General features: G+C 41.3%; 5 protein-coding genes across 12 annotated transcripts; all 5 read right to left on the reverse strand.

Annotated features, from left to right (window-relative positions):
* Positions 1–839: 839 nt before the first annotated feature.
* On the reverse strand, positions 840–422,579 carry grik4 (glutamate receptor, ionotropic, kainate 4). Of its 3 annotated transcripts, XM_049576054.1 has the most exons (23): positions 420,072–420,154; positions 417,865–418,023; positions 313,339–313,521; positions 221,930–222,063; positions 166,691–166,855; positions 161,324–161,421; positions 130,116–130,281; positions 118,791–118,969; positions 113,543–113,596; positions 79,264–79,425; positions 73,745–73,897; positions 71,292–71,396; positions 45,564–45,671; positions 27,955–28,158; positions 23,711–23,824; positions 14,237–14,346; positions 11,558–11,796; positions 11,256–11,367; positions 10,965–11,130; positions 9,995–10,220; positions 5,448–5,576; positions 5,163–5,281; positions 840–3,541 (listed from the first exon to the last, which is right to left on the reverse strand). In XM_049576054.1, the coding sequence occupies exons 4-23, from the start codon at positions 222,009–222,011 to the stop codon at positions 3,152–3,154; spliced, it is 3,081 nt and encodes a 1,026-aa protein (XP_049432011.1). In that variant the 5' UTR covers positions 222,012–222,063; positions 313,339–313,521; positions 417,865–418,023; positions 420,072–420,154; the 3' UTR covers positions 840–3,151. The 3 variants fall into 3 exon arrangements, with proteins under 3 accessions (XP_049432011.1, XP_049432010.1, XP_049432012.1); XM_049576053.1 differs by lacking the exons at positions 417,865–418,023; positions 420,072–420,154 and adding an exon at positions 422,228–422,579; XM_049576055.1 differs by lacking the exons at positions 11,256–11,367; positions 417,865–418,023; positions 420,072–420,154 and adding an exon at positions 422,228–422,579 and having other exon boundaries at positions 11,623–11,796.
* Positions 422,580–449,752: 27,173 nt separating this feature from the next.
* arhgef12a (Rho guanine nucleotide exchange factor (GEF) 12a) lies at positions 449,753–495,524 on the reverse strand. Of its 4 annotated transcripts, none has more exons than XM_049576048.1 (42): positions 494,608–495,524; positions 494,090–494,219; positions 477,462–477,482; positions 476,584–476,675; positions 472,490–472,555; positions 467,727–467,825; positions 466,388–466,437; positions 466,096–466,153; positions 465,830–466,002; positions 465,502–465,579; positions 465,002–465,121; positions 464,457–464,561; positions 464,022–464,156; positions 463,707–463,808; positions 463,478–463,588; positions 463,252–463,350; positions 462,209–462,251; positions 461,798–461,903; positions 461,523–461,660; positions 461,358–461,390; positions 460,625–460,739; positions 460,429–460,534; positions 460,112–460,315; positions 459,880–460,018; positions 459,755–459,787; positions 458,704–458,855; positions 458,295–458,441; positions 457,931–458,016; positions 457,052–457,177; positions 456,650–456,764; positions 453,829–453,929; positions 453,535–453,612; positions 453,279–453,354; positions 453,016–453,183; positions 452,683–452,770; positions 452,516–452,593; positions 452,333–452,427; positions 452,032–452,235; positions 451,696–451,932; positions 451,316–451,545; positions 451,139–451,214; positions 449,753–451,026 (listed from the first exon to the last, which is right to left on the reverse strand). In XM_049576048.1, the coding sequence occupies exons 2-42, from the start codon at positions 494,119–494,121 to the stop codon at positions 451,016–451,018; spliced, it is 4,326 nt and encodes a 1,441-aa protein (XP_049432005.1). In that variant the 5' UTR covers positions 494,122–494,219; positions 494,608–495,524; the 3' UTR covers positions 449,753–451,015. The 4 variants fall into 4 exon arrangements, with proteins under 4 accessions (XP_049432005.1, XP_049432006.1, XP_049432007.1 ...); XM_049576049.1 differs by having other exon boundaries at positions 494,325–495,524; XM_049576050.1 differs by having other exon boundaries at positions 451,316–451,542; positions 494,090–495,524.
* Positions 495,525–498,385: 2,861 nt separating this feature from the next.
* tlcd5a (TLC domain containing 5a) lies at positions 498,386–504,304 on the reverse strand. Of its 3 annotated transcripts, none has more exons than XM_049577445.1 (3): positions 503,940–504,304; positions 501,648–501,851; positions 498,386–501,235 (listed from the first exon to the last, which is right to left on the reverse strand). In XM_049577445.1, the coding sequence occupies exons 2-3, from the start codon at positions 501,841–501,843 to the stop codon at positions 500,703–500,705; spliced, it is 729 nt and encodes a 242-aa protein (XP_049433402.1). In that variant the 5' UTR covers positions 501,844–501,851; positions 503,940–504,304; the 3' UTR covers positions 498,386–500,702. The 3 variants fall into 3 exon arrangements, with proteins under 3 accessions (XP_049433402.1, XP_049433404.1, XP_049433403.1); XM_049577447.1 differs by lacking the exon at positions 503,940–504,304 and adding an exon at positions 502,032–503,145; XM_049577446.1 differs by lacking the exon at positions 503,940–504,304 and adding an exon at positions 502,011–503,145.
* A 2,530-nt stretch (positions 504,305–506,834) lies between these two features.
* oafa (OAF homolog a (Drosophila)) lies at positions 506,835–522,890 on the reverse strand. The gene is made up of 4 exons (XM_049577065.1): positions 522,128–522,890; positions 510,479–510,613; positions 510,161–510,341; positions 506,835–508,782 (listed from the first exon to the last, which is right to left on the reverse strand). Exons 1-4 carry the CDS (start codon positions 522,356–522,358, stop codon positions 508,508–508,510), a joined length of 822 nt encoding a protein of 273 aa, XP_049433022.1. The 5' UTR covers positions 522,359–522,890; the 3' UTR covers positions 506,835–508,507.
* Positions 522,891–544,513: 21,623 nt separating this feature from the next.
* On the reverse strand, positions 544,514–563,010 carry pde9ac (phosphodiesterase 9ac). Its single transcript, XM_049576393.1, has 20 exons — positions 562,951–563,010; positions 562,351–562,484; positions 560,519–560,589; positions 559,598–559,675; positions 558,598–558,641; positions 558,376–558,430; positions 558,044–558,114; positions 557,810–557,897; positions 556,585–556,666; positions 556,420–556,494; positions 556,238–556,324; positions 555,929–556,033; positions 555,725–555,807; positions 555,290–555,446; positions 554,510–554,623; positions 554,156–554,260; positions 553,865–553,993; positions 553,684–553,779; positions 546,107–546,189; positions 544,514–545,254 (listed from the first exon to the last, which is right to left on the reverse strand). Exons 2-19 carry the CDS (start codon positions 562,417–562,419, stop codon positions 546,139–546,141), a joined length of 1,560 nt encoding a protein of 519 aa, XP_049432350.1. The 5' UTR covers positions 562,420–562,484; positions 562,951–563,010; the 3' UTR covers positions 544,514–545,254; positions 546,107–546,138.
* Positions 563,011–566,938: the final 3,928 nt, after the last annotated feature.

Here is a 566,938-nt window from a genome sequence, read left to right on the forward strand (position 1 = left end):
CCTCATTGTTTCACTTGTGGAAGGATGATTGATATAATACAAGCTACACTTTCTGTAATTGATGAACTCAATCTTTCAGTCCTGTTCCTGATCAGTTTGTATTAAAGGGACAGTTCACCCCCACAAAAATACACATTTTTCCTCTTACCTGTGCTGTTTATCAATTTACATTGTTTTTTGTGGGAGTTGCCAAGTGTTGGGATATCGCCTGCAGAGATGTCTGCCTTGCACATTTGAAAAACTCAACAGCAATGTCTCTTTCCAGAAATCATGACCCAGTTACTCAAGATAATACACAGATCTTGTTGTGAGCAGAACTATTTTCTTTCTACCAAACTTCAACCCCCATTCACCAATCAGTTTGCAGAAGGAAGCGTGCATCTACTGCTAGCTCATTTAGCACCACTGAGCTAACAAACGTCACAGCTCAGCTGAAAAAGCCGCCATTAATGTTTACTGTCATGAGCACAAGCCTCTCATCTCTTTTCAGAAATCATGACTCGGTTACTTAAGATAATCCACAGACATTGGTGTGAGCAGTTTCACGTTTCATTTTCTTTCTTCCAAGCGACACCCACCAAACGTGCCACCGTGCAGAAGGAAGTGTGCATCTACTCATGGATGAGAGTCTTGTGCTCATGGCAGTAAACATTAATGACGTCCGCAGCATGAGCTATGATGTTTGCTAGCTCAGTGGTGCTAAGTGAGCTAGCAGTAGATGCACGCTTCCTTCTGCAAACTGATTGGTGGTTGGTGGGTGTAGTTTGGTAGAAAGAAAATAGTTCTTACATGAAACTGCTCACAACAAGGTCTGTGGATTATCTTGAGTAACGGGGTCATGATTTCTGGAAAGAGACATTGGCGCTTTGAGCCCTACAAGCCAAGTGCCATCTTGTTCCATTATATTAAAGAGAAGGCTGACATCTCCAGCACTCAGTAACTCACACCAAAACAGTCTCAGCTGATACATAGCACTACAGGGTAAGAGGGAAAATATGGATTTTTGATTTTGTGGTGAACTGTCCCTTAAGACCTTGGGCTGTATTCACAAACATTTTAAGAAAAACAATCTCAGAGAGCTCCTCACTTAACCTAGACATTTTTAGTAAGGATTCCCAGCTTTGGAGTGATTTAGGATAGTTCTCAGAACAACTCTGAGCAAAGAAGGGACAAAAACATTTGTGAGGTGATGCATTCTTTTAACAGGTGTGATTGGTTGTCACAAGACACGCCCTTTTGGGAGCCTACAAGATGTGGACACCCAGTGGAAATGAAATGAACTGCACCACAATATGAGACTGTAAAAGTGTTGTCATTGCTGGTGTGATCTCTCTGCTGATGGAAGATTTAGACAGACCCAAGTCATCACTACTGCAACGGTGCATTTTCCCACTTTTTAAAATATCTTAATATTGAACTAAATATTTATTTCTGGCATTATAGTGTTAAGTGGGAAGTGTGTGCGTATCTCTAATGAGATCGACCACAAACATTACCCCTGCACTAATCTGTAGCATTTCATTAACTCGTTGTTATCCAGTCTTCGGAGAATATTTCTCCGATCTCTTTGTCTTTCCACCATTTTCTCCTCTGCGTAAGAAATTCTTAAAATCTCTTAAAAGTCCTCCTCCCTGCTCCTCACAGTTTTTCACCTTAGGGACTCTTTTAAGGTCGAAGATGCTCTGTGAATAACTTTAATCTTTACATGGACCTAATCTGAATTCTAAGGGGAAATTCTAAGAAAACATCACGACTCTAAGAATTTTCTTAGAATTTCGTCACTTAGAGGAACTCTTAGCACTAGGAGGCTTTGTGAATACAGCCCCTGGTGAAGATATATTTTAAGACTAAGTTTGGGTTTTTGCAGAAATAAAAGTAGAAAATGTCAGAGAGCATCTCGGCTAATGTGAAATAAAAAACTCCTCTAAGCAGTGTGTAAAACATCACATTCAGTCAAAAAGTTTGAACTGCCTTGACATTTGAAAAGAATTCAAATCAACTGCGGATAAAAAAAAAAATGCACTTTTGCTTTACCAGGGACATCTGTTGGGTTGGAGCTGGGTTTCATTCACGCTCTGGCACGTCCTTGTGAAAGCTCAGTCACTCTTGAACATACCTCTCATCTCTTACAAAGAGTGTATACGGCACAGGAGACTGTATGTATGTTTTTAAGAGAGATATCGTGAAAAGGAGGTGATGAGACAACAAATGTGTCAAAGATGTGGGACAGATGGAGAAGAAAGTAATGTCAAGACACATAGGAGGGAGGAAATGAATGGGTGTCTTTGTGTGTGTGTAGCCATCATGGTTTTAAGCAGGTATTCAAAACAGGAAATCATTCTTCCAGCCACTCAACACCACTCTAGCACTTAATCACTCGATGAGCATCTGCCAACACCTCTGGACATGCATCGCTGTCTTTCAGAGATACCAACAGTTAAAACATTTTTTTAATAGAATATCACTACTATAAAAGAAGTCCATGTGTCTGTACGTCTCTGTTTGTTTGTTTGTTTGTTTGTTTTCTAGGTTCAGTTGAGTTTGTTGTCTTCTCAAGGCTGTGGTGCTTTCTTCAGCCACAAGATAATACTCATGGTTTTTGGCACTTTCAAAATAAAAGGATTTGAAGGGTGACCTTGCATTAGTCTGTTCATCTTTGCAGCTCTTCAGAGGCAATATACGTTCATACAGTAAATTGTCAGATAAAAAAAGGAACTTGTTTGAAGTTTTTTTTTTTAAGAACAATAGAATAACAATATTCAGTACTGATAATCCAACAGAGGACAGAAATAATTTAAAAAGGGGAAAAAAAAGGAAACAGCACAATGATAAATGACTGAAAATACTGCATAGTACAAATGCCCCGTAGCTGTTTTTGTCCGTCCTGTCTGACACAGTACAGAGGGCCAACAGGGACAGACCACAATGAGACAGACTCATCAGTTTCTCCTATCACCAAGGAAAAAAAATCACCCAAGGAGACTCCAAAACTGACTACTGGCTGTTGCCTCTTGGGCAAAACAAGGTTCACAGCACTGTTCTGCCCTTTAAGATCAAGCTCCAAATGGCTGAATCAAAATACCATGTGATCTTTGATCCCTGGAAAGAGAGGTGGCTGCTGGGAAATCAGTCCTGTTAGAATCACTGGGCGTTATTCAGGTTCACTGCTATTTGTGGTCTTATCCCACTCTATGCTCTCCTCACTGTGAGTAGGAGAGGGGAGGGTCCCAGTGGCTCCCGCGGGACGCATCCTCAGTCCCTGGAAGCGCCGGCACTCGGGGCAAATGCGGATGTGGCTGCACCCCCTCGCAACTAGGGCAGCCTCCTGTGCCAGTCTGTGGGAGAGGGGTTCAGGCAGTCCGGTGCCCCCGCACAGCTTGCCGTTGCTGAGGCTGACGGCGGCAGCTCGTGCCCGACGCTCCTCCAGGGGCAAAGGTCGTGGCCGCAGCATCAAAGCCGCCCGCCGGCGCCTCACCTGCAGGCTGTCGCGACATAGCACGATCCCATGGAGCTCCCGCAGCATCTCCTCACACACTGACTGCTGAAAGCACACAAACAGGGAGAAAAAGATAGGGGAGAGGGGGATAAGAGGGGGAGAGAATGGGAGAGAGGCCAGACATCTCACTGACTGACTGACTTGATCAGGACAAACTGATGTGACTGAACATCACGGACACATAACACACATATTTCATCTTTATAATCAGTGTACAGTGGGAACAACAGAGAGACAGCTGGTGTAGCTTCAACAACTATCAGTATAAATAACACATATAGTCCATTTTGAATTTTTAACTTACTGTTCAGACACATACAGACATGTAACATACATTTTATCTCCAGGGCTGCTGACGGACTGCTCCACTGGGTATCTACAGTATGTAAACTCAAATAATAAATAAGACAGACATGATACTACAGCTCAAGTGTAAAAAAACAGGAGAGGCTAATTATCGATCCACGCATGCTGCACATGTAACAACAAGGATGCATACACACATAGACACACACACACACACACACACACACACACACACAGGTTTACAAGTTAGAGTGAAGAATCAATCTATGCTGCTCAAGAAGAAGAAATCACGAGTTTTTTTTGACTTTCACATTCTGAATGTTTATTGAATTATAATCACAGTGTGGAGTCAATTTGAAAAGACAATTATCAAGTATTGTTTAAAGGAATCACATCAGAAATAATTATAACACTGCATGCACATCTTTCTCTGATGTACAAGTCACCAACTTATTTTTATAATGTTAGCGGCATCCCCGCCTCAAGAATAGCGCAGCAGAGCTCCATCCTGAAAACTGAAATTGGCCTGATGAAAACGTCTCTCCAAACAGCAGGAGGTCTGTGACAAGACTGGACACACTTCTCATATTGCTTTCAAGTCCCCACCCCAGATGAAGCTACACTGAAATTGATATGATTCTATATATATAGTTTTGATCCATCTTTTTTTGATTCATCACAGTTTTTAGGATTATAATAATCACACACTATCTGTGTGACATCTCACAGCGAAAAATACTTATCGTAGCTTTTTATAATGTAGAAAGCTTTCATTTAAAAAAAAAAAATGATATTCTGTTCAACACTCCACAACTAATCCATGACTGTCCATCATCCCCCCTGTGATGGAATGAATGACTTCTGACCTCAGACGACTGGATTCTGAGCAGAGATGCGCACAAAATACCGAGCATCTTTTAAGTTAAAAGATGACTGGATTAAGGCTAAGAGAAAACAACCACAATTATTTTAATGAATAAATGCTCATTGGCAGCACCCTGTTAGCATATATTCACCACCAATAAGATCAGACTACATTCAATTTTCTATATTATATTACAATATTCTATTAAATATATATATGTATGTATCTTCTACTGCTTTAAATAGAAAATCATATATGCAGGTACTCTGAGTGAGGTATAAGTGAGGTATATCTTTGGTTTTGTGCTGATTATGTCACATAGGCTGGACGCAGGAATGCTGGGTGTCAAGTGGAACCCAGAGGAAGACGAAGATGCCTGCTACACTTCTGTCAAAGCTGTGCACTGTGGGAAAGCCTAGCAGCTCCGCGAGGGGCAGGGTGCCAGGGAGGGGAGAGGGAGACAAAGCAGATGCAGGTTAGATAGCCCTCTCTCACCTCATTTCCTGGCGCCTGTCTTAACATCCAGACAAACTCCAGCACTGCCATGAAGATAGCCACCAGCAGGCCACACACCAGCACCACGAAGATGCCGCCGATGTTCTCCATGCCCAGACCTGGAGACGACAGGATGTGGTGGGAGGGAGCGAGAGATGACGGGAAGAGGGATTTGTAGAGGAAGACAAAGGTGGCAAAGAAAGTGAAATGCTGTTCCAAACACACGGTCTGACAAGCTGAAGTGGAGCTGAAGAACAAGCAGATGAGGATTAACCGGAGACCAACCTTTGGCACGGTGGTCCTCCTCCTTTGGACACTTGCCACCATCCCACCACTTCCTCTTGAGGATCTCCAAACGATTGTCCTCCTGCATTTTCAGGATGGCCAGGTCAAACTCATCACGGTACACTGAACCTGCAGGGAAGAGAGGGGCAAAGCTCAAAGCTGAACACTGCCAAAAGTCTTCTAACAAGGTATCCTAACTTAAAACTGAACCTTCAGACAAAAGACAAACTCACTATGTTACAATATTTCACCCTTTAATTCAGTTACTCACCCGGTGTTATGCTGATTTTGTAAATAAATCATTGTTTTTTTCGCATGCCTCCTTTGAATGAAGAATCCAAAAACCGGGAAAATTCTTCATGAACTGAAGTCATAAGCAGCCGCATTTAACAACAATAGGAGTGCATTTAAACATCTGTTTACAAACTCTCACAAAGCTCATACAGTATAATCCAAGTCTCATTTATTCAGTCGTATGCTCAGTGCTTCCTAAACAGACAGCACGTCCAAACTGACAGAAAAGTGAAAGTTATTTATGCTCTCTTCAAAGCCAGACAAAGTCAGATTGTGTGTCATTGTGTGACTATGAATGGGACTCTGAACATGTGAATCTGAACTAAACCTTTAAAGGTCCAGTGTGTATGATTAAGGGAAATATATGGACAGAAATAGTATATAATATTCATAACTATGTTTTTATTAGAGTATAATCACTTGAAACTAAGAACTGTTGTGTTTTGTTACCTTAGAATGAGACGGAGCAGGTCCTCTTCCACAGAGTTTTTGTGTTTACGTGTTGGCCACTATAGTTCTGCGACACGCGTGGCACATGGGAGAAGTTTCAGTTGGTTGCAATCTGCAACCTAACCACTAGAAGGCACTGAATCCTACACACTAGCAGTGTTAGGAGTAGTGTTATTTTGTTACTGTTACGCCACTACTTTTGGTGGTGACTAGACATAATTACTTTTTTAAATGGGTAACAGTTACAATTACTGAAATTTAAATGGGCTCGTTATTTGTTACTTTTGTCTTGAACAAAGCTGACAAAGGCAGCCTAGTCCCCAGAGTTTTTCCCTCTTATGATCTAACGTCACCTGTAGTGATGTGAGCTCATGTGAGCAGCCTTCACTCCCTCTGTCTTGTGTGTGTGTGTTTATGTTTGAGAGAGACAGAGAGAAAAACAGAGGGAAGGGAAGGGAAGGGAAGGTCGAAGGTGGACTATTGCACACAATGTCTCTGTAAGTTATTAATAACTTAACATTATTCAGAATGGTGCAGGATCCACCAGTTGATGAGCGCATCACTAGTCACCCGACCTTGCAGCAGCAACTGAAGGAACTGAACTGGCGTGAATAAGTCAATCAATTAAATGGCATTAGACTGTAACTGCACACAGTTCGCACACTTTGACTTTGCTTTCCTGGAAATGTGGACATTATTTTTCCATCTTCATGATCAAGGACAAATTAGGCCTACGGTGGTGATTTACAGTCTATGTGAAGGATGTGAATAACTGTTAAGGTTACAAAGGATAAACTTCACTTTGTTTATGTTTTTGTACAAAACATTTATCATTTTTATTTGATTTGGCCTATCGGAATAAGAAATTACTGTCAAATGTCTGAGTTATTTCATTTCACTCTGCCAGGAGTATTAAAAACTGACTTGTGTTGCTTGATTTAAAGGCCCGTTGAGGCTACAATAAATAGCCCTATCAAAATATATCGTGTTTTATTCTTCCTCTCTTTACTTTTCATCATTGTGATAATGGGTACAGTCATATATAAAATCTGACAGTCATTTTGTGCCACACTGTTCCACAGCAACACTAAATTGATATAGCTATGTGTGCCTTTTTAGAAGTAACACAGAATTTACCTTCCCTCGTAACTAATGACCTCTATATGCAGTAATTCTGTCCATCCATCTTCATCCGCTTATCCAGGGCCAGGTCGCGGGGACAAAGCACCCCAGACATCTCTCTCCCTCGGACATCCATTCCCTCCAGACGTCCGAGCTCCTCACCCTATCTCTAAGGCTGAACCCAGCCACCCCAAAGAGGAAACTCATTTCTGTTGCTTGTATCTGCAACCTCATTCTTTCCGTCACTACCCAGAGCTCAAGACCATAGGTGAGGGTCGGCATGTAGGTGGACCAGTAAATCGAAAGCCTCGTCTTCTGTCTCAGCTCCCTCTTCACCACGACGGCCTGGCGCAGTGCTCGCATCGCTACAGGAGCCGCACCAAACTGCCAATCCATCTCATGCTCCATTCTATCCTCACTCGTGAACAATACTCTGAAATACTTGAACTCTCCGCTTGAGGCAGTAACTCTCTCCCAACCTGGAGGGGGTAACTACCGGTTTCCAGCAGAGAACCATGGTCTCAGATTTGGAGGTGCTGACTCTCATCCCACCTGCTTCACACTCGGCTGCAAACCGTCCCAGTGCATAGAGATCACGGTGTGATGAAGCCAACAGAACCACATCATCTGCAAAAAGCTGAGATGCAATTCTGAGGTCCCCAAACCAGACCCCTTCCTTTCCCCGGCTGCTACTCGAGATCCCGTCCATGAATATCACAAACAGGATCGGTGACTAGGACAACACTGGCAAAGGCTAACATCCACCAAGAACGTGTCTGACTTTACCCCAAGTATGTAGACACAGCTTTCACTTTGGTCATACAGGGACCGGATGGCTTTTAGCAGTGAGCCTGGTACCCATAGTCCTGCAGCACCCCCCGATAGACAGGGTTGTAAGCCTTCTCCAAGTCCACAAAACACATGAAGACTGGATGGACAAACTCCCATGAAAAGAGCTGGTCCACTGTTCCACAGCCAGGGCAAAATCCACATTGCTCCTCCTGAATCTGAGGTTCGACAATCGGTCAGGGTTTCATCTTGCTACTTAAAAGGTGAATTATGGCTTTGTGTATAATTAATTGAGCATAGTGTTAGTTCAGGCAGGACACTATGTCAAGCTCAGCTCACATCCCAGCTACACCAGCTGATCTCAAACAGTTCAATCAACTGATGGAGCAGCTGATTGATGGAAGGGAGTCAGCTGATAGATCACATGATTCCTTTCTATGCAATCAATTGGCGAATCTCATTCAGGTCACCCTATTTAAAATGCTGTGACCTGCCTACTGTTGCTGCTTCCTCTGCAAGCCTCTTTGCAACCCACCTCCACCCCAGCTCCTCCTTTTCATGCTGTGTCTGACTTATCAATGTCATTTCTGTTTGTCATTGATGCTGCTCTGTTCTGTTCCTGGGGGGAGGGTCTTTGTTGCTACCTTAGGCTTTCCATGTAGGCGCATGGAAGGGCAGGGAGGTTTGCTCTCTTTGCCTCAGGCTTTCTTCATTTGCACATGGAAGGGCAGAGAGGTGTGCTCTCTCCGCCTTATGCTTTCCATGTAGACGCGTGGAAGAGGCCCAAGGAGAGGCAGAGAGGCCCCAAAACGGATCCATACCACCAAACTGCTGGTTTTCTTTGACTACATTATGACTGAATTAGTATTAGCATTAGAATTAGTATTAGTAACAGGAGGTGTCTGGCTCGCTTTGAAGAGAGCCTAATTAAGTGTCACTCTCAATTCACTTCCCCGTCTTGCTACTGTTAAAGGCGGACCCCAAGAATTCTATCTGTTTTTAGATTCTTCGTTCATGGGAGGCATGTGAGAAACACAAGTTTTCTTCATGAATTCAAGGCAACACAGTTACTGATAAACGAGTGATCATTTTCGGGGGTGAAGTATCCCTTTAAATTGAATGACATTTTTATGACTCTTTCTTCTGGTTTGCCATAGTGAAGGGGAATTACTGTATGTCACTCCATTAGAGGACTTTATTTCAACAAAATATAAGATTTCAAATATAAGATTTAAGGGCTTAGTAGGATTTTGCAGTGTTCTACAGGTCACATCACAGTGTGTGATATGGAACGTCAGCCACTAAAGAGAGGGTTTATATATCCTCTAAAGATCAAAGAAATTGAAATTAATCTTGTTTACTTTAAGGTGTGTTTTTCCCCCGTGTGGAGATCGACTCAAGCTGAGATCAAAGTGTGAGTAAACCAAAGTGTTTATACTCTCAGTGCAGCCAACGAGTCGTACAGCAACAGTTCCACATTCAACAGGAACAATATTTCAAATTCCCTTTCTCTTGTCCTCACTTCTCCCATCACAGCATGAAAACAGCCGCTCTATTAAAGTCTAGCAGTCTTTTAGTTTCTTACTTTTTGCATCATTTTCCTCCATGAAAGCAGCTAATGGTTTGGCATTGCTGAGGCTTTACTTTTCAATTTAACTGTCCAATGTGACGTTTATGGTGTATCCTCCAACTAATGCCTCTGCTCTTCATTCCCCCTTCTTAGCTTCAATTATACAGTGTATCTGGGCAAAACCGTCAGTTTTTGTCCTCTGCTGCCTTCATTTTACACCCAGCTTCCTCTCCCTTCCACTTTTCAAGTTATTCCTTTCTTTTCCCTTACTTTTAATTCGTTTCCCCCCCTCTAATTCTCCACCCCATCATTCTCCACTCACCCAGTGGCATGCCGATGCCATAGCCCTTGGTGTCCAGCAGTCCTCCAATCTGAGTCAGGTTGCAGTTCCTCTGGCGATAGTACTCGTTCATGGTGCTCTCTAGCAAGTAGGCGTAATTGGAGTTGAGGACACGGGCGATGCCCTCCTCCGTGCTCTTCACGAACACGCTGGGCTGTTTTGAGTGCATGAAGTTCCACATACGCTGGTAGGTCTGGTAGCGAGAGTTCTGCAGAGCGGCGAGACACAATCAGGAGAAACAGACACATTCGGATGTGAGAGACAGTAAACAAAAGTCACATCAGTCGCAGATACTTATTTCTCAGTTTTGCAGAGGTGGAGATTGGTTTTCATTTGTTATTCTTTTTCATTTTCTTGACTGATGGATTTATTCAAATTCTCCAAAAGGGTTTGCTGCAGTTATATGCGAATGTTATTTTTTCTTGAGCAGATCTTTTTCCACACGAGTAGCTTCAAAGTTTAGAACAGAACCTTTACTTAACATCTCCACCTGTCCTCTACTTTCTCTTGGCCTGTCTTCTTTCAGTTATTCAAGGTCCAGTGGATGTGAAAGCACAGAGAAAGACGAGGCTAATGTGTCTCTTTCCTTCCCTCCACATCATCCTTCACTGTCTGTCTCTCTGTAACACTCACTTTCTGTGTTCCTCACTCTATTTCTATCTCTCTGAGGTCAACTCTTGAGAAGATGAAAGAGGATAGGGTGTGCATCCCTTAGGGATGTAGACAGAACCCCATCTCCCTGAGGAGAAGGGTACTGGATTGTTGAGGCAAGGGGGAGATAAGACACAGATATAACCTGTGGTTGGAGGAGAAAAACAGGAAGGACAGCAGGATGATGAGGAGGATAACATCACTGATTGCCAACAGATCGCTGCAGGCTCTCGGTTGAGTCTGTGTGTATACATGTATGGCTGTAAACCTATCATATACAATGATATGTGAAACCTCTGACCTGGAAGAAGGTCATTGTGGATCCTCCGTGCATGGTGCCGTACTCTATCGCCGTCTGATCTGCCAGGTCGTCTACTGACTCTATCGGCACCTCCATCCTCTGGACTGTAAGGAAGGCAGCCAGGTTGGCGGTGTAGGATGAAATGATGATTAATGTGAAGGCCCACCTGTAGAGGAAAGGCAGGGGACAAGAACATATGTATTCACCTATAAAAGTATGTAAATGGGCAGGCTGGTGTATGAAGATAGATTGTCTGGGTGAAAGTGTGGGAGGATTAAAATAACTGCGCACCTGAGAGGAGAAGACACTGCAGCATTTTCAGTGGGTGGATGCATGAATGGGTGGGTGTGAATGGATAAAGGTGACAGTGGTCGGGTTGGGATGAAAGGAAGTGAAGTTTTAGCTGCAGAGGCAGACATACACAGACAATGTCTCATGTATGCACATGCACAAACGCCATCACTACCTCATCTTGAACCCTGATTTCCTGGAAACCTGGAATGAAGCCTCAAAATCACATCACTGATGAAATGCATTCCATGATGGAGCAATTTGCACAAAATAAAACATAATAGAGTTAAATGGGTGTATACCTGAGTGGAAAGCCGAAAACATGCAAATGCACTGATGTTTGTATGCCTCTGTAGCCGATACTAACCACACTCCGCTGACACAACGTGTGGACAGAGCTCTGGGAGCAATAGTGGATCCTTGCTGCATAAAGCCTCCAACAGGGAACCAGAAACTGTTGCCAAGTGAATACTGGTTGATCAGCAGGTTACAGCGACCCTTTAGACAGGGGTGGGGGTTGTACCACTCATAAGGTGTCAATCTGGGGAGAACAAGACAATGAGGTTAGACAACAGAGAGAGTCAGAGAGGAGGAACACAGGCGATGAGAGTGGGAATGAAAGTTGGATTAGGTATTCTGACGGGAGCAAAACTCAGGAGATAGGGAGCGAGCGAAATGGAGAAAGAAAGGGAGAGATAGATGCGGAACAAAACAACTCTAACAGTCAACCGAGCTCAAAGTCACCTTGGCTCTCTGGAGGAAACCAACCTGCTTTTCATTCCCCATGTGCTGCCTATTTAAACAGTGGGGATGAAGGCAATGTAATTGGGATGTTCAAATGGTGCTGCGTGAAGCTCAAGTTATGTGACAACTCTGTTGTGTGCAGCAGTCTCGGCCTCAAAACCATGGAATAATTTCCATTTAATCTGCCAAAATTAACAAAAAAAGTTACACAGACAAAAGCTCATACAGGAAAATAAGTTAAAAGGACAACTTAATTGAGTCTTACACAGTTTTAACACAATCCCCATATGTACATAACAAGAGTTCTTGGTTACTGCTATCATTCTTCCTGTTTGTACGATCTATTCCGAAAGCAAGTGGGTATCTTTCAAAGCTTAAGTAGAACATTTTGTCTTTACATTTCTCTTTCTCTGATGGAGTAATGGCAACAAAAATAACTGTCTTCATTTCATTTCATGCTTTCCACCATGAGGAATTTCACACTACAGAAACAGTAACTTTGGTGTTGTTACGGCCCAGCTTAAAGGCTGCAACAGAGATGGGAGACAAGATGACTTAACAAAACAGAAAAAGCATATTTATTTACAAAAGCAACAATAAAGAACAGCACAAATGTGAAAGTCAGTAATGAGTCATGTATACGTGTATGGGTGTGTGGAAGTGTCTGTAGTAACCCAACAGAACAGCAGCTGTGCCAGCAAGGGAACAGAGAGCCTGTGGGAAGGTGGTGAACTTTTATGTCATTAACCAAACTGGGCAATAGTGCGGCTCATGAGGTTAATGACGACTCTCTGCCTTGAGTCAGATCCTGTACGACAAAGACCAGCCAGCAAAACAAGCACGTGGACACCTTGTGGAGCAGAGGGATCATCACAGTACATGATTTGTGTAATTCAGACTGCTGAATATCAGCTTCTTCAGCTGAACTTTGGAATATATCTTTGCGGCAATTACAATTAAGCCCCGTTTTAACCGAGCAGTTCGGTACAGTACACCTTTTCTTCATTTCCACTGTGAAAAGTTGTGGATGGTACCAATGGAACCACATCTTACCGTCCCCATTTTTGCTCCCCCCCTCTGTTGGGGTACCTAGCACACAGATCTGGTACTAAAAGGTGGAGCTGTGAACGCTGCAGTCTGTTGATTGGTCAATAGCGGACAGTCACTCTACTCAGGGCTGAGCTGTGGCTGGTTTTGAGGCTCATGTAACCACTGCTCTTACCGTGGAGAGTTTTATTGTAGACTGTAACTATAAAATAAAGGGATGTTTTGCTGCCTCTTGCAGCAGCTGGAGTTGGAGAAAAAATACCTTAATTCACTGGGCCAACTGTCAGCTACTTTTAAGGTGGAATGTTTACTTGTAACGCAGCCTGTTTTATTTTGTTCTGAAAATGTTGGTGTGCAGCCTCGATCTGTGGACGATAAACGAGGTGAAGACTGACAGAGGAGGAAATACAGTGAGTGCTGGATTGAGCACAGAGTATAAACAACCCCACTCACATTTAAGGGCACTGCTTGCGGTCGAAACGCCAGGGTCTAGGTACCGTGTTTGAAGGGTTACTTTTGGTTCCAAAGGTACCATACTGAAAGTGTTTGGTGAAACTGGGGCTTTTGAGCCACTGATAACTTTGTAAATGTACATTTCAGCATGCAGGTATTGTTTTAGGACAGTATGACTGTACACGAAACATTGTTCTTAACAAATCTCAGCAAAAACATAATTAAAGCATATTATTCACACTGTTATTATCAAATCACATCACTCTATTTAATTACAGTTTACCACCCACAGAACGCTCTTCACACAGGTAATACATCTACCTGTCTGGGGACTGATAATTTTAATTCCAGGAGGTGTTTCATTAGACATAAATTTGCATTTTTGATAAAGCTTCTTCATAAAATAAAGTGTAATTAAATAGCATTCCTGTTGTACATAAGCACTAGTAATATGCAGCAGCAGCAGTGCCAGTTCCCTCCCTGACCAGCAGGTGCCAGTATGACGCTGGAGACCCACTACTGGGAGGAGAACATCTCTTTCACTGTGATGTGGGAGATCGACCAGACAGATAGAGGAGAGACTGAAGAAAGGCAGGAGAACAGACACCTGTTTCCTCCACTGTATAACCCCCAAACAAACCCTGTGTGTTTTCACTCTGTGCTCTCTACCCCCTCTGTTTGTGTCTCGCTGTTTTCTGTCTCATCTGTACAGTGTCTTTCACTGATGAGCTCTTTACCTGGCCACCAGAAAGAGGACGCAGCTGACAGCCAAGTAGGCCAGAAGCATGAAGAGCCAGACACCAGGGGAGAAGGGATCCAGGAAGGAGAAGTAGCCTGGCCTACGTCCCTGAAACACACACAAACACACACACAGCGCAGGGGTTAAAATCATTAAAGCCTGCACAGACCGCGTAACCCTTTGATCCCATGTTCAATCCACACAAATCAACGCAACATGGGCTTCTGCTGAACGAGGAGGTGAGAGGTTAAATACGTACTTGTAAAGGTGAAGATGAACTAATTAGCACGTGTAGAAAACATCTCTAACAGTCTCTTACATCACCCCTGCAAAGTGAGTGCCAAGATTAATTAAAACGAAATGTTGCTGTATTTCAGTGTTGATTCTTTCGCCCCAGGCCGGATGTGGTCTGTTTTAAACAACATTTACCGCCGCCTGTGTAATTTGGAGAAGATGAAAAAGGTGACTGGTACAGTAAATAAAGGCATTTTGATGTGATAAGCCGAGATTTTCCTGTCCTAAACTGATAACAATATAATTATATGAATCTCATTTGCATGTAAACATTCAGATCAACATTGTATGCGAGCACAAACTCAGTCTGCCATGAATTGTCAACAGAGTGGCACAGGGCTGTATATTGATACAACATCACAGATAAGAGGTTTTATTTCCAGGATTCTGGCACTGGAAAACTTAAAAAAAAAAATAACCGAATTAACCAGCTTTTTCCTAACTGCTTCCTGTTAATTGGTATAAGCCTTTATATAAAAATGTATTGGATACAGGTCCAACCATAAAGAACAGGTCAAAGCTATGAGCCGACAAAGACAAGAGTCACCGTTTGCACTTGCCACATGGTTGCATGCAGGGAGAGAGAAAGGTCGAATAACCAACTAAACCATTACAGCTACATTAAATCAAAATTCATTTAAGTGACCTATAGTTGACTTCCTGTTTGACTGGGAGTGCACAGTGTCCCTGCTTGGAGGGAAAAAAAGGGAAAGAGATTAATAGCTTTGGCTTGGACAGCAAAGCTAGCAGTGCCAAAGCAGCTGAGGGCTGTTATGTATCGGTTTGGATTGGTAACCAGTGGTAGAGGAGATAAGTGGCTAAAATAGGGTTGGCAGCGAGCAGTGCAATGGGAATATAGGGGCTAATTCCTAATGTGTTATTTCCAGCACCACCAGCTATTGTCCTCTAAATGAAACCAATTACTGGTGATTGTGTGTGCTTATTTACGTGTGCGTGCGTGCTCATATTTCTCATGTCCATGTTCCGCATATAGCCCAGCTGACCCATCAGCAAGGGAATATTAGCCATTTACACGCAGATGCACGTCCGCCATCTGTTAATGACTATGAAATGGAAGTGGTTGTCAGGGCCGGCAACGCAGTTAAATAGTGGAGGTGATCAAACAGCCAACTGTCCAAGTGTTGTTATGAGAGTAGATATTCCTTATCTTTCATTTCTGTCTACAGGCAGCGTTGCGGAGCCCACCTGAACAAACCCAAATCGCTTTTATGCAAAAATAGTCAATTAGGTGCTCCTGAGGGATATCATGCATGCCAAAACACTGCGGTAATACATTTCTAAGGCCCTCCAAAATTAAATTTGCAGCAAGAGGGTGAAATTATTTTGGTGGGTATTTGTTATGATAAACGAACCCCCATTTAGACTTGCACAGAGATGAAAATTCATTAATGCATCTGTAATCACTTGCATATTAGCCTGACTGAGTAAAATAGGAGTGGTGCAGAAAGCAGGAGAGTGTAATTCAAATGATTCAAATCAGCCTGCCACTTTTAATGTCTGTCTGTCTGTCTATCTATAGAGTGTAACGCTTATGATGATGATGATGATGATGATAGCCGTCTCAAAATAGAACAGTGAAGTGGTGAAACACACAATGGCCATCTCAGGGGTAGGGTACTGTTGTAAAATGAGTCTCACTGCCAAGCCGTCTCTTGCTGGCACTGGTATTACTGGGGTAACAGCAGTATGTGCTGACATGAGTCCTCCTGTTTGCTGGTCCAGTTTGGTGCATGCTGAACCAGCGTTTTCTTAAATGCTTGCCCCGCGTGTCCACATCTTAAGATCCCACCAAGGTGCTATTATTAAGATGAAGAGAGCTGCAGAGACGCAGGACACCCATGCAAACAGATGGTGGAGAAGTGGAGGTTCAGGAGAGCAGATCAGAAATAGAGACAGAGAGAAATGTAGGAAGAGACAGAAATCACAAGGAAAAAAGGGAAAACAGTAGGAGTTGCGTGCTGCTGAGAAATCTTGACTTTTGTGGTGTAATATTTGTGCTGTAACACTCGGAGACAAAGTTATGTTTTCAGGAGCTGGAGGGGAAATTATCCATGGTGAGGCTGTGAAAGACTCACTAATGAGCACACAGACATTCAGATAGGCTAAATGGAACTGCATAAAAATGTATTAAAAATCTGTGCTTCCAAAATGTGTCAGGATATTTTCCTCTGGAAACATTTCTTTACTCCATTTCACAAACATTTGAGGTCTCGTAAACTGAGTCCTAGAAAGAACAGGCTTAATTAAAAGAATACTTCACCTCGCAAACGATCATTTGTATATGAGTTACTCATCCTGCGCTGTGTTGAATTCAAGAAGCACCCTATTTCTTCTGCAAACAATCCAAACCCTGAGAAATTCTTGATTAACTGAAGTCATATGGGGCCACATTTAACAACAGCAAAACTATATCAAAACATCCATTTGCATACTCTCACGCAACTCCTGCAGTATAATTCAAGCCTCATTTATCCAGTCATATGCTCAGCACTTCCCAGACACATGCATTTTTGCTGAAATTGTTAATTGAAAACAATGAAACTACAATGTGTGCCATAATGTTATGTTTTGGAAACAGCACTAATCAATGGATCAATCTGCTATGCATAATCTGAAAAGGCTCTCCTGCAGCGATGAACCAATAGATGATTAACACTCACTTAACAACTCTACAGGGCGTTTTTATGTCTTTTGAGCTCATGGTTTGATTTCACTGCAGCAACTTCACTGTTTTCGTGTTCATTTCAGCCTCATTTCCACTCTTCCTCCTCCTACTGGACGCTACCTACCGAGCCCCAAACAGCAGACAAAGTTAGTGTCTGGCTGGTGAACATAACAGGGCATTAAGCAGCTATAGAGTCAGATATTTCCCTCAGGGGTTGGTGGAGACCATAACAGAGCTAAAAGGGAGTGAATATTGGACTTACATTTGTCAGGTTGCTGGAAACACAAATTAAATTGGTGCTAACATTCGACTTGTCTGCTGGATGAGTACATTTTCTAAGCAACACACTGAGTATAGTAGCTTTATAAAGGTGGTGTTGCGCCTTTGTTGTGTTTACAGCCTGTTGTGTGGCCAAAAAATATATAGAAGCAGGTTTAAAGGAAAAGTGTGTATGATTTAGGGGCATTTAGAGGCATCTAGCTAGCAGTGCAACCTGCCTTCAGCGTTTTTTGTTCAGGAGGTTTTTACAGGGAGTTGAGTTATCCACAGAGGTCTCCTCCTCCTCACCAAAACAAATGGACCGGGTGATTACAACCAGTAAAACACAGAGTGAAACAATTTCATCATTTAACAAATCAGTGATTCTCTAACGTTGTTTGGCACGTCTGAGACAGGCTGCTAGCCTAGCACCTGCTAATGTGTGCTTGCCTTTTTCCTCCTATAACGTAAGATTGAGATGTTCAGGAGGTTTCTAATGGGAGCTAAATTATCCGCTGAGATCTCTTAGCTACTGCCGGTGACGAAAACACAACAATTATTATTTTTGGCTGATTATTATCCACTAAAGAAAACATACTTATTGTATAATAATCTATTACTGCCCATATATCTCCCTATATCCTACACACTGGAGCTTTAAAGTGGCTTTCCCACATCTTCCTTGTTGACTGACTCCTGTTGCCTGTGGTGTTAAGAAATGATGTCCTTCGCAGATGCTTACCTGATGCATTTTTACAACCAAGGGCTTCAGTGTCGCTGATGTTAGCACGGTTATGAATAACTTATGTATATAAATATTGAGTGTATTTAGTAATTCATAAGTTATCAGTGATGAACTGACTTGAGAGAGTGATTCCAGGAAACCACTGGTACCTCCCAGTCTGTCCAAATGGCACTAGGTTTATTGTTTAAACAGTGAGCTCATATAGGTGGTCTGCTCTGTCTTCATTTTGTACGGTGAGCCTGTGTGTGCAAGACAAACTGTCAGCAGCTGTGTGTTTGTGTGTGCGCACGCTTGTGTTTCAAAGCTTGTCAGCAGCTGCCTGTGCTGTCAGTCATCAGCAGCAGGGCAGATACAGTACGTGCTTGGGCAGCCCAGCGCACAGGGAGCACCAGTGCCGAACACAGAGGCAGCAGGTAGCTGACGCCTGGCTGGGGAAAACACAGCAACCGTGGCTAATCTGGCAGATACTATTTAACGGGATATACACACTCGGATGAGACAGAGGACTCCAAAACTATGACACGATGAACAAACAAACTACAAGCACCGACGTTAATAACTGCCCTAGCGCATGAGTTAGATTAAAAGTAAACCCGCTGTAATAAAGGGATTTCAGAATAGAACAAGCACCAAATGTGAATATAAATTATAGCCACAGGTTACCCTGGCTCCTCACACATAAACATTTGCTGCTGTGTTTGAATTATTTTTATTAGAGGCAGGGGAATCATTTTATAAAGGTTTATCGTCACGTTAAGATGATAAGAGGGCGTAAGGCAAATCAAAGGTACGGGAGAGAATGCAGACATGGTGCAAGGGCGAAACATCCTTTACGACCTGCTTTTTATGAGTACATCTCAACAAATAGAATTGCTGCCTATTATAGTATGTGTATACCCCTTCTTCCCTCTAAACATGCAGGTGAAGGGCTCATTCATTTTTACCTTGCACTGCCCTTGCTCTCTCTCAACTTCCAACTGTCCCTCTTTCATCGCCCCCCGCCTCTCCCCGTCTCTAGGGATTGCCTGCATGCCAGGAGGGTGGCTGAAGGAGCTGGTGAGGTTATCCAGTCAAGGATTTCACCTAGTCATCCTGCCTCTTGGTATTCATACCACACTGTTGCCCCCTGAGGCTGCCTGCCTGAAAACTGACTCACTGAAGGAGACGTCCCATTGTCATTTCAACTCTCTCTCTCATTTCTCCGTCATCTCGCCACCCCCTTTTGCTTCTCTTTCTGCCCATTTCTTGCTAATTCTCTTTTATGTTGTCTTTCTTCCTCTCCCTCCCTGTGTCCCCCCACCTTCTGCCTTTGTTCTAGGCCCTTTGATAGTGTGTGTGCATTTCTAATTGTGTCTGAGCTGAGGATGTCAGCTACTACGGTTGTTGAGATAGCCGCGGGGACAATCTGAAGAAAGCAGCTGATTTGGCAGAGGTCAAAGGGTCATATTCGTAACAACTTCCCGCTGTCTCTTGGGCTCACCAGGTTGTCTGTCTTTATGTCTGTGTGCTTTGAACATGCCTGTGACTTTGTGACTGTGCATTACAGTGTGAAACTACGTGTGTGTGTGTGTGTGTGTGTGTGTGTGTGTGTGTGTGTGTGTGTGTGGGCGCAAGGCTACATGTGTCTATGACTGTGTAATTTTGTCCGGGGTCGTGTGTGGCCAGAGAATCAATAAAGCTCCGTATGCTGTGCTCTCCCCTCAGGGCAGCAGCTGAATCTGACACGGCTTCCACACACCCCTAATTACCTCCTATGTCTAATTAAGTGCCACTCTCTCTTTCTCTTATACACACACAGTTGCACTTACTTTGCCGCCATGGATGGATTACTGAACAGGCCTACCGTGCACATGCTCAGGGACCCAAAGTGTTAAGAGCACTGCTGGACTTCAAATGCAAAATGTCACTCAAATTAATACCTACAGACCGGAAAGAGACTGAAAATGATGACAAAGAGACACTTAAAGACCAAAAAGAGATGCAAAGGAACTGCGCAGAGACACAAAATGACCAAAACAGACACAAAATTACCTATAAGAGATGCAAAATAACTACAAAGACACGCAAAACAACCATACAAGACATAGAATTACCAAAAAGAGATGCAAAATGATGGCAAACAGACACAGAACGACCAAAGAAAGACACAAAATCACCTAAAAAGACACACAATGACCAAAAACGACACAAAGTCACCTAAAAGAGAAGCAAAATGACTACAAAGACACACAAAACAACCAAAAAAGACACAGAATTACCAAAAAGAGATGCAAAATGATGGCAAACAGACACAGAACGACCAAAAAAAGACACAGAATCACCTAAAAAGATGCACAATGACCAAAAACGACACAAAGTCACCTAACAGAGAAGCAAAATGACTACGAAGAGACACAAAACGACCAAAAAAAGACACAGAATTACCAAAGAGAGGTGGGAAATCACCAAAAAAGGGATGCAAAATGACTACAAAGAGACATGATACGACCAAAAAAGAAACAGAATTACAAAAAGAGACATAAAATCACCAAAAAGAGATGTACAATGATTACAAAGAGACACAAAATGACCAAAAACAGGCACACAATTACCTAAAAGAACGTAACATGACTACAAGAGACACACAACGACCAAAAAAGACATAGAATTACCAAAGAGGGGTGGAAAAATCACCAAAAAGAGACGCAAAATGACCAAAAACAGGCACACAATTACCTAAAAGAGACACAAAATGATTACAAATAGATGCAAAACCCCCACAAGGAGACACAGAATTACCACAGACTAATAAAAAAGGGACAAAACCACCACAAAGTCTGTGTGTCTTTCTCCAATGTAAGAGAGAAGAGAGGTTGCTGGGTCGTTTGCAAATCCGTGCCCTGGGCCCATTGTCTTATAATCCACCATGTTTGCTGCACAGTCCCCATAATGAAGGAAATGTTTAGATGATGGAACTGGCACGGATATAAAGTACCTTGGAGAGTTGGGGACTCGGGTTACAGCATGTGGCTTTTCTCGTACAGATGATGAATGTAGAGGGAGGGATGGGTTTTATGAGAAGAGGTTGACAGTAGCTCTAGGTTATGTCTGGGTTCATAACTCGGATGTCCAATTCCCATATTTTACTGGCTACTGAGGTGAAGGTGCGCTCTTTGATTTGTGAGTAAAAGCAAATCAAATGTATTTGATGTAGCCTCAAACTACACGTACATCTCAAAGAACACACACCACACTGTATAAGATACAGCACTACATGACTGTATACAGTGGATGACTACAAACCTTCAACCAGCCAAAAAAAAGTCAGACAAGACAGCTGGAGAGCCGAGACAGGTAGAGATCATCTTCTGCAGACAAGCTGCAAGCTGTCTGAGATTTGTTCCTGTATTTTTCATTTCAGTGTGGTGCCCTGGAAATCATACAACAGAGTGTATATACAAGACAACAAGTGATGCCTCCAGGGAATCAGATTCCCTGTCTTTTTGTATAACATAAAACACTGACACAAAATCATGTGACAGGTAATTAAGTCTTGTCATTTGATGCTGTTCTGAATGAGCCACGGAAAAATCAGACAATGACAGTCGACGGTGTTTGGAGTGGAGGAACCAGTGGAGATTCAGTCCAGGTTTGTTGCTGCTTTCTGATGCTTCACACAGAAAATGAATTTGGTCTGAATTGTGCCTAAAGGCAACGATGTTCAGGAAACTGTTTATAACTTTGTTGTAACACATGAGCAATTTCACCAAAACAGGATTACACTTTTTACAATATTATTGTTATTGAGGGAAATATATTGTCCGCATTGACTGGCTCTGAATGTGAATATGTGTCACAGTCTTAATAAATGGAAATTAATGACAAGACAAAAAAAGATGCACAACAAAAGGGAGAAACGTGTGTGTTTGTGTTTGAGAGAGAGACAGAAAGACGTACAATGCACACATACTGACAAAGAGGAGAGATGGAGATTAAATGGCCAATAGTCTGAGGGTAATTAATACTCAACAGGCGCCTTTATTTTATTGCATTCGCCGTTCCTATTGATCAGACTGAAATTTTCATTTAAAGTTTGAAATAAGCAGCAAACCCCCTTGTAGAAATCACTGTGCCTCAGATCAATAGTCAGTGGATTAGAACTAAACAAGTGCAGTCACAGAAATTCAAATATCGAATTTTAGAGCCATGCTGAGGGACCGCAATGAGTCAGATCTGAGAAAATGCCAAGGGGCAATGAGAGCGAAAAGAGCATGAGGAAATGATGGCGGGGCAGAGGGAGGCAAAGACAAGGGACACCTGTCTCCACTTTCGCTCTTATCTTGAAACTTTCTCTTTTCTCTCTGTCTCTTCAAAACCTCTGCAGAGCAGTGGCTCTATCTTATTAAAAACCGCTTCCTTCTTGTTGACCTCTTATCATGAATTTGCCGTCAACTGGGTCGAATCTGTGCTAATTCAACCCTGTAACTGTGCATGCTGGCCCTGGGGACATCAGCTCCATATCACCTCCTCATGCTGCCACCCGCCTGCCTGCCTCCCACTTCAGAGGTGATGCGCCACCCCATAGCCCATTTAACACTGCACCTGCTGCAAGCATTGATTGATTCTCCCCAACTGTTGGCGCTCAATTGAGTCCCTCACTGGTACACCTATTAGCACTGTGTGTGTACACTATGGGAAGGTGAGAAGGAGGGAGGTTTACAAGAAGGGAGGAAAGGAGCAGGAGGGAATGTGAGTAAACACCCCTCTGGGAAACCACGGACGTGCCATAAGTGCGAACTGTGACCGTTGCCATGCTTGGCCCCGCTGTGTCACCTTGGGTTTTGGGTGAGGGCTGATGATTAATGGGCCACTGACTCTGCAAACACTGGCTCGTTTCCACCTGCACTGCTGTTGTTTCACTGTTTCTTGCTTGGGCTTGCTCTCTGCGGAGCGCGGAGGGCGTTGCTTGTGCGAAATAAGATGGCCAAACCCAAGCAGAGGGCAAGCAGAAAACAACTGTGAAACTGGTACATTCATCAGGAAGTTCACACAGTAAAACATACCATCTGGCGCTGGCGGGATGGGGGGGCCACGGCAACAGAAGGAGGAAATGGGCAAACACAGGAGAAGTGAAAAGAACTGGACACTATTAAAAAGTTGAGACTGCAGGGACAGAAGGGAAAGGATGTAGATAAATAAGAAGCAAGAAAGCGAGACTAAGGGTTGGAGGAAGAGGAAGGGTATGGCCTCGAAAACACAGATGCGGGGGGAATTGAGTAGCTGAGAGGTAAAAGAGGTGATAAGGTTCAAAGGAGAAGAGTTTGTGGAAGGATTTGGACAGACTAAGAGAGATAGACTCTACAATCCAAAAGGGAGAGTGGTTCTTTTCCAGCCATTAGACAAGGCTGACAGCCTGCTGTGGCACGTCCACAAGCTGTTCGAGAGCCATTTCGATCGGTTAGAGTGTGTGTGTGTGTGTTGGGGGAATGGGGTGGTGGGAGGTAACTTACCAGGTGGACACGGTACATGATGCTGATGCCGAGGGTCATGAAGGGCTTGGAGAAGTCGATGACCTTTTCACGCTCTGCTGTGATAGTGAGGCCCGCGACTGCCAGGTCAGCTTTCTGAAACACAGAGGGCGGGTAGAATCTCATCATGTAAAACACACAGCCAGAGGCGTCCTAGCTGTGAGGACGTGACACAAGTTTATGACATAACCAATAATTTAAACGCTTGAAAGGATGACATAAGAAGTTGGCTACTAGATGCTAAATCCCTAATAATGCCCTTTTGTGTCCCATAGCCTCTTTGTCTGCCAATAGCACTATCTGTGGTGAGGATAATCCAACATTGGCACTGTGTGTGTCTGTGTGTGCATGTGTGTGTGTGTGTGTGTGTGTGTGTGTGTAGGGCACAAGAGAGCTGAGGGTAACCATTGTGGCCGGCTAAGGGAACACTGTCAAGACAAATCACTTGACAAAGCAGCAGCTGGTAAAACACACTTGGAAACACACAGACACACACACACACACACACACACGTAGAAATGGTCAATGTACGCTGAATACTGGATGGCTCCCTGCTAATAATACAGGCCAGCAAAGTGCAACTGCAAGGGATTTTTCATCTCCCTGAGGAGCAAAGAGTGAAAGCAGCAACGCATTGCTCTTTGTCTGCTGCAGGAGAACTAAGAGGATTGGGGAGACGGAGAGGAATGGGAGGATGAGAGTGAGGAGAGGGGAGCTCTGCTGCAGCACTGCAGACGCCACTCAAAAATCCACAACACACTGTTTGTATCTCCAGGAACGAGAGATAGGGAGAGGGGGCATGTGGCATGCATGAAAAGAGTGTTTTTGCTACAACATCCATTTGACGTGATGTGAAATGGATGTTTTTTTTTTATCCGTAATTATTCTAACCTTTAGAGCAGGTTTTAAAACGCTACCAGGAGACATTTAGAGCTGCACCTTAAAAGCCCTAATTTTGCTCCGTGTGTTGCAAGATTAGCTGCACACCACAGAGACATAAAAATTTGCTTCAATTTGTGCATTACACGTCCAAATTTCCACCTCTTTAACCTCGCCCCAGCCTACACTCCACACTGAAGCCTAATGCCTTCTGCTGCCCTACCCTCAGCCCGCAGGCTTCGACCCTCCATCATCAGCTGTCCCCAGCCTCGTCCTTTTTTTTTTCTTTTTTCTCTCTGTCGTTTGAAAGTCTGATCGCCTGCTCCCAAGTGCTGGAAGCAAACCACACACAGGAAACGACCATCCAAGCAATTTCAACAAAGAAAGTCCCTGATCCTTTGAAAAATGAACACACGGTGGTAACAGCCACTGAAATATTTATGTGACGATAGAATATTAATATTGATTACTGGATTCCTCTGCCTGTCTGCTGTTATGCCTGCTAGTATAACAGAAGAAAAACACATGCTGTAATATTGCCTGTTCAATATTGCATCATACCTGTTTCCACTTGCATTCAATCATATCATGCTAAGTCTGTAGGAAAAAAAAAAAGATGAATAAAAACTTGTGAATGTGAGCGATGAATTAAACATTACCTTCTGGGACGTAGCATTTGATTTTAAGAATTAAGTCTTTGGAGATGCCTCTGTTCTTTAAATGCAGCATGGTGGATTAATGAACCAGGACATACTGTACTTAGACTTTGGTCTGGATTCCTCCTGACATGTCTCATTGTTAGCACAGGCTGTCTGACACCCGTCAAACTAATCACCCTCACACAGTGAAATATTGTTCAGGCTGAATGGTACTGGCAGGGACACAGGTACCTGTTGTCCAGAATAACCTCAGGCTGTCCTCCTTTGCTGCTACCAAGTGTATATTTCATATCCTTTCAACTTATCCGTTAAACTTGCAACCACAGCCGTTCCTTTGTTTTCTTTCACAATCTTTTTTACTCTGCCATCTTTTCCTATTCCTTTTTAAGCCTTTAACTAAACAAGCTCAAGCCTTTCTGTCCACTAAGGGAACATCCCTCCAGATGTCCCCCAGCCCATGACAAATCCCTCTCAAGCACGTCTTGACTTTGTGTCCGCCCCCCACGTCCTTGTCACTTCAGATATCCTTTTTCCAACAAAATTAGCACTTATACCTTAGTTATTTAAACTCAGTACAACCTGTTAAAAATTGGCAAAAGACTTCTTTACCACTGCAAGTAGACCAGAGCCATGCACATGGCTCTGCAGCAGACTTTCTGTTTTTGTTTCCCCTGGTGTGTCACATTCATCATGCCAGACGTGCCAGAAAACAGGGTTAGTAAACAGTAGCAGGCAGCATGGACACCAGTGGCGCTTATGTCTTTCCTTGTATCAATTACTTATTCAGCCTCTCTCTGAAGAAACTCGGTGCAGACTCATTTGAAACAATGTTCGATGTACGGACGAATTTGTGGCAGTGCATCATTGCATCATGCAAGAAAAGGGGCAAAAATTACAAGTAGGTATAGCTGCGGCAGGAACATGACTCATTCACTAGCTACAAGACTCACGCTCCATATCTACATAATCAGCCCCTTCGCTTCTTGGTACAGAAGAAGGAGGGAATGCCAGTTGTGGCCTTCTTGGTACAGAAGTGGAAGCTCTGGAGAAAGTGTTTAGCATTGTTGCCTCACAGCAAGAGGGTTCCTGGTCCGAACCCAGGATGGGGGGTTGTACAGAAGGTTCGAGCCCTTCTGCGCAAAGTTTGCATGTTCTCCATGTGTCAGCGTGGGATTTCTCCAGGTACTCCAGCTTCCTCCCACAGTCCAAAGACATGCAGGTTAATTGGTGACTAAATTGTCCGTAGGTGTGAGTGTGAGTGTGAATGGTTGTCTGTCTCTATGTGTCAGCCCTGTGAGAATCTGGTGACCTGTCCAGGGTGTACCCTGCCCCTCTCACCCATTGTCAGCTGGGATCGGGTCCAGCCCCCCCTGCAACCCCAACAGGATAAGCGGTTACAGAAAATGAATGAATGAATGAATGAATGAATGAATGAATGAATAGCTATGAAGTGTTAAGTTCAAGGCAATTAAGATTGGGGTTAAGTGTAAGGGTTACATCTTGTTACTTATAAAAGAATGATCCGAGTGAATTATGGCTTCATGTCTAATGATTAAAGTGGATTATTGCTATGGTTGGCCTCATATGTATTCACTGTAATGTCACGTTGTAGCAGTGTTGGTTGGTTTGTCTTGTACTGGCGATGGGCGTGGTTTGTAGGGACATGTCGTGTAGGCTTCGAACAGAACGTGACTGCAACTACACATGTCTTGAATTTATGGCGGCATGTCATTGCATCACTCCAGATAAGGGGTGAAAATTTGCACATCCACCCAGGTGTCATATTTCCATCACTGCAGATTGGAGCCTATCAGAGCCAGAATCGATAAATATTTGTGATTACTGCAGTGTCATTTGTCCCAGGAAGGAATGCCGATTGTAGCCTTTCTCACTAAGGACAAAAGCCACATGTTAGTGGGTGTTTGTGGGGTTTTTGCACAGTGGAAAAGAGGCTACAGACACAGGTTGACTTCAACCACGGCTATTCTGAAGGTCAGCTTTCCACAGGCAACTTACAGGGTACGAGGGCGGCGGTGGGCTGGTACAATAACAAGAGCAGGCACTCACATGCTTTACATACTTAATGGCTTTGCCCTCCATTAGCCCACAGAATTAAGACAGATCACCTCTTAAGATCGGCTCAATCCCTCTCTACTTCATTTCTGTTTTCCTCTTCCTCACGCCAGCCTTCCTCCTTACTATTTTTTTTAACGCCTGTTTCACTTCTGTTCCTCCCCCTCTACTTCCCTCAGCTCCCTTATATATATATAACCTTATCTGCCTGTTAACAGCTACATACAGCATAGCTGGAGGAGTGTAACACCTCACTCAGAGATTTAACAGCAACAACACAGACTGATTCAGGAGGAAAGTCTGTTAAGGTCAGTCCAGACGGCTTAAGGAAAGGAGCTGACAGGGAACAAGCCACCAACAAGCTGTGACTGTTTTGGAAAATACAATGCTTAAGCTGAAAAGGCCAACTGCTGAATGAAAAGTGTGTGTATGACATGAAGGAAAGCTGCTAGCTGTGAAATATATGAGAGCTGAGCGATACACTTTTGTGTTAGTGAGTGCCTTGAGGAGACACTTTGGAGACTGGTGTGCTTCCATGTATATGTGATGTGATAAAAATGCTAATTTATGGTTGCAGGTTTAGAGGCCACACTCAGTGTGTACATATTTATATACCCTTGAGATGAGCTCTCCGACCATGCCGGTCCATGTTCCATTGGCCCCAGGAACCCCGTACAGTCCGTCGCCCACCAGCCTGATGCGGTACTTGAACTTGAGGATATCTGCCAGCTCCTTTAGCATGTCCACGCAGAAGCCTTCGTAGCGGTCGTTTCCCTCCAGGTCTTGGTGGTTCTGCCGCAGCATCACATATGGATTCTCCTAAAAAACACAAGTGGATTGCATCTTAGTGTGATTTCATACCTGTAGTTCAGTTCATTTGCCTGGACCAAAGGGGAAAAATACGATACATTCTTACATTTATTTCTGGACCGGTTCCTGCTCACACTGACTTCTAACAAATAACCCAGATACGTAAACATGAAGTTATTCAAACTGATAGGTAACTAGCTGCTTGCAGTTTTGGTGATTGCCATCCTGCATCATCTTGTTCTTTGGTGTCACAAAGAGCTCACGAAGAAATAACTGATTATTATTCATGATTACTTATTTATTTTTAAATTATTATTATCTCTGCCAGGCATAAACCTAGAGGGTATGTTTGGTGGTGTGTGTGTGTGTATATGAGTGTGAGTGAATGTTGGTTTGCAGCTAATCTCGCAAACTACTGGACCAATCAGCCTCATAGTTTGTTTGCATGTGTATAATAATATGCTCATTGACCTCTCGTGGGTACGGTGATTCACACTGTTGAAAAAGCTGTTTTATTGACTGTTCTATACTGTCACTGTCACTGCTGACTCCTCACTCCACTGGTAGAGGACGCAAGTTTTCTGGAAAAAGGTCTCAGCTGAAAACAACAAGCGTTATGGTCTGTTACAGGCCACATTTTGGCCTTCGTCATGGCTGCAATCTATTTAAAAGTTTGGTCTCATATTGAACCAGAGCATCGGCAGGAAAATTCCCTACCTGATATGTTATGAAAGTTAGGTACGTTACAACATAAATTAGCAATATATTCAACCAGCTGTGTGTCATAGCATTGTGTGCAGATGAACGTTGTTTGACTTCCCCTAGAGATCCCTGTCTGACCGGCTACAGAGGTCCAGATGCTGGCAGCAGCACGAGGGCGAAGCCAAACACCGTTCATCTGCACACACTGCGATGCCACACAGCTGGTTCAATATTAGCAAAGTTTCCCTTTATATTCATTGTCTTCTGTGGCGATCAGCAGTGATGTGGTGGTTCACTTTTACACTGTGATCTGTAGCCTATAGTTCGGCTTTAGCTTCTAACTATCTTTGTCTTTTTAACCTGTTGTTGCTGCTGAGTCAGTTTGACATCCTGGATATATCCTTCAAACACAGACTGTAGACCCCTCTGTCTGCTTCTCTCTGGAATCTGGTAATAGTGCAGTTAGTCACAGTGTGGGCTCCATGCTTACTCCAACAGCTTGTCGGACCATCACAAAGGGGCGGGGCTTAGCGAAAGGTTGTGTTAATTGTTATTTCCTACTTTGTTGTCCTGTAGTCCACAGACAAAGTTAACAGTCTTCAAAGTCAAGTTATGATCGACATGCATCAAAGACTCCTGGCTATGTTTTTGTAAAAATACATTCATCCTCATAATTAAATTGTATCTATATTTCACATATAGTACCTGTTAGCAGGAAAACTCAATTTGCTCTGTGCAATGCAGAATGGCTCCATCAAATATATTATATATTTCTATTATATATTAATATTTCTCAACTTCTGGGAGGCTTTTAAAACGTGCTGCTGTGTGTCTGCTTAAAGAATTGTTAAGAGTAACTGCAATTTGAGAGATCTGCACTTCACTGAGTGCCCTCTCTAGTTAGTATTATTAGACTACAAATCAACCAGAGGTTATGAGTAATGACTCAGGCTGAGACAGGACAAAAAGGAGGCATCTTGTTCAGTAACAATTTGGGGGTCATGAGGCTACTGTGGAATCACTGTCACACACTTGTTAATGGACTTAATGAAATAAGACTTCATTACTGATATAGAGAAAAGGAGTCAGACACAAGCACAGCAGTTTTGACAGCTTTTTAATCAGGGAAAATATCTGCGCTGACTTTCACAAGTGTTACCATGGTTACCAAATGACTAGCATAAATAGGTTATATACAGGGCCTTATACAGATCAATGCTAAGATCGCGGACAGATTTCATGATCAGCAGATGGATTTATTATTTGTTTTACTTTTGAAGTCAAACTAAGATCACATATCTGCTTTCATTAAATCCTGTGGTTGGTTTGTTTGCTTTCACAGCATGAACAAACTTCCTCCTCCTCCTCTTTGCAGCGGACAAAGACACATCTTTTCAGGTGGTCTTGTTTCAGTTGTTTGGTTTGCACAAGGGTTAAACTGACAGCTTTCACACCAGCTCAAATGAATCTACTAACCGTACAAAGGGAGTTTGTTTTAACTGAACCCAACAGGTCAGGTGTCAAAGCACCCTTAGGCCCTGATCACACAGAAAGCATTTTATCACCTGGAGGTGCTTTTCTGTAATTTGTTTTTAATGAGAATGAAGCTTTATGCTTGTGTTTTTTGCAGTGCAACGTGCCTCGTGTTTCTGCGCTCTAGGCACCTGATGTTTTTGCTGGAGGACTCTAAACTCCACGAAATGAAAAAACTTCAACTCAGAGTGGAAAAACGCCCAACGTCATCTCTTATTTCATCATCTTTTTTGGCATTGTCCAGTCGGATGATTTGAGAGGTGGTCTCCTGTGGTGGTCATGACAAGAAGTTTACAGTTGGTAAACAATGGAGGAGAAAGTGGTGGTAGCAGTTGCTGGATACCCAGAGCTATACAGCCAGACAATAGACAGCAGGTTGTCAAACTGGCCCCGAGTCATCCGAAAATACGCCTGGAAATGGCCATATAGGCGAAGCTCCTGGACCAACTGGTGGTACTCCCCGTGATCCACCCTCTTTTTTAAGGTCTCATGTACCCACAAAGATCTCTGTTTCCCTGTACCCAAAAACTGTTTACTGACAGCCTCTCACTCTCAACCAGAGCTACAGCAAGTACCCTCTACCCGAACCTTTTAGGAACTAGATACTACTGTCAAATTACCTATATTAATTAATAAACAGTAGATTGATTACTCAGGAAGGTTAGAATAAGGAGGTGAGTCTGTGGTTGCCTGGCAACAATAACAAGGCGCAGCAAGTGGTTGTTTTCACTAGTGGCATTCGCGCCTCGTGTTTTGCAACCTGCAAAACACTTCCTGTGTGATCAGGGCCTTAGACGATACATCCCCCACCAACTCGCTAAAAATGGTTGTGTGACAAAGCAATACGGAGACATGAACACAATTCATAATGGACAACATGCTTTAATTTACTTGTAACCGAGAGTCCTGTTCAGCTTGTGAAAAAAAGCCTTCTGAGTCTGTGGAGGAAACTTTTAAAGTCTGAAAAATAACTCTGGCCTATAAAGGTCGGGATAATTTAGACTCTGTTGCTTCGATTTTTGTGATCCTTTTCAAAAAGGCTCCACAACCCTCTGCAAACCTACTGCTAAATTGCTGGTGTGCCTCTTAAATGTTTAATATGATTGCTTTACGGAACCTAACCACACATTTCACAGCCCTCAAGAATGGCGGAGGGCTCCCATGTCCTTTGGAGGTCATAGTTCACGTCAGATTTACTGCCTTCCATGAAAACTGAGATTTGTGGACTTGAAGCGGAGCCAGCCACTAATATCAGGGACAGACAGATGCATGCTAATCTGTTACATCCAGAAAGAAGCAGATAAGAAACAAAAGCAGTTTTCTTCTCACACTACACACGCCCAAACACACACCTATTTACAACCCGTCTTTTAGAGAACCAACTCTCTGTTCGGCTGTCTGTTTATTTATGTCTTGTTTTGTCATTTAGTTGATGCTGTTGGATGATTTAAGGAGCCCTGCAGTGATGTATTTTGGAGCCACCCTTATTGTGCTATTTTTCAAATAATGCAACTGTCAAACTGGTGTGCTCAGGCTCCACTACATCATAAAAAAGACAGCATTATGTACCACTTTGCTGCTGCTCTATCCCTGCACTCAGTTTGTGAATCCACGTAAACTAACTTAGTTTGGCAACATGACACGAGATAACAGTGATTAACAAGTTGCAGCGCTTCCTCCTGCTGATACGCTCCATTTTCAAAAATAAACAAAAAGAAAACAAAGTTTTAAAGAAATCAAAGTTTTCTTTATTGTTGCAGATAGGCGTTTTATTGAGTTTATGTTTTTATGTGCGTATGCAAAAAAAAAAAGAAAAAGAAAAAAAAAGAAAAAGTACCAGCTCGCAAATCTTTCTTTAACCATGAGGCTGTTCAAGAGATTGTCGACTACTTTCATCGACATAAATGCCTACTGCGGTGTGTGTGTAACTCATCTCAGAGTCATGTGCCTAAGCCACTCAAAGCCACTGTGACAGCTTTGGAGAAGGGAAAGCAAAAGCAGTAGTGTTCTGGTGTATTTTGAGAAGTGAAATAGAAGTGAAATTGTTTTGTCATCGCCACAGCAGGAAATACTTTTTTTGTGCGGTAGCTGTTTGATTGGCGATTGATTTGCCTCACACTGAAAGCCACAAAAATAGTAGTTCCACTGGAATCTGGAACATTTGAGAACTTGGTGCACCTCAGGTGGCCCAACTGTTACTGCGGCTTGACGTCATAGCATTCGCTTGGTTCTACCTGTAGCTGTGTAAAGAAGTGGGGGGGGGGAAGGGAGGTTCAGATCACTTTGACACCAGACTGGGCGCCTTTGCCTCTTTGTCACTGCATCACTGGACAGTAGAACCCACAGAATAAAATAAGTACTGATCATCTGTGTTTGTCTGCACAACTCTGCACCTGGAATCTGTATGTGGATTCAGTTCCTCTAACCATGACCTTAAGTGTGTTACAGATAGAGGTAGATGACAAACATGAATTGATCATGAATTGAAAGCTTGTTCCTGAGTGCCACAGACCTCCAATGTTGTCCCAAAATGTGCCAAATTGTTGCACTGGATGAAATAGTCCCTCAAAACTATGCACATGGGCATTGTACTTTACTTTGAATTCATTGCATATACAGCACTCTGCTGCTGTAAATACTCACCTAATCCCAAACCTGGCTCCCAGAAATTACATTTATATAATACTAATTTGTTCTCCTAATTACACTGTGCTGGGAATTGGTGCCTGGATCATGTTCACAAGCAGCATTATTCAATGAAGAAAGAGCTACATTTTTGTACCCCACACAAGTCGTCGGAGGGATGGTGAGTGTACAAAGCGCCAGACTGTGACACTGGGGTTCATGTCCTGACTCCTGTATGTGGTTAGGTTTTAGAAAACAACAGTGCTCTGGTTAAGGTCTGGAAAAGATTGTGGTTTTGGTTAAATGGTAATATAGTCGAGTCTTGTGCTTTAAAGGAAATGTTTTGTATTTTTCAAGCTGGACTATATTTTGCCATGTTTTTTGTCTAAGTGACAAATGGAACAATGATTTTTAAAACTGGTCCAGTGTTGAGAGAGAGTGCTGCAACAAAACAGGCTGCAATGTAATCCCTACCAACCCAGTCTCACTCTGAAGTTGTCGAAATCTGGTGCTTGGGCAGTGACCTCTGGCGTCAGACACAGATGAAAAAAGCCGTCCTTTCATGTCTGCATGATACAAGGCCGGTCATCATTATACTTTAACAGCACCCAGCAGCATCAGGGGGAAACATGGTGGGTAAGGAACGAAAGTTAAGGCTGAATAGGGTGGGTTGGAGGGGTGGTGGATTGGTCCAGCAACCACTGACTTACACCCAGGAGGGCAGTGTTCGCAGCCGATGAGATTGTAAAGCCAAACCCAGTTCTTTTTCCTCATCCCAGCCACGTGTGTGTGTTGGCAAAACGTAACCATGTGCGTTAGTTGTTGAAGGGAAAAAAAAAACAAAAAAACCCCGTCAATTATAGGTGTTTATTTTGAAAGAGGACAATGCATGTAAAAAGCTGAAGTTGACATGGCGTCCCAGAACGTCAACAACCAATGCACCCTTGGTTCCTTGCACGCTGTATCTGGACGTGGAAAGTCCATGACCAAACGTTGATATGTGACAAGGTCGGAGTGAGAATGTGTTGTCCCTGTGGGCAAATTGGGCACCGTCAATTTAAAGTACTTGTTTTTGCCACTGTGGCTGAGATTGTCATTAGAGATGTCTGACAGCCTTGTATAAAAAAAGCTACAGAGAAATAAAACATTTTTCCTTGCCTTTCATTGATCTGTTTGTTTTTGTGTCCAAGTCTCACTCAGTGGGGAAGTATTGTTCTGAAATATTGTGAGAGGTGACTTGTTGCAGGGAAAACAATGGCAGAAACGAGTGCTGGGGAAAGTTTGTTGTGTTGAAGAACAGAAAGTGAGCTTAGACTTAAGCCCCTTTTACACTGCCAGATTTCCCGCGAATGTTGGCTGTTTAGCCGGCAAGCTGCGAGCGTTTAGACACACAGAGCCGGATTGGCGAGTTGATCCGAGGTGCCCAATTTTCCGCCTCGTAGGGTAGACATATTGGCGGAGCCCTTTCAGTTTAAAAAGACCTTCTGCAATGGGAGGGACTGTTGAAGACTCGTGGGAGGAGCTGTTGATGACGCCGCACATGCAACCCACTGGCGGTGGATAAACAGGAAATAGCTGATAGCTGGAATTAGTGAGCTCCTCACGCCCTCCTTGCCCTCGCAAATGAAGAGGCCATTAATCGTCAGATGACGGGGACGGTGAAGAACGGGCCGACTTACGAGAGAATCGCCCAAGGACTGACCAGCCGCGGCTTCTCTCGAGTACGTCACTGTTTACATCACATGCTGAGCTACACGTTTTGTTACCTGCTCACGCCCCCCATTGCCCTGAAAGAGGCACATTCTGTATAAACAAAAGTAGGCAGGCAGCATTTTGCCGCACTCCCTGATTTTGTTTTTATATTGCCAATGCTGAAAAAAGACTGATTGGGCTTTCCTGCAAATTTGCACAATTCCTATTTAAAAAGGGCTTTGGTTACACACACTAAGGAAAGACTGGATCAGCGAAAGGTACAAAAACACATTTAATTTCTCTGTAGGATCCTTTCCCTGATGTTGTCAGACACTTAAAATAACAATCGGAGCCTGTCAGTGGCAAAAATAATCACTTTCAATGGACCCAAATTGAAAGTGCACACTTACACATGGGGGTTACATTGCAGCCTGCCTGGCTGCTGTCTCTCTCAATACTGGACCAATATGAAAACTCATTGTCTCAATTGATCACTTGGACACACAAACATTGGAAATTAGTGTCCGCGTGCAAAAAATATAGAACTTTCCCTTTAAGCCATTATATACTTTTCCAACGTTTAAAAAGACTCTCCCTAACATTAACCACGTGTGAGCTTCTTAACGATGCATTAAAACGTGTTATTATGTTATAGTTGCTTTGATATCTTGTTGCAAAGGTGAATACTCTTCTGAAGTTTGTAAATAAATTAGGTTGTCTGTGAACATGCTCTATGCAGCCTAATGTTTTGTGTCATGAGGAAAACGATTTGTCCTTTTAAAAAATAACACTATACATTCCTGAACTGTATCCATTCAGAACGACGGCTTAGAGTTGAGGGCCACCGACAGGCCAGAGAAGTCAGAAACAAAAATGAAAGGGGAAGTAAAGCTTTTTAGTCTTTTCATGGGATTTATTGACAATAACAAACTATAGCATATAATCAGCTTTAAGCCTTTTGTCCTTTGAGAAGTAGAGGAGAAAACAAAACACTTCCTTGGCTTAGAGTCAGTCATGTTTTCAGCCAGTTAGTGACTCTAAAGTAAATCTGTCCATCTGTTTATCAACTCCTTAAAACACGCAACCTAACATGACGTCTACGCAGGCTAAATGTATGCTCATGTGTCTGCACACATCAGGCGCAATAAAAATGCTAATTTTATCATTCACAGACTGCTGAAGCTTTTATGACACTGACTTACAGTGAAGCAAGACCGAGTTAGACGGTTCCTTCCAATTTCCGCAACAATATTACAGAGGTTTGCTTTCATAGACGCTTTGTACATAACACGAGCCACACTGGGGGAAGAAATGGCAAAACACACAAACATGCTGCAGTCATTTAACAGCTCTTCACGCCAACAGAACATGGGGCCATTAAAGTGCCTGGATGAAGGCGTGTTTGATTTTTTTTTTTTTTCTGGCATTTGTTTTATTTTGATAGTGAGGGAGAAAGACAGAACAGGCAGCAGAGACATGCAACAAAGCTAAGGACTCAGCCAACCCAGCGAGCAACCGCAGCGCCCTCCTACAGCACTTAATTAAGTGAAAAACATAATTCACTTTCCAGCTTTCTGTTGATTTATGTGCGCAAAGAATGGTAAAAGCATGCTATATTTAGAGCAAATGGCCACCTTCATTAGGAAGCTTGACTCCTGGAGTAAGGCTACTGTATCTTGTCTGCCCTCCATCCCTCTGCGTTGACCTGGTTAAGTACAGACTAATAAAATCAGACCTGGCGAACATCCATCAATCACACCAGTAAAAACCCAACAGCAATCAATACCGCAGGGACTGTCTGGTTATCAAACCAAAATGTGTTTTTCCTGTTTACTCCTCTGCTATTTTTATTGTCACTTTTCCTTGGTTTCAATCTGTCTCTTTTTCTCTGAGCTCCAGTTGCTCCAGAAAAATGTCCGGTCACAACCGTCTATTAACCAGATCTGTGCTGGGTTGCAGAAATGAACACACACAACTGCTATTAAAAGTTGATGTATCTACTGCAGTTCATACTCATCCAGAAAACTTCCGCCAAACACTGACATAAAAAAAAAATATCACTGAAAGCATCACTTCCAGTAGAAGTCTTCTGTGAATGTGAGAACAAAATCATATAAAAATAACCATATAAAGGTATGAAAAGTCTATACAGGGGTATGAAAGTGCTGTCTTCCATGAAGGCAAAATCAGACGGAAATTCCATCTACCTTCTTTTGCACACCACAGCAAAACAGCAATAAAGCCATGAGTTTGAAGCTTTAAAGAAATGCAGACTTTTAAAGCAGCCTCTTATTCCCAGGCCATGAGGAGTCTGGCTGTGGACTGATAACTTTGGAGGAAGAAGCACACTCTTACATACGCACAAGCAAGCACACACACACACACACACACACACACACACACACACACACACACACACACACAGGCGCAGAGCGGCAGGTGCACCAGTGGGTGTTGTTCACATTCAACTTCACACACCACAGCGGAGTTTCCCCTTTTAAAACCTCAGGGTGTTCAAGATGTCTTCACACAAACCACGCTCGCTTTCCTCAACTGTTTTCTTATCCTTAAAAACTTGCTCTCCAGAGCTCAGCAAACTAGCAGCGGAGATATAATTCTCTCACAGGGTTTGGTAGTCCTGTTTGAAGAAGAGCTACAGAAGCTCTGACAATACACGGAAAAATACTACGCCATTAGAAAAAGGGCCGGGTCATGTACATTTTTCATAAAGCAATCTCAGCCAACAGTTTCGTGCTTGACGGTAAATAAATGACAGAGAAAAGAGAAAGAACAAGTGCACACAAAACTTCAAGAAATGGGGACAGATCTTCTGTCTGTGTGTGCGGATTCAGGTGCACATGCCTCAGTGCCACTGAGCCCGTGTGCCAGCAAATTTGCCTTTGTGTCTGCTTTTATCAGTTGGCTCTATGTGCACTGTTGAATCCTTACCAATGTGAGTGGATATGAAAGTACTCAGTGACACGAGGAGAGTCTGCAGGAAAACTGAGAGAATGACCGAGAGAACCGGGCTCGACAAAGGCAGAAAGTGGCTCTTGCGCAAGGAACCTAAAGCAGGTGTCAGGCATTTACAAGGAAAATGGGTCTAGACTTGGGATTTTAAATATTGAGACGGTATGATTCCCTAACAATGGCAGAAAGCTGGTGCCAAAGAGAGATGTCCCTACAGGTAAAAGCTCCCTTTCATTTCTTACAGAGAGGAGGAATAACAAGGAGTCCTGAATTCTGTAAGCGCTGAGCATGAGTAGTGTTTAAGAACGTAATTTAATGAGGGATGTTTTAACACCCAATGCTGTTTAATGATTTGCTTGTGATGTAATAACTGCTTGTATTTACATGACGCCGGTAAAAAAAAAAAAGACACAGGCTGTGTGTGTGTGTGTGTTGTCAGATGAGTGTTTTCTTACTCTCTACCCTCTGTGCTGTTGAGGCTTAATGAAAAATAGATGAATAAAGTTAAAACTATTTCTCAAACTTTTATGTTGATTTCAAAATGTTGCACCTGTGTGACTTGGGCTGTGTGTGGGAGGGTGGGTGCTGAGGGTGCTGCAGCACCCCCTAATGACAAGGAATTGAAAACACAGTTTGGCTAAAGACCAAGGGTGCAAACCAAGTCAATATTTTTCATCCAAAACTGTTTTATGATTAAAAATAAATACAACCTCATTATGTCAATCCCTTTTGCACACTGACTCCAAAACTTTCATCATGAAAGTTTTCGGAACAGGTTTAACGTTCTGTGTTTTTTTTCCACATCTGCCAAAAGCATTTAAGAGTTGTTTGACCAAGAGGCAATCAAAAAAATGTGGTGTAACCGGCGGGACACAAACATGTGCAAAAAGAGAGATTAACAGGGCGCACAGTATCACTTCATAAGTCAGATGGCCTACTTCAACAGGTCAGAAAGCGATACTGAGGTGGATTATGATGACAAGAAGGAGGATTTGATAGAGGATAAGGACAGGGAGGGAGACAGTCCAGCCCCTTCAGGTAGCTACAAAGCCATATGCAAGACACACGGAGAGAGTGGCCACAGCCACGGAGGTAACTCCAGTCCAGACTCCAGAAAGTCAAGTGAGCAAACACGTCTGTACCTTGTGTCTTGTATTGCGAATTTCGCAATGAATAGAATAATCAACCACATTGGACTTGATCTGATTTTTGTCAGATGATGTATTATATAACACATATGGAATATAGGGACAAAGGCCTTTAGTTGGCTATTTTACCATAACTAATAGGCTATCTGAACATTTGTTTTAAATTTTGAACAGCATATGATAAGGTGCCTGTCAAAAAATCTGAAGGAAAAAAGTTTAAAATGTGCAAATTTAATGAACAGAGTGTGTATTTGCACCTGAGAACATTCACACTGCAGCTTTTCAGCTGTATTCACCCATCCTTATGATGCGTAATTATGAATCTCACTGTGTGCTGCGATTGGCTAGTATTTTGATGCATTGAGGCCAGAGGCAGTTAGGGCCATGGACGTGGTCATGGTTAAGGCTCACACTAGCCACTCGTGGATACTCTCTGAGATTAAAGTGGTAAATTAACGAGGACATCTCAAAAATGTGCTGCCAGAAAGTCAAGTGATGTAGTAAGAGTGATACAGTCCATCATGTGAGCAAGAGGTGGTGGAGAGGAGAGGAGAGGTTTGAGTCCCCTGTGAGTCAACTTTGGCTTGTTACTTGAAGATGTAGTTGACGCATTATTCAGTTTTTAGGATGTATAAACTGCTGAATGTACACTGTGTACAAAACCCATTAGTGTTAATGTCACATTTCGATATGATACCACACCACACCATACCATACCATATTATTCAATACGATACGATATGATATGATACAATGCGATGCAATATGATACAATATACTTTATTGTCCCCATGGACTCAGGAGCTGCTTATGACACCCGATCATTAATTACCACATTGGCTATTCCATCCTGTGTACATATATCCTTGTTGGCTACGGACACCTGGGTGCTACTATCATCTGCCTTTAATTAATTCCTCTAATCTGATGTGACAACATCATCACATCAGGTCAAAGTGCAAGGGTCGGGGTCAGCCAAAATTTGGAGAGAGATTTGCGGTAGCGGGCATAAATCAATGGCTTAGAAAGGCTGAACCAGAGAGAAAGATCAGAAAACTGCCGGGACAGTTTTGGAGCTGCTTCATAGTCCCATAAAATTCCTTTGACGTGTGGGACATAGCCATTGGGATGGAGTTTTATTGCAGGCGATGATGGAGTGGACGACGAGCGGACGTATGACTTGCTGAGGGGATGGCAGTGGCTTTAGTGAAGAGACAACTGAATGCCTGACACCATTCAAAATGAAATATTGTAAATTTTGGCACATGAAGTGCAGAGACAAATTGTGTCTAAGGTGAGGGAGTGCACGTTCTTTCAAAAAACAACCATCAATGTGAGTATGTGAGCAGTTTTTCTGTTGCTCGTGTGGGCTCATTCACATACACACACGTGCTCACATGTATAGTGTGCAACACCCCTCAATGAAAATATATTCAGGCACGCATGGTGCATGGAGGGAGAGAGGGGGGTTGGTGGCTCTATGTGTGTTTTTCTCTGAAAGAACCAAGAGAATTTTATCTGGGGGAAGCAAACAATTGGCTTTTCTATTACATCAGTGTGGCTACTGAGGCTAAAAGGACATTATTTCACTAAGACCTAAACAGTGCCTGTAACAAAATCAATCACTGATCACAAACACATGGTTTGTGGCCTTGCAGTAAAGTGATAATCAATTCTGTGACTGCCTTTTTTCCCCCCTAGCGCTGTTGAAGTGGGAAGATGACGACCATGTGTAGGTGTAATGAAACTGCCCTGTAAAAGCCTGGTGAACATATCAAGAGTGCACACAAATACACGCGCCGGACATACACACAAATGCTTGGTAGAAGGCATCCATAAATACTGTAAGCAGTGCAATCACACGCAAAAACACACACAGTCTCCCAGGCCAGTGCTACAGGTATGGAATTCTTATGGAGGCTTTCAGCTGTGGCTCGTCTGCCGCCCACAAGCGAGATAACGGCGACACGGCAATCACACCATGATGAATGAGCTGTGATAGGCACTGAAAATTGCTCCTTGGTGGCTTCCGAAGTTTGGTCCAGGGACTCTATATCTCCAAAGTGAAATCAAAGCTTTGTGCTCGGCCAATTCTTTCTTTCACACCCTCTTTCTGTTGTGAAAATATTGTCTCATTTGTACACCCCCTCATCCCAAACACGCACACACACACACACACACACACACACACACACACACACACACACACACGCAGACACACAAACATCTCCATCCTCCCCTTGCGCCCTTTCCCTCATGTGTGAAATGAACCGTTCCATCTGAATCCCAATCAGTCTCGATGAGGCCAGTGACTTGTTCAGTGGCGAAATATGGCAATATGTCCTTCTCCCATTCCCACGGCTCCGCAGCTGATAAGCCAGCCACTCAGAATAACACATTGGGCCAATTGCCTCTGCTTACAAGCTACTTTGTGTGTTATCGTCTGATTCATTATCAAGGAGGAGGAGCTGGGCCAGTGACAGGTATGTGTGTGCGCGCGCCTGTCTTATACGTTTGTGTCGAGGGATGAAGAAAGGCATGAAGCACGTGCGGCTGACTGAAAAGCTGAGTAGCTTTACGCAGTTCCAACATGAATCCATTTATCATCTTTGATGTGACATCAAAGCTGCTGTAAAACAGAAAAGTTGAGCTTATGAACAGCATTATATTCCTGACATAAATAAATAGAGAGCTCGCGTACTGATCACAGTGACAATCTGATGTCTGATGAGAAGCAGTTGTTCTCGAAACGTCAACTAAGAGAACGTTTGTGCATACTCCTACTTGCAGCACTGTTTCCTTCTCACAAGTTTTGGACATCACTGACACTTCTGCTCTGCTGTTTAAAACAGGAAGCTGATTAATTTATGAGCAATTTATCACTATTAAGAAGTGTTATAAGTTAAGAATATATTAACGTTGCAAAGCTGCAGCATTGTTTCTGCATCGCTTAGATATGAATTCGATATGTGCTTCAGGGGCTGGAGCAACAGTGACGCGGCACAATGTGAGTGGCTTTGCATATGACACAGGGGCTTATTGGAAGCTAGAAGTCATTACAACTGACGTCAGGTTCACCATTCCTCCTCTGCAATATCATCTACTGCAGGGAGCAGCTTATGACTCACTGCTAACCATGTTGATATGCTAATAAGGAAAACAAGAGGTTCTAGTCACTATCTGGAGGCATTTATAGGCTGTAAGGGTCAATATGCTTCAAACAAAGTCAGATTGTCAGATTGTCAAGCAGGGTCTGAATCCTCCTCTCTGCACGCTGACGCTGGTGGGCTGCATATGATGATTTCTCTGAAACTACAATTACCTGCCTTGCGGATGATGCCTCTGCCAATCAGTCAAGTCGTAGTTTCCATTCACGTCTGTCCAGACTCGTGTGATTTTTATAGCGAAGACTTTTTAAGAAATTCAATAAAAGGTATGAAGTGCATTTTTTGGCGAAATGTGGATGCTTCACGCACATCTTCAAATACCATACAATCAGCACATTTTCAAGGTGGACACTCAAAGTTGAGCGTCAAAAATTCAGTATCTGACCAAATGTCTCCCCTTCTGTTCCTGACTTACTGTGTTAAACAATGGCCTGGAAGTGTTTTTTCATTCCACAACACAATGATATCACAGTGAGGATGACCCTTGACCTTTTGGATATAAAATTTTATCACCTTAACATTTTATCCAATGAGTTATTTGTGTCAAGGTTTGTAATTAGGTTATGAATTCTTAAATTATGGCCAATAAAAGTTAATGAGGTCACAGTGACCTTTGACTGCAAAAATCTAAACAGTTTATCCTCGAGTTCAAATGAACGTTTGTCCCAGATTTGACGAACTTCCCTGAGGGTGCGCCTACGATATTACATTCACGAGAATGGGACAGATGGACGGACAATGCTTCAAACCACAGCTGTCGCCAGGGTGAGGTATAACCAGGAGTTCTATACATTATACCCATGAGGCATTTATAGGCTATAATGGTATACGTGGTAAATGAAGGGCTTGTCAGATTGTTAATGGGCATCTGAATCCTCCTCCCTGCCAACATATCTTTATACAATGCTTCATATGGTATCTATACAATTAGTGCTGTGTGACAACTTGGATTAATTCTTATAAAAAATCCTTTTGATTCTTTCAATGGAATATGAAGGAATATAAATAACTAATTAAGTAATCGAGGACTTTACACATATTCTGACTTTATGACAGCTTCAGAGTTAGAGTATCACCTTTTTTTCTTTCCTCTCCTGTTTACCATGTCAGTAAATCTCAATGTATTACTGTCTTCTTTGGTGCTAATGGTTATATTTATATGCGTAATTAAAGCAGCTAACTATTATTAGCTCAAGTGGGTAGCCAACAACCAGGTTTTATACATCCAAGAACTTCTATAAAAATGAGCTGCTTGGCAACCAGACCAGGTGTCTAAGTGAGACAGGTGTTTATTTGTCAAAATGTGTAGCCACAGCGGGCTAGTAAAAGGGACTGGGAGTTTAACTGGGGCTCGGCTTTTAATTGAAGTTTTACGGTAAGTACTTAACATAAAGTTACATAGGTTAGATTTAGGTGATTAAAGTTATGTAGGTGAAGTTAATGAAAAGAAACAAGGTGATGACGTATCTTAAAACAACTCAAATATAGTCCACAATCCAGTGAGTTCGCCATTTTTTGTGCTGTCCAAATGTACACTCGGAATTATTGTTCCCTATATAGTAGACTTAAGTATCCCACAATGCTCCATGAAATGTGGTGTACAACCAATGATCACTAACCAAGCACGGACGGACTATAGGGGATGGATATCGAGATGGACGAGAGCAGAGAAAGCAACTCGATTACAATCTGCTGCACATGTTTAACTTATAACAACATGTGTAATTTTTACCAGTTTCTTTGCCATTTAATAAACTGTCAATTCAATGTGTATTCGCCAGTTCAGAAAGAGATAAAAATAAATCACCAACTGATCTTCTCAAGTGCTTAACAGTTACTGTACAGAGTAGGGCTAATAACGCTAGCTAAAGTTAGCAAGCTGAGTCGCAACTAGCTCTGAGTGGCATAATACATGATGTTTTAATTTAAATTCACAAGTTATTACATGCCTGACTGGTAAAACAAACTTCAACACAACAAAGGTTAAGCAAAAAATTACTTACATTATTAGGACAGATTGCAACTGTGCTGCTCTCTCTCCTCTTTTGTCTGCTAGTGTAATGTTAAATGTGAGCAGAGCAGCGCATCTCAACACAACACAAATGACCACATAGTACTTTGTAATGCTATTTATCAACTTGGGGAAAATACACTCAGTATAATTTCATGTTTTTATCATGAATATGCATGTCAGTATGTGTTATGGGTGCCTCACCAGCTGACAGTGATGTAGCATGTTTTAATTATGCGCCTGCACTGACATGATTAAGTGTTTGTTCATGTTGCAGATGAGCTCACTGTACAGTCCTCTACACAGATCTCCCTACATAGTGAGTAGGAAGTAGCGAATGAGTGAATGATTCTGGACACAGCCTCGGTCTTTATACTACTTCCTTATTTACTCCTGTCAGGACACTGGTCACATGATCGCAGCCTTTCAGATTAAGTGCGTTCGCCTATACACCTTTCTGACATCAGTGGGCTGCATAGGATGATTTTTCTAAAAAAAGTGAAAGCCCCAAAACACACCCATTTTATGCAGCAACTAGCTGTGTGTCTGCAGGCGAGAATGTCTGATAGAAAGTATGCAATATTTGAACCTCTATCTTAAGCTCTCTTTGAGTCTTTGATTCTTGCAAAAGTCATAAAAGCCTTTGTCCAAAAGTGTTCCCTGTAATCCCCATACTGTATTTACAAGTCAATGTGCTGAGACCACAAAAAAACATGCACAAGGAGCAGAAGTCTTGGAGAGTAAATGGGGAGGCAGCCAGGAGGAGGCTGTGACAGACAGTTGGCTTTTTGTGGCCATTTGGAGCAGCTTGAAGACGTGGTCAGACAACATGTTGTGCAAACTAGTTGTGACTGAAGCATCTTGAACCTTTGCAGCCGCTTTCGTTAATACCAGAATGAGCTGTTTGAGGCGCCCTGCTTGTTTAGTGTAATCTAATTTGTCCTCCAATAAAGCCAGTAAATTGTGGAGTTATTATGTTTGGCCACTTGTTAAATAACAGGCAGAGCAGGAGCAGCAAGTTTGAGTGACAATATTATTTCCTTTTTTATCTTATTTAAATAATTGACTTGTGTTTATTTAATTGTGTTTAAATGTCAGCTGGTTATTTAAAGCCTTCATTAAGCAAACGCATGGATTTATTATTTCATAAGCTTTTAAGGATTCACAGATTACTGATCATTACCATGGCAGGCGATTAAATTGCTTTAAAACTGCATACCTCGTAACAGGTAGCAGAGTGAGGGTAGTGAGAACTAGCACTCACAGGATCTATATTTACAACAGAGGCTGAGAATGGCTGACACGGTGAATTATTAGCTCCTGCTGATGCACTGTGATGTAGCCTCATCTGAAGTACTCAGGGCAAAACAATCGCGCAGCAGAGGTTCCTCTGATCCCAAGAGGACCGAGTTTGGATCTGAAAATACAAAATGGGTTTTTGATATGGTAATTGTCTGTCAACCACAGAATGTCAGCCACATGTAGATCAGCCGGGGAGCTGAGCTAATAAAATGACACGGACTGCTGTTGGTGTGAGCGTATCAGTGTGTGTACAGTGGTACTTACTAATATTGTTGTGATGGTAAGAGTCGTGTTGAAGAGGGTGTCCGTCACATTGATTGATGGAAGCTTTCTCTCCATGGACAGTCCATCTTCAGAGTGCCATAGGCCAATCTGCAAAGAGAGAACACACACACACACACACACACACACACACACACACCCACACACACCCACACACACAAATCAGTCACTAAGTCCATCAGCTGGAAAAGGCCAATAGAAACAATCTGTACTTAATTGCCTCCCTCTACTCTAAAGGACAACAAGTATGACCTTCACAAAAGACCATGTAAGACAAAGAGGAAGCACTGGACAGATCACCATGTTGGGAGACAAGGTTATAGCGAGAGTTTGTGAGGCTGCAGGGGGAAACAAAGACAACATGTGTGTGGCTCCTTGAGGAGTGAACACGGGGCATGTGTTCAATCAGAGGCAACAGAATGCATTCATTAAACCAATTACCGGCAAATCCTGTGGCGCAGAGCCACATTCTCATTTTCATTACAGCCCGAGTGGGGATTCACACCTCCACCTCACATGGTGTCTTTCCTCTCATCCCCTTTCAATCTGTCTCTGCCATCTCCTGTTTCATTCATTTATTTACTCGACCTAAGTTTGTCAATCCCCAACACCATGATGACCGTCTCTGCAGACACGGGCATTTTGTAAATCCACTTTGCCTCTTGCTACTTTCAGGTAGACGTTTCTCTTATTCACCTCCTTTTTACCATAATGGCATTGACAGGGAAAAGAAAACCTTGGTGATTTGTGTGCTCCGACCTTGAGGGATTTACATGGCTGCTTTTCTACAACCCTGGAGCTTATTAAAATCTCTGCAAGCACTGGATAAAGTGAGAAATGCAAAGTTGTCCAGTAAAAGGGAGTGTTTTTCCACCCAATCGCCAGTAAATGTTGCCACTGTACATTTATGCAAACTATGGGTATGTAACATTTGTGCATTATTATGTAACATATATGTTGAAACATTACGTTTCGACAACACTGTGATTAATGTGGTTATGTTCACACACAAAAAACACTTGGAACTGGTTACGAAAAAATTATGTTTCCACTTAAAATATATGGTTTTGGTGCCACAGTTGCTGCTGGAAATGCAGTAGTGTCAGAGCATAGCGTTAGCTCAGGCAGGACACTATGTCAAGCTCAGCTCACATCTCAGCTACATCAGCTGATCTCAAACAGTCCAATCAACTGATGGAGCAGCTGACTGATGAAAGGGAGTCAGCTGATAGATCACATGATTCCTTGCTATACAACCAATTGGCGAATCTCATTCAGGGCACCCTATTTAAACTGCTCTGGCCTGCCTACTGTTGCTGCTTCCTCTGTAAGCCACTATACAAGCTGCCTCCACCCCAGCTCCTCCTTTTCATGTTGTGTCTGACTTATCAATGTCATTTCTGTTTGTCATTGATGCTGCTCTGTTCTGTTCCCGGGGGGTCTTTGCTGCTGCTCTCTCTGCCTTAGACCTTCCATGTAGGCGCATGGAAGGGCAGGGAGGTTTTCTCTCTCTGCCTCAGGTTTTCCTTGTTTGCACACAGAAGGGCAGACAGGGGTGCTCTTTTTACCTTCGGCTTTTCACACTGGCATGTGGGAGAGGCTTTCTGCGTAGGCCTGAGTACAGGCAGAGAGGCCCCAGAACAGAGCCATACTGCCCAATATAAAACTGCAAATGGAAATAAAGTTTTCTTTGACTAAGTATTCTAAGTGGTCTGCAGATTGGCAGCTATCCCGCCTACATCGCATGCCATCCACCATACCTTTCACCTCCTGAATGACAAAGTCAGCTTATATACATGTAATCTGAGGTAGGTCACTTTTGAAACGCTGATATAATACATAATAAAAGTATAAATGTAACCTATCAAAGGATGTTTTTTTTTTGTAGTTTGACAATAGAGCTCTGACTTTTCCAGTGACTATCAATACAAGAAGAAGAAGAAGAAGAAGAAGAAGAAGAAGATATACTTTATTAATCCCAGAGGGAAAGTTCAATTCTTCTTTGACTCTGTTGTCATATACACACATGCACAAACAAGACCTATACATGGATTAAATGGAGAGATGTCAGAGTGGGGGGGGCTGCACATGGACAGGTGCTCCAAGCAGCTGGGGGTTCAGTGCCTTGGCAGTGCCCAGGAGGCACCTCTCCACATTTGGTCCAGACAGGGACTATGGACTGTGTGACTGCTGCTCCATTTACCTGTGCTGCCTGAGATCTAAATTATTCACATTCAAAATCACATTACCTCTTTACTGGTGATTATACGGTAAGAGTTAAGTGACTCTAGTGGCACAGTATGGGTCGTGCTATCGGCAAAACAATTTCACTTTCCTTATCATGGTGGCTTAATAAACGATCTTTTCATTTATGCAGAAACGCACAATTTCAGTATCAGTTACAAACAGAGCAGGTGCTTTATGTGTTGGCACAAAAGATAACCTCGAAATAAATCCAGATAATATGCAAAATATGTCTCATTATTAGTTTGTGTAATTTATTTCCAGTTTAGACTTAATATACGAGGAGTATGTTAAGAACTTGAGGTCATCCTGTCCACTGTGTTCCTGCTCAGATTAGACTGTGTCTTATTGATATGGAAACTAGGTAGAAAAAAATGTAGCAATTTCAGCCTTTGATTAAATATTCCAACCTGTAACAACCTGTGAGGCTCACTGAGAAATAAAATGATGACAATTCAAAACACTGTGTTTTTGGTCATTTACATTCCAACTCTGTAATCTACCTCATTATGTAAACATTGCCACCCCTCTCTTGAAGACTGCGGAGAAATAATATCCCTTATCATAATAATCAACCTCCCTCCATTATGAATATTATATAGGAGGAGTAAATGAGAAAATACAGCATCTAATTTAGCCTTGATACATTGTTGCTGTGATTCAATCCATGTCACTGGAATAAGGTCTCTGATTATGTGCTAGAAAACCTTCGGGAGTATCCGTGTTGGTTGGAGACTGGAGAGGATGAACTGTTACAGGATCAGTGTTTGATAGGGAAAAAGGAAAATACAGTAAACAAAGCTCTCCAAGCTTGGTCATAGTTTGTTTCAAGGCTAAATTGCTAAAATTCTCAAGAGATTACAACCCATTCATGTTGATCAGTGCCTGCTTTTGGAGGCCGTTTAACTCCTCTCCTCATGCTGATGATGAATTCTGATGTGAGATATGTTTAAAAAAAAAAAAAAAGCAAGAAAGAGCTCCCGGAATCAAAGATTTCCTTTGAGAGTACATGATCAAAAAGATCTTGCCTTCCATTTCCTCTGGTGTACTTGTTGAGAGAAACAGCACCTTGCTCACACAAATAGACAACCAAACCTCCTGAACAACACACTCCACACTCTGCTGATGATGGCCTCAAGAAACAGAGAGGAAGAAAATGTGAGCATACTGTGGCACGACCAAAAGTGGACCCGGGAAATACGGTGTTCAGCAATCAGCGTACACAATCAGCTGTCAAAGTGTGTGGAGGTGGTGGGAGGCGGGAATCTGTGGCTTGGCTGGGCTCAGCAGGTGTCACCAGAGGTCTGAGCATGGGGGTGACCGAGAGGGTAATAGGATGAGGTGGCTCTGTGACTCCTGCCTGGGAACAGGAGGTGGAGGGAGAGAGGAAGATGAGGGAGCTGTGAGCAGGAAGGGAGAAGAAGCATATGCTGGCGGGGGAGGAACTGGTCCTTTGGTGGCCCTGTCGTCAACTCTCTTTGAGCTACGAGGGGGACAAAATAGAGCCGTACTGTCTGTGAGTCACTCTGACTAACAGGAAGGAAGATGTATACATCAGCTAATGTAAGCAGGAAAGCACACTCGGGAGCAAACACACCGTGACATTTATCAAATAGACTGAAAACCTTTAACGCCGTAATTATTCCTTGTACGACTTTATGCAATAAATTACACTTTTTATTATTGATTTGTGCAATAAAAATGGGAGGCTCCTCATTATATAGCACAAATAGGATGAAAAGATGACAATGAAGTGTCTAGAAGTTGGAGAGAGACCAATACACAACTAATTAAACTGATGAAATATTAATCAGAGCGCAACACAGATGCCATTAATCTGACGGCCAGGAAAGAACATCAGTAATTTTACATGTCATTTTCCCTTGAAGCGCATTTTGTAATAATTTTGTAGGTTGTGCAAACTCTATAGTGAAGGGAACCTTAACCATCGCATTAATCCTGGTGCAGCAACAGCATTGAACCACTGCATAAAACCTCATTATACACGCAGCACAACCCGAGAATCTATTAGACTCATAAGCTTTTATCATAGAGAGAGGAAGCTGCATACTGCTGTATACCAGATTGTGTTTGTGCGCAACAATATAAATAGCTGTAACTTGGTGTTTCTCATTTGCAGTGTCATTAATTTGATATTTACACTGCAATTACAACAAATAAGTACTGTGCAGCACAGCCTCTGAATCTAGGAAATTCAAAGTTCAGTCTGTTGACGAGTACGGTGCACTATTTATTTAAGTGAGAATCAGGGAGGCAGGAGGAAGAATAAGGTATAATAAGAGAGGGGGGAATAGGAGAGGAGCAGAAGGAGAAGGAAGGAGAAAGATGCAGGGGAACGTCAATCACTTACTGAGTAGGTGCGGTGAGGCTGGTGAACGGAAAGAAAATCAATGAGAAAGTATGAGGAGCAGCCAGCTAGGGAGCCAGAACATAAGGCGGAGAGAACAAGAGAAAGAGACGGCAACTGAGAGACAGAGAAGACAGACAGACAGAGAGAGACAGAAAGAGAGAGAGAGAGAGAGAGAGAGAGAGAGAGAGAGAGTGCAAAATAAAGAGAAAGAGCGAGGGAGCGAGGAAAAAGAGAGAGACAGACGGGGAAAAGTGACAACAAGTGGAACAACGCACCCTGTGAGGGATTACCCAGGGTTCATTCTGCAACCTGGAATTACAGCACGAGGAAAAGATTAGGGAGGCTGCTCACTGAAGCGTCAGGATTGGCTGATTTTCCTGTCAGAAAAATGCCGTATCCAATAGGGTGTGGCGAGACTGTGCTGTGACAAATGCATCCATCATGTATGAGAGAAGCAATAGCTACCATTATCAAGCATAATGTCATACAGCCCACTTACACCGAGGCTAAAGCATTCAGGTGTCACGGCAGTGCAAATGAGTCTGAGTCGAAAATGTGTGTGTGTGTGTGTTTCTGGCTGTATGCTTGCATGTCTGTTTGCGGCTGCATGTATTGCAGGAGCGAAATATCCCCACAGGCCTCTGAGGATGGACTTTTATTGCTCGTATTGCAACGTTATGCTATCTCAGCTTGGCGAAAAGATGCTGAAGTAGATGTAGTTTCTACCCATCAGTGGACATTACCACCGGTTGAATCAGCAGCTAGTGCCCGGTTAAAACTGAACAGAGGACTATTATATATTTAGAGCGCGCCCACTCCGCCTCACAGTGATCACATTGTTCAAATGATGAGCTACAGCATTGTATTAGTGTGTGTTTGTGTGTAACTGTTATGCATATTTTCTCTATGGAATAGTGAGTGGGTAAAATGGGCTCCCTTTTCGCAGAAGCTCTTTCTGGCATGATTCATCATCAGCACGAATGAGTCTAATCAGGGTGGCGCCGTGGGCAAACTTCAGGGGCTAGACAGACACAGGTGGTGGTGTAGGAGGTTGGCACTGCCATACAGTAAAGAAAGGATCGGGGAAAGCACACAGTCGTGACACTGGTGCTGATTGAAGAAAAAAGAGCCACAGACTTGTGGTATTCTTGCAATATTCTTGCTATTATTTTCTGCTGGTCAAGAAGTCTCTCGTCCCCGGCTGTGGAGAAAAGCAAGCGTGGAAAGAGTTGACCTGGTTACACTTTCAAAAACTGTTCTTTCATAAAAGTCTAAACTGTGATTTGTGTTGTTTCTTCTGAACACACACAAACGCATGGTGTTGTTTTAGATTTATTCCAAAGCTAGTCAGCAGCACACTCATTATTTGGCATTATGGTGAATAATGGCGCCGCTTGTTCAATCCCCGTAATGAGACTCAAACTCGGGGTTGAAGAGAGGGTCTTGTGGCTGTCGTTGTAGATCTTCAAAGCAACGCTGCATGTTCTCCAAGTGCTGAATCCCCCGTAGAGCTAACAGCACACAATGGATGCCCTCGCAGCCACAGTCCCTGCTCAGTCCGTGCACCCAGAAACTATTGACTGTCCAAATGTCTTCATCTCTAGCGACCATGTTAGTAGAGAAGCACTGTAAACACTGGGGACAGAGCGAGACCCTTCGGGGTGTGCTCCATTCCCAACTTGCTCATTACCTCCAACCAATCCTAATCCTTTTTTGGGGGGAGTTTTTCCCTTATCTGCATCGAGAGTGTAAGGATAGAGGATGCAGAATGCTGTACAGATTGTAAAACCCCTTGAGGCAAATTTGTGATTTGTGACTTCTCTGTTGCAGCTCTACACTCAAGTGTAGTATGAAGATAAGTGATATGAATTACTAAAACACAGGGGGTCATGACTGTCAGACATGATGAAGTGACAACATTTACAGCAGACACCACTATACTATCTCTGCAGAATTCTAAGAGGCTGAGTTAATAAAGATCAGATGTTTACTTGTTTAGTTTAGTCCAGTGGCTAGAAGAAAATGTTGGCATTGTACATTTCTGCAAACTTAAATTAGTAGCCCGGGCTATTATTTGCTTAAATCACTGAACTCAGCAGGTGTCTTTATGGGACAGGCCTTTAATTCCTTTCACACAAAACTGTTGCTCAGCAAATCAAATTCTTTATTTGAACCAGTATGAATATTACTTGGAATAACATATCAATTATGTGTTGTGACACTTGTTTTACAGCACCCGTCATACTGACACAGCATCACTTTATCCTGTTAAAAAATATTCATAACTTTGATTATTTTTTATAAAAAACACTTTTGATTGATGGACCCTTACTGACTAAAGGAATATAAATAACTTCCCAGGTAATCAAGGAATGGACACTGACTTTATGACAGCTTCAGGGGAAGGGAGTCGCCACTTGATTTTTCGTCTTGCCGGTAAATCTGAATGAATTACGATCTTTTCTGGTGCTCATGGTTTCAGATAAATGAAATCAACTGAGCTAACAATGGGTGTGGTTACATGATGGCTTCTCATTTGGAATGAAATAAATCTGAATGAAATCATTTGGAATTAAAGTCTTTCCAGGTAGTTTACATGGGAAATATTCATTCCGAATGAGGGTTTACACGGGAGGTGAGTTTAATCGCCTTTATTCAGGTCTGCGCAAGGTTTGAGGCAGGGAAGGTTTCTGATTGGATAGGGGGCGGGGCGGATGTTACGTGTTTCCGTTTACCGGAAGAAAACACTGTAGTCCTCGCTCCGGATAACAAGATGCTTGACAACGCCGTTCTTAGTGCCTTTTTCGGGCGTGTTTTGCTTATATTCTTGAAGCAGCAGTACGACAACAACCTTGTTCTGCTAATGCTTCATCTGTTGAGCAGGAGAAGGGAGGTAGAAGGTTGAGGAAGGGACATAGCAGAATGTGCTGTGGCGAATGGAAACCGGTTAGTGCATCGCGCGTGCACTATATGTCATCACGCCAGAAGGGCAAGGAAACGAGCATGCGCAGAAAGACCAAAATGAACTTAAAGAGGAATGAGTGTATATAAGCGTGAGAAATTCTTTCATTCGGAATTAGAAACGGAATATTTCAGCCCCTTACATCGGAATGACTTTTCAATCGCATTGGCCATTTTCAATCTGAATTAGATGTTTATAAGATCACTTTTAATAGGAATGAACTTTCATTCTGAATGAAAAGGGAATAAAACTGTCCATGTAAACGCACTCTGATGTGTAGCATCTCCATACTGACAAAAGTTTAAACATTTGTATTTGTAATCTCAATATAATCAGCTAACTCATGTTAGCTCAAGTGGGTAGTCAACAATCCGGTTTTATACATCCAAAGAACTATTATACAAAGAACTTCTTGGCAGACCAGGCCTCAAATTGAGACAGGACTTTATACTACACTAGTCGTTAAATTGAAGTTGTACGGTACTTTACATTTGTACATTTTGTATACATATCATATCAATGTGTCTAAAGTGGTGTAATATATAAGCTGACTTTTGCCATCTCGAGTTCTGGATGGTGAGTGGTGTGAAACCTAGGTGAGATGGATGCCAAGTTGCAGACCACTGCAGACTATTGTTTGACACCAACAAACAACAAAACCAGTTGTGATTTTAGCAAGTCATGTTGTGTTTCCACAGTGTTTTTAGTTTTTCCTGTCAAGTAGCCTGAAAAGCAGCTGCTTTTTTTCCTGCCAGAATGGTCTCGTCCAGGCAAGATATTTTAAGCCAAACCATGATCTTTTCCTAACCACAACCAAATAATTTTTGCGCCTAACCCTAACCACACCTTGTGCAAATTTAATGTATCTGTGGTTTGCAGAAATGTACAATGCCAACATTTTTCTTGCGATTGGGTTGCCAATAGAATTGTTTATGCTTATTTACTGAAGTTTGTTTGTTTGAAGTTTGTTTGTTTGAAGTTCCTACTCCTCAGCATACATTTGAGACAAGTTAACGAAAAAAAAAAAACTTGTGCAGTGGATCAAATGTAAGTGTTTTGTTGACCCTTGTTAGGTTATAAAATAATAATAAAATGATGATCACACAACATGATGTCAAAAGAGAATCCTTCAAAGAATCCAAAAAGCGTGCCAGGAGAACAGACTGCGATTATGAACCTTTCCGTACCCAGCAAAGAGAACAAATAAAACAGTACCTATAAGGTTACAATGCATCTACGGTTGCTGTCTGTAGCTACATTATATATCGAGAGCCTTGGTAGGATTTCAAGGGTGCACTGTGCACACTGATAAAAACAGAGACACAGAGGCAAACTTGCAGGCACACAGGCACAGAGGCACTCAGGCACATACACATAAATTTGCATGTACATGCATATTACACACATACACACACTCGAACACTCGCGCGTGCACACCCAGCCAAGCAACCCATACACAGTCTCACCCAGCCTTGAAATCCGTTAAGACTGGGGGATCTTGCAAAACAGCTCATCCATTCTGCTTTTGATCTATTCCCCATCTCCAGCCTGCAAAGTGCAAACTGAGAAAAACAAAAGAGGAAAGGGGACTGCTGTACGTCTCTGAGAGACCAAACAAAGGAGAGAACTAGAGACACACAGAAGATGCCGGTGTGTGTAGACTAGTGATGTGAGTCTGTGCTTCGACAAATTCAATATGAATTTCAATATGTCGTCGCAGATTCAGCACAGGGAAGGTATCTTTGAGCAGATTGAGGATTCAGTAGGATTGCGTTAATTCCCTATCTGATCTCATGCAAAGGTATTGGTTACAAATATGCCTTGCTTTGACTGGCGTCACAAAATGTGTGTGACACCCTCACGCTGACCCCAGTAAATATAACACTGATGTGCTTTATATATACTCAGGAGGAGGCAGTTGCATCAGACCTTGTCTTTGACCAGCTTTAGATTTCCTCCAAAGTTTTGAGCGAATCTCGGACAAGACTGAAAAAAAAGCGAGCTGCAGAGAGGTCTTGAGGGATAATATGTCAAAAGACGACTAATGTGACTTGTAAGCAAGGCTGCCAAACTTTCCCCCAGTCCCACACATTTATATCAACAGCCGTATCGTGCAGCTGACACAGTCTCCACCACTGTTACATCCCTGCCGGAAACGACTGTGTGTGTGAATCTGAGAGGAAAAAAAAAAACAAAAACGCCAAGTCAGATAGTATTAGCTTACGCAGTATATGCGTGCACATGTTGGTTTTACACAAGGTTTTATATGCAGAATCAAACCCGTTCATCTTAGGCCTCAGACATTCTAATTATACTTCAAAAGCAATACATTAAATTACATTTATCACTTGCGATTAGTATTCATCCGAATTTGAGAAAATGAAATGAAAATCTCATAAAAGCGACTTGAGTCTTTTGCTAGCAGACAAGTTGTTTCTTCTCAAAATTCACAGCTTCTCTGACCTCCAGGACTGTCTGCAGCACTAAGGACATTTAACTCATAACAGAGACAGCTTTGTGTGCAATAAACTGGAGGAGATAAAGCCGCTCATAAACTGATCCACTGCTTTGCAACTGAACATTACTGACATTAGCGAGAGGGCATGTGGCTGTAACTAAACTTTTTATAACTGTTTCCTGCACCAGAACACTTTTTCTAAACAATTTACATGGTGATATGATTTAAAAAAAACAACAACAACAAAAAAAACACATTAGTGTACGCTGAACACAGAGCATCACTAACAGCAGAGATTAAAGCAACTTAAAAGAAGGAGCTACCCTGGGGAGGGATGAACATGAAAACTGAAGCGAGAACGCAAAAGGTTGCTTGAGGAGGTGATAGAAAAGACGATACTGAATTCACACTTTTAATTCGAGCTTCCAGGCGGATGACTCCAAAAGTCTTAAGTTCTCTGCTGGAAAAGGCACAGAGCACCTTTCAATCCCCTCACAGTGAAATGAGCAGCAATGTGAGAAAAAAAAAAGATGGCACATAAACAAGGTGAAAAAGAAACCGTGTTTAATGGATGATCCTCAGAAGCTAATGTAGTCTGACACGCTGCAGTTCCAGTGGCTGGAAACATGAACTACACACGCAAATAAACTTGAAAACTCAGACGCACACATCATCTATGGCAGTATAACACTGACAACAATATCACACTGGAACGCTCAGTCCTGATGAGCTTTTGAATATTGTTAGCGGGATATGGATAACAATAGATAAAACACTGAATAAAATGAAAACACTATATTAAGACCCAGGGAAGAGAAGTCTTTTTCCAGCAGGCTCTATAGTCCCTTGATCTGATCCTCAGAGATGCTGTGCAACTTTTCGGGGACAATTTTATTTAACAGTGAAATAATACAGCTGCATTGCACACTGGCAAATAAACACTGGATTTATACCGCTACTATTTCTTCTCCCCTGCTGGCAAATAGCAGTTTTCCTTTCTACTCATTGTCCCCAAACAGTCAAGACTGTATGCGTCCTTTGTTGAGTGCTATCAGGGGCATTCTCCTCACGCATTTTTAAACTTCACTGGCGTTTTATGAATTTTGTCTTGAGCCGTAATTAAATCCTGACCCTGATTAAGACACATATAAAATGATTCACAGCGAAACTCAATTTATGTGTAACACCTAAACACCTTGTTTTTAGGAGGCCATCTGGAGCACCTTTACATCTGATTAAAGCGGTCACCTCTTTGCGATGTAAAACTTGCTCTAATTATTGTTTGCAATTACACAGCTGTAACACAGTCACCGACCTACCCTCCCTCTGATGAAGACTCTTTCTTTCTGCTTTCTCACTCACACAAACACACACACATAAGCTGTGGTGACATTGACAATATTTCTTTTGATTAAAATCATTCTGATTAGAGATTCCAACTAAACTGTTTACACAGACGCTGAATAAAAACATGTGCGTATACATGCCCTAAAGCGTTTAATCAGAATGTAATTTTTTTGGACCTCAGCGGGTAAGTGGTTCTGCCGGCTGTGAAAGGTCTAATCTGCCAGAAACAGAGCAGAAGAAGAAAATGAGAAAATTCAATTATATTATTTATTATTATTTTAGCCATATTTAAATTGACCGCCTTGTTGTAAGAATGGGCTGTGATTGGTGTGTGACTGATTAGAAGCAATGATCCAATTGGCTGGGGCGTATGAATTCCATGTCCTGCATGAACTAATGCAAAGCTTCATTATAGACAAAGAAGAAGTGGTTCTGCCTGTTAACACGATTTAGTCGTGAACATAAGTTTAACCTGGGTTATTTTTGGCAACTACAAATTACAGATGTCCCCGTAACACCTCACATGCAGACTTTCAGTTAATGTTACAAATTACAGGTGTTCCCCAGATGACTCATAGTAGCAATAGATGATTGTTTCAAAATCAATATAGTAGCCTATGTGTATTAATCAGAACTCATGACAGGATGTAGCACTAGCAGAGTGTTTGACTCATGAACCATTCTCCATCAATTGGGAGGTGCGTAGAAACAGCTCTTGCGGCATGTCTTGTGCGGCGCAGGCATCCTATTCGCCATTAAATGTTACCTTGTGGAGCAAACATACACAGAGAGTACATATTTATTCCCACCACAGAGAAGTGGTTGGATTAAGCTTTGAAGTGGTTATTAGGCACTAATATTTTTTTTTATTGTACAGATTATCAAAGGTTCGTACAGCCTCATTCAATTGAGGCATTTCTATTCTGATTCAACTATTATTCCGATACTTAGTGGAGTATTAGGGTCCATGTTTGTATTATGTTCAAACTGCACAGCTGGAGGAGATCACAGGGGCCGCCTCACCCTCTAAAGTCACTCTAACCTTAGTGACAGTAGCTCAGGCGCCAGTTCTTGCGTGTTAGACCGTGTACGTCGATCAGACCTGGTTAAGATGTACTCATCTCTGCTAGAGCCTCAGGCAGAAAAAAAGATCCAAGCCACGTCGTGGTGTGCTGAGCTACACCAGGCGCCTATGATAATGTCCTTCAAGGTAAGAAAAAAGGGTGGAGGCAGTCTTGAATCTGTCAACCCGCTGTGCACCATCCCACACCTCTCACCCCCTTGCATTTTTCCATCTCCCCTCCCCTCTACCCCCACTGTACCTATCCCTTCCCCTCCCTCCTTCCCTCACATTGCTGCAGCGGAGAGAAATTGAATTGAGTGCATCTGCATCCGCAGCAGAGGGGGCAGCGAGAGTAATAGTGTTCTCAGAGACGGGGTGGGAGCAAAGAAAAAGGGAGGGGAAGGAAAAAGCAGATTGCCATAATAAACACAGGAGCAGCACTGACAGGAAATAAATAAATCCAATCCAAAAGAGAAAGAAATTGAACGAGCACATTCACCCTTTAACTGGAAGAAGTCTTGTGTAAATAACACAGCTCAAATCATTTCTTGCAAATTGGAGTGGTGCCCATGCAGTATGTGCGCGCGCGTGTGTGCGTCCAAAAGGGTCTGCGTGTGTGTCTAAGATATTCCAGGCACTCAGTGTTCCCACAGATATGGAGGAAGCAGATGGGTATAAAAAGGGTCTCCTGTTACGACGCCACCTCCGTTCCTCGGCTCCACCTTTGAAGACCTTGACACAAGGATGCCTGGGTTCTAAAGTTTATTAAAAAGAGCAATCTAGCTGTAAATGCTCAAATGATAATTCAGGGAATTGGAAAGGGTGTACTAGGGCATGTAACAGTTTATAGATGGTCTCTTCACAAAGATTCGCTGTAGGGAAAAAGTACACAAATGAGAACATGGGACTGAAACATGTGGGAGGAAGCCACCATTAAAAAAATCAATATCCAAGGTGAAGGAAAGAGTACCGCAACCAAGGATCCTGCTTATTTACATCAGATGAACAAATGGTTTGAGCGGTGGCTCCCGCTGCTGAATAGATGTAAAAAGGAAATGAGGCACAATAATCAAAATGAATTTGATTGTGGTGTCGAACATGGCTCGAGCATTCTCCACCTGAGCTAGAAACCTAATCAGTTCTTTGTATTTAGGCAATTCATTCTTAATGCTGCTGCAAATGTAATCTACCCTGATAAAAAGGAATGAGTTGGGGCACTTGCTTTCTATTTCAGTAAATCTGCCAGGGGTTGTTTGGGCAGCTTGCACATTCGCCTAGGGAGGGATTTCTATTACTTCAGTGGAAGTAATGGAAAAACAGAATTCAGTGAGAAAAAAACAAAACACGTTCTCAAGTTATGTTGATGGGATTACAGTTTTCAGATGAGGGAAGCAGAATTTGAAGAAGGCATAAAACAAAATGGGAAAAATGTGCAGCTTCAGGGACAAGCAGGCAGCAACCTGCAGGGCTGAGAAATGAAGTCAAGACAGAAGTGCCAAGAACTGCAGTTCCAAAAACAGCCACGAGGCTGGCTCCAGAAGCCATCCAATCCCCATAGACCCCCATGTTAAAATACGCAACATTACAGCAGAAATAAACATGTCTACAGTCTGGTACAAGGAATGGTTTTGGTCTCTATAGCTGGGCTGTTCATGAAAACTGTGCGGGGGGGAATTTTTAAGTAACTAACCAGTTTAACTTTGTTTAAGGTTTAAAGTCACACATAATTAGAGGGGTGGCTGCTTTGAGTGACAGGTTGTCCTCCAGACATTGATCTATATCGTCATCTTTAGGATATGCTTTTACTTTGAAAGTCTGCATCACTGTCAAACAGCGACAGGCAGGTGTCAAGCAGACAAAAGAAAGATGATGAGGATAACGTTATTTACTCGGGAATGAATCAGCAGTGTGGAAGTATTTTCGATTTCTGAGAAAAAAGGGGCCAACAGACAAAGCACATGCTGTATGTAAGCAATGCATAATGTTGCCTGCCTGGCTGGCATCACATCCTGCTAAGTAAGAAAGAAGTATAAATAACACATTTATTAAGCTATCAATGGAGAAAAGTACGCTAACCGCTAGGCTAATTTATGCAATATAAACATGCTTGAGTTGATAATGTGTGACTAGCAAAAAATAAAAGACATGTCTATGACACTGACAGTAATTATTGAGCTTAATTTTATAGCTTTGTTAAATGTTTGCCTTCAGGGTTTTAGGCCAGACAGATCTGACAGGCTGCTTCTTCTCTAATTGATTATGTTAAATGATCAGATGATATTGTCTTATATCGATCGCAGCTCCCTGAATCAAATTGTATCGTGGCAGACTTTGTAATACCAGCAAACATTTTAGCGCTGTCCAAAGAATCAATCATGATGAAACCAGTGATTTACACCCCTGCTTCACAAACCACTGGGTAATGTCATGGTAGCTGTGTCCATTATTTTTGTACAGCATGTGGGGACAACTGGTACAACAATGACAAGACCTATAGTCACTAAAAGAAGGCACCAGATTCCTTGGTGCATCTCTGATCTTTGTTTTACAGCTGTGTCGGTTCAACACAGTTTGAACTCTCCTATCAACCCCGCAAGCTTCATAAAAACACATTATGTGTGTGTTAGAATGTCAGAGCCAAATCTATTCTTAAGCATCGAATTTTGCAAAGCACCTGTGGACTCGATAATGAGAACAATTTGCTTTGTGGCATGCTGGAGTTGGCCTTTGGCCTTTTCCACTTCTGGACAGTGTGTCCTCCTGCAACCTACTCATAACCTGCTCCCTGCTCTGTAGCCTCTTCCAGGCGCTCCAGCTGAACCTTAGACAAACTGTTTGCTTTTTCTCTGTTGTTTCTCTTTCTTCTGTCTCTCCGGTGGTTTACATGCCAAAGCTGTGATGAAGTGCCTCCATTATAAAACTTAATTAGTGGGTCTCTTCTCAGGAGTTGGTTGAGAGTGTTTGCAGCCCCATGCATTGCACAGAGATACACACGTCTGCATGTAGTATGTGCAGTCACACACACATACACATAAACATAGAAATCACTGATGCAGCTTACATAGCACCATCTCTTCTGCTCTCTCACACACTGTAACACAACAGAGCCTAGTGCTGTAACAAGCAACAGCTTGCCTAGCCCAAACTGCAATAATTACTCATTTTACACCTTCATCCAATTAACAGGCATGCTGCAGTCAGTGAGCTCTGTGCAGAAAATAAGGGCCAGTCCACAGAGGCCAGGGGGCTGCAGAGAGGCTGGACCGCTCTGTCAGTATGGTGTGTGCTGCAGTTGGCTGACAGGCTGCAGTGTGATTGTTTTGGAAAAGACTTGTGCTTCTGCTAAACATGCCTAGATGGCGGTGGGCTCGTTGTGTGTGACTGTGTGCTGAGCCAAGAAGCAGGCAGCGGGGGCTGGCACCATCCCCATCAGTGCTTACACATAAGCACTGACAAACACACACACACAAGTATAAACATAAAAAGCATGCGTGCAGACGAACACACACACGCCAACGACAGCACATACACACTGTGAACTGATGTCAGATAAATCAGTCAGCGGTCCTACAGCTGCCACAGCACAGTATCGCCTAAAGTGACTTTAATACTTCTGATCCCCCGAACAGAAAATACTGTAATCCATTCCAGCAACGAGAGTGTGAGTTAGGAAACCGCTCTGCCTTTTGATGTTCCTGAAGAGAACACAGTGTGAGCGTTCAGAGGAACAGGTTGAGTTATATTATCCATCTGCAGATATCCAGAATTATACTGTTTTACAGTGTACCCCTGGTGTTCACACCATCTGGAGAATATACACTGGGAAACACGTTCACATTCGCACGCACAAGCCAAGATAGTTCTTCGTATTAGTCGCCTTTATCGAGCTCATTACACTGGCTTGTGAATAGCCGTAGCAAAAGGATATGGAGGATTACAGCCTATTCCTTTAATATGATTAGTCATTGCAACAAGAAATGGGAGTGAAGGTCACTGCCGTTGCCTAAAGTATTCCATGTGTTGACAGCTAAAATAGTGCATTGATGGTAAGAAAAAAGCCCCAGCTGTTATTTGACATGCAGAAATATATTTCACTTTCTTTCTAGTTTCATAGGGTCGTCTTTGCCTCTTTTCCTTCTGTCCCATTTTTCTCCTGCACACCCTTTCTGTCTCATTTACTTTCCGCCTGTCATCCTCTTCCCTCATTTCTCTTTCCCCCTCTCTCTCTCCCCGTTCACCTGCCTCTCTTGCCTCCTCTGTGGATTGTTGTTGGTTGCCGGTGCCAGTGGTGCTTCGGCCAGAGCAGGGACAACACCATGCCAACTTCTTACACCATCATCATTGGCCTACCTGGCTGCCAGCACAGGAGCAGCTGGGATATTTACTCCCCCTGCCAAACCTGAACAAATATAGATTATTGCGTAATGCAGCCACATTATATTCTGGAAATACGGTAGGCTAACTGAACTGTCAACTGAAACAGTTGTTTTCAAGCTTAAAGCCATCACTGGAATTTAACTTTTATATTATGCTTGTAAAGTTATGATGCTCTAGAAGGGTCAATTTCAGATAATATTATAGTATATCTTCCACTGCGATGAACTGTGCATCAGACCACACTTGATCAAAAGGCACTTTTCAATAATTTAATGATGAATAATTCAAACAAAAGAAACAAAAATACCATTATCTAGTTTGCTGATTTAAAGTTCTGAATGCAGACCATTAATAATAAATCTGAGTAGCCACAATTGTAATATTCAGGCTGCTCTCATGCTCTGTTCATACATATACCTCTAAAAAGTAATACACCAGAATGGTATATATCCTATCAAATCATGAGCAAGTAATTCATGTATAACTCATGTAACCAGGAAGGCTGTGATCATGCGACCAATGCACTGACGGGAGTACAGAAGGAAGTAGTATAAAGAGCATAAGTCTGCATAAGCAGGCAGGGTAGTGTGCTGGGTAAGTCAAACATATATGTATGACATTTTGTCATATGGATCACTGTACATTATGTTGATCTGTTCTGTACACTCGATATCCCTGGTCTGTCCATCCTGGAATAGGGATCTCTCCTCAACCATTTTTTTCCGTTAAAGGTGTTTTTTTTGGGTTTTTTTTTCCTTATCTGCTGTGAGGATCCAAGGACAGAAGGATGTTGTATGCTGTAAAGCCCTTTGAGGCAAATTATGATTTGTAATATTGGGCTTTATAAATAAAATTGAATTAAATTTAATTGAAACAAACATAGGACTTTTCCTCAGGAGACCAGTGTTTGTGTCTGATGTGAACCCAAATGCATTGCAGTGTTTCTTTTCCTAACCCTAACCTACCTAGTTTTACCTTCCCAAACCTAACCAATGTAACTTAACTTGCCTTAAACTAACCTACGTAACTTCACATTAGGTACGTAACGTGACAACATCCGACCATGTTTCTTTTACTAATCTCAGCCTAAGTAACTTTATGTGCCCAAACCTAGTTGACGTAGCTTTAGGTTGAGGATGTAAGTTTATAAGTAGGTACGGTAATGACACCATTTGTCGGGCGCTTCTTTGTTAGATACCATATGACCCATTGTCTGTACATTTTCGTAACATATCATACAAAGTGTTGTATCAGGATGTGCTGTAATATTACAGTCAACTTTTTGGGATTGAGCAGGTTTACACCATCTATGTCAAAAGTAAATACACTTGTCCTGCAGTTGTCTAAAACATGTGATGTGGGTAGTTCTGTTTTTTTTTTTTTTTCCAATATAATCCTTACTAGCAGCAACAGAGCCTAACCCCCCCCCCCCAAAAAATGTTGTGAAAAAACCAACCAAACAAACAAAATGAAAACCATCACAAATTTATTTTTCCAATTCCTTTGAGTTCAAGTCCAACCAATGATTCCTATGGTGCTCAGAGCCGATGCAAAACTCAAAGAAGATGCAAAGTCAAATTGCACCCAATGACTGGTGTTCATTTTTCATCAGGGTATAAAGAACAGCAGAAAACAACCTGTGATGGTGACTAAATAGAAGGACAGGCAGACATATAGACAGAAACCCCTTTCACACATGCTGTCTATCTGGTCATGTGCGATACTTAAGGAAATCTGTCCTGCCAATTTCCCACAACAAGCTAATAACATTCATCCCTGACATAATGTTTTAGGGAAAATGCTGGTATAGCTGTGTTGTGAAAGAAAGTAATAACATTGTGGGACAAGCACGTAAAGGGTTACATCCATCTAACAAAAGACGCTTTCACATAGCCAGCAAACCAATCACAAGACTCTGCTAATGATGCATTTGAATCCGTGACTTGTTTCCTGATTAGCATTTACCCCAAGTTCTGTGTTTGGAAGCGCATTGGCACCAGACAAAAACAGCTCCCTGTCCGCCATGCTCCTAAAAATAATAAGATAATAATAATAATAATAATAATAATAATAATAATAACAGAATCATTTCTGAATGTAGTGCATGTATGAATTGTAAATAGTGAATGAATAGTAAAGCACTAGCAGTGCTTGAGAGCTTACCCCACTAGTTTACTGGGAACTGTGTGGAAAAGATGCTAGAAAGGCAGATAGATAGATAAAGATAGATAAAACAGAGAAAGGTGGCAGAGACGGAACAGCAGGAAACGGTTCTAATGTGTGAAAATGCCTGCCAGAGAAATTCAATTTGTGACAGTGATTGGCTGTAGAGTGTTGAACCCCCTGAGGAGCTGATGGTCCCACATGAGAGGCAATCTATAGCTCAACCACAGGGTTCGCAATGAGGGGGCAGTGGGTGCTACAGAATAAGGAAAGAGGTAGAGGAAAGGAGGTTGGAGGTTGTGTAACACATGCCTCGTGGCATCTCCAGAAAGTGTTGGACGGAAGTTGATGGAAGGCGTTCTGTTCTCTTGTTTTAATGTGCATTTACTGGCGAGACACTGTGTGGGCGTTGCAGACTATGACGCTACTACTTCATTTTAACCAAACAAAAGACGTTTAGTGTCAACTTGTCATGTGTAGATTTGTAAATATTTTCAACTCTGTGTGTAAGAGTGTGTGTGTATGTGTGTGGGCAGTGAGCCATTTTCCTTATCTCTGCCAAGGCCCTGGCACCTCTCGTGTCTGCCTGGCTGAAGCAGCCCCAACCCAACAGCATGTGGGAGGTGTTAGTCAACAAAACAAACAACACCCCCATCCTGTCCCCTGTCTAACACCTTGCCTCTCCCCATTAACATAACTGGCAGGGCTGCTTTATAATACTTCTGGTTGAAATCATCACATTAGGCCTGATAGCATTATCCTTCTGCTTGACTGGCCCAGTGCCAGTATAAAGAGGGGACATGAGGAGACGCAGACAAGGTTAATAAAGGCAGATGGGCTGTTGTCTGACTCTTTTACGGGTTGCCTAGGTAAGATTTTTCTCACACTCAGGCAGGAGCTCAATCCCTTCTTTCATGGAGATCATCTCAACTGAGAGGGTCAAACACTTTAAAACAGATATCTGAGACTTATTCCTCTCTGTGCTGCCAAACTGCTTGTGTCTTGTCTCTGTCTCATAATAGTATAACAGCTACTTAAAATGCTGTAGATAAGAGAGCACAAATAAAGCTATCTGCTGCAGCAGAGTGATGACTGTTTGTTGGATTATTGATAAGTTAATAGCCATCATACATAATGCAGCATTGACAGGAAAACACAACAGTCATGGCAGCAGGGAAAACACAGCTGTCAGGGTGAGAGACAGGTATTTCCAGGGGAAATACAATGCATAGTTTCCTACGGCGCCATGGAAAAGCATAAACTTGAGGGATTAGAATTATCGCTTTACATCAAGCTTCAGCCCTTAACATGAAATGAGAAATACTGAGTCCTGGAATTTATAGAAAACAGAGGTTTAAGAGCAAGCTGTTCAAAGCTAGTACATAGTATCAACTACTGTGTGTTAAAGGATAATGGCATTCAGAATAGTCTGTGCCATTTACTCGCTATAGGACATGTAACATGTAAAACGGAAGCAAATAATCAGGCGTAATCCCTTCATTGTATGGACTGAATGGGAGTGAGGAAGAGGCAGAGAGGAAAAGCTATTCTATGCATTTTAACTGGAAAAAGCAGAGGAGCAGATGTCACTCTATGACAGTGTGTCTGTGTGTTTATAGACGAGCATATACTGGCCACAAAAGCCCACACGCAGAGAGCCTGCTTAATGTAACTCCCTTCACTTTGGCAGCCACGACGGCTCTGCTGAGACACCGCGTGCAGATATAATAAAATGCATGAGAACAATACGTGACAAAGCCCACCAGTGTCTTTACTGTTGGTTTTCTGACATACTTTAAATGTGCAACAATGTAAATAGAAAACAGTCACACTGGTGCTATTTGGTCCACTATAAACAAACCCTGGTCCGCTTCCTCGGATAGTTCGGTTCGTTTGGAGTGGTGTGAACGCTCAGTCGAACTCCAAAACGGGCAAACCCTGGTCCGCTTGAAAACGGGGGGTCTTGGTTCACTTGGAAGTGAACATTTACAGGTAACTCGTTATAAAATGAAGCATGTATGAAGTGGGTCATGGCATACGTAAATGAATGCTTACGTCTGCACTGACACACACTGTCCTCATGCCCACAGCATCTCATCTCTCTGGTTCTAGATGTCTCTTGTCTCAGGCTCAAAGCAACACTGAGGCTTAATTTGGGCTTGGTTGCTGAAGACTTTCAACAGTTACCCATTTTCGGTAACACTTTCTATGAAGGTCTTTTTTTAATGCATTATAAGCACATTCATAAGACATTATAATGCAGTTATAATCATGGATGGCAGCTTACAACAAGGTCTGTAAAGTATAAGTGATGGGCATACTATGTTATAAGCTTAACATTTTTAATGGATTATACCTACAAAGATCATAAAATGATTAGTCTTTATTTTCCAAAACACGCAGCTTCATATTTTAATTAAACTGACAGTAGCATCACACCAAACCCATTGACCAATGGTAGAGAGACTGGGGTTGTACTGGGCAATCTGCCAGGACCACTGTGCAACAGAGAGTGAAGCAGGGTGTTGCTAAAAATGAGCACATGAGCCAAGCCAAGTTACACCAGGTAAAAAAGGTAAAATAAAAAACATAACAGAGTCTCTTTAGAGACCAAAATCAGTGCAATCCCAGTTTAAGGCTTTTTCCACCGCCGAGGAAAGGTTGCAAAACTATCTTTTCACATTTTTGAACAACATCAGAATCAGAATCAGAAATACTTTATGGATCCCCAAAGGGAAACTGTGATTTGTTGCAGTTGCTCCAAAGTAAAAAATAGAGAATTATAAGCAGTAAGAATATATGTAAGAGTATGAAATAGAGGTATGTAAATATGAAGCAATAGAATAAAATAAAATAAAATAAAACAAAATGTATTAAAATAAAATAAAACAGATTAAAATAAAATTAAATGTAATAAAATAAAACAGATTAAAATAAAATTAAAAATTAAACAAAATTAAACATAATAAAATAAAATAAAATAAAACAGATTAAAATAAAATAAAAATGAAATAAAATGAAATGTGCATCAAAACAAAAACAATAGTAATTAAATAATAAAAATAATCAACAGTAGTACTTATGATGTTAAAATATTAATATCTTCATATTACCTCATAATATCATTACCTTACCATATTATTAACATATTCATATTAATATCATCATATTATCTAGTGTCCTTCAACAGATGACCAGTAACATGAAATTTATGTTTTCTGCCCAGCAAGTGTTCAAATTTGGAAAATAAAGATGGCTTTGATAATCACTGTAATTATTTTTTTTGTCTTATACTTATACTGCTCAAAGTCCTCATAATTGTGTTACAGTATCAAACAACTGCTAACAACCTTATACAGTGCTGCCACTTTATTTAAATCTCCCAAAGTCACACCACAGTGTATTATTGATGTTTATGAGACATTATTTCTTTATAGGAACTATCTGTTATGATGCATTAGAGCAGTTCTCTCTGTGTCTTTATACTGGCTGAAGTGATGGTAGTTATAATGTGATATGTGATGCATGTCTCAGATTCCCCCACCCCCCAAACATTGTTGTCACTTGATTTTTTGGTATAAAACATTTTGAATGCTGAACTTATAGTACATTCTGTCCACAACTTATTATACTTTGTAAACTTTTCTGCCCCATTTTCTTAAAAAAAAAAAAAAGATGTTGTGAGGCTGTAACTGTTACGTATATATAGATTTTTGTAATGTCACACACAATATCAGGTACTGTTGCGCAGTGTGACTGGATACTTCGTTGGCATGGAAACAACTTGCTATTCTTTAAACAGGGTTGGCAGAAGAAATTGGAAATACATCTTTACTTATATGACACATGCATACACATTCCCTCCATCTTTAGGTTATTTTGTGCATTTTTCCCCATCGCTTGGTTCACCAATACAGTCCTATTTATCCCTCAATTCCACAGTACACAGTTATCACACCCACTGCGATATCTGTCAGAACACATCAGTGTACAAAATGGGAATTTAAGCGCTTTCTGTGACTCATATAGGAGATGTTATCTTCATAAATATTCTGAAACCTTGGGGTACCTGACTATTACCATGAAAGCAAACATGTCCACAGCCAGATTCTTCATCTTGATCAACGCCTCCATCACTCCGCTATTCACAGCTTCTGCTACCATTGTGCTGATATTTACCTTTGACCCCATTTTTCCCCCTCACAAACAACCTATATTTTTTACCTGGGAGATCAAACACAGATTTTTACTGCTGTTGACGGCTCAGCCCCACTGGAGCACTTGGAGATGCTGTTGATGGATGGGAGAGTATTGGGCAATCACTTTGCCTGCACAGATTCTCCCCAGCCAGTCATTGATTTGAGGCAATGTTCTTACCTCCACCTGCCTCACTAAACTCCTGGTCACTGCTTCCCAAAGTGGGGTCCAACGAATGTTCTCCATTAGTTCTCCATTTCAGAATTTACACATTGTTGTTTTGTCTGGGATGGTTTTTGTAATGATGGGTTTTACAAATAACGCTCTCGCAAAGGATCAGTCAGGAAGACAATTCTTTTCATGCTCAGGCTGTAAGTTTTCTTCCTCATCCTGCCATTCACTCCTTGCACGTATGCTCACTCACTATCTCTAGATGTCATTGTTTGGGGCTGTCAATTGAGCCATGAGCCAATTCACAATCAACCAATAGCACACAACACACCATCTCTGTCAGCCTATCATCGTACTGCTCCTCAATCAAATATGGTTCTTTATCTACTGTAGTTCCTTCTTGCTGCCGTCGTGCGTGCCCTCCACCTCCCCATCACCACCTAGTCTTTACAGATTCATCAGCCTCATACGCCTCATCAGTCAGCAGCCTCAGAGTCATCAGCCACCACCACCTCTGCCACTGTCAGGACTCCATGGAGGATTTATCTTGTTGCTGCTCAGATGTCCCTCGATCACAAAATATCTCCCTCTGGTGTCCAAGTGCCAAAGACTTCTGTTAAATCTTAACCAGCACAAATCATCTGTTAATCTGTACACTCATATTCTGCATTAAATATTATCTTTACTCCATTCCTCTATCTTTCCTGATTGAACTATTATTACCAAACAAAAAAAAAAGATTTTCACACTGGTGTCTTCAGGGGATACTTTACTGTTCAACCAGTTTGGTATCAAAACAATGTGGGTAGGATGTGTAAATCAACTGTGGCAAACTTCCCTCCATCTCACCAGTGCCCAGATCTCCCTGCTCATCTCTCAGCTCAAATGTGCGTCATCAGAGATATTTTCACTCAAACTATAGATTGTACTTTTTCACATGCCCACCACCGCAGATAGAAGTAGAACAGAAGCAGATCTAGAGAGAGAGCTGCCCCTCTCAGATCAGACTATAAAACGGCACAGTGCTGGTCAAATATGAACAAAGATTCTGTTACTGTTTCTCACCTACAATGTTTTCAGAAATACATTTTAGCCTATGGTTTGACTGTTCAAGGAAGTTTGTCACCAGCCTGCAGCCATATTGTATCCTGTGGCAAAAAGGGCCAGACATCACCTACCAACGGGAGCGTTTATTGGTCCAGTGCAGCACGATACATTCTGGTAGCTGTAGGTTTTCTACCTCTTGAACGAAAGCAAATGCCTCAGCCTTTTTCTGTTTTCTCTAGTCATATAGCGCCAATTCAAATAAGGTACTTGCATTAAATTTGTGGATTCTTGACATGAAACACTGGAAACTTCTGCTGTAACATAGCCAAACCCCTGAGCAACTGATAAAGTACATAGCACAAGAGCACCAGTAGCTCTGCCATCCATCCATTAACAGTCACTACTCAAAGCTGCTCAAAGCCTCTAGTCACTTACATTTCATTACCGACTGCTTTCAGTCCTTGTAATTCTGGTAAATGTGTTCAATTTGGAAGAAATTAAGCATTTGAAACTGTGTTCCTTGGTGTGAAACTGAGACAGAGAGATGTCAGAGGACACCAGTTTCGGAGACTGTGCCGGGTGGTTCGGGGCACAGACTGAAAGGCCCTGTGGTGCGTGAAGAGTGCTTTCACTTTATGAAAGAGCACAATAAGGCCACTTGTGTAGGAAGCTTGAAATCCCAGCACCTACTGAGGCAATACTGGAGTGACTGGTATTGATCGCACCACCCACAAAATGCCTGCTGATATATTGGAGTAGTTTTGTGAGACAAGACTAAAATATTAATACTCAGCCAACACTTACTGGCTTCTGTTTTACCCTAAATTAATTCTCCATAAAAATACACGTCTTTGCACCTTCAAACAGGCCTCTCTAATATTAAATTTTGTCCTCTGGCACCTTGACACTTCTGCTAGCAGGATAATGGGGACTGTTTGCACCAAAAGATGTCAGTTGAGCGAGTGTTATCACAGCTCCCTGCTGTATGATCCAGCTGGAGTTACCTCACTGCCATAAAGACAACTGTAAAATTTGCCACAAGTAGTGCCCTACTGAGATCAGGGCTGTGCTGAAGAGCTCTGTGTTCAGCAGTAACAGGTATATTATGGCCAGCGTCTATCTAAAGAGAAAATGGAAGAATCGGTGTGAGCCACTTCTGAAATACCACGCTATTTATATGTAAATTCAGTTGAACCAGTGCACTTTATGCTATAGCAAGCTGTGCTGATGCTGCCCGAATCCACAGCATGTGATTATTTTGAAGACAGATAATACCAACATCAGATTTGTAAGACTGGGAGTTACTTTACCTGCCTTAGGCCATCCTTGCTGTTCTGCATGATCCGCAGGGCGTAGTTAGACCTCTGACCTTTGCTGTTGAATTCAATGTGGCCTGTTAGACCTTCCAGTTCTACCTATCCAACACAGAGACAGCAACACGTTAAAAGACGCATAGAGAAATACTGCCTGCCTCCCTCTGAGCAGCACCTATTATGGATACAACTGTAGGCTACATTAGCACCACTGGCTCAGTATCAGCTTTTTGAAATATGTAAAATTTAGAATAATAATATGAAGACAAGGCTGTAATATCTTCAATTTACCGCAAAAAAAGATGAGCCATTAGTCTATTTGAGGGGGAAAGACAAACAGTCTGATATCGAACACATGCCACATTTGAGTATTTCGATAGCCCAATCACTTACAGCCATTTCTCTCTAATAGGATAACACATTTTATTCACTGACAGCTCATCTTTATCTCCCCTCCTCTATTGTCTCTCAGTATAATGTAGAGGTGAGATAAACTGACCTAGTGGATCCGGGAGCATATCTTTAAAGACGATGAGAGCACAGACTACACATTATTATCGGCTGTCAGCGAAAATATCTGGGCTCTAAAATAACCAATTAATATGCAACATAAGTGAAGCAATAACGAAGATCTCAATGAGCCTGGCTATCTGACATAGTCTAATTAAGGTTATTCTTGCCCTTCTTGTTGGTGCAAGGGAGAGAGTCCAAAAACAGAATAAGAAATGCACAAAAACATGAAAGATCTTCCATTTGAATAGTAATAAAAATAGTTAAACATTTTGGGAAATATGATTTATTCTTAAAGTCAGATATAAAGATTCTTTCTGTGATTTATGGGCAGCAAGTATGAAGCAACTGTTTAGCTTAGCTTAGCATAAAGACGGGAAATTAGGAAGAAGAAGAAGAAGAAGAAGATATACTTTATCAATCCCTGAGGGGAAATTCCATCCACTCTGTTGTCATGTACACACAAAGGCCTGAAATACACACACGTGCACAAACAGGACCTTTACATGCATCAAATTAAGAGATGTCAAAACGAGAGGGCTGCCTTGGACAGGTACCCCGAGCAGTATGGGGTTCAGTGCCTTGTTCAAGGGCATCTTGGCAGTGCCCAGGAGACAAACTGCCCGCTCTCCAGCTCCCAGTCCACGCTCCATGCTTGTCCGTATGGGGACTTCAGCCAGGTCCCTGTGGACTGAGCTACTGCCGCCCCCCAACGGGGAGAAACAGCTAGCCTGGCTCTATCTCAAGGTAACAAACTCCACCTAACACGACTTCCACAGCTCACTTATTAACACATTATATCATGTTCCTTGTGGTTTTACTGGGAGTTATGTGCCAGGCTGTGTTTTGGCAAGGCGCAGTGAGTTCTTCAAGTCTCTGCTGGTGACTGGCAATCTCACAGTCACAAGATCACGAGGTCACTGTGCCTGGCCAAGAAACAGCTTTTTGTACAGATTAAACAAATGAAAATAATATGTTAATTTCATGTTTTTGTATAATTGCTTGGTTTGAAAATCTAAACTGGTCCACTAAGAATAGGCGTGGAAGTCTTGTCCAAATGGCTAGTCAGATTTCAGGGAGAAGCCAGGCCAAGCTTTGGACACTTATAACTCTAAAGGCTAATTGGACTGCCAGGCCCTGGATTAGTTTAAGCTATTGCCCTCCTGACGTTGTTTCAGGGCACCCATTTGGAGAAACAATTCCTTAATCCCAAGTGTTATGGATATACTTAATAGCAAATAGCATTCTGGCTGTATGCTCGCTCTTCCTCTGCACACTTGCACTTTGCACTTTTGTACAAGTGCATCTTACTTCAGCTCTGTTGATTCTTTGTGATGATGTGTGGTTGATGATCTTCTTTGTATTCTGCTTTATGTTTTTACATGAGCCCTTGCTACAACACAAATTTCCCCTTGAACCTTAATTTGTGAGCTTTAGAGGCATTCGGCTAACCTTTCCTAGCACTTCCAGCCTTTATGCTAAGCTAACTAGGTGCTGGCACTAGCTTTGGCATACAGATAGGCTGTATATTATGTTTTCGCCTGTTTTTGTTGATCCAGTGTCTCACTTATTCTGCTCCTGCTGTACTTTCCACATGTTAATGGGATATTTTAGAGCTTGGATATTTTCACCAGCAGCAGAAAATACTGTGAACAAGATATAACACAATAATTAGTGAGCATTAAGAGTCCTTGTAGGTGGATTTTATTAGCTTTAGACTGAGCCGGGCTAGTTGTTTTCCCCCTCCTCCAGTCTTTATGCTAAGCTAAGATAAACAACTCTTGGCTGCAACTTGATATTTACCACACAGACAAGAGGGTGGAATCGACATTCTCATCTAACTCAAGAACATTTCCCACAATGTCAAACTACTCCTTTCAGGCGAGCAGTGATCAGTCCTTTCGTCTTATTCTCATGATGTCCAGCAGAGGCAATCTTACCATCCTCAGGTAATTCATGAGGCTGGTGCCATGCTCCCAGATCTTGGAGGACTTGCAGGAGAGCTGCGTGGCGCCAACATTCTGGCTACGGTTCAACTCCTGGACCGCCGCCACCACCGCGTATACTGCATCAAAGAGCAGAGCCGAGGAGAGCTGCAGAGAGAGGGAAGAAGGTGAAAACATTATGAATTCACACCCCAACACACACATACACACACACACACGCACACACACACACACACAGCTGCAAAAGCACACAAACAGCAAGTGTAACATGTCAGTGGTTAGCGGTCAGTGAGGGGTTAACCCATCCCTGGAGTGGCAGTGAGATTATTCCATTAGATCATTAGAAAGACTCTGATCTGCTGACAGCGTTGAAAACCATCTCTCCCTCTCTCTCCGTCTCTCAGAGAGACGCTGTCCTTCCTACTCTTATCCCCAATGAAGCTGGCACACCCTGACCATTCCAATTACTGCCTGCTTCTCTCAGCGAAGGCCAAAAAACAGTGGGAGAGGCAGCTTTCCCTCTCATCACCCCTGTACCAACAGCCTCCTCATCACTACCTCTGCATCCTGCTATGTACATTTGATTAAAATGCACGATGCCCCGCATTAGAGTTTAGGGCAGAGTCTGAGATTCAGTACAGTACATCTGTGTAATTGCAGTAGAGTTAAAATGGCCCTGATGTTTGGTGGATATTGATACAGGGAGGAATTGTGATGCACAGTAAATTTTGGAGACCAAAGAGAACTACAATAGGCCATTAAACTGCAAACCTGTGATGTATTACAACCTTGAATTGGCGAACATAATTGGTGGATTGCACATTAAGAGCAATATGGTGTACACAAACAGCCTGTGAAGACATTACGACCACGAGGCGAAGCATTTTAGGTTTGACATATGGGAATAATGTCTTGGTGGTTGTTAAGTCAGCATTAAAAAGCAAATGTGCAAAGTGTTACAGTGTTTCTGATGATATTACACTTGTATCTAATGATTTCTGTCATGTGAGACTAATAATGCTGTGACATTTACTCATCTTCGGTTCATTTTGGCAGTCTGTCTTTGCTCGCATCTATCACTCTGTGTGGCGTACAGAGCAGGTGGATCAGAGAGTCAATATTACAAAGCTTGTACAAAAGGTAAATTTTGTTCTTGTCATAGGTCTGTCTGCATGAACACAGATACGAGATTTTTGAAAACTGATATTTTTCTCTATATTTTGATCTCTCGTCCACACAAACAGTTCTAATGTCTTCTAAGGTGCATGTTTTTCAAAACTCTCTTTACTATGAATGCATGTAGATGTGTGAAACAGAGCATTTGGAAAGCAATGACATCATCTCCTCAATTCAAGCATGTCCATTTTTGCTTTCTGTGATGAATATGAGCCTGAAGCAACAACAACAACTGCGGACTACATGTTTGCTTGGTCTTATAACCAGCCAACTCTACACCTAAACCTAGTGCTGCTGCGCCACTTCATGGATGAAAGGAGGCATCTGCTGCACCCAGTGTCATTTAGTCCACCTCAGCGTCTGTAGTTCAAAGTCCACCAGAAACGACAGTTTTGGATCACCAGGCTTGAGACTTTTACGACGAAACGAGATTTGGAGTTAGCAAGGTAACTCCAGCAATAACTCTCGGTTTTCAGTACTATGAAGCTGCTTCTCTTTTTACCGGGATAAATCACCATGGTAACTCATGCTGAACAGCTAACCTGCTCCGGAGCTGGTTAACTTCAGGGTATTGGATCGCAGCCTGTCAACACCCTGACCTCTGACCAGTCAGATCACTGAAGAAAAAAGTATCCATTTACAAAAGTCCAAAGTCTCATGTAAAAAAAGAGTAACCTATATATTGTTAGAGGTCAGTAGAACCTCTTTAACATGAACATGCTCGTGGCTGCATAGGAAAACCCAGAGTTGACTGAACTAGTTGATAACCAGCTTTTTAGTACAGGTTATCCCAACGACCAATGTTAGGGTTAGTCAAACCAGATAACGAAAAGATATCCTGGGTAGGTTGATCTGGCTTCGTAGTACAGGCCTCAGGTCAAACAAGCAAATGATGGAATGATTTGAGAATGGGATTGTTGTCAATGAGGAGTGGAGGGAAAACTTTCCCATGTTCCCAGAATCACTTGTAACTTTGAGTGAGGCCCTTTGACTGTATATCAAACAGAAATCAACAGTGCTGAGATTTCCAGTATGCTTTTTGAGAAAGGTAATGCTAGTAACTAACTACCTTTGTGATGAGAGGATGTAGCAGACAGCTAATGCCAGTGAGTGTCTGATGGGTTTTTTTTGCATTCTAGTGTGTACAGAGAAATTTTGACTTAAGGTCGCACGGACAGATTTTTTTTCTTTTAAAAAGAGGAGGCAAATATCAGTTTCTAAAAATATCTGTGAACTTGTAGACAGGGCCTTAGAATAAAGACAGGATCACACATCTGCTTGTATCGGCCACATTGTTGAAATCAGTGTTTTTTACACAGCATTCTCTCAGCAGCTGATACGTAGAATTACAGTGACATGTACTGAATAGAACCAGATAAGAAAGCACATCACAAAGTTTTACATGCTTCAAGAGATCTAAAAAACCTGGAAATATTCAGAGGAATTGTGGTCTTCACTCGGCATAGCAGCTCTTCTTTCAGAGGTGTGCTCTGTTTGTGTGCCAACATGAGCTGCTTTCATTATTTCAGGCCTGTTTAACAAAAATGAATACTGTATCTTCCCTCCTTTGGTTTTGTTTGATGTTCTCTAACACGAACAGTCATGTCTTGTGTTCCAACTGATATTTCAGTCTCATAAAGATTCCCAAAATTGCATGATTATTAAAGGCAATATAATTTTTCCTAAAATAATTTGTCTCCTATGAACCCACACTCCTAAAATGCACTGCATTTTCTGATAAGGACTTTTATGATCAGTTGGCAGGGTGCAGGTCTTTGTCTTGGAATGCGCTGAATGTCAAGGCTCTACACATGTAAAGAGGTCACTTGTATGCATTTGTTGTATGTGTGAACCCCACAGCTACATTTCCTCCAGACCTAATTACTGTTAATGAAAAGACAGCATATTATCTATGTGCATGTTTAAATGAGTTAATCACTTTCTTGCTCTGCCTTCATCAGCCTTTATTCTCTCTAGTTATTAGCTAATTAGTCACAAGTCCTAATTGCCGCAGGCTCAAAAGTATCCGAGTGACCTGCTGTGTGCAAAACACAAGATTTTTTTTCATGCTGTGTTTTTACTATTCTTAACCTGTTTCACCACCCGGCTTGTTGGAGGTAGAAGAGGGTGATGGGCGCGCGTTAGTTTGTTTTTTCTACCTTCTCTAAACTTCAAACAGAGACCAAGGGATTCATTCATTAACTTCCTTTACTGAATTTCTGTTTCCTAATGAAGCCCTTAAGAAAATTTGCAAACACTGTTTTTTTTTTTTTTTTGTTCTGTGTTTTGCACCCAGACGTCTTGTTCTTGCAGGTTCTTGCTGTATTTTTAAGCAGTAATTTCTATTTATTCATCACATGCTTTGAAAACAATAAGACAAGAACATTTTTTATTTTAATCACTTTGAAAAAGTTGGGCTGAAATACACAGAAAATGTTACCTTCTGACTGTTTCATTCACTAATCACTTTCCTCTACTGCTGTTGATATTATTTTAGTATAAAACATAAAGATAAACACAATTATACTACAAGCTTGGTTGGTTTCAAAACTAATAAATGAACTAAAAGACTTTAACATTAATGGTATTGATGATTGCTTGGCCAGCTGCTCCCGCAACCCAGCCCGGGATAAACAGATGAAAATGGATGGATGATATTAATGGTTTAATACTGATTTCTATATACAGTAATTGTATGTGTGAAAGGTTCAGTATGTAGGATTTAGGGTGATATACTGGCAGAAATAGTGTATAATAAGTATCTTTCCTTTAGTGTATAATCACCTGGAAACACATTCACAGACTTATACTGTGCAATTAGTCTCGCATCTATTATTATACAATTATACTCTGTCATATATTTTTACATATATATACATATATATGCTTATATCACTTGCTTCTGACTCTTGAGCGGCTGTAACGTGTGAATTATCCCAGTTAGCAGCCCTCCTGTGACAAGCTGTTTAAAAAAACACATATTTTTTAAAATGTCAAACAGCTTTATTCAGTGTTTTACTGGTTTAAATCACAGGGTCTGTTTGTTTTGAGAGGAAGAGACCTCTGTGGATAATTTGGCTCCCAGTAAAAACCTCCTGAAGGTCTGGATCTTAAGTTATCAGGGATTAAAGGTGAGTGCACATTAACGGGTGCTGGGCTAGCAGCCCATCTCTGACAAGCTGAACATCATCAGAGAAACACTGAAACTGCTTTATTCAGGGTTTTAATCACCTGGTTTTGGAGAGGAAGAGATGTCTGTGGCTAATTTGGCTTCTGGTAAAAACCTCCTGAACAAAGAACACTGATAGAATTCTAACCAGGAGTTCATGCTTGGTCTGTTTTAAGAGACAGTAAATTCCACTATATGTAAGAGATAATACTCTAAGATTGTTTTTACTGGACTCCAAGAGCAGGAATTCAATCTAATAGCTGCTGAAGTTCTTCTTGTTACTCTCAGTTGCCGTTTTTATGAGTGACACTTGTGGACAAATGGGCGAAGGAGCCTTGAGAGGCATTACTGGGGAGTGAGATAATACTCATAAAATTTGGTCTCATAAACGAGCGCCTATTTATGAATAGGTGACACTCATCATGTTTATGCAGGTCATTTACGACATTTTATTTGCTGAATCTGACATCCAAAACTCAGATAAGCCAATCTCATAAAATAAGCATGAGTGTTATGCTGACAATACAAAATGTTCAAGCACCAGGGCCAAATTTTCTGTCTAGAGTGGTTGGCTCAAATGTAGAAAAGCAGTTAAGCCAGTATGAGACAAATTATTTTCATTTAAAGTTTCTTAAAAAACAAACCTGCAATAGTCTTCAGTCATTGGCGTGTAAACAGTAGCTGTGTGATTTGAGGCTATTTTGAAGTCATTCAAATATGCAGAGCGAGGTACGTTAAATGTTGAGCTGCAGATAATGTTTAGATGAGAACAGTGGACGATTTAAGGGGGGATGCAGTGAAGGTAAGCCGCTCTTTTGCTTTGCATTTCCTCTGAAGCAAATTTAACAAGGAGGATGCCATTATAAATGTAATAAGGAAGGTGGCAAACGGTGCTAATGAGCTGTCTGGAAAACAACAACTGCCTACAGCTACACCTGCAATTACAACAGTTAACTGGATAAATGTCATCCCTGTATATTTCCGAGGCATTTTTGTGACTAAGTGACTTCTGTGTTTTAGTGGGTGAGTTTGAGATACAGCCGAGTAATGCCTCGGAAGACCCTGTTTGGATTTGGGTGAGGAAATAGATAAAAAGGGTTCATCCATAATTCCTACAAGGGTTACTTTAGTCCTCTGTGTGTGTGTGACATCATGTGTATGGACTTACTGGGGTGCCAGCGAAGGGTGCATGGTCACAGTTCTCTTGCCAGGAGCGGTTGAGGCTTAGCACAAAATCCTGGAAGAAGGGATGAGTGTTGTTGAAGACTGAAAAACCGACTATGTTGACTCGTTGGTCGACCACGTCGTCCAGTCGGAGTAAAGAGAATTCCTGCGGGGCAGAATGAGACAGAGGCAGGCAGAGATTAGTGAATGCAGCTGATTTAGATAGGAGCTGTCATATTCCACCATGATCTGCTGTAATCCACTTTAAATAACACCAAATTATACATCGAATCACTGTCAAGGTAAGAGGGTGTGTGTTAATCAAATATGTTTACATCCGATTTAATCCGCTTCACTTAGTTTTCATCAACTCCCATTATTCCGGCTGATTGACATAAGAAAGCTGCAGCAATTTGTTTATTCCTGCCATTTAGCTATGCATCGCTGCACAGAATCATGCATTTCGCACTGGCCATATGCTGCTCCTGACACGCAGGTCATTGTAGGAATACTGGATTGCAATGCTAAGGGGCTGAAATAAGAGAGAGGCGGACAGACAGAGCCTGAGACAGGACACTGAGACTGATAGATAATTGTGATAGTGAGACAGAAATGCATGGCATATTGAAATGCTCCAGGTTAGGAGGAGAAAAAAAAATACAGGTATTTGTTATTGCTCTAGGGACAAGCTGTTTTTTCTCTGCCTGGGGAACAGCAGACAGGGGACAGCCGGGGATAGAGATGAGGAAGAGTAGGAAGAGGAGGAGGGGCGGTGTGAGTGAGTGGGGATGGACGTTTCCTGAAGGTTAATAGAGGTGTCAGAACCTAGTACCCCCTCAGGTGGCAGCCTTCCCCTGGTAGCCTGTTTTTCCATCCAGCTTATGACAGCCGGACCAAGCCCGGTCTACCTGTCTGTCACCAAGGCCAGAGACGATGAAGATAACAGGGGTTGGAGGGGATGGTGAGGAAGAAAATAAAGAGGCGTGGTGTGGGAGGAAAGAGGTGTCAGGTGACAGTGGGGTGTTGTAAGACCAGTCGGCAGAGAGCATGGGGAGAACAAATGGGACAATGCATACATGCGAGTATGTCAGTTCCAATGGTAAACAGGTTGGAAAGACAAGTAGAAGAGAAGATAGAGGTGTATATCACCAAGATTGGTCGGAAAGCAATTATTTTTCAATTGAAAACAATGATCAAAGATGCCAACTGCTCGCTTCAGACCTCCTGCCATGCAGAAACCCGCCGTGTGTGGTACCAGCCTCAAGGATTAGGCCAAAATCTTATTTTTAAAAACAACCCAAAACACATTTTTCGCTCAGCCAAAGGGAAACCTTAACTGTCTCCTGCAGATATCAAAGCTTACAAAGTCTAAGGCATGGCTATGCTTCAACAGAAAAATGAAAAGGAGAAAAATGGCCTTTTTCATCAGTAAGAGGAAAATGGATGAGAGGGGATTAGGCAAATCAGATAATGGACGCTCAGACAAAAAGAGTGAATAGGTCAGTGAATTAAATAACTGATAAGCAGGTAGGTGGAAAAAGCTCTCAGACCAAGAGGAGCATGAGTCACTCCACTGTGAAGACACCAGTGGGTGACTGCGCTGATACAGACTCGGTGCAGAGCAGGAGGAAGCAGTGGATATTGACTTTGAGTGGGAGGCCTATTATCCCCAGACAGTGCCAACCTCTCAGAAATCTGGAAATCCCAAATGTTTAGCTTTGCTAGCGTACAGCGGGGCAGCTGTGCTGCATGTTAAAAACCAAAACACTGGTGAATTCTGCTAATATATTCCAGGAAGGTGTGGAGATCATCAAGATGAGCCACAAGGATATAACGAGAGAGGTGAGAGGGAGAGACAGGGGGAGTTAGTGGGTTGCAAAGATTCGTGTGAGATGCTGTATGTGAAGGATGCCTGGCCTGAGCAGCAGGACATCTTCAACAGGAATTACTTGTGTGGTCTATCTTCAATTGGTGTGCAGTTACAAACAACACAAACTAGCGACTATCTTGTGATGCGTTCGCAAGATGGCGCAATGCCCCCTTTCCTTCTTCCCCCTTACCTCAGTCGCCTTTGCTCTGACCACACCTATCTTCAAACTCTGCCTTCACTTTGATCTCAGCTACACACCTGTGATTGCAGTTTTGTGTTTGCATCTTGCATGGCTGTGGCGCTACTGCAGTGACAAAATCTAATAACATACAGACAGACGTACACACAAATAACTGGCAAAATACTCTGCGGTTGTTCCTGCTACAATTAGTGTCTCCAGGACCACATTTTGCCAAGATGACACGCACACAAACACACTCACAAAGTAAAACAATACCAGCCCTGTTGTCCTGGCTGGTAGAAAAATATGTTCGTGCTTTTGGACTTTGCATCTTCCAGACAAAAACCATCTTCTCCAATGAGAAACTCTCTTGATTCTCCTCCCGGTCCATTTAGAAACTATCTGCTGCCTTTTAAGTGGATGAGAGGAGCTGAACATCTGATTAGTCACCATTACCAGCCCAACTCCACCTGCTGATGTTTTCCTCCTAATAAAGGTGCAGTCACAATGGATTGCCCTGCCGATTCATCTTTAGTAGGAAGCAGTGCCTCCAGTCTTGAATTGGCCCCACCTCCTTCACTTTGTGCTGATTAAACTTTGAAATGTAAATCACAATGTTCAGCCAGTTTAAGAGAGATGGTAACTCTGACCTCTCATTCAACATGCTAGCCAGTGGTGTATAGTAGTTAGGATGGGCCCCAGTTTAGCTATCATGATGGGCCCTAGTGCCAGATTTTGCATTGAAACAGCTACTGTATATTTTATAGTATCATCACATGATCAAATACAGACTTGACGTTGGACAACATCAATGTACATATTACCAATCATCACTGCAAATCTGTATATGACAGAAATACCAAATAAAATGAGAAATGATTCGTGAGCCCATTCTATCCTCACTCACTCCCTTGGTCTCTTGAGGCAGTAACTCTCTCCCAACCTAGAAGGGGGAATCCACCAGTTTCTGGCAGAGACCCATGGCCTCAGAAGAGGAGAGAGCTGAGCTGGAAGGTGGAGCTTTCGATTTACTGGTCTATCTACATCTCAACCCTGACCTTTGGTCATAAGTTCTGGGTAGTGGCCGAAAGAATGAGAGTGTGGATACAAGCGGTAGAAATGAGTTTTCTATGTGGGGTGGTTGGGCTCAGCCTTAGAGATTGGGTAAGGAGCTTGGACATCTGAAGGAAGCTCGGAGTAGAGCCACTGCTCCTTTGCGTCGAAAGGGGTCAGTTGAGGTGGTTTGGGCATCTGATCAGGATGCCTCCTGGTCGCCTCCCATTAGAGGTGTTCCGGGCACGTTCCACTGGTAGGAGGCCCCGGGGCAGACCCAGAACACACTGGAGGGATTACATATCTCATCTGGCCTGGGAACACCTTGGGGTCCCCCAGAAGGAGCTGGAAAGCATTGTTGGGGAGAGGGATGTCTGGGGTGCTTTGCTTGACCTGCTGCCCCGCAACTCGGCCCCGGATAAGCGGATGAAAATGGATGGATGGATTATTCATTAAATGGATTTTTTAAATACTTAATTCATAGTTTATATCGTTTTTGTAAAATAAACATAGAATTTTGTCATAAATTGTTACTGTTTCACAAAAAAGAAAAAAAAGAAACATTGACAGAGATGGGTTTGCTGAGGGCATATATAGCAGATGATATCATTTGTAATCTAACGTGAGTTCGTCTTTGAACACAGGCATATTTCTGAGATGGCAAGTTGAATCACTTGGGGCCCATTCTCTGCTCTAGAGAGAGTGGGCCCTCCAACCCTATGGGCCCCAGTGCAACCGCACTGCCTGCACTGTCTATATTTACCCCTGATGCTAGCCATGCTTACAACCGTACCCATGCACGCTGTTTGTCTACGTATCATCTGCCTACGCTAGTAATTTCACCTGTCGAAATGTGGTCTAACTTGTTTGTTATTCATCCTGCACAAATAGTACTTTCTGATTGGACTGCACTGCACCAGGATTGCATATGTGCCTGAGCCTGTGGCTTGGATTCCTCTTGCACCCAGTTCCACAAAAACACAGCCCAAAGATTGATTTTAAACCACAAAACAAACAAAAAGACAGCTGACAGAAATGTTTGAGACTATAAAGAGAGTGCAAAGAGAATAGTTTTAATTCATCACTTCTGATGTGAGGCAGAAACATAGCTGTAAAACACATCTGAACAGCATATGTATATCCTGATTAAAAGATGAGACATTGTAATCTGAGGGGCTTCTAGCTGCTCTTGAACTTCATGAGACAATTCTGTTAATGACTAGAATAATAGTCTGATGGTCTTGTTAGAGGAGAGGCCGTCTGTTCTTGGTAATTATTCTACTGAATTTTAAAAACACAATTCTGTGAAACTGATAGCCTGGCTCCCTCGATTTTAAGCTTCTGAGTAAAGACAAAATAAATAAGTAAAAGTCTGAAAAAAAAGAGTGCAGAGAGAGGAATTAAATGTTGCTCAGCAAAGCTTGAGGAACACTTCATACACATCTTAATTTTAAGAACATATGTGATCATATAAGAAGAATATTCTAGTTTGACAGTTTCCTTTATATTAATTTATTCTTCTTCATAAACTCAAAGGTTAAGGCCATCATAATTTTGATACTCGTGCATGACATAAAACACATTGGCTTTTTTCTCATCTTGTATCTTTAGTTATCCCTTGTGGGGCCTCATAAGCCTTTTGGGACTGGCCATATAATTACTGGCTAAGTGTACTTTAATAGATCATTAGAGGCAGAGCTCTGCAAACGAGCCTATCATTAAGCATGCCCCTCAAGGGTGCCTGTATGTACGCATGTGCACGTGCACGCCAGCACACGCACAGACTCTAACTGCAGAGTGCGTGTGCACACCCACACGCAGGAAAATGAAATCCCTATAATTGAGCAACACACGCACATACTCACTTAAGACCAAGGTCACCAAAATATCCTTAGGCTATGTCTGAAGAAAACTAATGTGCTGCATTCGTACGCTCTCAGGGCACAGACAGTGACACACACGCACATTCAAATTCAAACACACACATACGGTCGGACACAAACACAGACTAAATCCCTCCACATGAGCAATTATGCGCTCTTGCATACTAAATAGGTGGTGTGAAATGGACGGTTCTCAGTGGAGGACAGTTGGTTTCTCGCAGTGGGGGAATGAAGAGGCAGAGTTGGAGGGCAGGAGAGAGCAGCGGAGTAACCAACTGTCCAACCAACTGGGGTGAAAAGGGTGGAGGAGCAGAATGATGATGAGGAGGATGGAGAGACAGAGGGCGAGAGAGCTAAAAGTTGAATCAATGGAGAGAGAAGAAGGTGAGAGATTAGTTGGCACAACTGAGAGCTTAAAAAGCAGTGGGGGAGAAGGAAAGAGCGACAGAGCGAAGATGAGACGGGGCAGGAGGGTGGGAGAGCGCGAGGGAGTGACAGCCTGGCCGAGGGCCCCCGACACCGGCTGTCACCTGGAGATCAATCAGCAGCCGGGATGTGGGCCAACCAACCAAAAACTGTTGCTTCACCTCCACAATTCTTGCCCTTCTCCCCCCGAAAACCTCATAATCTGGAAGTCTCTGTCTCATCTATTCTTTATATCTGTCTCCTTTGTTATTCTCTCAATGTCTCTTTTATCATTTTATATAGATTTTTATATCCTCTCAGTGATTTCTCTTACGCCTCACATAACAGACCATTCACGCATGCACACATATACCCTCACTGGCAGAAATGCCCGAATGTGTGACCACTTGGTGTTTGTTATGATGTAGTCAGCTTGAGCAGTGAATAATGAGGTCCCAGGAGGACTGATGCTGCAGATAGTGGGAGACCCTGTCATGAACCATACCCCACTACCCCCTACACATTCCTTACCCATCCACACACATGCACAGACATATTTCTTTGCAGTAGTGTAAGCCTCTTCAAATCCACCATCCTAAACAGGATATCCAAAATGAAGCAAAAACCTCTTTAGATCAACAAGCCTCTTTCAGCTCTCCTCTTTGTGCACTGATCTCATCTCCCTAAATAGGATAGAAATGCTGAGATTATAGCGATTCTCTAGGCTCCAAGGACATCCACTGAATGGGGCTGCATCTCTGCTGCAAGCATGGTACGACATCCCGTAACTGAAACACTGATACCTCAACCAGAGATGTGCAGTCGATAGACGAGCCTTTCAAATGCAAGTTAGAGGGTATATGGAGTTTTGTAATATGCATGCATGCTGTGCAGGGAATGCTGCCTCACACTGTCACTTTTTTCATATTGTGAATATGAAAACTTTCAGTATTTCAATGAGTTTGAGTCATCTGAACAGTTTGTCTGTGTGAAGAACTTTGGTACTGTGGCATTAAAATTAATGGAGTTCGCTGAAGTTGAGAACTACCAGTCAATGGTGGTGCAGATGAACACTGTAATAATGTCAAATGAGTCAGAACAATGAATTGAAGTTGCAATGACTCATGGGAATAGTTTTTCATACAAATTAAAGGGGGATTAAGGACAGTTACACAAGTAATTGTTTTGTGTTTTTGTGCTGGACAAAAGTCTGTTGTTTTTGGATTTTCACTTCTAGCTCTGTGTTTGGTTTCTACCAACTCCTGGGCGATGTATCTCCTGCAAGTAGCTACAGAGTACTTGCAAGGTTGTATGCTGCATGCTCTGCAGCAGAGATCAGACAAGAGGCAGCCACACTGGTCCTCGCACGACAGGCACAGACAAGTGAATCCAACCTCCTCCACAAGATCATTCTGGAGACACCACAGTGTCCAGGTGCCCCTTAGCAACACTTAGCGACTGCTGCGTACAACACCATCTGATACCTCCAAGGCTGCCTGGATTAAGGCAAGATGGAGGGACCAGTTGAAGCCAGCAGAACCATCAAGGCTCCACCACTATGTTGAAGACCCAACAGATATTCCTGGCCAGCACCTGCCCCGAAAGCAATGGACAACCCTCAACCGCCTGAGGACAGGCGTACGATGCTTCAGGGCAGCAATGCAAAAATGGGGTCTCAGGGACAGGGCCCACTGCAAATGTCGGGATCCACTACAAACTGTGGAACACATTATAACTAGCTGCCACAAACACTGGTCTCTGAATGGCAATCATGGTCTAATTGAACTGGACCATGAAACACTAGACTGGCTTGCCTTAACAGAGCTGAAGATCTAAGGACATACACCAGAAGAAGAAGGGATTTCTCTAACTTTTAAGGCCATTACACACTGGGGGCCTTTCTTTCCTGCAAATAATTTGCACCTCAATATATGTTTTTAAACTGTAGTTTTAGTCATGAGTGCTTTTTCACAGAAGGTGCTTTAGCTGTCGTGCTTTTGTCACAATAAGTGCAGGCTCTTGTTCAGCAGCTAGCAGCTGTTAATGTTAGCACACAGTGCACCCACAGCAGTGAGCAGTAACTGCCAGCTGACCAAGGAGCAGATTTAGGCTGAAAGACTGAAAGGTACGTTAGTGACAACTATTTTGCTTACGTTTATATGATTGTGGCATTTAACAGAGTTGTTTATTCATGTATTTATTAGACTGAAATAGCTAAGAGAGCTTGTTGAATGTAGCAAAGTTGCCGCTCGCACACAAGCGGTAAACAAAATGACACTGATGCTATTCACTCTCATGTTAGAAATGTAGATTATATCAGTGGTTCCAAACTGGTTCAGCTATGGGGTCCAGATTTCTCCTTAGTCATTAGCTCGAGGGCCACACAGTTTACCACATTTAGCATCATACTTGCGTTTGACCGTGTTGTCGAGCTAGTTTGCTGTCTCTGTCAAGTAGCTGTCCGTTAGTCACTCACTCTACAGCAGGAAACTGCACTTCAACATAAAACCCCTGTGCCTTAAATTCACTGTACTTAAAAAGAAAGTGTGTTTTTAACAAATTTAACACATTTGGGAGTCACTTGTGGTCCATTCATAATGGACCCGCCACCCACTTTTGGATTGCAACCCACCATCTGGGAACCACTGGTTTATATGCAGTATGGGAGGGGTTATGTTAAGTGTGATTTCAGGCCTGCATGAAAAATTCTGGACACAGAATCAGTGGAAAACAATTTAACGTCTTAACTCCACACTTCAGTACTACACAGTTCCCTGTCTTCTCCAGTGTTGCCAACAGGTATTTACTAGAATGTATAATGTGTTCAGAAAGAAATCACTGACTTTGTTTTCCCTAGACTGTAAGCTGCTACATGTCTCACTATGTTCACCATCTAGTTGCTGCCTTTACCATTGTGCTGTGCGGTGCCAGGCAGATAGCATAAAGTGGCTCTACCAGAGGATTTGCTGCCACTGGAGAAGAGGCTGATGATAGCTTTGAGACTAAAGCAAACAATTAAGTTGAGGGCAATAAAAGGAAAAAATGAGCTGACAGATGCTAAAAAGCTTTGTAGGTTTGAGGGCAACGGCTGAGACGGTTGATAATTCTTTGTGGGTCTGTCACCAAGAATGACCTCTTTCACATTACACAGTCATTATGTAGTCATCTGATTAGGGCAGCTTTAAAGAGACATAGTCATGTGGCATTTCCTTTGGTTGCTGTATCCTAAAATGGTAAAGACATTATCTTCTGTTCTGTAAAATGTGCCCCAGATAAAGACAGAGCTGTCAGTGGTGATAATCATAATTGACAATTTGAAAAAAAAATAAAATAAAAAACTCCTTATCTAGCATGGCAGCCCCGTGAAAGAAGAGACAGGCTCCGGTAGCCTATGATTGAGTAACATTTCTGTAAATTGCATATTGATTTTCCTAATGATAAAGTGCTAATTAATGACGTCCCTCCTGTTATAGTGGGGGAAGGGTATAACCGGGTAAAACCTCTAGGCCTCAGCCTGGGCTTCACTCTGTAATGAAATCCATTTCTAGTGGCACACTGATTATTCTCTAATAGCTGGAATGTTCATGCAGTGTTTTTGGCAATAAGTCATTTCATGCTTGTATCAATTGCCACGTAAATTCAGGCTGAGCTCTAAAGCCTCCTGCAGCCTCTTAATTACGATGTTCTCAGAGAGCGTGGGTTGGGAGGAGAGGAGAGGGGGAGGAGAGAGGGAGCATAACCAAATGTCATGCCTACAGACTTGTTATGAACCTGGGATGTAATGGGAAAAATTGGATAAATGATTTACTGAGTTTTGCGTTCATGAAATGCAACACAATAGTCTCCTGCAGCTGGACATGAGAGCTGTGATTGCAGCTCCTCCACCGGCTGCTCTCTGGATACGTCAGTGCACCGCACATGCATGGACTGTATCCAAGTGATCCCTCATGCGCACGTCACTAACCTGTCACTTATATCAGTCCAAGTGGCCGGCCAGATGCGTTCACTCCAAGATGACCATGAATATATCTTAGCACAGCATGCTGGAGTTGATACATTAGCTTTGTTTGAAAGCATTTAATAGCCGCATACATCAAAACAATCTGGCAGCATTCCTGCGGAGTGGTGGAAACAAATGACCAATTTATTCCATTATTCATAGAATTACGTCTGACCTGCAACAGTAACAGCCTATTTGTGAGGCAGAGACCTTATGCCCAGAATAATTCTGAGGCTGGTGGAGGCCAAAAACACCATGAATATTGCAGACACTAGCATATGTTTGGAATCTGAAACAGTCTATCTTTTCCAGTAAACTATTCATTCAAATCCCAGTAGAATTTTATGGAGGAACATAACAGCTGAAAGTGCAAAAAGCAAATGAAATCTAGGAAAAAAAAATAACCTACCAAGTCAAAAAATGTCTTATTTATGAATGCTTCTTTTAATTGAAAAGCTTCACATCCAAAGTGCAGATTGTTTTGTTGGGACACTGACAACGGTTCCTGGACCTCAAAGGCTGCAGAGTCGGCGGTGGGGCGGAGGAGTGGGTGGCTGAAATAACTGAGACAGAAAAAAACCCCACAGAGGGAGAGGCAGCAGATAATGGAGATGAGACTCCATCTAAACTCTGCTCATCTTGGTGAAGCCCTGAGTGTTTCACATCGATCACCTGAGTATTTCTCATCAAGACTGAGCGACCCCTCAGCTTTGAGACCAGATGTTCACTGTATGATAGAGAGGCCAAGGCAGGAAAATAACACACTATATACAGGAAATGCCTGGGATGTCTCAAACTGATATCACTGTATAAAATGACCTATAGAAACTTTACAGCCACTAACCAGAGATCTCAGGCATTCAGAAGATGAATGGTTTTCATAGGCAGACTGAAAATTAGGGGGTTTCTCAGAAGTTTCAAGAACATAAGTGCTCGCCATCCACTAATATTACAGCAGGGATTTTTCTATGGTGTTCCTTAAGGTCCTTTTTATGAATTCTAAAGTAGCAAAAAATGCTTAAATTCAGGACTGAAACTGTGTAACAAATGGTATCTGCCACTTTATTAGGTAAAAATGTTCAACTACTCATTAACACAAATGGCTAATCAGCCAATCAGGTGGCAGCAACTCAGTGCATTTAGGCATGTAGACATGGTCAAGACGACCTGCTGAAGTTCAAACTGAGCATCAGAATGGGGAAGAAAGGTGATTTAAGTGACTTTGAACTTGGCATGGTTGTTGGTGCCAGACAGGCTGGTCTGAGTATTTCAGAAACTGCTGATCTACTGGGATTTTCACACATAACCATATCTAGGGTTTACAGATGGTCTGAAATAGAGAAAATATCCAGTGAGAAAATGCCTTGTTGATGCCAGGGGTCAGAGGAGAATGGCCAGACTGGTTCAAGATGATAGACAGGCAACAGTAACTCAAATAACCACTCATTACAACCAAGGTCTGCAGAAGACCATCTCTGAACCAACAACACGTCCAACCTTGAAGCAGATGGGCTTCAGCAGCAGAAGACCACACCAGGTGCCACTCCTGTCTGCTAACAACAGGAAACTGAGGCTACAGTTCACACAGGCTCACCAAAACTGGACAATAGAAGATTGGAAAAACGTTGCCTGGTCTGATGAGTCTGGATTTCTGCTGCCACATTCAGATGGTAGGGTCAGAATTTGGTGTAAACAACATGAAAGCATGGATCCATCCTGCCTTGTATCAACGGTTCAGGCTGGTGGTGGTGGTGGTGGTGTAATGGTGTGGGGGTATTTTCTTGGCACACTTTGGGCCCCTTAGTACCAACTGAGCATGGTTTAAACACCACAGCCTACCTGAGTATTGTTGCTGACCGTGTCCATCCCTTTATGACCACAGTGTACCCATCTTCTGATGGCTACTTCCAGCAGGATAATGCACCATGTCACAAAGCTCAAATCATCTCAAACTGGTTTCTTGAACATGACAATGAGTTCACTGTACTCCAATGGCCTCCACAGTCACCAGGTCTCAATCCAATAGAGCACCTTTGGGATGTGGTGGAACAGGAGATTCTCATCATGGATGTGCAGCTGACAAATCTGCAGCAACTGTGTGATGCTATCATGTCAGTATGGACCAAAATCTCTGAGGGTCAGCACTTATGTATGGCTTCTAACAGTCATGTTGACATTTGGTTCAAGTAGTATGCTATAATTTAATACCTCACATTTACTTTTATTTTTGAGGTGGTCTGAGAGACATGCAGTTGGAAAGCAGCTCACAGGACTCCAAGCTCCCTGATCAAAACAAACTCCAACCACATTTAATCTTGACTAGCAAAGGGGATTGAGCTTTGCTGGCTCAGCTCTGGTGAATTGATGGTGACAGCAGCTCACTGTGGTCTTTTGTCCCAGAAAGATGGAGATCCTGCTGCCTCATCCAGCTTTTGCTCTGAATAAACATTTTGTTTCTGTTTTCTACTCGGTCATATTTAATGGAGAATATCTTCCTGCTCCTGTCCTCAGTGGCCAGCGATGGGAATGCCTTAAAGTGCCGTTTAGAAATGCTTTTGATTTACTTGGTTTATTGTGTCAGGGGGCCTTCCTCTTTATCTTCATTTGCCCTATTTTGTTTTGGAAGGAATGCAAGTGTGAGTGTTGTCCTATAAATTCTTTGTTCTGCTCTCGGCCCAGTCACAGATGTAGCCAATTCTGCAACCAATTTAATTGGATCAGCAGGGTGTTCTGCATCGGGATGAGAAGGAAAGCTGTTAAGCATACAGTATGCACAGGCATTATAAACGGCTCAAAAAGTGAAATGAAAGCCATCTGGTGTAGAAAATCATACTCATACTGTGACAGCAATACAGATAAAGTAAGATTCTTAAATCATCTGCAGAACACTGCCTCAGGAAGAAGAACTTCACATTAGAAGTGTCGCCTATAGGTGCATCTTCATTAACATAATGCAAAGTTAATTGAGGTCTTCATGTCAGAATATTCCTAATGATCTAATTAAAGTATAATGACCTAATAACAGACCTCACCTGCCTGTGTGGCAGAACATCAGAGAGAAACTACATAACAACTTGTTGCCCTCACTAATCCTGATTGGACACGATGAGCTCTGCTATCAGCTCAGCTCGTTCGTGTATTGAACCTCCTGTCAGGATTTCATTGTTTGGTCGAGTGATAATCAGAATACAATAACAGTTACGCGCTTCATCAAAATGAAACCTCCATCAGGCCGATTAAAACAGGAAAAAGAGGGACATGATATCTGCTCCAAATGACTTCCTAGCAGGTGCTAAATGTGTGGTAATACAAAAGCACAGAGATTTATAAGCACATGAAGACACACACTTGAATTAAGCACACTTTGATGGTTACTTAAAGAGGCGTTACATCAGGGTAAGTGGGGTCAGCAACCAAATGCCACCACAAATGGCTTCCTGATGTTGATTTACAATATTAAAAAGTAAAGAAAAATGCTCATATTTCATTGAAATATGTGGTTTTACAAAAAAAGTCAATTAGAAATTAGCAGGCTCATTAGTGTTAAGAGTACATTGCACATAATGGAGCATCTGCTTCCTTGCAAACCACAAAGATGCTGGGATTTTAGTAATTTAGCAATACTGAGATAGTCCCACTTAAAGCTGCAGTTGTTCATTTGTGCAAAAATGACTTCGTGTAATATTTGCTGAAACTGTTCTGATAGAAATACATGAGAAAGATGAACTGTAAAAAATAAAAGTCCCTCGTCCCCTTCTACTGCCTCTACTGGCATCTGCTAGAATCAGACTGCAGCACGGTCAGCAACAACCAGTCAGAGCCGAGGAGTCCCCAAAAGCCTTTGCACACTATGTCCGAAATTTTTGTCTGTCATCAAAATTTTCAAAACAGGTTCGCTTTTCTTCGTTTTCCGCATCCGTCAGAAGCCTTTAGAGTAAGAAAGAAAATGTGTTGATAGGACACAGCCATGACAAGATAGAGGAATGGGGCGCACAAAATAATTTCATAACCCAGATAGATAATTTTCAACAGGTCAGATAGTGATATTCAGGTGGATGATGATGATGATGATAAAGAGGAGGATGTGGACCACACGCAGAACGTGGAGACAGAGAGGGAGGACAGCTCCGCCCCTTCATGCAGCTGTGGTGCCAAATGCAAGACACAGGCCAGATAGGTAACTCCAGTGGAGAGAGGCAAAGAAGGAAATTTGTCTTTTTATTTTGTCTCGTATTGCGAATTTCACAACAAATAGAACAATAAAACGCATCAGAGTCAGGTCTCTGTGTAAGTATGTTTTTAAATGACGGATTAAAAAAACGCTTTAGCAATAAATGGACAAGGTGCACAAAAGTCGCTCTGTGAACTGTGGTCAAACTGCCAAACTAAGCCGCAGTGATCAAATATGAATCAAGATTCAGTTACTGCATTGCTTATTTCTTATCTTAAATGTTTCCAGAAGCATATTTTAGTGTACTGTTTAGCTGTAAAATGAGAAAGCTGGACTGGCTGGTGGGTAGTGCTTGATAGTCCCATTTAATTGTATCCAACATGGCATCCAGGTCAAATTTTGTTTCTCGATACATTTGAGGTGAGAAACAGGCAATGCAGTAACAGTATCTTGATTCACATTTTATCAGCGCTGCCTAGTTTGACAGTTCGACCGCAGCTCAGGAGCAGCGATGACATGATTGACAGCTGTGTTACAGACTCCTCAGTTCTGACTGTTTCTGTTCACGTGCAGTAAGGCCATTAGTGATGCTACACGGCAATAGAGTAGGCAGAGGAGTATGATTTTTACAGATTATCTGCCTCATTTAGTGCTGTGTCAATGTAGCGACAGTTTCAGCAAATATGACAAAAGCGCTCTTACTAAAGCGTGCATGTAAGGTTTTTGATAAATTTCACATGAAATGATGTGAAAAGCAAAAGTGATTGTTGACTTGCAGTGACTGCGTTGGCAAATTTCCAATTTATTGTTTTTATTATTATTGTATTATTGGCAGGTTGAAGATCTAGGAGAAGAAAAAAAAAAGGGCAGCAACGGGAAGAGGAAGAAGAAAGAAGTGTAAATAAGGCTGGTAAGCAGTGAGCAGGTGAGGAAAGGAAAGAGGAGAAATGGAAGGGGTGAAGTAAAGGAATGACAGCAGCCAGGTGGAAACTGTGGGATGATGTTGGGAAGAAAGTTATAGAGCATAGAAAGGAAGTCAGGTATGAAGGCAGTAAGCAATTTCAACTTTCCAGAGAAGACCCTACAGTAAGCTGTGACTCAAGCTCTGGGATTTGGAAGATAATAGGCTGTAATACAATTGTCAACACTGAGTCATCCAGACATGGGGCTCAGAGGCAGAGCTCGTGGTAATAGGGCTGACACAGAGTAATCAATACGCCAGAGCTCCTCACACATACAAAGGTCTGAGTCTGAGAGGTGGAACACTACACTAAATTGTTTACCTTCATTTACACAAACATCCAGCCGCCGTCTGGCTAATCTGTAAAGATAAAAAGAGACTGGGGAACTTCAAGTCTTATAATTTTATGGTAAACAAGCCTTCTCGGAGTGTGTTTTAATATCGTTGGAAAGTTATGTTTGGGGTGATAAGGCATGGAGGCCTGACTCACATAATAAACATCCAGGTCGTTGGTAGTCTCTCACACAGACTCCACCATCTCTTCTATCTGTAAGCAGTCAAAACTGCTCGACATTAAAATGTACTTTCCTTCTTTGTGGGCTGTCTTTGGTTTCCATTAATGTCGGTGCTCATTAAAAATCAGAATGCTCTCTAACACAGCTCCCTTTATGAATCCCAATCAATTTATAATGTTTTTAACATGAACAGACCTCACGTCCCAACCTGTTAACCCTCAAAATGAGACATAAATGATTTATGAATGCCCTACGTGAACACCGATATGCATGCCAATGCATTTGTCGTTCCTCTCTTTTTGTGTGAGAAAATGGCAAAGTCAGAGCGTGAGACTTAAAAAAGACATTTCACTTATTGTGAGGTGGGTGACCAAAATATTCTGTGTGTGCCTTTATTAAAGAATTCAGATAACCACTTATTAAACATTCACACTAATTTGCTTTGAGAGGAAACTAAGAACAGATTTGTTTTTGTATGACCTGCAATATCAGACAGCATGTTCCATCAGGTGAAGTCTGTGTTACTGGTCCCCTACAAAAACAGCAATTATGCATCACAGTGTCAAGACCTTACATGAGCTTTTTTTGCTCAATGCTTGTGACTCCACAATTAGAGAGATGATGTTTTAATAAAGCAGGTTGTCTTCAATATAAGGCAATAAATAAATGATTAAGACATGACTGGGACTCAGATTATTAATCGTCTGTGCAATCTGATACGGAGCATAATGAACTGATTGAAAATTGCCAATGGAGCGTTTTTCTCAGCCTTCCTATCACAGAAGTATGCATTCTCCCATCAGAATAGTTTTCAAGCTCTTTTCACACATGGAAACTGCAGCAATACTGACTAATCACATAAAAGACAGATAAACAGATATAACTTCTGGTACTGTATGGTGCCAATATGGAAAACTGTGTGAAAACTGCAATTTAAGCTGCATGTGTTGGATGTAAGCGGAGAAAGTCTGACTCATGCATGGATAGTAAGTTCCCAGAAGGGATCTAATAAATGTAACTGCTGTTATGACATGTTGGTTCACCAGTAAGTGATGACTCAGCCCAGTCGCCAGAAGCAAATGGTGACAATGTACTTTTCTGCAAAGCACCAATATGTTACATTTGTATTGTTTCATATGTATCATACAAGCTGAAAACTTTGAGGCTGAAAAATGAAGCCAATGCAGAAGCGCCAAAAACTGTAGCTCCTCATACTCAGAGGTTCACACTGGTGGGTCAGGGTCCAAAAGTGGGTCACAGACCCATTCTGAATGAACTGAAAGTGACTTGCAAGTCTGTAAAGTTAGTAAAAAAACACACTCCAGTTTGTACAGTGAATTTCCAGCACAGAGCTTTTACTTTGAAGTGTAGTTTTCTGCTGTAGTGAGTGACTAATTGACAATTACTTGACAGAGACAGCAAACTAGCTCAAGGACATGGCCAAATGCAAGTATTACACTGAATGTATTAAACTGTGTGGACCTTGAACTAATGACTTAAGATAAATCTGGACCCCGTGGCTGAACCAGTTGGGAACCACTGCTCTAATGATCACTTGAGGCTGGCTCCAGAAGCCAGTCACTCTGCATAGACACACGTTAGAATGCTCAACTTCACAGCAGAAACATGTTTACAGTCTGGTACAGTGTTGGTCTCTACAGCTAATTTCAATATTTATAACAACTGCACGGAGGGTGAATTTTGATTAAGGTTGAAAGTTACACATAATTAAGAGCATGGTCGTTTTGCTGCCTGCTGATAGTGTCCTCAGGTTCTTAAGTTATATCCACCCCTCACTCCAATTCAGCCCAGCCATATACAGTCCCTTCTGGCTACAAAAAACAAGATGGCAACAGTCATAATGCCAAACATGAGGCTTCAAAACATCAGTTCACAAACCAATGGGTGATGTCACAGTAGCTATGTCCATTATTTTATACAGTCTATGGTACTGCATCAACGTTTCTAAAGTGACACTGTCTAATTACATGTACACCAGCTGCAGCGTTGCCAGGTGTACGATAATTATTGTATTTGCACGATAATTTGGCCCTCTGTACGATGTACGATCAATAATCCCAAAAAAGGCCAAATGTACGATAATTTGACCATTTCATGAATGTGTGGTTGTAATCAGTATGCCAGAGTTTTTGTGTGAGCCCTGAAGGCATCTGTTCCCATATGACATGTTTCCAGCCAATTGCACTTTGCTTAGCGTGAGATACGGGTGACGTTTGTCTCTGAACAATGAGCACGATTGGCTGAATGGTCAGCTGTACCCGCCCCACGAGGTGCTAGGACCCGTCAGGAAGTCGAGCGAGAATGAGATTCAAAACAGAAGAAGAAGAAGAGGAAAAACAGAAGCAAGGAAAATGGAAAAAAAAGTAAACCAAAAAGTAAACACTAGAGTGACTATATTTGCCTATAGCACATCAGTAGTTATATTTTGGTTATGATGGATGTACGATAATTTCCCTCAAAATACGATAATTTTGAGTCTCTGGTACGATAATCCTACTTTTCCCACCTGGCAACGCTGACCAGCTGACTTTGTCATCTATAGCGGGATTTATACCTATTTGTCAGCTCTATGCAGAGCCTACGCTGTAGCCTACGCACATGGCTTCAGCTGTTGTGAGCATTTATACTTGTGCAATGGTGTGTCTGCTGCAGTTACACCTCCAAAACACTAGTCAGTGGTGGGGTATCTGTGAAGTACTGTAAAGTTTAGTTGATTCAAAACACACATGGCTTAAGAGTGACAATTCAAACACAAGTACAGAAACTGGCTTCACTATAACTCGCAGCATTCACAGACAAAGCACTTGTCTTTTGCTGGACACATTTTTCCCACAAACACAACATGCTAATGTTTTTAGCACAGGCCTATGGCATTTTACATTGTATACATTAGCCTAGCGGCTAGCGGACTTTTCCTCTTCTCATATGAAGCCAGGGAAAACAGCATAATTTAACAAAGGTAACGTCACAAAATTCTGCATCATTACAGCTCGCAAGGTTCACCAACAAAACAACTGTCTTATACTAAACACATTTTCCAAACAAATATAACATGCTAACACTATAAGCATAAGTCTATGGCATTTTATATTGTATAAATTAGCTTAGCGACAAACAGATTTCCTCTGCTCATATGAATCCAGGATAAATCATACACAAGACTTAAAATGCTATCTTGTGGAGGCTTTATTGTCTTCACAATTTATTGTTTCTTATCTGTGAAATTAAAGTAAATAAAAGCTTTGTTTCCACTGAGGGAAATGGTTTCCGCTTACAAAAATAGACAGGACGTCTGTGTCACCGTGACATGTAGTAACATCTCTGGGGAAATGCACGTCAGGCTAAGTATAAATCCCGCATTAAGGTGGAGGGGATGGTGGATGGCGTGACACCTAAGCAAGATGGCTGCCAAGCTACAGACCACTGTTTGAGACCAACTTACAACAAAACCGGTTGTTTGTCAGTGAGATATTGGCAGCATTTCCAGCTGTGACTGTTGCATCAAGACAGGGAATTTTAAGCCAAAATATTATCTTTCTCAAACTATAACCAAGTGGTTTTGGAATGTGAAGAAATGTAAAGTTTCAACATATTCAAAACATAATAATGTACAAATGTTACATATCCATGGTTTGCAGAAAGGTACAATGCCAACATTTATTTTGGATGACTTTAAGGAAATGGACCTTGTGGATGAGCTATTTTTAATGTTCAAATCCAGAGGTGCTTTATAAATTGATTTCAAACTTTTTAGTGGAAGCACAGGGTGAGCAGCGGAGTCTTGCCCCTGAGACAAAAATGAATGTTTCAGCCAGCAAAGGATACACACCTTATCCACTTATTAATCCCTTATCAAAACCTTCAAACTGCAGACTGGACTGGCGTTGACCTCTTGTGTCAAGTATAAATCCCAATTTGTGATAATAGTATAGCCAGACTTTCCTTCAACCTGCTGAAGATCAACTTGATCTTGAAAATACTTTGAAATGGCTAAAATGAGAACGAAAATTTAGTGTAGAGTGGGAATGCATCAATTTACAGCCTCAAAAGAACGTGTCCTTCTGCCTGGGGACAAGCTGTGTTTATGGCAACAAGTATTTACACTGCTCTCTACAGCACCAATGCAATAAATGTAACTCTCAGGGAAGTAAGTTGGCATCTTTGCATTACAAATGAGCAGAGAGCCGACATTATTTGGTGAAACACACTTGTTGTGACATAATAATGACATAGTTTATATTCTGGCTGGATGCAGCTCTCTGTTGTCACCGTCCACGTAGCCTATTACCTTTTCTATTACTCAGTTGATTGATTCTCAAACTCTGTGTCTAAACAGGGAAATATGAACTTTACATAAGCCGTGGAGGGGAATTAATTAAATCCCAATCATTTTCACAGTCACAGTGGCTGCCCTCTAAAGCAGTTTGACTGACAAGACTTTTTTTTTTTTTTTTGGATTTATAAATCTTCTGTACCACAGTGCACATCGGAGATGGAGGGCGAGGTTGATTTTAAGTGTTTTTTTTTTGTTTTTTTTTAAGGGATGTTCCCTCCATTCATTCACATTCACAGATATGGGACAAGAAACTTTACCAGAACAATAAACTTGTGAAATTGAATTCTGTATCACCTAGACAATATTGTTATCAAGGCCAGACACACCCAGAGAGAAATACAGAGAGAGAGAGACACTGAGGGGGAAAGACGGAGAGGAAGAGTAGGGATGCAGGTTTTGGCATCAAGGAAAGAGGTAGCAGTAAAGAAGGGGAGGAATTATAAGGACAAGGGCAGACAGCAGCTACTATCTGTCCTTTACGAGAACAGAGTAACAGAGGGTGAAGCAACCCCCTCAGAATTAGCCAAAGAAAAAAAACGATTTGGAATAAGAGACAGAGAAAATTTGAGAATTATGTTTGTGCAGGTCGGGGAGGCAGCAGGCATACATTTCATCTGTTCTTCAGTGGCACATTCAATTATAAAGCATTTTATTATTTGATAGTGTTGGGAGGAATAATTAGAAACATGGAGCATGTCGAGCCCCGAACCCCAACTGGCCAAGAACAAATGGTGGAGAGCATGGCAGGGTCTGGGAAAGAATAGGGATTAACCAGTGAATAACAGCATCAGCTATGCTTCAGAAGTAAAACCTAACTCCCCTCATCACTCTTTTTTATACAAACCTGCCAATCAGATCCAACTAATATGAAACGAGGAAAAGAAAGATGAGTTTAAGGCCGGCCAGCTGGAGCCCTTCTGTGTAAAGCTTGCATGTTCTCCCCGTGTCAGTGTGGGTTCTCTTCCCAAAATCCAAAGACATGCAAGTTGGGTTAACTGGTGACTCTCAGGAGGTGGTCTGAGTATGGTTCGCTTCAAATCAGCGGTGCGGTTCACTTAAGCTATGCCTTGTGAACACAAAGCGCTCAAGGTTCGCTTTGCTCTTTGCCATTGTGTTTAGCCCTCTAGATCACATGCTGTTGCACTGGGACATTTGAAAAAACAGACGAAACCACATCGGCCTGTAACGCTTGCAACGACGCAGGACAAGGAGTAGTTTGGTCCATGGAAGATACTGCATGTCCCCAGATACATCAAACAGCAACAGTCTCCAGCAAATGCTAAGGTTTTCCTCCAAATTTAAGTTCATTAGAGAGCAAGGGGCCTCATAACCACACTGCAGTGCCACATCAAAGTACAAACAAAACTATGTCAATATAAACCATATATAGTGTGAACAGAAAGAGAACCGAGTCCTTTTTTAAATGAACTGACAGTGTGAACACAAAATGTCCCTTTTCCCTTGGTCCACTTTTTGGTCCACTTATTGAGGACTGAGTTTGGTTTCCTTTAAAAGAACTATATGTGAAAACACCCTAAATTGCCCATAGGTGTGAATGTGAGTGGTTGTGAATGGTTGTCTGTCTCTATAGCCCTTTTAGATAGGAACTGAGCAAATTTGCAGGAAAGCCCAATCAGTCTTATTTCAGTATTGGCATATTAAAAACAAAATCGGGGAGTGCGGCAAAATGCCGCCTGCCTACTTTTGTTTATGCAGAATGCGCCTTTTTCGGAGCAATGGGGGGGCGTGAGCAAGTAACAAAATGTGTAGCTCAGTGTGTGACGTAAACAGTGACGTGGGGGGGAAGCCGCGGCTGGTCGGTCCTTCGACGATTCTCTCATAAGTTGACCGTCCTTCACCGTCCCCGTCATCTGACGGTTAATGGCCTCTTCGTTTGCGAGGGCAAGGAGGGCGCGCAATTCCTTGTCTCCCCAGTTGCTCATCTTTACAGTGTCGGTCAGATTTGTGTTTCCCTCTTGCTACTAGCTGCTCGCTAATTCCTGCTATCAGCTGTTTCCTGTTTATCCACCGCCAGTGGGTCGCACATGCGGCGTCATCAACAGCTCCTCCCACAAGTCTCCAACAGCCCCTCCCATGGCGGAAGGCCGCCTCGTTCTGTTTAAACCAAAAAGGTTCTGCCAATATGACTACCGTACGAGGCGGAAAATTGGGCACCTCGGATCAACTCGCCAATCCGGCTCTGTGTGTATAAACACTCGCAGCTGGCCACAAAACGGCCCAACATTCATGAAAAATCAGTGTAAAGGGGGCTTATGTGTCAGCCCTATGATAGTCTGGTGATCGGATCGGATAATGAATGAATGAAATGAATGAGTTTAAGGCCTTGTCTACATGTGTGCAGATATTTTTGTAAACAATTATTTTCCTCTAAATACTGGCCTCTTGTCCACATGCAAACGGAGTTGTAGGTCACTAAACAGAGATGTTTTAAAATGCCTTCTAACGTGCAGAACAGGTTACTGCTTATGTGTGTGGACATGTAAAAATAAGCGTTTAGGGAACAATGACATCATCTCATTAATATGTGCATTCCCATTGTTGCTTTGTGTAACAAGTAGGGATGCATGATAATATTGGCACATCATCAATATATACATTGATTTTAAAATGAACTTTCACAATTGGCCAACATGCTTTTTCTCAATTTACACAATGAATGAATATTACATACATTGAAAAGTATTGTATTCCATGACTCCATCTGTTGGTGGGCCGTCATGATAAGAGCATACATGTACAATATGATGCTAATTCCATTCCAGAGGAGACTTGATGATCACTAAAATTAGGTGGAGAAAAAAGTGTATATATCGATATCAGTCATCGATCAAATGAATTTTTACACATCAGTTTATCTGATATCAGTGAAATATCCAATATTGTGCACCCCTAGTAATGAGGATACACTATAAACAACAACAGTGGTGGACTACCAGTCTGCTAACATTTTGTTAGCACTGCTTGGTCTAAAGACTTTCACTTAAATTTGTATTGCTGCATCACTTCACTGACAAATGAAGGCATCTGCTGCACCCATTGTTTTTGTTCCAACTCAGCGTCCATGGTTTATAGTCCACTAAAAATGACAGTTTTAGATCAGGCATGGTCGAACCAGCAGATGGTGGGACACTTTCCAGATTGTTGTTGAAGAGGAGTGGAAGGAAAACTTGAGCATGTCCAGAGCAATGAGAGCTCCTTTTTTCTTGTAACTAACAGGAATAAACAGTGACGTGGTCTCCAGTGGGGTTTTAAAAAAGGTAACCCTAGCCTGTACACGTCACTACCTTTGTGACGAGGAGAGGCTTCTGGAGGCAGCTCACATCAACAAGTGTTCAGGGTTGCTTTTGCATTCTTGTGTTGATGGAGATATTTTTGTAAAACCAAGGTCGTGTGGACAGAATTATCTTTTTTAAATGGAGGGGAAAAATATCTGTTTTCAAAACTTTCTGTATATGTGTAGACAAGGTGCGAATGAATATCTATTGTTAGTGTGTGTTTGCATGAAGGTTTGTACTGTGTTGAAATGTGAATAGAGTGTGCAGCCTGTTTCTGTTTCACCGTCTCTGGTTTATGACACCAGAAGACAAAAAACACACAGCTTATATCCGGGAAGCAGACAGACAGGCAGGTAGATAAGCAGGCCAAGATGTTACAACTGTATGTGTGAGTGGGAGGGACGTTAGGGATGTTGCATGGGTGAGCATGTACATGAGTTTATTTATTTGAGTTTTATCATTCAATATGTGTGTGTGTGCGTGCGTGTCTGTGTGTGTGTGTGACAGTCAGGAAGTGCTGGCAGCTCTTCAGGCACGGATGCATGACAATGACTGCAGTGACAAGAGGGATCACGGGTGTGTGGAGAGGAAATGGAACATGAAGAACAAAACAAACAGACGGAGGGGTGTGTGTGTGTGTGTGTGTGTGTGTGTGGGGGGGGGGGGGGGGGTTGAACTGATGGCCCCCACTTTGCAGAGAGGGATAATATGTCAGCCGGCACCGTGTGTCAAACCGTGTTTTGAGACTGTTTTTGTGTGGATGGGAGTGTGTGTGAAAGCGAGAGAAAGAGAGAGCCTGCACGCTTTCATCAAGACTCAAAATGACATCATAAAGTGAAAGTGTGCCATGCGAGGTGCTGCTAGGCCTGATCCCGTGCTCACCTAACCTTCAAATGACATTAGGCGTCCCGTCAACATATGATGAGTCACTGCCAACCTGATGTGATTTATTCAATCCTGCCGAGTAGCTTGGATCGCGGGACACAAATCACTTAGATGGAAGCCATGGAGCGGGGACTGAGTGCAGACGTGTGTGTGCGCCTACGTGAGTGTGTGTGTGTGTGTGTGTGTGTGTGTGTGTGTGTGTGTGCTCTGTTTGTTTTGATTGTTTGTGTGTATGCATCCATCAGATGGGTGTATGTGTGTCCCTCTCATGTGAGTGTAACATTAAGTTAAGGCTGAGGGAGCTGCTTGATGTCGGCTACTTTACAGAGAGAAGCTGTAAAAGCCCCGTGGAGCTGTTCGGTTTCCGTGCTCTTCCGTCAAGCATGTTTTTGTTTTAATCTCTCTGTTCACTGTGACCCAAGGGCCAAGATTTCTATTAGATCTTGCAATTAAAGCCCAGGATATTAACGGCTGGTATTAAATGGACTTAATGGGGAGAGAGGAAAATAAACTGGCGCTGAGAGCTTTCTCACATGGAATAAAAGAAACAATGTTTGATACAATCTGAGTGATGCCTGTGTGCTCCTCTTCCTCCCCATCATCTGCCTGTTTAATTCTGATCAGCACCACCAGCTAAAGGGAATACTTGTGTCTAGATTAAGCATTACATTACCCAGGACCAGTGCCTCGGAAATCACAGAGCAGAATTAATGTAGCGAGAAACACATAGCAGGTTTCAGAGACCGTTACGAGACGCAACTATCTGAATCATATGTCTTTAATGAAAGGACAGGCAAACAACAACAACAAACATCTCTGTTCACTGCAGGCAGCACCCACTGAAGATCATTATCTCTAATGACGGTCAATGAATTGCCATTCTTACATATCCATCTTCTCCACAGAGACCTTACTAATAATAGTAATGAACTGACTGTTGCCATATTTAAGAAACAAACACAAACAAACAATATAAATTAACAGGAGCATGCAAACAACCCGCATAGCTATGAAATACTTTAATTGTATAATACACAGTTTGAAACATGAATGCAATAATTCCGGTTATGGTGGGAGAAAAGGAGCATCTCTGCCTCCTCTTCCTCGCCTAACATCTCACTCCAGATTAATAACATCAACACATAACAGAATAAACAAAACACAAACAAAATGAAGACTGAAAGCAGTCAAATCTATAAGTGGGCTTGACAAAAACCCTGACTCGAGATGGGTAGCTGCATGCGGACGTTGATGAGCGTCTTGAGATGATTCAGGGGAAACAGATTAGGCAGGGGAGCAGTCTGGCAGATCGTTAGTCAGGGATGTCAGGACCAGAGATAAATGAAGTGTCAGCAGAGGAGGGAGACAGAAGAAAGGAATGGTTGGAGGAAATACGGGGAGACAAGGGAAGGAAGCAGGCAGAAAGGGTGAGGGAGGAAAGGACAGGAAGGATGAAACATATAGCGTAGGATAATTAAATATTTATAATCCCTGAAAAAGCATTGCAACAAATTGCCATGGTGTTGTACATGACTGGCAATAATATTAGCTAATGGTTAGTTTCATATGTGAATCACGGGCACATTATCGAATGTTAACACATGCATAATTATTCTTACATGCCCCTCTTAAGTAACTTCATTTATCATCATGTAAGAGCCACTTAAGTACATATTTATATTTGGTAAAAATGTATACGTTGACACAACATATCATATAGGTTCTGCTATTATTTAAGTTTGCACAACTGTTTCTGTTTATTTTAAATAGTATATGGTAGTGGACTATACTAAGGTTATATTTCTATTTATGTGTTAGAATACATGCACAAGTTATTTACGCCAGATATGGTGCTATAAGGCAGTGCGTATGCGTAAAAGACAATGTGACGTTTGTGTTTGGTTTGGATCGTAGTAAGTTTTTGACTATGTTATGCAGTGTTGAGGTATAATAGTGGTAATGCGTGAGAATATAAAGAAATAGGACACTGAGCCAGTAGTGGACTGTACAAGATGTGATTATGGAAGTACTTGACCTGCCATTTTGTTGTCTTTTTGTATTCTCAATAAACCTTGTTCAACTTTTTCCCTGCCTCGTGTGAGTACTGTGGGTCTCCAGAAAACAGACTCCTCACAATCTAAGTGGCCAAAGAACTGTGGTATGTTGAAACGGCCACTATAACAATGCATGATTTTTTATTACTAGTCACAGCTTTCATTCTGCAGAGATTATTCAAAATGGTACACTGTATGTGATTCTCATGTATTATGAATATGACAGTGTGTGTGATCGTCTAAACTGTATCTGAAGCCTTTGTTGTGAACAAAACCTTTGTACTCTGTACAAATGTTGTGTCATCATTTGTAAAGCGAACATTTCCTGACATGATTCTCTCGTTTAAAGTGTTTATAATCTTTTGTGAAAGTGCTTTAATTATTTAGACCATTCTAAAATCTTATTTTTTTCTGTATTGGTTAGGAGAGCGGAGTAAGTAAATGTTTCCAGTCAGAACTCTTGAAATGTTGGTGTGATGTAGTGAACCAGCATCTGTTTCCACCAGTTTTGAGCAGAACCACTGTAATCAAAGATGTGTCATCAACTGAGGGTGTTGCACAATGCAAAACAGATGTTGACAGGAGAAGCAAAACGGCAAATTACATTGATTATCTGCAAGCTTTTATTCTGTTATTAGATGTATGTTTTTGTCCAAGAAATAGCACTCGACTTCTCGTTTGTTGCCTTCTCCATCCTCTCTTTCCAATCTGTAAAATATATCATGGATGTCGTCACAATTCGCACTTTGGGTTAAGAAAAAGTTTTTTGGTTCCAGCTGAGAAGCAACTTTTCAGGTTCTGAACCAAGTTATTTTCGGTCAAAATGATTCAACAGTTCAACATTAGATGCAGGAATCAGAAGAGAACCTGTGCCATGTTGGTGGAAAAGGGTTATGAGTGAGAGGGATGACATGAGACACAGATCTTATCTCAGATTAAAGATAGTTTCATGTATCTGAGCCGATTGTGCCAGCACTTCATTTTATCTATGCTGTACATATTGTAATTCAAAACAAAAATCCATTGCCGAATACAGCACTTTAATTGTTTCAATCTGGACGAATGAAATACCAACACAATGACAATAATGTGCTCGGTGGACCACCCTAACACAGGGAAGATACACCTGGTGGCACAACCAGGTACTTAAGTGCCTTGCAGCTCAGCTTGAGACCAAGAGGGTAACCATCAACACCATGCCTCTCAAAACCTCAAGATAAGTTCCAGCAGTCTGCATTGTTCGTCTGGGAGGTAGAAAAACAAGTAGCAAGCTTCTTACCTCCTGATTCAAGCCTGCTACATGGAGCCAGGGGCTGGGAAATGCACACTGACTTGGGACAGCGTCTCATAGTTCCAACCAGGATAGCAGCAACCAACTTACAACCAGACCTGGTCCTCTGGTCGAGGTCCTGACAGAGTGCTTTCCTCAAAGAACTAACAGTCCCTTGGGAGGATGCCATGAAGGATGCGATTGAAGGCAAGAGATTGAGCTACAATGACCTTTGCAACTAAAGGCTGGAAAGCTGGGGTGCAACCATTCGAGGTTGGCTGCAGAGGCTTCGTTGCTAGATCCACCACTAGGCTCCTCAAGGAGTTGGATTAATCGGCAGGCCCAAAGGAAAGTGGTCAAACATCTGGCCAATACAGCTGAGAGGTGCAGTCTTTAGCTATCGCTGAAGAGAAAGGATCCCGTCTGGGCCCTAGGTGACCATGGAGGAGCCAACCTTCTGACACACACCCAGGCCTGATCAGCCTGTGGTGGGCCTACCTCAACAGACGGTGTCTTGTGATAAAGGCCGAAAGATGATGTTGAGGTGCACAAATGATGATGTGTGTGGGGGTGGCTCTGCTGGGTGGTCACGGCCAAAACACTTATGCTCTAGCAGGAAGCGAGCTGAAACACTGAGTCCTAACAGATGAATCTTTACAAACATATTTCAATGTCACACTCAAAGAAAATGTTACCTTGAGTACATCCCACAAATAGGCACAGAGAGACACAGCCTGCATTTCGACAACAACAACAACAACAACAACAACCACAAACAACAAAAGTGAATAATCAGAATGACTGTATTAGTCAGCTCATGTGTTATCACAATATTTACGGCTTGATGCTCCAAGCTGAATCACGTGAGCTGTTGGCATATAGTTTCTACCAACACTAGCATGTACAGTGCATGAGGCCATTTTTGGCAGCAAGGTGACTGTATACAATGATGAACCTCAGTAATTTATATGTTGTTTCTTCTGTCAAAACATCTGATATCTTGAATCTATTTATCTGAAACCAGGCCCTCTCCAAAATACTCACATACAAGGTTGTGAGGTCCGACTTGCCACCATATTATGCCTGCTTGTGGAGGCTGAACCCAAATCAGCACTGACCACTGAATCTACTTTCCCCTAAATTAACCAAAAAAAACCCCTGCAAACCCTCTGGTTAACTTGTTTCATCATGTAATTATAACCACATTCACAGTGAAAACTCTTGACACCAATTTAGTTGGATTCGATGCTCCTTTGATCAGAACACACAGTGAATGTTCCCACCCAAGACACATAGTTATGGATGGTCAGTGACTCTAATCTGAACCTCTAACTGTAGCTTTATTTACCTGTATGAGTTTAATTAGGTGTCATGAAAAGGTCAAACCTCCTACCCACAGAGACACACTTAAACTGGTACAGGTAACAGGTTTTTAATGATAACGCGCACAAAGAGATCTGCAAGTGAATTATCTTCGTGTTGATAACAATTCTATATTTAGTTAATAACAGGCTTCAGCAGGAAAACTTCCACAAACACTAGTTTAAATTATAGACAGCAGAATTCAGATTTATGCAAGGTAACAAAAAAAACATCATGAGCCATGAACTCTGTGGTAACTAACAAATAAATCTCTAAAAAATGTTGTCAGCGACAGCAGCGTGAAGAGTAAAGACTCGCACCTCTGAGCTTTATGTGCTTTTTACAATGTCTATATATATAGTATTATAACATAGACATTATGAATACTGCCTACCGTCTTTTAATAGTACAAAGATAAATAACTTGAGTATGTTTCAGGGGGGGAACCTAGCAATTATTATCCTGAAAAGCTGCACGTCCCCATGCAGAAACTCTGTGGAGCTTAATAAAGTTAAACTGATGTCAAAGCACGAACTATCATTCAACAGCAAACACTCAGTGCTGGCTCCAAAGACACCACACTGAGAAAACACATCAGGCAATTACATCAAAGTACTGCTGCCTTTCATTAATATAAGCTTGTCATATTGTAAGAGTGAGATAACTGTGAGGTGTAGCATTGTTGCTAATTCTGCATTCTTCTGAACATCACAGAAATATTTAAATCCATATGTTTTTGAAGATGTGTAGAAGTCTATTTGCCACACAGTATTTTTCTGACATAGTTTAAGTATTAACATCCATTTAAATGACTGTTAAAGTAAATATATCAGGTCACAGGTCACTGAATGTAAAAGCTTTTTCAAGGGAAAAGGTGAGGGAGTAAGTATTAAGCATAACCTTTAAACAGACTTCAGAAATATTATTTGCTCCCTGAGATAGTGGAAATATCTTCACTGGAAGACGCCTTACCATTAAGAATGCACACAGATGTGCACACATAGAAAGATCTGTGACCTTACAGTTTTCTTTAAAGGGCCAGTGTGTAAAATGGGTTGAAAACAGTGACATCAGTGGTCAAATTCTAGATTGCAGGGCTCACTCGCTCACCCCTCCCGTTGGGTAAATGACGGTGGCCTCATACGGACAAAAAGCCTTGCGGATGAGTTTTTCAGGAATAGGTCTATCTAGCGACGAGGTGAATATTTATTTAGAAATCTAAATCATGTTACGATATTGTAATGAATCCCTCACGAGCAGGAGACCAGAGTAGCGTTCGGGAAAAAGGCCAGTTTATTTGAGCACTCCAAAAACTCCGGTAACACTCCAGGGGGTAAAAGACTCCGTCCCAAACTTTGACTCTTCTAGCGTAACGGACACACACTTCATAACTTTACACACATACTCGTTTATCATACCGAGTGGGCACCCCCTCCCCCCTCTGCTCCACCAATCTCCAGCCCGCATACTGACTGACAGGGTAGCCGGTAAACAGAACTCAGCTGTTTATTTAGCCTAGCGATATCTCCGGACTATAGTAGCTGCAATGGACGACTTTGAACGCGATTTTGAAGAGTTTCTTGTAGCGACACAGACCCAGAGCCATACCTGTTTGAGCCCCGGAGCATACAGATGCGGAACTCCATGTGTTTGATGCTGAGCGGGCGAGAAGAGAGGCTGAATGCACAGAATGGGATTCGGTGCTACTGCTACCATCGCTGAGGAGATATATCATCAGGAGGAAAAGCGCTGCAGAGAGTGCATCACAAGGAATGAAGTTGCTTCTTCTTTTCCTCGCAGATGACGGTTCGGGTTCATTCTCTCCTGCTGGGTGGTAAGTGTGGTCCATTCACAAACTTTAGAACTAAAAAAACTTTTCACTACTCTCTATCAACGAACTACTAACACTTTCTGCTGTTTCCTCCTCCTCCTTCCTTCCTTCCGCTGTCTTCGTTGGTTTATTTATACACGCGAAACGCGTTCTCTGGCTGGCTGGATTGTCCGCTCGGTCTGCCGTACATACATGGCAGCGCAAGATGGCGACCTCTCTAAAGCAAGGCCCTTGCTATATATATATATATATATATATAAGCATAGTTATAAGGCTACGAAAACCAAACGAATTTTTATTTTATAGTGATTATACACTTATATAAACATATTAATGGGTAGAATATTCAGATTCAGATTGACAATAAACCATGCCAAATATTACACACTGGCCCTTTAACATCTATCTTGCTTCCAGTATGTCTGTGGTTCACGAAAGGTGCTGGAATTTCTTAAAAGCTGATTACTTCAGTCAGTTTATGTTACAAACATGAATGAAATCCAACAAGTCCTCATATTAAAAAAGGTCATTTGTCAATGTATTTACAAAGAGCCTGCAATATTAGCTGAAGTCCATATCATGTCCAAGCTAGTCTCTGTTTGACTAGCATCTCTTTCAGCATTTCAGTCTTCAGTCGTAGAGAAAATAATTAATGGTGTACCTGATATTTAACTTAATCAGCTAGCTACATCTAATAAAATGTGGCATAGCAAATAGTTACTTGTGGTTATCATAGTGGTTTGGTGACTTGGTAAAGGTGAGTGTGTATTATGGATGTGACAAGCAAAAACTCAATATTCTGACCCTGATTCAAAATGAAAACAACCAATCAGAGCTGAGGAGTCTTTAACGCAGCTGTCAGTCATGGCGATCACAGCTCAACTAATTTTAATATACTGAGCTGTGAAATTAGAAAGCTGGTCGAGCTGGTGGGCAGTGCTAGGGCCTTTGACTATTTCCAAACATTCTCACTTTACAGCTAAACAGTACACTACAATATGTTTCTGAAAATATCCAAGGCAAGAAATAGGCAATGCAGTAACAGAATCTTGATTTTTATTTGATCAGTGCTGCTAGTGTGACAGTTTGGCCACAGTTCACAAGCAGTGACTGACATGATTGACAGCTGTTTTAGAGACTCCTCAGCTCTGATTGGTTGTTTTCAGTGCTCTGTCATCAGTTTAAGTGAATGTCATTAGACGTGGTAGGATGAGGAGGAGGGACATTCCTTTTTTTGCTGTCTCATGTGTTTCCATCAGAATATAAGGACAGTTTCAGCAAATATGACACAAAGTTATTTTCATAAGTTACCAGCTGTGGCTTGAAAGACACAATACGATACAATGCGATGCGATGTGATACGATACGATAGGCTATGCTACAATAGGATAAGCTACGCTACGCTATGATGCAATACGATACAATACAATAAAAGTGCTAAAAAAAAAAGGATAACAATATTACAAAATACAAATAAGATGCAATAAAAGGAAAGTAATAACATAAAATCTGTACACACTATATATACCTGTCACTTATACAGTTACTGTGTGATTGATAGTTGCACGGGATTGAAACACAATGGTGTGTTTCAATTATCCCGTGCAACTAAGTGTTAAGAAATGTAGCTCATAATTATTGCACATAAAGTGGTAGAATATTGCACGGTAGGAAATTACACAGGCTTGTATCACAGTATAAATAGAAACATATGGAAATATGTATGTTAGAAGGAAGCTTACTCATTTGCTGAAGGAAACTCACTTTGACTGGAGTTTGACCCTCAATTAAACTCCAGTCAGTCAAATCCAACTCCTTCTACGCCCATTCACCACCCTGACTCACATACCTTAACTTTCCACATCGCTATGACAACAGTACATTACGTCCTGCCTTAGCACTGAATGTTCTAAGTTGTTTAAAGGTCTTTGAACAAATGGCCGACGCTGTCATTTTTCTGGACAGGACAGTCTTGTGAAGTGGCAGAGTGTTCTTTAATGAGAGGATGAAAAAGTGACCCCGAGCATTCAAAGTATTATTGCCATTTTTTCAACATTACCATCACAGTGAGTCTGCTAAATGGGCGTACAATGAACTAAACTCAGAGAGAAAATAATGAAACTTGTTCCCATCCTCTTTTATGTCTGAGTGTATTTATCCACATGTGTGTGCGCATGATGCACAAGCAGAGCCATTTAAAAACACAATAAATAGGATGAATCACTTATTACGACAACTAAGGAGACAACAGCACTTCTATTTTTCCACTCACAGCTTCTGCATTATGTCCTAGGCTGCCAGGGGCACACTGCTGGCCATTTTAATGATGTTAGTTGAAGCTATTAAGGACGTCGTCACTGAGCAATGGCTGGATTTTAAGAAAATGGTAGTGACGGTAGCGGGGGGGAGGGATGTAGGGTGATCATCTAGTATCTGCGATGAATCTGTGTGCTATGCCATGCCCTCCAGCAGACACCAGAGCAGAGTGATGAGGGAGCGTATTTAGTTGTAGATACAAAGGCAAAGCAAAGACAAGCAGGTTAAAGAAAGAAAGGGAGAAGAGAAGAGATACAATAAGAGCAGTGACTATGTCAAGGGCTGTGGGGGAAAACATGAAGATGGCAGCAGCCCACTCTTAATGAGTCATAAATCAGCTTGATATGAATCATCTCTACAGCGCTATTAGAGCAAAGTGTTTCGAACCTCATTAATTTCCATTAGGGAGCAGCTATCTGGTAAGTTTACTACTGCATCAAATTTTCTCCAAGCCGCTATCTTTATGATCTTAGAATAACTCTCACAGATCCCTTAGCCTCTATATGCCTAAACAACATTACCCTCAAATTTGGGGTCAATCCCTTTAATTTCCAGCAGGGACGTGCGCAGACATTTTGAAGGGCGGTGACTCATTTCAAACTACTCTGTCCCCAAACCACATCCTAATGTTGGCACAACAGATCAGACAAAATAATATATGAAATATAGAGCCAATGTAGCATTTATCTAAACGAATGAAAGCTTTACAAAACTTCAACAAAACTTGCAGAGGTAACTTTTGTGTATACCCGCTGGAGATAAAGTATTTAAGAAGCGGCTGTTAGATATTTCACTCGTAATGAAAGCTCCTGCTTTGAAAGCAACTTTGCAAAGAAACATTTCCTTTAGCTGCCTCTCTCAGCTTTTTCCTCTATCTGCCTCTGTCACCTCTGTGAGGGCACTGTCACTGTAAGCAGTACACAACATCCAGTGCAAAGCATCACTTACAAAGCTACATTAAGTTTAACTCACCACAGTTAAGCAACTGTGCACCGCACACTATGTAATGGAAGGTGATTAAATCTGTATAAAAGAGTTTATGAGCGTTATAGAACTGGAAATTTCTCTAAATGTCATTCCACAATGTAAGGGTTCAAGGCCAACGGTTGCAAGAAACTGCTAATTAACTGAGCAATTGGAGCCAATTAAGAACAAAACACCACACAGTATAGGCTTAGTTTGCAGGCAAACATGCAAACGAACCATAACTGTGGAGTTAATCCCCTGCAAAACAACACAGGTTATTTATTTGTGATAATTAAAACATTTATGTATTGTTCATTTAAACAGAAATAAAAAAAATGTATGTACAGGTCATTTAAGCAGCAAGAAATGCAGAGAGGAAGAAATACGCAGAGGAAGGATTTGTGGAGCTCCTCCATTGACAGAAATGAATGTTGACTCTGAGGACGATGACTTCATCGCTCAGTCAATGGGAGCTTGGCAGGCTTTCCACAATCATAATTATAAGAAAAACTGCAGCAGCAACAACAACAACAACAATAGTACTTGTAGCAATTATAATAATCATTATTACGTATTTGTTTGGTAGGAGTGCACTTCTACCAGCTAGGGCAAACGAGCAGCGACTGGAGCCACTGGAGCCTCTACACTCACTATGTCTCTAATTTGCAGTCGCATGCAGTGATGGAGAAAACCAGCCATGCTATAATGAAGCCATGCTATAACTCCTCTGTCTTAGCACCTGTCTGCTTAACTCTATCCAGTCAATCATTCACTCAAGTGCGGAGCACCAATTAAAGTGCACTATTTTAATACACTACAGGAGCACAGCATTAGACTACTGATGTGCTCTTGGAGGTGTGAAATCTATATTGCCTGTAAATACCCGTAACATCTCCTGTTTTCTTACCAGAGAGGTGAAGATGTAAGTGTAGTAGACTGACAGCATCCCCAGCTCTGATGCCTGCAGAACAAAAGACAAGAAGGACAGGAGGGGAGAGATAAAGAAAAAAGCGTAAGCGAAAGGAGGCACAAAAGGCACACAACAGAAATTCGAGGATTGTAGTTTGAACAAAACGATGTTAAGATGGAGGTCAGAGAAACGGAGGGAGGTGGGGAGTACAAAACACAGAGCACAGAGAGAGAGTCGGGAATAAAGGGGCATGGAGAGAAGTTGAGAGGTCAGTGATTCAGTGTAACTCAAACTCCACTCTGCCGCAGACAGATCAAATCCACATCTTGATAAGACCAGACACATTCTTATCTGACGATGGCTCTCAATGGAGCAATTAATTTCTGAGGTGCATTAGTATGCTGCTCGACACTCTGTCTTACAATTTGATTAAATCAAAGTCACAGTGAGGAGCAGTTGTGAAGGACAGGGTGAACTTCTCATACTTTCATTTCATTAAAGTTATTAGCAAAAAAGAAAATCATCGAGCTATAGGCTTCTATTTAATCACACTGCGATGCACGTCATGATTAAAATCAATAAATATCAGAGTAGATACACACACACATATATATATATATATATATACAGTATATATATATAAATCTCAAACCAATCAGTGCCAAAGATCGTCCTCTTTTGTCCAAGAACATGTTAATACAAATCAGCATTTAAACCTGAGTGATATCCTTCCTGAGCATAAATTAACCCTTATGCTCCTTCTGAGACGCTACTCAGAGAGTGTCTTTTCTGCACCTGGCTGCGCTGAAATTTACATATTACCATAATAAACAGCTTCCACACTAACATTGCTGTAAGGTTGTGTAGCATCAGAAAGCGTTTAATAACTGATATTTAGCTGTCATTTCTGCAAAAAGCGTAACCTCTTAAGTGTGGGTGTTTGTGTGCCATTAGGAGTGTACGCCACTCAGCTGTTGAATATTCCGCCTAAGTGTTCTGCAGAAGCATAAATAATAAAAGAGGAAGGAGTAGAAAGGCATCACTTACAGTACATAGCAAAAACATCCAACTACAATTTTCACTATTAAACTCTGAGTGACCTCTCATGATGTCTTTATGAAGCTTCCTTCTGTGAGTATATTTAGCATGCTATAACTCTGAAACTACTTGTATGATGACTATGTAAGGTAATTATTATGCTTCAGGGAAGGAGTTTATTAGTATCCGCCCTGGGGTTACACACAGTAAGTAAAGTTAGCTAATGGCACAAGGTTGTTGATATTTTTAATGCAGTAAGTAATATTTCAAACACACTTTTCTTGGGTGACTTTTGCCTTTAGAGGGATAGTTATGATTTTTGGAAGTGGGGTTGGGTGAGGTACTTATCCACAGACAGTATATTACATACAGTAGAAGTCAGTTGGCACGCCCCTAGTTTAGAGAAGCAGGTGGGAGTCTGACACAGAAGCTAAGCAATGTACTGCTATGTATGGAGGTCAGCCACAGAATGTATTTTCGGCACCTAAAAAATTGTATATCACGTTAAGGTAATGCTATATTGAGAGTATTTTCATCAGACACCTGTTACCTTTCCATCAGACAGCTCATTCCAGCTGGGGAGCAGTTCCCCATCTTTGCTCTCATCAAAGCCACCAGACTCCACTGACAAAAAACGATAATTTTGTCTCACTGAACACAGGAGCTATTGGTCTACTGCTGCTTGGGTCAGTTAGTCAGTTTGTGTGACTTTGCTGAATCAGAACTAACCCTTTTAAACACCAAAGTCACACAAACAAACAAACAAATACAAACAAAATGACTGAGGTAGAGGTAGACCAGCAGCTCCTGTGTTCAGCAATGTTAAATCACTGCTTTTCTCAATGGAGTCTGGCTTTTAGGAGAGTGACATCACGGCTTAATTTTCCTGTTACATTAAGGTAAAGCATTGAAAATACTCTAAATATAGACCCTTTTACTGCTGGTAAACAGTATGATGTTTATTGGTGGGCGGGGCTTAGCTGGAGGCAATCAATTCTGCACAGACATTGGCTAACACTAACTAGTTCTGTTGGCTTGTTTTAGACAATGGAGGAGGAAGATGCAATTCAGAAATTCTCATTTTGAGTGTCAGTGCACACTCTGGCATAGAGCGCAGAGTGGAGTGAATGTGTGATTAACTTAACCAGTTGTTAATTCATATAGAAATATAACGCTCCACTTCTTTGACCAACAGGGCTCTCATTTTAGTGTAGACCATTAGACTGAATTTGGGAACACGCCATGTCAGGTCACTCACTCTCCGGGACCGTGAGTGTTATTTGAAAGAGTAAACACTGACCAACGGGACCAGACTGGCCGACCCATATGCTGTCACTCAGAGGATGAAGGATTTGACATGACTGCCGAAAGGTCGAATGGCCGACTTTGTGGTTGAATACTACTGTTTGGCTATCAAAGCTAACATTAGCTAATGCGCTAAAAAGCTAGCGTTACAGAGTAATCCAATATTCCTCTTAATACCTCCCAAATTTCTGATGAGGTGTACCTGATAACCTTTAATAGACATAACATAATTTATCCCGACAACACTAAATACTTTCCCCAACCTGATATGAAGTGTGCGCTGTACATACGAGCACTGCATCATTGAATCACATTTAACCACAGCTGTCTTCGTTTTTGTTGACAGGCAGTGGTAGCTGGTATGCGATCAAATTTAAGTTTTGAGTCATGACCTTCTATTCTGGATCCCAATGACATGACAAGACGACATTTCAAGACTCCTATGTAGCCTACACCCCTCTGGTGGCGAGTTGTGTTTTGCCTCCAGCTAACGAACTGACGTTAATGTGACGTCTGCCATAACACGGTCTATAGCGTACACTTAAACTGATATTGTTTTAGGTGGCTAAAATACGTTTTGTTATTAAGCCCATCTGCAACACTCAATTGCTTGGCTTCGATGTCAGACTCCAGCCTGCTTCTCCAAAGTGGGGGTGTGCCGACTGACATCAACTGTATTTAATACACTGTCTATTCAAAAGTATCCCATAGAATCCAACTTCTAAAATCTGAACTGTGCCTTTAATACCTCACCAAACAGACACTGACATTATGACCCAAATCGCCTTTGGTTGCTGCCCACATCCCTTTCAGAAGATTCAATGCAACCAAAACACGCAGCTGATGGAAAATATCCTTCTGGTTTCCTTTCACTGCATTCAAAATGAGCTTCCCTGCCTTTTTTCTCCCACTTTTTGATCTTCTTGTTGTTCTACCGCAGCTTTTGGTCAGAGTGCATGCGGTTTGCACGCCCCCATATACTGGGCTCACTATCTATCCCACTCTGGTTCTGTATAGCTGTGCACAACAGTGGAGGCCTGACTGAACGAGATTACATTCACAATGCCAACACTGCTGACCTAAACCCCTCTGAATGCTAAAACCTCAGAGAGTGAGACCTTTGTCTGACGAGGGTTTGATGTAAGATGTAAACAGACAAATAAGGGGGAATGTCTTGCATGACAAAAGACGATTCTGTCCCCTCAGACAAGCTGGGCATTCTTATCACCATCTCAGAATGGCATATATATATGGCCTGGGCACAGCTTTGATATGTTTGGCAACAAGGCACTCCTCATGAGAGGCGGGACTGCCAACTTTCCCCCACCCTGCTGTAGGATTGCCTCCTCACAGACAGACAGAGACAGACAGTGTGAAACATAAAGGAGACAAAAGAGTGAGCGATAGAGGGATGGGTGTACAAGACCACACGAGGAGGGAGGTGTGAGGAAACAAAGTGAAATAGTCTTCTCTGGGGCAAAGAACAGAGAGTGTAAGAGAGAGCAACTCCATATCGAGACGGAGGAGACAGACGGAGAGAGAAAGGGAACAGAGTAGGAGAAAAAGAAAGACATCCCACTGTGGGCTCCCGCTGCTCTGTGGCCCAGGGTTACCAGGGTTGCCATGGTGACTGGATGACCATTGATGGCAGCTTGATTGAGGTGAGAGACTGAGACTGAAGACTACTGTGAGATAGAGAGTGAGACTAAAACGGCAAGAACGAGGGGTGAAGCAGGAGAAACATCTCTCCTTCTCCCATCCCCCTTCTGTCTCCAGTTATCACCTCCACTCTAGGCATCCATCCATCGTCTTCTAGAAATAATGAGGTGCGTATTAATTACTAAGAGGCCATATGCTGCTGCCAAACACCCTCACTTCCTCCGCTCCCACGATCGCCTTTACCGATGACATCAAGGCTCTTTACAATCGTAAGTCTCCAGTCAGGAGAAGCTTCAGCAATATGTTGGAGGTTTTAATAATGTTCTGAGACGTTAATTATTCGTATGTGCCATTAGAGAAAACACATACAGGTCATACTGTTAAGGCTAGTGACAGAAATAGAAGTTGATGGAAAGTTTCTCCACTCACTTGATGAACTTTATGGCTTAATTTATAATTATATTTCTGCGTAAGAGGTGTCTTTGGAGGAGGAACCGACAGATGGATGATAGATTAGAAGGACATGAAAGAATCCGTCCACTTGATCTACCTCACTGACTTACAACACAGCTTGTTTTAATCCGCAACATGAACTGTATTAGAAAGTAGACAAAAGGGCTTCTTCGTTTTATGAGTCTGTCCTTACTCACACTAATCCACTTAACTGTGCAGAATTCTCACTTATGGCAGATGAATCATTGGAGTACAACTTGATTTAATGCTCTCATGCATATAATTTGATGTAACAGGTTTGTTTGACAAGATTGCCTCAATTCATTTGCCTTTTATTTTGGAGTAGGTTTTTGACTCTAGACTCTGTAACCCCTCTGTCTTTTAAAAGCTGTGCCCACTGCCAAATGTGCATAAATTCATGTAATCTGTCTTCTGATTCGAGACGGCAAATGGATTATAGCGGTGAAAAGGATATTTCCCTTTTAAAATGTTCCTCACACTGTTTGTGTGGGGAATACAACCTCTACTTTTACAGGTCAAAACTGGAGATGAACCAGCTAAAGAAATTTCCAGTTAAAGAAATCCTTCTCCGTATATACAATTATTTTTAGCCTTGAACACTTCTTGCCACTGGCATTTTTCAGTTACTTTTCCTTCTTGAGATCTATGAGAGTTAAAAGTGTGGATCCTGGGAATTTCCTATCGCTATAGAGCTCCAGACTACAGACATGGAATAAAGACAAGTTATTGGTGCATGAATAACCACAGCTATCATGTGAACCATACTAACCCGTTCCAAAATGATATGTGACATGGTGGCATTGGCATCGACTATAATAGTGGCAGTCTTGTCATCTCGGATCTCTTTCAGGAGCGGGGTCGGGTCGTTGCTGTCATCAAGCATGCGCACTGACAGAGTCTCCTTAGAGATGAGGAACTGCCTGAGGAGCTGCTCCAGGTTCAATAAGCCTGCCGGTAAGACACACACACAGACACACACAAAGAAAACACATAAGAGGGTTATTTGTAATGAAGGGAAGACACTCCCAAGGAGGTGCAGTAATAGTCTTTTTAAAAAGTTGATAAAATACATCGCCAAAAAGTTAAAGAAAGTCAAATGAGAATTAAGAGAATGATGGTTCATACTGTAAATGCAATATAAACTTAAAGGAGCAGTGTGTGAGAGGGACTGAGCGGCATCTAGCTGTAAAGATGGCAGATTGCAACCTGCTGAAACTCCCTCCAGTTAGATTTCCATCACTATTCATTGTTCAGGAAGTTTTTCTGGGAGCCCAATTATCCACAGAGGTTTCGTCCATCTTTAAAACAAACACACCTGGTGATTTAAACTGGTAAAAAAAAACACTGAATAAAGCAGGTTCGGGTTACAAATCGAAGTGTTTCTTGGATATTGTTCAGCTTGTCGGAGACAGGTCGCTAGCCCAGCACCTGCTAATGTGTGCTCACCTTTATGTTCTGATAACTTATCACCTTCAAACAAATGCTCAAGACCTGATTTTTGGACAATCAGACGTGAACATTTCGAATCAACGCTGTCATTATTTCTGGTTAACCTGCTGTTAACCTTATGTCCTTGCCCTCTGCATGGGTATGTATGCAATATCTGTTTTACTAACAGCATGGCTAACTTTCTGTTGCATGGCTTGTGTGTTAGTGCCTTTGACCACACATGATGACTATTGTGTTTTATCTATGTTTACTTTCTATTGCTGCTCTGCATGTATGAATGTAATGCTTAGCTGTGCGTTGGTGCCTCGTGTTGCTTGCATGTCTGTTTGTGCTAACATGCTGTTTGTTGTTGTTGCGTTACTGTATTGAACTGGTGCTCTGCCGTTGCTTGTTGCTTTGCCTCTGTTCTACCTTGACAATTTCTAATTGCTGAGGTTAATGCTGTCTTTATGTCTTTATGTTGTCTTTGTCCTGTGAAATTTATCCTTTTATTGGTTTCAAAACATCTTGCCAAAGGACTGCAGTTGAAAATTAGCCAGCTGGCTAACACTGGCACATTTACAGAAATGTTGATTAATGTGCGTTGTCCTTATAAATAAAATAAAGTAATAGTAATAAAGATGTTCAGAAGGTTTTTACTGGGTGCCAAATTATATGTAGAGGTCCCTTCTCCTCCCAAATAAACGGGTAAAAGCACTGAATAAAATACTTTGACTTGGAAAAATCAGTGGTTTCCGATAGGGCTGCCACAATTAGTCGACTAATCGATGACTAATCGACTATGAAAATAATCGGTGACTATTTTAGTGATCGACTAATCGGTTTGAGTCATTTTTTATAGAAAAGTACTATAAAATACTCTTATTGCAGCTTCTTACGTTCAGATATTGGCAGCTTTACACACTCTCTCATGACAGTGAACTAAAACCCTTTGGCGTGAGTACGAAACAAGACATTAGATGAAATAATTTTGGGGTTTGGGAGAGACAGACCAACATTTTTCAACATTTTAACACATTTTTTGGTAAAATGATTAGTCGACTAATCGAAGAAATAATTGACAGATTAGTCGACAATGAAAAATAATCGTTATTTGCAGCCCTAGTTTCCGATGCTGTTTGGCTCATCACGGAGGGGCTGATGGGAAAACGTGAGTGCCCCTAAAGCCAGTGTTTTGTTTGTCCATTTTGGGCTTCTATAGAAACACAGTGGTGCAACATGGCAGACTCCATGGACGAGGACCCACTCCCCATGTAGCTATAAACAGCCTTGTAAGGTGACAACATTTTCAGGTGATTAGACACTTAAGAAAATGCACTCAGTATATTATGTGACATTTCTGCCCATTTATCCCCTTAAATCCTACACACTGAACCTTTAATAATTGCACACTCTCCCCAAGTACTAACAAGTGTACCTCTTGTTTGCTTTTCTGCCACATTTTACAACAATGAATCCATACAGACATGTCCACGCAGAACAAGTGGACTGATTATCTTTAATTACAATTACTGCAAAGCCATCAAACACAAAGGGACATTTCAGCAACTTCTCTTGTACTCCATCCCATGGTAATAGACCGTTTGACTCTACTGAGGTAAGTGGGATTTGCCCTAATTAAAGCATGGCCGACTTAATCAAAACGCTCCCGGCAGCATTTTACCAGTCACTCTGCATCCATATATAAGCCGACCCTGAGAGGTTATTGGACTAATTTTCCATATAGGAGTTTAAACTAATTCGTGAGGTGTTATATCGGGGAAAGACAACCTGAGTGAGACTCATGAGTAGTAAACCATGGCACTTAGGTGTGATAGTTACATTGGCCTCACCTTGGCAATTTGGCAGATCTCATCACCCTCATATAACATTTCTTGATATTGGCAAGGAGAGTCATAAGAGAAGGACGTAACTTTGGGGAGAAGGACTTGCATTAGCTGAGCATCCACCTGCTTTTTCCATTATAAAGTCATAATGAAATGGCACTCTAGACTTTGGCGTCCACAGCTTTTTTTATGTGATTCCTGCAATGGCGGCAGCAGAGTAGTTCATCTGTCACATGGAGACCAATTCTGGTGCAGCAATTTAAAGTTATCAAGCTGACTCCTTTAGCTTCTTCACAGCACATTAAAACAAGCTACAGTACTGCCCCAGTCACCGGCATCATGTCTAATAGCTTCTGTAATTATGTCTCAGTGTCTGCCTGTCTGTCAGCCTGTCTGTACGGCAGTATATCACCGTATGTGTTTGTCTTCCTGTACCTGGCTACCTGTGTCTGTGCACTCATGAGACATCACTCCTGGCTGCTGCTCGCTCGCCTGGCTGTGTCTCCAACCTGTCAGATCGGCTTCCTCTGTAGTATAACGCAGAATAACTTTGATGAGCTTGAAATAGCTTCTGCTAAAGCGCCCTCCTCGCCTGCCTCCTGCATCCACCCTCTGAAGCTTCTTGCCGCTTCTTGCTCATGACATTAGACACTGTACTAGATGCAGCTGGCTAAACAGCACACACACACATTCACACGCAAATAGAGTGACACACAGAATAAAAGCCCATATTCTCTTTAGTGTTTTGGCTGCACAGGATTCAAAGACAAGTCAGAATCTTTTTTCACTTGGGTGTTTTACAGCAGCCATGTTGCTCTCTTGCTGTTCGCTCTGGTGAACCAGTTTCAATCAAACGAAACCATGCAGCTGAATGAAAAATGTTCTCTCCTTTGGTTAGACTTGTATAGGTTCCTGTGCAGAGAAAGAAAGTTCTGTGGGACTGTGTGTGTGTGCATGTTGTCCTGTAAAGTACGTTTCTCTTCTTTTCCACTGAATTAGAGGCGATCTGTGTGTATCTGTGTGTGTGTGTGTCCTTGTACCTCTGTCTTTATGAGGACCATGTTTATTGCCTTGAAAATGAGGTCATTTTTGAAAAGTGAGGATATTTCAGCTAGTCCTTACTGTTTCATTGGGCTGTTTGAAGGTTCAAACTGGTTGTATAACTAAGATTAAAGTTAAATTAAGGTTAACGTCATAATAAGTTAAACCCACTTTTTGATACAATTCATGGTGGCCATTTGCCAACACTACTGATTCTCAATGTATGTACATTTTGCATTCACCTCCTTATATAGTAATACCAGGGTTCCCACGCATTTTAACCAATTCATCTCCATAACCTTTCCACAATATTTTAACCCATTTTACCCAGGTTTGGGTAGGCCTATAGCGATACATTATTACAAACACATTTGTGCCACACCAGGCATTTGTGAATGAGAAAAATTCTAGCAGCTTGCAACTTTACTCACTTGTTAAACACATAGATTCTGAAAATAATGGGCGTAGCTATCATGACATCACGCACGGGTTTGTGGACTCCCGTGTTGAAGCCTCGACTTTGGAATTTAAGTCATTGCTATCTTGTGTTTTTTTGGAACTAGAAGTGACAACATTTGGGAGAAAGGCTGGCTCTGTGAAGGAGGGAGCGTAGATCTGACTGAGAAGCAGGGGACACCATCGGCAGACAGCCTGACACTCAAAGTGGCCCGCCTTTAATTATGTGTAACTTTAACCTTAATAAAAATTCAACAGTCAAGTAATATAAAAAAAAATCTGGCGACCTGTCCAGGGTGTATCCTGCTTCTCGCTCAGTGTCAGCTGGGATAGGCTCCAGCCCGCCATGACACTGTATCGAGATAAGTGGTTATGGAAAATGAATAAATGAATGAGTTACATAAAAATTCAACCCCTCTACAGTTGTCATTAATGTTGAAGTTAGTCGTGGAAAGCAAATCCATTTTTGTACCAGGCTGTGAATCTGTTTATATCTGCTGTAAGGTTGGGCATTTCAACATGAGGGACAGAGGAGAATAACTTGCCTCAGGTGGCCATTAAGAAGCAGCAAAGAGGAAGAACAGCAACCAAAAATGGCTGCAATTTGGGGGGACAATGAGGTCTTGGAGTTCCTTAGAGGCCGTACACATGCCGCATTTTTTGCGCCCTCAAATTCATTGTTTTCAATGTAGACACATGCCGGTACACTCAAACACCAGAGCGACGCTACCGTGGCATTCCCGAGTGCCTATTTTTCGGGACACAATGGCTGCGCCTTGAGATAAACTGAGTTCAACTTTTGGAATTCAGCAGCATGCACCGCATGTCGTGTGACAAGGAACAACCAATCACAGCTGACAGATATCTTTCCCTTCTTCCGTAAGTATTAAGTCTGTGATAAATACAAAAAAGTTGATCATTTTAGTGCAGTGCTGCAAGAGCTTTTCATCTGTGCCACTAGGTGATAGGTCTGCACACTTATAAACAGCACCTGGAAGAAGATCAGCTCTGCGCTCAGGATTTCAGGTAAATAAGCTATGATACAATGCTTGTTAAGGTTGCTTAGCAACCTCAGATGCAACCTGCTGCTGGGCTCTTGGAAGCTGTAGTAGTGCCCAGTACCTGACCTTGTGTTTTCCGGGCGGTTAAAGACTAGGCATATGTACGGCCACTTACCCTTCAAGCAGAGAGGGAGATCAGCTGCCATATAACACAAATGATAAACTTTTGTTATTGCCATGTTGTGCCATTGTTTCCTGTCACGCCTGTCAGACCTGTCACACCTGTCACACCTCTTTTGCAGTACACCAGCATCACACACTAGGGCAGCTTTGTGTTGCCTTTGTTTGGTTCTGTATAAAAGAGCAAAGTTGATGTAATGAAGGAACCTCATAGTGGCCCTATTGCGCAATCTCTGTATAAAAGGGCTATTAAGTGGTTTAACATTTCACCTTGCTGCAGTGATGTACAGGTGGACTCCAGGACCCTGTAACATCACTGCTGGGCAGGGGTCGCGTTAACCGGATATTATTGGTCATTGACCGTTTATTTGCAACAATGACCAGAAAATCTGAAGGCCGTCGGTCATTTTGACCGGTTGCAATTACGATCCCTGCCCACGTGGTGGAGTGCACACTGAAGAGCTATGGACAGGAGGCTTTGGAGCGCGTCTGTGACCACCATGGCTCACACACCGGTGCAGCTGAACCACTGGTGCAGAAGGAGCGCATGCTGCGGGATTTCCTCCCGGTGAAACGAGTGCTTGCAGGATCAGGAAACCCCTCATTCAGAGAGTCTCGCCAACTTCTGGTAACTTCTCTGGGAGAAATGTTCCCCGACTTTAAAACTGTGGCTGAAGTGGTGCTGGTAATTCCAGTTTCCAGTGTGGCAGCAGAGCGCAGATGCACACTTTATAATTTGCTTGTTAGATTTATTAAAAATGAACGAATGAAAACTAAATGTCTTTGAATATCTTTATTATCATTTAAAAACAAAAATTAAAATGACCAGTAAAAATAGATTATGACCGGATTTTTATGACCCTGTCGGTCAAAATGACCAGCGACGAAAAAGTCTAGCGCAACGTCTGCTGCTGGGTGTGGTCACGGGTGCAAGAGAGCACATGTCTGACCATTTCTGATCACCCATCAGGCCAGGTGTTAAGGTTTAAGATAAGATTGGAAGTAGTGGTTGAGCATGCGTTTTAAAGTTAAAATTTGAATCTAAGGAATGCATTATCAAAGACGATCCTCACACGTATTCAGGTATAAACTTCTGTGTTAGTTACCACCTCATTGGCATGGACGACACATGGCTCAGACTCTCTCTCAGGCGCACAGATAAAGGTGAGAGTTGACATTCAAGTCAGGCAACCACTAATTTACCTTTCACACACTGTCACCACAGGGTGCCTGCATGCACGCACACACGCATGCACACACACAGCATTTACCTGTGAAGGTAGTACAGCAGCTGAATACGAATACTCTGACAGGTGTAGGTGAATTATGTATAATGAAACCTTCGGTCACAGACTAAGCTTTTAACACAGACCCAAAAGGCCTGATGACAGCCGTACATTATGATGATGACTCATCATTTAGCCTTGAGCAGAGTGTAAGACCTATTTTTATGACTTTGCCACCATAGGGGGCACCACTTTAAAATGTTGTAGGCAATATCATGTGTCAAAACATTTAAAGTATGTCTGAGCATATTCCCCTGCCCATTAACCCAAATAACCATAAAAGTATAACCATCAATAATCCACCTGTCACACAGTGGCGGTGCTGATGTAATGTGCCTCTGCTGATCATTCCTGTTGCTCCTGCAAACAGCATTAATATTCATTCTTCATACATCACACTGGAAACCACAAATGACTTATGCTGCATAAAGCTTCATTTGTAGGTTTCACATCTTGAGTGTGATATTACCGTGTGACAAGTGGAAGTGCTCAATTGCCAAAACAACCACGGTAGACGCTTTGAGTAAATGGCAAAAGGCAAAGATTGCAGAGTTCAGGTGAACCTGATACATTGGAGAAAAGCCTCATACAGAGTGTGTCACAAGGGATAGCTCTGTTTGAAAGGTCTCTGGCTTTTTATTTTGTCTTAAAAGTAAAGGTAACAGTGAAATAAATTATGGGGGAAGATAGCAAGAGATGAAAGCTTCATGCAGGAGTTTAACCCAGAATGTCACAAAGTGTTGTTTTTTTTACCTGATTTTATACACATTTTGAGTTTAAATGTCAAAATTTTGAAAAAAAAAAGCCTTCAAAACATTGCAACTGTTTTTGCATCGATAAAAGCAAAATGCAAAGTGCAATGAAAGCAGCCTTCGTGAATAAATCATGATGCGCTATATGTGAGGCATGAGAGTTAAACATGCACTGAGGAGACTAAAATTAGCAGACAAAAACATCAGATCTGTGTGCGCCGATGGGGGAACTGTGACTGTGCCTAAATCCATTTTGTATCTTTTCTAATTGAGAAAAAAAAGTAAGGCTTTGCACTTTACTCTATAGCAAGTCAAAATACTGCATGTTGGCACCTAAGCCCACAAACTCTACCCACTCTCCACAGATCCAAAAATGTCATTCAGTCAGGAACACTTTAGTCAAAGAAAACTTTATTCCATTTGCAGTATTATTTTTGGCGGTATGGCTCTGTTCTGAGGCCTCTGCCTTTTCTAGACATAAGTAGAAAGCCTCCTCCACACACCTATGTGGAGAGCCTTAAGGCAAAGAGAGCACACCTCTCTGCCCTTCCACATGCAAACAAGGAAAGCCCGAGGCAGAGAGAGCAAACCTCCCTGCCCTTCCATGCGCCTACATGGAAAGCCTGAGGCAGGGAGAGCAGCAGCAAAGCAACCATGGGAACAGAACAGAGCAGCATCAATGACAAACAGAAATGATACTGATAAATCAGACACAGCATTAAAAGGAGGAGCTGGGGTGGAGGTGGGTTGCAAAGCGGCTTGCAGAGGAAGCAGCAACAGTAGGCAGGCCAGAGCAGTTTAAATAGGGCACCCTGAATGAGATTTGCCAATTGGTTACAAAGAAAAGAATCATGTGATCTCTAAGCTGACTCCCTTCCAGCAATTAACTGCTACATCAGTTGATTGGCTGTTTGAGATCAGCTGATGTAGCCGGGATGTGAGCTGAGCTTGACATTGTGTCCTGCCTGAACTAACGCCATGCTCAGTTTTTAGTGAGTCGACTTAAGTCAAAAATAAAAAAGCAGGAGTCTAAGGCCAGCTGCCTTCCATCTATTCAATGACAAGCTTTAAAAACCACAGAGTGCTGCTACTTCTAGCACCATCGCCACCACCATCACTTTGACTACTGACATCAACACCTTCAACAGGATCATTAGTGGCCACAGCATAATTACATTACATAATTATTAGTCATTAAGACCATCCCCTGCAATTACTATGTTCCCGTCATTCTTACACCTCTGTATACATTCCTCTTTACAAGTCATTGAGATGTCTCTTCCACCTGACTAACACTGATTACAGGCTAGTGATGCTAATACTAAATAGAAATATGCAGAGACAGTAGGTCAGCCCTAAAAAACAGTGAGTAATAGAGAATTGTAATTCATTAGATGACACAGGCATGCAATCATCACCAGAAAAAAAAGAGCAATTAGCATAATGCACACTGTAAATAAATAAAAAAAAAAAACATCATGGTGGAAAACTGATACAATAAGTGCTGCTTTCTACTGTAGCTGCAGTGGGACATTGCAGTAGGCTAACATGGCAAACCTTGCTCTCCACCTTCCACCTATTAAGGTGGAAAAATGCTCTGCAAGCATTTGAGACCTACTGTTTCATTGAACTTTGAAATCCTGTACTTGCACTGCAGCTCCAGTTAAATTTCAGAGCTTATGGGATGTTTCTCTTTCAGCGTACTGACAGCTGCACCAATCACCTCCCTAATGAAAGTGCACTGCTGTAGCACAGAGCGGGAACAGCATGCATGTGAATGTGTGCACAGTGTACGTGTGTGCTGCAGGCGAATGTGTGCGTGCATTTTTACACGTGTCTCTTTTAATTTACCAGAGGCCACAGCCACACAACATGTTGGGCCACCCAAAAGTGTAACCACATTGACACTATTCTGGGCCAGTGCTACAGCGCTGCATGCACAGACTTCCGTCCATAGTGGAGGTTAGCTAGATTAATGTCTGTCCTGGTGTGCACTGCGCCTTTGGGCACAGCTCCACCTCCACTCCTGCCTCCTCAGCCATGGCTGGAAAATATTCATGAATTGGCCACGCTCTATTAGGCTGTCACGGGCTTGGGTGATTAATGAGGCCGGCACATGTGGACGAGCCACCGACAGCAGGCTGCCAACCAACCAACTTACTGTGCGAGCTGACGGGGAGGGGGTGGGGCTGGGTGAGCCGGAGCCAAAGTTGAATGGGTTTCGACTGATGCTACTGCTGAACACGGACCTCTACACACACATGCACGGATGCATACACACACATAAATCCAGGCACACTGCCATTTGCTGCATTTTTTATTGAATGAATGAGGGTCACATGAGAGGGTGCAATCAATACGGCCACGTCATTTCCTGGAATGTCTCCCTCTTTTTGCCAATGTATAATTCCAGTGTGGTTACCACCTCCCCTTTCCTCACCCCAATCACTACATTTCACCTCTGCCACATCTGCCAAATAGCATCCTCTCCTTTGCTCTCCTCTCCTCTCTCATTTCGGACTCCCCTTGGTTCTTTTCTATCTGCCTCTCATCTCCCCTCATTTCATTTCTTTTCATTTCATTTAATTTCCTTTCCAGTCCTCTCTTAGCCCACTCACACAGAGTAAGAACCTTCCCACCAACCTGCACACCCACACACATCCAGAGGGAAGAAGAAAAGTAATGCTAAAATGAGTTTCCTTTCCCCAAACTCGCCAATATTAAAGTCAGAGGGTGCCTAAAAGGTTCACTTGTTATCACTATTCTCGCCAGAGCTGTATTAATCAACTCTCGGTGGAATAAATGTCACAGAAACAGGATCTGAGCCCTGAATTGGAAGAATGACTGACAGGTACAGGAACACCTAGAAGGAAAAACAACTAATGACATATTTTTGACCCTTGCAGTTATAATGGATTATGTAGCATGGTTGGGTTAAACTGCAACAAGACATACAGTATTTTTCTTTTAGTCAGTTTAATTAATTCTCTTCCAGCGTCTGCATAACTGGATGGCATCTTTAGCAAGTTGGATAAAAGATGAAAAGAAATTGTTCCAAATAAGCTAGCCTCACATTTGCATTAATTTACTATAACTGACTGCGTAAAAAGCTCTAAAACCCCACAAGGTTTGGTTTAATACACAGAACTTTAAGGGACAAGTCTCGTCTTAAAGGTTATGAATCAAAGGAGACTACGGAGTAAAGACCAAGAGACAGTTGAAGAGGAAGTTGAAAGGCAGAGGAACTGAGAATTGAGATAGGCGGGGTGGGCGGTTCACAGTGGCTCACTGCCATCTTTAGGCTGTCTGACACATGGGTGATGTCTCAAGCCTATTTCCTTTCTTCAAAGCCTTGCGCTGATTAGGAAAAAGGTTAGCGGGTGCCACTCAGGGTCACGGTGCCTTTGTCTAGGGAGTTGTAATTACTGCTTTCTGGACTGCAAGAGGGTGGGAACAGGCCATGATTTAATCTTCCTCTCTATTTACGAAAATAACTTCCCTCGCTGAGATTTTCAAGCTTTTTTTAAGGTCAATCAGTTTAGTATCTTTAGAATCTAATGAGTGCCTTTGACAAGGAGGCGGTCAGATCAGTGGTGGATACAGCTGCAAACTCCATCCTCATTCTTTTTTTTGTCAGTCTTTACGGTGCGTTTTGATCATCAGCCGGCTGTGTTTTAAGAATATACACAGAGTCTTCACAGAGACATCACACTGACATTGAAGGTTGAAGACAGATTATACATGACACAGTACAATGTGCAATATCATTATTCTAATTTGAGGATGACGATGGTGGTGAAAAAGAAAAACAGGATTCCGCAGTAGACGTGATTTATTTTGGGATGCAGATGTCGTGCACGTTGCTGTGAGGGAGTTTTAGCTGTGGAGTGCAGCAGCTGCTTCAGAAGGGAGCGTGTCACAGGGTGAGATGTTGATAAGCAATGCATCTGTTGTCACACAGTCAGCATGCGTGCGGGGGGTTTATGTGTGCAAACATGTGTTAAAGGGTAGCAGACATTAAACAAAAATGTTTGCACTTTGTTGGCAGATTCTCCCCAGGTGTGTGTATGATTGTGTTGTGAGGGTGTGAATGCTGTACTCACAGTCAGCCTGTGCACAGATGAGGCAGGCGGTGGTGCTGTTAAAGAAGGTGAGAAGGCCGGCCACAGCCAGGCTGATGTCGGTGTTAGTTGGCCTCAGGTCCAGAGTGGTAAACCGGGGGAACTGAACCTTCAGAATGTCCTCTGGAGCAACCTTGACATAGGGTACCTGCAGAGAGAGACGCTGATGTCAGACTACCTGTTGCATTTTAATCATTTGCAATTGATTGACAGTTCGCATTCATGCTCACGTTTACGAATGCAGCAGACGTCTGCAGACAGGACGACCGTAAAAGAGATCACAACAAGAGAAAATGTGAGTGTGAAGTGCAAAATAAAAATAGCACAATGCAAGCAGACAGCCAGAAGAAAGAGTAACTCAGTAGAAATCGATTTAATCTGTGATAAATTGCAAGCACGGATAACCCAGGGGTCTGCTGCAATGTGCATATTCAAAACACACATATTTTCAGTGACTGAGGCATTGAAGCTCATGTAAAGTACAAGTATGGATCTAAAAACTTATTTTTGTTCCACCCACACGAACAAGCCCTTGCTGCAGAAATCTTCAGTATAACACCCCCTCACCCACTGTTACAAAACATTTGTTTACCCGGCTCACTGTGAAGCAGCTCAACTGCGTGTTGCAGGTGTCACTTTTGAAACACGCAAAGTATCACAGCATTTCTGACCAAATTACAGGGTATATTTTGGGGATGCTGTTTGATTATTGCGCAAGAAAAAAAAACAAGGAGTCATAATCAGTGATGTTTATATGATGGAAACACATCTATCACTGTCAGGTGTGCACTCTGAACACTGTTTCATATGTCACAATTGGGTGAATTGGCTTTGTACTCCGGAGCCTGGTTGTTCAGGAGTAATCTGATTGAATTTGGGATTGGATCAAATCTTGAAAATGGGTTGCTTTGAAGAAAAAGATTCTGAAAACAGATGAAGTCTTGTAATCCAGTCTTGGTTTTGATCTGGATCAAACCTTCAGTGTGTGTTCAAAACATTTTGGTAGGATTGGGGTCCTCAAGAAGAAGGCTGGATTCAGGGTGGATTTCAGGAACAAAATGTGATAAAACTTTCAAATCGGTCAAATAAATACACAATTATTTACATTTTACACCTGATTTCTTTAACTGTTACAATGATAAAGTAGCTAAAGTGGACATTGGGCTACCTATTCAACCTATTCAGATGGTGCAGATGTACTTACTTGACTGAGGACTCGAACTTGACCAGTCAAGATTATAGCCCACTGTTGGGCTATGAATAAGTACTGTATGTATCCAGATGATTGCTTTCCTGATGCATTGTCCCAAAATTTGGGAACTGTGTGTGACAGATGCTAAATCTTTCTACACCAGTAATCCAAAATGGGTGTGGACATCTTTACACACCCTTGCAGCTTTAAGTTAGCATCTTACAGGAACACTACACCTCTTAAAATACTATTTCTATATTAATAACTCACCCCGTGTTATATTGAGTTTGTGAAGAAAAATTAGTTTTTCTCAGATGCCTTCATGATGTACGAAGAATCCAAAAACGGAGAAAACTGTTGATGAATTGAAGTCATAGGGGTCCACATTTAATAACAACAAAACTATATGAAAACATCGTTTAACAAACTCTCACACAACTTATGCAGTATAATCCGAGTCTTATTTATCCAGTTGTGTGCTCAGTAATTCCCAAACAGGCAGGCTCTTCTGACGCGGAATTAAAGTAAAAGTAAGACCTAATCTACGCTCTTTTCAATGACAGACTCCACTGACAAACACAGTTTTTGCTTAGAGTTAAAGGGAAAATAAGTTAAGAAAAATATAAAAGATATGATTGATTATTGATTGATTATCTGTTTCAGTGATGTGATTCTTAAGATTCTGAAAAGGAATTTTTCATCTTGACTACGAGACAGTTAAGTGTTTTAAAGAATTAATTTTCTTTCAGAATGTACATTGATCTTTTGATATATATTTGCTGTTGTTAAACGTGATCATCTAGGACTTAGATTCATTAAGAGTTTTCTCTGGTTTTGGATTCTTCATTCACCAAAGGTATGAGAGAAAAATAAAGTTTTCCTCACAAATTCAACATAACAAGGTAATCCTTTAACCTCATAGTCACTGTTAACATTTAATGAATGTATTGAACTAGTCAAAACAATAGAAACTGTATCTCAACAGGTGACTCTGTACATCTAAAATCCATATCCCCATATGCTCAATAATAAACAATATACTTAAAATTAGACCTCATATATATCGACTGACACGCTGGGGAAAACAACACATTAAAAAGCAGAAACATATGTAAAAATGTGCATGTATTGCCAGTAGTCAGAGCAAAGATCAAACACAAGAAGTAAGTAAAAGAAAGCCAGCCAAGCCTTCATACACAATCGTCTTCAGTGAGATTGATTGCTGTGTTATCACAACGTAGATTTGCTGTTGCTATATAAATATCTGCATTCCTTAGCCACCCCTAATGAATTTATCATACCACCCCCACTGCACTAACAGGTATGTCTAGCGCAGGCTCGTCTCGACTGTCGGAGTGGAGGTTAAGTACACTGCAGCTAACCTTGCAGCCTTCAACGTTCCCTGAGCACAGCAACAAATCTGGACCGGAGCCACCCACAAATCTGCTGAACTTCAGAAAAAATCATAAATTGCATTCCATCCCAATTCAAACATGTCTGCCATCTATTTCCCTCCAATGAAATCCATCTCTGCTTCAGTTCTCCATGTGATGATGTGAACCGATACATGCTGCCAGGGCTTACAGTGAGGCCTGGGAGGAGGAGAAGCGGGGAGAGACAGAGAGCGAATGAGTGTGGCAGGTGTCGGGTCGGTCAGCTGCCAAGGCATTGCAGTAGAGCGCAGTGGGGCTTGAAGGGGATGCGGGAGGACATGCTGGGTCCGAGAGGAGGGACAGGGAAGGGAGCCTCTTCATCATGGCAGATTGCCTGTCTGTGTGGTTCCCAGCGCCCATACATTGCTTTCTCCCTCGTCCCCATATCCCCTCGATTGGTTTTCCATCCCTGCCCATCAGGGTGTAATGGAGTCCCTGGGTGTCTGGATGGATGGAGGTGCGTCCACTACTGACAGCCCCTGCTGGAACGCCATTCGGTCTTCTCAAGGAGTCCTAAAACCTGGGTAATAGCCGTACACCACACTGGGGAAATGTGCCCCTGTTCAGGTGTGTCCTTCATCTTCCCCGTTGCATTTGTACAATTTCTCACTATCTTTTTCTCATTTCTGTCTCTTTCTCTCCTGCTCCTCTGCGCATCCCAGATTGTTTACTCTTTTTTCCCACTTGTCCCCTTTTCCCACATGCTCTTTCCTTCCTTTTCAGCACTGCAGACTGGTGCTACCCGACCCCTTTCACTTAGAAACCTGACACGCTTCGATAGGCTGTATCTGAGGCAGCAGGGGGCTTAGAAAGCAGCTTACACAAATTCACGCATATTCCCACACACACACAGATACATTCTCACTTTGTCCTTTTCCATCCCACTGGCCGGTTGGACCCTATTGCTACCAACGCCCGCATCTCTGGGGACTCAGTTGGCTATGAGTCTTGAATCATCATCAAGTTCCACAGCATGCAGCCTTGACTCACACAAATATTTAATTAGACATCCTGATATATTTCCCAAAAAACATATGGAAACTGGAAACATTTCATTAAGATGCAAGAATTCACTTAACCTGCATGATCGCTGTATTTTAAATATAGCTTTTAGCATTTAGCACTCACAAGGGAGCTGTTGGCTAAATGTAGCTTATAGTGAGGCTTTATCTATACATCATGCCTTAACACACTCCGCCCCCGGTTACAGCAATATGATTAATTGGTTGTTAAACTGTGGCAGTCACTATCCTCCTCATGTGGTGGAGTGACAAAGTGTTGTGAATCAAGACTTGAGTTAAAACAGGGGTACTCCAAGCAGAGAAAATCAATCTCCACATTACTAACAGCAAGTTGTCTGCCACATCAAAGTCGCTTGCCAGACTTCTTATCTGCAACCAACAGCAAGTATCAGTCACTCTGCTGGTCGATTAATCCCGAAAATAAAAACAGAAAAATCTTTCCTACATGTGTCTTTGCAGGGCACCGCTTCAAAGACTCTGAACCGAACAGCTGCATCACTTTCAGTGGAGTTCTGCAGCAACACTCACACGTTCGCCATGCCAGCAGTCCTGGGTACTAATCTACAGTGAGTCAGCTGAATGCCAAGCTGGCACATTTTAATCACAAATAATGACTTTCTGATTTACTGTTATGGACAATGCCATTCTTTGTTTGGGTGTGTGATGATTGTTAAAGCTGTGCCAATCAGTATCTTGCAATAACAATGGATCAAATGACTACGTGTAAAGTGAAAAGGGTCTCTCGTAGTCACAAACAGAATATCATGAGCCCTGTAGTTCCTCTCATTGTTGCTCAGCCAATATGTCAGTGGTGTGTTCACTGCTTGTTTCAGCAGCCCAATCAATGCTGCTTACAGGTTCTGTCTGTCTGTAATTTCTGCATGCTCACAGTGCATTACTGGCATCATCATTCCACCATCTGCAGTGACTGATTGAGCCATTCATCTTCAACATAATTGAGACAAGATGTCACAAAAATCCTTTTGTCTTACAGGGGTTATTCTTCTATTTCAAAATAGATATTCAATCCATTCTGTGGCTTACAAATATTCCTACATGTATTATTAATTTATTTCAATAGTATTAGTGGAGACAGCAGTAAAATTCAGGCAAGTTTTGCCGGTGTTCATCTATTAACAATTATTAGTAGCAATGTAAACAACTTGTAGATAGTAGTAAACAAGCTGCAATTCAAAATTAGATGGAAGTGTCTTTTAAAAGCATCTGCTCAGGGCAGTCGTACTATTGGTGTGGGAGTGAAACTAATTACATCTGAAAATTGTGAGGGGAGGAAAATCTCAGGCAAACAATAAAGCCCAAGGTAACCGCTCCGCTTTTAATAATCTGCTAGCTTCACTGTAAATAGAACTAAATACCATGGCGACTGCTGCGGAGGAAGACAGGCGTGTGCCAGGGGAATGAATGGTGGGTGAGGACAGGGAGGCTGAGTGCAAGTGAAAGACAGAAAAAAGGGAGGGATTGGGGAGAGGGCTCGAGAGAAACTGACAGTCTGACTGACAGAAAAAGAGAGCAATGAAGTGAGCGACATAGAGGCCGAGACGGGGGAAAGCGTGTGCAGGGAAGGAAACGTAAACACACATAATAGACAGGAACAGAGAGTGAGGTATGGCGGAGGGCTTGCAATCAGCGCTCATTAAACGGTCTCATTGAATTTAGCGGTTTAAAATTTGATTCTGTTGTCAAAGGCAATCTGTCTCATGTTCTCCGCTTTATTGGTTCATTTCTCAGGACATACAGGGGAGTTTCAGGGGATTCAATAACAACATCAGCATTTAGCTTTGTTATTGTTTGGTCTCCGTGGACAACAAATGCATTTCAAGTTAAAGCAGAGTATTGTGGCTCTCATTTATTATTTAGAAGATGCAGTACTTGTTTGCTATAAGAACAGGAAGTCATAAAAGTTGTTTATGCTGTAGTCATTATGTAATAACTAGAGTTGAGTATTGGGCTTTTTGGATGCCAAGTGAAATATATCTCCAACACCAACTATCAAAAACTGTGTTCAGACTGAAAACAGCCCTCCATCAAAAAACATGTTTTATATAGATATATAGCAGAGCCATAGCAATAACAGAGAGATAGAGTACAGGCACTTAAGAAGAGATCAATAGAAGCAGGGGTCTACCAAAACAGACAGGACCCCAGGTGCAGGCTGTGCAAAGATACTCCTGAGACAGTTTAGCACATAAGAGCAGGGTGTAAGATGCAGGCAGGAAGAGTGTACACAGAACGCCATAACCAAGTGGATGGCATAGTGTACAGGAACATCTGCACTAAGTATGGACTGGAAGTCCCAAGGTCACAATGGAAGACACCTCCTAAGGTGGTTAAGAATGACCAAGCTAAGGTCCTGTGGGACTTCTTGACTGATTCTGACTGCCAAACTGGTGATGGCTAACCAACCGGACATCGTGCTGATCAACAAACAACAGAAGAAGGCAGTGGTGATAGATGTAGCATTTCTGAGCAGCAGCAACATCAGGAAGAAGGATGAACACAAGAAGCTCGAAAAATAGCAAGGGCTGAAAGAGGAGCCAGAAATGATGTGGAGAGTAAAGGCAACAGTGGAGCAGCACTGGAGACTGTGACCCCCAAACTGGGAGAGTGGCTCCAGCAGATTCCAGGTACAACATCTGAGGTCTCGGTCCAGAAGAGTGCAGTCCTAGGAACAGCTAAGATACTGCACAGAACCTTCAAACTCCGAGACTGTCAGTGTGTAATGGTGCCTGATGGCGTTAGAGGGAAACATGGATGGACAACAGCGTCAGTTAAAGGGGGCTGTCACCGACTGTCACCAGGGAGGCTGGTGTTCACTTCCCGTCTGAATGATGTAAAGCACCCTGTTATTTTTTCTAAACCTAGCCGCGTGCTTTTGTGGCCTTAACCTAACTACGTGCATGTATTGGCTAAATGTAACCATGTGGTGGTTGTTGAAGGAAAAAACATCAATTTGCACTGTTGTACCGACTTAGCGTGTTTATTTTGAAAGAGACTTTGTGCAAACTGTACATTTCCTGTGAAAATGGAAGTGTATTTTGAAAAGACACAATGCATGTAACAAGCTGAAGTCGACACCGTGTTCCAGAACAACATCAACAGTTAGAAGTAGACCTGGAAAGTCCATAACCAAGCAGCGATATGTGCTGAGGTCAGAGTGAGAATGTGTTGCAATGAACTTAACAAATTGCAATTCTTGATACTACCAGATCTAATATGAAGGTGTACTGCAATTCTGCATGAGGTTTGTGCAAATGGTGCTGCTGTACCTCAGCAGAAGCCATTGCTTGACTCGGTATGTTAATCAATAATCTATGTCATTATTTTCAAATGTATTAAAAAGCAGAAAAGTGTAAGTAAGATGAGTGTAATGTAGGCTGCATCACTGTTGACTCTTATAATTTATGTAAAGTGTAAGTAAATGTCACAAACTGGTTCAGTGAATGTGAGTACACACAAAAGATTTACTTACAACAACCATCATTTATTTAATTAGATCAGCAAAGTTAGTAATGACAGTAATGACAGAGATGCATGAATGTGTGTCAGTCCTGCTGTGGAGGTGCTGAGGGTGCAAAACCAAAAGGCAATGATGCTGTCTGCTGTGGTTAAGGGAAAAAGCGAGTGAATACATGGGGCAGCTTTTTTTCCATCATGCCAGTGACCCTCCCATGTCAGCCAACTAGCTGCCTGATGAGTCTGGCTAGGACAGCTTCCAAGACAGTGGGAGGGGCGTCACATAAGTCATAAAAATGTCATAGTATAGTATGTCATGAAAAACGTTAATAAAAAGGTCATTAAATATGTCCTTAAAAAGTTATTTTAAAAAGTCATAGTGTGTGAAATTTTTCTGTGTAGCCCTGATGTTAGATAGGTGATTATGGCCCTGAGCTACAAAAAGAAATATAATCTTGGAAGTCCAATTGGAGTAGTAGATCCTTGAGTTTAAAAGCTTATCAGACAAAACACTGCAGGGCTGGAAAGTTATTAAAGACAAGTTATAATTTCATCCTTTGTCATTACAATTATCAGGTAAACAGAAATCCGGCATTTGCATTGTAAAATAATCTATCAGGGATGTGTCCTTGCATCATGTTCTGGCCAGCGTCACCAAAGCCCTTTGATACACCACTGAGTCAATGCAGAGTCCAGTTCACATGAATGAGGAGCCTCCGAGGGCTTAGAGATTTTGTCATCACGATTTCCTACTGACAAGGTCCAGTGTGTAGGATTTAGTGGCATCTAATGGTGAAATTGCAGTAACTTCTCCCATGTACCGACCATATAGGAGAACTACGGTGGCTGACATGAAAACACAATGGCCCTTTCTAGAGCCAATGATTTGTCTCTTTTGGGCTACTGTAGAACAGCATGGCAGACTCAATGAAGGAGGACCTGCTGCGTATGTAGATATAAACGGCTCATTCTAAGGTAATGAAAATACAACAGTTCCTGGTTTCAGATGATTGTAAACTAATAAAAACATGGTTATGAATACTATATATCATTTCTGCCAATAGACGCCCCCAAAGCCTACACACTGGACCTTGAGATAATAATCACTGTCTTAGGCACATGTACAATTGCTGCGTGTTGAAGATATATTATGCATGATTTTCTTGGCAGGTATTAAAATATATATTGTTTTGGTATTGAACTTCAGGAAGCGTACTGACACCAGTCTTGAAAAAACAATACCCACCCCGAGTTACGACGAAAAATTAAGGGGTGTACCTGCAGCCCAAACCACAAAAGATACAAGCCTGTCCCTTGTTTTTTCAGTGTATGTATGACACAGAAGGAGTCGGCTCACTCTGTGTGCTCTTGTCCGTGTGTGTGTGTGTGTTTCCTGCAGTGTGACAGAAAGGCTGGCAGGTCTGCAGACAGAGGTTTGACAGGCATTTAATGAGGAAGCTCTCACAAGACACAGGCTTTGCACAAGTAAGACACACACACACACACACACACACACACACATTGATACACTCTTGCACACACAATGAACAGTGGGGAAAAGGAGGTACCTTTGTCTGGCAGCAAAAATTCCTCAACCCAATTATAACGTGCTTACAATATACTTGCCTTAATTACACTGAGATTGCACTCTGATCTGCTCAGATTAGCTATTAAAACAAGGAATAAAACAAACTGGCTCATTTTCAAATTGCCAAGCCAGTGATGCGCTGTTGGCCGCTTGTTGGAAACAGCCAGAGTTTTTTTATTGCTTTGTATAAGCTTACCAATACCCTCTGATAACCCCTCTTCAATGGAAAATTCAAGGTTACATTCAAGAAGGGGAGTTTCAAATCTGACCGGGCATTAGTGAGGAGACTGTTGCTCTGAGCTGGAGTGAAGGTGAAAGCTAATTTCCCTTCCGTCCAGTACAACAAGCTGTGGGTTGCCTCGGTTGTTGAGCTGACAAGCGCCCAAGTCATTCTGCTACCTGTCTGCTGTGAACCTAACAGGAGCCTGCCGGGAGGGGGTCCGAGCGAGGGGAGGTGAAGGGGAGGTGGATGTGCAGCAGTGCCATATGGAGAGCAGAGACATAATGAGCAACTACATCTGTTGGCTTGGACTCAGAGGGGCAGCAATACAAAACTCTTTTTAATAAAGTATCACCGCACTTTTATGGGTCTTGGAACGTGCTGGGCATGGCTGAAGGAAAGCTAGCATTAGCGCTGCTGATCAGTGATGCTTGAAGCGACTCATTTACATTATCGCATGTTGACCTGGCTATCAATTAGCATACAACACAGGCTTGGCAGAAAGACTGAACTGTCCTTGAAAACACTATGCACCGCAGCCAAGTGGACAGCGGCCATTCTGTCTCAGTGAGCTGAATACAAGCTTTGCAGAGGCCAGACGGAGAACAGTTCATTTACCGTCAGATATAGCTAATCAGTCTGAAGATCATCAGTTGTAGACAACCAACCAATAGCAGAACACAGAGCATGAAACCTGGCTGGATGTAGCCCTACTGCCAGCCAGAGAATAATGTTGGCTACTGAGCATTAGAGAACAGATGCTGTTGGAGACATTGTCCATCAGTCAGCAACTGTGATGCCAAGGCTGGAACGCTGGAGTGGAGTTGGCAAGGGTGGCGTTACAGGGTGGCAGGAGATGGAGGAGGGCAGGTGGTAGTCTATTATGTCTACCTGATCCCCTTTCGAACCAAAAGGTTTATGGGAGATTTGGGAGACCAGCTGTTGGTATTCAGAAAAGGCAGGAGAAAACCTTGTGGGAGAGAAAGGGGAGAGATGAGACACCCGAGATATGAGAGTGTCACACCGCCCAACCAACAATCTCCATTCCGGCCCGCCAGCTCATCCCAGTCTCAGCCCATGAAGCCAGATCTCTATTTGTGGTAGTAATGATCCTGCATCACGTCCCTGCGGTCAGAGCCGAAGCAGACCAGTGATAAAGATGAAGTGGGCTGCGGATCCCATGGTGCCTTTTAGGAGAGTGGAACATTGACCACGAGATCTCTATCTCATTGATCAGCCAGTTCAGAGAGAAAAAAGTTGCTTTCCTCCAGAGAGGCCTGTTCCCCACTCCACTGCCCTATTTCAGAGCAAATGTCTTTGTGAGAAAAGAAAGAATTGCTTTTTTAACTCCCCTGTTTTCCTACCAGCTGTGCTGGTATTATTGCAAGCAGTGAGGATAACTGAGAGAAAGAAACCACTAATTTGATGTGGGGAGCTGACTCAAGCCTCATACCTGATTTAACGAGGCAACATTTAACAGTAAATACGCTCTTAAATGCCTAATGCAGTTCTAGCTGTGTTTATCAAGCATTGAAAAACATATTTGTATTGTTGCTTCTGTAATTTTCTACAGGGAGGTTTGAAGGGAAAACTTTTTTTTAATTTAATCTAACATCCGGCTTAGTCTAGTCCTGGGAACCTAGCCAAATATTTGACTTACACCACCCAAACGAAGCACAGCTCAACTTTACACAACAACACTGATAAGCAGTTGGCAGACAAATCTTGGAGAACCTGGCCTTTGAGTAGAACACAAACATGTTGATGGGGAAACAAAAGACTCAGATGTTCTTAATGAGTTTCAGTTCACAAACTGAAAACGGCAGAGCATTAATTCAGCGAGCAGCTGGCAGAAAAAGATGAGCGACATCAGCTGGTTTAAGCATTGTCTCCTTCCACAAAAACCCCTGTTGCTTGACACAGCTGACTACGACATAACAAAGGCAACATTACAACATGGAGCAGAGTTCCTTTTCATACTCTTCATGACAACAATCAGCTAAATTGAAATCCATTTTGCTTGCTGCTCACCTGGGAGTCACTCTTTTTTCCCTTGCTTTCATCTCAGTGATCAAATCAAGAGACTGCTTCCTGATGACAAGATAGTGGATTTGGATATGCACATGGCGGTTCTGCTGGTACGGCCTTGACAAGACAGATCAATGGTGTTGTGAGAAAAGGGTCAGTAGAGGTGCAGACGACAGCTGTGCTCCTCTAATTATGATCAGGCAGAGACAGAAGAAGCACCTGCGTTTTGTTTGCAAGCAGACTCAGACTGAACAGAGGAATCCTATACGGAGTGACACTCAGCTTGACATCAACATTCTTTTACTCAACTGTACAAACAGATTTGTGCACTTGTATGCCAAGGTGTGCAAACCTTATATTTATATATGAAATTAATTATGGTATCATATATCAGTCATCACCTGAATTAAATTAAACTCATTATTAATCATTGGTTTATGTAGCTTGAGCAGCTACGAGTATTAAGACAAGCACCTGAAGGTAAAAAGCGTCTATGTGCTACATTTGATTAATGTACAGAATACTGTGCATACTTTCATATTATTCATCAAACGATCACATATATCTTTAAATAAATGTTGCCGTTTCATGTATGACAGGAAATACTTCTGAGATTCAGAGATAAATGTCTTCACATGTGTGTTCTTAAAATTTTAAAACAACAACTGCAGTGATTGATAAATTGGCTTATCACCAATCAGAGCTGTCACTGTTTGATCAAACATTAATTAATTCATTTTCAAACTTTACTGACCTGTTGAAATTCTAAATTTACAATCTATAAATGCAGCAGACCATTTATAAGCCAGCAGACCGTCTGCAGTAGTTTGCCTTGTGATCCAGCAGAGGGTGCTCTAAAATTTCACTATTAGCTTGATCCATTGGATGCCCTCTTGACCTCTCAGCAAACTAAGCTTGAGCAAAGATGCTAATGGTGCTAATGTCTGTGTGCAAAGCTGTCCTGAGTGGACGATCACGAAGCCAAAGCATCTGAGAGTATGGAAGTATTATGGGTTCTACATTAGACATGGAAAAGTGAGGTCGCTTTCACACCTGCCCTGTTTGGTTTGGTTCGGTTCAGTCGAACTCAACTTCATTTGCCCCCTAAGTGTGATCCGTTTGGGCAGCTGTGAACACACAAATTGCAATCGGGTGCGCACCGAAACAACCAGACCGAGACCTTTATGAAGAGGTGGTCTCAGCCCAGTTAGAACCAAACTGTTCGTTTGTGGAGAACGTGTTCCGACCTGGATCTGAACCAACTGCAGTCACATGACACATTGTTTGGGTTAAACATGAGCATGTTACAGTCCTGGAGGATTATTAATGTGCACCTCCTCCTGTACTGCCTTAATATGCACATTCAGCACATCCAATGCATCAAAACATTGTTTTCTAGTTGGAGCCGCGCCTCGTTTTCAAACTGCATGGTTTGACTAAAATGAACAATGACAGCAATATAGTCCACGATGAGCAGCACTAAAATCAACCTGTGTAGTTGTCCCTCCATTGTGACATTAGAAAGTGTCACATTTATCCTGCAAGTGTACTCTTCTTCAACGTTTAGTTTACTTCCTGGATTTTTCCCACATGGAAATTCTGACCAATCAGGTGCAGCTTTCTCACACAAGGCATTTTATCTAGTCTGTTTGTAAATGCTGCCGTGAGAACACAAACTAACTCTAGGCAATTATGCAACTTTCTAACAAAATGGGTCCGTGGTTCGGACCAATGCAGGTGAACAGGTCTGAAAGCATCCTAAGTAACAAAGACAAGGCTGTTCGTCAACTTTGTACGAAGCAACTAACTGTCTTACTCTACAACGACAACAGATCTGCACCTGGTAACATTAGCTTGCCAACCAATTTATGTGGCGGAGACACCACAGAGCAGCAAAGCAATGACAGTGTACAACCTCATCTGACTGCCTACTGCTCGGCACACTCAGCTTCAGCAGGTTGCCAGAAGTCTGTAAAAACTGCCAAGATGGCAAGATTTATATGCAAGAATATGCAGCCCACTGGTATTGTTTGAGGAGAGGTGTTTCAGGATCTCGTGATGGAACTGGAGCACTGATATAAAATTCCAAGTCACACCACAATCTCAAAACACACACAAAGCAACTGCATGACACCACACGGGACCTTCTGTCGGTGGCATTTGCATGCATTCGAACAAATTGCATGTCATTTCAAGTTTGTTTGATCTTGCTTTTGGGGAAAAGTGACAGCCCTGGTCACAGACATATTGTTATATTTGCATAAATCTGCTGATTAGTTAGAAAGTAGGGGCAGGTAGTCTAGTGGTAGGAAGTAATTGCAGTACATAAATGTACAAGATATTACATAATGTACATGTACATAAATTACATAATCTGTCCACCTGAGGACAGTGACAAGTTAGTGGGAAGAAAAAATGAACTTCAGGCACTCATACGTAGAGCAGGAACAAATGCTTAGTTAAAAAAAGTTAAAAAGTTAAAAACCTTTTTTCAAAAAATATGGCTGCTTACATCAAAACACTGGCCAGTTTCGACCATAAGGTCTTTATCAGGGTGCAAGAGGGTGGACAGGAGTCCAGCAAACATTTATAAACATGGTAGGGGGTGTCACCCAATCCTGACTGATACATAATAGTAGGCGGATGACAGCAATTGATCACAGTGAGAGGCCATTTGAAGGTGACACACCTCCATAAGTGTTCAGAGGAGAAAAATACCATCCTGCGCTAAAATTAGAAATTACTAAAGAAAGATCAAAATTACATACATCATATAAAAAAGAAAATACAATCCATTACTTAAAATATGAAGTTGCATTCATGCAGAAACATAAAATATACAAAAAAATAAATAAAAATAAAATAAGGTCTGTGTGTCTGACCATCTTTGTCTTACTGTATGATGTTCAGGAGTTACTGATCTGTTTAAAAAAAAAAAACATAAAATGATGATGATAATGATAACAACTTCTCCAAAGTGACAATATTTTTAAATGTAAGTGTTCAAAAAAATAAATTTAAGTTATCTTTATCAAAGATGATTGCTTTCTTTTTCTGTGAAAAATTGCATAACAGCTGACATGTCATTGGATCAAATATCGTAACTTGAGTCTGCCTCAAAAATCCACTATTAGTTGGGTTGCAAAAATAACTATTGAAACATTATTCATGGAAAACCAGATTTACCCAAAAGAATGCAGAAAACATTGTATTTCATAGCAAAATATAATAGGTAAGCAAAATATGACAAATACATAAACCATTTCAAACATGAACATAATGGTGAGGCCATCTTGATCCTCTTGGCTAGTACTTCAAATACATGCTTAACACCTGTTAACAAGATCAGCATTGAAAAATAAATGGTAGATTTTAAATACAAATCTAAGACCCCTCTCTTAAATGGCAATAGTAATGACCAATGCAAAGTGCTTGGCTCATGTGAAACCTATGGACACTAAATCTAAAAGCATCTGCTGTTTGAGTTCATGTTTGAACAAAATATTTACAGTATAAAATAAGTAGGAAGATGTCTGTCACTGTGACCCTGAATACATCACAGTGCACTTCATACATTTAATTCTCAGTAGCACTGATATCATAAAATCATCCACTGTATTATACTGAGAATTTTTAAATGACACAAAAGGGAACAGCCACTGACTATACTGACCTGCCATTAAGTAGCACTAGAAGTTCATAAACTCTAGCTTGATGCACACAGTAAAGCTCTCCTGTTTCCAAAAAGGGGAATAAATGCAGGAGGGATGATGCAACTCCACTTCTGAGACTTCTTCACTTGAGCACCTGCCATTAAACCTTTTTCTAACTTTCACTCTTGAGTCTAAGATCTAATTCGTAAGACTTTCCAGCACAAAGACACAGGCAGACGGACACAAATACATAAAACTAAGTAGCACTGAATCACAGAGAACGTCTTTGGACCTTTAAAAAAAACACTGGAGGACAAATTTGATGGTTCCTTTCTTTGGATCCTAATGAATTCTAATGATGACATTGGATGTCGAGTGCAAAAAAAAAGTGAAATAAATGGATGAAACTTCAGTGTTGGGATGTGAGATGCATTCAGCTGTGGGCTAACGTCATACATTGTATTAAAGTAGAACTGAAAAGCGAATTTGCATTACATTTCATCTTTACGTGTCTTCTCTGAATGGGGGATAAAAAGAATACTAAGCTGTGAGTGTCTAAGAAATGCAGAAATCCTATTGAGATTCAACAGGCACCTTACTGCTCCTGAACTGCCACAAATAAGCCAGCTGCAGCTTAAGTTTTCCAATTCAAGCTCCATATATCACAGAGATGTGGCTCCTCCTCCAGCTGGGTGAGTTTTAAAAAAAAATGCAGATCAGCTCTGCTTAATCAGATCTGATTACTGGTTGTGATCAATGATGTGTCACTTGCTGACAAAACAACGTTGCTCCTGGCTGGACAGCGTTTCATTTTACATATAGTGGCTTTAAAGCCCAATTACAGTGGAGAGCTGAACCATAAGCTGACCCCCTGAGCAGAACAAGACCGACACAGCAGAACTAATACCACTACGCACTCAGACATCGAGATTTGGCGTGAGACTGATGGAGGGTGATTAGGGAGAGGCAGGGAGAGAGGGAGCAGGTTCCTGAACAGTATTTTCTATTAGTTTTCTTAACAATGGTGGATCTTGACCTGGTAGTCATCTATTGCAGGTGTCTGAGAAGAAGTTGGAGAAGGAAAATGTCAGGGGAAGAGACAGGTTGAGGAGGTGAAATGAGAAAATAAGGTCCGAGAGGAGACGGGAGAAAAAGAAAGAAAGAGGTAAGAACAAGGACAAAGAGAGTGACGAGAGCTGGGGCTTGTTTAAGGGCAGTAATAGCAGATATTAGAGGAGGGACAAAGGCAGAGAGGTGAAAATTGGTTAAAACTGTCGTAGGGTGAAAGGGACGGAGACAAATATACAGGAAAGAGGAGAATAGTGTATATCAAAGCAGCAAAGGACAGAAGTGTTTATAATATCGACAGAAGAATGGAGGTCGTTCATTGACTTTGTGTCAAGATCATCTTCAGTTGGTTTATGACACAAAAGTGGGCTGGGTAGCATTTTAAGCAAAAAAAAGAACAATCTGGCAACAGTGCGATTGTGCCGGTGCTCGGTAGATCTTGTTGAAGTGTATCAAAATCAACCAAATCTAATCAACACCACAATCTGGCAATGTAGTCAGGTGAAAAAGTTATTTGCAGGAAAAGTGGCAGGATCTGACGCTATGAGCTAAATAGCAAAGAATTGTACTGTAGTTACACATATTCAATATCTCAAAATTTCAAATGCCGACAAAAACGAGCCAACCAACAAAATAATGACATTTGTTCGCGCGATCAATAGATTTTCTTTGGCATCATTCTCTTCATATAGTCACTAATCAAAGGGAACAATATAGAGACAATGAACACAAAAAGAACATCTGGGAAAGTGCAGAAGTTCAACTGGCTTATGACAGTGAGAAGCTGACAAAAGGGCATACTTTGTTTTCATGGTAACATACACGGAAACATTTCCATGTGCATTAGCTGCCATTAGCCATGAGCAACATGTGTGTCAACAATTACATGTAGTTGTTGTGAAAGGTAGGAATAACAGTAGCGTTACATCAGTTATTATTTCTATAATTACCAGCAGTGGAAGCATAAGAGCTCACTGTCTTTCTTTGAGAAATCTACCGAGCTCTGCAGCCCCAGTGTTACAAGCTGATCATTATAAACTGACCAATGAGCATTTATTTGTGATGGTCTGACAAGCTGTCGCAGTAAGCATGGAGCCCTCACTGTAACTAACTGCACTCCCTGAAGAAATATTATCGTATTTTTGGAGAAATCAAACAGTGATTGCAGAGAGAAGCAGACAGAGGGGTCTACAGTCTGTGTTTGAAGGATATATCCAGGATGTCAAACTGACTCAGCAGCAACAACAGGTTAAAAAGACAAAGATAGTTAGAAGCTAAAGCCGAACTATAGGCTACAGATCACAGTGTAAAAGTGAACCACCACATCACTGCTGATCGACACACAAGACAATGAATATAAAGGGAAACTTTGCTGATATTGAACCAGCTGTGTGGCATCGCAGTGTGTGCAGATGAACCGCGTTTGGCTTCGCCCCCGTGCTGGTGCCAGCTCCCGGACCTCTGCTGCAGGACGGGCAGGGATACGTGCGCAATGTGATGACACACAGCTGGTTGAATATCAGCAAAGTCTCCCTGCTTCCCTTCACTGGTTCCTGTACAGCAGGGTCGGTCTTTGTTTCACTGTTATAATCATTACAAAGCAAAAGCAGCATGTGTATACATTCAGTAGGCTATACAGTGGTGGAAAAACGGACACCCCATGCATTTGTGAAATATTGCATTAAGAATCACTCTTAGGTCTTCAAGTGCAATTTCTTTTAGTACAGTCACAGCCAAAATACTAAATAAATCCTAAAAAAGCCATTAAAAACTTAAAATTGATTGGTTCCATAAAAATACATAAGAAATTTTGAGTATTGGTTCATTTTGGTACCAGTGATGAAGGTCGTTCTTTTTATTAAAAGACACAATTTTTGTTGCCAAGCTTCGTGTCTACATAAAGCCAGCACATTTGAAAGTTCTTCAGACACAAAAATGGCTAAAACAAGGAACCTAACGCAGGAAACATGCCTGAAGATGAAGATTCTCAGCCAGGAAGGGTACAGCTGCCGCCAGATAGCCAGGAAGTGCAGATGCAGTCCTTCAGCAGTTGGATACACTCTGCAGAAATACAGACGAACCAACAGCTTGGAAGACAAACCAAGATCTGGGTGTCCAAGGGTTTCTTCAGCAAGAAATGACCGCATCCTGATCCGCATGTGCAGGCAAAACCGCCGAATGACATCAGAGGAGCTTCAGCAGCAGTGGTCAAACCAAACTGGTGTCCAGTGTCCCACCCGCACTGTACGTGGCCGACTTTTAGATCATGGTTTAAGGTCCTACAAGGCTATCAAGAAGCCCCTGATCAATGAGAGACAGAGGTTAGCCCGGCATCATTGGGCCCAGGTACACAAGAACTGGACAGCCAGGAATTGAAAGAAGATTTTGTGGTCAGATGAGTCCAGTTTCCAGTTTTATCTTCCTCCTACTAATGTGAGGGTACGCAGAAGGCCAGGCGAAGCATTATCTCCAGCATGTACAGTACCAACTGTCAAGCATTGTGGAGGCAGTATCATGGTTTGGGGATGCATGAGTGCTGCTGGTGTTGGTCATCTCACTGTCTGTGATGGTACATTGAACTCTACCAAGTATTGTACCATTCTTGAAACCCACATGCTCCCTTCTGCGCGTGCACTGTTCTGTCGAGATAAAAACTGGATGTTTCAACAAGATAATGCCCCTTGCCACACATCCAAGGCCAGTAGAACTTGGCTGCAGGAGCACAGTATCCAGGTCTTAGAGTGGCCAGCTCAATCCCCGGACATGAGCCCCATTGAAAATCTGTGGTGGATTATCAAAAGGTCTGTTTCAAAGCATAAACCAAAGAATTTAGAAGAATTAAAAGCAGTAATTCAAGAAGAATGGGACAAGATTACCCCTCAACAGTGTGAAAGGCTCGTGGGGAACATGCCAGCCAGGATTAGAGCTCTACTACGTGCCAATGGCAGGACTACTAAATATTAATTTGATGATGTGATGGTTTATTTATTTTTTGTTCAGTTCTGAACACATTCTCTGTTATTTGTTGACTCTGATACCGACAATGTTGAGAACTGACATATTGAAACTGTCAAGAATTTAGATTTGTTAGTTTTTCTTGTAAACAATAAACAAAAAAATATAATTTGTATTTGTTTGTATCTGTCTAATGCAGTCACACCTTTTGAAACACAAAAAAGATTTTTCCACAAATATTTCATGATAATATTTGAGATTGTGTAAAATTTTAAGGGTGTCTGAAAACTGTATCTTCAGTAGCTAGCTAGCTAACCCTACACTTTTCAGGGTTTGATTTTGGTTTTGGAACAGGGAAGAAATGTATATCTTTTTCCAACCTCTCCAGGTAACGAGTATCATTAATACAAGACGTGCCCCAGGCACAACATTTAGCTCCAAATCCACAAAACCAGCCTGAAAATGAAGGAAATCTGAAACGACTGCATTAGACTTAGTGAAGGGTCAATATGGGTCTATTACAGTAAAAACAACAATGACACTGCTGACTGTGTGACGATACGAACATTTAATTTTTGGTGGAATATGCAGGACACAAATATTCATCTGCCTTGGTATGAGAGGTCTGGAGGCGAAAAAGTCATCAACAAATATTCTGTATTTTTGTGTCTTTGTTTTCATTTTATCTCTAGGGGTGAAAAAACCTTTAGTTTTCATTGTTTATCCAAAATAATTCTGACATTTGCAGAAGCAGCACAACACACTTTGACAGCAACAACAGACAAAACACTTGAATCATGGTCCACTCTCTAGCCCTGAGCTTTCAACCACATTCCAGTTTTGTTCAACTGTCAATCATCCATACATCATCACCTGTCATTACGTGACATAAGATACAAGCAAGCTGTCTCTATGACAACTGAGCAAACTAAATCTGCTGATGGAGAGATGGAGGACTCTGACTTGAGTTTTTTTTTTAATCAAGGTCAAGAATGAACTTTGCTTAAGCACTTTAGTCAGAAAAGATGCCGCCCTGCTAATCCACGCAGCAATCTGTTTGATTCACACATGTAAACACAGCGCCAGGCGGTGTTAAAGGATAATTCTGCTTATTTTAAACACAGTTCCTTTATCTCTAATTGGTTGGAGATTGCAGAGCCCGAGGCAAAATAAAGCTACTCTAAAGCTCTAAAGCTGATAAAACTTTAAACACAATCACTGCTATGATTAAAGAAAATGAAAACTATATTATGCAACGATGTGTAACAGTGCATGAAATTTGTAGCTAATGACATTATCAGCTTATCTAAAATCAAAGGATTTATTTATAATTTAATTATTTTCATCACAATGTATTGATGCAGTGTTTTGTTTTACTGTGGCAGTTTGTATCACCATGAAAACCACATACTCATGCATCACCAGTTACCCATACAGGTTTTATATAAAAAAAAGTGCAACCAGGGTATTTGTTTTATTACTCTACTTAACCAGGGTGGGTTTATTTTGTTTTTTTAAATGCAAATGGTTATCACAATAAGAACAAAGCATGGCCATCAAGGTAAAAACAAATCCCTTTCATCTGTGTATTCTCCATTTACTAGGTATTACAGAGCAGGTGCAATATTTGGATGATACCAGTTCCCACATGTGTGAGAGAAAAGCTAAGCAGAAGTTGGCTGTGCAGGCTCAGGAGATGTAGTGTGCTGGCTTCACTGCAACCAACCATGGCGCAGCATCTGGCAGCGAGACGGTCTAAAGTGAGCATAGCGACCATGTAAATGGTCTCTGGCCAGAGAGGATTTGCTGGTTTGGCTAGCTGGCTTTTCAAGTCACAAAAAGCAATTCCACACCATGTGTAGCACTGAGCTGCCGGACAACTGACCCATTTAAATCAGTCTGGACGGCTCTACACACACCGAAAGCAAACAAAGCGGGCAGAATTTCTGGACATGTGAATGGACGAGTTAATGAACACACACTCAGATCTATGGCAAATGTTCAGTGACTGAGCTTATGAATGCCTCACAATAAATGACAAAAATAAAGCAGTGGACCTGCAAAATCATTCTCTCTGGGAGCATGAAGAAAGCTTTTCACATTTGTTCAGTATCCATTCACGAGCAATCAACTGTGCCTCAGCTTTGTCTGATGGTCTTATTCAACAGTTGCTCCCGTCTCGCCATGTGGAGGAATCCTACAGGGTTCATTTGCCTACTAATAAAGTAATCTTGAGCACTACGTTTGACTCCAGACTATCTTGGAATTAAATTCCCACTCAGAAAGGAAGAGACTCATTTTCACTGGGACTGAATGAGTTTTTCAGCATTACCTCAAACACCAGCTCTCACAATGCAGCAAAACACTGTATGAGAGTGGACAGCAGAGAAGGAGGCGGAAAATGAGATGGGGAGAGCGTCTTTGGCAGTGCGAGGGAGGGAGAAAAACACAGACCTTGAAAGAAAAAATAATGTAGTATTGGAACATCTGCACATAAATGACACTCCAGTAAGATGAGTAAGAGGGTGTCGAGAGTGGCTGCCGTGCCTCGAGCTTTCAAGGTGTGAGCAGACCAACCGGCAGATGTCTTCACAGACATTCTCACCCTCTCACTGCTTCAGTCCCCACGTGTTTCATGAAGACCACCATTGTTCCTGTCCCCAAAATGAGCAAAGACACCATCACTCTAGCCCTTGATACTGCCACTCCCACTTGCACTGGAGGAACACATGTGAGCCATTCAACACCATTGTGCCCCCTAAGCTTGTCATCAACCTTAGAGATCTAGGACTCAACACTGTTCGTTGTGACTGCATCCTGAGCTCCCTGATGGAGAGAACCCAGTCTGTCCTCCACCTGACTCTCAATACCTGAGCCCCCAGGGCTGCTTGCTCAGCTCTCTTCTATACACTTGACTGCAGGGCCACAAACAGCATCATTAAGTTTGCTGACGACACAACCATCATTGGCCTGATAGCCTACGGCAAAGATATGATCTACATTAAGGAGGTCAGAGCCCTGAGATATTGATGTCAGGTCAACAACCCTTCATCTCTATGTCAGCAAATCTAAGGAGCTGATGGTGGACTACAGGGAGCAACAAGGAGAATGCCAGGCCCCCATCTCCATCAACGGGACCTTGGTGTAGAGAGTCGGCAGCATCAGGTTCTTTGGGATTCTCATCAACGAGGACCTGATCTGGTCTCACACCACAGACACCAACCCCAAGACAGAGAGACAGCAGCTCTTCGTCCTCGACAAGGTGACAAGGTTCAGCATGGACTCCAGGAAACACTGCAACCTCTACAGTCGCACCATCTAGAGAATTCTAACTGGCCTGGTATGGCACTGCCCTCAACTGCAAGGCTCTACAGAGGGTGGTGAAAACTGCTCACCAGAATGGAGCTACAGGAGCAGTGCAGGAAGAACACCAACAGGATGATCAGAGACCCCAGTCATTCAAGTCAGAAACTGTTCTGCCTGCTGATCAGCAGACGCTACCGCAGCATCTGATCCCACAACACCCGGCTTAAGGACTGCTTGCTTCTGCAGGCTGTAAAACTGTTAAACTCTTGAGCTCATCACTTGATACATAACCACTGTACTGTTACTTTACCTTTTATATACTTTTACTCACTATTTTCACCACTGTTTACACCTCTGTAAACTTATGCTCATGATTTTGTACACATTTTCTATATTCCTGTTTATATTAGTTTATTCATTTGGAATATTGTTTAATGTATATGACATTATTTTATATTTTTTTGTGTTATATCTTATTAGTTATTTAACTTGCACTATTTTATGTTTAGAGTCTCATTTTGTTTTCACTTGCATGTTCTTCTTTTGCTTTATTTTTTACACATAAACATAATTAGCATCATTGGTGGGAGCCTGAAACTGTCAACAGCTCCTTCTCTGCAATTGTTGTTCATATGATAAATAAAGACCTTGAACTTGAACTTGGACTTAAGTTGCAAGCAATTATCAGTTATTTAATGCATTTTCTTATTGGCTGTGTAAAAGTGACTCAGAAGTGTCGGTGGGTGTCTCTGTGTATGGCGTCTGTGTGTGTATGAAAGCACAAATCTCTCATTATTGCCTGTCTCCAGGGCTTCAGCTATACCACTGACCCCCAGTCTCAATCTAGTGTGTTCTTTGTTTTCCCAGCAGACCTCAGGTTCACCTCTAAATCCAGCCTGAACACCACCCAACTAAAATGCAGTAGTGTAATATTTCTGTACTGCTGCAACCAGATGGCTTTGTAAGCCCAAGGCAACCCCTGGACATCAGACTGGACATTAATATTCATGACCACTTCTGACACATGTTTGAATCATTGAGGAATGTGTTTCCCCTCTTTAGCAGACACAGGGATAGTGCACATCCTTTATGGCGTAGGAGAGGAAGTTAGGAGTAGAAACAGGCAGTAAAAGCATTTAAAGTCAGCTGAAGGTGGCTAAGAGCAGTGGGATAAACACTGAATTCAGATTGAATATTTGGCACATGAAAATTTAATCACTGACATTTACTCAATTTAGTTTAAAAGCTTTTGATGGCTAATGGCAAAATGACCTCAGTTCAAGACTTTGTGTGAAAATAACAACATGGGGATTGTAAATGGAGCCTTGTGAAAGTCTGAATGAGGGACAAAAAGACCTTGGTTGATTCACTGTGTCTAAGTCACCACTTAACAATAAGACTGAATTTTCTTCTCCTTGAGATTCACAGGAAACAAAGCAACAACAAAAAAACTGCACTGCAGTGCACAATCCAGCTATTCTGGTTAGCTACAGCCGCCAGCAGACGAGCACCTGTAAAGCAGCAGGAGCCCCTCATCCAAAGCTCCAGTTAATGTTTCTCATTAGCTGATATTAATCTACCCTCCCTCCAAATCCTGACCCCGAGGTTTGCCTGCCAGGGCGCATAAGATGGAAACAAACTACCAACATGATGCACAGAGTCAACCCCTTTTCCGCAGTAGCTGTTTTTCTATTAGTCACTATTAGCGTGGAACCCAGATGGGCTCAGTCCCACTCTTCTGTCACCCCGGTGGAAGTAGCCTCTGCAGCAGCGGTGGAACCTGGGGAGTGATTGATAGGGGCTGGTAGATGATGTGCTGATCACCCAGTGGGGTCTGTCAGCTGCAATATTGCTGCTAGTGTCCCAGGAAACCAGCCACCGGAGTGCCAACATCTGTGGCCTTACGCTCACAGTGAGGGATTAGGTGGTCAGAGTATTGTGTGCATGAAAACACACAGACACACACGTATCCTTCTCCAGCTCCTACAGTTCAGGGTGACCTGTTTTCACCAATCATAAACAAGATACCGTACAAACACACACACAACTAAGATCACCTGTTGGTATTAGTTAACAATGTGATAAATACAACATAATATCACAACTCATAAATTACTGCTACATAGACATGTTTTGTTTTGCTCATAAAGTTTTTCTGGGGCACGGTAACGTTGGGTGGGGGGTGGGGGGTAGGAGGTGGGATGCCAGAGTCTAAAGGTAACATTAGGCACGAACAGCTGCTTGCATTCACCAGCCAATCTACTCATCTCCCGCTGAGCAGTCCTCAGGGGTGTGCTGCAGACCATTCAGCTGCAGAGAATAGAGTAAAGGTTGACATTATTTTACAAAGGATTGCTGCTTTCTGTGCTACTGGATGAGCCTGACTTAATGTAATGCAACATTTGTGCTGCTCATCCCATCCAGCATAACTTTGCCATCTTGGTATAATATGACCTCGGCTTCAGCTCAACTCTCGCTCAGCAGGGGAGCGTTTTTTGCTCGCATTTTCTTTCCCACTACAATGGAGTTTTAATGTGTGCAGAACTGAAAAGATCTGTGTTATACTCTAGCCCTGCTCATGCAGGACTATTATAACCTGGGGTCCTCTGTGATTGGCAGGGTTGCCCTGCTCAGTGGCTGATCAAAACCAGCCCCAAAGCCACTCCAATACTAGGACCCAAAATGTATCCCTGCGAAATCAGATACACTGCTTTTTAAGTCCAGCAGCACTGTTATCATTGCCAAATGTATTGGACTAGCTACAAGGTAACAACATAAATGTTTTGTGTGCCACCATTAAATGCAGTTTCCCCTAAAGAGTCCTTTCACCTAAGTCCTATAATGGCCTTGTGTAATTAGATACAGTATATTATCATAAATAATGTATAGCGCTGTGAATGTTCAGACCAATTCACTAATGCACCGACTAACCTGTTGCTTTGTCTTTTCACTTTCGAGTTGGAATCGATATGTATTGTATTTGTGTGTGTGTGTGTGTGTGTGCATGGGGCTTTGTGTTTGTCCTGTGTACAGTAGGCAATCTGAGGGGGGATAGGCGGGAACGCAATCCCCATTTCTAGCAAAATGACTACAACAGGTCCCCCTTGTTAACCTGCCATAAAAAAATAAACAAATTGCCCATTTCCCATATCCATGAGTGTGTGAGTGCCAATCTGGGGTCAGTTTGGTAGGGTTCAAGTATAAATAACTTATTTTATTTCATTTATTATTTATTTAATTTCAAATACGCATTTTTAAAAAAAATAGGACTAACAAACCAGCTGACAAAACACTCAGACTGTGGCAACACAAAAGTAGCCAAATTAGTAATAATAGCAGAGGTTGTCTTTGTTCATAATCTTAATAATCTGAAAATTTGATACGTCAATAATCACCCATCCATCCATTTTCTAACCGCTTATCCTCTTGAGGGTCGCGGGGGGGCTGGAACCTATCCCAGCTGACATTAGGGCGAGAGGCAGAGTACACCCTGGACAGGTCACCAGACTATCGCAGGGCTGACACATAGAGACAAACAACCATTCACACCTACGGACAATTTAGAGTCACCAATTAGTCTATCCCCAGTCTGTATGTCTTTGGACTGTGGGAGGAAGCCGGAGTACCCGGAGAGAACCCACGCTGACACGGGGAGAACATGCAAACTCTGCACAGAAGGGCTCCCTCCTGGGATTGAACCAGGAACCCTCTTGCTGCCCCATTCATAATCAGTAAAGTAAAAATTATCCTTCATATTTTGCCAAATGTTAACATTTTTTATACGTAAAGGTCCAGTGTGTAGGATTTAAAGGCATCTATTGGCAGAAATGATTTATAATATTTATAACTATGTTTTCATTATTTCATAATCACCTGAAAAAAAGAATTATTGTGTTTTCATCACCTTAGAATGAGCTGTTTTTATCTTCACAGAGAGGAGAGTCTGCCATGTTGTTCTACAGTAGCCCAGAATGGACGTATATAACACTTGATCTTGACTGGGCCATTCACATTTTTGCGCCAGCCACCACAGTTCTCCTACTGTACATGCTTGACACATGGGAGAAGTTTCAGCTGGCTGTGCATCTGCAACCACACTCATCTCTCACTTAATCTTCCATGCTAGACCTTTAAAGTACTTCATAATGCAATAAATGGATAGATTATATGATTATTATCTGTGTCTTCTTAAACACGCAGACATGTTTTTCTCCCCGGTCACACAGATATCACGGTTTTCACAGACAATTGTGTTTTATCTTAACTGTGTTTACATACCATATTACAGAATCTCTATATTTCAATAATACCCAAGTTATTTCTGGTAATGTGTCGTGATAGTGCTGTATGGTGAGTTACAACAACCCACCAATTATATAAAGCCTTGCTGTTGACAAGGACCATTACCCAGTCATCCCCTTCAGAGTGATCATGACAAGTGCAATGCGACCTTCTCTGCTAGACAAAGAACAAGCACACATACTCACACACACACAAACACAGAAGAGCAGCTGACTTCACTGATTTGCACACCTCAAGCCTGAGACGGGGGACCTAATCAGTAAAATCAGCTGGTGTGGTGTTTGGTTGGAATAAAAAATCTGCACACTCTTGGCTCTAAATAGCATCCAAGTGAGGACTACTGAGTTAAGACTGTCTGTTTTTAATCCTGATCATCAGGAACCCAACTGCTACGACTGCTGGTTTTCCCACCGTGCATCCTTGGTATTCAATAGTCCTTGATTTGATGATGAGAATGAAAACCAGCAGGGTCCTGATGACCACAGCTGAGAACTATTGGGCTTGATTATTCCATTAATTGCCTGCCAACCTAAGAATAGTTATCAATGCATTTTATAAAGCACAGACTGAGATAAGAGGATCACATATTCCCGGGGAAACAGGTTTTTGCCTGGGTGTATTAATCAGCTGTCCATTGTTATGGCAGTCATGTGCCCAAAAATGCATTTGTGTGTAGTCCCTCATCTCGTCCTATAAACTGACTGAATATTCTTAATGACTCATCCTGCACTGTGAGTGGACACATTACATCCAGTAACATGTGATTATAAATGTTGGAGGCAACAGCACCAACTCTGTTTATATAAAAGCTGCAGATCTACTAAACTAACCTTAGAAGCATTAATGTATGTTGGAGTGCATTTGGCTGACAGAATTTACATTGCCAACATCACTTTAGTATGATCTCTCCACTCCCAAAGCCTCACACATTCAGAATGTTCTCCTCCTCTTCTTTTTTACTAGTGGTAAAAGGAGAAGCAAGCGATCCTCGTTGGCTACCTTTTGAACTCTAAACTCAAGTTTTTCTTGATGTTACTGCGAGGTGAGAAACATGTCACAGTACATCAAACTATGCGTTTCAAACTGAACCATGTCAGAGGAGAAACACTTCAAACCATTTTACAATCTCATACACTTTTCACAGAACCTGCAAAGATGACCTACATATGGACTGAATTATATGCTCAGTACTGTCAAGCAGCTGCCTTCTGTCCTGCTCCTCTGAAATACATCACTTCACAATGTACGAAAGAGCAATGATGTTACAAAGCTGAGAATGGTCACAAGTGCAACAGACTTGAAGGTCAGTGCAGATATGGTTTTCTTATAAACACAATTTTGCGAACAGTTTTTTTTTTCAGATCAACTTGTGCTTCCTCAAGAACTGTACTTAAGCACAAATTTAAGGTATTCTTACTTTACATTAGTATTCCATTTTATAGTACTTTTCCAGTACTTGTAGTTGGTCAAACAGAATTTGGCCAGCTAGAATATACATGACTAATCCAGTAATGTGTTATATATGAGTATGTTGCACTCACAGGAGCCAATTTTTGCATTATGGATAAGAAGATGTATTTTTTGATACATTAAGGTCATTTTGCTAATCATACTTACATAACTGTATTTTCAATAAAGGTTATTGTCTTAGTTGCAAAACTTACTGCATACTGTGCATAATTTTGACCTTCATTTTTTTAATGTATTCCCATCAATCCATAGCTAGATTCTGATAGAAGGGAATTATAGAAAAATGACCCGAAGGTTACACAGCTGCTATTGTTAAAATCTTAATAATACTTAATAATACTATCAAAATAGTCTGAATGCAGTGCTTAATAAAACATGGATTAGAGTAGAAGAATAAGTACAGGAACTGAGTTGCATAGCTGTCCTTGACAATGGAGTGCAGCTTTCAGCACAGAACTAATTGTGCCAACTGCCGTATCCCTGAAAAAAAACCGCAGTCTATATTTTGAACTAAAACCAAGTAGTGCAGTTGCGAGATGGTTGCCATGAGTGATACAGATGTAGTATTTTAAATACAGAGCAGAAGAAGACAGAAGCCCAACTGGCAAATCAGATGGTTGGTGCAAATGTTTCTACGAAGCTGTCAAGTTATGTGTGGTCACACTGGATTGTAGAACCAGATGCTGAAAACTGAGATCAAACACTTTTCTCACCTGCATTTTTTTCAGAAGCATATTTTTGCTTCCCTACAAATCAAATCAAATCAAGTTTACTTATATAGCACATTTAAAAACAACCGCAGTTGACCAAAATGCTGTACAAAATAAAAGAATGACACATAAATATATAGTCATATAAAATGTACACATATATAAAACAGAATAACACCAGTAAGAACAATTACATACGTAAAAAGATTATAAAATACTAAAATATCAAAACCACTACAAACAACCAAAAGCCATTGAAAACATGGACATTTTAAGATTTGTCTTAAAAGTGTCAACAGAGGGGAAGCATTGGATTGAGAGTAGAAGGCTATTCCAGATTCCTTTGGAGCAGCTTCCATAAAGGCATTATCTCCCTTACCCATTAGCTTCAATTGCAAGACAGTTAAAAGACATTGCAGACACCCAGGTACAGAGAGTTGTAATGGTCAAACTTTGAAGAGATTAATGCAGTGGGTACAGTGTTCATGTCACTGTGAGAGATGATGGACTTGAGTTTTGCTATGTTCTGTAGTTGAAAATAACAGCCTTTCACCACAGGGTTGATTTGTTTGTAAAAAAAAAACAAAAAAACAATAACTTCTGTTTTGTTATCATTCATTTAACTGAAGACAGTTTTTGCCATCCAGGATTTCATATCCTGAAGGCAGTTAAGGATGAATGTGATGGAGCTGGAATCCCCTTGGTTTAATAGAAGGTAGCCTAAATTTGTGTGTCGTCGGCATAACAGTGAAATGAGACATTTTGCTGGTGGAAAATGGAGCCTAATGGAAGCACGAACAGTGCAAATAAAATGGGCCCTAAGATAGAACCTTGAGGTACACCGCAAGTGATGCAAGCAGAAGTGGAGGGCCACCAATCTTGGCAGATAAATCGGAGGCAAACCACTTGAGGGCAGTGCTCTGGATGCCAACTAGTTCTTTAAGATGGTTTCATAAAATACAGTGTCAAAGGCCGCACTGAGGTCTAACAGGATTAACATGGCACATTTACCACTAACTTAAGAAAGCAGTAGGTCATTTGACACTTTAAGAAGGGCAGATTCTGTACTGTGACCAGCCCCACCTGACTGAAATGTCTCCATGATGAGATCATTTGTTGCCAGCTGGCTGTCATATTGTTTCCTGTGTCAAAACAGACAGGCTGACATTATGTCGCCCACCAGCAAGAGTGTTTATCTGTGCAGTGCAGTGCATTCTGGTAGTTGTAGGCTCTCTATCTCTTGAGCAAAAGTGAATGTAGCAGCCCCTTTTTTCTGCTGTCTCTGGTGATATAGCTCCAATTTCAAATGTATTTGTGTCTCTTTAATAAAAGGACCATCTTTCCAGCAAGATGTACTCTGGTCATCCAAATGGCTGACCTTCCCATTCACACTTCGGCAATAAAAAAGGTAAGTAAAGATAAAATCTGAGCCAGTGTTGGGAGACTGAATCTTCAGGGCCAGTATGAACTCCTCAGAGTATTTTATCAAGATACAGTATGTATCACTTAACAACTCAGAAATGCAGTTTTTCACTTTATGGGGTCTTTAATATTCATACAGTGGTATTATCACAGTCAGTGTTTCAAAGCAGTCAGCCCTGCAAGTCAGTGCCACCAGAGACTCTTCCCAGCAGGGAGTCCTGATCTGTCTACCACTACAACAGACTGATGTCTCATTACAAAGACGGGCTGTACTGTACCAGAGGACATTATAGAGACTGGGATGGTAATGGGATGTCTTCTAATCGTCATGCTGAACAAATTCATGCAGTTAAGAAGGCGGCTTCTCTGCAGACCCAATCCAATTATGGCTGGGAGCATACCAGAACACACTAGTGAAAACTGAATGATTGATGAACTGAAAGAAAGTTGACATGTAGTTTTTTAAAATCTGCAGCACTTAGTACACAGATAATATCGATGCTATCAGTAATGATTTCTTCACTTTCATAATCTATATATAATCAATTCTTTTTTTTTTTTTTACAAATCGTGTAGAACAAAGTGTATCAAATTAAGGAAAAATACCAAAGCATGGCAGTCAAACCATCACAGATCGACCTTTTTCTGAGTTATAATTGATTTTGATGTAGTGTATGGTTTTGTATAATCCAAAGGCACTCTGTTTTTTGACATCAGACAGTAAAACACACCGTGTCAGAGTTCAGACAAGCCAATTAGCATCCAACTGAGATCTGTTTGCATGCAGTCAGGCTCTGAAGCCAAAGCCAGTCAGTCATATTTGGATTGTGGGAAAACATGTTTTTCTTCACTGTTGAGATGAGAAAATATGTCTGTTGACTGGTTTTCTCCAAATAACATCTATATACGATCATCCGTTAAATGATCTACAAGATGGGGCAAAGAGGACAGCAGAAGATGGCTGTTGTCAACTCACATGATCTCATCAGAACAGCAAAACTTGTACTTTTTTTATTTGTATTTGTTTCTATAAAAAAACTCAAAACACTGGCTGGCAAGTCTCAGCGGACCAAACTGCTCCAAGCTAATGAGGGGGAATGGAGGAAATAAAATGTCCAGCGGTACTTTGATTGGAGTGGGACTGGAATGGAGAGTTATGACTCTGTTGAGGTATTTCATCATTTTCACTAACAAGTTGGATTTCATTCCCCCTCAATCTCCTACAAAAAAAAACCACACAGCCGCTAATGAGCATCATTGTTCCAAACTCTGTATTTCTGGTTGTACTGTGAACGTACTGCCTAACATGGCCCCGCGGCTGCAGGCCAGCTGGGTGCATAAACTCACCTCCTTCTCTCCACAGATATTGCTGATGATGGAGTTGGAGGCTGGACTGGCAGAGGGACCGAGGACTGCCACCACCCCTTTCGACATGATCTGGCACACTGAGAGAAAACAGAGAGAGCGGGTGGAGGGGAAAATGAGGAAAGAGAAGGAAACGGAGACAGCGAGGGAGAAAAAGTCAGTCAGTGCTTTCAAGGAAAGTAACATAAAGGCTTTCTTAAAGAATCTGAGTCATTTAAAAAAGGCCCACTTCAGCCAGATGCGCACATGCTGACTATCTCAACCTCTAAAGAGATAGCAGCCTGAGCCAGCGCTTCTTCCGTCTCGAGGGAACCTGAACCTACATGTGTTAATGAAACCAGCGCAAGGCCAAATGCATTTGTCCATGTTTAATATGCCTGACGTGATACACATACTGAGAAATCCTATAGACCCTGCCCATGAGAGTTTAATAGCCTGCGAGAAAAAAAACTGATATTCATATAACTGACTTTCGCATAAGGAGACGGAAAGATATAGAAATGGGAAGAGACACAGACAGATAAACAGAGTGACAGACAGTGAGGGAGGCAGAGAGACAGAAATAGTGACAGGCAGCAATATCTGGAGGCTTAAAACATAAAATCTGGTATTTGAACATTTACACATGAATGCTACAATATCCCCAAAAGTGACACACACATCTCATCTTGTTTTCCACATTCTACATTTACAAGGACTGATTTAAAGGCTTTACCTTTAGGGACGAAAACATATCTTTCAGCGAATGTGAATTTTACTTTTCTCTGATGTACACGGGCCATATGCCTTAATCTCCCCATACTGGAAAACAGAATGCCATTTCTTGTGAGTTTATAATCCCCGGTTTCTAATTAAACCGCCACAGTCAATGATGTGAGGCAGACACGAGTGCAGACACTATGTACTGTTCATGTGTGAGCATGTGTGCACAGAGTGAGTGTGTGCGATGATAATTTGGTGTCAGTTATTGGGGCAAAAGCAGAGCATTAACCAGCTGAGTGTGTGAAAGAGGAGGGGGGAGGACCGTTTTTTGAGCCTGTGCTGTGAATCCAGAGGCAGTGAATCGAATGATTAATAAGTAATCCCTTAGTCACCCATGGGGCCTGTAAGACATGAACGCACTGACACATTACACAAACACCCACATACACATACATGGACACATTTACAGTACATGCACACACACACACGTTCGCACCTGTCTGCATGGCTTCACCAAATTATAAAGCTGAATGATTTGACTGCCAGCCAACGCGCTGCTGGCCCCGTGACACTTTGATTTGCTCCATCTCTGCAGCCACTTGCATTGTGTGTATACGTGTGAGAGACTGAGAATGTGCATGAAAAGTCTGTGTCAAAACCTCCTCGCCGCAGTTTATTCGTCACTCCCTCCACATATTGATGTCAGTGTCAAGGTGTCTATTAGCGCTGTGAGTTGCCAGAATGGTACTGTGCCTCTCACAGCGGTCAAACTATGGTCAGGGGGTCAGTAGGTCAGATGAAGTCCATTCTCTATGCTTGATATTGATTTTCACTGATCAATACAAGCAATTGGAACCTTTAAATGATAAGAGGGCTGTAATGAGATTGACTTGGGAAATGCTTGACACATGTGTTGGTTACAAGAGGATGAACAGATGAAAAGACAAAAAAAAAAAGATACAGCAAAACCAGAAACACTAAAAGACAGCCACAGAACATGGATGTGCACACACAAACTGAGATACAACAGCTATACATATCCAGCTGCAGGTCGTGGTGCTTCCAAGTTCCTTTCACATCTTATGTCATAAGATTTCATGGTTAAAACATTCTGAGTGACTCCAGGTGCACACACGGCAGCACTAAAGCAAACATCCCTGTGTTATGTGGCTTTATATGCAATATGTAACAGTTAAAGAAGTCTTGTCACGTTGAGTTTCCTGCCTGTAAAAGCAGCCAGGGAGTCATCCATTTAGAAGCTGTACACTGCACAAGCAGGAGTCGGTGCTTGAGAGGTGGGGGTGGGAATTTTCTGGGCAGGTAGCAGCCCTTGTGATATTTCCATCTAACTGCGGCCACTGATCCGTCCCTAATCCAATTCCTGCCTCTAATTACACACACACATTCACATATAAAACATTTGCACAACATACACACAGTCCAGCGTGCACACGCCAACACAAGCTGCTTTACACACACGCGGAGGAAGAAACATGCACATGCACACACACATTTAAAAACACACAGGAGAAACCACATTTAGGAGGGGTTTGTAGTAAACCAGGCAGAGAAAGTAATACAGTTTCTTGTTGTTGTGGTAAGTGAAGCGGTGTTTCCATGGATTAAGCACCACCACTGAAGCTCTTGGGTTTGTGTAAGTGGGAATGTGTTGTATTGAAAATCAATCCGCACACTTCTTGTCATAGCTGTTTATATTGGTTGTTTTCTGCAGACACACACTGTGCTGTATTGATTTTGGATAGCTTTCATTAAAAATTAAAAAAATCTAACCAATAAACATTGATGTGTGCGACAACAAGTCACCACACTGTACACCGATGCTCTGGGTAGCTGTGAGGAGGAAGCACTGATACAGCTGATGACAAATCGGTACTCTAGCTTATGCTTATTGAGTCACCCTCCGTGATGCATTTGTCACATCTGTGAGAGAATCTCTTAAAGGAATACTTCACCCCCAAATGACCATTTGTATATCAGTTACTCATGCTGATATATGTTGAATTATGAAGAAAACTTTACAGTTATCTTTCAGTTCTTTCTCGCATGCCTCCGGTAAATGAAGCATCCCAAAACAGAGAAAATTCTTGATGAACTGAAGTCATAGGGAGCCACATTTAACAAGAGCAGAGCTATTTTAAAAAATCTGTTCGCAAACTCTCACACAACTTGTGCAATATAATCCAAGTCTCATTTATTCAGTCATATGCTCAGTACTTCCCAAACATACAGCGTTTTCCAACAGGCAACTGACTAAAAGTAAAACTTAGAGTGCTTTCACACCTGCCCTGTTTGGTTCGGTTCAATCGAGTTCAAGTTCGTTTGCCCACTAAGTGTGGTTCGTTTGGGCAGCTGTGACCACAGCAACAACCAGACCGAGACCTTCTTGAAGAGGTGGTCTCAGTCTGGTTACAAATGAACTCTGGTGTGGTTTGTTTGTGGTGAGAACGTGTTCAGACCTCGATCTGAACCAACTGCAGTCACATGACACATTGTTTGGGTTAAACATGAGCATGTTACAGTCCTGGAGGATTATTAATGTGCACCTCCTCCTGTACTGCCTTAATATGCACATTCAGCACATCCAATGCATCAAAACATTGTTTTCCAGTTGGAGCCGCGCCTCGTTTTCAAACTGTATGGTTTGACTAAAATGAACAATGACAGCAATATAGTCCACGATGACCAGCGCTAAAATCAACCTGCGTAGTTGTCCCTCCATTGTGACGTTAGTAAGTGTCACATTTATCTTGCAAGTGTACTCTTCTTCAACGTTTGTTTATTTCCTGGATTTTTTTCTCACTGACCAATCAAGAGCTGCTTTCTCACGCAAGACATTTTATTTGGTCCGCTTGTAAATGCTGCCGTGAGAACAGGAACCAACTCTAGGCAATTATGAAACTTTGTAGCAAAATTAGTCCTTGATTCGGACCAAGGCAAGTGAACTCTAGGTCTGAAAGCATCCTTAGGCCATATCCACATGAAGACGGAACCGATTTCGTTCTTTAAAAGTTTTCCAAAACACGGAATCGTCTCAAGATATGTGTACGTGAACATAAAGCCACTGAATACACTGTAGTACATATGCAAGGCCTGTAAGTGGCGCTGCAATGCTGCCACAAAGTACACCAAAAACAGAGAATAAGAAATGGAGCATGCGCATAAAACTCATGCAATGTAAACAAACACGAAGAAGAAGATGGTGGAAAATACTAATGCCAGAGGAGCCCACTTTGTATGGACTGACGACAAGGTAGAGCTGCTACTTAGGGTCACACTTGATTACAAAACTACAAAACTGCAGGAGAATGTTGACTAGCACATGTGGGTTAAGGGAGAGGTGGGGTTATGGCATCATCGTTTCAGAAAAGAGGTGTACTGTGTTGTAAATACAGAAACGCAAAGGTGGCGTCTTCAGATTTTTTTCACTCTGGGACCCGGTTTCAAAAGTTGGCATATTTGGGCTCCTAAAATGTTGGTTCCATGTTTACAAAAGGTCTATATGATAAAAAACCTTTGAGGGTACACGTAATCTCGTCTCTGTGTGGACATGGCCTTAGTTTACACTCTCTTCAAAGCCAGACTCCACTGACAAAAACAGCAATTTTACCTCACTGAACATGGGAGCTGATGGTCTACCGCTGCCTTATTCAGTAAGTCCATGTGTGTTATTGTGTGACTTTGGTGTTTTAAAGGATTACTTTGGATTCACTTAAGTGACACAACAATAGAAACAAACTACCAAACAAGACAATGGTAGACCAGCTGCTCCTGTGTTTAGTAAGATATAATTACTGTTTTTGTCCATGGAGTCTGGCTTGGAAGAGAGCATACATTTAAGTTTCACATTTAGTTCAGTTCCCTGTTGGAAGGGGCTGTCTGTTTGGGAAGTACTGAGCATATGACCGACTTGGATTATGCTGCATGAGTTGTGTGAGAGTCTGTCAACAGATGTTTTGATATAGTTTTCTGTTGCTAAAAGCGGAACTCTATGACTTGGACTCATCAAGAGTATTTTTCAGATTCTGGATTTTCAGCATAGCACAGGGTGATTCATTGATATAAAAATGCTCATTTGAGGGGTGAAGGCTTTCTTTAATGGCTCATTTAAAAAAGTCTATAAGCCTTTCTGTTGGAGGTCATTACTATTTTGACATAGATTAAATTATTACACTTGTTTCGATCTGCCCTGCCAAAGCAGAGTGAAAGTTAGCCAATATATAGGAGAACAAAATACAATCCAGTAAACAAATATAAGCACGGCATTTGACGCTGTGCAGCTATCAAAATATGACAGCTCATTTTGCGTTCCTGCGCCACGCCAGTCTGTCATCTATTTTCAATAATTTGTTTGCCTCTGTTTGACCAAAATATTGTTAAACCAGGCAGACTTATCTCTGTGTACTTTGGGGAAGAGTGTGAGGGATGGAGTGAAAAGAAGACAGTAGGGTGAATTGAAATGACAGGCTTGCTGATTCCAAAAAGAGAGACGCTTTTTCCATCTTTTCCTCCTCTGACTCACTCGACACGTACACATTTATCGACCAACAGACCCACATGAACAAATGCACACATCAACACTGTCTTTTCCACACCAATTTACTGGCACTTCTTTCCTGTGTTACTTACTTGTCTCCCCCATCTCATATTCACTGTCTCGTAGCAGTTCAAAGATGTCCACCTCCAGCTTGCCAGTGGTGGAACGGTTACTGCTCCTGTTGATGCTGTCTTTGGCCAGCGTGATGGCCAAACGCTCTCCTCTGCTGCACTCCATAGGGTCATCAAGGATGGCAGCTGCGAGGGAGGGAAGGGAAAAGAGCAATGGGTTGTGAGGGTAAGAGAAAAAACAAGTACAAAATAATCATTCACACTGGTAACTGCTGTTTTGTCCACATTAATGAGAGCCAGGGCGGCCCATGTGGCCAATGATCATTCAATCCAAGACACTGTGAAGACAGGTCATGCATTTAAAGCCTCTTGTTTCCCTCTTTTGGATCTCCAATAAAAGTTCAATCCACTGAAAGCTGCTCCCAAGGTGTATGGATTTATTAGCACTAATACTTAGGTGACATTTTGTGCCGACTCCTCTCCATTAATCTAGAGTGCCTACTATGGCAGGTATTGTTGGTAACAAATCCATACACTTTGGGAGCAGCTTTTAGTGCGTGAGAAATTTCTTTTATTCTAAAAGGGTGAGTGCTGTTTAATGTAAATATCTGTTCTGTATGGTAAAAGCTTGAGAGCTTGAAAGCTTCAAATTGTTAAGAACATCTCAACAATATAAATTCATAACATACTGTTATTTTCAAGACCGCAGCAGAAAAATACATCCATAATAAACTGTGTACTGCAGCAGAAGCATTCAAAACATCTGTCTGCTGTTTAGCTTTCAGGGGGGCCCTGTAGAGACTTAAGACTCCAGTCACTGCAGCAGCTTTACAGATGCTACACTGTGTAAGTCTACTATAAAATTAAATCAGTTTGCCACAGAAGCCTTGGAGAAGGATGAGACAGCACGTTATTCTCAAACATGACTCATACACATTCTGTATGCAGTAATGTATTTGTTGTATTGTAGTATAATTATCAGAAAAACGGATGTCTGTCTTGTGTAGGCTTAGCAAAGCCAATTATAAAGGGACTGGATGTAGATAATGCACTCTTCTCATTCTTATGCAGGAAAAATAATGTAATTCCACCACAGTAAGACTGTAGAGATTGAAAAGGATTTGAATCATTCCATACTACATAATAACTAAGTGGTATATTCATATGCTTTCCCCGCAGAGACTGTGGCAATAATAAAAGATACTCCGAAAAAGGAGGAGAGGGTTTTTGTTTTGTTTTTTATCCCAAATGTATTCTGTGACTTTAAACAGCACAGATGTCAAATTGTCATCCTGAGCTACATAATCTACCCACTGTGTTCTCATTAAGGTTGAAATGGTCACAGGTTTCATGATAATCTGTGGCAAATTACAGACAGTTAGTATTACCGTTTCAAATCTGAATTATCATTAAAACTGTCTGATTACCACTCTGTGAAAAACTCACATTAAACACTGTCCAGCATCGATCAAAGTTTGCAACAGTCTCCCAGACGCTGGCACAGAATGCAATGTGGGTTTGTTTTGTTAGCTCTTTGTTTACAGAGTTGGCGTGCACAGTGATGCTACCGGTCCCTCGTCCTCGGCTACAGTGATACAGACACACGAGCAAGCATTGCAAAGACTGGCTTTATAATGTTAAGGCACATTTGATTTAATAACAGTAATAAGCGCTTTTCAAACTAGAGTCACAAAGTGCTTTACACGTCAATTATTAAAACAGACAAGACATGAAAACAACAACAACAACCAAAAACTGATAAAAACACTTTGATATATAAAAACTGAAGAAATAAAAGACAGATTAAATGACCTTAAAAACTCAAGTAAAACCAGGAAAGGCTCTACAATAAAGTATGTTTTAAGAAGGGACTTAAAAGAGACCCGATGTGCTCGGGCAGTCTGTTCCAGAGCCTTGAGGCCCTGACAGCAAACACTCTGTCCCCTTTAGTTTTCAGCCGTGCCTCTGGGACAGACAAAAGACCTCTGCCCAAGGACCTCAAAGTACGTCCTGGCGTGTACGGCACTACAAGGTCAGAGACATAGCTGGGAGAGAGACCATGAAGAGCCTTAAATAAATCAGTAAAATCTTAAAATCTATTCCAAAACATACTGGGAGCCAGTGTAAAGAGATTAAAACTGGAGTGATGTGATCATGTCTCTTGATTCTGGTTAAAAGCCCAGCAGCTGAATTCTGTACAGTCTGGAGTAGATTTATAGGTTTTTGATTCAGGCAAGAAAAGAGGCTGTTGGAGTGATCCAGGTGTGAAGAGAAGAAGGCCTGTAAAATTGTCTCTGTGTCTTTAAAAGTTCAAATGGATGACGATAAAAACACGATTGCACGAGCTTTGTGACGTGCTGCTCAAAACTTAAATGACTGTCGTGTCGTGTCAGTCGTGAAGATTCTCAGTCATCCAGGTCATGGTAATGGTAAGTGCTAATATCGTAGGCAACTGGACTTGCTTGGGTTTCTTGAAGACATTTCCCCTCTCATCCAAGAAGCTTTAAACCCTGTGTGGGTGGGGACCCTTGCAGAGTCGTAGGGGTCACATGTGAGCTCTTAGTTTCAGAGTCGTTAAGGTCACAAGAGGGTGTGGCTTACGACACTACTTATCACCCACCTACAATGCAGTCGTGGGATTCCTCTCCAGATGACTTCCATAAATTTTGGTGAGGAAAATAGGAATATTGCCTTTTTTTCCAAAATAGTGTATTCAAATATTTCTGCATACTGGGGTCCCTGTACTGTCTGACTGTAAAACTAAGAGTTAAAAGCCATTTAAGCTTTATACCATTTTAGTTCTGCACACACTTTGTCCAGTATTTGACTTAAGTAGCCCTCAAGATTAAATGAATAAATTAAGAAAAAAATGATATGCTCACTCATGATTAGATTTTATGATTTAATTTAATGCCTTGCAGTAATTTCTTCAATCAACGTTTGATTTTACTTTTCTGGAATCATTCAGTGGAGGACATTTTTTCATCCCAAGACTCATGTGACTGCCTCTGCTTTTCAAAATAAGAAAATACGGTCTTAATAATGACCTAAATAAAAGATAAAATAAGGAAGGCCAAAACTAAAATCAAGATAATAAATGGGATCAATAAGATAGCAATAAAACAGACAGACAGCTAAGATAAAATCAGGATGTTTCTAATAAGAAGTTTGTTTTTAGGAGAGATTTAAATGAAGCCAGTGCCTCAGACAGCCTTGTATCCACAGGCAGGTTGTTCCAGAGCCTCAGGGCCCTTTGGTCTTCAGCCTGGACTCTGGAACAAGAAATGTAATCTGGAGCCAGGCCACGAAGAGCCTTAAAAGTAATCAATAAGATTTTAAAGTCAAACCTAAAGCAAACACGGAGCCTATAAAGAGGCTTAAACTGATGTGATGTGGTCGTGCTTCTTGCGGCTGAGTTCTCACAATCTGAAGTCGCTGGAAGGTTTTTGATTAGGACAGGAATAAAGGCTGTTGCAATAATAAAGATGTGAAGAGATAAAAGCATATACAACAGTTTCTGTATCTCTAATAGTTCAAATGGATCTTATCTTAGCGAGGTTTCTGAGGTGGCAAGAATATGATTGGACAAGCTTAGTGACGTGTTGTCACAGAATAGACACAAAATACATGTGGAAAGTATCAATAATTGGAACTAGTCCATACCCACTGAGTGCACAGTTGCTCACGTACAGTTTCAAATGGTGTGTGTTTGGGATACAGGTCATAGGAAATTGCAGATTAAATAGTCAACTGAACCCATTAAGAAGAGCAGTGTATTCAGACAGAGTTTTTGTGAATTTGATAGTACGATTGCTTTATTGAAAGTACAGTAGTACCATTGCCAATAGTGGGATAGTTAGTGGGCTAAAACTGTACATTAGTAGTTGAGATAGCACGCTGAAAGGCAGACAGTTGAAGTCATTGCCTTATAGAAGCTCAGTTTTAGTAAGTTTTCCAACTTTTGCCAAGAGGGAACATTTAAAATTGGTCCCTAGATTATGTTCACCAAGCAATATATAACCGGAAGTAATGGGTTCTTGAGGCAAATTTGTTCCTTATGAGGAGAGGCATCTCTGTGCAAAGTTTCATGTCTCTACTACATACGGGTCATGAGATATGCTCATTCAAAGTTTGCAATTTCAGTCGGTTGCTATAGCACCCCCTTTGGCCAATTGATGTAGCCTAATATTGCTTCATTCGCATCCTCCCATGACCCTGGAAATCCAGAGTTCTCGTGAGAGCACAATTTGAATTTGCTCAGCGAGTCACTCTGGCAATCAGTAATGATGCTCATTACACATGCCCTTGGAGCCGAGCTGCACCAATCACATCGGTGTTTCTGACGTAGGCAGGCCAGATGTGAGCTAAACAGATGACGACAGCGCTGTGACGACGAAATCCGGAATCAGTCAGTAAACACTGCAAGATGGCTACAGATGAACACCAGTTGTTTGAAACGGCTTTGGCCACTACAATGGATGAGTTAGACTTGGCTTTTTCTCTATAAGAGGAACAGAAGACAGCGCTCCAATCTTTCCTTTGCAAGAAGGACATTTTTGCTGTTTTGCCGACCAGATACGGCAAGAGTCTAATCAACCAGCTAGCTCCACTGGTAGCGCTCTGGATACATCACCCCATGTATTGTTCTGATTGGTTGTAGTGTTATCCAATTGTGTGCAGTGATATTTTCAAATGCATGCTTACTGATAGCCAGACCCTAATTCTTTCTAGATTTGGGTCTGGATTTCCAGGCTATCCTCCTATGACCCTCTACCACTGTGCCAAATTTCACATGTATTGACCAAGTCAGCGAGGACAAAAACATGGAACAGACACACCCACACCCACACCCACAGACAGACAGAGTTTTCATCATTATATAGTAAGATATATTTTCAGGAAGAATAACATTTTGCCCTGATGGGTGTAGATGAGGGGCCCCCTGCCCTCCTAACGGCTGGCCTGCGTATTGGCGCACTCTAACAATACTGTAATAATACTGATAGCCGAGATAATGCTGGACATTGTATTCATGATATGGAATTTACATATTTCATCTCTAGTTTTCACACAGGGAAGAAATGCAATGACATATATGCTTTGATCTGGAGGCTACTGAATAAATGGCCCATCTTATATATCTTATTTTAGGTCTGACCATGAATTCACTTTTTCCAAGAAGATTTGATGCTCTACCCCCACACATCAATAACACTCATCTCGGCTACAAGATGTCAGTAGTATTTCAAAGAGCCTGACCATTATTAAAATCCGATCATTTCAAATTTTCACATCAACCACTTAATTATGTTTCAGACCAACTGCATGGACAACCAACATTTACACAAACTATAATACACCTCAAAAGGATTAAGCTCAAGGGTAGATAGGAAAGCACAATAAAATGAGCAGCAGGCTTTGTAATTAATGCAATTATACTGGGTTAGCACAAAGGTTCTCAAGTTAAATAGATTACATTTAGAGCTAAAGCAGAGGCAGCAGATAAAAGTAACCTACCCGGAAAAGTGTGAAATTAATAAGGCACAAAAAAGACAATTAAGTACAACGTGGCTGAAAGGTAAATGTACTGCAGACTATCCATTAAGGAGAAGAACTGCAGATTGAGTGTTGTAACTTCAAGCCTAATCATATCAGACTGAGATGTTCAGAGCTGGAACCTGTTTGAAGTGACCTTTTCCCTGCTGATCACACAGTTGTTTAAACAACAACTAGCATGAGCTTTTAAAGATGAGACGTATGCACTCATCTGATACCATCACAGGGAGTCACAGTGAGCCAATATCTACAACCAATTAAAATGCTTTGCTATGAGGCAGAGAGTAGCGGTGACAGTTCATCTGGGGTTGTTCCAATCTCTGTCTGATGGAAAAGCCGTGAACAAAGGACGTATTAATTCCTTTATGCATTTAATGGACTCTCTCTCGATCACGTACAGGCACGTAAGGCTTTACAAGTTTTAGATTTTTTAAAACTTAAATATAAAGCCCAGCTTCATAAATATTCATCGTTCAGCTCCCTGGACTTCTCTCTGTCCGAGGATCAACACTTCAAATCCCGAGGAAAACCCCGAGATGGAGATTAATGTCTACACAGCAGCAAGTTTAAAATTTATGGTTTCACCATGATCTCTTGTCAAGATCATGACTAAAAATATCAGACTCCTCTGATGTGATTTCACCATTGCCGTGTCTTACACCGAAACACAGCAGTGTTACATCCTTGGACTTAAGCTGCTAAAGTATAATCAATATCTTTATATTAATAATGGATCAAATGACTACATGTACTGCATACGAACTGAATCACTCATAGTGACAAACCCAGGGGTTGTTAGAAAGCAAACCAGAGAATGAATGGGAGACTTAAATTTGTCAGGTGCGCTCCAAATACATGCTAACTAATCTGCCATATCAACTTAAAAAGCGATAATATCAGTGTTGTATTTACAGCTTGTTTCCACTGAGACAATTTTGTCTGAGCAGATTCAAACAACTAGTGTTTGGTTGGATCAAATTAAAAAAGCTACACAAAGGTAAAACACTTCATATTAAATGATGAAGGCATTACAACGAGATGGGAGTCAAACAGAGGTGTTCAGGAGCTGTTCACAGTCAGCCAGGTTGTTGCACAGTACTAATATTTGCTAGTATTAGCCACATGAAAACATCTGATATGACTGCTGAAATGGCTGCTTAGTCAGGTGAGTTTGCATTACACTTGATTATTATAAGGCTTTGTTAAATTCATTCATTCAAAATTCATTTTAATTGGTTAATTATGGCATCCTGCGGTCTGTTATTTCTAAAGAGCAGACCGTTGCTATCAAAAACAGATTGTTATTGAAAGCTTGGGATTAGAGCTTAAATTCCCTGCCCGAGCCCACCCGTGGGCCGGGTCGGGCTGTAATTTCCCGCCTCTATCCTTGGGCTCGGACGGGTCAGGCTCCTCATACTAGACCTAGGCTATGGAACCAACTACTTATCACACCTGGAGAGGGGTGGCCGCGGCCCCCCTATGACGGCGCCACTGGCCGCGGGAACTGCCCATTGGTCCGATGACATCCCATTGTTCCGACCATATTAAACCCATTGTTCCGAAGTCCCGTTGTTCCGAAATCATCATGATGCCCTGTGGTTAAGGTCTGGTTAGGTTTAGGCACAAAAACCACTTGGTTAGGGTCAGGAAAAGATCATGGTGTGGGTTAAAATGAAAAAGAAAGTAACAAACACATAAGCCGTGAGCCTGCTCCGCCTCAAGCCTTTCCCAGCTGACCCAGAGCTGGTCGCGACGCACCATCAAGGTAGAAATACGCCCGCCGGGAGCCGTTCAGCACTGTGGACCAATGGGCTGTCTGACCAATGACATGGACCCCTGGCCGCACACGAGTTATTGACGGTGACAAGGTGTGTGTCGGCTTCGTCGGATGTAAAAAAAATGTTGGGTTTAAACCGGGCTTCATAATTACAGTTAAAGGGACGGCTGGACAGAACACAGGCTCGGGTGGGGTCGGGCTGGATTTTTTTTTTTGGGGGGGGGGGGGGGGGGAAACAAAGCTCTACTTGGGATGCAGTCCTGATCATAGACAGTTAGCAAAAGCAATACAATTATTCTTAAATTAGCAATTTGTGAATGAAGAAGCTGCATAATAAGCGGGACAATGAAGTTATTTTGAAATTATTGTGACCCGTACACTGTTCATTATCACTTACTTATGGCGCATTACATTTGTGCTTGGAGGTCGGAATTTCCAAGTTCCCAGTTCTAGTTCCCTAGAACACCCCTGAAGTCCGATTTTCTGACTCAGAAAGTTGGTGGAACCTCACCAATCCCTGACTTCAAAATCCAAGATGGCTGCTTGGTGCATCAGCAGTAGTGAAATCTGCAGTACTATACTATCTATAAGCACTTGTCTTACTTCTGTCTTATTAAAACTGTCATCCACACAGTACTGTCCAACTTCAGTCTGTGAACATGTTGCTACTGTGTTTGTACAGCGTAATGTGTTAATATCAATTGGTATTGCTGACAACACTTCAGCCTTCCGACTTGTTTGTACTGGAACGTGGTCAGCTGGGGTGTGTTGTCATTCCCTGCTTCGACCTCTGACTTCTGAGATCAATGGAATGCAGTGTTAATGGGCAGAGAAATTAGGCTCATTCGAGATGAACTGTGCCTCGCTTGGAAAGTGGACAAGAGTAGGCAGCTGCAGCTGCAGCTGGAGGCGGTGACAAATGGCTACGGTAAAGTCAGACGGTTTCCCAGCAGTTTCCAGCAGCCTTCAGTCTGCACAGGAAGTCATGGAAGCACTCACATCCTGTCAGATATGATGTTGATTCATTTAAATATTATCAGACTCGTATATCAGTTTGTTCTCAGTCTCCAGTTGTTTTAATAATGATAGATTGATTTATTAAAATGCTTTACAGGCGAGCTGTAGTTCATGTTCATGGTTCAACCTCCATTTGAGATGAACTCTCATGTAAATCAGCATCATATGAGTTTGCTGCTGCAGAGCAGACCTGTGCCCTCAACTACATACAGATATCTGTACAGATGTTATTTTAAGAATCCTCACATCCCACTGACCACAAGTCTCTTTGTTGCTATAATTCAATAATTACAACAATCTCATGCTAATATACAGTAGACTCTGTTTAGTTTATGATGAATGTATTCAGTCTCTAACGACTAAACTTCACCATCAGTCACACAACATGTTTTCTGTTAACAGAATAAACCTTCAAATCAGACAAATAAAATCTAAATCTCTGAAATTCAACAACAATTAAGAGTTTATAAGAAACATCATCTTGTTGATTCAACATCTAAACCAATCAGCTGTTCAGTCAGGTGAGAGCCAGGCATTTCCCATCATGCTCAGGGTCTTGCAGTCAACGGAGAGCAATTGCAGCACCTGGCTCTAAAAACTGCGCCCGCCTTGCTCTCGTGAGATTATCGCTGTCCACTTTTGAATGATGTCAGAGCAAGTCCGGATGACGTCATACCCAAAACTAACTGGCATTGTGCGGCGACCACCTGTGATCGAATCTGCGCAGGCATGGCTTGTCTTGAACGAGCCTAATATTTGATTAAAAGTTATGTGCCTACTGACATAGGTTGCTCAATGTTTCAATCTGTTGCTCTGACGACATTTCAATGTATTTCTATGCTGTAATTTTCTGCCTCACCCTTCTTTCTTTCTTAAAACGTCTTTTATAATTTTTGCAGTGACATTTCCTCTTTCTTCTTTTATTCACTATGTTTTATCCTCTGTTTCCCCCATTAATTTCATTTGATGAAGAAAAATAATGCATTATATCATCTACTTTCCCAAGGTTGCATCAACAATAATAATATCAATAAAACGCCACCATTACAACGTAAATGCCTTTATACACAGTGCAAATCTATCCACACAAGTGGGTGTACGCCTGCTGAATGAATGTTCTTCTGACATGTTTTTGGTCTCACAGGAGTTGACATTTGGGAGTGGTCAATACATGAAAGCCAGCAAACAAGCCAGGATGTTTTCACACAGGGAAATCATGAGCTGGCCCTTGATCCATCGAAACCAATCAATGAGTAGCCCGGAGGTATGCTGAGGAGTGGTGGGCTGTGGACTGTGGAAGACAGGCTCAGTGAAAAGTAGGTATGAAATGAGAATTCCTCAGAGGCAACGATGTGTAGTGCAGGAAAATGATCTCATGAGGCCTTTTAGCGTCCCTCACAGATGTGATCCTTATGTAAACATCTCTGGCTGATTTTCATCACCATTTAACATTAAAGACAAACAGCATTGAACCATTATGCACAGACCACACACACTCTGCTAACCTTGTCATACACACAATAGTCCTGCCGAAATGATTAAAGGCATTTATTGCATGGAACAATTGGAGCAAGCATTTTTCCACCTTTGTTGCACCTCTTCTCGTAGATGCACACACATAGACTCGCTGCCATTAAAGATTCTCTGAGTCCTGGATTTAGAGCTAGAAATTATCCACCCTGAACACGTGATTTACACGAAAGCGGCGACACATTTACAAACTTTAAAACCTCACTTACTGCAGTTTCCTGTCTGTCTCTTCGCTTATCCCCTCTGAGCAGACAAATCACAGGAGACAGGGAGGTCTGAGAGGTGTGTGTTTTGGGAGAGAACTGATGAACTGCTGCTGAATGTGAGTCAGAAACAAGGTATTTGGACTTCAACCTGTGTCAGGGGGTCCTGCTTTGGGAAAATTAGTAATGCACCCCTATTGTAGTGCACAAGAGCAAGGTCCAAACCATGCCTGCATTGCCTTGCTGTGCGAGCAATGCTTTTTTGTGACACAGAAGCTTGAAGTGTCTGTGGAAAGTGGCAGCCAAGGGTAAAAAACTCATTATCCTTTCAAAGGATCTGCTGGCTTCTCTATTAACTCAATGGCTGCATCTCTCTTTCCATCAGACCAAGTGCTAAATGCAGATCAAATGAACTAGCGCCTCACCTACTGTACGAGGTAATTAATGGTAATGTGCTCTCCAACTCGTGGGCTTTGATTGGGGGGAAAGTCATTATCTGATAGGAATGGTGGGGGAAATAGTTCAGAGGGACTTGGCCTTTGATCAAATAAATGCTTTTAAAGAATATGGGTAATGTAAAGTGATTTAACATGGCTTTCATTTCAATCGGAAGTCAGCAGTTTGTGTTCACAATCATATACTTCCCTGGGCCACCACTGCCCATATGTGTGTTCTCAGTGGTTATTATCACCGTGAGTGACTGCTCCTCTTGCCTCAGGTAAATCAAAAGCTGGAATCAATTCACAATGAGGAATGAACGCACTGATGCAAAACATACCACTTTTCATAGAGCAAAATGTGATGAAGTATTTGACATAAAGGAATGCTTATTTATCCAGCATATCAGGAGACTGATGGAGGTGAACTTCTGCTTTTTATGGCCCAATTTAGACAGATATCATGAAGGTAATAAGGTGTGTTAAGAACAACTGCAAATAAAAATGTAGAATCAATGTAAAGACGCATACAGACGCAAATACACTTCCGTGTTTGTGAAATGTTTTAATTTAAGTGAAAAATTAATGTGAGGCTGTGTCGCAAAGCCTGTCAGCATTGAGATTCTCCTGACACCACGGAGGATTAGAAATGGAGGACAAACTTATTGCCACCATCTGTGGGCACTTGGATCTCGACTGCACAGCATCAGTATTGTAAAGAGCCAGAACAAAAAAGGAGAGGGCTCAGAGATAAGTGTGCGAACCCAAAGGACTCCATGGTTATTTGTTTTTCTTTTTATATAATGAGTATTTGTGACTTGTGTAAGCATTGTAACCAACACAGGAGCACCTCAAGGCATAGTTTTATCTCCTTTTTTCATCTCACTTTATACCGCCGACTTCAGACATAGTCAGCCATCCTGCCTGGTGCAAAAATTTTCTGATGACACCGCCTTTGTGGGTCTGCTTAACCAGAGCAATGATGTGGCCTATAGAAACGAAGTCCAATCCTTTTCCAGCTGGTGTGACTCTAACTTCTTAAAGTTAAACGCAGGGAAGACTAAGGAGTTAGTGATTGATTTTAGAAAGAAAAGAGAGGAGGTCCTTCCAGTGACAATTAATGGTCAGGAGATCGAAATTGTCGGGTCTTATAAGTACCTTGGTATCCATTTGGACAGTAAACTCAACTGGAAAGACAACATTGATGTCCTAATCAAGAAAGCTCAGTCTAGACATTTCTTTTTGCGAAAACTTAGATCCTTTGACCTCAGCACAAAACTCTTAAATGTCTTTTATCATGGTATCTTGGCTAGTGTTCTCTTTTATGTTGTGCTTTGCTGGGGGGCCAGCATATCTGTGGATGACAAAAATAGGATCAACAAGTTGGTCAAGAGAGCTGGCTCAGTTATCAGTCTGAACACGGACTCACTTGAGGTCACTGTGGAGAAGAGAATGAGGTCAAAAGTCAAAATGGTTCTGCTCTTTGAAGGCCACTCACTCCACAGTGTTTTTAAAGGACTCACTAGTTCTTTCAGTGAGCGACTGGTTATGCCTCGGTGCTCAACTGAACGACTGAGAAGGTCTTTTGTTCCTGCAGCAGTCAGATATTTTAATGAACACTGTTAACTGTCCCGCTGTGGGTTTTTATGTTTTTATGTATGCATTTGTTTATTTATATATCATCATGCTATTATGTTATTGATTATGTCTTGATTGGCCTTTATCATGTCTCAGTGGCTCTTAATCATGCTTTGATGGTCTCCTGTATTATCTGACGTGTGTCATGTTTGTGCTGTTTGTTGGCTGTATGGTTTGACCTGGTGGCAAACCAGTTTCCCTATTGGGATTAATAAAGCTTTCTAATCTAATCTAATCTAATCTAATCTAATCTATTTGGTTGAGCTGGCTCTTGGCAAAATGCTGTAATTTAGGCTGGGCTTTTATTGTGAGTTGGAAATAATGGAGGAAGTGAAGAGGTAATGCGCTGCAATGACAATGTGAGAAATAAAGAGGGGTGCCATCTTAGTGCAAGCTGGTTAAGAACACAGAGGATCCGTAATCTGAACCAGCAGCTCAATAAAACAGCTTTATTTACCTCCAGCTACAAACCAAGTTAGCACTAATGGTAGCGTTACCTTAGCTGCCTTCCTCAGTTGGTCAGCACAGCAGTAGCTCAGTCCATACAGACTTGGCTTGGGAGCCGGAGGGTCATCGGTTCAAATACCTGTGCGGACCAAGTATGGAGGGTGGACTGGTAGCCGCAGAGGTGCCAGTTTGCCACCTGGACACTGCCGAGGTGCCCTTGAGCAAGGCACTGAACCCCCAACAGTTCGGTAGGCCTGTTCAAGGCAGCCTCATCTCTCTGACATCTCTCCATTGCTTGTCTAGGTATTGTGTGTGTGTGTGTGTGTGTGTGTGTGTGTGTCTTCTTCGTCTTCTTCTTCGTTCTCTTCTTCTTCGTCCTCTTCTTCTTCGTCCTCTTCGTCTTCTTCTTCTTCGTCCTCTTCTTCTTCTTCACCCTCTTGTTCTTCTTCTTCTTCTTCTTCTTCGTCCTCTTCTTCTTCTTTGCCCTCTTCTTCTTCGTCCTCTTCGTCTTCTTCTTCTTAGTCCTCTTCTTCTTCTTCTTCTTCGTCCTCTTCTTCTTCGCCCTCTTTGTCTTCGTCTTCTTTTTCTTCTTCTTCTTCTTCTTCTTCGCCCTCTTCTTCCTCGTCCTCTTCACCCTCTTCTTCTTCGTCCTCTTCTTCTTCTTCTTCCTCTTCTTCTTCGTCCTCTTCGTCTTCTTCTTCTTCGCCTTCTTTGTCTTTTTTTCCTTCCTCTTCTTCTTCTTCTACCATTGTCAAAGCCGTTAAGGCCTAATATTAGCAAGTTTCTATTCAGACTTGTTTCAGGCAAAATTACTCATGATTATCAACTTTAAGTACAGACTAAGGATTTTTGCCATGTCTATGACTGAGTAAGTTTTATTAAAAACAAAGCTTCTTTGTTCTTCTGCTTCATACCATATTCTTGAGTTTTACCTATTCAACATTGTAATCATGATAAATCAACCTTTTCTTCAAATGATGTCAATTACCCTTCCCTCAAGGAAATACTATGTGGCCCTCTAAATCATTGTTTAAGATTAATACAACTCTGTTACCAAAGGCCAATAAAAATTTAAGCCCAAGAAGTGTCTTGTCACAGATTTTTTTTCAGATCTCTTGAAGCCATTCTGCCATCACACCTGGTTTGTTTCTTTTTTGTTGATGATACCTTTGTAATAAATCTATTTTATATCATGTAAAATATGCACAAATGGGAACAAGCATGAGATGGGGAGATACTTTCATAGCTTCGTCTGCGGTCCCATGAAAAACCAAAATAGAGTGTTTACTGATTTAATTTTGAGTGACACTATAGTTAATGTGTTGTTGTGACGGGAGTGCAGGGAACACCAGACAAGGGGCAGACAAATATATTTGGTCCTGGAAATAGTGATGCGAAGGCTGGTCACCTCAAGTGCTCTCTTTTTTTTCGCAAGCTGCATACTGGGCCCTTGGATTATTCATTGCAAGTGCTCCTTTCCTCACATCCTGGCATCGACTTCTACTTTAGCAACTTCATTAGAGGTCTGCTTGTTTTGTTGTAGCTGGCTGATTAGTCCACCCTATCATGTGTTCAGGAGGGATCAGATTTGTTTTTCCTGAAAACATGCCAACACACAGAAACAGAGCTGTGTACTAATGCAGGTTTGTATAGGGCTTAATGAAAGCATCAGCGAAGAAGCCACTACGGGCCAGTCTGTGCACTTGGATGCCTTTTAAAAACACAAAATAACAAAGACGCTCATTAGCTAATCAAACTCTCATGTGGGGCATTGACTCATAACTTTAGTTCCCCCCATTATCATTATCAACAGCAGCTTTTCTCTCTTTTTGCTTTAACATCACAGATTTAATTCACTGGTTCATGTATCAGATCTTACAGGTACTACTTGGAAAACCTGTGTCCAACCTAAACTGACACTAAGCAAAGGCTGCAATTCTAATAAAGATCTCAATTTACACGAGATGTACAGGGCACTAAATGTGAAGGTCACGGACCTCACAATTGGAAAATGCAAAGGGCTGTCCTCTCTTAGCACAGCCGTTCATCTGCCTTTTAGTTTAATAGGTTTGTACATTTTGCCCTCTTCTCACTGAGAGAGGCTAAAGCCACTGAGGAGGGTGAGCAAGATGAAAGTTTTTTTTCTTTAAGAGGTGATGTGGGTAATGTCAAGGCCATTTTAGTAAATTGTACTTCACATTGTCCATCTTATTTCTAACTAAAAGGTCAGTCCTCACCTTTATCAAAGAGGGTAATCTTAGTGCACATAGACACAACACACATGCTGTGTGTGGTAGAAGAAAATATTATATATAAAGAGATGTATGATTTGTGCACAGACCGTGGTCAAGGTTTGGCATATTGAAAGGGTTCAGAGTCTTTCACTGTCGGTGTTGAAGCAAGTGAGGAGGCTCCAAGTGTCTGAAGGTTAAGCGAAGATGAGGACCTGGTAGATATTTCTGAGTCCAACAATCTGGAGGATTACACAACGATGTTATGTCTCCTCCATAGCTGAGTTGCCAGTAGAAAATGTTGTCATTATACATTTCTGCAAAGCACTGACACTTTACATCTGTACGTTTCATACGTATCATATCAATGTTTCTCAGGTGATGTAGTTCTGATTACATGTATATGAGTGGACTTTGTCAACTGGAGGTGGAGGGGATGATGGATGGCATGACACCTAAGTCATGGTTTATTTTTTTAACGAGACATCGATGGCATTTCCAGCTGAGATTGTGCAACCAAACCAGGTATTTTACACCAAATTATGCTGACCATAACCAAGTGGTTTCTGGTGCTTTAACACAAAATCCACTTGGTTACAGTGTTTATTTCTTTGATGAAAACTATGACAATTTTTTTTTTTTATCAACAACCTTTTTTCTATGACGAAAACGACAATGACGAGCTAAAAATAGATCTTCACAATAAAAACTAAGACGAAATCTATCCTTCATCTTCGTTGACGAGACGTGACGAAAATGTTCGTTGTCGGGCATCGAAGGCCAAGAACAGCCGTGCTTGTCATGATCTTCGAATGCCACATGAGGCTGGTAAGCTCCGGTAAATAGTCTGCAACAGGATGTTTCCTTCGCCAGCAAAAACCCCCACACCAGAGCAGCATCAGCCATTGGTGTGAGTTGTGAGCCATAATGCAGCAGTAAATAATCAGCTGTGTGTGTCTGACTGTGGATGGTGGAGCTGCTGAATGGATTTATGGAGTTTGTTAGTTGCCGCGGTGGCTGTTAGCAGCTCCGCCTGTTAGCCGTTGAATGGCAGCGGAGCAAGCAGCCACCGGCCACCAGATTCACAGCTGATCATAGACTAAAGGTAATGACTAAAATGTTTCGATGACTAAAACATTTTGAGTTTCATTAACTTAAATTAGACTAAAATTATGAAGGATAAAAATGACTAAATTGTGAAAAAAACTAGCTGTCAAATTTAACACTGTGTGGTTACCAAGAACCTCCCTAAATTTCTTGAAACAGAGAGTTTCAATATGTCTGCTACGTGATAAAATGCAAATGTTTCATAGACGTGGTTTGCAGAAATGTACAATGCCAACAATTATTCTTGCTACTGGCTTGTCATCCCTGGTAGCGTGATCATACGTGATTATGTATAACATGAGATAGATAGAACATGGTTGTAAGAAAATGTACTGTTACTATAATGGTATACCTCTGTCCATGCACATGTGCTATGCCAACAGTTTCTCTGACATCAGATTTGTGTTGTTATAATCTTATATCTGAGTAAGGACAACTGAGGCTCATTGAGTTTATCTATTATTCATTCAATTGCAGATTGACCCAAAGTACCACTTTTACACATTATGTTGTGAGAAATTACAGATTTTAAAATCTACTCATCTTGATGCAAACTGCTTGTCTCTTTGATTTCAAAGACATCATTAGATGGGCTTAATTCCTGCTACGATTTTCTTTTCTTATCAATAACGGTTGTACACTCACAACTCAACATTCTATAAACAACTTTCTCACAACTTACTTCTTTGATAGTTGCTTTGACGTTAATTAGGAGAGACAGCAGACAGCTATCTCTGCCTATCCAGTCTCAGATACAGTATTTGTCTGTTTATTTGTGAGTGTGTGAATGTGTGTTCATGTTCCTGTGTGCGCCTAAACACCCATGCACTTGTGTATGTCAACAGATAAAAATGCCGTGCCTCATGCTTGTCTAATAGCTGTTTTATTCACTTGGAGCAGCATGACTGTGAACTATACCACAGCCAATCTGTCTGCTTGTCTGACTGCATGGCAAATGGAATTGCTAGTTCCACACTTTAATCAATCTCATCCGCAAGCCCTGTGGTGTGCACTACCGAAGGAAGCGGAGGTGCTATCTTACATAATTAGAAAACCTCGCTCACGGAAGACCTGGCGACAAGAAACTGATTTCCTGGTGTCACATAATGTAATTATAGCCCACACACACCTATCATAATGTGTGCGAGTGGACTGATGTGTTAAGTCTCATTAATCTGGGGCTGAATGCTAACGGCGACTCTGCTGGCCTGTAAAACTTCTCACAGTCATTTCAGTTACTACATATTTAGTCTGCAGTTTACACATCTTCTGTTGTCAGCGGTGGTCAACGAGGGAAAAAGAACCATAAACATATAACTCAATGGGACGCAGTCAATAATTATTATAATTGCTGTTGAAATCACCAGTTTCGTGAATAAAAGGAAGCCTTTAATAGAGTCCCTCTGGGCCTGTGAACGTAAAAGCCATCGACGGAGAGGCACACGAGGGAGCGTTGCCTTTGTTTTCCAACTTCCTTGTACAAAGAACCTGCAAGGGCTGGATGACAAAGAGTGAAAGGCAACACGGAGATAAAAAGATGATCATTAGAAAGCTGTAATCTTACAGTTCTTGGTGATGGTTTCTGACAGCATCTCTCCACAGACCACCCTTTGCCATATTAGCTGAGACAAGGGGGACAGCAGATAATAAAGCTTCTGATGTTGCTCTCGCAGTAGCCAGGTCATGTAATTATCACATCATCACACCATGACACCAATATGAGCAACAATGTGATAATGGCTTACAAAACATCACGGTGGATGGGTTTTTAAATACAAACGCACCCATGTGCCCCCATGAAACTGACCAGTGAAAAAGGAAAAAGGAAATGCAAAATAAAGTAAGGTTCAAATACTCCATCATGGAACACCGCTATAACGTCAACAGGGTCAGTGCTCTGTCTCCTGTTTTTATCATTTCTCACAAAACAAGCTCAGAGAAAATGAAAGAGGGAGGGAGGGAGCGTGTCCCAGAATACACTGCGCTGTGGTTGTGGATGAGAGAGACAGGGTGATGACAGCTGTCTCAGATAATAATCGCTGGTTTTATGTATAATATGCCAGTGTTGCCGTATCACGTATTCTCTTGTGTGCACTTTACATGCTGTCTTGCATGTCTACTCATTGCGTCTTTGCATATCAAGGGCATCTAAGTAGTATATATTTGTGATCTGAGTTATGACTAGAGGCTCATTTCACTCAGGGGAATTATAAGCAGAGGGTCTCATCCAGCATGTCTGTGAGACATGACTCTTGCTATGATGGGTGCATGTTTTTTTTACTGTTTGTGTGTATGTGTGTGTGTGTGTGTGTGTGTGTGTGTGCATTGTCTACATTTGTGTCTTGGGAGTAGTTGTTTATACAGTACAAACCCACTCTCTATTTAATTTTTGCTCCACTTCAGCTTATTACCTGGCACCACTGCATAGCCACGCAGCTTTAAAACAACAGCTAGCCAAGTGCAAACACACAACTAGCTGATGCAGTACCACAGAGGCTTAGGAGCTGCAGAATGTGCTGAGGTTTGAGGGGGAAACACTGAGGAATGGCAGCTGTAACTTTTAACAGCCCATTTTACTGTCACACTATTCAACCCGAAATCCAATTAAACCCAAGATTACGCAACATAATAAGCCGAAACACTATTTAATAAATAAATGAGGCCCCCTCATCTCTTGTTTTCTTGATTGCAATGAAAACAGCTGCAAAACTGGTTTGAAGAGCAACGATACTTCATTTAACAAGCAGAGAGATGCAAAGATACAATGTGTGACAGACGTGGACGCTAACAGATGACAGAAAAAAATGAAATGTTTGGCAAACATGTATTTGGCACAAACACATAGGGAGTGCAGATGGTGAAAAGGCTGCAGATGTTGACATGAAATACTAAAGATCCAATGAATGCACACCACAAGATTTCCTGCCTCCACTGGAAATACATTAGTACCAGCAGAGTGTTACCAGTAGCTGCACAATGACATCAGATAAATTGAAAGCACAGAAGTTGTTTACAGAAGGCTTGCACCTATGGGACCCTGCCAATGTCAGCGTGATTACAGGACGTCCACAAAGCATAAAATGGAGTCAGTGGAGAACCTGTCACAGGAGCACTCAGATTGATGAAAACGGACATGGCTAGGTGGGTTAGGGAGTGGCAGATGCCAAATGAGAAAAATCACAGTGGATAAACATAAAAACCGGCGTTGTGACTGGCTGCCTTAGCATTAACATTTGGGCCACAAGTTCATCCTCCCGTGTGTGTATATAGTGCAGTCTCATCTTTTATTTCATCCACTGACAGACTGATGCTGCTATTTGTTCAATTCCACTCCCACTGGGTTGGAAAACTCTAAAAGCAATTCATCAGTGCAAAGTAGCCCGCCCACTCCGCTTTCTCTTGAATCAGCTGAGCCAACGCTCCAAATCCTGATGTCTTCATGCCAACTAATGGCCATCCATTCTCAGGAGCTGTTGGCAAACATTTCAAATTTAGGAAGAATGGGTTATTTCTGACAGCGTGGTGATAGAGAGTGAGCAATGGTTGTCATGGAAAGACAGCAGGGAGTATGATTCATTGTACCCAGGCCACACTGGCGTGGGCTTGTCTCCAAAAACACAGGCACACTGGCCGTCTATTCTTTGCACCAAAAACCTCAGGTTCTTGAGATGGAGCTTGCTTTGCAGAGAGGGGCACCTGCTGCCTCACAGCAGCAGCAGCATATGAGGGTTTTTTAAGATTGACAGAATAGAGGGAATTTGTAACTTTAGCACATCTCTTTGTGTTAATTGAAAATGAAGGCCAGTACTCTCCATCTTTCATGTTATTCAGCACAAATGACATTTAAGCTTCATTCATTTGACAGACTGAGAGTTTCTGCTGGGCCCACACAGCACTTAACATGTTTACTGAATGCTGTGGGACAGTGCACTTTTTAAAATTCATGGTAGCGGCTTGCCAGGCGAGGGGCTGAGTTGGTGTGAGCGTGGTGATGTAAGTACCGCAGACACGATGAAATACAAGGCTGATTTAAGTAATAAATACGTAAGTGTGACAGCTTATCAGATGCCAAAACACTGCACTTCACAATAATTCTACAAATGCAACCTTGTCTACTAGAGATTAGGCCTGTATGTTACTGAACTGCTTTCTCATTTACGTTGCTGTAGCAACGTAATTGCTGACTACATTTAGAGACAATGTTCCTTTCAGGTAATGAAACACTACATTGAGGTTCTGCACATGCTTCGCCAGGTGGTAGGTGGGGGTTATGGGCAGTGTACCAAGTGCAGAACCTTGACACCAGAACTCTGGTTTCACATCCAGACTTGTGTCTTAGGTAAGAAGGCAATAGCAGTATGGGTAAGGGTAAGGAAAGATCATGGTTTTGGTTAGATGCTAACAAAAATGGTTAGAAAAATTACACTGTAGTCACTATGAGTGGATACTGTGTTGCCAGATTGTCTATTTTGGTGGCAAACAACTGAAGCATCTTGTGAGTGAACATTTTGCTGATACATTAATTAGCAAACATTATGTTTCTCTTGACATGAATTTGCTGTTTCAAAATAGTTGTATATAAACGCAATTTCAAGGAGACAGGGCTGAAAAATATTACAGCTCTGGAAAGGGTGCAGAGGGGTAATCATTTTTATTATCTTTTGCAGCAGCTGTCAAATAAATAGAAGAATCACACAGTTCCTGTTACAAAGTTGGCTGATCTAGCAATTATGTGCACTTAAACATTTGATTGGCTAACAGCATTTGCTGATAGATGACACTATATTGTATTAAGACAAAACCAAGTCTGTCTTTTGCCTGACAGACGACTCTGCCTGTTTTTGCCACAGTCCTCTGCATCTGCACCCTACCCGCTGTGCCAACGCAGTGGTCTCATTGAAATGAATGAGGGGGATATGTTTTTTTCATGCTGTGCTGATGTCAGTCTTAATTACAATTCTCTATGCACTGTTGTTCACCTTACAAGTGCACTAATATCACTAAAAACATGTTCATTCCCATGCTTTAGGGCAATTATTGTCTGTCTTAATGACTGCAGGTGTCACATTCACAGCAGAGCTTTAATTAACAACATGATGGCCAGTCTCTAGCCGGGGACGACTAGAGTGGACTGTAAACATTAACAGTAACAGCTGCCTGATGGCCAAGGGTCAGCTCAAAGTCACATTGTGATCGTAAATTTAAGAGCTTGCCAGTGCTGGAAACACTGACAAAACAAACATACAGAAGTTTGTTGGGCTGCATGGTCTATTGTTTCAGCATTGACACTGTGATGTGTGTGCCCCATCGCAGGATGTGCAATTCAAGTATGGCACATTAACTCAAACAGGTCATGCTACAACTTTTCTGCTGCTTGATACAAAAGGAAAACATGGTGTCGCATCAGCAAGTTAGAAATTAATGTGACCAGGACTACAGAATTGATCATTTGCAGGAAACAAGATCTGAAGACAGAGCGGGTTTCACTCGAAGACCAACATGTTAAAAATGTTGAAAATTTTAAACACCTTGGTACGGTTCAGGACTCCCATGCGAGCTTCTCTGGAAATACTGAGCATATTTTAAAGAGATGCTCACAGTGATTTTATCCTCTCAGGAAACTCAGTGGCCTTGGTGTTAGACAGCAGATTTTACAATCAGTGTACCAAACTATTGTTGAGTGTTTTAACTTTTCAACTCCGTGCCTGGTGCGGTCATCTTACCTGTACATACAAGAAAAAACTCCCTAGGATTGTAACTATGGCAGGTAAAATAACTGGCAAGCCACAAAACCCCCTTGACCCCATGCTTTACAGAGAAGATGAGGAAGAAAGCAAGGAGTATCTTAGCAGATAGCTCCCATCTTTTCTTTCGCTAGTTTGAGCCCTTGAGCTCCAGGTGGCGCTATAGAGTCCCTCTGGCACCTGAAGTCCTTCATCCCGGGTGCCATCAGTATCCCTAACAATGTGACTGATTGAATCACAGACAAAGATCTATTCTATTCAATTTTAAAACTCGCACAGTTCTTACTTCCCATGACTAATGTTACTAGACAAGCCTTCCGTTTTCAGGTAGGTCATCTGTGTATGTGAGTGTGGTGGTGTTTGTTATGTGAAGTAAAACTCTCCTGCATTTGTGTGTGTAGAAAAGCACCATAACAGAGCAAGCAAGTGCTGCAGACACAGTGGAGCGCATGCTTTTCTGAAGCAACAGTCGTCAGAACAAAGTCTCACAATTAGCTCAAGTTCTGGTGTAACGACTGTAAAAAGGGCTGTGTTTTGATTTTGCTGCACAGACAAATTAAAGCATCCACTTATGCTTCTTTATCACAGTCTCCCGATCATTCCTCACCGCAGTCTTGCTGGTCTATAAAAGCTAGTTACCACCTACCACCCAGGCTAAAGCTAATTGTGTTAGCCTTAAGAAACCAGAGGTCTCCCAGTTATGGTTCAGAGCCAAGAGCCTGGAGGGTAACGTAGAGAAGAGAAGTCTGTCTGATGAACAGCCAAAGCACAGCCTACTAGTAGTCAACCACAATCTGAAAACGAGAGAGGAACAAGAGGATGGCAACTTTAGGGAGCCCCCTTATTTTAAGGACGAGCAACATGCATTATTAATATGACATGTTAGAGCATTAACTTTAGCCTGGAGTATTATATGAATACAATGGTGTCATGGTGAGTCGACCAGTGTATGAAACTGCCTAATTTCCCCCTCATCCCGCTCAGAAAAGTCCTCAGGGTAAAAAGTCATTTTTCAGCTCTTATTATTGTTTTCTATGGAGATGCACCACACAACAAAAATCACAACAATAGTTCCAGAGAGATTAATTATTTTCAAACAGAGCCATTCAAGTCATCTGGTGAAAATTCCAGTATATTTTCATATTGCATTATAAAGCGCAGAAAAAAAATATCGTAATGTCAGTTTTTTACGAAATGGCGCAGCCCAAGTAGTTAGCCTCCGCTGCCTCTAGCCTGCCCACAACACCTGGCTCACCTCAATAGAGCCAGTTGACAGCTCTGTCACTGTCACCGGCCTGAGCGTGACGCCTCAATTTTATTCAGGAATCAGGATTTAAGGAAAATGGAAGTGGTAGCAGTGAAAAAAAGCTATGAGGAAAAAGGAAAAAGAACATTCATTCCTTCATGGAAGGATGAATCCCCTTGGGTCAAACATGACGACAGAAATAGAAATATGGATTGCGTGGTGTGTTGCCAGCTCCTGTCAAAGCAGAGCACCACGGAGCAGATCATTCTTTAAAGGCTGCAAAGTCTCTCGAGGGTCACGACAGGAGTCGCTTACACAAATGGACGGCACAGACAAAGGCCAGCTCCACCTCTTTATGAAGCCTCATATTGTTTTGATGTGTGAATTGAAATAATAAATGTGACATTAAATGAAAATGAAGACACTATTTTGTTGTCTTTTCATTATATGCTATTAAAACTTTGATGAAACCAATAAAAAAATGTCTAGGGGTGAGCAGTTTTATGAGCCACAGACCAATTAGGGCCACAGGAAAAAAAATGTTAACAATGAACCCTGACATTTCTGGTTAGACCTGACAAACTTCAAGAAGCAAAAGTGTAAAAGATATGTAATTGTGCGTAGGGGCGCTAATGATAATGGTTTCTTTTTCTTCAGTGCATCAGTAAACTTTGCAACTTCACCGTTCCAGCTTGTGATTATACAGCCGGATAGCTACGTGTCCGTGTGGTCCTCTGATGGGGGCAGAGAGAAACTTTAACTCCATCACCTGGAGGAAAATGGCAGCACCTGGTGCACAGCCTGTGGTTCAGCTTCCCATCAATTCTCAGGACAACTTCAATGGCGTATGACACAGCTTCCTTCCCCGTCGCTCACACACACACACACGCTCATACATCCACACAGACATTTCCTTTCTGTTCCTTCAAACCACCCCCACCCCCTCAGTCACAGAAGGAATTAAAGTCAAAGTAATAGGCCCTTCCGACTGAAATGAAAGCGATGGGTGGAGGTAGGCTGGCAATGAATGCCAAAAGTTAATTTTACCTCAGTCTTTCAGTCTAAATGAGTGAAAACGAATGATAGTTTGGACTGAGGGAGTCAGAGTGACGGACACAGGATGAGGAAAGAGATTTAAAGGGATAGTTACAGACTGAAAGAAATGGTAAAAGAGAGAGAAAGTGACAGGAAGAGATGGTGACAGAGGGAAAATCCTGGGCGACCCATTGGAACGAGAAAAAGACTGACAGATTGTGACAGAGTAAGACGGTGATATGGCTGACACGATGTTGAGAGTGTGATGTCTGTGGCATAAGGATAAACTCGACGATGATGCTGATGCTGATGATGATGATGATGATGATGAGAAGGAGGAGGATGGTTGTTATGATGAAAACAGCAATGGTGTGGCAGTTGTAGTTCGACTTCTGGGCCCAAGGGATGGGAGGCAGGCGGACGGGCGGGCTGGCAGGCGAGCAGACAGAGAGTCCTGGAGGAATTCCAGCTCTCAGTGGGTGTCATTACCTGTCACTCAGCATATCTCCCCCAACAGGCCTGGCCTACAGATAGAGCCACTGGCATGTAATTGTCTGGAAGGTCAGGGGGGACCAGCGGATGTTTTGATGAGAGGAAAGGGGAGAAAGGTTAAGAGGGAGGAAAGAAAGACCAGAGCGATGGCGGTGGCAGTTTTTTTTTTAAGACATTGGCTTGTGAGAGTGAAATGAGGTAAATGCTTGTCACCTCCTGGTTAACTACTGATGGAGACTATATATTTTATTTTTATTAACCCTAAATTTTAACATGTAATCTCACTGAGACATGAAGATTCATTCTCAAAAGAGACCTGGCCGAGACAGAACAGCATACGACACAAAGTTACAGACCAGCAGGACATTCATACGAAGACAAAATAAAATGATAAGTGAAAAAGAAGAAACTTCCACAGACACTCTATCCAGGTTTCTTAAAAGAATTCTAAAATACCCTAAGGGAATCAGGCTGGACAGCTTCAGTTCCTGCTGTAGAGTGTTCCAGGTTGACAGGGCAGAGTACGTGAAGGCCTTTTTACCAAATTCTGTGGGGACTGAAGGGTTGGAGAGAGTGATGTAGCTCTGAGAGACTAGACTGTGACAGCAATGCTTACATGACATGTAAATGGATAAGTAAGGTAGCTCTCACATCTGCCCTGTTTAGTTCAGATCAATCCAACTCAAGTTTGTTTGTCCTCTAAGTTTGCTCTGTTTGGACCGGTGTATACACAGGAATCGCACTCAAGTGTGCACCAAAACATCCAGACCAAGACCTTCTTGAAGAGGCGGTCTTGGTCCAGTTACACACAAATTCTGGTGCAGTTTGTTTGTGGAGAACGTGTTCCGACCTGGATCTGAACCAACTGCAGTCACATGACACATTGTTTGGGTTAAACATGAGCATGTTACAGTCCTGGAGGATTATTAATGTGCACCTCCTCTTGTACTGCCTTAATATGCACATTCAGCACATCCAATGCATCAAAACATTGTTTTCTAGTTGGAGCCGCGCCTTGTTTTCAAACTGTATGGTTTGACTAAAATGAACAATGACAGCAATATAGTCCACGATGACCAGCGCTAAAATCAACCTGCGTAGTTGTCCCTCCATTGTGACATTAGAAAGTGTCGCATTTATCTTGCAAGTGTACTCTTCTTCAACGTTTTGTTTATTTCCTGGATGTTTCCTGCATGGAAATTCTGACCAATCAAAAGCAGCTTTCTCACACAAGGCATTTTATCTGGTCAGCTTATAAATGCTGCCGTGAGAACACGGACCGACTCTAGGCAATTATGAAACTTTGAAACAAAATTAGTCCCTGATTCGGACCAGAGCAAGTGAAGTCAAGGTCTGAAAGCACCCTAAGTAGGCGGAAATCCAAGGATGGCTTTATAGATGAAATCACACTGTGCAAAGTTCTGCACATGGATAAAGACGACGAGTTAACTAAAGAATAGAGAACACTGACTTGTGAAAGCTTTACAATCTCAGGGCCACATGATAGACGGCATCCCACAGATGGAAAGAGTAACCTGAAGCATTAGTGTACAAAACATCTCCACAGAGACAGCCTAATGGCATCCTATAGCACATGTACTGAAATAACATTCGATACCTGATGTAACCTCAGAGACACAAACAAACTGCTGACCAAAACCGGCCATGTGCGGACTGAGAAGAGCCTCTGGCATCTTGACATGGTAGTTTAACCTGCAGTAAACTGACCTTTATTATTCAAGAAGATGCCTTACAGTGGATGACAGGAGCACTTATTTCGTAACCGTCTGATGGACAGATCTCGGACAAGCCTCATTCATGCAAAGGTCAACGCAGATGCCAGTTCTGTGCGATGTCAATGCATGCGGACAGTAAATGACTGATAGTGAAACAGGTGCCATAAAAGATTAAATTCACGGACCACTATGTCAAACTGTTGCTCGGACGATTCATGTGGGCAAATAGCTGTATAAATTGAACAATGTGATTGTAGACTATTCATTGAAGAGCAATCATTTGTTAGTCATTACATTAGAGTCTTTGCTTTGCCCATTGTCTGTCCATCTGTTTTGTATCTGATGACAATTTAGAAACTATGGATGGATGTATCTTCCTGTACTACCGGGGTGCCATATCATATTGTTGAAAATAATAGCGGTATCATTTTCAATATGATTTTAAAAAATAATATAGTGATGAAGACAATATTCTGACTTGTTGACAAAATGATAGCACTATTCACAACATCAACAAGTAAGGCTAAGAGCAAAATTGCCATGGGCTTTAATCCAATTTATCATGTTTCCACAGGTTTTTGTTTTTCTAAAAATATGCCCCCCAATGACTGATTAAAGAACAGCAAAACTAAACACTTACTGAAGAAACTACTGCAGGGTATTACATAATAAAATCAAATCCTGATCTGACCCCTTTGTCAGATGGACCGCACCACTTCACAATACCTGCAGGGGGTGGGAGCATCAGATGGCATGTTGAGATGTGTTTTATAATAAAAATTTACTTATCATGTAAATACATGGAAATTGTATTGCCAGTGAAATAAGTCAGTAAGTAAATTGTACATGATCCAATTTAAAGGTCAACCGTAGACCTTTTTATGGTCCACTTCCTGGGCCTTGGGCTTGGGTCATCTGTACCCTTTGACCCCCTCTGACGGCAGGCCTGGGTCTGGGCATGCCAAATGTTTAATGAACCTGGGTTGTCAAACTGTTTTAGCAACTTGCTGCTCAGAGAAAACTCAGCGGTTCGTGGTGGCAGCACGGCATCTCTCTTTCTCCCCCTCTCCTCTTGTCATGTGCCGCAGGAATTGGTATCGGCAGGTCATTTTGTCAGCCTGACATTATGTAAGCCCGCGTTAAGCTTGACAAAAAAGTTAATGTGTGAATGTGCGTAGTCTTCATAACATAACACCCTGTCAAAACAAATGCAGGTCTGTGTGTGTGTGTGTGTGTGTGTGTGTGTGTGTGTGTGTGTGTGTTGTCAGCGCTGAGTGACGCAAGTAACAGCGGGATAAGTAGTGGGGAGATGGCAGTGTGAACATTATTTGGCAGCTGTTTAGATGTGTAATTTGTGGATGATTTTTTTGTTGTACTGTTTAATACAGAATTTGAATCTCACTGAGAAGAACTGAGAGCTCATTTATTCAGTTTTTACAGAATAATTAAAGGCAAACTGTACATTTATGCTAAAATATGAAATTATAACACTTAATTTGTTGTATATGTATGCTCTTGAAATTACTAATAAAATGTTTTTCAGTATTTTGTCACCATCAGTCATATCATTATTGAAAAAATACCCTGAAATACTGTGATATTATTTCAGGGCCATATTGCCCACACCTACTGAGCACTGAAATAATTTTTCAATTTTGTTTGAAATTTGAAATAATTACAAATTTTGATACAACATTGTCTGATTTAATTCATTCACTAATTGATCCGATTGATCCTGAAATGCCTCAATTTACAAACTCCACTTAGCGGGACTGTAAACGTGCCATACACATGCTGCTATAGTTATATGAGAGCAATATAATGGGGCCATGTAGTTGAGCTGCGCTGCTAGTTGAACATGTCTTCATGCTCGACTAGTTTAACAGAGATCAGAAGACTTTTTGACAGACAGCTGTGCCCCCGGTCACAGACAGATCCACCAAAAGCAACGTCTGCCTTTGCTGACACCTGGACATTGAAGAGAAAGTGGGCAACAATGATGTTTTGGTATAAAAAGTTAGCAAAGCTTCAGACTGACTTTGTATATTACATAACATGCCAAAGTTGGCCAGTGAGAGGGGAAAGATGTTCTATACAGGAGACAGATTCAAAGTATACAGCCACACTCAACCTCTGGGGAATCAAAAGTTTCAAAGGGAGAGAAGATGGCAATACCGGACTGTTCTCCTGTTATCCGTTATTACCATATAGCTGGTTCCTGTATCTGTGGCGGCCTTTGATGTGACAGGCTTGGGAAATGGACAGACATTCAGTCACTCCAATGGGTTGAGAGCACCCGAGGGGGTCAAAGCTCATCCTGTCGCTTTAGGGCAACGCTACAGTATAATCCACCACATGAAAAGGACATTAGCAACCTTGCTCTCAATCACTCATCTCTCTCTCCCACTTGGTCTACCTCATTCTGCTCCTCTGTATTTCTCTCTCTCTCCTTTACACACTGGCATGTAGTCATATGTTCACACTCTGAGTGATGGCCACTGCGCATGAGATATAGACTTTTTATCACCAGGGCAGGCGGGGACACTGCTAAAGTCACACAGTCTGGGAGTATCTATCATCCACAGAGACAAAACCAAAACTCCGTAGGACCTTCAACAGTATCAGCACTCATATGTACTGGATATCCCTTGATACCAGCTCGCAATCATATTTCTCTTCCCTTCTCCCTCTTTCTTGCTCTTCTTTGCCTTTTATACTTCAAGGAGACAAAAAAAAAGAAACAATATGCTTCACAGCCATTAGTCACTCCTAATTTGGCTCAACCAACATGCATTAAGTGATAAAGTGAAAGTTCTTGGATTAAAATAGGACAGATACACTCATATTTTCAGACCGTCTACTGAAAGATGTGTAAGAGGCCTGGGCAAGGGTGTGCGGTAGGTGTCATTTCATTTCAACATCGGTGGGGAAGTTTTGAGCTCCTGCATTTCGGTGAATATTTATGCACCAATTTATGGTTCAAATGTCTTTATGTAAAGGAAAATGCAAACTTCAGGCAGCAGGTGACCATTCAATATGTAGAAGTATAATGGATTATAATGCAGTGAGGCTCTCTCTCATACTGTATTACTTTCAAATATATACTTTTATATAATATATACACCTTTCGTATTTAATATTATCCCGCTGAGTAAACTTTTGTTTGGAGAAGTAACCTCTTTAAAATGTGCATTATCACTGATACTTTTGTTCATTTTAATTAACTAATAAACCCATGCTCTTTAATAGCTCATATGTGGGAACAGCATTGGTACAGTATTTGTTCATTTATAAATCTTTGATGTAGATGTTATATGTCTTATATTTCATCCCTTTTAACTCTGACCTCACATAATCTTGGTACTTGTTCACAGAACAGGTTGTTTCTTCACAGTCCCTTAATCAGAACTGACACTTTGTCACTGTTATGGCTGTTTAAATGCCTTATTTCTGATCTTGTTTTAATTCAATGTAAATGCTTTTAACTACATATCCACACCTTAGTATGTAGTAGTATTTCTACTTTTAGTGATCATTTATTGCTGTGTTATTTGTTGATTTGCATGATTTAATTTCTGTTGATTGATTAATATGCCTGATGGTTCTTTGTTTGCCTATTGATTGTTTTAATGTCTTAATTCATGCTTGACATTATTGAAAATGAGGGTCTCCCTCAATTGATTTCCTAAAGGTTTGAATAAACGTGTTTCACCTAGGTTAGGTTGGATTAGATAAGGATTCTTTATTGTCCCCTCAGGGAAATTTGTTGTGCAGCAAGAGTTTACATAAAAAACACAATACAAAGGGGGGCACATCAACAGCAACAGCAATAAATACAAATCATAAGATAAAAAACAACATACTAGTTCAAGGGAATGGAAACTTCACATCAAGTACAAAAATGCAAGAATGCCTAAGTGCAGGTGTTCAAAATGTGCCATGATAGTGCAGGACTACAGTCAAGGTGCTCACTGCTGTTGAGCGGATTTAAAGCATTTGGAATGAAAGACGTATGAAATCTTTTAAACCTCTAAACAGGTGTCGTCAAATGGCGACCTGAGGGCAGCAGCTCAAACTCCCCTAGATTTCTCCTCATGTTCAAAACTTTCTGGAAAACCAAAAAGTATCCCAGTTTCCCTTAGCTTTTTAGTGGGAAGCACATGCAGCCACATACAGCTACCAGAAGAAGCTGAAGTCCAACAAGGAAAACAAGAATCAAAGGAAAAAAACAACAAAGGATTAACTATAGATTTATATTCAACATTAAGAGGTCAGATTGGATTCACTGTGGTATGAGGGACGTGTGAAGCTATGTTTACCTCTATATTTATGGTGTGAGAGTTTCAAACTGGGCTTCAGGGAAACTGGGCTTTCCTCAAGAGACATAAAGCACTTTTGAAAAGACTACAAAGATAAGAAGCAGGAAGGGGAACACCAAGATGTATAGTGAAAAGGCCTAGAGAGATGTCCAGAGGGAGGAAGAGCAAGACAAGTCATTTGTGAGTGTTGGGGTGTTGAGCAGGGGCAGGATGTATCTGAGGGCATCCAAAGTTCCCATAGCCCAGCCTAATAAAGCTCCAGGGAGAACAACCATGCACTTGGTGTGTGTCGTTGTCGTCGTCATCATCCTCTCACAGACACTGCTGTACCTCTGGGGATCTCATGCCCTCTGCTTCGACAGCCACAGTACCCAATCTGCAATGTTTCTCTCTCTCCCTTGCTGTTTCCACTATCTGGTGCTTCAACTGAGGGCCACTTGTGTCTCATTATACCAGCGCCTAAACGGCGCTTGGGACCCTGATGGCTAGTTGGGGCCTGACGCCACCACGGCACCAGAGATGCAGCTCCATAAATGAGGCCTGAATGTTGAGTACGTGTACGATGCTATCACGCAGGCATGGACTACAGAGGCTTCCCTCGTGAGGGGGACAGGAGTGTTAACAATGTAACTGGTAGGCCTCGGGGGATCTGCAAGGGTAAACACTATGTGCTTAAGGGTGATGCTTGAAAAAAAGCCTCTGTTAGTGAGTGTGTGTGTATCTATGTGCACGTCAGTGTATGTGAGTAAGAAACAAAAAGGGCAATGTGCTTTTGTCGTCAGGCGTTGTAATAGGACCAGTGGATGGAGGATCCGCATGGGAGTCCCTGCTTGAGTGTGTATGCAGCTGATAAGGTGAGGAATCCGAGGAAGGGACAGGACAGAACACAGGTGAGCAGGAGTGGACGCTAATCCACGGCGTTTCCCTACAGGACTGCACTCTGTGTAATCTGAGGTAAGGAGATAGCAGAAATACAAGAGGGACAATCATCCACTGACCCTGAACAGTCAGGGAGCTGGTGATGGAGACTGGAGAGGCAAAAGAGGAAAGGAGAAAAGCCACGCAAACACACACGCTAACACGCACTGACACCTGGAGACCTGTCAATTGATTCAGTGCGGAGCGAGTTAATAACACAGTTGGCTGCACAGTGAAAATAGCCTACCTGTCTACACAGTTAATAGACTGCCACACTGCCCTAGAGTCCCAGACCTATGTCTATGTGTGTGTGTGTGTGTTTAATTGTGCCTGTGGTTATCTTATCAACACTGTTCATGACGTCCTGCCATGAAATTTCTACATTTCTTCACCACATGTATCTTAATCCATATGATCGTCTGCTGTTTACTGGTCTGAGCTCCTTCTTCTCTTGCACTTTTTTCCTCATTGGGTGGATAATGAATGAATTATGTTATTACTCAAAGTAGTATGCAATGGCCCATTTAAAACCTGCAGATTTAGCAAAAAGTAAATGTAATGCTTTCACACCTCTGTCCTATTTTCAGTGTCCATATGGTTTTACTGCATAATGTATGGCCTAAAAGAAAAGCAGACGCAAAGAGCCAAAACATCTGAATTAATGTTATTCTTCATCAGAGCTGTTTCTTTCTTGAAGTGTTTTTTCATGTAAATATATTCATCATGTCAACTTGATGAACTTTGATGTAAAGCCATGGCAACAATGATCTCAGAGTTTGTTTTTTTTTTTAAGGTATACTATGCTGGATTTTCTTAAAAGGCCACATATAGACTCAGACAGATGTAACTCCTCTCAGTCATCACTTATAACCCACTCTAAGTGTGTGGCGATGTATTTATCTGCAGAGACTCTGCCCTCTGTCTGTATTTTTGTCTCATTTTGCTGTGTTTGGGGCGTTTATGAGCTGCAACCTTTGGGCAGTGGTGTCCGGCCACCAATAACAGCATGCAGGTGAGGTTTGACTTCATAAAAAGGTACTGACCAGGCAGTACCAGCGTGCATCCAAGACAAGACTGCAAAAATTGCAGAAACAGCGCCAAAAACCCCTACAAGTTTAACAAAGTTTCACTAATGAACACTGAAGGAGAGGATGGAGATGAAGAGTGACGTAGAGTTGGCCAGTTTTCCATTGGACAAGTCGGTGCCGGCAGTTAGCTTTGTTAGCTTGCTTAAGTTTTGGCTTTTCCATTAATACAAATGTAACCTTCCTACAATAGTAGCTTGTTGTGTGCGTACGGCTTAGGGAGGAGGGGACAACTTTGAATATAAATAAAAAAATAAAAAAATAGGCTGATGAAAGCGCATTTGTGCGTCAGCTGAAAAAATCCAAAATAAAAGGACTGAAACTGAGAACAAAGTCACACAGCTTGAACACTGTACTGTACTGTAATCTATCCATATATTTTTAGTCCAACGTGTCTCTTTCCTTTGTTTTTAATCCATTGCACTTGTCTCTCAGGCAATAAGAAAATATTATCAACACCTAAACTTTTGCGTCATGTATCCTCACTTTCTAGTTCTGCTTAAAAGAAACATTGTCTTTGTCTGGCTGCTTTCAAACCATCTATGCCCTCAATCATGTTTTCTTTGTTCTTGCTTTATTTTCAAGTCGAAGCTGTTTTGCGTAAAACCAACCCCCACTCCTTTTTATCAGTTCCCTTTTCATTATCTATATCGCCATCTTTGCTTTCCTCCAACCTTCACTCTTATTTCAGCCTCAGTAAGTTCTGAATGAGAGTTCTTTCATCATTATTCAGTTATTTTATTTTGATAATCTGTTTGAAATTCTACTTTTTGAATGTTAATGTTCGACATTAACACTAAACAGACCTGAATGTTGTCACTAGGCAACATTCACAGAGGCATGATTAACTGAGGACCATTGAATATCACATGGTAGCAAAAGATGGTTAGTTTGAGATTAAAAAATGTTGCCTTACAGCAGCCAGGGTTTGCTTCTGAAATCTCACTACCATCATCCCTCAAGGCTGAATTCTGTCTGTCTATCTGATTGCTCAGTCTCACCAGCACAAGATGAAATACTGAAATAAACCACAATGTGAAATATACTGCTTGTTTTCTGCGACCACATCAGAACTAGAGAGTTCTGCAGTTGCCTGTGTCGTCACAAACAGAAGTCTACATGTACTTGGAGCTGCGGACAAGCCAAGTAAATGTCTCTCCCAGGGTTAGTTATCCATTAACCAAGCAGCCATCCCTTGCCTCCTGGAGAAAGGCCTGGTAAACTAACCATTAACACATTGCAATGAATTTCAAATATAGCAGAAGGCACTGCCGCAGATGTACACACAGATACTAAAATGGGTGAAGGCATGTGTGCACACATTTGTGTCTGCACATAGTCACAGGTAGGTGCACAAGCCCGCGTACACACATGAGGCATCTGTGTCGCCAGAGGTGGTGCTCAAGGCAAGGGTGGCAGCTGCCGATGGCTGTGCCAACCGATTGTAATGGCAGAGGGCCTGGCAACAGCTGGGGAGGGGGGCTCTGAGGACTCGCCAAACTCCTCAGTGTGAGCCATGATCAAAGACGTGGCATAATGGAGTGGGAATGGCAGAATGGGGTGTCGAGGGAGGAGTGTGTATGTCTGCCATGGGAGATGGGTCTCCATATGTGCACATGTGTGTGTGCGGATAATTTGCTCATGCAGGTATAAAATGGATGGATGAGATAAGAAAAGCATTTGACACCAGGGTACAGGAAATCAGTGTGCAAATTCACCAACTGGTTATACGGCAGGTCGATAGATTAGGACCGATACTCTGCAAGGTGAATATGTTCACTGAAACGTGTTTGGTAAATGTTAAATCCAACAATAGTGTTTAAAAAAAATGATCAGTAAATGGTTCCTGCAGCACCACTGTATGTATGCAAACCAAATGTGCCAGCTACCAACCAGAGGTGCTAACACAACAAATGCTACCAAATGAAAAAAAAAAAAAAAAAAAAACACCAAACAGAGTAGCAGGCTGACTTCAATGGTTAATTATGTTTCCCTTTCAACATTAATGCATTAAACATGATGCCACAGGAGACTGTTTTGCTATTTTGTGTCATGTAGTTGGGATAACACCCATTTCTGAAGCCCTAAGCTAGCCTGAAGCCACTGTAAAGCATTTTAAAAATGGCCTTGGCACTTCAATAATTGAACGCATCCTGTATTTCTTAAATATGAAGCATTGGCTCACTGAGCTGCCGATTCAAATAGTTGTTTTGAATGTTGGTTGTACTTGGGGTTTTTGAACAACCTCAAGACTACATGTTGTTATGCTTGTCTTTTTGAAGCATTAAAAAAAAAAAAAACCAAAAAAAAAAAACCAACTTGGACCGTCAATGTTGCATTTGTTCTGTCGTCTTGCCATTTGATGTCGAATTGAAAATGGTGTAAAGGACTAATACTTTCCAAAGGATTACATTAGAAAGTTTTGGACATTGGAAAGAGAGAAGGTATTGGCCTGAAATGTTTTACACTACGACATCTCGCTGGCCCGGGGATGAAAGCACTTGCCCACATTCACAAGACCCAGAGAGGGATTTATGTCCCTGTTGTCGCACTGGCGATTCCTACTAAATGGTCAGGCTGCTGGTATAGAAGGGGCTCAAACCCTGGGGGATAGAGTGAACCTCTGTGAAGCTCATGCTGCAGGTGAAAAGCTGCAGCTGGTGACTCCACATGAACTGGAGGAGACACTTGACTGTCTTTACCCTCTGCAGGTCGACAGTGACAAGCACCGCAGCACAAGAGAAATTGGCAAATCTAGATTGGGAATAAAAGAGGGACAAAATCTGTATATAAAAAAAAAATTAAATTTACACTTCACAGAGAAAGAATACAAATTCCCTGCTGCATCATGTCACAGCCCACAGGAACTAAAGTGAGGCAGAGAAAACAGGAGAGGAAAAAAACATCTATGACAGGTCAATGAAACTGCCGGGCTATAGCACCGGGCTATATCTCATCAGTGCTCTAATCTCAACCATTATTGGTGTTTTTCTGCAGTAATCGACCAAGTCCCATACAAACCGTCTGTGATGTTCCAAGCTGACGCCCATTAGCTCCAGCATAGCTGCCATCAATTCGAGCCACATAGCCACACATGTTCTCTGCCTGTAAAAAAGACTTGCTCCTCTCTAGTGCCGCAAGGACAACATGTACATGTGCTGCAAGTGTGTGCGTGCATGTGTGTGTGTGTGTGTGTGTGTGTGTGTGTGAGTGAGTGAGTGAGTGAAGCTTCTTATCTAGAATTGGACAGGGACAGTTCCCTGTAATGGCAGCCATTTGTGATCCTACTCCCTGTTAACAGTGCTGGAAGAAGGACAAAGGAAAAAGATATGGTTTTGTCTGTGTGTAGTTGTGTGAGTGCCTGTGTACGTGCCTGCATTTATGTATGAACCTGTCAGCAGCCACTAAACCTTCAAAACCTGCCACCTGCACAGCATGATGAGCGGCTGTGATAGATTTAAAGAAGTCCATGACTTTTTTGTTTTGACTTGTGACCGTTTTGACCAATTCTAAAACTTCCACTTCATCGTCATAATCACACACAATCATCTTGCCAGCCTTTCACAACCATCCCTGAACATTACTACCTGCAGTATAAAGTACTATTATTACTTTCAGTTTTTAGATGCCATTATATAGATGCAAAGGTACAGTGCTTGGTAATGTACTGTGGGTGACTGGAACATTACTCTGACATTTCAAGGTAACTCTACTGTAATAAAAACATTTTAAAATGGTGCACAGCTATTTTCACCATTAAAAAACACTAAATGCAAGTCAAAGCCATTAAAGTTGTTATCTTCTGTTTGTTGCTAAATACATAAAAGGACTAACTTTTGATGGCAGTGACATTGCGTGAAAATTAATTTGTGCTTTTGTTGCTTTCTTGAAACCCAGGCAACAAACAATTACACAGAGATCAGGTTCTGCTTTTTAATAAGCAATGCTGTAGTCAACAGTTAAAGAACATACTGTAACAGCCAGTGTTGCGCAGTAACAGCTTACCAGTAATGCATTACAGTAATAGTATTACTTTTTCCAGTATCAAGTAGTGTAACTAATTACTAATATGATTTCAGTAATAATATGACGATTATTCCAAAACCAAACAACTTGTTACAGTGTTTCTTTTGTTACCTCATCACCACTCACTTGAAATACAACATCACATCAGCGAACTGATTTTAGTAATCGTTGCACTGCGCAGGCACGTCACAAAGCAGCAAGCTAGCTGGAAATATTCCCATTACTTTGATGTTGTCAGGAGGAAAGATGACACGAATACGATTGCTGCAAGTAACTGTACTAAAGCTCTTTCCACTGCAGAAAATATGTCTCTAAACCTCCGGTCTGAAACACCTTGGCTGCAACGATCAACAACACAGCAACATGAAGCTCCAGGAAATACACCCCACCAAAGCTGAGCCCTACTCGAGGTCAGCTTTAGCCCTACACTGGCTAAACTGGATTTTAATTGTGGACAGCTGCAGGCCACAAAGAAGTGATGAAGCTTGTGGCTGGATATGTAGTGGATGAAATGTTGCTCCATGAGTAACTATGTCTTTCGGGCAGAGCCATGGGAAAATACCGGTCACAAGAAACAGAAAACCCCCAGGTAAATAGCAGCTATCCAGCCTTAGCTACACTTAACAGTGGTTACCCTGACATTCAGACAGAGGCAAACATCTGAATTTTGTGGAGATATGCAATTGGATCTTCTCAATTGTGGGATCAATAAAGGTGTATCTGATCTTATCTTAATTACCACTTTTATGGAGTGTAATGGCAAAGTAATATAATGTGTAGTGTAACGAATTTCTATTGGTAGGGAGTAACGAGTAGTGAGTAATGTATTACATTTTAAGGGTGAAAAGCCCAACACTGGTAACAGCCACCACTGCTCTTACAGATAGCCCCTCCCCTATTTCCCCCTCTCCTACTTCTGGCCCCCTTGCTCAGATCACACTCATCTTTGAACACGCCCTCATATTGATCTCCACTACACACCTGTTAAGTTGTGACACTACTGCACTGACAAAATCTGTCCACACACAGACAGACAGACAGACAGACAGACAGACCTATAAACAACTGGCAAAACACTCAAAATGTCTTCTTTAGTAGTTCATGCTACGATTCGTGTCACCTCGACCACATTTTACTATGATGACACACAAACACACAGACTCACAAGGTAAAAACAATCGCAGCCGTCACGCTGTTGTTGTGGCCAGTAATGAGCGGACATCAGAAAAGTTTATACACAGCACAGTTTAAAATATCCAGATAATGACAGAGAGAAAGAGAGGGAGAGAAAATGTCTGTGCCTGTTGATGTTTGAGTACTGTATATGCATGAGCCACTGTATGATGTTGTGATGCTCTGCCCTAATCAAAACCCAGTCAACAAAAGGTGTTTTTCCTCCCTAACTGCCAGAAGATAATAGCCCTCCACAGGAGGAAAAGCTGAGCATTTTCAGCATTTATAGCAATATTTTTCATGAATCAAGGGATAAGCACAAAATTGGCACAAGTTCATGGAGCTTGCATTGTTGGCTGTGGCAACACACATTTAGGTATTTTGAGACCAAAGGTGTTAGCACAGCAGTGGTGCACACATGCTGCAGGTGTGAAATGGTTTTACAGGGGGAATAAATTACAATAAGTGTTTGGTTGGCATCAATCATGACTAATCAAATCATCTCCTCTAATTCCCTTTAAAAGCAGAGTTCTCTCCATAATGCAGTCACTGTAATGGATGAGGAGAATCAAGATCCGCTGCACAAAAACAGCAACTGCTAAGAGGAAATTGATGTCCTTGTCTGGGAGATGCAGCGTCGTAAGGTGCGAATGTGGGAAGAATAACAATAAACAGCGGAAGACCCTCCCTGCTTCTTTCAGGCAGGGCAAAGTATTAAGTGCTAGTTATTACACACCCAGCATGCAGTCGAAACAGAACTGTAGCTCACTGATGTAGGTAGGTACCTAATCATGCAAGCTTAAAAAAATAATCATAAGGATCTTCAACTGGATTCTGAATTTTACAGGTAGTCAAAATAAAAAGACGGCCTAGCTTGCAGGCAATCCAGGAATGCGTTGTTCATGTTGTTTCATGAATCTGTCTATCAATTTGTTCCATAGACTTCTGTTTTTGTTTCAATCAGGGCTTTTAAAAGTACCAATGTATTAGGGTCCAGGGGGACCCCAATCAAAAGCACCCAATTCTGCTTACACAGTTTTAAGAGATGGAACAATTTTTTTTTAGCTCATGTTTTCCATGGGCCCTAATTCAAAGTATCACACTGTAAGGGGAGGTAGGGGTACTCATCAGTCAGTTTAGGTCAGTGATTTTGAGACAGACAGACACAGATGCAGCAGACAGATTTCCTAATGTGCTCTGTCGAGAAGCCTAAATACTGCTATTTACTAAGCTAATATGATGTTCATAGTAAGAAATACATTATATTATTTCATTTAAAAATGTTTTATTACTATTACATTCATTTGAGCAATACAAGGAAATCTCTACCTGCTGTTGTCCAAGACTTTGCTGGACAATGTAACCATAAAAGGTGTTGTCTTTGCTCCTGAAATACAGACAGGATGTAGAAGATGTTTGCTTCTCCTGCCACATGCCAATATGCCCTGAGCATAGCGTGAGCCATATCGTGTGCCATAACCACCTGTAGCTGGTGGTGTTTGTAGATCTTAGTTATGACCATTCATTTTACACTATGTACAAATTGAAAAATCTAAAATTTATTTCTGATTTATTTTATTCCTTGTCTTACCTTACCAATGTAAGTCATGGGGACAAAATCTGCAGTCCTCATTCTGTGCCAAAATACATCCTAAATCTGATCAGAACTTTGAAATCTGAGGCCTTGAATGTAAGAGCTAGACAAATCAAGTGTCATGATATCATAATCTGGGGAAACATAATTACATTCTGTGGATTTTGTCCCCCTTCTCGTCCTTTGAAGGTACATAGGGAGGTGTGTTTTCATGGCCAACATGAATGGCAAGCAAAAGCTGTTTCAGTGTACAAAAGGGCATATAAACATTGTTTTACATCAATCTTGCAAAAACGTGCACATATCCTCTAAGATTTAAACAACATGAATAAGTGGGTATCATCTGCAAAGAAACGGATACGACTTGAAAATTATGCAAGGACCTTCATAAGAGGTTGGCTGGCTGCATTTGACAAAAAAGATTGCTATAGCAAAGTTTTCCCATAATTCAGACGGTAAGAGATGCTGGTACACTGTTGGCTTTATAGTTTTATAGACTGGCATCAAGGTTTTGTCCCAGATAGCTCTAGTGGAGGAGAGGGCCATGTGAGATTTAGTTCACAATGAACAGGTTAAATCTTTGTTTGGACATAACACTATGTAAAAAAGGGCAAGCCACACATTCTGCACATCAATGTCTAACTGGAATAGAATAGAATAATGTTTATTGGGACATGTTTAAAAGAAACAAACAAGCTTTGGTTAGAAAAAGAATAAAAAATAAAAATATAGGGCATAATAAAGAAATAAAAAAATGAAAGCCATGAATAATCAAGTTGTGTAAAGTAAAGGTAAGCCATTCAGCAAGTCACAAAGACAAACTAAAGAAAACAAAAACAAAACAAAACAACAACAACAAAAAACCCCCAATCAAACAAAGAAATACAACTGGGAAACATATTTGCATATTTCACGTCCGAAAAGGACCAGGAAGGAAGTGTGAACTTATCTAGTCCTACCCCCTTTTTTTTCTATATTTTATCTTTAAGCTTTATGTTGAACCTAAATTTTTAAGCTTTCTGCTTTATTTAACATATACAACTCAAACAAATCAAGCAAGAAATCCATAAAAACAACACTGCAATCAGAATGAGACATACTTCAACAACAGGACAACCTACATGTCCTGTTCCATCATATATCCCTTCAGTATGTTGTTTTGAACATTCTCACAGGTAATGAGACCACCTCTGTGGAGAAGGAAGGGGGGTTGTCTATATGCAAGAATGATTGTTCCTTGTTCGAAATCATTCACTTGAATAAAGATTAAACTCTACAACAAGCTTTAGTCGGTATTGCTATTTGATAGCTGCTAATAAATATATAGAGGCAAGTAAAAATTGACTTTGTGCAAATATATTTCTGACACACTTGCCTGACTGGGCAAGTGAAAAAAAATATTGATCCATGAACTTTCACAAAAGCAGGATTTAGTGCTATTGTACGTGATTGGATTTGATAGATATGACAAGATATGACATATCACTGATCCAATACTAATCGCAGCTTCAAAATACCTCACATTGGTTATCTTAACTGTACATCTAAAAGCAATGCAGTTTAAGTGTGCGATGGGAGTTAATGCTCTTGTGTACATTCCTTAACCAATTACTCCAAACATTCAGTGTAAAGAATTAATCCACAGCCAAACATCATGTATAATGGAGAACCCATAGGCTATAGACTAATGGTTGTGGCTTCTCCATACCAGCATTACCTCAGTTCAAAACTCAGAAGACTGCTGTATAACTCCATGGCTATGACCTTCATTCTACACCATCGCAGGTCTGTAAAGCACACTGTAATACTATTCATGCGCTTATTATATATAAACTTAGCTCATACCTTCCATCTCAGTATGTGGCAAGCTCCATTACACATCCACAAACATCACCCCGCAGCTTGTAATTAGTTTATTAATAATTTAAGTACTGATGTTTTCATGTTTGTGTTGTGTAGCTGAGGATAGGGAACCATTTTTATGATCGCATATAGAGCATGTGCACATGTGCATAGGCAAATGAGCAAACATTCATTTGAATTTGTCTTTATCAATCCCACTGAGGATACATTCATTCAGGGGAGTGTGTTCTGTGTGTGCCTGGGTGTGTGATCGAAACTAAGTACACACACTACATGCCTATGCACAGTGACTTTATCAGATTCACTGAATAATTTATGTGGTAAGCTCAGGAGCAAAGCAGTGTGCATAATTGCATAACATCACTCCTATCTGCCATTCCTGCCATTAACTAAACGATTGGTCCCAGCACCTGCCCTGGTAATTAAAACCTTAGAGATTAATCATAAACTCCCCCCCCTTTCAGTCGCCGCCTGAGGTTGAGATTTGTCTCTGCATGTACATGGGCTCCATTTGACCCAAAAAATCCTGAGCAAACATTTTCAAATTGGGCGACTGACTTCTGAGGAAACACATCCTGTAACAAAGGACATTGTCGCCTCCAGGCACACACACTGTTATGTGCTCCCTTTTCTTTCTGATATGTCCTCATTACATTTGCTGGCATCTGAGTGAAACAGAGAGAACTGGGCAGTTGGCTCTTATGACAGGTGGTCAACTAAAAAGGGGTTTAGCTCAGATGTGCCCTGTAGCTTCAGGTCTGTGAGTACACATGTCTGAGTGTCATTAACCTAATGGCTCGCACAGCACATGGCTGAGTAATTAAAAGCCAGGAGATTAATCATGAAGTCTCCTCAAATGGCTCCTCGGCTGGACATCAGCCTCTGCTTCAGCCTCCATAAGAAACGTATGGAAGTTTTACTTCAGAGGAACTAAGACTGCAATTCAAAGCAACGCAGGATACCTCCCTCTCAGTTATTTACTCTCCTTCCCTCCCAACATGCCATCTTCCCTGCTCTTCCAGTAACAGCGAGTTAAATGAGTTCATAGATGCCAACTGAAGTCAAGAGTGTATGAGGGCAAATAAACCTGACTGGAGGCAAGGACACAATGACTCAGCCATGGCGGGTCTAGCAGCCAGCCTTAATAAGTCACTGTGAGTGTGCATGGGGTTGAACGGAGAGAATTGACAGTGTGGTGCAGCTGACTTGTGGGTATTAGCACAGCAGGGCTAATTACGCTATTAGACTCTACCTGTGGGCTTAAATTTCACCCATCCACCCTACATGCCCCGAGTGACTGGACACACATACAGTACATGTGTGTGCACACATTCATGAACAAACATTTTCATGGCCACCAGGCCAGCATCCCTACAAAGTGTGTTCATACTGGAAGATTCTGTAGTATATGTTTTATGTCCAGTGTCTACATGACTGCATCAGTGAAGTTAAGTATATGCACGAAAGTAATGTGCCCTTCATTTAGCTAAGCAACTCATCCTCATACAATGGTTCATATGATATCTCACAAAAATGCACATACAGTGGTGTAGGTATGATATCTCATGAATTAGAGCCCTATGAATGAACGTAATTAACGTAAAGTTATGCAGGTTAGGTTTAGGAGAAGAAACATGGTGACAATGTACCTTAAAATATCTCAAAGTTCACTTGGTTTCACACAGTTTCAAGCTCTCGTCTCCTTGGGGTAAGTCCTATATCGTTTGACACAGCCACCACCCTGGCCTCCTTTCCTACACAAACTTTCAGTCTTTTTACTACTTCCTTCTTTCCTCCTGTCGGCACATTGTTCACGTGATCGCAGCCTTTCTGATTACATGGATTATACACAAATATCTGAATCATGATCGTATGGGTTATATACGAATTCTGTTGCTTTACTTTTTATAAGTATATGTACAAAAAGGGCATGAGAACAACCTGAGCAAGGAAAAATTAAAGAAGTGAGAAGGAGATGAGCATCTGGCATGTCTGACTTTCATGGCAAAGCAATGAGTGTTTTTTTTTTTGTAACTATAATCACTACGTCACTGGTATTTTACTACTGCTTTACTTTTTGTTGGAATTAATCAATGTGAAAAACTGCATTAAAGGAGATATATAAGAAATATAAAGCAAATAGTCATAAAATCATCCTAATATGTCACAGAGACTAAGGAATAATGTTCATATAACATACTGATCTCACTGACAACAATAGTACGGCCAGAATATTCGCATTTAAAAAAATATTTTACGGTCCGCAAATCATGTTTATGTTTTGAATTTGTGTTTTGGCCTGTTGCGCCACCCACCACCATCTACCAGTCACGCAGTCAGTAGAGTCTCAGCATCAGTTAAGGTTACGACTGAGCTACAGCAGCACGGCAAGCAGCGTTAGCAGTGTCCCGGTATAGCATTAGCAGCCAGCTCCTCAGCTGTAACCCGGCAGCAGCGTTAGCAGCAGAGAAGCCGGACTTGCTCGAATGGTCCGCTGGAAAACCAAAGATCAAGGATGCGGCGACACGGCCCTGCCACGGCAGCTGTCCGTGAGCAAACAAATCAGTCTCCAGCGTGCCGCTGTCCAGCAACCTTGAATCTGTAGGGGAGGGAGGGCGGACACGACTCGCGGCAGTATTTTGAATTTGAGTGCAGTAAGCATGGCCACATTCTTACATACAGCGCCTTTAAATGTAAAGACTGTATAAAAGAAGTATACATAGCTATTAGGGTTGTGAACGTTTCAGCGGTGATGCGTAATGACCGCGACCGTGGTTCAGCATTTTGGCCATCATTATCTTGTTTTTTGGAATCAAAAGTGACCACATTTGGATGAGAGGGTGAAGCTATGGAGGAGTGAGGGATGGATCTGACTGAGAACCACAGGACACCACTGTGGTAGCAACTTGTCAATCTCAAGATAGCAATGTCCTAAAGCATACTCTGCTTTATGTTCTATTTTACTCTACTGGACCATAATTTACAAAAAAAAGTAAAAGACATCGAAGAAGACGTGACACTAGCAACTGAGACCTTAATCTCATTAGGAGTATGTTTACTGAGCTAAAAAAAATCAAGTACTGTCATTTTTGCATAGACTTCTATACAATCATAATTCTTTTTGCAACCAGTGGAGTCATCACTTGGCTGCACCTCTGCATTGGCTTCACGTTTCAGACCCGGAGGTTGCCGCCTGATTAAATGCTAAAAATGTCTTTGATGTAATGTGAACACAAAATTACAAATCACAGAACCACAAAGTCTAATTTGATATTTGCGTGTTTGATGCATGGCTACAGGTATTTGTGGGTAGCACACACAAATGCATATTTATGAGGACTTCCCCTGTGGCTACATCTTAAAGACAGAGAGCGAGTGAATGAAGTTCTACTGTATTTACTTAACAAGGACTCTCTCCAGTGAGAATCACTACATCATACTCAGTGCGTCTTGCCTTCCTTACATCCATCTCACAACAAACTGCATCCCACCCTGACAACAGCTCTAGTGATGCCAGTCTTGGGAGGCTGGGTAAAGATGGTGCAGGCTCAGCCCTGCTGCTGAGAAAGTGGAGCCAATTGAATTTAGCCCATCGAGAATCCTCTATCATGTTCTCCCACTGAGTGTGGAAAAGGGAGCAAAGAGGCTAAGAAAGATTTGCCTGACTTTTTCTTATGGAGCCAGTGTGGTTGCTGCTCCCTCGGTACTCAGGGGTCCTCTCTAAGTGTTGTTTCAGGGTAATGTAAGGAAATATGAAAATGTTGTGTTAAACAACCTCAGGCAGGATCTCTTGTGGTGTGCATGTTTGTGAGTACAGCAGCTTGTTTCATACAGTGTGTACGACCCAGACTTTAGTTAATAATACAGTTTTGAAGTTTTATCTTAAGTAAGAATGTCATTATAGGTTGTCTTAATTAGGTTTTGAACCTAACTGGAGATATTTACATAAATTTAGATTGTCAGCTGATGATATGACTTACGCGTCCTACCTGAAGAAATTCAAACTTTATTAAGTATATAATTGATTAACATGCTATTATTTGTCAGATCTTGCAACATCTGAAATGCTGACAAAAATACAGCTGTTTTGTGATAGTGTTGTGATAGTACAGAGTTAGAATTAAAAACTCATCTACAAATAAAATACCCATACTATCTGAATATGGCAAAGTAAAGCTGAGCTATGTGCTGATTCCAAACAATATACTGTTACAATAAATTACACTTCATTTTAGTGTTAAAAGTTTCCTCATTTGACAATTAGTATGAACGAAATCAACTTAACCTTATGTACAAACAAAAATTCTATATGTGTATCAATGAATGTCAATGAAATGATGACATTGAAAACACAACTATACCATTAATTTTACATCTCAAAACTTCACAAAAAACTAATAAAACATCTCAGACTATCTCACTTTATATTTGCTTTCCAAGATGATGCAGAAGCCATCATACCAGCTTCTATATTTTTGACAGATGTGTGGCCTTTTTCTCTGTCGTGTACAGTATTTTTCTGAGGAATAATAACTTTGAACATCTTACTCAAAATTGGGCAATTTTAGTTCGCCTGCTGACATTTTCATGTATACTGAAAGGTATTTGAAATTTGACAAAAGTTTGGATGCCAGGGTTGTACAGGAAATCTTTACAATATGCAGACAAAAACCACAAGGCCACATTGATTATTGGAACATTTCCACACCTCTTCAGTCAAATTAGGAAAGCTGCTATTATTAAACTCTGTAACCTCTGAGTCTGCATTTAATTAGGTTTTGCTTCGTATACAAAAATACCCTTGGTTTTAATTTGTCTGACCGTTGTTGCTGACGAGTTATGTAATATTATATTAACTGACTGCAGATGAAAATTAGCTTTAAGCTAACTCTGATATAAAACATCAGATGCTATCATGAATGTTTAAGTATAAAGAATTGATTTCAAGGTCCTCCTTACAAAGCCCTCAATGGGCTATGACAAAGCCACATTGCTAACTACCATGTTGACTATTTCCCTTCAGGAGCACTGCGATCATATGCTGCTGGTTTATAGGAGGTTCCTGGCAACAGCTGAAAGAAAATCATGGATGCAGCCTTCATTATGTTACGAAACACACTACCTATACATATCAGGGAAGCCAGATCCCCTTCTGTTCATGAGATATGATTCTGAGTAATGGCCAGTTAAAAGTGTTTTATGCAGAATTTTATGCTGTCACATAAGAATTCTTGACCTCGACTTTTGACCTTCATCTACCAAATTCTAATCAGTTCATTCTTCAGTCCAAGTGGATGTTTGTGTCAAATTTGAAGAAATTCCCTTGAGTTGTACTTGAGCTATTATGTTCACAAGAATGACACAGACAAAGTCACAGTGATCTTGCCCTGTGACAAAGACCACCAAAATTTTATCAGTTCATTGTTAAATTCAAGTAGATGTTTGTGCCAAATTTGAAGAAATTCCCTCAAGCTGAGATGTCACGTTGATGAGAATGCAACGGATGAGGTCACAGTGACCCTAATCTTGGACCTTTGACCACCAAATTCTAATCAGTTGACTCACAGAGGATATTTGTGCCAGATTGAAAAAAATTCCCTCAAGGTGTTCTTTAGATACCACGTTCCCAGGAATGAGATGGATGCAAGGTCACAGTGACGTTGGCCTTTGACTTACTGTATGACCACCGAAATCTAATCAGTTCATTGGTGAGTAAAAGTGACAGTTGTGTCAAATTTGAAGAAATTCCCTTGAGGTGTTCTTGAGATATCACGTTCACAAGAGTGAGACAGACGAGGTCACAGTGACCGTGACCTGTGACCCTTGGCCACCAAAATCTACTCCAGCCATGGCTATTGCCAATGCAGATACAGAAAAAAGTATTACTTCACTTGAGCCTTTAAGATGCTATGACTTCCCCAATACAGGCCTGAAACTCTTTTTTGTGTTTACACTACTCAGTGCTGCAATTCTTTTAAAATGTTGTGTTTTACCTGATCTAATGACATTTCATGTATGTAAGGTGCTATATTTGCATATTCATGATTCCTTACAAATAAAATAAATAAATAAAAATGTCATAAAAACAAGAGCATATATACAGTATATGCTCGCATTGCTATGGCCATGGTTTAAACAATAGCATATAGCAGTGAAGGTAAAATTATTACATCATTGTGTCAGAGGAGAATTAACCACCAGCGGTCTGTACCATTCTGAAAGGTCAGCTTTTTTTAAAACCAACACGGCTCAGTTCAAAACAGTCATCACAAGAAACTGAGTGGTCAGTGTTTTTTTTTTTTTTTTTGCTGTGGTGTGCTAAAAGTTGATGGAGCATACACATGAGATATGGGACCATCTGTTGTGAAACAAGATCTACTCCACCATATCTGCAGTCACAAGTTTGGGGAGTGACCGCAATAACGACATTACAGATACAAAAAGTCAAACTAAAAAAGTGAAACTATAACACTATTGCTTCTTGGCACTGAGAGAGCAAGTTGATGAATTTCAGACATCAGTTCAGGACGCCCCTGGGCATCTCAGGGGCTAAAAAAAATGAATGAATAAATGCACAAAGAAAACCAGCAAACACAGACAGCCTCGCTCTTGAGATGTCCATGAGGACCCAATAATAAGAAATGTGATTTTTCATGAAATGTCAGTGACAGTAAAATATCTGTTTTTTAATACATTCCCCTGCCGTCCTTCGCTTAAATAATTCCAAGTTAATGGTTGTATACTGACAATGCATACATGTCTTGAAATTATATGCAGTGATAATCAATGAGACAAATGACATATTGATAGATGTAAAAGTGGAATAACATGCACATGGTTAAGACAATCAGTGATTGATCCATATATGAAGTTTAAGGTATATCTATCTTTAATGTTCATGTGGTGTTTGTCAGACCGACCTGTGTGAAATCATTAATATCATTCTGATGACTTCTACAAACGTTGCTGTGGAGCAACCCCGCCAGCAGCTTTTCTACCTGATACAGTTTTGCAACGACGTGAAAAACATTTAAAGCCCATTTAATTTGTCTATTTAAGGGCATTGAAACCCAATACAAACAAGACCATGGAGGATTTTGGCTCCACAAATCCATTATGAACAATAAAAAATGCTGGTGTTGGAGATACTGTGCGCAGCTTGAAACAGATTTCCATAACAATTGATATTAAGCCTTACTTTCTGCTTAAAGAGAGACTACATATGCTCTAAAAAAAAATAAATCCAAAGCCTTTCTTTTGCAGTATCAGAGACAGCACATTTAAGGTGAGCGAAAGGATATCTGCTGAGGGAATTTCACGGCACTTGAGTGAGCCGACACCCAGTGGGTGCCAATAGCTAAATTTAGTGTTGGTCTCATAGGAGGAGGCCTTTCCTATGGTGAAGCCCAATGCTAGGAAACACTGTGTGGGCTTCAGAGAGATAAGAGAACCTGATGTGAATGCCTGTCTGGATTTTTTAATAAACACTAGACACATCTTGTACCTGTCTGTCAGCAGCAACACTGATTAATACAGTGTATTGAGATTCATTTATGTCTCATTTTCACTGCATGATTTCGCTTGACTAGACTCTACTTGACTCACTTGTGGTGCCAGGTGCTTTTTACAATTTTGTTTTCCACTGAAGACAATGCCCCGTCAAAATAGATGGAATTCTTAGCTGATCGTCATAGCAACGCCACATGTAACTGCAATGAGATCCTCTTCAACGCGACACAGTGTGCTTTACTCCATTTAGCTCTCACTGGCAACCAAACAGAAGAATGTCTGTACTTTGTCTAATGATTGTGGCGTGGTTCTGCTGGCTGCCATTTATTAAAATCTGGATCAAGTACAAAAAATTGTCACTTCTGATGGTAGCTAAGCAACCTAACGACAGATTTGTGCAGGAATTCCAGTGTCACACTAACACTGTTGGGCAAGCTACCTGGAAAATGTAGTGAGTTAAGCTACCACTTACTCTAAATCAAAATGAAGTTTCACTACATTGAAGCTATCCCAATAGAAATGTAGCCAGCTAAGCTACAAGAATATGGCAGAAGTACCTTGCTACTTGCAAAGCTGCTTTTGTTTTCGTTTACTTTATGTCAAATAAGCTTTTTGTCAGTGATTAGAAAAATTGCCAGCTAAACAAATGGCAAAAAAAAGTTGTGTTGAACTGTTTACTATAAAATAGCAGACTTAAATGAAACCTTTTGTTTGTTTGTTTTTGGAAGGGTCACGGTTACTGTACTTTCAAAGCAGAAGCTTCCAAAGAGGCAAAGTCTCTCGCAGACGCCCAAAACGCTCGACTGTCAAAAATATTTGTGGCACCTTTGGTTGCTCTAGTCGCTCATCACATGAATTATTGTGCTTGTAAATTTAAAGGAGCCGAAATGCGGAATACTGGCTTGAAAGCAGCGTAGTTGCTGCTTGCTGTTGTCCAGTCAAAAAGCCCATAGTTGGCCTACAGAAAGTTATGTTTGGTCAATGAAAACAGAAAACAGAAATAGCAAGGAAGACTTGCATGCTATGCCGCAACATTAGCCTGCAATTCTCTCCTCTATTACTAACATAACACACTTTAAAACTCACCAGACCACCCAGCTACCTCCGCGACGCAGTCCCAAGCCTCATTCTTTTTATTTTGGTCTCTGTAACTGAACAGCGACACATTAAAAAGGACTGGGTGGGCGCGAATGCAAGTAATAAACTTCTCGATATTCATTGTTGGAACAAATGTGCTGTAGGAACCAAAGTTACATGGCATGTTCTCTGGGACCCACTTCATCGAAGCACATCAGCATTCCGACTGGTTGCTGCCGAACCGCGCCTGAGCTCATTACCATAAAGTTAAACCAGTTTTAACTCCCCTCCGGACCGCTCCGGTCAGGGGCGAAAATCCCATTTCATAGTTGGTGGGGACAATAAACAGTAAAATTTTAGAGAATAATCCTAGGGGGGGATAAGGAAAAAAAGTTGTAGCGTGTCTTTTATACAGCCTCTTTTACCACAATTTGACGCTTTAATCTTCTCTCTATCTCTCCAACAGGCAGAGTGAATATCTATACTTATGAGAAATGGCTTAACAACTAAACATTTCCTGCAATTAAACTGGTAAACTGGTTTATAAACCAGGGGGACATTAGAATATGAACATGTCCTCTCTTCCTACTTATTTCTGTCTCTTTTCTTGGCCCTTGTTGTGTCTATTTCTCACGTGTCCAATGCAAATCCACTAAATATATACAGTCCATGGACAAAACATTAGAGTGATGCGTCAAGAAGTGCAATGTAGCCAATCAGAGGCAGAGTAGGGCGTATCTTGCCAAGAATAGCCAATAGCTAATAGCAAAGCAACAAGCAGAACAAACTGAAGGATTAGTATGTGATGTCATGTGAAAGTGCTTCCCTTCTCTACATGTCTCCGTGTGGCACTGGTCTTAGTCACATTACTTAACCCTTAACATTACTATCCTTACTTTTATCCAGACCTATGCAGAAAAAAAAGTCTGCTACACTTCTAACTTTTTTGCACCCACACTACCCAGTCAATTAATTAACTGAAGCTATTTGACTCAGAAAGTAGTGATGTTACCACTATGCTACGGAGACATGCTGTTAAATCCGTAATGTTGCTACTTGTAGTGATGCTACTGCCCAACACTGCACACTAGTGACAGTTGTCTCTGACCTATCAGTGATCTGCAGCCTTTTAACTGCACCTTCTAGAATCGGCTCAGCTCACTTGGAACCTTGACGAAGGTGGCACCAAAACAGTGCCAGATACCACGTACTATCCACGACCTTTGCTAATGGAGAACGAAAAAAGAACAGTTCCAAGTGAGTCTAGCTGAGTCAAGTCAAGCTGTGTTGCTCCTTGCAGTGGAAATGAGGCATTACTTGGAATCCCTTAATATTAATTACTTGATAATGCGAAGGAAACGATGAACCTTTTTAAATCCTTAGTGATCACTTCACACCATTTTGTTCTGCTCCTACTACTTTTCTTATTAAGAACATTTCAACAGGGGTTACAAGATGGAAAAGCAGTCCATTCCATGTGAAACCTCCTACTGCCTTTGATTTACGGATATCAGATAATTGGCTTTTTTATTCTGATATTGAACTGGACAAAGGCAGTATGTGTGGGTGTGTGTGTGTGTAGTGAGGGCTCTGCAGTGTGAGGCAAAGTTGGCAGTGTTGATGGATGTAACTCTAATGAAGGACCATGTGGCTCTCATGAATGTCTTCCTAGAGGTTCTCTCCTTGTATTGACACAAACAGACATAAGGTCACAGTAGTGGTGTGTGTGTGTGGAAGATAATTTCTCCAAGTTAGCATAAGCAGAGGCTTATTGGCTGGATGAATTTTGACGGCAGACACTCTGTCACTTAACTAATGGGGGAATACCACCCACAGCAACAAGCTGCACCATATGGTAGTGAGCAGAGACTTTCATGTAATATTATGCAGTATCTCTTCTTGTTTAACTGTTTTACTCATGTAGTCCCATGTCTGAATCAATAAGAGGTCTTCTCAACAGAATGTTCTTTCATGATAGCACTTCGTGAATTGATTTTACCTTATACACTGTCTTTAATATTTTATCTCTTTGATCTAGTATATTAAATTATGCTATTCATGATTAGTTAAAGCTTCACTTGTCTGTGTTTCTTTCTTATTAGAAGCCATACTGAAGCAAATTCAATTATTTATACTCTCTCAGGTCAATATCGCTATAATTAATCTTTCATTACTCTGCAACAGCCTCCAACAACACTGCAAGTTATATAGGGTTCCACTGCTGCAACACAACAGTAAAAAGGTGAAATGAATGAAAGGCATGTTTTATGTTGCTATCCGACCAATCAGAGGGTCTATCAGAGGGCATGTAGACCTACTATACATGCCAACTAATTTGCAAACGAAAGTCCATTTTATCCCTGGATTTGCCAACAACACAGCAGAGACAACGACAAGTTCCTCAGTTCACCTACACTGGGCTTGCTGCTGGCTGCTGGCTGGTCCTGGCGGGGAATGTGGCGGGGGTGGGAGGTTGTTTTTGGCCCTGATACATTCAGAGAAGGCCAGACAGTGACATTATGCCAGCCAGGCAGGACTCGAGGGACAGCCATGTTAAATACCATCTCCTGGAGCGCAAATGGCAGGGAGTTTGTGGTGGCGTTTGGGGGTATGTGTTTGTTTGCGTGCCTTAGTGCACTTTGAAATTTGTGCGTTGCTGTGTGTGTGTGTGTGTGTTTGTGCTTGTGCATTTCTATGCCTCGTACTGCCTTGTGCATAAATATATACACATACACACACCTAGATAGAGCACACACAAACACATACTGACAGTGCACTGGCAAAGAGACTGGTGCTGTGCACAGATGACATTAGAAGAAAAGGAAAAACAGGCCAACTGCCTAATTACCCATCAACGATGCAACATGACTGAGATAAACATAAACCACCATCGCTGCGGAGGTGCTTTTGTACAATCAGGGGGAGGGTGGAAGAGAATGCAGGGAGAAAGCAGAGACATGGGGCTGCTCATCATTTATCTAACAATATTCACAAACAGGGAATGATTTGTTCTTGGTCTTGTTGATACAGTAAACTTTGAAGCAGCGTTGCTTTCAAAATACAGAAAATGGTTTGGGGCAACGTATGCAAAACCACCAAAAAGGTTTTGCAAACCTTCCCTGTGCTGTGGCAGAGCTGTGATACATGGAGCAAGCAGGAGAAAAAAAAAACTAGTGAGTGATACAAAACATGTTCACAAAATAAGAAATGTTGCTACTGTTCAAAGATGTCAGTTGTACTGACTCCATTTTGGCAAGGCTCAAAATACTGGAAGGATAAAAAGACTTACTCCTCTCACACAATAACAGATGTAAAGGGAGGAGGGAAAGATCAGAAAGAGGCTGCATTAAAGTTCCAATATGCATTTATGAGCCTGTACGACCGAGAAAACTAGATAATGTTTTCATCATTACTGAAACTCATTGCTCCAGAAACGAGTGCACTGCACTGCAGCTTTATCGTGTTGAGGACTGAATTCACAGCACCAGAAAGGACTATTTTCCACACAGGCAAACTTTTGTTTTCAGTACTTTGATTCTTTATTTTTCTAAAAGTGTACTTCTGTTCAGTCTCAAGAACACATTCTTAATGCTCCGTTTGAGTTTACTTGATGTTTTAATAGCCTTATAATAACCGCATGGGGGTCTGTATACTGATTTTGTGTTAACTTCCACCCCTCTCCCCTGACAACAAATCACGCTCTCAGCTGTTCCTGAAAGTTGACAACCATGCTATAAATTTAAAGCGAGCCACTGAGAGAAAACGATGGGAGCACAGCCTGTGAGCTGGAGAATCAATCTCATTCTCAGTCTTTAGCTTTACCTCTACTTCCCATTTGTTCCTATATATACAGTATGGATACTGTATATACACACACACAGTTTCCCTAGGACAGGGGATCTATACATAAATAAAGAGACAGTCAGTCAAACTTTTGGTAGATGGGGAGCTAGTGACAGGGTGTCAGAGACCTGCTGACTGTAGGAGAATATTAACAAGAGGGGACCACTCCTGTTGGTTACCAACAGGCTCTGGCAGGTTATGAGACTTTTGAACCATGCCCTCTCAGATGCAATGTCTAGTCAGTCTCAACCGTGGTCCACCGATCTGCCACAGTTTCCAGAAGCAGAGTAACACGGTGGTGTCTACCAGACTTTGTGCTACTGTCTCAAGCTGCATGCATAACAATGACATTGATTTAGGCAGAAATGGTACTAATCACATATATATTTATACTTATCTATTTACTATTGTATTACTAGTACTTATTTACTATTATATACATTTAATACAACTTTTAGTTCTAGAATATAAAATCAATTGCTTTTTCAGTCCACTAGATGGTGCTGATGAGTTCAGCAGAGGTCTTAGTCAGCAGCATTTAGCACAAAGTTCATCAACGCAAAGATGGAGGCATTGGATCAGATTTTTTAACATGAAAAGAAAGATGGACTTGGATATAACACACGTGATTTGCAAGCTGTGTTTTATGAGAATACTCTGGGAATACTACGGACATGAGGGCTCACCTCACATGCCACCATCCAGAGATAGCGTTAGCCACTGACAGCCAAGCTAAGGCTAAACCCACTCCACCGAAAAATCAACCAACACTGGACACACTTACTGTAGCTTGACAAAACTACCATTCATCCGATGTTTTTTCACCAACACGGCCGTACCCAAGCTCTACAGGGAAGTGACTTCTGGACTTCAAGGTCGGTGGATTCAGATGTGACAATAACGGGACATTATCTCACAGAGAACCGGCGACTGCTGTCTCATATCGTGAGTCTGTTGGTGACCCCACCCCTAATATATGCTATAATGTGTCAGTGAATGTTTACTGAGTTTAGCAGTGGGAAACACAGCCTTTACATGTACATTAACATCAGGGATAAAGCAACTGTTAAGGCTAAGTTTAAGGTTTAACAAAGGTCAGGTTAGCAATGTGGTTAGACTTTGTGCTGTGGATGTCCATGTTGTATTGTGGTGTAGCCTAATACGCTTAAACTCTTCTCTACACAGCTACTCCACGAATTTCTGTCTGCAACACTGCACAGAAAAAATGTGATTTTTTTATGCAAAAGCTGGGTCTAGTGTATTTCAGAGTCAATTAGGACCATGGTATATCCACACATTAAGTTTTTAGCCAGCTGATACCTCACGCCATGTGTGACTGGGAATAAATGTGTATCTTACTTTTGATTGATTTTCTTTAGCCAATTTTCAAATTAGAAACTGTGAAGTTGGACTGGCATCTAACATTTCAACAGCAATTTGACTTAAGATCAAACTCAGTAATTAAAATTTGAAATGCATTCCTTCACAGATTTTTCAGTTAACATGGGAAAGAAAATCCTGTCTTGCATGTAGCGCATGACTGTCATGCAAGTGCTGTAATGTCTCTAAATCAATAAAAAAAGAAGACCTTCAGGGTCAACATGTTTTCCACTGCTACTTGACTGAACAATATTGAAATGGAGTTGTAAAAATTTACCTATTCTGAAGGAGAGCGGGCCACCAGAGGTGCTTCTCACCCACATGGCTAAGAAGAGCAGAAGCGCCCAGGCTGTGAGCATCTTCTATGACTCCTCATGGGTCCTGCCCCGGGGGTGCCCCTGTCACAGCCACCTGAAAAAACATTCAAAGCAGAGAACACCACTTAGATATCAACCAACATGAAGAGGGCCACACAAAAGCCAAATCCGTGTGTCAGACAGTAAAACCCGCAGACATACAGTACAGTACTTCCTCTCCATCTCTCTCTATCTGTCCGTCTGTCTCTTCTGTTGCATACTGGGAATCTGTTAGTGAGAGTGTGAAACGGCTGCTAAGTGAATCTAAGGCCCACGGGAGTTTCAACGGCTTTTCTCCTCTTATTGCTGGTTTTGTGTATTACTGGGGAAGAGTGAATTTGCTGCTTGGGTTTTTGCTGTGTGTGTAATAGATGACAAGATGAGCACCCAGGCAGCTACATGAACACTCCATAATACTCAATTTGGACCCAGAAATTTGTCCAGATGGTGTTCTGTAAGTGAATAAAAGCTGGACTTTATTCTTAAATCCTTGCATTAAACTTACGTGTCTAGAGCCATCTTCTTCATCTGTTGGTCACTTATCCTGCTAAAGGGCACCTCAGTGATGGTAATTTAAAATTGGAAAAGGATCAAACTTTCCACTCCCAAGCTGCTTCTCTAACCTTCAAAGCCTCCATTGTCCTGGTGTGTATATCCAGGTAGAAAAATAAAACCCTTTCATGCATGGCACACATGCACTTCTCACAGGCTTTTAAGTTGTAATGTCTTTCTTATTGCCGGGGTGCAAGCTGGATATGACAACCTGTCATATGTGTCTGTCTTGAATGAATGCTGTTGTTGGCTCTGTTTGCTGCATTCATACTCTGAAGCCCGCTGTCCTCTGTGCCCTCTCTTTTTTCCCCTCGTACTTTGCTTCTTTTTGAGTTATTCCGTCTCAGTGTCTGCTCTCCTGTCGCAGGTTATTCACTGATGTTGATGCCTCATTATTTGGCTCTGTTTTTTTCATACCACTCCATTTCACCTGTTTCATTGTTTCCATCACAGTAAATCAATGTGACAGCCAGCCCTCTCACTGGCACAGGCAGAAGATTACAGAAAGTACTTTTTTTTCATAGTTAAAGTGGTTGACCAATGGGGGGGAAACAGACTGCACACATACTTGATTGTGGTCCAAATCTGCTTGCCCAAGGCAGCAGGGCAACTGTTGTGGTCAAGCTTTGTTTTCACATTTAACACTTGTGTCAGATCAAGTGCTGCTTTGCTCTTCTGAACAAAGCACAGAGGTTTAGTGTAAAAAGTGTCGAGAGGGCGTTCAAAGATTAAATTTTGCAAAAATGCTATGAAGTACAACAACTACAGTCACTTCACATTTTGTACTCTTCACTAGTTTCACCATATTTAAACTACTGTGTGGAGGTCTGGGGCAACAATTACAGGAGTTCCTTACAATCTTTAGTTATTTTCCAAAAAAAAGCAGACAGGATAATTAACATCTAGCTATAGGGATCATACACAGTTACTGTTTTTACAGTCAAAGATATTAAATTTGTGGATCAAGTAGAATATCAAACAGCACAAATCATGTTCAAAGCAAATAATAATCAGCTACCAGGAAATATTCAGAGCATGTGCAGTCACAGAGAGGGAAAATATAACTTAAGGGGATTATTGTATTTCAAGAATGTAAAAGTGAGAACTACCAGAAAAAGTTTTTGTGTGTCTGTATGTGGTGTAAAACTATGGAACAGTTTAAATGATGAATTAAAGCAATGTCTAAGCATGGAGCAGTTCAAGAAGAATTACAAAAATATGATTTTCATGAGGTACAGGGGGGAGGGTGTATAACCTACACTTTGATTTGATTTTTATATTTTTCTTTCTCTTCTCTTGCAAACAATGCAATGCATGTATGTGTATAGCTATGTGTGTGTGTGTGTGTGTGTGTGTGTGTGTGTGTGTGCATGTGTATGTACATGTATATATGTAGGTATGTATGTATGCATACTATGTGTGCATGTATGTATATGTGTATGTGTAGCTGCATGTACGCATGTGTATGTAAAATGTGTGTGTGTTTTATCATGGCAACTCACTGCCTGTAATACTGGGTGTATGGTTGGTAACAAAAAAGTTAACCATCTGATGTACGCGGATGATTTGGTTGTTTTTTCCCCGAGCAGTGTTGGTCTGCAGCAGCTGCTGAATGTCTGCTCTGTGTATGGTGCTGAACACGACATTAAATATAATGCCAGCAAGAGTCATGTTATGATCTGTCGCACTAGAGAGGACCAAAAAATGGCCTTTCCTGCATTTAAACTGTCAAATAATAATATTGCTCCCTGTAAAAAGGTCAAATACCTCGGCCATTTCCTTACAGAAGATATGACAGATGATGATGATATTCATAGGCAGTGCTGCAAACTATATGTACAGGCAAATAATGCTCGCAGGTTTTATTCATGTTCAGATGACGTTAAAATATCTCTGTTCAAAGCGTACTGTACTCCTCTGTACACCGCACACCTGTGGGTTAAGTACAAGAAAGCAAGCATGAAAAGACTACAGGTTGCGTATAACGATGCATTACGGATTTTATTAGAAAGACCTCGCTGGCTGAGTGCAAGCGAATTGTTTGTAAATGCACATGTCAACACCTTTAACTCGGTACTCAGAAACCTTATGTATAGATTTATGTGTTGGCTCGATGTCTCAGAAAATCATATAATTAATAGCTTGACTCACATCAACTGTAGCTCCATCAGGTACCAATCTCTGTTCTGGAAACACTGGTATAGCTGTCTGTTTTTAACTTTATAGAAATCTCTATTTTTGATACCAAATGTGTAAATCTCTATTTTTATATCTTTAGCTGTATTCTTTTTTATTCCATGTTGTATGTTTGCTTTTGTGTCCATGTATGTCTCACTATGGACCCTGAGTCTGAAATATATATATATATGTATGTATGTATGTATGTATGTATGTATGTATGTGTTGATGATAAATGGAGAAGGGATAGGATTTAATAAACGTTGCTTCATCTCACTCCTTTTCGAATGTGTATGGTAAATGATCAATTTTCAATTTTGTAATACAACTTGCTTTGTGTAACATTCTACATACGAACTTTTGTTCTGTTTTTTTTTTGTTTTGTTTTGTTTTGTCTCATTTTGCATACCTTTCTGAAATAAACTAAACTCATCATCGTCATCATCATGCAACAGGTAGTTACATGACTTGGTGTCACATGTTCCATGTCATTACATGGTGTTACCTGTGATTCTTCTTATGTAATTTCAATTCAGGCATTCTATGGCAAATTGCAGCACAGTGGTGCAGTGGTTGGCACTATCACCTCACAGCAAGAGGGTTTCTGGTTTGAATCCCAGGGTGGGGGAGCCCTTCTGTGCAGATTTTGCATGTTTTCTCTGTGTCAGTGTGGGTTTTCTCAGGGTACTCTGGCTTCCCCCCATAGTCCAAAGACATGCAGGTTAATTAGTGTCTCTAAATTGTCCGTAGGTGTGAATGTGACTGTGAATGGTTGTCTGTCTCTGTGTGTCAGCCCTGTGATAGTCTGGTGACCTGTCCAGGGTGTACCCAGCCTCTAGCCCAAAGATAGGCTCCAGCCCCCCTGCAACCCCTAACAGGATAAGCAGTCATAAAAATGAATGAATGAATATGCCACATTTCAGAATAAGGTGTTTAAACAGTGAAAGGGAAAAACAAACACAAACAAAAACGCTGTAGTTGCAGAGATGATAAATCAGCGAGTTGGTTGTAGTTCTCCTTCAAGAGACCCACAGCAGTGAGGATAATGAGGTACACTGAGGCCGTTGGAGGGGGTACATTATGTTCGTAGTCATGGGAATAGAATGAGTGCAGAGAAGCTGGCCCTGTATTTATTAAAGTTTTCAGAGTACCTAATCAGTCCTAATTGACCTACAATTCAACCCATGATGGATACAGTGTATGGTCCTACTTTGGGGCTTAGCAGTAAAAGCATCTTTTCTACTCCCCTAACCTATGAAATTACTCTTATCTCCTCCAGGATTTAGAAGACCTGCAGAGTTATTAGGAGTTCCCAGCAGGTGAATAATGATAGAACAAACATGCACACATTTTCCAGGTGTGGAAATATGATGGACATTTAATTTAAAAGAACAAGCTTCTTCAAACAAAATTTGAGGGAGCTTAGTTTGACTGATTATGTCCGTGTTCGGGGTAATTGTTCCGTCTATAAACCTGGACCCACACCGCAGAATTCTTTCACTTCGTAGTTAATTGAAAACATGGAAATAGAGTTAAACATGTTGATTTGGTCGCAGCTGTGATTGCATTCATATCATCTCAGAGCTCCTACACCAAGTATATTCAATAGTTTTCCCACCACCAAAATGATAAAAATACATACACAGCCAATATATATCGGTATGCATACTTTGTCCTTGACATTGTCACTAAACCCAAGGATAGCATGAGGTACAATGTTGTTGAGTAAAATGGCGGGGCACATGGACACAGCAGCTTTGCTCTCCCTGAAGTGCCTGTCTGTAAATTCCTCTATGTACCCACTGGAGACACCTAATTTTGTTGAACAGCTGTGCGATGACAATAAAGACATTGACTGACTGATTGACTGATTAGTAAAGATGTGTGCCACCGTTAGAGCAGACCAACAGCAGTGTCAATGACACATCTACATTCTTACTGTGGCTAAGAAACATTTACATTTACACAGTGACCCAAAAACTTTAACAGCCTTACTGATAAAACAATGTAAAGGTTTATCACCAGATAAATTGGTTTAAAGCTGCTATAATCGTATTTTTGATACATTTATTATAATGTCCTGCAACTTTACTGTTTTAGTGCACTCTTACTGGTCATATAGTGTCGTTTTCAGAATTGGCAGAAAGCTGTTTTCAGTGAAAAAGCTCTAAGCCCACTTTATACTACTAAGCTCAGCTCCAGCAGACATATTAGCCCTTTTTAGATAGGAATTGTGCAAATTTGCAGGAAAGCCCAATCAGTCTTTTTCAGCATTGGCAGTATGAAAACAAAATCGGGGAGTGCGGCAAAATGCCACCTGCCTACTTTTGTTAATATAGAATGTGCCATTTTCGAGGCAATGGGGGGCGTGAGCCAGTAACAAAACTTGTGGCTCAGCGTGTGACGTAAACAGTGACGTACTCTGAGGGAAGCCGCGGCTGGTCAGTCCTTAGGCGATTCTCTCAAAAGTTGACCCGTCCTTCACCGTCCTCATAATCTGCTGGTTAACGGCCTCTTCATTTACGAGGACAAGGAGGGTGTGCAATTCTTTGTCTCCCCAGTTGCTCATCTTTACAGTGTCTGCCAGGTTTGCGTTTCCCTCTTGCTACTAGCTGCTCGCTCATTCCTGCGATCAGCTGTTTCCTGTTTATCCACCGCCAGTGGCTCGCACGTGCAGCGTCATTAACAGCTCCTCCTGCAAGTCTTCAACAGCCCCTCCCATTGCGGAAGGCCACCTCGTTCTGTTTAAACCAAAAAAAGCTCCGCCAATATGACTACCCCTACAAGGCAGAAAATTGGGCACCTCGGATCAACTCGCCAATCCGGCTCTGTGTGTCTAAATGCTCGCAGCTGGCTGGCAAAACGGTCCAACATTCTAGAAAATGTGGCAGTGTAAAAGTTACAGTTAGCAACAAGCTGGTGAACACAGTGGTGTATTTAGCAGCTGAAGAGCCAGATTTGGCTCTCTGGAGTTGGTAGAGACCAAAAACAGAGCTAAAAGAGAGTGAATATTGGAGTTGAATTTGCCAGATGCCCATAAACATGACCCTAAATCAATCAATGCATGTTGATTGTCCGAAGTGGCCAAAACAACATCAGTTATTCCAAGTTTAAGATAATTAAGTTGACATCTGTGTGCAATCACAGTACACTGTCATAGATTTAACACCTTTTCTGTATTTTGTTTCATTTTATTGCATCAAATTGTGTGTGGTTCAGTCTAGCAGTCTTTTGAAAGTGTTGATTGCACACCAGAAACACTAAGAAAACAAAAACACAGCACGCCATCATAAATTTCACAACATGATTGTAAGTATAAAACACTGAAGCTTTCATTTATGATATTTTTAGTCCTATTCTGACTCATAATTCCTTGAAATTATTCTTAGGCGCTTGATAAATACGAGTCCCGTTCTCCTTTCATCAAGGTTAGACTTTGTTATTTAATCTTTAGTAGGCAGCTGAGGAGTGGGTGGTTCTGGTAAGCAGAGGCAGAGGGCAGTGTCGTCTATTTTGTCAGTTTTCATTTTGCCGAGAATAGAGTTTTTCAAAGAAGATGAGAGAGGTCAGCGACTACAGGTCAGTGCTACCAGAGTGACAGTATCATACTGGGAGGCAACTGTATAAACGACTTTACCTTGGACAGGACAAAGAGTCTCTTTAGACTCATCCTTCCAAATATAGTGAGTTTGATTTGTTAGATGCACTGAGGACAAAGCATCCAAATGTCAGGCAGTACACCTGTGAAGATGGCAGACAGCAAGATTAGCACAGCCAGACTCAATAGACTAGAGCTTCTATTTTCGTACAGGCACAAAGCCAGCAGAGGTGCAAATGTAGCCACAATGTCATTTTCATCAGGAGACAGTGGACTGTGTTGGGGTTGTATCTGTTGCACATGTTAGCACATTCGTCTCTTGGGGTAATGGCTGGTTTCTGGATTTGGGGAAGTGTTTATCTGGAGTGTCTCAGCTGGCAAACCTGGGCTTCACTATGGGTCAAACATCAGAGAGTAGGGTCTGAAGACCCAGAGGAGGTCTTGTACAAACTGGTGGCAGCTTGCCACAGTGCTGAGGATGTTTATGACAACACAGTGGACAGGAAAGTTCAGCCTCCTGTGGGCAGTGGGAAAGTTTTTATGTTTTGTGTGAGGAACTGTTGGTTTGTTTCATTTAATTTCTATATGGCCTCTCAGGCTTTAGTGTGCATCTTTGCTGACTTGTATATCAATGAGCTACACTGTTTTTGATCACTCCTTATCTCTGTCTTTCTACATGAGATGAATCTCAGATAGGGATGGGAACTGACTGATCAATTTTCTGCATGGAAAAAGTAGGCGCACAGCTTTTCAGTGTCAATGCAACTCTTTTATTACCTCTGAGTTGGAAGACAAAGTGGGGTTTGTGTTATTATGACAGAGGATTACTCCTTTTCGACAGTCACGGGCTGGCTTGGTTTGGTTTGGTTTGGTTTGGTTTAGGCTATCAGCCTAGCGTGGCAGGGATTTGCATTTCCATTTTAATAGGGCTACCCACTTGAAGGTGTGTCTTAAACTGATGACGGCTTGTCTCAAGTGATGACGTTTAAAAGCAGTCCCCTGTTTTTTTTGCTGCATGTGTTTTTCCATCACACAGCAGGGCAGGTAAAAGAAGTTCACCTGTTGGAGGTGAGCTGTTTGCAGAGGTGCAGTAAGAGCCTGTTGTCTGCAGCTCTTCATCTAACGTTTCACTGTGGCTGATTCTGCTTTTACCCTGCCGTTATTACATTTCTTGAAGAAAAGCCGCTAATTAAGCTCCGGTAATTCAGTGATAGCCACATTTCATTTCCCATAGTCTCACAAAAAACTGTTTTGCTAATTAAAAACTTATTGTGAAACAGCAAAATAAGAAAATGTTGAGTCTTTGAGCAGCAACTTCACATGACTTCTGTAAAGTAAAAACAGGACACAGGAGACAAACTAAACCCCAAACCACAGAGATTCAGTTAGAAGCTACGAAAGTACTGAGAGCTGAACACACAGAGACTTTTAAAAATGTCTTTCTCTCTGGTCTCCTGCAGGCAGAGGTGAGTAGAGTCTTGCGACAGTGGGGCATTGGAGGTTGGCTGCAGTTTGCGAGACATCACTGAGGGCAGTAAGCGCAGATAAACTGATAATGGAAACGCAAAATTGCTGCGGCATGGCTATACACAGCGTGGCCAAATGTTACAGGTATCTTCCCCTCTGTAACGGATGTGCTGTCCAGTTGGTAAGCAGTAGCAATCCTGCATAGACTGTCAAATACATGGCATTCCTTGAATTTATGCCCATGTTGTGTAGACCGATGTTTCAGCATACTGCTGGTGTTACCACCCTGACTTAAAATGATCATTTTACACACATTACAAACAGCACTGTTGTTATCTTTTGTCATGATATGAAGCCGTGCTTTTGACCATTACTTCCTCACCCATATGATTTCGTCTTGTAGACTTCCAGCAGCATGTACACATTAGTTTGACATCATTATTATTCAAGGTGCAACTGTCAGAAAAACATGCCAGCACTGATAAAAGAAATCAATAAACCCGGAGGCTTACGACTCCAATGGATCAGACAGTTCTGGTGCAACTGGTTCTCCATTCACACCCATCTCAGCAGCAGATCCGAAAAACAGATGGCAACACAAGGTCAGCAGAAAACCTGTTTTGATGTGTGCAGCTATGCTATGAACAACATGGTCGTGCATCTCTCTGTGTCTCTTAAATCACTTGTCTGTCAGGGGAAACTATGATTGATGTCAGTCAAATCAGTCAAAGGTGGAATCCATGTAATACATTGGACCCAATCCTCCATCAGAGAATAGATTCACAGATGTCGTATCATCCTTTTGCCTCACATAATGTCTGCCGTGTAGTGTAGCTAGGTATGAAGAGTTTCTTTGGAGAGCATATTCTGCTGATATAACATCATCAACCCTTTTGATACACAACTACCAATTTCAATCTGAAGTTCGAGATGGGGGAGTGAAGAAGTGCACTCTGCCCTTTCTAAGCAACTCCTAGGAAAGTTTAAGTAAGTGTGAAACCATATAAGCCAGTGGCAACAGTACAAGTCTATGATTATCATTCTGTGCAGCTCTGTGTGTGTTTGTCTGTAACCCTCCTTACAGTCTGAAAAGATTCACTCGAGCTGAAACTGCATGTGTTTTACCGAACCTTTTTTTTTAACTAAAAGGAATAACATATGGCAGATTCCTTTTCAGTAACATAACAGATGAATATTTGACCACTTTTTTCTGGCATTGGAAATTATTTCAGGATTACACTGGCAAAAAGGAAATCCCAAACCCTGGCAACGTGAATATCATGTGAAATAGGAGTTAACATCAGGCTTACTTCAATCTCATCTACCGACCATTTATTTTGTTGGTAACGTTTGGCGGCTCACTGCCTTTGATGGGCAATAAGACGGATCCTGTGGGTTCTCAGACTACCTTACTGAGTTATTGCTTAGGAGAGCCCTGGGGAACAGTTGCATTCGACTGTCAACACATCAAGATCATTTCACAGACCTTTCCCAGGAAAACTATGCAAATAACAGCTGTCAAAAGTCTTCCCCCGAGGTTTTCAGAAAAGGAGAAAAACAGCATTAAATGAGAAGCCTGTTCCGAAATTAATTGAGTACTGAAAATTCCTTGCAGCTTGTATCGTTATGCACACGGGGGATTACTGTGCTTTATTGTTCAATTAGCCCGACTCTAGAGCAGCATGTTTTAAACAATGTAAAATGCTCTCATAGAACTAACAACTGATAGCCCAGAGTACATTTTGTAGTATAGCGGCAATTTCTTGAGACTAGCGTGATTAGCAACACACAGAACTGCACCATGTTTAATGGACTCACTTGTAGCCAAGAGCTTCACCACCTCTACAAAGACCCTATTTCTTTAATTTAAATTGAAAGTGGGGAAAAAAACCAAAGATATTTTGGTATCCTTAAAAACAACTATGGCAAATCGATGTCAGCAGTAGCTCAGAAACCGCAGCAGCTTCCATCTCCATCCAGCTTTAGATTGGTAGTCAATGTGATCTGTAACACTAATGGCTCTTCAGTGAAATCAGCTCTTTCATGTTAGAGTTCAACACAAATCCCAATACACTCAATACACAAGTAAAATTAAGATTGAGCTGAACGATTGCCCTCGAGTTTTCAGAACTCCTGAATCAATTATATCAATTTGAGTTCAGCTTCTGATCTGAGAAACACAAACACCAATTGATCTGTGTCTCTACTACTGTACTAGCAGACCTGCCCACTGCACAATGTCCCTTTGAACATAGCAATGATTATATTTGGGAGACAAATGACTACAAATGTGTGATTCCAAGACAGAAAAACACAAGTAAACAAGTGGTGGAAAAAGTAAGAGGTGAGGGCACTCAGGAAAAAGAGATAAATTGTGAAGTACCTTGATATCCTCAGGCAATAACAGTACTTCTATAAATTTCTAATCTGTGCTGCTATAGAGCTTACACGCACCAAGCACTGCATGTGCATTGCAAACCAATAGACTGCCAACTCAAGGAGTGTGTTTGATTTATTTTTTTATTTAATTTTCTCACCGTTTAACTGACGGTTTAACTGAGCATTATCCTGTATTCTGTGGGCAAGAAATGAATTGGAGTTTCCAGATCTCCTTTTCTCTCTCACTCTTTCAACTTTCTATCCCAAACGGCCTTTTTAAACTCACTCCCTTCACACCTCCAGTCCAAACATCCCTGCTACCCATTTCCTTGTCCATTTTATTTATTTCCTTGAAGGCAGGTCTGGTTCTGTCTGGCACCACATTTTTTGAAAATAAATGTTAAATGCTAGATTTGAAATGGCTACTGCCTCAGCAGCTATAGGTATTTTTAGTCCTCATGACAGTAACACATTGGACGGAAACCTCATGACAATATAACACCGTGATGATTCTTCCCGAGCGCCACAATCGACATCAACTTTAAAGTCCCGCTGCAGAGACTGGATTGTGGAGGAATGAAGAGAACAATAGCACAGATTACTTTTACAGTGAGTTGGCATGAATAGGTAGACAGACAGGCAATCATACTGTATAGAGTTGTACCCATTGCATTTTCAGTATAAGCCTCCCCTGAATACTGAACAGGCTGAGAACCGTGAAATAAAATGCCGGCTATTGTAACTCTTCTTTTGTTTCTTTGCTCACAGAAAAGCCAGCGCAGGCTGAGATGGTGAGATGAAATCAGAGAAAAGGGGACTGCAGTGTAATCATAGATGTTCTGAACATGGTTTTAAAAACAGTGAGAAGGTCTTGGATATAATGTACAGTATTACACAGACTGAAAACTTCTTTCTAAAGACAGAGAACAAGTCGCTTCCCTTAAAGATTAAATTTGACTTTGAGCAAATATAGTGGAGGGGGGGTAAAAACTGAGGAAAAACTGAGGAAATTAAGACATTAAAACCCTACGGTAAATCTGACACTGTGTTGTTCATATCTGCTGTGGAACAAAGACAATATTTACTGGAAAATGTGATAATAATGTTGCTCCATGTTCATTTGATGGGTAAGTAGGCAACTGTCTGTTCTTCCCCCTAGTGGCCACAACTCAATTAATACAGCTTTAAAGAACTCACAATATGCATAACATGTAATTAGTTGCAGCCAGAGACAAAATGCATCTTTAAAATGGATGTTTTAGTGCAGCTTGTGTCGTAAATAAAGAACTGGAACAATATGCAAAAGCCTTTGATAAGTAGGTGATGGTTATAATTATGTCCGAATAATGTGAGGATTGGTTGAAATTGCATTCATTCTTTCAGCTGAAAGACCAAGAAATATTGGAAAGACTGATAAAGGAGGTTTTTGGTTTAGAATAAGACAAGATATTAACACTATATTCAAGAATGGCACAGCAATCTTTCCGTGTAACAAATTATTAATATGCCTTTCTCCACTCTGGCTGGTCTGTGCTCGCTCAATAATACACAGCAATGTGCGCACGCACGCACGCACACACACACACACACACACACACACACACATAAACACACACACACCATTTTTGGTTAAATCCCATTTTTATAAAAGCCACAGGGTGACACTGACAGTCTTGCAGCACTAGGCTGTTGTTAAGTATCAGTGTCATAGTTGACAAATAGGCCTTTGTATTTATACAGCGTGTGGAGGAAAACAGATACTCTGAAGCAATACGACCATTTTTCCTCAATCTCATTCTCAAATCTCAACCCGCTGCACCCTGTGCTGTGAGAAGGTGTGCGCATCTGCGTGTGTGCAACTAAGTGAGACGTGCACAGTATATATTTGCATCTCTATATTAGATGAAAATTACCAGTAAGAAAGGTGTGTATTGTGGAGATCTGACTTCTGACACACCTGCACACACAAACACACACTCCTCAAGATTCAAACCGTGCAGGCACATTATTGTGCAGTGATGATCCTGGCAGGAGCTCTTGTCCAGCCTTATTCTGACTATACTCTCTGTTCATTGCAGTATGGAGTTTCCTCATATCTTAAAAACAGACTTCAGACGCCTCAAAATAGGATAGTTAGGGTTATGCCTAATCTCACCATGGGGACTCACCTTAACATATGTCATACTGAGAGCCTTGGGTGGTTGAAAGTACAGTACAAAGTCAGATAGAGTTGATCATTGCACATAAGACAATGCATGGTGCTGCAGACTATCACAGGGCTGACACAACCACTGCAGCACGTGCTCCTTTTCTATACAGGATATTCACAGCCATTCTACTGGGAGTACTTTTACTGATCTTGTTCCTCCCAGGTTTAACAGTAATCTGGGGAGGGAAACTTTTCTGTACATGGCGGTGAATCTGCAGAATAGATTGCCAGGTAATCTTAAAATCATTAGCAGCCTGGGAGCTTTCAAGCTTGCACAGTAGGATATTTTGTCTGATAATAGGCTGTCTTTCTGTTTTATTTTTCAGGTTCTGTGTTTATGGACAGTAAATTATAGTGAGTAACATGATGAAATGACAGTGTAGGCATAGGTCATGATTGTATTATTGTTTTTATGATTGCTACTGCGTGTCAGTCGTGCCATGTCAGATGTGCCGTCTTGTACCCCTCACTTACACATGCCCCATCCACAAAGGGACAAAATGAAAATAAGACTTAGAATAAGAGCTTTATTGTGTTATCCTGACTTTTTCTTTTATGTAAGCACCCATGGTCTTGGCTGATTTGATGTTTCTCTTTTTAACAAAGTGAAATTGTCTGATAGATTTAATCCATCAATCAATTAATGAATCAATCAATCAATCCATTAGGTTTTTTACCCCCCAAACATTTGTCAATGTCCCCACAGTGTTGGTGCTTTTCGAAACATTTTCCCCAAATACCCTCTGATTCCGAATTTGTTTTCCTGTCCAGAAAAGTCTGAAGTCCCCGTTTATCATTATCAAAAGGTGGAACTGGACTCTAAATATTTTAGGGATCGTTTTCTCTGGGCTTTCTGCAGTCATCTCTGTGGTTAGATTAAATAGGTTTGAAATGTGGTTCACCTGATATTCCCAGATCCAATTCCAATCATGCAAACCCTCGACTAACCTTCTGTTTCTATTTTAAAGTTTGAAAAATAGCCTTGGTAAAGCAACAAGCCTGTTAATTCCAGGTTATTTTGGGTATTACTGTGCACTTGAAACTGAAACAGGAACTTGTTCCTATTTAAATCTGCACACATTTTGATGCTAAGCTTCCAATTTATTTTTACCAGTGACCAGTGATTTCCTCTATTCTTATTAAATTGTTGCTCGAAGGGACCTTCCTCATTCTGGTCCTCTAGTTGATACTCTGTTTGAACCAGTGTTTTGTTGTAAATTTCCAAAACATTACTTTTTGCAAACCCTTCATACAAAATAATATGAATTTGTAAAATGGACTTTCTACAACCTATTAGCACAAAAAACATTCAAAAATATAGAGTAGTCCTCTCAGCCACTGGACTGTACCGAAGAAAACAAACTGTGGATCCACAAAAGCAGTCTCCCATTCATTGTCTATGGAGCAGCTCCAGACTTTATTCTTGATGACATCACAAGTTTGAGACTTACTTCTCTGGTTTCTGGCTTTGAGAGAGAGTAGCTCATGATTAAAAACTATTGATTAACCTTTTCAAGGCCATGGAAATAATATCCTGGAATTTTTAATTTAGGCGGTGTTCCCCTTTGAGCCAAACAGTAGTAGTAGTAGTGACTCCAGTCCACTTAGTGGTGGTAACACACCTCTTAGCTGGTTTGCCAACCACCAACTATCTAACTATAAAGCAAGGAATATCTGTCTGTTTGTGTATGTGTGTATGTGTGTACGTGTGTGTGTGTGCCATTCATCACATAACTTGAAAACCGCTCATCCCACATACTTCACACTTGGCAGGTGTATTGCTGAGAACCCAGGGACATGTGCTGTTGAATTTGGTGTGATTTGGACACGCGTCACATTAAATATTAATAAACTTTGGATAAACAAGTGAACAGCGCTCTGCGGCTCTGAGCAGCAGTGGGGGTGGGGCTTCGGGGCTCTGGAGAGTTGAGCATTTTTTCATCTATATGAGAAAGGACTCTCCATCACTTGCTACGGTACATTTAACGAGAGAGGGAAAAAAAGAGACCTGAGAATTTTTATGTGTCAAACTCAAACATTTCAAGCATCAAGGATGTAACTTTCGGAGTGAATGCTTTTGTTCCTGGACCCAAGGACATACAGGGCTCTGCAGAGTCAAGAAGAAGCATGTTGTCTGTTTATTGACTGTAGTTCAGATGCTGAATATAGGCTACAAATATTAGAACCAAACCCTTCTTCATGTTTCTGGAGTCTACAGGCCTAAGCCTGCAGGATAAGGGCCACTCGGCCATTGCAACTCAAAGTGTGTAAATTTGCCATACTAAGCTGTAACACTAACAGCAAAATAACTCTGCTAATTACATCAGTGCTCAGCTTTATAAGCACTGTGGTTAAAGCAAGCAACTACTATGCCTATTTTAAATTTATACATCTATTTAGCGTATTTCATTTGTGATTCTATCTGTGAGTAGCCATGACTTGAGTGTATTTTTCTGGAGCAAACTTAGTGGTATGAGAGCCCCAGGCAAATTATGCCGTGCTTTATGTTCTACTCTTTCTCTATCTGGGAATGTTGGGATGCTATTTGCAGTTTTTTTTTCCGATGGAAAATGATTAACTATTAATAGTAGAACTATAAATACCACACAGTAAAGGTAAGTTACTGCATTCACATTTTGACTTTAAGTGCAGAGTGAAAGACAGACATTATCAGCACAATGTACTTGTATTTACCTAACATCTGTTCAAGGTGGGAGGGCCTACTCAGAGCTGGATCATCATCAGCTGGATGGTGCCAAGAACGGTGGTGAGATGGTAGTGGTGATTGTAGTCGTGTCCTCGATCTGTGTGCACCCTTCCCATACTTTTATTTTGCCAGCATATTGATTCGTGTTATTCTCACTGTAACAGTGAGGGACATATCACATCTCGTATTGATCTCGTAGGGACAGTGCATTTCATTTTTCAATATAGGTTGTTCACTTATTTAGCCTAATCAATAGTCTCACCACCAGACAATCAGAGATCTCCGCCTTCTGATTGTCTGGGGACACTCCTTTCTAAAGTGTGTTTAATACACCGGCGAAAACGGCCGGCAACAAAGCAATGCCTCTTACATTTTTGAAAAGGACACGCCCTAACGGAAATGTGTGCTCCTCCTTTTCTCGTCTGCAAGGAAACAAACACACAGAGAGCTTGAAAATGGATGCAGAGAGATTTAACTCCGTTTAATCAAACGTGTGCTCAGTCCACAAGATTGTGGAAATGAAGGACTTACAACGACTTTGTTTAAAACTTTTAACGCAGTCGGACGATGTTACGAGCACAAGAGTTCAGCGAGCCACTGAAGGACCGCCCTGCGGATTTACTATTGGTTCTGCAACATAGGGAGTTTTTTTAAACTCTGAAATTGTATCCGCCCATCTAAACACAAAATCAGGGAGCAAAACATCAGTCTTTAGTTAAGCAAAGCGTCTAAAGACTGACTTGTGAGTCTACCTGATCAAAAGTGTTTTAGTTGGTTTCGGTATTCCACCTCTGATAAAGAGCAGCGCGTTGCGGATGAAACTTTATCCAGAGAGAGTCCCAAATAGGGCTCTGAGTCTGTCAGAAGGTCCAAAGGGAATACTAGTTTATTATTACTAGTTTATATATATTAGTTTTGAGTCTATTTTTGTAATACAACAACTTTCAGCTCAAAATATCATAACACTATTCTCAGCTTCTCAGAGAATGCAGATATGTGCGATATATTTTGAATGTGCAGAAAGTTTTAAACAAAGGCAGAAACCTTGCTGAAACAATGATAAAACAATGAAGCTTGGTGTGAATAGGTGCCACATGCACATTTAAAGCTGTTACTTTCGCAAACAAAAGACACAAAGGACAGAAAAGTAAACTATGTCAACATATGTGTTGACTCAGCAGAGATGAAAAAAGCTGATCTGCAGGGTAAAAATACTCAAAGCCATGCAGAATGCCTGAGAGCCTCATTTCATTACATACTGTCATAACCTTTGTATTTTTCATTGCCATATGTCACCTGAATTTTGTGTTTGTTTTCACATACATAAAGACATTTCCACCATAAATTAGTGCATAAAAACAAAGGAAATAAAGTTTTTGACACTCCAACTTAATATGTGTCTCCACCAATATTGAAGCACAACCCACACCCTCTGTCAACTGGCAGCTGCTGCAAGTTTTCTGAAAACTGACTTGCCTGAAAAGAACGAAAGTCTTACATAGTTACACTATGAAGAAGATGAAGAAGAAGCAGAAGATGAAGAAGAAGTGAAGTAGCACCACAGTTAGCAGGACAACAGACACCATGTATTTTTATGTCTCATTTCGCCTGTTATATTTTGTCTTGTCACCCCAAAAAACACTTGGACTTTCTAAGAAACGAACACAACATGGGCTGCTATACCGCTCCCACTTCTACTGATATTTGATCTCCTTCATGTTGCCTGTCAGGCACTAGTGGCTCCATTAGTCCCTTCAAAAACAAATATAATATTTTATTAATCACATTGTCATATTCTTTATTACTAATGCAGTACAAGTTGGATTTAGCACCGTGATGCCATCAGCAAAGGGTGTTAATTTGGGCTACTTTTTAATTTGCCAGAACGTGTTATATTGAAAAATGCCTGTTCAGCCAGTTTGAATAAAATCAAACCAGTTCAAAGTAATAAAGTGGACCGGCAAAATTGGAAACCAACCCAACTCTGAACAGCAGTGTACATGTGGCCATGTTTTATTACAGTCGAGCCTCTGGATCAGCACAGGAGTAAACTAATATGAAGGCAGAGCCGCTCTGGCTTCAGAAAGGTGTAGAAAGCTATAAATACAGCAGCTTTACTCTGACCCTCACTCCGCACATACTGATGGGGGGTAATGGCTCACTGACTGACTAGCTGGCACAGAGGCTGACCTTATATATTAATCACGTTGACTGCTTGGCAACAGCACCAATTCACTCTGCATCCCATGACACCAGTGTGGTATTAATCCTTATTCTCCTATTTAACCTAATCAACTCCACATCCAGTATGAACTCTTGCCAGACAACTACAATAACACGTCTCAGCCTGGTTAGACAATCCAGACCATGAGGTTGTCTGCGCTGTGTCAACAGGGCAAGATGATGGGGATCGGCGATTGACAGTCCAGGATGGTCTGACAGCTGTTTGACTTGCCTGTCAGAGCAATAGTTTACACAATCCAAATATCAAAACTGTCAATCACACATCAAACGTTGTGTAATTCAATTGCAAATGGACCATTAAAACTGACAGATTGAACCAAAGGCAAGTCAGATGCATAATGAGACTCACATATTTGCATATATTCATGTACTGTTGCATTGGGAGTCTCACAACTGGTACAAAAGCAACTTGTAGATGGAAATAAGTGATGTGTGACCAATGTTCAAGGAGGTTTGAGAGACTGTCAGAAGCTGCAGAAAATGAATATGCATGTGGTATGTATACTCCTCGGGTGAATATTTGCAGTGAGTTCAAAGAGAACGTCTGTCTGTCTGTTTGAAATGTCTAGACATGAGAGGAAACAATGAACTCAACAATGGAGGGAGTAAGAAGGTATTTGTATATGGAAAATATGAGCTCCAGCTCCTTTGTTCAGTACTCTGAAATGACCCGAGAGTTTGGAATGAGCTGGTCTGTCACAACCAGCACGGCACTCACCAACCATCTCCCAGCAGTAAACACACATTTTATTAACACCAAATCTCCACGGTCTCCCTGTCAGGGGCAATACAAGGTTGATGGGAACTGCTCTGAAGCAGCTCATGAAACTGAATCAGGATATCTTGGAGTGGTGAGTCTAAAAGAGCCTGGCTTACTGTACACTAATCCAAGGGGCTTCATCAAATCTGCTGACTGGTGGGGAGCCCAGGGCATTTGCAAACTTTGTAGTGGTTAATTTAGAAATATTTGGGAGAAAATACCAGTTTGTGTACATAAGCCTTGAAATATGCTTTGTGGGATTTTCTGTATTAAAGTTTGCTTAACTGCATCAGATATGTTTTCCACCTTTGAATGCCCAACTCTCCCAGGAGTATAAACTTTTGTCTGACATTAAAGGCTACAGGGTGAGTAACCAAACACAAATATTTCCTGGGTAGAGTACCAAGACAGTAGACTTTGGGGGTCTAGAGAAAGAGAAGCAAACAGTCAAGAACTCAGATATAATATACTGGAAGGAAAAAATATAATGACTAGTGTTAGCTCGCATGATTTTAAAAGAAATATGGTTTGCCCTTCTGTTTCTTTACTGGGCTTATACAAGTTGTATAGCAATGTGTGTACAAGCGTCCCCAGTGTCTTCATCTGAAGCACAGGCACCTATTGTTCTGCCTGTCACTGTACTTGCTATCTTTGTTACAGTAGCTGAATCAGCCCTGCTAGCCTGCAGCTCCGGGTCGCAAACCTCCTGCAGTCACATCAGCGCTGTCAACTTACAGAGAGAGAGAAGGAGAGAAAGAGAAGGATGCTAATAGTGTGCAGCAAGGTGACTGATTGACCAATCTGAAAACATTATTAATTCATTTTCCACACCAGCTACTCAAGATGATGAAAGAAGTGGAATCTTGAGTAGGGCTGCCTCCTAATAGTCGACCAAATGTTAGTCGACCAGAGAGGTCATTAGTCGTAGCAGTCCACAAACATGAAACTCTATTAGGAGCTGCACCTTGTCAAAAGAAATCAAAACCTATATGACTGGACCATGTGGGGATTTAATTTGAAAAGACAGACATAGGAAGAGGCCACGCTCAGCAGTCAGACAGGAGTCACATTACAAACCAATCACAGCCGACAGGTATCTTTCCCTTCTTCTGTAAATATTCAGTCTGATAAATACGGGAGAGTTGATCATGTTAGTGCAGGGCTACCTAGAGCTTTACATCTGTCCCACAGACGATAGGCCTACACACTTATAAACAGCACTTGGAAGAAGATCAGCTCTGTATTCAGGATATCAGGTAAACAGGCTATACCATGCTTGTTAAGGTTGCTTAGTAACCACAGATGCAACATGCCAGCTGGCACAGAAAAGGCACAAGAGTAGCACCCAGCACCTAACCTCGCATTTTCAGCGCGGTTGAAGACACTTCATGTGTACTGCCCCTAAGTTACATCATTTTGAGAAGGTGAGGCACAAACCCAAGGTGAACATTTGTCAATCATTCATCGACTACAAACATGACATATCATCTGAAATATGCAAGTAGCTACATGCCCATTAGCCACTTAGCACAATAACTACTGCTTTGCTGTAGGGCTGTTTTGGCAAAGCGCAAATAGATGGGCAAAGGAAAGTCAAGCAAGGAGCTGTTTATGTCTGGAGCCAATGTTCTTGTAATGTTTCAAATATTTAACAACTTGACTGAATCAGTAAACAAGTCATGAATACAAATATGTCATGAGCGGGGTCTTGTCATTGGTTCTCTTGCAAGTGAAAGCGTCATTCGTCAGATGTACTCCTGCCTTTACATGCTTGACCCTGCAATGTTACTACCTTCATTCACAACACAGCCACACTGGCATTCTACCTTAAGTGTTTCTGGGTCTTGAGGTGGGAAATTGGTAGAACAGATTTCCCTGAATATAGACCCCTACTCCTATTCACACATAACCCCATGCATGAAATGTTCCTGAACATTTCAGGAATAGACTGCACATGTGAAAGAGGCTTTACTCAGCATGCATGTGGCAGAAAGCAGGGAAAATCAACTGACTGGATGTAAGTCTAATGGAGGGTTTACACATATACAAACACACTCCTATTTACTCATTGAAGTCTCAAATTACATGTCTCAAATAAAAGTCTCAAATCGAGTCTTAAGTTCAACAAATTCCCATTTTATACCTATGGAAGGCAACACAGCAGGAGCCCCAGAGCTTTTTATTCTACTGAAGTCAAGATCTAATGTGTAGTTGACATACAAACACTAAGATGAACGATAATTATCACGTCCAAACCTCCCATAGACAGCGTTGTAATGCACTATACTGTCATTTGTACATGATGCACAACTGTGCGTTAAACAAAAGCTGACATCAAATATGCAAACAGCAGGTGTGGAGCTCAGCATGTGAGGCATTTCAGAAAGTAAAGGAGAAAAGAAATGTGCATCAGTAACAAGAGCCTGGAAATGGAAAGCGAGACTTAAAGCAGTATGAAGACAGTGATACTGGAAGATTGGGAGCAAAGTTGCAATGAAAAATTGATAAACTGAAAATATGACCAAAACTGACGCAACAGCCTTCAAAGACAGTGGGGCAGAAAAGGGCCTAGTCAAGGATGATCTCAGGTGAGGCCGGCCCATCAATATTTAACAACCTTTTGATAGCAGGTATAAAAAAATAAGATTCACTGGGCTGTTTTTGCAGTTAGGAGGTGGTTTAACAATAAATTGCTTCACATTATGATGACAGGAGAATAAAGAGGCATCATCCCTAAAGGACAGTAATTTGAAGTTCTAATTAAATGATGATCTCAGATTTTTGTGTTAATTGCAGGTTGAAAAGTCCCAGCTTTTCTTATGCTGCTCACATAAATAAAGTGTCAGAGTGAGCACTGCCCTCGGGCTACTTAACACTGCCAGTGTTCTCTTAGTAGACAAATTACTGCAACCATGGTCTGCCAACATTGTCTTCAGACTCACATTCATTATCACACTGCAGGGCCTGGTTATCAGTCATGCAGTTATGAGCATATAATGTCATGCCAGAATGTGCAACATATGATCACATTTATTCCAGGTCTATTCAACATTAAATTTCTACATTCTTTGTACAGGCTGGAAGATATGAGACGAGACAATGGCAAGGACATCTGGAGCAGGCTATCAAGAGCATCCTCCCATTTTCCTTTGCTCCCTTATTGCCAGTCAGACCACAAGCAGATGGGAGTGACTTAGGCAGGTAACAAATTACTAATCAATAACTATCTCAATGAGGGGAAATGTACAGATGTAACCTTGCTCTGCCCAGCATCCACATACTCTCCCACTATTATTCCATCAGAGAAAATTCAGACTCTTCTGTAAATAATAAATATTGCAGCAAAGACTGTATACAATAATGGACGTAGCTGACATGACATCACCCGCTGGTTTGTGGACTGTGGTTTGCAAGCCTCCAGTTCGGTGTTTTGGAATTCGTCATCTTGTTTTTTTGGAGCCAGAGTTGACCATATTTGGATGGGAGGTTGGAGAGGGGGTGGATCTGACTAACAGACTGTGGTGATGCCTCACAGACAGCCTTTCACTTAGGTGTCCACGCCCTTAAATCTGTGTAACTTTACGCATAAATAACACTTAAACAGTTGTCATCAATATACATTAGCTATAGAGACCAAAACTGTTTTTGTACCAGGCTGTAAACATGTTTATTTCTGCTGTAAAGATCAGCATTTCACCATGGATGTCTGGGGAATTGACTCACTTCTAGTGCTAGCCTCAAGTGGCCATTTGAGGAACTGCAATTTTTGGCACTTGGGCACTGGCTTCAATGTTTTAGCCCCAGAAGCTGCTGCATGTAGTGCAGACACAGGATTTACTGTTGGCAGGATGAGAAAAAGACCAAAATGTATCAACAGGCTCTTTGGATTCACTTAGATTTAGACTATTCATCCCTAAGTGTGAACTATGCTTGATTTGTTGTATTGCATGCCAGCCTTAAGGTAAGCTTTAAAGGTGAACAAGAAAGTACTGAATATTGTATTTTATATCAGATGATGTTTACATATGTTATTTTTATGACCATTAATTGTACCAGACTTCCCAGATGCATTCCTTAGAAAGAATGTATGAAACGTTGCACCTAAAAAGTTGTGCAGTCCAAAGTTCCCCACAAAACAGCTTTTACGACCAGAGTCATATTATGTTGCCAGTGTGTCTTTCTATGAGGATGCAAAATGTGTGCAAGGTGCCTGTGTGTGTGTGTGTGTCTGTGTGTGTGTGTGTGTGTGTGTGTGCCAGGTAGGGGTGATCCTGAATAATCGATGATTCGGTGATTCGATTTGGAGAAGTCTGATTCGACTGCCAGTCTCGCTGTCTAATTGTCGCAAAATGTGGTTATGAAACAATACTGTACCATTCTGACTATATGGGGGTGCTCACTGCTGCTGAACATCTTGATTTGACATAGAATGTATTTGTTTTCTAGTAATTCATGATATATAGCCTATTTTGATACAAACATCAGCCTAATTTCTGTTAATAAAAAATTGAAAATGACGCGTGCGTTTAATGAGTAGGCATAATCATTACTACGCATGAATAAATCACCCAGTTGCTCGATCCAAATAAACTGAGATCGCCTCACAGCAAGAGGGTTCCTGGTTCGATCCCGGGTGTGTGAGCCCCTCTGTGCGGAGTTTGCATGTTGCATGTTGCATGTTCCCTGTGTCAGCGTGGGTTCTCTCCGGGCACGCCGGCTTCCTCCCACAGTCCAAAGACATGCAGATTGGGGATTAGGTTAATTGAAAACTCTAAATTGTCATTGTAGGTGTGAATGTGAGTGTGAATGGTTGTCTCTATGTGTCAGCCCTGCGATAATCTGGTGACTTGTCCAGGGTATACCCTGCCTCTCGCCCTAATGTCAGCTGGGATAGGCTCCAGCCCCCCCCCGCGACCCTCAAGAGGATGAAGCGGTTAGAAGATGGATGGATGGAGTGAGTGCGCTGCAGGACCATCAGAGCAGCATCGAGGCCTACGGTGATTTAAAATTAAAGTCCCACTGACTGTCACACACCTGAGTGTGTGAAATTTGTTTTCTGCATTTGACCCATCCCCTGAGGGAGCAGCGAGCAGCAGCAGTGCCGTGCTCGGGAATCATGTGGTGATGATTTACGGTGGCGGAGCGCATAAACAAACACTTTGAAGGAGGTATGCACTCTCAAATCAAACTTTTTTGAAGGATTATTCATTTACCTGAAGTGTCTTGAAACAAATTTCACCGCTGATTGTTTTCTTGATAGAGTCTGATTTTTTATTTGGCTACTTTTTGTCCGACGATTGAGAGCGATGACGCATGGTCCGTGTGGATGAACTTGTATGAATCTGAGTTGATTAATGAAGTAACTTGACATCAGAAAGAAGGACAACTGTTTTACTTTTACTTTTATTATTATTATCTCATTATGCCAACTGAAGAATTAAATTTGTTGATATGGGTGTTTTAGCTCTTTTCTGTGGAGCAGAAACTGCCACAAATGAGCTCATTAGTCAATGAAGGGGAAAACAACATGATTTGATGATTAGTCAGCTAAAGGATATATCTGTCAAATCAGATTCGACTATGTAAATTCTTCGTTGGGGACACCCCTAGTGCCAGGATAAGGAGACCACTGGATTACCAGTAGTTAGTTACTGCAGGGGATTGGCTTGTACATAAAGAGCCAAGATGGCGTCAGACAGACAGCAATGGAACGGCGCATCTTCCTCATCTCCTAACTGGCCACAACAGCACCTGCACAAAGATCAGCTGTAGCTTTAGCCATACTGATGGTTTTGTTCTGTTAGGGGTGAGCTGCCTATTTTCGTTCACCTTGAATTCTCCTGTGCACCCGAGTTAGGGAGGTTAGTTTTGGTTTCTTTTATTTCTTCAGGTTAGATTGGTTGTTTTTAAAGTCAGATTTGTTTTGGTTTGTTTTGTTGGCCTTGGCCCACCCTGAAGTCTATCCAGGCTTTCAATATGTTCGTCTGAATATGTAATAAATTTCATATTCAGTGATCCGTCTCTGCGGCTGTCTGGGACTTGGGGAAAATGGGGCTGGTTCATGTTGTGTCTCAGCCAGTCCTTGACAGGGCATAACACTGCTTGTAACAAATTGTGTTATCACAATGACAAATGACACTTCTATCTTCATCAAATTTCCCACCAGCTTCATTCATTTTACGTAAACATTAATAATTAATTTAACAGCATACACAATTAATTATTAATATTTATATATTGTGTAAAGCTAGGGCATCTTCAAGGCTTAATAATCTTCCAACACCAATTCTGTTCATTAAATTAGAGCACAAGTACATTTGCTCTGTTGTTTAGTTGTCCAGCTTTTGTAAGTTTCATTTTGCTTACATAAAGCCATTATTTCCCATTGAAGGAAGTCAGAAGCCTTTTAAGGGATGATTCATATTTTGAATCGAAGGTTTCTCACTAAGGGATGTGCATTTTAAACTTTTCTTTTTGTTTTTTTTTTTCAAAAAAAGATTTCTGCAGCTTGTTCCTCCATAACACGCAATAAAAAGAACCTGTTCTGAGATGTGTTTATGTAACACTCATGAAATGCTCGGGAAAGCTGCTGACAATGAAATTGGGTAGCTTATAGTGTTTACCTTATGTAAAACAAACACTTCAGACAGTGATGTAAAGTAAAAATACATCGGCATATATAGTTAGGGTTTACATATGGCATATAACATTATTATTAAAATCAATTTTTAAATGACAATATACAATTAACTTAATCTAACTGTTGCCATCACACCTACAATTATATCTGGTTGGTGCAGTGTTTTGAATTTCCTGGAGGTGCCCTGTGGAATTACACAGGCGGGGTAACCTCACAAGTGTCCCATAGAAAGGCAGAAATCTGTGTTATTTCATGAAGTGTAAGAGGAGAAATGAAAGGAAGAGGAAGAAGGGCCGGGCTGAATCAAAGACGAATGGATGTGGAACAAATGTTCATCTTATCTCCTCTCGAGTGTCAATGTACTGCACTGCAATACCACACAGTCTCTCCCTAGTACATGTATGAGTGTGCATGCGTGTACATACACAGGTCAGATTTGGTGTGTTTTTGACCCTACCCAATGTGTATGTATTGCGTGTTGGTGTGTATGGTGCCCTTCACACTCTGTACTAAATGACTTAGACCCACAGAATGCTCCAGGGGGATATACACTCTCAATCATACCATACAACACTGCAACACCAAGGGCAACAGAAAGGGAGGCAGCGAGAGAAGCAGAAACACAAGTCATAAGCAGACAGGCAGTGAGGCCTGAAAATCAGTTCCTTGGCAGACTCGGGTAGCTACGGCTCCCAGTTGGCAAAACGCATTGGAGGGACACAAACTTGATTCCAAAATCAATGTCCCTCCAAATCGTAACGGCTTGTCACTCTAGTTAAACAGCTGTAAGGGTCAAACTGCAAGGTATGTTTGCTGCGGAGGTGTTATATATCTGTGCTTAGTTTAAGTACACATATGTAAGGTGCAAAAACTATCCATCCATTACTTTCCTTTATCCAGGGCCAGGTCGTGGGGGCAGCTGGCTAAGCTAGGCATTCCATACGTACATCCCCCCAGCAACGTTTTCCAGCTCCTCCTGAGGGATCCTGAAGAGTTCTCAGGCCAGATGCGATATCATCCCTCCAGCATGTTGTGGGTCTGCCCTGGGGCGTACTACCAGTTGGACATGCCCGGAACACCTGCAATGGGAGGCGCCCAGGAGGCATCCTGGTCAGATGCCCGAACCTCAACTGGCCCCTTTCGACACAAAGAAGCAGGAGCTCTACTCCAAACTCCCTCTGTATGTCTAAGCTCCTCATCCTATCTCTAAAGCTGAGCCCAGCCACCCTACAGAGGAAACTCATTTCGGCAGCTTGTATCTGCAATGTCATTCCTTCAGTCACTACCCGAAGCTCATGACCACAGGTGAGGGTCAGAGTATAAATTGGCTGGTAAATCAAGAGCTTTGCCTCCTGGCTCAGCTCTGTCTTCACCACAACAAACTGACACAACACTCATATCACTGTTGATCAAACACCAATCCACCTGTCCACTTCATACTCCATTTTACCCTCACTCGTTTACAAGAACCCAGGATTCTTGAACTCCTTCGCTTAGGGCAGTAACTAAGCGAACTCAGTAACAGTCTTTCATTGTTAAGAGGGAACATGCAGAGCGCTATGTGAGTAAAATAATGAGCAGTTTATACAGGCTATTTTTCTTTGTAATCATCCAATAGTTGTGCCAGCATTTAGTTGATGGTCTTATTCAGGACAAACAAATGGTGCACAGGTAGGTGGTGCAATATTGCTCAAGGAGAATTGAACCACACACAAGGCTGCTGAGGAAAACATCATCCTTTGTAGGAAGTGAACCTGCAGAACCAGATGTGGCAAGGTCTCAGCTATCTTTCAACAAACCATGTTCCAGTGCAAATACACTGGTGACCTTAGCCCCTAGCTTTCCAAGGAAATGACATGGCATATCCACAGGCATCATACAGAAAGTGAACTTTGCTGAACACTGCATGTGAGTTTCTTTACTTTATCTGTTGCTGCAAAGCTGTGCGCCACACTCACAGCTGCCCAGTGCCAACACAGATTTTGTTTATAGCCCTTGAGCAGCTTCATCTGAGCTGCTGATGAAGTTAAATGCCTTGCTCAAGGACTCATCCTGTGGTGGAAATAAGAGAGGAACACTGGTGCTTATTAACAGTCCTAACGTAAAAAAAAGAAGCTTAATTAATAGTTATCTTCTTTCCCAATAGGAAATGTCACAATTGTGCTTCATAGATCTACAGAGCAACCTATTACAACAGATCCTAAGAAAATTAAAAATTCGATAAACTGGATTCCTACTGACAAAATTTTGTTCCCCTCTTGTGAGTCGCTCTTCTGATTCCAGTACCCAATGCATTGTGGGACAACAGTGTCCAACAACATTGAGAAATTGGTTTACAGAAATTATTTCTTAGTTTTGTTACATTTCCACTGTGAAAGCTAGGGCTGTAAACTTCTGGTCAATTGGTTGGTGGATAGCTCGTCTCACCAAATTCTTATTGGTCAGACGATCACTGGAGTTACTTTAAAAGGCTGTGTGTTCACTTTCATCTTTACTAACCCCTTTCTTTCCCCAGCTGAAAGCAGCAGTTGTTGTACAGTACAAGTATTTATCCTTTGTGACGGTTGGTCATTGTGGTATTTGTCCCACCTTTTCTCCACTGTGACTGAATGACTGGTGACAGTGACGAGTGCAGCGTTTTACCCAAAGTTAAACATTTTTCAACTCTCATTTTTAATCAGAAAATGGATAAATAATCCCAGAAGACATTCAGTGTCTGATTTATCAATATGGATTAATTTCATTAAGTCTCCAAAAAGACACTACAGTTCAATGCTGGATTACAAAGCTTCTGAAAGGAATACAATCACACCTGAGCCCTTGTTTTAAATGGCAGAATGGCGAATGTTAGCTACTGGGCTAATAATTTAGGTGTGTCTCAAATCACATACTTTCGTTAGTATACTTCTATGTAGCATACTGTGCGCACTATGTACTCATTGGCGTAGTGCGCAAATTTCGACAGGGTAGTGTTGTCTCAAACCAAACACAGCTGTTGTGCACTCACTGGAAATGACGACTGCACATTAGCTGGTTAGAAAACTAGCATTAGCATTTCAGTTATCGTTCGTGATACCAAATCATTAAAGACTGTTAAATTAATGCAATAAACATACCGCTGGCTTATACTCGACAACAGTATAGTGGTGCTTAGTGCAAAAAACATGTGAATTTGTACAATGCAGCGAAGTTCACGGTCACACAGTCCTCGGGCCGCCATTTCCAGTTTGAAAGTGGCCCTTCCCTTTCAGCTACGTAGCCAAGATGGCGACCATTGAGTGCGAGAAGTATCCATAGTTCCACACTCATTTTTGACTGTTTTGAACGCACCATCCAGGTACTCATAGTGCATTGCATTTTTCCATACTTCTCAGTGTGAATGCACTTATGCACTCAAAATATTAAGTGTGAGTACAGAAGTATGCGATTTGAGACACAGCATAAGTCTCTCTTGCATGCAGCGTTGCAGGGATATTTTGCATTAGCTCTGTTTTGTTGAATATTACACTGTCAACCCCAAAGTTAACTTCTATGTTGGTGTCCAGTACATCAGATTTTTCCCATCAGTCCTGTTCAGTGCTCAGTAGTGAGACAGACTAGCACAAGCAGCTCAGGTGGAAAAGTGTTACAGTGCGCATTTGGATAGTATTACATTGGAGATCACATTCATTTTTCACTCCAGACATTCCACTTGCCTGAACACAGAGTTTACCTGCCCTGGGCAAGTATTAATGAAAACGCTTTGGAGGACACACAACGCTACCAGGTAGATTGCATTCAGTGCACTGTGGTGATTTAGTAAATCTAGAGATAACGTGCAGATTTTTTTTCCCCCCATCGACCAATAAATTGGTTAAAGAGTAGATTGAATTTCAGTCAGCCAAGACTCTTTGGTTGAATACAGCCCTAGTGAAAAACACGACATACACAAACTGCAGCTGTTATTAAACTGCAGGTCCATTAACTAAGTTGCATCTGGAGGCAGATACAAAACTGACCATCATCACCATGGATACAATCACAGTATAGATATACAGGACAGACATATATATATATATGTTTCTATTGCATGTGTGCTATTTGGTGTGTACTGCATATCTGTGCTTTGGTTCAGTGGTGTCTGGGTTTGTGTTTTGTGTACCTAAATAGCTGCAGTGTGCTTTCATCCCCATGTCAATCTCGCTCCCTCTCTGTCTGTCTGTCAGTCTGTCTCTCCCCAAGTCTGTCCTGAAAGACCCTGAGGCTCTCTGTGCTTTTCCCCTAATGAGGTACAAGCCAGAACTCCTTCTAATGCCACAATTATAGGCATATCTATGGGCTCCTGGGTTGTTTTCTTTGCTGTGTAAAGCCACAACCATAAAGGACACACTGCTCCTACCCCGGCATTTTCCCCATCACATACACATCAACATTACAGCCATTAATATGAGAAGGCTGACAGGACACCTTGCTCACAATCAACCACCGGCTGGCTAGACCACTGCTCCTTTTTAGTACATATTCAGTATGTGGGGCTTATGCTTGTTGCTGACTGGTTTTAAATGTTCTTGCGCACTACAAAATGACTGAACATTCATAATATTCTCATAAACAAAAGACAGTAGCTCCCATCAAACTTGTGGCCACTGTCTATTCTCTGCAGTGTAGAGCACTATAAAACAAGATAACCATTATCATCAGCCACATAATCCTCTGCAACATTTCCTCCAGTTCAATATTGGTATTTAATGTTTGTAATAGGGCAACCAATCATGACGTGGTGAGCGGAGATGAATGAAATCCATTTGCTAACTCTTGCATGAAAGAAATGAAGGATGGTGGTCGTTGCGGCAGCCAGCTTGCTTATGGGATCAAGAATGTTTTGAATGTAGGTTTTGTTGTCCATTAATTAATTCAGTAGGCTTAAACTATGATGCCGATGTGGGTCAAGTATTCTATGTAATTAACTAAAGGCTGTTCGTCTTGGCACTTGGACCCACAACTAATTACCGTGTAGCTGCAGCTGAAACTATAATGACATGAGTCAGTGGCAGAATGCCTGATTCGTCCTATAAGATACCATCCTAATGCCTAGGGAGAATTCATGTTTCAGAGGTACGATGTATATAACATGCTGAGGGAGAGGGAAAGGTGGACGTTTTGAATGATTTTTAATAAAAATGCCATACTCATCTACTTAAAAGGCCTTGGATGGTGCTCTAATTAGCTCAATTAATCAATTCAGAGTTGATCTGAGCAGCCGATGAAATGCAGCCTAACTAGCGTGTCTGTCGACATAGTAGAACAACACCCGCAAGCAATATGAGCTGCTGCTCTGCTGAATGTGCCTGAACAGCTATTATCTGACATATTCCAGATGTACACATGTTGTCTGACTATGTACCGTAGGTTGCATGTTTCTTGCAATATCAGTCAATTTAATGCCTGACATCATATTGAACCCGCTCAGTGCACCACCCATCACTGGGCTTAATGGAAGATGGAAACCAGCCCAAGCAGTGAGCCCGATGTATCCGCACACAGTTCTTGGAGGTATCTACGGTGTGTAGGCATCATATCAAGCAGCCATGCTCGTCATCCATCATGGAAGCCTGGCTGGAAACAATCACAGATTTAACCTGCCTCTGTGGCAGTGCACAGTCGGAAAGAGAAATGGCTTGTACCTGCAGGGTGGTGGATAATGGAGGTGAGCGTCAGAGACAGTAAACAGTGCTCCAGCAGCAGCTCAGTATCAGTACCAAACCCAACCAACTCTGAAATTATTCAGGAAGCCTGTACAGATCAATAAAAGCTATGCGGAGGCCAACTTTTAGATTCAGATACTGAAGCAGCTCAAGTGCTTTTGAGGGCTGCTTTAGAGTCAGATAGAAATCACTGCTTTCTATTTTTACAATACAACAGGCACAAGGCACAAGGTCGTGAGCAGCACAAGGACAAGTTCCTATAAGCATATTTATTTGTATTTATTTATACACATGACACTACTGTATGCTTGTGTGAAGTGGACAACAATTGGACAGTATGGCTATTGATCATTTTCTCAGCCTGGCACAATATCACTCCAATGACTCTTAAGCAGCTGTGCCAATCACATAACAACAATTTTTTGTTGTTTTTTTTTTACTAGTAGGCAACTAATGTTGTCTAGGACGTGGAGAGATACAGACATACCGGTAAGAATACTTGGCATGTGTTTGAATGAAGGGTGAGGGGGCAGAGATTGGTGTCAGTAAGTGTGATGAAACATATGTAATATAGTCATGAAAATGCCAGTCAAATTGAACTGAAGAATGCATTTCCCAAAGGCTCAGGTAACCATGAGATTTTGAGAAAATAATTTGAGTAATTGCTTACATCAAGAAGACGATATGAATGTTTCAACTTTATATTAATATGAAAATCCTCCTTTTCTATCTGCTTTCCAAAGTCGGATGAGATGTTGTTCAGTCATGACTGAATAATAAAAAAAGCTTGTGTTTGATAGAAATAGCTGCTCAGATAAAATATAGTTCTATACAGCCGTAAACAAATGGCCTGAAGGTACAAAACTCATTTACAAAAAGCACATAGTATGGTGCATAAGACTCAACAATATACAGTATAAAAACAAGAATCATGTTAGCACTTCAATGCATTAAAACCTTTACAGCAGTCAAACGTCCAGGGTCCACAGTCAGGTATTAAACACGTTTCTATTTAATCAAAATGCCACAGGAGAGCAATTTTAGCTTTACAGAGGCACCGCTGATTTAGGTCAGTCTCTTGGAAAGCTTCAGTGCTGCAGACTAACAGTGGAGGATTTCTGATTTTGTACCAACATTTGAAACTCTTTACATCCTAAAGTAATAGCGTCTGTTTTCCAATTTGTAGACAAGCAAAGCAAACACAGAAACCAAGGTTGTGATCGCCATTAAGACAGCTGCACACTCTTAGAAATACAAGTGCCAGCTAGAACCCTATAGGGTTCTTCAGATTGTCCTTTCATCTGTGAAGGGTTCAACCCAGAAACCAACATAAAGGTTTGAAAAAAGAACCCACCCAGTGGACTATACTTAGAACATTTTTATATTCCAAGGACTTTATCTAGGACCCACCAAGGGGCTCTAATAATAGAGCTTGACCACATTACCCATAGATATTTCTCCTACTCATTAAGGACTTTGATTAACAGTTAGCGTGAGCCAAAGGAACCACGTCCAGCAGCCTTGGGTTTCATGACACTCCTAAAAGACCGAGGCTGATGTGATCTGACGCAAACCACAGCACTCATGGCACACAAATACGTTTTTATGGGGTGGAGATTGCATGAGATTACTACTTTGACAGCCTTTACAATTTCAATGGTGCGGTAGGGTAACCACAACCCGGTTTCAAATCAGAAGGAAATACAAAATGCCAAGTAGGGGATACCTGTAAAATCGGGGAAAAGAAATAAAGCAAGAATTTCAGCAGACCATGTGGTATAACATTTTCAAACTAGAATTACCGCCCTGTGGTTGTATGCCACCAGTCAAGTTTCTCTTACAGTTTACATCCTTGTCTGTGAAAACATGGCTGCTTTACACCCATTGTCCCCCCAACAGCACAGAAGATTTAAACGATCAAGTTGAAGGTGGACACCCAAGATTAGTGTCATCAATTAAGTATCTGACCAAATGTCTCCCCCTCTGTTTCTGAGGTATGAGGTAGGTATAGCCCTTTTTAAATAGAAATTGTGCAAATTTGCAGGAAAGCCCAATCAGTCTTCGTTCAGCATTGGCAGAATAACAAAACGTGTAGCTCAGCGTGTGATGTAAACAGCCTTACTCAGAGGGAAGCCGCGGCTCGTCAGTCCTACGGCGATTCTCTCATAAGTTGGCCCGTCCTTCACCATTCCCGTCACTTGACGGTTAATGGCCTCTTCGTTTGCAAGGGCAAGGAGGGTGTGCAATTCGTTGTCCCCCCAGTTGCTCATCTTTACTTTGTCTGTCAGGTTTGTGTTTCCCTCTTTCTACTAGTACGAGCTGCTCATTCCTGCTATCAGCTGTTTCCTGTTTATCCACCGCCAGTGGGTCGCACCTGCGGCATCATCAACAGCTACTCCCACAAGTCTTCAACAGCCTCTCCTGTGGCAGAAGAGTGCCTCGTTCTTTTTAAACCAGAAAGGTTCTGCCAATATGTTTACCCCTACGAGGCGGAAAATTGGGCAACTCGGATCAACTCGCCAATCCAGCTCTGTGTGTCTAAACACTCGCAGCTTGCCAGCTATTGAAAGATGACTGGAAGTGTTTTATGCAGAACATTATGATGTCATCGTGAAGTTGTCAAGTCAACAAGTCCTATTTGACATTTGTGTGAAGTTTTGTCATAATTAGCGAATGAATTCATAAGAAGCAAGTAGCTTTGGGTAGAACCTCAGGAAAAACCCAGAGCAGTATAGTGTAAGAGCAAGTTCTAAGACTAAAATAACAAAACAGGCTGTTTAGCTTGTAAAGTGACCCATATGACCAACCAAAAACACATCACTTCAGACAAATCACAGCATTTTCTGATCCGCCACCTCTACAGTTAAGGTATTGTTATGTAAAAGCATCTAAAAATGTTATGCTAAGATAAGAGAGTCATAATTAAAATCAAGCTTTTGTGGTTAAAAGAAACCAATCTTTACCTGACTGTTGATACCAGACAAGACGCAGATTTGTCAGTTGTTGCAGGCTTTGAGAGTTTTTGTCACAGCAAAACATTTAACTACAGCTATCATAATTTGCACGACTGCAGGTGACTGTGTGTCAAGAAAATCAAGCATAGGATGGTTAAGTATTTAAAAGAACATCCATTGATGTTACACTTGTTTTGCCACTTGCTCCATTCCTTGTTGTACGACATGTGCAAATGTTCAGACAATACTGCAAGTGCAACAGAAGCCAGGTACAATCCACATTAAAAATGGAGTCCTCCCACACAAATTCCAAATTTAAGTGTTGACTCTGAGATAAATTTGCTGCAGAAGGAAAGGAGATGGGTAAGATCTGAAATAGAGTGACAATGTGATAATGAGAAAGTAAAAAGTTTGATTGGCTAGAAAGAGGAAGAAAACCATTCAGCAAGTTGGAAAAAACAGACAATCAACAAGCTTTTAAAATTAACTGTAATTTGAAAGGTATTTTGCTTCTTGTCTTCTTGCTGCCTACTAAGCACACCAATTAAGCAGTATATTAAAAAAAGTACAGAGATTAAGCATAGCAGCATGGGTTTCTGTTTTTCCGTGATCTCCAATGTAAACTAGATATAACTCCCAGTCCTTGAGTGAAAAGACGGTGTGCAGAATCACTTTCTTTTTGAAGAAGCACAACCAAACTTCTGGGTTTTAGGAAGGCTTCAGCTTCCAACTTGAAAAGATGAATGAGAATGAAGTTTTTGGTAGGAACAATCTTGTGTCTAGTAGTTCAACTTTTGAAATATAAAAATGTACATATTCAGATTCTGGATTGTTCACTCACAGAGGAGTGGGTTTGTTTTTGAACTGTTTTTGTGGGGAAAACCATATCAGACACTAGTATTATTCAAAGAAGAGTTAGCTAGCTAGCTATCTTAGATAGTTTTATTGTGATAGCTGACTTGAGCAGTGTGTAGCAGTCATCAGGTTTAGTGGCATCTAGCAGCAAGGATTTCAGATTTCAAACAGCTGAAACTTTTCCCTTGTGCCAAGCATGAACTCCCAGAAAGGACTTTGTCAGTGTTCATTGTTTGGGAGGTTTTTTAGCAGCAGCCGAATTATCAACCGAGGTCTATTCCTCTCCGCAGCAAACAGACAAGATGATTAAGCCGGTAAAAACACCGGCAAAAGCAGTTCTATGTTACAAATTGGGGTTTCTCCGATGCTACTCGGCTTGTCACAGACGGAGAGCAAGCCCAGCACCTGCTAATTTGTGCTATGATAATGTAATCTGTGCTCCCTTTTTATCTCTGATAACTAAGATCCATACATTCAGGAGGTTTTTACCAAGAGCTGAATTATTTGCAGATGTCTTGTCCTCTCCACAACAAACAGGCCTGGTCATTTAAACCAATGAAAATACTGAATACTAAAGCGGTTTCACTTTATAAATCTGTGTTTTCCAGTGTTGTTTGGCTCATTGTGAAGGGACTGCTAACAACAGTGGCCCTGTCTGGAGCCAGTGTTTGGTTTGTCTGTTCTGGGCTACCGTAGAAACATGGGTGTGCAACATGGCGGACCCCATGAAAGAGGCCCCGCTCTCTATGTAGATACAAATGGCACATTGTCAGGTAACAAACACCCTTTTTATTTTCAGGTAATTATACACCTAAGAAAACACACTTTTTACATTATATTCCATTTCTGCCAATTTATTCCCCTAAATCCCGCTTGGCAAAAATCCCATGTCTTGGCTTCCAAAGTCAAGCAACCCCATGCACTAATATAAATGAGGTACCATGTCTTGGCAAAATGCCAGTCAACTGCAGATTGTACACGCCCACTGTCCTGAGAATTATCAGGAGGCAACATACTGTAAGTGAAAACACCAAAGTATGTGTACATTTGTTGTATTGCAGCTTTAAATGTGACATGAAATGATGAAAACGTTATGAAGACGGCTAAAAAAAAAAAAGCAGCTCCCATTGACATTAGCTCAACAAAGGAACAGTGCCCTCTTTCTCTACCTCCATGGAAATCTGAAATGAGTTTTCTGATGAACAGTCTACTGTCTGCTGTCAAGCCTGCATGGTTATTACTCTGAAAACTGACCTCATCAGTCTGTGTATTCAAACATTTAGAAAAACACAGAAATATGCAAATACACACCTACACATTTATGCGCTCACACAAAGATATGCACAACTTCAGTTTTACCCTTTTTATCACCCAATTTAACCACAAGGAAGATTAAGTTTTTGATTAATGAAGTATGCCTCTGTAAGGGGTATGTAACTTACAGCAGCAATAGATTCTGGCGGCTATGTACATAATCTTTGTGTAGCTACAGTGTACTGCTCCTCTGCAAAGCCTCTGGTAATGTTACAATAATTTTCACAGTGATTCATTTCATGAGGATATGTGATCTACGGTTGCTATAGTTTATTGTCACTAAAACAGGATTACTCTGCTTAATTACAGCTCTGTGTATGCTGTAGTCAATGAAGCTGGGCAATGGCAGTGTTGGTATAGTTCCAAAGAAGGGAAGAGAATTTCAAGGCCGCTCTGTTTCACACATTTTAAGAGATATATAGTCCTATTTGAGGGACAAAACACATTAAAAGCCTGTTGCCACAAAGGAGGGCGTGCTGAAGGACTGCAGATAACAATAATCAGGACCCACTGTCATTTCATCTTTTATGACTATTCAATGGCATATGCTTTGACCTTGGACAATAACCGCAGTTTTTTATGAGATTACCATTGTCTGGAAAAAATAAATAAATCTGGAATAGGCATGTTTCATATTATATATGAAGGCACATGAATGTAACCTTGATCCAGCATTGTGAATAGCTTTTTGCCATTAAATGGAACCGGTATGGATGTCAACCTCAACCTCTCCAGCAATGATATTTCCATCCTTATCCATGGCCAATCACAGAGCAAAAAGGGTTGCTTTATATGCAAACACAGGCTAACAGTATGAGGTCCAATGATATGCAAAGTGCAGTAAATCAGAGTCCTCCATGGCTGAGTACTCAAGCTGCCTCCTTGCTGCTTTTCAGGTTTCAGTTCAAAGAAGACCCAAATACAGGACTCCAGGCAGGTTGAACGAAACAAAAAGCAAGCTTTAATGCAAAAAGCTGGTTCAAGAAAAACTGACAGGTAACAAAGCCAAGGGAGCAGACTGAAACAAAATCCAAGAACAAGAAAAAAATACAAAAACAAAACTAAGTAAAAAGCTGGATGACATGAGGAACACAAGGGACACAAAACACCGGCGACGTGACAACTGACAAAGGGGGAGCACACTGACTAAATACACAAGGGACTAATCAACTAAAGAATCACAGGTGTGAAAGAAAGCAAATGGGAAAAAGATAAAGGCAGGAAGTAAAACGAGACAAGACACAAGAGAAGGGTGACTTTCAAAACTAGAATAACTCTCTAGTGGTTGTAAGTCTCTACAAACCAGTCAAGCTTCAGTTTTAGTTTATATCCATGTCTGTCCAATATGTAGCCATGAAAGCTGACAATGCTTCAAATATGGATGTTGCTGCAAAGAAGCTTCATATTCTAAAACATGGATGCTTCGGACACATCTTCAACACGTCTACACAGAAGACCCATAGAATCAGCGCAGTTTCAAGGTGGGCACCCAAGTTTAGCATTACCAATTCAGTATCTGACCAAATGTCTCCCCTTCTGTCTGAGTTATGACACTGAATAAAGGCCAAAAAAGTCTTTTGACAGAAAATTATGATGTCACAGTAAAGACCTTTTGAATATAAAATGTCATCACTTCATCATTTTTAGACATTTGTGTGATTTTTTTTTTCATGATTAGCAAATGAATGCCTGAGTTCTGGCCAAAAACATAATTTGTAAGCTTGACTTTTGACCACCAAATTCTGAGCAGTTCATTCTTGAGTCTAAGTGGCCATTTGTGCCAAATTTGAGAGAACTCCCCAAGGCCCTCTTGAGATATTGGGTTCACGAGAATGAGATGGGTGCAAGGGCACAGTGCCTTTGACCGCCAAAATCTAATCAGTACATCTTTACGTCTAAATTAACTTCTGTGCCAAATTTGAAGAAATTCCCTGATTTCCCTTGAACAAATTCTAGAGATTTCGCGCTCACAAGAATGGGTCAGACAAGCTCACAGTGACCTTGACCTTTGAGATATTGGGTTCACAAGAATGAGACGAGTGCAAGGTCACAGTACCTTTGACCTTTGAGAGCCAAAATCTACAAGTGCAAGTGGACTAGGCGGTTTTGAGATATCCTGTTCACAAAAACGGAGGAGGTGGATGAACAACCCAAAAACATAATTCCTTCGGCCGAGGCTATCACTGCCATAAAGGCATAATAAAACAGGAAACAAACTACAAACATAAACTCTGGTACCATGACTGACAACTTCAAATTAGAAACCACCGCCAGTGCCATGAATTGCAAAAAATCAAATGGTTAATGAGCAAATCTGATTGAGTGCAAATTTGAAATAAATTTGGCTGAATTAAGGTTAAAACAAGAAAACAAACAACTTAAAAACCTAACTATACACTTGTAGACACAAGAGTTGGGTTGAATAGAATTGTTTTAACTTGAATTCAGCAGAGTAAATTTAAAATACAGGTAAATGTCCCTATTAAACGGAAGCAGTGTTGCATGCACTGTTTTTTACCTCTGTCTATGACAATAATTCATGTTCATGTCTGTAAGCCTGTTCATCCAAGGAGCAACAAAGGTCATGTCTGCTTCATTTACACCATAGTTGCTACAGGGTAGGTAACTGCAGGGCAGATGCATCTCGATGAATCAGCACTGAGGGCATTAGGTTGTAAGCGCGGGGAAACACTTTGGGGCTGAGCCAGGGTTCAGGGAAGTTGAAAAGTTGAGAAGGGGAAAGAGGGGAGGGGAAAAGGGAAAAGGGGAGGGATGAGCAAGAGGTGGTTGAGGGATGAGAACAGTGTTGAGTGTGTGGGTAAATGAGACTTGTGAAGAGATCAGATGGATCTGGAGGAGTCCTGGGCCGTGTGTGCGGGTGGTAAAACAAAACAAGAAGGAAGAAGATAGCAGGGCATGGATCAAGGAAAGACAGAGGGAGAGGAGAGGTGAAGATAAAGGCGGGGGAGGTGTTGAGGGAAATGGAGGAGGGTGGAAAAGAGGAGGAGGAGGAGGAAGAGAGGATGAAGGGCAAAGTGGGGGAGATTTCTCCAGAGTCTTACACTGCCTGGAGATATGAGGTGAAGACTGCCTAGCCTTGGTGATCACAGGAAGATTTTGCCATATTACACACACACTCTCCCAGATACACACTCGCACAGACACGAAAAGGGCTGTGCAGATCCTGTCAAGAGACAAAAGCTGTGATAGGCACCTCCTAGGCTCTCTTCCAGCTCTTCCTCTGCTGCACCTTCATCACCATCCACATCTAAGTGAGCTTGACTACACAGTCTAGCTCAGACGGATGACCCACTATAATTGAGCCTCTGAAGGCGCTTTCAAAAAGTGAGCAGTGACAGCAGCTCCTGTCGTGTGTCCTGTATGTGTATGGCTATTTGCTGCTGCTGCCGCCAGAGTGGAGAGACCGCAAATCACCCTCGGGGCCAAAATTTTGCATCGACACTGTGTTCTCAGTTTAGCAAAGGCTTAACACTGATGATATAAATGACCACAACTGAAGTTTAGTTAATTCTACCCCACTGCCCTGATTAAGACTTGATTCTGGGTGATTTGAGAGCCTTGACACAACAAGCAGAGAGTGGGCCATCAGGCCCCCGTTAGCTTGGCCAAGCATGTATTTTTTGCAGCATGTCTGGCACTGCTGGCACTCGTCAGCTCTTATCAGCAGCCATTCAGCCGATTGAACATGTTGAATTTGTGGTGGATGATATCAGGGAGAGAGCACTGCTTGACTGCTCAGATTAGAGCACGGTTTTAAGTGAGTTACACTCTGGGCTACAACTTGAGTATGCAGAATTAGCTTTAACACTTCCTGTATGCAGTGTACCTGTGGAGGTATAGACAACTATCACCGGATTACTTTTATACTGAAGAAAACTTAAAAGTGTGATAATTCTCGGCCAAGTTCTGGAGTTATAAGAAGCATATATTTATATATTTTTCTCTTCTTCTATGATTCCTAAATGGATAAACTGGCGTGTATTTGCATGCTGAACATTGGAACTGTGAAAAGTAAGCTACACCGAATCTAAAAATATATATATCATGTCTGAGTGTTCCTCATTTCTTGCATCTTTTATATTCCTGATATAACAGTTACGTGATCACGTAGAAACTCCACAGAGTATAGATACTTGTTTTTTTCAATGCCACCTTTCTCCTATCTTGCCACTTTCTTTAACATGGCCCACATTAAATCTGACTCGTTAGCATCTAATCCTAGCCAACAAATCCTTAGTAAATCAACCCCTCAACGTGGCCATGGCAACCACAGGAGCCTCACATGGGGGGAGCAAATTTTTCTTGTGTCTGAGTGCCCTGAATTTTAAGACCTCTTCATGAGCAATAATGGGTGTGAAGCAACATCAGTTTTTAAGTTGGATTATCTGGCATGAGTCAATTAACTGTGCTTGCGATGTGATCTAGATAAACCTGCTCTCCAGTAATCTATTATACGCAAGATACTGATGTAATCTTGTGTTTTATTGTGCTGGTAGCTGTGACAGCTGTGTGGCTCACTGCTCTGACACACTAACATCACCGGGGAGCAAATGTAGCACAACAGACAAGCTGAGTTTGGTGTGAGCTGAGCAATTCATCTACGCAGGCTTGATGTTTATCTATTAGAATATAAATTGGAAGATTAATATCCATATGTGCAATTGGCATGATGGAGACAGTTACTTGAGCTTGATATTTATGTGACTACATGTGTGTATGCAATTGAGTAGCATGCTTTAAAAGGGTATGCTGGTAAAACATGAAACTCTTGTGTGATATTCTGATGTGAATCGCCAAAAAAACAACAACACAGCACATCCATCTTGTATTTCAGAGTGAGGGGAAAAGATACAAAGATGCAAACAAATGTGTGCTGTTTTGCCCGAAGCGATTGTTTATAGATGCAAGAGAAACATCTGCGTGCACCACACTCTTACAGTACTCATGCACTTGAGGCAAACAGGATCATTAACATGGAAAGTACAATCACTCTCTACAACCTAATCTCGGCCCTTTGTCAAAAAATGATGATGAGGCACTTAGCTGCAGTACTTCTCCCCCTCTGCATTTATCTTTTCTAGAGTAACAACATAGTCATGCAAACCGTGCTATGCTTTTCATTAATATGTTAGGTCATATCCTCTTCAACCCTCGAGAGCGGCAGTAAATCAAGGCCAGTCTAACTTCACAATGCTCAGAGAGGAAGCTAATTCAACTCCTTTCTTAAATATACGGCTCCACTGAATTTTCTAAACACGAATATCAAATCCAAGAATTCCACACTGCTTCGTCAACAACAACACAGCCGATCTGTTGAGCAATATTCTCCTCTGAAATCTGCAAACATCACCTTTTCAAGATGGCTCCCTTGAGAAAGCACCACTCCAAGGTAAAGAGAGTTTGACAAACAATAGGAGAGAGTGGTGCATCTACCCAGGGGAACGTCTTTGACTTAACTTAAGCTGACAAGCAAGCACAAAGAGAGTATACATATTCTGAGAACAGATAGTAATCTGAGCGTTGCCATCCTTTGAACGGATTTTTAAAGAGGTTTAAAGCATCCTTTTAAAATAGAATAAATGTGATCTTGACATAGGCCGAGTTATTCTGATCAAGATGTCTACATCAAACATGGCTGTAAAATGCTTCATGTAAATACGACTTAAGCCGAGCTGTGACGGCAGGAGTTTGGGGCCGATTTATCCTTGACTCACCCCTCCTGTCAAACAGAGGAGAAATCCAGTCTGGTACCTTTTTGGTACTAATGATTGGTCCAGATTATCTGGTAATGTGAGAGGTTTGCAGACCTCGTCTTAAACCTCCTGAACTGCTCGAAGACTCATTGGGACCGCCCGATAATTTCGAACGTGTTTGATATTTCTAATTTAAGTCTATATGATAACAGTTATGATTACGGTGGTACAAAGAGGCTGACAGTGTTGCCAAGCAGCTGTAAACAGTCTTATCCTTGAGGCTAACGTCAGCTAGCCCACGATTTTTAATAGATATTAAAACTAACAAAATCTCACTGCCAGCTCTTACTGCAGAGTAGATGTTCTGCGTTGACAGCATCTCTCAAACCATTTTCTCATCCACACTCGTCTAGCCTTCTGCTTTTGTTTTTTCACTGCAAAGCGTTGTTGATATCATAGCAATGTACTGCACCACGTCAGGCTGTATTGTATATACATCTGCTTCCCCATCTGATCACGTGAGGTGGTGCATTCATGCTCCCTCTGGCATTAATGTCTTTGTAATATCCAGAGTGTGTGGGCTGCCAGAATTTTTTCAAATCTTACAGTGTGTGCATGTTTAAGATTTGAGATTTTTGAAGTTCTCTTTATTTGATGTAACATCATTTTGAAATCGGTTAGGATTCTTAAATTCCTGTACTCTGAGCCTGGCCTTGCACAACACTTATCCTCTTATTCTTTCAGTCACCACCCAAAGCTCATGATCATAGGTGTGGGTTGAAATAAGGATTGGCTGATAGACTGAGAGCCTTGCACACATGCTTAGCTCCCTCTTCACAATGTCAGTCCAGTACAACGCCCACATTACTGAATGTTCTCGGCCTCCTCAGGGACTGTCCCTTGTCGCCAATTGTTTGTGTGAATTCCATGGACACAACAATCAAACAACAAACTGCAAAGACAGAAAAAATTGCGGACTGCCCTCTTTGGATTGGGAACAAGTTGAAAAGCCTCATATCAAAGGTTTAACATTTCTGAGTTTGTCACTGAAGCTGAATTTTATGGCTAAACGCATTTAATTATTAATGTGTGTTATTAGATGTTTTAATCATGATAGATACTTAAGTCTATGTTTTTCACTAAATGGGCCAATGAGGCAAACACGGAATCAGCTTGAACTTGCACTCATCAAACACGCAGACTCCTATATCTCGATTAAGGGGCATTGATAACGCAAGGCAGGATTAAGGAATTTAATCCTGAAAGGCAGGATGAAGGACTTTAATCCTGCCTAGATTTATCAGAGCTTTACCTGTTTAAGAGGAGTTAAGAATTCTGAAATAATGACATAACTTCCAGGCAAATGCAGGTGTACAATTTTTCCTTTTAAGGTACATAATCAGTCCTTAGTGACTGTTGTCAATTTATTTACAAAGTAGCATGTTTATGATGTAATAAGTGAAGCTAGTTTCTGTAAGTGATTACTTTGGATTAAGCAGAGGCATGTAAGTTTCAAACATCAATCAAATCCAGACATATCTGCTATCAACATTACATCTATAAACTCATATTTATTTCTGTTTTGTGCAGAAAAAGTAGGGCGGGAAAGGGCGTTCATTATCTCAAACCTACAGAGAAAGCTGTTGCTGTTAATACTGCAGAATGTGGACAAAGTAATAGAGAAATGAATCATAGCACCATTGCCTACACAACAAATAATTAGAAATGTGTTTTCTTGAATTCATTATAAAGTTAGTCCTGCTTTTGAGTTTTTGAACTAGGATGAATATGAAAAGCCACACGCACTGAGCCTGCAGGACAGCTGGCAATCTCATTACTGACATTACCATCTTTTAGAAGCTGTGGTGTACCCTTTTAAGCTAGTGTGAAGCCAGTGGTATCATATGAAATTAAACAACATAAAGAACCCATGTCAAGCTAGCTTGTTTGGAAGGGAGTTATATAAAGCTTTAAATTTTGGCTTTATTAGGGCAAGGGAAAAACTGTCATGACCAGATTTCACAGGGGTCCCTTGAACTCTCACCTAAATGAAAATGGGTTCTCTGGGTACCCACGAGTCCGCCCTACAGACACGCCCGCTGTATGCTCATCCCATGCAGTTTTTGGCATAAACATGCAATTTTTGCATGCAGTAGAGATGTGTTATTTTCGCCTATTCTAAAAATGGTGTATTTTAATGTTTCTGCACACTGGGGTCCCTAAACAGTCTTTGAGGTGCATAAAATTATGCATAGTGTTAGCTCAGGACACAATGTCAAGCTCAGCTCACATCTCAGCTTCATCAGCTGATCTCAAACAGCCCAATCAACTGATGGAGCAGCTGAGAGGTCACATGATTCCTTTCTATGCAACCAATAGGTGAATCTCATTCAGGGTGCCCTATTTAAACTGCTCTGGCTTGCCTACTGTTGCTGCTTCCTCTGCAAGCCGCTACACAACCTGCCTCCACCCCAGCTCCTCCTTTTCATGTTGTGTCTGACTTATCAGTATCATTTCTATTTGTAATTGACGCTGCTCTGTTCTGTTCCCAGAGGGTCTTTGCTGCTGTTCTCCCTGCCGTAAAATTTCCATGTAGGCACATGGAAGGGCAGAGGTGTTTGCTCTCTCTGCCTCAGGCTTTCTTTGTTTGTGTGTGGAAGGGCAGACAGGTGTGCTCTCTGCCTTGAGGCTTTCCACGTAAGCATGTGAAAGGGCAGAGAGGTGTTCTCTCTCCGCTTTAGGCTTTTCACGTAGGCCCGTGGAAGAGGCTTTCTGCATAGGCCCGAGGAAAGGCAGAGAGGCCCCAGAACAGAGCCCTGCCACCAAATATAATACTGCAAATTGGAATAAAGTTTTCTTTGACTATATTTTTCCTGACTGAACTGGATATCACTGGAAAGCTGAAACTCTTGTGGATTCAATTAGGCTAATTTTATTCATGTGTGATGACGTCAGTCTCCATATTAGCCATTTAACTGTAGTGACGCCATTTCTTTAATGGACATCACTTATGTGACCTCTAGGATAATCACAGCCTCATGAAATTTTACAACCATGAACTAGAGATCTCAGACATTCAGATGATGTGTGGATTTCATTGACAAAAAGGGGGGTTCTCAGCTGTTTCCAGAAGAAGTGCTTGCTATCCAATTGGTGAAAATGCATTTCTTACAGGAATCTCTAAATGTCAAAGGTTTTCGCTACCAAATCACAGCATTGATTTGGTAGATTGATTATATGGTGTTCCTTAAGTTCTCGATGTCTTCAGGTGATATTTGGAAAGGGAGTTTTGACCATTTTTATTAATTCTAGAGTGGTAAACATGCTTAAATTCAACACCAAATCTGTGTAAAAATTGGTATCCCCCCCCCCCCCCCCCCCAAAAATGCTGCAATGATTTATAAAACATATTTAAGTATGGGCATTATAAACTCTAATTTTTAAAAGTCTGAGTAGGTGCCTGACCACACATAATCTTTATTACATATTTATGACAGCAGAAACTCGACATCCTGCTGTTCAACACAACTAATAATCTGAGACTGTGATCGAAACACCAAGCTGTATCTCTGAATGTAGTAAATATTTCTCAAGCCTTTACTCAACCACCTCTGTGAATATAAATCCCAATTTAACCGTGAGGGTGTGAAAACATCTTATCAGCAGGAAAGGCTTGTGTGTCAAGTGTCCAAAATTGTTGGAGAAAAAATAAAATTAAAAAAACCCTGCAGGTGACAATTTCCTCAGTGTGAAATTAAAGGCTGTCAAAGGTACAACTATAAAGTGGAACTCAAACTGTTCAATAAGGTTATGAAAAATGGATAAACACAGAGGAAATATGGGATTATAAGTGGTTTCAATACTGATGTCTTAACCCTGCAGCTGCAAAGCCAAAGCTACTTTGCATATTATTATTGACTTCAGCCCAAGATGGTATCATTTTTCCATATGTGCATTCATGAGCATGCAGACGCAGATGGGAATGCTCACACAGGCAAAAACACGCATGCTCATACATGTACACGCACACACACCAAGACTTATTATGAAATTTCACAGCTCGCCTGTGTGGAAATTTTTTCTGATTAAATTTCATTTACTGCAACTGGAGTTTCATCACCCAATAACAGGCAGGAGAGCTGAAGCGCTGATACATGCTTGGTTCCACCAGGCACCAGGAGAATATCAAAGCATGCCACCTATCCTCTTTTCTTTCCCTCCCTCCGTCTCTTACTTCTTGCCTCTCTTCTCCCCCGTCCCCGTCCCCTTCACGCACCTCGGACCTCACCTCAGATCCTTCCCTCTCCTCTTTGCTCCTCTTGTTCACATCCCTCACCTAGCTGTGTCATGTAAGACACACTGCCTGGCCCAGCAGAATGACAACAGCCCAGAGAGGAGACTACAACATCCTTGACACTCTACAATGACAGAACATCACTGGCCAACAGCCTCCTATGGGCTATAGGGCACTTTTGTAAGAGACATAAAACAGTCTAACAGATGGTGCCTCAGTGTTTCCAAACAGAACTGCACACCAACAGGTATGATTTTCACCCAAATATTTCTGCAGACATTTTCTTTAGCAACACGTAAACAGTGTTAATATTTCTCCAGGATTTTAATCAGAAAGTAGGGCTGTAACTAACAACATTAATCTGGCAATTATGGTCGCAATTAATCAATGAGTCATTTGGTCTATAAATGTCAGAAAAGAGTGAAAAATGGCAATCACTATTTCCTGAACCCCAGAGTGGCATCAATAAATACCTTGTTTTGTCAGACCACTGTTCAAAACCTACAGATATCCAGTTTACTATTTCATGAGACACAGAAAAGAAGAACTGCTCACAATTTATAATCTGGAGCCAAGGAATGCCAGGCTGAAAAATAAAAAATCATTTAACAAAAGAGTTGGATTGATTGATTTTCTGTGGACTGACTAATTGTCAATCATCAAGCAAAAATGCCCAACATTCATTTCTGCTTCAGAAATGTGCCGACTTGCAGTTTTTCTCTTAGTTTGATCATTGCAAATTAAATATATTGGGGTTTTTGACTGTTGGTCAGAAATGGGATATTGCAATTTGCATCGTTCACTGTCTTTTGACGTTTCATAGACTGAATGATTAATCGATAAATGAAAAAAAAAATTCAAAAGCTCATGGTCACTAGTTTTCAGCTGTGTTTTGATTAGTTGCCAAGCTTTGAGAGGGCAGGTCTTATTGGATATGAGCTTGTCAGACAGCAAGAAGAAAGAAAGAGGAGAAGGAGTCGACAGGAAGGCAATAAAGTTGGCATGTTGCAAATAGCAGTGTGACTGTTTTTGTTGGGAACGGGATGGTAAAAGTACGATCACCCTCATGCTGGTGTTTTGTTTAGTATTTGACTGCATCTATCTGTTAAAGGGGATCTATTATGCTTTTTCATCATTGTCTGACTTGTATCCCCAGTGGCGGATGTAGCTTAGGTGGCAGCCCACGCAATATCTGGAAAGGTTTTTTACTTTGGCTACAAGAAAACTTCAAATCATGCTGGATAATATCCTTATATGGTTATGGTCATCAACTTCAGGCACGCTACTGCAAGTGTTTACATAACGCTTATTGCTTACATCAGGGAAACATGTAATCTTGGTTGCTAACGCTGTTAATTTCTCCCCAGTTTCAAATCTGGTGGAACATCTCCGGTTATGTTAAGCTTTTATTGGTGATTCTTCACAGTTAAAGTGCCACTATTTCACATTACAGTCATTTCCCAGCTACAATGACGGTGCAGTTGCTGAGGAGACCAGTCGTAGCAGACTGGGCTTTGTCACGAGAGGAGCTTAAAGAGACAGGTGCTGAAACGGAGTGTCTCAGACAGAGGTTGAATCCAGGTGTTTCAGCAGACAGTTTGAGGAAAATAACACTTTTTGAACATTAAACTTTGTAAACATGTTCTAGCAGAATCCCAAAATACAAGTATGAACCTCCTAATGAGCATTAAAGGTCTCCTTTAACCTGACTCTACACTCAATGCCGACTTGTGATTGTGGAAAGCAGTTTGAGCTTACCCGGGTTTCAGGTAAGGCTGGCATTCTTTCATACCGTTGGCAACCAAAGACACTTACGCCGGAATTCCACTGGATGCGTGTCCGTTGCGGAACGGCTGCCCTGGTTATCCGTTACGTGCTCCGCCATCCGTCAACACCCACCGGCTGCGTTTGCTGTGCGGAGCTGTGCAGCTCTGCCGGACAGCGGGAGTCACAAGATCTCGCAACTTTGCCCTCAGCAGGCCGTGTTGATTCCTGTCGGAACTGACGGGAGCAGTATACACGCGTTGGTCTGTGCCAAGGACGAGCGCCGAAGAATAACGCCTGTTCTCCATCGTCTTTGCTAGAATCAATGGCTTCTACAAGTGCTAGAGCTTAGATCGGGCCCAAAAAATCCAGCCCGACCCCACCCAAACCCATGCATATTCTGTCTCAGCCCGGCCCATCCCCCAGATGAAAGCGGAGTAATTATAAACTCGCAAAAACCAGTGTACAAATGGTGCCTCCGAAGTATCCAGACCAAAGGAGGAAACACTTCAAACCTGGCAAAACACTTAAAAGACAGACACCCTGACTTGTATAAAGAATTCAATGTGAGTTTCAATTTCTGTTTTTTGATTTTTATCGTGGTATTGAATGAGTATTGAGAATCGTGGAAATTCACTGGTATTGGTATCGACTACTAAAGATAGGGTATCGTGACAAGCCTAGTCGCTGGTACAGCCATAAAGCTTAATGGTAATTAAAACCCCTCGACCGGACAACACATAATTTTACCAGTACTACCTATGCTGCAAAACGATAATGAACATCATCATGATTTGCAGCCTAGTTTCAGCTCCATCTCAAATTACTATCTCTATAGTCTACAAATATAAAGGACTGCCAGCGGTAAGGTGTCCTTTTCCTGAAAAGGTGGATATTTAATTCTACATTATAATTACCACGGCTACAATGAACTGAATGGTTTCACCTATGACTCACAATATGAGTAAGAGCCGGCCTTGCAATTCGTTTTTCCGGTTCACTGCTGAAAACAGTTATAGGACACAATTGTATTTAAAAATATCCGTGTCATCGACCGCTCCGAGTGGGCATGAATACGAGGAAATTCACTGACTGGTCTGAGCACTACTGCCCACCTACAAACAGTATGGAGCTGCTCATTTCGACAGCCCACAGAAGACAGAAGTTTTCAAGCTGTTAGGATAACACTGACCAGTCTGGAAGCTGATCTTGACCACAGCTTGTAAACACGAGGCAGCCCAACATACAGAAGCTGATAAACACATACACTACAGTAAAAACAACAATAGTCCCATGCTGAGCTGTCAGAAAGACAGATTGATGGTTCAATATTGCTTTTTCACAATCTTGTCTACGCCTTAAGACATGTGTTTTCATGCCGTTTCCCAGACCTTGTTTTTTTCCCCCTTTTCTTTTCAAGGAATGTTACTGTTTACTGGGCATGCAGGCTATTTGGAAGCAATAAGCAGCTTTATAAGTGGTTTCACACAATCATAACTGAGAAATTTTCGAGTGCTTTAGTTTAGGGTTAAGTGCCTTGTGCAAGGGGGCCTCAACAGCAGTTAATAATAGAGGGGAATGTTTGTGTACATCCTCCACCACTGCTACCATAAAAGAAGCAGTTAAACCCCTGTATTTAATCAGTGGCTCCTGGTCTTTATCATGTGTAATTTTCTGATGTGCTTATACATGTGGAATTTATCAAATAGAAAAATATATATTTATGTCAACTAAGGGCCTGCAGTCTTTTTACAGTATTACCTAAACTGTATGTTTAAACTGTGCACTTATGTGTGCGTCTTTATAAAGTATTTAAGGTTACAATGTATGTATAAAGTTTTGACCATTTAACCTCTCTAACTCCTCTCTAAAGGCCCCCCCACCCCCATTAAATGGTATCTCCCAGGCGCACTACGTCATCAAACCATGTGATGTTTGGTATTGCCGGCTTCAGGAAGCTCTCGACTTTTAAAAATAACATCATTTTTCTTTTATTTATTATGGATTTCGCACCAGTGCAGCCTAAACACACAGAGTCCAAAATCGCGATGAGCGGTGTCATGTCATGCCGTTTTTCGACAGGAAAAGTTAAAGGATTACTTGCGATCTTATGTGGAGCTGTTAGCAGACACGTAGCTGTTTTATAAAAGGTAAGAGTCTCACTCCTACCACTATTTTTGGCTGAGATATGCTGTCTAGAAAGTGGGATCATAACGTTCACGTTTCATGTGGCTTTATTCTGGTGATATTTGATGGTGTTTCTGTGTCAAAAACAACATCAGCTATCATAATCACACCTGATTTCAATAAGGTACAATGTCTGAAGCTGGTTGAGTGTTGTTTGATCACTGACAGTACTGTTTTGAAGCCGAGTGACTGACTTGTCATTTGGAGCTCCGCCTGGATCTTTTCATGGAAAAACCACTGTAGAATGGTGCAATCTTCTTCAAATTTGAAACAAATGTTCATTGATAGTGTGTCTACAGCCCCACACAGCCCCACACTGTCTGTGGCTTCATCTGAGCAGGTAAATGACACTGTGTGCCTTCAGCCCCACAGTGTCATTTACCTGCTCAGATGAAGCCACAGACAGTTACTCATCCTGAAAAATATTTTTTATTTAATTTTAGGCAAAATCTTCAATTTGTGGCCCATTACTCTGTCTCTGTATCACCTAGAGTGTTTCTGACATGTTCACAACAAACTTCAGAGAGTTTTCTTTCTGGCAAGACCTCATGCATGCATGTAGTCAGAGTGGTTCAGAAGCTACAGTCATTTTAATTTGGGTATGTCATTTTAGACGGTTTTGCTACAAAATCGGGGTGAAGTACAAGAGTAATGGCATTTAAAAGTGATCAGCATCAGAAGCTCACAGCCTATGTGTTAACACTTTAACGTTGCTGTTTACCATACCTTCAAATACAAGCCTGGCCTCGTCTTGTCCAAAGAGCCAAAAAATAAAAGGACGCATGAGAATCAGGGATGGCTATGGTTGCATTGCAGCATTAGCAATTGATTTATCTTGCACTCCTCCACTTGTACTAGTGCCTGTAATGCCAAGGCATTTTAAAAACCCATTGATTTGCATTTTTCAAGACATTGAAAGGGCACATGTATTGCTGTCAGATCCTCCACCATACAAAAAGCACTCACATACAGCACAGAGGCGCTGATAGAGTGATAAAAGTCTTAAAGCAATAAAATAATTCGAGGTTACACTATTTTCTGGAAAGCAAAACTAGTTGCTAGGCAACTGCTCATGCCAACTCATTGGCTTATATTGGGTGAATACAATGTGAAGGTAAAGCATTTACATGAGGAAAAAAATAGAAGAAAAAAAAAACTGAAAACAGAAATCGAGAAATAGTTTCCTTTAAACCTATGTCCATAAAACTTTTTTCAATAACACTCTGTATGCGAGCTAATCAGGAGTTCAAAATAAAATCTCCAAAAGACATGTTTATTTATATCAAGAACCCCACAGTCAGCTCGACCTAGTTAAAGCAATTTGTTGAAAATATTTTCAATTTAAAAGCAACTAACAGCGTGACAGAAATTGTAATTCATATTAAATCCACTTTTGTTCTATTAGTAACGCTCTCCGTGCTACTTCACCTTTGATACTGAGACAGAAATTTAATACAATATCGACTGTAACGATTGGTCATTTTCCATTTAATACATTTAAATGTCAATGTATCCTGTTCTGAATGTGATCCTTGAGGTGAATCAGGTTTGACTGATGAGTCATGTTCCCTTTTTTTAAAAGGCAAACAGGCATTCTCTCTCTGGGTCAATTTGCTTTTCATCCTGTGACCCACCAATCGTATTTGACCAATGGACATTCTGAAGACCCCTATAGCGTAGTTAAGTGACAGGACTCAAACCCACACACGCACTGCTAAAAAACACAGATACATCGAACACATACACAGGCCTGAGACAAGACAGGGACTGATTAGAGACTGGACGGACACAGCGAGAAAAGATGAGGAGGAAAATGATTAATCATTGGATTTGACATGTTTTGCCACCACCTGTCAGCCTAATGTTTGTCAGGGATGACAAGGCAGGGAGGGTCATGAAGAAGGCATGCTGCCTCATTACATGTGACACACGTAGGTGGGCAGGAGCATGCACGCACACACACACACACATAAGTCAAAACACCACATTACTGTAACTGCCATTGCTATGTCAGGGATTAATACGTTAGCTTCCAGCACCCTACACACACACAAACACACAGAATGATAACTTATTGCATGTACACATGTGACTAAATGAATCCCACTGGGACAAAAGAATGAGTCTTCTGGAGCCATTGTCCTCAATCAATACCCCACAAACCTTGACCCCAAAAACCCCGCTGTCAAAGTATGACATTTAGCATGCAGCAATTATGAAGGCACTGACAAAGAGCCTTAGCGAACAAAGAACTCTGCATGCGTGTTCATGATACCACGAACAAATGAAGCAATCACCATTTATTGACACACAGGCGCAAGGGATGGTCCCACAGTTCATGCAGATGACTCAATAAGAGGCAGTGAGGTTCAGTGAGGACGATACAAATCAAGTCTTGTTGGTTTTCATCTGTTTTGGTTAATCTGTGTGGTGATCAAATGCCAATCAGCAGAGTTGGTGTCATGCTAAAAGGTGCAAGATGTGCCAGGTTGTGACATGATAATATGTGGTCCCAGAAGGATTAATCATCTGTTTCATTAACAACACTATGGAGCCAACACTGCGCTCCTCACTGTCACTTTTTTCCCAGCCTTCCAATCAGAGTGATAGAGGAACAGGACAAATACCACAAAGACCACATTCTACATTTACAAGTGCTGAACAACAACAACGAAGGCCACAAAATCTCCGAACCCAAAACAGGCCAGGTTGTCCGTCCTCTTTCTCTGCGTGCTCCAGCCTTCCCCTCATCCAGAGCAAGGGCCAGAGCGACTCCTCTACCTTGTGCCAGTTTTACTCTCACAGGTATTCTGTATCATAGCAACCATACAAAACCAAAGCGTCACAGATGGAAAAAACGCTATGCCTCCGAGACACGCTCAAGTGTTCCCAGCTGTGCGTTTTCAGCAGGGAAAAAATGATTTGGTGCACATGGCCATTAATTGTCTACAGATTAACTTGAGTATTGGACATACTGAATTTTTGAGCTGTTGATGAGGCTGGATGAAAAGTCTGGGGATTTCATTTGTATTGTCATCCCAATGGGACCACAAATGTCTTCACAATGTCTTCATAAATTCCAGTTGGTCCAGAATTCAGCCTCCTGTATCATTACCAGAACACTCTTCACAGATCATATCACTCCTGTTCTCCAGCAGCTTCATTGGCTTCCTGTTAAATATGCTATCGATTTCAAGATTCTGCTTCTCGCCTTTAAGGCCATTCATAATCAAGCTCCTTCTAACCTGTCTGAACTCCTTCATTTCTACACACCCTCCCGAACTCTAAGATCCTCTTCTGCAATCCAGCTCATATCACCATCTGCACGCTTGACCTACATGGGTTCTAGAGCCTTCCGCCATTCTGCCTCCCACCTCAATTGTTGGATTTTATGATCTATGGATACATTGCTGCTTGTTTTTAACTGTGTCTTGTGAGGAGTCCTTGAGTGCTTTGAAAGGGGCCTATAAATAAAACACAGCATTTAATGTCTGAACAAATTTTCATGACAATCCATCCAATATTTATTAAAATACTTCCATGTGGACCACAGACATTGCTACTTCCTGAGCCACAAAACTAGCATAGCAAAAAGTGCTAGGGAGCCATTTTGTTCTGTTGTGTCATGCACCTTCCAGGGGGGAAACCAAAGGGCAGATTTCTTCCATGAACACAATAATGTACCGTATAGTAGCCACTTATTTTGAGGAATCCAAGTTTGTAGTTTGGCAAACCAACCATAAGAACAGCAATTTGCAAATTAAACATGCCTTTGTTACAAAAGCCTTTACACTGTGTCTTGCTGCTTTTTGTGCACAGTATTTGGCTGCAGGCTGGAGCTGACCTTTCCAACTGCTAAACGCTTTTGCCAGTGAAGACGGGCTTTTATTGTGGGGACTCTGAAACTGGAGGAGAGGGGGAGAGATATAGAAAGCAATCAATAGAAGCCAAGGGAGCAAGTGTGTTCTGGGTTTCTTTGTGTTTGCACGCATTAATGTACATGTGTGCTGCTGCCTCGGAAAGTGTGTAAGCTGTACTATGGCCCCTTGCCCTGCCTTTGATCTGTCCCTTCCAAAGAGATATCAGACAAACAGGCCCTAGCCTTCTAGCTAATGCAGGGCCCGGCTAAGCCAAGCAGAGCTGTGTGGGTGCCACCTACACACTGCAGCTTTCTGTGTCTACTTCTTTCAGCCTCGCTTCCACACCTCCTCACAGCTTCCAACACTAAGTGCTTACCCTCATCTCAGAATATGTCACTATTTCTGCCTGGCTTGAACATTAGGTCTTTTTTTGGTCAGGAAATGGATTTCATGTTGATGCTTATTACTTGAGTCCTGGATCAGTGTTTCAGGACATTAAAGACCCGTTGATCTCAAATATCCATTGTTCAGTAGCCATTTTAACCAACCCCTAAGTTACACAGTTGTGGACTCAGGGGTTGGCTGAAATGACCGCTAGTCTGTGGATATTTTTTTTTGGTGTGACCTTGCTGATGAAGTAGAAGTCTCTCCAAGGCATGTCCCACGAGACCAAAGGCAGATGCTGGGGTGGGTTCTTTTTCTGATGCTGCGGGCAGGCACGAGCGGTCACTTTGTAGTGAGCGATCACACTGTGGGCTGGGTAACCTTCGGATTTTATTCAGCAGTTTACTGCACTGAGATTCCTGCACCACGTGATAAATCATATCTAACAATATCACCACACTGAATCAATGTTGATGGGAATCTTTTATGAAGCTTGCTGGTCAAGACTCACAAATCTTTTAATGAAATGAGACAGCATTTGGCACTGACTCCAGATTGCAGGTTGGTGGATGAGTTTGGTGCAAGTAGATTGTTGCAGCAGGGGTGCAGCAGTCCTCCAGCTGAGGGTAACTGTTTAACCGTCCTTGCTGAAACTGAAAACTATGACAATATTTGGAGTTATCTTTGCTTGACATTTTGCAGGAATGGACAAATTAGGGTAGCTAATATGAGGCATATTTTCTTAATTGCAAATATGCAAATCAGATAATGAATCATTTTACTGGGTATACTTAAGCAGTAGTTATCAGTCATGTTGTTGCTGCAACATGACTGATAACTATTCCCCATTAGTGCTCTTAATTAACCACTTGTACAGCCTTCCGTACGTCCAACTAATTTGTTTATAATAAGACCAAAAAGGGGACTGGGTAGGGTGAAAGCCAGGGAACATACTAAATCAGGACTGTGCTAGGAAAGGAGACAGAAGGTTGAGGCTTGCTGTGCTCTACATTTTAATTGAGAACAAGTTAAGCTGCTGATTTAATCTCTCTGTCCCCTGTCTGCAATAAGAGGTGGCCATGTGTAAAAATTCAGTATCTGTACTATTACCGTAACGCTGTGTCTTTGTAGATAGTGTTTACCAAGGTGGGATTTGTGCCTCTGTGTGCCTCAGTGTGTACGTCGGAGTGTCGGCTTGCACGCATATATATCTGTTTTCTCTCCTATTCCCAAACTCTCCAGGGGCAAACTTGCTTTGTCTACCAGCGTCTTTTCCCCCAGAGGTGCTGTGCTGTACAGTAGCATTGTAGCGTAGGAGGTGTCAGGGGAATGCACAGCAGCTGCAGCCCCATTATTAGATATCACTCAGCAGAAAAAATGAGGAGCAACTTGACATAACAGTTCCCTACAAGACACTTTCTTTTGTCTGAAGAACAAAGACATTTTTTGTGTGTTACAGTATTGGTGGGTAGATGGTATTATACTCTCTCGGGGTCTTTGGATATTATGTCACATAGAAGAGGCCATGTACGGGAGCAGAATGCGAGTTCGCATAGGAAATAATGATGCATCCACAGAAATACAAATTGGTGTCAGTGTGTGTGGGCCGGGGCCCCATGTGATATATTGTATTGTCATTAACAATACCAACTTTTGGCAATTAAAATCCAATTCATCATTATGAGTAGGCGAGCTCATTCATAACAAAAATCCCTGGCATCGTGTTCCACAGTGTGTATTACATTTATCAGTTATTTTGACATAATCAGAGGCTGTGCCAAGAAAGGGACAGAGAGCTCGGGTAATGAGATCTCAGCGTCAAGGCCAACTGGCCGCTCCAACAGCCCAGACTGTCACATAGCTCCTAAAACAACTATTAAAGGTTCAAAAGTGAAAGCATGTGTGTGCGAGAAAAATGAGAAACAGCTGTAAATGTTCCTGAAAATACATCTATGCAATTGTCTGCGTTACAATAGGAAACGATCAATTTAAGCAATGGTTTGTACAGAGGGGGAAAACCAGACCCAATCTTGGCTCAGTTACAGATTGAGTCAATATGAAAATCAGTGAGCTACTGGGAAAAGGCTGCTTTTCCATCCAAGAAAAAAAAAATGCAGCTGTGGCATTTTCTGAATATATCAGGCCTCCTCTTCACAAGGGTGCAGCACATTCATAACGTGCTTCAGCCAAGGATGAGACTAGTGATGGCAAAGCCTTCACCAGTATTTAATAACAGCGATAATAACCTTGTAAATAGGCATGAATATAAAACATGTGCTCTTCTCAAAGACACTGAAAAAGGCAATTCACCTCATTTCAACACCAAGCACAAAAACTGAAGACAAAGTTGGCTGAAATCAAACTCAATACATTTCAATCCCTAAAGCACATCTTTTCCAAGATGTTAAATTTTGGAAGGAAAGAATGAAGGCACTTCACCTTTATTTTTATTCTTCTTTTATGGTGGTTTACCCCCTTTAGGCCAAGCTTCTTACTGAATGCTGGAGTATTTTCCCCTAAACCTCCACATATCAAAACAAAGACCTCACTCCTAGGTGTGAGAGCATCTGCAAAAATCATGTGTGTGCAGTAAAGTCTACGCTCATTATAGAAGACGGGCATCTTGAATATCCCATGGGGTAGCGCAGCACAAAGAGGTGAGAGAATCATGCTCCTAGTGATCTTGCCATCTGTTACACTGGGATTGATTTCTCCAGCATCTGGCTGAATGCTTGTCTACATTTCAATGACCTGAATCAATCCCTGCATCGCTGTCTCTCTGTCACTCTGTCTCTCTCTCACCCACACAAAAGCAGACACGCATGCGTACATATGCTCACAAACAGTCTCAAAGGTCTGTCCTTATGCGGAGACTGTACTGACTACACACTAAGGAGTTATCTCCAGGTCTGAAAAGTGAAGCCAATGCAGAAGTACCTTTGACTTGTATTCTTTCTAGTGCCGCAGGGGGCGACTCCACTGGTTGCTGAGAGAACACTGACAGTATAGAAATCTTTGAGAAAATGATGTTGCTTCTCACTTGATTTATTACCTCAGTAAACATTTTCTAATGAGGTTATGGTCTAAATGTCTACTTCCAGGTCTTTTACAATGCAGCATGATGTTCATTATGTGAATCATGGTCCCATTTAGAGTAAAATAGATGAGAAAGCTGGGTATGCTTTAGGGTGTGGCCACCTTGTGATGGACAAGTCAATGCTAAAGTGGTGTCCCAGTCAGATCCACACCTCGCTCCTCCACAGCTTCACCCTCGTGTCCAAAAATAATCACTTACAGCTCCTAAAAGCCCAAGCAAAATTTACAAACTTGAGGCTTCAACACTGTAGTCTACAAACCAATGGCTGACATCACATTGGCTACTCCCACTTCTTTTATACAATCCATGCTACACACAGAGACACGTCAGTCATTAAGAAAGGTCTGGCTATATCGGTCATTACATTCTTATTATATTCAATTAAAAATGAAATGGTAAATGAAATGCAATGGTTATCAGCCATTTGCAGGCACTTCATTTATTTATTTGTGCATAATTGTTGCCCAGAACCTGTGGCACATTTACACAAAAAGTCCAAAAAACTGCAGTTCTTCGAATGGCCATTTGAGGCCAAAAGTGCATCAATTCCCATTGACCCCCATGTTAAAATTACCAACTTAGCAGCAGACATTAACATGTTTACAGCCTGATACAAATAATGTTTTGGGTTCTAAGGCAAATTTCAACATTCATGACAGCTGTAAGGGGGGTGGGTTTTGATGTAACTAATTAGTTTACATTTTATTGAAGCTTGAAGTTACACACATTTAAGGGTGGGGCTGCTTGGGTGACAGGCTGTCTGCAAGGCGTCATTAAAGTCTATGAGTCAGGTCCACCCCTCGTTTATCCACACCTACGAACCCTTGTCCAAATATTGTCACTTCTGGCTCCAAAAAAACCCCAAAATGGCGACAACCAAAATGCCAAACTCGAGGCTACAAACCAATGGGTGCTATTACAATAGCTGCTCCCATTATTTTATACAGTCTGTATTCACTTTCAAAACCTAACTCATAATAATTGTTGGCTCTGGGCTGGGAAACTGAGTGTGTCTGCCTGTCCAACACTATGAAATATCTCAACAAAGAATGCATGAGTTGCCATAAAATGTGGTAATGACAAATATGTATGGCTCCCTGACAAAAAATTCTAATAATGTATTATCATACACTGGTTTTTCATTGAGTGCCACCAAGAAGTTTTCCAACACGTCACCACAGGGACATACAGTACCTCAAAAATGAATAACCAAGTGAAGGACCAAAAACCAGACATGTTTAAAAAGAACAAGATGTCTACCTCCAAAATGCCAAACTTGAGGCTTCAAAACAACAGTCCACAAACCAGTGGGTGATGTCATGGCAGCGACGTCCATTATTTTTTAACAGTCTATGAATTGTGGACATACCTGTGGGTTTACCTCTACCTCTAAAACCTACCTCAATATCTCACCATGTACAAAAGTCTCTTTTCTGTCATAACTTTTATTTCTGTCTTGTCATTTTTCCAAAACACTTTCCATTCAAAATATGTTTGACGTTTACTGAACAACCAGGCAATCTCTTCGCTCCACAGAGGGGAGGAGAGAACCCGTGAAGACCTATAAATCCTCTCAGCTTATCAAACTGAAGCCAATTTCAGTGAGATGTTGTCAACATTTATTCGTTTCCTAGTTCCCATCCTTTCACCTTGAATTATTAATGACAGTTCAGAAAACAGCAACGGTCACTGTGACTTGTGTGTTGTTGTTGTTAATTTTGCTTTTTTGAAGAAAGCATGTCCAAACTTTATGATATCTATACTGTATATACACACATGATGACCCTGAGGACTTTATGTGCCCAGTATAGTTATCCCAAACTATCTGATTACAAGTCAAAGTATAAACACTATTTATACTGCATATACTTTAATTAGATATGGATCTATTTTACAAATCCTGACCTGTGCAGTGTAATCAAAACAATATGAGTCATCCACAGGCACACTCTATTTATACACCAGGAAACGGGTGTATGTTGCTGTAAATATTGTAGGGATTATTTAATTGCAATCAGCTTCTTGTAACAAGAAATAATTTAGGGATTATAGGGCTTCTTGCACTGATGCATACAATTTGCATTAAAATTGGCCCTTTTTTTTCATCAGACTGCCACTTACAGAGATGCTTGACAGTTGACAGTCCAAATGTCTCACTTCAGGGCAACATGAGTAATACTTAGAGTCAATCACCAGGAGGGAATGACGGGTAAGAACACAACCTTTGGATTAAAAAATAAATAAGTAAAATATAAATAATGAGTCTTGTTTTAACATATAATCAGAGGATCCAGATATAACAAATACTGAGAGATGAAGCACATTTTACTCTGTGAAATCATCCTGTTGTGACAACCAAACACTTAGCTTTGCCCCTTTCTGCATTGATACATCAATGTTCTGCATTTTTCCGAGCTTTGGCCACATGGGAGAACGCTTGAATGCTGATCTGAGGGAGCAGGAATGTGTTGTGTGGGATACCGAGTTGCACACTGTTCAGGGGTGTCCAACTGAAGTCCTACTTCAAACACCATGTTACCACATTATGTGGGAGTGTTTGCACATGTACTCCTCTGCATGTACAGCTATTTATTTGTTTGCCACATTTTCAAGCCCATCTCATCTTAAGAAATGCAGCAGTAAAAGCACAACAATGACTGCTTTCAAAGTTCGGATTTGGTAGAAGAAAGAGAAGATAGCTCAAAGTGGTAAACTATCCTTGACCTGGCATTATCTGGAAGAAGAGCCTATCATACCTAAGCCTCTGAAAAGAGAATGATAGGGATGGTGTGGCCTCAAGAAGGGTGGACAGGCTGTTTTACAAAAGACGAGGAAAAATCGAACAGAGCAGCCCTCCTACACTCGTATTCACCCAAAATTTGAGTAATTTAAATAGAAAAAGCTGTATAGTCAAGAGATTTGTCCAGCTAACATTAACTGTGGCAGTAAGTTATAGCCACTACAGTGTGGAGTCAGTTTTGTGTGCACTATTTACTTGTTTAGGTGTTAGGTGACTGATGTGTGGTGTTTTCCTATTTGAATAAACAGTATCCCTCACTAGAGCCATGTGCGGGATTGTTCTCCTAATCCTGCTCCGGTCCACTCCCGCTGCATTTCTGATCATTACTGCCCGCTCCTGCAGAGTGTGGTATCTATTCCCACCAATCCTGGTAGGGTGTGTGTCAGCCCCTGCCCGAACCCACCAACACTCTGACCATAAGTACACGCTGGAACAACAGATTTATTATCAAGAGATTGAGAATTCTCTCATCTCCCAGGCAAAAACGTGTTGATTTACTGTAATATTAGAAGAAATATATGCCTACCTCTTGGTAATAAGTAGCGAATATTACGCTCTAAGGCATAATTACATTCAGAATTATAGTTATTCTGGTGTCTCTGGCAATCAGTGTGTAATATTCTTGAGACATTTCTCCAAATGTCTGACTTGGTTGCTTTTCCTTTGTGTTGTGAAATCCTATTATTATCTCCTTTTCCACTTCACTTGTTGACATCTCCACCCTTGTAATTAATTAATATCTGGGACTCGCATGTTTTTCTGATCGCCCACTCCCACCCACGCCAAAGATAAAACTGCCCGTTGCTGCGAGATTTCTGTTGGGTCCCATAGGACCTGAGGGATCCCAATCCGAATGCAGTCCTTTATCGCTCACCTGCTAATCAACCTACTGTAATACTCAAAGTAGCAAAAAAGTAGCGAGCTAGTTAGGTATCATGATGCATTTCACTATGAACTCCTTGGATACTACATAAAGGGAAAAGGTGTCTGCAGTAAGTACAACCACAGTACTTACACTGTTATATGGGGGGATACACTGCTGGCAAAGGCAGTGTAGGCAAATGTCAGGGACACCAGGGTGCTGACTTTGCACAAGATGGAGAAAGGGAGTGAGCATAAACAGTAAAATGATACATGTAAATAGTGGAGGCAAGCACAACGTGTATTTTGTCAGTAGATTATGTTTATTTGACGAGGGCAAATAAAGACACATGCTGTGTGAGGCATGCACACTGCGCATCAAATACTGTAGACAGCAGATATATACAGTGTGTGTGTGTGTGTGTGTGTGTATATACAGTGATTTAAGTCTTTTGAAATGAAACGATACCAGAATCTAATAGCAGTGCGCATTTCCAGATATTGCCTGAGGTGCCACCCAAGCTACATCTGCTACTGCAGATACAAGTCAGCAGGAGAATAACATAACTATTTCTTTAATTGCACAATATGTAACATGTACAGATTACATTCTTGAATTGGAACAAAGTCCAGAGACATTAGCCAGTCTATGAAAATTTATATTATCCTTTTATGGACTACTCCCGCCTTGGCCTTTTGGTGTTACAATGGAGGAACAGGATTGTGAAAAAGTAGAGAATGACTCCAGTGTCAATAGAGAGCCATGGCATTTTGCCTGAGTCAACACTGCCCAAGCGTGGCATTTAGATTCTCACCCATTCTGGTCTTCTCATCATCAGCACCATTACAACCTTGCATGAGGCAAAACTACACCTCTAGCACAGTTTCAATCTACATTTTGGAGGTTGATCTATTTTTAATTACTTGTGCTCAGTACCTGCTCAAAACCAGAGACATTAATATGGGATTCACCCATGGGCACGCTTGAGACAGCAAGGATTAAGGCACATTCAATATTGATGTTTGAATTGGAGCCGAGACAAGTAGTCAGTGCTGCTGCAAAGGTTGGTGCTCCTTTGCACTTTGACTGTAACATATTAGCGAAATAAGATGAAGGGTTCAGGGCATGATATCACCATAATCCCACTTAAATATCAAGAGCCGGCTTCTAAGCTGTGTTTAAGTACAGGGTGCTGTCTTTCAACTCAAGGTGTTGCGTACTCACACATGCCATATGACATGGAGCAGATGTATTGCGAATGAAAGTGAATTTTTTGTCAGCGGCTTTTCCTGTCCAGAGTCACTTCAACATATTTAAGAGCAGGGTAATCAGTGAGCTGTTGCCAAACGGTGATAATGAATGCCACTCTTCATTTCCATGCAGCTGTTTTTTTTTTTAGATGCAGGCTATTGGCAGATTATCCGACAGCTCTAATTAGGCAATGAAACCCTCTAATACTGAGGTTAGAGCCAAGGTATGGAACTCCTGTTGCTAAAACACCTAGCACAGCTGCTACAATGTGTACAAACTCTTTTTTTATTTGACAATAAGTCACACTGTGTCAAAAGTGCACCACTGATTGTCCCGTGATCTTAAATACCTGCAGTAACTTTGTCAGTATATAATGACATTGTACGGTAATGTGGTACGTACACAGCATACATGCTGTCTCCACATCCAGCAGAGCTAAGAATTTATGTTTAAGGCGAACAGCCTTAAAGGGGTGGGTATAATTCATATAATTTTATTACGATCTTGAATGGTTCCGTCATTTATAGTGGACATTATTTAAGAGAGACTTCAGATGAAAAAAATCTTTATTTAATTTTTAAAGGCCACAGAGATGCAGTGCAATTTCTCATTTTGTCGTGTGTTTCCAGTCTTCTGTACCACTTTACATAAGCGCGTTACATCTCATATTTCTTTGTTTTGTAAGGTGTTCAGTGCTGCATAAATGACACCGACATACAAACAAGTTTAAATGTAACAAAAATAGCTTTAGCTTAGTTTTAATTAAGAAATAATGCTCCTTTACACTGGGTAGTATTTGCAGCACAACAAAACTTACAAAACAAGTTTACCATGTCAATCTTAATTAACTGGGCTTGTTTAAGTGTCAGTACGTTCCTATTGTTAGCCAGGTTGTTAGCAACTTGTAGTCTGAGACTGTATTATATCTAAGTGTTTGAGTTAAAGTGTGCTGCATTTGTGTTTTGCTGCTAAAGAAAAGATACATAAAAAGCCACTACATAGACGTGTGTGGAGTAGAGGTCTCAGTGGACTATCTGCTACTCCGGCCTAATACACCGTCCATGGCACACACCCGACCCAGGTGTGTCCCATGCCGCTGATTGTGCTGCCTTCAGCCCCTGCAGACAGGAACTCATAGCAGCAAACAGACCAAGCTAAGCAGAGGGGCCATCGCAACAATAGCAATCACACTTGAACCAAACTATCTGTGCATTACACCCTCTGGCCAGTTCATAAACAGCATTCACTGTGACTATGATATAAACTGCTGTACTTGTTTAAAAGCTGCAAGAGGATATAGTAAAAGGAAACTAACATCAATACTTCACAAAGTAAACAGAGAACCTATAAAAAATATATATATATACAAACAAGTTTTTCAGGAAATTGGATATTGAAATGAAATAAAAGAAGGCCTCTATGGTGAAATTACTATACAAACACAGTCGATGTCAGTAAAACTCAAGCCACTGCCGCTTTCAGACCAATACTGGTAAAAAGTGCTTAGCTGGTAAAATAGTACACATTCAGTGTTGGACTCTGGCAGGCACACAAACCAAACTCATTAAGACCGTGCTCCCATCTTATGATGTGCACCATCTATCCCTTTGTTTCACTGAGCCTGAGAAAGGGGCTCTTTGCTACATTGCCACGAGGAAACTTCATTCTTTGACGTATCCATTAAAATGCAGCGGTGAACCACAGCTAATAAAAGGAGACAGAGGACAACAGCATGACCACCTAACGGCATCATAAAGTTAGCGAGGGGAGCATAAATAATGGAACACTCATTTTCTCGAAATGCCTTGGTCTAGCTGCTAGTGCTTTCTCTGTAGCACAGGGTTCTGCCGGGCAGCATGGAAATCAGTTTGGAATATTGGTACAGACTCAGATGGAAAATGTATGAATGCCATGCCACTGACTATATAAATTAGGTGCACTGGAGCCGTAAAGTAGTTCTGTCAAAAAGAAAGATAAAGTATAGAACCAACAGGTAAAGAAATGTGGGAATGGACTACAGTAATGGCATAAAGCAGGCTGGTTTCACCCCAAGAGACATTCAGACTGATGATATAAACTCTGTAAAGTCATGGCTAGACTTCAGCAGTTGGTCTTTCTAGCAAATAACTTACTGAGGCCAGCAGACAGGCTACTGTAGCATCCTGCAGAAAAAAAGTATGGATTTGTATTTTGTCTTAAAGGTCCAATGTGCAGGATTTAGGGGGATATATTGGTAAAAATACACAGAACAGTAGCACAGTAGCACAGAACAGATGAACCAAACACTGGCTCTAGATAGGGCCATTTGCTTTTTCACATGGACCGTCTTAGTTAGCAGCCCCATTGCAGTGAGCCAATCAGCATAGGAAAAACACAGATTTTTAAAGTGAAACTGCTCTCTTCAGAGTTTTTAGTAGTTTAAATCACTGGCTCCATTGTTTCAGAGAAGAAAAGACCACTGTGGATTATTCGGCTCCCAGTAAAAACCTCCTGAACGTCTGACTGTTAAGTTATTAGAGATAAAAGGCGAGCACACCAGTAGGTGCTGAGCTAGCTGCCCAGCTGTGACAAGCCGAACAGTGGCGGAGAAACACTGATTTGTAACATGAAACTGCTTTACTCAGTGTGTTTACAGGTTTATTTACCTGGTCTATTTGTTTTAGAGGGGAAGCGACCTCTGTAGATAATTCACCTCCTACTAAAAACCTCCTGAACAAAAAACACTGAAGGACTCCTACCTAGGAGTTCATGCTGCACACATGTGAGAGGTTTCAGCTGGTTGCAATCTGCAGTCCTTACTGCTAGATGCCACTAAATTCTATGAATGCTACACACTTCTCCTTTAAGCACAGCTTTTAAACTTTAAATTAAAGATAAACAGACTACAGCCATGGTATCAACTCTGTGAGGCATTACCTCAACAATAAGGCCTGATGGTGGTGCTAAATGAGACGTGTGGGAGTCATTAGAGAATTGCTAGTTAAAGATGAATGTGTGTATCAAATTTCAGGGCAATCTACACTGTAGTTGTTGAGATATTTTAGTCAAAAGACAAGAGATCACCAAAGTCATTTGGATTAATCATCTGAGAACCAATGTCTGTACAGAAACTTGTGCCAATCCATTGAGTAGATGTTGAGATATTTCACAGGATAAGTGAAGGTTCTGACCTGCTGGTGGCATAAATGATGCATCACAGGATTGAAAAAGTAAGTAATTTCATGGCAATCAAACCAATTGTTGTTGAGATATTACAGTCTGAGTCACAGTTGTGGACTGACCAAGATTACTCAGCCTAGAGCCACACTGCTAGCCTGGCTACAAACCAAGCAGCAACCTCTGGGACTGAAAAATGAAGCCAATGCAGAAGTGCACTTCCTTGAATGGCCACTTGAGGCTGGCCCCAGTCAATCCCTGTAGAAACCTATGTTATAATGACCAACCTTACAGCACAAATAAACATGTTAACAGCCTGGAAGCTAATTTAAACATACATGACAACTGTACATGGGGTGAATTTTTATACAACTCACCTGTTTACATTTCATTAAAGCTTAAAGTTAAACATACTTAGGGGCGGGGCCACTTGAGTGACAGGCTGTCTGTGAGGTCTATGAGTCAGATCCAGCTTTACCCTCTCGTCCAAATATGGTCACCATTGGCTCCAAAAAACCACAATGGTGAAGGCCGATTTGCCAAACTTTAAAACAGGAGTCTGTCAACCAATCACAGTAGCTACATCCAAAAACTAAACACTAGATCAATGTAATCAAAGTATGAGCATAATGTCAAAGTAAGATAATTCAAAGCAAGTGTGCACCGTCCGTCAGTGGGTCTGCTGCAGTGCAGTGGCTGTGAGGTTACCAAAGTGCTAACTGAGGCATGACAGTGCTTCGTCAAACAGCACTCCTCCATCATTTCCCTCAACTATTCAACAGAACAGCAGAGTAAACAGACACACTGCAGGGACCAGCAAATCCTCTCACTACAGCCTCAGCCCCGGCACGTACCCACAATGCCCATCTGCAACCCCAGCCATTGATTCAACCTTAGGCAAGTCCCAGGAAACCTCTTTGCAACCGAGCCACATCCTTAGTCAATCAGTCCAACTACAGCCTTAAAACCTCCCACAGAACAGCCACTCAAGTCATAATAGTAATATCCTGTCTTGAACAGCCCCCCAGGATTCGATCATTGCTTCTATTTCCTGCTCCCCAGCCCCGTCCCACAAATTCCTCCGATCTCTGATTTATTTCTGTCTCTGTTGCGACTGCTGGCAAAACACACGATCCTACATGCACAGGTGTAAAAAGGTACCGCCATCAAGTAACTGTTATGATTAATCCACTTGTCACTTTAGGTAGCAATGGAAGTACTTGTCTGTGAGTGTGTGTTAACATCTATTTCTATCCGGGTGTAGGAACTGAGACAGTTCCCCCCACAGTGGACTGCCACTGTTGCGCTGATGGGAGAACGAGTCATCTCGAGGGAGCGGCAGAGACTCGCGGATAGTGCTGCATTGGTGAGACTTACAGCCAGGATAAATCTGGCCAGTGTGAAAAAAGAGGCAGGGGTGCAATTACATAGAGACGCAGGCACAAAGAGATGGCAGTTTGTTTGCAACAGCATGGACACTGTTGCTCAGGGAGAGTGAGAATGGGATCCATTTGCCACGAAGAAAAGACACCGCTCTCCTTTTTTGTCTCTTTGTCTCTCCATATGTCCCTTGGCTGCGCTGCCCCACATGCTCCCACACTCTATTGTTATTGCCTCATTTCTTTCACCTCTTTCCTCCTGTTAATGGCAGCCCCTCGGTTCAGTCTTTCATACAGTGCTTCATATGTGGAGGTCAGCGGCAGCCTGACATGAACTCAGAGGAGAGATAACCTGGCAGAGACGGATGACAATGCTGATTCACACACAGAGGAAGAGGAAGTCAATCAATTTTTAAATTGGGTCTTGATTGAACATGCCAATTTCAGCGACTATGAAGCTAATGGTCATGGACAGTGTTCATATTAACTCTGTGGATGCCATCATTTAGATGCTTTGATTTATCCCACAGTCCAACATTCATCATGCAGGCAATCTAAACTGTAGTAGGGATGTTTGAATACTTGTACAGTCTGTGTTTTGATAAAAACATATTGAAGGACATATTAAGTGGTATCAGTGACATGCCTAAAGTCCTCTTTGTTGTGCTAGCATTTTGCTTACAGGATTACTTGTAGCGATACGGTAACATGCCAGTTCTGCTAGACACAGCATTAGAGGAATTGGCTGCTCACAATCACAGTTAACTTTCTAAAAGACCAAACAAAAGTTAACTTGAAGTTATTATCAAAACTGTTTATCGTAGCCGTCCATTACATTTTGCGCAATTGCCTCCTATCTCAATGTTCATTGTCCTTCTTGTAGTTTTAGGACGCAGTTGTTGCTTTTTATTATGCTCACTTATCTTTAGCTACAAATAATAAGATTGTGATAACTGGATTGAATAGGGCATTTTTTTTTAAATGGTGTGTGTGAGAGCTTGTGTTGCTCTCCTGTGGAGGGGATCCAAAATTAAACATGTGTCTAGCGGTGTCACAATTTTCTCAGATCTCTGCAATCATATTTGATGGGTGACATGTTATCATAACTAATAGAAATGATGGCCAAGGATATAAAAATCTGAGAGTAGGAGGGGCAAACACACCTGAGGGCCATGGCCTTCTTTTCTTTTAATCCATGACTAAAGTGACTATTTTGAGGCAGAAAATAAGTTCACTCTAATATTTAAGACCTCTCTAAAATTAGAAAAAGTTAATTTGCAGTTGACATCTGCTGCCAGCACAAAAACTCACTTTGTTAGTGTTTATTGTGTGCATTTCAATATATTTTTTTTATGCATGTTAATTTAATAATGTAGACAACCAACCACACAAAAACATGACCCAAACCAAGCAGTGCTGGTTGTTATGGAGACAAATATTATGTAGATAAATGTGCATTTATTTCATTATGAAAACAAAATGTGGTTTAGGCAAAGCTCTTTTCACATGTTATATAAGTGTGAGACTAGAAAAATAATTAAGTGTGATTCTAAATAAATGGAGATATCCAGTAAAGGATTAGAAATCCTCTCAGAGCTCTGAATTAATGCCAGGTCTTTGTGCCAATGCACTCTGTGGTGGTCAGAGTGCCAGTTCCCTAATGTTGAGATACTCAACGCTAAAGAAGCAGTGTGACAAATGTAATGGTCTTAATCCATTCTGTTCAATACTGTACACACAGTACACTACAGACACTGCTAAAAGCACTACACAAAATGTTGTCACTCAAGGTGAATTTAAATTATACAATTAATTTACTGATGAATAGTTTCACTGTGGATGACCTTGGTAGCTAGCTAGTGTTCAGCTGTAATTTGTAGAAAGCTATCAACTGTTGAGAGCTCAAGGTGCTGTTGATTATTAGCTAGAACTGTATTATGCTCAGAGTGACAGTGAAACCTCTAAACCTTGCTTAACATGCTGAAGAAACTTTTTGGGAGCACATATTCTCTATAAATAGTGGTGGGATTTGGAAACAGAGAGCTGAGTGTATGTGTTTGCGTAGGAGAGACGAGGAAAAACAAAGACCCAAAGTGTCAGAGAGAGAGAAAGAGAGATGCAACAAGAGTCAGGGAGAGAGCGAAGAGGGGATATGAAGGCTAATGTATCAGAGAGAGATCTCATGCCTTTGTTCACCTGAGAAACTTTGGAGCTCAAGGACACTGTGTCTGTGTTGTTTGTCACGAAACATACAGAACGGAATGAAAAAGTGCTTTCAAGAGATGACTTGTCTCACTTCTGAAAACATTCGAATCTGACTGTCACCATACAGCATCGTAGACTGACTCATTCGATTTTAGAATTGAAGTGAAAGGGCCTCTGTCATCTATTATGTACAAAATGTGCTGTTGATGGAAGAAAAAAATGGGAAATTGACTGATACTTATTATTTGTCTCTCTCAGAACAGCATTTTTTTAAACTTAGAATTGGAAGACAAGTTTTTTTCTCTATTGCTACAACTATTACGTTACTACGCCATGTAAGCAACAGCTCTTTGCTGCTTTCTATACTTGCAATTTCCCATTTCCCCTTATTCTAATATCAGTTCATGAGCTTCCGATGGACAGACTGGCTGACCAACCGACAGATCATCCATTATTGCCATTTGCAGAGTCAAAAGACAATGTCCGCACAGTAAGCCTAAACTGAGAGGAGGTAAGGTAAGGTAAACTTTAATGTCCCAGACGGGCAATTTGAGATACAGACAGTATTCATGAGTACAACAAAAGAGACAATACAATATACACCACACGGTGTCCACTATCACACACATCCATCCATTTTCGTAACTGCTTATCTTCTTGAGGGTCGCGGGGGGGCTAGAGCCTATCCCAGCTGACATTGGGCGAGAGGCTGGGTACACCCTGGACAGGTCACCAGACTATCACAGGGCTGACACATAGAGACAGGCAACCATTCACACTCACATTCACACCTACGGGCAATTTAGAGTTACCAATTAACCTGCATGTTTTTGGACTGTGGGAGGAAGCTGGAGTACTCAGAGAAAACCTACGCTGACACAAGGAGAACATGCAAACTCCACACAGAAGGGCTCCCTTCTGGGATTGAACCAGCATCCTTCTTGCTGTGAGGCGACAGTGCTAACCACTACACTACCGTGCTACCACTATCACACATAATCATGGACAATTAGTGGTCACTGCTGGTTTAGATAAGCAATAGCAGACGGTACAAAGGACGATGCTACATTTAAAGAAGCAAAACCTCCAACCTGATGGAAGCATCTGAAACTCAACATGGAGGTGATGTTGAGAGTCTCAGACAATAGACCGAGCTTTAGAGGTGACCCTCACTTCATACAGATGCTGTAGGTTATTAAAAGTAACACCAGTGATCAGATCTTCAACTCATTTTTGTCTTCAAAGCTCAGATTACCAAACCAACAGACAATGTCTGAAAGAACGGACTCAATAAAAGCAGAATAGAGCAATTTCATGATTCTCCAATCAACATGAAAATTCCTCAGCTTCCTTAAAAAGAAAAGGCATTGGTTGGCCTTCTTAAAGAAGCACTACTTCAGGGCATGAGTGAAAAACTGTCAAAGTGAGTTAGTACTAAATGCAATTGTGGTAATCTATTGCAACATCCATATATAGCACCAGTATGTTTCCTGCCAAACAACACAAACACAATGTCCTTGCCAGGGCCATGGCATGAGTCTAATCTGCTGAAACAAGCACATTTTAATTAGTGTATGGGCTATTTTAAGCAAAGCTCAGCTCAGACTGGTATATTGCAAGATCTTTGACTTTGAATCTTGGTGTCTCCATGTAAATATGATGCTATATAGGTCACTGAATTTCTTTTTTTTTAAGTCACAGCTCTCAAAGCTGTGATCAAATATTAGATATAGTCGAAACCTGGAAAGATAAGGCACTTTTCAAGGATTACTTCACCACTGATCTCATCTGGATATGAAGAAAGGAGATTGTGGCTGATGCATTAGCACATTTCCTTGATAAAGATGTTGACGCTAATAAGCGCCCCGAGCAGAATGTTTCAAAACATATACTATATGTAGTATCAATAGAGAGTGAGCACACTCAAGAGAAGGTAAAGTATCAAATCCCAGAGTTAAGCCTTGGCCTCAGTGCACTGCCTCCCGTCTCCCCAAAGATCCACTCCACAGCTGGATCAGCATGCTAAGTGAGATTGTGTAGAGTCAGAATAGAAAACCACTAGAACGCAGGCGGCTTAAGCATCCACTCCATTCTGAATAACCAGCCATGGGGTTTAACCTCATACTCAACCACTAATGGGTCACGCAGTGGGCAATCAATGTATGACCCTCATATATTAATTAAAATGAACAGCTGCTATAGTCAACTGTGCCTAACATGTCTGACCACATCAACCTGAGGTGCAGTGAACATATATAACCAAGTGGCATGAATTATAGATGAAAAATCAGCATGTAGTGGTTTTATTTAAATGATTTATATATGTATATATACTTATACATGCACACTTTATTGATTCACATTAAACATATAGAATCTTTAAGGAAAACAGGGTGAAAGGTAAATGTATAATGCTTTTCTAGTCTTCTGACCACTCAAGGCAGTTTTACCCATTCACATACAGGTGGCCAAGGCTACCAAACAAGGTGCCACCTGCTACTCAGTAACCATACACCTGCACTCACACACCAATGGAACAGCCATCTTGCCCAAGGATACTTTGATACGTGGGCTGGAGGAACCTGGGTCCGAACCACCGATCTTCCAATTAGTGGGTGACCGTCTTTACCTCTAAGCCACAGCCGCTCACGACATCTGTCTAAGTCATACAGTTGCATGTTCTCAATTGAAAGCTGGCCGGTACAACCAGACAAGGTCATGGACAGATATTTTGAGTGACTGCTTTTATTTATGCATTTATGCCACCTGTCTACATTAAGTGTTCGGCCAATTGCAAATACCTTTTTTTGTGGAAAATGCTCTGTTAAGTGTTTACAACTGAATACATTTCTTCAAAGAACAATGAAACTATCCAATACTGTATAGTGCTTGCCTTACTTTAAAGCATCTCAATAATTGCTGGTGAAGCCAAAGAATTCAACAGGAGTAGGCTTTAACAAGTTTTGTATGTAAGGATATGTACTAGAACACAAAACACATTTGTATTTTCATGTGTGGTGTTTAAGTGGAGTCATTGTGTTCCCTTGTTTATGAGCTAATTGGCTCCTACCTGCCCTTGTTTTGTGGGGACAGGTATGAGTGAGTGCCCGCGTGCGTAACAGTGAAGAGAGGTTGCTGTACCCCTAAGGTGGGATGTGTTAGTACTGTCTTGCCGTGTAGCTAAAAATTAAACAAAGAGGAGCAACTTTAGCAATTACCTGTGCACGTCCCTGCAGCCAGAGTCTTTCAGCCTAAACAGGGACTGAGTTTATGTCAGCCATGTTTTCCATGCACACATTGTGCTTATACACTGTATAGTTCTAAACTGTTTGTGAGGTACGCAGCAGGATGGCAATTTATTACCTTGAAGTCATTCTGCTTAATAAACTCCAGAGTTTCAGGGTCATTTTGCTCATGAGTAACAGATGTGTATGGTCTGTTGATGCTCTACCAGTGGTGGGTACAGCAGTTGTTAAATGGAGCTTAGCAAAAGTTCAATCAGGAAGACGTCTTCATTCAGTCTCCTCTGCACTTTCATTCATTACTCTCCCTCAGCCACACCTCTTGGCTCTTATCTAGTCATATACTTTCCTCTATCATCCTGTCACTTTAAAATCTAACAGACAACTCCTTACAGCTTCACTTCACACCACTGAGTAAGCCTTAAAGTTTAGCCAGATTGATCTCTGCAAGGCCGACAGGCATCGCAAACACGTACCGCAATCTGCCTCACCTGTGGGCAGATAAACAGTTCACTAGTTGCTGGAGATTAAGATCGCTTATAATGCTTGACTGGTGCAGAGGCTGAATGTAATTTAAGTTTTATGTCACAGTTAAAATAAAAGCCTGCATTTTACAGCTATTTACAATAAATCTACAGTGTCACAGATCACACACTCTCTGAACCTATGTGCTATCGATCTGAAAGTGATAAGCCTCTGTGGGAAACAGCCAATATATCGAGGGCTCTAGCAGAGCCAGTGGATATAAGGGCCCAGACTCCCTCTTTCATGTGCCGGCCGTTTCTGCAAATCTCTACAAACAGATATCTGCACATAATGCAAACAAATTAAAAGAGCTAATAAAAAGCTAACTCTTTGTCAGACAGTGGTCGAGGTGTTCTGTGATTGTATTTTGGCCAATGCCTTTTGCCTCCTCTGTTCTCCACATGGACAGTTTACCTGCTACTCAAACATGGTTGGTCAATACTACTTGGACTACAAACGGACACCAGTACCAAAATCTTGTCCCATCATCCACAGATTCTGCATCATTAATGGACTACTGAACAGGCCCAGAGCTGAAAAGTGTCAAGGGCCCCCTTTACCTACAGAATGTCACTCAAATGAAGAAGAAGATATATTTTATTAAAACCTGAGGGTAAATCCATAGTTTGTCACTGTGCCATCATAAACACACAGGCCTGAAGTACACACAAATGCACAAACAGGATCTATACATGCATTAAATTGAGAGATGTCAGAGTGAGGGGGCTGCTGTGGACAGGCGCCCTGAGTAGTTGGGGGTTAAGTGCCCAGGAGGCAAACTGGCACCTTTCCAGCGACCAGTTCATGTGCCATGCTTGGTCCATATGGGGACTTGAACCGGCAACCCTCCAGTTCTCAAGCCAAGACCCTATGGGCTGAGCTACTGCCACCTCCCAATGTGTGCTGACCAGTAAGAGACTTACAATGACCACAACAAGATGCAAGAAAAAAAAAAAAAAAATCACAAAGAGATGCAAAGACACAAAATAACTATAAAAACAGGAAAAACAACCAGATCAAAAGACAGATCACATTTAAGAACTTTACCCCAATACTTCCTGTCATTTTGTCGAGCTCCACACAAGGGATTCACAACGTGAAATACGAAATGACAGGGAGGCAGGGGCTCCGCCTCTGCTCAACACACTCGGCCTAGCTGCACCCTGCAGCTACCATTCCTCTCAATCACTAATCACAATCCCCTATCATAAATCCAATTAGTACGCTGTTGTGCTCTGCTTACAGCTCTTGAAGGTGATGTCAGCATCCAACCACCACCCACTCCACTGATGTCAGACTCCATCTAAAGTCAGAGTCATGATTAGTCTTGGGGATAGTGCTGCTGACAATTACTCGACCTGTCCTCATAATCAATCTAATTGATGTCCGCACTAAAAAGCTCAAATAGTACATTCTAATATCATCATTTAACATCTATTAACTTGTCTCTACTGATTGTAAAACAGAGTTAGTAGGGAGCAGGGGTTTAAAAAATGTATGTATGGAGTGAAATATGAAAATGAGATCCAAAATCTCATCACAAGTCTGCGTGCACTGGCAGAATTCAGATAAGTACTCCAGAGCAGCACACAAGTACTACTAATACTACTGTTGCAATCTGCTGGCTTCACGGCTTGTCCACTGTGAGCTATTAAACCGCTGCTGCATTCACCTCCAGGAGCTTCCCCCTCACATCACTGCTGACCCGAGAAGCGATCAACCAAGTCCTGATTAATGGGTCTCTGAGCCTCCTTGGAGGCAATCACACTTAGAAGGTTGGGCCAAACAGTAACAAATGGGACATTCAGCAATCATCCTTTATTACATCAATAACCTCAGATATCAATTAATCAGCATTAAATTTTTAGAGGAGAGACACGCCTTAATTTGTGGTGTGTGGCACATCTTTATTTTACACCTTAAATTCCTTGCTGGCAATAAAAAAAGTAGTTCAATCCATTTTAGACAACTGGGCTCAGAGAGGTCTATACAGATATTGCCCCAGGAGTCGGGGGTGATATCAGGTTACCATGGTGATCAGCATGTGCAGAGGCAAGCTGTGACTGATGACATTAAGAAATTGAGCTTCTAGGAAAGCAGCGCAATACCTAAATTGATTTTGTCACTTAAAGCTGGGGTGGTACGGTACAGATTTTTCCTTTTTGTTTCTAAACTCTCCGAGCAAGTGTTATGGGTCATTTGGGTTGAGAGGGAGTGACTCGTCTCTGTCTAAATGGTGTGGTGGTGGTGGTGGTGGAGGCGCTGGTGCATCTCAGGGACAGAGGCAAAGACTTCCCTCATCAATCTAATGCCTCTCCTCCTGAGGTAATCATTTCCACAGAGCAACATGGCATCTCATTAGGCTGATTCGCTCTCAGTGTCAGTCAGCCTCAGACACCTTCACAACAAAAACTGTGGTGTGAAAGAACACACACACTTAGATTATTAGACAACCTGATGGCACAGGCTCTTACTCCCACAGTACATTGGCATTATTGCTCGAGTGTTATTTTCTATTTTCTGAGCAGATTTTCATGGTTGTTTGAAACGCCGAGTGCAACCCTCTTCATCAGTATGCTGGAATTCAAAGTTGGAGATTTATTTCTGAGACACTGGGGTCGTAACTAATCAGCTCATTATTTTCCAATTAAACAATTAATTAAAACAGTAATGCATAAAAGATAACTTTTCTGACAACTAGTTAATTAATCAGCTAATCATTTCAGCTGTAAATAAGACAAATACAACAGTAATGTTCTGTGTTGTATTACCTGAGACTGGTCTCAATCTTGTCTCGGACTCAACTACATTTTGACTTGCTCTTGTCTCGGTCATATTAATGAATGCTCATTTACATCTATTAGTAATGTTGATAGGCTAAATTCAACTTAAAAGACTGTGTTACCTTTATTACATGGCTCAAATATGTTAACATTATAACTCTTTTTTGGCCAAAAATGGCTCTTTTGATAGTAAAGGTTGCCAACCACTACTCAAGGCATTTCTCATGGTACACTTATATATGCACACATAGATACAGTATGGTGATTACAGAGGTAAATGAAGAGGAATTCTCATTTGTTATCTGTGACTGTTTATATGGGAATATGGATCTGGTCTTGACTCAGGCTCGATACATTCTGGACTTGGTCTTGGTTTAGATGGTCTTGACTACGACGTAGGGTCTCTCAAATTACTGTGACATGGGAGATTTTCCTTCCTATCATATTTTGTTGGACATTGGGATGTTTCGAAGATTAAAAAAAAAAAAAAAAAAAAAAGAAAAAAGAAATAGGATATATAAGGAGAGGCAGGGTACATCCTGGACAGGTTGCCAGACTATCACAGGGCTGACACATAGGACAAACAACCATTCACACTCACATTCACATCTACGGGCAACTTAGAGTCAACAGTTGAAAACCCACACTGATACAGGGAGAACATGTAAACTCCACACAGCTCCCCCATAATGAATTTGAACCCCCCCACCCTGGCTTCAAACCAGGAACTCTCTTGCTGTGAGGCGACAATGCTAACCACTGCACCATAGTGCCAACCCAAAAAAGACTCAGACATTTTCTATCTCTTTTTAACACAGTCAGCAATATCCTCTAGCTTAGATTCTTTCCACACTGTGTGTGAATGCATCATTTGGTTTTAAAAAGCCCAAAACCCTCCTGAGAGAAAAACACAACCACAGGGTAGAGTCTATACAGTAGATCTTAGAGTGATTTTTATACCATCTGAGAAACAGCTTCAATCCCCTACACATATACATACACACATGCAAACCCACACACACAGACACACCACCACCACCACCACCACCACCACCAACCCAGGACGCTCTGTTCACAAACAGGTAGTGAAAATGGGAGATTTGCGAGAGGCCATGCCACGGAGACAAAGTGAGTGCAGGCTTCAAACAAAAAGGCCTTTTATGGATGTCCTGTTACATGCTTTGCTTCTTTGCCTGAGGCCCCCATCCATCCATCTACACCACTCTGCTTTCAGGTGAACAAACTCTCACCAAACTCCTACCAATAGCATCTGCTTAAAGCCACATCTACCTATCAACTCACACAGAGGAGGGACCTTTAAACCAGGAGATCATGAAAAAACACATCTCTGATTGTTCTGGAACACACAGAGAGACTGTTTAACGATCCACCCTCCAGTATCAGATGAGGTTCAACACACCTTTATTCTTTTTCCACACTTCTCCCACATCTCACCTCTCTCTTGCTCTCCCCAACTGAGCTGGAGGAGATAAATGAAATGAGCGCTGGCATGTTCCCTGGACATTTTAATTAGCTAGTCTTTAATTCAGCCTGACCCCCTTTCAACTTTGATCAGCCGGCGGGAGCTCTGATAAGGACCTGTCACTCACATGCAAACACCAGGGTTATTTAACAGCAAATTGTCTCTTTGCCATTTGCAGATGCTCTCTACCTGTGCTGTCATGGGAGAGCTGTTCACGGCTCAGTGGAAACTAAAAGCCCAACGAGGACAGAAATATGGCGCGAGAGCTGTGCTCATTCATCCCAACTCCCCATTCACTATACAGCATGGACTGTGACAGGGTTGAATACAAATGCGCTCCTTGTTTATTAAGAGTTGAGAGGGTTCTGGAGGCTAAATTAATGTGTAACAGTATTAGCTTACAGTTCCAAAGGCAAGCATTGTGTTGCATTTGGTCTTGAAATGACAAGAGCCTTGGGCTTTATGGGAGCCAGCTGAAAGCAACAATAAAAGTACAGAAATAAAACTTTCTATGGGTACATGTTCATGACACCCTGTTGAATAAGAATAATACTTAAGCAAATCTGTTGAGTTGCATGTCATAACCTAAAAACTGCACTCCATAAACTACACTGCTGACTATAACTGTTGATTGTGGTTGAGTAAACATGTGTTGTACTTGTCTCAATGGACATTTTTAAGGAGCATGGAACATTGCTGACATTTTGACATTGTTTCCTCCTTGCCAATGTTTTTGTAGTTTCACTTTTACAATAATACTCCATCCCCAAAATGTCAATTACTCACCCTGCGTTACCTTGAATTTGTTTTTCTTGCATGCCTCCACAGTGAACGAAGAATCCAAAAATGAAAAAAGAAAATCTGATAAACTGACGTTAAGTAATCCAAATCTTATTTATTCATCCCACACACAGGCATTTTCACTACAACTTTGATTTAAAACACTCAGCAGTCTCACACACTGACTCACTGCTCATGTATCACAGTGTCTAAAATATTAAGGTTTTAGCAAATATGCATGTATTTGTGAAGTACTGAGCATCCGACTGAACAAATGAGAAATGGATTATACTGGACGAGCTGTGTGAAAGTTTCGAAACATATGTTTGATATAGTTTTGCTGTTGTTAAATGCGATCACCCTTTGCTTCAATTCATCAAGACTTTTTTCCGTTTTTGGATTCTTCCTCCCTCACCTTGGATGCATACCAGAAAAACAGTTTTCTTCAACAATGACAGGTAACACAGGGTGAGTAATTGATATTCTAATGATAATTTTGGGGGGATTTTAATGTCCAGTGAGCCATTATTTGTTTTCATTTTACAGAAGACATGACAAAAATGTGTGTCTTCTGTTTCTGTGCTGTACTGCCAACGTGCCAAACCTTGCCTCCAAAGCTGAGGCACATTACCTAACAAATCCTGGAAATCGTGCAGTTACACCCCTGGTGCTGAAATAGGTGACTAGAGATGATCGTATCAGACACCTCAAATCACAGCAGGCTCTTCAGCAGCATAAAATAGCAGATGGTCGATAATTCCAGTGTCATACCACACCAGACTAAGGGAGTACCTGTTCCCTAAAATACCAGAGGAATCAGCTGTATAGCTCTAGATCAGCTCTAGTTTTAACAGTATGCATCTCAGGCGTACTCAGACTGTGACAGAACCAAAGTCGCAAGACAAATCCTCTCGCTGCTCTGTGTGCACTAAGCTGTGCCCGGCTACTCTGTGTGTGTGTGTGCTCCATTCCCCTTATGACAAGGAGCACAGCTGACTGAAATTCCTTACTCACAGTCGTCTCAAACAGATTGTTTCAAATTGCGCTTCTCAAAAATTTGTTATTAAGGCAAATTAAAGTATCTTGCAGTCATTTCCAAATCCAACACTTCTCTTGTAATGTGTTGTGATTCTGACAAGTACAGATGGTATTTTCTACCAAGGCAGCAATTTTGTGGCTGGAGATTGAATAAGTTAAACCCAGTGTTAAATAGGCATTATAACCTCACACATACAAAGCGTACTCAGTGTACCCTTTGGACATTTTAGAATAGATCTGGACCTAGGAAGTGTATCCAATTTTTGGATTCATTAATACCTCTAACCAGCCATAACCAGTCAATTATCAGCAGAATGAAATGGAACGCAGTGGTTTTATCAACTAGACAGAGTACTGTCAGCCCCGCTGTCTTCATGCCACCAGGCAGTCATAATCCAACTCTGACCTCTTCTGCCCCATTATCATTAGATCCGCCAAGCAAAGTGGCGCCATCCATCAGCCGGCTTACCCACTGACAGCAGCCAGTTTCCGTGCGACTGTGACTGGTGGGCCTTCCAATTTGTAAATGGGATTGGAGCACGTCTACAAAGGCTGAAACAATACCACCCCTCGCCGCACACCGCTGGAGCCAGCTGTCGCGTCTAGCCTCTCTACCCGCCGCTGCCCTTCATTCTCGCGCTGATCGTATCTGGAGATGCTGCGGTGACTTTGCCCACTGCACTCACTCATCAAACTCCTTCTCTGCCTCTCATGCTGTCTCTAATATCTGAGGTATCATGTCTCACTCCCTGCCTCAGTTCGTCCTGCTAAATCCTCTGACAGTCTCCTCTCCTCCAGCGCTCTGAACCCCTCTCTCTACTCCTTATTATCTCTTATTCTCTTCTGCTGTTCTTCATACCTACGGTCTTTAATTTTCCTCTCACTTGGTCCTCTCTTTCTTCTCTATCTTTAATTTTACTACTCCTCGAAACTACTCCATCTCTCCCTGTCCTTCTCTCTGTCTCTGATCTCAGGCAGAATACCTGTAGAGGATATTGACTGCCATTCAACAGGCAATATGGTATTTCACAGTAAAGCAAGACATGGCCATTGACTCAACTTACAGAAATACGACCAGAATAAAATCAACAAAACCAGTGAATTATGAGAGTGGATTTGTGCTACAGACTTTAACCGTGAATCTTTTATATACTCCCAAGACTAGATAGTGCACATTCATAAATAACCGTGACGCAAGTGGGGGAGAAGACGTTATGGTTATGTTTCAAGGATTTGGATTTTCCAATTATGCATCGCTGTGCACCGATAAAGCCCAGCAGCAGTTAATAATGCTGACAAAAATCATTGCTCCATGTTCGCAGGCTGCACAACAGGATACACGCTGTAACAGCCAAAGGTGAAGTGTTGAAGAAATGCTGCTTGGTCTTTTTTCACACAAAAGTAATGCATGTGTGAATGAAATCCATACAAGCCTCTATCATCATGGGGTCTGACAAGAGTAACATGCTGTGTTTGCTAAAGTTTTTCACCTTCCCCTTCCAGCTGTAACATAGAAACAACTCAACCTCAGACCACACTAAAACCAACACTAACTCTCTCTCTTAAATCAAAATAGTTTTGCAGCGTCCAATCTAATGGTTTTATTCTGAATATTTACTGAGGCAGCATACATCATCCAGTGACAAGGCCGTCTATTGGAATACTCAGAGCTCTATACGTCTAACTGCCACTGCTACTTCTGGCTGCTATTTACCGGCCATATGCTGCCACTGATTGTGAGCTGAAAAGCGCCACAAGCAACCCCAGCCTTCACCCATATGCTATGCAATTCTCTTTAAGTTTGCTATCATTGCAGTAAATATATCACCCGATAAACCAGGTAATTACACCTAGAGTAATGACTTAAGTTTCTTTTATCTCAGACATGTTAGGGTTGAATTTCAGGTGGTTTCTTTGGCGTGCCCTTTTTTCCGTCAGATGTTCCAGGCGGCGAAACTCTTTGACGCAAGTTACTCCATAACTTTTGCGTAATAGTTCAATGGTGTTCATTATGTCAACATTTTCAAACAGCATGTGGTCTGTCTACAGTCACGTTTCTGAGTCAAAGCTGACTTATACAAGTATTCCAGTGCTGGAAATATGGTCTTTTCATAGAACTGGGCTGTCTATGCCATAGAAATACGCAAATACCTTTGAAATTGGTGCTACATGACCAGAGGAAACAGAGAAAAAGGGTTGTAGCATTCACTTTTTTTTAAAAGGTACAAAACTGACAAGTGCCAAAATGCAATGCACCACACCTAGAGATGCACCAATCCATCTTTTTCAGTTTAAATACCGATCCCGATGCTGTGGCTTTGAGTATCAGCCGATACCCGATACCAATCCGATACCATGGTTGACCTAAAAAGCTATATACCTTTACATGTAGAACAGAAATTTTGAACAAAAATAAACAATTGTGCAACAGCAGTAGTGTGAAATACCTCCCCACAGCAGATTCTCTCCTTCGCTCCATGACGTATGACGCAGCTTGCGTTGCAATAGATTTAAAGGGAAAGGATTGCTTCAGGTATAGGTACCCGATCCATTTATTTTGATGATATTGGGGCCGATATTCGATCCAGATATCGGATCGGTGCATTCCCTAACCACACCGGACCAATAAATGCTCCAGCTGGTGGGTGACATAATGCAATTTCCCACGATACACAATATGGCGGCCAGCTCTTGACAAACAATCTTGAATAACAGTCTGAAGAGTTAAAATATGTTTCAGAAAACATATAAGGTAATGCAGTTATATTATCTTGATTCATATTGGATCATCACTGCTTAGTTTTACTGTTTGGTCTCAGTATATTAAGCCTACAATACAGGAAACAGTACGCACACACGCACTTCCTGTTCACAAGTTCTCATACAACAGCCAAACAGCGCACTAAAATATGTTTCCGTAGACATTTTAGGCAAGAAATAGTTTTACAGTTTGATCTGAGTTTGGTGTGAGTTTGCGAAAGATGGCAGCTCTCTATACTCTTTGTGTTTTTGGTGGAGGGCACACAAAAATGAGGAAGCACAATCTCTAGTTCAAGCAACAGCCCTAAAGCCAGTGAAAATTTGAAGCTGAGAGATGAGCAGGAAGATCTAGGTGCTGGTAAGATGCAGGGAAGTTTACTATAGTTCATTCACACATACTACCCACATTGTTAAGTTGGTTAAAAATTGGCAAAGTATCCCTTTAAGCAGACGCTGCCTCTGTACAGTATGCTCTACAACTTCAAAATGCAAATACAGAGAGCTGTGCTACTATTTCAGAGATTTTCTTAAATAAATCATTTGTCATTCTGCTAATCTGTCAGTCAGTGACTCAGTAGCAGTTTATACTGTCTAATTCATTCTGAGCTCCCGTCATAAGCTGTACTTCACCTTGTAAAAGTCTGCTTCTTAACTCTTTCTAAACCCTCAGATCCCCTCTACGCTTTCTCCCCCATGTATATTCGATGTGCTACACAGCCAAGGCTTACTGTGTGTGAATCATGTATTATCCCTTGTCCTCTGCTCCAGCTCGTACATCTCTCCTTTCCTCTAATTTCATTTTCCAGTGGGGCTGTCAGGCATGTGGAAGGACCTGTCTACCGCATGGTGCGGGGAGCAGTGAACAATTTATATCCTGCCAGTTGGGCCACAATCACACGGCATCTTCACAATTGGCCACATAAATATTGAGACAACTATTTAAACAGCTCTGATCAAACAGGAGTCAATCAAACAGAAACAATGAACACAAAGAGGCAAAATGTGTCCGCATGAGAGAGATGCAGACAGCGTTTTACAGACAGAGTTTTAAATAACATAAACAGGGAGCTAGAGTTGGGCGCTTTGTTACAACATAAGCTCATAATGTCTGATAAAAGGGACTAAGCATGGTAATAGCCTTGTCTGTAATATAATACTTAAGAGGGGAACACAAGCGCTCCAAAACATGTGATTCATCTATAATTCCTGTTTTCACTCCATGACCCTTTTAGTTTATTCTCTCTTTTACCTAATTCATCTTTTACATTGTCTCCTGCCTTTATGACCCTTTTGCTGCCGCACATCAACCTTTTTGCACTTTTTAAAACTCTCTCAGCCACTCTTTTCTGAGCAGGACCTTCAAGCAGGAGAGTGAAGAGAACACACCTTTATATTGTACAGAGGCACGAAGGTGTGATGCAGATGATAACCTCCCAGAAACACCATTTAACAGTCCTTCCAGGATCTCAAGGGCTGCTTTGGGGATTGTTGCAGCCTGAAATACCTGATTTAAAAGCAGCTTTTCAAAAAAAACAAAAAAAAACAAAAACAAAACAAAAAAAACCCTGCAATGCCTGTTTCTGTTTCAGTCTGGGTTCCTTTTGTAAATCAAAATCATAGGGGCAAGTGAATATTGCTAAAATAGTTGCAATGCTTTCTCAGATTCCTAGCCTATTATTATGAGCATTCAGTGCAATTCCGACAGAATCAAAATCTATTTGCGATGGCAAGGGGGTTGGGCAGCAACACCCAATCACCGACAATCAGCTGTTGCAGTGCTGAAGGACCGTCTCCTCCTGCTCTCTCGGTTAGCATGAGCTAATACAGCAGCAGCAGCTAACATTCAACGCTGAGCTGTTGAACACTGCCAACAATCTCACAATGACACGGAAGCTGCTCAACTCTGTTGTTGAATCTGTTAATATGGGCAACGTTAGGCCCTATCACTGAGTGTGTGACTCTGTCCCAGGCGCGGATCTCACACTCCCACATCAGTAGTCTCATGATAAACAGACAGAGAGAGTACGAGAGAGGGGCAAGGAGGGACTGTGCGAATCAATACGCCGGCGCAGCTCTGCAATGAAATGAGATTTTACCTATTTTAAATCAGTCAATTTGTAGTAAAGTTGTGGTGATTGGACAAAATTGCAAGGTCAAGCAGAATTCACTGAGATTGGCTGACATTGTGGTAATTCTTGTGATTGCAACATCCTGGAGGGGCTGATTTTAGCTCCATCCTCACCCTCTCTACCCTGAGCTCTGTGGATGAACTACGAGGTACAGTAATTCTATCACTGTGAAATGTTCTTCACAAAAGCAGAAAAGGGCTAATTAGGCAGTTACACACGGAGCATGTGCTTTAATCATACTCTAAATGCTCACAGCCTGGTGCTCTAAGGTTAAACATACGAAAGGCACACACACATGCATGCTCACACACAGATCACTTGATTTTTTTTCCATTTTTCTTCCTCAAGTCGTCTCTTTCGAAAAGCCTTAGCTAATTAATCATTCACTCACATCTGCATAAAATACCTCGTTTTATTTTTTATTTTTTAAATGTCTACTCATAACTATCAGTGAAAGACATCATTGTGAGAAACCCCATCAGCATTCCATTAGCAACTTTTCAAAAATAATAAGCATCTGGTCCTGTTTTTAGCAACACAGTTACAGCTTACACTGCATCTTTCACAGCACAGACACAACAATTGCAACCCATATTGACACTGGTTTAACAAGTTTGTAACTATGGTTACTGCAAAAAATAAAAACAAAGACAAAAACTGTTGCAGTTACAGATTACATCCTTGTCTGTAAAAACATAGATGCTTCACATACATCTCCATCCTGGCAGCACAAAAGATCTATACAGCCAGCACAGATTAAAGGTGGACACCCAAGATTAGCATCACAAATTGAGTTTCTGACGAAATGCCTCACCCTCTGTTCCTGAGTTATGATGTTAAGTAATGGCCATAAAAGTGTTTCTGCAGAACATTATGATGTCACAGTGAAATTTACCTTGACCTTTTGGATATAAAATGTCATCATGTCATCATTTTATCCTGTGAGACATTTGTGTGAAATTTTGTGCTACTAAACCTATACATTTTTGAATTATGGCCAAAAAAAATGTTTTGTGAGCTCACAGTAACCTTCAGCTTTGACCTTTGACCTTGAATTCTGAATCAGTTCATTCTTTATTCCAAGTGGACATTTCTGCCAAAGTTGATGGAATTCCCTCAAGGATTTCTTGAGATATTGCATTCAATAGAATAAGATGAACATAAGGTCACAGTGACCTTGACCTTTCACCACCAAATTGTAATCAGTTCATCCTTGAGTTCAAATGTACATTTGTGCCAAATCTGAAGAAATGCCATCAAGGTTTCACCTTTGACCAGCAAATTCTAATCACTTCATTTTTAACTCAAATTGGACATTTGTGCCAAATTTAAAGAAATTCCCTCCACGTGCTCTTGAGATTTCACATTCACAAGAATGTGATGGACTAATGGACAGAGGGACAACTGGATGGACAATCTGAAAACATAATGCCTCTGATCAAGCCTAAGGCCGGTGTGGAGGCATAATAAAATCGAAAAAAATCAACACTTGATTCTTGAAATTTCTTGAAACAAGATATGTATTGAACGTGAATATTTCATCCCACTTCCTCTTTTTAGTCCACAGAAAATACCATTTAGATTTCATACAAAGAATCTTAATATTCTGTTAAATAAAATGTTAAAGGCGCTGTATGTAAGAATGTGGCCAAAACGGTTACTGCACTCAAATTCAAAATACTGCCGTGCGAGCGGTGTCCGCCCCCCCTCCCCTACAGATTCAAGGTTGATGGACAGCGGCACACTGGAGACTGATTTGTTTGCTCACGGACAGCTGCCGTGGCAGGGCTGCATCGCCGCATCCTTGATCTTCGGTTTTCCAGCGGACCGTTCGAGCAAGTCCGGCTTCTCTGCTGCTAACGCTGCTGCCGGGATACAGCGGAGGAGCCGGCTGCTAATGCTATGTACCTAATGCTGCTTGCCGTGCTGCTGTCACTCAGTCGTAACTGTAACTGATGCTGAGACTCTACTGACTGCGTGACTGGTAGACGGCGGTGGGTGGCGCAACAGGCCAAAACACAAATTCAAAACATAAACATGATTTGCAGACCGCAAAAATGTGAATAAATGTGTAAATGTGAATATTCTGGCTGTACTATTGTTGTCAGTGAGATCAGTATGTTATATGGACATTATTCCTTAGTCTCTGTGACATATTAGGATGATTTTACGACTATATGCTTTAGATTTCTTACATATAGCGCCTTTAAGATGGAGAGTTTTTCTAGTGGGTGTCTGGAATGCTGATGACCTTCTGACCTAAATTACATTTGTCATTTATGTAATTATGATTTACTGATTATATTTAAAAGAGGAAAATCAGCCATGTTATTTTTGATTATAAACAATAGTTTAAAGTTCCTAGTTCAAAGTGTCCAGATATTTCCCACATTGACTCACATGTGTCTTTTTGACCAGTAATTAGCTGAGCAGCAACAGCACATTCATAAAAGAGGCCAGATGGTGTTCTGGCTGGATTTGGGGCTGTGGTCAGCTTAGGCATCCCAAAACAAGTTCTTCTTTGGCCTCCAGTATACAGTAGCTGTCTGCCAGAGTCCTTGTACCTGTCTGCCTCAGTAATCTGCCAGGGAGCAGACAAACATCAGTGGGCCTTATCTCGACTTCTCAGGAGCAGCCGGGAAAGGAGGCAGGAAAAAGGCAGGTGGCCCAGCGGCAACACAGACAGGAGCCGACTAAAGGCAGACTCGTGAATTCAGTCAACAAACAGCTCATTAAACACATGCATACGCACACGTCTAAAACTACACACACACACACACACACACACAGACACGAAGCACATTAAACTTAGTCTGGAAAGAGGGGACTGAGTTCATCAGATATGCACTGAGCTTCTGCTAAGCAGGTGAAGAAGAATTTGCTACGGGCAGTGGCGAGAGCATCAATGATGCAGTAAACAAAGTGCAGCAGAGATAATTTTACGAGTGCGACATACCAGAACCAGTTCAACATTTCCAGTAAGGCTGAGCAGAAGGATTTACCCAATGGCAAAATCGAATGCTGTGGTTGACACACACTGAGGGGCTATAATACACCATCTGCTCCAAAGTGATATTCAATACTTGCATCTCATGCAAGATTGCACATGTGGGCAATGAAATTGAAACCATCTCCTCAAACCACTTTCCTTGAGCCAAAGTCAGTAAAAAGTCAAATTCTGTCAGTAGTAGATTTCACAGGGCACCACTGCCTCGGAGAAATTCAATGTCTTTACAGCATACTGTGTGTTCTGGCATTTGTATTCACAGCATACTGGAGCTGCCTGTGGGGGGATGTGGTGGCTTTAAAAATATGAAAAGCGTGTTATCCTGCATATGAATATGAATTGGGTTATTCTGTCACTGGCACACTTAGGAGTTTGTAATGTGACATAGGCTAAATAAGTGGCATTAATTTCTGAGGAGTGCGCACATACTTGTGTGTGTGGGTGTGTGCGGTAAAGATATCTTTTGTGACAGTAATTGAAAAATTTCTGGCGGAGACATGTTTTCGCCATCATTCTTTGTACACACTGAACATACAGTATCTATCTGGCGTGGCGCCCGCACTGACACGTGCAATCTGCCAGCTTTCACATCGATTTAAAGTGGATTTAAAGGAGAATTTCGCCCCAACTTGGAAAAGAGAAGAATTAACGGTGAAAATCTGAACTCTGAGAAACTAGGACATGTACGCTACATTGCACTCCTAACACCCTGTTTGATTCTATAAAAACATGACGAGTTGATTGTTGACGGTTTGGACAAATCCAGATCCTCTCAGCATTCACCTATAAGCCTCCTGTGATGCTGTCTGAATCTGAACAAAGCACAGCAGGTAGCAGTTGCAGGGAAGCCTCCAGACAGCAACATATCCTGTCCTTTAAATAGACAGCACTTGCAAAAAAAACACACTCAGTGATTTGCTATAGGGTCCAGTCTGGCACCTTTATCCAAAAATACACCACTTCCACAGCTTTTGTGAGCCGGTTTTGTCAGCAACCAAGCAAAAACTCGTACAGTAAGGGAGGTCACAGAGAAAGCAGAGCGGTGGCCCTGAGAGGAAGAGAGGACGGAGAGCCATTACATGCTGACATTTTCTGTCTGTTTTTATGCCATCAAAATGTAGGATAGAAGGTTACACTGGTGTTAACAGAACATTGTAATCTGAAACTTTATTTTCTCGCTGACAGAAGTCTGGGTCAGATTGTTTGAACTACATACAACCACAAGCCTACAACACAGCCAGTCCTGAAAGAGAAACTGCAATAGCTGTTTTAAAATCTCTATCGATTGTTTGAGCTTGGAGATTAGCCCGAGAGAAGCCAGGTGAGGAGCTAAGGTTTTGCTCAAAGGCTGCTGCAAACTCATACTATTGATTAAAACATAAAATACTTCAGAGTTTTCAAACTACATTAAGGTTCACTCAATACACAGACATAAGATGTACTGATAAGGAAAATGTCATCTTTATACTAAAACATTAATGTACCACATACTGTATCATCAGTTGTTACTAGAGAGCAGGGGCGATTGCTCTGAGACAACAAGGGAGGCTGAACTTCCCCTAAAATTTCATAGAAGAAATGGTCAAATATGCACTTTTGAATTTACATTAAAGTAAGAATCTACACTGCATTAAACGTGTGCTAGGATGCATTTAACATCATGACTATAATGTTCAAACGTCAGCTGTTTATCACCAGTTTTCAAACGCGACCTCCCTGTCATACATTCTCGTGTCAGCACGGTGGACGCGGAGCCTCCAAGCATTCCTATGAGACAGCGCTGAGCAGGTTTTTTTCATGCAGCAAAGCGACACGGTCATTGGTAAATGCGACAAAATTGTCACTTCCAGGGAGGCTCAGCTTCCCTGGGACCTAATGGAGCGGTAGGCGGGAGAGGATGCTTGGTGTATGCGTGATGATTGGAGGAACTGTCTAAAAGGCTGAACCCCTTTGTGATTGACAGCGCTTTGGAAATACACACCGGCAAAGTCGCATTTCGAACTCAGTCCCATGCGGATATTTGCAAGTGGAGTCTTCTGATGGAGTTCCTTATTTCCATAATAGATATAGCTCATTTTCGCTGTTAAACCCATCTGAAAGTCTTTGAGGTGTGTTTTGCTGTGGTTCTATGGCATGAGTGTAGTTGAAAAACTCTGATTAAATGTTCCTCTTATAAGTTACTGCCTTGCTACAATATGACAAATTTTATGATGTAAACTTAAAGTGTGCATCCCCTCTTTGAAAGACCAGCAGCAGCTACTGCTAGAGATGCACCAACTTATCAGCTGTGCTTTGGTGCGTTCGACTATCATCAGCCTATTGGCATTAAAAATGACATTCACAGATGGCAGTGGCCGATGATTTTCTGTTGTGTCACGTCAATTTTGCGCAGACTAACAAGCAGGGTTGAGACTAATGGCGTCCTGTCATTCCAAGGACAATAGAAAAATTGTCTGGATCTAACAGAGATCCTCCCTGGGATGCCATCAGGATGAAAAGATGTTGTAAACTCACTATCATCAGGGGACGCCCCCTATAGTTTTTCCTTCTAACACTACATTGTGAACAACATCGTAACGGAGGTTGCATTGAGTTACATGATGATGTTTTCAAACTCTATTCAGTCAAAATGAGTATTGGGCAAAGATAAATTATAATATCATGATATGTTCAATGTCATCTTGTAAAAAGTATTTTTTTGCGAGAAACTTGAATAAATAAAGTCATTTGAAGGAGAAATTTGTTGATGTTTAAAGAGGTAATTATAAGATATCATGTATCGTAAAAAGGCTTTGGAGGCAGTCATTTTTTGAAAGATGTTTTTTAAAAGATGAAACAAGGTTATATTAAAGGTTGTTTCATAAATTTGTATGATTGAGGGTATAAAGGGCTTCATGACTTTAAAAGAGTGCAGGTTTTTTTTATAGAATAGATTTCTTTGGGTTTTTTTCTGCCACAAAAGGGCGAATAAATAACAAAGACAAAAAATGCAAGCCCATTGGTTTTGCCAAATTGTTATTTTAGACATCAGTATAGACATATGCAATTACTGCATCCCTAGTTCGGACAAATCCATGCATTAAATCCATGTCATTTATTAGTCGCCTTCTCTTTAAAACAAAAGTCTGACCTAAATTTTTCAAGGCATATAACGGTTAAAACAATGGTAGAGAGCTGCTGCATTCCCCAGTTTGCTCAGAGTTGAAGCATTAGCTGAGTTTGTTGACGAAAAAAGTTTTTATTGTGACTACAAATACATCTGGCCCCATTGTTGTGAAGAACCTTGAGTATTATGTAAGCTCTTCCCTTTAAACTGTGGTGATAAAGAGGAGCCAAAGAAGAGAATTTCGCACAGCAGCGATGCAAAAGTGGAATGATTGACACTCACAATAGGTGTCACGAAAAAAAGAAAGAAAGAAAGAATCCCAAGATACACGCTTCTTTAAAAGAGGTATTTTTTGCTAAAATTAGCTGTCTTCAAAATGTTGAGAAAAATGAGAGGAGGTAACTGAAGGTAAAAGTTCACTTGCTAGGCTGGTAGAGATCACTAGGACCAGCAGAAGAAGAAAAAGAGAAAATGCATTTTTTATGGATTCCTTTTACATGGATGGACAAAAACCTCTCGGCTGAAGAAAATCTCAATAAAAAAATAATCCCCTTTCACGCAAACAGTGCTGAATTATAGTACAGTAAGCAGCTTTTGCTGTCACAAGTAAGTGCTGTAAAAACATTTTGTGATGGTGAAAAAAAAACTTTTTATGCATTGTGGGCGCTCACAGAAAAGAATGGAGAGTGTGTCACTGTCAGGTTGTTGTGAGCTGTGTGTTTGCTTTATTCAATTTCATTTTTTCTCCAACTAGACGTCCAAATTTGCCTTGAAGACAGGATCTTTTTAGCCTTTTAATTACAGTGTCCACAATCATTTCTATAGCAGCGAGTACATCTCGAGCAGCTTAAAGGAAAACATGACCCTGGAAGCTGTTATAATGTTATAGTTAAGTATACCATCAAGTGATGCTCAGTGTTTCCTGGGGGGGTATTTTGTGGTGTCAAAATCATTCACCTTCTCGTTACGTCCTAGTTTTTCTTTCTTCATCTGCTTCTAATTCAGTTAGCATTCTCCTGCATTTTCCACATTTACGTTCAACAACTCCCGGAGAACTTGCCTGGACTCGTCACATTGACCAATGCTTTTATTTATATTATACATGGAGCGAGCAATGCAGAATACTAATCACAATACTAAAAGCTAAAGTGTGTTTTCCCCAGCTCGGTTGCTTCTCTGAAAAACCTCACAAGAGCTACAGCGGACCTTTCTAGAATCACTGGCAAAATTGGAGATGTGTGCAGCTACTCAGAGGTCCCTCCTGATACTTTAGACTGCTGACATTTTTCTACTCAAATTAACCTCTTGAACCCAGATTTTCCTCTTTGGTAGGGTCAACATTACAAAACACTTTTTCAATAATCTGCGGTCAAAAATAGATTCTCTCTGTGCTTGTAGCGCTGCTTGGTTACAGTGATGCTCCTGAACTGTGTATGATCTTTATCTCTGAGTGAAATATTTAAAGCTGATATTCCATATCACCTCAAATAAGAAAATGTGGATACCTGTGCTTTATATTTACCAGTTCTGTTTAAATTCAACATGGTATATTCTATATCTCTGGAGACTTTTCAATCTTCACTTTGTTAGAAATCTAATTTTAATTTCAACAAAATTTCATTAAGGCTCTGTTGACACATGCATTTAAATATTTAGCATGATATTAGCTTTTCTAAATTTGGCTACTGATCTATAAAATACACTCTGTAACGCAGAATATATCACCAACAGCCATTTTTCATAGTATTTTTTAAGGTGGATTCATGTTCAGGCTCTCCTGATAGAACATATAGAAAGTCTGTCTCTGCATTACTCCCTTTAGCCCCTCTTACATCAATAGATGGAGGTTTATGGACATGACGGACCAAAACTCATTGTGATTCATTATGGCCGCTCTCTCGCCTTCGCTCTCCTTCACTCTCTCCATGCAGTCATTGAACAGGACGGGCGAGTGGCGGCTGATTACCAAACATCTTCTCCTACCTTTGATCTCCTGAGGTGTGGGGCTCTAATCCATCTTCTGATCTGGTTGGTTGTGGTAGCCACTTAGCTTCTCCTCGTCTCACATACACATATATAGTGTGTGTGCCCCCGGCTCTCGCACAAGTGTGTATATGTACACACACACAGTTTGGGCTTTGAAAGCCACGCTGCTGCGTATACACACTGTAAGAGAAAAAGACAGAAAGGGATTTCTGAGTCAGAAAACACAAAAGAGGATGAATATGATGTTTTGAGGCACAGAGCGTAGACATTTTATTGAGGACTGCAATTAGTTTCACAATGTACAGGGTTTTTTATTTATCCTGAGACGTACAGACATTTTATTGTTGTAGATCTCCCTATGGGAGCGGACTGAAAATCAAGATACATAAAGGCACGATTTGTCCTGCTTACTCAGGGTAAACTATACATTGTCAAAGGCAACTTTAGAACAATGGTATTGCATTAAAAATCAAATTCACGGTCAGGTATAAGCTTCAGCACTCCTATTACTAATGCTGAGGACAGCCATTTAAACACCATACAGCACGTTTGGAATCTGCTCTGTAAACGGCAGTTTCAAAGTTCACAGTCCTGTTTTGCTGATGGTCTTGTTTTACTGTTTGTCCCTTACTCAGCTAGATACCCTTCCTCTTAATATAGCGCATTCAACATTTTTCATACTGTCACTACACATACTTTAAACAGCTCCTGAAACTCATCAGCATTCACAACAAGGCCCAGCACACAATATTGCAAGACAATTTCCACGGTGAATGAGAAAGTAAATGTCACTTACAAGATGAGCATTAATCTCATGTCATTGCATTTTAATGGCACCCTTAGTCAAAGGAGAATTAAACTTTTCCCCAGAGATCAACCTAATCACTTAGCACTGTGGTGAAATCGCCATCCCACGTCACAGCAGGTGCACAACCTGCCAACTGTCAGCACATACGAACTGCACACATGCTGTATGTTGAACACATGTACACATACACATGCACCAGTGACCTTGATGAAGGGATAGCTTGAATTTTTTTTGAAGAACGAGGTACTCATCCAAAAGCAGCTTCTCCTAACTACTGTCATGCAATCTAAATTATCAACTCTACAACTTGATGTTCAAAGATTAGGTAGAGGTTGGACTTTTAAGCTTCTGTGTGTATGATTTCTAACTTCCTGACTTCCAGTGAAGGTATCAAAAATGATTATTTGATGAGTGTGGCATGCTGCTAAACCCCTTGTCCCACTAATCCCACCTGCGGACACCACTGGTGTTGGTATGCTCCATCAGAAATGCATGCCCGATGGTCAAAGAACCACTAGCCCCTTTTACACTGCCAGATTTTCGGCGAATGTTGGGCCGTTTAGCCGGCAAGGTGCGTTCGTTTAGACACACAGAGCCAGATTGGCGAGTTGATCCGAGGTGCCCAATTTTCCGCCTCGTAGGAGTAAACATATTGGCGGAAGCTTTTTGGTTTAAAAAGAACGAGGCGCCCTTCCGCCACGGGAGGGGCTGTTGAAGACTTGTGGGAAGAGCTGTTGATGACGGCAAGAATGAGCAGCTAGTAGCGAGAGGGAAACGCAAACCTGAAAGACACTGTAAAGATGAGCAACTGGTGAGACAAGGAATTGCGCGCCCTCCTTGTCCTCGCAAACGAAGAGACCATTAACCATCAAGTGACGGGAACGGTGAAGGACGGGACAACTTATGAGAGAATCGCCGAAGGACTGACCAGCCGTGGCTTCCCTCAGAGTACGTCACTGTTTACGTCACACGCTGAACTACATGTTTTGTTACTTGCCCACGCCCCCCATTGCCCTGAAGAAGGCGCATTCTGTATAAACAAAAGATTTTGTTTTTATCCTACCAATGCTGAATGAAGACTGACTGGGCTTTCCTGCAAATCTGCAAAATTCCTATTTAAAAAGGGGTACTGAAACCTCCTCCTCTCACACCTTTTCAGCGTTAGAATTGTCCGGGGGAGGGACTCTTTTCAACGGCATAAACTGAATAAAGGACTGTCCTTGAGGTAAGACTAACAGTAAAGTGTGCGTCGTTATCCCTGTGTTCCCTCCACCTCCACCGTCCTACCCTATTCAGACCGACACTGTGACGTGGGTCAAAACTGTGTCTGTGGTCTGAATGACTCAAAAAACTTTAGCCGACTTTCCCTCACGACTCTACTCTTGTCCAGGGTTGTACGTGGGTTGTAGGCTGCCCAGCTTTTGTGAACTGGCATTTCTATCAGGGATGGAGATTAAATGATACTGATGTAAAAAACACCATTTGAATGAGTCTTCAAAAAGGGAGTGAGAAAGAAGGAAGAAAGAAGAGAGAAAGATGAAGAGGGACTAATAGAAAGCATGTGTGGGCAAGTGAAGGTGAAAAGGGGAAAGTGCTGACTTTTATTGGTAATAATTTGATGTAATTCTTTGGTTTAGCAGAGCAGTGTGGTGCACTAGATTGTACACTCAAGTCCCTGCTAATGGTGACAACCAGAGATTACCTGTGACAGCTGTTGCATACAAATGAGTCCAAACACGTCTCCGATATGAAAGGGGTATAAGAATGAAAGGACTGCACCATATTTCACAGGGATTCATTTTCATTTTGTACAAACAACATGTGCTATCAGAACAATTTGATAGATGTTATAATCACATCGTGGCTTTCAACCATCTAAGAAACTGATTACATAAAGTATGTACTTTAGGAACGCTAAATAATAGATAAATATTCCCGGCATCCTTGCAGCAGATGAATCACAGTTTCATCGCTATTTACATCTCATATTGAGCCATCTTGGCAAACCACATGCTATTATATTGTCAATAAACAATGGTTTAGTTCTGGTGGTTTGTCTTTACAGTTTTTATCTCATTATATTTGCTTGACTTCTCCGTCGACACACTGTAAAACAGATTTATACTGCTTCATGATTGTACCAGGAAAACAGAGACACTGCTAGCACTGCTACTTTATCAACTTAAATTTGTCTTGAACGTCCTCCAATGGCTCAAGTACATTTACAGAGATGAATCAATTGTTGCATTCAAAGCACTTTTTTATTCAGTCTGGGAATCCACCCGTCCGTAATTACTGGCAATGAGAATGTATGTATCCAGCTCGGGACCATTTACAGTAGGCAGAGAATAAAAGGTTAGATCAAATGAATATGTGGAGCTCTTGGAGGAGGTGTGGGATAAATAATAACGGGGAAACTTTTGATGTGCTGACATACGTTACGTTTCAGCAGAGAGGATATTGTTGCTGAAGCCTGCCTTGCTCGCCGACACATCTCCCCTCCGTCTTTTTTTTCCATTCCTCTTTCTTCCTTACAACTCCAGGCTGCTGTATACAAGCCAAAGGTACAAATTCTATTTCCTGTCAAACACTGCCCAGAGGACTCAAATCCCTACTGTACTGCCTGGCCTTACCATTAAAGAAGCACTGCGACTCTTACATCTTTTAAGCAGCGACATTTCATGGCAAGCCTGAAATACAGACTCAACCATCTTATAAATAGTGCGGTTGCTCTTAAATGTCATCATGTGGAGCTATTCCAACTCATATAGACTCTGATTTTAAGACAGAGAATGCAACAAAGACAATCATAGTCCGAGTAGTGTATACATGGAGGTAGAGATGCCCGCAATGCTGCTTAGTTTCTGGGCCGTCTATCTGTTTTAGGACAAAATGGTATGTTCAATTAAGTGTATTCAAGATGGTTTGCAAAATCTAATGACTGAATCCTACGTGCTGAACATGCTTGCAAATAGCTTCAAGACAACATGTGAATGTAATTACGCATCGAAAGAGAAATAAGCAATCATGTTTTGGTTGAAAATATGTGCTATTGGTATGCCTGTGATGCAGTGAGGAAAAAAACAGCATTGACTAGCTGCAAGGCACATTTTAAAATATACACAACTACCACACTGCAAAAGCTACATTATGAAAAGACCTTATGAAATTATTCTCATGTATTTTGGACCATCTGCACCGAGAAATTATTACCCTTAGGCTTCAATTTTTCTGCAAACTCACATTCTCAACAGGAATTTGGTTTGTAGTAATTGTAAAAATAAAGGTCAGACGAGGCTTTATGCTGAGAGAATAGGAAGCATTAACCCTTTACCGGTCATTGTAAACACAGAACTTATGACAAGGGCATACATAGTGTTAACTTAGCAAGTTGTGCAAACAACTTACTGAAATATCATTAACACAACAGTGTGTGTTTAAAGGTGAAGTCCAGCTAATGGTCATTAATCAGTAGCTCTGCTGCTGTTAGGTTTTTGCGGTTCTTGTTTGTTAGCATGACAACTTAAAAATGTTTAAGCCAATTTGAATGATGGCGACAGGTCTGGTCAGTGGACCAGGATCCACTTTCAAATGATCTGGCACAAGTGTCCTGTGTTTGTATATGTATACAGTATATGTATACAGTATATCTCGTTTGTTGCGGACCTGAATCCTGATGCATATTAGCATTTCAGAAACATTCTATTGCATAATATATATCAGGCCTATAAATTATCGGCCAGTAATGGGACATTTTAACTATTATGCATTATTCCGATAATTAAAGTTATAGCCCATAAATAGCGCCGATAAACAGGAAGCCAGACTACTTTCATTGACTACACAGCTGACACAGTGTGTGGCGGTGCATGCACCTTTGAACTTGGTTTATGAGTCGCCAATAAACACAGAGGAGAAGAACAACTGCAGCACACTGTCTAGAGGGCAAAACATGTTGCAGTGTGGACGTCTTTCACAGTTCCATTGGAAGACAACAGGATTGCGCCAAGGGTCTGATCTCCGACCGCCCGACACCTCACCAACAGGTTAGACAAAGTCCTGAAGAACCGTCTCCTGAGTGTTAGCACGAGCCAATTAGCAGCAGCGGTTTACATCCAACACCAAGCTTTTAAAAGGCTCAACTTCTGCTGCTGATGCTTCTGATGCTACAATTAGTGGTAATTTGTATCGTTACCTGGAAACCCAGTCTGGAGCATATCTCTCTCTCTCTCTCTCTCTCTCTCCCTGCGCGTGTGTGTAAGACACAGCCATGTGTTTGTCTGAACTGAGTGTTAATGTGTGCGGTGAATCAACAGCGCATCACAATTCTATTTGGTAGTTGGAGGCTAGTCTATCGTAGGATGGTGAGATGGTGTTGATAAAAATGCAGTGAAACAATATAAATATTTCATACACCAGATGTAACATGGACCTGCCGATGTTCACATGAGTCAGCTGTCAGTGTTTGTCTCTGTTAGTAGAGACTGCAGTGTAGTTTATGTACTGTACTGATACACCAGAGAATAACACAGTAACACTGGGCTTCATAATTTCCCCCTCTCTTACCGTTAACTATAAATTTAATACTGATTAAAAGTCATTTTACTTTTGCATCCCTGTATTCATTATGTTCATCTGTAGTGTAGGGTTTCATGGGGGCAGGGGCTTTGAGGATAGGCCGTTTGACAATACCCCAGAAAATCTTCCTCATTTTCACAGCCTCATGTCGGCAGGTATGGAAGGGTCTGAACTGTTACTTGTTTTTGTTGTGTTAACAATCAGTTTGACTTGGTTGGGTCAGGGCTATGGAATATTAAATCAGCCACATTTCCTCACTACATCTTAGCCTCAGGTGTACATAACCTACAGGTTATACACTTGTTTTTAAAAAACAAACATGTAAAATTATCACTTATCGTATCAGTTATCGGCCATGAGAAGTAGGTAATTATCGGTTAGCGGTATCGGTTGAAAAAATCCATATCGGAGCATCCCTAATTTTCTTACTATTAATAGTATAACATATTGGAGGACTGGGCTGCCTCAGCGGAGATATGCACACTCTCAAAGCTTTGCTCTCAGTTTTGCTGGAAGAAAAAGTACAACTCAAATGTAGCCAGTATGCGTTGTTGTATAGCTGCAAAACAAGTGTTAAAGCTGATCTGACATAATGTCCTCCAGGATACTGATACCACCTCAGGCTGCTCTCCATCTTTCCAGGAAACTGGTAAGAAAAAAAATAATATTATATACAGTATATTAGTAATATGCCTCCACTGAAAACATTTTCTAATCATCAGTTAAAATTGAGACCTTATTCTCCTGTGTGCTGGTTTTCAGTCATTGAGCCACTGAGGCTGTGTGTGTACAGTGTGTGCTTGTGCTGTATGTATATTTGTGCTTGTATACATGTGCGTATATGCGCATGCAAATTAAAAGTGCACTCATAAATTTAGCTGCCGTGACTAAAATCCATCAGCCTTTGGATTGGATGGATTTTTCATTTGACTTTTCTATTGGATTGCCTCTGTAAAAGAGAGTGAGGGGGAACAAACAGTCTCCTAAAGCAACATGATAAAACGCTGTCCTGAAGCAGATTTATGTTGATTTACCTTTAAACATGTGTTGTTCTGTTGTGAGCACTGCAACAGTACATGACATATGCAGATTGATATTTCACCATGAAATCAATGGGTTATGGAAAGGGCAGGAGAGTGGTATGGATTTTTCTGTTTTTGCTTTGGCATGACCATCAATCCCTATAGGTAACCTGGGAAAAGGGACAAACGGGGGCGAATGAGTGAGACGGCTGCTGAGAGCTTCTGCAGCAGAGGTGACGGGTTGGGAAGGTTTTGATTTATTTGCCCTTTATAGTGCAGTATTGCAACCCACCAATCCAAGGCATATTCAGTAGGAAATATATTTGCCATTACTGCAACTACAAGGGAAAAATCCACCTGGAAGATTTTACTACTCATCCAGTAGAAGCTTCAAGTGTCCTCTGAGGGGATCTAAATATATTACATTTGGCAGGCACACATTACCACAGATTCCAAACGTAGAGTTATGATGTTCACAGTTTGAGCCTTGAAGCTACAGATCATCACTACCGTGTGTCTACCATGTCAGCCACAGAACTGTCCAATATTGCACTTACAGTAAATACTGATTTAGGATGAAGGTCAGATGAGCGACTGTAATAAAAGAACATATACCTGTCTGGTCTTGACTACATCACACTTGACACGTTATCTAGTTTCAGCTCGGTTGTGAGTAAAGTGATAATCATTGGGTTTTGATGGCTGGGGAAAAAAAACATCACTTTTAGCTTGAGGAAAACTGTGATGGAGATTGTTTACTATTGTTTTGACATTTGATAGTGTAAACAAGACAATCATCAAAGTAACAGAAAAGGAAATCTCATCAGTCAAAGCCCTAATTGTTTTGAGGTTGGTTTTTCATTCTTGCATTTGGTGAAGTGAATAGAACAATCTCATGACACTAAGGAACAGCAACGAAGGTTATGATAGTGTAACCCTAGTTCTATTAGCACAGGCTACGCCTTCTGCTAGAGTCTATGGGCAAAACAATCAGGAGCATGCATTTGCCTACTGATATCTGCATAAATGTAGCCACCCAATCAATACGTACCTACCAAACTATGTGTGGAGCCCACAGTACATAGCAGAGCTGTGTGACAGCCTGAGCATCCTACACATGCTTCACCGAGTGGCGAAGGAGGAACAGGGCCCCTAGTTAAAGGGCTCCGCCTGTACTATTAGAACAAGGATTACAATATTGTAACCTTCATGCTATCAGACACAGGCTCCGCCCACTACTCGACTTGAGTAGAGTGGGTGGAGCCAAATTAATGAATGCCCTGTCACGGCTAACATCAACCCAGCCACACTGAAATCAGCATGAAAGATGTTAAAAGGGTGTGTGCAGGTCTACAATAGAGATTTTACCCCTTTTCAAAGGTCAAATTTGCAGTAAACTTGCGATAATTGGACAAAACTGCAAGGTAGCACAGAATTCATGGGGATCGGCTGACTTTGTGTTAATTGTTACAATTGCAGCATTGCAAAATCCTGGAGGAACTGTAAAGTGTCACAAGTGTCCACAAGAGGGCACTGCTCTGGAACACATCGCAGATTGAATTCAACTAACTGAAAACATTTCTGATCATGCATAAATCTCACCACTGTTTGGCTTATTGTCCACACAAACGTTAACTTCACCACCTCTGATGAAGTGCACCTCATAGCTGCACACCCAAGCTTTTCACAGGGAAGCATCATGGAGTAGGCAGACAGTTACAAAAAAAGCAAAGTTCTGTATAAGCGACGGGGGACGCAAAGACAGTGACACAGAGCTAGCAGTCAGAGGAACGAAGTCCCAATGCAATCCAAAGATTTTACAAAATAACTGGGATCTAGAGTAGCCTATAGACTGTAAGGAAATGCTAAAAGATGCACACATGACTTGAAGCAACCTATTTTATGATGACTTTATTCTCAAAATATTGCGACTCTCTGTCTTGAAATATTCTGACTAAATTATTTTTTTAACCATCGCAGTTGACAGATTAGAAATCTGCCGCTAATTTGCAGCAGTGTTAGAGCAGCTTTTGCTGTGTTTTCTGTCCCAGCAGCAGCAGCCAGCTGTCACAGTGCTCCTTCTTCTTTTTGTTTAATGGCAGATTTCAGGCATTGCTTTTGAGATTTCATACGTAACAGTGTAAAGACCTGTTAATTAATACTTCCAGCCCATATAACATGACTCCACCCACAGCCCCACCTACATTAATAAAAAAACTGCTGAGATAGTGGAGTCTCCTCACCCTGGACGATAAACTGAGCATTTACAAACACTGCTAATAAAGACTCTCTGAGTGCCATTCGTAAATTCAAAGCACTTCCTGTTGCTTCCCACCTTCTGTTGCTGCTCCACAACAGTTTAATTCAACCCATTCTTCTCCCTGTTGTCTCCCCATGTTAACTGCCTCTAGTTGGAACAACTCATACTCATCATCACACACAATGTCTCCAGAATTATTGGCCTCCCCATCCCCAACCTATCAGACCTCAAAAGCAGAGCCATCACACACAGAGCACACATCATAGCCCACGACCCCATGGCACCCCCTCAACCCATTTTTCACACTGCGTCCATCTGGTCATAGATACAGAACCCTGGCCTGGAAGGGGGCACTCAATGGTTTGAGTTTTGTCGCCTCTGCCACAGCATCACTCTCCAAAACACACAAGTAATGGTCATTTGTGTAGGTGCTATGTGTATATCTCTGTACAGACTGTCATCAAACACATTTCCTTGTAAAGAGACAATCCATCTATCAGACTGCCCCCTACCTTACCAGAGACATTCTTGTGTCATTCACGTTCCAGTGGTTCTTTAAAATGAAAAGTCCCCTGCTGCTTTCATGTTTTTATTGCCGGGGACAAATGCACGTGTTCTAACTATTAACAGGGATGTGTCTCTGGTGTCCCCCCGTAACCTATGCCAATAATTGAATTTGAAGAAGAGAACTTAGAGAATGATGCATTTCTTGTTTTCTAATGTTAATATGTGAGGGTGTCTTGGTCTGTCAGTCAGCTTGTGTTAAGACCTGCCATCCCTCTGCTGCTGTTCTTAATACTGAACCCTTTGCCTCCAGTTATGAAGGAATACAGCTTCCTATCAGTCTGTGACGTGACCCCAATTGGAGAGCCATATTCAATGCAACACACAGGAGAGATGAGAGGAAGCAGTGAGCTGCCCAGGCAGGCTGCAGGGGACCGATAAAGCTTTTAGAATTCACGAGCTGTCATCACACCATCCCTGATACTAAACCACCTCGCCCCTCCCCCATCAACCCCAGGTGGCAAAAGGGACATTGGGTGAGGAGTTGTGTACAATGCCGCCACAAATATGCATGCACGAGGAAACAAATCCTCACCATTTTCTCCACCAACCCACACAGAAGTTGGTGGATATTAAATATGATTTTTCATACAGGCAAACAGATTTAATCAAAACAAAGCCCTAATCCCTTTTGTTTATTACTCAAGCTGCAGGAAGATTTTTTGTTGACATTTTCACTGACAAATTTCAGTATTTTTGTTGAAAACCAACACTGGAAAAAAAACAGCATTGAGCTAAAAATGGTCACAACCACATTTTCAGGGGACAGAAAAAGTGCACAGAGATTGCAACAAAGAAAGATCGTGAACAGGTACGGGAAGAAAAAGCTATAAAAAAGGCAGACGGCAACACAGTACAAATGGAAAGTGGGTGACGGACAGCAGGTAAAACTAAAAATGGAAGCAGTTTCAGATGGTTGAGAGGAAATGTTTTCATGATCAACTATGCCACGTTAGGAACTTCATTTCAGCAAGATACACCTGTCCTTTTGTGACAAGTGTGACCTTACTAGTCATGTGATGGTGTACTTTGATGGTCAGATTTTTAATGGGCTATACGCAGAATTAATTACGCATTTCCCAATAGATACATTAAAACCATTTTGGGAACAATCCAGTCTTGACAATAAAAGAATCATGCATGTGGATTACCACTACGGAGGTTTCTAACGACTTATTTTCCGGATGTTTAAATGGGAGTTTAAACTTAGACTAGTCCACTACTAAAATATTGTGTATATGAGCCATTTGACGAAATCAAATTGCCGCTGCAACTGCATAGCAAACAGCCTATACTGTATGGTAAAAAAACAAAAAACATCGTCATCAGAATGTGTAGTCATATGTCGTCTTAGTGTGTACATTGATAAAATAATAAGAAAAATATAAAAACTAAGCTAAACTGGCTAATATTTCTGGTGCCAACTAGCAAGGGTTGCAACGTTTAATCAACTAGTTGACTAATCACGCACATCCTTAGTTGACACACACACTGGGCTTAGAAAGCTCAAAGAAGCCTTGAAGCACAAAGTAAAACAGCAACCTAATTAGCTGATTCACTAACATGTTTCACAGCTGCACGACCTTGTAAAAGCTAAATATTTTGGTTACAAGCTACACATCAGCAGGCTTCTTAACCGTCTCTGATCATACGTCAGGACCTTGCAATAAAATGACAGTAACCAATCTGAATGTAGCAGCTGCCCGTGATGGACTGTGAATGAAAAAAAAAAGGTGACAGAAAGATAAAATGCATGGGCAGACAAGCAATGCATGAGTGTGGGGGAGAGAAACACGGCGAGATTGAAGGTAGAGATGTGAGACTGAAAGAGACAGAGAAAGAAGAGGATGAACTGGAAGAGAGAATAGAGAAGTAGCAGCAGGAGGGGGAGGGCATATTAGGAGCTGGAGAAGTTGAGTAAGTGGCGGACTGCCACGTTGGGCATTGCAGGACAGAACAGACTCATTTAGGCGTCTGCAGTCGACGCTGCTGAATGGCAATAGTGCTTCCTCTGCTGCTGGTTTCAGGGACGTGCCTGGAGTGTAGAGTAGCCTTCTTCCTGTGGCCTGGGGCCTTAAATCAGTTCTGCACTAGACACACCAACGGGCAGCTGCACACACACTCTCTCCCACTGTCTCTCTCTCTCTCTCATGGCCAACAGAGATGCCCCATTTGCTCACTGTGACCCCAGGGTGAGACTTAAGAAGACGATATTGACCTTGAACTTGACAACATTCAAGAGAGGAATAAAATGTGTAAACAGATTGGGTAACAGCACGGCGTGGAGAGGTTACCAGCAACTTGGTAGCCCTAGAGAGACATCTAGATATGACAGCGCTGAAGATAAGTTAGGAGGTTTCTCACAAAGGTCTAACTGATGCAACACTATAGAGATTCAAGGAACTGATGAGGTAGACCTGAGGTGTACTGTCCCGCCAGAAGGGATGGATTTCAGAGTGATTTATTCGATCCAGGCAACACGTGAGCACTACTGAGCATTAGCGAAGGCAGGCATCCACACTGCTGGTGTGTCCTTGCCTCAATCCCCTAGGTGGTCAGAATTATGAAAGCAACATGACTTTGAATCCTGTTGGGTTTTAACCTTACCTGAGGATGCCATGTGTTCGTGTCTCCTCCAGTTGTTCATGCTCATTTATAATGTATGATCTGGAGTACAATATTCCTCCCTGAGGGTACACAGGTATATGCATAATTTACTACAGATTACATGAAAGCAGGCGTCACACAGCACTACCTCTGGAGTAATGCGGTTTGTAAGGAATCCTGCTGGTGACAATCTGAGACTGGATACTTTAATATTTCAACAAGATTCAAATTCCTCCCTTATATCCATCACTGAGACGAGAACATAGACAGCCGAGCTATGACCACCACTGAAAACCAATCTTATTTTGGCAAACTAGAAAGAGACCTTTATTCTGTTCAGACAAATAAAGGCCCCGTCTTCAGAAATGGGATGACAATCTCTCTCCTGTCAATATGTCACATCAGCTTAGGGTTTAGCTTGACAGAGTTTTTACTCTCCTTTGCATCCAAAATGTCTCTGACCTGGGTGAATGTACTGTATTTCTGGAATCTCCCCTGGGACAATACGTCTGCAGAAGGAAACACAAGCCATCGACATCATAAAAAATCTTCTCTGACAGTGGTTTTACTTATGACGTATGTTATTCACTACCACAGCACAGCATCCATCATATGCAACGTATTCTTAACAACGACAAGGCAAAGGTAAAAAAAATTGAAGCCCTGTTTTGTTTTATAGCCCTCTATTGACTAGTAAGAATTTTCTATTTCATATCTCCCAAAGTTGATGTTGTGAAGTGTTTTATTTGCCCTTTTGTGATCTAGACCAAGACTCAATCCTAATACACCCCTTACCCTGTCACTCAGGTCTTACCTCTTTGTTTTGCGTGTTCATGTATAGGGGTACGGTGTCCTGATGTTTGTTGGGATAAAGGGGCAGGATGAAATGTACAGGCTACGTGGCCCTCTAAATGGAGACTTTTAAGAGGCACGTTTCAGACCAACTGTTAGAAGTAATCATTGGCAAGATGTCTGTTTAAGAAACAAAACGAACCCAAAAATGTTCTTTGTTCATTTCTGTGTTTTAGATTTTAAACTAGTCCATACCCACTGAGTGCACAGTTGCTCACGTACAGTTTCACATGGTGTGTGTTTGGGATGCAGGTCATAGGAAATTGAACCCATTAAGAAGAGCAATGTGTTCAGACAGAGTTTTTGTGAATTTGATAGTACGATTGCTTTATTGAAAGTACAGTAGTACCATTGCCAATAGTGGGATAGTTAGTGGGCTAAAACTGTACATTAAGGTAGCACGTTGAAAGGCAGATAGTTAAAGTGTTTATATGTTGTATTGAATTAAAATTGGGTGCACTGGTAGAATGACTGACTGACTGACTGCTTCACACACTGACAGTTTCCATGATTATGTACAGCATACCATACCATGAAATTAGAAAAAAGACAACAACATTGGGCCACAGCGGGAGCCACAGCGATCAGTCGCATTTTAGCCATTTTTAAGCATTTTTCTGTTGTTATAGCGCCACCCAGTTGCCAATTAGAGTTAAATTTCTCCAGTCACCTTGAGGCGTCCTGTTCTACATATCTACCAAGTTTAGTAAAAATCGATATGGAGGTTAGGCCTAGATAAGAAATTAGCTCTCTGGTGCCCCCATTTTGTTTGATGGGGTCAATAATGGAGGGGTCCCCTCAGATTATGTGTGGTCATATGCCTACAAAGTTGCGAGGTGATCGGTGAAACCCTTGAGATGTTATACATCTTTATGTGATGAGCCACGCCCTCCGCAATATTCATTGCCTTATAGAAGCTCAGTTTTAGTAAGTTTTCCAACTTTTGCCAAGAGGGAACTTTAGATATTGGTCCCTACATTATGTTCACAGAGTTTCATGCAGATCGGTCAAACTTCCTAGGAAGAGATCGATTTTAAGTGTTTTTCAAAAAATTCAAAATGGCAAAAAATCTATATAACCGGAAGTTATGGGTTCTGAGACAAATTTGTTCCTCATGAGGAGAGGCATCTCTGTGCAAAGTTTCATGTCTCTACAACATACGGGGCATGAGATATGCCCATTCAAAGTTTGCAATTTCAATCGGTTGCTATAGCGCCCCCCTTTGACCAATTGATGTAATATTGCTTCATTCACATCCTCCCATGACCCTCTACCACTGTGCCAAATTTCACATGGATTGACCAAGTCAGTGAGGAGCAAAACATGGAAGAGACACACAGACACACCCACAGACAGTTTTCGTCATTATATAGTAAGATTACATTAACAATTGAATTAGCATAACAAAAAAAAAAAATCACTAGTGGTAGACTATGCTGATGTCTCTGTAGCTAACTAGCTAGCAAGCTAACATTACATTGCTTTTGCCGACAGTCCCACATTGACATATTGCCCATATTGCACATCCCCACCCCCCCTTTGATGGCCTATGACACGTGAAATTTAACTAAGGTTCAGCAGTGAAGTTGCTGCACATGTTACCACTCCTCTAACGTTAGTGTAGTCCAAGTGGCATCCTCCCAGACTAATAAAATGAAGCCAATGCAGAGGTGCTCCAAAACAGAGTAAATCACCATTGACTCCCATATCAAAATGCCGAATGTTACAGCAGAAATAAAAAACAACAGTTTTCATCTCTGTAGCTAATTTCAACATTAAAGACAACTGTACCAATAACCCACCCATTTACATTCTATTAAGGCTTATGCATACAGAAGGGCAGGTGAACTTGAGGGAGAAGTTGTCTACGAGGCATCACGACACTCTGTGAGTCAGATCCACCCTTCTTTTAGTCATGGCTCTACCCTCTCACTCAAATATGGTCCCTTCTGGCACCAAGAAATCAAGCTGGCGAAGGTCGAAATGCTGAACTCGAGGCTACAAAATGGCAGTCCACAAACCAGTGGGTGACGTCATGGTAGCTACGTCCATTATTCATACAGTCTATGGTGTAGACTGGCAGGGTAGGAGCATGGGTTGCTAACATTAGCCTACAGAGCTACGCTAATCACCTGGTAATGAAGCAGTGGTGGTTTTTATTTGATGACTCGTTTGATTGATTGATAGTGTAAAACTTGTGAATGAATCGTGAGCGTCCATGCTTTTCTATAACCATCACATAAATGGCAGATGTCATTGTGATAATGTGATAATGCAATTATTGCTATAGTTGCGTCCGTTTTACTCAAGCACTATCGATGCTGAGTAATGACATATTAGAGTCTTGAAGGGTTAAACCATTTTATTAGAGAACATTTCAATCACTACCCCTTGTAAGTCTGTTGCGAGGGGCAAAATGGCACTCAAAAAGGAGGGGCAGGGGTATATGTAAGGAACAGGATTGGGCCTGCATCTATGAGTGGTCCCAGCCAAATAACAATTTTGTTCTTCATTCTGGAAATGGGAAAATATTATCATAATTATATTTTATTTAGAATATTGAGAGACTATTTATTCATATTCAAACATGCACGGATGATAAAAGATTTCAATTGTGACTGGAGTTAATTTCAATTGCTATGGCGAATATATTTCATTATCATCCTCCTCTCTTCCTCCCAGCCTCTCCTCTCATAAGCAGTGATTCATTAGCGCCATTGCGTGCCATAAGCTAATTTACACACCCCTGTGACTTTTATGAGCTGCACATGCTCAGTGCTTCATAAAGTATCCATCACCTCTATTGATCCAAGTCTGTCTCATATTAGAGTCTCCAGGTGCTCCCAGTTTGGTTTTCCAGTCTGTTTCCTTTCCCAACCTGTTTGCCAACCAAAGCCAGCCACAGTCTGACAAACAAAGACCACAACACACAGTAATGGTTTTTTGATTAGATGCTCGAACATGAAGACGAGCTGACATTGGGGAAGGGCCTTGAGAGACGTGGCAGCGATGAATTCTGAGTTAAATTTATGAATACATATCAAAAGGCACTTTCATTTGCTTTGGCTTAAGGTTATAAATCAAATCAACACAATCATGAATGCACCTACATGACATGTGGCAGGTCAAGGACTTACATCAGACGCAATGATAATGTCATACTGAAAACTTCACACCTAAAGTTACAGTGATTGATTGTACATCTGTGAGTACATGTAACAGTAAAAGATTTGTTTTCAAAATTCCAAGATCATGAGTTGCATTATATATACAACTCAGTTATTGCCTATTTCAAGTGTCTAAAATATTTTCACACCTATATACTGACATAAACATTTGAGTTTCGAACAAAAGCTATAAATGGGCAGGCATTAAAAAGTTAAATCAAATATTTCCTCCATTTTCTTCAAACATTGCAGAGGAATCTATGATCACTGTGAAGAAAGACAATATCATCGAGGCTTTAGGGCGTAATACTATTTCATCTATTCATTTCATTTCATTAAATTTTCATGAACCTTATCTTTTTTGGTAAAATTGTCTTTTTACCACCACAAACTATCATCTTAATCATGATTTCAACCTGCAGGCTCAAACTTTATGGCCTAATCTCAGCTAAAACCAGTGGCGTTGATGAAGTGTGTTAATGAAAATGTGTTTTTAAGTGCAATAATGCATCTGTTGTTTTGTTCCACTAATGATCCTATATCCATGCCTTCGATCCATTATGATCATGAGCTCACATGAGACGGGGAATCTCTTTGATTCATTCTTGGGGCTGTTAACAGTTCTGATCTCAATGTGACTTTGGTTTTATGGAAAGTAGAGGAAAGGGGCTTATTTCTCGCTGCATGATGTTCCTAACCAGTGCGCACATACAAACTTATTGATCCGCAATGTGCAGGTTGTGTACTTTATTCTATAATAAGGCTTGGCTCTCTGTAAGATGCTGCACATGAAGTACATGTGATAGGAGGTCAACCTATGTTTCTAATGATCAAGGCTTTCTGTTAATGTAAACATCAAACATTGTTTTTCAAAAAGAAGGGTCCTACAGTACAACAAAACATTCACTATAAGTAATGTGGTCTCAGACTGTGCTTAAAATTCCATGTCAGTGGGGGTAGGATATTTCCAGTTGCTCTCACTGCGATTTCCCTTTTTATTTTCAGTTCTTTCTGGACTACACAGTGACTCCATATTGATTGCCTCTCAGCACACATTCAGGTGAATACATGTATGTACCACAGTATCAAGAAACGTTCAATTTTGTCCATACACACATTCGTTGCAGCAGTTTGGTTCTTAATTCACCTGACATTAAACTGCATTTGTTCTCTACAGAATACACATCTGCTTTGTAAACCACTTGTCTTGCTATACTTTGAGAACGGGAGAAATTCACATTTTATATTTCTGGTTTCATAATGGTGCTCCATACTTTTGCAGTAATTCAACAGAAAATACTGCTCCAGTGTCCCTTTACGTAGACGGGGGCTTTATTTTGATACAGCCCATCAAATCTTGCACAAAGCAGAAAGCAGACGGTCACACTGAGCCACACAGCAGCCTGCTACACAACACGAGAGCCACAGACTTTGAACAACAACGCACATTAGCTTCCCTGCTAAATTCTCCTTCTTATCAAACTCACAAACATGAACACACATCTTTTCCTGCACCTTAGGTTGTCTAACGAACCACCAAAGAAACGTCACAAGGGAAAAGTTCTCAGCTAACTTTACAAGCAGCACAATGGCAGCCTGCCAGCTGCTGTCCATCAAACAAGCCATCGACACGCCCCTCCAGCCGGCAGAGACAAAAAGGAGCATTTCTCATATTTCCCCAAAGACCTTTTGTTCCCTTTTGAAAATGAAAAACTACCAACAATACATTCAAAAACACAATACTGTAATTTAAGACTACAAAGAGGGGATGACTACATGTCATTTCACATGAACTTTATTTACTTGGCGGTTGTTAAATTCCACTGGTAAGGACAACTGGGTCATTTAGTACTATTATGGTATGGTATAATTAATGTCTGTGTCCCCTGGTTGGCACATCAATCGAAGCTTCGTAGACAGGATTAAGGATGGTGAGATGTTCTGCAAGCTGATTTAGGGGCATAAGTCACAACAACAATCAACATACATAGGTATGTATCAGTTAACATTTTTTCATATTGATAAAAGACTTTTATCAATATGAAAAAATGTTAACTGCTTCTATCAACCGTCAACTGAAAAATGATGTTTTAGGAACACTTAATAATGATTGGCTGGGGCAAAACTAACTAAACACTAGTGACACAACAAGAAATCAGCTGACACAAACAAAATACACACAAGCGCCTCCCAAAATGATGAAGGCCTGACTGTCACACACCATTTAACTTAACGCATACCGCATCCATTAAAAAAAGCTTTAATAGACAATGCTATTTAAAGCTTAATTTACTAATGCATTGGCCAAATTTACCTAATAATGCCCTTTCATCCTTATCAATCATGATCACGTTTAAAACGGGGCATCCCAGTCCTCGCTTAGAACGGAGAACATGAGATTGTCAATACTGAAATATAACAGTTTTGGTTGACTTGGCCTGTAATAATTGGCTACTCCCACCAATTTCTAGTGCCATGAAATTGTACCTATATAAAGGTTATATAAAAGATTGTGATTTACCTCCAAGCAGGTGTTAATTTGGCACATCTAGCCTTGTGGTAAGATACAGCAGTTCGTGCCTTCAGGAAAGGGCGCATTTTCAGAGAGCGACAAAACATGCTTGAAAAGAGTGGCAAATGGCTTATCAGGTGTTTCTGACCACCAAGACATTCACCAGTATGTGCCTTGAAACAACTTTACCACTTCTCATGATATACTTATAGGCAAATGTATTTCCTTATATAGAGAAATGGGGGCGTGACAGTAAGCTGAATGCAGATAACCAGCAAGCACCTGTCAATTTAGAATGACTCTTGATTCACTAACATAAGCGGAGGTGAGTACAAAATAGGCAGGTGCGCCTGCGTTTACACACTTATTTTGTATGCAAAGCAAAGTCCTGCATTAGGTCAAGGACTCACCTGGTGGGTGACGTGCAAAAAGGTGATTCTTGGGTGGTATTTTGTCTTAATTTTATTTCCAGGTTCTGTTCTAGGTGGAAAAAAAGAACATGCCGGTCTGATCGCTGGTGTTGGATGATAAATATATTAAAATGGGAATAATAATAATTTAATTTGATGTATTAATCCACTGAGTGCTGACTTGTGTGCGAGCTCTGTCTTCTGTGCCACCTGGAATATAAGCAGTTGTATTTCCTGAATTACCTTTGTTTTAAAATATATCATCCTAGTTTCACTTGCATAAAAATGTTCCAAAGGATCACTTTAAACAACCTGTCTAACTGAATTATTTGAACAGCGCATAGTGACAATAGGATCTGTGATTTGTGATGGAATTAATAGATTGTATGTGCAGAATGAGGGGTGGATGCGGTCTTGCATGTTGCAGTCCCAGTTCAGGAGCAGATCTGCAGGACTCTGGCGCAAAGCAAGAACATTTCTACACAAATAATTGTAGTGAATGAGGCCAAATGTCATGTGGACAAAAACCTGGACTCAAAGGCAGCATCTTGTTGCTTTTCCTTTCTTCCTACCCTCCTGGACCCTTTCCTACTTTCCCACACTCGCTGCCTCCCTGCCCAGGCTTCCTGTTTATCTTCTCCTGTATCACTTTCGATCACACCTACCCCTTCATGACTCCTATCCTCCCTCAGCTTCTCCACTGATTTGATCATCTCAATTACATATTGTCTGGCAGTAACTGATTTACCTCCTGCAAAATGACATCTGAATTCACAAGAGAAGCCTGTGATGTGCAGCTCAGAGTTGGTATAATGCCTGTCTGTGCCTTGGACACAAACAAACTAAAATTAATGAGTAAAGACACATTAGATTTTCTGAGTTCATTTCCCTTTTTGTCAACTTGTAACTAATACCCTTTTTATTGATGCTCCAGAAATACAAATGAGGTTTATGGGCCAGGAAATTTGTATGGGCAAACTGTGGATCAGGAAATTAGTGTTGCAGTAACGGATACAACACAACACAAAGTTAATGAATGTTTCGTCTTACACTACAGACACTTCTTGACATCTCTTAAAAGCACACACCCCTGATTCAATCGGGAATCTAGGAGCCTTGTTTAATATCCACAGTCAAACAGACTACTGACAAAGCCTGAAGGACAAAGATCAATAACATGTTGTCAGGCATGAATGATGAATTTGATCAACAGGTGATAATGAATGTGCACTGAATTTCAAAGCTGCTGGAAAAACAGAGGAGCATGGTTTTAATGATGAAGTTAAAAGAAAATACAGAAAGTATCAAGGTTAGGTATACTCAAAAAATGGATTGACAACAAGGCTCAATGCCTTACCAAATACGCAAAGGAAAATCTACACATAATTTATTACATTTACCCTACTCTTTAGTCCAGGTGCTGCCCTAAAAATATAGATTGGAGGATAGAAGCATTTTCTGGCTTTTTGCACAATGTTTTTGAGATCAGAGCTGCCACAATCAAAAACACAGCCTCTGATTAACAGATCCAACACAAGGCATCATCAAGCAGTTCAAGGCGGAATTACAAAGCCTCTGATAGGGATATCGCGCCAGAGCTAACGTTGGAACAGCACAAGGGTTAGTTTCTGGACACCCTGAAGCCTACAATATGGAAGGCTCCAAAATATACACTGGTGTAGTTGTGTAGGTTGTAGCATGGTAAAGCAGAAATGGTCCATTTGGTTGGACGACATTAAGCAGCAGTAACGTCAAATAAATCAATGTGCATTACAAATATATATATAGAGAGACATCATAAATTGGCAAGAGGACATCAAAAGGGCTGTAAGTAGTGTAAACAAATACTGACCTTCACATTTTTTTGCTGAAATAAATTTGTAAAAATGAAGAAAAATAACTGTCAACACAGCAGCATGTGCCAGCTTTATTTTTTTCAGCGTCATCTCTCAAAAACAGAATTCTAGAGAGGAAAACAAACACAACAATATAAAAAGCCATGCTAAAGGCACTTTTCAGATGCCACACTGGTGGCTGGCAAGCACAGCTATTTCTGTGTAATCTGACATGAGAGGAATATGCCTTTCATTTGCTTTCCAAGTTAGCGTGTGGTTGTCTCCATCTATAACCTTCTCCCTGAGATAGCCAGTCATCTCTGGCTCCAGGGTAGGGCTGATCTGAGGCCTCAAACAGATCAACCACACTCTGGGTCACCCAGTTATTTCGCTGTCATGGGTTTTGAGCTGCTTTGCAAATCCAGTCAGCAGAATAAATGTTGGCATTGTACATTTCAACAAATCAGGGACATGTAATACTGTACGTTAGCATGTAGCCTTGTGGATATGTTGAAACTTAATGTTCTGCAATGCTATGGTTATGTTTTGTTTTTTTAATTATTTTTTTTCTGGCTTTTGCTTGTATTTGACAGGACAGATTATTGGTGTGAAAGGAGGAAAAGAGAGGGAGGATGACAGGCAACAAAGGGCCATGGGTTGGAATCGAGCCTGCGGCCGCTGCAGCAAGACCACTACCTTTGTACATGGGATGATCGCTCTACCTGTTGATTAACTAGGCAGCCCAACATATGGTTATGTCTAGGCACAAAAACACTTCTTTATGGTTAGAAATGAACATGTGTTGGGTTAAAGTACCTGGTTTTGGTAGCACAATGCCCACTGGAAACGCAGCTATGTCTCTGAGGTAGTCTCACCCAGACGCCACACCACCCACTATCCCCTCCATCTACCAATGACAATGTCAGCTCATGTGAAGCTCAGCGTAAGTTCAGTCAGGGAGACTTTCTTTATGCTGTACTCGTTCACAATTCTCTCTTTATCCCCCTTCCACTGGCGTCTTCCAATCAGCTGACTGTGGGAGTTCCCTCTCCTAGTTCGCCAATTAACTTTGCCACAATCTCCTTCAGCCATTCATTGTGCTCTCCTCTCTGCTCCTGTCAGCTGTCATTTTAGGCGGAATCGTCGCGCCCTCCTCCACCCCATTCACCCTCAAACCCTTATCCAGAGCCTAGGACGAGCTCATCAAAGGCCTACTCCTCTTCACATCCAGATCCTCAGCTCCTTTGTCATCTCATTTGATCATCACCATTACCACCATCAGTGTCTCAACTCCATTGGGGGTTCCCTGTTATACTACATCTTTACCACCCTCCAGGAATATATATGACATCATGATGGGGTCTAATCGCACACATGTACATAGATATTCTTTTCTCTCAGAACGAGTCTCTCCTGATTGAAATACATTTAGTCAGAACTACGTCAATTTAGAGATGTTGATATGGTACGTATGTATATTTGCAGAAACGGGGCTGGCTTTGCAATGCAATGCTATGGATTACAAAATATCAAGTTCAATCAAAAGAAAGACTCCCCCCTCCTGTGAATCTGTCAACCACCATCCCTCTAATTGCTGACATCAATAATTCATGACGAGGTTTATCCACAGAGTTACCATGAAATTTAAATATAGCTCGGGGTTAGGTACTACATAGCCTGCTGTCCACTTTATTATACATGTGCCCATGAGTTTTTTTTTTCTTTGCTAACACAATTTCTAAGAAACTAGCTATTCGACACGTCTGCATGCCAGCGGCGCCTCAATGGCAGCTGTGACAGGCTGTGACGTCTACTGTGCGCCCTCAATACAGCGGGACAACTGAAAACACCTGCTATTACTCTAACACATGGCATGGGACACATGCCCAGCACAGAGCCTGAGGGCATCACTTGCCACATCTTCAAACAGGCATGATTTCCCTGTACGCTTTGTAAACAGCATAAAATCAGATCCACAAAACATGAATCAAGTCCTTCCTCTGCTGACTGAAAACAGCAGTGTTTGCTTCTCAACAGCTCTACTTTAGTGATTAAAGGGGATGACACCCAGAGAGAGACAGCCATCACACTTCCAGCCTGTTCTCCCAGCAACACCCCCCCCCCCCCTCCCACACCCCCCTCTCATCTCCTCTGCTCTTCTTTCCTTTCCTCTGTTACAGCCATTGTGACTAGTCAGTGACTTGAATTTAATCAGCCCTCATCCAAACAGAGAGGTGGCCCCAAGCAACGGCGGCTGAGTGGGGAATCTGTGAACGAGGAGCATGGTCTGATTTCTAATTATGAAAGCAAGGCAAGGCAGACAGTGCTAACATTGTTGTAATGGTCAACCTCACCCAGGGTGTGTGTGTGTGTGTGTGTGTGTGTGTGTGTGTGTGTGTGTGTGTGTGTGAAGAGAGAGAGACTGCCTTGTGGGGTGAGGCCAAGGCCAGTTCATCTTAAATTCAAAGTGCTGATGAAGGAAGAAATCAAACCATGAGGCTGGAACCGTTATCATCTCTCCCATTTAACAGACTATTATCGCACACTGAAGCACAACATACTGCCCAGCATACACAAGCAAATCAAGGCAACAGTCTCCATCATATTCATTACTTTGTACTTGCACACCAGAGTGCTCCCGTCTCATTTCTGCTCTTCCGACTCTCATGAAATGATCACAATAGCCGATGCCACATTTCTTGGATACCACTTTTCATATACAGTACATTTCCCTTCACTCGGTCAGTGTTAAGTATGTTGTATATATGTCTTTTTTTTGAGGATTAAAAGCACAGGAATTCATGTGAAAGCTTTCAGAATCAATCACAACCTACAACTATCAAGGCAGCGTTCATTAGAAAGCATTTTTTCTTTTCAAATTATCTGTAGACTTCAACCATCCACCCACACAGGCAAACGTCAGCGTACACACACAGAGAGAAAGGGAACAACCTGCACGCTTAAACCAGAAAATTAACATAAACATTTGAATAAACATGATAAAAGAAAATCTTCCCTGAGCAAATCCACCACAGTAATTGCATTGAAGGAGATAATGGCACTCCGCCTTTTCCATCCTGTTTGAAATTTAAAAACAGTCTGTAGAATCTATGAAATTTTTTCAACCTCGGATGTGGAGGCGTTCTGCTGACTGCCCCACAAATGAAATTCATTGGAATCTCCACCTCTCCAAGTCTCTCACAGCCACTCCATCACGTTATATGTGATAAATGGTCCCGCTCTCCAGAACAAATAATTCTTTTTCCTGAAATGTTCTATGTTTCATTTTCCTGCATTTGCATAAGCTCAAGTAGATGGATGCCATTATTGAAATAGGTCCATCACGGCTGTCAGCTATCAAAATAGAGGCTGAGATTGCATGGTAACTTTTATCTTTCTTTAACATACATTCACAGAGTTTGCTGTGATCAAGCCCAACTCCCATAAGCTCCATGCTCCCTATCTACCCACCCACTGTTGTTCTTTGCCAGCCCACAAAGGCAGGATAATGCGTTTGACTAATAGCTTTGTCTGCATTGGACCACAATTTATTTTAAAGAGATGAGCCACTGTGTGCTGAATCAATCTTAAATGGGATAAGCTGTTGTATTTACAATCTTCGGCAGCTTTAATTCTCTGAGAAAAATATTATGGAAGATATTTCACATCATTTGTTCTTGATGGGTGCATTAAAACAGCCTCGTCAAGTCAATACTTGATAATCTGGAATCATGAGAAAATCTGACACGAGAAATACTGCTGACATATAGAAGTGTACTCATTCATCTCAGTGTGTGTGGGTGTGCATGTTGGAACGTGTACATCATTATCTCCGCAAAGCACAAGCCTGGAGGGGATCATGCGATTGGTCATGTGTCTGCATGTGTATATTTTTCCGTCTGCAGCTTATCTCACAAATTACTGGACCAATCAGTGTAATATTTTGCATGCGCATGTATAATGAAGAATCTCTTGTGGTTGTGTTATTAAAAATCTGGAAATTGTTACCTTTTATCTCATGTCACTCTATTTTCATTACTATCAATTTGTTTCATTTGTCATGCCATTTTATGGGTCATGCGATGGCCTCTGATTGGTTCCTGCGACTATATAGGTGGGGCAATACCTGTGTTGTATGTTTTGACATACATGTTGGCTCTTTTAATGATTTAGTCACTACAATAAAGGGTTTTTCATCTCTCCCTCCTCGTTTTTCAATATTTTTTTGGAGTGCCTGGATTGCCTTCCTGTCAATCCTGTTGTTTCCCATCTCCACGAGGACCAGACACAAGATTCTAATCTATGTTTGTATATACAGAGCAACCTGTCTCTTTGTCTAAGCCTTACCGTCTGTTGCAGGCCACATTTTGGCCTTTGTCCTGATTGAAAACTGACATCCGTAGAAAAAGTCTGGTCTAATTTATAACCAGAACATCTGCAGATTAATTCCATACCTGATGTGTTATGATCCAATAAAATTAGACATGATTGTTTTGGTTGTCTTCAGCCCTCTGTGAGCTGCCTGTGACCTGGCTTTGTTTGGTCTGCTGCTCAGCGTCATACCACACCTGGAGTGTTTCAGAAGAGGAGCATTTTGCCTGATTTTATAGACTTATACAGTTTGTTCATTTGATCATTTTTCCTTGACATTTGTGCCACTACCATAAGTACAAAAGCGGACTGTGTAGTTAAAAGGTTTCTTTCTTTGTCTGTTTTAATTGTGTACCATATCTATATTTCACATACAGTGCATGTTAGCAGGAAAACTTGACCTGGTTTGTTCAACATGCTGCAATTCCATCAAAAATAGAGAAAACATGTGTTTCCCAGATTCTGGTACATATCTTGAATGTACTGCTGCAAACTGGCTTGAAATTGTCTAGAGAGGCTGTCATTAGACCAGGCAGTCCCCTGGCAGAGATCTGCACTCTACTGAGCAGGGACTAGACTTTTGGGGGCCTCTAAACAGGTTCAGGAGCCACGCTCATTGTGACATGTTGCCACTTGTATATTGTAAAAATTAGTTTAAGCACACACAATGTACAAATAAGCATGTTAAGACTAAAGTTGGACCTATAACCAGCAACACCATCTTTAAATGCACTACAGTAAAAACAGTATTTGTCTAATCCCCCCTAATCCTGTGAATGGTCCTTCTCTGGGAAAGACAAAATAAGCACTGTTTAAATTAAAGGGATAGTGCACCCAAAAATGAAAATTCAGCCATTATCTACTCACCCATATGCCAAGGGAGGCTCTGCTGAAGTTTTAGAGTCCTCACATCATCAGATATTTTGTGGTTTCAATTATGTGTTCTTAGACGTTTTAATCTGGGGCACTGTCAGCCTGCATTAGGTAGAGTTGTGCTGCTACCCACTCTCCCCTTGGAACAGTGTTGTGAGGACTCTGTCCAGAGGCAGGTCAGATATTGCATTCAAAGCGGTCATCACAACCTTCTGTTTCACACACACATACACACACACTTGGCTCTCGCCTACACTCTGCTCACTTTCATCGTGTCATTCATACTCTCTCTGTACTTAAAGTGCCCATTAATATCTATAATATTGGACACCGTCCAATCCGCTGCCACTGGAACAGGATTGAACTGTAGACTGCAGCAGCACTGCGCTTGTTCAAAGAGCGTGTAGTAATATTTTCCATTTCTAGAGCGGAGCTGGCTGCCACCTTGAGATTAAAAGTTATGGCATCATAAACATGGTCAGTGCAATATTTTGGCTACGATCTCAGTGTTATTCAATCCAACTAATGATTTCTTGATTATAATCTCATGCTACGCCATAACGCTGACGGATTGCTATGGTGGCATAGAGTTGTGTCAGGAAATGAAGTACGCTGTATTTCATGTGTACAAAATGTAAGAAATCGTGCCCCCTTTTTTGACTTACTTTGTAATTGGTCACAATAAATAGACTGCTTTGGGAAGAGGTCACGTTTTACTCATATAACCGCAAATACAAAAAGATGCTGAGTCTATCCATCTTCACACTTTAAACACTCTCTACAGTGTTAATGAAGAGATGACCAGCACTGATAACATACAGCATCTGTACCTGTTCCTCACCAAATGGAGGCTAATGACAAAGTGGAGTGACAAGTTGATAAAGGGAAAGTAAATTAAATAGCCTCCAGGTTGTGTGCCAGCAGTGATGAACACTCTGCAGGACGCTAACATTGACTGAGAGGCAGACAGTCGCAGACACACACTGCAGAATATATAGTACCAACGCATACATAAAAGTGCCCACATGCATGAGCCTACACAGACAAACGCCCGCACACATACTCCATCTCTATGTGCCTCTGAACCAAATATATCACAGCAACCGCCTCAACACAAAGCGCACCTGACTAAATACAACAACAACAAAAAAAAGCATCCAATAGCAGACTGCAGCTTAAGCAAACACCACATGCCTCCAGGATTTCTTCTTGACATATTTCAGGTCCTGTTTTGTTTACCCAGAGAGCCACTTGCACTTTGCAGAGCCATTACCTGACGTCACAGTGGAGAAAACAACAGAGGGCGAACAACAGCTGTCCAGCCTGTCAGACAGTAAATCTATGATTATAAAACAGCTTATTATTCAGGTGAAATTCTGACACCAGTAATTCTCTTACATGCTGAAAAAGCTGCTACTGCTGGAACATTAACCGGGAAAAAGCACTGAAAAGGGACACAGATTTGAAAAGGAACGACAATACATGATAAACAACAAACAACTGCGAATGTGAATGGCAGTATAATTATAATCATTTGTGATGGTGCTTACTGAGAGCAGAATGATTTTCTAATATACCTGGAACCATTGCCTCTCATGTCGTGCTGTGCCTTGACACCTCTCCACTCCAGAGCCCTCCATTCAAGTTTCACATGTCCTTGCCAATTCTGCATGTTTTTCTATGACTTGATTTGAAAGAAGGGCCATTATGCAGACTGCGACAGAGAAGAGGAACATGTCTGAAGGATGGAAGTACAGTTGAGATCACAAAAGTCACCATCACAAAATATAAAAACTGACCTTGGAGCCAAAGTGAGTGTTAATGCAGATGCTTTGTACTGAGCTGAATAGATACCTACTTGTAAGCTCCTGTCAGAGTGCTAGTGACTCACTCTGCATCATACATTTAGGACCGATTTACGCTGCTGCCTCTCCAGTCTCAAGAAGGCTGGAGAAAATTATATGTCCACGAGCGTTTACCTGCACATAACATTTAGAAGTGTCTTTTTTCATAATCAATGTTTAATGCTTAAACAAAATTATATAAAAAATGTTTTCAGTGTAAGCACTACTTGGAGTTTGTGTTTTATGATGTGAGGAGACAGCTTAATTTATAGATTTGTGTTAGTCACTGAGAAAATGACTGTGATTAGGTTGTTGTGCAGTTTTTTCCTACAGCTTAAACCTGGGGAATAAAAATGTGTCTTATTTGAATGAATGAAACGCCATATTAAAAAGTGTTTTTTAGTATTTCTAATACAGGCTTTTAAAGAATTTTGTTACAAATATCACTTTTCATTCCCCACCAACATTCAAAATAATGATAAATAATAAAGAGAAAATATATGAATTATAAATATACATGTAAGTATAATCATAAACAACATCAGGGTCACTCCCCACCCCCATGTCAGCTTCATGGCTATGGTCTTGTGTATATTTATATCTGTAGATGGTACTTCATTGTTTGTTTTCCCTTTGTTTACCTTTGTTGTCCTTGTTTATTTCTGTGATTTAGAGCAACAAATAAAAATCAGGTCATATTCCTTACATGACCATTCAAGCTGATTGTGATTCTGAAATAGTGGCGGTTATAAGTTGTACACTGTTGTCAGTAGAAAGCTGTTTCGCTCAATGTTGCTTTCAGTAAGTATGACAGATATATATTTGTCTTATGTTGGTTCATGTTGTCAGCGGAGGAGGAGTAGGAGTCTTTGAGGAGTCTACATAAATATGGAAAGTGCTACAGTGTTAATTAACCTGTCAAGTTTTACAAAATACTCATGAGAAGAATTACAAACTACTCAAAAAGAAATGATTTTAAATACATTTATTAAAATGCTGCCCATCTCCTAATAATCCTATATTTATATAGAGACACAGTCATACCTACAAAGACTGTACGCTGTTTCCACAATAACAAATCTTGGATTACCAGTGACATAAAGGCAATCCTCAATGAGAAGAAGGCAGCTTTTAGAGATGGTGACAAAGCACGGCTCAAACAAGTGCAACATGAGTTGAAGAAGAGACTAAAGATGGCAAAGGTGGATTACAAAAAGAAACTGGAGAGGAATCTACAACACAGCAACATCCGTGATATGTGGAGAGGAGTCAACACCATCTCTGGTTACAACAGCAAGAAAAGACAGCCAGTGGTGGGTGATGCAGAAAGAGCTGATGAACTCAATCAGTTCTTCAATAGATTCAATACAGCAGCCACTCCCACTTCCAATGCTGCTTCTCCTCCTCCTCCTCCTCCTCCTTCACCTCCACCTCCACAACTTGTGTACAACTCCAATGTGGCAGCCACCTCCCCTCTTACACCTGTGCCTCCACCCTTGTCTGTCACAGAGATGGGGGTGAGGTTGGAGCTGGGAAGACTTTGCTCTGGGAAGGCTGCTGGCCCAGATGGTGTGTGTCCAAGGCTCCTCAAAGACTGTGCTGCCCAACTGTGTCAACCACTCCACAAGATCTTCAACCTCAGTCTACAGTTGGGGCGGGTGCCGGCACTGTGGAAGACTTCCTGTGTTGTGCCGGAACCAAAAATTAAATGTCCAGCTGAACTTAATGACTTCAGACCAGTAGCCCTCACTTCGCACATCCTGAAGACCTTGGAGTGGTTGATTCTACGCCTACTGAGACTTGAGGTCAAAGACAAACTCGACCCCCTGCAGTTTGCATACAAACAACACATTGGAGTGAACGATGCTGTCCTCTACACGCTTCACCGTGCCCTAGCTCATCTGGAGGAACCTGCCGCTTATGTGAGAATCATGTTCTTTGATTTTTCAAGCGCATTCAACACCATCCAACCCAACATACTCAAAGACAAGCTCACAGAGATGGCAGTGGATCCTTCCTTTATCTCCTGGATCACAGATTACCTGACAGGAAGGCCACAGTATGTCAGGTTGGGGAACTGTGTTTCTGGGAAATTAATGAGGACTTCAAATACAACTCTGAGTCCTGCCACATCCAGAAATACTCTGACGACACTGCTATTGTGGCGTGTATCAGGAATGGGCAGGAGTCTGAATATAGGGACCTGATAAAAGCCTTCAGTGACTGGAGTCACAAGAACTGTCTCCTCCTGAACACCTCAAAGACCAAGGAAATGATCATAGATTTCTGCAGGTCCAAGCCCCCTCTTCAGCCAGTGAATACCTGTGGGGTGGACATCGAGGTGGTGCCAAGCTGTAAATATCTAGGTGTACACCCTAAACACAAACGCTCTCTACAAAAAGGGGCAGAGCCGCCTCTTTTTCCTGAGGAAGCTCAGATGTCTCAGCATCTGTAGTAAGATGCTGCAGATGTTTTATCAGACTGTGGTGGCAAGTGTGTTGTTTTATGCTGCAGTCTGCTAGGGAGGAAGCATCAGACACAAAGATGCAAAGCGGCTGGACAAACTAGTCAAAAGAGCTGGCTCTGTGATTGGAGTCAGGTTGGACACACTGGGGAAGGTGGTGGAGAGATGCACACTGAAGATGATCGAGGCCATCATGAACAACCCAGATCATCCACTCCACAACACCTTGATGGACCAAAAAAACTGTGGTGGACGGCTCCTCTCTCGTTGATGCAGGACAGAGAGATACTGAAGATCCTATATACCAACAGCCATCAGGCTTTATAATTCTTTGACATATAATAGATGAGCTGACAGATAATTGGATTTCCCCTTGGGGGTGAATAAAGTTATTCTTACTCTTAATAATCCTATATTTATTTCAGCACGCTTTGCACGACTCTACTACTTCTTATTCGGGGTGGGGGAAAAAATTGATACAGCATAGTTTCACAATATTTTTGTGTGACAATATCATATCGTCACACAGTGCCATGTATCAATATTTTTGAATATATAAATCTTCAATATTACAAATAATCGTAAGTGCTAATAGCATAGGCAACTGGACTTGCTTACTTATGCTATTAGCGCTTACGATTACCATGACCTGGATGACACATTAGAAATCTTAATATTGTATCGTGACGTAAGTATCGTAATAATATTGTATCGTGGATCCTCTGGTGATTCCCACCCCTACTGCTTACAATTCATTGTGTTGTTGTTTCGTAGATAGATAGGTAGGAAGATAGATAGGTAGATAGGTAGGTTGATAGGTAGGACAATAGGTAGGAAGACAGATAGGTAGATAGGTAGGATGATAGGTAGGTAGGTAGATAGGTAGGAAGATAAATAGGTAGCAAGATAGATAGGTAGATAGGTAGAAAGGTAGGACGATAGGTAGATAGATAGGTAGGACAATAGGTAGATAGATAGGTAGGATGATAGATAGGTAGATAGGTAGGTAGATAGGTAGGACAATAGGTAGGTAGATAGATAGATAGATAGATAGATAGATAGATAGATAGATAGATAGATAGATAGATAGGTAGGACGATAGATAGGACGATAGGTAGGGTGATAGATAGGTTGGACAATAGATAGGACGATAGGTAGGGTGATAGATAGGTAGGACGACAGATCAACAGATAGAACGATAGAATGATTGATAGAACGACAGATAGATAGATAGATAGATAGATAGATAGATAGATAGATAGATAGATAGATAGATAGATAGTTAGATGTAGTTTTCAATAAGTATGACAGATATATATTTGTCTTGTGCTGGTTCATGTTGTCAGCGGAGGAGGAGTAGGAGTCTTTGAGGATTCTTGACATGTTTATATAAATATGGAGAGTGCTTCAGTGTTAGTTTTGAATAGAATGATTTACGCAAAGGTCTAAATTGTAAAAATAGGAACAACACAGTCAACATAAACCCATTTTATAAAGTTCACATGGAATCGATTTAATTCTTGAGTTTCACTGTGTCCACGGTGGTGTTTATAGTGTTTTTTTTAACTGACACATCCTTAAGAAATCCATCTGTCTAGTGGAGTGTTGTACACCACAAAACCAGCACAGTAACCAGTGCTGGCGATGCTCTCCAAAGTCTGCTAAAAGTTGATGCGCTTATCGATTTGCACCTGTCCAGGTTGACATTGCCAAATAACTCTTCAAGACAGAGTGAGCACACTGGAAGTAATGCAATTCACTCCAAGTTTGTATTTTAACACATTGAAATTGACAGGAGGCACTCAACAGCATTGTATCACAGTGGTCAGCTCAAATAACTGCTGTTCTTTCCCTCAGCACCATCTGGAATATGACTATTACCTGCTTGCCTAAATAACTGTGGGGCAGTTGAGGACTTGAGTGGGTCTCCAGAAGCCTAATCTAAATCTTTATCCGACTGGATTTAGTGTAAGCCCCAAATCTACAGTATTTGGAGATTCACGATATTTATGGTGTGGAAAATGCTTGCGCCCCCCTGAGAAAGGAAGTATTTAAATGGACGGGCTTATGCCACTACTGCTAGAACTGGTCAAAGTCAATAAACACTTTCATCTACTACACAGCCACTTCACCTCAAAGCAGCAGGTAACACTGAGAGAAAGACAAAAGCAGACAGAAACAGTAAACTATGGGGAGCAAAGACAAAAAAACATAATAGGAAAAGCCATAAACACCCCTGTGTGGTCTAACAAATAGTACCTTCTTAATAGTGGTGTGTTTACCATGTCGTGTTTATTTTTCATTTCCAGGACCCGAACACAAATGGAGTGTGAAGGACCAAATTGAGACATGTCCCACCGTTACACCTCCTATCCATGTTTGTATAGCATTATAGTCTTACAACAGAATATGGAGTCCATGCATAGTAAACTCTAAATAAATCAAAGCGGTCATACTTATACTTGAAAAGAATAATCCCCAATGATAGAGAGATTCTGAAAGTTAATCTCAACCGTGACTTTTTTTATTTGTTTTTATACTCCAAAGAAACTTTATGACAGCCACAGTACAATAACTGTTCACAGCAAAATAAGTGTTATGATGATCTGAAGTGTATCCTTGCGTTTAAAGAACTCAGAACAGTGGCTGCCCAGGGAACAATGGCTGGTAATGAGTAAAGCTGTATGGTGCAGTTATGTGTAAGATTGGAAGGAAATACAATAAGGCCACGAGTGTAATATTAACAAATGGATAATATACAGACAGTTTTATTCCTTTGCAACATTGCTTTGTTTAAAAGACATTGTGTGATGTTAGGCTGCTGTTGCTCTGTGTATTTCTCAACTAAAACAAAACTTTTCAGAGACTAATGATCCTTTAATGGACTTTTCCAATGTTCTGCAGATCGCGTGGATGCCACTGCTGTCAAAAACAAACAAAAAGAAAACACTTAAGTTTCCATCTGAGTACTTAATGTTTATATTATAGTGTTTGACATCAACAACGAGCACAAGAAGAGACCACTGGCTATTTTCACTCCATACAGGCTTTTTTCTGCGTAGAGAATTACGAGGTGGCAGCCTCTGTCAAAGTTCATCACGCCTCCAGCTCATGACAAAACTCTGACAGGTGTTATAATAGAAAACACTATTTTATAAAGAGCAGAGCACTTGTTGGAGTTCTGTCATTTGTAACTGCAATTACGGCATTGCATTGATGTGGTGGAGCTATCATAATCAGCACAGTGCACCAAGAAAGGCACTGCCAAAGAGAAAGGAAACAGCCATCAGTTTTTGACCGCAGTAGATCAGGGGCCAGTCTAGTGTGCCAGTGTTTCCACTTGGCCATCACTTCAAAAAAAAATAAAAGTCACCAAAGGACCACCAAACACCTTTTCCCTGCTATTCAATGAGTTTCATATCACCAGTCAGATATAATAAATGCTACTGCAAACAACAGTCAGACTCAGAGTTTGTGAACGCCGCTTCATGCACTTTATTTGTGAGTCTGAATGTTATCATGCACCGAGGCTATAACACCTACACCAGTGAAATGTAAGGAAATAAAGTTCTTTAAGCATCCTGTAAATTTCATTTACTGTTATCCAAAATGGCTCTCTAAGGCATACCCTAAGTAAACAGAAAGCTGTCCCTGCTCCATTTTTAGTATATATACATACATGGTCTCATTGAGGGGTAACGCCAACAGTCAGAATCTGACTCTGACTTATCGGAGTGAAAACATACTGAATTTTATTTTTATTTATTTTTTTTTAATCTTAGCCTGAATATTTTCTTGAAAAAAGTGGGTGTTAGATGACTAGAATTGTGTGGTATTAGCTGGAAAACATAATGGGGCCCTATCATAAAGCCTCACCTGGTCCAAATTCAAAGTAGATGACCATACCACAAAATAAATGTTTTACACATATTTTTTAGGTTTTGTTCAGTCATTTTTCAGAAAAGAGGGTAACAAAATGTTCTGAATGTGTAAATATGAGTGAAAATGTAATTAACACTGACAGAAATGTATCTTACTATATAATGACTTACTATATAAAACTCTGTGTGTCTGTTCCACGTTTTTCTCCTCACTGACTTGGTCAATCCATGTGAAATTTGGTACAGTGGTAGAGGGTCATGGGAGGATGTGAATGAAGTAATATTACATCAATTGGCCAAAGGGGGGCGCTATAGCAACTGAGTGAAATTGCAAACTTTGAATGGGCATATCTCATGCCCCGTATGTCGTAGAGACATGAAACTTTGCACAGAGATGCCTCTCCTCATGAGGAACAAATTTGCCTCAAGAAACCATAACTTCCGGTTATATAGATTTTCCACCATTTTGAATTTTTTCAAAAACACTTCAAATCGATCTCTTCCTAGGAAGTTTGACCGATCTGCATGAAACTCAGTGAACATAATCTAGGGTCCAATATCTAAAGTTCCCTCTTGGCAAAAGTTGGAAAACTTACTAAAACTGAGCTTCTATAAGGCAATGAATATTGCGGAGGGCGTGGCTCATCACATAAAGATGTATAACATCTCAAGGGTTTCACCGATCACAACGCAACTTTGTAGGCATATGACCACACATAATCTGAGGGGACCCCTCCATTATTGACCCCATCAAACAAAATGGAGGCACTAGAGAGCTAATTTCTTATCTAGGCCAAACCGCCATATCAATTTTTACTAAACTTGGCAGATATGTAGAACAGGAGGCCTCAAGGTGACTGGAGAAATTTAACTCTAATTGGAGAAAAATGCTTAAAAATGGGTAAAATGCGACCGATCACTGTGGCTCCCCCCAATTTTCAAATTTGTGGTATGACTAAGTCATGGCATGGTATGCTGTACATAATCACGGAAACTGTCGGTGTGTCATTCTGTCACTCAGTCATTCTGTCTGTCCCACGTTTTTCAAACTCTGTCTGAATACATTGCTCTTCTTAATGGGTTCAGTTGACTAATTAATCTGCAATTTCCTATGACCTGTATCCCAAACACACAACATGTGAAACTGTACGTGGGCAACTGTGCACTCAATGTTTATGGACTAGTATTATATATTTACAAGCTTACCGCACATAAAAACACCTCTAGAAAACATAAATTGATAAGAAAGACTATTGGTTACCCTCAGGATGACACAGGAGCCATCTGTTTATCATTTTTGTACATTTATAGCAGTCTATGATGCCTGCATGGAGTTCAGATCTCTTTAAGAGTGTCATTGACTTCAAGACCCATAAGCCATCAGGCCAAATGGGCCAATCACTGGCTCTTTGAGTGGCTTTAAACCCCAGAAATGTAAGCAACACGTTCCTTTAACAGACCTTCATTGCCTATCGAGGCCAAAGCACGGTAGCGCCTATTGGCTCAACTGAGGTGTCAGTTGAGCCAGGAAGTCTCCTCCATTTTGAGATCTGCTGGTCGGTTTGTTTACATGCAGAACAGGAGAAATTATAGATAATATGTGGAGAAGTATGAATGTATAAAACAATGCAGCAGCAGTTTGTAGCTATGGATGTAATTATATGTTTGGACTAAATATTTTGCTGCATTTAGAGTTTCTGCGTGGATAATATCAATCTGTGGATACAAATTATGCTTCATATGTGAGTAATAACTGTTTGTTTGTTTGCATTTTTGTCTGACAGAAGCCTTTATTTGAAAATAATCAAAATCAATTATACAAAGTATAGGCTGTCTTCTAAAAGCATCTTGTATAAGTGTGTATGACGGGATAACAGAAATAAAATAACTGTTTTTTTAATTTTTAAACGCTTCAGAAACAGAAGATATACATTTGTGTAAATAATGTTTTGTTTAAGAAGATGTTCAGTGTATCAGTATTTGTGATCATGTTCTCAGTCTCAAACATAGTTTAACTAGGTCATGTGATTTGCTACCTCAGTAATGTTACAAATATTACTGGGAAAATTGTAGATAAACATCCATAATATCCAAGAATTCACATTACAGACATCAATGACAATCCATGTGACAATTTGGCCACAATTTATTATTGACTGTATTTTTTCCCAATCATTTAAGTATTACAACTCCTTAAAAAAATGTTGCTTATGCCAGTTGAATGTATCATGCACATGATCAGGATGGTACCACCTCTGCCTCATTCTGAGGCAGGAAAAACCCTGCTATGGTGAAAGTAACTTCTTTTTTTAGTTGCACTACACTTTAATTAAGAACACAAACACTGAACCAGACTGAATTTTCCCCACACCCTCAGGTGGCAAGACAATTGATAACTGAAGTTCAGCGATGAGTCTCAGACAAGTTTATTTGCACCATTCACTCTGGTCCAGCCTCTTCTTTCTCCTCCTCTCTACGACTTTGTCTCATGTGTTTAGACCTTATATTGTGCCTATTCTCATTCATAAACAGGCCTTTTAACCCAATCACTGTGTTGCTCATCATTACACCCACCACAAACCCAAATCCACCTTTCACCATAGAGCTGAGAACTCATGGCTGGGGCCAGCTATGACGCCCACCTGCAGAACGCGATGCCAAGATCTACTCAAGCCTCGGTCGACAGTCTGAGTCAGCACCAGAACCTAGCACAATAAATAAAGTGCATGCCCAGTTCATGTGTTCTCTCTTCCAGCTGAATTTCAGGCACACAGAAATGCTGTCATATAAATATACTCAGGAGTGAAACCAGTGTTAGTACAGCGATGCAACTCAAACAAAGGTTTCATTGCTAAGCATGTACACACTTGTGCCAGTTGCTCGGTGGTGTTGGTCCGTATTGTGACTATCTTTTGTCCTTGCAACATTTACACAATGCCTGTCTGCAGACATGTTGAAGGGTTCTTACAAAGCTCTGCTTTCACCCCCTGCACTGTCTTTATGCATCTGTGATTGCATACACCTACACTGAAAAATGAGTTGTAGAAAAATTCCATTACTTTTACCTCCTATAAATTGGTGCATAGCAGTTGCTTCACGCTGAGGCAATAGGCAGGGCAAACAATTTTGACAAATATTGTTGTGGGATGTGTATTTTTCTTCCATGCTGTAAAGGAAAAGAGTTGCTATGTGCCAAACAATAGTTGCTTTGTGTTCATAAACTGGAAATTCACAATCAAAAGTAATAAACTGGTGCGGTGTTATCACAGGTGTCATTAACATTGGGGATGCTGAGGACATGTCCACACATTTCCGCCAGATTTTGGGGCACAAAAAATCCCCGCAATGCAGGACACAAAATGTTTGACCCCAGAATTTCTTGAGGGAGAACCCCTGGGTCCCTGCTTAATATGCATTGTTCAAACATAACCTACTCCCTTGGTAGTAACCTAGGCTTGGCCCGTTAATGCATCGTTATGCTATTTTTTTCCCCCAGCCCTGCTGTAATTATCTCCTCTGACCTGATACCGACCTGATACCAATCACCCCGTTACACTACTTAATCGTTAAGGATGGTTTGACAAATGTTTTTTATTGGAGCCCTTATATCCCCACCACTTTCAACACAAAGTGGCACCCTTGGGTATTATGGGATGTTGTAAACAGGTCACAGGGGAACAGTTATATTATGCATTTCCAATGCTTCACCTGATTTACTGCTGTATTTAAAGTAGTAGGCACTTCCCTGGGGCACTGGTTACCAATGGTTACAGGTGGCCATGTTAAAGGAGAAAAAACATTCAGATTGAAGCCGCTATAGGCTTATAAATGATGTAGCCATTACTGCCTATAAGCACTTGTGTGCTACTCTATCACCCCATGGGATCTAAACCTGTGCAGTGTGGTCACAGGTTCCTACAGTAACAACAATATTTCTTGGTAATTCCCATTACATGGTCAATCTTTCCCTATGTACACCATGTAGGAATTGTTGCTTACCATTTGTTAACACAACATCCAACAACTTCCCCTTCTCTCTATGCTGCTTGTCATACACTGTACCATTGTAGAAACATTTGTTGTAATGGGAAAGGTGATGCTTTCGCAACCTAGCTAAGCTAACAACCTGCACCTACCTGTACAACAGAAAACTGGCCAACCCTGCTTCGCTCTGTTAAAGTGAACGCCAACCCCAGATTCACCCTCATTTTGGAACAAGCTTTGTCCACTGTGTCTGTGATTTTTGTAGCTTCCTTTTGGATGTGTGCTGCTACCTGGCTGCTACCTTTTTATAAAGTCCCGACCTCACATAAACGCTGTTATTAACTGGGGGCTACACACACACAGACATCCTAAACACAGTCAAATAAGAAGGAAAAACACAGGCAGAGGGCAGAGTCTCTGCAGATAAATACACCACCACACACATCTAGGGGGTCATAAGCGATGATTTAGGAGGTTACTTTTGTATGAGTATAGTATACTTTTATGTCACAGTTTGAATGCTTGGCTTGGCAATGGTCAGAATCTAATCACAAGTCAGTTCTTGGTGATTGAATTTGAGGGCAATATTTTTTATTTTGAATTAAATTAGTGTCATTCAGCGTTAAAAAACTCAAAGGCAATATACAGTATGTGTCTAGGGACTGATAAATTCTGGAATGAGGTGTTGCACTTTGCAGAGCACACTAACATGAGCATGTAATTCAGTCCTGCCAGAGTAAGCAGTTCAGTAGGAATGAGCAGCATGTCAAGGAGGGTCAGGGGTTTAGGAGTTAGGAGATGAATAGTGTGACAAGTCAAATGAACATTACTCTGTGTAGTGCAAACATGACAAGTGAGCTGCACTTTGCGGGTCACCGTACTGAAACATGTTATGAGTTTCGAAGTCAACCAAACACAGAAATATTGAACATTTTGATGGGATGTTATGTTCACTCAAATTCTCTAGCTTCAAGAGGACACAGCTGGTTTACAGTAAACAGGATCCTCTAGTGGCAAGGACAGCCCAGAATATGCTTCCAATAATACAAGTAGATTGGTGGGGAGACACAAAAGAGCTGCGGGTAATGCTGCAGATCAGTCCCTCCAAGTAATTAAAGAGAAGAATAATGTGAGAGTACCGAACTGAATGAAAAATAATGAGCTCTAACTATACTCCATATTTTTTATGGGTAATCCAGAATTCTGAATAACTGAGATATTGTTTTAAACACATGCTGTGCAGAGAAAAACGGGAATGAGCATCAATAACAGTGTTCTACCTTTACATGTTCTTGCTTTGAAGCGAAGAGACTACATGTGTCATAGTTCAGTGAAAAAATTAAGTGTCCATCAAATGGGTTCCATCAGTGAATATTACATGTGTGTGGCTGCTGCAGAGTCAATGTTCTGTACCTGCATGTTTCTGTCCCTCCCCTGGGTCCCATCTCAATGATCCAGTAACCAGCCATCTGTCATTGTCATTGTAATTAATCTGGTGCTATTTAGTGGATAATGAGATGCTGTCGTGGGTTTTGTGCAGCTTCACTTCCCAGAGACTTGTTTCCTGTCTCCGTCAGAGCAAGGAGAGGGAGGAGGTGGTGGAGAAAGGACGCAATAGAGCCATACTGCAGCATGGTGGCTGCCGCCGGTGTCGGCGTGCAGATGGTTAGGATATTTCCTCGCCAACATTCACCTGCTCGGAGAACACCGCTCATCACTCGAAAATCACGTGCTTATGACACGAGTGCTCAGAGCAATCAACAACAAAGACACTTGTGAGTCACATACCTACTTGTCTTCTATCCACATAGGACATGTCAGACTCGATAGGCGCGGAGATGGTTTCGAATTATGTGGGGAGGCATAAAATGTAACCTAAGTATGATTGTGGGCACTGTTCCATATTTATCATATTATTTATGGGAAAAGTGCCAATTCCACTAAAGCTAATCTGACAGAGCACCAGCCGGCTCTCAGAAAAATCTTTTGTAATCACACGTGAAAATTAAACGTGGGACTACGAGGGCAGCTCCTGCTCAGGATAGAAATTGCCCTGCCACATGTAATATCTCATGCTAAAGCGTGGCTCTCAACATTCACATCATTTGCTTCCTTCCCTCTAAAAAGAATTCATAGTAGAATTGTATTGCCGGGGAGATGAATACATTTTCACTCTGACAGAGGTGGTGTCAGGGCCTGTGAAATTTCACACGTAAACACCATGAATATAGGTGATCTCCTTCAATCTTTCTCTATGAGTTTTATGCATTACCTACCTCTGGTTTTATTAGTATATATATAGTCTATGTCATATATATCTCACAGTTTTTATAACACTTTACAACAGATCTATGAATTCATCACACCTGCCGAATATATATAAAACAGAGCACTGAAGGCAGACAGGAGTAATTTGATGGACACAAAAATGGCTCTATTACCGCACACAGAACTCCCTTCTTTTTTAAATATAACATAAAATCGATCGATGCTGTCAAAGAAATAGAGCTGTGTAATGGCAGCGGCAGAGCCGTGAAAACAGAATGATGAAATGAACGCATGAAGTTTGACAGTCAAGGGAATGGAGTTATTAAACACAATTTACTTTATTGGATATGAACGGCAGCATCACTTTCCTTCTCAATCATGTTAGCTGCTGACAGCCACCCACAACCGCTGTGATCCAATCAACTCCAAGGAAATGAGGTGAGGACATGACTAAGCAGAATCTGAGCAGAATCTTCGAGGGGATGAATAAATGATCTTTGTGAGCCCCACTGGTCTCTTCATTTTCCACTTATTTACTGCCAAGGGCTGCCATTATCAGCATTTGTTACCAAACTCATTTCAGTGATAAATCTTACCCACTCTCCCTCTCTCTGTTTACCAACAGCGAGGTGAGTGAGCTAACCCTCCGTCAAATCAACAACCATTTCACACACGCAGCGAATGTGACATGCATGCACTCGATAAAGCATCAGATAAGGTATAATTTAACAAAGGAACCAGCTGATCCAGGGTGGTAAGTAGAGGACTCGACAGCGTGTCGACTCGGGCTATAGCTGCACTCTCGTTGGCTAGATTGATGGTTGACACTGGAAGGTAGTCTGTGGGTGCTGGAGTCAAGCATCATTACTGTGGCCAAGCACCCCAGGTATGTGGTTAATGGCAGTAAAGAGAGCAGTGTGCATGTGTGCCAGTTGCTCAATGAGGCTCTGCAATGTGTTGGGAGAAAAAAAAAAAAAAAAAAGAAAGAAAACAAGTGGTGATCACTCCACTGAGCTACAATGTAAAGTGATCATCCAAAGTCATCCAAAGCATGCAAATATGCCCATTCAAACCTTTGAGCTGAATTCAATTATATCATTAGGGACTCAAGATTCTCATTAGTTCTACATTATGGTGTTCAGAGATTCTAGAAAGGGACCACATTTTATTGGCCTTTAAAAACTCAATTTTAAATGTGGCTTCATGAGAGTTTTGGGTGATGATTAGCAGTCAGAAAAGATTCTGAGATCCAGGCAGACTGAAAATGTGCTCTACAGTTCCAATGTGGGTTCTCATTAAAATGTGTGTAAGAAATAAAGCCTGCAGGAGGCTCACTAGTGTGAAAAAGCACTCTTGATATGATGGAGTACAAACTATCCATAATGACTCCAAACAGGGCCGTTTCCTTAAAAATCACAATGCTGCTGGGCAACCCGGCCCGGGTGAAATGGTGCCTGTGGTCCACAGTAGATAAGCATTGATACAGGGTGGCATGGACAGTGATATGACAGTTCTTGCTGTTTGTTGAATAGACTCTGTGCGTCGCTTCTGCCTTGCATAGGCAGCTTGCTAATGTCTGGGCACATTAATCAGAGTGTCATCACAGCAGAAGAGTTATGAATGAGCTACAATGCTGTTGGAGATGGGGACCGCTGGGACATGTACAGCCCTGCTGCTACCATCTTGTAAGCGGTGGGGGAAAGATGCTGCTGCAAATATTGTGTGCACAATTTTCTTGGTGATGTATTGGACAACAGGTAATCTTGATCAAATATATCATTCATCTAGATGTCTGCCCAGTGACAGACAGACAATTATCTAAAAAAAAAAAAATATTGTATTCTCAGTGTCTGTCAGCACTTCATAAAATCCACTGTGAAAAGTCAGAACAAATCTCAAGCTTTAACCATGAGTATGTCTAACATATCACACTTCCTGACACTCTGAGCTTGTAAATCCGACCATTACTCAACCCTTCATCCACAAATTCCCACAATGTGCTGGTGCAATAACTCATAAGACTCCTATTTACACAGTCACATCACCACAACAGGTTTCTGAGATTCTATGGAGATAATATTTTTGCTGTATTCTTTGATGCAGGACTGCAGGTGTTGCACATAAACAAGTCCCAATGTGATCTGTGTGATTGGAATTTCTGCAATAAAGGAGAGTGATTAATAGAGATTAAACACAATACAGTACATAAATGGATGAATGGAGCTGAGCAAATGTTCCACTAGAGGACCTAATGACGGACAATATGCCTGAGAGTAAATTTGAAATTCTGATTACATTGTTGATTAAATGTTAAGTACTGGCTTGAGATGAAAGGTGAAATGGACTGTGTGGATGGGGTATCATCCAGAGATTTGATTGTACCATAAAAAGTAGGCGCATTAAGAAAATCACACTGATTGGATCTGAAAGAGGACACCCACTCCTCCTTCATCTGCATGCTTGGCTCCAAGCTGTACTCTTTTGTAAACATTGTTTGTCCAAACTAATATCTTAATACACCCTTCCGAAAATATGGCACTGCTACCCTTGTGATCCACTCTAATTGTCAGAGGCGGTTTTGTATGATGGCAGGAATTTTTTTTTTTTTGGGATAAATTTGTGTTTACACCCCAGAGCTCAAAATTCATCCAAGAGTCATCCAAAATACAAAATACTAAAAGATTTCACAGGAAAACTAGAAAAGCAGTCAGAGCGTGCAGACCTCCGCAAGTAAGTGATATTCCCTCCCCCTCTGCATCAGATTTTGCAGCCTGCATCACAATTAGGTTATTTGCATCACTATCATTATTAGGTTATATATGCCTTCACCATGGAGACACTGTGGTGTATTTATTTCGTTTTTATTTTGTACCAACACAGAATATAATGTTTTTTTTGTATTTTTCACTTTCTTTTTTTCCAACACAGAACATCAATTTCAATTTTAGAATTACAACAATATTTAGCAAGTAGAACAAGACGTGCTCTCCGGCCACCAGATGGCGCTATTTTCACCATCTTTAGAAACTGGAATTGCTGCTGAGGCTGTCAGAGGATAGACTTTTTTATTATTTTATCCACTTTGCTTCAACCGATCACCACCAAAATTATCATCTGTTCCTTGTCCCATTATCCACCTTTCCTGAAAATGTCATCAAAATCCGTTCATAACTTTTTGAGTTATTTTGCAGACAATCAGACAAACAGAGCAACACCGGTGATAACATAACCTCCTTGGCGGAGGTAACAATATTTGTAAAGGACTGAAATGTATGAAATAAATATGATTTATAAAATATTTTGATCTGCTTTCATTCTTTTATTTACTTCTAAACTTAAAATGATTGAAAAATTTATTAAAAGTCATCAAAATTTAAAACTAATATACTGATGACATTAGTGTATAAAAATGTACTGCTCTAATCATCTTTGTTTAAAAAAATATATATTTAAAGAAAATGTTGACCCTTTAAAGATGTGTCTAAAAAAATGTCTAAAATTTTTGTCAACTAAATCAAATTCTACAGAAACATAATTGAATTGACCATAAAAAGAGTAACCTACAGTATCTCATATAAGTGAGTACACCCCTCCCATTTTTGCAAATATTTTATTATATCTTTTCATGAGACAACACTATAGAAGTGACACTTACTAACTTAAAGTAGTCAGTGTACAGCTTGTATAGTAGTATAGATTTATATAGTATAGATAGCCATCAACATCTAAACAGCTGGCAACATAAGTGAGTACACCCCACAGTGAACATGTCCAAATTGTGCCTAAAGTGTCAATATTTTGTGTGCCAACCATTATTATCTAGCACTGCCTTAACCCTTTTGGGCATGGAATTCACCAGAGCTCACAGGTTGCTTCAGGAATCCTCTCCCACTCCTCCATAATGACATCATGGAGCAGATGGATGTGAAGACACCTTGCACTCCTCCACCTTCAGCTTGAGGATGGTCCACAGGTGCACAGGTGAGTTTAGGGCTGGATACATACTTGGCCAGTCCATCACCTTCACCTTCCTCAGCAAGGCAGTTGTCATCTACTAGGTGTGTTTGGGTCATTATCATGTTGGAAAACTGCATTGCAGCTCAGTTTCTGAAGGGGGGCGATCATGCTCTGCTTGGAATTCATTCGTTCATTCATTCATTCATTCCCTAAATGAACCGAGCTCTCCAGAGCCGGCAGCACTCATGCAGCCCCAAACCATGATGCTGCCACCACTATACTTGACTGTAAGCAAGGGTCCGTTGTCTTGGTGCTCTTCACCGAGGTGCCACACATGTTGTCTTGGTGCTCTTTCAGCATGTGCCACACATGCTGAAAGAGCACCAAGACAACTGTCCCTTGCCTATAGTCAAGTATAGTGGTGGCAGCATCGTGGTTTGGGGCTGCATGAGTGCTGCCAGCTCTGGGGAGCTCGGTTCATTCAGGGAAACATGAATGGGAAACATTCAGAACAGAGCATGATCGCCCCTCTTCAGAAACTGAGCTGCAAGTTTTCATTATCAAGTTTTCCAACATAATAATGACCCAAAACACACCTAGTAGATGACAACTGCCTTGCTGAGGAAGCTGAAGGTGAAGGTGATGGACTGGCCAAGTATGTATCCAGCCCTAAACTCACCTGTGCACCTGTGGGCCATCCTCAAGCTGAAGGTGGAGGAGCGCAAGGTGTCTTCACATCCATCTGCTCCATGATGTCATTATGGAGGAGTGGGAGAGGATTCCTGAAGAAGCCTGTGAGCTCTGGTGAATTCCATGCCCAAAAGGGTTAAGGCAGTGCTAGATAATAATGGCTGGCACACAAAATATTGACACTTTAGGCACAATTTGGACATGTTCACTGTGGGGTGTACTCACTTATGTTGCCAGCTGTTTAGATGTTGATGGCTGTGTTTTGAGTAATTTTCAGAGGAAGGTAAATCTATACTACTATACAAGCTGTACACTGACTACTTTAAGTTATATCAAAGTGTCATTTCTATAGTGGTGTCCCATTAAAGATATAATAAAATATTTGCAAAAATGGGAGGGGTGTACTCACTTATGTGAGATACTGTATATTACAAGGATTACCGTTTCACTTCCTGGTTTCCAAATAGACGGGAATGCTGCTCAAGTACTGGTAAACTTTCTACTTTTTGATAAATTCATTAAATAATATTGCTATCTGGAATGTCTCAACCATAACATGTCAACTCTGTAGCCCTTCTAAATCCAAACTAAATAAGAATAATTCTTTAAAAGTCAGTATTTTGATTGGCATTAAGAGAAGCAGCTTTGAAAAGTAAAATAGCTACTCACTACAACTGCAGTGAAATTAATAAATGTATTACTTTTTGTCAATTTCCATTAGACCTCAACTCCGTCAGATCTTACCTCTGACATCCATTATGTATGCTATTCAAGAAAAAATTAAAGGACTGGGAGGTTAGAGCATTACAAGGTTTAATAGTCAAGACGATGATCTATTTCCCCAGCCTAATTAAAGAGTAAAAATCAAAGACCAAAAAAAGAAAGGTTTTGTCCCAGTCTTCAAGAATGAGTGCTAAATGATGATTTTAGGACTTAAACTTGGCATATAGAAAGAGATAATGCAACAACTACAACAGTAACAGGATTAGAAAGACAGCATTTTCACTGGGTCTATAAAGTGATGCAGTTTGTTTTTCCCACATAAACAGTACTCATACATACAGCACTTGCAGACAACACTTACTAGCATTTATTCTGGAACTTTAAAAGGTCAATCATCTCAATTAACATGCCATAAAAGATGTGTAACATCCTCAGTTTATCTGAGCAAACGTTTGACCTTTCAGCTCGAACACAATTGCAGAAGTCTAGTAAAAAACTGCCCATACAGCAGGTGAAAACACGGACCTTACCACTGTGGTTTGAATGTGACAACAGTGTTTTATCTAATGAGACCCGAAAGACAAAGGACAGGGTTGCAAAGGGAGAGCAGCCAATACCGCAACCTGTAATCCATTCTTCCCTCATCCACTGTAGTTATCCTTGTTTTCATGGGATGAGATGCATGAAGTGATACGTTGCTGCAGCCATTAATAAGGACAGGAGACCTGAATTACATTTAATCGATCGATACATAGTGTCACTGCTGTTAGACACTACTTAACATTGCAGTTACATGCTAACAGCAATTAGCTCATTAATGCAGACCAACATAAGGAAAGAGATAGTGTACTGATGCCCATTTAACACACACACACACACACACACACACACACACACACACACAAACTTCCCTGCTCTGTGATCATCATCTTGTATCCTGAAGCCCCTTCAGCTTCTTGCTACATCGGTCTGGTTGAATAGTCGCACCTCAATTGGATCAACGTGACTGTGTGAATGTCAACAAGCTCCACAGCAACAATTAGCACAAAACTCTAATTGTGTGTGCCTGTTCCTGTGTGTGTTCATGTCTGTGTTGAAGACAAATGACTCAATGAACGAATAAGCTGTGTGTGAAACGTGTGCTAGAGCAAAACAACCGGCGTATTTAAAAGATCAGTAAGAGAAATGAGCGTGGTGTTCTGTAATCTGCATTTTTTTCCCCACACAGACGGCACTTATTAGCGTAATATTCTTGAATTTCTAAAAAGGTCAAGCATCTCAATTAACATGCCACGAAAAAATCTATACCATGCTCAATTGTTGTTCATCCAGAGCAAATCTGCTTGACATTTCAGCTTGAACGCGAGAACGTTCAACTGATTACGCTATATTTTCTGGGGTCAACACTGTCTGAGTATCTGAAACCCACATTTACTGATTTACTGGCCCAGATTTCACTCATCTACACATGAAAAGTATGTTCGTTCCCACCAGAATTTCTCCTGTTGAACACTATTACAATACTGATTACTAATAAGCAGCTGGCGTAGTGCCATTGTGGCAGATGAGAATAGATAAAGTCGTACGAATGTGTTAATGTGTGTGTGAAACCTGTGCTACTTCTAGATGAAAGAGAAAATTCACCTCTCCCCTTCATCTCCACAGGAAGGCTACCTTAATGATGTCTGATTACACTGCTTTGAGCTTTGTGTGCTTTAAACTTCAAATAAGTCTAGACCATTGTAATGTCAAATAAAATAATGGATGTTTGAGGAGTATGGCTTTTTTTCATCATCGTAATGTCAACTTGCGTGACAAACATCACGGAAGACTGTGATATTACATATACACTGTGATATAACAACGTACTGACTAACATTCTTTCAGTGGCTGCAATTTTGTCAGATACATGCCATGCTGTTGACTCTCTGGTCAATCAGACAGAGCTGTCGCCATTAGACAGGGTCCAACAATTAGGACCGCCTCGTGGCCTGGGGCTAGTAAAATGTCCCCTCAGGCCAGTAAATATATTCAGTCAGTTGTCCGATCAGGCCAGCATTTGAAAAAAAGTGAGCAAGCAAGCAACATTACTACATCTGCTCTCATATATGTGACTACACTTTGCCTATACAGGCAGGCTTGTTTGCTTGATAGATGAAATGGCAGTCAATCCTCAAACAGCATACGAACTGAAATGCAAAAGATCATTCCTTACATCTTGGACAAAACATATAAGAGTGGCATTGGATGTGCTCATAGCAGACAGGTGTATATACATACTGTGCAAGTCTGAGTAAAGAACTGAGTATGCTTTAATACCTGTTTTCTTTATTGCAAGTAATATCATTATATAATCTAATAAAAATAATTTTTCTCAAAAATCAAGCAAAACAAATTATCAGTCAAAATCATTGCTCTTGCTTTGCCTATCTCTATAAATGGCCAATCAAAGTTCAAAAAGCCTCACACAATGCTTTTGTACAACTTCAAGGTTTAATTTGAGAGCATTTAAAAAAAAATCCTCTTATCCTCTCATTCTTGTAACAAAAAAAGCTTCTGATTGTCTATGACAACAGGCATAAGAATATGAGCAAACCCACATATTGGAGGAGTTGTATGTCAAGTGTGGTCGTCATGCTGTTTCTGTTGAATGGTAAACTACTGACTATGTTCATGGTTCGGTACAACAGACATCCCGTCACAACAGCATTGTATTAACATTGGACATTGTTCATTAATATATACAGTACATAAAATATGTATGAATGAGACCATTGCAAATAAAGTATGTCTAACGGCATGTCAAATAGAGGTTATAACAATAATCTTACATGTAAATGTTGTATTAGCAAAACATATTTTGCATCCAAAGCATCAAAATATCTGTTGAGTACAACTGTTGTTAAACAACACATTTTCCAATTGTTGATTATTATAGTTTCTGTTTTGTTTTATAGAGATGGAAGTACTCCCCAAAGTAAAATAATCATTAATTGGAGGTGAGAATGGAGTAAAATTAGTTACACGTAAAACAATAAATAAAAGAAAAGAAAAAAACAGTGCTGTTTGTTCAGGTTATTTTTTATGAAAGTCTCTGTTTTTATTAGCAAAATTTCTGCCAGTGGAGATGCTTGCAATGTGCTCTCCATCAAAAGAGTAAATTGATGCCATGTTTACATTTGGGTCATGGAGAACGCTGTCAGACAGAACCCAAGAGCATGAATTCATCAAAACATACAACAATTCCTGTGTTACTCAGTTGGTTTAAGCATTACAAAATTATCTGCTTGTCCTGGCCCCATATCCACAGTAGAAAGACTATAAAACTAGAGCCATGTAAAATTTATTGTATCAAGGCCTAACCAGCCATCTGTAGATGACATACTATAGTACTGCCTTCTACATATATTTATAATATGCAGTATAGCCAAAATGAGTTAAGGCCAAAGCACTAAAACTGATGACCATGAAGAGACTTTTACTCGTAGAAGAGACTCCAGAGCACAATTTGCAATGCTCGACATTCATTAATTAGACTTCGAAAAGGCATTGCAGTGCTCAGGAGCCCTATTCCTGATATAACAGGCTGAAAACTGTAAACCTAGAGGGATTCTACAAAGCAATTCTTAAAAACAGAGCTTTTGAAAACACATTTGATGCCATTCGGTATAGAACGTACATACATTAGACAGGCATAAAAGAAATAAGTGGGGTCACCAAGAACTAATATTAAAAGTCTGCAAATGGATGGTGAATTTTATTACATCTGCGCATGTAAATCCCAGGTGTTTCATTCACATCAAACTGCTTCTGACACCTCTCTCTACGTAACATGCAAACAAGAATTACTGGCTTGAATCCCTATTGGAAGATAAGGCCAGCCTCTGTGTTAAATGGGATTTAGACGGAAATGTCAGCTGGACTCATTTGGGTGATAGAAGCACAGTGGAGTGGCCATTAAACAGTAAAACAGCTCTCTTTATTTGGAGGCTGATAGATGAGGCAGTCATCTTTATTCACAGCCTTCCTTGTCAAATGGAACAAATCTTTGTGTGGCCCCTTCCTTCTTCCTCACCCTGTTTTTCTCTCTTTCTCACAAACACACATGCGGCATCGTTATGGAACAGAAGAAACCTCTCCAGACCTTTGTAATTAATAACAATGGTGTAATTAAAGGCCGTCTTCTCTTCTGGGTTTTTTTTTTTTTTTTTTTTTTTTGCAATGTAACAATTATTCTGCCCTAATGAGTTTGATCCATTGCCTGCACCCTGTGCTGTTCTTGAAACCCCACTGTGACACCCAGGCAACTTTTGATAATGAGGTTAGAGGGAGAGGATGGGGTGAGGCATCAAATAGGGTCAGGGTGACAGTTTGGCCGGAAAGATCAATCTCTCTGCATGGTGGCGACGCAGGTGCAGCGTGGTGCCATTCAGAGGCAGGAAGGTAAGACAAGCCCGGGGGGTAGTTAGGTTGAAATGACACCAGAGTGAGTGAGGAATGAGGGACTTAAGTAATTAAGTTGAGACCACAGCGGTGGAGAGAGTTGGAGGGTCATGTCAAAGACAGCAGAAACAGAAAACATCACACAGGATGAGTCAGACAGGAGGGGATACATGGGGTGTGGAGGAATTAAACAAGACATAAAGGACACAACACAAAAAGGATTACAGGCTCTCACAAAAGTTAAAGGAGGCACAGACTTGGTTTGTTTTTATATTATGGTGCCCGTCAAAGCAGTAAAGACAGATGGCATAGTAACCAGTGGCCTACAGAAAATAGGCCAATCACGTTACCTGCTTACTGGTGCACACTGTTTCAAACCAAGCTCGAGTCACATTTAGGGATCATTACACGTATCAACGCATGATTAGATAAGGATAACATCTCTGAGGCCCAATGACCCTTTCAGTCCCCAACTCTTCTTGCATGCTGGATTCAAAAGCAACCAGATAGAGTCAGTGGGTATGTCTGATTTGGAGTGGTGTGTCTGGTCATGGCAGTCTGGTGACAGGCGATAGATCTGATCATCTGACAGGTCTGAAAACTCATACGCACTCCACATGACGCACATCTTTGAAAGCATTCATCTTGATAAGGTTCACATCATTCAATAAGAGAGACTTGTGTGCCTGTGTGACTTGCTAATGTGTTCTGGGTCAGCAATACCAGTGCAGAGAGACACTCAACAAACTGGTGAAAAAGGGATACCTCTGTTATTTGAAAGAGCGACAGAGGGATGAAATCTAAACTGATCTTGAACAACTTTGTCATGTATTTGTGCACACGTGGCCCTCATTATTCCCACTTGGATAATGCTGTTTTTTGTCCCACTTAACTGTTCCTACCTATTCCTTTTACAATTTATTTGCTTGATTTTAGCTGTAGGAGGTTTGACATGTTGTATGGAGTCCCACAAGGGTCTAATCTCAGACCTCTTTTGTTTAATCTTAAATGGGTGTACTTTCATTTGAATATATCAACAGGAAACAAAAGATCAGTTATCATTACTATGCAGATGATACACTATTTCACATTTTACTATCTCCTGATTACATGAGCACTTTAGAGTCATTGTTCAACTGATTGAACAACATCAGTCTCTGGCTCAAAGGCAGCAGGTCTGGACCACTTTGGAGTCTCAGCCCCTCAGGATGTTTACTACTTAATATATTCAGTAATTTGAAATTTGCTATTATCAGGATTCTGTTTTTTCCTTCAGCAATTAATCTCTGAAGTTGATTATTTCGTTCCTTTCTATTCTTTTTTTTTCTAAAAACAGATTATGGTGTGTAGCTTGCCAGTTTCTGTTTACTATGGAAGTAATGAGCACTCACAGTAATGTATTACTGAAACCTTAAGAGAATCAATATGAGCTCCAGGCACACAAAAATGTATTACACACCTTAATAGTTTTTCAAGATGTTCTTACAAGCTACTTATTGCATGTTAAAACCCCGTGTTGATGAAGTAGTGTTGTGTTTTCCAGTCTAAGACAGCACTTTACAATTGACCAAGGGTGCAATGTGCGGGTGTGTGTGTGTGTGTGTGTGTGTGTTAACATGTGTGGTGTGTCCATTAATGACAAGAGTTTTTCCTTCTCAGTTATTCATTCCCTGCGGCACTCAATTAAATGTGACACTGACAGAGACTTGAACCCAATCAACGTCCTCTCTGTGCTTTTTTTAATAAGTGTGTCTAATTACAACACACCCACATAATGAATACCACAGTAATTATCATGGCCAAGAATTTATGTGAGAGAAGATAATAAAAAGATCACAGTTGTGACTAATGATCTCGCTTTACTTCTTTCACTGACCGTAACTCTGATCCTTTTTCATTTAACATAAACCACACCTAACTCCCTCTGTGCAATACAGTGAGATACGACATCTATATATATATATATATATATATATATATATATATATATATATATTTTAAACTTTCAGATTTAGTTTTAGCCTTCAATGGAAATGGGCTCTGTCGGCAATATTTCTTGATGGCTATTCATAGTTATTGGCTGAGCAATTGAAGAAAATGATTCAATCACAATTCAAATCACATTTAATACAATGGCTGAACAAGCACAAGAACTATCAGGATGAATTTCTATGTGAGATTTGCAGACAACTTGAGGAAGGCATAGCGAATTATTGCTCTGTTGACATCGTAAACTGCCACAGAGCAATTTACATGTCGTAATAACATGCGTTCAGAGAGGAATCTGCTGAGGAAGATACAGGGCTGATCAAAGGCCATCAATGTAACCAGCTAAGCCGACTTGATTGAAGTTACGTTTGGAATTGCTGTCTACTGTGGAAACTCGCAAAAAACGAGAGACGAGTGAGGCGCAGAGTCAAATTAGCAGGTGGGGACCAAGACACTGACTGGAGCTTAGACAGAGAGCCCTAACCAAACACCTATGTTCTCCTACAGCTCGGCATGCTGCTTCTAATTAAAGGAGCTGTCACGTCCCATTGAGCAGATTGCTACCCTCCAGTCGGCCTCCCAAGGACCAAGAAACAGTGCGTATGAGAAGATTCACCTTAATCCTGCAACACATACACTTATCTCCTGTGCAGAGTGCTGGGAAAGCAAAGAGAAGGAGGGAGGTCGGGAGAAAGAGTTAGGGGAAGAGAGAAACCGAGAGAGAGGTGTGTGGGAAGACGATGTGAGAAAGCAAGGCAGGGAAAGAATGCAGATTCTCAGAGAGGAAAGGAAGAGATGGAGTGAGAGTACGAAAATAGAGGGAAGTGGAGGTGCAGAGGTGAGGAGAGATGGCAGAGGAAGACGAGAGAGACGTTCTGCTCTCTGTGTTTTTGAATATGAGCAAAGCCCCTGGATTAATCAGGCTGAGTCATGGTGCCACAGGGGGCATCTGTTCTGTTTAGCCCTGTTCAGACTGTTGCACTCGCCAGCAGGCTAAAAGATCCACTCACATTCACCCGAAAGACCTAATTGCAATCTGCAAAATGTTCTCAACAGAATGTGTTTGTGTGTGAGAGAACATGTAGGACATTATTAACACACTGCTGCACAAGCACACATACATATGATACTGCCTGCAAATTTGAAAACTGACAAGACTTTTTGAAGAGAATACTTTCCAACACTATGTTACTATATTGGTTTATCAAGTACATCAACGTGCAGTTACTACATCAGACTTGGATTTGAGTTCCTTCATTTGCCCCTAATTTATCATCTTACATTAATTCATTAGTAGCATTTTCTACCTAAGAGCAAAACACCTCTTACACTCTGGCTTTAATGCAAAATACAAGGTCGTAAAATAACTCACGAATGTACATACACAAGTGGGTGTTTCTGTTGTTAGTAATGGTGAAAACTCTCCATGGGTTTGACCAAGGTGTGCATCAATCACAGGTGAAAATTACTTTAATGATTTTAAGTTTATGGGCTTGTTTAATTTGTGTGGCCATAAATGTAAAAATCCAGCTTCGACATGCAGTTAAGGCTGTGTTTACGAAGCAAGCAGTCTAATTAGGCGTCCCTCTCTCCTGCTTTTTTGTAGTTTCATCCACAATCATTCAGTAAACGACCTTCCTCTGGCTGCAGAATGCCCCTTTGACAGTAAAGTACACTAAAAACTGTCTCATAACACCAGGATTTATTCAGAAAAAAACCTTGAACTGTGTTCTCACCTTGGGATGGTCATCCAAGCTGGGACTGGCCTGCAATATTGTAGTACTCAAAATCAGTCTTGGCTTTAAGACCACTTTTTAAAGGTCTTCGTCTCGTGTTTGTTTGCTCATAGAAAAAAGAAAATTCCTTTATATAAAACTCACCTCTGCAGTGACTTTTCATTATTTTATTAAGACATTCTCATGGTTCATGTAGAGATACACACACACTCTTTGGGTTTTTTTTATGGTTATGTAGATCTTTCACATCAACTTGAGGACTTCCTATGATTTACATGTTCAAATTTCTATTTTTAAATGTGTCATGGGGTGTGGGACTCAGACTGGTCTGGTCTTGGTCTTGACTTGGTCTCACCCTGCCTGGAGTTGGGTACTGAACTTGGTACTTTTAAGGGTACTGACAGTTACATCTGTACTACCAAGTACCAATTTACGTTAAATCCATTAGCGCTAAATATCAGTAGCTGAGAGAGCATGTGGGTAAGACCAAGATTAGATAAGAGGTGGAAGTGTTGTAAAGTACCTGGAAACCAGCCACAGAGCTCTGAGGTTCGCAAAGGAGCTCCACTGAGCAACCTAATTCAAGTTCAGACAGGGAGGTGGAAGCACCCCAAAGCTGGGAAGCCAACCATGGAGCTCAGCAACTGCTCCGCTGGCCATTCTGTCGGCCGCTCCATTGGCCGCTTCATTGGCTTCCCAGCAAGCCAAAACTATCGCTGAAGCAGTACCAAATTACTAGTCCCAAATTCAGTACTACTATAGTTTTAATGTGATGGTAACCCAAGCGTAGCCCTGCCTCAGTCTTGGTCTTGACTTGGGCTCAACCCCTCAAAGTCTTGGGCTTGTCTCAACCTCAATACACTCTAGTCTTGGTCGTGACTTGAGTTTTAGTGGTCTTGACTACAACACTGCTGGCAAAGCCAAAATGTAATACAGTTAGATTGGTAGTGGATGCAGTATATACCTAGTGAACAAAGTACTGCAGTTTTGCATTTACAAGAGAGAGCTGTCTGTAGTTTTGGTATTTCGTCAGAGAGGTCACGTGAGGTAGCCAGTATAGCCATTGTGAAAAACTCATGAACATACTTAGAATTGCTGTCATGTTTCGCCACAGTTGAGGATATTTTGAGTATTTATGTAGAGGGTTGATTGAACTGATATCAGCCAGCCAATCAGGAGCATGTATTTTTTAAGACTGTGATACAGGCTATATGTGTCCATGTGCACTAATTTCATATATACATGTATAAGGCTCCGAGTAAGGTCTTGGCAGCCTGACATTGTACTTTCGAGAATAATCTGCAGAAATAACAGAAAATTAAATCAATTTCCACTCCTTGTTCACCTGATGACTTTTACTCTAACATGTTTAAACAATAAAATTAAAGAAAATGATTTTTCAATTTTTTTTAGTCTTCTTTTGATGGCACAATCCCTTCTAATATCTCACCTTAGTTTAAGATAATTAGTATTTGCTGCAGAGTGATATGCATGTAATACTTGGCCTCAGTTAAACACATCTTTGAAGTGAGAAAGAGAGTTAATTGTGCTTCTCCACAAACAGACTGAGACCAAATATCAGCTTTCACAAGGCTGTGAGAAAAAAAGAACCTTCAACCTTTTTTCACAGTTTCGAAATTATCAAGAAGCTGTAAAAAGACAAAATCCAATCTATCAATGACAGTTGGTATGAGGTACTGCAGCATTACCTTGCATGACATCTAACCTAAATTTCAGTCAAACCATACAACAGACAGTGAAGCAAGAAGGGGATGGAAAACGAAAAATTCACTGCAGAGTGAGAAACACAAGAAGCCTGACTGATCTTTAAAGATCCACTTCGACAAATCTAAATCTGGACAAAATTTTCCCTGGACTGTTACACCTCAATTAAAGCTTTCTGGCAAAGCAAAGTGACACTTAAACAATAAAATTAAACTCCAAAAAAGGAACAGCTACCTTCAGACAATTAAGGTGGATGAGATGCTTAATTATCTCTGGAAGTTAGCTCCTCAAACAAACAGTCATCGTCATAAAATTAGTGAGCTACCAGCGCTTCTAAAACCAAATTGTAAAGGCTGTCCAATGCCTCACTAAAGGGGGTGGGTGCCCCACATGAAAAATCTGCACCCTTGCCACAAAGGCCGCAGGTTTGATTCCAACCCGTTGCCCTTTGCTACATATCATATCCTCTCTTTTGCCTTTTCCTATCCCTGTACTTCCCTTCCCCTTTCCTATCAAAAAAGGCATATAGCCAAAAAAAACTGAATAAAGATAATTAAAAATATACAATAAAATCAAAACAAAATGTACATAAAATCACTGGGATCCTAAAGGACAAAAAAAGTTAAATAACTAGTAACAATTAAACTTGGTATCATCAGTTTTGGATACTTTCCGCAGACAAACCACAATAAAGTAAAAAGAAAAATGAAGACAGGAGCAAAACCAGTAACATCAAGATTTATTCCAGTATTCTCCCATATTTTATGTCTACACTACCACACTGCCTACACTTTGCAGCAAGAAACATCTTATAACTCCCAGTTAGAAAAGCCCACCATCGTCTCAAGATGAGATCTTTATGCCCTTCCCACAGCGCCCATGATCCTGGCCGTGGTTACGTAAGGCTCAGTGTGAAGAAGAAGAAAAAGAGAGCTACTTCAATTAACGTTAATGAGCAAAAATAAATCATGTTAGCAGGGCTCAATGGTGATGATTCACTGACTGGAGCCATTAACACAGACTGAGCGAGAAAGCTCATCATCAACCTAGAACCCTGTTCATGTTGACACATCCTCACTATAATGTCTTAGCACAGAAGAAACCATCACCTCAGAGAGCATCATGTCACGGTGTGCTGATCATAACTAATTTCATTTGGTGTGATTTTGAGCTGTATGTTTTATCTGTGCTTTCATGGATGTAAAGAGTCTGTGTAATAATGAGTCTCAACAGCATCAACCACCCCAGGCTCCAAAGCCACAGTCTGCTTCAGACACAGACAGCTGGCAGATGTTTAAATACACTGTTGCCCAACTTCAGCATAAAGACTTCAATTTCAGTGTGTGCCAAACATGAAAAAATGAGCTAATTGCCTTTCTTGCACAAAAAATCTATCTCCATGGTTAGAGCAAGACACCCTATGATCAAACATCAATATCTTCACAGCAGGAGTGTGCAGCCGCTAAACTCCTGCCTGCGGCAGAAAAGACCCATGCAACATTTCGCATCAGAAAAATATTCTACTAGAAAATTTTCACTGATGTCAATATGAGAATTACCCTTTTGATGCACCCCCTGGGTATAGATCGTCCAGCTTACACACATACATAAAAGTATGCATAGACAAGCACGGAGGTGGGAGGAAGTGGTAAATCTCCATCCTACCACCCCTCCCACCCCTCCTCTCTTGAGTTTCCTTATCAATCGTGCCCAGCTCTCCCAGGGCTCTGTAATTTCCAAATAAATAAATCATTAGTGGCTCCAGCATGAGGATTAATCAGTGGCTACCGCTGCCGCTTCTGCCTCTCCGTGGGAGTGTACCGTCACTCCCACCACATTCACATCAAGCCCCATCAGCAGCAACTAGCTGGGCTACGTCGATTGGCAGCGCTGACTGTGGGGGATTAGAAGTGGCAGCCTGGAACCTCCACATAATGCTCATTTCAGCTCTCTCTTTTTCTCTATTAGACTTCTTCTTTCACTTTAAGAGCCTTCCTCAGATTAATTCAGGCTTTATTAAGGAGCAAGTGTAGCATAACCGTATATTTACAGTATGTGTGTGTGTGGTTGATCTATAATGAAAATCTGGGATATGAGGATGATCTAACTTTGAGGGAAACATGTTGATAGCGGTTTTTAAGAGCTCTTTTTAATTGGGTCATTGAGTAAAGGGGGGTTGGTGGGGTAAAGACAGATTGATACAGCGAAAAAGGGCAAAGAGATGGAAGGAGGAAAGACAGGTTGAAGAAAGCTGGGTAGAACTAAGTGCTCTGCTGGATCGAAGTGAAGAGAACAAGTCCAACTAATCGTTCACGGAGCACTCAGGCCACTGAAACGGCTAATGGATTTTTTGTTTGTCCTCAAAATCAAATGGTTCTTTGATGTGCCATGGATTTATTGCATCTGCACCTACACTGTATAAAATAATGGATGTAGCTACCATGATGTCACCCATTGGTTTGTGGATGCAAGTGCTGAATCTTTGAGTTCTGCATTTCAGCCCCTGCCATCTTGGTTTTAGGGGGCCAGAGGGGAACATATTTGGACAAAAGGATGGAGCTGTGGAGGAGCGAGGGGTGGATCTGACTGAGAACTTAATGTGAGATCTCGTAGACATCCTGTCACTCAAAGTGGCCACACCCTTAATCATGGGTAACTTTAAGCCTTAATAAAACAGGTGAGTTATATAAAAACGAACCCCCGTACAGTTATCATGAAGGGTGAAATTAGCTGTCATTTTTTTGTACCAGGCTATAATAGGGCTGGGTGATATGGACAAAAATTCATATCTCGGTATTTACAGGCTGACTGGGGATACACAATATATACCTCAGTATTTTCTACAAAATGGGCTACATGTTCAGCTGCAAGTCAAAGCCACATTTGAGATGTCACAAGCCTGTGATCAAAATAAAATGTAAAGACAGGGATTTTATTTCCATTTGAAAATATGCAGCTGCACAACAGTTACACCTCCAAAACACTAGTGGGAAGCAGGGTTTCTGTGAAGTGCTGTAAAGTTTAGTTGATTCAAAACACAACTAAAACACACACTAAACACACATTAAACATAGCTTACTAGCGACAATTTCAAACTCAAGTACACAAATCTGCTTCACTACAACTCGCAGCATTCACAAACAAAGCACTTGTCTTTTGCTGGACACATTTCCCCACAAATACAACATGCTAATGTTCTTAGCACAAGCCAATAGCATTTTACATTGTATATATCAGCCTAGTGGCTAGCGGACTTTCCTCTTCTCATGTGAAGCCAGGGACAACAGCAGCATTTAATAAAGGTAACATTACAAAATTCGGTTCCATTCCAACTCACAAGGTTCAAAACAACTGTCTTATACTAAACATGTTTTCCAAACAAATACAACATGCTAACATTATTAGCACAAGCCTATGGCATTTTACATTGTATAAATTAGCCTAGCAAATAGCAGAGATTTCCTCTTCTCATATGAATCCAGGATAAATCACACACATGACTTAAAATGCTATTTTGTGGATGCTTTATTGTCTTCACAATTTAATGTTTCTTATCTGTGAAATTAAAATAGATAAAAGCTTTGTTTTCACTGGCAGGAGGTCTGTGTCGCCACAACGTGTAGTTACATTTCTGGGGAGGTGCATGTCAGGCTGCGGCTCTAAAAAGTTCTGCTGGAGAACTTGTGAGTGAATGTGTGGGTCAGAGCTGTGCAGAGTCTAACAGAGGAGAGATGCACACTGGTATGCATCATGTAATGCAATTTAACCCTATATCGATATAAAATAAATTTATATTTTGCTTGAAAATATATCGATATATTGAACATAGTCGTTATATATTGCCCACCCCTAGACTATAAACATATTTACTTATGCTGTAGAGTTGAGTATTTTAACATGGCTGTTTCTGGGCATTTACTCCATTTTGGAGCCAGCCTCAAGTGGCCATTCAAGGACCTGCAGTTTTTCACACTTCTGCGTGGCTTCATTTGTCAACACCACAGGCTGCTGTGTGATCTGCACAAAGTGAGTAATATCAAAATAAATGAAATAAAATTATGTCTGTAGCACTTCAAAACCAGCTTTCCATGATACCTCACTTTCACAATGCAGCATAAAACAAAGAGAATGAAGAGGTAGTGAAATATTTATTTTCTTGGGTGGTGTAAACAGCTTCCATGACACCACAGATGCATATTAGTCTGTCTGAGGAGAGGGGTATGGCCAGCACCACAGGAGCCAGGAGGTTTCTATCCAGAGGAACAAGACTGCAGAGCAGGAATTGTCCAGTGTCTATTCAGTCAGCCAAGACTTTAATCATCATCCATCATTTTTTTATTCTCAAGAACACTGCATGCCACCAAGAAATTGCTGTGTCAACCTCGCCATTATCATCCCCTCACATATGAGTAATTCTGGGTGAAGTAACAACTTTAAAAACAACATGTATGGAAATGTGCCATTTCTAGAAAATACTTCACAATAATGCCTTTAGTGCAGCACTCATCGAGATGTCAACCAAGTCACCTTAAAAGCACTGACAAATAGGTCATGAGAGACGAAAGCACAAAATGCCATTATACAAAACAATTAAACTTCACATCCTTATATCCACTGCTATGAAAACCTGTATGTTTTAGTATTTCATCAATCTCACAATAACAAACTGGCAATTTGTTTCTCTCTTTAACAGTCTACACACACACTTTCAATACTTTTGTGTTCATTTTAATTGATATAAAGCTCTGTACACGTTTGGTTTAAAGCTAACAGTATTATTTTAAAAAGAGTGACATGACACATCTGTACACATCATGTTGGAGACATTGCTGTAGTCAAATAAAAGGGCAGTGAAATAGAATCCTATTAGCAGAATACTGGTGATTACCATCTGTGGCTAAGATTTCTCAGCCAACTGACAACTACACAGCATAAATTTTAAATCACTAAAATCAATGAATACATTGATTGATGGGTTGGACTGGCATAAAGTGAAGACGTGCAAACCAACCGTGTAAAATAGAACCGCTGTAAATGCCGCCACCTCTGTTATTGCTATGTAAATCCACATCAAACCAGCTGTGCAGAGGTGCAGCAGCACAGACGAACACGAGAACACGACTACGCCACTGTCCTATTTTCCAGTGCTGACTTCAGGAACCAGTTCAAGAAAAGCAGTGTTGTTTTTTATACTTTCTCCCTCGCTTGGCATATCCCAACTCGTGTACTTTGATTTCTTCTCTTGTCAAGAGACAGCAAGTCATCATCTGTGGTCTTGTAGCTATTACAATGGAACAGGAGAAATTTATTTTTGAGGTATAAAAATATCCAGGCCTCTGTGACCTACAGTCCTGGTATTCTAAAGCTGATATTAAAAAAGACATTTCCTGGTGAACAGTAGTTGGAGAGATTGTCTCTTCTGGTAAGTTATCACATAAAATAAGACACAAACAACTCCCGAATCCAGGGCAGAGCTCCAAATTTACTTAAAATGCTAAATATATTGCTTTATATGCTGTGCAGTCGTGCTCCAGTGTGTACTAGGGATGTCAAATTATACAAGCTGCACTGTGGTGATGGTGTGCTTTGGACTCCTGTTTTTGACTGTTTGGCCTAAGAATTCAGTCCGTCTACATAAAGCACAGAAAGGTTTTCTTGTGTTTTTGGATATTGTTGAGAGCGCTACATTGCTGATTGTTACTGCAAGGTTATGCTAATAAATAGATTCAGCATTCTGTATAATACGACTGGGACCATCAGACCCCAGGCTGTAAAACACAAGAACTTTACTACCTGGCATCTCCTTCTGTTTCCAGTCTCCACAAAATATAGATTCTAGCTATCAATGAGACTCATTCCCAACACTTGAAGTGTAGCCCAAGATTCCATTAACAAGTCTGTCTATGGTAAAGAACCAGCACAGGAGACAGATACATATACGATCTGACAGGTCCAGGCCAGCCCGCCTCTCAACAGGAATAAATGACTGGCAGATGTGCATGTAAATCTGCTCAGAAGGCCACATAGTCAGCAACACAGCTCCTCATTCATAAAATGCATTTGCAGCTTTTAAGCTGGGCTCTGTTTAACCTTGCCAAACCCAATGAGGTGAACTTTGCCTGGCCTTGTACTTATCTGGTTGTATAAGAAGAAAAAAACAGATTTTGACATTAGTAGTTGTAGGCACAAACACACAGTACATCTGTCGTCTTTGAAGTGAAAGAAGGTAAAAACTGAGATTTGATGATAATTAATGCCAATGAGTACATTTTCTTTTATTCTCTGGCTTCAGGGTTTGCATTAGTGCAGTATGTTAACTAAAAAGGGGCTGATACAAAAATCTGACACATTACAGGGACAAAGTGCTGCTGCAAAGTGCCACTGAGAGGATGAAAGACAAACATTTTTCAGTTCTAGTGTGCTATTACTGCAAACGTGACACCTCCTATTGCCTAACAGGAGAGGGAATTAATTATGGCTGTTGTACATTTTTTCCAACCCATTCTCATTCCCAGGGCTTCAAATACAGCAGCCTGGTCAGTGGCCCTTGACTTCTGTTACCGGTGCATAAGGCACCCTACAGTGAGATGCTCCCTAACATGAGCCCCGTTTACACCAAACACTTTCGGTATGGTACCTTTGGAACCAAAAGTAACCCTTCAGACATGGTACCTAGACCCTAGTGTTCCAACGCAAACAGTACCCTTAAATGTGGGCGTGGTTGTTGTCACTCACTGCTCCGTCCAACACTCACTGTATTTCCTCATTACCAGTGACTCAGATGGAAGTCTGCACCGTGTTTATTGTCCACAGAACGAGGCTGCACGCTGACATTTTTAGAGCAAAATAAACCAGGCTGCAGTGAGAATCTCTCTCCATGGGATATTTAAAAATAGCGGGTTTGTGTATTTAGTCCTTCTCAGGCAAGCTCGGGGGTTTAGTGTTGCTGTAGACAAGTGAGGATTGGAATATATGCAGTTCACATAACCCGGCCAAAATTAATATATATAAACACTTGAAGATCCACTCATCACTAAAAGTGTATGCCATATAAAAACTAAAGTGATGGCCAAAGTTGTCACAGTGAAATTTAAGGTGTGTCGATTGATTCAGGTCTTCACCTCATGCATTGAGTAACATTATAAGTTAACATTCCACCTTAAAGTCGCCGGCAGTCGGCCCAGTGAATTAAATTATTTTTTCTCCGACTAGAGGCAGCAAAACATCCTTTCATTTTATAATTACAGTAATAAAACTCTCCACAGTATGAACAGTGGTTACATGAGCTTCAAAACCAGCCACAACTCAGCCCTGAGCAGAGTGACCGTCCTCTATTAACCAATCAACAGACTGCAGTGTTCACAGCTCCACCTTTTAGTACCAGATCTGTGTGCTAGGTACCCCAACAGAGGGGGGACCAAAAATGGGAACGGTACGGAACAGTTCCATTGGTACCATCCACAACTATCCACCGTGGAAATGGAAAAAAAGCATACCGTACTGAACTGAACCGTACCGTACTGCTCGGTGGAAACGGGGCTATAGTTACTGGCCAACATCACATGACATGGTCATGACATGATATAGTCATCACGTGACATACTTGTTAAGTTATTGTATAAACATAATTATCATTTATTGTTTTTCTAAAACCTAACCAAATAGGGCTATTTTTTCTGCCTAAATCTGCAGTAGTATCAGAAATCAGAAATACTTTATTGATTCCCGAGGGGAAATTATGATATTTTAGCTTGTTATTTCAATAACACTGGACAGTCTTTGCTGCGGCAGTGCAGTCCACACTGAAGTTTATGTAGTCAGCAAGACACTTTGTAATCCTGTCAATGTCCTCTTCATAAGGCTCACAGAGTGCCTCCCAGTGTTGGTGGCAAAATTCACATTTCCTGTGAAGTTTATTTTGAAAGAGACTGTAGCCTGAAACTGACACGGACACGGATACTTCCAACACTGACACTACGGGGGTACTGAGAGCGTCATCATTTGAAGTAAAGGGTCACTGAAGCTGCCAATTTTGACAAGATGAGAATGTAAATGCAATGATTTTTCCACAGGAAGTGCTAAGTGATTCTTAAAGGATGACTGAAGTTGAGGTTAGAGGTTTGCATCTACAATTGGGAATTGTGCACTGGAATGTATTTAAAACAGAGGGCCGAATTCACAAAAAATGAACTGCGGCCGCTGACAGCACCTTGAATTGCACTTCACTTGCACCCGCAGTTTGCTTCGTCTTAACGTCCTATTCACAAAGGATACTGCACTAATGATATACCAGCGCAAACACGCCCATAAAGTTTGGCAGCTGAGTGCAGTTTGCCCCTGATTTGCCCCTGATTGCAATCAGCCACATGGCAAAGTATAAATGCTGGCTTTGCGCCAAGAACACCGTGGCAGAACAATGGCAGACTTTGTTTGGCAAAGTACTGAATACTGTATACCCTCATGTAGTGATGTCTGCTGGTGAGTCAGTCTAACAGTGTCGGATCACTGCTGCCACGATCACTGGAAAGTCTGGGCGAGAGGCTTCCACAGAGGAGCGCCCAGTTTGCAACAGCTTTCTAAACACGTTATTTACTTCACTCAAACTGCGTGTGGCTATTAGCGCTGGTGTTAGTGAATTAGACGTTGTTTATCAATGAGGCTCATTTACATAGAAAGGGGCAATTTTTGCGCCAAATATATGCATATTGCCTTATTTAAATATGTGCAAATAACACCGGAGCACCGAGACGCAATCTGCTTGGCAGCGTAGTTAGTGGAGCATTTCACCCTCTGCGCGTGCTTTGTGAATTAGACGGTATTTGTTTGCTCCATTTTTACTGGTTTAGCAGCCGCAAAAGCCGCACAATCCTTTTGTGAATTCGGCCCTGAGTGTTCTGAAAATAAGAACTTTCAAAGTGATTACCCACCCATTTTTTGTGCAGCGGTAAAGATATCATAAAGGCATAATGTTGAGCCTTTAAACATTAAAGATCATTAATTTACTTAAGTGTAAACTGAGCATTCTTGGTGCAGTGAAAACTTGCTATTTTGATCATGTATGCTTGCTTAGCTAAATGCAGTTGTTCTATCAAAGCTTATATTATCAAAGCCGAAAAAAGGCAGACAGATTTCAAATTTACTCTGAGCCCCTTGAGCCATAAGCTGCGCTTTGGTTGTCTGTTTGCCAAACGTGATCCAGCAACACTTAAGGATTAGAATTCTTCTAGTGTAGAAAAGCTTGAAGTTGGCGTAAAGTCTTGTTGACGAGAAAAGACACTGACAAGGACATGACACACACATCAGACTATATTTGATCACTGAATAAAGGATTTGCCATTTTTGTATTTACATGTATATGTATGTGCTCTGTGTGTGTTTGTGTGAGAAAGGCTCAGAGATCGGTGGGAAAGGGGAAAAGCCGCCACAGACACACACGTACACAAGACTGACACGCTTTGCTGCTACGTATCTATTTCTTCAGCCGTTTTTGTATACACCAGTGGGCATGTTAATTGTCTAAGTCCTTAAATAAATCATTACGTGTACTGTATATCAGAAGCTATCAGGCTTCCATTTTCTTTTCCTCTAGCCAAGTTCTGTGTTCCGCTCCCGTCAGAGGTCTCTTTCCTTCCCTTGCCCTCTCTTTCTGTTTCTCTCATTATCTGTAATCCTCTTTCTCTCTCTCTGCCTCCCTCTTATTTTGTTCCTCTTTGTGCCCATGCAGACGTCAGAATGTCAAACGATAGGGGAGGAGAAGAGACAAAAACGATAGCCTCCATTTCAAGGGAAGAACAACAGTGAGAGAACATCTAATTACTCTTATGAGCTTACGCCAGGCACGCTGTGTGAATCCTAAACACACTTTCCAAGCACCATTGACATTCTGCTCCGAGACAGAAGCCAAAAAACAGGGGGGAAAAGATAGGGGAAAGGGAAGGAAGTGGTGAATGAAGAGCAACTCAGTCGGGGAGAAAGGGCATGGGGGGGGGGGGGGGGGGGGTTGGGGGGGAAGGCGGAGAGAGGGAGGAGGGAGTGACGGAGGGAGGGGACTAACTGCAGGGAGCGCAGAAGGGGTGATAGATGGGGAACAAAAACAGGCACTAGCTTGGAGTGAAGAGGGGAGCAATTTCAATTATCATCAGCTAGCACATCACACCAAGTGTGTGCCAAAGTCACTCTGTTTGACTTGAATGGCAGAGCAACTCCATCTCTCTTTGATCCTTTGATAGAGCACGTATCACAATCACTCAGAGACGTCACTCAAGTGGAGGACAGTGGCACTGTGGCGGATTTTTCACTGCACTTATGCTGTCTTCATTGTCATCTATGTCCTTTTAAGTCGCCGATAGTGTACAAATAAGTGGGTTACACAAACATGCAACCATCCCACCTCACCTTCACCCACCGACACACACACACACACACACACTGCATGCATTGTGTAAGGCATTCCTCTATATGGCTACATCGTCTATTCAATCAATACTCCCACATAGCCAGGCACATGCCCTGGACTGCCAAGCTAACAAGAGGGCTTTGTGTGTCTGATACACATACTGGTTCACGTTTGCTTGTAATACTATATGGAAAAATATTGGTTTAAGCATCTGGGTCACAAAGCTACAAGCAAGTTAAGTGTTCTTAGAGCGTTATAGGATGGTGAAAAACATCAACATCCCTTATTTCCTCATCAAACCGGGTGAAACACCTCAACTGCAAGAAATATTAGCATCCATCAGGCATACAGTATTGTTTGTTGTATAGTTTATCTCCATTTGCCACACTTTAAGTGACTCTTGACATCACATCTGGTCCACACAAGTCTCTGACCTTCAGTCAATGATAATATTGAATAAGCTCTTACAAAAAGGATGTACTTAGTGACATATTTTCAAATAAACGCCGACTGAGGTTATTCACACAGCAGCCATTTACAAACCTTGGAAGGAAACAGTGTCTGTAATAACAGTGTAATTTATTCACATGTAATTAGTTAGAAATGAGCAAATTAGAACAATAATGTAGCTAACAATCTGTGGAAAAGGCCTGGGCAATATGAAGAAAAACAAATATCACAATATATGTGACCAAATACTTCCTTATCAATATCGCAACTGTTCTGGCCCCTGTTTAGTTACTCGTCCTTTACTGACCCCTAGTGGACACTTTATGTAGTGCTTTTTCTTATGTTTTTTTTTTTGTTTTGTTTTGTTTTTTTTATCCTCCGTGTTGTTTTCAGTTGAACAAAGAGCAAGCTACTGTGTTGATGCATAAACAGTTTTCTCCTTTTGACTAAGCCTTGGGGTTTATATGTCTGTAAGTAAAGATCTGAAATACTGCTAGAGTGTTTTCATGAGGATTGTTCTAAAAAGAAGAATGTTATCTAGTTGTCAGATGAATGTAGGCTACGCATGCTGGTCATTTGCTGCACTTTTCAGCTTATTTCTATGCAGGTCTATGATAAGCTAAAAAGCTGTACAATTTATGCTACTTACCTGAGTTACTTACTCTTGCTGGATATTTATGTTAGATTAAAATACTTACCTGCCATGTTACCTGTGAAAAGAAGGAGTTAAAAAATAGTCATTTAAGAAGTAGTTTATTTCATTTCATTACATTCAGTTGATGAGCATTTCATACATGGAACTATTTACATTGTCGTTATTATTTCATGTCTGCATATATGTATTTTGTGTACTGTACATTGATACATGCTTTGTATTGTATTTTTCAGTTTTACAAAAATGACCACCAGTAAAGCCACATCTTTCTCAAGAACACGGCTTATTGGAGTTTTTGTTCGTTATCTGTCTAGCCTTGCTCAGAACGCAATTGTGAGGACAGAATAGCAACAATACTGTCAGGTTCAAAATTGGTGTGCTCACAAAATATTTACACAATGAGACCTGTCCTTAAAACATGGATGTAGCTACGTGCCCATTAGCCACTTAGCACAATCATTACTGCTTTGCCGACAGCGCATTTACAGGCGGCTCGCTCAGTGTGTGACGTACACTTGTAGATAAAATATAGGCCCATATTAATAAAAATATATAATTTAATAATTAAATTAATATCGTAAACATGCGGGCGACTACTTGACAAATGGCCCTAAATGACAACTACTGGTCGACTTTTTAGTCGGGGGCAGCCCTACCACCTACATTAAGAATTCCAGTATGTTTTCTTTTCCATGGCCTAGGAAAGTTTAATCAACATTTGTATTCATAAGCGACTCTCTCTCTCAAAGCTAAAAACCACAGAAGGAAGTCTCAAACTTGGGATGTCGTAGAGGAAAAGTCTAGAGCTGCTCCATACACAATGAATGGGAGGTTGATTTTGTGGACTCACCGAATGCTTTTCTTTTTTATACCCAAATGAGCTTTATTCTTTTGTAGTGTTCTCAGGTCTGAAACAGAAAACCGTCACGTATACTCAGAACATTCCCCTGGATGCTCTCAGTATCATCCATCCAACTTTCCCAATTCATTGTCCATGGAGCAGCTCCAGATTTAGCACTCTAACTTTTGGATTCAGGCAGGAGTTGTTTATTGTTACTAATATTTATGAGCTGTCTTAGACAATGGGAATGACATGATTGAATTTTGAAAATGGGCGTAGCTCCCCTTCAGTTTTATCAGGTAATTAAATGGCTAGTGACAATGCTATTTGCTGGCTACCCAGGCTGTAGGCTGTAGTGATATGGGTTCAAGCTCAAAACATCCAAACTTCTGTCATCACTTTGTTTATGCTACATTTTCCTCTTTGGGAACTTTAAAATGGAGCATGTTTCAGAGCAAAGACGCTTGTGGCATATGCTATTCTAGCGTCATAGGTCATAGAAGACACTAGAAAGACAATCAAAGAAGCTACTGGAGAAAATGCAATTGGGCTGTTGTTCTTTAAGCTCCTTTAAGTATAAATCCCCTCCCTAGAGTAGGAAAATCTTTTTAAAAATCACATAAGCTTGCCAGCTGTAGTGTTCGTCATCAGAATACAGTAGATTAGATCAAACGTGCTTTCAATATTTAATGGTACTAATCACACTAACAATTAGCAAAAAAGAAAAAAAGAAGAAAAACAACAGGACAAAAAAAGGGAGAAAAGTAAATAAACACAGTACGAGCTGGAAGTCAGTCAACACAGTAAACATGCCCCATAGTGACATGTCATTAAGGCATTCACTGTCAGGACCTCACTTTTACCTTTTTAATTAGTGATTCCTTTGACAATTGGGAAAATGCTCTTCACTGGCATGTCTACCCTGTAGCTCTTGAACTTGGACAACCTAACGTTGCATACCCACACATTAGCTGGTATGATTCACTCCTCATAGTAGTCATTAACTCTGTGTGTGTGTGTGTGTGTGTGTGTGTGAATTTCTGGCTCGCTGGACACGTTATTGTGGGCTGGTGCAAAAGAGATCCTGTCATGCTCAGCTAATTCACTAAAACTGAAACCAGTCAGTACCAATCAGGATAATGTGTGGGAACTGAATTTATTTTTAGTATAAGCCAAAATATCAAATCTATCAATACTTCTGTGAAAAACTGTATATAAAGCAAACTTACATTTCTAACCTAACCTTTCCAAGGACACACAGTGTTATTTTTCAGTAAAACAGATGGAGCAGCAAGTATTTTTTTGAGAAAAAAAGTATTTTGGTGGTGCTTGCATAAGCTGACCTTTGAACCATGCAGTGATTCCTGTTGCGCTCAATCGTCAAGGCAGGCTGCCTATGCAGGAACTGCAGATTGGGCTGACAAATATATACAGATGGCTTCACATTATCTAATCTGGAGCCCATTCAAAAAAGTTGGACACCCCTGATTTACAATATGCGTTTGAAGGATATATCCAGGATGTCAAACTCTGGACTGTCGGCAGAATGGTGGAAGCCATACGCCGTTCATCTGCCCACACAACAAGGACACACAGCTGGTTGAATATGGGCAGTTTCCCTGCTTCCCTTTACTGGTTACTGTAAAGCAGGGTAGGTCTTTACTATGTGTTACAGTCATTAAAAAGGGTAGCATGTGTGTACATTCGGTAGGCTTTACCTTAACCCTACACTTTTCAGGGTTTAAATTTGGTTCTTGAACAGGAAGAAACATATATGTCCTTCCAACCTCTCCAGGTAACAAGTGTCATTATTACATGTGGCCCAAGCACAACGTTCAGCTCGAAATTCACAAAACCAGCCTGAAAATAAAGGAAATCTGAAATAATAGCATGAGAGTCACATGCACAGCCATGCAGTAGTCACACCCTTGTCAGAGGTGAATGATGCTACGCTATGACTGGCAAGTCTGCATTTGAGGGGCAGGACTTAGCAACTGTCAAGTATCAACAATCTATTAATTATGACTCACTTTGCTTTCTTAGTTTTTATACTACAAATTAAAAAAAGACTCATGAATGTTTCAAGTTACTGTTAAGAACACACACATCACCAACAGACACTGACGCTGCAGCAAACACAGGTGCGTCCATTATCTTGTCTGTGTGTTTGTGTCTACATTGGTCTTCACAGGAAGTGTGTCAGGCATCAATACAGCAAAGGAAATGTCAATGTGTCTGAGAGACAGAAATACCAAGGGACTGCATCTCTGAAATGGCAATCACAATAACCTACACCATGTGCAGGCTATTGTGATTTTTCTACATTAAGCTTCTCACAGCCAACGCACTGCACTCCTTTAGCTGGAAGTGTTTGGACATAAATAAGGCTGTACCCAACTCAGGAAAATGTCAGTCAAATCAGATTTTCGACCATTAGTTCCTTTTTTTCTCATATAGAATTTGAGAGTTTGAATGGAGTTTAGCATGACATTCTGCATCACAGTGACATTTAGCCAACATAATATGGTTAACAAGCTAACTGCACTGATGACAGATCGGAAATGTGCAACATTTCTTGCTGACATTAGATCAAACAAAAGCTGGAAACTATCATACCAAGTTGTTGCGAGCTGTTCATACACAACTTCTAAGCAAAAGGCAGAAGATGATGTTATTCGGACCCAGATTGGGCAAAGCCTCTCCTCCTCCGGGTCCGAGGCTGTCTGTACCAAAAGGCAGCATGAGGAGTGCCTACTCTATGGCTAAATCTGAGGACTTAAATGTTCCCAGAAGAACACCGCACATTGACTGACCAAAAAAAAACATGTGCTCGACTTGAAGCAATCGACTGAGGAGTCTCCAACTGTTGACTTAAATCTGCAGCCTTTAACATAAAACAAAATTTTCTGCTTCAAAGATCCCACCTAAACACAAATCCCTCGTACAAAACTAAACATGAAACTGAGAGTTTATGTCCTTTCAAGCCAGCAGAGAGGTGGTGTACATCTGTTGACTCCTGTTGTTAATGACAGAGCGATGCGAGTGAAAACATGGCTCTATCCCAGCGGAGCCGTGAGCATTCATGTGGACCACCACCCTATAACAGGTGTGAGATGGGGCTAAATGGAGAAAAATGATGTCCAGTCAGGCGGGCAGGACCCTGTCCCCAAGCAGTTGTTCAGCAGTTTGATCTACAGCACGGGTCACCTTGTCCACCCACTTACAACAAAGCTACTGCACATCCAAACCCAATTCACAAAACATCAGGGGAAGGGAAGATTAATCATTGGGTCAATATGATCGGGCGGCCTTCTCTCACCTCTGTGCAGTGTCCTTACAACACTTAACCTTCGATCGAGAAAAAAATGGTCTGAAATGCCCTATGGAGAAACTGAGGCATGAGCCAAATGCTGTGTTCATTCACCCATGGGTACTGCAACTGCATTATTCACAATTATCTTTGTATGCAGAGACTCTAGCTAATTAAAGGCATTCCGTTGTGTTTGGCTGGGAGCCTCCAGAAGTGTAAAAGAGTAAAGAGCAGCTTTAAGAAACACCATTGGGAAGAAAGCTCTGAAACATAAACACTAAGACTTAAAGCCTGAGCTTCTGGAACCAGCACATTCATCAGCAGATAAATGTGGCTAAGCAAGCTGCATCTGAAGGGCTGTTTGGGGTATTACAGTACAGTAGCATGAAAGAGGTTGCATCACAACATCCTTGTCAAAACTTAACCATATACTGTATATGACGGACTGATAAATCAGCCTGGCTGAGATGTTGGTCAGTATTATCTCATTGCAGATGTATTGCATTGGCATGTATGTGTAGTCAGCGATTCTGGAGCAAGATTTTTGATTTTTGATATTACCCCTGCCATTCAGCACTCATTCAAAAGCAAGGTAATATCTCCAATGTTATGAATGTTTCATGACTATCATGGAGTTGCTCTATTTCTCATAGGCAGGGACGTGGAAGAGAGAGTGTGTAGCCTTCATAGTGCTGTGTAGGCCGGTCCAAGCAAGGCCCCAGGAAGCCTGCCAGGGTTTGAAGACAATTTTTGTCCCGACGTACACTGGGATAGAGATGTCTATCAGTCAGGAGACACATTCTCTTGAACGTCACAACCCTGGTAAAATGACTCACTCCACTATCAAGATTTAATCCATTGTGTGCGATAAGATTTGGAAAGCCTAAAAGAGCCGCATGATTAAATAGCAATGAACAGGGGCCCACTGCCAATGCAGTATCCTGGTCTCTTCATACATCCATGGGACCAAGCCACTTTGTTTTCCATTTTGAAAGCCAGGGCTGATGAACACTAGATTGGACAGCTGGCGGGCCGTGACAAAAAGTGACAAAAATTGTATTGGATTAGAATGACTCACTGCACCTTTGAGAGAGCACTGGCAAGTTTGTTTTTTTTAACTGTAAAATGAATACATGCAAAAACTTTACTACCAGCAGATATGTCAGTATCTTAAAGGCGCTGTATGTAAGAATGTGGCCAAAACAGTTACTGCACTCAAATTCAAAATACTGCCGCGAGTCGTGTTCGCCCCCCCTCCCCTACAGATTTGAAGTTGCTGGACAGCGGCACGCTGGAGACTGATTTGTTTTTCCAGAGGACCGTTGGAGCAAGTCCGGCTTCTCTGCTGCTAACGCTGCTGCCGGGATACAGCTGAGGAGGAGCCAGCTGCTAATGCTATGTACTGGGACACTGCTAATGCTGCTTGCTGTGCTGCTGTAGCTCAGTTGTAACTGTAACTGATGCTGAGACTCTACTGACTGTGTGACTGGTAGACGGAGGTGGGTGGCGCAACAGGCCAAAACGCAAATTCAAAACATAAACATGATTTGCAGACTGCAAAAATGTTTTTTAAATGCGAATATTTTGGCTGTACTATTGTTGTCTGTGAGATCAGTATGTTATATGAACATTATTCCTTAAGGCCTGAACATACTCGGGCGTAACCTACGCGCAACGGACTCCGCGGAGGTCAGCGCGGATTCAAAGCGGATGTCCGCAAGCCCTGTACGCACAAAGCTCAGATTTAACGACCACGCGGACTCCGCGCCGCGCACCAGTGACTGCTCGGCATGTATTTTTCACATCGCAGGGATTTTTCACGGACATTTTTACAGGAAACTTCAACGCGGAAGTGCGCTCGTCTATGGAAGCCCGAATGACTGCGGACATTCCTCGCGGAGTCCGTTCCGCATACATTCCACCCGAGTATGTTCGGGCCTTTAGTCTCTGTGACATATTAGGAGGATTTTATGACTATTTGCTTTAGATTTCTTACATATAGCTCCTTTAAGTTTCCAATTCTCAAACATCAGTATTTTAACATAGGCCTCAAAAATCCAGTATCAGCTGGGCTACAGAACATAATATTAGGGCTATACCTAAGTCAGAATTTTGTTGGTCAAATTGGATTTGTCTGTTTAATACAAATATTAAACTATTTGTTCCTTTTTTTTCCCATAAAGATTATTAAGCAACACTTTACTGAACTGCAAGATTTTTGAACAGGGCTCAGCGAGACATTCAGAGTGACAGAAACTTTCAGTTAGCCCAACAAGCTAATGCATGCTAACTACATTAACCATGGATCAGAAATATGCAACAACAGTTTTTTGCCAACACTAGATATCAAACAAAAAGAAAGGCAAATAACATAACAGCTCGAACAGTCTGTTAAGTTCCGAAAATTACGTCTTTACTCTACTGCAGCCTTCAAAAAAGGACAAGACAATACTTACAATATTACAACATCTAGAATCTAAGACGATGTCTAGTTTCAGATCACAATACTGATCAATATACTGCCAAGTATATCTATGTTGGTGTTTGTTGAGTCATAATATACTGTAAAAAGAAGGTAAATCTAAAATACATGCAAACATGTTTTAGTTTTAAAAACATTTTGTTAGTGAACGACAGCATGGCTATAAAACCACTTTACTGTCATGAATAGATCAGCATATATAACCTCAACACTCCTCTAACATCACTTTAAATGAAAGCGTAAGAGAGAGCAAGAGGATTAACCACTGTAGTTCAAAATTCCAAGCAGATGTTATGCTTAGTTAGGATGTATTATTTCAGACATCATTAGAGATATCTGAAGGATTAGGCTTGAATCACGATTATAATTTCTTAGAGGTTGTTTGTACGTGTAAACCAGTCCTGCTCTCAAGAATTCAAACCAACCCTTTGACAGTCTGGAGTTTGACCATTTTTGAGCCGACTGGCATAAAGTACAACCTCAGTTATAAATTCAAACAAATACAATTGGTCATGTCGATGTGTGGGAGGCTGGTGAGGGATCACTTCCTGGAACACTGGTGCCAACAGACCAGGGCACTTGGCTTACCACAACAGGGGTAGTGGCACCAAATGGTAAACTTATGTTTATCAGGCAACATTTGGCTGAAAAGCTCTCAATAAAAAGGATGGATTGAATTGTTTTAGGTGCTGGCAGTTCATCACAGGGGGTTGGTAGATCAAAGCTGGCTCTCCACTGCTCAGAGTCGTCCACTGGCCAGGAGATGCTAAGGAATTTTTATCTTGCTGCTGGGTATTACCAGGATATCTGGAATAGAAATCTGACTGTGAGAGGGGTGCTGTTTTCAACGCTATGTTATTGAGCAGAACCACTGGGGGTCTTTGAAAGTAGCACCGATCCCATGGAGGTGTGTCAACATTCAGCTATCATAACATGAGGGGGGCACACTCCTACAAGAAGCATCTGTTAGACGAGGAAACACACAGCACATGATTGTAAAGGCCCTATCACATATTTTAAATGTGAAGTAGAACTTTATTTTTCAAAAATGTATTAATGTGTCCTCTCTTTGCACATGTATTCATCTTTCTCTGGACCAAAATTGGGCCCTTTGTTAGAGCTGAAAAGGTTTTACTGATAAAGAACTATGTATGACAACTGCTATTTTTATAAATCCTTTGATCCGTCTTGCACTGGCACCACAATTAACCCCATGGTCATATCACTGCTCATGATGAGAGCAGACGGCAGCCAGGAGCTTCTCTTGCTTTTCCTTCAATCACAGTAAACTGCACCATCTCTGCAGTATAATCACCGCAACATTGTGCATAGGGACTTGACATGCCTCAAATGAGATGCCAGCATAAGAAGGCAGAGAAAGATGCTGAGTGTACTCTTGGTGCAATACCTGTACCAGATGAAGTGCTACTCTAATAAAAGGCAATACTTCATACAGACAACCCTATCATCATCCTTTTTAATTATTTTGTCAAGATGTTCAACATATTTATTATATGCACTAAATAGAGCCGTAACAGTTCATGTATTTGTACTGAAGTTTCACTGTACTGCGTCAATCCGGTCCACGCAGCTGCACACAGGATACGTGTTATGTAGACTGATGCATGTAATGTGAAACCCAAGCCAACAAGCACAAGTTCTACACAGAAACTTTTAGCTATATGCAGTTATTAACATGCAGAAGTTAGCCCAACAAGCTGACTGGCGTGAGTCACACAATGGCATGTGTAAATTAAACACCAGAGCTGAAGACCTGTATCAGGTTCCCACGTGAACTACAACAGCAACAGAGAGAGAGTTGTGTATAAGATGAGGACAGAGTGTTGGTGTTGCTCCACCGTTGTAGGGTCTGTAAGCAAAATTGCATCCAACATGCTAATGCACATTGGATGGCATCACCAAGATGTGCCCACCATCAGGATTATAAATGTTCAAGTGCTTTCAATATTTGAATATAGCCAAGATGGAACAAATTTTAATACTCCTAGTTTTATTTTCTATTATGCTTTTTATGTTGTATTTTCAGTTTCACAGTACAAGAAATGCTTTTCAGTTTTATAGCCTGTTTTGACCTGTTGCCTTTTGGGAAAGTGTTTGTTCAGTGTTCGCACAGTGTAATGCACAAGTGTTTGAAATGATTCTTATTTTTATAAAGAAAATTGTTTACCAAAGTTGCCAGTGGGTAAAATGTTTTGTCTGTCTACCTTTGACACTTGCGCTGCTTTGTGTTCAAAGTACCTTCAAAGAAACCTATCCTTATCAAGTTGTTTTTCCCACTGTACCTAACGCGCACCAAACAGGGGTCTGAACTGTGCTTTTAATGTATTACTATAGCCCTAATGCTGAACATTTATGCTGTAAAGGTGGGCAGAAAAGGTTAAACGTCTGTGTGTTTATGTAAGTGTGTGACCACGTACATGTTTGTGTGAATTTATAGGTTTGTGCGTGCATATGTGAGGGCAGTCCTAAATGTCTATGGGTGAAGGGTCTGTGTCTCTGGAGGGCAATTGTCCAATGCACTTGACCCATAATGCACTGTGGCTTCATTAAGTGTGCTTTCTATTTTAGCACAACTTGGCCAGACGCCCTCTTAACAACACAGTACCTTTCCCAGAAGGCCCACAGGCAATCACACTCAAAAGTGATTCATTATGGCATCACTAATAAACCTCTGTACTGTGATGAAAAGCCAGGGCTGAAAAATAGAGGCTTCACCCCTTTAGAGGCATTAGCAGCGAATTGTTCACAGTCTTCAAGCAACAGATTACAATATATCTGATGTCTAGCGCTGCAAAAAACATTTGATAGATTACACTCAAAGCTAATTTAATTGGATCTTAGCTTTAATCTCAGATCTAAAAGAACACATGTTTTAAATGTAAAAGTGGATCATCCACATATGACACTGGGAGAGTCAGATAAAATTTGATACAGTCATTGGTAAAATCAGTTAAGTGATAATCTCCCCGTAGAGTAATTCACATCAGTTAATTTTGCTAAGGAAAGCAATGACACTTGTTACTATACATAACAGTCAACACTTAAAACAGGTTGGAACATGTTTCAAGGAGACATGAAAACCTCGGGACATATTACATCAACTGTTGACTAAAGTAGCAACAAAGCATACCCTCAAAGTGCACTGATAAAAAAACAAAAAGGACCTTGATATTTTTGTTAGTTAGCTAGATAGCTAAGACAAGTATTTTTGTTATGTTTTATGCAAGTCGAAACACTGAATGCTGCCAAGTGTTGGAGCTTTAAGAGCAGCGTTCTGACATAACACAACATTAGTGTGTTATTATTGTATTATTAAAACAATAAACAGTTTATGCATCTTACTTTGACTTAAGACTATAATAAAACATTCATGTCTGACATGCTCTTGGTTAAATTTACTTATGGCCACATTATAAGTAGCCATTTTTTCCGACCTTAAAATGTGATCTGTAATTATGACTTGATAATATGACCTGTTTTGACTTTCCCATGCTGGTGTGTATTGATTGCTTTACATTAGTCTAATGCTATTTTGATTGCGTTGCTTTAAATCTATTAAACCAGAAAATTAAAGGTCCAGTGTGAGGGATTTAGTGGCATCTAGTGGTGAGGTTGTAGAAATGAAATTTCCCCTGCGTGTTAAGCATATAGGAGAACTGAGGTGGCCAATAGTGAAAACGCAAAAACGTAAAAATGTAGAAACGTAAAAATGCAAATGGCCCTGTCTAGAGCCAGTGTTTAGTTTGTCCATTCTGGGCTACTGTAGAACAACACGGTGGACTCGGTGGAAGAGGATCCACTTGGTATGTAGGTATAAACAGAAACACAACAAGTCTTCTCTTCTTTCAGGTGATTAAAAACTAATGAAAACTAGGGCTGCCCTCTAAAAGTCAGAGATTTGAATCCTCAGTCAGAGATCCCTCAGTCAGTCCTCAGACTGAGATTCCCTCAAGTCAAGCAGCCTTTTCTTTTGTTTGTTTTTTGCCAGTCAGTGTGCAATGAACTTTTGGGTATGTTTTGATCCCCAGATTTTGCTGCATAGTAAATGCTCCTCATTGTCACGGTGCTCTCCGGTACAGAAAGCTGCAGACCCAGACCCAGGGTAAGTCTAAGTGAGACAGCGGCAGCTGCCCAGAGGAGAAGAGGCTAACCTTGCCCCATAAGGCTCTGAAAACACGTTATCTTCTGCCTCTTACTTAGAAGTGGTGAATTTACAGCTTACAGCAACTAAATACAATGCAGCCTCTGGCTTCTGTTTGATAGGCTGTCTAGTGTTGGAAAAAAAAGGTGGCTCACATTTCCGATCCATTGATAGTGCAGTGAGCTTGTTTACTAAATTATGTGATGGCCAAACGTTTATGAATATCACATACCACTTCTGCCAATAGATGCTCCTAAATCCTACACACTGGACCTTTAATCTGGCCGCTTGTTTCTTTTGCCAAGTCTTGTGTTTAGATGTTTCAACATGCCATATGGTCTTGGATTATTTGATGTAGTCTCATAAAACATCACTGTGTCTGACCAACTGCTTCACTGTCTTCCTCCTTCCTCTCCTGGCTGTCTGCGTGGCTGATAAGTTTATTGACTTGTCAATAATTACACAAGCATCGTCTAATAAAGCACATTCGCCGCTGCTTGATAAACACATCGGTCAATAGTGATGAAACACACTTCAATATTAGTAACACAGTCAACATTGACTGAAAAATAAATTAGTCAGAGTATGAATGAATTATGCACAGCATGCACATAAAGAGAATTTTTTTAAAAAACAACTGCATTCAATTTAGGGGAGCTGGCTTCAGGGTCCTGGTAATGTGAATACTGGTTCATTGCATGGCCTTTTCCTGCTATGACAAGTCAAAATGTCTGCCATGAAAAAGGTCCAAGAAATGTACTTATCCAACCTTTACTTCTAGTGATATCTGATAACAATTCCAATGGCCCAACTGGCTGATACCAAGTACCAATCTGGTATCAGTGGTCTCTTTTTCCCAAATTGAAAATCATACCTCACTGCATATAACTTGGAATCTTTTTTTATTGAATGTAACATGAGGGCAGGGGTTGCTGTAGCACTAAATATGAGTCATTGGTCCATAATGAGTGAATGAATGTGACTGATAACAGAAAAACATTTTATAATGGCACTGACAATTGACATCACTGACACTTATTGCAGTAGGTAACATAATGGCTGATAACAATTCAACTTAATATAATTAGTATGGGCACCAATATTGATCCAATGTATCATATCAGTAAATTACGTGCAGTTTATTCTTCCCACCAAATCAATAAAGTATAAAATGCAACAATAGCGAGAGACGACTTAATTCACATCTTCCTTTTCATAACATCCATATTAGTTTGTTGTCTATGTTAAATGTTCTCACAGCATACTTTAACCCTTGAATTCAATGCCTGTTAGCATTTAATTGCCAAGCCTCAGATATAGAAACTTCACATCTGCACACAAGTACTCCACACACAAACTCTCAGTAGCTTGGGTCATGTCTACCATTGACCAAGTCCATGTTTCTTGCAAGTAAGGTTAATTGGGGAAAAGCACTTGTGCAAAGTGCAATCTTATTTTATCAGTAAAAAAGAAAATGCAAAAACTTTTTCAGCCGCAAGATCCACTTGTTACTGATGAGTGTTAAAGTGTTAGCACTTGGCGTCCGTCTCATTAGCTATACTGTGACAACTGCAGTGGATTTACATTTGTGTAGGTAACGTTAGCTTCGATTTGCCAGTATCTACACATCTATTTTGTGTACATTCAGTGGGCATTATGAGGTGCAGCTTGACAAATCTGCATCAAACAAACATATCATGAAGGCCTCTGTTGTTTGTTTACTTTATCTTTCATCTCTGACATTGAAGCAGAGCTGTCTCTGTGAATGGGCTTGTCTATCTATAAATAATTTTTCTATTAGAAAAATTGCCAACATGTTGTGGGTGTGGGGTTGGGTTACAGCCTGGGGGTAGGTGATGGATGTGAGAAAGAAACAGAGTAACTGTAAGTGCAATGCATGTGCCAACGACTGGCATTAAATCAACTGGCACACATAAATTAGGATACACAAATGCCAGAACAACAAGCTGAAGCTTTGGTGATTTACATGCATTGACATTAAAGTGGTACAGCTTTTGCCTTTGATGTAACCATAGTAATTTGCAACAATAAAACAGCAGGACTGCAACCAGAGTAAGGCCACATGATGCACAAAGAAAAGACAGCAGAGCCAAAACAGGTGATAGAAAAGGAGAACGAATCGACTGTTACACTGTCAGGCAGGCTAACACTGATGTGGCCTTTAATATATCCAGTCCACTGCCTTTATAGAGGCAATCACCTGGTATAGCAACCACAACAGCAGTGGCTGCAAGCATCCCCACAAGCAAAGCACATCAGGGTTCACTAATCTCTGTCTGCAGCCCCCTCCTCGTCCTCTTCTTCCTCTGCTCCTCTGATCAATACCAGACTCCACAGCACACACCAGGTTCGAAGAGGCTGCTAGTCCACTGATCCCAATCTCCGCCCTTCAGCAGATAAGGCCGGTACAGGAAGGACAGTACAATAATTGCCTGCAACAAACTCGTCAGCTTTCAACGCTTTTTTCTCCCAGCCCAACTCATTAGGCTAATTAAGATGGTAAAAGGGAGAAGAGAAGATCTGAGGAAGCCTGCTAAGTCTACTGAAACTAGACCTATCAGCTACTCTGAGCCCACAAAAGACCAGTTAGAATTCCACTGGCCACCATTTGTTTACGTGTATCTCTGTCCCACAGACAGCCTTCAGCCTGCAATCTGCCACTCTCTCCTGCATCTGCCTTTTTCTCTTAGCTACGCAGGCCTCTGCTCTGTTACTCAGCCTCTTCCAGGCCCTGCTGAATCACCACAGGTGTTTCAGATGGAAAACCTAATGCCAGTGCTCAGTGGAGGAGCGGGGCTTTCTCTCATGAAAGGATGAAAATATAAACTGTAGCAGCAACTTGAATCACTGGAGGATAAGAAGCAGGTGTTTTCTGTGGGTTACAAAGATAGCACTGTAACAGATGCAGCCTTGTAACTTATACACAGCCTTGTAATACCCAGGTGTCAGACCTGGGTATTACTAAAAGCAAATGTGAATGAAGCAGGACCAAGCTGTGATCGGTGGAAGAAGAACAACTTGTCCACCGGAAAGAGCAGAGTCGAATCTCTATTATTATGCTAAAACACAATGTATCCCACACACGGTTTTTGTTTTCAAATGACTCACTGAGGAGGGAAAACTGAGAGAGAGGGGGGAGGTAGTGAGAGGGGAGGGGGTGGGATAATGAAATGGTCAATCTAATTTTAGATCTAATTTTATTTCTAGAGTAACTGAGACAGAGTGCTTTCAGACTGGCAGTTTAGAACAAGGGATGTACCTAAAAATACCATACAATAGTCAGTTGTGTTACCTATGTAAATATAACAAGTCCTGCAATAATACGACCACATAGGTAGTTTGTAATCCACAGGAGCGTTGCCTAAATTACCACCTTACTGTTGGCAGGAGATCAACACATCCTCAAACCTGAACAACAGAATAGGTTGTACATGATTGTTGACAGTCACAGTTGACTGTCAACACGAATGACTGACGCTGTATAACAGTCACAATTGCACCAAAACTACTTTGTTAGGTTTAGAAAAAAAAAAGGTTGTAGTTTGGATACTACACATACGTCACATGCCATACTATGTTACATGGTTAAAATAACCCAGCGTTGACTCTTGGTTTGACACAAGACACAAACAGCGGTCTCCTGCGTGAAAGTCAAGTGTTTCTTTTCTGTTGTTAGACATAATTTAGTCAGCACTATTTAGTTGTACATATTCTTCAGTACAATGTCATGATGTCAGTTTGAGAGGTTATCAACAGTCGGGTAAAAGTAATTTGAAAATATGCAGGGGAGTCTCATCGCGGTTGCAGCTGTGCCAGCTGTACAAGGTCCAAAAGTCTAAGTGTATCTCTGTAAATCAGTTGTCACAAAAGGATAAACAACCAGCTCTGTCTGAAAGTACACTTAGCTGTAATGTCTTCAGGTTTGGTATTGGAATTAAAGCAAAGATTAGGTTAATAAACAACTTTTTAGGTTTCAGTTTTGCGAGATTTTCCAAAAAATGTGAGCCGACAAGACCATGCATCAGACACACAACACTCTGTGACGCAGGATGTAAAGCACTGCCCCGTGCCCCCTCAGGGAAATACCAAGTTTTTAGGGAGTTGCCACTAGAAGTCATCAACTAACGATCAACGTAAATATGGGTCGCAATATGCTGCTTATGCAAAAAATCTATGGGGTTGTTGACAGTCTCGAATCTCATCTTCATCTTCCAATAAACCTATTGTGACTGCTAACAATCTTCGGATTGCAAATGATTCAAATCACTTACCCTCTCATTTTGACACTGCCTTCAACCCTGAGAAAAGTGTAGACCTACTTAAGAACATTACACCCACTAACGTAGACAGGACTGTCATCACTGTTGATGAGGTCGTGTGTTTTCAATGTACCACCTCAAGGAAAGCCCTTGTCCCTGACTTAAGCAGTGGTCTGGATTTTGACCATACTTTGACATGGAAATTGGCCCCTGTCTGCCAACCTATCTTTCAACTGTCCGTAGATACTCACACCACTCCATTAGCCTGGACAACATCTCACATTATACCATGATCTGAGTGAATACTCTATTCTGCTTGGCTGAGGGGTGCTGATAATGGACACACACTAAGTAGTTCTGGTGAAAGTGACTGTTCACCTTTTTAATTAATGTGCTGGCTACAAAATAGTATTGGTCTGTATCTAATTTGAGTAAGGGACACAGTCCAAGCATCTGTTGACAATTCATTCACAACACTGAGAGAAGTCCCTCGCATGCTGCAGGGACTTCACTGCCCCTCTAAACTTAGGCAATCATATCACATCCCACTCGCTGTTCAACTCGCTACCTCAGGCTGTGGCCGACAGTAACATTACACACGATGTATCATTTATTTGTCAAAATCTTGATATTGATTAGCTAGTCTGTTTGTCAACTGTATGAAATGTTATTAACTTTGAATCTCACTAGCATTATGTTAGCTTTCTGGCTAACAGCTGGGCAAAAGGGTTCTATGAGCTGAGCGGACTAGAAATATCTCCCGTTGCTAAGCTGTATCTAATGTTCGTCGTGCTCACTGAGATGTGAACGTTTCCTTCGTGTAAGAACCTTAGAGGGTGGTAATGATTGTTCCATGTATTAGGTAAACCCTTAGGAGCTACCAATGAAGTCATTGTTTGTTAAAAGCTTTAGATTTTGATAGCAAAAAGCATACAATTATATGAATATTCTTACTTTTGATTTCTTTTTTAAGTGACCATGGTATCAGCGCTATATTGCCCTTTGAAATGTCTATTATTACTTTTTGACAGCTGAAGGCATGGAGGCGCTAATGGTTTACGCCTCCACAATGGCTGCACGCAAATAGCATTTCTGCCGAACCCTTGCATGTTCTAAATGCAGAATATCAACTTCTGCTCTCCAACAGGCAATTCAGAGTCCCTCCATTAAAACACAACAGAGTGAAAAATTATATTCTTTATCTCTATTATACTTCAGTCTATCCTGATGCGGAACCAAAATCAGTGTGCTGCTAATTAAGATCTGAATCTGAGGATATTATGTGATGTGTTCAATAGTCATGACTGTTTGGTATGCTTTTAATGGGTATGTGTTGTTTGTGTAATTGTATCCTTAATTTGTGTGTGAACTTCTTGAGTGGAGCTATCTGAGGACACAAAATGGATTTGTATTGTATTGTATTGTAAATATAAGTATCGGCATCAGCAGATAAACAACTCAGTCCAGGATCTGACCATGAAAAACTGACTGGGACATCCCTCCAACACAGGTATGCAAATTTCCTGACCAGCCTCTTGGTGTGATAACATTACTGGCACCTCTGCATTGTTGGCAAGGCAAACTGAAGAGATAAAATGCTCCACTGATGTATAAGCAAAGCATAATTTAACTAGATGACCTTTGTGAGTTGTTGAACTCCCTTGAGTCATTCTCATTTGGCTCCGCCAAGCTGTATATTACTTTCCATTTTTCCTGCATACGTCAGAAATGGGCACTGATCTCCTTTCCTGGCAACAGTGGTAAGACATGCAAACTCAGGCATGGACTCAAACAAATGAACATAAAAAGGTATAAAATACTGTATCTTTGTGTGTCATGCTCATTATACAGTCATCCTTACCTAGGGCTGGTAGCCCTGTCACTGGGTCAACTACGAACACTTGACTCATAATAGAAATGGGGGGTATAAGGAGGTCAACAAGGTGTGAAGCCCAGTGAGCAGTAAGTAGAGTTGTGAAAGTTCTTCGGTGAAATTAGTGCTTTGGGAAGAGATTAGGCCTGGCACTGTATCCGTCAACTGTTTTCATTCCATTTTGTTCAATTTAGGAATTAAAAAAAAACAAAAAAAAAACACCTTTTACTCAGTCACTGTTCCTACAACTCCTGCCAACTGTGTACTCAGATAACGATGTTGTGTCTTGGTATGATAATTTGCCTTAAATTTTTATAAGATTCTCTTTCTCTTCTCTAGACTTCCTTTCAAGTCCCGTACATGGCTTAGACTAACCTTAAAAAAAAAAAATCAGTCATCAGTCAGTGGCTTTCAAATTTCAACAGGCATTTGGCACAGAAAAATATGGGAAGCCTTTGTCAAACGGTTGTTTTTCGCTAATTAATCACAGTGTGCATCCTAAAAGGGAAACATGATGAGGTGACATTAAGGAAGCAATTTGCAACTTACATGTTACAAACTGAACTGTTAATATTAATGACCTCAGTTTAAATATTGTCTTTGGGAGCTGTGACCTGATTTTAAGGGCCGTCTGGGCCCCTACATGTGAGATTAAACTGCTTTAAAATATTACACACACCTGAAATGTGCTGCACAATTTAGTGTTGAGTGATGCTTTCATTAAAAGGCTAATCAGCAGTGTGAGGCAGGCATCAATGATGTGAAGGACATCATAATGAGACTTTTTTTTTCTTTGCCAAATTACTATTGACTTCGGTAATTTGGCTCTGTCCACGAGTGCAAGCCTACTATCAATGCACACTGCCCCACTTACAAGTTATTATGTCTACCTAGAAAAGGGGATGGGTCCTCTGGGTTTCCAATGAGATAAGAGCACTACTATGTTGTGTCATCAGGATATGTACAATACCAGAGAACCAAACCACTGGAGTGGACAAGAGTCGGGAGGAATCACCTGATAATATCAGACAAGACACCTTTCACTGTGAAGCAGGAAGCATGACGTTATTGTCATTAACGTTGATTTAGACTTTGGATCAAACTGCTACAACTATACATCAATGCATGAACATAAGCTATTGGCATTGTCTGTTGTATTGGTAAAGGGAACAGGCACTGAGAGTGCAATGTGCCATGAACATGTCTCTCTTTGTGGCACTCAACTGGCCTGACTGCTGGCCAAGCCTGGCATTTCATGCTGGCCAGGACAAGTCATCCTTTGTCAGCCGTTTGCTTTTACTAAAAGAGGGCACTAGAGCTGCACAAATCTGATCAAAGTAGAGATCATGATTTTTAAGGTCCAGTTTCCAGAAGTTAGGGGCATCTATTGGCAGAAATGGTATATTCATTAATGCATTCATTTTCTCTAGCCTCTTAACCTGTTAGGGGTCATATGTTAGGAGCCTATCCCAGCTGACACTGGGTGAGAGGCAGGGTACACCCTGGACAGGTCGCCAGACTATCACAGGGCTGACACATAGAGACAGACAACCATTCACACTCACATTCACACCTACGGACAATTTAGAGTCACCAATTAACCTGCATGTCTTTGGATTGTAGGAGGAAGCCGGAGTACCCAGAGAAAACCAACATGGGGAGAACATGCAAAGTCTACACAGGGGGGCTCTACTGCCTCAGGGTTTGAACCCCCAACCCCAGGAACCCTCGTGCTGTGAGGGAACAATGCTAACCACTGCAGCACTGTTCCAAAATGGTATATAACACTCTTAACTATGTTTTTTATCAGTTTATAATCCCCTGAAAAAACGTACAGTGTTTTTGTTATTTTAGAATGAGCGGTTTGTACCCACATTTGGAGTTAGTCCTCTTCAACAGAGTCCTCTATGTTGTTCTACAGTAGCCCAGAATGGACAAACCAAACACTGGCTCCAGACATGGCCATAAGCCTCTGCACATTGGCCACTGTAGTTCTCCTACATGCTTGGCACATGGGAGAAGTTTCAGTTCTGCAACCTCACTGCTAGATCCCACTGTCCCACCTGTGATTCTTAGAGACACATTTTTTTTTTTTTTTTTTAAGAAAAAATGTTTATTGCAGACATGTAGATCGTACAAGCAGTATGATCATTAGCTACTGCAAAAGAACAAGCTGTTTTTTGTTCTTTTAAACAGACAGCATGTATGCAACTGCATGAAATGGGAAAAAGCCTGTCGTCTAATCTTTAGAACATTATCGAAAAGTTAACAAAATAGTTTTTCTGTCTCTGTTTTAAAAAATGATTTTAAAAAACAGTACCTAAAACACAGCTCACCAGTAGCTTGATGTAGCTTATGCCCCAAGACACTGAGGCTAAGCCTAGTTATAAAGAGACTGCTTTCATGTGTTTGATCCATTGTTAGCAAAACATTTTTTCCACCCCCAAACTCCAGTAGTTATTAAAAGTCTCATTCAAACCTGTGTGATCCTCAACGACCCTTTAAGAGAGTAAACTCAGACTGTGCATGATGAAGTCATCACTGATGAAAACAAACTGTAAGGCTCATGTATGGTTCAATAGTTCATCTTCAAAATTATGTTTTCTTCATTTGTGCTTCAACTGCTGCTTGACACTTAATGGCAGTGCATGACAATGAGGCAGGTAGCATAAGAAAAAGAAAAGTGGCCAGAAGGCATTGAGCAGCATTTATTTGGCAAAGAATAAATCATTTGTTTTGCAGTGGTGACCAGAGTCATATTTTTGGCTTATGTAGATTAAGTCATACCCTAGTCTTTTTATAATGTCAACATTTTTCATTGTTTTTCTGGTCTTTTTGTGACATTTCAGGAGGTGGTACTATTTGTTGGTACAACTTTTGTCTGCAAAGTAATGCAGGTGCTTTAAACTGTCATCACCATCATCTTTGAATCTGGTGTCACACAGCAGACTGCAAAACTTTTTTAACAGTGTAAGCACGATTGGGGGGGGGGGGGTAAAGTCATTTGTCCTTCACCATTGCTTAGTCTCTGTGACTTTGATACATTTTTGTTGTTTCATAAAAGCTTTTTCTTTCACTGCAGAAATTAGGTGCACTTGTTTTAACGCAACAAATCACCCCACAAATACAAGCTCAGCATCACTGTCACATAAAAACTGGGTCGTATAGAAGCCAAAATTGAGATTGCGATCGTATTCCAATTAATCATAAGAGTTGTAGAAGGTGAGCAGAAAGCACAAAACAAATCGTGTACATGGCAGGGCGAGCTGGCAGCTTTGGATATCTGTAGCTGCTTCTTTTATGTGGGCAATCACCTCCACCTGTATTCTACCACTGCATTCTTTCTTTTCATTGTAGTTTCAGCTTTCCATAGTTAGTCCTTTAATGGAGTCTACGGTCTATTCAAATCTTAAAGCTCCAACACACACAATCATTACCAGAGATCAAACAGCCTATAGCTTCACATGACATCAGTATATATTGCGCTCTCTAGCAGTGCTTACATGTAGGTTATGTCTAAATCAAAGTTTAATTCACCATAATAATGGAGTCATCAACTGTGTAGATCACATAACGATGTAAGTCATATTTTACACAGTTATGTTGTCTTCATCTAATTTTGAAAATGACTTGAATTGAATAAGAGCCAAATTAGCTAATGAGCTGGAAGTACACAGTACAGAAACCCTTCCTTCCAACATTACGCTATTCTTAATGTTACAGCAACAACTTGGACTTAATGTAGACTATAGAGAAAAATGATCCATGCATTCATGAATATCATGCTTGAAAAGGTCAGAAAAGATGGCTCTGTAATGATGAAAGATCTCTCGCAGCAGAGGACAGTGAATGTGCATGTGGGTGTGGGTTGGGGGTGTGGACTGGGTACGCATAGTGTGGGCTAAATGAGAAGCTTCAGGCAACAAGACTCCAATTTTCCAGTCTCCTCCTTTTGCAGGTCACATACTGTGATCAGCATGAGCATACAGGTAATTATAAGCAATCAGTTCTGCACCTTTTCATCTCTCCCCTCATCTCTGCTTATGAAAGACATGCATGAAATAGAGAGCTGTACCAATCTAGACAGGTAGCACAGAAAGGGCAATACAAAAAAATATTTTCAATGGATGTGCATTCATAGATGTACGTAGGTGTGAGTCCTTTCAGTCATACAACTATGCAGAATTTGCAAGTGTGTCTCTCTGAATGTGTTGACTCACTAAGACATACAGTGGATATGTATGTATAACATACCTTCCCTCTTGTCCTTGTGCAGTAAGACAGGGTCAACTGTCAAGCGGAAATGTGGGGTTAATGGGGATTAATATGTGGACCTTTTACCCGCCTCCACTCCCTTTGTTTCCTCAGGTTATGAACTGACAGACCACAGAGTATAGATGATGCTCACTGCTGCCGGAGGAACTGCCTCTTGTCTTTGTGTTTATAAATCACAAGCAATCTCAGGAGCATGCAACGTCCAGTTCTGGAGTACATACATCAGTCAGATATACAACGACAGACCTAGCTGCTACTACATTAAACATAAATACATTTACAATTTATGCATAGTTTTATGTCACTATATGCTATACAAACTATGCATCAACTAGGAAATGTATGCAAATTAATTAAATCTAGTGTAATCTTAAGTAGCAATATAACCTTCCCTCTGGAATATTTATGGAATTGTAGATGCAAAGAAGCTTACATTCATAAATAATTGTCAGTCTGCCATTGGGCACCATTACGCCAAATGCGACTGACCGTTGTTTGATTTTCTGGTTCTTCAGCCTAGTGACGCAGTGATATCAACCATATAGTACTCTTTCTCCTTAAAGAAGTATTTCACTGCTAGGAAGATTGTTCTTTCATAAAACTGGGCTGTCTGTGCAGTAGAAAGACGAGAATTATTTTAAAATTGGTGCTTCGTGACCATAGAAAGCAGAGAAAAGGGCTGTGGCATTTGCTCAAGAGGTAAAAACCCTACAACTACCAGAATGCACTGCGCCACACAATGGACACATGACACAATATGGAAGCCAGCTGGTAGCAAATGGTCTCCAATTACAGTTAAACAGTGAGTTAAATATGTTTCTGAAAACATTTTAGGCAAGAAATTGGAAAGGCAGCTACAGAATCTTGTGTCATATTTGATTAGCACTGCCTAGTTTTACCATTTGATCTTAGCCTCTGTTTTAACAATAGAAGAAAACAGAATGGCTCCACTTCCTGTTCACAAATTCTCCTAAGAAAGCCAAACAGTGTACTAAAATATGTTTCTGAAAACATTTTAGGCTAGAAATAGGTAATACAGTGGCAGAATGTTGGTTTAAGTTTGATCAGCACCACCTAGTTTTACAGTTCCATCTGAGTTCGAGAGTTTGTTTCGAGAGTTTGTCCATAGTGGCGGGCATACAAAAATGCCATGACAGCAACAGTCCTCGAGCCAGCAAAAATCCACCGAATGAGTTGGGAGATGGGCAGGGCGATCTGGGAGCTGGTAAGATGGAGGGAAGTTTACCACAGTTCATTTACACATACTACACGCATTGTTATGCTACAAAGCTGGTTGGAAATCAGCAAAGTATCCCTTTAATCCCCCCAACCCTTACATTTGTCTTGCACAAGCAAAACACACAAATACACACAGACTTTGTAGCACAAGAGAGAGTTTCTCCTTACAAATATGACCAAAACTGTTTAATCAGATTCACAGTTGCATGAGAATGGTTGACTAGTTTGTTCTCTTCTCCTCACACTGAGTACAAAGTCAGAGACTACTATCTTTTTATTTGCTGTCACAAGCGGCACAGAACATTTGTGAAAGTCTGTGGTTAGCTGGCTGACAACTGTTTGCAGTGCCTGCAGTCTGTTCATGTGCAACTGTTAACAGAAGACATGAGGTGACCTGAGCCGATGCATCAGTCCAACTCAGAGCTCTAAGAAAATAAACACTTTGCTGTTAAGTAATGCAACTGCAACATTATCATTTGTTAATCATTTGCAAAATGTATGCATTCAAATACGTTTGTGGAATTATGTAAGAGTGCAAATCTTCTTGAATTTATTCATCATTTTACTTTAAGACAACAGTCCCCTGGTTCTGCCTTTCCAGCCAATAAATTCTTGCATGGCTTGACATGCAAAAATGGCTGTGCTATTTTGGGCCCTGTCTGATCTCACTCCATTTAATACTATTTTTCTGGAGATCCGATAGCCTAGAACCCATCAGAGAGGGGCATACAGTGACTTCTCCTCACACCTTTTACACAGGAGCACTGCCCCTGTTCATATCTGTGCTATTCATATATTGAGAATGAAGTGAGAACAGAGTTTTGAGGTCAACCAAGCTCATCATATCTAAAATGCTATTAACACACATTTTGTCATCTGCTGTGCTCATCAGAATGGAATGAGTTCACAGATTACACACAATCCTAGGGCGTTCGATTCGAGTTCTCTGACAGAGTGAGCCTCTCTTCTCCGTTCCAAATCTCTCCAGTAACTCAGTAACCCCTGAGGAGGCTACCATCTGAATACTGATGTAGTCATTCTCCCAGTCAGAACACAGTGAAGAGCCATAATCCCAAGGCCCCTGCACAAGGACGTCCTCCTTGAACCATAATCACCCTTACATCTCTTATCAGCCCCGGCCTGGAGAACATGATTAAAAAGTGGCCAGGACATACTGCCTCTGCCCCTGGGATATGACTAGTCCCTGCTGTCGCATGTCAATCAATCTGAAAGGTGCAGATGTGCACTGACTCGCAACCCCCACTAGCCAATTAGTTTGACTGGTAAGCCACATAGCATATGCCGTACATTAACGGGTCTCAGCAGAAAAAGTGGGGTCTCATAGAGCTACAAGTGTTGATGAGTCACTGAGTGTTTCTCACGAGAGATAAGTCAGACTACAGACACCGAAAAAGTGAAAATGTGATAGATACTATTTGGTTCCAATGCCTAATCATAATGAAGAAGCAAAAATAGACAGAGGGGAGCATGGCAAGGAATGAGCATCCAGAGGAGCAAATAGAAAATGGAAAAAGTAAAATATGATCTTTAAGAAAATGACTAAAATGGAAAGGGCAAGAATGGCTGGAGAAAAGGGTACTGCAAAAAAAGAGGGGGTAAAGAAAAGGAAGCAGTTAATGACCAAAGACCACCATGTTTAGCTCCAGCGCCATGGGACCTGACCAAATGGTGTCTTTTGTCACCGTAAGACAAATCACAGCAGTTGTTAAAACCTACATGAAGAATGAGTACAATTTTTCTTCTTTGGATTACACTCTGGGGGCTGAAGAATTTATTGTGCAACACAAGTCTCCCTCAGTCAGCATGAAGCATCATACTCTATTGTAAACTACTTCCAAGAATAGGAGAAGGTTCTTGTCTTAGGCGTCAAGGTCACACTAAACAACCACAATCCATAGAAATATAAACTCTGCTATTCAGAGATGGTCTTGTTATGGCCAAGTGAAGACGGGCAGAGTTCTAATTTTCATCTTCAAGAACTGGAGAGGGAATAACAAGTGGTCTGGCAATGCTAGGAAAGGCACATTATTGGGCAGAGAGCTCGTGTCTTGCCTGCAGAACTATAAAATGCCCATTTGGATATGATTCAAAAGAGAATATTGATGTTTGATAAATTTCACATTCACAAATCAAAGTGAAGTGCAAGGCTGCCTGCCGAGCTGGCGAGGGGGACTTGGGAAGGCACGGAGGGCTGGTTCACAAGATGGGGAGCTTTAGGAGTGATGTACCAGGATCAATTCTAACAATGTTCATTTTCCGCAGACACCAATGGGAGAAGTATTCAGTAAGAGAAAGATTAATATGATAGTCTCCAGGACTGAGACCCAGAATGGGATGCCTGAGATTTCGCTGAATAAATATTCAGAATTTCAACATTTACTGGCCATATGCATCTCACATCATATCTGTATAGTAACTTTGTTATCGGTTCATGGAAGCTACTTTATTACACTTAGGCTTAAATAGGATCCTTATGACTATAATAGGTATTGCCCAATTTCCCTTATCCCATTAGATGCCGAGATTTTGTCTACAATAGGTTAGAAAAAGCAATTACTTCTCTGGTGGATGAAGATCGAGTGGGTTTTATTCGTAACAGTAGCTCTACAGATAACATTAGATGCTTTATTGATATAGTGTGGGCAGTTTTAAATTCCAGTTCATTAACTGCTGGAAACTGAAAAAACATTTGACAGGGTAGAGTGAAGGACCACAGAGTTCTTTGGATTTGGGGAGACATCTACTAAATGGGTATGTCTACTGCATAATGGTTATACATCCTCTTATGATAAACTGGGGAGGGGGCACACCATGGATTGCCATTTAGTTCTTAGCTGTTCTGTTTGGTGTCATATAATGGTTCTGTCCATTAACTTATGTTTTATGCAGACGACATTCTTCTGTTTGTTTTGGACCATGTAACAATACTGTCCTCAGTTCTAAACACACTAAGATGTTTTTCTGGAAAAAAGATTAACTGGGCTAAATCTTAGCCTTTGCCCTTGACAAAATCCCGTCCAATCACATTCATTCAAGCTGGCAAGTTTCGGTAGCCTGACATCACTAAACCATTTAAAATGGCGAATTAGTTTGGAACCTCTCAGTTCATTTTCAGTTTACAAGGTTGTTGTGAACAGTCATAAACCAAAATGCCTTTGGACACTTTTGGGTAGACCCACAGCCAAGTAGAGCAATGAAACGTGACACTATGCAACGGACATGTATGAACATACTACAGTGTATAGAGAGGAGTTGTGATGGTGTTTGGGGTTTTGCCATCTGCATTTGAAAATAGTTCTTCAACAGAAACTTCCACATCAAGTGCAGCCATATTGGTTGTCCTAAAAATGTCTCAGTAGTACTCCTCTTTACTAAGCTAGGTTTATGCTACCTGTTGTGTTCCAGATGTGAGGTTGTGCAAGCCAAAAATGACAACATCACGTATTTTGGGTTGAGTACAAAGGCTCTGCAAGCCACACATTAAATAAATGGTTCTGATTGCCCAAACCAGGGCCCCTTGGGCAGAAAATCTGCTTGAAAACAAGGGGATCCAGAGGCATTTGCCTCTCTGGTTCCCAGGCTAAGGTTTCAGTGGACTTGGCAGTGATTACAATATTGTGGTGTCCTTTTCCCTCAAAACTGGCAATTTGACCTGTAAATTAAGAAAATTGATATTGATGTAAACCTTCACTTTATCTATTTCTGTGGGAGGATGTTAACATTAAGACTGTGTTCTGTTAATTTCTGAGGAGTTTAATGTCCTTCACTAGGAAACCTCAAGAATTTTATCTTGAACTTCTTGGTGAAAGACATTAAACATCTAAATTATAATAGTAATACTGGGGTCAATAAAAAAGGGCCTGCAGTTCTTAAATGTGTTTGAGAAAGAGATTTTGGTGTGTCATTTTATTAACAGGAATGGGATGAAATCTGCAGCAACTCCAGGATAATGTCAGATTTACTGAGATTTACAAAAATTTACAGTTACTACTCAGATTAGATTATATAGACCCGGTTTAAAAGATTCTACAGCCTGCTGGAAATGAAGGTGCTGAAGGTACACCTGTACATGCATTCTCGACATACCCCAAAAATGTGTTTGGTTGCAGTTCTTCTTCGAATTCGAACTGCTGCTAACTGCTTTTTACATCTCGTGGTGGTGGGTTGCACACAGAATTTGATGTTCATATCTTTTACACAGACCCATGTGGTGGAATAACGGCACAACATCCCTGCCCTGAAGAGGCAGTGTAAAAGGGGGCTACAGATCAGTGACCAATTAAAGGGAAAACCAAAATAAAGTGTCCTAGAACAGCTTCACTGCACCTTGGCATAGATTCTGGGACTCTACTGATATGCCCTCATTTTATGTTTTTAAGATGCTAGTGGAGACTGCTGTCTTACATACTGGTCCAAAATCTTCCACAGATGATCCACTGGGTTGAGATCCAGTAACTGTAAGAGGCACAGCATGTGGTTTTTAATACTTCTGAGAAATGAAGGCTGAAAGATTGGTAAAACTGAAAACACGTTTACTCTAATTACTTATTCATTCCCAAAATCACTTTTTAAACTGCCTTTCCATGAAAACAAATCTTGAAGTTTCGCACAACAGTCCAGTGCGGCTCCAAGACTGTTCCACACCTCTGCCGTGTTGTCAGTTTGTTTTGAGTCTGTTTATCCAGGGCTTTTGCACGACTTGTTGTTTGTGGCTTTTAAATCAGGAATGAAAATATCTGTATGCTGTGACTTGCTGCAGGTTTTTTAAAAATTGTCTGATTTCACAGTGGCTGACCATACACAGCCCATACTGCTGCTGCTGCTCCTGAGTTGGTTTATTTTTATCTTGAAGCCATTGGAGTCTCATAATAAAAAAAGTTCTGCTGTCTATCTCCCACTGAATAAATTCATGGCTCTACATGTTAAAGAAAATCCTACCCTGCCATAATGCTGCTGGGAGGAAGATAATGGTTTAAAAAACTATAAACTCATTTAAATAAATAAGTCTTTCCTGCAGAGAAAAAAGAATCATGTAGTAAAAGTTGTTATTTGTTTTTGGGATATCATGTCAGTATATTTCTATGACACAGTAAAAAATGTAGAAGAAGCATCGAATGCCTCTGCATCACCTCGGCTATCAGGTTTATGATGTTTGTGTCTACCAAAGACCTTTTAAAAAGTGTGTCTTGCCGCAACTTTACATGCTACAACTGAAGCGAATAATGCATGGCCTTTGTAAGACAAACAACTATGAAAAGATAAACAAACATTTTATGCAGAAGTGAAGCCACAACATTCAGAAACGTAACACCTGAACTATACATGGTTGAAAGACACTATTTCCACCTTAAATGCTAAGTTTATTTACTATTTATTCATTTGAAAAAATGAATGAAATGAGTAATTCTGCATGGTCAGGCGGTGCACTTAGGTCTGAAAGGCAATGGTGAGAGACACTGTAACTCAAAAATAGCCACAGTCTGACAACATGACATGGCCTAATTGCACTGTGTTCCTGTGCTGATGGACTCGTACATTAACTTACATTTTATGGATCATCACCAGAATGACACAAAGTGGTAGGTAAGGACCGGCTGCTATGGCAACAAGTATCATGCAGCCAGGATAGTGCTGGATAAAAGCTTTGAAAAGTTTTTTCCCCCCTCCCTATGCACACAAAATTACACTTTCTTTAGACACAACAGTGTGGTCAACGTGCAAATTCTCGGGAGACAGAGTGATTCAGAGCTCCATCGTGCAAATGATACTGCATTGTATTCATCTCCAAAACAAATCCTTCGCAGTTCAAGCCATCTGTAAAATTAGAGGTTAATCATGGATGATTACCTCAGCAAAAAGTGAGCAAGATTTGTCCAGCTCACTTGCATATCTTTTATTAGTTTACAACTTTAATGTGTTATTGATTTGCAGTGGTGAAAATCTCACCTCCCCTGTAGCATAATAATGAGGGCAAGGCGACGGCAAGGAGACCATTTATCTGTGTCAACATAGTGCAAAGGGAAATTACACATCTCTCCCTTCCTTATGTTTGAGTCTGAGACTGGGGCCATTTCAGAGTCCATTACACAGGCCGTCTTTGAAATCCACCCTGATGTACAGTGACCTAAAGGGCTTTGTGAAATTGCGTGAATGAATGGCTGCCAACTGCCTGACTCAAGGCACCAGCTTTAGTTTACCTTCTAAGAAAACAATCAATATGCCCTCTCATTTTTACCTTTGCATGCCACTAAGTGGTACCTGAGGAGGAGACTGAGGAGAGAGTGCATAAAAACAAACTTTTCTTTTAACCCAAACTGAAGTTCATGTCCTTCATTAAAATTTTACATATTTACTATATATATTTTATGCACATCAATAACATGCCATATACTGCACTGTATATCGCTACTTAAAGGTGGAGTCAGCAATTCTGGAGAAAGATTCTTGGCAATGTGCTGTGAAGTTCAGCATGCTAGCATGTGCCAGATTTACCATCCCTCTTGCCCTTACTGTCCTTCTCTTTTTACATCCATGGAACTTTCCCTGTCCTGTGCACAAGCACGATGCCCCCTGTTGGTGCCAGGCTAGAATAGTGTTGTGTGACTTGGTCCGAGCCACACCAGATTTTTGTTTCAGTGGACACACCAAATAGATAGTTGGCAGACTTTGAGGAGATATTAGCTGAATTTGACGAAAAGCGTATTGGATTAGAATCACTGACTACACCTTTTATAGTGTTAGATTTAAATATATATGTTAAGTATATAGAAGATTTTACAAAGACTGTTTTAAGATATAAAAAACAATAGAATTTGAAATCAAATTTAAATCAATTTAAAACACATATTGTGTACAAAAGTGACAATGTAGTGGGGCTGAATGACTTGGGGAAAATTTCTAATTATGATTTTCTGATTTGCAATACAATTCAACTTCTAATAATATTTTTTTTTTTATATATATATACTGACTCCAGGCCTGTATTGGTGGTCAATATTCTAGTAAAGTTGCTAAAACAATTTATAGAAGAATTGATCAGTTTAGCAATTTGCATTTAGTGAGATATTCCATTAACTGTACACTTATCTAATTTTCAATAACGGAATCCAAACATAGGGTTATATTTATTGATAATAGCATAGCTGTCCATGAATGATAATCATGAAAATCTCTGGGTCAGTCATGTATTACTCTACGTAAATGTTTTTGTTCTACAAACTGACAGGACAATCGCCGCCGATGAAGAGCTTATGAAGTGACAAACTTCAAACAATTAATTTAAAACAATTTGCTTAAAAATGGAAGACTTAAAATAGTGGTTAGTAAGGTCTAAGTAACATTTCCAAAAACACGACTGTCTGTGACAAATGTAAATACTTCTTCTGTTTGATTTCTGGTGGACTGAATGCCTTGCAGCATGTTGATGCCTGTCACAGGTATGGAGTATAAGATCAAATAAAACTTTATTTATTCCTAAAGGGAAACTGCTGTGCAGCAGTCTACACTGTGCATAGCTGCTACCCCGCGGTCCTTTCTGCCAAACTCCCAGCTTATGAGACTACTATTGCAGTGAAAGGAACGGCTAGCACCTGAAGGTCCGTCTCCGAAGCTGCTGTCTGCTCTACTCCCAGGTAAGTAGTCTCACAGGTGTTTGTGAGGTGGACTAACGTTACAGAAGCTTGGAAAATAGCTATATGAAACACTGAATTTGATGAATTTACGTATTATCATGGATCTCATTACTTTTATTGCCCAGACACAAGTCCACAGCTCCACATCCAGGGGTATGTGGATGCTACATGTGAAAGGAGGGAGGGAATGGTGGTGGGAAAAAAAATAATCAGTCATACTCTGACAGAAATGGAAGCATTTTACAACTTTGGTGAATTTAATTCGACAGAAAAATCCTAAACAAAGTTTTTGAATGGCATGACAGCTGTGAAGTAAAAATTAGTGTCAAAGGATTCTGGCAACAGTTGACGGGGGCAGCAGCGAAACTGCGTCACTATGCTTTCAGACAGCCTTTACAATGGGAAACTGATGCTGTTATGTTTTGCTCTCCTCAAAGCCACCAGACTCCATTGGCAGAAACAATAGTTTTACTCCAACGAACATAATAATTCTCTGGTCCTCCGCTGCCCGACCATCAGGCAGTTAGTTTGTGGTATTGTTTGATTTTTAGAACCGACCTAACTGTGCCGGTTCTCTTGTCTGCCTGTCTAAACTGGGAGCGTAAGATCAATAGCGCTCGATTCTCAATGAAGGCTCAGTAACGAAGGACGCTCAGCAGCATCCCTGCTGCTTGCCCTGCACCTGCCCCAGGCCCAGCCGGTGCCTGCGCAGTGCTACAGCACAAAAGGAGACAGAAGGAGAGACTCAGCAGAGGAGTCATGGGTAATCCTGCATAGCATGTATGGGAATGAAATATAATATATTTAATAATTAAATACATTTCTTGTTTTATCCTGATGCTGAGAATACATCGCTAAATTTGTCACTAGTCGCTTTTTATAAACAAAGTTTTTAAATCTAGAGAGAAAGTTGCCAAGTTGGAAACCCTGTTTAGGAGTAAATAAAGTTTGATTTTATCTTAACTTCCTGACCTGTAAGGGGCAGCAATGTGCTGCGATGTATCCAGTCCACTAGAAATCAAACAGAAGAAGAAGTGCTTACAGTTGTTGCAGACAGACAGACAGCGCGTCCAATCAGCAACAAGGTCTCATTATCGAATAGTACTCCCCAAGTCTCCCCAAATGTTGTTTTGTTTTCTGAAATATTGTAGTGTTTTGGGAAATGTTGTTGTTTTTTGACCCTCATGGCCACCGTAGTTCAGTATCTGCCAGCAGTCTGTTATTTATACCCAACAACTAGGCCTACCAAACTAGGTGTTAACTACCCATCATAAACTAACACAATGAGACAATCAACTAGACAGCATATCTAACAAGAGACTTTTCTTTTAAAACAATAAAATGACAAAGCGGTGTTTGTCTCTCAACAAAATTATCTTTGGCCAAAAGCAACTAGTGCTGACAACAACATGCTGAGAGCAACCGGACAGCCAGGACAACTGACTGATTTTGTTGAACTTTTTTTAACTCTTGCCAACTAGGGAAAAAAAATAATAAAAATAAAAGCCAAACATGCAGCGCTAAAAGCAGAATACTTGCTTCGCACCTCATCACTCTGCCGGCATTCGAGGTAGTGTGTAAATTCATGTTGTTCACCTTGCAAGGAATTTAAAAATATACGCTGGCCTCATGAAAAAACGCTTTTCTTTTGACAGGTCAAGGTGGTGCTGTCACTGCAGCTTCACTTGTTGCTATCTTCTACAGTACGTGTTGCTGTTGTTCTTCCGTGCTGGTAGGAGTTCTGTTTTTTGGTATTTAAGGGCAGATTAGAGCACTTGAAGGCGTGCACGCTGCCACTTTAGGTCCAGGAGAATTGCATCCCCTGTGCCTAAAGCACCAACAGCACTGGAGACTAAAGAGTACCATCACGTTTTCAGAATTTTGTCATTGACGTGGTACAGAAGTATGGGTTTTTGTGACAACCCTAGCTTGCTGTGTGCCTATAAGTATCGTTACATCAACACTGACTGAAAGTCTCTGGCACTTCTTTGCTGGGCATGTAGAAAAGAGCGCATCTATCTCTGGTGTGTCCATCTAGGTTTTCTCTTTTCTCTTGACCGCAGGTAGGTCAGAATCCCAGCAGGTGCTTTATCTATGGCAGCCTGCCTTGCACATATTCTACTTCTCGTTTATCACTGTCTAAACAGTTGACAAGTAGTGCAGTGGATATGGATCATCTTAGACAGTCAGATAAACCACTCCCAAAGGCTCACTGTGCACACATAGGCAGGCATACTGTCATAAGAAAAATGAGAAAAGAAATGAGCCCAAGAGGAATCGCATACATATTGTAAGTCAGTGATTCTCCACGACCAGGCTGTGACCTGACACTGGCTTGTGCTGTGCTTGCAACTGGGCCACAAAGATGTAACATGACAACAGCAGATGACTTGTGCAAAAACGACAACCCTGCGCAGGCTCTTAAGCTCTTATCTCCAAGGATCTATGTTTTTACAATGGGGGCCCCGCAAGTAACTCTCTTCTCTTCTGTTACATTTTGAAAACTGCTAAAGTGTGTCTGAAAGAGGATTTGTCTTGTGTGTACTGTTAGGTTGTCAAATGTACCCTGAAGTACACCAGCTTCCAGGTAAATGACACGTCTTTGCCTTGCATCGTCGCTGGTTTCTGCGTGCATGCTTCAGAGGCTAAAGGATGGATGTGCGGTAGCTGGTTAACCTTCACAACTTTGGGGAGTTGGGCTCCCATGTCCAATCCATCAATTGATCAAGAAAGCAATGAGACCATGAATCTTACTTCACTTTTCTTGTCAGCACATTGCAAATGGCCCTTGCAGACGTAATATCATGTTTGCTCAGCCTGGCACTTATTCAAAACAGAGGCAGAAAACTCTACTTGCCTTTCCACCTCTATAACTTTATTTCTCTGTGTGTTTGAGTATTTCCATCGGATGGATGCAGACAAACAGACCAGTAGACAGACTGGCTCCATCATGATGACTATTCACTTTGCAAAAATGTTAGTTCAGAAAATGCAGTATACTTGTCACTCTGTGAAAAGTCCAGATAATTGTATGGACTCACAAGGAATGAGGAATAAGAAATCTCAAATTCTAGGATATTACAGGAGCTAGGCTTACTTTCACTCACAAACTGTTTCTGCTGTTTTTTCAGTGTTATCTATCATGGTCCTTCCTGTTTTGTTACAAAATCTCTCAACACAGCAGTTCACCACATGTTGTGAGACACGTAATTAAAAGTTTCATAGCTCTTTCCTGCTTCTTCAGTTTTTAAGACCATCGAAAACAGAGGAACACTGCAGTACATGGTTACCGAATGTAACCCCGTATGCACTGGCTTTGATCCCTGCAAAGGTACCTACAAATTGGGGCTTTCCTGCGGTGTTGTAGCAGCAAGATATTTCTCTGTTTTATTTTTGCAAAACACAACTATGAGTTTTATTGCAACGCTCGTTTCAGTTTTGCCTGAACATGAATCTGTTTAACTGAATGTGAACCAGACTTTCTGGAATTTGTTTGACTGTAGCTAAATTAATGCTGACCTATGGGAGCTTGGATGACAAAGTAATACCCTCTCCTTCATCTCAGTCAAAGTGTTGTGTGCACAAAAAGCCTGGGGCAGTGAGAAGTAATGTCTCCAACAACACGCTCCGCAGCAGAATGTGAATCTGAAGGTCTGGAGCCTAGTTTTTAAAAAGTAACATAGTTGGAAAGGTTGCTGTGCAGACACAATGTCAATGACACTGCTTGCGGCAATGATCTTGTTCCATACGTGGGCAAACTATGCATAATGATTATAGAGTAATGTAGCCTTGACAGTTAAAGTTTGGCCGCAGCTAGGTAGATTTAAAAATAACTAGACATCTTGCTCAACTGCGTAATTGTACATTCAGGTCAACTTTAGATGCGATCAGTCTTTTAACTGACATAGATCAATGACATCATCAATTAGCCGCGTCTAACATAACCTTTCTCTTCAAGTTGGCTCACTCACAGGCAAATCAGAGTAAGTATTTAAGTGTAATTCAAAGGTAATTGGAGGCAAAAAAGAACTTTTTTTTTTTTTTTTTTTACTTTGAAATAAAGTTTGTTGCAGGCCAAAGCTAGTCTGGTTCCAGACCTCTGAATTGCTGCCCACATTTCAGATTTTTCAGGGGTTCAAGCAGTTCTGGTGTTCTTATTGATGTCTTGTTTCCCTAGCTTCCCTACAAAGCCAATCAGAACTTTGTAGGTGGCGTTATCAATGGCATCCTCTCTGGCAAGAAGTACCTGTAGCTAAAAGTACAAGTGACTTTTTTCCCACTTCAGTAAGCATCTGTGGATCTACGCCAGCCAACACTCCACTGCAGCCCTCCACAGATATGCCCTAAACACTCAACCTTGAAGATTGTCAGGTAATGTATAGTGAGAGTGGAAATCAGGAAGGTGAAGAGGTACACCTGAGTGCCATTAGCATGCCGTGTTTATCGTGTGAAGGACATTGTTAGTGTAACCTTGAGCAAACGACTCCACCGGCTATATTAGCACAATGAATATGTTAAACATGACCTATGAAGGCAAGGAAGAAAACAAAAAGCCTCCTCAGCGCAAAGACAAAACAGCCTCACTTTAAAAAAAAAAGAAGCCGTATTTAATGTACACTACGTGTGAGCATTCAGTCATGAGTGTGGCCATGCTGCAGTGACGGCTGGCTAAATGAAGTAGGACAGATGCAGAGCACGACAGCGCTGTTCCTTCCCACTCACAGGAGAAGAGACTTCGTTAAGGACTAGTGATTGTCACTCTGTCCCTCACTGTGAGACAGAGAGCAGCTGATGATAATTAACCTTCAGCACCATCAGCCAAGACCTCAGAAAGACAATGTCACACAGACCCCGAGAGCCGGGCCGTGTATTCACTCATGTAACACACCTGTAAATTAAAGGAAACTCAGGACTGTATTCTTACTACATAAAAAGCACAAGATGGTACTATGTCTTCTAATTTTGGGTTACAGACTGAATCACAATGTTTGTTCACAAAAACTTCCCGCTAGAAAACCGCCACGTCACATGCATCAAATGGAACAGCACTTAGCAAGCGCTGCCACAATTGGTTAGCTCTTAGCCACATAAAAAAATGGCCCACCTACAAAAATCAATATTAGTATAAATACACGCTATATTTAGAATATTTTCACTACTTACCAGATGGGGAACTGAGGCCATTATCTAAAACCCAGCAGACTCCTTTGACAAACACAGTAATTCTACTTTGCAAAAATTTGGGAGTTGCTGGTCCACCGCTGCCTCGATCAATTAGTGTGTAAGGTAAAGTGGTAAGAACATTCCAAATATAGCATACACTTAAGTCTTTTCAGGAGGATGAAATATTTTTTGCTGCGGTCCCATCTACAGCAGAACATTGCTTTACTTCAGTGCCAGTAGATTTGGGTTTTCAAGGACAACAAGCAAAGCAGCACAGTACGCAATGAAATGAGCACAGCAGAAATGTCAGATGGGTGGGACCACCGTGTTAAACTATGTATCTTTAAACGTTGAAGTTACAGCTGAAAATGATACCAGAAAGAAACAGAAGGAACAAGTCTGCCCATTTCACATATCTCCACAAGTGAAATCAATTTCCAGTTTTCTACCCAGAAGCAGTTGTTACAAGCCCGACATCATGGTGATTCAATCTATAGTGCACAAGGTAGTTGCCTAATCTTGTTTAATAAGTGCTTATGCAGAGTGGCACAGTGGCGGAGTGGTTAGCAACGTGGAGGTTGCATGTATTCTCCAGGTTCCTCCCACAGTCCAAAGACATGCAGGTTAATTGGTGACTTTAAATTAACACCAATGGTGTGAATGTGAGCATGAATGGTTGTCTGTCTCTATGCGTCAGCCCTGTAATTGTCTGGCAACCTGTCCGGGGTGTACCCCGCCTCTCCCCCCCACCACCACCACCACCACTAACAATGTACCAGAATAAGCAGCTATGGATAATGACTGAATGAATGTGCTTATGCTTAATAAAGCTTCTACTCGTAAAGTGTCCAAGTGACTTTGCCAAACCGACATAATTAGTTCAGTGCACCTGACTGCAATAACTTAATTATTTTGTACAAATGAGACACATTAATGGACGTTAATCCGAAAGAAGGAAACACACAGGCTGCATTTTTAACCAAAGCAGACATTTTAAGGTGCCAGCTAAACACCTACATATTGACTCTGACTGACCAGAATGTGAAGCTGGAGGATCCCATCAAATGACGTATATCGCAAATTAAATTGCTAGTTACAAATCTCTCATCACGTCACATGCAAGTCATCTTTCTGAACTTTCATCTATCCAATCACAGTAATTTCTCACAGAGCTGCGGTTCTGGTGTGTGTATGATGATTAATAGCCGGCTCCCATTTCTGCAAATGAGGTATTCACCCTTACTTTTTAAGTGCCACTAGTAGCTTAATTATCATTATTTGTTTTGCTAGTAATCATGTAGTATTTAACAAATAGTAGTGGTAGAAGGCAAGCGAATTACCATAATCATAAATATTTATCACTATACAATTCCGTGTACCATCTTAAATTAGGGATTTTCAGAGCCAATCTGCAGTTTCAGTAGTGGGGCTAATCAAGGCAATATTTGAATGATTGCTATATATATTTAGTGCAATATGTATAATTAAGTATAGAGCATAAAAAGCCTGATGTACCTCCAGCCATTTGTTTATTGTAGCCTCGATGTCAGCAAATAGCAACCTGTGGGCCAAATCTGGCCCCTGACCAAGCTGTAAATTTATGCATACTACGCATACTATAAATCTGAGTGAGATCATGTGTGGGCTAATTCAAAGAAGATTAAAAATATTAATGCTCAAACAAAGGGACTGAAAACACAAAGATTTGTGTCTCTGCTGCAAACAATAAACCAGCATTGGCCCCCAGTGTGCTGAAAAACTGGCCCTTGGTTGAACCTAATTGCCAACCACTGCTCCAGGTACGCCAGCTGTCAACAACGCCCCACTGTGCTCTGTTAACAGTGGAACTGTTTCGTTAGGCGCAGCACTGCAAACAAGTGAACTCTGGAGCGCGCAAACAAATAAACAGCAGCCTGTGAGTGAAGTGAGCAGCGCCATTCCACCCATCTCCGAAACAGAGCTATGAAACGGAGCCATCAAATCCACAAACAGGCACAGGAGGACACAAAATTAAATTTGCACCAAATGGCAGTTGGAAATCTACCAGAGTTTGCACCTCCGCCGAGTGCAGCACGAAAACACAGCCATAAAGCCTTGCTAGTGCCACTAAAAATAGAAATGTGGTGTTTTGTGTGAAAATCCAGAAGAGGAATAGACTGAACATCTGTGACAGAGATTTTACCTTTAGGCCACTCTGCTGTTATCTGAGCCCCCTCCTTGCTTCAGAACAGATCTGCTGCTGGTCTGGGACTTGGTCGAGCCCTTTCTGTGCTGTCCTGATGCTAAGTGGTCTGCGTCAAGCTGCTCTGATCTGCTGCTCCCTCCACTCCTCCACAGCACTCTATCAAAAGCAAACTAAACATTTTCCAGCGTCTGTTTTGGGTGGGTGATTTGTTAAAAGTAATATCATCAGACTGCATTTCAACATAATTGAAGGGACTTGGTCTGGAGCAAGTCGAGTCAATAAATGTATACAACTCAAATCCTAAATTTGCCTCAAAGGGCTTTCATTACAAAGCAATATAGTGTTATTGGTTTCCGTCTGAGCAATAACTTAATGTTATATTTACTGCTTTTTAGCTGAATGATATCACAACAGTGCAATCACATAATGTGATCATTTTACAAATATCTTAGTGAAATTAATGATCCCAAGCAAATTGTCAATAACAACATTTCTTATTGAAGATTTTAGTTTAATTTATCTTTTAATGTAATGCATAATAGTTAAACATAGTTTAATACTTTAAAGGTTCAGTGTGTAGGATTTAGGGGGATATATTGGCATCAATAGAACATTATATAATTTCTTTTGTGTTTAATCACATGAAAATAAGTTGACTGGTTTTTGCAGTCAACAAATCCTCTAGAAAGCCACAACTATTTTAGCTTCTTCTTGACATGTTCTTTCAGGCAAATTTTCTCTGCTACAATCAGGACATCGTAACGCTTTGCCTGCTTGTAAAACAACCTGGCATTCAAAATCTTTTATTCCCTCAACTATTCGTCTTTTAAATTCTCTGTAATTTTTTGTTTTTGTAGTTTTTACTGTTTTTTTTTTATCTGTTGTAAGATCATCTGTCTACTGACTTTTATTAGGCTATTTATAGATTCCTTTATTCCAACTCCTTGACATATTATTATTTCTGCTTTTTATTTTATTACTCATTTATTTATGTGTCTACATGTTACTGTATGTTATGTTATAGTATGTGTGCAAGGCAAGCTTTTCAAATAAATTGTCCCTGGTCGGATTAATAAAGTTGTCCGAGCCTGAATCTGAATCTGAATTAGAATGAGCTGTTTATATCTACATAGGGAGTGGGTCCTTATATAGGACACCACCATATTGCACTGCCATGTTTCTTGCTACCGAAGCCCAGAATAGACAAACCATCTCTAGATAGGGCCATTCGCATGTTTGCATCAGCCAACATAGTTAGCAGCCCCTCCGTGACAAGACAAACAGCACTGGAAAAACACTGATTTAAAGGTGAAACTGCTTTATTAAGTGTCTTTACCTGTGTTAATCACCTACTATGTTTATTTTGGAGAGGAAGAGACCTCTGTGGTTAATTCGGCTCCTGCTAAAAACCTCCTGAACGTCTGGATCTCAAGTTATTAAAGAAAAGGTGAGCACACATTTACAAGGTGCTGGGCTAGCATCTATCTGCGATGAGCCAAACAGCATCAAAGAAACAATGATTTGTAATGTGAAACTGCTTTATTCAGTGTTTTTACCAGCGTAAATCACCTGCTGTGTTTATTTTGGAGAGGAGGAGACCTATGCGGATAATTCAGCTCCCGCTAAAAACCTCCAAACAGTTACGCTTGGCACAGGAGAGAAGTTTAGCTGGTTGCAATCTCACAATCCTCACTGCTGGATGCCACTAAACGCTACACACTGCTCCTTTAAACATCAATTTAATCAAGAATATAATTATTCAAGAAAATTGGCCGCGACTTCAGCAAAGGCAGCCAGGTGACTTTCATCAACACTACTACCACTAATGATAATGACAATAATATCCAAATACGTAATTAAAAGTATTCGCTCTAGTTACTCTAACCTCTACATTAATTGAGTCGCAATGTGCTAGGTAACGTTAGTGGCTCATGTCAACACTTGCTGGTAATTAAGACAGTGGCTTTTAAATTTAGCTCAAGCTATATTTCGTGATGCAGCTGTACTATAGAAACGTCTTGTCTCTATCACGTTTGTTACCTAAATAAACTGTTGGGAACCAGCAGAACCTTCAGCCTGCAGGTGACGACGTAAAATACAGCAGATACACGAGACACAAAATGTCTCCTAAAGCAGAGCGGAACTTTGCTACTGGCTTAAATATTCTTCAACACAAGTCGGGAACTAAATTAAAGATAACATACCTCGACCTCTGACCACCTTTGACTCGTTTCAGTGACGTTAGTTGTTTATTTCCTAAACTTGCATCACTGCGCGTGCACACCCGGTACACACTGACATGGTGTGTTCAATGAGCCTTGGAAAAAAACGGAAATGTGGAAGTTGACCATTAATAAAACATTAGCCAACCTCTTAAATCCAGAGCATGACCTCATTGTTAATCACCTGACCTGCATCGGTTCACTTAGATCTTTAGTGATTGTACATTTTCTATTATTTCCAGCCTCAGTAATGCAATAACCTGATGTCCTAAGTGAAGTGAACACACAAATAGACAAAATGGACTCTCTCCTGAAAAAAGGCAAAATACAGGAAATAGTAGCTTGTAAAATGATCTTAACTCAAGGTCAGTGTATTATCTGGACCTGTCTTTTTCTGTGGACTGAGTTTGGTCCATTGTGATGGAACTGCAATTTCAGTTTCCATCTCATAAAAGTAGCTTTAATAACTTTTTTATTCTAACCATCTGGCTGTACAAACCTGTGTAAATGGCTGTCCAGTAACACCAAATTAGTCTTAATGTGGCCACCCCTAAAGACTAATCCCCACATGCTGGTGCTGCTGGCTTTCAAACCCTACACTCTATTTCAGAACAGCTAGAACTGGGATTGCCAGACAATAAATTGTTGACATGCGCCCAATCCATAATTGCACATTAACGCCAATCCAACATTATCACCATTCCCAATTAATGAGCTGTCGAGACTTTAAGTGTTCCTTTGGGGCGTCAGCTGTAAAGTTTGGCATCAAATACAGTGTGCACCTGAATTGCCGGGCTGCAGCTAAACTTATGAACATGAAATTGATACAGTGGCGCAAATATCTGACTTATAACAAGACAGCAAGCAAAGCAGTTTGTGTTTATGGATGCAGCATTTATTCATTTTGGGATCAACACAAAGTACTTGAGCTTGCAGAAATGCTAGCAGCAGCTGGCATCAGTGTTGCACTAACAGGTGGGTACCAGGCAGTTGCCAATAAAGTCTTCAGCAACTGTTTTAGTGAAAAAATGGAGACTAAGCAAAGTGCAGATAACTTTCTTTTCCTACACACAACAGAAAATATAATCAAATAGTAGGAGCAACCTTTAACCAGGGGTGCAGATGAGCCAAACCCACATAGAGACATCACACATTTACATTTGGACGACAAAATAACATGCATTAGTAGATATTAACATGGATAATCAACCCGTTCAGTCATATGCAGATGCATTTGTTGAAAACACATCTGCTGTTTTTATTTGTGGTTATGACCATTTACTGCCTGCGGGTCAAATGCTTCCCACATTTTAATTTACCGCTGCATCACTTCACAGCACATTAATTCTTTGAGAGGATAAACAAAAAGGGGGTTTGTTTGATTTGGCATCCACAGCAAAAACCTGTGGATGCCACAAGTGGAGCCAAAAACAGACACTAAAATGAACCACAAGGTGGTGCCAACAATTAGCTCATGCGTTTCCCCAACCATCCCCTCTCACTAAATCTCATTACAACATCACGTTCAGGTTATTTGTTTCGTTTTAGTAAAAATAAATAAATAAAAAAAAATGAGTAAAAGTCTAAACTGTCCACATCCAAGTCTGGACGGAGTGTTAAATCAACACTTAACCACACCAGCGATCGATCATCCCCTTAATGAATTTACGCTTGATCTGTATCACTCCACTTAAATTGAACACTTTATCACTGTAAGTCGTCCTATCATCCGTCACGACTGAAACGTCCTCGGCCTCTGCCTCCCACCAATTAATGATTTCACTCCCTGTCGTTAATCTCTGCTGCACGAGGACCCCTTTCTTCCATTCAGCCCCAACATGCAACAATTAGGCTACAGCAGGAGTTCACCAACGCAACATATAGAAATAAGAAAATGTGCAGGGAGAAATCCGGCAGAGCGAGTGTTTGGAGTCACAGTCAGACAGGTAAAGACACCAAATCACAGCCAGCACATGATGGATAATCAATGTCTCAACTTCTGCTGCACAATGAAGCCTAATATTACAAATGAGCTTTCACTGACGCAGTGTATTACCTTCATCACATTTTTACGCATTCAGTACATTTCCCACATGATGCTTTTTAATGCATTTTTATACTTTACAAACTTGGCTTACCTGGTTATCTGTGTGCTCCCTGTTGTCCAGCCCTGAAATAAATTCTCAGTTAGTTTGGCTCAGGTTTTGATGTGTGTGTGTGTGTGTGTGTGTGTGTGTGTGTGTGTGTGTGTGTGTGTGTGTCCGCTGCCCGCAGAAATACGCCGTTTTGCAAGAAAAGCGTAATTGCGATGTAACTCAATTCCCCCCTCTCTGTGTAGTTCTCTGGATGTTGCTCCGCGCCTCCCTCCACACACCGAGACTCGCTGGGCAGATAAAACGATAACACCAACAGCAGTCCAGTTATATTTGATCTTTAGATGACCAAATCATTTCCTGTTATGTGGGGCATTAGCGCGCCCGGAGAATAGAAAAACATCCACATTCCCAAATAGTTGGAAAAATAGCTACCCCCTGCTCACTTTATCCTCCGAAGACAGGCAGTCCTTTTCACACCGGTGGAGACTTTTATTTTTCCTCCTTAATCCCTCACTTGCCTTGAAATCTGATCGGCCTGCTGAACTGGAAGGTGTTTTATTCTAACGATGCCGGTGATGCTGCGTATCCTGCATCCCCACTTAGCAGTGAGGGAAGAGCGCAAAGAAAAAGCCTGGCAGTGCTTTCGCTTTTTGTGTTGTGCTCCTTAAAACAAACGGACCTGTGAAACACGCTCTGTACCACACAAAAAAAAAACAAACACCTCCTTTACATCTTGTGCTGTAGGTGTGTTAGTCCCCTCCAGCCGGCTGTATCCACTGCGGTCCGGTGGAAAGATGCGGAGCAGATTGAGGTGCAGGCGAAGTCTCGCTCCCTTTTTCTTGCGTACACACACTCACAGTCAGAGGGGATTTTTTTTTGGTGCCTTCCTCTCACACCGAGGCTGACCAGACGTGAAAAGGAAGACGCTCTGGACTCTTGATGCATTTATAGGAGCGTCGAAAACTCCGGAGCTTGTCAGAGCTGCGTTTCTTCAACATTTGGAAGCAGTCAGCGACGATAAAGCTCCTCTGACATTAAAGAAAAAGCACACATTAACGTTTAAATCTTTTTAAACATGGCTGTATACTAATAAAAATAAAAATAAATCATGACTTTCACTGAAAATAAATGTGCACAGAGGAGTTATGTCTTTGCACACATCACTTTGATGCAACTTGCTATAAATAAATATATTCCCTACCTGCTTACTGCGCCTCAGGGCAGGTGGAAATGTAAACACATTTTTTAAATATCTGTTTTCCCCTACTGGGAATGCAACAGCAACATTTAGAGGGCACACACCGAGCAGCAACAAGGTGTTCTCCCTCCTGAGCAGGTGAGAAGCACAATACAACCCTCTATCGAGCAGCTCCTACTGACCTTATCGCCAATCAACAAACAGCCTACAGCCCTGGCTTGCACTTTTACATCTGTCAAGATCTGTGGGGATTCAATGGGTCAACAAGAAGGTCATACTGATGCTGCCTCTTGCCCTTTGACTGGTTGTTAGTTAAACCTGTTTTTCCCAAGCGATTCCTACACTCACCCAGGGGCGGCGCCAAGGAGGTGCCAGGGGGGCCATGGCTGCCCCCTACCACCCAAGGTGAAAATAATTGGAGGACGATATTACTGTCTTTGAGAGGCTATGGCATGCTCATTTTTTAAGCTATCGCAAAGCAGCGTTGGACAAGTTACTCTCAAAATGTAATGCATTACATATTACTTGTTACCCTCATTTAAAAGTAATTAGTTACATTACAATATTACTCTCTGTGTAGAGTAGTGAGTTACATAATGCATTTCTTTTGCGTTACTTTCACCAAAGTGACCTCAGACGAAACAATAGGCATTATAAATGAATGAGGGTCATGGGTTTGGTTGAAGGTGGCTGTGCTGTTTGGGCTGAGAAAGCCATGCATAAGTAAGGTAAAGGAGGTTGTTGGGTTGTTGTGAGGAGCAGTGAGACTTGGCATTAGGGGAGCGTCTCTGGGACGCTAGAGATCACTGTCTAGCCTCCTGGAGGTGTCGTGGGACCAACTAGATGAAACACTGGTGAAAGGAGGTTCCCACCTGATGACCCCAAAGACATGTTAGTTATCACTGCTCACTGGTCTGTATAGTTAAGCCTTGCCATAACAGCTTATCATAGGGCTTAGGAGGTTATTCACTGAGTGCTGATAGAGCACAAACTTCTTGTGTTTATTTGAATGAAATGTTACTGCAAAAAAGCAATATATTACTGTAACGTGTAATGCGTTACCCTCAACACTGTGCAAAGTCAGTGGTATTATGTGAAACTGGATAAACTCAGGCATCCATTGGTACCAACCATCAATAACACTCCAAAATTAGGCAAAATTTTAGCAGGAAACAACTGGCATGGCCATTTTCTAAGGGGTTCCTTGAACTTTCACTTCAAGTTATTTGAATGAAAATGGGTTTAATGCAGGGGTGTCAAACTCATTTTAGTTTGTGGGCCACATACAGCCAAGTTTGATCCTAAATGGGCCGGACCAATAAAACCATTGCGCAATAACCTATGAGTATCATCAGCTCCACTTTATTCCCTTTTTGTGTGCAAGGAATTACAAGTACAGTCTGTATAGGTTCATCCTTTTACAAAACAGATAAACAGCCTGAGATGTCTAAAGAAAAATAAGTGCAATTTCAACAGTATGTCTCAATGTTTTTTTCACATTCAGTCCGTCTTATTCTCACTGTACATACAAATTGTTTTGAACTGAAGCTACTGATTCACAATATGTTGCACAATGTTCAATATCTTTAAACATGGTCACAGTAAGTGTTCTTCGTTATGTCAGAGAGCTGTATTCTGGTCAGGGTGGAAACGCCTCTGACGCAGAATTTTACATGAAGTAGGCAACCCATTGTTTAACTTGCTCCTGAAACCTGGAACCTCTTAGTCTAGTCATCTAGTCATTGGACCCTTTGGTGGGCCATCTCTGGCCCACGGGCCATATGTTTGACACCCCTGGTTTAATGCCCACGACTCTCCCCTAAACTTGTGAAGGCTTCATCCAAGTTAATGTTTTGTTCCTTACAATACATGTACTTCAAATTAAAGCTATTTGTCTATTTACAGAAAAGGACAACCAGCCTATTTGGAGAACAATAAATCACTTGGCACAGATACATTACACATTAAAACAGGATTGTTGTGGAACTCAAAGTGTTAACTGTACTCGTTTTAGTCTATACACAATGGATAATTAATAATATTAACTCTCCATAGTGAAATAGATTTCAACTAGCCTATACTACACCAGCGCAAGCATTCATTCATTCATTCATCTTCTAACCGCTTCATCCTCTTGAGGGTCACGGGGGGGCTGGAGCCTATCCCAGCTGACATCGGGCGAGAGGCAGGGTACACCCTGGACAGGTCGCCAGACTATCACAGGGCTGACACATAGAGACAAACAACCATTCACGCTCACATTCACACCTATGGACAATTTAGAGTTACCAATTAACCTAGTCCCCAATCTGCATGTCTTTGGACTGTGGGAGGAAGCCGGAGTGCCCGGAGAGAACCCACGCTGACACGGGGAGAACATGCAAACTCCGCACAGAAGGGCTCCCACGCCCGGGATCGAATCGCTGGCTGTGAGGCGAGAGTGCTAACCACCACACCACCGTGCCGCCCCCAGCGCAAGCAAATTCCTGATATTCAGGTTTGGTTTTTGGTTTTGGTGAGAGAACCCAAGATTCTGAGCAGCCCCATCTGGCCACTGCTGTGAAAAATTGGTAGGGGTGCCAGTGCATTTATCAAGACTCTGGAGTAGCCACTATTTCATTGTGCAGTGGGAGAAAAGGTGAGCTGCAGCTACAATAGAGAAAGATGTCCATTCTGTAACACACAGATGGTTCACATCTGGACTCAAATCTCTGATTAAACACCATATGTTGTCTAAAAGGTGGAGGTTGATGTAACTAGACATGAACATTATGTCTTGACTTTTTCACCCCAGCCCACCATGCTACTTTCAGTGCACCCACGAATCATATCATACATGTCTTTGGAGTGGAGAGGCTCCAGAGAGATACTGAAGAGCAGCCCATCCACACGCAACCATGCTCCTCAAAAGACAAGTGCTCGGAGAATCGAAGAATGGTGTCACGCACAAGCAGGATGGGAGGAAAATAAGTTGAGGGATGTTTTTCCCATGATAGCAGACTGGGGATGTTTTCTTGTTGCATCGCTCTTGGATCACAACTACACAAGGGCTTTATTCCTTAGAAATCACCTGCAGCAGCATATATCCACAGGCGTATTTAGATAGAGCCTCAGGAATAACAGCGAATAAACGAATAACACTCTAATATGCACAAACACGGCAGCAGCTTTTCCATATCCTGTAGTGCATTATCACTAATGCAATTTGCATACCATACAGTCAGCTATGTGTTGAGTAATTTATGACCTATTATTGATAAAAATGAAATCAGCATGCTTCAAGTGGGACTCAATGAAGTGGTACCCATAATCAACATTCCATTATATGTGGCCAGAACGGAAACGTATTGGGATATTTGCGTCTAGTAATGCAGGCCGAGAGGGTTATTAATTTTTCATAAGCCCCCTGGGACAAACACAAAGCTACACCGAATATGTGTTTGACTATTTGCTGTGCTCCAAACTTATTGGCTCAATCACTGTTATTATCTTGCAGATCAGGAGTTTGTCCCTGCTGACACAAAACACAAACAAAACAGGGTGACCTGACAAAAACACCATGTCAGTCAATAACAAGGAGGAAGAGTCACTTTAAATGCCTCAAGAGATGTCAAGATGCAGCAGAAACCTTTAACTTCTTTATTTTCTTCCCTGTCAAAAACTGGCACCTTAATTACCCACAATGCAACTCAAGTTTGGTCAGAGATTTGGGTGTGTTATGCTGGTCGTGACGAATGTAACCTCGACCCTTGAGCCACAGGCAGAGATGAGAACCAACCTACAGAGGTCTGGTAAGATCATTTCTTTCTAACCATACACCCCCAGAATATTTTTTCAGACTTGCAGTCCATCCCTAATGGATGCTGACTCATGTTCTATCTCACACAAGCTCCGCCCTCTACTGGACTCTTTGGGTAAGACTCCTCTCATCACGAGCACGCATTTGCACACAGGAAAGCGTCAATGTAGCCGACCAATCAGGATGTGCCTTCCCGGATACTGCTTCATTACCTCCCTTGAGACTTTATGTATAGTTCCTTTTGGATCCACGAGAGGCGCCATACAACTTCTTCACCTAAAGGCTACTCTTGGGACCTGTAAAATAGAAGGTGATGATTTAAGTTTCTAACAAATATCATTTAAAGTGAAAATAGACTAATGATAATAAAGATAATAATAGACACTTTTTGCTTTAGCTTATCATTGTGACGTAAAAGTTGGTTGCACGATGTTGTGGCTGTACAACTGTAAAATAATGACACCACTGATGTTTATATTGATTTCCAATAGCCCAGCATTCACTATAAATTTTTCTCTGCCACCAGGTATGATCTCCTGGGAAAATGAAGGCTCAATTTCTGGCACAAAGGAAGTGAGTAATCAACATAAATTGTGTAAAATAATGGATGTAGCTATTGTGACCACCCATTGGTTTGTGGACTCTTGTTTTGGGGTCTCAAGTTCGGCATTTTGAGACTGGAGGGTGAAACTGTGGAGGAGCAAAGGAAGAATATGACTTACTAGCCCCTTTTACACTGCCAGATTTTCCACGAATGTTGGGCCGATTTGTTGGCCAGCTGCAAGTGAGTAGACACACAGAGGTGGAAAGGTGAGTTGATCCGAGGCGCCCATTTTTCTGCCTCATTGGATAGTCATATTAGTGGAACCCTTTAAGTTTAAACAGACTGAGGCAGCCCTCCGCAACAGGAGGGGCTGTTGAAGACTTGTGGGAGGAGCTGTTGATGACGCTGCACGTGCGAGCCACTGGCGGTGGATAAACAGGAAACAGATGATAGCAGGAATTAGTGAGCAGCTAGTAGCAAGAGGGAAACGCAAACCTGACAGGCACTGTAAAGATGAGCAACTGAGGAGACAAGGAATTGCCCGCCCTCCTTGTCCTCGCAAACGCAGAGGCCATGAACCGTCAGATGACGGGGACGGTGAAGGACGGGCCAGTTTACGAGAGAATTGCCGCCTGACTACCGCCGCCTGACTAGCTGCGGCTTCCCTCCACGTCACTGTTTACGTCACACGCTGAGCTACACGTTTTGTTACTTGCTCACGCCCCCCATTGCCCTGAAAAAGGCGCATTCTGTATAAAAGTAGGTAGGCGGCAATTTTCCGCCCTCCCCGATTTTGTTTTTATACTGCCAATGCTGAAAAAAGACTGATTGGCTTTCCTGCAAATTTGCACAATTCCTATCTAAAAAGGGCTATAGACTGAGGTGACTGTCACTGTCACTGTCACTGCTGTGGCCCTGTCCTTAAATATGCATAACTGTAAGCTTTAATAAAATGTAAGGCAGTGAGTTAAATAAAAATTTCACCCCACTTAACGTTGTCACGAACATAGAAATTAGCTATAGATTAAAAAAAAAAAATCATTTTCCTGTTTGTTTGCTTTTAAGTCAGGCATGTTAACATGGGGTCTATGGGGACTGACTTGCTTCTGGAGCCAGCCTCAAGTGGCCGCTCAAAGAACTGCAGTTTTTGGCACTTCTGTTTCAGCTTCATTTTTCAGCCCTGGAAGTTGCTGCCTGGTAATGTGTTGCACAACCGCAACAGCAAGGGGTTAGTGCTTTTGTTCTCCCCAGTAGCTATCCACACTTACCATAGAGTATCAATGTTAGTTCTTTGCAGTTACCATACCCAGTAGCTGAAATGGAAAAATGAAGTTACTGTGGAAAACGAGATGCAAAGTGTCCTGTGTTGCTGGTAGCTGGGCTTTGAGAGCAAGCCGGTTGTTCAGCAATAATACCACTTGAAAACGTTGTGTAATGTGTGAAAATTACTGTGTTGGGAATTGTTATACTATGTTTGACAGAACAAATGGCTACATGATGTCTCCCATGATAAAATAACAAGGAGTAATACATTTAACTGACAACAAAAATGTGCATAAAAACACAGAGCATGAATCAATATAATGATTTTTGTGCATTATAGAAACGTAATGATATTGAGATCAAATTATCGAACTGATCAAAATAACTCTTTAACTGACATTGGATTTTATATGCTCTCTGTCATTAATGCATCACTGACCATAAATCCACCCCTCCTGAGAAAAACTCCACTCAGATCATTTCCATGCTGTCAGAACTGGTTTTATGATTTTATTGATTACTTTTAATGTATGGCTTTATCTGGTCCCACTACATTTCAGCCCTTTGAACCTCATATAATATGAGCCTGTCAGCTTTGGGATGAATTTTCCTCAGGCTACACTGAAAACGAAGAAAACAGAAACTTATATTATTACTTAGAGAAGCATAGAACTGACAGGCCAGGAAATAAAAATAATATTATGAACAGTTTCTTGTTATAACAAAATATTTTTCATGTTTTTTACAAGATATTTTCATTTTATAACAAAAAATCTCATTGATAAGACACTTTTCGTGTTATAATGATAGGATTGATTGGAGAATGATTGGAGAATGGCTACACTGAGGAGTATGTCTCATCTACAGGACTTGATAAAGCTCTGCTTCATGCTTGGTTTGAGAAATGAAGAGATTTTGCTGTTATGGAGCACAGTGGATGATATTGTAATATGTATGCGCACTGTATGCCTACACTAAGAAGGATTTTAAAGATTTTCTGTCAAAATCAGCGGGGAGCAGGGAGAGGCACACATAGAAACAGCTTTAACTGAGAATTGTTAGTTCAGCTGAAGTTCAGAAAGTACTCTGCAAGTGATACATTTTCATGTGAGTGCTCTGATTAATGAATGCATCTGATTAGGAGGCAATTTGAGAGGGGGCTGAGCAAATGCATCCAAAAATATCTATAATGTTTTTCTGGCCTGGTAGTTCTACGCTTAAGTATTTGACCTTTTGCTAAGCCCCGCCCCTTTGTGATGGTCCGACAAGCTGTCAGAGTAAGCATGGAGCCCACACTGTAACTAACTGCACTCCCTGAAGAAATATTATCATATTTTTGGAAAAATGAAACAGTGATTCCAGAGAGAAGCAGACAGAGGGGTCTACAGTCTGTGTTTGAAGAATATATCCAGGATGTCAAACTGACTCAGCAGCAACAACAGGTTAAAAGACAAAGACAGTTAGAAGCTAAAGCCGAACTATAGGCTACAGATCACAGTGTAAAAGTGAACCACCACATCACTGCTGATCGCCACACAAGACAATGAATATAAAGGGAAACTTTGCTAATATTGAACCAGCTGTGTGGCATCACAGTGTGTGCAGATGAACGGCTGCCAACACCTGGACCTCCGCCGCCGGACTGACAGGGATCTCTGGGGGAGGTCAAACAACGTTCATGCGATGACACAGAGCTGGTTGAACATCAGCAAAGTTTCCCTGCTTCCCTTCACTGGTTCCTGTACAGCAGGGTCGGCCTTTGTTTCACTGTTACAATCATTACAAAGCAAAAGCAGCATGTGTATACATTCAGTAGGCTGTATCTTCAGTAGCTAGCTAGCTAACCCTACACTTTTCAGGGTTTGATTTTGGTTTTGGAACAGGGAAGAAACGTTTATCTTTTTCCAACCTCTCCAGGTAACGAGTATCATTAATACACGACGTGCCCCAGGCACAACATTTAGCTCCAAATCCACAAAACCAGCCTGAAAATGAAGGAAATCTGAAACGACTGCATTAGAGTCAATGAAGCACAGCTGTGTTGTTGTTGGACCCTGGTCTGAGCCGGCCCGATGTTACGTTATAATTGGGCAGTCTGGTGTCCAGGGGCTGTATTTAACAAAGGGTCAGTTGCCTTTTACTTTAAAACTTTTTGTATTGTTCTGTCATGCTATTTTTTAATTATTAAAAACTATCTATGAATTTTTTTTATCAATGGAATTAGATTTTACTTGCAAAAAAGTATAATGCTGAAGTCTGAATAGAGTTTAATTGTTGATTAAGTAAACAATCCAAACACTTTGAATTTAATAGATAAACTAAAAGTATAAATATTGAAAAAAGCAGTTAATTCATTGACTCTGACTCTGACTCACAATAATCTATGCACCCTATGAGCATATTTACACCATCAACAGATATGAGAGAAAACAATTCCTACATTACTGACACACTTTAACAGTGAAGACATAAATGCACTGTCGGTGTTTAAAAGGCTAAGTGCAGTGCAGTGGAGAAAGTGCTGCCCAAATAGCCACTGAACAGGACTGATATGCTGTGCAGAGTTGCAGTTTAACAGTTCCTAGAATATGAACGGCCATATCTGATGTCCCATTTCAGGCACTGTCATAGAGGCGCGCATCCCCTGATGTGAAATAGGTTGTTAATGGGGCATGGAAAAAAAACTCTTAACTGTGGCTGAAAATCTGACTTGTGGAACTGGCGGCATTGACAGCTGCATAGCATTTGCTGAGGCACAGTTACAGCACAGTATATGCTCTACTGAGTGCCATGTAGCATTGGGTTGGAGTTGAACTGTGAACAAGTCGCTGGAGCAAGATGGAAAAATCAGCCACACAAAAATAGACGTGTACATAAATATGTTGCACTCAAGCCATGTCATCTGAGAGTCTGCCTCTGTCTCTCAGCCATCTGTTGTTGTGCGGGTGAAGTCTGTACGCCTTGATTTATGTTTGCATGACCACGTCTGGCTTGAAACACACCATATTTGCGCGAGAGCCATTACGTAATTAGGCAGCACACTGACACTGCAATAGGCATTATTGACAAAGTCTTAAATCCCCAATGAGCTGCAGCCATGTGTGGGTGGGATGGATGTGAATGAGGCTGCTGATGCTGAAATGGCAGGACAAGGGTACAGTCACCTCACTATGATGCGAACAAGAGTGCGTGGTGCAACTCACAATGGATGACACATTTATGCTGAAGTCAGAGAGTGGGTGCATCCCTACTGGCTTATTGATTGAAGGAAGCTGGCAAGGTGCACTAACGGGGAATCAAATTCACTGACAAATCAGAACATGGAGAGTCAGCAATTTCCCTCATTAGCATTCAAAGCATTATTCTATTGACAGCTGTTTTGGCATGGGCTCTCTTATTCACTTGTCAACCTGAGAGGTTCCTTTTCTGTGAGACAGCTGGTGTGAACTCCGCACTGAACTTTGCGAACCGAAATCAGAGATCGCTCATCACCGTGAGTAAATCTCCAATTATTCTGTCAGCCTCATAGTGAGAGTTAAAGGCCCCTAATTAGCTTTTTTAACAGTAAGTGATGAGGTCATACATTGACACACAATAACAGTTACAGTTATACATGAAAGGTTTTCTGTCTTTCTCAACGCCTCCGGGCTCCTCGCACTTATCTGAAAACAGTGACACACAATTCTGGGCACTGTTCAGGATTTAGAAATATTTCAAACCAAACCAATGACAGTTTGCTCATGGTGCCAGGCCAGGGTCAAGCAAACATGATCAAACCACACCTACACAGTCCTGATGAAGCACGAGCTGAGGTTTTGATTGGCAATCGGTAATAAAACATAATAAGGGGGGAACTATTTTCAGTCTATAATCTACCTCGAAGGGGGTTTATGGGGAATCACCCACAGGAAATAAAAAAGGAAACTGGAGCATTTTGAAACAATAATAACAATAAATTCTGATGATTGTGTGTCGTTTTGTTCACTTTACACATCGTACATATCCCACATAATCATGAGCCAGTGATTTAAACCCTTTTGCTCCTTGGGGAGCATAGGTCATTCATGAACTTTCTCCAGCTGGTTCGGTGTCGGGCGATCTTCTCTGCTTCCTTTCAGGATGTTCTTGATTCCTTGAGTTCTGCCTCGACAGACCTTCTCCAGGTGTTCTTTGGTCTTCCAGGCTTTCTTTTCCCCTGTTGGTTCCAGGATAAGGACTGTCTGGTTGTGTTGAAAGGGGGTTTCCTCAAGATGTGGCCAATCCAGCCCCATTTCCTGCATTTGACTTGTGCTTTAAGTGGTTCTTGTTGTCTGGTTTGCCAGAGCTCTTCATTTGTTACACAAACTACTGGTTTATGGTAGTACAGTATCACCCACATATTTGGGAAGGCTTTAATCATGTGACCAGTGCACTGACGGGAGTAAATAAGGAAGCGGTCCCTTAAAGACGCAGGTTGGAGTGGTGGATGGGTCACGAAACACTTTTCCCAGGAGACTGCTGTTTGGAACAGTGTGAGCTTATTTTAAAGGTACATTGTCACCATGTTTCTTTTCCTAAACCCAAGCTCTGTACTTAACATTCAATATGTGTAACTCTGCGCCAGCTATGTTACGTAATTGGTGGGGTGCTAATTCCTAGAATATCCTATACAAACCATTGAGGACAGGTTGACTTTTTCATGACATACTATACTATGACTTTTTATGTCCTCCTGAGACCCCAACTTTTGATTGGTATGCATTTTTAATTTCTCCTAGCTATTTGGGATCAGTAGAACCCGATAAATAATAAAAACTAAACACTGTAAATGAGAATCAAATCTCAATGTCCTTGGGGCGACGGTGGCTTAGTGGTAGAGCAGGCGCCCCATATACAAGGCTGTTGCCGCAGCGGCCCGGGTTTGAGTCCAGCCTATGGCCCTTTGCTGCATGTCATCCTCTCTCTCTCTCTCTCTCTCTCTCTCTCTCTCTCCCCCTCACACTTGGCTGTCCTATCCATTAAAGGCAAAATGCCCAAAAACATATCTTTAAAAAAAAAAGTCTCAATGTCCTCAAACAAGACAATAATTAAGTCCCAGTGTCCTCAACCATGTACTTCCTGTGATTTCCTTATATGAGGACACAGGGTCTCAAAGAGGATATGACATTTTTATGATCTACTAACACTTTTCATACTTTTAAAAGTGATGAAATAGAAAGACAGTACAGTGTCTGACACACAACAGTCGAGGAAAGGCTTCTGGTGGGGTATGGCAACACCACACGCAGAGCTGAAGTACGCCATATTAAAAATCCAGTAGTAATAATAATGGCAATTTCTTGAGTTTATTAATGATAATTATTACAATTTGGGGATTTGAGCATAATTAATTATTGGGAGGCATGTATCCCCCTAACATATATATTATGGATATGGATATTTCAGGTTGTATATACATACATCACGTTTGAAGTCATGTTTTCAGAGGCTTTAATGCAAGGTTGACGTCTTATGCTGCTATCTTGTTTGAAGATGTTTCCTTTGGTGCTTTATAAAGTTCCCAAGTAGCTTTTTGATGCAAATAAACGTCAATTCTGAGGTGCAGTGTTCACAAATAGGTTCATGACGCACATTGAGCATCCACTTCAAGGGGATTACATTGCAGCTGCGGAAGGGTTGTGGGGGTCGGTGTGTGAAACGGCGCATTAGTGAAGCATATTTGTCCTATTTATTATATTATAATCTTGGTGTCTGATCAAACGATAATGTATAATGAAGCCACGCAGCAGTGTACAGCACAGATTGCAGATCAGCTTTCAATCACACTTCACCTTGTCAGGGGGGATGAAAGACAGCGCGTGCATCTGATGTCACACACATATGGACGCACACATAATTGTATGTACATATATGTAAAGCCCTCGGTACGCATTGATGCATGTCTGGCGTGCATGGAGAGTGAACCCTTCACCTTGACAGCAGCTTGTGTTAGAGATTAATTTACAACTTTCAGCCACGAGTGGTTCGGCACCTCTGTTTCCCCTGTGAGCTGTTGCAGTTTCAGACACCGCAAGGCCGGCTGGTAAATATTCATTAGCTATGAATCAGACCACTGCTGCACCGGTGTAGCGCTGCTGTGTCCATGTGTCAGGTTGTGTGGCATGGCGCCTGTGTGTGCACACCAAACACGCTTCCACCACGTCACCTTCCATTCCCAAAGGTCCCTCAGTATTGTGCATGGTGTGACCAAGTGCTGCTGTTCATTTTGCATCAGCTAACAGGATGGATCCCCGTCCTCCCTCAGACCGACAGCGGGCTAATGGCTCTGGCTTTCTTCCAGTGGCCAGAGAGAGATGGGAAGACACAACATGATGGATGAGAGAAAGAGAGAGAGAGTGGGTAATAAGGAATAAAGCAGTGAAGAAGAGCAGAGTGACATGAATCTGGAGCAGCAAGAACTCCTTCTCCATGTTGGTGTCACTGCAAAGCCAATGCAGACAATAACTGTGTGTGACAGTTTTGAAAGGAATCATACAATTAGATGCTGCCTGGATCTGAAATGCGTGTGCTACAGTGGATATGCCTCTTTGTAGAAAAGCCGCTGTTGAGCATGATGAGTGCCTGATGGGGAAACCCAGGGTTACGTGCTTTGTTTGGACAATTTCGTCACTCGTATCAAACCATTACCCAGGCACACAGAAGAGCTATATTGCACTCAGCTAAGGAGAATGGGCAGTTAAGTGTTTCTCTTACTCATTCCAAGACAGGAGAAATGAGCAATGAGGACAGGTGGGAGCGTTTAAGTGACAGTAATAGTTTGAGGAAGGACTCAAATCACTGTGTGCGAGGCATCTGGCTGGCAAGTAGGAGGCTATACTTGAATTGCTACATAAACACAAAAACTCTCAGAATTGTTGCCGTGAATAAGCAAGATCAAATACAGAGCTCTGGTTAAAAAAAATAAAGTGCAGCTATTGAAGCATGCACGTTCCTGTCCACCTCCTATCACTAAGACGTCTCACGCATTGCCTTAGCTGCCCTTTCAGGAGCAAATCATCTGTCACAGAATGACTCAAGAACGTGCATCTTTGACCCCAAATGAAGAAAGTCAACTTGAATTTGGGGAGATTTACCTGCAGGCTAACAGACACACACACACGCACACACATGCACACACAACATCCTCTCTTATCTTCATTTCCCTCCACTCAGGAGTAATCTGGTCCAGGTGTCAATCACCAGTCCTGACTTTATTCAGGGTTAAATAGCACAGATCACAATTTCCCATCCCTCTAGAACTGACTTAACATTGGCAGAGTGTATTTTTTTTTTTTTTTTTATAATCGGGCAACTACATCATAGCCACTGGCACATTGGGACTGTCAGTGCATGACCTCTATAAACAGGGGGAAATGAAAGACCATTTCAGATCAGCTATTACCTAAATAAGCTGTCTCTCGAGAACAGGTGCTCCTGCCTGAAAAGAAGAAAATGAAGCGAAGGGTATTATTTCAATAGGTCAAAATGCCTTAACACTTGACAGAAGCCCATATGCTGTAAAAGCTGTTTTGAGAGGCGGGAGCCCCTTTTATTCAATCTGTCAAGGTGAAGATGTTAATTCAGGAGTGTAGAAGCCTCTCTGTGGGCCACCACTTAATAGGTACCCTTCCCTTACTTCCGCTCCTCTGCCATATAGTGCCCTTGCGAACCAGTTTAGCGGGATTAGCGAGGCCCTTGACTGGAGTCATTCTCCGCATAACCCCTGGGTGAACTTCTGCTCCACTAGGTCTTGAGAGACGGCTCACCTTCAGGCCTTACCAGGGATTATTAGCGTCCACTGAATCCGTGCCCTCTTCATAAGCCAGGAGGATGCTGTCAGATGAGTTAGAGCGGACGGCAGGAGACGCTCTTGGATGTTCCAAATGACTGGTTTAGTGCCTCCAGCCTGTGAAGGGAATAGCAACAGACGGCCAAACAGAAGAGTCATTTTCGATTCCAGTCAGGCTTTGTTGTTATTCCCTTTCTGTCTTTGCTCACTCTTATCTTTTTCTTCTTCTTCTTCAAGTGGATTCATTCCTTCCTCATGTTGACATTAGCATTGGAGCATTATTGATCAGCACTCTGCAGGAGCATGTCAGGTAGATTAAATCACCTGACCCTAGCTTGGTCTCTCAGCATCCATTCAGGACTTTCAGACAGGCGTTCCTTATCTAATATTGAGATGCAGCTGGAGCAGTGGAAGCTGAGTGAGGTGATGCCAGTCCTCCCTCCCAACACCTCACTGGACACCAGGCACACTGCTGCAACGGCTCAACTGCACCAGGCCCTCATATCCTGGCATGAAATGAAATCAATCTTGTATAACTTCTAAATATCTCTTCAATTTTGTAACACTAAGAGTGAGCAGTGTTCACAATTTTTGAAAGCTCAAATGCAATCAGAGCAGAAGAGAATAAGAGAAATGCAGGATTAGATTGTGGTCAGATGAAGCTCGGTGGACGCCTCAGATATTAGATTGTGGTCCTTTGAAGAGCTTCACGTGACATGCACGTGAAATGCATTTTGCTCTCTTACATCTCAAGATTGAAGCTTCCCTTCTTTTAAATTCACTGTTTACAAATACTGTCAATGTAAAACAAACCTGTTCAGCTTCAAAGCTCATGTATAATTCATGCTCATGCTTAAAACATAAACCGAGCCAGCGGTGGGGCATCAGTGACTCATAAGAGGACAGCATGTTGTAATTATGGATGTGGGCTTTAAAGAACACTGCAAAAGACTGTCTGTACTGTACATGCTCACCAAGAAGGATCACGCAATTAAGAAAGCTATGTACGCACTATGTAAGAAGTGACGGCTCATGATTCCTGGATGACTCACACTCAGTGACTCAGGACTATGATTGTATGAGGAGGAATTTTTTTTTAAAAAAAAGAGAGAGGATGCCACGCACTGCATTCAACACCATCAGATTTATACAATAACAATATTGTCTTCAGCTTCATCAGGTGTGTTTTTCAATCCAGTGTTCTTGGTGGTTATACAGGGAACCATTGGCAACTCTTTATAGTATATGTTTTTCTGTCTCTCAAGAAGCTAAAACATCCGTGCAATTATTTTATTATTTTTTTTCAGATTCACATTATAATGGAGTAGCTTGACATTTTTCCATTTCATTTTCTGTCTGAGTGTTTGTTATGTCCCCCAAGGTGGTCTAGGGGTGAAGGAAGCAACATAAGGCGAGATGAGGAAAATGAGGAGTCAGGTAGTGCGGTTTAACCCTTTTAGTGTTTGTTATGGAGGCATAAAAACATCAGGGAGAGCACTGGCCAAAATAACAAACAAAATAGCCCTAAATATATAGAAAAAAAAGGAAAAAGTACAATCCTGTGGCTAACTCCCTAATCAAACATGAAAAAACAGGAGAAAAGGAGCCTCCTGTCAGTGAACGTAAGGGTTGTGAATGAGGACAGATGAAGCTCAACAGGTGACAGAGGCCTCACAAAGATAAATTCAACAACAACATGGCTTGTTTTACAGGTCACTATAGTTTGACAAAGGTATGTCTAACAGCAAAATTGGCTCAACAAGTAACGGTACTTCAACAATCTGACAAAAAGTCACAGAGAGCTCTGGATTATCTATACAAAGTGAACACACAAACACACCAGCAAAGCATATCAGGGCAGCAAACAGAGAACCAAAAAAGCAGCTCCCCAGCCTTTATATACCCCAGATGGTCTGATTGGCTACTGGTCCCCAGCCAATGGCACAAGAGAGGAGGAGCTAGGGGTAAGGCTTGAAGAGCAACACAGCATAGGTTAATCACCCATTCATTGAACAGGGTTCATTGGAATTCATTCCACTCTTCAGGCCCAGTAGCTCACCTGGTAGCACAGGCGCTTCATGCACAATGGGCTATGTCCTTGGCACAAAAGGCCACGGATTTGACTCCAACCTACGGCCCTAGCTGCATGTCCTCCCCTCCCTCTCCCCCTTTCATTCTCAGACTATCCTGTCCATTAGAGGTAAAAAGCTAGAACAAACTGATACGACTCTTGTGTCTGCACCGTAAATATGTATCTGGAGCCAGCAGATAGTTAGCTCAGCACAAAGATAAGAAACAAAAACAGACAAAATATAACGTGTAATAGGACAGCTTTAAACATTACCTTTGGATAGAGCCAGGCTAGCTGTGACTCTCCCTATGGCCCCCCGATACAATCACTATTCACCCCCAATAATTGAAGGTCTTAAATTGTCTTTAAGATACTGTGCTTTTGCGCTTTTCAACTCAGTGCGAAGGTAGTCGTATCTTGTGAGACCAGACATCCTAAAGCTCAGTTCAGACCAAAGATTCGTGACGAGACGAGTTGAAACAGGCAACTACTTGCAATGCGCTGTTCTCCAACACTCTAAAACCCTGCTGGTTTACACCAATGCAGCTAGATGAGATGGTGTATCATCTCTATGCAACAACACTCTGTACTTCTCTTCTGTTTTCCAGCTTTTCAGGCTTATTTTGTGTCTGAATATAATTTGTAGCTTCTTAAAATATGAATGAGGATAGTGATAGTGAGATACTGACTACAGTTGCATTCGTAGTGATGAAATGGTGAAAAACAGAAACAAAGGGAGCATCAGATGGACTGTATTCATAATCAATACGCCACAATAATATAAGTAAGCAGCGCCAATTAGTTAGTCGATGATAATGTGTGTGGTTCTAATCTCATCATGAATCTTTGGTCTGAGATGGGTTTACGGCATCCACTGGCCAACATGTCAGCATAGCTTGATGGCAAAGGGGCTGGAAGAAGCTCCAGTGGCTAAAGCTGGCTAAAGGAACAACTTCCATGGCCATTTTCAGCAGGGTCCTTTGAACTCTTACGTAATGATATCTGAATAAAAATGGGTTCTATGGGTAAATATGAGTCTCTTCTAAACTGAAGAAAGCTTGCTCACAGTAAATGTTTCGTTCCTTACACTCATGTTCTTCAAATTAAAGCTGCATTTTTTTTCTTTTTAAGGGAAAGGACAACCAGCCTATCTGAAGAACAATGAATCACCGAACATCTATAGATACATAACACACTAAAACAGGATTGCTGTGGAATTGAAAATGTCGAATGTACTGGTATTAGTTTATGCACATCAGATAATTAGTGATTTTAACTGTAAAATGAGAAACCAAAGTATAACTTAACTCTCCATATGAGTATAGTTTTCAACTAGCCTATATACTCCAACAGCATAAGCAAATTCCTCAAAATCAGTTATGGTTGTTTATGGTTTTGGTGTGCCATCCCAAGATTGTCAGTGGCCCATCTGGCCACCCCTATCAAATATTTCTGGGGGCGCATCACTGCCGCCTGCTCACAGTCTTTATGCTAATCGAACCACCACTACTACTCACTCCAGCTATAGTGCCGTGCGAAAGTGTTCACATCCCTTGGCATTTTTCCTTTTTTGTTGCTTTTCTGGAATTAAAATGGATTTTTGGGGGGGATTTGCTTCACTTGATTTACACAACATGCCTACCATTTTGAAGAAGCACATGTAGTCACTGGGACTTTTGCCCATGCTCCGAGGCAAAACTGCTCCACCTCCTTCATGTTGGATGGGTTCTGCTGGTGTATAGCAATCTTTAAGTCCTACCACAGATTCCCAGCTGGATTGAGGTCTGATCTTTGACGAGGCTATTCCAAGAGATTTAAATGTTCCCACGTAAACCACTCGTATGTTGTCCTGCTGGAGGGTGAACCTCCATCCCACTCTCAAACCTCTGGAAAATTGAAACAGGATTTCCTCAAGGATTTTCATGCATTTAGCACCATCCATCATTCCCTATATTCTGACAAGTCCCTGCTAATGAAACAAATCCCCACAGTGTGGTGCTGCCACCACCATATTTCACTGTGGAGATGGTGTTTTCGCCTCCTGGAATTATGAGTGCCGAGAACATAACGTTTTCCTTGATGGCCAAAAGGTTAAAATTTAGTCCCAATTTACCAGAGTATTTTCTTGTATTTGTTTGAAGAGTCTCCCACGTGCTTGTTTGGATAACTCCAAAATTTATGTTTTCTTCTTTGGTCTCTTTGTTGCCTTCTGATTAATGCTCTCCTTGCGTGGTTTGTGAGTTCTGGTGGGCGGCCCTCTCTTGGCAGGTTTGTTGTGGTGCCAGATTTGTTTTTCTGTTTTGTAAAAATGGATTTAATGGTGCTCCCAGGATTGTTTGAAATTTCACACATTTGGGGGTTTTTTTGTAACTCACCCCTGACCTGTACTTCCCAAAAACTTTGTCCCTGACCTGTTCAGAGGCCTCCTTGGTTGCTTGGTGGCGTTGCAGACTGTTGGCCGTTTTAGGACAGATGTATATATACTAAGGTCATGTGACACTTAGATTGCACACAGGTGGATTCTATTTAACTAATTATGTGACACCTGAAGATAATTGGCAGCATCAGACCTCATGTAGAGGCCTTATAGTAAGGGAAGTGAACACATGAGCACACACATTTTTCAGTTTTTTATTTCTTAAAATTTTTAAAGCTTCTTTTTTCCATTTCACTTTCATATAAATCCAAATAAAATCCCCTTGAATTGCAGTTTGTCAACGAGGGATGAATGCTTTCGCAAGACACTGTACATATTTACCAAACAAACATGAGCGTGGCACTTATTTAAGCCTCCGCAGGAAAGCAAATGATCGTCAAACTATTCCTTTAATGGTTAAAATAAAGATGTATTCTACTGTGTTGTGTTCTTGTTGAATCACTCTTGTCCTTATGTGTGTGTAAATCATGGCAGCCATGTATTAAGGATGATAAATAACCAATCAATTTCGTCTCTCAAACAAATCCAGCATCAGGACGAGCAAGGCTGTCTCCATTCATCGCTGTCACAAAGTGTAACAGAGGACCCAACACATGCCCAGAAGACAAAACAAAGCAGCTGACTCCAGCCATATGTCTATCAACCCACACTTTGTTGTCTGATTTTCTGATTTAGTTTACCTTTCTCCCTCTACTTTTATGTCACAACACCAGACACTCTCTGCCCAACCAGCCTGGCAGGACAGCAGCAGCAGCTGTGCACCTTGCCAGTGGTGGTCACCAAAATCAGCAGGAGCACGCCTGCCAAAAAGTGCCATCGATTTCTGCTGCGGCTCTGAGCTACGTTAAGCTGGGTCCCAGGTCACAGCTCAACAGCTCAACGCCTCTCTTTGGTTTCTCTTTCACAGCAGACTGAACCGGGGAGCCCAATGCCAGCTGGCCTGCCCCGAGCTTTTTACCCAGATACTCCATCAAAGTGCAGTGTGGTAATTAGACAGGGTTAACGCCAAGGCCCGCCACAGGTGCCTATTTATTAGGTTGATTATCAAGTGTCCCGCGGCAACAGCCACTGAATAGGCTCAGGTATCTCTTTTGTTGCTTTTGCACACATGACTCTGTGCTCTTTCTGCCGCACATATTTTAGCATATTCCCCCCATTCAAAGGAGTCAGTTCATTCATCTCTCAGCATCGGCTTAACACATCCTCTCCGCGTCTCGCCAGGCTCATTGTTGTGCTTGGGACAGTGATTACTCCAGAGAGGCCATGGATTAATCAGACTGTGGAGCGCACATTGATCTTCAGTCCAATCCATCAGATATTGGCTTCTGCTCGATGAAGGGGGAGCAGTGCAGCATGAAAATCAATCCCATAAGGTCAGGGGTTCCAGTTTGAGAAACAGATTATAATTGAGGTGACTGTGTTACATACAATCATGAAATATCCTTGACTGACGACAGCATGTATGTGACAGTTCCACCTGATTACAAACAGGCTTTTGACAAAGTGATTTACAAGAGAAGAACAACATATAGTTTGATTCACTTCTTAAATGTAAGAATTAACAACATGAAATTAATATTTAAAGCAGAGGGAGAGAAAAACAAACCAATTTTTCTACCCTGACAAGCAGTTAGGAACACTTTTCCTTCCTCCCCTCCTTCTCCCCCCAAAAAGGGAACAGCCACAGCCATAAATCACCATCTGAATAGTTTATTTATTTAAGTTTTTAGGAGCAGTACACTTTATTTTCTACTTTACTTATTTCCTCCACAGCTTGAAACATAAAAGTCTTTGATATGCTGAACAAGACAGTGATTTATTGCATTGGGAACCAACCCTACTGTGACTCTACTAGACAAGGTACTCCGAAATAATGAGGATGAAATAATTATTTTGTTGACTGAGTTTGACCTCACGGAATCTCACCGATCCTACCGGTGACTGACCATATACTGGTAAGAACAGCAGCTGGGCCTGTGCACTCTGCTGCGTATGAATATTGATGAAGAGTGCACTCCACAAAACCCGTAAAATGAGGCACGCAGAATGGAGAATGAGGCCCATTCTGTGCATGATTTGCTGAGTGACAACATCAAGTTTTAACACAGGTAGTGACACTGAATACCTATCTGTGTGACAACACCAGGCGTAGCAACCAGTCATGCAGCAACAATGGAGTTTGTTTCAATTCTATATAGCTCTGCTGCAGACAGGCTGGTGTGTAAATATATAAGACCTGAGACATCCGAGTGGTAACAGATGCACTTGTAAGTGCATTAGCATATTGATGAGAAACTCTTTTGGGACAGAGACATGCACACATATATGTTGTTCAGAGTTTGATGGTAGCAAAGCTGTTTGGGGAGATGTGGATTTAAAAAAAAAATAAAATAAAAGGCCACATCCTCTTGAAATCCTACTTGTTTGTTTCCTGTCACAGGTGAGTTATTTAGTCAAGCATCCTTATCTTGGAATTAAGCCCCCATGGCAACAACCATAATGATGCACTCCACCATAATCACCCGCAACAGTTCTTTGTGGCACGCAGCATCAGGTAAACACATCAGATCCTCAACTTGATTTTCAGCCTTGGATGTGTGACCAAAATTTATGCAAATTGATGTCTGAAAACATTTTTTTCTGCTCTGTTTTTATACCACATTTAAAGGATGACACAACATTTTGGGTGAAAAACAACAATGCAGGTCTTTGATTTGGTTAAAGCTTTGGTTAAGGGATAAAGCTTCATTTTCCTGGCCCACAGCACTGTTGCATAGCAGAGAGGAAGGAGGAGGAGGGGGAGGAGGAGAAAGGCTCGTCTCATCAGAGCTTGACTCGAACTGCCCTCCTGAAAGGCTCTGATGTGACTGACACCTCTCTCGTCTTTGTCTTCGCCACTCCAATTAGCTCGGTGACAGGTGCATGTGGAGAAACGAGACAATCAATTACCATCCCCACTCTTTTCCCTCTGTCCCCTCATCATCTTCCCCGTGTCTTTATCACACTCTGTCCCCCTCCTCTTCCTTTCTATTACTCTTAATTTATCGTCTTTTCTTCCTCTTTTCTCACCACCTTCCCATTCATACCTTGTCAGGCTTCAAAGCACATCCTCTCCCTCTCCCTCTCCGTACTCCTCTCTCTGTGTTTCACTGCAGCATGCCTACAGTCGGGGTGACGGGGAGAGAGAGAAGGAGAGGGAACATGTCACTCAGACTGTGAGGCGCCCTCCTGCTTTCCACTCAGACACACGAAGCAAAATCACTGCCAGGCATAACACTGATGTGACTCCACTACTATAGGTAGCAGTAAGCCCCGGCAAAGTCACAATAAATGCTGCACAGTCCTCTGTGGGATCCTCTTGACCACAGCTTTGTCGCATTACGGAGGCAAACTGGATCCATTTCTTAGTCCATTTATTTGTCAGACGCTGGAGTCAAATGTATCTGGAAACTCAATAGGTACCCTGGGTTATTTAAAACACTGATGTCACTGCAGGTTTCAGGGTGGGTCTTCTTGACTGGATGTTTAATGGTGGAAGTTTGCCACCTGCTGGTAATGATCATCACCTTCTCCGGTGTCCTTTGTCAAACCTCTCTGATGAATCCTTTAAAAATACTCACTCTCCTGACATTTAAAACATCCACAAAAAGCATTTCATTCTCTTAAGGTCAGAAGGAAATTCCCGACATCTGACCGAAAGGATCAAATTATAATGCCTTAAAATGTCCGTGTTGTTCAGATTTCCAACCCTGTTTCAAATTTTGAAATGTCTTCAGGTGGAAACATGCTTAACATCTTGTGGGTCATTCAGGTTTTGTTACTCACATATGAGGGGTTATCTTTCACATGTCCAAGGTTAAAGCCCTGGATCCATTAACACTGACCACTGCCAGCTGCAATGCAACATGCAGTAACACATTACTGTCTGTCTAAATGCTCCTGCACATTACTGAATAGCTACTGTGGTTCTCTGACTCACACTTTAATGGAGTTGGAGTTCTGTGATTCAACAAAAACATGCAGCTACATAACTCCAACTCTCTTTACTATATGCTCAAATTGCATTTTCAGCCAATGCCAATTTTAGGATTTTAATTTAAATTAAAGGTACAGCATGTAGGATTTAGGGGCATCTATTGTCAAAAACTGTATACAATACTCATTACTATGTTTTCATTAGTTTATATTCTCATAATCAGTCAGCACCTCCAAGTCTGAGGCCATCACTGTCTGCCAGAAACCACTGGATTGCCCCCCTAGGGGTTGGGAGAGACATTCTGCCCCAAGTGAGGGAGTTCATGTATCTCGGGGTCCTGTTAACGAGTGAAGGTAGAATGGAGCATAAGATGGATTGGCGGTTCGGTGCGGCATCTGCAGCGATGCAGGTGCTGCACTGGACTGTTGTGGTGAAGAGGGAGTTGAGCCAAAAAGCTTTCGATTTACTGGTCCATCTATGTCCCAACCCTCACCTATAGTCTTATACTCTGGGTAGTGACCAAAAGAATGAAGTCACAAATACAAGCAGCTGAAATGAGTTTCCTCAGTGGGGTGGCTGGGCTCAGCCTTAGAGATAGGGTGAGGAGCTTGGACATCTGGAGGGAGCTCGGAGTAGAGCCGCTGCTCCTTTGCGTCGAAAGGGGTCAGTTGAGGTGGTTCAGGCATCTGATCAGGATGCCTCCTGGGCACCTCCCGTTGGAAGTGTTCCGGGCATGTCCCACTGGTAGGAGGCCCCGGGGTAGACCCAGAACACTTGGAGGATAAGCGGATGAAAATGGATGGGTGGATGGATGTGTTTTTGTTATCTTAGAATGAGCGTTTATGTCTTCATATGAAGTGGATCCTCTTCAGTTGAGCTACCATGTTGTTCTACAGTAGCCCAGAACAGACAATTCGCATTTTCACATTTTTGTATCTTCATGTCGGCCCCTGTAGTTGTCCCACACACTTGGCACACAGGAGGTGTTTCAGTTCTGCAACCTCACAAAGAGATGCCACGAAATCCTGCACACTGGACCTTTAAGTCAAGCTGTCAAAGAGACAAAGTTGTTTTCAGACAGACAAACAAACAAACAAACAGATGGGGCAAAAAACTATCCCTCGGCATCAGGTACTGATCTGATGAAACATAGGGATGAGGCAATATGGTCTCACTGCCAGGGTATCAAAATACAACATTAGGGTGGTGTCCTGGCATCATCGGGCACCCCATAGTGTTTGTATGAGACACACCAGGCTTTCAACCAACCACAATGTAAACCCATCCACGCCATTATTAGAGGGGCATAGCAATGGATGTAAAGGTTGCTTAGGGTGGGTTGGTTCATCAAGCACACAACTTTGACCCTGGAAACTGGTGTTTGTTTCCTGTGTGAAACTAAAAGTCGTGACTAACATCAACCACTCTCTTTTGCTGAACCTAACCTAGCAGTTTTGTTGCCTAACTCATGGACCCTTCTTAGTAACATTAGTCGACTTATGTAACTTACCACCAACCCCTTCTGTGTCAATACACAATGCAAAAGGTTGCCCCTGGCATCATTGTTACAACTGGCGAAAAAAAGGATGAATAAAAATAAATAACAGCAATACCTGGCACCTCTGGCCAAGCATCAACATATGGCAAGCAGGGATGAAATCACGGTGTGAAAGGTAACCTAGGGGGGAGAGAAAATAGACGTGCTCCCTGTGAAGATGCATGGAGGTGACATTTCTGTAACAAGGACGAGATTGCAGCAGCGCTGACATTTGACAAATGTATATTATCTTAAACAAGTAAGGACGAGAGGTCAGCATGCAGCACAGATATATTATGACAAGTGGAGATAATTCACTGATTAAACACTGATCCTCCTCAACAGGAACTATAATTCAACCAGGAGCAAAAACAGGGTGCATACTGCACAGTCAGGATCTGATGTCTTGGTTATTTAAAGTTTATAGATTAATAGCATAACTGAACATTTGTCACTTTGATAGAATGGAGAGGTTCTTACAACAGGCTGAGTGAAAAATTCAAGGATAAGCTACTTTTCTTTAAGACACTTGGCTGATTCATCATGACTAATGCTCAGGTGTCCTTGATCTCTCTCATCATGCTTTAAGTGAAAAAGTGGTCTTCAATCACGTCTTCGTGACTAGGATCGTCACTGCAAGTGCTGTACAAATAAAAATGTTTTACTGGCCAATGGTCATCAGTGTAGCCGCCTGACAATGAGGTCATTTTTTATCTTTTTGTGAGATTCACAGAAAAAATGTGTGTACGTAAAAGCTTAGAGGAATAATTAACCCTCCAAAAGACCATTTGAATATCAGTCATCACCCTGTGTGACACTGATGCAGTGGAGAAAATGTTATTTTTCTTGCATGTGCCCAGTGAATGAGGAATCCAAAGACAGAGAAACTCTTGGTGAACTCAAGTCAGAGGTGACCACGATCAACAACACCTAAACTTTATCAAAACATCTGTTTACAAACTCTCACACAACTCGTGCAATATAATCCAAGTCTCATTTGTCTAGTCGTATGCTCAGTGCAGCCTCTCATGACCAGGGAACAAAAAGGGAAACTTAGGCTCTCTTTAAAGCCAGACTCCATTGGCAAAAACAGTAATTTTACCTCACTAAACACAGGAGCTGCTGGTCTTATCATTGCCTCGCTCGGTAGTTTGTTTGGGTTATTGCATGGCTTTGATGAATCTGAACAAACCCTTTAAAACAGTGGTTCCCAAATGGCGGGTTGCAGTCCGAAAGTGGGTCGTGGGTCCATTCTGAAAGGACTGCAAGTTAGGGGTGGGCCATATCATCTCGTTCACGATAATACCATTAAATATCATGAAAAATTCATATTGTGATATTCGCGATATTTGGACTTGTTGACATATTGATGTCACACTGTTACCCACGGCAACAACAAACATGACTGAAAGCGAAATTATCACCAACTCCGTGGTGGTTTCAAAACGAAGAGCAGCTTCAGTAGTGTGGAATAAACTGTGACTTTGTTAGGCCTGGACATCCTGAATGTTTTATGAACAGCCCCGGACTTGTCAGACTCTTTCGCCCAGAGGGAACTCATTCAGCAGCTCCTCTGGCAGCAGCACAGCGTCTCTCCCTCTCCTCTCTTGCTGTGCGCACACGGGAGTCGGTTTCGTCATGTGATTTTCTCCTAAACCTTCGGTACTGTAAACCTATGTGACGCTCACGGCTCGACAAAAAACTCCATATATGTGAGTGTGGGATAGTTGTGGTATCATAACAGCCTGTCACAGGTTACAGCCTGATGATTAGAGGAGAAATGGCAGAGCATCAAGGTCCAGGTGGAAAAAAACAACTCAGTCATTCAGACTGCTTTTGCTAAAAGAGAAGGAAATTGCCTTTTCATTTATAAATACAGATCCTAGGGTACTTTTTTTTTTTTGCATTCGGGAGCTGTTTACAGTTGTATTTTGTGGTGGATTTTATTTTGTTGAACTATTAATATTTTATACAGCATCTGAATCTCACTGAGGTACTGTTGTTGTTTACAAATTGAAGAAATCAGAGATAATTTTAGTTCAGTTTTTACTGAATATTTGAATGCAAACTGTCAGGCTGACATGTACAACTATATCTCTCATTTTGTTGCAATATTGTTTTCTTAATTAATAATAAAACATATCCTTTTTTTTTAACAAATTTGTCACATCGTCCAGAATATCATTATTGCAAAAATACCCTGAGATACTGTGTTATTATTTTAGGGCCATATCACCCACCCTTATTGAAAGTGACTTGTGTTAACCTGTCAAATTTGTCATTTTGAAGTGTGGAGAATTTCTGGCACAGAACTTTTATCTTGGAATGCAGTTTCCTGCTGTAGAGTGAGTGAGAGAACTAACAGCTACTTGACAAAGACAATAAACTAGCTAAACGACATGGCCAAATGCAAATATGACGCTGAATATACTAAAGTGTGTGGACCTTGAACTAATAACTAAGGAAGAATCTGTTGGGGACCACTGCTTAAAAACACCAAAGACACACAATTACACAAACTAAATGATCAAGGCAGCAGTAGATCAGCAGCTCTTTTGTTCAGGGAGGTAAATGACTGTTTTTGTCAATGACATCTGGCTTTGAAGAGAGCATAGATAAGTTTCACTTTCCATTCAGTTCCCCATCAGAAAGGGCTGTCTGGGCACATGTCTGAATAAATGACTCTTGAGTTACAGAGTACGAGTTGTGTGAGAATTTGTAAATGGATGTTTATAGCTTTGCTTCTATTAAACACTTAACCCTTTGACTTCAATTCATCAAGAATTTTCTGTTTTTGGACTCTTGTTGATGGAGGCATGCAAGCAAAACAAATTTTTCTTTACAAATTCAACATTAACAGGGTGAGTACATGATACACAAATGGTCCTTTGGGAGGTGAAGTATTCCTTTAAAGAAAGAAAAAAAGCAGGCAAGGTTTTTCCTTTTTGAATGTGTCATGGCACCATTTATTTATTAAAGTTATGCATAACCTTCCAACTTGATCATTGTACATATGTTGAACTTCATGACATTATTAGAATATCAGGCAGTCAGATCAGCATCGCCAACAGTAGCAGAAAGAAGCAGCGTTTCTGTCAGGAGCTGATACAGAAAGAGCGTGAGCGCTCCTTGGAGAAGAGGAGGGGGAACGGGGCGAGATACCCAAAGGCAGATGAGGAAGCATGACATATAGAGTGTGAGTGGGGATAAATAAGCATGAAAGCCACTGGGCTGTGAGGAAAAGGAGAAGGATGACACCCATAAGTGTTTACAGGGAAAAGAAGGGAGAGGGTCACACGCAAAGGAGATGAGGAGGCAGACGAGAGGCAAAGCACCCCTCACAGTGAGGAAGAGGAGGAGGAGGAGGAGGAAGAAGCAGCAAGGAAATGCAACAGGACCAGATCAGAGCCTTCAGACTCTTCATTCTAGTTAACACCACACCTAGAATTTATCTGAAATTCTAGACTTTAACACAATTCAAGAGTTTGTAACACAATGGGATCTATCCATCACCAGTGCAACTCTGGCCTCTATCAGTCTGATTATATTCCTGCCATTTCATCAGGGTACACTAGGCTAGCGTGCATGTATGCTCACACACTCACACTAACCCTGTATGACTGAAGCAGGAAAAGCAGCCAAAACGGTAACACCATGGCCAAAAGCATGCAAGCAATGTGGGAAACACTTTAAAAAAAAAAAAAAAAGAAAAAAAGAAAAAAAAAAGAAAAGAAAGAAAATAAATACATCTTGGGATAAAAAAAATCTTAATACATTATCTTAAAATTTTCCTTTTCTTGTTTTGTGTTTCATATATATATATTCTAAACACACATCTTTGTACATTTTGGTATAAGTTCTCTTTCTTGCAGGGAGGTCCGGGGGGAAAATGGGTGTTAGATGGTGGAAGGGGGGTGAGGTTTCGAGGGGCAATCCCACTTCCCTGATTGCCTTGTGCTGATGGAGGGGGGCGCGGCATCGCAAAGATGACTCCACCCTTCAAACGCTTCCGCTCACACTCAAGTCTCTCGTTCTCTGTGGCAACCGTGGGCAACGGTGATGGAAAGAAGGGGGCTCAGCAGTGAGAGGACAAGCTTATAGGATGTCCAGAAAGTCCAGGACACACGAAGTAGGAACAGACTACGAGTCGGTACTTCCTCTTTGGAACCAGAGCCAAAGGCTGCCGTACGGACTTCCACTATCTCTTATCTAGAGAGGAAAAAACGAGGCGTCAGATCAGAGAAAAAATGACACATAAGGAACTATATCATCAGCAAAAACCTGGTAATTCATATGTTGACGCTGAGCCTGAATGAGATACCTTTGCTTCCATCCGTGTCCGCTGCTGGCCTCTCCGGCCTTTGGCGTATTAGATTATTGTACTTGGCCTCAACCTCCTGCAAGAGCAACAATCAATTCACATGGTGGACCACAAAGATTGACTATCATACTATTTTTACAACAACGTATGCTGATGAGCTCATCGACTGTTACATACCTTCAGATAGTTGAGGTTGGCCTGAAGGTTTCTAAGGTGAGACAAGACCTGTCTGCTAAAAGAGGAGAGGCTGCCGGCCTGTGACGTCGAAGAAAACCTCAAGTTGATGCCAGAGTCGGCGGCGCAGCCTTGTGAGGTCCTCAGCTGCTTCCCTGTGGTTGATGCCAATATGTCATCATCTGTGCTGCTCTCCCCCGGGCCACCGTAACCCTCCAGGACTAAATACCCTGCTGAGAGAATCAAAGGAAGCCATTTAGTACTACTGTAGTGAAAAAAACGTCAGCATCAGTGAGCGACAAAGAGCAAGAAGACAGCTGCAACTTACAATGACCACTGTAAGAAACGTTTATCTGTGAGTACAATGCATTTAAATGGCTCACCATAATCTTCAGGAGAATCAAAGAAGCCTGTGTCCCCAGAGCCCAGGTCCTGAGTCGGGTCCTCTGTCTGAGAGTTGTTCTTCTCTGAGCCATTATGGACCATCACCCGTGCGCGACTGTCTACAGGGGTCCGCAGAGAGGTGGTCCTTAGGAGACGTGCCCCCGTGGAGCGTTTGGTTTGCTCCACAGCCTCCTGGGACATCAGCTGGGTCACCAACACCTGCTTTAATGCTGCCACTGAGCAACAGATAAGACGTACAGGTTTATGATTTTTACATACACACATACATTATCTATGTATATTTGAATAATTGAGTCGTCTGTTGCGGTGCTTACATGTTTTCAGTGCTTCGTCTGCTCTAGAGGGAAACATGTTGAAAGAGTCTCCTTCTTTGCCATCTTCAGCCACTTGGTAAGGAGGCTCTGGGTCCACGAAACCTTCCTCCTCCTCCTCTTCCTCTGCCTTTACGCCCTCAAAGGGATTGTTACCAGGTAGAGAACTCTGCGTCACACTTCTCGGGGCTGGACTGCTCTCTTTATCTTGAGGGGGAGTAATTGCACAAGGATTATCTAAACAGTTGAGATTACGGTAGAATATTTATAGTAAAACGGGGGGGAAACATGTTTCTCCAGCTACCTGTGGACTGGGTGCTGCCGGTGGATGTGCGGTCTGGGTCTCGACTCAGCCTGGAAACGCCCGTCGTGATGATCTCCACACCGTCTCTCTCCCCACTGGCACACAAGCAACGTCTGATGTTAGTAACAAGCTCAAACCCTGAGAACCATCTCATCAAATTAGGCAGGTGATCAAACAACATACTCAGTCTGAGGTAAAGGTATGACGCTGTGAGGTTTCACTTTCATGGCGTCAGCCCTCTGGGTGATTAGACGCTGCCACCTTGTGAAAGGAAAATAAACGGTTATCAGCACATCTAATGACGGCAGCAATAAAATTCAATTAATCAATCAAAAGGTACGTGGACTTACGTTCTCTGATCTGAGACTGTGGGTGCCATCAGCTCGTAGATCTGGGCTCCGTTGTCAGACATGGATAGGACGAAAAAGGACTTGTTGTCTGGCGGGAAAGAGCATGGACAGAAGGTTTGGGGTGAGATTATCACTACACTGCCCTACATGCATGAAGCCACAGACTTCCTGATAAAAATCTGAGTGCAATATCCCAGTCTTTTGTGCTGCGTTTAGTTGCCATTGCAATGACAAGAATAGTGAAGGGGTTCTTTGTTGCTTCTTAAAACGATTTGCTCTCATCCCTCATTATAGTAAAATGCAAAACAGATAACAGATTGCGTGTTAACGGACCTGTGGCCACAGAGCGCACCAGCACAGTATTGAGTTTGATGATGGGGCTGAAGATCTGTTTGGTGTCTGCAGTGCCTGCCAGGTTTTTACTGTGACACTTCAGGATTAGACGCTCATCTTGTTTCTGCAGCAGAACCAGGATGTCCTCCAGGAGGAGTGTGTACAACTCTGAGAGGAGACAAAGAGGATTCTTGTGTTTAGTTCTTGGCAGCGACATCAAAGTTTAATTCCAGTCAAACTCATATAATATGCTGACTACACACCAATAGTCTTGTCCTTGTTCACTTTCCATGACAGTGGTCCCTCATGCACCATCGTTCTCTTGGTTAGATCCAAGTTCTGAGGGAAGGTAGGATGGGAAAATAAATTTAAAGCTTATAAGTACTCGCTACAGGTCCATTGAGCCATTTCCACACAGGACCACCTTTCTACAGAGCAGATATTTCAAACAGCGTATGTGGGTGTACAACAAGTGAGTGTGCTTTAACTGAAGCTAAAAGGGCCGTGTAGATAACTCACCTTTAGCTCCAGGATCATGGCGTTGTCTGTCTGCTTTAGAGAGGAGAGGTCCAATCTTCTCTGATAGTCCTCCAACCTCTAGAGGAAGGACAGAGAGAAATAGAGAAAGAGGGATAAAGTGAGCACTCTTTAAAAAAGGAAGCCACTGCCTGGGGAGCAAAGACGATAGTGAAAAAATAAATTGCGGTTGAGCGGGGGGGAAAAAGGAAGGACTTAGGATGAGACTGAAGGGGAAGAAGAGAAAAGTCTAGGGGATGGCATGAAATGGAAAGGAGATTTTAAAAAACATCCTACCTGCTTGTCCTCGGATTCCTTCACAGCCTGGTTGACGTGATTGAGGATCTTTCTACAGCAGTCTGCTGCCTGCTTCACTTTGTCCTTCTCTGCTGCGTTGTCTGAAAGATATTGTGACATCAAATAAGAAGTAAGGCCTCCTTAGTTCTGCAGGGGGCTGTCCGGCAAATTGATATTTCCTCTGCCCATTAACACACCATCATTCTCAAAAATTATGATAAAGCAGGGGGGCATTATGATCCCGTAATAGCTGGTTATACTTTATCGTTACTGCATTCTCTCTGTGTGAGACCCAAACCCCAGCCAAGACTAAAATGATGGACCAAATAATGGGTAAGACATTTCCCAAAATGTGCACTGCCGCTCCAGGACCATTAAAATGCTAATCTCTCCATTTGTCTCTGTAATTCACTAATGGCTGGCATGTTGCCACACAGAACCTTGCTTAAGACTTCATTTGGTTCATTTTTACCCACTTTCTTCTATCTCAAGAGTTTCCATTTTAGCTACTGTATTATATTACATTCCCAATATACAATTCAAACAAGGTATTATTCCTGTATTACCCGCTTCCATGGTTACTCGCAACACGGGTAAATTAGTTTCCATACTGAATTAATTGCCTCGGAGGATCTAATTGATTTCAGGATCACCAAAGAGAAAGGCTGGATACCATAATTTAACTCTACTCATGGAGGTCACGTGCAGAGGTGCTGCAGCAGTGCAGGGAAAAAAAAATTTGGAGCAAGAATTAATTTCTAGTCAGTTCAGGAGAGTCTAAAATGGTGTGCAGTAGTGGGAAGACTAAGTATAATAGTGGTTTGAAGCTGTCATTTTTAAAAATAGATCACAATTCCTCTCCCTGTGACAGAGTCGGTGATTGACTAAGTATTCGTGACTGAGTGGAACAGACTCTGAAGTGCTCCACTCAGTCTCTGCAGGAGAGGGATCAGTTTTTGTTCCTCCATAAACTGTAAGTGGTTTGTATGAATGTGAAAATCAGTTTTGTGGCTCCTCCTGCAGGCGTGTTGACATCAAACATTAGACTTCATGTTTGTCCACAGCCAGAACAGGTGGATGGCAGATGTTTCATTGTATGTTTTAATCACATTAAGTGTCATGCCCACCATATTCTGTTTTAAAGCTGCAGATATTCGTCCAAGGCCAGAAAATTAATACATCTGTTACGTAACCAGTATCGATAATGCTCCGATACTGTCTAAAATGTTCAATCAGGTATGGGCAGTGTTTTTAGAGGGTTAATAAAACAAATTAATCCAACTATGAATGTCTTCTGTGGTTATTCATCCATTTATCTGTGTTGAGAGCAGTCATGTTTTCATGAGCCATCATCTGAAGCCCACTGAGCATCAGTCTTACACTGGGTCGAGTACCCACCCATGAATCACTGCAAAAAAAGGTGATTCATAGGTGGTGTTTTGTTTTAATCTTATTTGCAGGTTGTGGATGAAAAAAAAAAGACATGCAGGTTGGATCGCAGATGTAAAATAAAATGTGCATTTTATGTTTGAATTTTTTAATCCTCTCTCTTTACTTTGTGTTGGCTATGTTTTCTGCACCAGCTGGAATATGACAGCTGCTTTCATCAGGTGTGTTACAAACAGGCACGTTAATTGTGCAGCTCAACGTTATAAAAATACACAAAATATATTCATTTAAATTGTATATATGGAATTACCTTCATTCTAAAATATATTATTTTAGTTTCACATACATAAAACAGCCCATAATGATCACTATAAACGTGCTAACTAAACAAATTATTCGCACATGGTTATAATAGGATTTGCTGTTTTGGGTTGGGCCATGGATTTTTTTGTCAACAGGTCAGGTCTATTCACGTAACTAATTGATCATAGCAGGGCGGGGCGGGTGCAGTTTGCCCCTCGCATTTCCGATTTGAAGCAGATCTTGAAAATCAGACGCATGCAGGACTCTGCTGACACAACATGTATCCCATGATGCACTAGGTTGAGTCTCTCGACGAATCAGAGGCTGTGTTGCTGTGACATTAATATCTTCCTAGTATCAGTAGATTTGTGCAGTTTCTGCAACAACTGAAAAGAGTAAAATATCCTGAGTGTAATAAATAAAGTGTAGATTGTCCCTTGTGCACTTGTATAGTTTTGTAGAGCATTATGCATATCTTACAGACTTTATTTTTGGGGGGGGTTTGCCTTTAGAACAGAGCGAGACAGAATGAGACAGAGAGCGGGGAGGTCACATGCAGCAGATGGTTGCAAGCCGGACTCGATCCTGCGACCGCTGCAGCAAGGCATCACCTCTGCCGGCACTATCCACTACGCTACTGACGCCCCAACTTTATTTGGCTTCTTGACGTAGAAATGGGTTACTGCTATAAAGCTGTTAAATTTTGTTATTAATTGCATTGGCATGGGATCGGTACTCGGTATTGAAACAGTATTGAAAAGGAAAAAATGGCAACGAAACATCTCTGAAAAATGAATCAGCAACAATCTTGATAATTGATGAAGTGATTTTTTAAAATAAAAATCCCTCGCTCTAAACTTAAATGTGAATACTGGCTAGTTTCTCAGTCTTCTGGGGGACATTTGAAGACACTGGACTTTGGGACCTTGTGGGGAATTTCATATTATGGAACAAATAAATCAAGACAATACTTGTTAGACTAAACCAAAATGAAACTGATCATTAGTTGCAGCTATTCTATAATCATTCATGCAGGACCGTGTACTAAAATAATCATGTGCACCAACATTAACAAATAACTGCAAACTGCTGTGAAGAACCTGTGACTGGTAAGGCAACACTACAGCACCTGTGTACTTGGCGATGTTGTCTAGTAGCAGGGGGTACTTGGTGAGACGCAGCATCTCTACGGGAATGATGTCCTTAAGCTGCAGTCGGCGACACAGTCTGTTGCTCTCTGCCTCCTGCAAAGCAATAACAAGGAAAAAACGATACAAGATGGGTGAACTTAAGCTGTCGGCAAACAGCCAAATACATCTGTGAACAAGTATGAATGTTGACTGAGCAGGACTAAATGTAAACTCAGTTTATGCTCAGGGAGGTGACATTTTAGCTGAATTTCTTGAATTAAACAGATGTATGTATTGCTTGTTTAAACCCTCTGCATGACACACTCTGAGCATTCAATCAGTAAATTGGCTAAATAAATACTTTAGAGATTAAAACAGTTTTTGAGGCATAATGACAGTACCTGGATGAATGAAGTAAACCGCGAGTCTTTCTTCTGCTTGCTCTTGATGATCTCTAGAGCAAAAGGCTGGTTGCTGCAAAACGTCCCCACTGCCTGCTTGATCTTCTCCTCCTCTCCACCGCTGAACTGTTACCACCCGACCCAAGACAGGACAGAGCAGAGATGGACAGAGACGGTTATCAGTCACTCGGTCGATCTGGGTCAGGGGCAGTTGCCATGGAAATGTCTAGTATTTAACCACCACAATGAGCACCAACTCCCAGAAGGGGGCCAGGCTTAAGTCCTCATAGCAGGGACGGCTTAAGTTTAAATGTAGACTAGATCAATGCTCGGACCCTCAGGGGACCGTTTACCCTACTTATCCCCCATAGAGACATTTCAGACAAGGCTGCCAGCTAATAAGCAGCTAACTCGCATTTAATGTATCACACATGATATCAAGATGCGGAGATGTCAGCCAAATCTAGGGCATTGTCTGACATAACCATTTGCTGAGAAACAGGCTTCCATTTCACGCGCTTGCTTCCATTCTGATTACATTTCTTGGCAGAGTTGTTCTTTTGTGTCACGTAACATTTTGTCTTCCAGCACTTGGGGGGAGGATTTAGGACTTAACGTTAACCCCTTCTCTGTCCTAACCTGCACACAACCGTTTTCATGTATATATGACATTTCAAAATTAACCATTGAGGCCAAGGAAAGCAATCTCATGCCAACACCCACATTTTTTTTCTTGCTGTAAAGCAATTTCGGGTAACAGTTCAATTTCTTTGTGCACAATACGTTTTTTTCCCACCACATCAGTCATCTTGAAATTTATTCAATATAAGAAAATGTTTGAAAGAGGAAATACAATTTCAGCCTGAGAATTGTACTCACCCAAGAGAGCAAGTCGTCTCCTATCTGATCAATTACTGAAGACTCATTTCTCTTCCGAACGGCTGCCATTTGCTCCAGTATTGAAACTGAAATTCAAAGGAGAGGCACCAATGGGCAGTGAGAGTGTGTGTCTGTGTGTCTGTGTGTGTGTGTGTGTGTGTGTGTGTGTGTGTGTGAAAGATAAAAATGAATAATACAACATGAAAATACGAGGGTGCTGTGTGTATTGCTGTTGTAGTTCATTTTACTTAAAACTTTATTTTGATTCTCAAAACTACTTTGAGGTTTTTTTTTTTCCACTGTGTCTTAATGGTTTGATTTCTGATGGATTTCAAGATGTGTGTATGTTCATGTGTTTGTGTACCATGCAGCTGTAGAATCTCCTCCAGGTTAGTGAAGATGTTCTTAATGTCAGCAGGAGGCAGGATGGCCTCTTTGGAGAGCTTCTGATAGAAAATGTGGTCCAAAACTTTCAGCATCCGTACATGTGCACGCTCTGTGTAGAACAGCTCTGCAGACACAATGTAAGATGTTAATTCAAAATGGCAGATCATTTGCACAGCTCAACATGATGTACATTCGACAGCAACTTGGGTTGGATCCCAGCAGATGCTCTGCTACTGCATCTCACTCTTCTCCCCTCTACTCGCTATATCCTAAAACACAGCAGTATTTTTTAAAGACACTGAGTGGGAACCTTTTTATATCCAGTGAAAATACAGCTGGCTTTAATAAAGTGGCATATTAAGTGAAGGGGTTAGCCATGTCCTCACCGTTAATAACTTCCTGTCTCTTGATTTCCTGAGGCCTGAGACCCGCTAGGACCTCTCGCCCCACCAGCTGCTGCCAGTTTGGAGGGTCATGCTCGGAGTCTGTTCCCTGGTCGTCCTCACTCTGGACATCAGCTGCACCCAGTCCCTCGAGCCTAGGGCAAGATAAAAAGTTAGCATTTCATGTAGGTACTTAAATTCCACCACTGCTTATCACAACTTCTTAGGGTGCTTTCACACCTGAGCTTTTTGGTCCAGTTTAACCGAACCCCAGAGCATTTCGCTGGATAGTCCAATTCATTTGGGGTGACACGAAGGCTGTCAATCAAACGCTTGCAGCAGACCAAACAACCAAACGGTTAGTCTCAGTCAGCTTCCAAGCTACAGGGTTTTATGGTAGCAAATGATGATGTGATTTTAGCACGACTTCAAAAGTTAAACTACAAATAAATCCATCTGCTGATTCTGAAATCTGACCATGATCTTATAATTGATCTGCATTTGCATATACCCTATTTATGCACACAAACACACATATGCAGCGTGGGTATTTCCACAGATTAATATGCCAAAAGCTGTTAAAACTGCTGTGCTTGTATCTGACTCCGTGTAGGCTACTTTGTTAGTTCATTAAGTCCATTAAAAAGTGTGTGTCAGCAATCCCACAGTAATAAGACCAGAATAATATGTGGTCAATTTGCAGCCTAATAATACGTATAGGTATTAATAATACGTATCAGTTATTTCTTTGTGGGCTCTTTGTAACACCAAAGAACATTAATATCCACATCATAAGCTTCAAAGTGCGGTATAAACTTCAGTCAGTCAACAGAATTTGATTTCCCCATGTGGGTCCTGATGACAAAGGATGGCAATCACCAAAACTGTCCAATCAACGAGTTTCCTTTCAGTCTGTACAAATTCATTTTTATTTGTCTTGGTTTGTTTGTAAATGAGTTCCCCTTGCTCCGCCTCAAAATAACTGAAGTCCAGGTGTGAAATCACACCTAGTTTTTAGATGATTTTAAATCTAAAATTGATCACGTTTCCTCACCTTCTTATGGCCTTTGGTGTTCCCTCGTGGACTCTACAAAAACAATAACAGTAAAATCAATGTGAAAATTAATATTCTCTGCACAAGGAAGCAAAATGTTACTGCAAATGTGACTATAAATGCACCTGTCGCTTTCTCTGTCATCCTCTTGCAGCTGGTCGAGGCTGTAAAGGTCAAAGTGCGAAGCAGGGTATGACAACCCATCAAGAGTGTCGGACTGAAGGCCATCACTCAGCCTGGAAGGGCCTGAGGTTGGAGTCCCACCTGAGAGACAAGTTATAAGTTATTATAACGACAATCGCCTCCACCGGTTTTCCCTCCTACTAATGTGATTAGTTTCGTCGGTCAGTAGCTCACCCATATCAGTGTCTCGGCTTGTGTCCGAGCTATAGGTGGCGCTGTTTGGGGATGAGGTGTTGAGAGACATGGAGTGTGTGAGTTCAGAGCCCTCGCTTGATTGGCTGCCTCTTAGACGACCAGCTTCCATGTGATCACTCGCTCCCAGTGTGGGCTGAGACAACTGTTTCTGCGGCCTGGGGCGACCATCCAAGGCTTTACCCACTGAATACAGAGAAATGTGGTGTCAAAACTTGATGAACCTTTGATGTTCCCTTGTGGACTCAACAAAACCCAAGTAGGGTAATAATTTGTCTTATTCAAAAGTTCTAACTCACCTGATGCTGCTTCGATGCGGCTGGGCCGACGCTGAGGTCCAAGAATACTGGGAAATCTGGGTTTCTTCACCTTCTCTTCTCCTTCCTTTTCTGTCTTGATGCTTTTCTGTATGTAATCAAATAAACAAGAGAGGTGTCAGGTAGATGATAAAGGGAGAGAGAGAAGGGCAAAGGCGGAAAAAGAAATCTTACGTACCTTAATCTTGGGAAGGAAGTTGATCCTGACCCGTTTGGACTCCAGACTGCGAGGTTCCTTGACCCTCACACCAAGGTGCTTCATGTATGTATAGATGACATACTGCATTGTAGTGCTGAGCAAAAACAAAAGTGACAACTCCCGAGTTAAGTCGCGCTACTCTGAATTCAAACCGACAAAACAATTTCGAAGGGAAGTGTCCATATTGTGACTTGCACCATATGTCATACCAGTCCTTCTCGTACAATTTCTACACAAACCATCTGGGGTGTGCTGCGACCATATGGCATTTCAAACAAGACTGTTTCAATCAGTCACACTTTTGAATTATTTAATATAAACACACTGCATAAATTACGTGTTTTCTTTAAGAGACTGCCCAAGTGCTTAATTTGTAAACTGTGGGGGATGCAGAATGGGGTTTAGATGACACCAATATGTTATGTGTTCTTGGCTGGAACATCAAAGGCAATAAATTTAAGGTTAAAAAAAATGACTACCACTGTTGGATAATACTCATTTAGCACAGGATGTTTTTAAATAATTAGTTTAAAGGAGTCAAAAAGTCTAATAAAGTAATAGTTTCTTTTAGATTACTGTGAGACACATGACAAACACAGATGGTTCAAGGGGCCATGAGAGGCCCTGAAGTCCTAAACGATTTGCGTCATATGCTTTAAGAAATACTCTTCATACCAATCAACCACATGCTCCACAATATAAGTCTGCTTACCATTTCTCTTCCTCTGTGGTCTGAGTTGTTAACCTATAATCAATACAAAGGAAACAAACCGTCTGAGTGGCTGATGATGGTTAGAAACATGAGATATGTGTGCATGCGAGCAACATATGTCTGTATGCATGGCATGTGTGTCATGTAACTGTGTGTGCTACTTACAGGATATCCTCTATCTTGGTGATGATGTTCTCAGCATAAGAGCGCTCTCGCTCCAGAGTGACACGGTCTCTGACTCTCTCTTGGTCCAGTCTGGCCAGCTCTACTTCAGCCACCGTTAGGCCCATACTGCGCTTTTGCCTACATGAGTCATACACTGTGGTTAGGTAGATATTGCCTTTTTTCATTAGCTTGTTATGACAACCAAATTCTCAAGTTCTGCTCTTAATCAGAGCCTACCACACCGAGGAAATAAAATTCAGAGCTGACAAGTGTACCTGAAATCCTCCAGGTTCTTCTGGATGTCAGGGAGCAGAGAGTCCTGCAGTGTTTGTACATGTTGCCTGTTTATTTCCTCTGGGATCAGCTCTGTCCGCCGCCGGTCTGCAAACACACGCACACACACTCACATATACTGTACACCAAGTCTCTAACAGGATTATGTTGAGTGCGCGCTAAATATGTGCTGTTAAGGTTTAGCAATACTTTCCAAACCATCAGAGCATTTGATTTCTTAACACCTTAGTCGGGAGTGTGCATGGCTTACAGGGGCTGTATAATGAGGATGGCCAAGTGGATGAAGTGAGCCAACAGCAGGACAAAAGGTGACCGTAACAAAAAAATTGCCTCCTCAAAATGACACTGGGCAGACGACCAAATGTAGCAAAAGCACAGTGTAAAACACTTACCGAGATCAGTAGAGATGGATTCAGGAACAGCAACTTTTAAATTCTGGAAAAAAGACAAAACATAAGTAGTTTATACCTCATTAAAAAATTGGAACAAAAAAAAATTGTGACTGAACTCCTGTCCAGCACGTCCAAAAAACCCCTTTCAGATGATATTAAATATCAGTGCTGATCATAAATCAACGCGCTCATAATCACGTCATTACCTCTGCATGATGTAATGCTTGCATGGGACTAGTATTACCTGGGGGCCTCTAGTAATTTGTCATCTCTGTGGCGGTGGCCTGTGATCTTAATCCCCCATGAATCTGCCGTAATTTGTCGAGTAAAAATTCCAGCGTGATTTATCTGCCATATTTTGCCAAACACAGAGCTTGTGTGATAACATTAGTCCTGTACGAACCGGCCTTGGGGTCATATTTGGGTTCTTGTTTTCTCCATGCCTCTTTCCCAGCTGGGAATTATGGTGGCTGCGTTGGCAATTATAAATGAATGCTTTGATAACATTTTGGGTGCAGGAGGCTCATCTCACTACACAGCATGGAGAGCCATTCTCAGAGAGACCAAAGCCAAATCCATCGGAAGAGAAAGAATCTCAAATGATGATGAGATGGATGACATGCGGACAGTGTGTGGCAGAGTTGGGGTTGTTTATTTAACCACATTTAAAAGAAAGAAAGGAGGTTAACACTGCACATCAGCGCTAGTGGTGCTGGGTGGTGTTTCTACCTTGTGTAGAGTGGAGTTACAAGTGACTGTGTGCATCATATCCAGGGAGTTAAAAACATGTTTTGTCTAAAAATTTCATCATGGTTTTCCAGATTAAAGTTTGTGCTTTGGATTTAAAAACAACAATAACAGATGTTTGGCGCTGTCCTTTGTGTAAATAGTGTGATTTTGACAATGCGGTGACATGCAACATTTCACCCGCTTTGTCAAAATCTAATCAGTGACGGACTGTGTGCACAGATGGATGAACATTGGATGAGTGTGCCCTGTAGCGCTGCCCATATTTCACAGTGGGGAGCAAAAACTGTACTTACCGCTCCACGGTCAATGAAGAAGGTGTGGAGATCCATGAACACCCGTCTGGTCTCTTTGGAGTTGGTCTGCTTATAGAAGTCAGCATAGAGGTAGCACAGCTGAGGACATAAGAGTATGATTAATTACAATAAAAAAACAGTGAGCAGTAGTGTCTGCTATGCTGCATTTTAACAGGAAATGAATACATAAAACATTTTAACGAGGGATGAAGGAAGAGGGTCTTACCACAGGAGCAGGGTCGAACTGAGAGATGACATGGTGAAGGAAGGCTGCGAGGTGGGCAGGACGAGACTTGAGCTGCTCAATACTGTTAAAGCTGTTACACTGGCCATTTGTCTGCAACAAAATCGGTACAATAGTTAGCACCAGTTTGAGCTTGAAAAATTTTGAAAAGGACAGCTGTGTTTAGGGTTATGATTGACAAAGATGTTAAGATTGCCCTGTGGTAAAATACCTGCTCCTGGTCTGAATCAAAATAGTCGTCCTCAGCTCCAATGATTTGTGAGACGAGGCGGGAGGAAGAGGGACTGCTGACTGTGGTAGGGGACAGAGAGTCCTGAGGAAAAGACAGGAGTGCATTGTAAAATTAGTGTTTTTTAAAAAGCATCTGGCCATTTGTAACCCAACTGATCTGGGGTATACTTCCACTGACAGAAATTCATCCACATGCAATATAATCTATGACAAACAAACCCAGTTAAACCAGGAAAGGAAGGGAATAAGTACATTTCTTAGGCAGAACTGGCCAAGGTGCAAAGAGTATAGTTACCAGGTCAGTGGCATCCTCCCCCTCTGGAGAGTGGCAGGAGTTGAAGCTGTTCCTGGGTGTGCTCTTTGGGCTGGGACAGGATGACTCTCTTGAGTAAAGATTCTCTGGAGATCCAGGTCCAAACCCACGCGATATCTGGAAGTGGGATGGAACACAACATTACACAATCTATTGCCAAACTGTTGCCGGATAATTTATTCTGTCAGTTATCATAAATGGCCGACAGTGATTTGAATGCAGAATCAATACATACACTTCCTGTGCTTGCACTGATGTTGTCTAGATCTAAACTTGCCAAGGCTGAGCGCTGCTAATTAAGACTATAATTTCAATTCAGCACAAGGCCATTAAGTGTAACTAGTCTTTGAATCAACTTTCAAAATGAAGTTCAGAGGGAAACTTAAATTATGTTGGCTGGCGTTGCTGACAACTTACAGGAGTGCTGCTCCAGGACAGGTCTGTACTGTTGTCTCCCTTAGAGGGAGTGTGCTCTGTCTCAAACATGCTACCATCATCTGCATCACCACCTGGAACAGCCTCCTGCGGATTCATGTAAACACAAGATTTGTTATTAATTATGAACAACCTTATTACATAACAACAAGATCCACAACGTCCAGAATAAAACATGTTTTAAGACAGACAAGCTAAGAGGAGGCTACACTGGTAAAAATTACTAAATGTGTCATAAAACATGACTTTTTAAAATTGAAACTCATATGCTGACAAACAATGTTCAGTGAATGATGTGTATAAAATAAGCTGTCACACAGACACAATAGAACGGCTTCCCACAGAGAAAGCCAAAAGCCTAATCCTCTGATAAGATTAGGATTAATGTTTGTCTGGAGCGATCCCTAAACGCGCTACACAAAATTATACAGCTTGGATGTTGCTGGTAGATCAGTGTCCCGACACACCCAATTGTGTATGCACGTACGTGGAGGTACTTAGTTAGTTAGGGAGGTTATCTGCTTTACCTGTGTTGCCCCAGTGGCCTTGAAGAGCTGACCCTGCAGCTGAGGAATGTGTTTCTTAGCTTCCTGGATGTCTTTCAGTAGTTTGGGGGAGGGGTTCCTGCTGTACTCCTCCTTCATGGCCTTTATAGCAGAAGGGAATCAAAACAAGCAGTCAGGACCAGTAGTATGCCATTGTTTGTGTGCTATCAGGCAAGTAAAACATGTAAAATGTTGACTCTGGTGCGAACAATGGGATGTCTCAATTTCCTGCATGAAAAACAGCAGTCTTATCAAGTGTACACATACAACCTGCCTCCTACCCACAGTGATGTTCTGTTTAAAAATGGATGAGAGCTGATCCTTTCATTTTCAGCACAGATAATACCACAACACTCCATGCGAGGGTTTAAATATTCACAACTGTGCAATAACGGGTGCAAATCACCTCCCTACTGCAAACACCTACCAAGCAAACAGGATTTCAATAGAGAGAAGTGAGTGGCAGTGATTGTTATGCTAACCTGCAGCTCCTGCTGCTCTTTTGAGAGCATCTTTTGCAACATGTCAACCCTCTGGCTGCAGACACTGCTATTCTCATCCTGTGGGGAAAACGAAAAGGAAAGTTGAAAAGCATATGGAGAAACTGTGCGTGCATTAGACTACAGATGAGAAGCATTCAAGCAAACAGCATACAGAAAATTTGTGAGAAAAGATGAAATATGGAGAGGCCGAGAAGAGAAAGAAATAAATAACCCAGGTGAAAACCTCAAAGAGGATGAGGATGGAGGATGAAGAAGGAAGGCAGGTTTGTGGAAAAAGTGCAACAGAAGTAACGAATGGCTTTAGTACCCATGGTGATTGTGTGGAGGAGAGTCGGTCCAGGGGACTGTAGGGGCGTTCTGCTGCTGGGGAGTTAGGTGATGAAATGCTAACACCCAACATTTCAGACTCTGCTTCAGACAAAGGGATCTGGGCGAGCCCTGGAGGCCGCCCCAACACTGTGAGGGCCACATAGGAGCCCGCTAGAATGAAACAAACAAAGTAAAGTGTCAGTTCTTCATAAAGGTTTATTTCTAAAATGTGGCATTTGCTAGAACACAGACAAAGGAACTTACATTTGATAAGCTTCACCACCTCAATGTGATTAGAATGTGTAACAAGGGTCCCGTTAACCTGAAAGACAGCAGTGGTACTATGATGAGTATTTGAAACAGATACTGAGTCCAAAACCTCCCATTCTGGCTCCAGCTTTGCAGTCTGACACATCTCTCCACTCCCAGATGCAGCTTCATGGAGCAGAGCTGCTGACTGACCAGAAGGTGGCAGCCTACAGCCTCTGTACTGGCCTTGGACAAGAAAACAGTGATGTTAGCAGTTTAAAGACATGGAGGCAGATGAACACAATACCTTGATGATCCTGTCTCCTGTCTGAACACCTGCCCGCATAGCAGCCCCATCTGGCAAACACAGAGGAAAAAGAGTGTTAAAGCAACACAAGAGGCGAGGAAAGAAACAGAACCAATGGAAGAATGAAATGGATGGAGGGGGGGAAAAACACATCAGACATGCTGCTTCATGGTGCTATTGTTGATATCTCTGCACAACAAATACACCATATCGCCTTGACAGAGCAGATGTTGCAAAGTGACAATTTGAGTGCTATTTTGAAAGACCATAACAGTAGTTATATTACGAGAAGGACCTGTTTCACAGCTCCACCCAAAACAAAGGGATTTAGGCATGAGACAGGTTATTATGAGATCCACGTCTGACTCTGTAGTCAGCAACATACAGCTGAAGTATTCTGTAAACCAAATACAGTTTTACTAATACACTACTTATGACGTGCATTTTGGGTTTTCGGTTTTCTATTAGTATGGAAATTTTAACTGGTGTCACTAAGAAAAGGGCATAAACTGGCCTGACCAGTTGGGCTGAATGTTTAAGGACAGGTGTGACTGGAAACTTGTAAATGATTCATCTGTATGTGATCAGATATTTGATTTTAATCTGCTTCAGAGCAACAAAAGATAAAGCTTTGCAGGGGTGACAAGCAAAAGCTTAGTTAGATTTCATCTTGCTCATTTTAAACCTAACCACAAGTATAAAGGAGGAAAGCCGCAGCAAGAAACTCCAGATACATTTTGTTTGCTTTTCAGTTCACAGCAAAATACAAAAAGAAGTTGTATAAATTATTCAGATGAAATTAAGCAGATTGCTCTTTGTGTTGAGTCGGTGATAAAAGCACAAATGGGGAGCCATACAGGGATAGTTAAACACTGCCAAGCTCTGATGACAGTGCAACAAAAGTCCTCGATCAGTTCCTTCCTCTTCTGTCTCTCTCCACTACTGTACAGACCATGTAATGTTTTTCATGACCTGATAACAGCCCACATCATCCTCTACAGACAAGTGAAGACTGCCGGGGACCACATAAGTATCCTGTCAAAGTCCCCTCTTTAAAAGACAACATGATAAAGCAGAAGCTGCAGCTGCTGCGAAACTACTGAGGAGGAAACATACAGTCAGTGGCTTCACTTCTCTAAGTGAGTGCCGGAGTGGTGGTGGTGGTTGCTGAGTCCCAATTACCCCTCACATCTGTGAGTTCAGAGCAAACTACCATGACAGTTTGATGTCAGAGCATGAAAAAGGAAGCCCATATCTCTATTACAAATGCTTAGACCAGAAGTAGTCTTTGTAACAACATCTTTTTCTTCTTCCTTTTAAGTTCGAGTCCACACCTTACCTTCTTTGACAAGCTGCACAAACACTGGGTTGTCACCACTGACAGTGAGCCCAAAGCCATTTTCATCTTTCTGGATGATTACACATCGCTGGACCAGACCTGCAAGTGAGACAGAGAGACATAACAACAGTGTCTTCAAAAGGACCAGGAAGTCACTACAGGAAATGTACTTTTAACTCACTGGAGCCAGGGCACCAAATACAATCTTTCTAAAAGAAAATATAAAAGATATATAGACTCCTCATTTAAAGTCTGTTAAAACAATACTTTCACGCCCATATGTACTTTAAAATAATTACTGATCTCTATATTTGTTCCTCCTGTTCGTACTGACTGAAGAGATTTTGTGCCCCTTCACTTAAGGCCCTGACACACTAAGCTGACGGTTCGACGTGGGTCAATGGCGGGCCGTCGGTGAGTGTCTGTCGCCCTAGTTTTTGCGGTGTGTCCCGCACTGTTGGCACCAGTCGGCCCTTACTGACTTTTTTCTGGCCGATTCAGCAAGTTGAATTGTCAAGATATTACCTGTCAGTCAGTGAAATCACTTTGATTGGCAGACTCTGAGCACAAGATGAACGGCTAAAGTTAAGAGGGCATGAGATTGAAACAAACTTGTTATATAAGGTCAGATAACTTTTTATTAGCCATTGATCTCTTTAGTAGAGATGCTTTGTAATAGTTTGTGTTATTGTTTGTTGGGCACCGTAGATGTGGTTTGTTCTTTCAACATCAGGCTGTGTTGTTAATGTGCTACTTAGCTAACCAGTATCTCGAATTCGTCCAGTCGCTCTTCTAGTTTCCCTTTTTGAATAACAAATACAGACTACCAGTGACTGCTGGTATGCGGAGTTATCCTCTCTCACACAGGCACAGAACATGCGTGTGAGTTGGCCATTGGTGTAGTCTTTGTGGTGTGTTCAAGTGCAACTTTTGGCCGAGACACAGGCGACACAAGGCGACCCAACAGAGGGCCTTTGTCGCCATTAGTTCCTTTATGTCGAATTGGTGTGTCTGGGCCTTTACACTAAAACTGGTTTGAGACATGGACATGAGAAACAATCACAACATCAAATAATGTTTTCAATGTAAAGTGCATATGGGCATGTGAGTATTGTTTTAAGACATGCTTGAAAATAACCTTTATCATATCAGGACTGTTGTCAGGATAGCATGACAACAACATCTCATAATCTAAGCATGTGCAGTAAAGACACGTTGTTCTAAGGCTGGCCAGCAAACACTTAAATGACTGTAGTTTGGACATATAAAAAAAGTTTCACATTGTCTCCTAACTCATTCGGTGATGAGACACCACCAATAGAAATAAATCCTCTTAAAAATGTAAACACCAATGATGATGGTCCTTCTGTGTGAGATGATGTCAGGCATCCCAGACATTTCTGGTTGACGACTCACAGGCCAGAAGGAGGAACGTTACTTTTCAGGTTTTTTATGAGATGTAGCATAGCATTAAGAGATAAGAGCTTATCTGATGTCTGGCTGACACTGACTAGACTTACAGGACAGTACAGACAAACACATAATGTAAATGCTCAAATAAAAATAAAAATAATGTTGTCTCATGTTATCATGAACAAGAAGTTGAGTATATTTTCCAACGCAAGCAAACTATCGTAAAAAATAGTATATTTTCTGAATAACCCAAACTGAGTGAGGTGACCTTTGAGCTGATTTCTTGTGCAGAATCAACCAGAGAGGTGAGTCGATCGATAACAGCAGTGGTGGGGTGGGGGTTGGAGTGTGGAAGGAACAGGAGCTAATACATGGAGAGAGGTTAGGGGAGGCAAAAGCCCCAGGCTAGGGGGAGGGGCAAGGAGACGGGGTTAGGTAGAGCTGAGGGAGCAGGGGGAAGGGAAAGGGGGAGAGGGCAGGGGTGTCAATGAAAGAGATGAAGCCAAATGTGTTAAAGAGCTGGTGTGAATTTGCCTCTAGATGTTGATCTTTAGCCTGTGTTTTATGCTAAACAGTATTTTAGAGATCTTTGGGCTGGTATTTAGAAACCAAAGGGGAGTGGGAGTGCTGACATAATCACTGATCAGGTTAATCCATCTAAGATAATGTATTATTCAGAGGTCTGACTGATCCGTAATCGGCTCCCTTTGCTGAAACACAAGGAAATGTACTCTAGAGAATAAACTGACCTTTAACACTCACAGAGAACCTTAGGCCCGACAATCACAAAAAGAAGGGAACCAAAATCATTAGAATACCGCACACAAAGGCCAGACTACTTTTCTTAAATCTAAAAGTTTGCTTAAAATAAGTGCTTCAAGTGCTCTTCAATGATAAAGGCTTTGTATCTGTTAATATCTTCAATTCTAAATTGGTGCAAGACCAGACGCAATGACGATAACTGGTTCAAATAGTGACCCAATGCATTTATGCTATGTTTAATATGATAGGAGAGGATTGTCTTGATAAAGTGTGTTCAGGCAGAGACTAGACATCGGCAGAAATGGGTACTTAAAGAAGTATTTCACTGCTGGAGAGATTTTTTTTTTTTTTTTTTTTTAAATGGGCTGTCTGTGCAGAAGTAAGACACAAATATTTTTAAAACTGGTCCTACATAAAAAGAGAAAACAGAGAAAAGGGGCTATGGCATTCCCTTTTGCTCAGGAGGTAGAAAACCTTCAACTACCACAATGCATTGTGCCACACGTGACCAATTAATGCTCTTGCTGGTGGATGACACAATGCCAGTTTGTCCGTTTTGACACAGGACACATTATGACGACCGACTGGTAACAAACAATCTCGAATTACAGTTAAATGTTGTTGCTGTGATAATTCATCGCATGTGAGCTCAGGCACCCGATAGAAGTCATTTTGCTGGAAATCTTAATTAAACGATGTCTGCCCTGACTGAAGACAGTTATTTAAGAAAAGGTGTCCCTGAAGATGTAAGAAGCAAGAGAGAGAACAGGGTTATTAGGACACTCTCAGGCTCCATAATGACCCTGCCAATGTGGATTCTAAAAAAAGCACTTTGTTCAGTGGGTGCTTGGCTTTACTCTAAAAGAAAGTAAATCCCCGCAAGCATGTAAGTATCATTTTCTGTGTCGGCTTAATTTCTAATCTCATTTAGATGATCATTTAACTGGAAATTTATATCAATATTAGGACCTCGCTTAAGTGTGGGATTATGGTTTAAAGTAAACTACGCGACTGCATCCTGGTAATCCAAAATATGTGTTTTAAGTAGTGTTGACCACAGCTGCTTAGGTCTTCTGCAATGGATTCCATTAGTAACCGTTTCTCAGCAAAGGATAAAGTTACTAAAACATCCATCAAACCTCCATCCATTTAAGGATTAAGATGGAAGCGATGTATTTAGATGTATAGACGAATTCGGCGAGCGATTTGTGTATGCCGCCATCTTGCGGCAGCGCCATTGCTGCGGTGATATGTGTCAGTCATCAATTCATTATGCTGTCATTGTGAACTGACTCTCTACAATGACAACATCATGAATAGCTGGATTGATATTAGACAGTGGCCTCCGGTAACTGATGAAGGTATCTTAAATGAGTACCGATATTATTATAGAAATTAATCATTTGTTTGAGAGATAAGCAGGAAAGATTAGAGTAATAGGGAGATAACAGACTGTATCATTAAACACTGTGTAATATAACGTTAGCATACGTTACGTGTGCTGACGATAGCAAGCTAGCAGAGTGACATTTAATCATTATGGACAGGCTACGTGACTAAAAACAACAACAACACGTGGTTGTGTTTTGTTTTAGGTATTCAAGAATATTTTATTGATCGCCTGGCCTCCGATGACCAGAAAAAAATTACCTGAGCTCCGGATGGGTCGGGCAGATTTTACACCGCCTTTTAGATGACGCCAGTTGTAGTCATTACCATCAAGCATAAAGACCAAACATTTGGTGAGTGGAAACACCAAAGGTCGACTGTGCATAATAATGGTAATGTATGCTTTGTGCTGTCTTTAACGATGATGCCAAACCCTGCAACAGTGCTACACTGAATGCTACACACTGCTTAGAATTTAAACTTTGTAACTGCACTGAACAATATAATAATTTAAACCATAATCCCTTTCATCACTGACATTTCAAAGTGGAGGTGAAATAATGAATTAACCACCATTTTCAAGCAAAACTGCCAAATATTCCCGAGTTACAGCTTCTCAGTTGTTAGAATTTGCTGTTTTCATTTGTTGTATTAGTAGTGAACCTATAAACCTACTATTTTCCAGTTTATGAAATGACTAAATCAAAAATAAATGCATTTTAAGACACCAACTTGGGCTTTACAAAATTGTGATGGGCCTTATAAACTATTTTCTGCTATTTTATGGACCAAATCATTGGCAGATGAAGATAATAGTTAGTTACAGCCACATGTCAGAACACATCTAGCTGCCAGGGAAGTGCAAACACGCAGAAAACGGTCTGCTAAATTATTCTAATTTAAAATGTTTACTGATATTTCCTTTTAGCATGTTGTAACAAGGCAGCTAAATCATATGATGATATATCCCAGTTAAGACGATATCTTGGCACTTATTCTGCACCCAACTAATAATGGCATGCAATCCAAACCTTCAACCATGCAGTGAAATATTATAATGATTAAAAATAAATGAAATAAATATATCTCCCCTGCTATCGCTCTTTCTACAACAAACATCTAGTAGCAATTTCACACCACAATCTGAAGCATGTATAGTTGCAGCTGTCACACCAGCCATTCCAGCAGGAGCATCTTACCACAGGACTCAGGCTTCCCCTCTGCTAGCACACTGCTGCTGCCACTCTTCTGCACCACCAGAGCTTCTGCTCACAGCCCCCACCACGCAGACCACAGCGCAGACAGCACAGCAGCAAACAAACACATGTACACAACGTACACACGCACACAAACAGAACAAGAACCAACACAAGGAAAAGGAAACACAAAACAGGAAAGAGAAAATCATGAAGGAGAAACAATCATGGGAGATGAAAAAATAATAAGGTAGTTTAATAAAATATAATGGTTTGGATAGGCAGGAGTGCAGCCACTAAAAATGAACTAGCTTGGATTTTGTTGAAAGTACTCCTTATCTCTTATCTCGTACCTTACCTCCACCCCTGTAGGTGTCACTCTAACGGTTAATTGTGACTTCAATAACACAGGGCAACTTTTCCAAACTTTGTATTCTGCATTAAAATCACAAGCCTAAGTAGTATAAGTGCAGATTAGATTTTAAAATGCACCACAATATTCATAAATTAAAAGCATGTGAGGCTTTGTGTTCCAAAAATAGTCTGGAAATACTTCAGTGGCCTTACTTAACTGGAACTGAGCCTTCACATTAGGGTTCCTGTATGCTAATAATGCAATATATTTTAGTACGATGACGACACGGCTAGTGATGCTGCCGTTACACTCAATGCATTTTCAGGTCTGTCAACACCAGAAGGTGGTTTTACAAGTTGTTGCAAAAGAGCTGCTGATAAAAAATAAACAAAACAAAGCTGCAGCCAATATCACAGGAGGAACCGGTTTTGGTCCAAGCCTTATTTTAATGTCCAGTATATTTTTGGATATTTTTAGGATATAATTACTGCACATGAATCATTTGGAAACATTTGAGTCTAAGCAGCCAGTGTTAGAATACATTTCCAGAGTATCAGACCACTCCTGCCCATCCCGAATAAACCCAAACCACTTTGAAATTATAACAGAAAAGGTGCAATCAGGAGAAAATCTGGGAAGAGATTGTTAAAGAGTTCATGCAGCTTGCAGATAACTAAAAAGGGATGAACAGAAACACAGACTAAAACCATGCAAGCATGCAAAACTTCAAGACAGACTTAAACATGAGTCATGATTAGAAGAAATATCCTATGGAAGACCTAAAGATGTAGGCCTTGATCAAATATATTAGGGATGCACCGATTGCAAAATTCCAGGCTGATACCGATACATTTTCACCTATGGTCAATACTGTTGTTCTGTTGTTGTTTATTTTGCTTTTGTTGTTATTTACTCCTACTTTTGTGCAAGTGAAAAAAATAGTTGTGATAAAAAAATTACTGAGCTGTTTTACAGTAATTCAGTCCTTCATTACACTAACTTTTAATGAGAATAAATTCAATCAAACGCATTTATAAAACAACCTTTCATATCCCCTTCTATTAGATAAAACAGCAAACAAATGCTGCTACCTGTTTTACATTGCTGTGAAAACGTCAACAAAATTCTCCCTTAAACAACTGTTTTCACTCAATTTTCTTGCCCAAAAACAAATTCTTCTATTCATAGTACAATTGAAGGTCTGCGGCAGGCCTTGCAGTAAATAGGAGGACTGCAAGGTGAGTTTACCATCCTTCTACGGCCAGTGTCAGGTAAAACTGAAACTAGGAAGATGCTGCTGGGTCCAGAGTGAATGTCTCTCAAATATCCAACTTAAAATCAACTTCACCACAATGCAGCAGCTGCTGCCAGCTTGACCACAGTGTTTTGGACTGGACTGGAGTTGGAACCAGGGTTTAGAGCATGCACCTTCAACACGCATGCTATGCGTAGAATCTGCACGGCCACAAAAAATGGGCTGTATGCAGACATCTACAAGAGGTTTATGTGGACCCTTGCGAACATAGGTGGTAGGGTTGGCTACTGTTCATAATTGAACCGATACGGTATCGGTATCTGTAATTCAGTACCGGTACCAAACGGTACCTTATTTCGGTACTTTTTAAAGTCTAAACTTCTCAGTTTCAACATTTTATTGAGAACATTTACGAACAGTGCTGCACGTTAACTTTTGTCTGCACATTTTTTTTCTCGCCATTGTTGCTGAGTCTGAGGTGCGAGTCATGCACTCTCGCTCCGCCTCCACCTCAGGTACCAAAATTTGGCACCAATTCATTTTAAGTCAATCGGTACTCGGTAGTACCGATGTGAATCGGTACCAAGTACAGAAAGTACCGAGTTTCGGTACCCAACCCTAATAGGTGGATGATGATATGTACCACGTGGACCGAAGCAGTAGTAATTAGTAGTAAGCAGCATGGAGGTCAGTGAAAATGCTGTGGTGGTTACTTCTTTTTATATATCTGTTACTCTCTTTCAAACTTGGTATAGACTAATTTGGAACGATGTTTGAGAACTGCTTGGGCAGAGATGAACAGTATTTTGTGGTGGCTCGTCTTGTTGGAAAATGGGCTAAAAGTAGCGCCTTCACCCAGGTTGTATTTTCATTAATGGAGACTGGAGCCAGAGCTGATCAATACCCTTTTCCAGTTGTGACCTTTCCCACTGCATACAAAAGCCATATGTTAGCAAGGGTTAGAAGGAAAGTGGCTAATGTTACTCAATGCAACCTTGGTAAACTGTTAGTTCTAGTCGCCAGCTGCTAATAGCTAACATTAACTAGCTCTCCTTGGGCCAATTTCAACACAGATTTATCACAATGGAGTATTATGAGAGGAAAAAATAGGGTGCATCCCCTGATGCTTTAATAGTGAGTTTACTGCTTCCTTTCATCCTAAAGGCATCCCAGGGAAGATCTCCGTTTGTCCCAAACACGTTTTCTATCGTCTCTGGGACGGTGTCCTTTGTCTCGCGCCCTGCCTTTTAGCCTGCACAAAATTGATGTGACATAACAACAACAAAAAAGGCCTCTGCCATTGGAGAATGTCATCGTATTTGCCGATAGGCTGATGAAAGTCAGCAAGGCAGATATCGGCTTATATATCCTGATGTTCTGCTGATGAATCGGTGCATCCCTAGAACAAAGAATCATTTGCTTCTCTGTGGTTACATTGCAGTGGGTTTTATCACGGCATCATTCCAAAAATGGACCAAAGCATCACAGAAATACATGGAAAAAGGTTTTAGTGTGGTGCTTCACACAAACAGGCAGCAAAGTGCATGCCTTGTGTAACCACTGAGAGAGCACATCTTGTCTATGTTTTGTTGCATCATACAGAGATAAGCCACCATGTGGTGCAACGGATTTTCTATTTTGTTTTGAATACAGAAGCTTCAGTCATATCTCAAATCATAATGCCCTGATTGCTGACAAATACCACAGGGAGTGTCACCATATCAAACTAGTCTCTTTCTGAACCCTAACAATCTCACCATGCAATAAACTTGACGTTGGAGTGCATAACAGGTTTAGTGGCTTTTTGTGCCCTTCAAGTATGCATCGAGACCACCCAACCACTTTGAACATACAAAACCCACAGTGCACTGATTTATGTAAAACTACCAGAACCATGTGGACATGAAACACGCAGCTGCAAGTTTTAAGGTCCTAGAATAAAATCTTTCTTTGCTTATCCGCTTAAAACCTGCAACATGTAACGTAACATAAGCTTCAGCCAAACAGTTGGTATAGTGCAGCGTAATGCAGACTTAGCCAATAAAGACATCATACTGTCCATTAGTTGAGTTAACACAAAAAAACTGTTCAGACCGTTTACAATAAGTTGTTAGGCTCCAGTGGTAGGACTCAAACAATTATCTCAGATCAGACCACACAAGTAAAATGAATGTACAGTTTCAGAGAGAGCACAAATCATAGAGCAAGATACACACACCACCTTTCACCATCCCAGCATGCCTTGTGCATCAAGCAAACCGTCATCGGAGCAATTGTTTTATGAGACTGTGTGTGTGTGTCAGAGAAAGACAGAGAGAGAAATGGGTGAAAGGGATAGAAAGAAATGTTTGAGGCAGTCAGATAAAGTGATGCATACAAGGATAGAGGGACATGATGAAAAAGGCTGAGAGCAGAGAGTAAAAGAAAAAGATTGAATAAGAAAAACTGAACAGGGGTATGAGCCTGGAAATGAAAGTGGGAAGTTACCTGTAGGGTCAAACTCATTGGAGGGAAGTGAGGTTTTGTCACTTTTGGGTTTCTTGTCTGGGGGGTGGTCTTTACTGAGAATGCTGCTGGTTCTAGAGAAAGAGAAACAGCCATGAGGAACAGGCACTCCCACCACAAACAGGTGGTTAAACATTGGCATTTATCCAGTATGTGCTGCCGTACGTAACACTGTAGTCTTTTATGAGTAGCATTTTTTATGGGCAGTGTCATCGTCTTGCTGTGCTACTACCCTGTATGTGCACAAGATGCAGGCAAGTGCCGGTTTAGGGGGAATTACAACAACACACAGAACCAGCAATTGTTCACTTCGGCATTGAGAATAATGTGGCGAGAGGACCTCCGAGTGTATGAATCGTGCTGAGTGTGTCTACTGTATAATGTGACAGCCAGAGAGGATGTGGAGCCGCTCCGCTGAGTGCCCAGGGAGCAAGGCCAGAGAAAGGACGCTCCTCAGAGGAGGTGCTACAAGGCCAGACTCCGGCTTGAACCTCAGGAGGCTATGTATGGCTGCCTCTGCCTATACCGGCCCCAACTGTGAAAGGCCACTGTTCTGTTCACAGTGAAAGGCAGTGATGGACCGCCCTCAGAAGAGGGACCCCTTTGTCCCTCACTGTGTATGTATGTGTGTATGTGTGTGCGTGTGTGTACATGAGTGGTGGTGGGGGGGTGTTTGGTCCAAGCTCTGAAGACTTCTGTGTTGCAGCACACCAGTTCCTAGTAAAACCTGCCTCATTTCCCTCATCTGGAGCTCTGGGTAAGTGAATCACTGGTGTGTACGTGTGTGTGGCCACAGGGTTACCTACCCATAAACACGCATATATCTTTGCAAGAAAATATAAGAAAACACGGCTTCTTACCTGTTTGCTTTCTTGGGAAACCTGCAAGATAAAACAGAAGGACCATCAGTACCTCAAAGAAATGAAGTGAAAGACTGTTAATGTGACGAAGTACACAAAAGCTGAGCTCTTTATGCTTATATGGAGGGTGAAAAACAAGATGCCAAGCTGACAGCTTCCCCTGAGACCCATACAGTGGTAAACATGATAATCCTGATCAAACATCAGAGTTCTTCAGCTGCAGATTAAAGCCTTTTCCAGGTCAAATGTCCTCCGCCTCTCAGATCTCAGCTGTGTGTGTATGTGTGTGTGCACCGTGATTTAGCTCCTCACAGACATCATGACTTGACTGTAATAATCATATCCTAATCACATCCATGGCCTGTTTCCTTCGAGGCAGCCTGCCCTGAGACTGATTACTGCCACAGAGTGATGTAGTGATGAAATAATTTTGGGATACTGTCAGCACCGTATTGGAAAAGGCCATGATTTCCAGGAAGTTAGAGATTTATTATTTTTTTAATTGATTTACTGTTTGGCAGACGCAAATTGAAATGACAATTTAGATTTAAGGACATCCTGCACTGTTAATGCTTGCAGGTGTTCGATCTTATCTTTAGGATAAAGCCTTTTGGACTCAGAGTAGTTCAGAGCGAAATACGGAGGTCTCCCTCTTTACTTTGACACTGCAGAGGACTGAAAAGTCTCAACTCCAGTAGTCTATAAGGGATAAATAAAGATATAAACTACTCTTTAAAATGGGCAAATTACCCTTTATGTTTTAGATTTCAGACACTGAAGGTAAACCTATCCCAAAGCTACTGAAATGGCAACACTACTCATATACTTTATCTTTACCTCACTTTCCACTGAAACGGAAAATCTCCTGAACACTCATGAAGTTGTGCCAATTATACGTGTAGCCCCACAGCTCTACATTATTCCTGGTGGGGTCTGTACAATCAGCATAGCTCAGAGGGAGCAGTATTTTGCTATTCTCCTTCATGTCGTATGAAAAAGCACTTCAGCTGGGTTAAATGTTATATTGTTACGTAGTTACCATAAAGCCTAAATTTAGATTCAGCTTTATTTTTTATTGTGATGACGTGGAAAGCACGGAAAAGACTGATGTCTCAGCCAGGAAATAATCCCACAAAAACAAATACCTTTTTATACTTTATTGTCGAGCCCACATCTCTTTATGCAGGGGCCTATTTACTAGGCGTGACAACAGTTTACTTCAAGTAAGGTTTGACACAGAATGCCTCAGGAAATGTAAAATAGACAAAGACAATAATAAATGGGATGTAACTCTGACTTGCCCTGGTGTTCTTTAAAATCTAAATGCACACAGCCTTAGTATACAAAACAGTAGTACGAATAACTACACCAGTCTTCCGTAATAGGGAGGACTCACGACTAACTAGCCCACATTAACTCTCTTTCTCCTGGCGACAGTGTGTCCCATTCAGAGCCATGAAGGGGCAGCTGAATGGCCCGTTTATGAAAATGCCTCAGACTGTAATAAGTTCCAGAGCCTCCAGCAGAAGAAGAAAAAAAACCTAGCTTTAAGTAGCCCACTCCCTAAGAAACCTCTGAATTGGAGAGATGGAAAAGTCAGCACATAAACACACACAGTGAACTGGGACATGAGTACGCACAAGCTCAGGGACGGCAAAACTGAGTAGGCAGATGTTGTTTTTGGTTGATCATACAGGAACAAATGAAAACGTGACAGGCAAACCGAGCTCTGAGGGGCTGGATGATGCAGCCGGCTGGCTATATGCTGAAGTAGACTTATGAAGCATGCTTTCAGAAATAATGTTGTACCACTGTGATACGTTTTTTTAATAGTTTTGTACATGTTAAAACAGTTCAAAGAGAACAAGAGGACAGAGGAACAAGAAGTCCTGAGCAGTGGCATATGAGGTGTGGGAGAGGCAGAAAGAAAGTGAAAGTCAAGGTAGAAGACAGACTGGAAAAGAGTAAAAGAGAAAAAGCATGTCTAGAAACAGCCAGTTTAGCCAAAAAGAGGTAGCCTAATCATGCGACAGAAGGTTGCAGGCTGCTCACAAATTAAGTGACAGGGTTTGCTGTTGTGTATGTTTTAAGGATATTAAACATACTGTGATTTTCACAATTACAATAAATATACAGCGAAATGCTCAGTTTTCTCAAAATACAGCATTTCTAAATGTGCAAACCAAAAATATCCCCCTTTATAGAATCCTGAACTGCCAGGCCTCTGGAAGAAGTTGGTAAAAACACACAAACCACTCGAGTGAGTGTAAAATATCCATAGTTGCCCCTCGCAACCAGATCTGGATCACTGGAAACCATTTTTAGGTTGACAACCACTTTTCCAACGTTAATATAAAATTAAAGGTTTTGTAAAATAAAATAAAAACTTTCTAAGGACAGCTCTAAACTTGGGTGGTCAGATTGCTGCCGCCACAGAGATTTTCACTTTAAAACAGCAAAATGGGTGCTGGAAAGAAAACTGAAAGAAATAATAAAATGACGAGCCGCCAGCAACACAGTGTGAATACACGACACAGCAGTACTGATAGTGAGACAGTCGAACCTTTTTGAAAAAGATGCAGAAACTTCATCACAACCTGAGAAGCAAAGAAAACCTCAATCTCGAGAAACTGCTTCCAAATATACAAACTGTTGAATGCAGCAATCAGCTGTGTGATGTGCACGTTTTAATAAGCGACACATGCCACTGAACAGAAATTCAACGAGGCCAAATCATTTGTACAACATTGCATGCCACGTAACTAAAATGATATGGTACAATGAAGTGCTGCAACCTGATATAATCCATCTTTGCAGCGATGGTTATTTCATTAAGTTAAATTCATTTACCATATCTCTGTGCATTCCTGTACGCAGTACAGTCTACATGGTGTCCTCACTGTCACAAACACACAAATGCCTCCTCAGAACTACAATGGGAGCTTTCTGAGACAGAAATGGGCAGTAGCTATTTTGAAATTGCAAAGTAAAGTTTAAAAAAAAGTAGCGTTTGGAAAAAAATGTGGAAGCAATAGTGTCCTTTACCTGAAAATAGGAAATTTACAAATAAGTATTTCAGTCTCTACTGCAGGACATAAGCACCACCATTAGCTTGGATGTTAGCATCACAGCTAACTGACAACTCAAGTCATTATGCCTGATTTATGTGGTCGCATTACAAACAATTAGAAAGGTTTACAAGCTTCATGAATTCCCATTCTGTTTTGTTTTCGCCTCCATTACGTTCTCAAAAAGGACCATTAAATACACACGACGTGAACTCATGCTGGTAATTCAAAAAGAAGAAGAGCACAATCCTCACATTCCCTGCCTTTTTGAATTTCATGGCAAACCATAAAGACTGGAGAGAGACATACTGCAATTAGGACACAATCATTAGTACAATATAAATGCAGGATTAGCATGACACTTGCTATGCTAACCTGTAGATCGTTAACAATGCAATGGATATGGGTGAGAGGGGGTTGCACTTTTTAAAGGGTGCTTTTAATATAAGTGTATGCTAACGATAGCATGGATAATAAATCATACATGCTTCCACGGCAAAATAATGTATACACAGTTGTATTTGCCACTGGAAAATATAATAGTGTAATTATGACTATACATTTTCTGAGAGGAGATGTTTGTCCCAGTGTCCCAGTATCTTGCTGGATACAGTCACTGTGAAGCTAACTGGTAATATTTACTGAAAAGTATCACTGATACACACTCATAGCTCACACAGCTACTCAGTATATCTGTAGTAAACTATCACAATGGCTCCACATTAGCAGTGAATTCTTTGTCCAGTAGACAACAGTAGTTTATTGTTCTATTTCCTAATGATACTTTTAACACTCTACTACTCTGTTAAAGAACAATAAACAACTTATATGATAACTAAGAACATACCAGAGTTGGAACAGTTAGTTGACTGACAGAAAATTAAATCAACATTGACTTAACATTTTAAAAACTCACTTTTACAAGACGGCCTACACTTTACATCATATTTTAACGTTACTGTCTTTACATATTTAAAGTCTGTACCAAGTTTGGGTATCATCATGTGAGTACTTTTACATGAACTTCCATATAGTTTGCACTTCTATAAGTTTTTAAGTCAAGTCTGTTATTTTATTGGCATTCTATTGCTTTGTATGACATCATCTTTTGTATTTGTATCTTATCAGTTGATATATGTGGTTATTTCCTTTACTTAAATTTCACCTGTTTTACATCAGCTTATTTCCCTTATGCTTATTTCTTTTTTGCACTTGCACCTCCATCTGTAAATGTACTGTGTAAGTGCTGTTTGAGATATGTGCTCTCATGGTAACCTTTTATTGTCATACAGGGGTGGCTTTCATGGATCTCTGATTTTTTTTATGTTAATTTCATTTAATCTGGGAAGTCATTTGTGCTTCAGCATTAGGTACTATACAGATGCAATTATTCTTATCATTTTAATGCAATTGCAACTTGTGTTACTCTTTATTGACAGTAAATGTCACATTTTAGGGTACTGGACTGGTGTTGACAAAAGCAAGCAGTTTAACTACGTCAGCTTGGGTTTTGTTATTGCCAATTTTCCACTATTTTCTGACATTTATTGGTCTAAATGATTAATTAAGAGATTAACAAAGAACAAGCATTAATTGCAATGCTAGAAATCCACACTTATATTGTGAGATACTTAGTGAACAGTACTGATAATACAATTTATTCTCAGTAAGCGTGGGATGTAATCATTAATATCACTTATCTCACAGTATTTGGAGGCTTATATAATCGCGTGAGTCAAGTTAGATCAACCTACAGCCTATAGAAGCTTTGCTCTGCTGCAGCACTTCAAAAAATGTTTTCTTGGACATTGTGACTCTTTCTACTTGAATAACACTGACTAATGGTAGCTGTTTTACTTCTGTGGATTTAAGTTTATATTATTTGACAGAACCTCTGAGAACAACATGCTAAAACAAAAACTTTCTTCCCTGAAAACCTACAGACAGCATTGAAGAATCACTTTCCCTCAACGCTTTCATTCCTCAGATCCAGCTATAAAAGTCTGCGTCTAAGCTGGGACCTCTTCCTGGACGGGGCCCTTAAATGTGCAGGGAGTGAGAAAGGGAGAGAGAAGGCAGAGTCAGAACAGGGTGGGATGGGAGGGAGGGGCAGCACTGGAGCGGGCCTGGGCTTGAATGCTCCATTGAGGTTTGGTGTTTTGATGGAAAACTGTGGCAGAGCTGGGCCAACTGCAGCAACAGTGGCAGCGAGAGAGGCCGGGACCAGATCAGACCATGAGAGAGAAAAAGTAGTGAAGGAGGGAGGGATGAACAGCCCTGAGGGAGCAAGACTCTGACACACAGCCATTTCTGTGAACGGGTCTCCCAAACTAAAGAGGAAGGAAAACAGTGGACAATAAGGAACTAGACCAGCTCATGCAAGATTCAGGGGAAGCACTTCAGGTTATTCTCAGTTCCTCTTAGACACAGTGAGAGAGATATATATATAAAAGTATAACTGAAAGTTTATTATAAGCAGCTGATTTAATAAAAGAGCCAACACAAAAAAGAAACTACTACCAGAGGCAGAGCAACACAGCTCTCAGCACAGGTGTTGTTGCGGCTTGGAGAGGTGGGGCCTGTCTAACACTAGGAGAAGATTGGACAGTTTGGGAGTTGCCTGCAGGCTGCAGAGATCAGACTGAGGTGTGTTTCATTCCAGGAGGTGAAATACAGCATAACCTTGCACCCTGCAAAACATCCTCAGATGTCAGATTATACTGGGAAACTTGGCAGGACTGGAGTGCAGCTCTGCGGTGACGGCACAGTGTCCTCAGCTGGGTTTTGTGCTGAGTCATGCCACTGGCCTGCCACGTTACCCTATGGAACTGGCAACGTCTCCTTTTCAGCCAGCCATTCATGCCACCTCTTTAAAACTGGTCTGTGATTCTATCTCAATGGTGTAATGATACAGTCTCCTGAGCAGCCTGATTCATGCCTGCAGCCTGCCAATGGGAGAAAACACACACACACACACACACACACAGACACACACACACAGCTTGTTATCTAATCTATATACCTGAGTCACACAATGTGGGTGCACACACAAATACACAACCAGCATTACGTCACTGCTTTCCACTCCCTGTCACTGAGAAAGAAATTGTCTACACCCACGCAGTAATACTCCTCTTTAAACTACCTTCTGTATTGCAGACTATTTCAATATCAAACACAGTGATGCACTCAATGTGCACCCTGAGCAGTGTATTCATACACTATTGTGTAAACTGGGTTTAAAGAAAAAGAGCTTTAAGTGAGTGTATGAGACAGACGCACAGAGAGAAAGAGAGGGAGAGGTGTGTTAGAGAGACAAGAGCAATAGCTCTGGAGCTCAAGCTACAGCCTCAGGGGGAAAACAGTGCCCTTTCTGCCCCAATAAACCTCATCAGGATTCCTGACATGAGGGCCGGGGGATAGACATTTCTTCACGCTATGCTGTCTGCTGTCCTCCAGCACTGGGAAAGGAAAAGAGGTGGTTCAACATGCTACACTGTCCAGGCTGCTGCTGGTCATGAGCCCTGTCACAAAAAAACCTGATAACTTTTCTAATCCACGAGTAACTTTTTTAAACTAGCTTCAACTTAGCTGTTAACTTTAGCAGTACAGCATGGGGTATGCTGAAGTGCCTGTGAGGGAAACATAAACACCTGGGATGACAGACTTTGTGTGTATCATCTGGTATTCTGCAATGATCTCAAAGATGTATTCAAAGCTCTTAGAAGCACACCTATGATGATGTTACGGATACCTCATTCTTTCCAAAGCGATAACATGTTCCATCCATTACATTACCAAGGAGATCCAGATTTGTGAGTGCAAGATGACAGAGTGATTGATAACTACAGGAAATCATCAGGACATTTATGGGACAACATATCTAAATCAAAGATTCTTAAAGTGAAAGGATAATGTTTTAGGCCTTGGCCACACATCAGGGTTGGAAATTAGCACCAGCCACCAGTCAAATGCTGGTAAAATATGCAAGTGGCTGCAGCCAAAAAATGGTAATCTATTGAGTGGCTGGTTGAAATAGACACAGTGGCAAGTGGACAAGACAGTTCAAACTGCATTTTAGGTAAATGACTTTTTGCAAAACTCCTTCCAGGGTAAAGATTTTGAGAAACTCCACTAATGCCACTATCCTTAGGCAACATTTCATGCAACGGTAGATGTGGTGAATAAAGTGCTGGCTCTAAAGTTGCTAACAGGACCTTTTACATGTTTGCACATAGATGTACAGTTACTCTTTCAATATACTGAAGAACAGAAGTGTCAGAATGCCCTACGGAGGTCACTGCTACAGGTAGCCTTTCTGTAATAGCTTTTTTTCAGGCTTTTGATTATTCAACATCATCTTCTCCTTAACGTGGCTATAAGGTTAGGGTCATTTTGCTGCCTGTTGGTTTGGCAGGCTCTTGACAACGCCTCAATTGTGTTTTTCTTTGGACAGAATTTTTTCACAACAGTCAGTACATTTCCATGCACGCAGTAGTCGAGCTAAGCTCATAGCTCGGCTAATCAGTCAAGTCGGACTTCTTGTCTTGTCTGAGTTTACATGCAGAAGAGAAAATCGAATTTCTGACCAAGTATGTCTGACTCCACCTCGATGGGCGGCACTGTGTCCTTTTTAATATCATGCGTATCGAACTAGTTCCGATTCTTGTTCAGAAACTTTTTTATATAAATCTGCGTTTCACGTTTTCATACCATCCATAAACTTCAAAATGTTTATCTCCTTTAGCTGTCGAAGCCTTAATGTAGTTTCCTCACCCGTCCAGAAGTGCGTTCTCTGCTTCTCGGTCGCCATGGTATTTGTAGCCCACGAAAGAAAAAGTGGTGCATGCACAGAACGCCGAGTCTGACTCCAGTCGGACTAAGTGGATATATGCAGTAATAGTTTGTTTTTCAATCAAATTATCTAGGTGTGTTAGTGGAGCAAGGGATAGTCCAATTTCAGTCGGACTAAGCTGTTTACATGCATTAAAAAGTCCGGTTTCAGTCGGACTAAGCCAATAATTCGATTTTCTCAAGCTGCATGTAAACGTACTGAGTGCTTGTGTGAATGGGATTCTTTAAGAATGAATGAAATGAAAACCGTTTTAAAAATACCCTTGTATGTGTGGACAATGCCTAACAGCGCAACCCTACACCTTTTCTTCCTCAGCCTCCTTTTTCCTATCTATCTGCCATGCAGAAAGCAGTGTCTTCCACTTAACCTGACTGCAGGTTGGTGACAGATCCTGTGTACTGACACTGGTTCTTGTAGAGAAAGAGTCGGGATGTGTTAGTCTGTCTAGTCACCCCTGAATCAGCAGAAACAGGCAGTGTAAGATAAATCACAGGGCTGGGGTAGGCTGCAGGTCTCTCTCTGCAGTACAGTCTCTCCCAACACACAGAGACAACATTCAATTAGAGCCCAAGAACCCAATTAGACACCCAATCAACTACAGCTGCTCGTTCACATCAACCATCCCATTTCCTCCCACAAAGATTACATAGACATATGTGTGCACCTACAAAAAGGACAAATATGTATTGCTTGTATAAATACAAAATCATTGTAGTGTCAAAGAAGGATTTAACAGCAAAAAATACAAGATATATCCCCAGCATCACATCTCTTGGGCCACTGTGCAGTCTGCAGAATATCGTGGCTTCACAAGTGTCACAGTTAGCTTGAAGGCACTACCCTAGTTCATGGCTGCAATCCCCTTAAATGGACATGTGAGGACATGACACTTGAACAAGACAGCTCGCTACCCTTGTCCCCTTTTTCTCTATTGTTGTGATCCTGTCTTTTGTGAAGTGAAAGTAATGTTTGGGCCCTGAAGCTCTATTGGCTAACAGGGAAGCATTGTAGAGGGTGTCCACAAGCATCAGCATCACAGGACTGGGTGATAGACCCCAACTCCCCCAGCAATCAGAGCCCCAGCTAATGCCTAGACTTCAACCACACTCCAACATCACTTCCCCTGGGGCATATCCTCTCTCTCCATCTCCCTCTCTTTTGCTATCTGGGAATTCATTTCTGTCCTTTTAGCCTGGTTTGTCTCGACTAGGATAACTAAAGAAAAATATTAATACCCTTTAAATAACATAAAAAGCCTGGGATAAACCACTTTTCATTTGAACTTGGCTAATTGGTGAAAACAAACTTGAAAATACAACAGTAAATACTCCCTAACGCAAGGCAGTATGAAAATGTGGTGATGATGGAAGAAGGGGACTGATTAAACCAACGAATGGTGTAAGTGATGGATGCAGTTGAGAGTGTGTGTGAAAAAGGGTGAAATGGGACCTGACAAGAATGAACAGAGTATAGTGAGAGCTGGTGTGTGCCTGCCAAAGTGACATCCAAGTGTGAGCAGAGTCTTCCTCAGGTCTTCATTTACAGTCTATAAATAAACAAAACTAAGAATTTGGTCAGTCATTCTGTGTCTACTTTCGGTAGTTGCAATTACAATGATGCAATTCTACAAATACTGTGTTTCAAACCAAGCTTTTCTTACACACATAAGTAAAACTCGGAGGATATTGCAACAGTTTTGCTACCTTAACGAAAATGTGACTATGTTGTCAATTCAAAAACCTATTTCCAGAGCACTGTGTTAAATGCACCACTGACAACTGTAATTGCAACGGTAGAATAACTCCAGGGTGGAACAAGGTAAAATGACAACATGGAAAGATGATGTGCCACTTAATTAGTACTGGCCTTTAAAACCATAATTCACATTACTAAGTAGGTGGGGTAAAAGTCGGACACGAGACACAACGCAGGATGACTGTTCCAGGAAGAAGGGACTGATGCTGGAAGGGGATCAGAGTACCGCTGTTATGGATCAATTTCCTTTTAACCGGTGCCTTGAACCTGAATGTGTCTGTGGGTGGTTGTAGTGATGGCAGGTGTTGAAAACATGAAGGTAGCATCTATTCTAGAGTAGCTGTACTTGTAACTGTCTAATTAGTGTTCACTATCTTGACATAAAAAAATCTATTCATCTTAGAGCTGTTTACCACCTGGTATTAACATGTGTCTTGGGTTATCCGATCACAAGTGGACAACTTTACATCTGTCTGTCTGCCTGGCATTAAAATGCATCTCCGCGAATCTCCAGTGACGACATTTGATCGGCCCTAACTTCCCCGCTCCAAATGCAAATTAACACATAGCTTCCATCCTTTCTTTTTGACCCTTGGGCAACTACTACTGCAGGAGTCTGAGCTCCATGCCAGGTAAAGTTGGTGAGAGTTTGCCCGCACACACACAATGACCAGGCTAACTGTTAGCATCACACTTGTAACATTACTTAAGGGTTATTAAAGGGTTAAATGACATGGTTGAACCATTTCGGTTTTGGTGCGAGTTCCTTTGGACCATTAAACAGCCAGGGACAGTTGGTGAGAGTGTGCCCGCATGCACACAGTGACTATGCTAACTATTAGCATCACACATTTAACGTTAATTAAAGGTTATTAACCGGCTAAATGACAGGGTTGATAGAGTCATTCCGCTGTTGGTGTGAGCTCGCTGTGACCATCAAACAGCTGTTGTGTTAGTTCGTTCAAACCAGGCAGATGTTGAACTAACCACTCGCTAGGAGAAAAGTAGAGTCAGATAATCAAAGACGTCAGCTGTGTAGTCAGACTTTCAGTGTGGCCCAGGACACACAGGTCAGTATCTGCACTGCTGAGACAATGTGGCCATATGCAGCCCAGGCCACCTCTGAATGTGGGCTGAGAGATCGGATCTCGAGACGCATTAGGCCCGCTTCCACTGAAGAAGTTCCTGGTACTATTTGGCAGGAACAACTATAGGAACGCCCTCTCGCTCAGCCCTCTCAACCGCCGTGTCTCCACTGAGAGAGCGGAGTATGAGGAAGGTTCCTGTAAAGTTACGGGCTCTGGATGTGATGTAATCGTTGTGCGACCATTTACTGGGGCGACGTAGGGATGCCGTTAGCTGATAGCCCTTAGCGGTGTCTGTAATAACTCACTAAATGGCCCGTGAAAAAAAATATTTTTTCCAGCGGATGTCTTAGTTACAACATGATTGAGCTATCTGGAGTAGTTTCATGACGTATCCGACAACGGGAGGCTTTTAACAGATGATGTCCTGATGTTAGCATTGCTGCTGCTGTTAGCTGTCCCTGTCAGCGGCAGCCACTGATGCTTTCTAGACATCGTGATTTCCCAAAACTGAATATATACCACACACAGCAACACAAAACTGCTTTGCTAGCTCAATCATGTTGTAACTAAGATATCCGCTGGAAAAAATATTTTTTTCACGGGCCATTTAGTGAGTTTTTTTTACATAGCGGCGGAAGCTATATATGAACGAGCTAACCCTTGTCTGCTGAGTTTTAAAAATGCCGGCTATTTTTTTGCTTTCTGTTGTCGTCACATCCCTCCTTGAGTATATCCAATCAGCACCAAGTAATCCCCAAGCCCCAGCCAGGAGTCTTTCCGGGCCATTCTGAGTACCTACACTGAGGCAGGGACTTATTTAGCCCCCATAAAAGTTCCAGAACTCTGTCCTTCGGGGGTGGTTCCTGCAGTGGAGACACGCACCAACGGCCCCGGCCCCTTAAATTACCCCGAAGTTCCTGCGGTGGAAACGGGCCTATTGAAGACACATCAGGCACCTTCACATTTGTACTTGGAGCTGTTTACTTGTGATCTGATCACCCAAAACACATGTTAATATCCGGTGTTAACAGGGCTTAAGTCTTAGACGCACCATGTCATCACCAACAACTATTCTAATTTTGAATGTGAGAAACACCCAGACTCCTTGCAAGGTCTGATACCAAGCTGTTGCACAAATCAATTACCCAGTTTCTCATGAAACTGCAGGAAGTTGTGCAGCCACTCATACTGTATAAATACAATAAAACACCAGGATCAAGTTGTGACTACTGAAAGCTATGTACCTGCAACAGATCAATAGGGACCTCTTAGAGCTTTTATACTTGCTAATATTTAATCCTTGAAGGAGAAAACATCCTAAACACCATTCAGTATAATGCAGCACCACAAACCACAACCTCCCACTTTACCATAGAATTGAATCAAACCCCCTCTGACACAATCTGAATCAATTTTTAATATGATACTCTTCATAAAAGGTAGGACTTACTGCAGAGCGATTGTGTTTGATTGCAAAAGGGCCTGTGTCCATATGGTGTTTTTCTCTGGCCGTTAAGCGCTGGCAGGGCGCTACAGAGCACTTCATCCCAGCACATTATAGAAGAAGGTGCTCCCAGTGTGTTTTTTGATGACGCTATGTTAACACACAGTTGCCTACACAGCTATCAAGTTTGTACAAGATATCACCATATCAGTATGGTGATAAAAGCACAACGCTCACAAGCAACATTCAATGCCCGGCCAATGTGCACCCACAAAGCTTCTCTGTCCTTATTATGATAGTTTTTGTCTGACATATCATACAGCTCGGATAGACACAACCAAAACATATTTCTGCTCCATCTTCCTGGTTACCAGGGTGACGTGTCCTGCCCTATATGATAGGTTCCCTGACAAAGAGCAAGAGTGATGACACCACTGCATTTCTAAAAAAGTTCAGAGATATACAACTGGTAGCACTTGCAGCAGCCACGCAAAAAAGGTGGGGTGCTTAGAAATAAGAAGCTGGGTACAGAGCCTTTTTTAGAGGTGGCCACATATGCTTTCTTCTCATTGGGAGCAACCAAAAAAAGATGCTGGTGCTCAGAAAAAACACAGTATTTGGAAACACACCCTAAGACTATACTGGTGTTTTTGGTGCAGTGGTATTTTTAGCACCATATTGTATAAAAGATGTGCTTTAATTGGCACTTGTTTTACACATAAGAGGTTCTGTAAAAAAGAAATGTTCTGAGTAAAATATATTGTTTAACAGCCTTGTAAACAAACACCCTTGATTTTAATTGACATTAAAACTGCAAAATAATTCAACTGTATGGTTTTGCTCTCTAACTCATAAGTAGGTGGGGTAGGAAGATGGGTCTTGCACACCTGCGTACAACCTGGAGCATGTTTACACTTACTATGCATTTAAAAACAAAATCAGCGTCGAGATACCACCTTTATCACATAATTAGCCAAGAAATAATAAGAATGCATCAGCTGGCAATGACCTGGTGATATTTAGGCTGACAAGAGCTTGCTGTGATCTAAATTGCTGTGACAAGTGTTTTAATGGAAAAGGAAGGTCTACAGGCTACAACAAGTAGGGGTATGCTATAGTTAGAAATGATTCACAGGATTTTCTCTCTGCTCTTGACTTTAAAATAAGGGGAGAAAGTGAATTCCTTCACAATCTTGAAACATCACTGCCTTTAGGGAACTTGCACTCTTACAATTGCAGCTGGATAGGGAATATTACACAGTATAAAGAACCAGGACAGCACCTGACAAGCTTTTCAATGTTGACTAATCTTCCTATTATTACTTTAATAAGTTCTTAACTATGTGTAACACAATACACTAGCCAGTAATGAACACCATAATTTTAAAAAGCCCAAGGTGATGTGTTCTTTGAATAGACTAGCTTTTCTTGTTCGACCAACAATCAAAACTTTTCTTAACTTAATTACTATGATGTAAGACTGTGAAAAGTGACTAATCTTCATACTGGAGAAACTGGAATCACAAAATGTAGGGAGTTATCTTTCACTCAGCAACTTCCCATAAAAAAAGATTTAATTGTACTACCTGGATATGACAGCTGCTGATACTACCGATTGCTACCTTCAGTAATTGTTGATCAATTCATTTTGGGAGTTGGGTTTGATTTGAGCTAGAGTATGTTTTTTCCCAACCTGCAAAAGTTGTATCTCATTCTTTCAGTTGCGGCACACATGTCAAGAGTATAAATACCACCATCCTCCACTGCTGTGCTAAGCTGGAACCTTTGCGCATCTGATCAGGGCTTTAAATGACTTCTGGATACTCATTTTAATGCACAGTTCAGAGCAGCTGACACAGCTTCCCTACTATCAGTGCTGACTAGATGGAGTAAAAGCATACTGCATTATAAGGGAGGGATGCCAAATACAGGAGACGCATACAAGCAGTCCGAGCTGTCGGAGCTTCTCGTGAAAACATTCATCACAAGGAAACAAATTCCACTGCAGTAAGGCACATATCAACTCTAGTGCCCAGTTATCATCATTCAGTGTTGACATAATTAGTTTATTAGTCGAATGACATCAAATCAATTGATAACAATTTTGATTAGGCTATAGATTGGATTTGAATTGTCTATCCTGTTTGAACACCAAGTATTTGCTAGTTGCAGAATCTCAAATGTGTTGTTTGTCTGTGTTTCTTTTAATTGTAAGTGCAATGCTCTGATTTTTTGGACTGTTGGCCAGGGAAAAAACTATCTGAAGATATCATCTTGGCCTCTGTTACGCAGTGACGGGCACTTTGGCATGACAAGTGTAAGCGTCAACACTAAATGAGTGATTATCCAATCATTCACATAATCAACAGCTGTGTTCGCATTAATGACAATGGATCAATAACAAACTTGTTAGTTGCAATCATGTTATCATTAACTAGCCGCAGACATAACTTTACACTTTCCTCCAACAGGGTAACAACGAAGACCAGCCTCCCTGAATGTACCTGACCTACACTGGTGGACCTGGAGAGGAGCATACATCGGCCAGCCAGTTTGCTCCCACTAAAAGCTATTGTTTACTATTAGTGATGTCACCAGCACCACTTCCCGGGAGGGCCTCAGGGGGGGTGGGAAAAACGTGGAGATCAGCAGAACTCTATGACAAAGAGCTAACAGCTCACTAAACTGACCCATCGGCTGGCGGCCCAACCCCAATAGATGTTGGATGCATACTCCCACTATAGCCAACAGAGCAAAAACAAAATGCACAACACCACACACACACAGGGAGAGAAAGCAAAGACAGGGGAATACAAGCAGACTTAAGGAGAGAGGGACAGACAGACAACACCATTAATCAATAAAGTCATTATCGAGCACTGTGGAAAACACCCTGCTGCAGTCTTAACCATAATTTTTGTGCAACACAAGTACAGAGCTAGGTGCTTGCACAATCTACAGACTATTGTCACACTGTTTTGCATTTTCTTTTTGTGTTTTACATTCATACAGGAGCCTGCATCATGCTCTACTGGTAGTGTAACAATTGTGACAGATGTAAACCAAAACAAACAGATGAGCAAACTTAATCTAAAAAAACATTAACCCACATACTCTGAGTAAGGGGAGGATAGACAACAAATTTGTGTGGCACAGTCTCAAGCCTTTAAATGCAGCAGCAAAACTGGGACGACCAAATATACTGTATGATATACTGCACTGTCTGATAGCAACCTAGCAGTGGGTGCTTCATGGCAATCGGAGCTCTCTGTTATTTATTTGCCAATCAACCGCAGTTTATATTTCAACACAGGTTTGCTGAAGTGATTGGAAAGCACTGATTTGTTTATAAAAGCATCCAGACACACGATGGCATCCACACCGGTTTAGTGCCATGCACGGTGTTGTGGTGATACTAAAACACAATAAACAGCACCACAATAGCAGTTGGTGCCAGCCACTGTTGCCATCATTGCAGTGGGGGAGGGGGGTCATGTAAAAATGGGGTTGGGCTTTAGCCTCTAGCTCATACCCTAGCCAGGAGGACATCTCAACCTGTGCAATAAAGCTTCCTTCTGCTCTGAAGCTACTGACCACATTCCACTGTATTGGCCTGCTTTCCTTGCAGGTATGTGGGATTCAGGTGGAGGGGCTTGACGTAATGCTCACTTCTCTGTTTCACTGCCAGAGTACGTCAAATTGAGAATAGGAACCTCTTTATTATAGAGGTACAAAAAAACCACAGGGGAATTCTGTCTTATAATGACACAACAGCAGAATACCGGCAACTTATATCACAATGGATTAGGATGACAGACTGATCCTTGTCTACCATTTAGTGTTTTCTTCAGGCCATGACACATTATTTAGCCTGCCGGTCTTAGCAACAGTGTCCAATCTTTGACTTTAGCTTGACAGATGCCTCAGATAAGGTGATTAGTTGACGAAGCTAAGGTCTTGTCTAAATCCAGAGATTGTTTTAATAGGTGTAGGAGAAGGTTAGCTTTAAAGGCTTAGAGGTAATAGGGATGTTGAAAGGTGTACAGGGATCACCGAGGACTGTTCCCTGGCACACAAACAGTGGCAGGCCTTCTCAATCCTTTGGACAAGTACTACTTTACTGTCTGCAGAGAACTCCATTACCCATGCTGAGATCAGCAGAGTTTCCATCAAGATCTGATGTCCTTCCTTAGTAATTAGATTGTATAACATAGTTATTACTGAGCACAGCACCACAGGGAAGTGCTTTACTTGGGAGCATGCAAAACTTTCATCAGACTGTGGGGTTGTGTTTCAGGTTAATATCATCATAACTAAATCAGGAAACCTTAATAAAATGTTGCATTTTATTACTCAATGTGTGCATGTGGAGTGCAAACAGTGCATTAACAGAAGATAAAAGTCGTTGCATACTATACCTATCAGTGAAGCTGGACTGTGTGTCACTCATTGGGCTTCCGGTTCTAGATTTGCAGCAAATTATATCCGATTAACATTTTCCAGAGTGAGATGAGGCGATTTCCTGGAGCGTCCTTCTCTGGCATTCGTCTGAAGTGGGCAAGGATTTTGAGAATGGTGTTGAAAATAAATGGGACACTGTTGGGTTGTTGCAAGGCACGTCCAAACACTGGTAGACACCAAAATATTACCTACAGGCTATCTGTTCACCAACACTCCCTGCCAAAGCTGAGCAGCTAGGAATCTACAGTGCAGACCTTAAAAAATTAATCGGGGCCTCTGTCGTATTAGCTGTGCAGTCAGATGATATCCTACCCCGGCTATAAACAATATTTTGGCAACCAGAATAAATATACTGCGTCAGCTGGTACAAGTTGTCGTGCATGTATGAACTCCTTGGATGGATCCTGTGCATTCACATCCCAGTTTCCGCCGATATGAATTGTGTAAACAATATGTATTCCAATGTAACAAACACCTTGGCCCTGCGATGGAGTCCGTCTGCCACCACCCCAGCTCGGCTGAATGGCCTCGGTTCCTAAATGATCTTTGAAGATGCTGGAAATTCCTCCAGTCCCATTTGGTATTCCCTGCTCCCAGAAATGCCTGTCTGTGACTGTGAGGACGAGTCTCCCGTGACCATGAGAATCGCTCAATACCGAGTTTAACCGACCCGTGTTACAAATTAGCAACGACTGCAGCTAATGTTATACCGGTGTAAGACGTTAGATTCAACAAACTGGCTAGATGGTCGATTAAAATAAAAAAAGCACAGTTGCCTTTTTTTTAGAAAATCCTTTCTCAGTGAAAGCTGGCTGGGGTTGAATCTCGCCAGCTACCAGCTAACAAAACAGATGAGCTCTTTCAGCAGAAAACTTTGCTTCGTATGCTCTTGTTTCGAGTGCAAACTAAGCAAACTCCCGTTCACAACAATGAGCCGGCCAACGACCGAAATATAGATATACAACACGACATGAATGTTGACTGGCTTGCTATATGTCTCCGTGTTATGTCCTTCAGAAAGTCTCCTTGAGGAAAGAAAATCCAGTGAAGTCGGTTAGCACAGCGCAACGTTCCTTGACTCCATGTTTCCAGAATTCAGTCGTTTCTCGGCAGAATTCCCGTGGATGGAAGCAGCTAGCTATGTGGCCAGCTAACGGGACACAAAGTAACACCAGTCCGCTGTAAACACTGGCGAAAGGACACCGAGGCGGTTAAAACTTTTAGCGAACATCAAACGCTGTTTTTTTCAACGCAAGACGTTGTTTGTACAGGAATATAACTTGCGGAAAGGAACCAAAAATCCCACTTTCTGCCGCTAGCAACGCCCTAGCCAGCTAGCTGTTGGAGTCCAGTAGCGCTTCCACTAACCACTTCCGCCGGGAGATGGGAAAACTCATTTTGTTTCAGCATGTTTGGGAACAGAATGCAGAATGACCCCCCCCCAAATGATGACAAAATAAAAACAAAAACTATGATACCACCAAAGATACTACTACTAGTAATGTTAGTATAGTATTCAGTAGTATAGTATGTTGTTTATTGTATTTTTATTGTAGGTTGTGAATGAAAAATAAAATGTTATATATTGGAATATTGGACCTGAACCGATTAACCGATTAATCATTCAGCCCACTGACCAAAAAAAAAAAAGAAAAAAAGAAAAGAAATGGAAAGAGTCTTGATAATCGAATAATCGTCTAGTATTTTTTTTTTTTTACAGAAAAAATGCAACAAAATTATAATAATGATAATAATAATATTAATAATAATAATGATGATGATAAATCACTGGTTCCAGCTTCTCAAATGTGAAAATTTGTTTTCTTGAAGACATCACCTTACACCCTGCAAAGTATGTATCATTTTAGAACAAACTATTCACCGATAATGAGGATATAACTTTTATTTAAGCCCACATACATACAGTTAGACTATTAGTAAGATGTTATTTGTCGATTAGTATAGTATTCAATGATACTGTATGCTTTTAATATATGTTATTTTAGGTTATGAATAAAAAAATGCAGTGTTATATAATGGACCTGCATGATCAGTCAATTAATCACTCAGTCAAAAAAATAAAATAAAAAAAAATGGAAACAGTCTTGATAATAAAAAAATGTCTAAAATTTTAACAGAAAAAATGCAAATAATAATAATAATAATAATAAATCACTGGTTCCAGCTTCTCAAATGTGAATATTTGCTTGTTTTCTTAAAGACATCACCTTAGACTCTGGAAACTATTTGTTTATTATTTTAGACCAAATGATTAATCGATAATGAGAATATAACTTTAAGCCCAAATATATTCACTTAGACTATTAGTAAGATATTATTTTTAGGTGTATTTGCTAAATAATTGAGTAGTCGATTGACAGAAAATTAATCAGCAGTAATTTAAACAATCGATTAATCATTTAAGTCAGGTATCAAGCAAAAATGCCAAATATTCTTTGGTTCCTGTTTCTCAATATACATACATACATATATATATATATATATATATATATACATATATATATATATATTAAACTGTGAAGGATTTTTCACTATTTTCTGATGATTTATAGACTAAACAGTTGTATCGATTCGTAGATAATAAAAGTAATCATTAGTTACAGCCCTAGTTATTTAGATAGATATTGCATTGTTTATGATTCCATGTCAGGGAACCAGTCTTAAAATTTTCCCAGTAAGCAGGCACTGTTCTTCAGGTGGCTGATGAACTTGATGGTTATGTGTGTTGTTGTGTGGTTATTTCATGGTTTTCGTGGCTCTCTTACTGTCTGTGGTTGGTCTGCGACTGGGACAACAGTCATTATGTTCATTATTTACAGCTTAAAGTCCAGTCCTTTGTCCATCATCCACAACTAGACACTCCTGTTCTGATAAAACTATCTTAACCCATCCACGGAGAAAGCTTGAAAGGCAAACAGGGAAAACACACTCAAGAGGCTGTATGAGTGTGTGTGAACGTGTTTAAATGACAGAGAATGAAAATGCAAAAGATACTTAGGCTTTCGTTCATGTCTTTGTATTTGTTTGATATCTGCAAACTATTCTCAATCAGTGCATGTCAACAAAACTGCAATCAATATTAACTGATTCCATTAGCAGTCCATTGAGCGTTTTTTAATCACTGCACATTCGCGTTTTTATAATTTCACCAAACTAAGAAAAGAAAATGCACTTAATATCACAGCATTACCAACGCCATAATATAGGATATGGTTAGTGGTTGGTGTTTTACAGGCAATCTTTGCACCACCACAATGAATCTGTTCATATCCTGTTTACCTTTAAATAGCTGGTGTTTGTGTACATGAGTGGACTATGTTCAGTTATTCTTCTCTACCTTCTCTCAAGCTATTTTGTTTGCTCTGATCCTTTTACCCATTTCGCATACTAAGTGAATGAAGTAATGCACTGTATATGATTATCTTCACCGTGTTGTGCATTGCAGTCCTGCTTCATTATTTATGTTTCTGGCAGCCGAAACCAAACTGTGCAATCCTTCAATATACACAATACACTGTGTATTACATACGGTGTCATACACAATATTAAACTGAGTGCTCCAATACATGAAAACACCTTTAATGCAAACATATTTAAAATTGAATTCATGTCGAAAAGGACGATAAAAAGTTAAACTGGCCAACTGTGATCAACTCAAGTAGAATGTGACACTATTTTCAGTTGTCAATGACATATTTTCTTTCATCCTTTTAATGTCTTCATACAAGCACTGCCAAATGACTCATGTCTCCTCACTGATCATTCATATATAATTGATATGACACCATCATGTGGACAGTTGAGGTAACTTCAGTCTCAGTCCAATATTACATCACAGTACTTGTGGCATTTAATGATGCAACTGCAGCTCATCCTTTAGTTTTAGTTGAAATTTCATTGATTAAAATTTATTTGAAAGCATACAAACAATCCATCCGCGACTGAAAACGGTTCGTCATTACGTCCTTACGTTGGAGGGTTTACAGTACAGCACGGGACAAAAAACAAACGAAAAATTAGGAAAGTACATTCAGATAACTAAGGCACACACCAGTTAGATTTTTACCTTCTTGAAGACAACAGTGATGCTAACATGATTCTCAACAATGGCAGCCATGTAAACAGACTTTGTATGAGCACAACACATCAAATGTCAATCAAATATAAATAGGGAAACAAAGGGATGGCAGGTTTTTGAGCACATGACTGAAGACATCCATGTGCAGTACAATAAAAAAAAAAAAAGATATATCATAATAATAAAAACACAGATATCAAGTCTGAGCATGAGGATGAAACCTGGAAGTGCGGTAAGCTTCAAGGCATCAAACAAATCCAGTCATGGAGCAGGCTAAATTGTAATATAATATTATCTATGCATGACACTCTACCTGTCTTTATACACATCTGTGTTCAGTGTGGTCGGAATCAACACCACAATATTGAGATGAATATTTTTTCTGGTAATTAATATGACATTATAGCAAATGTAGGCAAAATCACACATTAAATACTAAAACTGTCAAAACTCTTCACACACATCAATCGAAAAATTTAAATCACTATTTTTGTATGTTAGTGTGTTTGGGATGAACGAAGCAGAATGTGGCAATAACAATAACCCAATATGATTATATCATGTTGAAATGATTTCACTGACAGTTGCTAAATGATGACTAACTATAGTGTCACTGCCTTGTGTTTAAGGAGCAGCGTGTAGGCTTTAGTGACATCTATTGGTGAGGACTGCAGCCTGCAACTAGCTGAAACGTCTCTGTGCCAGGCATTAACTCCTGGGTAGTAATCCGCAATGTTTGTTGTTCAGGAGGTTTTTACCAGGGGCTGAATTATCTAGAGGTCTCTTCCTCTCCAAAACAAATAGACCAGGTGGTACTTTTGAATCCTTGCTTTTTAAAATAAATCTACCGGAAAAATATCAGAAGAGGGAAAAAAACTACTCTCAACATTTTCACGCGAAGAGTTTGCCTAAAATGAAACTCAAATTACTGATGGCAAGTCATGACGCCGCCAAACGTGAAAGACTGGCGTGCAGTAGAGAATCTCCAGAAAAGTCTGCACTGTTTTGTGAGAGATCTTCAGATATGCGCCACACAACTTAGGTCACATCGCTTCCAAATCCATTCAATTCATCACAGAGGGGGCGCTAACTACAAAGGCAGATGCGAAAAAGCGAATGGCCCTGTCTGGAGCCAGTGTTTGGTTTGTCCATTTTGGGCTCCTGTAAAAACATGGCGGTGCAACATGGAGATCTCCGTCAACAAGCACCCGCTCCCTATGTAGATAAGAGCAGCTCTTTCTAAGGTAAATGAACGAAACGAAAAAACAATTCTTATTTTCAGGTGATAAGACGCTAAAGAAAACATACTTATTATATTATATTCCACTTCTGCCAATATATCCCCCTAAATCCTACACACGTGACCTCTGAAACCCGGCATAAAACTCTAGGGGCTAGAAACAAAAAATGAATGCATGATTGCATAGGTTTTCATTTTGCCCTAGGATTTAAAGGTGGATACAAAAAAAAAAGAACTGAAGAGGAAGTCAGATAGCTCACAATAAATTGCATTTGATTGTCATGTCTAACAAGATCTCAGTGAGACTGAAACATGACTCTGTTAAATTAAATTAACTGGGAGCTATCAGCACAGAGTGCAAATCGTTTGAGAGGAAACACTTCAGATAAATTAATATAATAAGTACAAACTCTGACACCATTTCATTAAACATTTCAAGATATTCATCGTTAATATAAATATCCAGATGGACTGCAAAATAGCATTACCAGTGTAGAACTATGTAATTGAGTGGTTCCTTTCTGCGTATCCCTTTACATGAGGCGAGTAAAATAACTGAAATGTTTTTTGGGCAGGCCCTGCGATAGGATTTCACACAGCAGGCAAAAGTTTATAGGAACTATAAACTAAATCTAACAAAGTAATCAAACACATCACACACATTTCTCTGGAACTTTCTGGTATGACTTCATCTCCCTGAGTACACCTTTCACATCTGCTCAGTTTCCAATGCACCGAAAAAAAGAAAAAAAAAAAAAACAGGGTTCCAAGGAAACCACTCCTAACTTTTTTTGAAATGACTACAAAATTTTCTCAAGCAGGACAGGCATTACATGTAAACTGTCTCTTTCCTAACATCGAGCTCTCCTTTGAAGCAACACCACCACATATGACTAGGCCACAGTTCACTGCAACTGAAAGCAACATCTGCTCATGTGTTTATAGAAAGTGCTTTGGTTTTCAGTGACATAAACTACGTCTGTGTTGTTAACTGCACATTTTACTCAGTAATCAAACACATGTTCAGCTGCAATAGCTGCATAAAAAATGTTTTTTCTTTCTTCCAAAAATGCACAGGTGTTAGACCTTACAGATGTCACGAGACATCACTCTGAAATATCCCATTTTATATCTGTTTAACATACAAAAAGTTGATTTTCTTTGCACTTTCCCTTGTGCGTCCAAAGTGAAAAACACAGACACAGATTTCCTTTAGAGAGGCACAAGCCGATCAGTCCTTCTTTCCGTCATGACCATTAGCTGCCACTATCTCTTGCTGGTCCCTCTTCTGTTTCTGCCAGCTCTTGCTCTTCCGAATGGCAAATCGAACAATGTCCACCATAAACACCCAGGATAGAGCGTACATAGCCACTCCCCCACACTTGATAAAGAATCTGGGTCTTGGGGAGATCAGCTCACAGTACAGCATTGTGCCTCCCACAAAGACTCGCATCAACACAAATAGCAGCACAAACAGGACGTCCACAACGTCCCCCAGCAGCGTCCCGTAATGTCCTGTCTGTTTGAGGAACCAGCGTGCCTGCAGGAGGGGGTTGGTGATTTCGCTGCCAAAGAGTACCGCGCAGGACTCGATGCCAGACTCCCCCAACCACAGGGTCAACAGGATTCCCAAGATGCTCATGGTGTGGTGGGCCAGCATAACGGGTCCCTCTGTGCGGAAGTACACACACCAGGCCATATCAAAGATAAAGTAGCCCAGGCTCACCACCATGGCACCTATCTGCAGAGGAGTGTTCTTAGTGCCTGGCACAAAAACAGAATCAGACAGTTCTTAGTTAGCATGTTTTTATGCAAGCAAAAACAATCATGAAATCACAAATATAATACGTGCTATCATTGCAGCATGAGCACATAATTATTAATATCAACATGTAAAATAAACTTTCGAAGGAAGCTAAAATCATTTGGTCACTGATAAATAGTTTATTCACATTTTAAAATCTTTACATTTGGTAGTTTGAATCAAACTGTGCACACTATTCACTGTATCAAGAAACACTAAACATTTTCAACATGCTAAGCTATGTAGAGCTGAAACGATCAGTCAATCACGACAAATATTAATCTGCAACTACGTTAATACTCAATTTGTCTTTTAAGTAATTTTTCAAGCAAAAACACTGATATAAAAATCCCCACAGGGTAAGTGGGCTACCTGGATAAGTGAAAGGCCAGGGTCCATCCACATAGCCTATGTATCCTGTGATGCAGACTGCCAAGATGCCGTGTGCCAGGGTGACAAGTCGACAGTTCCACTCGGAGCTCCTGGACCCGTTAAGGTTACACAAGATAAAGTAGAGAGAGACCCAACAAGACAGGCTCAGGAACGCACAAACCACAACCAGTGCCATCTTCTCTTCTACAGACAAAAAAAAGAAGAAGAAAACAACAACTAAACCAACTTACAGTTTCTCTCAAAAATCGTGCCTGTCAGCAATCATCAAGCCAACTTTGGATCACATTCCACAGAAAACAGAAAAATGCATCGAGGAACATCTTGTGCTGTAATATCGCTTACAGTAGAAAGAGACAGCATTACCGTCCAGAGACTTGGACTGTGCAATCCTTTGTAAGTGACCAACAATTAGCCTTTGCTTGAACTATAATAGAACTATAGTTGGCCGGTTGAGGGTCTGGTGGGGTGAGGGGGACGTCTCTTCTTCTGCTGTGACGTTTGTACTAGGAGGTGAGACCATGCAGATGGTTGGGCCCACCCTCACTAGACTGGAACAAGAAGTCTCAAAGACTTCAAGCAAGTTTCAAAACTAGATGAGAGGTTACTGGGTGCAGGGTCTCAGACAGTTCTCATCAGAGAGAAAGGTTATTTCAGTTGTTTTTAAATGACATGTGTCATAAAAATATTATTGTTGTTTTGCTTGTGTAGATACAAGGATGTCAGGGGGCTTGGAGAGGGGGAGCTGTAATATTACAGTATATGTAGCAGGACAACTCAGTTTGTTGACAACTCAACTGTTAACTTAAACTGTATGCAAAACAGAGTGGCATTTACAAACTGTTTTTTTCCGCAATTAAGCATTTTAAAATGTCAGATAATACTGAAAAACTGCCCTTACGTGATTCATTCAAATTGCAGTCCGAAACCCAAAAGTAGTTAATTTACTATCATATATGCTATGAAAAGCTAGAAAAGCATGAAATCCCTGTGTGAGATAATCCGGAAATGTTTAGAATGTATTGTCTAAAAGTAACTCAAATTGTTATTTAATTACCAAATAGGGCTGCAATTAACAATTATTTTCATTGTTAAATGATCTGTCAATTTTCAATTAACCCATTAATTGACCAGTGTGTCACAAAGGCTTAAATGTTGTCCTCAATTGTCTTGCTATGTCCACAACCAAAAAATATTCAAGTTAACTGTCAAAGAGGAGTGGAAAAACAGAACACATTCAATTTTAGGAAGCTGGTATCAAATAATTTTGGCTTTCATTTTCTTAAAAAAAAAAAAAAATACTCACAACAATTATTCAAGAATAAAATCAGTTGGTGAATAAGTTAGCCCAATAGTTGACGCCTAATCCATTAGTCTTTAAAGCTCTATTATCAACTTGTCTTGATCACTTCACTTGTAACATAAAATGGCTGCAATGGGTAGGTGAAATACTGGGACTGTTTGCTGCTTTATAAATGAGAGCATATATAGAAGTTAAGCTTGGTTAGGTATTATTTTGTCAGGAACAACCCACGCCTTAACACAAACACTCAAAAAACAAACATAAAAAGAGATAAGAAAACCAAACCCCAAAACAGGATCCAAAACTAACAACCTACACAAACAAGGTGTTATGCATGAAACTAAAGTAAACACCAGAAAAACCAGGGGCATAGTAATACATAGTAATACATAGTAATTTTAATGTAATGCAATATAATATGTGTTTTATAACCTCTGTGTCCTGTGTGGTGCTGCTGTCTTTGCCAGGAGTCTCAAGTTAAACAGGTTTAGTAAACTTTCCTGGTTAAATAAAGTTATATATACACACAGGTGAGACAAAGGAGCTGTTAAATGCATTTTGAATAAGAGAAATGGAAGTCGTTTGGGTTTTTAAAATGCTCAACATGAGAGAGAGGTACATTTATAACGCTTTAATTACGTTCCCATGGAAACCTGTAAAAAGAAAATACAGGACAAGCAGTTAGCAACTAGCTAGCCGGATTTATGTCATCACTCACTAATGTGTTTTCCCTTTTTAAACCAAGCTAGCTCCCACAGAGGGCAGCTGATGTTGGCAAACTGAAAGGGCAGGAGGACAAGGGTTTATCCCTCCATTTAAGAGGATGCTCACTGACAGGCTAAATACCCTGTTAGCTGGATCCGTTGTGCTAGGCTAGCACTCTAACCGGTAGCAGGCTAGCGTTAGGAGGCTAACAAAGCGTTTTCCTGTGGGATTGTGACGCGTCCACAAACGCAGTGAAATATATTTACCTTGGTGGTGCACATGTGGCTGTCTCTTCGTTTACATCCCGCGTGGTTTGTGTCCTGTGACGATGCGTTTCTGAGGCAGACTGTTAAAGGTTTGCTAGCAGACACAGTGGCTGCTATTTGTTGTCTTGTAACGTTACGGTGTCTCCGCCGGTGGCAACAGCAGCCTCCTCCAGCATCCCTTCAGTCCCGCACCACTTTATTGGTCGCGCGCTGTACGTACAACTGTCACAACTAACGTTAGTAGTATTAACGTGTATTGAGATCACGCTATATTATCACTTACTGCACCGTAGTTTAGAGATAATGGCAAGCTTGTTGAATATGTAAAAGTAAAATGCATGTTTCCATCCTTCCTGGTGTCTTCCCAAAGCAATGGGAAGTGGCCTTATCTTTTTTAACAGTGGCGACACCCTGTGGTCAATTGTAGGAATTACACACAAATTCCCCTCCAGAAGGGCGACAAAATGGAAGAACTACATAATTATTAATTATTCATATTACAAATATTCTAACATGTGGAATAGGGGGGGCACACAGTGGTTTTATGGGAGGACATCTTATCTGCATGACCTGGATTGAAACACTGGTGGCAAGTCCTGCACAAGCAGTGCTTTACCCATGCTCTACCCCCCCAGGATTGGGTCACTGAGGAGATATTTTCCACATGAACTCAATGAAGCATCACATTACCATTAGAATTGAATATTAGATTCCTGGTGGCTGAGGGTTTAGGGTTTAGGGTTAGGGTTAGGGGGTTAAGGGGTTAGGGTTAGGGCTGTTTGTGTAGCCATACATTCCCACCTCGAGTCCAGCCTGGAACCTTTGTTAGTTACCTTTCTTTTCACTAATTTATCTGTGAGCTCTCTGTTGTATGGATTGGATTACTGAATCGGCCTACTGTGCCAGGGGCCCAAATGTAGAGTGGGTCTGTTGCCCCTTACCTGCAAAATGCCCCTTTCATTAACACATACTGACTAGGAAGAGATTAAAGATGACCACAAAGAGATGAAAAAGAACTGCAAAGAGACACAAAATAACTCCAAAAAGGGGCAAAACAGCCACGAAGAAAAACAAAATGACCAAAATAAAAAAGCATAAAATTACCTCGGTGAGTCACAGAACTTCTACAATGACAAAAACCACAAGGAGATGCATTACAACTACAATGAGATGCAAAATAACAATATAAAAAAAGCTAATCAACTACACTGAACAAAAATATAAACGCACCACTTTTGTTTTTGCTCCCATTTTTCATGAGCTGAACTCAAAGATCTAAAACATTTTCTATCCACACTAAAGACCATTTCCTCACAAATGTTGTTCACAAATCTGTCTAAATCTGTGTTAGTGAGCACTTCTCCTTTGCCGAGATAATCCATCCCACCTCACAGGTGTGGTATATCAAGATGCTGATTAGACAGCATGAATATTGCACAGGTGTGCCTTAGGCTGGCTACAATAAAAGGTCACTCTGAAATGTGCAGTTTTGCTTTATTGGGGGGGTCAGAAAACCAGTCAGTATCTGGTGACCGCCATTTGCCTCACGCAGTGCAACGATCTCCTTAGAGTTGATCAGGTTGTTGATTGTGGCCTGTGGAATGTTGGTCCACTCCTCTTCAATGGCTGTGCGAAGTTGCTGGATATTGGCAGGAACTGGAACATGCTGTCGTATACGCCGATCCAGAACATCCCAAACATGCTCAATGGGTGACATGTCCAGTGAGTATGCTGGCCATGCAAGAACTGGGATGTTTTCAGCTTCCAGGTATTGTGTACAGATCCTTGCAACATGGGGCCGTGCATTATCATGCTGCAACATGAGGTGATGGTCGTGGATGAATGGCACAACAATGGGCCTCAGGATCTCGACGATATCTCTGTGCATTCAAAATGCCATCAATAAAATGCACCTGTGTTTGTTGTCCATAACATACTGCCCATACCATAACCCCACCGCCACCATGGGCCACTTGATCCACAGCGTTGACATCAGCAAACCGCCCCCCCACACGACGCCTCACATGCTGTCTGCCATCTGCCCTGAACAGTGAAAACTGGGATTCATCCATGAAGAGAACACCTCTCCAACGTACGCCATCAAATGTGAGCATTTGCCCACTCAAGTTGGTTACGACAACGAACTGCAGTCAGGTCGAGACCCCGATGAGGATGACGAGCATGCAGATGAGCTTCCCTGAGACGGTTTCTGACAGTTTGTGCAGAAATTCTTTGGTTATGCAAACCGATTGTTGCAGCAGCTGTCCGGGTGGCTGGTCTCAGACGATCTTGGAGGTGAACATGCTGGATGTGGAGGTCCTGGGCTGGTGTGGTTACACGTGGTCTGTGGTTGTGAGGCCGGTTGGATGTACTGCCAAACTGTCTGAAACGCCTTTGGAGATGGCTTATGGTAGAGAAATGAACATTCAATTCACAGGCAACAGCTCTGGTGGACATTCCTGCAATGAGCACGCTCCCTCAAAACTTGCGACATCTGTGGCATTGTGCGGTGTGATAAAACTGCACATTTCAGAGTGGCCTTTTATTGTGGCCAGCCTAAGGCACACCTGTGCAATATTCATGCTGTCTAATCAGCATCTTGATATGCCACACCTGTGAGGTGGGATGGATTATTGCGGCAAAGGAGAAGTGCTCACTAACACAGATTTAGACAGATTTGTGAACAATATTTGTGAGGAAATGGTCTTTTGTGTGTATAGAAAATGTTTAAGATCTTTGAGTTCAGCTCATGAAAAATGAGAGCAAAAACAAAAGTGGTGCGTTTATATTTTTGTTCAGTGTATAAAAAGTGTGTCTTCCTCTTATGTAGGATACATATCTGTGCCCAGGGACCCACTGTCTGATAATAAGACACAAAAAGTTAGTTACAATGTGTGCAGTGCAAAGAAAGACTTTATTGAAACAATTCATGTAAAACTCAACTCTTAAATGGTACACCACCTAATTGCTTCATTTTTTCCTTATAGCAACTTTTTACAACATATTCAAAACTCTTTCATAGAAAAAATACCTTTACAAACTTAATCTACAATTACATAGCAAAGATATCAGTGGAAATGTTAAGGCACTTGATCACCAGTAAAGGCCACCAATAGAAATATTTCACTCATTTGGTTCTTTAGTTAGCAGGACATAGCAACACACAAAACACAAAAGGATCTTTTGATATGGCAGTAATGATGGAAATGAAGATGGAGATAAGACAAGCCAAAATCATACTTTGACCTCTAGCTCTAAAGAACAGACAGACACAATGAGATTTGGTCCCACAAGTTCAAGAAGTGATCCTTGAATTATGTATGAAATATTATAAGGGATCTGAGTTGCATAAATTATAGACATTTAACTGCTGACATGGACAGACAAAAGTGAAACCCAATAACCAGTATTTTGGCATTGGGATACAACAGGAAACACTTAACTGACACATAGTTTAACCAGAAGATGGCAGTATAGAATATTAAAAAGGCCATACTGTAGTCATAGTGAACACTAACATGGAAAAACACCACAGTGAAAAGTCTGTTTCTAGAAACTGAAACATTACACCCTTCTTTTGACAGTATTTCCTTTGACTTTGGTTTATTTGACACTTTTGAACAGACTGATAATGTGAGTGGTGGGCATGAGATGTCCCCCATGGATATACTTATCAATGAGGCAAAGCAGAGCTACAACTGTCCTATGAAAGAAGATTATAAACCTGTTTATCCACACTGTCTGTACAACCATGAAAACTTGGCAACAAAGTGGTGTCACACATGGATGAGTCGAGAAACGACACCCAAAATCCAAGAGGTTAAACATTTCTGAAACTTGTTTGAGTACTTACTGTTACTGAGGACCTATGGTTGAGACTTTAAGAGTTTAATGCAAAAAGATACAAAAATAGTCCTCAATAATTTCGCTTTGCAACCAAAATAAATAAAGCCAGCATTGAAGAAGCATTTCCTTTGTCAGCCAACTTACATTGTTATTAACAAGCTGGCTACAAACTGTTTTTCACAGAACTTTGTAAGACAGATAATTCCACCATCCAAATTTTCCTTCACCAGGATGGAGGATTATGTTTGTCCAATATGAATCCTTTGATCAGAGTGGGACTCTGTTGTTCCTCTGCTGGTGTTAAATTGACCAGAAATGCCCTGTCCAGCTTTGTGCATACAGTAGCTTGTTTGGGAGGTTATTGTTGTTGGCGTCTGTCATCTGCTCTAATAATTTCTCCAAAAAAGGCACAAAAGTGACAGCTTCCTGGCAAAGTCGCATTATAGCTGACAACGATATGTCATTTTCCCAGAAAAGGCTTAAAGTTAGTGGGTCCTCTTAGAACGACGTGCTGCATCTCTCCGTCCTCAAAGGTTTTGGTCTCATTTGGAACCTGAAATAATTTCTGTGTCAGCTCAAACATCTGGATCTCACCACTCCCCCACCTGAGACAGTTTCACTTAGCAACACGTAAACTGAGGTCCACTGTGTTCACTCTGAATAGCATGGGTGGGGAAGCATTAGCTTAATGTATTTATTTCTTAACCATCCAGAACAAAATGCTAGGTCTCCTCGTCCCATAGGCACAGCTGTTTTTGAGGAACATAGTAAGTAAAATGGTAGCCCTTGCTGCAGCTCTTTATGCCACACTTGTAGGTCGAGCCTTTGCCCGTGGTGTCCCGGCTGCGGCAGTACTTCAGCAGACATGGGTACCACTCCAGACGCAGGCTGTATGTGCAGAGACAGGGCTGCCACAAGTCTTTAGTAGAGTGACAGGCCTGAAAGCTGGGTGCCTCTGTTGTTTGGGGCAGGACCTCGAATATGGAGCCATCCACTCCTATAACACAGACAGCAGAGGGGCATTATTACCAGAGCTTGTGGTTTTAAAAACAAAAGCAAGCTATTACAGAGTTGTGTGAATCATTCTCTTTCTGATTTCACTCAATTAAACACTGAAGAGGGCAAACAAAGTGGCTAAAAAGAGGGGAGATGGTGCAGTAAAAGGGGAGCTTTGTTATGCAAAGAAGATGCTACAGTGATTCCCTCCACTGATAATGGTGCGCAGTGCTTGGTGAACCATGACCATCAACATTGTATCCTCTGTAACAGTGCTGTCAGTGCACAATAATGCTGTCATATGGATTCTCCTCAGCCTAGATAATTTGGATGTCACTGCTATTAAGATACTGGATCCTACTTCAGGAATAAAATAGTTAATGGAAATGTTGTCAGTCTCGGAAAGTGAACGTTTCTCTGACTGTTTAGAGATTCAAAGATTTTATTTTCAAGGTGAAAGTGGAAGATTAACCAGGAATGTCAAGAGACAAAGAGGAAGGTAAACAAAGATAGCACGAACAGTAATAGAGTGTTATCACCAAAGAGCCAGAGATAGTACTTGGAGTAATATCACTAAAATGGAGTGGAAAGACGTGTTCGGGTGATAGAAAAAGGAAAGATAGTGTCCCAGAGATAAAGAGTGTCAGTGCAGAGATACAGTGTACAGAGACGAACAGGAGGGATTAGAGTGACGAGAAAGAGATAGGAGAAGAGAGAGAAATTTTGCCCTCACAGAACTTGTTGCTCGTATTGAAGGCGGAAATGTTGTACCGTTATTCTGTCTCGCTATTCTGTATAAAAGAGGGGGAGGGGACAGAGTTGTCTTGCCTTTAGGCCCCCCGTGAAAGCAGTAACAGCTCCCGATCAATGTCTGTGTAAAAGAGACTGCTGACAGAATGGGGCAGGTGTGACATTTTTGTGTTATGTGTGCGACCCACCACCCAGAGATTTAAAAAGCAGCAGGAGCAGTTAGCAGTTAGCAGCTAACTCAAAGAAGTGGAAGAACGGCAGCTGAAAGTGTCAGCAGACTGGGGAGAAAATGAGGTCTGGATGCTCCCTAAGCTCTGAGCAGAGGGCGAGATCAGCCCCAATATAACAGAGGGGTAAATGATTGTTATGCCAAGTTATTGTTAAGAAAGCACTGCCCGACATGTATGTACTATGTCGTACAAGAGGTTGATGTTGTGTTACACGCCTCTTTTGCTTGGGGATTGCCAGCAAGGTCCCTAAATCACACTGGGGCTGCATTATGCAAGAGTTGTTCGGTTCTGCACAAAAAAGCAAAGTCAGCATAATAAAGAGTCTTCGTTGGGGCCCTTTTGCAAGATCTTTGTGTAAAAAAAAGGCTGATAATAAACAAAGACAAGACAATCACTGACCTTTGTCTAGCCAGTGTTTGACATCGGACTCCCTGGTGTAGATGGCCTCCCTGGCCTCGCTGCACATGTTGTGGATGTGTGAGCTGAGCTGAGAGGCTTGACTTAGGTTGACGGCCACACTCATTGTCAGCTGCTCCAGCCCTCTCCGCTCCTCTGCCAAGCGAATGGCCTGAGGGTTTTTCTGAACAGACAGCACAAATGATCAGTGTTCACACCCTCAAATGCTCCGGACATCATACTGTAAATATTTAAGTTTTCAAGAGCTGACAATGTTGATGATGCAGCACATAAATTCTGCCTGACGCCTTGACGTCATACCTGTCTGAGACGGGCCATGGACTCGCTGGGGATGATCTCATTGCGGCTGAGGCGAGAGATGAAACACAAGGCCTGGTACTGGTTCTGCCCTCTTTCCAGCTCGCCCAGGATCAGCGCTCGGAATATCTTCACATCCTGTAAGACATAATGGATGAGAGATGACTGGCTGAACGGATAAACAGACGATTCCCAGAAGACATTGAAGTGGTGCATGAAGCGGGGTTATAATAACTTACTGTTTATATGTGCAGGCTCATACAGATTACAACAAATATTCGTTTCATTCCGGTACTTAATGTAGCACTTTTCCAGACACTCCAAGTAATTCAATATGTGGAGTTCAAAGATGTTCAAACAACTGTCTGCTAAAAGTAAAGAGGAGTTTATGTTCTCTACGCCCATAGAGCCTCATCTGACAGTTTGTTGATACTTTTTATTGTCTGTCGGCCTAAGCTACATTGCTCCAGTCAGGCTCTGGTTATTTGTACTGTCAAATTAAGGCTTTGGGCCTCCAAACTTATCAGAGTTGCCCACATGCCGTAAAAGTCTGAAACATTGTACCACGCTGTTTTATGTGGAACTGTAGAAGTAGGAAAATAGTGATAGTGTAGAATTCACAAAATAAATAAAAAAACTTGTTGCTTTTGGCAAGTGTGTGAGAGATCTGGCGCCAAACCCAAGGCCATAAAGAGTTCTGTGAGAGGGCATGCAAAGCATCATGGGAAGCTCCAACAGTGGGGAGAGCAGAGCAGTAGACCTGTCCTCCTATTCATCAGACACCCCCCTCTTCTTGCTGGCTTCAGCTTCAAGACAGACACACACAGTCCCAAACACCCCTCCTCCGCTTTTCACACACTCGTCTGAAGCAAACAGGCTGCAAAGGAGTAGCAGTTTGACGGCTTTCACTCCCTAAGCAGGAGGGACTCTGGGATAGATAAACAGCCCAGAGATAACCCTATTGAGTTCGCCTTAAGCTCTCCGGTTCCACGACCTGTATGCAGAAGTGTACACACTGGCGAGAAAGCAACACAACCTGCCTTAGAAGTGTTTACGCTCCGTAGTTCTTTATAGACTACTTTGCATGATCACGGGTTCGTCATTCTAATGAGTGCTTTTGTCTGTGAAAAGAGTTTCTGGCAGGCGCACAATATAAGCATGGGTATTACACAAGACAATCATGCGATACTATTTGACCTTTGGAAAGCAAATTACTGAGCAAATATTGATTCACAGGCTTTATGTGATATTAACCTCAGATTTTCCCTCATGTGTCTCCATGAGCTGCTCAGTGAATTAGAACATAGACTCAAAGGACTGTAGGAACACAGAAAGCTGAAATTAAATACTTCAAATGTTGCCATACTGTGATAATGAGCCAGCGCTCTATATTATTTCATTTTATTTATTTTTTTTACAGAAAGAACAAAGTCTGAATGATTAAAGAGATTGTCAAGGCTCTTCTGAGGCATGAATATATCATAGTGAAAGAGTGAGATGTAAGGAAGAGGGAGTACAATGCCGACAGAGAGACGGCCAAGAGTGCCATTTCCCCCTAAGTGTAGGGAGACGCAGAGGCCACGACTTCAAGACCTCCCATATTGCAGACACATGGCGCTATGCTGGGACGCTGTGTGTATGCGTGTGTGTGTGTCGGCAGAGAGGGAGAAAGAGAGAGAGAGAGACGGGGGGAAGGCATTCGTGTCAGCCACACAGATTTGCCCCAGGGCTCTCTGGGTAATTACAGAGAGGCTGTGTAGCTCCACCAACTCTGCTTCTTTGGATCTGGTAAAGGGTAGATGCTGAGATCTCTCCTCCTCTTGTGTCATTATGTGTCCAGATTAATGATTGTCTACTTCTGCTGCCCTGCATTTGAATTTACGGCCAAAAATGGGTGAGGGGACAGCAACAGGGCTTCATGTGGCAATCACTTTGTCCATGCACATTTTTGCCTTCTTGCAGAGAGTTAGATGAGAAAAACAAAACTGCTCTCATGTCTGTATGATAAATATCAAGCTGAAGTTAGCAGTTGATGAGCTTAGTTTTCCACAAAGTCTGAAAATTGGGATAACCAGCTGGCCCAGCTCTGTCCGAAAGTAACAAAATTCACCTACCAGAACGTCATTAACTGAGAAAACATATCTTGTTTAATAATTCGGGCAGACACACTAAAATATTTTTGTCTCCGGCCAAATGTTCAAGCTGTCGTGCATAACTTCTGTCTCCCCCCTCTGGTGGTGATTGTAATTACACATACACTATCGGCTCGTGCTTATGATGTACGCCTGCAGGTGAGCTTGCTGCATCTCCCCCCGCCCTTAGGAGTGCTTTCTTAAGGCTTCTCATGCAAATATTTTGACTTTAATCCTTAGCCGAGTCCTTAGCAGCAGCCTGGATTTGATACTGACCCAGGGCTCTTTCCTGCGTATCGTCCCCTGCCTCTCTCTCTCTCTCTCTCTCCCATCTTTCCTGTTCATGTTCAGCTATATGATCTCATTTTAAAAAAGGCTAAATAAATAAATATATAAAGCCTCTAAATGCAGAGTTTCTTTTCTATCTGGAGCATCCACTCAAGAAACTTTCCTTGGATACTTCTTAGGATTTTCCACCATAGCTTCCATCATACTCCGAGCTACTGCTCTATCGTTATGGCCTCTTCCTCCTTCCTGTCCCCTTTAGCTCTGGCTGTTTGACTTAAAACCCATCACTTCCAGTGCAAAAAGTCACCACAGTCACCTGAGACCCCAATTATGGTATACTGTGAAATAGACAGAGCTTCTCCAGGCGGCAAAAGGCTTAATCAGCACTGTGTGAACTTGTTTGGCTTGAATGTAACATTCATTTATATACAGAAGTCTTGCACTCCAACTTTTAAAAGAAATGATGTGTAATTGTGGCCTTTAAATCATAATAACAAACCAATGTTGATGTCTTTATGGTTTAGGTGCTGCTGAGATAATAATCAGCGTGGCTTCTAAAAGCGAAAAGAGTAATAACAATGACATCATCTCCACATCTCCATCCAGACAGAAGCTGCTGGATTCAACGCTTTGTTTGGACAAGACTCACCCCACTCCTGCCTGCCTGGAACCAGCACTGGCACATGCACGTTCACTGACTCATTCGTGCGGACGCACTCAGAGTGTGATAAAAGAAAATGCGGTAAAAGAGTGTAATGCACTGTGGTGTGATTAAAGGAGGTTTTACACCTGTTATGTTATGATGACAAGCAGTATTCAAACAGCAGGAGAGAGTGAGTACTGAACCGACTGATCAAACAACAGATACGTCTTTTAAATCCTGCCAAGTGGGTTGATGGTGTTTTTTCTAAGTCAGGGAATTATGCAAACTGCAGATGAGGGAAGATACTGGTACCGTTTGACTTTGACAATAGATCAGACAAATATGATTGAGGCAGGTGTCAAGCTCCTGTGGGATATCAGTAGTGGTTAATATGTGGTTTCCTGGTTTGGCAAAACCTGTTTCACCTGTACTACGAGTGCAGATAAAGATTTAGTCAACTGCTGCTCAAAAATCCCAGATAAGGATCCAGTTGGTAAAGTTAAAGCTGGTGACACATCTGAAAAGGAAATTCAGCTTTAGGACATATAGTCAAGAGGGCCTGCTAGAGCTTGAAAATGAAGAGTAAGTGAATTCATAACTGCTCCTTAAAGAAGTAAAGCCTATATCAGGAAAATGAGTCACTCCCCAAAAGTACATTTCCACAGACCTACATAAAAATTAAAGGTTTACAGACCAACATTTAGAGAAAATCACCAGGTCTGGACATTAAGAATTAAAAGAGTGACATTTCCCCATCTTGAAAAAAGCGGGTAATACCATAATCAAAGGACCGTGTAGCCTTGAGTTTTTCCTCAACCAGCGCAGTGTAAATGTCAGCACAGCTATAAATAATCCACACAAGTACAGATTCCTAAGCATTGCTCCTTGACACCCGGGACTTAGTCCATTTGCAGACAAACCAGCTACCACTGGCCAACAGCCAAACACAAGTCTGTATTCATGCAGCCTGACTAGTGGGTCATACTAAGACCTGTTAAACAGGAGAAAGGTGGGGGGCTGTTTCATTGGTGGTTACCTTTGGTGGGCCAGGTTATTTAAGAGGTGCACAAAAGCCTATTCAGACACTCAAAGGGTGCCATTTACAGTGAACATTCTCCCTCACTGTAGATGTAACCCGGCAGGCCAAATGCGTTCTCCTCATAGAGGGTATACCTGGTTTCCTGGCTGTGAAATGGAAGCTTTGTGAAGCCCTGCGCTGAAAGAATAATAAGGTTATTTTCTGTAAAGGTTATTTTGCTAAGAGCACTTTTAATGTCCTAGTTAAATTTTCCCACCAACTCCGACCTCAAACAAAAGATAGCTGCTCTATGCATCAACAGTAGTGAAAGCTGTAGTAATATACAGTTTATTAGCACCTCTGTCTTATTTGTGTCTCGTTTAAACAGACACACACATAGTCAGGTCCAACTTCTATGCACAATATACAGTATAATGCCTTGTTATGAACTGATATTGCTAACAAAGGCTAATTTGGCAAGACTTGGTATTGTTCACGTCTCGGTTTACAACTTCTTGTACTGGAATGTGGCCAACCCAGGTGTGACGTAATTCCCAGGCCCGACCTCCGACTTCCGAGGTAAATGGAACGCAGCATAACTGTGCCAACTCACACTTGCACGCATGGGTGGACATTCAAACACACACAAATGCATGCACACACAGACCCACAAACACAAACAGTGTGCCAGTAGCTATCCCCTGTGCAGGAGGTCCTTCCTGTTTTCCAATCCCCTCTAAGACCCTGTCTGTTGATAAGGCTGATGGCTGGCCGAGGAGGACTGTTGGTCAGCCACGCTCTGATGGGTCATTTGGGATCACTGTGGGTCTGTGTGGGTATTTGAGTTGGTCTTTTTTTTTTTTCAAGCAAGCTGTTGAAATGGGAACCAAAAAGTTCCTGGGGAATTAAAAAAAATAACCAACAACTGCATTTTCATTTTCTGTTTTTTTTTTTGTAGGTCTTCTCCAAGTCAACAGCTACTGAGCTGGCAACCTAACAAAAATCCCCAATGCTAATATAAATGCTCACTGTTTTGGCATCACACAAGCTTTCCAGTTTATCCCTTTGGCCTTTATTTGCAGAGACATAAGTGATGAAATGTGGTGTTTACTTTTAGGACCATAACCTACCTAAATGACTCCGACTCACTCTTAAAAACAACATATGGATTTACCCTGTTTGGTGATGGGGAGGATATTTGCCTTGGCACATGGGGGAAGCCCAGTGGAAAAGCACAGGTGTAGGCAGGGATTAAAGATCATGATGGGAGACAGAGGAAGAGGGGGTGAGACAGACTCACACAGACAAAAGGAGCGGGAGAAAAGCCGCTGCGCTAAGAAATGCTTGAGTTGAAGCTAATTACATAGGCTCCAAAGGCAGGAATGTGGAGTCACATTTGGGGCTGGTCACACCTGGCTGTCCAAAGAGCGAACCAATTAGTTAAGAGTGGCAGTGAATGGACAATAAAAACACTGGAGGCCACGGAAAGAAAAGCGTTCCTCTTAGCTATTCTCCTGACCACAGTGGAAGGTAACTTCTTTGTCAACAGTTGGAGTGTTATTATTTTACGCGTTACACGTGAACTCAGAAACACAGCCACAAAACTCCACCAAACAGCCTCTACTTGCAACTTTAAGCCTTCAAACCTGTGTAAAATACTCACAGGCCACAATGAGGGAGCCTGTCATTGACACAGAATCTGGCTACAATTATCCAGACACCCAAACTGTTTATGGAGACTTTGCATTCAGGAAATGAGAGGGACACAAACAGTGAGTGCTAACAGGGAAGGAAATGAGGCAGATAGATAAGGCATAAACAATAGAGGTGGCTTAGGGCCCCATTCAGCTTCTAACCGATGGCCCACAGCCTTCATATCCTGTTTCAGGGGACACACAAACAGCTATTTAATCAGAAGGCATTTAAACATAATGGTGTAATTAAACTATATATCATTACACTAGATATTCGGATGAATAATTATGATGAATAATCCTTTTCATAGCTGTTTATCCAAATATCCTTAAACAACATACATTTACTAACAGTCATTACAAAAAGGTTTGAATGTTATCAGTGTGTTTGACCTGAAATTGGAACATGCGACTTAAAATAAAGTTACGTTTGCAGGAAAACCAAGCACTCTGATGCTGGTTTCTTCAGATTGTTAAAAATATATTTTCATCCCTTTGCTTTCTAGACTCTTTTTCAGAGCACTGACAATAGACACTGTGTTTTACGGCTGGAAAAGTAACACAAGAGCAGTTTATTTGACAAGAAAAAGGATGATGTAATCCCGTTCCAGGTGTAGACCCTCATAACTTCAGCACCAGAACTGACTGAACTGTCAAAGGGGCTGCACAGTGAAGTCAAACACAATAAATTAGTTTGAAGCAAGCTGGGCAAGCCAAAAAGATGCAGCCATGAATTTGACAAAAGGACATTTCAGGACACAACAGCAACAGACGGTTTGGCAGAGTAAACCCTATGTTGGCTCTTTTGCTGCCAACTGCAATCTTAAAACCTCTAAGTTAGTTCAAAATGATCACAGCTATGCACAGTGGAAGCCACAACTACTGTCTTCTTGTCCATCAAAGGCTGTTGCCAAATCACTCCTCAGCCCACTGTCCCCAATCAGTGGAAAGAATTTAAAAAAGGTGGATGATAGCTGTCCCTCCCTGCTGTGTCTGCCCTCCCTGCATGACTGTGGGAATGGGAAGCTTTTTCTTTATCAGCGGCATTACAGACGAACATCTGGCCTGCTGGCGGGAGGAGGATAAAGGATAAAGACATCAACAGGGGCCGCGGGGCCACGAGAGGCCAAAGGGGGCCCATGTGGGGGCCTTGCAGGGCCACAACAAGGCCAAAGAAGAAGCTATTTCCTGGGATTCAGAGTCAGCAGTGAACAAAGGGTGGCTAGGGGGAAGATTAAGCATATGGGTTCATCTTTGAAAAGGTCCAGTGCCTGCACAAATTGCAATTAAAGAGACAGAACAACCCACATCTGAAATCATTTCCTTCATGTGATCAATTTCATGTCAAACAGAGATCACTTTATACAAGTAGGAGCGGCACAGTAACTGTGAATCACACATCTTGTTTTGCAATGCAGCAACTTATCTGTGGAGTTTCGCTCTCCCACACGGAAACAAGCCACAGTATGGAAAGGAAAACTAAGTAGGAGTAGAGGTCTTCTAAGGTGCTGTGCAACGTAAACAAGGGCTCCAATATCTGAGCATCTATTGGGGTTAAGGAGAATAGACTCAAGTCTATTTTCAGTTGTGTTTCATTTTCACTCTGTCTGGGGACAATTCCTCACATGGATGATTTCACGCAGCATTGGGTGACTCGCAGATGACTCACTGTAACCTTTCCCAACCTTTCACAACGGAGGAGAGGAAAAGTCTATAATGCCCCTGTAATGTGTCTTCAACTGTGTCTGTAAAAGAACAACAACATTTCCCAGAACAGGTGACACTTACCTGTAACAAAAAAAAAAAAAAAAAAGACAAGTTTGTGCAAGTGACAAAGTGGGATGGTGTTTCAGGGTTGAGTAAGAGGCAAGGTGTGGCGAATGTGGTGACTGCACTGCACCAACATGCCACTGATGCACAGTACTTGCCATCAGGGAAAAACAACTGGCAGTTGCTTCATTTGGCAAACATTGGCATTTCCCACAAATAAAAAAGAACAAAATGGATTGCCAGAAAGCCTCCCACACAGGAGAGGGTTTGCCTAATAGCTAATAAAGATCACAGCCCAAATCCATTTGAACACATTTAATGGGTGATCCATGGGTGTATGAGAATGCCAAAATGGATCATAGAAACTGTGCTATATACCCCAAAGGGAGGGCACAAAGAAAGGCCGACCAACCTGCCTCCCCCACCCCTAACTCTCATCTTGTGTTTGACAGAGCACATAAGGGTGTGTGAAGAATCTCCAATTCATTCTTACAGCAAGCTCACTGTTGGGCGTATCCATAAAGCCTCTGTGCTTTGAAGACAATCAGAATATACACTAGAGTGAACCGAGCTGAGGGTAAATCAGATCCCGGCTGAAACACGATCCTGTTTATGAGGCCGAAATGAAATGAGAATCAATAACATGGCCGACGCACTCATTCTCACCACGGTGCCATTGTTTACAAAATCCAGAGCCATTAACATGATAGTGTGAGACAGTGAGTGTCGAGTGGCCTCCAACATCTGTTGCTCCTGTGACCCATCGACATGGCAAAGGGTCACTCTCATGCCATGTCTGCACTGATGTGGGTACATTTAAAACTTTTCCAGCACAGAAAAATACTTCCCAAAGTGGGTTACTCTGAAAATGGTTTGATGTTGTATTATGGATAGCAATAATGAAGCTTTTGGAAAACTTTAGGCTTCACTTCAGTTGGCCTAAGTGGCTTACGCGTCCCCAAAAGACATTGTTTAAGCACTTTCCCACTATTTTTGTGAGGACAGCGGACTGTGAGAATGTGATCTCAAAACACTAGTGTGGGTGGAAAGCTTTTCAAATTTAAACAGCCTTTTCAAATTATTCTGCATCACCGTAGCCAAATGTTTACTGGTATATTTGTCTTTAAATACATCAAAACACATCGAAAAATGTTAAAGCTCTCGCACATGATTTCTCAAAGAGCCAAGGTGCATGTAACAAAAGATGCACGAGGATGTGCACCATTGCATCCCAGAAATTAAACCTTCCTCTTGTGCTAACTCAGCTGAGAGCCCTGTGAAGTCACTCACATTCCTGCATTGATCAAACCCACTAGTTAGACATGAAAGCACGACACACAGAGAACAAACTGATTAGCTCCTCTGACAGAGTTTTTTTACATCTGGAAAGAGCCAGAACAGCCTCTCAAATATGTGAGACATTTCCCTTGAATTAAACTCCAAGACATGGTTTATGTTCAGCTCAAGGTCTTAGACTGTTAGACCATAAATTGTTGCAGTGGTTGCCGGAGGAAAAAAAAAACTGATCTGCACTGAATTGGCAAATGACTTAAGAGGGACTGTCTATTCAAGGCTACAACAACACATCTGATTTGTCTTGTGTTAAAAAAAAACTGTACATTTAAATTGAGCGTGTGCTGAGCTGCAAACAGATTGCTGCAATTTGACATAATTGAGAGTGCATTCGGCTGTAAATACTTCACCGTGATACCAGATTGAAATGATGTAGTGTGAGATTACAAACAAGTCCCTCAAGATTGTAGCAAGTTAAGCAACCTACACAGAGGATGATCGACTCCTCCTCATGAGACCTTAGTGCACCATAGTGCAGCTCTTCAGGGGTTTGAACTCAATAGACGATGTTATCGACACAGTGAGATTTATTCGACTTGACGCAGGGGTGTCACGAGCGAGCTAAACCACATCATCTTTTCCATATGTCGACATGCCTTCAGAACAAACGTAACCCTCCTGAAATCACAGCGCCGCTGATTCTCACAGTGATTCACTGCTTGGATAAGGTTGACTAAACTTCCTTCTCACATCCAGCAGACCACTCCGCCGGCGTCTAATGGCTATAGCATTTACCATCACATCTCTGCCACGTATTCACAAAGCAGACAAGAGCAAGACGGCTGCTGTCTGATGATTATTTATAGAGTTTTTTTAATGATCCCAGTCATAGCAAACATCATGACACAGACCTCAATTCTGGATGAATAAAAAAAAAGTTTACAAGGGAAATGCTTGTTTACTCAGCAGAAAAAACTCTTCCAGGCAGTACTTTATCCTGCACAGCACCTATCCACCTTTGGCTGTGTATTTCATTATAAATCTCCCGTGTCTAACATCCCTGTTAAAACACTCTTCTTCCCACATGCGTTCATTTGGACTGTATATTCATGGCAGCTGGACGTGACAGCTCTTCCAACTTTCCATAAATCTTGGAGATACTGCACAAGAGCTGAATGAAAACCACATGCAGGAGAAACTGAGGAGAGAGCAGGAAGAAGTGAGCAAGAGACAGAGCGGGGGGACAGGGGGAGAAAGAGACAGAGAGAAAGGGGGGGCAGAGAGGCCAACCTACAACTGGAACAGATAAATCAAGCGGCGGAGAAGTAAAATGATCTAAGAAGTCGTGTTGACTTTATTCAAATAAACAAAACCACATGTGCATACGTATGCCCGTGTGCAGGGACGTGTGCACGCATGAGGGGACACAGCAGCAGGGCACCAAGCACAAGGCTCTCTGCTCACAGATCAGTGTATGTCTCTTTATATTGGTGTGTCACCAATGATTGGGGGTGACGGCCTCTTCTCTTTCAACTCTAAATTAGCTGTTTTGGTTAGTGAACCAGACGTGCAGATCAAAAAGGTCAGACATGCCCACTTAATCCTGGTAAATCTCCCCCTTCACATCTCGCCAGCCTGTCAGCTTCTGTGTGACAGCAACCATCACAGACACATGCCTTTGCTCTGTGCGCCTCTGTGAGCCCCCCCACCACCACCACCACCCTCCTCCTCCCTTATGCACAGCAGTTGTAGTTTTCCTTCCAGGACTGACATTTATGTGTCTCCGAATGGTCATTGTCAAAAGTGAAACAAGTGTCATCTTTCCAAAAAATCGTGAGTGCAGTGCTGCTCGGGGAGGGACACTTGATCTGCTCCTCTACTTTTAGAAGAATGCTAAATATGGCCGCTGATGATCAGCTCTTGGGCCAGACCCGTCAGCAGCCGGGGTTTTAAGGCCACTGGGGCGTGTGGACGTCCACATCTAAGGAGCAGCAGCTGTCTTGACCTCCGTGAAACTCAAGCTGCGACGGAAAAAGATGAATGAAACTACTACCAAGTGCTACTTTAGTATATGTGTGAGTTACAATATCTACTGGGGGGGGGGGGGGGTTAGGCTTTTGGGATGTTTTCCTTTGAGCTTCACACTGCATTTTTGGCTTTTACTTTAACCATTTAGCTTGATGGAGGAGGCCACTGGGGTTAGGATACAGATTTGGAGCTGACCTCTTGAGATGATCAAGGAAGGAGATGATGAAAGGTGTGGTGAAAATGGTTATTTACCCCCAGCTATCACACTGTTTTGGGGCTTTTGTTACCCGTAGGGACATGACTTGGATTTGTTAGGGCTTTATGGTCACGTGAAACTTACACACACCCTCAGATTTGGGAGCGTCAACCAGGTGAAATTGTTATGTGACTGAACTTAAATCAGTGGCTCCCAAAGAAGCCCAGAAGTCCCAAAAACAAGGAGTAAGTCTTTTTGGATTCTATCAAGAATGGCATTTAACATTAAATTAACTGTATTTGACTACAATTTGCTATTAGATTAATTAATACAATATGTAATGTATTTATCACCACTGGAGACCCCACAACGCACACATGGGCCCCAACCTTCATTTTGGAGACCAAGAATTGCAATTGTACAAAGTTCTGGTTCAGGCTAAATCTGCATCTAAACTGACATCTTCCACATTTCATCAGTCTAAATTTACATCTCACACACCTCACCAGGGTGTCTGAATGAGGGGAGGAAATCGTTCCCCGAAGGCACCACAGCGTTTAGTCTGAGTGGTAAACAAGACCACCTCTCACCTGTTTGAAGTCCGCCACAAAAGTGATGAGTGTCCCATCTCCCTGCTTGAATTCGAGTGATATCGAGTCTCTTTCAGTGTCCGCCTCCAAGACCTCCTCGGTCACCAGTCCGTCAGCGAGCCGGACTCGGACCCGCAGCTCTGACCCGAGTCCCACAGCGACCACCAGCACCAGGGCGCACAGACGGGTCAGTATCCGAACTGAAGCCGCAGAGAAGCAACTCGCAAACATCCCCAAAGACGCAAAACTGAACCGGACAGAGGAAAAAACCGAGGCGAAATCAAAAGATCTGCGTTCATATCCCTTAACTATTCCCCTGGGTGTTTTCTTAAAGTCTTTTCCTTCATAGTCAAAGTGGAGTTTAAAGGTCGCGCTTCCATATGCTCCCCCGTGTGCCAGCACTTTCCACAATCTCCCACACGGTCATGGAAATCAGACGACAATCTTCTCCCCCCCTTTGACTGAAATCTCTGCTTTTCACTTGTGGGAGCTGAGTTCACTCCCCATTGAAAGTCTCTCGCTCCGGCGTTGTTGTTAAGATCATGCGCATTTCAGTTCCCCTCTGCGCTACAGCCAATAATACTCCGATGATCGCACGTTGCTTCTCATTCTGCTTTGTGTTGATATCCCCGTCTGCTTTTTTCTGCCTTCTGCAATTCATGCAGTCCCGTCACTTCCTATCCGTCGGTATCCCACTGCTCGCCTGGCCTCCAAAACTTTGTGTTGTGAGTGAGTGTGAGCGCTGAGTGAGAGCAGGGATGGTAGTAAACTCTTAAAGCCATACCACCCTCTGAAAACTCTGCCCATCCCCCTAAAGGCCTCATGTGATCCTCCTGCACTCCAGCAAGCAGGCTCAACTAATAACACCCCCCGACCATTATAACAAAGGTGTTGTTGGGATTTGTAAATCACAGCTCTGCAGATGTTGCTGCTGTCATGTAGGGATAAATAAAAGACTGCTGCTGCTGGTGGGGATCAAAAAGCAAATAATAACTAGTAGCTGGAAAACATTAATATTGTCTGTTTTTATCTTATAATAGATGCTGTCTAAAGTTTACAACCCTGTTATTGATATTTATTATTTCCAGTCCTACTTTTTAATGGCTTAACTCCCATGTATTAGTTATGGGTCTGTTCTGACTGAGTTTACTTAGGTCTAATGTTTTATCTCTACACTGTCCACATGGTGTTTGTGGCTGCAACTTTCATGTTGGCTCAGGCGTTGTGCCTCCACCTGGAATTATATGGTGCATAAATACAGCTTGCTTGTTTGATGTTTTTGATATCAAGATAAAGAGGCTATTCATTCATTCATTTTCCGTAACCGCTTATCTTGTTGGGGGTCGCTGGAGCCTATCCCAGCCGACACTGGGCAAGAGGCATGTTACACCCTGTACAGCCTGTACACATAGAGACAGACAACCTTTCACACTTCACACATTCACAGCTATGGCCAATTTAGAGTCACCAATTAACTTGCATGTCTTTGGACTGTGGGAGGAAGCCGGAGTACTTGGAGGAAAACCCATGCTGACACAGGGAGAACAGGCGTGCTTGGCACGGAGGGGCTCCTCCACCCCGGGATTCGAACCCCCCAACCCAGGTTCGATCTGGCAACCCCCTTGCTGTGAGACGACAATGCTAACCACTGCCTAAATGGGGTATAATAAATACAAACAGTTCATGTCATAAATTTGTTTGACTATGTCATCACCTGTTTACATGGACAGTTTAATTCCACTTTTAATTGGAATGAAAGGCCATTCCGATTAAAAGTGGTCATGTAAACGGAAACGGTCATTCCGATTAAAAATTAAATCCGATTAAAAGGGGTGGTTTATTCCGTTTGTCATTCCGAATGAAAGAATTTTGTGTGCATGTATACACTCGTTCCTCCTTAAGTTCATTCCGGTCTTTCTGCGCATGCTCGTTTCCTTGCCCTTCTGGCGCGATGACGTATATAGCGCGCATAGCAACGGGCTGCATAGCAACGGGCTGAGATAGAGCAGTCGGACTTGTTGCACTCACCGGTTTCCATTCGCCACAGCACGGTCTTCTACCTCCCTTCTCCTCCTCAACAGATGAAGCATTAGCAGAACAAGGTTGTTGTCGTACTGCTGCTTCAAGAATATAAGCAAAACACACCCGAAAAAGGCACTAAGAACGGCGTTTTCAAGCATCTTGTTATCCGGAGCGAGGACTACAGTATTTTCTTCCGGTAAACGTAAACACGTAACATCCGCCCCGCCCCCTATCTAATCAGAAACCTTCCCTGCCCCAAACCTTGTGCAGACCTGAATAAAGGCGATTAAACTCACCTCCCGTGTAAACCCTCGTTCGGAATGAATATTTCCCATGTAAACTACCTGGAAAGACTTTAATTCCGAATGATTTCATTCAGATTTATTTCATTCCAAATGAGAAGCCATCATGTAACCGTAGCCAGTGATTAGCCTAAATTCTAATATTTTGCGAGGGCGTGGGTTTGGTTTCAACAATGGCTCCCCAACACACATAGAACAGAGGCTCCAGGGTCCTTCCCTGGAAAATGTTGAGAATCTAACTAAATCTGCATTAATTTCTGCCTCTTCTGAATCGATTTATGGTGGACATGTCTTTACTTTTGTCGTTCATTTCAATAGTAGCCACCTCATCCTCTTTGTCTATGTTGCTGGTCTGGGATAGGTTGACTTTTTCTGTGCACAGCTCTCCTTGGGCAGAGAACTTGACTCCATCCTTGGCGCAGGAGATAATGATGGCATCATCGATCTGGGATTTTGTGAGGGCGTAAGTTTCGTTTTGAAATGAACCCCCCGTACATACGTGAAACAGGCAGTTCAGGGTCCCGCCCCGGAAAATTATGAGAATCTAACACTTGGAGAATTTTTATGCGTCAACTTCTGCCTCCTCTGAAACGATTTATGATGGAAATGTCTTTAATTTCTGCAACTTTAATGGTTTTACTTGGTGTCGTGGCGACAAATGCATAGGTTCTGAATTTTGATGGGGATGTGCCCCCTGCATCCCACCTGAAATCTACACCTATGCAATCTTGTGATACATCATTGCAGCTTATTTGCATCACAGATGTGTGAAGTTGAGGCTATTACTGTGCAAATCAGTGCCACAGTTAACTGCCTATACAGGCTAATAAAGAAAACAAGACGTCAGTTCAAAAATCTGTAACTTCAATGGGCCGATAACCAGTTTTAAGATCAATGTTTAGTATGCAAATGAGGTAGGTACAGTTTCCCTTGAGAGCTCACTGTTTTGTTTTTCACTTGTTTGTCTAATCTCTCTGACACCTTCTTTATTTATGCATTTGGTTGTGATACCCTCTGAAATAAATCTGTCAGGTAATTATCACCTTTGATGACAACATATGGATAATTCACGGCTTCCAGCTAAACAAAAAGTACAGTCACTCCTTTATTCTCCTGACATGTTATTTCATTTTATGATGTCCTCAAGGGAAAGCTTGACAAACCTGAGGTAAGAGCTGGCAAACGGAGAGAAGCTGCCTATCTGACAGGAGATCTCAGAGCCACATCAAATGGTAGATAAGCAGTATGTGTGTGTTGCGAAAAGGTAGGATGACATCTTTGCAAGAAACCACCTGAACAGTTGTGTTATCTCTGTCGGCTGAGGCGCTGCATTCTGGGTGGGCCGAGCCCCGGGCTGCGGTGACCCCAAATGTGGTAGGACTTGAGTGCTGCAGAGACCAAGAGGTGGTCTCTCCAGTGAAGGGGAAAGCAAACAGAGAGGCTATAAAGCAGAGCAAACATTGTTAGTTGGGCCTGGTAAACCAAACGGGGCCCTGGACCCTGATAGACTGGAGGTCAGGCAAACACACCCCATTGTGACGGAGTTTAGTCTCAGGCTACATCTTAGTTAGAGCATTTAAACGGCTGCAGAATAAAAGTTCGGGGCCGAGAATAGGTGATGGGATGCATGTCATCATCAATCACTCCCAGTTCCTCCCTTCATTCTTTCAATCACGAGCAACAATTTTATAGCGTGATTCAAAATCACGTGCTTGCTTGCTGCACTTGCTTCACCCTGCGTATCAGTGCTGTGTCCTCACACACAGGAGTCCAAAGTGCAGTAGCTCTGCCAGGCTGTTTGCATGCTGTGACACACGCAGATAGCATGGACAGACACAAGCTACAGTGTACAGAGGGTGTATGATTAACCAGCAATTGTGCTGTCCCGGGGTTATTACCGATACAATGAGCAGTGCATGGTTAACCACGTCAGTGCCTTACCTCACTGGACTTCTATTAACAGCGGGACAGAGAGGGGAAAATCTTACAAGCACCCCAAAGATCATATTTATATGACATCTATCATTAGTGATAATAGAAAGGAACTGAAATGCCATCATAGTCCTTTCACTCTTGATTTCCTTCCGAACTGCCTTCATCCAGTTTTGCAATGGTCTGGCATACTCTCTGCAGCTGAAATGAGAGGAAATGAGAAGCTGCTTGCACTCCTTAAGGCAAAACCTGCGAAATAGGCACTGCAGTCTTGTCTGGTCAGTCTGCTCTTATGTGTTTATTATGACAACACAGCTGCAGAAGTGTCCATATCTGAGCACATTTATTCCTTGCCCGTTGTTAAAAACTCATGCATTGATTCCAAAAAAGCGAGGCAGATAACTTTAATGTCTGTTTTACATAAATATCCCTTTAGATTCTCTTAAAGAGGACAGTGATTGTGGCTCTGTTACTTTAGGCTACTGTAAAAATCACATATGAGTCAAAACACAGTTAAGAGCCCCATCAGATTATGTCATACGCAAAGAATATGCCATGTAGAAATGGAATGCAGCATCCAATTAAAAATCTGATCTAAAACAGCATTGTTAGGTCTATTTTGTTGTTCAAACCACTGGGTGACATGGTTATATAATAATCCTTAACTTCTGCTAACACACACACACTTGCACTCCCACTTTTACTGTTAGAAATGTTAAGTATTTCCACCCTTTGATGAGGGACAATTGTGCTTAGCCACTAATACTGCATTCCAGTCATGTGTGTGTTTATGTGTGTGCACGTGCGTGGACTTGCACAAGGTTAGCTTCAAACTGTTGCGTTTGACAGGGGATTTGTGCCACCCAGACAGAGCTTTTTACCAAAACAGCAATTTTTTGCCAGTGAACTGAACAAAAAAAAAAGTCTCCTCTGCATCTCATCAGGTTTGTCATATTGTAAAGAAATGCAGCAGCACGGATTAACAGCATATTCCCAAACTGGAACACTTTGCTTTCATAGTAGGGATTGAAAACTCCAGATAGAGGAAGACAATATTTGCATTGTGGGTTGATCGCCATCACATGCAGCTGAGCAGTAATACCCCTAATACTCCCTGAAAAGGCGTAATATTTTCCTCCATAATAGTTTGCTTGAAGAAAGTATTCGGAGGTAATCAGAAAGCCTCCAAAACCAACACGCTGATGATGTTTCACCTCTGCAGAGCTGCACAACGAGGACAGCCAGTGGGGGAGAGCCAAGCTCTGTGGTCGATATAGTTGATCTCACCTCCAGACAGATGCCAGAAGTGTTTGTGTGTGTATATGTGTGTGTGTGCTCTTTGAGAATGTGTACAGTATTTACATAAGGATTGCAGGAGCAGAAATCAAGCTGCTTTCCAGTCCTCTGATGATATTTTCATATCTTTGCTCCCCTTCTTTTCTTCCCTCTAACTGCTTTGCCTACAGTGTGCTGGGGCAGCAGCCAGTTGCTCTGTGAGCTCCCTGCTGTAGGCTGACTGTGGAGATATCCCCTTACACATGTGGGGCTCTGGGGCCACAGTAACTCTTCTGGAGCACAGGCTCGCATGGAGGAAAAGAGAGTAGGGGAGAGAAGAGCTGGATGATGGTGGGGAGGTTAGATAGAAACGAGAGGCAAGGAGAGTAAAGTTTCATATTTGTAGCACATTTTCACTTAATGTGTTGCACATTAAGTTAAGAAAAACAGAAAGGGATTAAGTCCTGTTGCATATAATTGTAACAGAGCAGAAAAAGGAAATTACTGCTTTATAGGAAATGAGGGGCTGGCAGTGGTGGAATGAAAAGTACTGTACTTAAAGGTGCTCTATACAATATTCAGAGCATTAATATATCAGCAAACCACTTTGCTCTGTAAAGACATAGTGGATTACTAGCGTCCTGAGCAGAGAGTAAAGTCACGCTACCTCTGTTTGTGTTGTAATCTAAGCTTCTCTGTTCTTTGCTGTGGTAGAGCTCTGGCCTTGTATGCATCTAAGTCCTGTGTGTGTCTCGCACTGGCTAGCTATTCGCTGCCATTCTGCAATACCACAGTTACCTCTGATATCCTGATGGCATTGTTGCAGAAGTGTATAGCACCCACCCTTGGGTTTCTTTCTGGATAGCACCTTCCTGCACTGTTGCCGTTGATAGCACTGTTCCCACTGTTAGCACCATTAGCTGCTAGCCACCAGTTTAGCAAAGTGCTTGTTTATTCTTGTTCAATGGCTGCAACATCTTCACTTGTGCTGTTTAACACTAAATATCTTCTTTTGTCTCATCCAGACGTTGTGAATATTGTTTGTCGTTTGCTCGTTGCATCTGTCCTTTTTCTTTGTAGTTTTCGGCTCTTGAGTGACGGCTCCCCAGGTGCAAGTTCACGCCATGTTTGTCCAAGACGAAACCAGCTTATTTAATACCTGTATATTTCAGACCTGTTGTCTGAAATTGCGTGTTTTGGGGGAGATTTTGGAGAGCAGTTCACAGTGTCGCTCGCATCAGCTCAACTGGAATAATAAAGTGCTTGTACTTTATTTGAGTATTTTTATATACTTAAAGGTCCAGTGTGTAGGATTTTGCGGCATCTGCTACACAAAAAACACGAATGGCCCTATCTAAAGCCAGCGTTTCGTTTGTCTGTTCTGGGCTACTGTAGAACACGTGTATGTTGATGACGACTCATTCTCAGGTACTGAAAACACAGCAATTCTTATTTTCAGGTGATTAATAACTAATGAAAACATAGTTATAAATGTTATATACCATTTCTGCCAATAGATGCCCCTCAATCATGCACACTGGTCCTTTCAGCTTCACTATCTCAGAGGGACATCTGCTTTTAACCCCACCATACTCATCTTTAGTTTAGTTAAGTTACTAGTTCTGTAATATGATCATCTTATAAAATATGACCCAACGGTATATTACATTGTTAAAATGAGCCTTGACCAACTAAATGCTACATACACATTAATGCATGAGTATAATCCAGCGATAGGCCTAAAAATATAATAATCCAACTCTAACTAAGGGCTTTTCTGCATTATTTTTATACTTTAAGTAAAATCTGTTAATGATGAAAACAGACTGATCTCAAGAACACAAATATTTGAATGCTGTTTAATGATTCTACTTTACTTGGAATTACTCACTGCCAGAGTGGCACCAGATGTTCCCGTGTCATCACCAGCGGGGGCACAGTTCACAGGAAAAGCATGGTGAAATAACAGAGGAGGGATCATTTAACCCTTGCCTCTCCAAGGAAAACATCCCGTCCCATACAATCACTGATACTACGAAAGAATTCCATGGGAATTCCCATAAAGTTAATGACAGAGAGAGCAGGGAAAGAAAGAGTAGGAGTTACAGTAAGGGGGGGGAAAGGTTCTCCTGAACTGTAAAAATAAATAAACATGTTTGGGCTTATAGCTCGAAGCATTAAACCTCACAGTGAGAATCTTTCCTGGCAGCGTCCCAGCACGAGATGAAAGACAATCCCACTTTAAACACAGGCGTAGGAACGTATCATTTATCTTTCCCCATTATGGGAGGTCAAAGCTGTTATGATCTAATAGCTGAGGTGGAGCTACCTCTGTGTTTCTTTCTAGAAAAATCATACCCCAATACTCGCATCTACCTTACGCACTTGTGTTAATTATAGAACACAAATGATTGTGCCTGATTCATGCTGCCTGTGTGTACACATCTGGCAAACCTTAATGTCTTGTACATCAATCTTCAAGAGCCATTAATGGAAATTAAAGCTATAACCTGCCTGGGTATATTATTGATGGGAAAGCGTGGAGTTTCAAGGTAGATGATACTTGGCCAAGAACCTTCAGCAACTCTCTCTTCATCAGATGGGGTTGATTAAAGTCTTGGTCCTGAGGAAGCACATGACTCAGAAAACATCTGTTCAGGATACAGGGAAGATCTCCTCAGTATTTAATTAATCAAACTCTTGGCCTGCAGGGGTTAAAGTAGAAATGACTGCTAATTCTCAGAGGGAGGCTTTTTTGGTCGCTGGGAGTCATTTAGAGGTGAATCACTGAATGAAGTTTCCTTAGCAATTAAACTTCCTTTAATATGCGCAATACAAGTTCATCTTTTTTGAGGGAAACATTTTGCTCTGTTTATGTATTCATTTACTAAAGATCTGCAAGATGTGGTTACAATACACGTTCAGCAGTGCGTGCTGCTCTGTCTGAAGGGTAATGTCACCTGGAGTTTAGCTCACATACTTTTACTTGTGCATTTGTTGTTATATGAAGTTCCCAGATTGTTACCTCCTTATTCCCTTCTGCCTATGGTACAAAAATGACCTTGTAAATAGGAAAGCACTATGCTGTATGTTGTGGGCTGTAGTCTGAAGGGTTAAATGGTACATAAATCCTAACAGGAGTGCTGCACATTGGCCTTCAGTGATCCCACTATTGTCCAAAAGTAAAGGATGACAACAAACACAATTATCTAGTACCCCACAAATACTGAGCCAGTATCATTTACTTGCTCATGGTCTTCTCCACGTTGGCAGAAAATCTCCCAGCATGCAATAGGCTCATATTTTCAGGATTAATTCATAGTGGGTTCTGTTTATTACGGCCTCCCACTGAAGCCCCTTGCTCTCAGGAGAGAAGAAGTAGCTTCACGTGTATTCTCTGAGACACGTGGCCGTCTACAACCCCCACAGGACCAGTTTGAGCCAACACTGCTAACCAGCAGAGCTGAAGTGAACTACACCGTGGGCTGTGAGTGACTCTGTTGTGAACAACAGCACAGAGGAAATTCTGACTGCCAACATGACACAGCATGGGCTTGAAACTGTCTAACATAAACTGAGAGAAATCTCATGCCAATAGAAACAAGAGCATTTGACTTCAGAGGGTTTACAAAGATAGTTCCCCTCAGCTCTCACCACTCTTATAGCGCTGCTTTCGGCCACAGCGGACAGATGTCTCCAGTGAAAAAGCTCTTAAAACCAACAGAACGTAATCACCAACAAGTTGGGACTGCCCACTATCTGATGGCCAAGAATTCCGAAGCCCTGTCGGTCCAAAAAATGTCCCGTTGGAGTTGGACCAAAAGCCCATTTCTCTGACAGCTCTTTACCCCAGAAACAAACGGCCATTGCACCAAAATCCAGTTTCTCCAAAAATCAACCTGGTCTCACGTTGAAGTTGTCGAATACCAGCACTTGGTCAGTAACTAGTGGGATCAGACCCCAACAAAAAAGCCGTCCTTTAACGTCAACATGATACATGGCTGGTTGCTGTTATTGTTTTACAGCGCCATGCTGTGTCAGGGGGAAACGCAGTGGGACAACAACATAAGTTAAGGGGGCAGAAGTCTGAGTTTTGGTGAACGGGTCCAACAACCATCAATTTTCACATTGACTTAGTTCTTTTTTCCTAAACCCAACCTCGTGCATTTGGTGTTGAAGGATAAAAATGTAAATTTGTGGTATTGTACCAACATTATGTATTTTGAAAGAGACTTTGCAAACTGTACATTTCCTGTCAAAACAGAAGAGTTTTTTGAAAACATTCAGTGCATGTAACAGGCTGAAGTTGACACAGTACCCCAGAATATCAACAACTACCGTGCCCATGGTATCTTCCACGACATATGCTGACATCAAAAGTCCATGACCAAACGTCGATATGTGACAAGGTCAAGGTGAGAATGTGTTGCAAAAGTACAAACTCCCTGCAGTTAGTCAAGCAAAAATGTTCACATGATAGTTTCTGTAAACTACAGGTAAGTTACATTTGTCAGCAGGGCTGTGGTCAATGTGTAGTCGGGTTTAGGCACAGAAGCCACAAAAAGATCATGTTTTCACCCAAAACATGGCACGAAAGTCACTGGAAAAGTAAGGATGGGTCTGTGAAAAATACTCGGGTTTGATGGCTTAAATACCGCTTTGGAAACACGGGGAAAGGTTGGTAAAAAAAAAAAAAGAAGTGATTGATGCTTCACACATCACTGGGAAACTGAACCTTACTGCAGGAAGTTTGTATTTTCTGAGAACTTCAGAACAGGTGTTGTTTTTGCAATAATGGGCTGTCAAAGAAATGGGCTTTCGGCCCAATTGGACATTTTGGGCCATTGTAACAGTGGCATAGCACCCATTAAATGGCAGACACACAGAGTTAGCAACTAGCTGGTGAACATATTGAAGCATTAAAAAATTTAAGAGCCAGATAATCCCTGCAGTAGTGGGTGGGGACTGAAACAAAGCTGAATGGAAAGTCAGTGCTGGACTTAACATTGGTTAAGTGGTCAGGAACACAACTCCAAATGAATGCTGATGTTACTTTGTATCTGCAGGATGAGAAAATAAGCAGTTGTTTGCCAATGAGTTGGCCATATCAGCAAAAAAAAGGCTATATTATGTCACTGCTTTGCTCAAGTTCTTTAATGCATATTTAACTTCATGTTCAAGCCTTTCAATGATCAGAGTATATGTGGGAACAATATCAAAGAGCAGTTCTCACTGTCATTATAATAATGGACAGCTCAGGGACTTGTCCTTTTGATAGTGATTAGCATCACTTAAAGCAGACACTAACCCAGAATCACTCCAGCCCCATGCTATTGCCCAGACTAAGCTTACTGAGGAACGACTTAAAGGTACTTTCTGCCAGTGCCCTTTTTTGTAATCATACTCCATATGTCCGTCTGTCATTAGGCCTGCTGTTCATACAGATAAGAGGCCAGTGTAATTGCCGTGTAGCCCAGCAGTCACGGCACGGCCGCTGATGTTCTGCCAGCACACAATCAAGATGCCTGCTTCAGATTATCACGCTGTAAACAAACTGGTGCGGGCCGCTCCCTCAGCGAACTGTCAGACCTCTTTCATGCGCTAGGATTAGCATTTCCAACTGTCAGCTGGCAGACTGGGCTCTGTGCTTCTCTCCTGACATACTGAGTAAATGTGTATGGAACAAAAGACTCAGATAAACAAATATACAAATCCTCTCCCGTCAGCGCTCCATGAGAGTATTAATTGTTCAGCGTATCTGTAGTGATGTATAATATTATTACCTCCTTGATCTGATTGTGTTGTTGAATCCACATCAGTCATTTCTGGTTGTCTGGTGCTCTATTTGACAGGGGGAGCTGTTAATTTAACTGCTTCTCCCGAGAAAAACAGCCAACCAGTAAAATGTCTGTTTTTGGAGGGCTGTAAATTTTAAACGAGTGGAAATGTAAAGGCGTTTGCTTTTCCCGCCCCCAGTTTTTTTTATGTGCTCAGAGTTTAATTAAACTAAAGAAACACTATGGATTGTAAATTTAAGATAATTGCTCCTGTTTTGACACATTCAAAATGTTAAAGTATGAAGAAATAACCACAGGGACTGTGACAGTGCAATATTTTGTTGTATAAAGTTGAAGTGGATGAAAATATGTCCCACAAGTTTCACAACAGCCATGGCAGCCCGTGGAAAACAAATATCTTTCCATGTCTCAATGTCTGTTGTTTGCATGCTTTTAATATTTACCCGTGAGCTCCAATCTGTTCTCATTTCTCTCCAAGAAATAGCTCAACTTATTGATTTAAATGTATGACAACACTGCCTCCGATACAAACATATAGAAAATTATAGATTAATAAAGAGGAGATTCAATAAGCAGATATTACCTCTTACTCTGTTGTTGACAGAGCATGAATGACCTTCACAACCACAAAGTACAAAATCAGTATAAAGTTCAGCTTCTTGCATAATTCTGACCAAATACATCACATTTCAGGAATAACACAGACAGAGCAAGCAGGCTTAGGTTTTGCCAGTGTCTGACATGTATCACCAGAGAAGAATCAACTGACACGGGGGTCAAGCCTGAGAAAAACAAGGATACTAACCAAACGATGCTGGTATGCAGGAAATGAATACTTGAGCTGAGATAGCCTCTATGTGTACAGCTCTCTGGAAATCAGATCTTTCAATATTTACTCAAGCCTTTGATAGTTAAACCCTGCCGTGACCTAAAAGCTGCATGGAGCAGTGATGATAAGTAATATTATGGTGGATATTATTACATCTACCTCCCTAGAGGGCGCTGTTTAAAAAAATGTTGGTACTGAACCTTTCAGGATGGGGGTCAGAAGTCACCTACAGAGTCATCTTAGGACACAGCTTTTACACAGTGCGTTTGTGCTTAAACTGTTATTACCATTAAAAAGTATGAAGGGAGAGCTATGATTTAGTTTTGTCTTAGCGAGACTGCTAAATGTGGTTGGTAGCTTAGTTGCTTGCAATAAATCCCAGTTGAGGATGGTTGTCTCATTCTTTTCAGGGTCGCTTGTCACACCCCTTGGTTGGCATATTATTTTTGCAATATATCTAGTCCTTGCCTTCTTTTTATATAGAAAAAAATGGGCAGGAAGACAAACTGCCACTCAAATGTAAATGTGTTAATAAGTGACAGGCTGTAGGGGAGAAGGCTTATTTAAAAGTTTTGCTTCCCTCAGGACTCTGTCTCAGTTATGGAGGCCAGCTCACTGATTTTAGGCTCCTCCCGGTGCTTGGTCAGAACTGGCCAGTTGGTGTAAATGTCATCCACAGGTAGAAGGAACGTGACAGTTTTTACGTTGGCCCTAAAATGTCAGAGAAATCCAAAGAGTTATGTGGTTACAAAGCTGCATAAGTATAGACAACATCACTTCAAATTCATAAAAACTAAACATCAGTCTAATGGAACTGCTCCCCTGGTGCATATACCAGCTACTGGGTTTACTTCCGGGGCGTGCGGCACACTGGATATGCAAAGAGTTCCTGCTCTGCTCATAGACTTTATATTATGATGACATCACAAATTTTTTGATTTCTTTTCTTTGCTTGAGGTAAAGTTTTACAAATTTAACACCTCCCTGGTTCAAAAATTCACAATAGAAAGAGTCACAATATGTTTTTAATTTGCAGTGTCCTGACAACAGTTTAAGGGTGCTTTCACACCTGCACTGTTTGGTTTGGTTCAGTGGAACTCAAGTTCATTTGCTCCCTAAGTGTGGTTCAAAACAACCAGACCGAGACCTTCTTGAAGAGGTGGTCTCAGTCCATTACAAACAAACTCATGGTGCAATTCGTTTGTGGTGAGAACGTGTTCCGACCTGGATCTGAACCAACTGCAGTCACATGACACATTGTTTGGGTTAAACATGAGCATGTTACAGTCCTGGAGGATTATCAATGTGCACCTCCTCCTGTACTGCCTTAATATGCACATTCAGCACATCCAATGCATCAAAACATTGTTTTCTAGTTGGAGCCACGCCTTGTTTTCAAACTGTATGGTTTGACTAAAATGAACAATGACAGCAATATAGTCCACGATGACCAGCACTAAAATCAACCTGCGTAGTTGTCCCTCCATTGTGACATTAGAAAGTGTCACATTTATCTTGCAAGTGCACTCTTCTTCAACGTTTTGTTTACTTCCTGGATTTTTCCCACATGGAAATTCTGACCAATCAAGAGCAGCTTTCTTGCACAAGGCATTTGATCTGGTCCATGTGTAAATGCTGCCATGAGAACACGAACCAACTCTAGGCAATTATGAAACTTTGAAACAAAAGTAGTCCCTGATTCGGACCAAAGCAAGACAACTCTAGGTCTGAAAGCATCCTTACAGACCTCTTTTTCATATTGTTGGTCTGTGGACAAAAAGCTTTTTGGACCACAGGGGATTTTTTCACTGCAACATTGTGAGTTGCCACTGGGGAAATTGGAAGCAAAGCTGGGCTGCTTTCCCTGTTCTCCCCTACTGTTTGGAGTGTTTGATCACTGTTATAGTTGTAGAGCAGTGTATTGGTGCTCTCATATTGTCTGTAACTTGTGTTTTACCGGCACATGAACAAGGAGGGTGAGGAAGGTGATGTAATACACTTCCTGATGAATGAAGTGGGAGGTATTGCACATCACCTGTTGGTGGTTGCCCTAATGTGCCATAATGAAAGCAATATGCCAATGAAAGAGTAGAAGAAGAAGCTGTAGTAAAAAAAATTGTAAGTTTTAAAACTTTATTTTTATGAGGTAGGAATACATTCAACACATATGTACATTTTAACATCTGAAGGATGCACTGTGTGTTCAGGTGAAATATGCTGAGTGCAAACAAATACCAAAATTGAATTTAATGTGCAGGAAGCCTTCTATTTTCACTTAATTGAGTCATATTCTGCTGATAGAACTTTATGGAAACATCAAGTTTAAGACCTATTTTTATCAGGATGTAGTACAGGTGTCTTTCAGCCCTGTGGCTGACTGTGTGAGGTCTTCCTACCTTGCAAAAAAAAAAGTTTAGCTTTTAAACCAAATTGTTTTTGGATTGAGCTGTTTTTATCACTAGACCAAAAATGTTAACAAGGACATTTTAAGGAAGGGGAGAGGGTGAATTTCAATTACAGGGACAGATATTTGCAGAGTCAGTGCCACAGTGGATGTGTCTAAGAGAGAAAGAAGAGAAAAACAGTTTTGTTTTGGTGCTGCCGAGATTTACGCCATCTTGACACTGCCCTTTGTCTCCACTGGCACTAAGCAGTCACAGACACAAAAATGCAGCACCAGAATTTAGAGTTGATTCTCACTTCTGACTTCTGACTTCATGCCATTCTTGACAGGGATGTAACTGTCCTCAGTAAATCTTGCGTCCTCGCAGCCCAAACAAGAAGCTGGGCATTCTTGTGAATGTGGGAGTGTGGGGAATGGGACATCCCTGATAATTTAACTGCCTCTCTCCCACAAGCATGGCTTTGTCTGTGTGCGTGTTTGCTCACATGAAACAGGCCTAAGCTTCGCTGTTGTCTGGTCAGCAGAGGAAAGCCTGTGTGAGTGACTCATTCTCTCGACCAACACCACGGTCTAATCTGTGGTCCAGCAAAAGATAAATGTAGAGTTGCATGTGTTTACATAGACTTGGCGGAGAATCCTACAGCTCACACATTTGGTTCAGTCTGATCCCTGTAAAAAGGTGGAAGTACATAATGAAGAACAGATTAATGGAGAGTGAGGTAGTAAAACAGCGAGGTAGTAGTACAGTCAGAATTTATTGCACACCATGTGCTTTGTGTTTCACCCAGTTTCACAAGAAAGTAGGCCATGGATCATCTATGGCTTCCTGCTGCAAGACTTCAGATTTGGAAAGAACACACACACACGCACACACACACACACACACACACACACACACACACACACACACACACACAGTGTCCTTTTACCTTAACCCCTGGAAGACAGCATGCTGGGAGGAATTCTCCACGGTGTGTTCTGACCTGGGAAAGTCATGAGTAAGACAACAAGAGAAAATGGAGAGGAGAGGAGGAAACAGAGAATGACATTTGTCTTAGTCACAGCCAAAAGTCTTAACTGCACCTGTAAATCTCTTTTAATGAGAGTTTAGCAGAGCAAGCATGAGTAGTAAAACTTTTTTGGAACTGTTTCCAAGATGCTTTTTGAATGACAGTATAAATGACAAGAAGGGTTTTTTTAAGTAAGCACTATGACTGGCTATACTGTGGCCAAGTCAAAAAAGGCTCATACTATGGCACAAACATTTACACTGCAGACACAACATGACAGTAGATGTGTTTCTCTCTTCTCTGCGCTGCTGTGCAAACTGAACATTTTATCCATTTTGATCAGCATTCCTGTATACCTCTTTCTCACCTTCCTCTTACCTGATAAGCTGCGATAAAACTAGATAGAAAGACTTAAGTTGGATCATATTACCTCAAAGTATTTCAGACTTTCTCCTGGCTCAGAATCAGGCTTTGTTGGACCACCACTGCAGATCTGTGATCTTGGCGCTCAGTTAAACTGTGGGTGTTGCACAATTAATATAAAGAACACACAGTGTTACAGATGACAATACTCATAACGTTTTAATTAGACTTTTAGTGTTCATTAAGGCCATGTTTACACGAAAACGATCTGCTGAAAACAGATTTTATTTCTCATTTTCATTTTGAAAAATGTTACGCGTTCAGACGACAACGTTTTGAAAACAATTGCTGTGCACACGGAGCCGCAAAAATGACCAAAAACACTGCAGTACACATGCCAGGCCAGTAGATGGCGGTCTGACTTTGCAATGAAATAACACGTGCCTGCGCACATGCGCTTCCTTCTACAGAGTGGTAGTCTGAGTGGGCGGAAGTTCGCTGCATAGATCAGCCTCTCATTGGGCGGAGCGAGCCACCCGCTGAAGTCCCGCCCTACCACCTCCGGTTTCAACACGTCCTTTACTAACTTTTGCGGTGTTTCATCTTGCGGGGATGTAGCCATTTTTCGGCCATGGTTTGCATCCTGTAGGCGATATTTTTGTGGGCGTGTTACACCAAAACCTGTTTCCCCCCGGCAATATTTTTGCAAGCGCACTGTTGCTGTCGCACTGCCCAGAATGATTGTGATTGGTTTTAAGAAATAAAAAAAGCCGGAGCGTTTTTTTTTCTCCAATCTTAAAGTGAGAGTCGGCCCAGCCAGACCTTTCTTTTCTTGAGAAAGGTCTGGTGAGCAAGACTAACAGACTGGTGATGTTTAAACAAACAAAATGGCAACCACACGAACATTTGTCTGGACGGACGACGAGGTGGAATTGTTACAGTAAATCTACTATTCGCTGAAGAAGCGCTGATAAATTCAATAGGGTGAGCAGCACAAACAGAGCTCGGGAGTCCACCATTGTTGTTGTGATGGTCGACTTTCTCGCGCATGCCTAGTGACTGAAACCTGAATGCTCATGTGCGAAAAGTCTCCGTTTTCAGAGGAACTACGTATTGCAAGTTTACATGACAACGGAGACAGTGCTGTTTCCAAAAAATTGCACTTTGGAACCCGTTTTCAAAATGTTTCAGGCACCCAAAACGCAGCTGTCATGTAAACGATCAGCCAAAATGCAACTAAAATTTACTGTTTTCAGTTGAAATCTTTGTCACATAAATGTCTAAATCAAACATAATGCCACTCTGTGGGAAATTGTAGAAAACCAAAAAGTGGAAAAAAAAAAAGAAAAGTGAATATAACAAAAATGAAAAACTATGCATAATATTTGAAAATTTCAAACTTTGTTGTCCCCAAGTGTGGAAGTGTGGAAGTGTGGAATCATCTTCCTGTTACAGTCCAGGAGGCAGACACCATCTCCACATTTAAGACTAGACTTAAGACTTTCCTCTTTGATAAAGCTTATAGTTAGGGCTGGCTCAGGCTTGTCCTGTACCAGCCCTTAGTTAGGCTGACTTAGGCCTAGTCTGCCGGAGGACCCCTCTATAATACACCGGGCCCCTTCTCTCCTTCTCTCTCTCTCTCTCTCTCTCTCGTATCCTATTACTGCATCCAGCTAACTCGGCCATTATGGATGTCACTAACTCGGCTTCTTCTCCGGAGCCTTTGTGTTCCACTGTCTCTCAGATTAACTCATATCGCAGCGGTGCCTGGACAGCGTGACATGTGTGGTTGTGCTGCTGCCGTGGTCCTGCCAGATGCCTCCTGCTGCTGCTGCCATCATTAGTCATTAGTCATACTTCTTCTGTTATTATACACATATGATTATTGTCACACATGTATACTGCCAGGTATTAATACATACTTTCAACATATTGTACCGCAGTAGCCAGAACTATAACTATAATATTATTACTTTCATTAATGTTGTTGTAAGCTACTGTCATTACCTGCATATCTCTCTCTCTCTCTCTCTCTCTCTCTCTCTCTCTCTCTCTCTGTGTCATATGGATTACTGTTAATTTATTATGCTGATCTGTTCTGTACGACACCTATTGCACGTCTGTCCGTCCTGGAAGAGGGATCCCTCCTCAGTTGCTCTTCCTGAGGTTTCTACCGTTTTTTTTCCCCGTTAAAGGGGTTTTTTTGGGGAGTTTTTCCTTATCCGCTGTGAGGGTCATAAGGACAGAGGGATGTCGTATGCTGTAAAGCCCTGTGAGGCAAATTGTGATTTGTGATATTGGGCTTTATAAATAAAATTGATTGAAAAATTGATTGATTGAAGTGGTGACGTCAAACAAGACGTGAGGATGCTGCCATGAATAGGCACGAAGTGGAACCCAGGTTGCACTGTTTTTATTCTTTAAGGAACATCAAAGAACTGCTAAGAGTTTCATCTGCTAATGGTTTGCAGATTGCAGTGCTTAGACATTATTTTTGACATTGATTTTAAGCATGGGTGTACTACAAAACAGGCTTACCAGGCCCAGGCCCAGGGGCCTAAGGGCTCAGGGGAGCCCTAAGCCAGAGCATCTGCTTAATGTCGCTGTTATTAACTTTGCATTTCTTGTGAAAGGACTTAGTCATGCATGTCAATAATGAAGGAAGGAATAGCCTGAACGTTCACTTTGAAGATGTCACAGCACAAAAACCATCATGATACATTTTGAAGGTGAAGTGCGTTGGCGTCTAGGATTGCAGAGTGCGACCAGCTGAAACTATTTACTTCCCTTAGTGTTAATTGTTCAGAAGGTTTATGTGGGAGCAGAATTATCTCTAAAGATCTTTTCTTTTTCAAAATGAATGGACCAGGTGACTGTAAGGGTTGAAAATGCAAGTAAAGCATCCAGACCTAGGAAGCCAATGGAAATCACAGTCTAATGTCAACTTGGCCTCTAGTAGACACAACATTTGAGAATGATAACATACCATCAAAATAAGGTTTTGTGCATAATTTTTCATTGTTTAGAGGCCCAAAGTTCCAAAAACACATGTGATCAGTAAGGCCAGTTTGAAAATACAGCATGATACAATATGATTTATATCCTCAAAGTCAAACATTTTGGTTTATGTTGTCCATAAATCTTTCATTCTTTAAGCACTTTTGTACTCATGTTACTGAACTGAATTTGTATGGATCATGTGCCAAACTCCTGATCAAATGTCATACTGCAAAAATTCCGCACCTTCCTTTGCACGCTAAGGTCCTATATTGTGCAAGTCCTGTGAAAGAAAAATTAACCACTTTCTGATTTATCCACCATCAAGGCCCTTTTGTAATAGATACAGTATTCACTTCCACGTCAACAAACAGGCCCGCTGAAGTATTGTGGCGGTTCAACCTGACATGACACCCAGCCTTAAGGCAAAGAGAATGACAAAGGGGTTTTAGATATCAGTTACTTTAATTAGTGTTGCGCTCATGAAAATATCTAACAGCCTGCTGAATGACAGGGTAGCAGGCAGGGCGGATGCTCAATCTTGGCGATGTAGATGTAGGAGCTGAAATGTGACGAGATTGTGAGAGTTAAAAGCACTCAAAGAAAATGCAGAATTTATTTTCTTTCTTTTTCTTTTGAAGCGTGTGAATACAGATGAAATCATGCATTAAAAAAATGTAAGAGACAACACATTATAATGAAACTCCTTTTATGTAAGAGTCTTTTGAATCATTGGTTGTGCAGCAGTGCAGCAGAGCGCTGCGCAGTATCTCCGTATGATAAGACAGCATGTTGTTTAATCAGAGCATTCCTGTACGTGAATGTCAATACCCTCTGTCACGCTATGTGGAGTAGGTGATGGGTAATTACACTCATTCAAACAACACTCACACTCAAATATGTTTACTCACTTTCACTCATCTCCACTGCAACACAAACATGTGGTCGGCTGTTTTTTTTTTTTTTTATTGCTTTGAGGTCATTGACATACACGTAGGACTGCAGCAGTGTGCACACAAAAGATCATGTTCACTCAGAGGAACCCATCGGACCATCAACATGTGAGTAAATAGTAGGATTATTCAAGTTAAACTACAGACTAGAGGAGTGAAGCTGAAGTTTCTTAATTCCCCAACTTGATTTTGAAACGCACAAACAAACCTGTGGTGATTCATACCGTGCGTCACTCTGTATTATTAGTATGATTTTATCAGGCCTGTGTAGGTGGTGCTCAGAATGTGTGTGAGGTGAGGCCAACAGGTGAGGCAATAACCACGCTGGAGTAACTGGCAACATGTTGCTAAAAACACAGTAATAAAAAACACCGTGGAGTAGCTGGAGGAAAACCACCCAGATCAGATATGGCTCAGAGGGGAGCTGTGGAGAGGGAGAGGGGTGGGGGTGGGGCGTGGTGTGAGCTGAGATAAGTGGCACCTTTGGGTGGTACAGAGGTGGATAACTAGTCATATTTCAACAGCCCTCAAGTCTAAAATGCAGCAATAAAACGTATTTCACTCATGAGGATGGGGCAGAGAGGCATAACTGTGTCTGCCTGACAATTCATGATGTTGAGATAACACACACTTACACGCAGGGTCAAATAAAAGGCATCAGTGTGTGTTGTCAGAAGGATAAAGAGATTATTAATGAACAAAATTGAATAATCATAATCGTAATGTTACTACAGTTTCTAAACAGGCACTTGCTGCAGTGTGTTATAACCCAACACGTACCAGTAATCCACAGTGATATGATGAAACAGTCCCACCTACAGGTTTATTCACTTGCCTTTCTGTATCACATGATCTTCATCTGCAACAGTAGTTCGCTCATTTGTAATAGCATGGAAACATCCATCCCCATGAAAACTGAACAAACTCCATCTGCTGATGAAGACTGTTTGATACGGCTGAAAGCACCAGAACTAGTTAGCTGAGATCGTTTTGTCAAGCTACTATTTCCAAGGTCATGGCGGAAGTTTCATGTTTATCTACAGTAGCATGTAACAAGTCATGTGGAGGTGTACAAAGCACAAGCAAGGGGTTAGTTTGCTATATTAGAAATAGATACTTTTTAGGGCTTTTTTTGCCTTTAATCAATAGGACAGTTGTTGTAGCGTGAAAGGGGGAGAGAGAGGGAATGACATGCAACAAAGGGCCATAGGTGGAGGCCAAGCACATGGCCACTGCAGCAAGAACATGGGTGCTTGCTCTACCCGGTGAGCTAATGGGCACCCCATAATACCTGTATTTTAACAGATATTGTCACTTTCTGAAGTCTGCTGACAGCCGGTCAGTTTTTACTTCACCACTGCTCCAATGATAGACAAAGAATGACGGTAAAAAATGTACCTAAAAACGTACACACCCATTTAAATCAACAAAGCAGGATGGTGAGAGTGGCAGCCATTTTGAAGTGCACCAGTGCCTCTGCAACTTCCATATAAACTTTCATATCAAAAACCGTCTTGTAAACTTGCAATGTACAGTCCCTCTGAAAACGGAGACTTTTCGCACATGCGCATTATGTTTCCAGTCACTAGGCATGCGTCGACCATCACAACAACAATGGCGGACTCCTGAGTTCTGTTTGTGCTGCTCACCCTATTGAATTTATCAACGCTTCTCCAGCAAAGTGTAGATTTACTGTAACAACTCCATCTTGTCATCCGTCCAGACAAATGTTCGTGCGATTGCCATTTTGTTTGTTTATACATCACTGCTATGTAGAAGGAAGTGCACGTGCGCAGACGCGTGTTGTTTCATTGCAAAGTCACACCGCCAACTACTGGTCTGGCATGTATACTGCAGCATTTTTGGTCATTTTTGCAGCTCCATGTGCACAGCGGTTGTTATCAAAATGTTGTCGTCTGAATGCGGAAAATTTTCAACACGAAAATGAGAAATGATTCCGTTTTCAGCGTATCGTTTTCGTGTAAACATGGCCTAGATGACTAAGAAAACAAACAAAGATGGTTTTGGTAAGGTTTTTTTTTTGTTTCTGTCAGATTTGAATGATATGTATTTTACAATGAGTTGACAAGGCCATTTAAGCTAACGTTATATTTAGTCAGAGTTCTCAAAACAGTGGGTGTGACACACTTTACAGCCAAACTAGCATGTGTTGTCACCATTAACAACAAACAGGAATCGGCATTATCTTTTGAGCACGATGGCAAACAGTTCAATGTCTGCTCTACCCTCCTTCTATTTTTCTGAACTTGCTTGAGAACTTGCTTCACTCTGTGCGATCATTGCATGGTCGTTATGATGCTTATTTAAATCATTCAAGTGTATTTTAACTTTTCTTTAACAAACCTTGGTTCATATTTGTTTTTAAAAATATTTTCTATTACATAAAGTGACTGACTTTCCGTGGAAACACTCTGAAGACACTCTCACAATGTGTGTTGTCTAACCTTTATAAATAAAGACAGTGTGTGACAGATGAACAGACATACAAAGCACAGTTTTATATCTACTGTGGGACATCAGAACTTTTTTACAGGATTGTGTAACACCTCGGACAATATGTGCTCCTGTGTGGCTTTATTTTATTGAAAAGGTGTTGAAGGTAAGAGAATACACAAAGACTTGTGATGGTTTAATGAACTGCTCAGTGTGTGTGAACAAAAAAGGTGCGAAGCTGCATTATTCTTTGGAAAAACACTCAGTGCACCATATCAATCAAACATGTATTGCTACAGTGAGGTGAAAACATCCCACTCTGGTTAATTTCATTCCTCTATTGGAAAAATTAGGACCACATATATGATCAGTTACAGTTTGTGGAAATGTTTTTCCATGAGGCCTATTTTGCAGCTGTTGTATATTCTTTAAATGCATGGTAATCAGTCTTAAAATAGGATTGCTCTTGGAGAAACCGGATCTTCAAACTCTTGAGGCACTATGAAATTAAAAAAAAAAGCGTAGAGTGAACAACATAAACACCATACATATACACAGGGGTCAGCAGCTCCCTCTCTGTTACATCCAGTGCAAAAGTCTAAGTCAAAGTTCAAGATGTGCCATCTTGATGCCTAAGTTTAGTTCAGCATGCAGCCAAGCAGTCTCTTTTCTCTCCCTTCTTATCCTGATCCATCCGCATTCTTCGCAACGCAGCTCAGAACGTCTTCGCCGAGGCCTCACTCGGATGTTTTAAAGTCTTTCCTGAGTTTGATCACAAACGAAGACCCCTGAAATAAAATAAGAGTTCGGATTAGGGCAGAGAGAAACAGCAGGATGTTAAGGAGGAAACTAACACTAGGTTTAAAATAAAAAACTGACAAAGAGGTGCACCTAAATCAGCACAAACCATACCGTACCACCAAAAGTCTGGGTGGTTATCATCCACCACAGATAAAGACTAACGGACTGAACTTGCCTTAGAGCTGTGAGTGAGAATTGACCTCCTTATGTGGAGAGTCAAAACTTACTCAGAGTCTAGTGGCGACTTTATTCCATTTCTGTGAAAAGGTTCAGTGTAAAATGAAAAAAGAGGGTTGTAGGTTCAAGTCATGAGCAGAAAATGCACCTTGTCAGTGTAAGAAAATAATGTAATATGGTGTTTAAGAGGAAAAGAAATGAGCAACAATTTCACCACTTTGATTTCAGCCCTGACAGATCTGCCATTATGTTACGAAAATGAAAAAGAATCAGTAAAATGCTCAGGTTTCTTTCTAGTCAGCTGATGAACTGTTCTTTCCCACTGTAGGCTGTTTCACTTCTGTACAGCCGAAACCCTTGCACTTGCCAAGAATTTCTCACGCTGAACCAATTTTGCTTGAGCGGACTAAACGGAATCACCCCCTTGGTTTTCCCTTTTTATGAGTAAATTGATATGAACTCCTGTGCGCTAACTTAAAAGGCGAATCCAAGGTGATGAAAGTGCTGCACATTCCGAAAGGTGTGGCTTTTGTAGATAGAGTTCAGTATGGAGGAGGAGAGCTGCTTTGCAAAGAGGCCAGAGAGAGGCAGAGACAGAGCGCATTCATGGCACTAACACTAAACACTAAAGCACAACCAAGCAGTCAGTTGCTTTTACTTACACAGATACCACTGCGCTCGCTCACTGCAGAGCTTACTTCTTCTTCCCGCCTAATGACATATTTTCAGTTTTTTTCTTCTGTGCCTCATTGAACAAAAGACACACCTTTATGTTAGCAAGTGGCTGGATGGGTGTGTGTAGTGTGTGTGTGTGTGTGTGTGTGTGTGTGTGATCCAACCCATGTGACACAAATTTCACAACTGATAATTAGTAGTGTAAGTAGCTCCAGGTGAAAAGCTGAAATGATACTATGTAGATTGACTTGGATTCGTTCTCTACGTGCCTCCTTCTCACAGCAGGAAACCTGTATTACTGCAACTGTTTTAACCAATAAACTAGACTAGACTAGACTGCCAGTGTAATCCAAACTAAATTTAATGTGGTATGGCCGTACAGGCACAAAAATATGTTTGAGACCATGCAGAAATGTCACTTTTGCCTGTGTGTGCAGGCTCAAACCACTCCTGTTCACTGCGTTTGTTGTCACTAAAAGTATCATAATGACAATAATATTCAGATATCCAGAATTCAAATGCACAACCTTGGGGTGAAATATGCTCATTTGCTTTCTGGCAGAGTATTCATAAACAAATGTAATTGAAATACATCAGCGTTTCACATGGAGTCTCTGCTAGTTGCCTCAAGAGTCTTAGGATAGAAGCAAAACAGAACATGATGCAGACTGTAATTTGAAGCGTCTTTTTTTGGGCTATATTAATAAAACTGGCTTGATCCGACTCGCAACTGGTCAGAGCCAAGATATATTTTGGCGCATGGCCCTCCATAAAACACAGAAATACTGCTTTTAGACGTTGCTTTTTTGAAGATGAACTGTTAGATGTTAAATATGGAGCTTTAGGGGTGTTGGTCAGCAGATTTTGTTACTATTTCACCATGCTGCACTAGCTGTTTCCCCATTCCCAGTCTTTGGCTTCCTTATATCAAATAGATACAGATGTGAGAGTGGCAAGAAAGTGAATTAGCATATTTCCCAAAATACCTGTGCCTTTACTGTAAATGGTTATTTTTTTTTCAAGTTTTCACATTGTGAAATCTCTCTTACTAACAAAAAAACAGTGATATTTTAACTCTCCCTACAACTTACCCACTCTATGAGTGTCAAGTGATGGAGTTTGACAGGTCTGTGATCATTTGAAAATAGTTTAACAGAGTATAACATAGAGATGTGTGGGTTTTTAGTATAGCTTGACTGTGCCTAAACCTAACTGTGTAGCTTTACTTGCCTAAACCTAACCATCATAACATTATGTTGAGTACGTAGCTTTACGATAAGTATAAAACAATGAGAATACCTCCAAAAAAAGTAATGCACCACAATTAATTTATAATCCATGTAATCTTGAAGGCTATGATTACATTTCCATTGTGCTCATGGGACTAAAGAAAGAAAGTCTGTGTAAGGAACAAACAAACACAGGACTTAACCCCAGAAAACTGGGGTTTGGGACTGTGTGAAACCAAGGAAACATTGAGTTTATTTAACCCTATGGGCCCTAGATGTTTTTGGGGTATTTTTACTGCCTTTACTTTTAAGCTCATATCACAGTCATTATAACCGCTACATACACATGCAATATCTTGTTTTTTTCCAGGACAATCTAGGCTAACCAGATTTGCCATCATTTCATGTCCTTCTATGTGCCTGTACTTTATATTAATTTTTATATCAATGAAAAAAACAAATCCGTGTGACTAAATTCTTACATTTTTTACATGTATCTCAGCATAGCAAGTTGGAAGTTGACATATTCTGCCATATATGAAGAGGGGAGACTCTCTGGAATCTGGCAATATAAGAACCATGATGGTGGGACATTCTGTCACTTCACAGATGTCCAAAACATGTGGTTTGTGCCAGGCAGACATGACTGCCAGTATTTTTTCATTATTGCAAGAAATTCCACTGACTCATTCACAAGTCAAAAATGTGTTTTATCTGAAAGAAACATGCAATATTTACATCTAAGATCAAAAATAGTCAACAAAGTGCAATGATGTCCTCCAAGATAATATTTCCCACTTTGTTTGCAGTAAACAAAGTTTGTTGTTGTTTTTCAGTTTCAGTTATATATTGGGGGGCATTTTGGGCATTGGGGGGGGGACATGTCCCCTTCAATGTATATGGTGGCTACGGCCCTGTCAGCATGGATAATTAGGCTGCAGTTGTCTGGGTGCGCAAAGGTGAAGTGCGCTTGTCTTGTCATACAAAGTTTGATGGAGTGTCAACTGGACAATATGGAGATATTTGCATCTTGAAAGCCGGACTACAAATGTGGATAGACAGGGAGAAACACACGCAAGCCTAAGACGTGGTAAGATATGATATTCCTCACTATATGAAGTGACTGGTAAGAAGATCTGTATAATGGATTGTAAGTCGGCTGAATCCAAGATGGCTGCTGGTTGGAAGCTCTGTGCTGATCAGCTCTAACAATCTATTGAATATCATGGAATTAACTCAACATCCGAGAGATTAGTTGAGTTTCTAAACTTCAAAAAGTAGTTTTGATCCAGTTTGTAGGGTTATTTTTTTGCTATTTTTTGAAGTTTTTGGCGTTTTTGATGACATGTGCTCTGCACTCAACATCACTGGATTACCTGGAACCCCAAAGTCTTTTGTTTCTAATGAACTTAACTTTTCTAAGAACTTCTATTGATGAAAAGAAACATGGCTACTAAGAAGTTATCAGAAGATATGGAAGAAGTTAAAAAGTCCCTTAACTTCATGTCAGAGGAGCTGAGCAAGGTGGTAAAACAACAGGTGGGCCTACTGGAGTTAATTGATGAAGTCAGACAACTGAAGGCTGTGATAAAAGAAAAAGACAGGAAGATTGAAGAGCTGGAGAGAAGAGTAGACGACCTGGAACAGTATACAAGAATGGAAGACCTGGTGATATCTGGGCTGGAGACAAACCACTACTCCTACGCACGGATCACAGCAGGTGACAAGGAGGGGGAGGATGCACCAAGAGGTGAAAAACTCTTACTTGAGCAGCAAGTCATTAAATTTTTCAATGATAAAGACATCCTCTTGGATAGTAACAATATATCTGCATGCCACACTATCCCACAAAAACAAAACAAGAGGCCAACCATCATAATCAAATTTGTGAACAGAAAACATAAAATTGAGCTGCTAAAGCTTGCAAAGAAACTGAAGGGAACAGGAGTATATGTAAACGAGCATCTCACAAAGAGAAATACTGAAATTGCACGGCAGGCAAGACTCCTGAAGAAGGAAAAGCGCATTCAAGACACCTGGACAAGGAACTGTAAGGTATTCATAAGACTCAATGGTATACCAGAACAGGCCAAAGTCATTGCTGTCAGAGATATCAAGGATCTTGAGAGATATAAGTGAAAAATTATGAATTAGTGGAGAAATGTCTTCTTTTTTCTTTTTTTTTTTTTGTTTATTTGTGTGATGTGATCAGTGTGATACATGTGGGAAATAATACTTGGGCATGATAATGTGTGAACACACAAAGTTAAAATCTTTTGATTTTCAAGATCACAGGTTTTATGAGTTAGAAAATGGCATTGATCCAGACATCCATTTCTATCAGAATGTTAATATGACCTGTGAATATTATTCTGAGGAAGAGTTAAATACTAAAATGAAGGGTTTTTCATTGATCCACTTTAACAGCAGGAGTCTTTACAGTAATTTTACTAAAATTAAAGACTATCTCAAACAGTTTCAAGAAAAGTTTACTGTTGTAGCAATTTCAGAAACATGGTTGAGTGATGATAAAGAGCTGGAGGATGGACTCGAGGGATATGAAATGTTTTGGCAAAACAGAGTGAATAGAAGGGGAGGGGGTGTTGCTATATTTGTAGTTTTGGGTTTCAAATGTAAAGTTATCAGTAACATGACAGCTGTAATTGATGATCTGATGGAATGTTTGACCATTGAAATTAAGGTGGAAAGAGCCAAAAACATATCAATTAGCTGCATTTATCGTACACCAGGATCCTGCATTGATCATTTTAACACAAAGATTTTGGAAATACTTGAAAAACATAAAGAGAAGGTGACTTTTGTTTGTGGTGACTTTAACATTGATTTACTAAAGTCAAATGATCATAAGAAAACTGCTGAATTTATTGATACTATGTTTAGTTTTGGTTTCTATCCATTGATCTTAAAGCCCAGCAGGATAACTAAGGATAGTGCTACTTTGATCGATAATATTTTTGTAAATATAACTGATGGGAATATAAATAGTGGACTGTTGGTGACAGATGTCAGTGATCATTTGCCTGTTTTTGCAGTTCTTGAAAGGAACAATAAGTTTAATTTTCCAGAGAAAATTCAGACTCATTATTTAGGTAGAGTGAAAACACCAGAAGCAATTGCAGCTCTTAAAACGGGATTGGCAAATCATGACTGGCATGAAGTTTATGTGGAGGATACCAATGATGCTTACAATGCATTTTTGGATACATTTATGACACTTTATGACAGATATTGTCCAGTGAAAAAGTTTACACAGAATTCTAAAAATAGGAGAAAATCATGGTTAACAAAGGGACTGGAGAAGGCTTGTAAAAAGAAAAACAAGCTATATATGGAATTTTTAAAGCATCGAACAAAGGAAAAGGAGGACAATTATAAAAAATATAGAAACAGACTGACATCTATTATGCGATGTCAAAAGAAGATGTATTATGAACAATTGTTTCAAAAATATAAAAGGAATATTAAGGCTACCTGGAGTGTATTGAATAAGGTGATCAAAAATCATAATGATAGGTGTTTTCCAACAAACATTGTTAAGAGTGACAATTCAGTGACTGAGGATATTGAGAGCATGGTTAATGAGTTCAACGATTACTTTGTTAATGTAGGTCCTAACTTAGCAAAAGAGATTCCCCTTATAGGTGGAAAAGATGAAACCTTTAATTTAACTCTCAATAAATGTAACACCATGTTTCTTGGGGGAGTTTGTGAAAGTGACATTTTAGAAGTAGTAAAAGAATTTAAGAGTAAAAAATCCACTGACTGTAATGACCTAAATATGTCACTTATAAAAGAGGTTATTTTTTGTGTCCTTGAGCCATTAACATATATCTGTAACAAATCTTTTCAAACTGGTATTTTTCCAGATAAGATGAAAATAGCCAAAGTGATCCCAATCTATAAAAATGGAGATAAGCAATTTGTGTCAAATTACAGACCAGTTTCTTTACTGCCTCAATTTTCTAAAATTCTCGAAAAATTGTTTGTAAAGAGATTAGATTCCTATATTGAGAAATATGATTTATTGAATGACCATCAGTATGGGTTTAGGAGCAATCGCTCAACATCATTAGCAGTGATGGAATTTGTAGAAAACATTGCAACAGTTGTAGATAATAAGCAGTTTGGAGTAGGTGTGTTTATTGATTTGTGTAAAGCATTTGATACGATTGATCACTCTTTACTTCTACAGAAATGTGAACGGTACGGCATAAGAGGTATAGCACAACTTTGGTTACGAAGTTACTTAAATAATAGGTTTCAATATGTGAGCATTGATGATATTAAATCTCATCTTAAGCATGTAAACTGTGGAGTTCCACAAGGCTCAGTGTTGGGACCAAAGTTATTTATACTTTATATAAATGATATTTGTACAGTAAGTGATACATTAAAATATGTTGTGTTTGCAGATGATACTAATTTATTTTGTTCTGGAGGAACATAAAGGAGTTGTTAAAAACTGTAGAAAAGAATTGATGAAATTAAACAAATGGCTTGCTTTAAATAAACTATCGCTAAATGAAAGTAAAACTAAATTTATGTTGTTCTGGTAAACGGACTAACATTGAGGTAAAACTGAATTTAAACAATGTTGAAATTGAAAGAGTATATGAAACAAAGTTTTTGGGAGTAATAATAGATGATAAAGTTTGTTGGAAGCCTCACATAAAGCATGTAAAACAGAAATTATCCAAGTCTATTTTTATTCTTTACAAAACAAGAGATTTATTGAATAAGAGCTGCCTTCATTTGCTGTACTTTTCACTTGTGATGCCTTACATGACATACTGTGCTGAAATTTGGGGAAATACATACAAAACGAACCTAGATCCAATAATTAAACTGCAGAAAAGGGCTATTAGGATAATAAATGGAGTTGGATACCGTGATTCTACAAATCAGCTTTTTATAAGATCACACACATTAAAATTTTTGGACATTGTATATTCAAAAACATTAGAAATTATGTTTCGAGTGGTAATTAAGACAATTCCCGTTTGTATTCAAAAAATGTTTAAGCTAAGGCATGTGGTTTATAACTTAAAGGGGTTGCTAATGTTTGAAACTCAAAAAGTCAGAACTAATCTAAAGTACAGATGTGTGTCAGTTTTGGGTGTAAAATTATGGAATGGACTGAACGATGAAACAAAAATGTGTAATTCTATGTCAGTCTTCAAGAAGACTTTAAAATTTAATATTATCAAAAGTTACAATGAAATTTGATGATTTGAAGTCATTTTGATGATTTGAATTCAATTTTTCTGTTTAAGTTAGCATGTGTTTTGTAATGATGTATTAGTACTGATGTTTTATTGTGAATTATTCAGTTAATCCTCTGATGGTATAGGATAGGCAAAAATAAGCCTTGGGGCTTCAGCCTACTCCTTTTTCGGTTGCTATCTGATAAATTCCTTTGTAAAAACATGATTTTATTTTTGTTGTTAAACCGAAATAAAGCATTCATTCATAAAGAAACTCGTCAGGTTTTTATTTTGTAGACAATTGATCTGGATTTATAGCGTGATGGGATGACAGCACAATGATGTGTTATACATCTGTTATACATCATTTTATTGTAACTTTATCAATTTTTTTCGCTGTGAAAACACTACTGACAAGTGCTTGGCCTTGTCGGAAAGCTAGAGTTCCGCTGTTTCACGTCATATGCGTGGCTTCTCGTCATGGAGAAAATCCACAGAGAAGAACGGGTGTGAATCTGGATGCATTATGCGTCCTTCGGGCCCATAAGGTTAAGGCACGTTGTTACCAAGTTTCTGTCCCAAAACCTAACTTATGAACATTACATTAGGTACATAACTTTATGTTCAATACATGATGACACCCAACCATGTGTCTTTTTCTAAACCTAACCTTATGTGCTTAGCTAGCTAGTTAGGCTGTTCTCATGCAGTTTGCACATGTACGTACGAAAAGTTAGGCAATGATTAATTCATAACCACGTAATCAGGAAAGCTGTGATTATGTGGCCAATGTGCTCATGGGAGAAAAAAAAAAGAAAGTTCGTGTAAGCAACAAACAAATACAGGACTTTATCCCAGCAAACTGGTGTTGGTGAGAAACCAAGTCAACTTTGAGTTATTTTAAGGTACTTTGTCACCATGTTTCTTTCCCTAAACCTAGCCTATGAAACGATATGTTAAGTACGGAGCTTTATGTTGAGTGCCAAACAGTGGCGCTATTTGCAGGGAGCTAATTTGTTAGATATCATATACAAACTGTTGTATGTGCATTTTCATAAGATATCATTGGAACCATAGATAGATAGATAGATAAAATAAAATAGGTTCTACCTCTGTCATGGCATCGTCAATCTGTTTCAGCTCCTCATAGTGGTCTCGAGAGTCTCTCAAAGGTTGAACCATGATCTCCTCAATCTGAGGGAAAAGCTGTTGGGCACCACAGTAAGAACATTCATTGTAAATCAGTGTCTGTATTTGTAAAAGAACACATCTTACAAACATATCGCCCTACCTTCATGACAGTCTCAAACATTGGGATGAGGACAAACTTGATGAATCCAATCTGAGCAGTGGGTTTGGTGACTTTATCTCTGTCCATGAAGGGAGCCACGGGGAGACCCTCTGACTTCTCCCTGTCACTCTGGGAAGCACAGAAGTAGAAATATTGTCATTTGGTACAAAACATTGATGATCATGTGTAGCTATTTTTTTTACAATGTGCTTTTTCTTTCATCTTGAGTTGACATGATTGATTTAGAAAATGGATTTCCAAGGGTTATGTGAAAGCTTTGGTTGAGGTCACCTGCATGAAATACTCCTCCAATAGGCAGTCCACCCATGGCTCAGCCACCTCAGTGGGCCTCACTTCGTTGGAAATGTCACAGCACTTGATCAAAACCATCTTCAGCTGAAAACACATGCACATGTAAAAACATAATCACACATGAAACACAGGACGTAGAATCCTTTGTATCATCATATGCGTACATCATCATCTCCTTTATGTCTGTGACTACTCTCCCTATTACACTAATACAATCCATTTGGCCTTTCCTGATTACAGCGCACTCAACAGATATAGGCATGTGCAGAGCAATAAACAGCTGCTGTCGGGTGGAGATGCAACGTGATCTCGTGAGGCATAATGTATACATACACATGTCACATGCTCCTCATTGGTGAAGTCAAAGTTATCCACTTTTTGCTTGAAGGAGTCTAGTATCTCCCCATGTCTGGCCATGTCGGTGGCCAGGATGAGGGTGATGATTGCCTGGAAGTATAAAAGTAAAACCAAAGTCTGTTTGCAAGACATTTGCTTACATTTAAAATCAAAATAGTCTTTAAAGAACAGTGTGTTAGATTTAGGGGGATTTTATGGCATCTGGGGGCGAGGAATGCAGATTGCAACCAGCTGAAATTTCTACCGGTTAGAATTCCCTCAGTGTTGATTGTTCAGGAGGTTTTTATTGGAGCCAAATTATCCGCAGAGGTCTCCTCCTCTCCAAAACAAACGGACCTGGTGATTTAAAAAGCTAAGAACACTAAATAAAGCAGTTTAAAAAAATCAGTGTTTTTCAATGCTCTCATTATGGTGGGGCTACTTACTATGATGGCCATTGTGAAAACACAAATAGCCCTATCTAGAGCCAGTGTTTGTTTGCAGGTGGCTACTATAGAAACACATAGATGCAGACCCACTCCCTTTGTAGATGTAAATAGCTCATTCTAAGGTAATGAAAACACCACTGTTCTTATTTTCAGGTAATTGTACACTAAAGAAAACATGCATATTATATTAGATTCTATTTCTGCCAATACATCCCCCTAAATCCTACACACTGAACCTTTATGATGAATATGTTACAAGCCTGTGTAGGATTGAGATAAAACTCAGCATGCTTGGCATGTATAGACTAGTGAGAGTTTTACATCTCACCTGTCGGATCTGTTTGAAGGCCTCAGGATCCACATTTGCAAAGATATTGCACTCAGGAAGAGAGAGGATCTGGAAGGCCACGGCACAGTGATGGTTCTCTAGTGGAGATATGTCGTTGTAGCGCACTGCCAGCTCTGTGCGGGCATTGATTTGGTACCTGGTAGATGGATGGCATGGGTGAATGGATGGATTGATATTATATTCCCATGAAGCTTCCCTGATAAGAGAGGTCCTGGCCTTCCCAAAACTCCGACCAAAAACAACACAATAATGTGAATCGGTGTGTTTTCATACCTGAACTCTCTCCATGCTGAACTAGTTTCACAGTTCATTGACAACAGTGTTGTGCAGAGGATGTCAAAACATACTGGGGTCAATGGGCATCTGCAGTGCTACATCTGTCAACACACCTACGGAGAGAATAGTGGGTCTTACGTGTTGTTGTAGCCAGGGTGGTCCAGGTCATGACACACTGCAGCTGTCATTAGAATCCCCATGTCTGTGAGAGTCAGCTTCTCCTGGACAACAGTGCAAATGAAAGGTGTTATTACAAACTATCCAAAAATTGGCAAAATGTTCAGCCTGCGTAGTCACTGGATGGTCAAACAAAATAGGACTTGTAAGAACTTGTGAGCATACCTGTAGGTTGCAGAGGTGAATCATGCCATACATCATCTGACTAACGCAGAAGCAGTGGCGAAAGTTGTGGAAAGGGTTGTTACGGTAGTTCTCCTGAATTGCCAACTAGAAGACAAGAGAGATTATTCATTCAGTATCTCCAGCCCTGTACCATTTGAAAATGGTTTTGTTGTCTGTGTCAGAAAACTGACACTACTCATAGTGACCCCCCTGCTTTTCCAGCAAAAGCTTGTTTGAAATCTGCACCATGTGCATGGTGTTATGCAGAATATCCATGTGCTCAGTTGTCTTTTACAGCTCTGACTTTACCAGCCAGCGTTTGAGTGTGATCGGGTTCATGTTGAATTCCTTCACCAGTCCCAAGTCATGGTACATATACTCCAAACAACTTAGCATCTGCAGCCACAAAGGGAGAGAAAGGACATTTAGTCACTTGGATAACATAGAATGGAACTGACTGATTGAGTTATAGAGCAGCAATGTCAACAAACCTCGTTATGTTCCCAGTGCCAGACGTCAAACGTTGGCTTCTTGAGCGCCTCAATGGTCTCCTGAGACAGTGTGTACTGTATATGCCAAATAAACAAGACCATCAGAATGTCTATAGAGCTAACTTTGTCCAACAGTAATGAAAATAAAAGTCCCATTGGACGTACCTTCGGGTAATTGGGGACATCTCGTCTAGGAGTGACTTTCTTCCCATCGTCTGAGAAGTTGTATTTGCATGGACAATTCACTCTGAATTAGATTTAAAAAATGAAATAAAAGGAAAAAAGACGTGATTTGGTCTCTGTTGACATCTGTAAGTAAGATGTCTAAATGTCTAAAGGCCCAGACACACCGAACCAACGTTAAAGAACTAGTGTTGACGAATGCCGAATGTTTCGTCGCATCACCTTGCCCAACACATTCTCACTCCGACTTCATCACATAATGACGTTTTGGCCGTGGACTTTCCACGTCCACATACGACGTGCAAGGTACTCTGGGTGCATTGGTTGTTGATGTTCTGGGACACAGTGTCAGATTCTGCTCTTTCAAGATACACTTTACATTTACATACAGTTTCTTTCAAAATAAATGCACTGCATCGATACAACAACACTGCAAATTGACGTGTTTTTTTTTTGTTACCTTCAACGACAAAAGGCAACAAAAGGAAGTGGTTAGGTTTACGAAAAGAGAACAGGGTTTGGCTTTAGAATCTTACGGGACGTGAACACTGCTCTCTCAGGTGAAAGTTGATGCTTGTTGGACCCACCCGCCACAAATCCCACCCGCCGATGTTAAGGGATGCCTATTTTGTTGGTTTCTGATGCCCCAAGCCACTGCCCCAGCGTAGGATATCGACAACATCGGAGTGAGAACGTGCTACCTTGCCTGTATCTCAGCAAAAAAAATTGCACCAACCGCAGACTCTCCATACCAGCAGGTGGCAGTAGTGTGTATTTGTTATTGAAACTGGGAAACCAGGAGCTCGACAGGACAGACTCAAGATGCTAGTTAGCCAGTTAGCACATTAACAACACAACACGATGCTGATAAAACAACTGACATTCACCATACACTAGCGAACAATAACTCCAACAAGTACAAACCATTTCTGCCAATGAGCTCAATGGCTAAAAAAGGATAATCTTACCTAATAAAACAAGTATCAGTTTCAGTTACATTTCTTTTCTCATGCACTGAACTGAACTGCAAATTAGAATGATTTCATTCACGGACAGACTCCGCTTTCTCTGATGCTGATTCAACATGCTGAAGCAGTTAAGAAAAAGCCGACAAAGGGCCGACTACTGCTAACAGTGTGTGATAACATTGACCGGCGACCAACTGTTGGCATGGTGTGTCAGGGCGCTAACTTTTTATTCATTTCACCTGCTGCCACCCCTTGAAGTCATCTCATCTCGTAGCTTCTTCAGATCATTTTTACACTTCTCAATCTCCACCACCTTCAAGCCCTCCACTGGAACAAAATGACAGGAAATATCACAGTTTGGCTTCATCGCAGTTTAGTTGTATTCATGTTTAACTCTGTATTGCATTAGAAAGGGATTTCTCTTGGGATCCTTTTATTTAAACTAAAGCTTTACTATAAAATGTACCACTTACGTTCCACTCTCTTCTCCAGCATTGCTAGCCTGTTGGTGACCTCAGTCTTCAATTCGTTGATGCGAAAGGCTCTGTGAGAGGGGATAATAGAAAACGATAAGAGACTGACACATATATCACATGGTTCGTTGGTCATAACGACAAAATAAACCTGGAAGGGGGCCTAAAAAATAAACAACAAAGGTGAAAGAACTGATTTAAACTTGCCTCTATGGGTTGAAGCTTGCGTTATCACTTAAAGTCCCTGGTGTCAGGTATGTGTGTGAGGTATGTGTGAGGGTGGGGAAGGGCAGGCTTCAGCCATAACATAACATAAACAACTGAGGCGTTACCTGCTGAACTGATCAGCCACCTGGGACAACACGTTCTGAAACATGTCCTCCTTCTCTGCAGACATAATACACTCCTGGTAAATTATCGTAAACAGCACTCACATTGTCAAGACTGCTATTTTCAAGCACAGTAGTATTTAAACTGTGGATGTGAGGTTGGTGCATGAATGTGTGTGAATGTGAGGTGGTTAGAGTGAAAGGAAAATAATGGTGGCAGCTTACCTCCAAGCTGACCAGAAGACAGAGGGACGACTTTGTACAGACAGCTGTGAGGAAATCAGAGGAGCGGTTAGTATTCTGAATTCTTGGCATTGGCTTAGCAATTTCTACGTTTCTTTTTGTTTTGTTTTACAGTTAATAGAACCACCACAAAGTCAATTTAATAACTGTGGTGTAGATGTGGTCAAAAGCTCTATGAATGCTACTAAATGGACCGGGTGGTGAGATTGTTTTGTCAACTACTGTTTCCAATTCCAAAGGTTTAGATTGTAAAACAAACAAACAAACAAAAAAAGTCTAGGCTCTAAAACGAGGTAGAGGTTTAGAAAAAAGATGACATACGTATAGATACAGTAGAACTCCCTTATAATTATCTTACTCTCTGGGTCAGCTTTGCTATCAAGGGCCCACCCTATGGGACATTACTGACCAGGCATTATTAATCCACCTGACAAGGGCAGCTTCAACCACAGGTGCTTTCCCCATGTGCATTTGCTTTCTGTCTCCATCATTAACAGCCATGATTATTTCTCTGAGTTTGAGGAGATTAACATTAAACAAGGTAGCCTGAGTTTTGCTGCTGTATCTTGCTGGCTGATTTTTGGCAGTTTGTCATAAGCTTCAAGGAGACTACATTTTTCACTGAGAGGAAATGACTTTCTTTCTCACATCATGATTTCAGTATGCAAGCAGCAGCAGCCTCAGGCAGCCAGCTGAAAGCAGAAAGGGTACCTCAAGGCAAAGTATCATGGCAGTAAAATACAAAAAATTGTACAGATTTACCCTTGATCTAAACTGTTTTTCCATATGTTGTCACTTATAAAAAAAAAAATCCAAAATGAACACTGTGAGCAGACGTCTTGATTGCTATGAGTAAATCATTTTTATAGGAAAGATTCTGTCCCAAACTTTTCGATCCATATAAGCGGTTGATCACTGTAAAAGTAATCACTATAAGCAGGTTCCACTGTATGTGAGTCTCTCCTCAATTTGAATATATTACTTTGGTGAGTTGGTGGGCATGGTGGGATCTATGGAGACCATGGCTCCCTCTGGGTCCACCATCATAATGGCAGTGTTCCTGCAGGGAGAGGATCAGAGGAGAAGGGAGAAAAGTAGAAACACACACAGTTTGATATTGTTTTACACTATTTCTCAAACGATGACGTCTTTTGAAATTAGTTTCTGTCTTTTTCCCCCCTGAGGAGTGAGACAGTGTTAAATATCATAGTAGAGTTAAACAGAAATGATCTACATTCAATCATTTTGTTTTCTGTGATATACACAAAAATGCATACGCGCATTGTGCCTAGAGTATACAATCTCCCATAGGTGTAGATTTCAGGGGAGATATTTTAAGCATATGCATGTGTCGTCCTCTCCTGTAGCAGAGGACAAATACATCTTGATGCAGAAAAGGCACAAATTGGGGGATAAAAACTCACCAATGTGCTGGAAGTTACATGTTTGATGCTTAAAATTTGAAGGACCCCCAAACGCTCGTATCATAAAGTCCCCCGCAAAGTTGAAAATGAAACCCACACCCTTGTTTTCACCCATATTATTATGTAGAGTCAGTGAATATTTTGGATTGCTGATTGAAAGAGCAAGAGGGAAGAGTTCCAGCTGGAAGAACGGTGCATAAAAAGTTTATTTTCCTCAATAAAAGCAAAGCAGAGCTCAAGGCAGACGATGACTCCATCTTGCTTTTATGATTTATTAGTGTGCTTTGACGTGCACGGCCGTTGCAGTATGTCTTTCTGACTATGACATACAGGGTTTTTATTGTATGTTAGTGGCTGCTTTACTGCATGATTATCTTGTGTGATATTTTTAAGCAGCTTCATGTAAAGGTTTTCAAATAAAGAGACAGATTACGGAGTGATGTAATATACACGGGAATAAACAAAGTGAGGAAACAAACCTGGGAATGTTAGACGAGGAACACAGGAGCTCCTTGATGTCACATGGGCTGCAGTGCCGACTGAACACCACCTATGAGGTAAACACATTTTCTATTAATTCATACGCATCTGACGGCAGAAGGCTTTTACATCAGATGAACATAGCAGAGCGGTAATTTATTATCACGTCATGTTTTATGAGAAACCCTCTTCTGTGGCCCACAAACCCAACACAGTGCAATCTGTGTCTTCCCAAAGGCACACCTGCACGCAAACAGCTGCTGTGGTTTTGATATAAGGCCTCAGTGTTCACACAGGGCGGGAAGGTTATCAAATTTCATGCGTTTTTTAGTCAGCCGAGTCACATGGGAACGCAAAGTAAGGTCGGCTCGTTTTATGGTTGAATACAGTCAAGTCAGCTGAGGGACCAGCGAGGGGAAGGGAAGGACAGCTGGAGTGTGAGTGTGTGCATGGAGATCTTGAAGATAGCAACATTATCCGCGCCTGTCACGCAGTCAGCCCAGTTGACAAGACTTGGTACTGTACATGAATAGAGATTACATAAACTGTGTATATGGCAAAAAGTGGGAGCATCAACCTTGTGCAAAAACTGTCGTCTTACATCTTGAAGGGAACAGGTGTAGCAGACAAACATTCAGCCTCAGGCCGTGGGCTCGGAGCTCTTGAACAGACATGTGTCATCGCCAGCTCTCTACTTGAAGCACTCTACATCAGCAGATCAGCAAGTGTGTATTTATCTGTATCTCGGCACATTTGGCCTTAAACCATTTGTTATGACTGTTTAAATGATCCCTGAAATGTTGCTCTGCTTGTTATGACTAAATAAGGAGTCAGAGTTGCACTTTATTTTGCATTCCACATTTTCTTCTTTTATGCATCACCACTGATTAATATCTCAATTGTTGTGTATAACAGAGCTGTAAACCAGCAGAAATTAACACTTGTGTGTAAGCTGGTAACAACAGGTGTTTGGTTCTGTCAGTAACAGGATGAGGCTAGCTGCTCTGAATCACCATCTAATTTCCTCCTTAGGTGAGGTTAGTCCACTGGGAATATCTGCTATGTGGGTCAAGGAGGCGAATTACAAAATGATTGATTTAATTGCCATAATTAAAGTTTTTTAAGGTTGTTTTATAAGTGAACCCATTATTAAATCTGTAATGCCCTGAAATAAAATAAAATAAAATAAAAATTAAAATAAAATGGAATTTAATAAAATGAAATACAAAAGTAAAATAAAATAAAATAAAAATGAAAAATAGAATAAAGTTGATAAATAAATAGAAAGCTAAATTTAATAAATGAGTCCCAACTGTGTGCATTTAAACATATTTTGGATTGTTTTACCAAAATAATCCATACAATATTAATTCCAGTATCTTTAACTAACTGATTAATTAATTTTGTCGACTAGTTGAATGCCTTATGCAGTATTTTCTACGTTTCCATACTTATGGTGTACAGTTACCATTTTTGTGAGTCATAATCTGCATGCGTTTACATTTTTTCCCAATCCTATTCATGGTATATGACACTATTTGCTGGCAAAAAAAACAACAACAAAAACAATAAATAAAATAAAATAAAAAATAAAATAAATGCAAATTAAAATAAACAATAAAAAAAATCTATTAAAAGAAAAGACAAAAGTAAAAAGCTTAACTTTATAGTAAAACCAGTCCCTTTAAAGCAGCATAAAATACATTTCCAAAATGTATTGCATACTGAAACTTGTTACATTTCTATTAAACAGGGGAAACTTAAAGGAATTTAACAATGTAAACAATAAAAAGATTCCAGAAATACAGAATTTCCCCAGAACTGGTCCCACCTTTTGCACTTTCCCATCCACATCCAGGTAAATGGTTTTGGGGGCATAGGAGGAGGAGCTGGAGCCCATGTTGACCTCCCTCTCCTCTCTTACACGCCCGCAGAGACTCTGGCTCGAAGCCCCGATAAACAAACCTGATGAGCCAGAAACAAACAAGAGGAGAAACACGTTCTTTTTCACACACACACACACACACACACAACTGCATACATTCATGCAGATACAGCCGAGTGTATACACTAATGCATGACTTAGGATAGGAAAGCATCAGCAACAGGTGAGAATGCTCAGTTTTTGTCAACAAATTTGATACAGCATAATTCTAAATTTCTTTGCCGTTGCCAGTCTTCACTTTTAAAGAAAGAAAAATAAAGAAGGAATACAAAGACAAAACATTACCATGGAAAATGTATAAAACCTTAGAAATAAACCAACCATTTACATGTATTATTTTACATAACACAGCCAGTTTTAACAATACAATCAATTTTTTTTCTTTCAATAAAACAAAAGACATAATTACACAGGTAATACAGTTTTATATAAATTTATATTTAAATATCACAGTCAAATTAACTATTGAAAAGGATCAGCACTCACAGTGTCAGCGACGCAGCTTCCCCTGTGGAGATGGGAGGTAATGTCCCAGGTGCCAAGGATGCAGCTGACTCACATACGGACACAAACACATGCAAAAGGAGAGCCACAGAGGAGGAGACAGAGGATGTGAGTGACGGAGAAGGTGAGGAAGGGTATGTGTGAGGGAGCCAGAGGGGTATGGAGTACTATGACTATAACAGGCACTCTTGCCTGTTGCCAGGGGACAGTTACTATGGAGAGAACAAAAAGACAACCCTAATGTCTTAAGTGGTGGAGGGCTTTCACCTGCACTGGTTGCACACTTCTTATCGTAGTCTGATTCACTCTATCTCAGAGGGGGGCAGCAGAAACATACAAGCAATATGACTTAATCTGAGAATAAAGTGTTTACTGCACAGCTATCTGATTGAAACCTGGTTAGAAAATTACATTATGGCTGTGCTCTGTTAAAAAGAACAATTATTATTGACCTAAAAGGCACACAGTGTACGCTGACTACTGATTAAAGCTCTCAACGATACATGGAAAATGTGATGTTATCAGGGGGACTCCACTTCTGACCAAGGGGGGCCTAATTTCAAGTGAGGCTTTGTTCTTTCTGTCAGCCACTGAGCCGCATGAGTGCTGAACTGCATGTGCATAGTACATGCTGAACGACTGTATTTGTGTTTGTGGTTTGTTTTCTATGCACGTGTGTGTGTGATGCCTCCCCAGACCACTCATCCACTCCATCATTGAGAAGCAGCCTACAGATGGTTTTGTCAGACAAGTTCAGCAGACACTTAAGATGATTTTGAAGTACATTTTATTTTTAGGAACAATCTCTAATTGATGCATATAATTTCATGTCATGGTGATTTTATTTTTATAGCCCATTTTATAGCCCTTGATTTATCTTGAGGGTCTTTACAATCTGTACACTGTCCATCTTTAGACCCTTAATCAGAAAATAAATCACAAAAACTCCCTCAAGGAAAAAAGGGAGAAACCTCAGGAAGAGCAACAGCAGAGGGGTCCCTCAACAGATGCTGTGGAGGAAGTATTAGTTCATGTTCATGTCATCATCACCCATCATTCAAAATACACACAAGTAAAAGTCCTGAATTCAAAATCCCACTTCAGTAAAAGTGAAAAAGCATTATGAGCAAAATGCACCTACTAACAGTGTTAAAATAAAATATGTTTTATGCAGTAAAATGACCCATGTAACTGATGTATGATTATAAATAACAATAAAATGTAATGCAGATGCTTTAATATATAAGGAGCTTTTCCCTGTTGCAGCTGGTCAAGACAGAGCTAGACCAAGACAAATCTGAGGGGTCATAATGTGACTAATGTGAAAGAAAAGAGGAATAAACCATACAAATTTGTATTATCTCTTTAGATGCTTCTCTGATCTTTGCTTTTTTTTTTGTTATGAAAAATTGGACAATTTGACCACTTTGGGACTAAAAGAGACATTAAAAGGGGAAATGTCTCTTCAGTGGAACTGCAGCAACTCAAAGACATCTGAAACATGAAACCTAGACACTGCTTTTTGTGAGGTGTCTCAAGGTCACAGAAATCAGGAACCACTGGTGTAGTATTCAAAATTTGCATTATGTATACTTTTATCATACTTTTCATTTGTTTTAATGTAAATCTAAACAGTAATTGGCATCTATGGTTGTTAAATAAATGCAGTGCGAGCGGCAAATTCAAAAGCTGAAAAATGAAGTCGGCACCAAGTGGCAGAAACTGCAGTTCCTCAAATGGTCACTTGAGGCTGGCTCCAGAGGCGAGTCAATCCCCGTAGACCAAAATGACCAACTTTACAGCAAAAATCAATATGTGTACAGCCTGGTACAAAGAACGGTTCTGGTCTCTATAGCTAATATCTCTCTTTATGACATCTGTATGGGGATGATTTTTAAAATAAGTCACCAATTTGCATTTTATTAAGACTATGGGGGTGATCACACAGAAATGAGATGCTAGAGACGCTTCAAAGACGCATAAAACGCTGGAAGAGCTTATTCAATGTGCGCTAGCTACTGGCTTCTGACACTCAAAAAGTTTGTAAGTAAATAACTAACTCTAAGTATTTTAACTTTTCAGCGTCTACGTCTAGCATGAACAAAAACGCGCGTCTAAAAAGACACCGGAAAAACACCTATCTAAAAAGACACTTGAATGCCGGTCAGACGCGCTGTATCATAGGAAAACAATGGTTTTACTGGCGTCACGTTTTTAGCATTGCATCTCGGTGTGATTGCTCCCTTAAAGTCATGTAAAATTAAGGGTGGGCTGTGTTGAGTGACATGCTATCTGCCGGTAGTGTCCTCGGCTTCTCAGTCAGAACCACCCCTCGCTGTTCCACAGCTTTAAACCTTGATCAAATATGATCACTTCCAGCTTGGGGTGTGCTGTCCCTTAAAATAAATAAAGTACACAGTATATAATATTAAGTAAATATTAAGTGTAATTAGAAGAATTTGGGGTAAAATGTAACAGTGGGTAAAAACTGTCCATCAGAGACGACATCATGCAACTATTTTATTTTATTTTATTTTATTTTATTTCATTTTTTGCTCCATTGACCTCCATAAAGATCAAAGTCAGCATTCTACTGGAGGACTACCTGCTACTGACTACTGACCTAGACACAAAAAAGGCAAGGTAAGAGCTTTCCAACAATAAAGTCACCCTCCTATACTGGGAATTTCAAATCAACAGGCTGGTGTGAACAAGGACATCAGCAACAAAGCTCAACCAGGCAAGAGGAGGAGGAGGTAATTAATTAGAGAAGGAGAGCATCATACATGGTCCCTTTTCAACACATAGGACACCTTCTCCCCGCACACATGCACATACACACGTATTGCAGATGTGATCCTGCTCCCCAGAGTCTAATTACTGCCAAGCCTTCCAAGCTCCTCTGCCATGCTGGAGGAGAGGTGGATCATGATGGGATAGACTCTATGACTAATAAAAACGTGACTTAGAAATAGACTGAAAGCAATTTCCAAGCTCAATAAAAATCTCCCACTTTCATTATCTGTGGACATTTAATTTTCTACTTACTGTAAGCTACGAATAATTATGCACATGTTTGTGTGCTTGTTCATCTGTGCTTGTGTGTGCCCGAGATGCTGTATGCGTATTCATGAGTCTGTGTGCCAAGGAATAAATTGTGTTTCCAATAGAACAAAGACGGCAAAGCTCAGATCAAAACATGCGGATCTGATGTGCTTATGTAACCACAAGACTCATCACACCTTCCGTAACGGAAGACACATTTCAGGATAAAAGCAAAAAATAAAATCATGCAGATTTTCATGACAAAAGGCGTCCAGCTGGACCTCTGAAGGGAGCACATTATCCTGATAATAGTGATGGACCAGGCCACTTTGTGTGTGTGTGTGTGTGTGTGTGTGTGTGTGTGTGTGTGTGTGCATTAATACACTTCTTTACAAGCTTGTACCTCACAACCATTCAGCACATCTTTTAATCTTTAATCTGTCTGGTCTTTTTATTCCATGCTCCCTCACAGTGTTTTTATGCAATGGAAAAAACAACTGAGGATAAAATGAACCCATATTAAGTAATCACTTCCCTCATGCATAGATACAGCTGCCTAAAGCCATTTGCTTATTTTCAGGAACACACACACATCAGGGAGAGCCTCTTCTTAGAAAACCAGACTGACCACACATCGTTGACTTAAAGCCTCCTCTTAAAGTTGATTAGCTCACATTATCTATATTTATTTATATCTTTTATTCATGATTTAGATAGAACTGTGAGTTCAAGCACAGCCTGACCCTCACTGACCTTCGAATGTGAAGTAACAGAAGCGCAAGAGGCACTTTGTCATCAGTCAACCACTTGTTCTTGGATGCCGTCTTTAAAGCAAAAGGGGCAAAACAATGATGACATGTTCATAGCATGAAACATAACTTTGCACAATATGTCACCAACATATCATATGTCAGCTGCTACATCT

This window comes from Epinephelus fuscoguttatus, linkage group LG5 (assembly GCF_011397635.1).
Source record: "Epinephelus fuscoguttatus linkage group LG5, E.fuscoguttatus.final_Chr_v1".
NCBI classification, from domain to species: domain Eukaryota; kingdom Metazoa; phylum Chordata; class Actinopteri; order Perciformes; family Serranidae; genus Epinephelus; species Epinephelus fuscoguttatus.

What these genes read in the sequence shown, in the direction of transcription:
- arhgef12a (XM_049576048.1), bottom strand. Translation starts at nt 494,121, where the DNA reads ATGAGTGACACACAGTCCAGCTTCACTGATAG. An exon ending in AAGCCGAGACACTGATATGG is followed by an intron (nt 460,019 to 460,111) that starts GTGAGCTACTGA and finishes CTTGTCTCTCAG; the next exon opens with GTGGGACTCCAACCTCAGGC. An exon ending in ACACCAAAGGCCATAAGAAG is followed by an intron (nt 458,856 to 459,754) that starts GTGAGGAAACGT and finishes ATCTTGCCCTAG; the next exon opens with GCTCGAGGGACTGGGTGCAG.
- grik4 (XM_049576053.1), bottom strand. Translation starts at nt 222,011, where the DNA reads ATGCTCACAGCCTGGGCGCTTCTGCTCTTCTTAGCCATGTGGGTGAGA. An exon ending in CATCTGTGCACAGGCTGACT is followed by an intron (nt 118,970 to 130,115) that starts GTGAGTACAGCA and finishes TCTTACCGGCAG; the next exon opens with GCTTATTGAACCTGGAGCAG. An exon ending in TCGGAGAGCTCATCTCAAGG is followed by an intron (nt 23,825 to 27,954) that starts GTATATAAATAT and finishes TCTGTGTTTCAG; the next exon opens with AAAGCTGACCTGGCAGTCGC.
- pde9ac (XM_049576393.1), bottom strand. Translation starts at nt 562,419, where the DNA reads ATGGGCTCCAGCTCCTCCTCCTATGCCCCCAAAACCATTTACCTGGAT. An exon ending in ACTTCAAGGGGTGGCAGCAG is followed by an intron (nt 556,667 to 557,809) that starts GTGAAATGAATA and finishes AATCTAATTCAG; the next exon opens with AGTGAATTGTCCATGCAAAT. An exon ending in TGTTTGAGACTGTCATGAAG is followed by an intron (nt 553,780 to 553,864) that starts GTAGGGCGATAT and finishes GGTGCCCAACAG; the next exon opens with CTTTTCCCTCAGATTGAGGA.
- tlcd5a (XM_049577445.1), bottom strand. Translation starts at nt 501,843, where the DNA reads ATGGCACTGGTTGTGGTTTGTGCGTTCCTGAGCCTGTCTTGTTGGGTC. An exon ending in CTGGCCTTTCACTTATCCAG is followed by an intron (nt 501,236 to 501,647) that starts GTAGCCCACTTA and finishes TTTTTGTGCCAG; the next exon opens with GCACTAAGAACACTCCTCTG.
- oafa (XM_049577065.1), bottom strand. Translation starts at nt 522,358, where the DNA reads ATGTTTGCGAGTTGCTTCTCTGCGGCTTCAGTTCGGATACTGACCCGT. An exon ending in TTGTGGCGGACTTCAAACAG is followed by an intron (nt 510,614 to 522,127) that starts GTGAGAGGTGGT and finishes TATGTCTTACAG; the next exon opens with GATGTGAAGATATTCCGAGC. An exon ending in CAAACACTGGCTAGACAAAG is followed by an intron (nt 508,783 to 510,160) that starts GTCAGTGATTGT and finishes TCTGTGTTATAG; the next exon opens with GAGTGGATGGCTCCATATTC.